This window comes from Caenorhabditis elegans, chromosome II (genome assembly GCF_000002985.6).
Source record: "Caenorhabditis elegans chromosome II".
Lineage (NCBI taxonomy): Eukaryota > Metazoa > Nematoda > Chromadorea > Rhabditida > Rhabditidae > Caenorhabditis > Caenorhabditis elegans.
Genome location: NC_003280.10, coordinates 10,373,019 through 10,880,296, shown reverse-complemented (window position 1 = coordinate 10,880,296; position 507,278 = coordinate 10,373,019). Strand labels below are relative to the sequence as shown.

Sequence of the window (507,278 nt, the reverse complement as noted above, 5' to 3'; positions counted from 1 at the left end):
ATTTCATTTTGTGTGGCGTTGTGCTTGTCGACGTTTTTCGAGAGGCTCACGCTTTCTTCTTCTCCTTTTTCTTTTTACCCAAATTTTTGCATGAATCGAGAAGCTTTGGTCATTTGTCATTTGGGACGCTAGCTGACCGACCAGCTGTGGGAATGGATATCTAGATTAGGAATTTTGCAATTTTCGAATAAAATTTTCATGGATTAGTTTATAGCTATTTATAACTTTGTTGCGCTAGAAACTGTTGCAAAATATTCATACCGGCCTTCAGGCAGACAAGGGACAAAAAAGACTAGCCTAAGTCTAAGACTAAGCCTGAGCAGAAGCCTGAGCATAAGCCTAAGACTAAGCCTAAGCCTGAGCCTTAGCCTAAACCTAAACCTAATCCTAATCCTAAGCCAAATATTAAGTCTAAGCCTACGCCTTAGCCTAAGCCTGAGCCTAAGCCTACTTCTAAGCCTTGGCCCAATGCCAAACACAAGCACAAACACCAAACTTTTAGCCAAAAATCACAAAATAGACCGGCTTTCAGGCAGACAAGGGACAAAACATGAAAAGAGGAAAACTATGACCGGAAAAAAACCTTGATAGTGTGTTTGTTCGAGAAAAATCGCTATTAAAAAGGTGCATAATGAGGCGTGAAAAAGTAATAGAATAAAGAGTGAGGAATCTCCATTGTGCTTCTTCTTCATTGCCTTATTCTCTTGGAGCTCCGCCCCTTTGTCCAATTTCCCAAAAGTCATAAACGGCTCCTCTTCAAAACATGGTTTAATTTTGATTTGGCGGGGCGAAAGCTTCAAATTCTGATTGAATTCAGGCGGTGCGAAGAGATGAGGGCATGAAGGGGGACCACGATGGAATTAAATAGGAAATCACACATTATTCAAATGTCTTTTGTGTGTGTATGAGTCTGTGTCATCAGCAATATGGAATCAAAAGAAGGCGAGAAGGATAACTCGCACTTTTGGAAGCTTCAGATAATGAATAGATGAATGCATTTTTGATGGAATCCCGTTATGGGAGAGAGGAATTTTTGGATTTGGAAGCTTAAAGATCGGAGATTTCTTTTTCAGCGCGTGTTTTTGGACTATTAGCGAAGGCCTGGGCTTCCGGTTTCTGTGAACCAAAAATCAGAAAAAAATAATTGTCAGGACTGTTAAAAGAGACATAACACTGTAAAAATTGAACTTTTGGTCGACAATCGGGGAATTGAAGGGTCTCACCACGAAAAATTGAATTTAGAAAATAATAAGACTATAACAAATTTGCTTCAACTTCCGACTAGATTGAGAAAGCCTTTCGGAACTTTTCGCTTCAAGACCCATCCTGATAGATTCATGGCTCTTTTATACCATTTGCGCGTGACGGTTTTGGATTAAAATATGATGAGGGGTCGAACAGGAACTCACGTGCTCATGTAAAGGTGGAGCAGCGCCAGCGGGGATTTTTTGTCCAAACTCATTTTTAATAAGCAAGTACAATTTAGAACTTTTAGAGCAATTTCGAACGCCCACACGTGGGTTAATACAAATATTTGAAAGCTTTATTAAAGTACGAAACTTTGTAGAAAAAAGTTTTTTTTTTCAGTTTCTGCCAAAACGAAGAGAGAAAGTTGAAAAGTACAAGTGCAAAGAAATTCAAAATTCATAGAAGAATGACACAAAAACTGACACTTATATAGAGGGTTCTCTGACAATTTTTGATCTTGACCATTTTTGATGTCTACGCGTAAACGCGCTCTAAGGCCAACGGAACGATCCGCCCCAGTAGGATGGGTCTCGTTAGGTAATATTAGGAAAACCGGGAATTCGAAATTCGAATGTTTAAATCATTTTTCGACGATTTTTTAAATATGTTTTACATTGGTTTTAGTAATTTTTATATGGGTCTTGATGTTTTAAAAATTCATATGAAGTTTTTGAATTTTATTATATCAATATTGGCATAAAAACCATTGAAACAACGGAAAATATAATAAAAAATAAACGAGACTATTAGGAAAAGTTTGAATTCCCGGTTTTCTCGCCAAACACCTAACGAGACCCATGGTTCCGGGGCGGGGCATTTCCAATTGGCCGTGGAGCGCGTTCTGCGTCCCCATAATATTGAGATCCAGTTCCTGTAGAGTTCGAAATTCTCTTGTTCCTGAGAGCGATAATATGAAAAAAAAACAAAAAAAAGTTTAAAAATGCTCATCGCATTCAAATATTCAAAGTCCTTCTCGTCCTTGTTGCCTAAATACTGATTGACTTGAGTCAGCAAGCAAAAAAAAAGAGAAAAGGAACATGATATACTGCTCTTCTGAGCCTAGTGGGCCGGAAGTGCTCATCGTTAATCTCTGCGAGCTTCTATGGAGACATTTTTGACAGAAAAAAGTGACACAAAAACTTCCAAGACACACAAAAATTTTGTCATTTCAAAAAGCTTCTATCAAAAAAGTTAGGGGAGAATGTGCGAGGAAAATCCGAATTTTCCAATTAAAAAAGCTAGAACAAAGGCACCTGTGAGCCCATTTTTGGGGGGAAGGCGAGCAGGAAAGAGTATCATATTACTACATCCATGAAACTCTAGGGAGAGGATTTGGTTTTTGATGGTGAGAGAGGGAAAACTTGGAAAATGAGATTCATTCAAATATGGGAATGTGAAACTGATAGTGAGAAACTGAAAATAATTGAGAAATCGTGAAGAAAAAACCGAGGGGGAAATGAGATTTTTGAAAAGGTACACAAAATTGGTATTACGGTAGATAAAGGTTTCAATTGATATATTTGAAAATGAAAATTATTGCCTTAAATATGAGCGTTCAGATGAGAGTAAGTGAAGATTGAGGTTTCAATTGAAGTAAAAAAAAATGGGATGAAGAAGCATCGACGGACGGACGGGGGGCGCAGAGTCAACAAATAAAACAATTGAAGGTAAATACATTGAGTCAAAAGGAGGCAGAGTGTGTTCATTTTTGAGGTCCTCCAGCAGTAGCAGCAGCTACTCGTCTTTCTTTTCGTCTAACGGCATGTTCTTCGATTCGAGAAATTCGGTCACTAATCGTAATTCGACAATGCCCGACAGCTGATCGTTTCCGTCATCACCACGGGTCCACCTGGAGAAATTTTGGAATTGAAATTGAAATATTTGAATAAGCAAACGACATCTGGTTGGAAGATGAGAATTTATCTATTTGGGGGGGGGGGGGGGATACTCACTTCAAAACCCGATGATCCTTGAATTCGACAAGTTGGGTTCGAAGAGCAGCGTCAGTTGAAGCAATGAAATCATCTCTGGAATTTTTAGGATTTTTTAAATCGAAAAACAAAAAAAATTATTTCAAAAAATTACCAATTTTGAAGTTTTTTCAGATTTTTTTCGGTTTTTTTGAACGAAAATTAGTGTTTTTGGGTTTTTTTTTCAAATTTTTTGGTTGTGCACAAAAAAAACCGAAAATCGAAAAATATTTCGGGGCATCCTTTGTGCAAGCTTGCAGGTTTTTCGGTTTGGCCTTTAAAAAATTGAAAAATCGAAAAAAATTAGATTTTTTTGTCGGTATTTTCAATTAAAAAAATTTCCCGCTCTGCCCAAAACCAAAAACATCAAAAATAATTAGTTTTTCAGTTTTTTTTGCTCAAAAACTCTAAAAATCAAAGTTTTTTAAAGGTTGCTATTATTTATGATTTTTTCGGTTTTTTAAACAAAGTTTCCGTTTTTTGGTTATGCTTAAAAAAGGGGAAAAATCGAATTTTTTTTTCAAATATTCCCAGTTTTGAATTTTTTGCTTTAAGAAAACTGAAAAATCGAAAAAATTTATTTTTTCCACTCACTTTGCCGCATTGAACAAATCCCAGAATTTGACAGGCTTCTTGGTGTCAAAGTACATTTGGAAAAAGAGACGGAATAATTTTTGTGAATTGACGGCAAGAGATTTCCAGAACACATCAAGCGATGACATTGTATGAGAGGATTGATTCGAACGAGCATCAAGACCAAGAAGACGAGAATCTCCAGTCATTAATTCTTGAAGTGGAATTTCGAAGGTGTTGATTGTGATGTGAACGAATGAGAGTGATGATAGTTGACGCTGAAATAAAAAAAGATAAATAACTGGAAATAACTTTTCTAATTTTTAAAATATTTTTGAACCTCTGGAATATTCAAATACAAATTATAAAAACACATTTAGAATAGAAAAATTACAATTTTTTTTGTTACATTTCTAAAATTATACCATGCCTTTATGAATAAAAAGTTTTTAATTCAAAATTATTTCAAAAAAGTTTATAATAAATATTTTTCATTTTAGAACCATATTTTTGGCATTAATAAAAATGTTTTTTAAGAATGTTTGTTTTTTCTAATTTTTCTTGTTTTTTTTTAAAGTAGAAAAAATTTGTTTGATTTTTCCGGAAAAATTGAGAATTTCAAAAGAAAATTGACTAAACATTTTTACAATATATTTTATTTTATTTGAAAGCTATTTTTCGGAAAATCTAAAAAAAAATCTAAAAATCGTTATTTTCAAAAATTTAATGTTTTTAGTGGGTTATAATTCGAGTAAATGCCATCAACTGTAGCGATTTTTTTAAAATTTTTTTGCCATAAATTTGACTGTTTTTCAAAATTGTTTTTTTTTCGATTTTTTGCCGTTTTCAGATTAAATATTAATTCGATTTTTTTAAGATTTTCTTATTTTCTCTTATTTTTCTCTCTGTCAAATTTTTATTATATTTATGAACAAAAAACATACTAAAATATATAAATTTCTACAGAAAAAAATAATTTTAAATAACAAAAAAATATAATTTTCTGTTTTTCGAAAATTAAAATTTTAGATACCCACCGAATTCCAGATGAACGTCGAGTAAATGTGATCAACTGTAGCAATCAATTTCACCGAATCCCGATTCTCAAGAAGTTCGCAAAATGCTTCTTGATCACTTCTGAAATTAATTAAAATTAATTTTTTATACATAAATAAAAGCGAATTCCCCTCACCTCCAATCAGGAGCTTCAATATTATCAATGATAAGAATCAACTGTTGGCTATTCATTTTTCTGCGAATAGATCGAGCCCAACTAATCGTAGATTGGCCTCTCTTCACATTACAATTCAGCTTCATATTCTCATTGATAGCTCCAAGAAGAACTTTTACATTGAGCCCATCTTTCCGTGCATCCACTCTCATATATGTATAATCGGATAGCTCATTCTCAAATTCTGTGAGAACATCACGCTTCGAACCGACACCGTGCAAAAGAATATTAAATCCAGCTGCTAGGTAAAGCTTCCATTTTCCGAAATCATTATCCGCGAGATGCTCCAATCGTTTTTCGAATTCCGTGTTATCTTTTTTGGTAATATAATTTCGAAGTCCAGGGAGATCACATTTTGTGAAATCAGTGATAGCATTACTGATCTCATCGTCTTCCTCAATTTCTTCAGTATTTCCATTTCCAGCACGTCTTCCACGACGGGATTTCGCATTATTCATTCGTTCTGACGCCGATTTTCCTTGCATAAAGTAATTTTCGATTGCTGATTGAGCCATTGATACAGTTTCATCCCTGGAAAAATGATTGATTTGCTTCGAAAATGTACTTATTTTTAGCTAGATGGAAGATTTTCTAATTTTTGCGCCAAAATTCCCGGTCTCGGCACGACAATTTTTTTTGAATTACAAACGGGTGTGCGCCTTTAAAGAGTACTGTAGTTTCAAACTGTGGAATTTTTATCGATTGTTCGTTAAAATTCATGCGCTTTTAATTATCCTAGTTTTTTGTTTATTTAAAAAAAATTTTAACAAAAAACAATGAAAAATCGATGGAAATTCCGCAACGAAATTTTGGCCTACCATTATTAAAGGCGCACCGAATCATTCAGATGAGTCTCGGCGCGCGAAAAACTTTTAAATTTTATGGTAGTTTTTTACTTTCATTTTTCAAGAAATTACTCCGTTTTTTGTATTTAGTTCTCCTTCTATTATTCTATTAAAAAACCGGAAAAATTTAAAGAAAAAGAAAATACTACGATACTGTTTTCCGCGCAGAGACCCGCCTGAATAGATCTGTGCGCCTTTAAGAACACATATTGTGATAATACAGCACTCCTTATAGACGCACCCCCGTTTTGTTTTCAACAAAAATTGCCGTGTCGAGACCCGGTTTTGCTCAAGAATTCATCTGGATAATAGATACATACTCGAAGCCCAGTTGTTCCAAATCTTCTTCTAAATTTGATTGCAAATTTCTAGAAGCATTCTCTTTTCCATTCGTCTTTTTCTGTCTGGATCCTTCTTTTTCTGGAGTCGATTTTTTCACAGGAACGGCGGCACTGGGCTGGACAGTTGCTCGTTTCAAAATTTTTGGCCGTGGCATTTTCTGAAATTAAAATTGAAAAATAGATATTTAGATTCATGCAGGAAATGTTAAGCTTTAAACTGAAAATATAGTTAGGCGTTAAGAAAACGAACCAAAAACTCAACAAAAACAGCACAAAATCAACAATTTTTACAATGAAAACACCATTTTATCCGAGGTTTATTCATTTTAATTCACAAAAGAGTATTGGAGAGATTATAAATATCACATTTTAAATTAAATAATTTATAGAATTCCATTTACTTGAGAAGAGACCATTTGAACTGCTCGTTGGCAGATTTCATGAACGAGAAGCCGATTTGTGATACGGATTGATCGGAGAATGAGACTTCGTCGGATTTGAGAGCGGTTCTTTGGACGACAGCCTGGGCGTCAGTTTCCATGATAATTCTGTAATAATTATTTTAAATCAGTTGAATACTTTTAGAAATAAAAAAAAATAACCCTTCATCACAGATTTCGTCAATAATCAGCATGATAGTGTCCATGGAATCGATGAGAGCCTTCTTCTCGACGTTTTTGCGAAGAACGACAGACACAGCATCGTAGAGACAGGTGAGAGTTGCGTCGAGGAAAAGCTCATTCTCGCGGGTCGATCCGAGCACGTAGAAGTACAGATCAACGTTCGAGCGGTACAAGCAAGTCACTCCGTCGAGAAGCAGGATATCGGCTTAAAATGTTTAATTTTTATTGTTTTCATCAAAAAAAAATCAGCCAAACCTGAAGTGTTGCGGGAAGTTTTCGAGAAGAGACTTTTCTCGAAAGCTTTTTGCTCCTTGACAGTTCCAAAGGTTGTACGGTCGTAGTACTGAAAATCGATATTTTTTCGAGTTTTTTGTATGGTAATTGTGAAATAAACGACAAACCTTGGCAAGAACACGGTTTCCATCCTGATCAAGAATCACAATTCCTTTGATACTGTACAGAGAAGTTGGATTCTGAAATTTCGCTTTTTAGTTAAAAAAAAAAAACTTCAATAATAAGCTGCAAATGAAACTTACAGTGTCAAAGTCTGCCATCTTATTGCAAATCCTCTCTTTTGCTAATATTACCTATAAAATTAAAAATTTATCTCTGAAAAACAATTTAAATGGAGGAAAAACATTGAGAAACAAGATAATCCACGTCAATAGTCAATGAAATTGAGCGCGTAAATCGACATGTGATCGTGGCGAGACCCGAGGTGGCTGGCGGCCGCCGGCCTAGGTTTTCGTGTAGATTTACGAGCCGATTTGTTTTCGCAATTTTTAACAATCGGCATTTTAATTAAGCTTAATAACTACATAAATGTAACTAGTATTTATTTGTATTATTTTCAGATAAAATGGGAAAAAAGCAACATCAGAAAGATAAACTCTATCTGACCACTTCTGAATGGAAATCGATTGGAGGACATAAAGATGGTTTTTATTTAAACACGAGTTATAAATAAAAACAAGATTTAATTTCATATTTCAGATACTGGAACAAGACTCCAAAGAGCACAGTTCAAAAGGTTACCCATCAACCATTGCTCGCTGTCACTTCTACCGTTTGAAGACCCAGTTTGCGCAAGATCAGGAGAAATTTTCGATTTAACGTAAATTTCTGTTTATTTTTTTTACTTTTTATTAAAAAATTTTCAGTGCTATCGTTCCTTACTTGAAGAAGCATGGCAAAAACCCGTGTACAGGAAAACCGTTGGTTGCCAAGGATCTAATCCACTTGAAATTCGATAAAGGAGAAGATGGAAAGTTCCGATGCCCAGTTACATTCAGAACATTCACGGACCACAGTCATATTCTGGCCATCGCTACTTCCGGAAACGTCTATTCTCATGAAGCCGTGCAAGAATTGAATTTAAAAAGAAATCATCTCAAGGATCTTCTAACCGATGTTCCGTTCACAAGAGCTGATATAATTGATCTTCAAGACCCAAATCATTTGGAAAAATTCAATATGGAGCAGTTTCTACACGTGAAGCTTGATTTAAAGACGTCAGAAGAGATTAAAAAAGAAAAAGATGCAATGAAAGATCCAAAATTCTACATTCGACGAATGAATAATGCTTGCAAATCAGTTCTTGATCAATTGGATAAGGAATATGTCCCAAAGAAGAGCTCCACAGAAACTGATGAAACTGCCGATGAGATCAATGCAGCACATTATAGTCAAGGAAAAGTCGCAGCTGGATTCACATCCACTGTAATGGCTCCAGTTACAAGCAATAAAGCAGCTGTTTTGGATAATGATACAGTTCGGTACAGCCGAGTTAAGAAAAATGCTTTTGTGCGGCTTGTTACAAATTTTGGGCCATTGAATCTGGAATTATTCGCGCCGAAAGTTCCGAAGGCCTGTGAAAACTTCATCACACATTGTTCGAATGGATATTATAATAACACCAAATTTCATCGGTTAATTAAAAACTTTATGGTAAATTTATTATAAAAATAGTTAAAGTTATAACAAAAAATAATTAAAAATTTCAGCTGCAAGGAGGCGACCCAACTGGTACAGGACATGGTGGAGAATCAATTTGGGATAAGCCATTCTCAGATGAATTCATCTCCGGTTTCTCCCATGATGCTCGAGGTGTGCTCTCGATGGCTAATAAGGGCTCTAACACCAACGGATCACAATTCTTCATTACATTCCGGCCGTGCAAGTATTTGGACAGAAAGCACACAATTTTTGGGAGACTTGTTGGAGGACAGGATACACTAACGACGATTGAAAAGTTGGAAACTGAAGAGGGAACTGATGTTCCGATGGTTTCAGTTGTTATTATGAGAGCTGAAGTATTTGTGGATCCATTTGAAGAAGCTGAGAAAGAAGTTCAAGCTGAGAGAGCAGAGATTTTGAAGAAAAGTTTCTTAATTCTATTACTAATTTTAAAACTAATGATATCTATTTTCAGCTTCTAAGGACGCAGCTTCATTAGCAAATAAAAAAGCTAAAGAAACTGCAACAAAACCAGAAGCAGTTGGAACTGGAGTCGGCAAGTACATGAAGTCGGCCGCAGCTGTGAATAAACGACAAGGAAAAATGGAAGATGTACCCTTGGAGGCCGCAAAGAAAACTAAATTTGCAAGAGCAGGCCTTGGAGATTTCTCAAAGTGGTGATGAAGACCCTCTCTTTTTTTTTAAATTTAAGGAATAAAATACTTTCATCGAAAATATAATTGAAATGAAAAGTAATCTTAAAGAGGATAATTTACATTGCAAAATACAAAACAGTCGAACGAGCACCTAGAACGAAAATGGTCCAGGAAAAGCTCAAGCTCTTCTCGGAAGGAACATCAAGGCATTTTGGTAATAAATTGTGGAAAAGCCATAGCACATACACTTTGGAGCGAGGAGAAATTGTGGGAAAAGAGATTTTAATAATTCTAGAAAAAAAGTTTACACTCGAGAAAAGGCAATGAAAAAAGGTTTTAAAAGAAGAAACAAGCTGGTATTATGGTAGATAAATATACAAAACTCGCAAATAAAGCATTAAAATGAGAGATTTTGAGCTGCAAATGTAGATAGATCACTCAGTTTCCGCGGTTAGCCATGGCGTTGTTCAACTCGCGAACGATCTCATCTTGCTTCTCGAGCTCACTCTGCTTCTCTGTTGAACGGAGATCCGACATCACCTGGAAAATATTTTTTTCGAAAATTGTACTTTTTAAAAATGAAACTTTTTTCATATAATAAATTTGCATTTTGCTTACCTTCTTCGTCTTTCCAAAGTATATCTCATTGATCGTCAGACGCATTTTCGACTCCTGATCCTCAATCATTCGTCCCATATTAGCCAAGTGTGTGTTCTGATCGTTGATTGGTGCATCCATCTCATGCTATAATATTTCTTTTTAAATATATTCACAACTCGAAACCAAAACCTGTCTTGTAAGGGAGCCACCGAGGTTCATCACACCGCTGGAGCTTTTGTTTGTCTGCAGCCACAGCATGATAGTGGAGGTGAGCTTGTAGTGAGCCTGGCGTGCCTGGAAAATTATAAATTAAAAAAAAAAACTCTTCAACAGTTTTTGAACCAACTCTTTCCGTGATCTCAATAACGTGAATAGAATCCCAACATCCTGTTATATTTTTGGCTCCGTCTCCCTCTTTCTTGATGAGCACAATTCCGGCGAAACCTCCATTATCCAAGTCCCAGAAGTAAACTGATGAGACGCCTCCCTCGAAGTATCTGGAAATTATTATTATTTATGAGCAAATATATGATTTTTCTGTCAACTTACAAATCACGGTATGACTCAAAAGCGGCATTTGCCTCGATTTCCATTTTTCTGCGCTTTTCCGATGGCAATTGTCCATCCTCGAGTGGTGGATCATAGGTATTACTCCATGGTGATCTGAATTATCAGAAAAAATCGATAGATTTCAAATAAAATGACTCATACCTGTAGCTATCGCCATCTCGATTGTAGTCACAAAGCAAATACTGTTTGCCGGTCTCACGGTCCGCGGCGATTTTCAGCGGTTGATCGATAGTGCCTAAAACCATCAAGCGAATTTTTTTAAATTAGTTAAAAAGGAAACATACTGAGAAGATCATCAACAAGATGAGGGCACAGATCGATGAGGTCCGTCAAATTCTTGTCGCAGTGTTGTGGAGGAAGTCTTCGCATCAAGTCGAGGGCACAATCGAGCTGTTGTTCTCCCTGGTAAATATTTATTATAAATTGTTTTTAAAATATTTATTAAAATACCATTTTTGATAGTTTCGAGCCGGATGTGGGTGTGCTCCCTGAAACAATAAACTTTTATGTCAGATTTTAAGTCGTTACAACCTATTAAAAACATAAAAAGACTCTAAACGATTGGGTAATGATTTTTTAGTTCACAAATAAGATTAAATTTCGCAAAAATATATTTTAAAAGCCATTAGAAAGCAGGAAAGTTGCGAAACGGAGCGACCACTTCATTGATTTTACACTCCGTTTCTCTCACTCTCTCGTCCCTCCACCGTACCCATAGTCACTCTCGTCGGCAAATCGCGGCGAGACCCGCGAGCTTTTGGCGTTTCGCCAGAGTTCTTCAAATTTTTGTTTTTTTCTTCGAGCTTTTAAATTTAAGTTTTTTCCGTCAATTTTTATGTTAATAAACCGAAAAAATTAATTTTAAATTAATTGACATGAAATTTTCATCGCAAGTTTATCCGTGTTCTGTACATTCTCATCGCTTCATCTCCGAGAAAACACCGAATCCACTAAATTTTGTTATTTCAGTAATTGCAGCCAAAACGAGTCAAAATTGGAGCGCGTCAGAGTAAACGTCACTGCCGCAACCTTCCATCTGAAGTGAGTATTTAAATGTGAAAATTTTGAAAAACTGGGTGAAAATTCGCGCACATTTCTGTAAATTGGCTCCCGATTTGGTTTTCAACGTTAAAAAACGAAAAAAAGCATTTTCAACGTTTAAACGTGCGTTTTAAGGAGGTTTTCATTATAAATTGCCAAAAAATTCCACTTTCCATTGACTTCAAATCATTATAACCTAGCTTCAGCGTGCAAAAAGAACAAAGGCCGTCTCGAAAGTCAGTGAGCATACTATGAAAAGATCGAGTTCAATGTTGGACATCAACGAGGACAGTCAACATTCCACGGTCAGAACTTGTACTTTTCTTTTGATCTTGCCGCTTTGCTAATGGATTTCTTTTTTGAATTTTCGTTGAATTTAATTATTTTATCGCTGCAAAGGGCTTTTACAATTTTCCCTGAAATCGTCACTATAAAAGAAAAGAAATAATTGCAATTTTATTGCATTCTCCGCAACTACATTCTGTTTTTTCCGACTCCAAATAGTTCAAAGTTCTCTAGAATCACAATATCTTCCTCTGAAGACAAAAGATCAGTTGTCACTAAAGCCACATGCCGACTTTTCTGTTCAAGGGGGGTTCCACCATATGTTTCGGCGCTCAAATTACATGTTTTTTCGCGAAAAAAAGCTAATTTTCCTGTAACCTGAAGGGTTTTCTTTTTAAATAAATAAAAATGTTCACGTTAATCCAGTGATATATCGAAACTAGGTGACCTAATTGACGTGGAGTTCAGATTATACCGGCTTTTCTAGAACTTTCTATCTGATTTTCAGGATTACTGCGCCGTTTCTTGATAGTTTTCGTCTAAAAACCGAGTATATTTTAATATTTGTTGGCAGTTTTTGTCTTATTTATCACAATTTTCAGTGAGAATTCCTTGGTTTTTCTCATGGGATAAGCGTTTTTCACTGGAAAATATATTTTCTTGGTAGAAAATTCTCCTCGACGAAATCGTAGTTATATTCTCCCAGCCGAACACTAAAATGCTGGAAAACTAGGAAACTAGGGTCTAGTTGAAAAATTTTGCAATTTTTCCAAGTACAGCAGCACTTTTTTAAAATATTATCTTTAATATGATTTTCCACCATTTCTCTCTCTCTCTCTCCTGACTTTTATCTTTTTCGTCATTATTTCTTTTTCTCTGTTACAGCACTGGTTCTGCTCTCTCCTTTCCTCTTGTCGTCATTCAAAAGGTTCCCTTTGGTTTTGTTTCTCTCTTTTTTTTTCAATCTCTACGTCTCACCACTCTCTCGCTCTCTCTCACATTGTTTGATTTTGATTTCAGTTTCTGTGCTGAGAGAACTTTTCAACTATCTCTTCTTTGTTTTTTGCTGTCATCTTCTTCCTACTCTTGAAGCCGCCCGATGCTCGGTTTTGAGCCACTCAAAGCATTGAGGAATACTGTTTTTATGAAATTATCACCTTTTATTGCATATTTTGGTTGATTTAGGCACATTTTAAGTCGGTAGGCGTCCAATTTTGATGCCTATCTACTTAAAATGTGCCTAAATCAATGAATTAATTAGAGATAAATGACCAAAAGATGCAATTCAGGATAATAATTTAGGAGAAGTTGGAGTAATTTTAGATTTTAGCAATGTTTGGCTACTTTTTTCGGACTTTTCAGGCCAGTTTTAGTCAAAAAGCTGCTCTTTCCAACTTATTTTGCACTCTATGCCCTGCGTCTCTCACTATCTCCTAACAGTTCAGCCATTTTCACTCTCATTTCATCTGCCTTGGCAGCTGCATGTCAGCAGGCTCCACGTTTAACAAGCTCTCAAATTTTGCTCTAAAAAGCCGAAAATACATACCATACAGAATTATAATATTTCAGAACAAAGCTCCACCACCGAAGAAGGCGCCAGAAGATCGATTTGATAGTGCCAATATGAACGGTAAGTAGATAATTTCAATGAAAATGTGATTTTAGAATAAAATAACTTTTTTTTTGTATTAGATTTTTGTATTCACTCACATTTTCATAATTAAGACAAAAACTAATATGTTGAAAAGCTTCAGGAAGTCACGTCACCCTTGTCGAGAATCTTCCAGTTGAGAAGGTTTCAAGTGGCGAACGCATTGCCATCCTCGACTTTGGAGCACAATATGGAAAAGTTATTGATCGACGTGTTCGCGAGCTTCTCGTACAATCAGAGATGTTTCCACTCAACACGACAGCTCGTACACTCATCGAGCTTGGCGGATTCAAGGGAATCATCATTTCTGGTGGTCCCAACTCGGTATTCGAACCAGAAGCCCCGTCAATCGATCCAGAAATCTTCACTTGTGGATTGCCAGTTCTTGGAATTTGTTACGGATTTCAGTTGATGAATAAGCTCAATGGAGGAACTGTAACAAGAGAGCATATCAGAGAAGACGGAGCATGTGAAATTCAAGTCGATACGAGCGTTCATTTGTTCAATGGACTTCACAAAACAGAAACTGTCTTGCTAACTCACGGAGACAGTGTATCAGAGGCTACGGTGGCTCCAGACTTCAAAGTTATGGCCAAAAGTGGCCATCATGTTGCTGGTGAGTTTATTGAAAATTTTATTCACATTTTTTTAAAACAAAAAAAAACAAAATTAAATAATAATTTTCTGATTTTAATATTTACCAATGCTTCTAACCCCTCATCAAATATTCGTACTTTCATCTCAAAACCTTTTTGCAGGAATTTGTAACGAGAACCGCAAGCTGTACGGTGTCCAGTTTCATCCAGAAGTAGATCTCACTACCAACGGCACGAAAATGTTCGAGAATTTCCTTTTCAAAGTTGTCGGATGCTGTGGAAATTTCACTATTCAAAACCGTGAGCAATCGTGTATTTCGGAGATCAATAGCATTGTCGGTGACAAGAAGGTACTCGTAATGGTGTCTGGAGGTGTCGACTCGGCTGTTTGTGCTGCGTTGCTCCGTCGTGCTCTTGGACCAAATCGGGTCACAGCAATTCATATTGACAATGGATTCATGCGTCATGAGGAGAGTGATGCTGTTGAGAAGAGTCTTGCGGCGCTTGATCTTCCGATTCACAGTGAGTTTAAAAAAATTTTTTTAATTCAAAAAAAAAAATTAATTTCAGGGTATAACTTCGGCACAACGTTCCGTTCCAGTACAGAACACTGCAAGGATGGAGAAGTTGCGTTGGATGAGTGTGATGATCCGGAGATGAAGAGAAAAATCATTGGAAATACATTTATTCGCGTAAAAGATGTGATTATGAAGGACTTGAATATCAATCATGATGAATATTTCCTTGCACAAGGAACTCTCCGTCCAGATTTAATTGAAAGTGCAAGTGCTCTTGCTTCGGGACACGCGGACACTATCAAAACTCATCACAATGACACATTTTTGGTGCGAGAACTGAGAAAACTCGGAAAAGTTGTGGAGCCGCTGAAAGATTTCCACAAAGATGAAGTCAGAGAGCTTGGAAAAGATCTTGGGTTGCCTGAAAGTATTGTGCAGAGACATCCATTCCCAGGACCTGGTCTTGCGATTCGCATTCTTTGTGCATCAGATAAGAGGCCGGAGTTGATGTTCAACGGTCCGATGTATAATGGAGATGTGCAAGGAAGAATTATCGATGTTACTGAGCAGTTTTTAAATTCTGCAATTAATCCAAGTCAAGGAATTTATGAACACCTGCAGTTCGAGCAGGCACGGAACAATGTGAGTTGTCACTATTGAAAACTATATCCAGAGTCTATTATTTCTGTTTTTCAGGTTCTACTATCACTGTCTGAAAGAGATCGCCAACTCGCCGAGCAACAAACCTTCCAAATCAGTGCTCACATTCTTCCAATCAAAACAGTCGGTGTTCAAGGAGATGCCAGATCCTATTCGTATGCAGTTGCACTGTCCACCGAGCAACGACCAATTCCATGGAAACTCCTGTTCGCGTATGCTTCAGTCATCCCGAAGCTGTTCCACGGAGTCAATCGAGTCGTCTACGCATTTGGATCAAAAATCGAGTTTTCGATCGAGGACCTGACGAGAACATATCTTGTACCACACATTGTCACTAAACTTCAAATGGCGGATCACATCGCCAATAATATTCTATTCGGACGTGTCGCTGCTTCGGATGGTACGCAGCTGCCAAATGTTGGGCACAAAATTCAACAGATGCCAGTCGTCCTTCTGCCTGTTGATTTTGATCGTGATAGAGATATGATTGGATCATACAGGCACTCGATTGTTCTTCGTCCGTTTGTCACATCGGACTTTATGACTGGTCAGGCTGCGATTCCAGGAGTTCACTTACCGGAAGAGGTTAGTTTTCGACAAACATTTGTTTTTTTTTCTAATCAATTTATATTTCAGACTCTTATTGAAATGGACAAGGCCATCAGAACCAATGTTCTTGGTATCTCTCGTGTTCTTCTGGACATGACCTGTAAGCCACCGGGCACCACCGAATGGGAATAAGCTTTTTCGGACTAAATCGTCATCACTGGCCTTTCTCTTATCATTTTATGGACTGATCTTCATCCGATGCGAAATAATAATTTTCTCAGGTGTCTTTATCATTTCCGCTTCCCTCCATTGTTCTCTTCCCAGTTTTACAGTTCAATTCTTTCTCTATTAGTTTTTATATCATTTTCATCTCTTAAAAGAAAGGTTTTTCAGGTAATTGTTAAATAGATTATTGTTGTATCATGTTGATTTTGATTCTTCGTTTTTTCTCATCCCGGGTGCACTTTTCCAACGTCCTCTGTTCCCTCCCCAATTTTTTTGCTCCGATTTTATGTGTTTTAAAGCGTTAAACGTCAGTTCCCAGTGCCGAGTTTTCAAAAGGTGTCCATCGGTTTTTTTTTTAAATTTTTTATCTAGTGCTCAACGATACCGATGAACATTTCCGAGCTTGGCGTGAATCCCGATAGATTTGATTGATATTCACGGTGCTGCTTTTCTTCTAAATATAAATGGTTCTTGTTGATTTGTTTTTTTGTTTGGAGAAACGACACAATATCATTAGGGCAAAGAAAATTGTCATAATAAGAGCAACAATCTTTGTATCTGGACCTTGTAAAAATATTTTAATTCTGAACTTATGCTTTTACAAGTAAAGTCAAATCTTTTCCAGCAATTTATCAATTTTTCGCGAAAAATAACTTTAAAAAATTACAGTAATCTCTCTTCTTCAATTAAAGGCGCATACCTTTAATTTGAAAATTGTATGAATCGTGCCGAGACCTTTGACCACACGTTGTGCACGATCCTTTAAATTTTAAATTTTTGCACAGGTTTCTGACCGATTTTCGTTCTGTTTTCGGCTTCTTTGTATTTTTTTATTGAAATTTTTCATTTATTTAGGTGAAATAGGTAAATACCAATAAATTTCCATTTTACTTTCTCCCGCCAAACTGAAATTATCAGCGAAAATTCAATTTTTTCCTCTCTTGTCTCTAAGGACATCTGAAGCTAGTCTTCCTTCTGCCAGCATTAGCACCGCGCCCTTCTCTTTCTCTAATCCTCTCCGAATTTCCACTCTCTCTCCGTCTATTCCTCGCCCCCAGCAGCCATTTTCATCATTTTCAGCTCCCAAGGTGACCCTTCCTTGTTGTTTTTTTTTTCGACTGACGCGGTTTATATTTCTGAATTTCTTCTGTCATCTCTCTTCGTCTCACTCGTTTTTTTTTGATTTCACTTTGGAAATGTTGATCGAAATGAGAGAGAGAGAAAGCGTGTTGGAAGGAGAGAGAGAGTGTGTATAGGAGACAAAGAGAGTCCCAGAACCCATCGGTGGTTCCCCCAACTATCCGTCTCGATCAATTACTCCCAGAGAGAGAGACCATGTTTCAAAATGTTTTTGCAACACTTTTTTGTTGAGAAGTGCACATTTTATCACAGCACAGGTTCTCAGTTATCACTTCTTTAGACTAAATTAATTTTTGTAAATTAGTTCCGTGTAAAAAAAATTAAAGAAATTTCGTAGCAAATCGGCTAATTCGAAAAAAAAGTAAATTAAAGAATTATTTTTATTATTTTTAAAAAACCCCTCCAATTCCACATGGTGACTATAATTTTATAATTTTCCTTCTTCTCTACTATAAAATAATTAATAACTAGAAACAAATAGCCTGGCTCAAAAAATGTTGCCTTCAAGTTGTGATCTTTGCATTTTCGAACGGATGTCAGTCGTCTCGGTAATAAACAAGAGACGCAGACATTGGACACACACGCGCCCGTTACAATTGACAAGATGAATTTCATAAGGAACCTTATTCCCCCTTAGTTTTTTTACTCCCGAGACACATTTTCATCAATCTGATTTGCTCTCGAGTACTTTTGATCTATAGTCAAGATATTGTTTGGCGCCGTCTCTCACGAACCAGCCAAACTGGTTTTCGCAGAATTTGAAACGAGAGCGCCGATTGCATTGATGCTGCTGCTGAAAAACCAGAGGAAGGTCATTTGAAACATTTGAAGCGACGGTGTTCACCGTTCCGTTTGCCGGCCTTTACCCAGAGAAATTATCGAAAATTGCCTCGTGCTGTTTCTTGAGTCATCTAATTCTCTTCTCGTATAATAGAATATTCTCGAAGTAAATTAAAAATTCTATTTAATTAACGTTTTAATTTTATCGCTAACCGATGATGCTAAATTTGATAAATTTTGTCAGACATAGTTTGTAGCTTTTCGCGGGAACATATTGTATGTTGTGCCCACTTCCACGTGGTAGCCACTTTTGGATAGGTTTGATGACGTTTCTATAGATAACCCTTGTCGCTTATCTCCACATAAAAGTGTACTTTCCTCCCAAATAGGGCAGTCTCGTAGATTTGTTTGACCTGCAGCTTTGGACAACGCTTTTTGATTGGTCGAATTCATTTTTCTCTGAAAAATAGTATTTAAAATTTGTTTTTCTGCAAAATAACGCTATTTCCCAGTTTGGCTAGGAAATACCACAAATAAATAAGTAGAGAGAAAAAATTCCGTAAAAAACTTTGCACGCGATTTCGCTTCAGAAAATCTGAAATAGTCTCAAACATAGAAATATAAAAATATTAAACAAAAAAATTCAAGAAATAATGAAAAATCTAGCTTTTAAAAATGTGATCTTTAAATTTTGGCTAACGCCCACTTTCTAACCAATCAGCATCTTCGAACTCCGCCCACTTCATCTGATTGGTTCGAAAGTTCTCATTTTGGAAAGAATGGAGTCAGGGCTATTGCAAAAAAATTTCGTTCAAAAAATATAAAATAAAAATTTTCCAAAAAACCAATGTTACCAAAAAAATTCGATTTTTCATCATACCAACTGATACATATAATTTAAAAAAAAACAAATTTTTTGGTTTTTTGTTCTGAAAAAACTTTAAAAAATCTATTTTTACCAAAAATTGGGTTTCTCGATTTTTTGGTGGCATTTCAGATTTTTTGAAGCAAGTTGATCCTGGAGCATCAAATTTCTATAATTTGCAGCTCAATGCACTTTGTCCACCAGTGTCCCATGCCGAATACGCATGAAAAAGGGCGCGTTCTACCCGAGTTTAGTTTGAAATATTCTCTTTCGTCGTCTTCTCTGTCCATTTTTCTTTGGTTTTCTTATCACATGTGTTTGCTGCTTCTATTCTCTCTCTCTTTCTCTCTTTGCCAGCATTTTGTACTGTTACTGATAATAACACCAATTTGTGTTACATGTTGTTGCATTTACTCTCTCCGCCTCTCTAAAAAACCCCAAAATTCTTCATACTCTCAATCAAGATGCGCATCTTTCAGGCGCGCCAGATGACGTCGTCCTCGTCATCAGCACATCAGCCACTTCCAGCTGACAATAAAGTTGTCATTTTTGTTAAGAGGCCAGGTAAGATTTTATTTAAAGATTTTCAACGAAAAAAAAATTATTCAAGAAAATCCAGAAGAATTGTTTTAAACAGAAAACAGATCTGAAAAAGAGCTGGGAAATCGCGCTCTATTGTTAACCCAGGGGATGGCGGCTATTCTACAAAATGGCCTGTTTTCCAACAATTTTCATTAAAAATTAATATGAAAATCTAGAAAATGACTCGAATTATCTGAAAAATAGTATCAATTTCAGCTGAAAAATTTGAAAAAATGCACAAAAATGGTCTGAAAGTTGGAAATTAAAGATTATCGAAATATATAATTTTCCAGCTTCGTTTTTCAGCAATTGTCAACTTTCATGCTATTTTTGAGCAGTTTCTCAAAATCTCAGCTGGAATTTATGTTATTTTCAGATAAAGCAAGTAATGTTCTATATTTTGACACTAACTTGTAATTAAAAACGTTTATTCAACGTAGTGCAACGTTTTTCATAAAAAATGACTATGAAAATATAGAAAATCACCAGATTTATCTGAAAATATCATAAATTTCAGTTAAAATATTTGAAAAAGTGCACAAAATTGGCCGGAAAGTTGTCAATTGTTGAAAGACGAACCTCGGCAATTATATATTTCGATAATCTTCAATTGGCAATTTTCAGGCCATTTTTCAGCACTTTCTCAACTGTTTCAGCTGAAATTAATGTTATTTTCAGATAAATCAAGTAATTTTTTATATTTTCATACTAATTTTTAATGAAAAATATTGAAAATTCCTTCAAATTTTTAAATGTTGTTCTCTCTAAACATAAAATTTTCAGGAGAGAACAATGCCCCAACAATCGACTGTTTCGACGTAGTTCCAATCGATTCTCCATCAGAAAAGGACATAACCTCCGATCAATGCATCGTTCGAACTCTATTCCTATCTGTCGATCCAGCACAACGATGTCGTATGAATCCATCAACTGGTGTCGATTATTTGGGACCTTATGAAATTGGAGAACCAGTTGATGGAATGGAAGGAGTCGGAGTTGTTGAGAGAGTTGGATCAGCATGTACACTTGAAGTTGGAGATCTTGTAACTGGATGTATTCGATTATGGACATGGACTAAATATTTCGTCTGTGATAGTAGTGATCTTGTCAAAGTGAACCTTCCATCATCACGAAACTTCTCGCCAAGCGTCATTCTCTCGTGTGCAGGACTTTCTGGTATAACAGCACTGCTGGGTATTCGGAAGAAGGTATACTTGCACTATTCTGTTATCAGAAAGCTACAAATAATAATTTGACAGGCGCTGATTGATAGAAGTCGACCGCAAACTATTGTAGTGTCCGGAGCAGCGGGAAGTTGTGGGTCACTTGCAGGACAAATTGCCAGGATAGAAGGATGTTCGAAAGTTATCGGAATTTGTGGATCTGATGATAAGTGCACGGTTTTGGTAAGTTTCAGCATACTTTGGAGGACGTCATCGAACAATTTTTCGATTTTTTGGAGGAAATCGAAAAAAAATTGTCAAAACATCCCTCTAAAAAGAAGAAAAATGACAAAAATTTTAAGCTTTTCTCGAAAAAATAGAACAAACACATATTGATAAACTAAAATTTTCAATTTTAGAGTTTTTGAAAATCGAAAAATCTACATCATTGCTTTGGAAAAAAAGTTTATCAGACATATTTATTTGTTTCAGCTAAAAAAATGTTAGAATCCAAATATTTTCCGGCTGAAAACCACATGATTAATGCAATTTTTTACAAAAATTAACTTTTTTCAAACGAATTTTTTACTGAAAATGGCAAAAAAAATCGTGGAAAAAATATATTTGACGGAGAAGCCGATTTTCGAGCTTTATCTAAATTCAAATTTTCTAAAATGTATTTTTAAAAAATGCAATTTTTATAAATTTTTTTTTCCAGAAACATTTTTTCAAAAATTTTTCCAGAAACGAGAATTTGGATTCAACGATACGATCAACTACAAAACAGAGAATGTATCTGAAAGGCTTGGACATCTGGCACCCGAAGGAATTGATATTTATTGGGATAACGTAGGAGGAGTGATTTCAGATGATGTCATTCGCGCTGTAAGCTGAAATTTAAATTTTTACTAAAATTATCAAAAAATACGGTTTTTTTCCAGATGAACAACGAAGGACGCGTGGTGCTTTGTGGTCAAATTGCTGTGTACAACACTGATCTACCGTATCCGCCACCACTTCCCGAGCATACTACAAAAATTATTAAGGAAAGGAACATACAACGAGAACGTTATCTGGTGTTGATGTATAAGGATGAAATTGATGAGGCTGTGGCTCAGTTGTCAGAATGGTTACAACAGGATAAGATTAAGGTGAATTCGATAGATTTTTCCGATTTTTTCCGAAGAAAATCGAAAAAAAATGATGAAAAATCAGCATAAAATTCAATGTTTAAAAAAATCAAATGTTGTTCTGTATTGATGAAAACCAACATATATATTGCTTCTAAAGAAAAAAACTACCAACATTTTTTTATTTTTCAAAATCTTTTTGAAAAAAAGGAAAAACCGGCACTCTTGGTCATAATGATCGAATATAACTTTTTAAAAATTGTATTTTTCGCTTATTTCTCCAATTTTTTACTCAAAACACCGTTTTTGTAAATTTTCAGACATTTTTCTAGAAGGAAAAAAAGTCTCATTAATTTATAACTCTTTCGGAAAAGTGTCTAAAAGTGAAAAAAAATTCAAGAAAAACCGATGAATTTGTCCAAAAAAAAGCGAAAATGTCGAAACTAAAACATTCATTTTTTGTGCTAATTTGAAAATTTCAAACAAAAAAAATTTAAATATTTTTCAGGTGAAAGAGACAATCTACGATGGCCTCAACGCTGCTCCAAGTGCATTTGTCGATATGATGAATGGAAAGAATATTGGAAAAATGCTTATTCGTCCTTGATTTCTTGATTGATTTTTTATTTAATTTTCTTTACAAAATTCACAGAAAATGCTGAGCTTCTTCATCGCATTTCTTTCACAATCCCACATCGCCCTTCCTTTCCCCGCTGAGTCGTCAAACCATTTGATTACGAGTTTTTTTTTGTTTTTTTTTTCCTCTTTGTACCTTTTAAGAGATTACTGTACGCTTTTCCCCACTTCTTTTCTTATGCTCAGTCATAATTTTTCGGCACTTTTTTTTTAATATTTGAAATATTCTGCCCTAATCTGTAAATATATTTTCGAGTATTAGGAATTCAATTCTCTCATTTAGCTATCATAACTTATATGTAATTTTTTTGAAATTTGACATTTTTACTTATGTCTCTATATTCGTGTACCAATGCAAATAAAATAGTTCGCGTTGGCTATTTGCAAATTTTGGTTCAGAATATAAAATGTTTGAGAGTCTTTGAATATTTTTTTAAATTGAAAATTTGAAAACATTATTCAAAAAATGTTTTTAGACTAAAAGTATCGTAAAAAAAATAAAATTTTAGATTTTTCGCATTATGAAAAATTGAATTTTTTCCCAAAATTCAAAAATTTTCGTTTTTTTTTCGGAAAAAATTCTGTAAAGGAAATTATCGTAAATTATTGAAATAATTTTTTTTCCTAAAAAAAATATTGAAAACCCAATTTTCTGTCTAAATTTAAAAATCCCCACTTTTTTCAGATGGAAGTTTTAAAAACGAGAGAAACGATGCTCACAAATCAAGAAGTTCTTTCATTTCTGAATGCTCTCAAAAAAGAAGAAGATAATAAACAGCAACATGAGCGGTGTAAGCAGCTTTCAACTGTCATCTACGAGGTTTACATTTTTGGATTTTGGAATATAAATTTAAAAAATGACATCGATAATTCTCGTAGAAAGAAGAAAATCAGTTTTTTACAGTTTTAAATTGAAAATTTGATTTTAAAAAATTTTAAAAAAATTCTTGTGGCCAAAATCGAACATTTTTCGATGTTAGAAATTTTGAAAAAAATTAATTAATTAATTAAAAATTTTTTTTTTCAAAAAACGAGCTTTTTCGATTTTTTCTAAATTATTACCATAACTTAATGGAAAAATAGAAAGAAAAAACAGACAAAAAAATAGAAAAATAAACCCGAATAACGAAATTTTTCGGTTTTGGAAATTTGGACAATTGAAAATTGATATTAAAAAATATATAATTTTCGATTTTTTCGAGAACAGCTTTTCGAGAACAAAAAAAATTACTCTGAAAATAGAAAATTGTACACATTTTTTTTCGAAAATTGACAAAAATCAGATTTTTTGTTTTCCAAAAAATACTGAAAAAAAGCTACAACCTATGTAGTAATTATTTTTATTTTTTCAGAAATTTTATTTTGTTTAACAAAAAAAATTCTGAAATTTAAGAAATTTCAAAGATTTCCATGAATTTTTCCAGTAAAAAATCTAAAATTGAAATTTTACATATTCCATAAATTTCAGTTCAATTAGAAAAAAATTCCCAATTTTTTCCCTATAAATATTATTTAAAAAATCCATTTTTCAGACGAAAAAATATCTGAATACGAGCCCAGCAGTGACGCAGAACGAGGCAGTCATTTGTGAGCTTATTCCTAAATTAGCACCCTTCAAAGTGAGTGAGATTTGCACCAAAAAAAAAAAGAAAAAAACCATATTTTCAGCTCACTGGCGCGGAAACTCTGCAAGTTATCAATTTGAGACCATCGACCACAGCTGATGTTTGTATTTTTGGAACATTAAAAAAACTTAATTTATAAAAAATCCAAAAAAAAAAAGAAATTCACTCTTTATATGATTTGGAGTGTAATTTTTTTTTAAATTAATGAATGAAAACAGTGTGTCAGACTTTTTAGCTTTGTTATGAAAAAAGTGCAAAAACAATTTTTCCTAAAAACTTCGAGTTTCTTTTTTTTTGAAAAGCTGAATGTTTTATCACCAAAATCGGAAAAAAAACGAAAAATCTACAGCCCTACTAAGATTTTGAGTTCAGATTTGAAAAAAATTATCAATTTCCAGATCCAACTGCTAATCGAAGAAACAGAAGAACGATTCCCATCTGAAGAGGATCTCGAAAAGCTCGTGAGCACTGTATCCGAATGTCTGCCACCTCCACCAAAACGATGATCTCTCTCTCTCTCTCTCTTAATTTTTTTTCTTCTTGTTGATTTCGAAACTGTTGACTGCTGACTGTTATGAATAAAATGTTACTGTTTTTTCCTGATTTTTTCTGATTTTTCCCGTTCCCTTCGATTCGAATCACCACCGCTCGTCGCTTTGTATTTCATATTTTATTTCTCAACCATTTTTCTGTGTTCTTCCTCTTAGTTTCACCTCTGCTGCTGCTGCTGCTTTATTTTCTTCTTCTCGCCGTCATTTCACACTCAATCGAGACTTTCAGCAGCCCAGGTTTCTCTTTTTTCGGTGGTCGTTTATCCATATTCCATGGCAACGAGAAATGATATAATATGCGCAGCTTTTGCTCTCCTACAAACATCAGCCCCTCTTGATCTTCTTATTGCCCGCCCGCCTCGCCCACTCATAAGTCTTAATGATGGGATCAGTTTGTTTTTTTTCGCCGAAAAGATTCTAGTAATTTTGGCTTGAGTAACACCTTTTCCTGGGCTCGAGGACTAAAAAATCGTTTTTTTTTTCGGAAGCGAGTTTCTTTCCCCCAAAAAATTTTCTGCCAAAAAAAAATTTTTTTTTCATTAAAAAATCGAAAAAGTCATTTAAAAAGACACGGCCTCTCTCAATTTCATTTATTTCAAAATTCCTCTTTTTCTCTCACACTCTCTCACGTGAGATTGAAAATTGAATAATATGTGTTTTTAAATTAAATTCGAAATATTGACGAAGAAACAACTTTGGTATAAATACTGATTTGTTAGGACTGATACCAAATGGTAATTTTCGGACATATTTGATCTCGTAGACAACGGCTCACTATTTCAGTGATCTTTAAAGTAATAAAAAATTCTTCAAAGTTTGGTACAGAGAAACTGAAGTAGTTACATTTGTAGAAACTTACATAACTTATAAACCTACCGTATTCCTATCGTACCCCATTACCGTATTTCCTCTATTAGTCTTGAATGCAAGACTAATTTTCAATTGACCCGTAGGGGTGCAAGACTAATAGAGTCCGCATGACTGATTTTCGATTGGTCCGTAGGGATGCAATACTAATAGGGGTGCAAGACTAATAGAAGCTGCAAGACTAATAGAGGAAATACGGTATATTTTTGTCGTACACTGGCGGAAAACTGATGAGACTTTCCCGACAGGGTTCACAACCTGAGTTATTCATTGGTGGCCTCGGTTTCAGTCGGTTGCCGACTGTAAGGACGGGATCCCGTACGGGAGAAACAAAAAGTGACATATGAAAAAGGTATCAGACGGTATTAATCCATACTTTGTTATTTTTCGATGATTTCGAATACCTTCGTGGTATCTCTATCAAAGTTTTTCAAAGCATTGAATCTTTACATAGCTTAAACTATGTATTTTGTGAGAATAGCCAAGTATTATGCACACAGAAAATGTTTCTTGTGTTATCAAGATTATTTTTGTAGTTTAAAGTTTCTTGATAGCTTTTCTGGATACCGAGTTATATGTTTTCAAAAGCGTTCACATCAACTATTATGCTTGCGGTTGTCCAAAAATTACAATCGCATTGTCTTAAAACTGAAGTTACTCAATCAGTTTTTGATCAAATCAGGTGATTGACATCTTAATCTCTTCCTTAGAGAATTTTGCAACTTTTGGTGATGTTGAATTTTTGATTATGTCTTGGCGCGTCTCGTAAAATTAGGAAAACCCGTCAAAAATTGTCGTTTTTTAACGATTTTTGGAGTTTTCAGGCCTAATTCTTGTTTTGAAGATGCCGACGTCAATTTTCATCAAAAAACCTTCATCAAAAACAGAAAATAATCAGAAAAAAATTATCTACAAAATGGTGGTCTTCAATTTTTAAATGCCTCTTTTCAAGAATCACTAGAGGCCCCGAAAAAATCCATTTTTCGAGGTAGCCTTTTGTTTTTCCGTCTGCCGGCGTCGTGAACATCACTAACCTAGATATTTGCATAAAAACAGATACACTTAGTCTTAATTGACAATATATTGATAACAAATTTAAAGATTTATCAGCGAATCGCCGGCTTTAATCAGTTTTGTCTGGAAAATCACTAATTTTGAACTTTCACATGTGGGCGTATTCATAGGTGATCTACAATTTTGCTCTTTTTTCATATAATCTCTATGTGTTTGATCAGGCAGTTAGTAAATTTTTATTAGATTTTGTTCACTATCAGCCGTTTCCGGCCTATTTTACCGTTTTCAGTACAAATTCGGCTCAAAAAGCTCACTCTCTCGCCCATGAGAGACGCAGAGACAGTTCATCACGTCAATTTATTTATTTTTTGAAATGAAGAAAGGCCGTGAAAAGAGTATAAAAATCTTTCAAAATTATGAGTTTCTCAGTTAGTAGCATATTAAAATAATTTCTCGCTTTTTACCCACTTTTGTTCGAAAAATAATGAAAACTGAATTTTTCGCCAAAAAAAACGAAAAAAAAAAGAAAAGCTTCGGCCCTGGTGAGCGCCACAGCTTATGTCTTGTAAAAAAATGAACTTTTTCTAAACTATAGTGCTTTAAAATTATATTTCACATGCAAAAATTGGTTTTTTATTAGGTAAATCAGTTAATAAATCGCATTGAAGGTTAAATAATCAATAATTTTTAATCAGCTACCGTACCCTGTTCTTAAAGGCGCATATCTGAAATCTTATTTCGTGCCGAGAATCGGCGCTGTGTGCAAGCGATTTGAATTAATTTTTTGAGGTTTTTTTTTCGTTTTTTCTTTTTTTAGTTGCATTTTTCAATCAAACCTTCGATTTGCTTTAGAGTTCTAAAAACTCAAAATTTCACGAAAATATTAAGTTTTATCCATAAAATTCCTTTGAAAACTCAAAGACCAGCGATCATGATTTCGAAATTTGAATGACGCTGTGAGTTCTTGGAATCGACATGTGCATTTTCTTTTACGCAAGCTCATAGGCAGCTGAAAACATTAGGAAGTACAACATTATTGAAAGTTTGTTTTCGAATAAATTTTCCTTTAAGAAAAAAAACATAAATTAGACTAAAATTGTAGTGCGCAGACGTCTTGAGATGAAAAAATGAAATAAAAAATGTCTTTTCAACGACAAAAACTCCTTCAAATTTCGACGTCTTTTAAGAAATTTGAGCTCAAAAATTCGAGTGATTTCATTTTTTGCGATCAGAAAACTACAATTTTTCTGCAGTTTTCGTTTCCTATAGAATTTCGGATAATTTTCAATTTTCAAAAATTAGTTTATATACATACGTATTTCTGAATTTGTTTATGCCCCGAGAAGAAAAATAAAATATCGCATGTCAGGCAATTAGCGACGTCATCAGCGAGATTCAAGAGATCGCCGAGGCTAATGTGATAAGAATGGAATGACAATATTGTCACTAGCGACTGTCACTCTTAGAATTGTCATGACAGTCCGATCAGCTTTCATCACATGACAATTCTATCATTCTGAGATTTATTTATTATTTTCATTTAGTGTACGTTACTAATAGTCGAAATAATTATGTGACTCACTTCAAATTATACATTTTATTCTCAAAGGTGAAGTACCGAAATTTTAGACTCAAAACTACCGAATTTCGTGATGAAACGTTTTGAAAATGTCTCAAAAAAGTTATGGCGGTTCAAAGTTTAGGAAAAAAGGCTTATTTTGAGCTAAAATCAAAATTTTTGTCAACTTTTCGATATCGCAGGGTCTGCAGCTTAATTTTTATTTAATTATCACTTTTTAACGAATATTTTGGTTTTTACTCGGCGTTTATTCGTTGATTGAAGTACCGAAAATGTATTTTAATCAGCGAATAAACGCTTAATAAAAAACCACAATATTCATTAAAAAGTGATAATTAAATAAAAATTAAGTTCCAGACGCTGAGACACCGAAAAGTTTGCAAAAATTGTGATTTTAACTCAAAAGAAGCCTTTTTTCCTAACTTTGAACCGCCATATTTTTTTTTGAGACATTTTCAAAACGTCTCATCACAAAATTCGGTAGTTTTGAGTTATTTTGGGTCTAAAGAAACAAAATCTCAAATTTCGGTACTCGAATATTTTCCTATTAGACTTGTAATTTTTACCAGAATACGATTTCTAGATTTTCCCATTTTCTTCGATTCCCAGGAAAGTAGTAAAAAACATGACGTCACTATTTTATTTGTAGCTTAAACTCTGGCCCAGAAAATTATTCTATATTCTTCAAGGCTAGGTCCAAGATCGTTTGACGCCCCCTATCTTCTATATGACTATTTGACATCTGTCAGAAAATTTCGAAATTTACCGTTTCGCTGTCTTCTTGTCATATATATATACCACGTGAGAGAGATAGATAGGGGGAAATGTTTATTTGAATTGGTCAGTCAGTCAGTCAGTCACTCCAATCGGAGAGAAAAGACAGCATGACAGCTCACCGAATGTCAATCAATGTGTCAACTGTGTCTGCGTCTCTCGGGTCACTTGTATGTGTGTTCCGATGGCAATGAGTCTGCGTCTCACACGTCCTGGCACACTCTCATCAGCAGATGCCTGTCTCTGTCAGTGGCGGAGAGCCTAAAGATGGAAAAGAAGAAGACGATGACGACGATAAAAATTCTTTACCACACACTGCCCCACCAATTTTTTTTCGATGATATACGCAGTCAGTCAGTCAGTCATCGTTCTCTCTCTCTCTCTTTCTCTCAAATTTTCGCTTCTTTTGTCTTCTGATGATCATAAAGGTACAAGAAACTTATGTGTGTGTGCACCAGCAGCAGCCACCACAAGAGCGAACTGTCATATTCAATGTGTCACCTGTCAGCTTTTGCTCCCCCATCTTGGCTCAAGGAAGCACAAATACGTGCTTTTGGCCTCCGCCTCTCCACTTTTCTAATACCTAATATTTATCCTCGCCTATAGTTTCTTTATAGTAACCGGCTTGCTAGATTTAGACTTTAGAGAACACGACAAATTTTTGATAGTTGCAAAATTTTGTGCGTCTTTAAAGAGTACTGTAATTTCAAACTGCGGAATTTTATAGCTTTTCAATTAAAATATACTCTTTATTGAAAAAAAAACTAACTTGAATAAATTTTTAAAAAAATTGTGAGAGCCACGAGTTTAAAACTATAGTACTCTTTAAAGGCGCACAACACATTTTTTCATTTGACGAAAATTCGTCGCCCCTCCAAAATCTCATTTTCTACAAAAAAATTTTTTTGCAATTTTTTCTGTGTTTCCGACTTGTGGCGAACTTTTCACTGAAACTAATTAAATTCTTTTAAGTTTTTTTTTTCATCTTTTAGAAACGTTTTTTAAACAAACTATTAATAAAATTATGGTAACCAAAAATCTCTAAAACGGTAATGTGTCGATTTACGCAGCTCGTGTACTCCTCGCGGAGAAGTTTTGCTAGAGTTTGGACCATATTCATTTTTTTTGTAAATTCCGTATATAATATTCACCCAGTCGCTAATTTTTGCATTTTTCGCGCTGGTCTCGAAACGACAAATTTTTAATGAATGAAAAAAGTGTGCTCCTTTAAAGAGTACTGTAATCCCAAGTTTTTTTTATTGCGGAATTTGAAATTACAATACCCTTTAAAGGCCCACATCCTTTTTTGCAAATAACAAAGCATTGTCGTTTCGAGACCCAATATCTTATTTTTCAAATAAAAAACAATTTTTTTCAGAAGCTCAATTTTGGCGTTCAGTTTGTAATGAAAATGTATCCCTAAAAATATATAATTTAATTTTTTTTTCCAGTGATGGACCAGATCCTGGCGATGGTGAGGACAGTGGGTGGATCTTCACCAGTCCAGCAGATGTTTCAGTCGCGTCTGGGTACCTCCACCACCACCACCACTACGACAGAATCAACAACGGGAAATACTGAACAAACGACACTGGTGGAGGTCAAGTCGGAATTGTTGCACGGTAAAAAATTAAAATTTAAAAAATTGACTTTTTTCTACAATTTTGTTAAAAATCGGGAAAAAAACTGAAAAAAAAATAATTTTTCGTGTTTTTGGCAAATATTGTTTTTTTTCGGTTTTTCAAAAAATAAAAAGAACTAAAAAACACGGCCTCTCTTCATTTCAAAAAATAAATAAATTGACGTGATGAACTGTCTCTGCGTCTCTCATGGGCGAGAGAGTGAGCTTTTTGAGCCGAATTTGTACTGAAAACGGTAAAATAGGCCGGAAACGGCTGATAGTGAACAAAATCTAATAAAAATTTACTAACTGCCTGATCAAACACATAGAGATTATATGAAAAAAGAGCAAAATTGTAGATCACCTATGAATACGCCCACATGTGAAAGTTCAAAATTAGTGATTTTCCAGACAAAACTGATTAAAGCCGGCGATTCGCTGATAAATCTTTAAATTTGTTATCAATATATTGTCAATTAAGACTAAGTGTATCTGTTTTTATGCAAATATCTAGGTTAGTGATGTTCACGACGCCGGCAGACGGAAAAACAAAAGGCTACCTCGAAAAATGGATTTTTTCGGGGCCTCTAGTGATTCTTGAAAAGAGGCATTTAAAAATTGAAGACCACCATTTTGTAGATAATTTTTTTCTGATTATTTTCTGTTTTTGATGAAGGTTTTTTGATGAAAATTGACGTCGGCATCTTCAAAACAAGAATTAGGCCTGAAAACTCCAAAAATCGTTAAAAAACGACAATTTTTGACGGGTTTTCCTAATTTTACGAGACGCGCCAAGACATAATCAAAAATTCAACATCACCAAAAGTTGCAAAATTCTCTAAGGAAGAGATTAAGATGTCAATCACCTGATTTGATCAAAAACTGATTGAGTAACTTCAGTTTTAAGACAATGCGATTGTAATTTTTGGACAACCGCAAGCATAATAGTTGATGTGAACGCTTTTGAAAACATATAACTCGGTATCCAGAAAAGCTATCAAGAAACTTTAAACTACAAAAATAATCTTGATAACACAAGAAACATTTTCTGTGTGCATAATACTTGGCTATTCTCACAAAATACATAGTTTAAGCTATGTAAAGATTCAATGCTTTGAAAAACTTTGATAGAGATACCACGAAGGTATTCGAAATCATCGAAAAATAACAAAGTATGGATTAATACCGTCTGATACCTTTTTCATATGTCACTTTTTGTTTCTCCCGTACGGGATCCCGTCCTTACAGTCGGCAACCGACTGAAACCGAGGCCACCAATGAATAACTCAGGTTGTGAACCCTGTCGGGAAAGTCTCATCAGTTTTCCGCCAGTGTACGACAAAAATATACCGTATTTCCTCTATTAGTCTTGCAGCTTCTATTAGTCTTGCACCCCTATTAGTATTGCATCCCTACGGACCAATCGAAAATCAGTCATGCGGACTCTATTAGTCTTGCACCCCTACGGGTCAATTGAAAATTAGTCTTGCATTCAAGACTAATAGAGGAAATACGGTAATGGGGTACGATAGGAATACGGTAGGTTTATAAGTTATGTAAGTTTCTACAAATGTAACTACTTCAGTTTCTCTGTACCAAACTTTGAAGAATTTTTTATTACTTTAAAGATCACTGAAATAGTGAGCCGTTGTCTACGAGATCAAATATGTCCGAAAATTACCATTTGGTATCAGTCCTAACAAATCAGTATTTATACCAAAGTTGTTTCTTCGTCAATATTTCGAATTTAATTTAAAAACACATATTATTCAATTTTCAATCTCACGTGAGAGAGTGTGAGAGAAAAAGAGGAATTTTGAAATAAATGAAATTGAGAGAGGCCGTGAAAAATCCGAAAAAAGCCTACTGAAAAACTCAAAAATTTTCATAATTTACACTTTTTACAATGAATTGTTGTGTGTTTTTTGCGAGAAAAAAATCGTATTCGGCCATGAAAACAACAAAAAACCCTTAAAAACTATTTATTTTGATTTAAATTGTTTGAAAGTTGTAATCAAAAACGAAATTCAAGCTCAAATAGCACTTTGACCATTTTCCAGAGTCATCAAACTTGCTTTGCTCATCGCTTGCAAAAGAATTTCCCCATTTGAGTACCTCAAGTGAATCGACAAGTGAAGATCATTCATCGTCATTTGATTATTTGGAATCGTGAGTCACAAATACACACAATTCATTTTTTTAATCGAAAAATTCAGAGAGCCATTAGCATCAGATGGACGGCCCCAACATTTGTCCTATCGGCAATTTATTGTCGGTGATCCACGCGAAAAGAAATTGCAAGAGAAAATCGAATTCGTTAAAATTGTGCACAAGCATAAGAGCTCGTTGTTTGGAGATTGCGATGGACATGAGGTTTGATTATTTTTCGAGAAAATTTGAAATTTCTACGCATAAATTTCTAAAAATTAGTTTAAAAAATTATTGTAAAAGAAAGTGTTTTACCCTTTTCGAATATATTTCAGAAAAATTCAAAATTGAGAAAAAAAACTGAACAGAATCTCGTGCCGTTGTGCGTAACTTTTCAGTACGGCCCGACATCTCACGGGTAGCGCGCCGCACTATTTGAAAACACACGGAGAATATAGTACGGGGCGCAAACTGGGAACTGTCGGGCCATGCTGAAAACTGACCCACGCCCGAAATTGGAAGATTTTCTCAAAAATTTATCAAATTACAATTTCGTAAATGAAAATGTCCGATTTTTTCGGGTTTTTTACAGGGTAAAAAGTTTTAAAATAGAATTTAAAAATTTTATTAAGTTTTCTTTTCTTCAAAAAAAAAGAAAAACGTCCAGCATCTTAAGCTATTTTTTCTCAAAAAAAAAAACGGATTTTTTCCATTAAAAAATCTTAAATGTTCGATTTTTAGAAAAAAAAAACCTTGATCATAACCATACAATATTCCAGATCACCCCTCGATCGAAAGAAGATTCGTGGAAACGAGTAGCCGCGGAAGTTGAATCTGCGAATTTGGAGAGCTATAAAGGAAAACCATGGGCTCGGTTACGGGATCACGACTGGCAATATGTTAGGAGACATGCGTTGGCTCGAAGTGAGAACCTGACAAGACCCGGTGGAAAATTGGGGTGAGAATTTGAATTTGAAGAAAATTATTGAAATCATATTACTGATTCGCAAAATTGTGCGATTTTCGAAGCAAAGCCATGTCTCGACGCGATTGAAAATTTTTAGCTACCGTTCCCACACATGTTTCGCAATTTTCACTGATATAGTTTCTCTCAATTTCAATGCAAAAACTATATATTTTCTTAAAAATTTATGAAAAGCAGGTAAAAACGGAGAAATAATTACGAATACGGTAGTTAAAAATTAGATTTTTCAATCGTGTCGAGACCTAGTACAGTATATAACAAAGTTATTTTTAAAAAATTCCAGAGAACTCGACAAAATCGTCCTGGAAATAATCTCAACGACATCGCTGGCCAATGCGTTCAATCAAGCGACAAGCTCATTCATTTCTCAAGGATCAACTGCATCTCATACATCACAACAATCAACTGATAGTGTTGATCTTCTAAGATCATTCATTTTTCGATCTGTTAATCAGGATAGTACGGATACGCCGGTAATTATTTTTCAATGATTTTTTCATTTTTCTTGAGAAGAAAAAACTCAAAATTTTTTTTCAGGAAATAGCGTCAAGTTTCGAATCAAAAGACGAGATGTTCATTCCAAAAACTGAAGAAATTGCAATAAATACTCCTCTATCGATTCCAGTGCCAATTACACCTGTCTCTACGACTACCGCTGATAATATTCTGGATTATATAAAAGCGACGCACGTATCACCGAGTTTATCTGTGGATGCAGCTCTACAGCAGGCTCGGGCACTTACAAAGTCACCGATATCTAAGTTAGTAGTAGTTGGGACCAAAAACAAAAAAATTGGTTTTGATTTTGGACCAAAAAAAGAAAAAATTAAAGTTACCGAAAAATAAAAAATAAATACCAAAAAAATTTAATGCTTGAAGTTATTTAAAAAAAACGCTGAAAAAGTGAAAGTTTTCCTGTTTTTTTTGTCTAAAAAACCAACAAAAAAAAACATTTTTCGTCAATATACCAAAAAAAAAGTCCCAACCCTGTAGCTTTTTCTGAAATTTTCAAATGATTTTTTTTTAATTTGCAAAGGACAGAATTATTTTTGAAAAAAATTTTAGAGTTTCATCTCCAATTGGCTAGTTTTTTTGCGGAAAATTGTCTGAAAAATTGACAATTTATGTTTCACAGCAGGAAACCGCAAAAATGTGGAAAATGCCGGTAGTTCAAAAATAATTTAGCATGCTCTTGTTGCAAAATTGAAAAAAAATCACTTTAGAAATTTAGAAAAATTCCATAAATTTTTTATAGGCAAAAGCCCACAAAACTACCTTTTTTTCAATAACCTGAACGTTTTTTTCAGAAAAATAACTTCTCGATCAGCCACAGCTCCATCGGTTTACGCAATTCCACACTCATCTACTGCATCACCTCCACAGATTGCCATCACTCATCCAATTCAGCCACCGGCGGCAAAACGGTCACGGATTGAGTCAGAAAAGTGAGAGATCTTTGTTAATTTTCAACTATTAACATATTTTCAGAAGCCCCGGAGCATCCTCAGTCACATCGACATTTGAACAGAAGAAAGAAGCTTTGTTGCTTCGAAAAATGGAAGTTGAAATTCGACATACAGAATTGCTCAATGAAAAATTGGAATTGTAAGAAAAATTTTGTTAATTTGGAAATTATGGAATTGCACCATGTTTTTCCAATATTTATCATTGAAAATTAGTGTAAAATTATAGAAAATCACTTGATTTATCTAAGAATAACTTCTAATTTGACTGAAATATTCGAGAAAGTACTCCAAATTGGCCCTGGAAATTGTCAAATCCGATAATCGAGGATGACAATTTTCAGGCCATTTTTGAGCACTTTTGCAAATTTTTCAGCTGAAATTTATGTTATTTTCAGAAAAAACAAGTAATTTTCTATATTTTAATACTATGTTTTAATGGAAAATGTTGAAACAACATGGTATAATAGAAATTTGTGCAAATTTGCCAATTTAATATTTATGAACCCATCTAAAACTTAAACTTTATAATTCCAGAGAAATCCGCTCCATCGAAGTGCAAGAAAAGCGAAATCAAGAGCTTCACGCGATCGAACTTCGAGCTGCAAAAGCCCGAATGCTCCGTGGAGCAGCAATCGATGAGCCATCAATAGACACAAATCAGCGGGTGCTGGTTAGACAGCCAAACGGGTACAATTTGGAGTGATATATTCAAGAAGATCACGAAATTAGTTTGTCGTTTTTGGATAGACTTTTTATATTTTTCACAGTGTTTACTTTTCCTCTCTGTTTTATTTTCCCACTCAAACTTCTCAGACAATTTCAAATTCCGGACAACTTCTAATTGTGATAGCAAAAGAATGATCGATGTGACCAAATGTAATTCAATCGATCTCTTCTTCCCCACCATTTCCCCCCCCCCCCCCCCCATTTTCTCTCATTTTCTGGGTTTTTGTTATGTGTTATAGGGTGTGGAAGTTTTTTCGATTGAAAAAACGCGCTCCACGGTCAATTGAAAATGCTCAGCCTCCAAACCATGGGTCTCGTTAGGGAATTAGCGGAAGAAGGCGGAAATTCAAATGTTTTAAATGCTATGTTTTCCGTAGTTTTCAGTAATTTTTTCGTCGAAAATGCATGTGAAGTTGAGAAAAACTTCGGAAAGCGGGGCAAAAAAGTAGAAAAATACTTGAAATAATTTGAATTTCCGCTTCTCCCGCCAAATACCTAACGAGACCCTTGGTTTGGAGGCGGAGAGTTTTTAATTTGGCCCAGTGGAGCGCATTTGCACCTCGATTTCAAATTGAGACTATTTTCCACAACCCTATGACTCATACCATTTCTGACGCGATTCTCCGTCGCGTCCCAACGGGCACCATGTATTTTGTTTGTTTGTTTTTTAACTTCCCAGATTTAAAAAGAAAAAAGATCATAATAAATATTTCTAATATAAGTAAAATCACATTTTCCCAAGAATGATATAGTGTCTAATCGTCGTTTCAATATTTTTCCTCTATTTCTCTGAATATCTTTCTCTTACTGCTGCTTCTCTAGTAATTTGTTTACTATCGGAATAAACAGAGAAAAAGAATAGCATTCCACACACATTTTACAGAATGGAAGCCGTTCGAACTAATGCTGATTTTCGATTCTTCATGCAATGGCCTTTCGGGGTTCTTATGGGATTTCAGACGGTAAATATTTGTTAAAAAGTATTTATTAATTAAAAAAAATCATCTTGCTTTCTCAAAAATATTCGTAAAACTATTTATTTTTAGAAAATTTAAAAAAAGAGAGGATAAAGATTTATCAAAAGAAAGAAATACGAATTTTTAAAAACGGAAATTTTTGAAATTTGGTAGGTGTTCTCCAATAGTCGAAAAAATCTAAAATTCCGATTAATCTAAAATATTTAAATTTCTTTTTTAATCATTATTTTCTCACAAAACACCGAAACGATCCAATTTATGTTAATTTTGATTTCAAAAAATGCGTTTTTTTAATAGAGAAATACAAGAAATATTTGAAATTTATAAGATGTTCTCAACAACGTCGGAATTTTAATTATTAACTAAAAAAAAGGAAATTGTTTTTTTCCTAGCTTTTCCAAAGAACCCAAAATGTTAGATTTTTCAGGGGTTTTTTTTGGAAAAAGAAAAAAATCGGAAAATGTCGATTTATTAATAATTTATTTTTTTTACAGAAAAAAATGGATGGAAATTATTAGAATTTAAAATTTTAATTTTATATTTGAAAAATTTAAAAATTCCACAGAGTCGGGAAAACAAAAAATATTTTAAAAAATTATATCAAAATCTGAATTGCAGCTCTTCTCTCTCATCTCACTGATCGTCTTCTACTTTGCTCCATTTCTATACGAAGGAACATCATTCGTCATTTTCATTCTCACACTTCTCCTCGTCTGCAGTATTGTTCACAACATTATCCACGTTTTCGGATTCCATCGTCGCGTTTTTCTCATCGCTGGACGCGCTCTGTACATTCCGGCGACGCTTTTGGTATGACTCGAATGATCCGAGTTTTTTTTTTCGAAAACGAAAAAAAAAGTATTTTGGAAGAAACTTTAATATTTTGATCAAAATGGCAATGGTTTTATAAGTATAATTTTTTTGAAAAACACATAACATTTGGAAATATATGAACTTTTCTGTTAGTGGCAGGTTAACAGGTTTTTATGGTTTTTTTTTTCAAAAAAAAAGAAAAAGAAAAAAAACTAGATTTTCGTATTAATTTAAACAATTTTCAGGTATTCCTAACGTCTGCAGTATGCTGTATCGGAATGGGTGTCTCAACGCTGATTGTACTCATCGGATTTGTTGATTCGCTTCGTTTCAGTTTCCGGCTCATTATTGTCTACGCGATTCTCACGGTAATCATAAATTACCGTAGTTTTAGGGACAAATAAATACTTTTTTTAAGAACCCAAAAAACGACAAAAAAAATTGTAAATTTAAAATTTTATTTTGAAAAACTTCAAAATCTTGATTAAAAATTAACCCTTTTGTAATTTTTGGAAAAAAAAATTCTGAAGATTTATGAGTTTTCCAGTGGATCGGAATTTTTTCTTTTTTCGCTTACCTTTTTTCCAAAAAAAAAACGAAAAATAAAGCTATTAGGTATTTGGCGGTAAAACTGTATATTCAAACTTTTCTGTTAGTTTCCTCGATTTTCAAGCATTTTCCGTGATTTTTTTTGTCTAAATTATGTTTAAAAAATCTGATTTTTTTTTCATAAATTTCGACTATAAAATCATTAAAAACTACTGAAAACCTAGCAAAACAGACGAAAAATGCTTGAAAATTGTCAAAACTAATCAAAAAAATTCGAATTCACTGCATTACCGCCAATTACCTAACGAGACCCTCGCTTCGGGGGCGGAGCGTGTATTCATCATAAAAAACTTAATTTTTTCCAGGCAACATGTGCAATTCTGACATTTGCGTGCACAAAAATCGTGATGCTCCTGTTCCGTGCGGCTCCAAATGGGCAGATCAAGGGTCTTGTACAAGTCGTCATTGAGGGTGATCGTACGTCGAAGATCACAGGAGCACATGCTACGAGCACCACAACCACTACCACAACGACAACGACCACCACGACGACTACCAATTTTGTTTGAATTCACTAAATTTATTCAATTTATATTACTACATTTGTCATTCCAAAAAATCTCACATCGATCGCATATTTTGCCCTTCACCACACGCATTTCGCTTTTTTCCTACTTAACTTATTCTATTGTTTAAGCATTAAATCAACTTTGTTATTGACCCTTGCCACCATGAGATTCCGCTTTAATCTTGTCACATGATTCATTCTGATAAATTTTCCAAAAAAAAACACAAGTAAAATACACTCACCTTTATGAGATGAAACAAATGGAAAAAATGGGAAAATAGTAAATATATTGAAATAAATAAATGAAACATCGAGATTGAAAAATAAAGTAAGATCAGAGAGGGGGGAGAATTTACATTGAGATCTGAATTATTCAATCTACTCGAAGTCATCGTCGTCGACGACAATAGGCTTCTTCTTTGGAGGTTCTTTGTCATTCTTCTGAGCTCCCTTCTTGGCGGCGGCGTCCTTCTTTGCTTTTCCAGCATCTGTGAGCTCAAGAGCTTGTGCCTGTAGAACTTTATCCTGGCAAAGTACTGCAATATCTCCTCCATTGAGACGTGTACATGTAGAATGTCCATCGGCAAAACGTGTTTGGAAGAGAACATCTGCATTTGAGAACATTCCTTGTTTGAGTGAGACGATGATGAACTGCAAAAAATTATTTTAATTTTGAGAAGTACTTTTTTTGCATTAAAGAATCCGAAAATAGACTAAGATTCAGAAAAAAGCACAACGGAAAACGAAGGAAATAGCAAGATTGAAAATATCTTTTTTCCTGAATTTGAGACTATTTTTCGGTTTTTTTTAAAGCGAAATCTTTAAAAACTAACCTGATTATGATGGAAATGCGTCTTGATCATCATTCCAATATTCGCGGTGTGTGACAAATCAAGGGCCGCATCAACTTCGTCGAGAATATACAATGGAGCTGGCTTGAATTTCAGCATAGCTAAAATCAGTGACAACGCGACAAGAGACCGCTGTCCTCCAGAAAGTTCATGTAAACTATCCTTGACGACTCCACCGAATGAGACTTTCACTTCAAGACCCTCACAAACTGTCTTTCCCTCTGGAGGTACCAGTGAGGCATGGGCATCGGGAAGCAGGCAGTTGAAGATTTGTCCAAAGTCCTGAAAATATACATTCTTTCATTTTATTTATTATCTCAAAAAAAATTGAAAAAAAGGGCTCAAGATCGGCAAAAGTGTCTCAGAATTGTATAAGATTGATCTCACAGCAATTCGAATTAAATCGTAGTAATTTTTTAGACATCATTGACATGCTGCCGGCCTCGAACCCGCGAGCGATTGCACACAGCGCACACATGCTAACCACTAGACCACGCGCGACGCACCTTGTTCACCGACTCGTGTGCCCTAATCAACTCGTCCACTTTCTTCTTGTCGAGGGTGGCAATCGTTTTTTTCAACATGTTGAAGTCCTCCGTGATGCGTTCTCGTTTGTTTTTGATGTCCAGGACCTAGAAATATTGAAGATTTAAGAAAAAAATCAAAAAATATGTCTTTTTCAAAAAAAATTAAAAATTTCAGTATTTTAAACGAATGTTTCTTTGTAATAAAAAGCAACATCCTATTTTTCAATCGTTTTTCAGCTCAGCTTTCTGTAATAATTCCAATTTTTTTTTTAAATAAATGTATTTTTCCATAAATTTTTTTTGCCCATTTATTTCAGTTTTTTGAGTTTTCTAGTTTTCGACGACGCTCTTTCTCCTGATTCTCACCTTAGCTTCACATGTATCTAAATTCGACACATTTTGAATGCAGCACGATCGTTCAAGTGTCTCAATTTTATCAGTGAGTTCCTTAATCTCATCTTTTCCTTTGCTGACTGTGTATCCTTCAAAATCATATAGACCACCCTTTTTATTGAAATGAGCCTCCTCATCGGATAACCATTCAAACTTTTTCAACTTTGAACGAGCTTCTTTCCGATTTGAAGCTTCAGACTGTTGAAGAGAAGTCAATTCTTTTTCTTTTTCTTCTCGCTTGCTTTTCTGAAATAGAATTATCATTTATGCAGAGAATTGGAAATTATATATGTGAAGTGGGGATTTAGTTTGAAAAATACTTGAAATAATCCAATATACTGAAAAAATAAAAAATCAAGAAAGATCCACGATTTCAACTTTCAAAAAATTTCAATTTCCTCTAATGATGGGGGCAGATAGCTCAGTCGGTAGTGGTGGTCGCTAGCAGTCTGGAGGTCACGAGTTCAAGTCCGGCCTCACCCCCTAGGTTCACCCAGCCTCCATTGGGAAGTGGAGCAATCCACGACTGGATTATCGGCCACAGTCCCCGGCTAGGACGTGGCTTAAATTACAGCCCAGAGGGATCACCACCAGGCAGTGTACCTGAATCCCAGATCCGCAGTGCATAGCACTTGAAGAACGGATCTTCCTTTAATCCTTTAATTTTTTTTAATCACCGTCTTCGAACTCAGTCTACATGCGGCAAATTATCAGAATTTGCCGGGAACGAAAAAATTTCAAAAATGTGGGCTTGCCGAATTTACCGAGCTCGGCAAATTTTCAAATTAGCCGCACACATTCAAATTTTTTATAAAAATTTTGCCAATCGAACGAAAACCAGTGAAGTTTTTTCCATTATTTTTGGTACTTTTTGAGCTCCAAAAATATTGCGATTTACTGAGTATGACGACCAAGGGTGTCATTTTTCGATTTTTTCGATGTTTTTCGGTGAAAATCGAAAAACGAAAATTTTCGGTTTTTCAATTTTCAAAAAATCGAAAAACCGACACCATTGATGACGACCACGGCAAATTTGCCGAACACCGCTGACCCGCCCACTTCGCCTGATTGGTTGAAAAGTGGGCGGAACGAATCGCTCATTGGTGCGCAGACTGACTCACAGTTCTCATTTTGGAGAGAATTTAAAACTTCAAATTTTTGAAATTTGAAATTTTCGATCTTCAGTGATTTCTTTTGCATTTTTCTCTCGTATATTGAAAAATTCCGAGTATATTAAAACGAATTCCTCCATTTTCCAAATTCCAATGCGTCGAAACTTACAGTTTTCGCCTTCTCCCTTATCAATGCATCACATTCTTTGGCGATTTTTCCGAGTCGAGTGCTAATTTGACGTTGATTATTCTTCAAATCGTTCAGCTTTGCCTGAGCCGCTTTTTGTTCGAGTTCAGCATCCTTGAGCGCTGCTATTGCATTTGGCAGCTTTTCTTCCAACTCATCACATTCTTTCTTCTTCTGCTCCCATATGCCTTCGTCTTTTTTTATTGTCTTTTCCATTTCTTCCACAGTGGCTCTGAAATCGTATTTTATTGCTGTTATTCACAAAATCTACATTTTTTGGGTTTTTTTTTGACAAAGATGGGGGTTTTTCTGATTTTGAAGCGAAAATACGATTTTTATGTTGTTTTTTTCGGTTTTTCGATTTTTAAAAATTACTGGAAAACCGAAAATTTTTTGAATTTTTTGCGAAAAAATGTCAATTTTTCGTAAAAAGCTTAAAAATTCGATTTTTTTCCGTTTCATAAGAAATTTTGATATTTTTTTTTAAAAACAAACCAAATTTGCTTTTAAAAATCGAAAATTTTTACATCAGTTTTTTTTTTTGGTTTTTTTCGAACCAAAAAAAATTTTTTGTTTTAGTTGGTATGAATTTTAAAAAATCGGAAATTTTTTTTGCAACAGCCCTGACCGACACCCTTGTTTGGAAGAGAAATAAAAAAAAATTTCTTCACCGAAAAAAATTTACTACGGTAAAAAAAGTGCCGAAACTTTTTTTTTTCGTTTTTTTTAAAATCAAGCCCATAAGCTCATACTCACTGTAGCAACATGACTTCTCGTCTTGCCTTCTCTCCTCGATTCTTATTCTGTGCTACAGTCTGCTCAGCTTTCTGTAGCAATGCGGTCAATTCCTTCTTCCGTTTTTCTTGCGAATTCTTGTCTTTATTCTTCATAGATTCAAGTGTTTTAATCTTGTCTTCAACATCTTTCAAAGTCTTAACCGTTGCCTCAATTTCTGCCTGATTCTTCTCATATTCCTCACTGTGCACCTTCAAATCACGAACCACAATTCCAAACTCTGAATTATTGATATTTGTCTTCACTTGAGCCAATTTTCTCATTGCTGTCGCTAGTTGATTGTTCAAATCACGACATTTCTGCGATGATGCTTCGGTAAGCTGCAGCTCCCGATTCAAAGCGTCCAGCTCTCTCTGTTGAGCTTCAATCTGTGGTCTTCGTGCATACATTGGTTCGAGTGCAATCAGTGCCGGTTTATTTCCTGGATCATTGTATCCTCCAGTCATAATTCCATTCGTTCTCACATCATCTCCACGCCGAGTAATCATTCGAGTTTTGGCAACTTCGTCGTAGGCGATTTCTCTGGCAACGTCCAATGAGTCGACGACGAGAATCTAAAAACGAAAATCTTATTAAATATTTTTTGTTCGAAATTTTGGGAAGTCTCATCGTTAAATTGAGCACTAAAAAAAATAAAAAACCAATACATACCTGCCCAACAGCGTTCAGAATTGTATTGCTAATGAAATCGGGATACTCAATCAAATCAATCATTTTGGTGACTGTATCGTTGTATTTTTCTGCCTGAAAAAAAATTATTTGTACACATCCAGAGATTTTAATTTTTCTTTATATAATTTTTTTTGTTTTTTCTATACCAAAAATTCAAATTTCTGCGAAAAATTAGAATGGTAACTTTCTTCCAGAAATATATACATTCCAGGGGTAAACGTTTTTTTTTTTTGGCAAATTGTCGATTTGCCGGAAAACCGTAATTGCCGAAATTTTAGTTTTGCACTTTTTTTGTTGGAACTTTAGGAATTTAAGTTTTAATCGGCAAAATTGTACGCATCCTATGAATGTTCATACATCTACTTTTTTTTGTGTTATAAAAAAATCCTTGAAAAACTTCCGGCAAATTGATGTCCGGCAAATCGGCAATTTGCCGAATCCACCCCTGATACATTCCTAATACTCGGAGATTGCTTGTTTGAATATGATTATCCAACTTTTCGAATCAAAAATTGGTATAAAAATGTAGAAAATGGGTTCCCTCCATCTGAAAATAATATTAATCTCTGTTGCAAAATTCGAAAAAAAAACTTCAAATGGCAACACTCGGGCAGAATTTGAGGTCTTTTTCTAATTTTGCAACTAAAATGAATATATATTTTTTCAGATTGAGCAAACCCATTTTCTATGTTGTTATATCAATTTTTGATTCATAAACTTGGAATATCATATTGAAACAAGCAGTTTTGTTCGCTTTCCGCACATTTCTACTTTGAACATCCCTGTTGCCGAACGTCTACTTGGTTCCTCCTGCCCCCGTGCTACGTGTCATCCATCAATACATTAAGTCTCGCGTCGTGCAGAAAAGAGTCCCGAACAACTTCCGGATAAAAAAGTCATTCACAATTAACAGTGACGATTAGCTTCACGTTGCTTTTGCCGTTTGCTAGCACATTCCTCCAGAGGAAACTTTTTTTTCCTTTTCAACTTATTGGAGATGCCCTCAACAGAAGAAGAAGAAGACGTGTCAGAGACCGTTTTTCCAGGAAAAAAGAGCAAGGAGGCAGAAGATGGCAGACAAAAGAGCACAACATATGCAAATGGCATTTTTCCTTAAATTTATATTCGCACACGCACACGAGCAGCATACATCATCGTCCACTTTCCTTCTAGTTCACACTGGTGCTCCTCAGTTTTCAACTTTTCAAATGTTTGCATCACTTCGAGAAGAATGGTGTTTCTTCTTTTTTTGCTGTGCTCTTCTTTTTTTTCTTCCATCATCCATGCACGTATCCACCCGACTCCAGGGACTTAATGGCGTCCGACAATTATTCTTTTCTCCATCACCCAACCAGACAATATATGACAATATCCGTAAGAAGCAATTCTGGATAACGATGTCCCAGTTTTATTAGTTAGAAAATTGCCCTTTTCTGTTCGACACAAGGTGATTTCAAATGTGAATTTTGCATGAAAATTGCAAAAAAAAACTCAGTTGAAGAGGGAGAGCGGCTAAAATGGACAGAAAAACACGACGGAAACAAGACGGCAACCGATGATTGATTGACTTCCTGAGGCGACGTGAAGCTCACTTTCTAGTGTTGCTTTTTTTCTTTTCTTTTTGTCTTCGATCCAACTTTATTCTATTAAAGTTTAAGTAAAAGCCGGCAGAAGCGCTTTCCAACTACAAAAGGTTCTCTAAACCTTACATTTTTTCAAAAATTCTCCCCCGTCCCAGAAGCTTCATATAAAAAAGTATGAAGTTATTCTCAGAAACCAACGACTACTCTATTGTTCCATTTTCTCATTAAAAAATGCTCCATTTATTATTATATTATATTGTACTCGGCGACAACGACTACGAACAAGTAATAGCTCTTCTCTACCCAAAAACAACGCGTGAGAAGAGCTCATCTCCAATATAGATGTGCTATTTCCAGTCGTATGTTCAACCCGAAAAATGGCTCTTCCATCTTCCATCTTCCTCACTCAAAACGTCGTCGTGGCTAACTAAGTTTTTTTTTGTCGTTTCCTTTCTTCTTATCTTTGTCTCATTTTCCGTGAATTTGTGTATGTGTTTGTGTATTTACAGCAGCATTCACATCGTCTTCTATTTTACGTCGTTCTTCTTCTTCTATTCGCTACGTTGTTGTTTTTCCACCAATTTCTCTCTTTCAGCGTATTCTCGTTTTGTGTTCGTCTCGTTGTGTGTCTTGGATCCACGGATTTTAATCTAATACTACCGAAAAAAACGTCCTTATTCCTTTCTCTCCATATTTACTAGCTCTGCTTCATTTTCATCTCGTTCTCAAAATCGTATGGAAATTCATGGAACGGCTCGGTGAACGTTGTCTAGATTAGTCCAATGCTCTATAGAATTCATTCCTCAGATAACTCTGGGAAGTTCCAATACTTCAGGAACCACAACTCCATCCCCAAAACAAATATTTTCATCTCCGGATATAGTTAGCTCTGCATCACCTATTCGCTTAATGAATTCAGTCCTCGCGCTAAGTAGAAGACAGAGAAAAAGAGGAGAAAAATAGTGTTTTTTGGGGGTCCCCCCTCCCCCAAAGCTTCGTTCTATTTTGTTATGTGGAGGTGGAGCACTAGGGGCTTGACTGCATACGTCACAACCAAGAAAAATGACGCAGAAACTTAAATTTACCAATTCCCTGTTCACTGTGACAATCCAACTTTTCCTATGTCCTATGTTTAATCCTATGTTTCAATATTCATTTTTTGATGATATTAATTTTATAAAATTGATTCTAGTGAGATTTTTTGTTCTGAAAAGCCTAGAAGCCCATAAAAAATAATTGCGATTCTTAGAATTTGTTTCAAAATTGAATTCATCTTTTCAAAGAACTTCTGTTTTCAAAAGAATTTAAATAAATCTAATCAAAAATCTGTTTTTCTCCCAATTCTTCCTCAAACACCAACCTCACCGAATAAATAGAGCTTTTGAGCTTGAGGTCTCATAAAAACATACGTTTATTTATATACACACATATATGTACGTTGCATATAATCTTACCAGCCGCTGACCGCGCCTATGGCGCGGCCAACGACTGGCAACATTTGAAATGTTTGACACAATCATTCAAAAATGGCTTATGAAAAAATAATGAAACTTTCACATCTTCCCAAATGTTCCCGACTCTAAGCAAGAAACTATCAAAATATCTTGACATTATCCTCACCAATTCCCAAGCCAATACATTTTCAAAAACTTAAAACGCAATTTTCCACCAAACTCCAATAATCCTACAATAATCCTACAGCACCCCAACAGTACCACTACAGTACCTTGACACTATTCCCTACCAACTCCCGACCAACACCTCTTCAAAATGTTTTAAACTCAAAATTTCCTAAACTACAGTAACCCTACCGTATACCTACAGTACTCCTACAGTACCACTACAGTACCTTGACATTATCCCTCACCAACTCCCAACCCAATACATCTTCTGTAGAGAAAAACTACACCTCTTCGAGCCAACACCTCTTCAAAATGTTTTAAACTCAAAATTTCCTAAACTACAGTAACCCTACCGTATACCTACAGTACTCCTACAGTACCACTACAGTACCTTGACATTATCCCTCACCAACTCCCAACCCAATACATCTTCTGTAGAGAAAAACTCAATTGTTCCTAAACTACAGTAACCCTACCGTATACCTACAGTACTCCTACAGTACCACTACAGTACTTTGACATTATCCCTCACCAACTCCCAACCCAATACTTCTTCTGTAGACAAAACCTCAATGTTTCCTAAACTACAGAAACCCTACCGTATACCTACAGTACTACTACAGTACCTTGACATTATCCCCCAGCAACTCTCTACCCAATACCTCTTCTGTAGACAAAAACTCAATTTTTCGTAAACTACAGTAACCCTACCGTATACCTACAATACTACTACAGTACTACTACAGTACCTTGGCATTATCCCCCAGCAACTCTCTACCCAATACCTCTTCTGTAGACAAAAACTCAATTTTCCTAAACTACAGAAACCCTACCGTATACCTACAGTACTCCTACAGTACTACTACAGTACCTTGACATTATCCCCCAGCAACTCTCTACCCAATACCTCTTCTGTAGACAAAAACTCAATTTTCCTAAACTACAGTAACCCTACCGTATACCTACAGTACTCCTACAGTACTACTACAGTACCTTGACATTATCCCCCAGCAACTCCCAACCCAATACCTCTTCTGTATACAAAAACTCAATTTTTCCTAAACTACAGTAACCCTACCGTATACCTAAAGTACTCCTACAGTACTACTACAGTACCTTGACATTATCCCCCAGCAACTCCCAACCCAATACCTCTTCTGTATACAAAAACTCAATTTTTCCTAAACTACAGTAACCCTACCGTATACCTACAGTACTCCTACAGTACTACTACAGTACCTTGACATTATCCCTCACCATCTCCCAACCCAATACCTCTTCCAACTACAGAAAAGAGAGTTGAAAGATCAAAGATCAAACTACAAACTACAAACGGACGGAAGGACACGCGCTTTATATATAGTAAATTGATATGGTGGTGCACAGAGATTTTTTGGTTTTTTTGCTGATATTTTGACGAAAAATTGATTCTTTTGTTTTTTAGTTTAAAAAAATAAAAAGAAACGTTCACTTTTTCACAAACTATTACAGAAACACAAAATTCTGATATTGCGTATTGGGCAACATATTTGACGCACAAAATATCTCGTAGCGAAAACTACAGTAATTCTTTAAATGAGTACTGTAGAGCTTGTGTCGATTTACGGGCTCGAATTTTTTTAATTTCGAGAATCTAGCCCGTAAATCGTTACAAGAGCTACAGTAGTCTTTTAAAGAATTACTGTAGTTTTCGCTACGAGATATTTTGCGCGTCAAATATGTTTGTGCAAATTCAACAGAATTTTTGCAATTTTCAACCAACATTTTAATCAAAAAAAAAAGTAATCTTTCCACTCACAATTTCTTTAGCCCTCCTAAGTTTTACATCCGGCAATGTATTGTAGCTACTCGCGTTTCTCGCGTTCTCAGATACTGGAATCATCGTTTTACGTGACGTAAACGCTTTACCGTCGATGAGAATACGGGCAATATCTTGAGTGCTGACGACGACGTTGCCAAGCTGAAATTTATAGGCAAATTATTATTGATAGAAAGATTTCAACCGAGAATGTCGTTTTTCGATTTTATTGGTAACCGAAAATAATCATGAATTTTCGAGCAAAAAATCAAACATTTTCGTTTATATCTGGTAAAAACCTTCTTTTTTTTTAAAATAATTTCCGGTTATTTTTTAAGATTTTAAATAAAAACCTCTATTATGGCCTTGTTTACGCAGTTTGTGTACTCCTCGAGGGGAAGTGTGCAATTTATTTGTTGGCCTATTTGAACTGTTTTCGCTATTTTTTTGAAATTGATTTTAGCTGTGTTTTCGGTGAAAACCTATATAGTTACTGTTGAAAATCCCATTTTCGCAACAGTATATATGTGATTTTTACCAAAAAAAAACATAATAAATACGAGATAGCCTAGCGATTGAAATCTTAAATACAAAAAGAATTAGCGAGTATGATCAAAAATCCAGAAGTTTAAAATAAAGAGCCAAAATCTCTGCAAGAACTCTTTCTCACTTCTCCTCGAGGGGTACACGAGCTTCGTAAATCGACACATGACCGTGCTAGGGGCTTACACGCTTTTACGACAATTCTTTATCAAATTGGAGTATTACCGGTACAGAGAGTGTAGATAGTTAGAGAGTGCCAGACATCCGGGACCCAATGGGGCGGGGCGCGCGGAAGAGACGATTTGTGTCGATTTACGAAATTTTCCTCGTTGTCATCATTTCGTAAATCGACACAAATCGTCTCTTCCGCGCGCCCCGCCCCGTTGGGTCCCGGATGTCTGGCACTCTCTAACTATCTACACTCTCTGTACCGGTAATAGTAACAGTGACTTCCATTATATTTGCAATTATGTTTTTTTTCAGAACTATTAAATTTTAAACTGAACCCCCTTTCTCGCCCATCCTCAAAAAAAAGAGGTTCACATTGAGTTCACATCGTGATTTGATTCAGCACAAGAGGATCAAATTTCTAATCTCTAATTCTCAAATTCCATTCCATTTCCCCCTCCTCCTGTGCTGTACTAATCCGCAAGCTATAATATCTATTCAATTCGAGATAATCAGTAAGTTATTCGTCGTTCGAAAACACTCAACCACCCTCACAAGCTTTAACAGCATTTAGAAAACTCGGAGAAAAAATTTCCAGTAATTTCTAATTGCACATCAAGCAATTTTTCTTCCTTCCTTCGTTGGTTTTCCTCCTCCTTCCTCCTTCTTTCTCTTTTTTGTGAGTCCCATCGTCTTCCGCTAGTGTCTTTAATTAATCCCTCTCGCCCCGTGGGTTTTCCCTTTGCTCCTTCCACACAAACTGCTGTGCACCCAAATCTAATTCTCCGCCTCTTTTTTTGTGCCATTCATTCTTCGATCATTTTCGTTACTCCTCACTCTTCTACATCGAAACCCTGGGACCCCAAAACGACGATGATGATGATGACGGCGACGAGGACGAGGACGAGGAGGAGGACGCGAAAAACTAAAATAAAGAAAACGAGAGGAGGAGGAGGAGCCGTATGGGAAGGAGAATGAGACGAAACGAGCCGAGCCAGTAGAGCTGTATTCTTCAACGTCCTTTCTAAGTGATTATTCTTCTTTTCAGTACTTTTCAACTTTTAGGTTCTTTTTTATAGTTTTACTTCTTCTTTACGAGCCAGTTGTCGCAACTTTGAAATCGGATATTCCATCCATCAAAGAATGAGCACCTAACTAAGAATTCGTGACATCAAGCATCCGGTAGAGAGAGAGACTCCCATCCAATTATATTTCATGCAGATCGACACTTATTTTCAGCTTGCCACCAACCGTGTCCAACTCTCATCGTATATTGGAAAATAGATGAGAACAACAAGTGATGTTTTTTTTCTTAAATACAGAATCTAGAAACTCTCTTGCTATTCCATCAGGAGAAGTAAAAAAAAAGACCTCAAGTTCGACACGGACGTCCATCACTTCTTCGAAGGGGCACTCAACTCAACTTTCGTCGAAACGTGACTTTTCCATTGCAACTCCGCCTCCTCCCTGCCTCTTTTGCACCCCTCTTCACCATTCTCTTCTGATTCTTTGGAGCCAATACCACCGCCACAGAGCTCTCCCTATTATCAATCATCCCCGTCTCCGAGCTCTCGATCATTTCGTGTTTTGGCTCTAAAAAAAGCGACCACGACCAATTGAGCGCCCGGGGGGAGACCAGACCACCGACAGATATTCGTAGAGGCGTGTTCGACACACACAAAGGGTCCTCTTGTCGTTCTCCAAAAAAATTCTAGCCAGAGCTTTCACATTAGTCATGTTTTGCATCAGCAAAAAAAATGCCGTAGTATTCCTTCTTTCACATTTTTTTTTTGTGCATATCGTCGTGCCATTCACGCCGCCGAGATATCTCCATTCAGAACGCGTGCGCGCTTTATAGCTCCCGTCTTGTTCTCAGCTCCTCCTGGTTTTTTTTTCGCATTTATTTTTCCAATCCGGTTTTTTTTTCGCTTGGTTTCTTCATTTTGTTCAAATGTGCGCCGTTCCGTTTCTTGGTGCATCTATATACATATATATTCTTCCTAATCGTGCCTATTGTGTGTGTATTTCACTGTTATTTTTGGTGTCGTGTCCTTTCATTCCTTTCATTGTGGCAGTAAATTAGCGCACTTTGTGTTTGACACTCCGAATCAAAAGAGGAAAGAGAGAAGACAGGAAACGACAACTCTTTCCTTATTTCTTCGTCTTATTCTCTCTATCCATCTATATTTCATGAATTCATTCTTGGAATCATTTTTCAAACTAATCCGATGAATTTTACAGACATGACATCAGTTGAGGATGTGATAACTCTTAATGTGGGTGGCACAATGTATACAACCACTCGGAGCACGTTGAGTAAAGAAACCGACACATTACTAGCAAATATTGCGTCCGGCTCTTTATCAGAAGATGAGCAAGCTAACGTTGTCACACTGCCAGATGGAACCCTATTCGTTGATCGAGACGGACCACTATTCGCCTATGTGCTGCACTTTTTACGAACCGACAAACTATCCCTTCCAGAGCAGTTTCGTGAAGTTGCTCGACTGAAAGATGAAGCAGACTTTTATCGCCTCGAACGATTCTCAACACTTCTATCCAACGCCTCATCAATTTCTCCTCGTCCGCGCACTGCGAATGGGTATAACACCATTACGTCTGGTGCCGAGACGGGTTTGTTTGTTTGTTTTTGGGTGGGGGTCCTACTCTAAGCTCATGTGTCGTGTGTCTTGTTGAAAAACCGAATTTCATGACCTTTCGGATCTCACGGATGTGATAATAGTGTTGACTAAAGATCGCACGATGCTTGTCTGACTAATACATCTATATGTATATATTTTTTCTGACATTAATCCCAATCCCAATTCTAATTCTAAATACAAGTACAAAAACAATTTCAGGCGGCTACATTACCCTTGGCTACCGGGGCACATTTGCCTTCGGACGAGACGGACAAGCCGATGTGAAATTCCGAAAACTGCACAGAATTCTAGTGTGTGGACGAGCGACACTGTGCCGGGAAGTGTTCGCAGATACACTGAACGAGAGTCGTGATCCGGGCGGTCCTGATGATGGCGAGCGATACACGTCGCGATTGTACTTGAAGCATCAGTGTCTAGAGAGGGTAAGCTTTTTGTTGTCCAGATGACAATCAAATTGCATCAATATATTTTTCTAGGCGTGCGATTTGATGGCCGAGAAGGGTTTTAAACTCGTTGCCACATGCTGTTCCGGAGCAAACGGGCTCGCCGCCGCAAATCATCCAATTCTCACAAGCAATATGGGCAACATTAATCAGACGGTGAGTAGTAGTATGCATGTATGTGTGTGTGGGCCACTTGACGAAATTGAAAATTTCCTTTTTACATTCCCCATTTCATTTTTTTTGCAGGAGCTCATGAATCACAGAAACTGCGGGGACTATGAAGAGCAACGTTGGGCACACTACACCGAATATGTGTTTTTCCGTGAACCACAATCCGGATACATTACTCCAACTTCACGAGAATTGTAATTTGTCTACAGTTCTTGCAATTTTTTTTCCTGCTATTTATATTCCTATTTAATTTTTTTTTTCAATTTCCAAAAAAACCCTCCTTTTTAAACTTTTCTCTAAACTTTCCCTGTGGCTTTTTTTCTATTTTTTTCAAATCTTTTGTCAAATGTGTCATAGTGATAAACTTAGCCGACACTTCAAAATTGATATTTAAATTAATTTAAAAAAAAACAACTAACCACACCACCAAGAGCAATATCTGCAGCAACAGCGAATTGCTCGCATCCTGGTTTCATTTTGATAAGATGGGCGACATATCCGAATACGTCCCGCTTTTCATCAAATTTATCGATATGTAGTGGAGGACGTTGGTAGTTCAATGCATATCGACCATCCCTGGAAAGAAAAATTTGTTTAAAAAAATAAACTTCAATGTTGCAAATTAAATTTTCGTTTTTTTTTGTTTTTTGGTCTGAAAAAAAAACCAAAAATATCATTGAGACGTTTTGAAAATTTGCTATGCCGGTTCAAAATTTAAAAAAAATTATTTTTTTCAGCTAAGATCTTGAATTTTGCCAACTTTTCAGTGTAGTAACGGCCGGAATTTGGTTTTAAATAGCCACAATTTATTGCATATTGTGATAGTTTATCACGCAATTTTCCTAAATTTTGGTGCTTTTTCAGTTGATTATGCCGAAACTCTCGAAAAAAAATTCGCGAAATTTGAAATTTTAGCTGAAAAAAAGCATTAATTTTTGAAAAACAACTGTTTTAAAATTAAAAAAAGTTTTCTCAAAATTCCGAAAGAAAACTATTTTTTAAAGCTAATATCTCGAATTTTACCAACTTTTCAGTGTCATAACGGCCGGAACTTGGTTCGTAGTAAATTATCACTCTTTATTGCACGTTTTTTCGTTAATGTTGATGGCTTTTCGGTCGATTTCACCAAAAATGTGCAGAAAATGCACCTGAATTCACGAAAAAAAAACGCATAATATACTACAAAAATATATGTTTTTTTTTTTTCATATTTAAATATGCAATAAAAAGGCGATAATTGAATAAAAACCAAGTTCCGCTCGCTGCGATACTGAAAAATTGACAAAATTCGGGTTTTATTATGAAAATAGGTTTTTTTTTTTAAATTTTGAAACGGTATAACTCTTTTAAAATGAATTTTCACACAAAACCTTACTTGTATGAATTCAGAAGTCTCGTATCCATATCCTTGAGCTTAGTGATGCTCTCATGCAATTTTGCAGCGTGTTCTCGTTTCTCCGTATCAGCATCTATATTGAAACCCAATAATTGAAGTTGCTTATTGATCTCATCGACCTGAATATTTTTAAGTTTTCGGAGAAAAAAAAATTGAAATATCTGATACCTCTTTTTGATAATTATCGGCACTTCCAATGTCAGATTTACTTCTGGCTGAGAGAGTAGCTTTTTCGCCTTCCAAATGTTTAATTTGGTTGTGTAGACGTTCACCGCTGAAATAAATTGCCAATTTTTCAATGATATTCCTATTTAAAAAAGTACATTTCTTCTTTTGTCCCATTAAATTTACTGAATTTCCAAATTAATGCATTATTTTTTCGATGTTGTGTTTTCTTTCAATTTTTGCAATTTTTCAATGAAATTACATCGTTTGTAGTCAATTTTTTATCGTTTTATGTTAATTTTTCTGTTTAAAAATTGTTTAAAACCAGTTTTCAATGTAAAAATAGTATAAAACTGGTTTAAAATTTTTTAAACAGAAAACTGAAGAGAAAACGACAGAATAATTTCATTGAAAGTATCCGCAAAAAAACTATCATTGACGTTTTCAAAAAGCGAAAAAACGAAACTTTTTGTTTTTCGATTTTTCTTAAAATATCTCAAAATTTTTGTCATTATTCTTATCGACATAAACAAAATTAGATTTTTTGTTCCAATTCTCAGGAAAGTTACCGTTTCTTCGCAGCAGTAATCCCAGATGACATTTGAGACGCAGTCGACTTGCAAGACTGTATTTCACTCTCAATCGACACATGTTCTCCTTTGTCATTAGCAATTGTTCCTCTCGTTAGGGATTCGAGGTCATTACGGTATTTTGTGACGAGCTGAAATTGTTTTTTTTTAACTTTATTTTTAGAATAATTTCTCGAACTTACAGCTTCATCATCAGATTGACTTTGAATATCTTTCGAGTTAGCCGCCTTTGAATCTTCGTGTTCTTTTCGTTTTGCGTCGAGAACTTCACGATCTTTTGACAAGCTTTTGTTGATTTGTTCACCTTCCTTTTTGAGTTTATTGATTGTTTCAACCAATTGATTTTTGACAGTCTCCTTCTGAAGCATTATAGATTGTTTCGAAAGATGAGCCGCTGAAAGTGCAGCCTCTTCATGTTGATCATCTCGAGATTCTTCCATCTTTTTCTTCTCATCTTCCTTATTCTTCAAGTCAAGATCAAGCTGATTAAACTTTTCACCGAGATCTTCAATTCCCTTTTTGGCATCTTCAATCTCTTTTGCACTTTTTTTCACCGCTTCACATGTTTGAAAGTATTGAAACGCCTCGTATTTTCGGGAAAAGTTCTCTTTGAGTTTCTTGAGACGAGTCACTTCCACCATATTCTTTCTGTCTTCACGGAACTTTACCATTCTCGGATCAATACTTGATTGGAAGATTCTATCAACTTCTTTGAGTTTTGCATCTTTTAAAAACATTGTTTTCTCCGCGTCTTTCTTCTTCTGATCATACATCTTTGTTCCAGCTGCTTCCTCAACCATTCCGAGGATTTCCTCCGGCTTCATGTTTAGCACCGTAGTAATACGACCTTGCATGATGAGAAAATGTGGATTATTCACGTTCAAACCGACGCCACGGAAGAAATCTTGCATTTTTCCATTTGTGGCCGCATGCCCATTCAGTGTGTAACTCGTTGCACATCCTTTTCCAGTTGCTTGAGCTGTGATGATTCTCTGAACGACGATCTCGTCGAGATGTTCCATTCCGAACGGGGAGCATCTTTTATCAGTGTTGTCGAAGCGAACTTGGACGATCGCTTTTGTTCCACCATGGGAAATCAGCTCGTGCATTGATTCTGGAATGATATTTGACTTAATTTTTTTTTCTAAATTTCAATTTAAAAAATCTTTGCTAGAAATATTATGCTACTCTGATCTTGTGCTTTTTCAGTCCGAAAGCGCGTAAGTATCACTATGACAACAAAATAATTTTGTGATGAGAAAGAGCCACATACTTGCTCTGATATTATCGAGCTTATTGATTCCCATAATGAAGCAGATCGAATCGAGAATATTGGATTTTCCACTACCATTGTATCCTGAAATAAAACAATTATTATACTATATTTTATGCTGAAATTAAAGTTTTTCAAACTATTAGTTTTCAGCACAAAACTATACTCACCGGTGATTGCGTTGAAAGTCGGCGAAAAATCGAGAATATCGGTGTGCTTTTGGTACGATTTAAAGCCATCCAGATGGATGGATTTAATGTGCATTATGAGCGCACCCTGTCGAATTGATTTTGAACAAAAATAAGTTATAAGTCGATAACGAGTTTGAGAAAATGTTTATTTCGAAAGCCGAATGAGCTTTGAATGTTTTTTGGCGCGTCTTTTGAGAAGTGTGCAGAGTGGCGTGAGAGTGTTTGCGGACTGGAATGTATGAGATTTGACGCGCAAAAGTTGCCTTGTGATTTTTGTAATTTTTTTCTCCTTTGTTTTTTCTCCTTCGCTATAATTTAGAGTCATTTATTAATTTTTATTTTTTAATTTTTATTAAACAACGAAAATCGTTGCAGATATGGATTCCGAAAAAGAAAATCCTGCTAGCCCAACAACAGGCCGTGAAGAAGAAATTCCTGGGTAAGAATAAAAATCACATTTTCTTTCAAATTAATAAATGGAATTTCCAGATCCTCCCCAGAAGGTGTATATCCTGCCGATGAAGATCATATTTTCCACGAGGATCAGGCCCCACTTCGAGTTGAAAGTGCTAAGCATGAAGAAGAAATTGTTGAGCAGCAGCAGCAGCAGCCGGAAGATCTTGAACAAGGAGATATGATTGTGGAGGATGGTGATCAACAGTTTATGGTATTTCAAGCTTTTCGATGAATTGAAAGAATATTTATATTTCAGAATATGGTTCAAATCACGCAGGAAGACATGTACGAAGCGGGTTTCGATGTAGAAGCAGGCTTTGAGCTTAATCATCTCACCGAAGAGCAGCTGAACATTGTGGTGGCGATTAGTCAACAACGACAGGCGAAACAAAACGAGCAAGAGCACAATGAAGAAGTTGTCATAGAAGATGGTTCACATCATCACATGGTTCATCACGAAATGATTGAAAATCAATTTGAAGGTGATGGAAATGGGCCGGAGGAAGAATATGATGGGAATGGTCAGATAATCGATAATGCAATGCATATTATTCTGACAAATGATGGTGGAGTCAATATTACATCAAAACAGAAGCAATTCTATGTTTCCCCCTCCGAAATCGCCAATTTGAACATTGATTTAAACAATTTAAGCACTGAAAATGTCCATCAACTTGTGCAACTTGCTCTACCGCCCATGTAGGTCAACACGTAGAATTTTAACTATATTTTTATTATTTTTAGAAAAGAAAAAGCTCAAGATTCTGCATACAACGATCAGGCTCCATCAACAAGTTATCACCATCATCATCATGAACAGTTGGAAGCTGGAAGTGAGTTTCAGAAGCTTATTTGAACTAATTTTAATTATCCAAATTATTTTAGAATCTACAAGAAGCCCAATAATTGGAGAAACCGTTCAAATTCGGACAGCTGATGGTCGTCTTCAAGATGCGGTTGTCAAATATGTTCGAGGCGATTCGGAGTACAAGGTGAGAAACTCTTTACTTTTTCTGTTTAATTAGGCAAGATAAGCTCTGTTTTGATCCGATAAAATGTAATTATTTTCAACTTTTGGATCAAAACAGAGCTTTTCTAGAAAAAACGAAGAAAAATGCTCATAAAACTTCTATAAAGTATATTTTTTAAAGCTTTGAAATTTCAGATCCAATTAATGAATGGAGAATTCGCGTACGCCACCATCGACCAGATGCTCGTACCCCAGCGAGACCGAAGTGATCACGAGTATCAACAAGTTGCTCCGCCCGTCTTGCTCCGGAGGACGGATATGGCTTCAGTTCGAAATGCTGCTCAAAAGCGATCAGCCAACGATGATCTGTGCCCTCCAGTTCTGAAAAAGTCGTATCAGTTGGCTCCTGTCGTCGACGGACCACATCTAGTACATACTCCGAACTTTTGTTGCCCGATTTGTGATAAGAAGGTCTACCAGAAGGAGCCATCGTACATTGTTATTCGGCTACCAGCTTGTGATTCATGTACTCGTGAGAAGATTATAGTTCTTGATGAGCAAAGCAGTTGATATTCTTCATTTTTACTCGAAATTTATGGATTCATTTATTTATATGTTGCTAAAATTCTATTGTTGTAAATTAATCATTTAATTTTGTTTTTGCACATGTTCAATCAAATACACATAATTCTTTTTAGATACATAAAAAATCTACAAAAAAGGTAAAACTTAAGAGGGCACAAAACAATTACTTCTTTGCTCCTTTTGTCATAAATGCTGCAATCGCTTGGTGACACTCCTTGGATTGCCAACGCTCGCAAATCTGGTCGGCCTCGATATTGTTGACCTCCAGAAGCTTCTCCTTGTGCAGAGAACGGAGCAATTTCTTATTGATACGAAGAGTTTCTGGCGGAAGTTGGGAGAACGCTTCCACAGTTTTTTGAGCATGTGACTGGAATTCAGCGTCTGGCACAACTTCATTCACAAGCCCGTAATCCTTTGCAGTTTGGGCTGAGATTTTCTTACAGACCAACAGCATCTCAGAAGCTCTCAAAGATCCCATGATCAGTGGGAACGTGTAGCTCGAAACTCCTTCAGGTGATTGTCCAAGTGGGGCAAATGGAGTGTGGAATGAGGCCTTATCGGTTGCAATTACGTAGTCGAACATTCCGAGCACGGTCACAGCAATTCCTACGGCTGGGCCATTGATCAGAGCAATCAAAGGCTTCTCGTGGTTAATATAGGCCTGAAAATTTGAATTTATTATTGAAATATATATTTTTAAACTAACATTGACATAATCCTTCATAATAACTTTAGCTGTATTAGCCATATCCGCAATTTGCTCTTTAGTACCTCCAGCAGCAGCTTTAAAATTAGTCAAATCGTTTCCAGCGCAGTAATATGATCCATTGGCAGTAATCACAGTGATTGAGGTGCTCTTGTCATTGTTGGAGACCTCCAGTGCCTTTTGAATTCCTTGATACATTTCCAATGTCAATGCGTTGAACTTCTTTGGTCTATTCAATGCGATTTTGAACACTTTTCCCTCGCGAGTCACACTTAAACCGTCAACGTTCTCAAGTCCTTCGATTGATGGCCCAGTTGGTTCTGGAGCAGCAGAAGCTTCTTCGGAAATGAGTCCACCGACCAGTTTAGCATAGTTGGCGCGAGCTTCATCCTGAGTTTGTCCCTTCAAAGTATTCCAGGCATCATACTTGGCTCTTCCAACGAAATCCATCATTCCCGGGCGTTTTCCTTGCACATCCCCAGCGGTGGCTTGTTTGAAAAGCCCGTAGAGCTGCAGTTTCACGTCATTGTCCGGCTCTTCCTTCAGAGTTTTCAGATTTTTCTGCGCCTTCTCGAAGTCAGCCTGGGCAGAGAACGAGCGAACGGAACTGAAATTGAAGATTTATTCACAAATTAGATGATTTTTGCAGACTTACACTTGCGGATTGTAGAGAACACTTCTAGCGGCGAGGGTGAGATTTCGAAGCATTCTGAAATGAATTAAAATTGATTTTTTAAACGTTATAATTAATTTTTTCGGGGAAAAGAGAAAAAAAGAAAGAAAATGGACAACGTGAAGAAAAGAACAAGGTACACGGAGGGGCCGGGTAAATGATAAGAACGGCCGCCGTCTTTTTGTTGTTTTGAATGAACTGGCTACACACAAGAATACACATTGTAATGTGTAGCTGGACAATCGCTACTATACGCAAGACAATAGTGGAGCAATTATAAATGGGATAAATAATAGATTCAGGAAAATTTGGAGTTTCAATTTTTTTAAAAGAGAGCTCAAATTGTATAGATAACCTGGAAATTAAGATTTTAATATTAGAAAAAACAGTGAAAATCAAATTATAATCCCTAGGAGTCCTAGGAGAAATCCCCTCCTAGGAGAAATCAGAAAACTGATAAATAAAATCAATAAAATTTGCAGACAAAGGACGTTCACGGCCAAGGGTGTCAGTGTCCTGTAAAAATTACAAAAACGGGACAACGGGAATTCTCGTTCCCGTGAAAATTTTAAAAACGGGACAACAGAATTCCCGTTCCCGTGAAAACACCCCAAAAACGGGACAACGGGACAAACGGGACACGGGAATTGACACCCTTGTTCACGGCAACTACAAAATGCACAATACTTTGTCTACAGTACTCTGATTCAATTGTTTTGTTGTTTTTTTTTGTTAATTCTTTTTTTTTTGGTGTTAATTTTATTATTTAAATATGAATTTGTTATTTTTCGAGTGAAATCATTTTCATCCACGCAATCCTGAACGCCTGAAATTTTTGAAAAGTCTGCGTCTCTGCCCTCTAACGCGTGGCAACCGAGCGCGATTGCTCTTGAAAAATATTCACAGCTGGAGGCCTTTTTATTCTGTTTGAAACGTTTTTGCGTTCCAAATACAAAATAAAATCAATCTCCTAATTTTTAAATCAAGATGTCGAATTGAATCTGCTAAAAATTGAACGCGCTTCTTTATTACTGAGCTTTTAATCGCAAAAAACCGTTTTCCCCCGAATAATTAATATTTTTCAACAGAATACAACATTTGATGGATCTGGCATAGAATGTTCATACCTGTAAGTTTCCTTTAGAATTTTTTTAATAAAAAATAATTTTTGAAAATTCCAGAATGACAGGCCATCGGTTCTCCAGCTTCCGAAGCATGAAAAGGATTCGACTGCCGCCGATATCAAGTCAATTGTGGCAAATCGAGATCGAAGATTGATAGCAGTCGCAACAAATGATGCGATTTACATTTGGCTGGCAAATGTTAGTGCTGAAAACTAATAAAAATCTGATTAAAAAAACATAAATTCAGCCCCAACTGCTCCTGTGCTCCGTCGGGGTTATCGATGCCAATTTCAAAGAAACACGTGGAGAATTAAAAGAAATTTACTGGAAACCTGACTCAACAAGTATAGCTGTAACGGTAATATTTAAATTTTACAGTTCTTTCTTTGAAAATATTATATTTTTCAGACAAATCAATGCAAAATTTTAATCTATAATCTAGATTTGCGAGACGATGAACAATGCTACAATTTCACAGACTCTGCGGATCCATATTTCCAACGAAACTCACCGGAACTTTTTATAAAAGGATCTCGACCGACAGCTCATCTTCATCCAACAATAATCATAAATCTGGCTGATATACCAACATGTTGTGTTCCTTCTCGTGATGAATTTCTTGTTTGCCTTCAAAATGGATTCACTCATCATGTCACTTGGACTGGAGAGATTATTGCAAGCCTCTCATTCCGTGCCAGTTCAATTCCGTTCTCCGTGGATCAACTTCAGTCGAAATCTGAAAATATTACTTCAAAATCCACGTATATCTTTGACGCCGTGTATGCTCCACTTCTCGGAGGATTTGCGATTGTACTTTCCGATGGTCAAGGTGCTCTATTGACGTCGAATGATCCGAATTTTGCACCTAATGTGAGATTTTTATCATGAAAAATTAAAAAAAAAACCCATTTTTTATTATTCCAGGCAATTCTGGGAGTGTGGGCTCCGAATATGAAAGATGCCACGTGTTGCGATGTGAATCACAAGTTCCTTCTGATTCTTTTTGGATGTAAAAAGTGAGTTTTTTCAGATTTTTCAGATTTTAATTTTCAAAAATCAAACGCACAGTTTTCTTTTTAATCTAAACTATTTCCAGCGGCGACGTTTGTGCCTATAACATCGATGAACTAAATGGCTCACTCGTTCAATCGTTCCGAGTTGCTCCAAAAGTAACAAATGGTCCTGACTTGACGAATCGACTGGGTCCGGTTCACCGAATAACAGCCCTCGCGAATGGATACGGATTCGGTGCAATTTGGTCTCCACTATCCGGAGCTCATGCTCTTCCTCGGCTCGTCGCAGTTTTCACTTCATTCGGAGCTCAATCATTTTGCAATCTGGAAGGTGTCGTCGAAGAAGATCAAAATGATAGATACACGGCTATTGAATGGGGTCCAGAAGGTTTCCAACTGTGGCTTGGAACTGAAAATGAGCTTATGATGCAACCATTCGTGAGGAGTGCTTCATGTTCAAGCCCGGCAATGGAACATTGTGATAGAGCTGTATTGATGAGTGACTCGCAGGTTTTGATCAGTGCTGCAAGGGATCGAGAAGCAGAAGCTTGTGCACCGCATTCTGTATGGGATCATATTACAGTTACACATGAATATCTATCATCTAATTGGCCACTGAGAGTGAGTTTTTTAAAAGTAAAAACTAAAAGCATAAATTTGGTAAAACCATGAGGTAGGCATGTAGGCACGTAGGTATTTTCCGATAGAGTTTATTAAAATAAAATGTTAAAATTTAATATGTTTTCAGTATGCATCAACTGATCGAAACTATAAACATCTCGTCGTGGCCGGTGATCAAGGAATGGCATATTGTTCATTATCCAATCGACGTTGGAAGATTTTTGGAAATGAGACTCAAGAGAAGAATCTCTTGGTCACTGGAGGTGTCTTTATTTGGAATGATGACGTCATTGGAGTTGTTGGAGTTGCTGCGGATACTGACAAGTCCCATCTCTCATTTTATCCAATTTCTCAGAGACTTGACAGTCGATATGCGTCGGTTGTGGATTTGGAGCATAAATCGGTCATGTCCGTGTTACGGTAAGAAATATTCAATCTTGGAAATGAACTCTCATTATCAGTTTTTTTGGAATTATTCTAGATTCAGTGACATTAATATTTTCCCAATTTTTCCAGCGACGACGTTTGTGCAGTATTCGATATATCGGCTCAAATTACGCTTTATAAGCTCACGGCTCACTTGGAAACTGGACGAGATGCTTTTACAAAAGTCTCCACTGAAATTGTGACTGTTATTCGAATCAACGAAATTGTTCCACATCCAACATGTATTGTATCTCTTCAAATGACACAGCTGAATCTGGATGTACGGGGGAAGTTGTCACCTGCATTTTATTCAAGTATCGATACTGTGCTGGTTAATATTTCGGGAAGATTGATCACTTTGAGTGTTAATGAGGATGGAAAGGTTTGTACGGAAAATTAAAATTGCATGGTTTCTGAGTTTCCAGAATTTTGCAAAATTTGATGAATATTTAGAATTTTTGGAATTTTTAAATTTTATATTCTTGTCCAATTTTTGGTATTTCAGAAATTTTTAAAACATTCTGAATTTTTTGAATTTTCAGAACTTCTAGAGTTTTCGAATTTTTGGGTTTTCTGGAATTTAAAAAAAATTAAAATATTTTGGAATTGAATTTTTTGTTTCGAAATTTAATAATTTTCAATTTTTAGAAATTTCAAAATTTTTCCGTTCCTAGATTTTTCAACATTTTGAATTTCAGTATTTTTAAAACATGAAAAATTTTTCCTTTTTCCTAAATACTCGGTTAACTCGGTTAAACTAATTTTTTTCAATTTTCAGAATTTTTCAATTTTGGAATTTTGCAAAATTCAGTTTCTTTTTAATTTTCGGATTTTTTAAAGTTTTGAATTTGTGAAATGATTCAAATTTAGACTATTTGAATTTTCTGGAATTTTGGAAGTTTTGGGATTTCTGAAATGTTTGGTTTTTAAATTAGAAATTTTTGGAATTCGGAAATACAATATTAAAATAAAATTTACAGCTCCATCAACCCATGGTAATCGCGTCATACGTGGAAAAAATGTGGCATGACCGTTGTCAAGTCTCCCAATCAACCCAGTCTCAAAATCAAGATCTTCCATGGAAGAACCATCGGCGAAATGGATCAAATGTTTCAATCCAAAGTGTTTCCACATCAACAACTTCAGAACCATCATCTCCAATGAATCAATCATGTTCTTCACATTTGAGTAATGCTTTATGGATTGCTTGTGGTGCAAAAGGAATCAAAGTTTGGATGCCGTTGGTGCCAGGAAAACGAAATTTAGCCACACAGGAAATGACGTTTATCGCGAAACGAATAATGCTTCCATTTGAACTTGATATCTATCCAATTGTGATTAGTGCCAAAGATTGTCTTGCAATGGGTGTCGAGAGTCAACTACAACATGTTGCAAGAGCTTCAAGAAATCAAGGACAAATGGAAAGTATCACTATGTATGGACTTCATCGCAATAGTGAAGTATTTGTGCATCACCTGCTCCGACAACTTTTGAAGCGAAATCTTGGAGTTTTTGCTTTGGAGCTCGCCGGAGCCTGTCGTTCTCTTCCACATTTCACGCATGCTCTTGAGCTTTTGCTCCATGGAGTCCTTGAAGAAGAAGCTACAAGTAGTGAACCAATTCCAGATCCTCTTCTCCCAAGATGTGTAGCTTTTATTCACGAATTTCCAGAATTTCTGAAAACCGTAGCACATTGTGCACGAAAAACTGAATTGGCACTTTGGAGAACGTTATTTGATGTCACAGGATCTCCAAATGCACTATTCGAAGAATGTCTACAACTGAAACAACTCGAAAATGCTGCAAGTTTCGTGATTGTCCTGCAAAATCTTGAAACCACCGAAGTGAGTATGGATCAAGCAGCGAGACTTGTGAAGGAAGCATTAGAAGAGAAAAAATGGACGATTGCGAAGGAAATGGTCAGATTTGCAAGATCTATTGGTTCGGAGGATATTGATGCATTGTAAGAATTAATGAATTCATTAATAGAGAAATTAAAAAAGAATGCCTCCAAAAAGAGAACGCACGGAAAAAAGATTCCCAGAATACATGTGCCCTACATCCGTAACTCTCCTTTTATCAAGCGAGGTATTCAGAATCAAGGTCACCGTTGTTATCGTATCCGTTTCACGCTACGATCCACAGAATCGGCACCCACTTTGAAAAATAATTAAATGTGTTCAGAAATAGAATAATGACCGAAACTAAGTTGAATTCGCAACAACGAATTATTAGATACCGTAATCCACACATTTGCATTTGAAAAATTGGCCGTGTCGAGACCGGCTACCGTAGTTTTTAAGCAAACAAAAATAAAATTTGATAATAACTTTGCAATTGTTTTAATTTTTAAAAAGTTTCAGAACACCTCCACCAAGTGCCAAGACTTCTCTATCCCGCCGACCTACAGTATCCTCACCGTCCGCTGATTCTTCCACTGAATTCGTGATTAATAGATTTCAAGCGGGAGCTGCTGGAGGAAGATTAAATAAAGTTCGACATTCACAGAGTACTGAGCAAAAAGATGCACCGAGAAAAGATTCGATTGGCGGAAGTTCAAAGGATAAAATGGCGTTGTCTTGGGTTTGTGTGTTTTACTGGAAATTTTTATTTTTATAAAATCTAATTTCAGGGCCTATCTGGTGAACTTTCTCCACAATTGGCTACGAATCGACTCGCCGCAAAAATGACATCAATTCTAGAAGATCACGCGTGGCATTTGCTGAATAATTATTGGCTTCTAGATCTTGGTAATTGGAAAAAAAAATTCAGGACAATTTGGATTCAATTTTTTTCAGGATTCTTCTGGTCCGAACTTCAATTCGATTTGCTCGGTCTTTTGGAGACGCGACGGAAACAAATTTCTCTTTCACCGAAAACTACAAACGAAAATTGCTTTTTGATTGAAGATTTTGCCTTGGCACTTACAAGGTAAATTGGGATTCTTCCACTGAAAATGTAATAATTCAGAAATTTAAAAATAAACTTAAATTTTCGAGTTTTCCAGTTTTTTCGAGAATCTGAAAATCGAAAAAAAAACTTGAAATTTAATACTAAAAAATTTAAATTTTTAATTATTCCGATTTTTCGTGTTTTTCAGAAAAATGATACATTATACGGAAAAAAAATTTTTGATTTTAAATTTCCCGTTTTTTTTTTAATTTTTAAATTCTCGGAAAAATTGGAAAACTCGAAAATTTAAGTTTATTTTTAAATTTCTGAATTGTTACATTTTCTGTAAAAAATAATAATTAAAGAAAAAACACGAAACATTTTTTGGGGGAATTTTTAAAATCTAAAATTATTGGAAAAAAATGCAAATTTTATCTTTCAAAAAAAAAAAACTGAAATTTTGAAAATCGAAAAATTAAAAAAAATTTTAAGCGTTGTAAAAATATATGAGAAAAACCCAGAAGCTAAATATTAACCAGAAAAATGTAAATTTTGATGAGAAAAAATTATTGAAAAACTATCGGAAATTTTGAATATTCCTTCGATTTTGTCGATTTTCAATAAAAATTGGGAATATTTTTAATATAAAAAACTCTAATTTCAAAAATTTTCAGACTCCATGCTCAATTCTCGTGGCCATATCCTCTCATCGGTTCTCAATTCGTGCATCAAATTGAGAAGAAGCTTGGAAATATTCGTGTCAGCCAGAGTACTGCAAGCTTGAATGGACTACTAAATGACTCATTGGATAATATAAAGAAGCCTAAAGCCAGAAAATTGGAAAGGACTGTAGTTGATTTAAATGGAGCTAGATCGAGAATTCGTGAAACGGATATTGAAGCTAGCGAAGAAGACGTTGAGATTCAAGAAGCCGTGCTGGAAAGAGTACGTGGAAGTGCTGTGGAACTGGCACCAGTAATCGATAGATCCCCATCGACATCTTCTTCAATGAATCATCATGCTCCATTGGCTCCACCGTCACCTTCATCCTGTGATTCTCGAAGTCTTGCCGGAGACTGCTACCAGAATACTGATTTCTTAGTTGGAGAAAAATCTTCGCGTGGAAATTTGCAAAGTAGTCATCAACTGGAACTTCTTCTTTCTCTATTCTCCCAGACTGCTACTATTGACTGGATATTCCTTTTCTGTCTGTTAAGTCGGGATGAACGAAAGCTTCGACAGGAGATCAACGTTTCGATGGTTCGAAGAGCCGGTGAGAAGAGCTTCGCCAGAGTTCGATTCGCGTGCAGTGAGCTCTCGAGATGGGCGGTCGAGAAATGCTGTGGATACGTGGCACTTTTACAAGCATTCGATGCTCATTTGGCAGTGGTTGCCGAACAAGCAGGATGTGCTGATCTCAAATTCTCACCTGATAATGAGAATCGGAAAGCTTCACAGAAAACGAGTGCTGACGATCCAAAACGCGGCCGGAGACGAGCGGATTCTGGAAGTTCTAAGCTAAATAATTCGTTTTCGAATCCAAAATTAAATGGAATGAATGGAGGAAGACGAGAACGGAGTCGCAGCGCAGATAGAGCTCATAAATCGGTGAAAAGGTAATATCCAAAGACTTTTGAAATTGAAAATCGAGACTAAAAAAGTGAAATTTTCAGATATGATGATGTCGTTTGTGCTGAGGATGCTCTTGAGAAAGCCAATGAAGAAGGATGCTCAATCATGTAGCCAATGGAAAAGCCCACAATTATTGTTTTAAATCTTTTTTTTCGAAAATCCAAATTCTCACACAGGTTTCCTTCTCAATTATGATATCCCCTCCCTCCCATTGGTTTTTGCCATTTTCATGTATTATGTATAGGTCTATAACTGTGATGTGTGATACACTCGACAAACAATTGCTAAAAATAAACGGTGCTAGAGTTATGTCAGGATATAATCTAGATTTCTATTATTTATTTGTGTCCCCCTTTTTCTTTTTCTTTTCTTTTCCTTTAACCTATTAATCTTATGAATATCGATATTTTATTGTTCATCTTTGAGGAGCTATATTGAAGATGGGAGGGTGGAGGGGGGTGCTGACCAATAAGAAGAAACGAAAGAAGGGATCCATGAAAGAGGTTATTACATGAACACAAAATTCTGTGAATGCGTATGGGGCAACACATTTGACGCGCAAAATACTCCTCTTCACAAACGCTCCGCATATTGCCGAGCTTCAAATCGGCCTTGAGTCCCAAAATCTATGCGTCTCTTCAACTATCTACACCCTCTGGACTATCTAAACCTTTTTTCCATCAACACACCTGGTGTGAGAGTGTCCCATTTCGGTTTGATCTACGTTGATCTACGAGAATCGCATTTACCTAGACGCAGACTTCTCCACTGATTTCGCATGATTAGGAGACTTTTTTGGGGAAAAAACTTCCGCATTTTTTGTAGATCAAACCGTTATGGAACAACCGGAGCTGCTGACACCACGTATAAACATGCAATAACTATTAATAACCGACAGAAAAGATATTGTAATTTCAAATATCATTTGCAAAATATTAATTAAGTGTTTGTTTTGTGTGATTAAATGTGTAGTCTGTGGCATCATATATTATCGAACAAATTACCTGGTGGGCTGAAGTTGGTGCATGCTTCACTGAGCCAACTAAACTTCAGTATTACGGTAACACAAAATTCGGAGACTTGTCTCGATTTACGGGCTCGATATTTAAAATAGAACATCAAAATTAAGCATATCCCCTTTTTCTTCCCTTCGTTTAACTCATTAATCTTATGAATATCGATATTTTATTGATCATCATCGAGGAGCTATTTTGTAGGTGGGAATGTTGTGGGAAATGGGTGATGGGAGTTAACGATGTACTCTACTTGCGACGAATATCATAGGCGGATGGAAGTCCACGTTTCTTGCGGATATCGTAGAAGCTCGGAAGCCCATCTCGCTTCACACGATTGTCACCGGGGCCGAGAAGGATCCCGGAATCTGGTTTTGCTGCAGCTAGGATTTCGACAGGGGTGGAATCGGTATTTGGAGCCTCGGATGGAACATCTCCAGAGCTCTGTGAGAAAGAAGAATTGTATAAGAAAATTATGAGAAATTGGGGTAGAAACCTCTTCAGAAGAGCTGGAATCGGAATCAGAAGACTTTGAGTCACTGTCGGAAGATTCGGAGGATTTTGATGGGCGACGACGAGACTCATCGCTTTCAGAAGATTTGCCGGCTTGTGCTGAAATTTGGATTATTTATACGTTACCATGTATCGACACGATCGAAAGTTTTAGAGGCTGCGAAAAAGAGTGTGCGCCTTCTAAGAGTACTGTAGTTTCCACGCATCGGTGTATTTTCTTTAAAGGGGCATGGTTTTTTCGCCGCCCCCGTTAAACATTTTTTCGGTTGTGTCGAGACCGAGTACAGTATACCAGCCGAAATTTTAATTTAATTACTTCAATACTTATTCCAAGAAACCAAGATAAAGGTGGAGCCTATTTTGAGACTTTTTTTAAAGCATTTACAGCGAACAATCAATAATATACTCCGCCTATATGTTGGTTATTTGCGTATTTGGATACAATTTTCACTATTTTATTGCCTGATATGCAAGAAATAGGTCCTAGCGCGAGCAAAATTTGTTAGCTACCGTACCCAAGAGCATTTTTTAAGATTTTTTAATAGAATGTTTTCAATGCTGTGATTTCGATAATTTTTAAATTAAAACTAGAACAAACATGGGAAAAGGTAGACAGTTGGGTACGGTAGATGAAAAGTTTCGCTCGCGTCAAGACTTTTGAAATTCGATGTGCCTTTAAAGGAGCACCACCCATCGCAAACTTACCAAAAACTGCCAAAACGGCAAAAAGTACGAGAAGGGGTATCCAGGATCGCATGATTACTCTAGAATGACACGCACATAATCCCATTTAAGTGTCAAGCTAATGATCAGAAGCTGTTCAAACAGGCGAAACGAGATACTGTAGTTGAGAATTTGTGGGAGGATTAGAGAGTGTGTAGATTGAAGAGACACAGACATAATTTACTTGTTCGGCTCATTTGATGAATGAGGCGAGTTTTTTGTGTTTGAGGGGATGTGATAGATTAATTGTTTGCAAGAGGATTTTTTTCCCAGAGTTACCAAGAGTTCATGGGCTATTTTTGGAATTTTTGAATTTTATAAGGGACAAAATTTGAAATTTGAAATGTGATCCCAAATCATAAAACACAGATTATGTGATGTTGGAAATTAAGTCAAATTTTAAACGGCGGGCATCAGGATAATAATCTGTGTTTTATGATTTGTTTAAATAAAGTGGTAAAGTTAAAAAAAATTTGGGTGTTTATTTTTGCATAAAATATTTTTTTTGGAATTTGGAATAAATATTTGTTGGCAGCAAAACTAAAACTGAAATTTCAGTCAAATTTTGAACGTTAGGTATCGAGGTAGTGTTTTTATATTGCAATTCAGATTCATTTCAGTAAAGTGGTAAGGCTTAAAGAACTTGGAGTTTTTTTAAACTCAAACCCCTCTTTTTTCAAATTTTTGCAAGCTGTTCTGTGTTTTGAATTTTAACCGGAAGTCCCGATAAATATAATTAGAGTGAGCACAAAATTTGAAAAAAAAACATAAACTTTTTATCTAGATGTCATATTTCGCACTACACACAAAAACACGTGAATAATGATTCCAAATGTCGGCAACAAAAAACACGCACTGTGAAGTTCGACATTTCAATGAGGAAATTGCTAGTTGACACGATATCTTGCCACAGACTTTTTTGATCTTCCCGGTCTTTTTTTTTGCAAAATAAGCTTGAGCCCCACAAATTCAGCAAGCCGGAAATGTATAGAGGGATTTTTTATAAAATGAAACCAAAAACATTCACAGGATGTGCACAATTTTGCCGATTGAAATTGAAATTCTAAAATTTCCAAACAAAATGTGCAAAACCGCAATTTGCCGAAAATTTTTCCGTTTTTCCTCGAATCTGCAAATCGGCAATTTGCCGGCTTACCGATTTGCCAGAAATTTCAATTCCGGCAATTTGCTTGAAATGTTCGATTCTGGCAATTTGCCGAATTTCGTTTGCTGCCCACCCCTGGTTACTTCATTTTAGAATTAACTGTAATTTTTATTCACAAATGTAACATCACAGGAAATTGTATTCAACAAAACAGATCATTTTCTGCCAAGAATTTCCAGAATTCCTCTCTTTTTGCGAATATCTCCAGGTCCTGGAAGTATTCCGAACATGTGAACTTGATCAATTATTGGTCCATCTCCAGATCCGGAGCCCTCAATGTTTACATCCACCTGGAAAAAAATAGTTTATGCCATTAAAGGATCATGTTAAAACTTCAAATTCACTTTTACCTCACCTCAATTATTTCTTCTGAAGACACGGATTCTGGAGCAATATCTGGAAGATCTTCCGATTGAGATGAGTCGGCCGAATCGTATTGAGCTGAAATTAAATAATTTTTACTAATAATAGAAATACTATGAATCCATTTTGAGTTATATACGAAATTTTAAGACAATTTGTAACACAGCTTCTGAACAAAGAGCTTATTAAGTCTAACTTTTCCAACAAAAAAAACCTACCATCAACGGCAAAAATGGTTGCAAAAAAGACGAAAATGAGAAGGGATCTCATGTTGCTAGCTGAGTTGCGTTGAAATGAAACTGAACAAGTTTCGGATTGCGAGAATTCAAAAATGACATGATAAAGCTGCTCAAATAAGGAGTTTGTTTCACCGCTGCAAAAGACCCTAATTGATGGAACCGCCGTTGGTTTGTTTGTATTTTGTAGACGATGATGATCTCTAGAGAATTCTACATTTTATCACGTGAAAGAGTTCGAGGTCTGTTTCAGATGAATCTATTAATTAATTTCGTATAAATTGAGTTATGCATAGTGTACCAGGCTTTACGGCAAATTTTTAAAGTTGCCAAGTTCGGCAAACTCTACAAGTTTGGCAAATTTGCCGGGATAAACAAACTTGGAAAAATTCGATATTTCTTGATGTTTTTGGAGCACCGAAAAATTCTGAATTCTTATGATACGTTAGATTTTTGAATACAGCCCGTGTAGTATGCCAGCATAAAATTCAAAATGCCCCAATTTCATGTTGTTCCACTAGCTTTTTTGGAACAAAATCAACAGTTTTGGTCAAAATTAAAAAACAATTATTCGGCAAATCTACTGTTTTGAAATTTGCCGAGGTCGGTAAACGGAAATTTCGGCAAATTCGCCGCACACCCATGGTATGTACTGTAACTATCTAAAAATTATAATTTTTTCAAAAATTCACCAAAACCTTTACTGAAACTGTTAACAAATCGAAACACTTAAAAAAACTGAAATAATTTATTCCAAAAACAAATTAATTTCGCCAAGTTATTGAAAAATAATAACTAAGCGACGGAAAGCACAGAACAGGGACAAAAATAGGGTCGAGCCATCGGAAGTGGAAAAAATTCAAATTAAAAAAAATTTTGTCAGCAGACAAAAAAAATTCCAAATTCAAACGATTGAGATTTACAAAAATTAGGTGACAAATATGAATATAAAATCAAAGGGAAAAGTAACCCGAATTAAAATATGATAGATTAGCAAAATATGAAAATGAAAACAATATTCTGCCGAGATTCCAATAAACGATACAGTTATCTAATGATTTCCTAATCTAAATCAAAATTCAAATAATTGCCGATTGCAAAGGTGACTGGAAATTTACAAGCATATTTGGGTCGAATAATGGAGGAGTTGAGGGTACAAATTGAAGTGGGATCTGAGAGCTTGACAAAGATTGCAAATAAGTTTGAAGGATATCAAAGTTGGGAAGAATCTGATTGCTTGGGAACTGCTCAATTTTTTGAATAATGCTTTCTGGGGAAGTCGGTGGAAAAATCGCAGAGTCAGCGGTAGTTGGAGGGCTAGCAGTTTGAATTTGAGTCGGCATGTCGAATTGGGTGGCTTGAGTTGGAGTTGGTGTGGAGTCGGATGAAGACTTTCGAGATGGGGATGACCGTCTTGAGTTGGAAGTGTGGTTTGATGCACTGAAATTTATTAAGATAAGAAAAGATTAGATTAATCACAAGTACAACTAACTTCTCCGATTTTCTATCTCGTTTATCCTTTGCTCTTCGATTCTGGAACCATGTCTTCACTTGGTTTTCTGAGAGTTTTAAGGATTGAGCCAACAAATGACGCTTCTCCCGGGCCATGTAACTGTCACCAATGTATTCCTGAAATATATAGGTAAATCGTTGAAAGTTGGAGATCTTGGAACTAACCGCTTCAAGACGAGTTGCTTGTTCTGGTGAGAACGTTGTTCTTTTTCTTCGTGACTTTTCATTTGGAGCACTTGGAGACTGAAGTGGCTGTGGTTGCTCAGGAATCGAAGGTGTTGCTATAATCGGCGTTGGAGTCATTGCTGGAAGAAGTTGTGGAGAAAAATCCTTGACTGGCTCATATGATGGCAAGATCTTCGATGCATCTTGGAGTTGAGCTAATGCTATGAGGGCTTCAGCAGAGAGCAGTAACCTGAAAGATCAGTAAGTTTCAATGGTATGAGTCGCAAAAATTGACCTTTCGGAAATTTCCAAAGCCGGCAAATTCCGAAATTGCCGATTGCCGGAAATTTCCGATTGTCGCGCATCCCTGGTCTTATTTGGTCTGATCATAAAACTTTTTTATAATCCTAATCCTTACTTCATACTTCCCGCGGAACGTTAAATTAAAGCCTATTCACTCAAGGTGTAGTTGTAGTAATATATTCAATTCAATATAATCCCGAACATTTTCATCGTTCTTTTTTGATACAAATTCCCATAATAAATCCAATTCAACTTACTTGTCATGGCATCATAATTCAATTATCGTCTACTATACAAAATATCAGCTGCCGACTACTGACATTAGTAACTATAAATGCAAATTTTTGATTAACTCGACTCAGATCAAAATACTTGTTGAATTAAAAAAGGTAGAGGATATCGGATAAAGCAGGTATTATTTCCTTGGAGCAAAGTTTTTTGAAGAGTGATGTGTTGAATGAATTTGAACTAACAGCCGAAAAAAAGTAATTGATAATTATCTAGGTACCTTTAAAGTTCAGTTATATTCTATAATGCTTTCATAATTTCCCCGACTAAAGCTAAAAGAAAAAGCTCAAATTGCCTGAAGCACCATGGAGCATTTTGTTGATCTTTTTTTCCAATCTATTTTTAGAAGATATGCATATATATGTATATACTTAGTTCAGATATCTATATATTTCTTCAATTTATAAATATATATATCCAGAATTATTAGATACCCCCTCGTAGTCATCATAATCTGACGGAGAAGAAATGCCCTCGGAAGTGAGGTTGGAGACACATAAATAATTAGAAATAAGATGAGAGTTGTCACTTTCGTGCTGCTCCTCACATGTATATGTGTTGTTATTTGCACGCGGCGAGTTTTAATTAGTTTTTGATGACATACAAAATAACAAGTATACACATTAGGAGTTTGGACAAATAAGACACTTTTTGTTTGCGAGCTCATATATTTGTTGTGGTTGACTTTTGGAAAAATTTGTCAAATGTGGTAGGTCTGATTTAAGCAAGCAGGCAGGCAGGCAGGTAGGCATGAGATAGGCGGATAAGCCCGCCTGGCTTTTTTCCTTTCCCTCCAAATTTACAAACAGCTCAAAACGTTGTTTGATCTGTTTCGATTTAATCAAAAATTTAGTAGTTTATATGTAAAATCAGGTGGCAGCTGATATTTGATATAGTAGATGAATTGAATTATGATGCCATTACAAGTTGTAGTAGTTGATTGGATTTATTGAAAATTATTATGTTCTACATAGAGATTCTATTCTAGAGTTCTAGAGAGCTCTAGACATCTGATGATTATTTGCTTGATTTTTGAATCTTTTCAAAAAGCCTATTATTGAAATTTTATTTTAAAAATATTTGATCGAACGACTTTTTGTTTCGTCAACTTCAAAATAACTCAGGTCAACATGTGAAGCCGTGTGAAACATCAACTCAAATCAATGTCTAATCCGCTTAGATTATGAGATATCAAAATCTAATATATCACATGAAAAGATCAAAATATACATGTACACACTATGACCTACCTGAGACTATCATCAACTGGCAAATCATGACCGGAAGTGGTGGGAATTGGACGGGTGTACGGGTGAAATGCTGACGAGGGATGAACCATCTGGAATTTTTTTTTGAAAAAAAAGGGTCAAATGAAAATAGGGTTTGAAAAAAATTCACGATAAAGAAATGCAACCTTGTACATATATCTGAACGTAATTCTGAGTAACTTCAAAAATTTCTTATTCGAAATTCTTGATCTTAATGAAAACCAATAACTAATAAATGTTCCAAAAATAGAATTCCGAGCAAAAAAAAAGTGAAAAAGCCCGTGTGATCACATATGCAAAAAGAAGTGAGCCACCTTTCTCTGCCAAATCGAGTCAAGAAATGAGTGGTGGTGGGGGGAGAGATGAAGTAGGAAATGTGTGTAAAGTCTCAAAGTTTGTCCCCCTTTTCGATGCATTTTTCTTGCGATTTTTAAGAATCAGAAATCATGAATTGAGAGCATTTTTGGAGTGCAAATGTATGTGGGGGAAAATGTACGAACATGTAGGTTCGTTGAAAAAAATTTGTACACACTGTAGAAGAGTTATTTAAAATTTTGAATAAAATCTAACTATTTGGTAGTAAAATTAAAAGAATTAGTAAAATAATAAAATATTACTTCTGAAAAAGCAAAAAACTCCATCAAGATCAGTTTATTTCAGGCTAAAATTTGAATAAGTATTTTCTCGATTGGCCGAAATTTGAATTTCGCGGAACCCGGCCAATCAGAGAGGCGCGAAGGGCGTGGCCGACATCGCTGATTGGTCAGGGTCTGGTAAAACTTAAAAAAATCGTGCACTACATAACAATAACAAAACTACTAAAAACTATGTTTTTTTTTGCAGAAATACCAGTTGGAAACTTTGAAAGTGTGATAAAAGGTTACCAATAAAGAGAGAAAATCTATAAATTCCCCTCAATTTAATCGTAAAAATTTCATCCTATAAATCAACATTTTCCAAACAAAAAAAAGGATTTAAATTGGATGTAACTGCTAAAGGATAATTGGGTGCAATAAATGTGTCATTCACAGTAGTGTCAAGTGGCCAAAGTAAATGATGCTCTTGGAGCATGGAGCACTCGAGCGCCAATTTCAATTGACGTGGATGTGTGAGTGTGTGTGTGTGTGTTCATTTCTTTTCGCTTTAATTAAAAATTTAAGGAAAACGAGAGCAAAAGCAGCAAAAAAAGAAGAGATAGAAATCTACTCTTTTCTCGAAAAGCAATAGCTCATCGAGCACATCAAACACAGATCGCAAAACTAGGACAGAAGGGGCGGAGCCAAGTGAGAATACTAATAAACCCGGCCGAAAACGAAGTAGTGAGACTAATGAGAGTTGCAATATATTAGTTAAGGAGAGAGAAAAGGGAGAGCATTCTGAAAGGGATTAGGTAAGGAAAAAATTGCACCGATGGTCGATGTAGGCAGGCGGGATGGAACACAGAAATTTGACAACCTGGTAATTGGAAGAAACAGATCTGGGATTAAGGCGTGGGGGGGGGGGGGGAAGACAGGTGTCAATGGTCCAATTAGACAAATCTTGATGCTCTGGGAATATTATAAGTGTATGTTGTAATTACGAGCACTTAAAAAAATGCTAAAGACAACTGCCGAAGAAAGAGACTTAATAATTTGGCAGTACCTTACTTTGGAAGGTTATATCTTGGTTCATTTTGAAGATATCAATAAGTGATCTTTTACAAACAATAGAAAAAAATTTAAGAAATATTTTGTCAGTTTACAATTTTTGTGTAGGACAAATGACAACTGAGATATAGGTCGTCAAAGTTTAACTACGTATTAGGGAGAAAATGTTCTAGGCCAGGGAAATCTAGAGAACTGTGCACAACTTTTGAAACTCTTGCAAACTGAGGACAGTTCCTAGAGCTAACGAATTTTAGAAGAGCCCATGTTTCCAAAAAAAGAAGGCTTTTTGCAAGTTTCAATTGTATGTTCTTATTGACATATTTTGGAAATCATTTCAGAACATATATCTATTTCACCCTAGCCATAAACTTTCTACTCTCCAGCTAATTTTTCTGGAAAAAAATCACAAGTTCCAGATCAAATCATTTTTTGCTGCGATTTGCCGATCATAAACCACGCGATTTTCCCACCCCCAAAGAAATTCAATTATCTCGTCTCAAAATTTTTGTGATACATTTGAGCGTACACACAAATTGATTTGGGAAACATGTGACAAGCCTGGGAAAATTTTGGAAATGGTTTTTTATGTCGGCAAATCTGATGATGACTAAACGAGATGATTTCTGACAGAGCAAAAATGTAAATATATTATATATTTTTAAAAGTGATAAATATGTAACAATAATAGTAAATGAAGGAAGAGATTATCTTTATGAAATTAATCCAAATAGAGATTAACAATTCCTCCCACTTCATTAGTAGTTTTCAATTGTGGAGAGTAAACATGCAAATAGCCTATTGATAACGTGAGTAATATGGGATTTTTGATTGTAGATTTGAAAATTTTATAAAAGAACATCACAGGATACATCTGAAAAGCCCAAACATTTTTTGTCTTGTGATATGTTTATATCATACACGAAACATAATTTTTTTTTAGAAATTCTACTTTTCTGAAGGGCTTCCAGCTGCATGGTAGGTTCATTCAAAAAAAAACTGTGCAGGAAATGCAGTTTTTGCAACCTGGGTACGGTTTCCTATGTTTCAATTACCGTATTTCCTCTTTTATTATTGCACCCGATTGTTCAACTTTGGCAGTTTATATCTTAGTTATCGTTTGTTCTATTCAAAAATTGTCAACTGAAAAATAATTTGTTAGTTCTTTTTCTATAGATTTACAGTTGATTATTTATTAATATCTTTGAAGCGAACCGAGATATAACCTTTCAAAGTAAAGAAGCGGTATATGTTTTGGCAACTAGCAAGAAGAATTCAACAACAACTAAAATGACATGTTCATTTTATAAACAAAATTTAGAACCGGAAGCAGCTACCATTTGAATACTAATTTCATTACAAAAAACGCGAATAAATGAATATGCGGCACATTGAGAAAAGAAGCTGATTCATCATGTTTGCACACCCAACACACTATTCCCGTCTCATATTCATTTTGTTTCTAACGACATTCAAAATCATTTCATCATATACATTTTTTTGATTAATGAAAATAAAATAAAATGTTGGTTCTTATCAGTTAATCAACGGCGCGCCCAGGTGTCTACAAGTTTTTAATCAACTGATATTTGTTATGAAATTTGGTATGTGTTCGCACAAAAATAAATATAATTTGCTGGGCAGATGTTCTGGACCAAAATAATAAATAAGAAGGAAACCAATAAAGAATAAAGAAAGAAGTAAATAAAAACAGATCATGTTAATCTCTTATCAGAATTATGAATTGCAAAGTCCTGAATGTTTTCTAATTTGTTAATTATTTGGTAAGAAAAAAGCTTTTTGCAAAAACATTTTTTGTTATGATTCCCTCTATATTTTTACATACAGAATTATTTCTACATAGAGACTAGTATTGAATTTTTTTTTAAAGTTGTGTAAAATTTTAAAATTCAAAAAAAATTCAAAAGCCGAAGTTTTCGATTGCCACCCACCATTAATTCAAATCTAAATTTACAACTCTTCCGGTAAGAAATTTTAAAATCCAAAAGTCATAAACCTTTACCAATTGCTCTCAAACAAGTCAACCGACGCTCAATTTCCCTTTTACACTACGCATTTTCCACATCATTCGAATTTAGTCGTGAAAGAAGCAAAAAAAAAAAAACGGAAGAACCAACTAAAAAAAGAACCCGGAGATTCGAATACTGCAAGCAAGCAACGTCCAAAAATTTTCAATGGTTCAATGAATTTGAGTGGAGGGCAAATGGATGCGGCTGGAATTGGGGGAGAAGAGCAAGAAAATGGGCGGGACGAACGGTAAAGGACAAAGAACATTATTATTGTGTGGGTGGGACAAATAAATCACTAATGGTTTTTAAATTGTAGAAGCTATATAGAAATGGGAAAACAAGAAATATATATTTGAAGATCAAAAAGGTAACCTTTAATTCAAAAATTTTGTTGACAAGTTGTTATATTGTACAAAAAGCAAGTTGAAGTAAACAAGAAGACGTTTATTTTCCAAATTATTTCCAAAATGTTGAAAGTGTGATCTGAAAAATTATTCTGTCACCTGAAAAAATGGGCCGGTCAAAAAAATTACAACTAAATTTTGTAAGTACGATAACTTTTTTTTTCTGTAAAGAGTGTTTCTTTAAAACATGTAGTAGCTCAGAAAACCCAATTCATGAAGTTCAATAAATAAAAAACCGTGTTAACAACCCTTCTAAAAACGTAAAACCTACAAAATGGCAATTATCGATTGCTCAATAATTTATCATTTGATAACAATGCACTTAACTGTCTAGTTTACAATAACACTTTGAAATATTGTTTGACCGGCACATTAGTCATCAAATGTACATAAAATAATGTTTAAATGTGTTCTTTTATTTTGTTCAGTCCATTATTACAACAGTCATCAATTATTTATTTTTTGCTATGCGGCGTGGCCGAGCAAAACTAATTCGGAAGGGAATTCTGACGTTGTACTAGAAATTGCAATGTTTCTGAATGTGTTGTGCACTGATGTTCCAAATACTGGTAGACTTTAACTACGTGGCCGTGGAAGCAGAAAACTCGGCCACAATCATAGAATGGAAACATTTTCTTATATTTTATTCGTACGTAGGTAGACAGGCATGAAGCAGACAGATAACAAACAAGCCGGCAAGGTCCAAAATAGGCGTATAGGCACGTAGGTAGGCATGAAAGGAATGTAGGCAAGTAAGTACGCATACAGGTAGGCATGCGGTGGGCAAGTAGGTAGGTAGGTAGGATAGGTACTTAGGTTGGCATGATCTAGGCAAGTCAGGCGAGAAGCATATAGTAGGCGAATAGTTAGGCAGGTATGAAGTAGGCGTGTAGAAACATATATAGGCATAAGGTTTGAGTGTAGGCAGGCAGGCATGACGTAGGCGTCGAACTGTTTCCGTTTACCTATGCTCATTCCAAATGACAAGTGAGATCTCCCAGCTTCATAGAAATTCAGATCATTCCATCAGTAGTATAATCCCCATTGACTCGTTTATTATAAAAACTCAGAGACCACTAATAAATAAGATGCAAATCTCATTTTAAAATGCTCTTTTTCATTCCGTTTTTTTTCTTTTGATTCGAAGGGAAATATAATTATGGAAATGGCCGAGAAATGTATATAGTGTTGTAAAGGAGCAACTTTGTCTTAAATATAGAATTTACAATTAATATTAATTTCGGTGGCCTGAGACAAAATGTGATTATGAAAATGTTGAGCTTTCAATTCTATTAGCGCTGCACACGTTTCCATTTTTAGAACTCATTAAAAATCTCAAAAGCATTGAGAAGAGATAGAGAAAAAAGAAAACATCATCATCATCATCAACACATCCTGTAGAGTGCTTTTAAAAGGAAAGAAGAGAGGAAGAAAAATGTGAAAAAGAAGCGTCGAGAGCAACTTGTTGAGTGAGTGAGGGGGGCACAGAAGGATCACATCCAATTAGGATTGAATGAATGCTGTCGTACACACAAGAAAGTGGAATGGAACGATGAGTAGAATAAAAAAAGAAAAATGATGGAAAGGGATGCACTTGGGACACATTGCCGAAAAAAAAACGAATCGTTGCTATAATGTTCTTCCGCTAGTCTTCATAGATCCCGTTGCCAGGTGACCTCGTCTCCAAAAACTTTCTTAAATTTCGAAATCGGAGAATGTGTACTCCACGAGAAGAAGAGTGTGCGAAAATTGCAAATTTTGCAACCTCCGCACGGTTATGAGAATGAGAGCTCAATGAACCTTGCGGAGGTTGCAAAATCTGCAAGTTCCGCACGGTTATGTGGGTGTGGCCAATACCATCGTTTTCTATTCTCAATTTCTGTTATTACGTGGTAGTCTAAAGATGAAAGTTTTCGGGTCTCACCACGCTGAAATTGGGTTACTGTAACTGGACCAATATTGTGCCATTTTTAATATTATATTCAAATTCTTGACAGCAATTTTCGATTAAATCTGAAAATTATGATACTATGCTACCCGTAAATGGAGACGAGTTACAGTAACTCGGCGTGGCGAGACCTAAGATTTTACGAAATTTTCCCAATTTTGACGTCTACGTAATAATTCCCTCTATCCCAAAATTTGTTTTGTAACAGTACGGAAATTGTAATTTCCGTACGGTTTTATGGGAATCACAGTTTGAAAGTTTCAGTTCAAAAATCAAAATCTCATCTTCTAAGAGGCGGGGCGAAAACACCAAATTTGACGCGCAAGTTTGACTACATCATCAGGTCGCCACTTCTGCTCCAGTCAGAACCAACCACATTTTCTGAAAATAAATTACATCCGGTTCGGTCCGAAAACTAATATTAAATACAATTTTCATTCAATTCATCATCTTTTGGTTTTTTTTCTTTCTCATTTTGACCAACCCGCAAATATTATACGACACAGGGGGCTATATAGTCGTGCGCGACGAAACATTTTTCTTTCCCAAAAAAGGAATGAATTCTCATTTTATTTGATGAAGAGGCGGGAAGAAGCTCTCCGAACGTTGTGCTCTGTGTGGTCAACAAAAAAAGGTCGACGACACAGAAAAGGAATTTAATTAAATGGGGGACCCCGTCGTCGTGCATTTCTCAATTTTCTCCGTTTTTTTTTGCAATTAAAACGAGGAGGAGTGAGAAGAAACGAGTGGTGCTCGTTGAAATTTGAAAACGAAAATTAGACGAGGGAGTAGGTCAAAGGGAAATAAAAACAAAAACATCTGAAATGTGTAATTAAATTTCTAGAATTTTTTAGAATTCAATATTTTATGGATAGGTATGTACTATAGGGGTCGGCGGTATTATACAGTAACCCATACACGAATTTCACTTTTTTCAGTGTCTAGTGTTGAAGAAAAAAAATCAAAGTTCAAACAGAAAATCGACTTCATCAAAATTACAAAACATCCGATCAGAGAAAAAAAATTTTCTCTTTATTTCCCGCAGAAAACCTCCCAGCAAACTTTCACCACAAAAACCCTATTTTAAACTCCCTCCATTTTCAAGTCCGCAATTGCGCGTAGCTTTGCGTGTTTTGTCGTTGCGGACTTTGATTTTTCAAACAAAAATGTTTTTTCTTGGAACTTTTCGAACCTGTTTTCCACTTTAAAAAAGCGGTATTTTTCAATTCTTTCTTTATTTTAAATTTGAAAAACTTGTTTATTGCTTAAATTTTTAATTAAAAAGCATTTTATTTCGAAATTCAGGCCATGTTCTCGCATCTTAACCAAAATACATCCGGAAGGCATAACTCAATGGATCTCAACAATTCTAGTATTTCAAAGTGAGTAATTTGTTTCTTATTTTGCAAAAAAAAAACCAGTTTTTAATACTAAAAATCTAATTTTAGCTTCGGGACACCAGTTGAACAGTCTACGCCGGCACTTCTTTTCGGAAAGCGAAAGGCAACTGTTCCATCTTCGTGTAAGTAAAGTTTATCTTAAGTTTTCTCAAAAATATGATAATTATTTAGACACCGCTAGCCCGCTCAACACTGCATCGGCACCATGTTCGGATATTTTCGCTGTTTCTGCACCGGCAGTGCCGCAGCATTTGAAGGATACACCGGGCTCTAAATCAGTTCATTGGTCTCCATCTTTGGTGCAATCTGGTGAAAAGTCGGCGGCACAAACACAGAATACACCTGCCAACTTGTCTTTCGGAGGAAATTCATCATTTTCGGCGCCGACAAAGCCAGCTCCTCAGTCGATTCAGACATCATCTTTCGGTGGTCAAGCGATGCATGGTTAGAATTTACATTTTTTCGCGAATATTTAAAATAAAATTGATTTTCAGCACCACCTCTTCGATCTCTTCGCGACAAAGTTGAACCAGCGAAAAAGATCTCCAGACGAAATACATTCACTGCCAGATCAACACCACTTTCCACTCCAATCACTCAACGAGTCACATCCAGGTTGGCTGAAGCAGAAGAACAACCAATGGAAGAAGAAGCCGACGCAGCTGATACCTGGGTCACTGTTTTTGGATTTCAGCCAAGCCAAGTGTCGATTTTGTTGAATTTATTCTCGCGGCACGGGGAAGTAGTTAGTCATCAGACTCCATCAAAAGGAAACTTCATACATATGCGCTATTCGTGTGTCACACACGCTCAACAAGCTATTTCTCGAAACGGAACTCTCCTCGATCAGGATACATTTATTGGAGTCGTTCAGTGCACAAATAAGGTAAGTAAAAAGGATATATTTATTTTTTATTTTAATTTTAAAATTTACAGGACGTGATCAACGGCTCAGCATCCGGAATTGTTGCTCGATCATCTAACATTGCTGCAGCTGCAAACCGATCTGCTTCCATGTATAACTCATTTGTGGAGAACGATATGGCCGATCAATCAGTTAATCACAATGAGAACAGTGTGCTCAACTCGTCGAATGTTTTTGATGCAAATAACTCGCTCAAGTATGATTAGAAATTTTTAGTAAAAAATTCATAAAAATCTAAATTTTATACTTGAATCTGCTAAAGCGAAGTTTGTAGTTTGTAGTCTAGCGCTACTCCACTTTGAAAATGTGAAAAAGAAAAAGTTAATTTTTCACAATTCAATTAATATTTCCACAAAAAATTGTTTATGTTTTCAGTTCTTCTCGTATTTCCGTCCGTTCTGGTGTCGGAATGAGACCATTGGCTGCCGATCAAAGAACAAACGTAAGCATTTCATTGATTCAATCCTTCTAACCAATTAAAAAAGATTTTACAGGGAACCCCATCGGTTCGCAAGGCACCTGACGGATTGCTCAACAAGTTCTGGAACACGATCGGACTCAACTAATCTTTTTGCTCATTGGAAATATCGCCCATTTTTCTGTTTTATTTCACCATTTTTTTCTTTTGTTGTGTATCCTTCTTTTTCGAATTTCTGAAAACAGTTTCGTTTCTCACGGTTTTTCGTTCTCAAAATAATTTTATTTATTTCGGTGTATTCTCAATTTTCGGACATTTTTCCTTCCCTTCTTCCCGTCCATTCCATTCCCATTCAAAACTGATTCTATGAATTGAAATGAAGAAAACTCATATTTTTATATTGTCGATTATAGAAGACGAGTTGCTAATACTCGAAAAAAATATTTTTTCAAAAAATGAGGCTTTATTGACTGAAAAACATCGATTAAACAAATTCACTTCTATGAGTTTAAAGAAGGGCGCATTATTGCAGAATGGTCTCGGCACGAATGACATTGAAAATTGTGTGTGGGTGTGTGCCTTTAAAAATACTGTAGAGATTCTTTTATCGATTTTTCTCATTTTCTTCAATTTTTAATTTCAGAAAATTATTTACAATCGATGAAGTTTTTTTTAAATTTAATTTTTTTTATAAAATTTAATTTTAAAAAACCCGTTAAAAAAAAATTATTCAAATAATTCTTTCAGTTCCCAATGAATCTTCCCCCAGACGCCCTCCACGAAAATGTGTACGCATTTGCTCTTGCACGAGATCAAGTCGAATCATATTGTAATCAATGCCTTACGAGTATGGCAGAACTCAAAAAGTGCAGCGCCTGCCGACGGCTTGCTTATTGCTCACAAGAATGTCAAAGAGCTGACTGGAAGCTGCATAAAGTGGAGTGTAAAGCTATTAAAGTAGGAGATTTCATGGTTATATTACAATTTATTTCTAATATTTTCATATTTCAGACTCATAATGAAGTTGCGAACGACTCGATTCGACTCGTAATGAGAATTGCCGGAAAGTTGAGCAGAAACGAAGATGGAGAAATAGAAGCCTACTATATTCCGGGTGTTGCTCGCAATTTTCAAAATCTCGAGCATCATCCATCATCATATGACGCCGATGAAGAGTCTTTTGTAAAAGAATACTTTCAATTTGCGATAGCTCCCCATCCAGATCGAGATTTGATCAAATTGATATTCCAAAAAGTTTCGATAAATAGTTTTGTAGTTGGAAACTCCACGGGAAATCCAATCGGTGTTGGATTGTGCATTAAGCTGAGCGCAGCTAATCATTCCTGCAAACCATTGACTCGAGTTTGTTATAGGTAAATGCCATGAAATTTTTAGATTTTTAGGTTTTTGCCGACCGGCGCCGGTCTCGCCACGACAAGTTTCGGTTAAATTCAATTTTTCGTAGTTTCTAGGTATAAAATATAGTTATTTAATGTTTTTTAAACTTTTATAAAACGATAAAAAAACATAACAAATCGTGAGAGAAACTATGAAAATCCAATTTTACAGAAATCGTACCGCAATGCTGGTTCCAGTTTCAAGTGAACTTCCTTCAACACTGGAAGGTGCTTGTCATTCTTATATAGACGAACTAATGCCAAGAGATATGAGAAGAGATACATTAAAAGTAGGAGATTACAGGAGGTTCAACACACCCTGAAAAAAACCTCAAAATTTCCAGAAAAAATACAAATTCCTGTGCCAATGTGATGGTTGTCTTGATGAAGACCGAAACGCACGAATGGAAGCCTGGACTTGCGGGATTTGTGTGAAAGGATGGATGAGAAACAAGGAAAATGGTCAATGTGAACTGTGTGGCTGGACAATGAGCAAGGATCATTTTGAATTGTGTCGAACGGCAGAGGAAGCTGGCATCGCCGCACGTTCGAGACTTGCGAATGATGCGATTCCGTTGGAGACGAAGAGAAATTTGTGTGAAAAATTGTTAGATCTATTTCAAGACACGTTACATGATCATAATGTTCATCGTATTCCTGTGCTCAGATGTTTGTATATTTGCTCATTGGCGGCACAGAAGTAAGAATTTCTAACTGTTAAAAAATGTAGAGAATTTTTTAGAAATTATTAAAGATTTTTCAATTTTCCCAAAAAAAAAAATTAAAAAATTGGCTTATCATTTTGTACATATTTTTTTTAAAAACAACGAAAAACAAAAATAAAATAAATATTCGATTTTCCGAAAAATCAAATAAAAATTCAAAAAATTAAGCATAAAATGTGATTTTCATCTAATTTTGTTTATATTGATGAGAAAAAACATAAAAATATATTCTTAAGCTAATTTTAAAAAAACCGAAAAAAAACGAAATATCGGATAATCGAGAATTTTTCGATTTTCGATTTAAAAAAAAATCGAAAAACCGACATATAACTGTTAAAAAAAATTTATAGAATTTTTCGAAAATTTTTTTCTTCGATTTCCCATGAATGACATAATTTCGGCATTTTTGCGGTTTCTAGCTAAATTCGTCAGTTTTTCTTGTTCTTTACATGAATATTTGATTCTAAAAACCATTTCTAAAATTTTCAGACAATTTTTCATAAAGAACACTTCAAAATTGGTGTAAAAATCGTTAATTTGACATGTATTCATAATTATTTTTGTGGAAAAATGTCCGAGAAATTGAGAAATCTTGCTTAAAATCAATAACCAAAGAACAAACACCTTACTTTTACTTTTACATCCATTTGAAAATTTTTCAAAAAATTGACAAAAAATCGTAACAAATCTGGAGAAAATTTATAAATTTTTACAGCTATATTTCTACTGCTTTCTGTTTTTTTTTTCTAAAAAAAACTACATTTTTACGCTTCTAAACCAATAAATATTAACTGAATTACAAAAAATTCCACCAAAAAACATTTGTTTTCTTTCAGTATCACAGCCGCTGCCAAAACCGGCGGAACCCTTCTCTCCATCATGCTCGTCTACCAAAACACCACTGATCCGGCGATCTTATTCCAAAAATATCAACTTGCCCAACTATTTTGCGCTGCCGGAGCAAAGACACAGGCGACCAAATTGCTCCAAGAAATTGAAGAACCACTGGAAAAGATTTATACACCTGATTCAATGATTTGTAGAAACGTGTATTGTATGATTCTAAAAGCTCGAAATTTATCCTAAAATGTGTATCATAATGTGTATTTTTACAAATTTCAGCAATTTTTCCTTATTTTTTGTTATGCAAAATATTATTTATTACCTCATCTTTTCTCCCCAACTCTCTATAATATTCTTGTATATTTCGGTTGTGAATTCCCAAATTTGACATGTTTTATTGCCATCATCTTCCCTTTTTGTTCAATGATTTTCCCGTTTTCTGAAAATTTAATCAAACTCGGTAATTAATGTTTGAATTGATGATTTACGCAATTTTTCTACTTTTGTTACATTAAATGTTGGCAACCACATTAAAAATACTTTAAAAACGCCAAATTCCTCTAAAACTTTAGAAAAAATTCAGAATGACGGAATTCGGGTGGCGTCGATTCAATTTTTTCGATCGATCAGTGGTATTCGACAAGGATGATCCAAAGCAGAAATTTATGGGTTTGAAAGATGTGGCAGTTGATTGTTGGTGCAGTTCTGGAGGATCTGTGTATCTTGGAGAAGCCAAGGGCGGCGTTTTTCAGTACGTTTTTTTTTGAATTAAAAAAACAAAAATTCTGTAAAAAATTCCATTTCTGCCGAAAAAAACCAAGGAAATTCCAGTTTTGCCAAAAAAAAATCTGTTTCTGCCGAAAAAACTAAAAATTCCAGTTCTGAAATGAAAAAAGCTGAAATTTTTTTTTTCAAAATTCAAATTTTGCCAAAAAAAACCAAAAAAAAATATTTCCAAAACTAAAAAATTCAATTTTTACTTCCTTACACGATTAAAAATAAACATTTTTCTGTTTTTTTGTCTGAAAATCCACAAATTCCATTTTTGCCGTTTATCAAAATGATTCAAATTCCCGCAAAAAAACCGTTAATTTCAGACTGACCAATCAATTCAGTGAATACTACTGGAAAGCGTATCAAAAATCGCTCGCCTCCCTTCACTCTGCCGACAAATACCTATTTTCCATTGGAGAAGACGATGAAACAGTCAATACATTGCTAAAGATCTGGGATCCAGAACGAGTTGAAAAGAATACTCCTCATGTGATGAGAACAATTCGAATGTCTCCACTTAATCCAACTTCATCATCACCAGCATGTAGTATTGCAGTACATTCAAGTCTTCAATCAGTTGTAGTTGGTTATACAGATGGAACTGTTTTATTTTATCAAGGAGATGTACTTCATGATAAAAGTTTGAATTCACGATGGATTAAAGTTCGAGATTCTTCAGTTGGAGAGGGTTCAGTTACAGGACTGGCTATTGCAGTTCTTCCCGCTTCAAAAACCGTTGTATTTGTAATTACTCAAAAGCACGTACATTCTTATGTCCTAGAAAATGGACGAACTGTAATTGCTCATAAGAAACACGATGCAAACGGAGCAACTGCAGATTGTTGGACTTTTGATGAAAGTACTGGACAATTGATTGTGGCGAGTCGGGAAATGCTCTTTTTCTACGATGCTGATCAGTGTATTGATATGGATGGTGGAGAAGTTGGAAGATGTTTGCAGTTGGGTAGAGGACATGAAAAGCTTCAATTAGTTGCTAGTGGACAATATTTGGCTTTGCTCACCAAGCATCATTCTCTTATTCAGTGGGTTTTTGTTTAATTCTAGAAAATTTGATTTAACAAAAATTTATTTGAGCTGACTTTCGATAAAGAAAAAAACATGGGATTTAAATTCAAAAAATTTCAACTAGAAAGCCGATCTGAATTTTTTTCAGGTCGTTATGTTGTTTTGACATTTTTTTAAACCATAAAAACAACTTGAAAAATAGAAAAAAAAATCACATTTTTTTCGAAAAATTCGCAAACGATTAAATCGAAAAAAAAGCTGAGAAAATTTATCATAGAATATGATTTTTTTAAAGATCTAATTTTGTTTATATTGATGAGAAAAACATGAAAATTTCTTCTAAAAACAAAAGGAAAAAGGCCAAAATTTTAATCTAATTTTTAAAAAATCGAAAAGGTGACACCATTGATTCTGATGAAATGCCGGTTTTTTCAGTTGAAATTTACAAAACGGGAGAAAAGATTGTGAATCTATCTAGATTCAATAAAAACTTATATTTAAAAAAATTACATACCTGAAACTATTGAAAAATTGGAATAAAAAAAAATCAAAAACGAAAGTCGAAAAACTTAGGCCAATCAGGGCTGGGATCAACAAATAATTTTGGACCAACCATGTTACCAATTAAAACACAGTTTTAAAAAAATTACCAAAGTTGCAGAAATTATTTAGAAAAATTATAGTCTTCGTTTTTATCAAAATTTAAAAAAAAACTATTTCATAACAATACAACAATCAAAAAACTACTTTTTTACAGAAAAGAACGCGATTCGGAGTTTATGACAATGCTCAGCGTCTACGATATCAAAGGACAATACGTCGGATTCTCATGTTCACTTCCCAATCTTTGTCGCCTATTCATTGCCGGAAGTACCATGCTTGTGCTAAGTCACGATGGCCTTTTATCAGAGCTGATTGAGAAGAATCTTGCTACAAAATTGGATATTTTAGTGAAAAAGAGCATGTTTGATGTGGCAGTGCTCATTGCAAAGAATAGCAGAGATGGTGGAGATTATTTGAAAGGAATTCATGCTAAATATGGAAATTATTTGTATGGAAAAGGCGATTATGAGAATGCGATTCAACAGTATAAGGAAACAATTGGAATGTTGGAACCATCATATGTGATGAAAAGATATTTGGATAGCTCCAAAATTAAAGAATTATGTATCTACTTGGAATGCCTTCACGATGCAAAACGAGATAATGAGCATCAGACAAAGATTCTAATGAACGCCTACGCAAAGCAAGGAGAAAAGAAGAAACTTATGGAATTTGTGAATAAAATTACAGATGGAACAAGAGTTTCTAGAATGAGAGATGTTTTTGAGATCCTTCTAAAGTGGAATTACCTGGCCGAAGCATCACTGTTAGCGACGAAATTTCAAATGCATGAAGATGCTCTTAATGTGATAATTCATCATATGCATAAATATACAATGGGTGTCACTTATATCTCAAAAATGCCAATTGAAAGTGTAATTGAAATGACTGGAAAGTTTGGAAGAGATCTATTGATTCATGCACGAGATGACCTGATGCATATGTTATGGGAGAAGATTCAAGAGAATACGGACGCTAAAAAGAACAATTTTATGCGAATTTTTGACATTTTCATGGGTGATATGGATGCTTCTCGAGTCTTTTTGAGCTATATTGAGAATCAAACAAATGAACATGATGAGTTCATTATTCCGATTCTTGAGTGCCAGATGAGATTATTTAAAGTTAACAGTGATTGGAGCCAGGAGCGTCTTGAAGAGGATATCTATCGATTTATTAATAAAAAGAATGAGGACGCGGCTCTTCAAATGGCACAGTTATTTGATTGTACTCCAGTGATTGAGCACATTTTGATGAGATGTCATAAGTCGAAGGAATTAATGATGTATCATCAGAAAAAAAGAGATTTGGAGGCGATTATTAGGCTGTGCCAAAGCTGTTCGAAAGAGGAGTAAGTTTGAATGCGATAATTTGAAATTGGAATGAAATTTTAAATTTATAAAATTATAGAAAACGCCGCTTGTGGCTCGATGCACTGTCTTTCATTGGAAAACACGCGACAGCGAGGGACGAATTAATTATTATTGATCTACTGAAAGAGTAGGTTTGAGAAAAAGCTTCAAAATAAATTAAAATTTCTATTCCAGAATTGAAGCATCCGAGCAAATTCATCCGCTTGTCGTCCTGGAGCTTCTTGCTAAAAATGAGCATTTGACAATTTCCTCGGTTAGGGATTATATTATCGCGTGGCTTCGAAAGCAACAAATTATCATTGAAGAAGACAGAAATACGATTAAAGAAAATAATAAGGCAATGGGAGAATTGGATGGAACTGTTGAATCGTTGAAGTTCAAGTGAGAAATATATTATCAAGACGCAGAAAAATGCGCCGCTCCGCCCCCAAACCATGAGTCTCGTTAGGTATTTGGCGGCAAAGTCGTAAATTTGAATGTTTTCAAGTAGTTTTCGCCTTTTTTGTGACTATCTCTGTCTTTTTTTTGCTTTTTTTTATTTTTGCGAAAAACACTGAACAAAAATCGTAAAAATCTTGAAAAACACCGGAAAACATAACAAAAAGACCGATTTCGCCTATTTTTAAGCAATTCCGTCGTTTTTTTTAAATTTCATGCAAAAAAATTTCAAAAAAGTTCAAAAAATTCTTCAAAATCAGCGAAAATTTATGGTTGTGCCAGCGAATACCTAACGAGGCCCATGACTCGGAGGCGGAGCGTCGTCAATTTGCCGTGGAGCGAGATTGCACCTCGATGGACATTTTTCTACATATCCATAATAAACCTATCTATTTCCAATTATCATACCAATTCAAAATTTTTCAGCGCTCAAATAATGCAAGTAACCAAGTGCTCGGCGTGTGATACACCTCTACAACTTCCAACTGTACACTTTTTATGCAAACACGCATATCATGTACACTGCTTCGAATCGTATAATATGGATGGAAGTGACAAGTGTCCTGCATGTCAGACAACTCGTGACACCACTCGAGATGAGGAGATTAGTTATCACAAGTTTCAAAAGGAGTTGGCAGAAGCTTCGAATGGAATGGAACTTATTGCGATGTATCTACAAAGAGGACTTTTTGATGAGAAAACGAAGAAAACTAAGAAATCTGAGGTAGAATTCAGATTAAGAAATAAGAATTATTGCAAAACTATCCCGGAAAACCTTGAAAAAAAACGAAAATTTGCAATTTTGCGCCGAAAATACGGTATCAGGTCTCGACACGACAATTTTTTAATGTTAAAAAATTTGCGCGTCTTTGAAGATTACTGTAATTTCAAATACCGCCGGTTTATTTATCAATTAATTAATTAGTAATGAATAACTATTGCAAAAAATCAATTAAAATGTCGAAAAATTACAGTATTCAGTTACAGTACTCCTTAAAGGCGCACATATTTTCAAGTTTACCAAAACATTGTCGTGTCGAGACCGGTTACAAAAATATTTTCAAAATTTTGTGATTATTTTAACATATTTTGAAATATTTATTGAAATTTTTTCAGAAGAAAATTAAATGTCTTGCGAATTTTTGCAAAAATTGAAATTCTTGTTTAAAAAATCCAATTTTTTTCGAATTTCAGGCTAAAAAAGACCCATTCTCCACCGGCAGAGCCTCTACCACAACAAATCCGTTCGACGACGATGAAGTAACGACAATCTCGAGAACAATGTCAACAGTATCCAGTAATATGGCAACACCGTCCCGACAGAGATCAATCACACGGAAAGACGATGATTCAACGAATCCATTCTTCAATTCTGATTCTGGAACTCGGCTGAGCACATATGACGAGTCGAAGAATCCATTTGGAGCACCAGCTCCGTCCACTAACCCGTTTGATTAAAATATTCATACGTTGTAAATATTTATTTATCACCCCTCCCTTCTTTTATTGCCTTATAGTTTCTTCTGGTCATTCATATTTTTTCTTGTGATAATTTTTATATACGAAATATTACCCTTCTCCGCGATTTTATGCCAAAAATACGGTATTAGGTCTCAACGCGATTTTTTTTTCAAATGCGAATAGGTGTGCACTTTTAAAGAGTAATGTAATTTAAATTGTTTTGGAATATGCATCGATTTTTTAGAATTAAAAAACTAAAATTGATTTGTGAGAATCTATAAAACTATAAAAATTCGATTTGAAAAAAAAAAACCAACAAAAGTTTGAAACTACAGTACCCTTCAAAGGCGCACTCATGCTTGCATGTAAAAAAATTGTCGTGTCGAGACCCTATACCGTATCTTTGGTGCAAAATCGCAAATGTTGCGTATTCATGTATTTAAGAATTCCTGTGCTATGTTGTAAAGCTATTTAATTTCAAATTTTGTTACGACTTGAAACCATTTATGGGCCATTAACAAATAATCAATAATTTTTCCAGCGCAAGTCCTTAATCAGTTGGCTGGGAACCGTTAGCAGCCATCGCCTGCTCGCGTTGGGTCTTGATGCTGTTGAACACGTTGGAGAACACTGGAAATTTCTTCTATTAGTGAAATTTCCACAAACATCTCAAATCTTACTTTCTCTAACATGAGCCACATTCTGTTGTCCCTCGTCTTGTGGGCTCACGTCGACAAGTTGGAGCTGTTGTTCTCCTTCGTCTGGAATTTTGAAGTTATTTAATTTTTTTTAGTTTTTCCCAGAATTAAGTCTAAAAATCTAAACCAACCAGCAAGCCCTGCAGATTCCTGGATCGGACCTCCGAGTGCAACCTTGTGATTGTCGGCTGGAAGACCTGAAATTTTTTGGGTCTCGCAACGAAAACCTATAGAATCTTACCGAAACCGGTCATATCCACGTTGGCACTGACAGAAACGGACAAAAGAGCGACGAAAGCGAGTAGTTTCAACATTTTTCTGGCAAATAACAAAAAAAAAAGACTTTATTTGAGTATCCACCGCCCCGAAAATTGAACTTGAAATCTGATCATAATCTCGTAAATCCTTTCAAATCGGTCATGGTTTTTTTTCAATTGAGGGGCATAGCACAAATTTATTCTCAATTTTCAATAAGTGCAATCATCGTTTTTTGGTGAATTATGGGTCTGAATAGATAGGATAGGTAGGGGTTATATGTTTGGAAATATATAGGAAATCAAATTATAATTCAATGAAATTCGTTTTTAACAACACAAGCAATTAGGAAGAGACGCGAAAAATGAAATGAGAAAGAAAGAGAGAAATTAGAAGGAGAAAATAGAACAGACTTTGAAATATGACAGGGGCCCATTATCCCAATCATCGTACTATTTCTATTACGGATCGATTGAACATTACTGATTAGAGTGAAAGAAAGAAAAAAGTTGAGGGGGTAGGAAAGATGTTGAGGGTGGAAAATTTTAAATTAGAAAATAGACGGGTTTTTTAAAACCAAAACAGGATTCAAGAAGGAAAATGAGTATCTTTAGTGCGACGACATCTTGGAGAAGTCAGTTGGAGCCGATGGATCCGTGTTGGTTGAAGCTTTCAGAGTGCTCTCATCCATTCCCATTTGTGAGTCCACATCGAACTTTCCGAGTAGGGAAGCCATTGAGTCAACTTCTGGTCGCATCTGAAAAAAGAATATTTTGCTTTAAAATAAGTTTAATAATTTTAAAAACATACAGTGACTGGAATGACAAGATCTCGGAGAACAGATCTGTTCTCAATCTCCTTATCGTTGTCACCGGCCTCACTCAATGCATCGGAATCTGAGTAACAGAAAGAAGTATTGACAGAATCTGATGGCTCCTCTCCACAATACTCGTACAAGCTTCTCTTCCATTTCTTGATTTGAGTATCCCAACTGCGGCGACTGAAGTTTATAAGCTTATTTGGGGTTCGTGGATGTTGTCCCTTGATGCGATCGCGAAGTGGCACCTCCGAAGTATATCGTTGATAGACAGCCTTTTCCTTGGCTCTGTCGATTTCCTGAAAACAAACAGAATAGTTTTAAAGCCACTAATGTCCAAATAATTACCCTTGAGCGTCTCTTCAATACAGCCTCATCAGTGCACCATCCGAGAGTCGGCTCTTCCCAATGATCCCTTCGTGACGGACTGCTCGCCACACTCGAACTATCGGATCCACCATTTGTGAACAGACGGCCTCGTGGTGCTTTACGATTCGATTTCCCAGTTTCTGGACGACGTTTTGAAGGTGATGCACCTTCATTAATGGTTGACGCATTTGACAAACATCTTTTACGGCTTATCGGGCCTGAAGAGGATTCCATAACGACAGTTTCTGTGTGCTCCTCGACGGTTGTGATGGTGTCTCCGTTACGTGTTCGGGATTTGCTTCTTTGTGAACGACGAGAAGACGTTGACTGGAACACTTCATTTGTCAGCTCAAGTGAACGAACGAATTTCGGCTTGTTTTGACTGTTCTGGGCCTGGAAAAAAATTAAAATATGCTAATGAGCATTTAATTTATAAAATGCGAAATCCTGTACCCTCTTTGGCTGTCCCTTTCTGCGAGATTCACTCTTGCAACGTCTTTCTTCTTCAAGTCTACTAGCAAGCTCATCGTCTTCCTCGGTAACTTCAGCCCACGATCTGTTCGAAAGGTCGGCGAAATCCTCGACCGACTGAAATATTTAATTTTCAAAATTTGAACATTTTTAAAATAAAAACAAGTAAAACTTACAAAGATATCACTCTGAAATTTGGCAGTCGCTTTGATCGGTGAGCCCCACGCCTTCTTACGTGGAGACGATCTTGTTCCTTTTGTTGGAGTCTTTTGTGCCATTTTTTTAGGCGTTGGTGGCGCCTGCTTACGAGGAGACGGAACCATTCGTGACTAGAGATGCCCTGGAAAAATGATAAATTAGAAAAAAGAGCTTCAAGATAACCAAAAAAAAGTATTATAAAACAGTATTGAAGTGCGATGACATGAAATGCGACGGCAAGAGATAAGAATTATTCACATTTCAAATGGAAACTCCCGCCTAGAGATGTCATACACCGTGACGCACTTTCACGTACCGTGGTAAGATTTTTGCGGGAAATTTAATTGCAGAATTCTATCAAGGAACAATTGATTAACAAATGATGGGAATCGGAGTTCAATTAAATATGTATCTGATGAAATCTTGTCTATGCAAGTTATATTCAGATGAGGAGATAAGGCTCGCAATTAAAAATTTAACAATAAGTGCAGAAGCGGATTTCAATCAATAAACAGTGCTCCTAATAGACAGAGGGGTTTGAACGTTCGCGCGCGCATAAAATGACTGGTATGGTACTAGCATCTCAAAGACAGACTAGGTGCAACAGCTGCCCATTTCCCGCCCAAAATGTTGGCACTGTGCCAAATCGCGATAGAGACTGTGCTTCCCGCAGAGTGTACAGATGGTGACAACGGTATGGGGTGACTAGGTGGTACTAAAGGGGGATGAAGAGAAAAGGAAGAAAAAGGAGGAAGAAATTGGCGCAACATTTCTAACGACTGGAGAGAGTGGTGACTAAAGAGTTCGAAATATATATTCTGGAAGATATGTTAATTAAATAAATAGATAAGGACCGCCGCAAATATGAAAAAAAAAACTTAATATTTATTAAAAATTCCCCGTCTTTGTCATGGATGATTGCAAAGGTTTGATTTAATTTTGGCTCCTAGTTAATTAATTTTCAAGATTAAAAAGTAGCTCGAAAAACTATTAAAATTACGAAAAAACTCTGCTACATTAACTGCATAATCTGTTGGCACACGTCTTCTCCTCCGAACAGATGTGTGCCATCACACGATTGTGACCCGCCCCCCCCCCCCCCCATAACCGTGTGCATTGTTAGATTCGCGCAACCTCTGATGACGTCATCGGCGCAGGTCGAGCTCTTAGCATTACTTTCTGTGTTTGGTTTATCTGTCGTTCACGAAGGGGAAGAGGTCATCAAGGTGGCGTGGGGTCTCAACAAAAATGAAGCGAACACACCACCTGTTCGGAATCCATAGAAATTATGAGAATAAAGAGACAAAGTTCGAAATTCGCAAAAATTCGATATTTAAGAATTTGGAGAACAGGAGTGAAACCGCGGAAAAATGTGAAAATCACAGTTAAATGTCGGAAAACTCGAGAAAATTGAGAAAAAGTTATAAAACAAAAGCTACTGTTTTGCAGAGTCTCCTTTGAATATTATTTAGAACAAGTTTCGTTTTTTTTCTCAGCTTGAAGCTCCTTATTTAATTTTCGACAGAAGCCTGAAGAATTTAGAAGTGAACTTTTTTTTCAAGTTTAAAACAATTATCTAGAGCACGGACATTTAATAAAAATAAAAATCCCTTGTGATCATCAAAAATCTATTTTCTGATTTTTAAAGCATACCGAACGGTGAGTTTTCACTCTTATGCCACTTTTTAGGGAATCAAGTTGAGAAAATATGTTTAATTTTTAAACTCATCAACTTTTAAAAAACAGGAAAAATACAATTTTGGGAATGAAAGAGAAATAAAAAAATTAGATAGAAAAACTGTTTCTAGTTTGAATCGGCTACCGTACCCTTTGCAATGAATCGCTGCAAGACCCTTGCCTTCTGAGCGAAAATGTTCCTTTAATGTTCACATTTTTGTTTCTTTTGGGATTTTTTATTTACGTTTTGTACAAATTCAGTCCATTTCAAAGCAATTTCTGAATGATTCATCAGTAATTTTGAATTGTTTGATTTTATAGATATCCTATTTATCAGCGCAATTAGAATTTCGTATTCAAATTAGTTTTCATTTATCAATTCAACTCAATCTTCAGTTTCATTTTTAAAAAATCGTTCTACTCGTTTAACGCCCATTTAATGCTAATTTTCTACACATATTCCCCCTTTCACAGCTAGCTGCGCATGCGCAAATCCGTGCATGTTTGCGTGAGTGTGTTCGCACCGAAACCGGCGCGAACAGCTGATTGTTTGAATCCAAAACCTGATTTTCGCAATGTTTTTCCAATTTCCCCTCATGAATCCCAATAAACATTTGATATTTCAGTGATAAAGCAAGATTGCGAGTTGAGATGGACGTCTCAATGTTGCAATCACCACAAAAACGAATAAAAACTATTCAAAAACTGGCTGTTTCGAAAAAAGATGTTCATGATTTTAAAGATATTTTCGAGATGCTTGAAGAGCAAAAAGAGGTTTGTTTTGAGTTATTAGAATTTCCGAATTAGCAAGATTAAATATTTAATGATAATTTACAGAAGCGAAATATAAATATTATTCAATACGACTCGTTGGATGACCTGAGTGGAGATTGGAGCGAGTACACATTCTTTTGTGGAAACTTTGATTCTGACCTCTTTCGAACACTAACAAAACATCAGGAAACGCAAGCACTCTTTATTATTGGGGCGTCCGTGTTGAAAAATAAGCTACTGAAAAATGAGGTAAACTCGGCGCAAGGTCTCATCCAGTTTCACTGAAAAATTGCAGGATTTGATGACGTTGCGAGCTGCCCGACCACTCTACTGCGAGCTTATGAAAGATGTAACAATGAAGTTAGCAGCAGAAGTACCAAATAAGCGAGAACTCGTTGACTTGGTTCATTATATGGGCGGTAGTGTGAGGAAAGATGTAAGTTACCTACGATCCTGAAAGCTATAAAAATACAATAATTGAATTTCAGACAGTATCACGAACAAATGTGTTCATCGCAGCGAAAGTTGAAGCCAAAGTTCAGGTGAGTGCTATATATTTCGGACTATTTCTTTGGAAAAGCCCTACATTTTTTCCAAATTTGTGGCTGCTATGACATTCAAGTATAAAACAATTGTATTCTCTCATTTTTTCAGTCAATTTCACTAGTCGGTGTGCCTACGATGCGAGCAGATTGGGTCACAGAATGCTGGAAACATCGTGATGACTCGTATTTTGATGTGATGGAACCATGTTTTGTAAAAAATTCTCTCTATAAAAGTCATTTTCTCATCGCTTGCCAATTTTCAGGTAGATAAGCATAGACTTGGCGTATTTGAAGGACTCAGCCTATTCTTCCACGGCTTCAAACAAACTGAGATAGATGACATGCTCAGAAGCTTGGAGAATACAGGTGGAAAACTTGCTCCGAGTCCCACGTTGGCTACTCATGTTGTGTATAATCCTGATAATGACGAAGTTGAGACATTAGCAGTGTCTTCTAATCAAGTTCACGTCACTAAAGAGGTAATTCAAAGGATTTAAAAATCAATTTTCAAAAAAAGAAAATTAAATTAAATATTCATTTCTCAATTTACAGTGGTTCTGGGTAAGCCTGCACCGTGGTTGCTGTGCTATAGAGGATAACTTTGCTCTTCCAACTGGCAAACTTCACAGAAAACCACTGGAAAGCAGTAGTGTCAGTAGCCCGATTGGAAAATCTCTTCGCTCCCAAAATTCGAGATCTTTGTCATCAATGCGTGACTGTAGTGTTGAAGGACCAACTTCGTTGAACATGACACCAGACTACATATACTCGAATGATGATGTGGAGAACTCGTGCAAATCGCCACGTCAACCATCGAAACGGCTCAGAGTTTGTATGGAGATGGTGGAGACGGAGAAGAACTACTTGTCACTGTTGAAGCTTGTTGTCAAGGTTGGATATTGACTTATCGCGAGGTGCAAGCGCGCTCCACGGCTAAACGAAATAGCTCCGCCCATTAACGTTGGGTCTCGTTAGGTTTTGGCAAGAAAAACAGAAGTTTCCAAGAACTTTTAGCGTTTTTGGTTGTGTCTTCTGTTGCTTCCATGATTTTTGTGTCGAAACTGAAACTATTCGTTTTTCAACTAAAACAATAGAAAACATTACAAAAAGTTTTTAAAAAATGCTTGTAAACATAACAACTTACCTCTTTTTTTTGGTGCCAATTCCTAACGATACCCAACGTTTGGGGGCGGATCGTTTTTCATTTTGCCTTGGAGCGCACTTGCACATTGATTTCAAAAGTCTCCATTTTCTGATATGAATATTTTTGCAGTTCAAAGAAGCTCTGGAATGTGAGATCTCACACAACGAGTTCATGTCAAGATCCGATGTCGCCATGATGTTTGGAAAGCTGGATCCGATTCTCGAACTTCACGAAAGGATTTTCGCCAGACTGACAGTAATGTCAAACGAAGCGAATACACTTTTGACGGTCGTAAATGGAAAAAAGAACGATGATAAGAATCTGGACTTTGCACAAGTGTGGATTGATGCAAAAGAAGAAATGAAGAAGGCATATCCTCAGTACATCAACTCTTATGACACAATCAAACGGTTATTCGATAAACAGGATCGAGAGAATTCTAAATTTCACACATTTTGCAAGGCAAAAGAGAGTAATCCAGAGTTTCATCGGCTCAAGTTGACGGATTTGATGGTGAAACCAGTGCAACGTCTTCCAAGTGTCATTCTTTTACTCAAAGAAATGGCAAAGAAATCCGATTCAAAGCTGAAGAACAATGCTGAAGAGGCCGCAAAAGCGATTGACGAAGTTTTGAAGTGTGTACTTTCAACATAATTAAATTTTATTTTTCTAAATTCATTTGTTTTTCAGAACCGCCAACAAAACTCGTGAAAAGAATGACAACTTCATTTCCCATCTGAGCAAGTTCACTGACATTGAAAATGTTCCAGTAAGCGCGGAAATTTGTTGAACAGATGTTAAAATAATTTTTTTACAGCCAATTTTGGTGGCTGCCAATCGAATGTTCATACGAGAGTTGGTCGTTTCTCCGATTGCAAGTACGTCGCCAGGTCTACAGCAGTTTGCGAAAATGAAATTATTTTTATTTCATGACGTGCTAATTGTAAGAGAGTCTTTAAATAATTATTTTGAATAATAATTCTGAAATTTCAGATCACGAAAATACGCAGCGAGAAGAATACAATGCAACGTCTAGCTCGTCACGCGTCGTTTGCCAGTTTACATTCGAGACAGCGTCGCCCCTACAGGTACATTGACCAGATACAGTTGAACACGATGCGTAGTGCATTCCGAATTCGTGCTCCCGACGAGATTGCGAAGTGTCTGGAGTTGCAGCAGCAGAACGGAAGCACAAAGCCAAATGTGTTTGTATGGTGCCTGATTCATCGTGACGAGCAAGGTGGTGACATTGACACAGTCTTCGAATCGAATGATGATGAAGAGGTTCGAGATTTTCTCGACGATATTCATGTGAAGATCTTGAGTGATTGTGGGAGATTCTTCTACTCGTCGGATCCATCAGATATGAATGAGATCAACGATGCGATGGTTTCGGATATGACAACTCGATACTTTAGAAAGTAGGCTTATTTCAGGTTTCAAGTCTTTAGAAAAAATCAAAATTTCAGTCTTTGCGGAGCGAAACCACAATATGGACACGGCAGTCAGATGAACATTACGGTCAGTGAACGATCTACACAAAACGTGAGAAATGAAGTTTGATACATGAGTGGAGAAATTAAAATTGTCCACAGTGTTACACCTAACTTGAATGCTTATATATAAACTTTTATTACAGGAATGGTCACACAATGAGTCGTTTATGCCACCACCACAGTCACAGAGTCGAATGCGACGAGCGTTCAGTAATGCTCAACTCACACTTGCCACCACGCTGGGCTTTGGCAGAAATCAGAGTCGAAATAACTTGGGACAAATTAGTGCGTTTTTAGAAAATTTATTTTTTTTTCTTCTGAAATTGTATTTGATTCACTAATTTCAGACGAGAACACGACATTTCTGCAGTCTCCCAGAGTTTCGTGTGATCCAGCAGCTCTCGCAAACATGACGTCAGTCGGCGGATTGCCTGGATGCCAAAGCGAATCTGAATCGACGCCAAAGCGAGGAATTCGGTACGTCAATGCACCCCACAGATTTATCGGAGACAACACGTTTTCGAGATCTGTCCGAAAAGTCAATTTGAAGATCTACGGTTTCAGGATGTGGCACCGTGTCAACTAGAAATACTCGTAGTTTTATCGAAGAAAAACTTAACAATGATGCTCCTTTGTTGTCACGTTTTTCTTCGAGAAAACCACGAAAATTTCTAATTGGCACGGTGCCAGATCCTGAAGCCGTAGATCTTCACATTGTAGATATTCTTTTAGTAGATCTTCTTTTAGTAGATCTTCTTTTCGGCCGGATCTTGAAGGCGTGTTGCCTCATTCATTGACCATATTTTCCCATGAGTTAATGCCAAATTGACACTCTACATCTAACATATCCTGTTAGTTATTTCAGTTCTCGCCTCACCTCGACAACGTTCCTCGGCGGCCGACACAACATACTCGGACGAAACACGTCGATGCGCCGTCAGGCTACCGGATTTGCTCATTCGGAAAAGGAACTACCTCGCTCAAAAACATCTTCATATCGTGTCACCGATATCTGAAACTCCCCGCACCCGTGTAACTGATAACTCGAATCTCTCCTCCGACTGATAAATAATTCGTTCTCACTCTTTTCCGAGCTTCATACCTCCAGATGCTCACCGGTGTATTTTGATGGTTTATTTCTTGCTTGCTCTCAGCTCCCTCCCTCTTACATTTTTCATGTTTTCACCCGTAGTTTTTCATTTCGTTTTTGTAATTACAACAACCGAAACTACCGTAATCACCATCCACAACTACGACCAGATCCTTTGTATCATACTGATTTACCATTTACCACAGGTGTATTTTTCCCCCCAAATCGTCATTATCATCTTCCTGTCCCCGAGGCTTGTGTGACCATTGCTCCTTGACTTTTATTATTTCCCCGAAATCACTTGTATGCCATTCTTATCCGATACCCCTTTCCCCTTTTATTCTCACCATTCATTTGAATGGTCATTCCCCCACAGTAACGTTACGATTACTTTTTTCTTTTTTTTTGAAAATTCAAATTTTATTCTTGTTAGAAAATGCGATAGGGGGTTCAAATGAAATTACACCCTACTTGTCTTTAAGTCTTTGAACTCTCTAAAAACAAAGAAACAAAGATGAGATTAGTGAGAAAAAGGAAACATGGGCGGAGCCTTATAGATGGCCCCTGGAGATTTCATATCTTGGAGCACATGCCGCTTGGCTTTTATTCATTCATTCCGAAACACGTCTTGGCCAGGATCCTGCATATTAGTATATTTTAAATTCAGATTTTTAAATTTTTTTTATCTTCTTAAAATTCGAGCTAATTAATTGTGATTCAGAATCTGGAATACATCATTGAATGATCGATGAGCCAGAGGATATAATAGCAGTTGAAGATGAAGCCGAAAGAAGGTAGGTCTGAAAAGAAAAAATGATTCGAAAGCGAGAAAAAAGATGTGCGTCTTTAATAAGTACAATAACCCGCAGATTCCCGTTATTTCGATAATTTCTCGGATTTTTCCACACATTCTTGCTAGAAAAATATTTTTTGTTCAGAAACAAAACTGAAACTTCTGGTAAAAGTGAATAAAATCGAAGAAAAATGGAAAACGCCGCAGCTGGGTTACTGTACAATTTAAAGGCGCGCACACTTTTCGCGCAGCCTCCAAATTTTATTGGGGAAAATCGCTAAAATTCGCAATTGGATAATAAGAGACTGTTTGAAAAACTTTCTCATACATTTTATCAGTTGATTTGGGGCACGATCGCGCTCCACTGCCAAATTAAAACGCCCCGCCCCTAAACGTTGGGTCTCGTTAGGAATTGGCGGCAAAACTAGAAATTCGAACATTTTCAGTCAATTTTCGCCAGTTTCGTTTTTAGGCTGTTTTTTTAAAATTATTTGTATGTTAAAATTGATGAAATAAAGCTGGTTATAAGTTTGGTTATAAAAAGCTGCGGCAAAAAAAGGGGGAAAATATATTTTAATAGAACGAAGGAAATGCAATGTCTCAATAATATAGTTAGACCCTTCATTTTGTACTCCATTTTTGGTGTCCCCCCGTCCAGAAGGAGACGTCTTCCTTTTCTTCTGCTTCTTCTTCTAATTATGCATCTCCTCTATACTTTTCCTCATCTTTTTTCTTCTTCGTTTTTTTCCTTGGTCCCATCTTTATTCCAATGTTTCTTTGTGTAGTACCACTACCATATGTTGTTCTTTTAATACACTTTCCCTCCTTTCTTGCCTCATTTTTCTTCATATTATAGACATGGTGCATCATGACTTGAAGCATCATGCACCCCCAAAAAAGAAAAAAAAGTAAACTAAGTCGAAAAAGTTTTCGAAAAAGCCCTTTTCCCTGATTCCTATACAAATAGCATTGTGCCAAGTGGACGTTGTTTGGTGGGAAAAAAGGTGCATAGAGAAGGGCGGGGGTCCCGGAGCCGGCTCAATGTTACATCCGTTTCGGAAGAGTTGAAGTAGACAAGGAGAAAGATGAATTTAAGGACTCTTGGGAACTACGCTAGAACACCTTTTCGCTTTTGTTTTCGGAAGTATAAAAAAAAACAGAAAAACTTAAAAAAAATAGAAACTTGATTTAAGCATAATGATTTTTCTGTACACAGAACTGTTATGGGGTTATTCAAGTAGTGTCGGAAAATTAAAAAGTGTAGAAAAATTACGTCACAACCTTATTCAAGTATATAAAAACATGTATTTAAATACATTTGTGACGTCACAAATGTATTTTAATACATTTTGCTACATTACTTGAATAACCCCATTACTCCAAAAATACGGTACCCGGTCTCGGAACGATAATTTTTTTGTTAATTTCAGACTGGTATGCGTCTTTAAAGTGTACTGTAGCCACAAACTTTTCTCATTGCAGATCGATTTTTTAACGCCTGTAACAATGTATATATGGGAAAGAAAAGTATTAAAAATCGATGAAAATTCCGCAGCAACAAATGTTCGAATTTACAGTACTTTTTAAAGGCGCATACCTTTTTGAATTTGAAAAAATTGTCGTGTCGAGACCAAGGACCGTATTATTGAGATAACAATCCGAACGCTTTGGCATCGGGGCTCCGGGAGCTTACCTGAAACCTTTCATCATCTGGAAGAAAACCTAAACTTTCCCGTTTTCCTTTCTGGAAGAACAATATTTCCGAACAGTTGCTTCATTGTTTATAGTTTTGGAAAATAATATTATAAGTTGCCGTATCTTTTTGTTTTCTTTCAACAAAAGATTCAATAGATTTGATTTAGGGTTGTCATACTATTTTCTACCATACGGTACCTACAGGCTTCACCCAAGTAATTAGAATTTTCGCATTCCTCTAAGCTTGGCTACATTTTTTTGTGAAGGCATTTTACAGGCGAGTGACGGGTGACATTCTGTCGCGCCTCAGTAGAACGCGAAGACGGGTGTTTCCACCTGAACCTTCTCACCCAATATGTAACTAACTTCTCAAAAACCAATCCTGGCTTCCACAGGACATCGATTCTCACCAGTTTCTCACCCGTATCAATCGGATAAATCTGGTCTTTTCTTCTTCTTCTTCTCAAGATGCTACTAGCCACCAACACAGAGCACGCCTACTCTTCCTCTCCGTCCGTCTACTCCGCGGCAGCTCCTCCGCCGCCAACTCCTTTTCTTTTCTTCATCTGCTACTTCTTCTTCTTCTTTTCGTCTTTCTGCTCCAACGCAAGACGATAGCTCAATTATCCACAAACACACACACACACATGGAGAGAAATACACACACACAAATGCATCACATTCGCACTCCGGGGAGGAATAGAAAAATAGACGTCGTGTACTTCCAGATTCTGGTTTTTTCTGATTTATGACAATTTTTTCCATTTCTGTCGTACAGTATTTTGTTTAACATTTTTTAAAAATATCTATATGCTGTCAGCACTTTTCATTCCGCCTCCAAGTTTAATAATTCCCCAAAGAACTTTTATCAATTATCCCTAGAAATTTGTTCTCTACAACTAATGTCGGCGTAACAGTCATGCGTAGGCGTTTTCGGCGTGAGGCAGGCAGAGGTCACCTTCAGGTTTGCCCTAATTTTGGATTTTTTGGCCTATTTTTCGAATTGCTTTTTTCCAACAAATGGATAGTTTTCAAAATGTGAATTTTAAGTAAAGATTTTTTTGAAAAAAAAAGAAGCTGGTCGCCTCGATGATTTGAGACCTTGGATAATCAGCTCGAAACTGGTAGATTATGTTTCGATATGAGTTCGGTTATGGATGGTTACTGTACACTATTGCTGGAAAACCGGACGTACACTTTACGTACACCAAAATCATGCCAGTCTTACTGTACACATTTTCAATATTCCAGAACATTTTTTTCTTAAAATGCACACAATTCTACTGAAACTTCTTGGAAGACGAACCTTCCATCCATCATGCCCAAGTGTTTATTCTTCCATTTTTCGACCTCCTCATCTTCCATCTTCTCCGCCTTCATTCCTTCGTTTTTTTTCACATTTCCACTTTTTTTCTTCATATTTCATTTTTCGTCTTTTCTTCCTAATCCTCGTTTTTCTTTCATTTTTCAATGTCCCTTTCCCTTATTTATTGTTTCCAATATTTCCAACAACAGCTCCATTGGACATTTCAAATTTCAAATGTCCGCCCGTTCATTTCTCACTCAACCTTTCCGGCCGTAGGAAAAATAAAGATGAAACTGGACATGCAATTCGTAGTTTTCTTTCGTTTTATTGATGTCTGGACATGTTCGGTTTCTTTTTGGAGAACCTTTTGAAATATCATTTTTTGGAAAAAAAATTCAAAAAATAGTAGCACCAATATTTTAACACCATATTGCTCGAAATATTCGAAATATTATAAACTCTCATTTTCAAATTTTCTTCTTGGTGCTCTTACGATGCTCTATCAAATGTCTGCCGTCTCTCCCAATCAAACAATATTTCCATCTATCAAATGCTGGTCATTGACAACGATTGAAAGATTCAATGAGCTTCAGCTTCTTCTTTCAATGTTATCTTTTCAAATTGATTTTTCTCAGGCGTTTCAATTTTTTCCAAATTCGTGCCTACATTTTCTAATCAAAACTCACAAAAGCATCGAAAATAGGCGGTAGGCAGTCACATAGGTAGGCAGGCATAAAGTAGGTACAAATTGGAGATTGAGACTACGTGACTAGACCCGGATCAACTAAGAATTTTATTTTTAACCTGGTTTCCGCCTCAAAGTGCTCCTCGGAGCAATGAATCGGGTTTTGTGTTCTCATACTTTACACATTGGCGGATCACTTTTAAATTTGTTTGTAACTTTTTTTTGAGGAACCGGAAATTTCCGAAATTTCTTTTTTTTAAATAGCCACAATTATCTTCTGTACTTACAGAGTTAAGCCAAAAATTAACTTTTGATAATTTTTAAGTAAACATTAATTTTTGGATATTTTCCTTTGAGTTCCTTTTTTGGCCCGAATATGCAATATATAACAAAGAAAATCTAAGAAAATTAGATTGCAAAACTTCATAAAATGCGGAAATTGAGTGGGCCAAAGTTTGGAATTTCTAGCATTGGAGACAAAGCATTGGAGACAAATATTCCAGAGCGAATTTTCAGCTAGATAAGTCTTTTTTTCAGTAATTTTTGATTAATGAAACTCAATAAAAAAATGGTCCAGCTGAAAGTTCTCCCCAAAAATTTTCTCACCGATTCTAAATTTTTCAAATTAAGCCCCGCCAATTTTTGTTTTTTTTTAATTCGAGCTTCTGGAGCCAAAGCTACCTATCAAACTTTGACTCTAATTCTTAATCTTCAATTATCAATCTTGAACATGTACCAACCGAGACATGACTGTCACAACAAATCGTGGGACTTCTCCCCTCTGTGAAAGCATGTGGTTCACCGGGAGCACACACAGGGGCTCTTCAACCCTCTAAATCTATTGTTTTTGTGAATTGTGTGTGTGTATGTGTGTGTGTGTAACAAATATCTTTCTGAGATGGCCCCGCGGGCTCCAAGGAGCCAACGAGAGCCCAATGATCTTGGCTCTGATTTTTTTTGGAACATAGTTTAATTTTGGGGTAAAAATAAAAAGAAACGTGTAATTTTAATTGTTTCACTTCTCTGACTGTTTAAATAAATTTCTCCTACCTCTCACACTTATGCTTTTAAGTTGAGTAGCTTTTTAGAAGTTTTAATTTCTGAAAAATTGACAAACATTCGGAATTGTTTCGTAATAGGTAAATTAAATTGCCATATTACAAATATGCCAATTCATGGTTTTTACATTTTCAAAAAATTAAACAGTTTGGCCATCAAAAATTATTGGCCTCCTCTGTCCATAAGAATACACCTTTATTTTTTTTTTTTGCTGTGCAACAAACTCGTATATTCACAATTTTATGTTTTTTTTTGCTTAAAGGCACAAAATTATTTATTTTGATTGGTCTAGCCGCAAAAATTTATGGTAGCGACCATTTTTATATTCAAAATAAAATCTTTAAAAAACGAAAATCTTGCAAAAATCAAGAAAATTTGATAAAAGACAACCCATATTAAGATATCCGTTTTTGAAAATCACGATATACGCTTTTAAAAAAAATCTTCTCCAATTTCATTTTAAATAAATAACTAAATTTCAGGTGCTCAACAGGCAGCACGCGAGGCCTATGGCCGATGCCGTTACAATCCGGTAAGTTTAAAAACTTTTTTGAAAATTGGCAAAAATATGAAATTATTTAAGTTTAAATACCTATTGTGCGGCCCTGTGCACACTAGAATTTTTATCTATATAATTTCATTTATGGGGCCTATCTGCCGGTATAGTGCGACCTACATTTTTCCCGCTTGCGCTGTAAATGTAAATGAGAGCCATTCTAGTCCCAAAGCCTAGCGGTTGCTCAGTGGTCCTCTTGCAATTGTGAGGACACAACAATACCATTTCAGATAGTCTTGAAATTCATAGCTCCCTAAACCAATTTTTTAAAGATGGTATAAAGTTTCAAAAAAGCAGACAAAATAATTAAATACAATTTAAAGCATCAATTAATCATATAAAAATTTCAGAGGAAGAACGGATACGTGAAGTGCTGCGTGAATTGAAATCAAGAAAAGAAGGCGGTGACGTCAAAGAGGATATCGAGAGAATCGAGAGAATCCTCAAAGATCCACTTTTTAAACAACTATCCCATCAGGTTAGTTGTTCCTCCCGGCTTCCTTCATGTTCTTGTGTCTTTAGAAACAGCTGTTTATGTTAGAAACAAGCTTAGTTAGCTTATGTAAACTTTTTTTAGTAAAAAAGAAAAATAAATATATGTTTCATTTTTCGTCGGGTTTGGACTGGTGATCTTAAAAATTATGCTTAATTTCTTTAAAATTTTGTGAAAATCCGGTTGTATAGTTTAGCAAAGTTTAAGAAAAAGATGTAAAGTTAGGAAAATTATAATTTTATTTTGAAATACTCGGAACAGCTCAATTTGCTAAAAAAAAACTAAAAAAAACCTTTAATTCTTTTTCATTTTTTGCAGCCAACATCTTCTCCGGAAACCTTCAAATCAGATAATCGTAGGAATAGTGAGTTTTTTTATCGTTAAACTAAAAAATGACGACTCATTTCCGCCAGTAACTCATTCCATTTTATTTTGTTCGGAATATTTTTAGGCGCTGCAGAGAAACGAGTTGTAGAGATCAGCAAACGGATCGAGAGTAGTGAAATTCGGAAGAATCTCAAACAAAATCAAGTGAGTTTTTTATTTGTGATAAGTTTATAAAAATTTAATTTTTTTCAAGATGGAAAAAAAAATCTTGTAAAACTGGTGCAAAAATTTTTGTGAACTTTAAAATTGAAAAGAATTTCTTGAAAGTTTTAATTTTGTAATTGCTTTGATATTTCCAAATGTTTTTTTTTTCAAAATTAAAGACATCTTATAATTTAAATTTATTTTTAGATTTAAAGTTAAAAATAGACTTTCGTTTTTAACTGTCATATTTTCTCGAAGTCGACCAAAAAAAAAATACGTTTTAGTTTTTTGGTAAATTCCAAATTTACAAAAATTCACACTTTTTGAGAAATTTCGTGGAATGCAGCAGATTTGAACTCCTAATACAATTAATTAAAATATAATCAAAGTAAAAAATCATACATTTTTTGGCCGAACTCCAAAATGACACTTACCCAAAACTTTGTGCAAAAATTTACAAGTTTAAGCATTACCAGATAACTTTTTAAACACATGTACATTAAAAAATATTTTGCTTCTAGCTAATTTAGGATTTTCACAACTCAGAAAAACCGATAACTCACGTTCCAAATTTTTTGCAGAAGCTTCTGTTCATCTACGTGGATGCAAAACTCGTCGATCCGGTTGTTCTAGAGACAAAAGAAAAATCATCTCGTCTGCTGGTTGTCGGTCCAAAAGACGTCAAGAATCGGTGAGTATTATTTCTTTGAAAGATGACTGCTACTGCTTCTTGATAGCAACACATCATCAATTTGTCGACGGGAGGAAGAAGACGGGCACCGAGACTTCGTGAGCATGTGCAATAAAAACTCATCGTGTATGGGGGGAAACACGGGGCTCGCCCGCGCGCCGAGACAAAAGAAATGCAGGAGGAATCTGCTGGACAGAAAGCGAGACGCCTTGTCATTGAATGCAAAAAACGAGTAGAAGCAGCAACAGAAGCGGTCTTCGTCTCAATTTCGGTTTTTTCTGCTTCTTCTTTTCTCGATTTTCAACTATTCATTCGGTGTTCCGCATACGCTAATTGCCCAAAACGTATTATTTAATACCGGCTCACGGAGTCCGTTTTTCTGACTTTTCAAAGTCTAAAATGTCCTTGATGGCCTTTTGGATCCAAAATTCAAATTTCCTACCTGCCAAAATTCAAATAAATTATTTAAAGGATAAAACCATCAGTTGGTTAACTTTCAAAATTATCAGTGGAGAAAACTGAATACTCGCCACTTTTTTGAATGCAAAATAAAAAGTTTCCAATTTTTTTGGAAACTGTGATATTTGGAAATTTGATTTGTTTCGGAAAATGCCACCTTTCTGTAAACATTGAAGAAAGGATACCAGTTTTTTAATTTGAATACTTTGTATTTTCCAGACGCGAAATTTTACGGTTCTTGCCCCAAAAATTCGGTACCCGTCTCGACACGACAATTTTTTGTTGAATTAAAAAAGTACGCACCTGTAAAGAGTACTGTAATTTCCAACTCTAATTTTTCACAGCTTTTCATACGATTTGTTGAAAGCGTTTTTGTTGTGTTTTTGTATTTTTATTTGAGTTTTAAAATAATTAAATAAATATTTATCTGAAAACCTCTAAAATTAAAAAAAAAAGTTAATTCCGCAAAAACGAATATTCAAAATTACAGTACTTTTTAAAGGCTCGCAATTGTTTGAATTTTACAAAAAAATTGTCGTAATAAGACCGGCAACAGTACTGTTGGCACAAAAATCGCAAAATTTCGCGTCTGAGCAATACAAAAAAAACACATTTTGTTTTAAACTTTTTGAAATCTCATTCGAAAAATCGCCATTGTTCAGTTGTCATAACGCATAATTTTGAAGTCTACAATGGTTTAGTTTTTTTTTCTGGAAAAAACTAAAATTCCAGTATGTTTTCATTTATATTTAATCATTATAGTAGGGTTTTAAATCTGCGGCGTTTTTCTAAATTCTTCAGAAATCTCACATTTTTTTGGAAGGATTTACAATTTACCTAAACTTTTTCCAAAGAAATACAAAACTTGAAAGATTTTACTTTGAATGATTTTACCATGAAATTTGGTTTTTGTGGGTTATAAATGTATTTTGTGAAATGTCCCCACAAGGGCAATGTCAAAACTTCAAGTTCAAAATTTATCTTTTGTCAAGTCATCTAATCACCCCCTTAAAGTATCTATAAAGTTAACACCCAACTTGCAAAGAAACTAGAGCAAAAAGAGACAGAGAGAGTAAAAGTTTATTGAGTTTTCGTCGGAGGTCTTTCTGCTCCCCCGCCATTCTTGGAATACTGAACTCGATTATTAATGAAGTGACAGGGTGCCGTCCCTTCTTCATCAAATCTTCTTCTTCGTGATTCCTACTTTAGTCATTTTTCGGAGGCCGCGGCGTTTCCATTTTCCTTATTCTCAGACACTAATAGTGCTGCTCTCAGTGCTAGAAGAAGCATGTCTCCCTCCTCCTCTTTCCTCGGCGCCGTCGTCGTTTTCTCCATGCTCCGGGAAAATTGGTGTTGGTGTTAGTTAGAGCAATGAGCCGGCAAACGAGTTGTTGAAGAGATAGGCGCCTGGAGAGAAGAATTAGAGACGATGCGATGCGATAGAGAGATAGAATAGGGGTACAAGGTTCTCTTGTCTTGGTGTCCACTTTATGTTTTACTAATCGTTTTTGGGTTATGATCTGAAATACAGTTTGATCTTTAGAAGACACCAAGTTTGTCAAACCCCTCGCCAGCCCTCCTAGCGTAATTTTTTCGGATGCGTTCGCCGGGCAACAATTCTACTAAATGGTCTGTTGCACCATGTTTTTCTAGCATTTTCCATTAAAAATTAGTGTCAAAATATAGAAAGTTACCTGATTTATCAGAAAACTACATTAGGCTTCAACGGAAACATTTGAGAAAATTCTCAAAAATTTCAAGCCATTTTGAGTATTTTATCAAATGTTTCAGCCGAAATAAATGTTATTTATATATAAAGCAAGTTATTTTCTATTTAGTGACACTAAATTTTAATGAAAATTGTTTGGAAAAACGTGATACAATAGACCATTGTCTACAATTGCCAGCTGTGACATTGAAGTTTTTGTTTTAATTGCAAGTATTATTTTTCAACAGAAACGTGTTTCAACAAATTTATGTATGTAGTGACTGCATTCTAAATCCTGAATCCTGGACCCCCTCTTCCCCCCAAATAGCTCCGCCCATTTGTATTTCACATGCCTGTGATTATTTCGTTTCTTTGCTCCATTTCCTCCCAAATTTTCCACCCCATTTTATTCCGCAAAAGAATAGTTGACAGCGAAAAAAAACGAGAGCACAAGCCAATTGAAAAAAGCGAATTGGTGCGCCCCGTGCAATAATATGAACCACCGCCAGCATCGCCAGTCGCCGCCGACGCCCCTTGTCCCGTGGCGCTTATTTCGTGTTCGGGACGCATTTCGGTTTTTAGCGTTTTTATTATACTTCGTTCTAAATGAAGAAAATTTAATGGTGGTTCGATTTATTAGGCTTTCATCTTCAATTTAACTCGAGGAGGTTCACAATTTCATTTTTATGCAAGCTCAAGCCTTAAATGTCTGTTAGCACAACTTTACTGCGGCCGACGGTTCACAGGCCCGTTTTTAGCAACAACGATTTCAAGGAATGTGTCGGCTGCTTGATTCAATGTTACGTGCTTGCTCTCATCATTAAATTAAGAATTTTTCTTACTTTTCCTAGGGGAATTTTGAAGAAAAAAATCACCTAGAAAAAAAAAGTTTTTTGCAAAAAAAAAATCCAAAAAAATTTTCACAAAAACACTAGCCAACGCAAGTTTTCCCACGCGGTTTCATTTCGGCTCCATATACTTTTCGAAGGGATTTCCTCACTCTCTCTCTCTTCAACTTTTCTCTCATTCAGAAGTGTCCATTGTAGTCGCCAGATAGCCATTCTTGCTGCGGCTGCTGCTCCATTTCTTCCAATTCTTTATTAATTTTTGTTTGAGAAGAATATCCGATTTCCGGGTCAACTACCATTGGCAGCGGCACCACCCTCGCCACTTAAAAATACATAATTTTATGAGCAGACGGCTTGTCGGGTCGCCTGGTTGTCTAGATTTGATCTTCTTAAAGTTTTTTGTGATTTTTAGATTTTTGGCTAATTGTACCTACGTCTATGGGCCTAAACCTACGGACCTCAGTCTGAAACTCTAGTTTTGCACAGACTTGAGCTCGCGTAATTGACAAGCTAAAAAAAAGTTAGAAATTAAAATTCATTTTTTCAAAATAAAAAAAGAGCAAAAAGTATAGTCAATTTACGAATATCTTCCCGCTTCTTCCATCCCGATCTCGAATCAGCTTCCCACTTACTGCGTTCCTTTTAAATATTTCCCATTCATTTCCATTTCCAGATCAACTGGCAAACTTCGGATAGGAGATTGCGTGGTGGCCATCGATGCGTCAGGTGGAAGTTCCGTTCCATCTGCACCATCGTCGACTGTCTCCTCCGACGATACGAAAGGAGCCGCCGCCACCACCACTGCTCGCTTTGCAATTCATAATCGTAAGCAATTTTTTTGGGAAAAATTACATACAAGGACAAATTTAGAAAAAACGTAGAAAATTCACATGTCCGAAAAAATTCATAGTTTACTATAAACAACAAATCTTGATGAGTTTCCAAATTTTAATAAAACGGTCTATATCGCTAGATAATTTCGATGTTCCAATTTTTAATATCCGTACCCCCATCAAATCAAAATAAGGTCTTTCATATTTTTCCCAATAGTTTCCCTTCCCTCGCAGTTTTATAGGAGCGTTTATTCAATTTGTGCACTTTGAAGAGGTCCCAATCCCATTTCTTCTTCACTCTTTCAATTTGACCTTTCCATCCGTTCCTCTCTACTTTTATAATAAATCGTACCTAACTGAAAATTGTGAGAGATTTTGCGGGTTTGTAGCTTTAAAAAATCAAAAACAAACAGTAATTGATTGATTTTTGAATCCTTAAAAATACTATTAATTTTTTTCATATAGCATTTTCAGAAACGATAGGAAAGTCGGAATTCGAAACTGCGTGCCACAAATCGATCTCTGCCAAACAGCACCTGGTTGTCGGTGTTATACGTGAAGCAACTCCCATGGTGGTAAGCATTTCTCAACTGTACAAAAATCTGAAAATCTTGAAAGCTCAACTTAAATGTGAGAAAAAAAACCGATGTACTATAATGTTCATCTCGAATGCTCACGAGAACTAAAAAGGAAACAAAAAGATGAAAGCGGCAGAGCCCATCAGAAGTTTGTGCAATCAGCTCCACTTTTGTTCTGCTGACTCGTAGTTTTCTGAGATTTTCTTGAGTGATATCCCTCTCCACCAGGCTATGCATTTTCTGACAAGTTACTATTACGGATATTCAGATTGAATAGGCGTTAAAATGAGCTTAAATGCCTTTTTTTTCAATAGGGAAGAAAAATTTGTGTCTAGTGAATTTGAATTTGAATTTGGTTTCGATTGATCTTTAGCGTAGAAATCTTTTTTTCAAAATTTCGAGGTAAAACAAAATATCAAAATAGACCCCTCCCATGTCTTGGTTTAAATTTTTTAAATGTATAAGATTCCTGACCCAATCAACTTTTTGTTTGGACTGTTTCGAATTCCATCTCAAAATGTTCAATGTAATTTTTCTGAACTTTCGAGGTCTGTAGAATTGCCCCATGTTTTTGCAGATTTTTGATGATTTCAAGGTATTTAGGAATGTAAAAACATTCTAGAAGCTTTGAAAAAAATTTAAAAAAATCTGAAAGTTCTGCAATGCCTAAAAAATATCGTCTACTGTTCCCCACTTTCGGAGCAATTTTATGTGCCTCAAAAGTAGTTTAACAATGGTCTGAAAAAAATTTTTAAGATCGACAGTGTCTTAAATTTTACGGCGAAGTAGAATTGTAAAACCCCAAAATTTGGAAAAGCTTTTCCTATACAAAAAGCCAATCTGAACATCCAAACCACAAAAACCAATCCCCGTTCCTCTCACCTAAATGTGATGATGACCCCTGAATGATTTATCTCTTATCATCTTTCACAATTATCATATCTTTTGACTTTCCCACACGGGTCTCTTCGGCGCCCGTGCTTATATCTTCCCATCGAGACCCTCCATCTCCCACAATCACTTTAGTCCCTCTCTTTCTTTTTCACTGTGTTCGGGAAAGAGAGAAAGAGCATCTCGAATTTCAAGACTACAGCTCTCAAATCTACTTGCTCCTTGTTCTCCAAGTTTCACTAACAAATTTATGTGTCATCCCTGTTTTCTATTCTCATTCGTCCCACCAAAACATATGTAGGAACGGAAGGAGGAATTTTTCATATGGTTATAATAACTGTCAGATGATCTACCAATTGGCCTCTTTTTTATAGACTCATTTAAAGTTGTTAGGAAAACTAATATCGTAATTTTGCCTCACTTTAAAGTTAAAGGTACATATTTTCACTGGGTCTCGCCACGATCTCAGCCTTGCTACAATTTTTTTTGGGTTTACAATAAAAAATTTAGAATCTGAAGAATTTTTGCCGAAATTTTTCTGAATTGTACATCCCGTTTTGTGTGCCAAAAATTCTAGTAGACTCTTTTTTCTTAATTTGAAAATTGTTTGCTTATAATTAAATTAATTATAATTAACAGTTTCTAAAAATTTTCGTAGGAATTTATTTTCGTGGTTATTTTTGCAAAACTGCTTATTTCAGTATGACAAACCACGTTTTTAAATTAAAAATTCGAATATAAATGTAATAAAATATTTTTCTATCGGAAAATGATACTTATTTATGTTGAAAAGTTGGAAAAAAACTTGAAAGTGCCTGAAAATTGCCATTGCTGTTAAAATTTTTTGGAATAAAATAAACAAATTTGTACGCAAAGAGCTTTGTTTGCTGCACATTTTACAAAATGTTCATTTTCTTATTTTCGACTATTTCGTAAAAAATTAGTTTCAAGAATTGTAAAGTTATGAAGTACATAGTTTCAATTTTTGAGTTCAGAAACGTCATTCGTTCAAGAACCGGTTGTCTCCGGTAAAGAAAAACCAGAAAAAGTTGTTCTTTTTCCGGTTGTTTCACACCTATCTTCTCTAGTTTTCTTTCCTGTTTTTTTCATGGTCCAGTTGCCAATATTTGTGGTGGGATACGGGGTGGTCTTGTTCCTTTTTCCTATATCTCCTACACCTCTCGTTGTCTCATTCATCATTTTGACAATCAATCAATCATTCCGCAGGTAGCTTCTCCATTGTCTGGTAGATCCAGAACTTCATCTTCTACTACTTACACGAGTTTGACCAAATGAAAAATGCCAAAATCAAAAAAGTTCGCGATCAACAAAGTCAATTATCAGGTGTCGCGTGGTAATGTTAGTTGGGAAATAAACTTTTAAGCTTACAGTCTTTCAGAAAAAACCTGTAGAAAACACAATCAAAAATCTGAAAAAATATCCGTTCAGCTATAAAAAAATCCCAACATTTTTCAGTTATCTGGTGATTGGACACAAGTTGAAGTGATCCATCTGAACACAGAAACTGGAGGTCTTGGATTTGGAATTGTCGGTGGAACAAGTACTGGAGTCGTTGTTAAAACTATTCTACCAGGCAGTCCTGCAGATAAAGTGAGTTTTTTTTTGTAAAAATTTCTCACATAGAGTACGTTTATATAATTTTATTGTAGTTCAAATTTGTTCGAAAAAAATTTTTGAACTGATTTAAATGATATATCAGATCATAGTTGTGAAAAGTTAATTTTTGGCCGGAATCTGCTAAACTATTTTAGAGGGTTGAGCATTTTTTTCTGAAATTTTTATAAAATTCGACCGAGTTTAACAGATTCTAAAACTGATTTTTGTAGCCATATGGAATCTCCCAAGGATCAGTACTATTTTATAACGTCTACCAAATACCTAAATCAAAATATAATATATTTACAGGATGGACGCCTTCAGCCCGGGGATCACATTTTACAAATAGGCAATATCAACTCACACGGGATGAGCAGTCAGCAGGTATGTCTATTCTTAAAATGGTCCAAATTATATTATTTAAGCAAAGAAAAATTCCAAATTCAAATTTTTATCAGATGCAAAACAGTATTAAAAACCATAAAAGGATTTCTTGAAAATGCACGTTGACTTTTGTAATTTTTGAATTAAAATTTGATACAGAAAGATAGAAGATAGAAAAATTCGTTCTAACTGGAAAAATAATTTTTGTTGAAAAGTCAGAAAAAAATCATAAATAATTCCTGATAATTGCCACAAAAAATTTCTACATTTTTAAAAAACTTTTCATTCAAAAAGTAGGATTATCATACTGATACAAACAGTTTTGTACGTTTGCAAAAAATATTTTCCGCACAATCTTTACTCTAACTTTGTTAGTTCCTTACAGGTTGCTACAATTCTGAGACATCAACATCCGACAGTGGATATGATTGTTGGGCGACCAATCGCATATGCAGACAAACCAATAGATACTCCAGGTATTTTTGGAATTTCCCACTTTCATTTTTTCCTGTCTTTATAAAAATCGGAACACAACCCGAACCATAAAATACCTATAAAAAAAAGAGAAGTAGAAGAATGTTATTCTCTTTGGTTTTGTCTTTTCACAAAAGTTTCCCCTCCTCGAAACATGCATTCGTTTTTTTTTATGTTTTCACGACTTGTGAACAGCTGTCAGCAAGAAGATGCTCCTCCTCCCAAAGAATTTCGCATTTTTTTAAAAAGAATATTGAATAGTTGTTTTGGAGCACACTTTTGTTCTAATATTTCATGGCTGCTCTCTAGAGGTGGTCCGATATATTAGTACTGTCTTCAATCATAGTTTGAGATGTGATCCATTGGGAGTTAACAGATGAACATTTTAATCTGGTAAATTGGAAGCAACTTTTGAGAAGCATGAAATTAAGTCTTGATTAAGCTGATAATCCGGTATTTTGGCATCCAAGCTTTATTCTGACGTAGGGGGAAATGTATCAGAAAAATTGTTTTTACTAAACAAATTTGTTTATTTAAATATTTATGTATGTATTTTGAAGCGATACATTTTTCCATGGATTGACTAAATCGGCAAAAGCAGCTTTCTGATAATATTAAGAGCATTTTCCGGTACTGTTTTCTGCTCGTAGTATAAAAATGTTCACACTGCGCCGCCGCCGCCGAAAATAACATTTTACCTAATTTGGCGTCTCCAGTACATTTACATATTTTCGGAGCATTCATTTCTATCTTCTCCACCTCTTTCTTCATATGTACGTCTTCATCTGAATTTGTGTACATATTCTCCGTCAGTCACAATACATCCGCCATACCTTTTTTTCATCCTATTGAATTGGAGTACGAGTTGATATTAGAGAATGTGAATATAGACAAGAAGGAATGCGAATGTGTTTCGAAATTTCAATAATTTGGAGTATACTAAACATATTGCCAAAATTTGGTTCTTGATCTATTAAATTTTATTCTCTAATATACCTGATTCTAGTCAGGTTCTGCTCAAAAATTGTACTCAATAGTCTGACCGCAACACACAGATTAGCGACTGAAAACACTACGAGGTTGATAGATTTCTTGAATAACCTAATATTGCCGTAAAAGTATCTACTTGGCGGTTTTGTAACCCGGAAATATGCATTGGTCAATTCCCGAAATAAGTGTGAGAATTAATGATACAGGGGACCCCTGTTAGTATATGTGTGTGTGCAGGACCTACGTTGAGTCTCTCTCCATGTCCATTTTCTCTTCATTTTCTTCTTCTATTTCTTCTGCTCCCTATACTCCACCCGCGCAAAGCAAGACCCCCGTTTTTTTAGCGTCGGTTGCTCCGTGTATCCTCCGTTGTCTGTGTCCCATCTCATTCTCTTTTTTCCGCGCCTGCCTGCCGGTTCGTCCATATTCTCGTTTTTCTGTGCCCTGCGTTTTTCCAACAGAGGGGAAGAGGAGGACTATGGCTAAGTTCGTTACCGAGTTGCTAGTTGCACCCATTTCTTTTGACCCCGCCCACAATTCTGGTGCTCCAGAGGCTCGTGGCTTACAAACAGCTCCCCTATCAATTTTCGGTTTTTTTTTCAAAATTTACAAGAAAAAAATTGCACTTCTGCAGTTTTTTGTCTTCCGCCATTGATGCATAAATCCAACAGGTCTCGGAATAGTATTTCTATTATATATAATAACCTATAGGCAGGCCGGCGCGGTTTCAGGGCCTGCCTGAAACCTGCCGGCCTCTCGCTTCTATTCTGCATTTCGATGCGCCCATTTTGATGAAAATTAAATTATGAAATGCAGAAAAAGAATACATGTGTTTTTTTTAGCAGAAGGCCTGGGTAAAGGTGCCTAGGTCGCCTATACAGAACGGTAGCCTGCCTGCCTACCATGGAAGTCATAAGTCAACCAGGCGGGCAGGCATCCGTTTTTGGCGCCTACATAGAAAACCCTTTCTTGCTTCAAAATCTGAAAGCTTTGAATAAGTTGGTGAAATTGGGTCGTAAAAAATAAAATAAAATTCCAATTGGATAGCTTGTCTGGGATTTTTAGATTTTCCTCCGCTTTTTTGAAATTTAAAAAAAAGGACAACTTTTTTAAAGCGCCAACTTGTTTTTTGCTAGTCGAAATTCTTGAAATTTTGAAACAAATGATGGTACTCGAACAAAAACAGACACACACATAAACGCACAAAACTCAGTTAATGAAGTAGTTGGGACAGGGGTCGCTATTCCCTTCACCCACCCACAAATTCAAATCCAACTCAATTTGGCGTGTCTTCTTCTTTTTTACTACTGCAATTGCGTCGTTTTCTAGGCTTATTTCCCACTCAAAATTGTCCAATTTTCAAGAGAATGTATTTGGCCAAATTTTCGATTATTCTTTCTTTTGACATTGTGGCGGTCCAAGTGTCCGTTGCTTTTTAAAACAAAACATTTTCAAAACAGAAACATACATTTGTAATGGTCAGGGTTTATATTACTGTATTAAGGGTTTCAACATGGATTCTCTAAAAATCTTTTTTGAGAAGTGAGACATTCCGTTCAAAAGCAGCTACAATCGCAAACTATTTCAAATCTCTCTTGAATATTCCAGCTGAAATTTTCAGAGTAATAAGCTGAAAACTACCGAATTGTACCGTTGCCATTTTGAAAACTTTTTTTAAAAGTACTTCTACAATAGCTTCATTTATTTTTTGGCTCAAATCTAAGCTTAAAATTAATAATCTCGAGTTTTTTGCTATTATCAAGTACAGATTCAGTAAAAATAAAAAATATTTTCAGAGTGCTTCACATTAGCCACAAAGGCGGCTCTTTGTGCCACGACGCTCGAGGAGGCTTTGCAGCGACAAGTGAGCTTTTGGTTAAAGTTATCAACTTTCAAACCTAGTTTTTATAATATTTGTTTTAATTTTGTAGCTCCAGTTTCTGACAAAAAAAAAAAACACTAGAAACAGCTCTCAAAATCATGAAGAATCTAATAAATAAACTAACACAATAATTTTGTAGATGGCAACATCGGTACCATCAACGACTGCAAATCAGACACCCAACACACTATCACCGTCGATCAGTTGTGTTCCGATTGAAGAGGAAAAAGAGGAAAAAGAGCCCGAGCCTGAGCCGACTACATCAAAAGAGCAACCCATCAAAATCACAACGTATCTACCAGACACAATAGATATTAGGTCAGTTTTTTTGGAACAAATTTTCTAAAAATTTTCTGATCTTCTGACCTTTTGATCTGAAGTCACTAAAATTTTTTTAATTGTTTTGAATAAAATTAAGCTTCACTATTAAACTAATTGTTTAACTTCCAGGAAACCTTGTGATTGTGCACCGAATTATAATCGGAGGGACAAACGAAAAAGTAGTTGTGATGATGGTGAACATGGTGATGGAGATGGAGGTGGTGGTTGTAAAAAGACAAAAGAAGATCACCAGGAAGAGGAAAATGAGATCGATAGTAAAGGTATATTTGCATCTGTTTTTCTCCGAAACAATTTATTTTTCAGATGAATTAGGAGAAATGGTACGGTCACCAACAGTGGAGACGGGCCAGTCAGACGAGAATTCAGTAGTGACTAGTGTTAGTCGTAGCAGTAAACGGAATAGTAATTCGATTACTTCACGGATTTCGCTCAAATCCTTACAGGAAATGGTAGGTTTTTTTGTTAATTTGTTAAAACGAGTTCTGAAAAAAAAAAACTGAAAAAAAACCAGCGATTTGTCCGTTGCTGTCTTTTTTTTCAAAGATCTATCAATTTCTCTTTGATTTTCAGGCGCTCACAGTATTTTTGCGGGAAAATTGGGAATCAACCAAGTTTGAATTGATTGACGTGGCATTACATCGTGATCCGGCACTAGGTCTCGGGATTACTGTAGCTGGATATGTTCATAAAAAGGGTAAGTGTCATACGAGAACCCTACCCATCCACCATAACACGTGTAAGGGACCTATACACAAATCTTGTTGAGTTTGGAGAAGAGCCAATTTGTGTGTGGTGTGTGGCGGCGCCTTGCCGTCGGGAACCCGTAAATCGAATTTAGTGCATTTTGTCGTCTTCTTAAGTCGATAGAGAAGAAAAAGAAGACGTAGAGGAGGGGACCGAAGGAGAGCAAGAAGTAAAATAAGCATTGAGAGAAAGAGACAGAGAGAAAGGACCCTCTTGTGTATGTATAGACTGAATCTGCTCAGAGGCTCTAAACTGAATTATATCGCCCTCCAACCACCGAGCAACAAAAAAAACGGATACGTAGTGTGAAATACGAGGTATTTTGCAGAAGAAATCGGTGGCATTTTTGTCAAGTCGTTGGTTCCACGCTCGGCTGCCTCGTCCAGTGGAGTTATCAAAGTGCACGACCTTATTCTAGAGGTAAGATTTGAATTAGCGTGGTATGGTTAAAATTCTCAAAATTTTCAATCAATTTTTTGTGTAAGCAAAAGGTTGAAAATAATTTGTATTATGGAAAAATTTTTATTGTTTAAAAATTTTAGTTTTATTTAATAAAACCATTTTAAAACCTATCTTGAGGGTTCGGACAATATTCCGTATTATCCTAAAGAGGCTTGCACCCCTTATTGCTCTACTTTGGCGGTTTTAATCTCGCCTGTCTTAAGATTTATCAGAGACTGGTTCACTGCAAAAATGTAGATAAATATATTGCACGTTTTTTGTTAGTTGACAATTTTTTGATAAAACCTGAAGCAACCGAGATATAAACTGTCAAACTGGAGCAAGGGGGGCCTAGTGATGTTTCCAATACCCCTAAACTTTCCCTATTTTCCAGGTCAACGGCACAACTCTAGAGCACATGTCACATGCGGATAGTGTCCGAACTCTTGTAAAATCAGGAGATCAAGTAAAACTGAAACTGGTCCGCTTCCCGTTGAGCTCGCCGCAAGCTCAATGCCTAAAAATGTTGCAACAACAGGAAACGGAGACGCAAGTGATTGATGTGAAGCTTTCGAATCCGGATTTAGTGAAAGAGTGGAAAAGTCGAATAGGAGATGATATTGAAATTATTGCGGCGGTTGTTAAACCGGATAGGCAATCTGTCGACGGAGGGCTAGGAATATCGTTAGAAGGTACTGTAGATGTGCTCAATGGAGCACAACTCTGCCCACATCATTATATCGAATCGATTCGTCAAGATGGACCTGTAGCAAAGACGAAGGTTCTGCAAGCAGGAGACGAATTACTCCAAGTCAATCATTCTCCATTATATGGAGAATCTCATGTGACTGTGAGACAAGCATTGACAAGAGCTGTACATTCTGGAGCTCCTGTAACGTTGATTGTGGCAAGGAGGTGAGCTTTTGAACTCCAGCTTTACTCGGAAATTATAATTAAAAATTAAGAAAATTGGGGATTTAGAAACAGTTTTTCGATTTTTGTAACCGGAAAATAATCGGAAATACGGTTATTTTTTATTATTTTCAGAATAATGTAGTTTCAAACGAAACGTTAAAAACCTTTTCCAGATCCCAACACCTTCACGTCTTCGAACCAACAACTTACGAGAAACAACTTCCATTATCATTTCCATTTCTGGCGGCAAACCAGGAAACAGTTGTGAAAGCAAAATCAGACATTGATCTAACATCTACAAGAGCCGAAACAACGCATCTTTTGCAAAGAGTATCACGGAGATTACGGTCGAAATCTTTGGAAAATTTCCATGGATTGGCGGTGTGGAATTGTGTACCACTTGTCATTCATTTATGTAAAGATTCGAGAGGATTAGGATTTTCAATTGTTGATTATAAGGTTATTATTTCATGATAAATAAGTTCAATTTTTAAAATTTAAAACTCATTTTCTAAAACCCTGAAATTGAAAAAATGAACCGCGACTTTTAATTTTTCAGATCTGAAAATTAAAACCTGCTTTTTAATAACTTTTTTTGGTTGATCGGTTTTGGATGTATTAGTTTATGCGTATAACATCTGTAAAAAATAATTTAATTATTTTCCTGAAATATTTTAAAATTCCAGCTGAAACAGTCTATCAAAATATAGGTGAAAATGATGGAATTCTCTCAACAACTTAAAAAAAAAGAATACGATATTATTTCCAGGATCCAACACATCGCGACGAAAGTGTGATTGTTGTACAATCCCTTGTACCTGGAGGAGTTGCTCAAGCCGATGGACGTGTCGTTCCAGGCGATCGCTTGTTGTTTGTGAACAATCATGATTTGTCCAATAGCAGGTAGGGAGAAATCAATCACTTTTTTGTATAGAAATGAAATCATGATCCAAATCTGAAAGAAAAACATTTGAAAATGATTCATATCCAACTTTTGTGCAACAAAATTCACCTGTCATCTGCCTGAATCTGAAAAAAAGTGTCGACTACTATAGCTTTTCAAAATTTTAATAATTAATACCTTAAACATCTCAAAGAACTCCAAAATCAAATATTAAAAAATTAAACAATTTCAGCCTCGAAAGAGCAGTCGCTGTGCTGAAAGCCGCTCGAATGGGACCTGTAAGGCTAGGACTTGCGAAACCGATTCCAGTTGATCAGGTATGAAACAATTTTTGAATTTTTGAATTTTATTTGGCAGATGAAATAGTTATGGTTTTTGAAAAGTTTTAGTAAAGCCTCATGGCAATATCCATGACAATTCCACCTACCGCCTAATATTTTGATTTAAAAATGCAACACCATAAAAAAAATATCGCCTGACTCACTTTTCCCAGTCTATAATGCGATACCTCGTCTCTTCTTCCCGGTGTCTATAAAACGCTCTTCGAATTGAAGCCAAACATTTTCGTTTCTTAGCACCCCGTTTTCACCCCTGTCAATATATTTGTTCCCTTCCAGTAAAAAAGTTAGAAAATGGGCTTTGTTGGCCCGAAAAAAGAAAGAGAGCTATGCTCAGAACATTTTCGACTCTCTAATTGTTTACTACGACCACAGAAGGCTTCTACTTCATTTTTGGGGACTTTTTATTTGGGGTTTTTTTAGTCACCCAGATAGGACTGGATTTCAATGTAGAGTAGGCGTTCGAGAAATATCAGCCCAGTTTTTTTAGAACACATTTTTTTCTCAGATTTTTCCGAGCAAAAAAACTATCGAACTTTTGAATTTATGCATTAAAATTTTTTTAAAGTACAGATTTCTTTAAAGTTTCGTGAACTCCCAAAAGTCTGGCTGTACCTTTAGAAGAATCTGAAACTGTTTTTTTAGATACTCAGTAGTTCTGACCATGTTGATTGAGTGTATTTTAACAATGTCCCTACTAGCACTTCTCTACTTTCAAAACGAAGCCGAACCATAATCTATCAAAGTTGAGGTTCCAGAAAATAGCACACATGATTGCGCTAAGTTTATTTTCACAAAATTTGCACAAAATAATTCTATTGACTTCTGCAAAATAATCCCAAATCAGCTTCAGCGAAAATCTTAGAATAACCCTGAAATTTGTTTTGATGCTTGAGATTGAAATTCGAATTAGTGGGGTAGGAGGTCCTCTTGTCCTCTAATTTTCCTGGAAAGTGAGAAGAAGCACATACATGCTCACGGCAATGTCCTCATCACCACTTTCCATCCATTCTCCTTTCCTCTCTCTCACTCACTCATTCCCCATTTACACGCCCTGAAAAGAGCAGACACAACTAGGCGACGACGTGTGAAAAGAGCAAGAGAGCAGAAGAGAGAGAGAGGATGAGCATATATATGCAACGAGAAGAAAATGAGAAAATTGGGGAATATATATTCGCTAATTTATCTAAAATATCGGGTCCTCTCCTCCTTCACCCGCTCCTTTTCTTTCTTTCATGGCTTCGTCTTTTTGTTGTCTCTTTAGAATTTATTCAAAAATAAGATATCAATTTTTTCTCTGACAAAAAGAAAAAAAAACTCATTTTTTTGAAGTATTTCCCGTTTGCCAAAAAATATTATGTAATGAATTTTCATGGGATTTGCAAACTTGACAAAGTTTTCGCGTAAAATTTGATGCATTGGAATAATATCTGCATATTACCCAATTTTGTAACTGGGTAAAAAAATACAGTATCCGGTCTCGACACGACACATTTTAGAGAAAGTACTGTATTACCAAACTTTTGTTGCTGTGGAATTTTCATCGATTTTGCATATTAGTTTTTCTACAGAAACACATAAATTTCAAAAAATCGTGAGAAAAATGACGCAAAATTTTTCAAATTCTGCAGCACCGTATGTTTGAAATTTCAGTACTCTTTGAAGGCGCATTTTTGCAATTTACAAAAATTTGTCGTGCCGAGACCGGATACTGTATTTTTCACCCAAAAACCGCAAAATTTCCCTGCTTTATTTTTTCCAATGAAGAATTGATTTTTTGAAACGAAATATCATCAAAAAAAATTAAACAATAGAAGTAGTGTGAGTCACTTTTTCCGCTTTAGAAATTGAAAGTGAACACCAAAAATACAAACTGGGAAGACACCAGTGACGTCACTCAGTTTTTGAAAATAAATTGCCAAAAAAAAGTATCTCTGACCATTAAATATTATTTTTCTTGAATTTCTCGAAATCGGCCTCATCAAAATTCATGTCATTTTTTGTTTGTCCACTTCTTCTTCTTCTCTTCTACTCTTTCCCTTTCAATTCTCTCCCTCTCCTTCTTCTTCTTCCAGAAATTTTCGCGGATGAATGCGTGTTGCATATATAATCTCCCCTAGTCTTTTCTAGTACTACTAGTCCCCCACCAAAAATTCTTATTGTTGGTGTCAATCATCTTTTGGTGAAATTTCAGTCACAATTCACCTCCCACTCACCACTTTGCTCAAGAAGCGAACGATTGCTAGCGAGAGGAAGAAGTCCACGGGGTCGAAGGAGATATGTAAGTTTTTTTGAACATTTTATTGGTAGCTTTCTTCAAGTAAATTTCCTATGAAGGTTGACTGTTTTTTTTCCTAAACCTGTTAAGTGTCGGCTGCCTACTTCAACCGGCAAAATATATTTCGACCGCTAAAAGCGCCGGAACAATTTGCCCATGGTGAAATGTCTGCTTATCCATGGGCCTGATAAGTGTCAGCTGCTAAAAATATATTTGCAACTCGTACAGTGTCGGGCGGAAATTTTTAAAACAGCAAGAAACTAAGAAAGTTGGCCAGAAAGCTAGCTTTACCACAAAAGACTTCATATTGATAAAAGTATCCCAACAATTTTTTTTTCAATTTTCAGACATCCGGTACCACTTCAAGTCAGGAAACTGTGTGGATTGGTACAGCTGAACAATATCGAAAGCTTCATCCTCAAGTGAGTACCCAACGATTGTCTTAAACATCGTCCTAAAACATCTAGAAGCCTTCCCGAAAACAAAAAGAATTAAATTTCCACTGGAAATTCGAAATTCCCAAAAACACTGGAAAATATAAAATCAAATTTTCTTCTTCTTCTCAAATCGCCTTCTCTATTGAAAAAGCAGCACTTTTTGCACAAAAGGCCTCATCTTCTCTTTTCTCCTGCTTCTTCTCCTTTTTCGCCTAATTCTATCCGGCTGCTGTCTTTCCATTGTGCTCCGGCTCCTCCTGTGCTCTGTGCTCAGCTTTAGCCCTCTTGATTTGTAAAAAAGTATCGAAGAAACAAAAAAAAAACACAAAAAAATATCACATTTACACCCAACTGTTTTGGCCGTTATTTTCACTCTCACTACTCACCGTCCGTTGTCCATTATTTCAGGGCTATTATCCGTCAAGAAGTCCGTCAGCAGCACGAAGTGAACGGAGTATCGAGGGTGTATGTTTTCAATGTTTTTTTCCTTTTAAAATTTTTTCCACTTCTATTGCTTCATTTAACACTTTAAAAGCCTCACACTGCACTTTGAAAATGAACAACAAGTAGTTTTAAAATTGAAAAAATTGCCATTTCTCGGGAACGCGATTGATTTACAAAAATTCTCAAAATTTGAATTTAGAATTTATTATATAAAATAATCTCGAAAACTCGAAACGGGGCGAAATTCCACAAGGAGACTTCTAAAAAAAACAAGTTTAAAATTGTTTTTACGGGAGTTGAAAATCCCAATGTTTATTCTCAAATTTTAGCTAAATTCGGCACTTAAAAATGTTGTATCTCCATTTTTTGAACACGTTCTGAGAAGTTTTATTATGAAATTCGCCGCCGTGGAATATAAAAAACAGTTTTTTTTTCATTTTTCGGACGACATAATTATTAGATACAAAGAAAATGCAGCATTAAAATTTGGTAAAAATCGCTGTTAACCTTCCAAAAAAATCCAAAAATTGAGCAGGATTTACTCTGAAATTTGCTTCCGCTAGGGATCGAAATTCCACTTCAAACAATTTTTGCTCAATCTTATTTTTGATCTCTATAAGAACGAGTTTGTTAAAAAAGGGTTTGAAAAATTCGAGTATGTTTAGTGATGTTTTACATTCAAAAACTCATTTAAAGAATTCATGAATTCCTGAATAAAACCCGCCCAATTATTGGCTAGTTTCGACACAGTTTCAGCCTAGTTAACTATTTTTTGTACAGTTTTTTTTTTGGAAATTTTGCATAAACGAAATTCACTTCTAAAAAACTCGGTAAAACAACTCCAAAACCCCCATAAAAACCATCGGTAAATTAAGACATATCATAAATCAATCGAATTCGAAAAATATATAATAACCTCTTCTCATCAAGCACTCTCGTTTCGGGTTTCGGATTGGTGCAAGAGAGATTTATTCGTCCCTCTCTCTCTTTCTCAAGCCTTCCCGATTTCCGGAGATTAGCGCTTTCCTTGAAATGGCTACTAACTTCCGATTTATTATATCTACATTTTTTTCTCCCATTTCTTCTCCTTCGTCCACTAATAAATTCACAATTTTCTAGTCGGAATTCTCAATGACATCGTGGTCTCCGTGCTCGACAAGATCGGTTTCTCCATGTGGATCGCCGATTTCTTTAAGGTATGTTTTTTGATGGGTTCTTACTAAATCAATCACCCAATTATTTCAGAGGATCCTGGGCGTACGACGTAGTATTTCTTCCAACTCATCTAGAACGGACAGTGAAGCTTCAAAAAGGAGCACTTCCACTGGGAGCAGTGTTAGACGGGGATAAGGATAAGGGTGTCAACGGGTGTGTAGTGAAAAGTATCTGTGGAAAGAAGGCTGTTGCTTTGGATGGAAGGATTCAAGTAAGTCTTTAAAACATGATATATCCAAGAGAGTTCTCCTGAAAATTTGGGGAACATTTTCCTAAAATCCGGATTTAAAAAAAAAGCTGGCCTGCGAATTTAATTGGAAAGTAGTTTTTTTCCAACTTTATGTACTTTTTTTAGCCTTAAAGATGAAATGCGGAATATGGGGAGTGGGGTCTGTCTTAAAATACCCAAAGTAGTCTGAAATTTTTTTAAAAACAAAATCCTCATCTATCAAGGCTTAACCATAGAATTTTGATAACAATTTTGAAATAACTAAAACTGTTTCAGGTCGGCGACTTCATCACCAAAATTAACACCGAATCCTTGCGCAATGTGACCAACTCACAAGCTCGAGCAATTCTGAAACGGACCAATCTAGTGGGAACCTTTTGCAAGTAGGTTCTCTTCCTTTCCCTCTTCTAGTCCTCTTTCATTTTGCTCCAACAACCTCATCCATTTCTAGTACTACTAATTAGCATTTGCCTCTTCTTTTGCTTCTTCTTTCCCCACATTCCACCACTTTTACCAATTCCACTCATCATTTTCCGTCTCTTTCAGTGTCACATACATCACATCAGCGGATGCAAAAACTTGGAAAGAGAGGTTTCAGCGGCCTTCCGAGTCGTCGTCTCCGATTATTAATCGACTTTCGCCAAAGTAAGAGCTATACTAACACTTTTTAAAAAATACCAATTTGTATCGTTATTTTTTTAAATTAAAATTTAGTGAAGTAAGAACTTGAAAAGGTTCTAAATCTTGCACATATTTCAGAGTATTTCCCAAATTCTATCGGAGTCCATTTATGCAACGCCAAGAGAGTCAATCTAAAACTGAGATGACAGATGATGAGACTGAAGCTCCATCGATAATGACGGATTCTATGTCGGAGCATATTAAAGTAAGTTGCTCCAAAACCCTGAACCTTATATAATTTGCTTATTTTCAGACATTCGATCTAGCGGAGGGAAGTAGTAGGTCCCACCATGATGAGCAAGAAGTGAGGAATCGAATGAGCCGGCTGATTGATGGAGTGGAAGTTGATGATTTTGTCAATTTAATTATAAAAGTTAGTTTCTCGTTTTTTCTGAACAAGGTGTGCGCTTCAGTGAGCAGTACTAAAATAAAGTCACCATAATACTTTTGTCTAAAATACATTAAATAATTGAGTAGAAATTTTTTTTTACTGTAAAAGATTTTATGGTCTAAATTATAGAATTTCATACTGAGACTTCTTGAAATCAATTCTAAATTTTTAATTACACTTCTAAAATAATTCCAGAAATCCGCGGAAATGTTGTTTCAAGTTTTTACTTTTTTTTCAACAATCTGATTTTCCAAAGGAAATCTGAATGTAAGGATATAGAAAATAATATAGTTTTATGTTGAAACAGTTTTTAAAAAATTGAGAAAATGGCTAAAAGTTGCCACTTTTTTCTCGAATTTCAAGCATTATTTGAAATATTTTCCTACTTTTTAACTATGTACAATAAAATTTTCATAATAATAAAATATATTGCAACACTTCTATGTATATTAATTTTTATTTCAAAATGTTGAAACAGTTATGATTCATAAATGTTCCTTACGATCATTGAATTTTTAAATTTTGATGCAGGCGTGGGCGGCAATTATTCACGGTTGCACCACGTTCCTGAAAGTTGAAAGTCACTGAAATTCAGTGAAGCTTCGCATGATAATTTTTGGAATAAAACCTGCCACCTCAATTTCTCATTAGAAAAAAAACGACGTGGTTGCCCACCTCAACGTCATTTTGTCTGTGCTCTTCCCCTTCTTTTTTCCACTGATAATCCTCCAACACGACCGAGCGAAGGCTTTTTCCCTTTTCCAATGCCCCCGCCCATTTGCTCTATCTCTCTATACATCCTGCGCTAATAGACTTATAATTTTTTCTTCTTCTTTGGCGTTTTTCAGAGCATTTTTTCCGTTTTCTGGCATTGAAGCTTGAGATGGAAAATTAAATACACCTGCTATTGTATAGATTTTTTATGTCAAGATAACGCAATAACCTATAATTTTTAATGCGTATCTTGGCGACCAATAAAAAAATTTCCGGCGACCAATAAAACATTTCCACATGAAAAATAAAAATAGAAAGTGGTGTCAGATTATAGGTTATGCTCCGGCTCCAATTTTGTTTTTAAAAAAGAAATAAAATTGTTTTTTTCCAGGAAGCCATCACCGATGCGACAATCGAACTGAGAGTGTTGCATAAAACAAAAGATTGGAGCAACTGCAACCACAAGGTAATCGAATTTGGGTGTAGTATTAAGATGCAGTGAAACGCGTCCACTAGTTCAATCGATTTTTTTCAAAAGCTTTCCCCTGTCGTTTTTTTTGGTGTGTATGTGTGCTCGCGGGAAAGAGCCTACGGATTAGTGAACTGGATAGCCATACACCGACACGCTTTTATAGCTAAATATGATCATGTATTGTTCCCAGTTTTTTTGTTCGAGGGAAAAAGGCAAATTTTCGTATAGATTCCTTTTAGTCATTTTTTATTTTAATAACAAATATTTTTTGTTTTCTGAATTTTGCAAATATCGAGTTTTTTAATAGAAAACTTGTAGTGACGCCAAGTCGGTCGCATCAAAAATCTGATTAATTGATCTTAGAATTGGGAATCCCTTGAAACAGATTCGATATATTAATCCACCGATTTTAGTGATTTTGTTCTCCAGTTCTAGAAATATTTAGCTTGGACTTTTAAAAGATCATAAAGTTTATTTAGGTATCGTATATTCTGCACCTCTCTTGCTTAACTTTGCCTATTCATATCTTGGTTGATTGTTGTTTTATCAAACAATTTTCAATTAAAATAATATTCTTCTATTCTTTTTCTATAGTTTTGTGGTTAATTGTTTATTGATATCTTAAAAACGAACCGAAATATAAAATTATAAGTTTTTGAAATGGAACAATAATGTGCAGCACTAATAAAAAATAGTAAAAATTCAAAAATATTTAAAGTTATATCTTAAACCAAATATTTTTAAATTTTCAGCGAGAAGAACGATTGGAATCCCCACCGCTTCCACCTCCACCGCCGGAAGTTCTCTCGTCACCTCCGAAAAGTCCAGTTGCATCAGTTCAACCAACTCCTCGGGATCTTGAAGAAGTTCTGACTCGATCAACAGCTTCATCACTAGAATATCATTCTGGACAACGGACGTCTCAGCTTCACATTCTAAGCACTGAGGAGGAAGTTCTACAAGCAACACCACCTTCATCGCCTGAAAACAAATCTTCTGAAGTGCCTCCATCGATTTCTCCGAGTGGCATCAAATTAGCAGGTGAAGTGACTGCTCCAGAAGAAATAGAAGTTGTGAAGGAGCAAGCAGAAAATGTGGATAGAGCAGAAACAGCAGCAACAGGAGCAGAAGTTGAAGCAACATCGACTCCAACAGCAGAAGCAATAGGAAATAGTAAAGACGACGAATCGACGACGACTTCAATTAGTCAGCAGTCGGTTGGTCTACAGACTCAGGCACTTAACAGCACTGAAGTTAATAGCAATATGTCAAGAGTCACGTCAAGGACACCTTCAACCGGATCTGAAAGTCTTCAGAATCAGGTAAAAACTTTAAAAAGTAAAAAAAAAATATAAGAAGCCCAAAATTTCAGGCCCGTCAACTAGTTCGTTCGAAATACTGGGGAGAAGCTAGAACAGTGACTCTTGTCAGAGAGCCTAACAAGTCTTTCGGAATATCAATTGTTGGTGGTCGAGTGGAAGTGTCTCAGAAAGGTGGACTCCCCGGAACTGGAAATACTGTCTGTGGTATTTTTATCAAGAGTGTTCTACCGAATAGTCCGGCTGGAAGAAGTGGACAGATGAATATGGGAGATCGAGTTATTAGCGTAAGTTTAATGGAAACTGAAAACTGGTCTAAAATAGGTTTTTTTTCAAAATTGAAAACAAAATCATAAAAAGTTTATTAATTTTTACATTTTTTCAAATTTTTTAAACATTTATATTCGGTCATTCATTTGAAGCAAATTCCCAAATTGACTCTACTGCACCTTTAACTATGTACTACATTTTTCGGTATATTCCTCACATCCCCTATTTCTTCTTTAACCCAAAATTCCATTGGTCGACAACTAATTCACATATTATTCAGGTAAATGACGTGGATCTTCGTGACGCGACCCACGAGCAAGCGGTGAATGCAATCAAAAATGCATCGAATCCGGTTCGCTTCGTTCTTCAATCTCTTCACACGAACCAGCAGAACATGATCAACTCAGCATCAAACTCCACAGTTGGCTCTGTAAGATTTGAGAACGCAAAGCCCGAAGAAGAGCTACCACCGACTGCGCTCGTAACTCCACTGAAACCAATGATAAGCAGCAGTGGTTCATCAACATCTAAACCAGCGATGAACTTTCCACCACCATCAATTTCAACAACTACAACTACATCAATGGAGTCTGAAAGTAAAGAGGAAGAGGCAACAAGTTCATCACCGGATATCCAGAGAGAAAATACAGTTAAACGGAGAAGTATGGATGTAGAAAGGGAACAACCTGAAGCAAACCCAGTAGAAGAAACTTCTATAGTCAAGGAGAAAACTCCTCCACGAAAAATATCTGCAAAGTCGAATTCCAGTCAAAAGGAGAGTAACGACCGTAAAGAAATTAAAAAGCAGAAAAGTGTAGAACGAGAAATGTCAGTTGAAAGTAAGAAAAGTGTACGAAGCATTAAGAAACATCGGCAGGAATCTACAATAATCAAAAAATCCCCATCTAACGAAACAGCTCCACTTATAGTATCTGATGTGAGTAGCTCTGAAACACACGAAGATGAGCCACAGGCAATGTCACCATCTACCTCATTTGATACACGTGACGCTGATGCAATGAGAGCACTTGGAATCGACGATGATTCTGCGGCATTTCAAATTAAAAATGACGGAGAAGAACCATCGAAATTTTTCTATACAGCTGGAAAAATCGAGAGAAAATACGATTCGGATGGTGGAGAGCTCGTTCTTGTTGCATGTGAACGACCGGATGGAGGTCTCGGGATTTCGTTGGCAGGGAATAAGTGAGTTCAGATCGTTTTTGATTTGAAACTATAGAAATATTGGTAAAGTAGAATCTATTAGTATTGCTTTCGGAACTTTAAAAAGTCTGAAAATATTTTAAAGTTTTTAGAAAAGTAGCACAAAACGCAATTCATGAAATTCCTTCAAAACATTTACAGAGATCGAGATAAACAAAATGTATTCGTTGTGAACGTCCGTCCATCTTGTCCACTGGCTATCCGGCCCGGAGATGAACTTCTCGAAATCAATGGACGCCTTCTCAACAAGATCTCCCACGTCGCAGCGTCAGCAGTAGTCCGAGAGTGTTGTGATCAGCATCAGAATATTGAAATTGTGTTGAGAAGAAGGAATGGGGCTTTGGTGAGTTATCGCTTACAATTAGTTTTTAAAAATTAAAAATTTCCCGTTTGAGTGTGCCAAACATGTAGTCCTGAATTTTTTTTTGGAAATTCTAACCTTTCAGGGACGCTTTCAATACCTCTAGTTTCAATTGATTATTTTCAAAATATTCAAAAAATGGTTCAGATTATCCATTCGGAAAATTTACATGTAGACGTTTCTAGTTTGATTTTTCCACTTTTTATACATGTAACAAACCATTAATCTTTTGAAGAACGAATGCGCGGTACGAAGTGACACGATCACCAGCAGTCAGTCTCTCCCTTCACCTCCGACGTCTCCCTCGACATTGGCTCCTTCCGAATCGGTGAGTAGATCATTTTCCTGCATTTTTTGCCAATGTGCCTCTTCTCATTGCCGTCAAAATCATACGCTCCCTCGCCCCAAGTCATGGTGTCTCTCAGTCACTTTTGTGAATTATTCATTCAAATTTTCAATGCACAAACAAGTTCTTCCGTCTTCCCTCTCTGGATTTTTCGGATTGAATCTGTTCCCTTTTGAGCCGTAGTACTAGTCGGCAAAAAAGAGCAGCTTCTAAAAATCGTTCAATTATTTTTCTAGTATTTTCTGAAATTTCAAATTTGTAATATCCAAAAATCCAAAAAACAAAATAATAAAGGAATAAAAAATTAAGACTTCCTATTACGGAAACCTGCCATATCTCGGCTCCCCGAAAAAAAAACACACAACTGAAAGGCGATACGTTTTGTGGTGTGAGAGGCAAGGTAAATAATCATGCTGTGTAAATATCAAGCCGTTTTCAGAAAAATAAAGACATGTTTTGTGTGGTCCCTTATACCAAGATTTCATCACGCTTGGTTAGAACCACTTTTTCGCTGACTCCATCTATTTTTTCCAATGTTTTTTTATCGGAAAAATTGTGCCAGCTCGACTGAAATTTTTGGGACAGTTTTTTCTAAAATAAAATAATTAAACAAAAAAAGATGGTCCCGGGAAAAATACAAAAAAAAAAGTTTCAGACAAATTTCAATAGATTTCTGAATATTTCCAAAAGCTTCTAGAAATTATTGGAAAAGCCCAAATAATTTTTTTGAGCTTGAAAATTTCTGAAAATGCTAGAAAATTACAGACAAATTTGGAAACATTTTTCGGAACATTTTATGAATACCTAAAAGTTTCTAAAAATTTTCCTAAATTTCCAGAATTTTTTTTATATTGAAAAATTTCTCAGACAAAAAAAAAATTTCCAATAAAAGTTTCGAAAAAAAAATCATCCGGCAACCTATTTTAATTGCCCTTATTTTCCGAGGCCATGTTTTCCGAGACGATTTCCAAATTCTAAAAATCTAGGATTTTTTTTTCAAAGTTCAAATTTGCCAGATTTTTGTTTATTTTCATTTAGTCCCAAACTCACATTAATTCTTTAGTCATGACAATCTTAAAATCTTAATCGTTTCTCTCAAAATTTTCTTCCCTGTATCCATCTATCTTTTCTGCTCTTTTTTCTTCTAGGTTTTCGGGGTGCTCAGCGCCAACTTTTCGCTCGTCGTCTGTTTTCTGCTCCATCATCATCATCATCATCGTCGTCGTCGTCAACGCCTTCGCCTGCTTCTCCTCTTGTCTCTTTCTTCATTTCTCTCCGTGTATTCAAATATGCTCGCGTGTAGTCGTCGTCGTCGCAGCGGCGAAGCTTAAACAAGGCGCGAGAGCCGCTTTTGCTTCCTATCTCTCGCCGACTCCAACATCTCAATGATCTCTTAGATTTGTCTCTTGTATTCGTTTCCACACACACACACACATACACACACTATTCGTCAGATTTATTCGTTGTGGAGTTTTTTATATATTTTTTTATAAGAAAACGACGAAAAAGTTGTGTCTTTTTCTATTTATTTTTATAGGTTTTCCTACTTTACTTTCTTTGTGTTTCTGAACTCTTCAACTCCTACATTCAAATTAACTTATTCATATTTTAATACTCTTTTATATCCAAAGCCTATTTACTTCCACTTCCGCATTCAGGCCCTCATGAAAAAATTTAGTTGAAAAAAAAAGAAGAAAAAAATAATTTTTAATTACTTGTTTCGTATATTTTTGTTTTCAAAAACAACCCATCGCCATGGCAACTAACCCAATAATTTTCTAGGCGGTTTTTGAAATACTAGAACTTAATTATTCGTTAAATTCACCGAAAAATAGTAGTTATGACAATCAGGAATTTGGGAATCTGGAAAATTAAGTTTAAGTTTTTTTTTTCTGGCCAGATATCCAGATTGGCTTAATAGAACATTATCTTGTTTTCGAATTTTCTGGTAATTTCAATTAATTTTAAGATTTCCATTTTCAGTAACTTATGTGCAAAACAGACCAAAAATTACCCCAATGACCCCCACGAGATGTCGGCTGCTCCCCCTGTTTCCGAACGGCCCTTTCCCTCTAGGGAATGTCCGATGTTTGGCGCCATCTTAACCACCACTTGATGTGAAGCCTTCAAATTTTTCAATTGTTTGCTTAGATAGAACGTCTTCTCCGCTGGGTTTTTTACTTCTTGAGCTCCATGAGCCATTTATTTTTATCTTTTTTTTTTCATTCTCTGCCATCATCATTTGCACTCTATTGAAATGTACACGTAGTAAGAGTCGTCATCTTTATATTCTGCAGATAGAAAGTTCATTTATCAACTGCTTCTTCTTTTTTTTCCTTTTTTGCTCTTTCCGCGCCTTTTACTCGATACATTCTCAACTTTTTTCGCGTTTTTTTCGTGGCCCTCATCCGTACCCACAATGTCTTCTTTTTCCTTCATCGTCGTCTTCAGCTTCTTCTTCTTCTTCTTCTTCTTCTTCTTCTTCATTTTTCAAGTTGCATTTTGCTCCGAAAGAAGGAATGTGAGATTGTGTGTATGGGGTGGGTAGGCTCTCCGTGTGTGTGCAACAACTCAACTCAACACACACACAGAGCGCCCACTTACTCTCGTCTCGATTTTCATCCACGACCGCCTTGTCTCACAAAGATGGAAAATGTGGAAAGAGAGAGAGAGAGAGAGAAAGCTTCAACTCACCCTTCCGATACATACACACATCTTCTTCTCCTTCTTCGTACTCATTCATCGTTAGGATAACTTTTTTCCAACCACTCATCACTTAGTGTACCTCCTAATTTGCACTTTGTAGGGAATTTTCTGTAATTTCATGTTGTGGTTTGGCACCACAACATCATAATCCCATTCTATTCGTGAGGTGTTACTGTATTTTCGTGAAAATTTGGCACTACACTTTAAAGGCGCACTATGTTTTCTGAATGGGTCTCGCAACGATCTCTAGTTTAGGGATCACTATAGTTCACATATTTGTTAATTTTATATAGTAAAATTAGTTTATGAAATGCCGTTCCCTAAACTGTGAAGATAAGAATATACCATAACAGATCCTGGCAGGGGTGGACGAGCTCTATAAAATGGTCTGATGCACCATGTTGGTTCAACATCGTTCATTGAAAATTAGCGTCAAAATATAGAACATCGCTTGGATTACCCAAAAATAAAAATTACATCAGCTGAAATATATGAAAAAAAAATGCTGAGAAGATATCTGAAAGTTATCAATTGCCGAAAAACAAAGCTTGATAATTCGATAATTCGGAAATCGACTGTTCAAAACTTTCAGGCCATTTTTTTAGCATTTTCTCAATTTTTGGGCTGAAATAAATGCTATTTTTAAATAACCCAAGTGATTTTTCACACATTTTCGTTGAAAAATGTAGGAACAACATGATGCAATAGACCGATTTGAGTCTACAACCTAAACTTGTTTAAATTTTCGATGCCCATTTATCTCCCTGAAAATCAGAAAATAAGCACTCGAAAGCACATGTTGTTGGGTTTTTGTTTTTGATTGACAACATGTGTGTGTGGTTGGGGTTGGGGGTCCCGTGCGGAAATTGAAAGCGACGTCTTCACGCGTAACGGCCCCACCACTTTTCTTGACTTCTGGAGACAAGTGCCCAGAGCCACTTTTCGTCGTCCCCTCCCTGCTTATTCATTCATCAGAACTCTTCTTTTCTCTAATGTGTGCTCTTATTGTTTTTGAGCACCTCTCATTGGCTTTTTGTGTGCCCCCATTATTTATTGTGCCTTTTTTCAGAAGTCGACAGCACCACAAATGCCAACGACTACAGAAGGCATTGAGAATGCTGCTCCAAATCAAGAAGGTATTGAATTATTTTTTTTATTTGTGAAAAACGGATAAAGTTGATGTACGACTATGCGATTTTTGGTAAATTTCTAAAAATTTTCAAAATGAGAGCAATAACACCCAATTTGTCGACATAAACAGAAATTATCCAGCTCTTTGGTTTTTCATTTTTGATATTTGATATTTAATTTTTTTATAATATTTTGAAATTTTGAAATTAGCAAAAAATTGAAAAAAAAATCGCTACTGCAGGTTAATGCCAATTTAACTGCACAGTTTAAAAAACTTACTTACTTACTTAGACGATCCGTTCTTCAGGAATTCGTGGTATTCCTGCGGATCACAGCAAGCCATTGTTTTCGGTCCTTGGCTATATAAACCTGAAAATTCAAGTTATTATTTTTTCAGAATTAAGCCGAAAGAAGTCGTTTTCCCAAGAACGTACTCAAGCAATCGAGAATGGACGGGAAACGATGATCGAAATCGATAAAGATGGAAAAGGTCTAGGCCTGTCGATTGTCGGTGGAGCAGATACTGTACTTGGTACAGTAGTCATTCACGAAGTATATTCCGATGGAGCAGCTGCTCATGACGGCCGGCTCAAGCCTGGAGATCAGGTTCTAGAAGTGAATGGAACATCGTTACGAGGTGTCACACATGACCAGTCGATCGCATATTTGAGAAGGACACCGCCAAAAGTTCGGCTGTTAATATATCGAGATGTGAATCTTCAGCTGTCGTTACTGGATCCAACTCAAATCTATAACATTTTTGAAATTGATTTGGTGAAGAAAACAGGAAGAGGCCTCGGAATTTCAATTGTCGGGAGAAAGAATGAACCGGGTGTATATGTCAGTGAAATTGTGAAGGGAGGACTAGCGGAGTCTGATGGACGTCTCATGACTGGAGATCAAATTCTTGAAGTCAATGGGAAAGATGTGAGGGGATGTATGCAAGAAGATGTTGCGGCGATGCTTAAGACGATTACTGGTAAAGTGCATTTAAAGGTGAGTAGATGTGTTAGTTTATTTAATTGGAAAAAAATTTGGACGTTCACCTTTTTATACCAGAATAAAAAAGACTTTTTTTTTAACTTTAAATCTGTCCAAAAGTTCATAGCTTAAAAATTTTTATTAAAAAAAATTATGACTTTTTTTGGCTCTGATAATCAAAACCGGCTTGAAGAATTTTCGAGGAAACTCTTCAAAACCCTAAATTATTATACTACTGCTCTCATAAAACTCACATCGAAATCCCCTGACTAATCCAAAAAATATCTTCAGCTCGGCCGTTGGAAGATCACAGAAACAGCAAATCGAGTTCACGCTGCAACACAGGCGCTAGCAAAATCGGCGACGACTCCAAGGGTTGGTAGAAAGGTAAGCACAGTGTCGAATGGCAGGCCATAGCAACCAATTTTCACCGATTTTTATTTTATTTATTTCACCTAGTTGCATTCTCATTCAGTACATTCAGTTTTCATTTTTCAATTCTCCTATTTTTCCCTAATTTCTGATATAGATTCTATGTAAAAATAGGCGCATGTAGATCATATTATCATTTTCGATTATTTTAATTGTTTGTAGAAAACCTTTAGGTTTTTTCCTGGTTTTTTAAAAGCTCAAACCTAGAAAAAACTTACACCTAAAAATAACCGTAACTCTAGCAAGTCGCATGAACTTTTAATTCTAAAGAATTATTTTTTTAAGCGCAATTTATCTTGAAAGTCACATTGAGCTTGTAAATTCGAAAATTTTCCTTTAAAAATGAAACTGGATGTGCAACACAACTTCTAACCAACCAATTTTTATTTATTCGTCATCGATTTTTAAATTTTCAAATTTTTATTTTTCATTTGATTATCGGGCCGATTCTGCACGTGCTTACCTCAAAAAACACCTTACGAACGCCATAGACAAAGTGCTGGTCTCCATACTAACAGGATGATTTTTATTGATTTTATCTTCAATTTTTGCACCACAATACACCACGTGGCACCAGCACTTTTATCTTTGGCAACCCCATGTTTCCCAAAATTGATTTCTAATCGAGGATCTTTGTTCAGACAACAGAAAATAATAATGACCCCGTTAGACCCGTGGCTGTCGCTGTATCCAGTCCAGCCGCCACGCCAAGTACTTCTGCAAGTGTGACAGTAACATCAGCGCCTGCAACATCAGTACCTGAGCCGAATGTTGTGGTGGAGCCGATTCCAGGTCCGACAAGTGCAAGGGAGGAGAGGAACGATGTTCCACCACCGGCACCTCCAATGAGACCAATTATCACTCATACGTCTCCCGAAGGTTGTGAGACTCAACAAGAACCAGCTGGATTGTCACCGGTCACGGAAGAACCTTCTTCGGGTTGTGACTTTGTAAGTATTTCTTTGAAAGATTTTTGAAATTTTCTACCTCATAAAATATGTATGTGTTTGTTATGTTTCTACTTACTGCAAGACGAGAACTATGATTTTAAGTTTTTGCGCAAATTGTTTCAAGTTAATATTTCAGATGAGTGTACAAGAAGAAGAACAACCACGTACACCAACAACCACTACCTCGAGCAGCAATAACAACAATTCACTTGCAATTGATATTATTCATGACCTGAAAGAAGAAGGCAGCGATACGTTGCTCGTCGAGCTCAAAAAGGTATTCATTGACATCTTCAAAATATACCATTTCAAGTATTCTTTAGGTTGTTGATCAGCAACTTGGCATGGGAATTGGAAAGAGATCACGAGGAATTTTGGTAACTTCTCTACAACCTGGATCAGCTGCCGCTGAGAAATTGAAAGTTGGAGATCGGATTTTAGCGGTCAATGCGCTTCCAGTTTCTGATCAGGTAAGATTTGTATTTGGAAAATTAGTAAAGATTGGGACAAGCTTGAGCCCTGCTAGTTCTAATTTGTTAAATTGGCTGAGTGGCGATCCACAGCATGGTGGTGTGATACGGAGCTGCGTAAAATACTTTGTGAAATGAGGGCATTTTTTTAAGTGGCAAAATCTTAGTAATTGTCATTTTTTGACTTCAATGAAAGTTTTTCTAACAAACGTTTTACTATGATGATTTTTTGGCGCTACCTTTAAAATTTCCAGAAACAAAAATTATAACTTTCAAAATAATAACTTTCAAATATTTTCAGCTCTCCGCGGTGACATTTGTCAAAGCCTCCGGTCAACGGCTGTATCTTCAAATTGCCCGTCCACACAGTATCCCTCAACAATGAAAAGACTAGTACTGTAGACCCTCTCTCACACACTTCTCCCTGTTACAACATACGTGATATTTTAGTCTTGTAGGTGATCAAACACTCAATTCGTTTCGATTTCCGGGTTTTACACTCTTTCCCTTCATATTCGTCGTTCATTTTCTGACGAACTTCTAATAATATTCTAGCATTCCTACCTTCAAAAGTGCTCAATGTTATTCGTACCGCTTCCCCCTTAAAATTATTTCCTTGTTTTTTTCTTGATTCGAATCCTCTCCCCCAACTTTCAACACAACTCAGGTTTCCATATTTTTTTCTTAATTTTTTTTGAATTTTTTTTTTTGAAATATAGGCGAGCAATTTTATGCATTTTGTAGGCAGTCAATTATGTCTCGCCTCTTCTGTCAAACTCTGCAGGGTACTTTTTTGAAATGTTTTTCTTTTTGAAGTTTTACCGTTTTTTTTTTTGAAAACTATTCAATTCGTTCCAAACATGCTGAATATCTAGTCGTTTTACACCCATTTGCAAAGTATGCGGTGATATTATTTCCTTAAGTTTAGTGTTCTATCTTTTAGTCCTTATTTTGGATCTTTCATTGTTTTATTTTTGGATAATTTCCCACGCATGAATAGTATATAATAAACTGTTTTTCTTGTGTTTATTGTTTTTTTTTAATATTTCATAAATATTCCAATTAGTCGAGTAACCTCCCACCAGGAAGTTCAATAATTTTTTAAGATCGTTACAATAAAACTGTTGAGGTTAGTCAGGAAAAAAAATGTTATAGCGTGTGTGAGGAGGTGAAATTGCTAGCAAAATAGATTTTTTGACGGATAAAATCTACAACAGTAAGTAAGTGCATTCCGTTACAATGCGAGATTTGAATTTTGGTACAGATAAAGGGTTCGTTGGGGAAATAATTATTGTATCTTATCAATTTCTTGCAGCAAACTTCAACAAATTTTAGAAACTTTGGTAATGCCAAAAAAAGTTGATGAGGTTGGTTGAGGCTTTTTGCTGAAATTAGCCTTTTGGAAAATAATTTTTGGGAAGAAATATACGATTTCAAATAATTAGAAGATAAAAAGAAACTGTTCGTAGCGCAATAATTAAAATATAGGGACCATTATTTATGTACCTTGTGAGGACGGGCGATTTGAAGATACAGTCGTTGACCAGATGCTTTGACCGATTTCACCACCGAGCGCTGAAGTAAGTGACAAATATAGATATCGGATATCTAAATGTTTGTTATAAATATAAACTAGTTAGTCTTGCTCGCATCTTGCACAAATTTCCCCCTTAGAAAATTTTTTCAATTTCAGTCAGTTTTTGGATAATTTTATTGTGTCTCCTATTTGTTGTATCATTCTTACCTGATCCAAAATTGGACGTCCATTGACCGCCAAAATACGATCTCCAACTTTCAATTTCTCAGCGGCAACCGATCCAGGTACTACAGTGGTTATGAGGATTCCACGATCTCTTACCCCGACTCCCATTCCGATTTTCCGATTGGCATCCTGAGAAAAATCTATGAAAGTATAATGGAAGTGTTGATGAAAACCTTCTGAAGCTTGACAAGTAATGTATCACAACCCTCTTCTTTCAAATCGGAAATGATTCCGACAGCGAGTGAACTGTACTCATAACTGCTCAATGTGATAGTTGATGGTGGACTAGGTGGTTGTCTTCGGTGAATTTTTATCTGTAGTATTATTAAATATGTTTCATAAGCTCTTTAGGATGTTTTATATGTTTTATACTTGAAAATTGTTTCAAAAATTGTCAAGCAAAGGGGCAGTATTTTTGAATAATAATCCTAATGTTCAATAATTATTTTTCCACAAAACGATTAATTACCGGAAAGCAGCAAGTGATTCGTCGCATTGTTCTGGAATCCGTAGAAAGTTATGGTCCAAACTGATAGTAAAAATCTTTCATCAGAAAATGATTACTCTCAACTTTATATTTATACCTTCCCGGCTCAAACTTTACCTCTCCAATTAACATTATATTTCATTGTTTTTGAATAAATCATATTTACCCTCTGATCATTTTCATGAGATCATAGGGTAACGCGTGATATATTGAACATTTATATAATTATGAATCACAATAGTCATCACTTTAGGGACTTTTTTGTTGCTAACAATCTCAAATAAATTATTTAGTATGATCAGAGAAGGGGTTTCCAAACTGAGATGAGTAAGAATGACGTTAAAAAACTTGCATGCCTACAGTCTAGAAGTTCTTAATTTTTTTTACTTGTTCTAAATCAACTTGAAAGTTCTCACAATCAGTAAATAATTGCAAATATATATTTAAAATTAGTGAAATATAATCTAAGAAAATGTCAGCTGCTACCAAAATTCTGTTCTAACCAGATTTTCGCAAATATTATCTGTCAAACGTTAAAAATAAAAACAAAAAGTTAAAATTTTCTTCCATATAAAATTTGTTAATTTTGTAGTTCCGACTGGTTTGTGCCTTATATCTTACCTTGTGCGGAGTTTGAAAAATCATTTCCGCTCCTTTTTTTAAAGTTTTAATAATTTCGAGGTTAACATGCGTAAAAATATGTCTCATTTCAAAAAAGAAGATCAGACAAGCTAACATTGTTTGAAACTAGATGTGTCATGGAAAAAAAATCATTCAGAATTTTTATTCGGCAAAAAATCGAATTTTTCACAAAATATAAATTTGACTCCTTTTTAAAAAATGTATGATAATTTTGAAAGTTGCCAAAATTCAAAAAAAAATTGCACATAGCTGAATTTTAACCCTTTTTTTCTAGCTTTTTCTTGTACCTAAGTTCGGTTTTTGGGAAATTGATCTGAAGATTTTCTGACGCACCACACTTTTTTTAAAGTCTTTTTCTAAAAAATTTCAATTATTTTTCTCATTTTCAATTCGCTCTTTAAATGTTGTTATTCCTTCCCAGGAAAAAATTGGACTGTCATGTTTTGTACGAAAATTCCCTGACTTGAATACTTTAGATTTTTATTTTTGTATTTGTATTTAATCTGGAATATTCCTTTTTCACGAGCACTTGATTTCAAAATTGTATTTCTATTGCTTTCAGAATGTACATAATTCTACAAAACTTCTCATTGTAGCGTGTAAACAGATCCTGTTTTCCCCCGTTAATTTAAGACAGAACAATTCTTCGAACAATTTTTTCTGAATCCCTTTCCTCTTTCTATTCCCTTCTACTACCTTTTCTTCGAATTCTCACTCCATTTGAGCCACGAATCGTTGTCAAGGAGACTCTGTGTTGTCAGAAGCAGAAGACACCGAAAGAAACGAGCCTCCGTGTGAATGTAATTCAGGTTTTGGATTTCCGAAAAACGAAGAATGTGAATTAACTTTTTTCGTACGGCATTTTCTATTTCCATCTTTCCTCTTTTTTCAAAAAATCACCTGTTCCTCTGCCCACATCAAACTCACATACTTCTGTCATCTTGCTCTCTTTTAGCCAAACTTGTTTGAAATTGAATCGGCGAAAATGCCAATTGATAAGTATAAATTAAGTTTGAATAAAGTATAAACTGGGGTTCTGGTAGAGCAATTATATTTGTCATAATTCAGATAGGATGGTTTTAGAAAAATCGGTTCTCCCAGACCAGGTCTGGTTAGCGCAAAAGTCACGAATTTTCATTTCAAATAAGTAGAAAATATCCTGTAAATAATTTCTTAAAAGTTTCCCAGTTACTATCAGAAAGAATGTGGATGAGTAATGTCATAAACTTACAAAAGTGATGCCGACTCGGGTTTATCTCAATATTTGGTTGCAACTACTTTTGCAACTTCTTACCAAAATTTATCGTCTAAAAGCTTCTGACAGTTTTATACAGTACCCTGATAAATTCAAAAAAAAACGAATAGTGAAATTCGCAACTTCTTGGCAGTACTTTAGAATCTCCCTTACAGTAAAAATAACTGGGCAAAGTGTTGAAGACTTTTCACAAAATTATTGGAAATTTAAATCTATTCTTATTTTAAGCTCTTTTCTATAATTTCAATGTTTTCATTTTTATAATGGTTGCAATTCAAAATCCTTCTTTCAAACATTCCAAGCCAGAGTTTGTATCTAATCTGCTGTTATAAGTGATCACCACACCTTCACATTTTCCAATTATTTTTGATAATTGAAAACTTATAATTTTAGGCTTAAAATTCAAAACATTTTCGGAAAAATGCGGATGACTAAAAGTTAAAAAAAACTTCTGAAAATATTAAACAGTTTTGGGATAAAAAAAACTTCCAACAACCATTCCCTCTTCCATGTCAAAAAAAGTTCTTTGATTATTTTACTCACTTCAATACCTGATCACCTTATCCTAACTCAACTTACCACATAAAAGCTGAAAAATATCGGAAAATGAATTCCACCTGTTCTCCAACGTTTTCACTCTCTCTCTCTGTTGCTCTAACCCGTGACACTGATTAAAAACTCAATTAGCTACTTGAGCGTTGACTCACCTTTGTCGCTTGCTCACTGTTGCTCAACCAAAAAAAATATCAGCAAATTTCCATGTTCATGAGTTCAGCCGACCGAAACGGAGCACACTCAGAATGAGAGCTCAGAGCTCACTTTTTCTTCTTATACTTTAATTGTACCTATTCAAATGCAAGTGCTTGTAATCCTCATTCGGGTTAGCAGCGACTTTTTTCTTTCGTTATAAATTTTCAAATGGGGATCCCTGAGATCAAGATTAGAAATAATCCCCATGTGATCTTCACACAAAGTTTCGGATTTTTTTTTGGAATTCAAATTCAAAAGGTTAATTCCATATTTTTGTTCCGCGTTTTTGAAATTAAAAAATCATTGATGTTTTATTGATCGGAAACTGCATATTTTATTGCAATTCAAAATTGCGGGGCATGTTTTCTGCTCATTCTCCCCCAGATCACATCCGTTCCAAGTACTCTCAATTGAAAAATATAATGCAATTTCGTTTTATTAATTACACTCACGGGAAGGTACTAAAACTTTAGTGACAATACTTTCTGTCAACTCAATTTCCAGACTCCAGACACCTACGGTTTCCGGGTAAATTCCGATGGAAATGAATGCTTCCTCTCTTATTTTTCTGAGTAATAACAAGAGTATCAAAACTTTGCATACTTGAATTGTAATACTAATGTGAATCACAGCTTAATCGGAAATCTCTGAGGAACCGTCTAGTAAGGACTTCTGATTCAAAATTCAGTGTATTCTGAAACTAATATTCAAGTTGTAATGCTTGGCTAGGTAGTGTTTATAGGTAGTGTTTATTATAGTGATCCTAAAGAGTTTTGTTTTTAATACTTAGAAACATTTTGAAGTTCAACGGCTATTGGACAAGGGCCGGCGGCAATTGCCGTTTGGTAAATTTGTTTGTTGACAAATTAGGCAAATCGACAAATTGCCGGTTTGTCGACTTGCCGGAAATTTTAATTCTTGCCAATTTGCCGATTTGCCGGAAAAAATCGTTTGCCGCGTTTCTAATCGTTTCTACAGTAACCTTACTGAAACCCAGTAGTATAAAAGCCTGGTTTTCCAAGCAGGTACATAAACTTTCATTACCTGAAAACCCACCCCCCCCCCCCCCAACTCCAGAAAGAACCAAGATCACTTTTCCTTCCTACCTACACACTCACTTCTCCCTTATTACATTTCACCATTCCTTATATATTTTCTACCGAAAATGGCGAGTAAGGAGAAAATGTGATTTATAATTATTATTCGGGTCGAGAGCTCTTGCTCGCGAGCAGTAGCTGCCTGCTACCTAACACAACACACTCATTTCCATGTTTTTTTCACCACTTTTTCACGTTTTGTTAAGGTTTCTGTTATATCAGAAGGAACAGGTTTTAATTAGGTGTAACCTAGAGGAAAATTTTTGAGTTTCAAGTAAGATTATGCCTATTTTTCTTCCATACTTGTTTCAATTCTCGTTTTCAAAAAATCAACAAAAAAAATTCCTGGAAAATTAAATATTTCTCTTTTTTTTTCTTTTTCAATTTTTCTTGGAAGTCAGAACTTTTGGAATTTGGAGAGCGGCAAGCAAAGTGAAAACAATCAAATTTCTGATCAAAAACTATAGCAAAACTATCTAGTTGAGCATGAGAATTGATTATTTTCTGCAATGCGGGTGCTTGAATTTGAAAGATTGAATTGTTTTCTATACAAATTTCAGACTATTTTTGTTCATGAAATCTGCAGTTTTAATATTTCCGATTTTTACAAATTAACTGGAAATTTCTGAAAATATTCATGCTTCAATTTTTAGATATTTTCAGATATTCTGGGTGTCAAAATGGACATAGTATTCGTGTATAACATGTTCTCAGCTTTTAAAAAATATAAATTTCAACCCAAAAATCGCAATTTCATTTTTTCTCCATTTTTTTGGAGGCAAACGTCCACTTTGGTTTTTGAGAGCGGAGAACGATTTTGGAGATTAACCAACATTTCTGATAAATTCTTTAAAAATTCAATTGTGGACTTAAAATACCGTGGTTTAACAAAATTTGAAGTGAAAATGTTTAAAAAAATTAAATGGGCAAAAATCAAAAATTTGAGAAAATAACCAGAAACTAGGAAGCCGGTAGACCATGAATTGCTACTGCCGTTTATAAATCTGCCCCACCAGCAAACTATGTTCCAAAATAACTTGAATTCAAACTCCACAAATTTTGTCCCGTTCCAGAAATCTTTGATCCACTGAACTTTTACGTGCACCTGTTACACTTTTCCCGCCGGATCTTGAGTTCAAGCTTCTAACAAGTAATAAAACAGCCTACGTATAAATACATTTATAACATTAACATTCGAAAAACCAATAGTTCACCTACTTCCTTCTCTTCCCTTATTATTTCTTGTCAGAACTCTCTACTATAATTTCGCAGTTTTTTGTCACTTTGTTTATCCCACTTCTTCGTATTTTTCCCTCTTCTGCCTTCTTCTCACTTTTTTAAAGCAATCATTTGGTTATATTCATACTTTCTATAAGTTTTTGGGAAGAAGAACACTGATTTTTGATATGCGTCTTTTCTTTCGGAAAAGATCCCCGAGAAAACTCAAGTCTAGTCTCAGATTTTGACAAATTTAAGTGTTAAGCTGACAAGGAAAAGTTTCGATTTTTTTAAATGTTTCATCGAAAATTAGGATTTTCAAAAAAGCTCATTTTAATAGGTCCCCACAAAAATTATACTGCTTGGAAGCATTTTAAACAAGGCAAATTAGATTTAAAAGATTTCTCAAAATCTACAGTTTTTTATTATGCTTTGGGTCATAGGAAAAGTTTGAGATCTTTTCAAAACAAAATTATTAACCCTAAAAAATCTAATTTTTTCCACAATGAATATGGCTAAATTTTCAGTTAGGATTTATTTGATTTCCAAGATCTAACTGGCCATTTCCACAATTTAAGCCAAAATTCAAATTAGTTTTCAGCCTTGTGAACGCGAATTTATGTTGCTCTGTTCCCCGTCATCCCATAAAAAATCAGCCGTCTTCCGTTTTATGACTACTTCAACACACAAAAAATCCAATCATCATTCCATTGCCACGTCATAATTGAGGCTTATTCAATTTGTCTTCTTCATGTTTACTCACTCCTTCTCCTTTTTCAGAGTCTTTCAATTTCAAATTTTCAGAACATTTCCTGATTGAGGTGATGAGAAGTTGTGCTTAAGATTTTTAATAAAACAAGTATCGTTATAAATCTATATATTTTCAATGGGTGCCACATTATGTGCACCGAAAAAGAAAAAAACCGTGAGTTTTGAGCTTGATTCGGAAGATGAACATTTCTCAAAAATTTTTGGATTTTTTACATTCTTTTCAAAAAAACAGTACATAAGAATAGAGAACTACAGTACTCTTTAAAGACGCACAGAACATTTTAAAAAATTATTTTCCAGCAAGTCGGAGCATCTTGGGTCGGAAACGAATCTGAAAATCCATTTGACTTAGCCCTCAATAAAAAAGACCGTACTCTGTTACGTGAAACTTGGCAAAGGCTAGATGATCCGAAGGATATTGTTGGTCTTATATTCTTAGATATTGTCAATGATATTGAACCGGACCTCAAGAAAGTGTTTGGCGTGGATCGGGCTCCGCGAGCCGCGATGCTGAAAATGCCGAAATTCGGAGGGCATATTCTAAGATTCTATGAGTTCATGGAGCAGGTTAGCTGTCTAAACTACATTTTTAAGAGTATTTTTTGAACTCAAATTTATTATTCCAGCTCACGTCAATGCTTGGCACGTCTGAAAATCTGACGGGTGCATGGCAATTGGTACGAAAAACGGGAAGAAGTCATGTCAGACAAGGGTAAGTGCGCAGGTGCAAATGCCGTCACTTTGTATGATTATATAGTCCAATGCCATTTGATGATTTTTCAGTTTCTTGGAACAAAATCAGAACCAGATGGAGAAGAACTATTTCGAAATTGTTATAAATGTATTTATCGAGCGATTAATTCCATTTCTGACGGGTGAACAGGTGAGATTGTGGGATCAGTTAGGTCAAGCTAGTTTGAAAGTTCAACTAATTGATTTGTTGGAAGGTTTATTTGGAGTACAACTCAATCAAATTATTTTCTAATAAAGGAATTAATTGAGCTTGATTTCTGAAAAAATCTATATAATTCGAAAAAGAAATTTTGCGGTCGAGAAGCATTTTGAAAATTTTCCCGAACGTAGATTAGGATGTTTGTGAGCGAGGAAATTACTTGAGCTGTTTTCAAAAAAATGTTTGTTTTTCTTTTTAAAAAAGGTGCAATTTTTGATCCAGTTGGGCAAAATAGTTGCGGGTTTTTTCAAAAAATTAGAATAATATTTTCAAATAAGTATTTTTAAATGTTACTTCAGATCGGATTTTTTAGTTCTTTGTGATCCTCTTCCTATAAATTCTTGTAGATACCTATTCGAAATAAGATTGTTTAAATTAAATTGGTTTTTTTTTCTAAAAAAGTTCATAATCTCCCCTCGTAAAACAAAAAACCTTTTCACCCAACAAATATGATTTTAGGAGCTTCCATCATCAGAAGGAAAAGAGAACAAAAAAGTGCGATTTGCTCAAAACTACACCACATCTCAAATCACAGACGTCTGGAAGAAGTTCTTAAACACAGTAATTAGTCAAATGACTGACTCATTTGAATTGGAAAGAGCAAAACAGAAGAGTGCACAAACAACAAAAGCCTTGGCTCCACATCAACATATCGAGATTTCGGAAAGGAAGAAGAAGAGGGTGGCGGTATGTTATTAGTTGATATCATACATTTGTTAATTTGATATTGGCATTTTCAGGAAAAACAAAGCGAGATTGAAAATACGGCAGTTTCAAATGAACCAAAAGCTCAAGAGCAAATGTTCGAAGATCCATTCTGAAAGTATATTTTTATAGTGATATACCATATAAAACATATTGACACTGAAAAAACACTGATAAATAAAACTGATTAAATTTATTGAATAAATGATTTTTTTTTGATTTTGTAGCACATTTAATGCACAAAAATGAGCTAAGCTTTTTTTGCTATTGCGTCACACAAAGACATGCAATTTTGGAGACAAAATAGCATTGCTGAATTAGGTTTAGATACATTTTTATGTGAATTGAAAGTCAGAGCCAATTACGTTATAGGCCGATTATTTTTCGAGTTTATGTATATGAGGTTTTATCCTCTTGAGGATCTATTCCATTTCGGTAAGAGGATTCAAAAAAAGTCAACTAACAAATCACTAAAAATTCAAAATACATTTTTCCGTCGGCAACATTTTAAAATCGTAATTATTTTGCCAAGATATGATAGTTACCTAAGCGTTTTTTGTGCTGTAAGTAGGACGTCAAGTTTGAAAATGCAAATTTCATTTTTCACCAATTTTTCAAACGATGTTAAAAAAGAGTATAGAATATTGCTTAGTTTGCTCTCCAGCAACCACAATTCACGATACTGAACAAGTTTTTTTTTAACCAAAATATTTATTAATTTGTTGAAAATATAATCTAACAAATTATTTAAACCGTATTTTTCAATTTTCTCAGGTCAATTGTTCAATTAATGCTCTTGAGAAATGCAATGTCAATGTCATCTCGGCTTGCACAATTCCACTCCGATCGTAAACTGAATTTGAATTCAATTATAAGAATGAGATACTTACGACAAATGACTAACCATCAATTACAAACGATTTGTTCTGTGTGTTGTTTGGCACTAAAATCAAACTTCCGAAGCCGAGCTCCTCTTCGTCGCCTGGACTGATCTTGATGATGGTTAACTCAAATTTGATGCTAGCACGGATCCATTGATCGAGAAGAGAAAGTTGACCACGCGTCAGGGTGTATTCTGAATAATTGAGATTATCGGGGTTAACTTTAGAGAGTGGCATTTAAGTTATTTTCTAAACGTACTTCAAAAAAAAAACCAAACATTTTAGAAGAATTTTTGAATTTTATTTTTTCATCCTCTGAATCGCCACATTTCAATGAACATTAAAAAAATTAATAATGTTTCAGTCAAGCTCTGAGATATGAGCTCTTGAAGTTGAGCTCTTGATGCACCATGTTCAAAAACTAGGTCCTCCAACTTTAGACGTTCATATCTCAAAAAATTGTCACAAAAATGTAAGTGCTAAAATATTTAAAATTGAATGTTCTATATTTCTGCTTAAAGAATTGTTTCAATACCTTTGAATTGAACTGGGGCCATAGATATCAAGCAGATAAGTATTTTATACTTCCCATAAAAAATCTCAAAAAACTAATACCTTTTGTATATCGAATATCCACCATTTCTTGTGGTCTTCTCGGAAAATCAAATATCGTACTCTTCGACTGCTCATTCGTAAAATCCAAAAATACCCAATCAACGAAAAACGTCGTCTCTTCTCTTGTCAATGGAGTCAGACTTGATCCGGGAACAAGTTCAAATGTTTCCAATTGTATTGAAACTTTCATATTCGGTTCCAGTACATCTTTGTCGGTTGGTGACAACGGTTTTCGCACTTTGATCAAACTATGCCCTTCATAATCCGGCAGTGGAACAGGTGCTTTTTCGGCGCGACGTGGTGATGAAGTTGACGAGGATTCAGATGCTGAAATTCAAAAATAGGGATGTGGAAAAGAAATTTCTATTCGAGGGTTTGCGGCTTCTATTTAATATGCAGTAATAAAATAACTAGAATTCGACTTTGAACACGTTATAACATTTGTGTCAAAACATGAAAAGCTATAAAAATTATTTGAAATCATCAACTCACGTGGAACTGAAAAATGCAACGGATCTGTGAATAAAATTCTTCCTGTTGAACCTTGTTGCCTGGTAGCTTCTGGTTGCTCAGTCAACGCAATTGGTCCAACCGGTATATTCCTGGGTTTTGCAATTGGAGGGAGAGCTCCAAGAAGGCTCTTGAGCTCTTCGGTTTTTAACTCTCTTTTTCTATCTTCCTCGGTTTCAGCTACCTCGTTAGGCTCTGATTCCACCACCGGCTCTGGTTCTGGCCCTGATTCTGGTTCTAACTCTGGATCTACAGGTGCCACGTCATCCGTCTTATCAACAGATCGTTGTGTCACTGGTGTAGACTCCTTACTCTCGTTAGTACCATTTGGTTTCAAGGGGTCTGATGGTCTTGGTGTATCCTCCGGAGAAGGAAGGTTTTCTACTTGTCGCTCTGGAACTTCTAGAGGCTCGGGATCTCTCTGGGATGATACTGCTGACACCGACTCTATTCTGAAATTAAAAAAATGCTTTAATAACTATATTAATTAAAAATTACTCGTCATCATCATCATCGAATACAATTCTATCAGCTTCTTCTTCTCCATCGGAATCAACAAGCGCAGGTGTAACTGCGGGTATCTCGTAGTCGTAGGTTTGGGGCTAAAATAGAAATGTGGCTTCAAATAAATGCTGATAAATATTCTTACATTTGTTGGAGGGCTAAACAGATCTTTTGAGCTATGAGAGAATGATGTATCTGATGAATCTGTTGACAACCTTCTGAGCGGTGCAGTTGTGGGCTCTGGAGCTTTTGGAGGCATGGAAGTTGGCTCAGCATCATGAAGTTCAGCTTCTTTAACAGGCGTCACCACAAACTCTTTGGATGTTCGCCTGACCGGTTGAGGAAGGATCGGAGTATCCTTAACTTCTTTCAGTGGTTCTTTTGGTTCATGTTTCAAGAAGAATGATGGGATTTCGTGTTTCCAAATTAGACAAAGATCCAGCGATACAGAGCTTGGTCTCCCATCGGTGTCAAGCATTGGGAATGTTCCTTTTATAGATCCACCGAGCTTGCAAAGTGGATGAAGTGGAAGGTGTAAAGTGGCAATGACACCGTCCTGTCTTGGAATATTCTCGATTAGGAAGAAGGAGATACTCTGGAAATTGAATGGGTTTCTTTAAAATCAAACAATTTTTTATAATTCACAGTTATAAAAATTTCAGATGTTTTTTAATGTGTTCGCAAAAAATTGCCGAAATCCCTGGTTATAGTTATAGCTCCTGAATCAGAAACTTAAAAAAAAACTCACGGAAGTTGCAAACAAATTCCTTGCGATATCAATCTTTGGGATGTAGCAATCCCGTTTAGATCTTATTTCAGAACTTGTTGAAAAATCGGTGAAATACGGAGAGAAGGACAAAAACTCGTCGACGATACAGAATTCAGTTGATGGATCTTTTCCGAAAGTATCCAGTCCGACAACTCGGTTCACCATAATTGTCAGTGGGTCGAAATTAGTGTCTTCTGTATCCTCATTTTCAAGTTGCAGTGGGAGCATATTTCGAGCCATTTCGCTTTTCTGAAAATGTTTTTAAAAAATTATATTGGTTTATGTTGAGAATATATGATATTTAAATATTATGTACTCTCCCTCATTAGTATTTCTCATAAAAGTCTTTAATCTTACCAATTTTTATTAGAAACATTATGAAAGACAACAAATACAAAAAATAGTCACAGAAGAAAATAATATTGAAACCGGTACAAAAATATTAAGAAATGATTAGACAGAGTTGGACTTGCGGAGGTACAGTGGAATACGAGATGAGATGGCTGACTTTTCGGTTGTGGTCTTCTTCTCCTTGACATATTCTGGCATGTAGAATGGATTTGGGACAAGATTTTTTGGAGCAGGAGAAGAAAGCTTTGAAGATCCAGCAGATGAAGACACGAATTCTGGGTCATAGAACGGATTGACAACCGATTGAATTGGGCTCGGAGAACCGGAAGATGAGCCAGACGATGAAAAATTGCTGGACACTCCAGAGTCTGATTGGCATCCATCAGAATCGTAGTTGCAGTTGTCTTCGGAATAGTATTCCTCCATTGCCATTTGCTGCCGGAACTCATCTTGGCGAAGCATCATGAAATCTGCCATTTTTCGAGCATGCTCATCAAGACAAGATTTCTGATGAACATTGAGCCGTTTGTTCCGTGGAAAGAATTGGAACCGACTGGCATGGCAATAGTAGAAATATACAGGAATAGAAGTGTAGTCCATTTTTAGAAGACGACTGTAGAAACTAGCGAAAGGAGAGCTAGAGAGCAAACTGACTGGAAGATAAAACCAGAATGAATGATATTTGTTCCGGTTTACCCAATGGTAAGGTACGGTAAGCCACACCCCTCGATTTGCGCGTTCCAGAAAGACACACCCTCCCTTACAGTCATCGTCTCTCTTAAGGTGGAGGTAGAAGAGGTGGGGGATGGTTGTAAATCCAGCAACAATCGTGGGAGAAAGAACACATGATAGACTCTGCAGGAAGTGGAAGGGAGGCTCTGGGAATTTGCGATGAACTATAGAATAACAATATTGGAATGGAGTAGAAATAATAAGTTCATAAAAAAAGAAATACAGTGCTTCCTCTATTGGTATTGCACCTCACTACTTCACTATAAATCTCGGTTCATTTTAACGATGTCAGGAAATAATTGACTACAATACAATAGAACAGGAGATAACAAATAATTAGTCAGTTAGAAATTTTTTGTCTAGAACATATGCCAACAGATTTATAAGCGGCAAAGGAAAACAAGTCAACGTTTTACAGAATTTATACAACAGGTACAGAATTCCAAAAACCAATCTCACCTTGAATTTCTTAAAGCTATCAGAAATCGGTTGTGAAACTTCAATTTCGTATCTCAACGTGCACATTTCGACGCCAGTATCCACGGATTTCAGCATAATTTCGGAGCAGAATTTTCGAAGAACACTGTCCTCAAACAAGGGAATAAGGGAGATTGTGGCAGCGGCTAAAAGCTTGTAGCAGTCACTTGCCGGTCGGTACATTTCGATGACTATTCCGTTCTGAAAATTAAATTATTGCATTTTTTGTAAGGGAATTGGAGTAATTCGTTTAAAAAAAATTGGCTTCAGATTATTCAAGTTCTAAAGAAATTTTTTGGAAAGTTTGAATACCGAATTTTTTTTCTAATTAATACACTTCTTCATGTTTCAAACATTTTTACAAAATATGAAATGTAACTTACCGTTTGCAAATAATGAATCAAAAGATTTGAAACCAAGACATCATAGACCGTTGTGAAATCCATATTGTGTTGCTTTGCATCCATTATCGGAGTGGTTTCTAATTGGAAGTCAAAGAATTCCAAAGAGAAGAAAAACTTGGACGTGAGAGATGGAGATGGCTTCACATTTATTAGTTTTACTGATAAATCCGTGTTTACTCGAGGTGTTGGAATGTTAATCTGAATAACAAGTTATATTTTTAGTAGGTTTTTTTTTAAATATTTTCCTCTAATAATTTTTATAACAACTTCTGTCCAAAATGTATATCCATGCACATACAGAACAAAGTTTACCACAGTTACTCTGACATAAAAACACTCTTGAAAGTTTTGAGGTGGAATATCGAAACTGTTTAAAACCGCTCCTATAGTGCCAAAATGTTCAACCAACTTTTAAAATGTTCTAGAAGTTATTACCTGATTTGCCAATAGCTTAACAGGCTGTTGTCCTGAATATGCTATTGTTCTTATTTGCTCCTCAAGCATGAATATCTTCTTTTGCCTCTCTTCAACTTCCTCCCGTGATTTTGAAAGTATTTCTGCGCTGACTGTCTTCAACCTGTCTAGTTCATCTTTGAGCAGTTTTATCTGGAAATTGCTTTGTTAAAAATACTTTTAAAAATTATTGACAATTTTCACCTCTTTCATTTGTTTTTGATTGATATCATATTGAATCAACAACATATTTCTGACTTTCTCGAGTTCTTCGTACAGCTCAGAATACAGTTTTTGCCATCTTGCAAGACTATTTTCACTAGCTCCAAGAGTATTAATTTCAGCGATTCCAACATCATGAGAATGTAGAATATCAGCAACTTCTTTATATAATTTTTGAAGAAGATCATCGTCAGCTCTTCGCATTCGACTTATTTCACTCTGTGAATGCCGTTTTCGAATTGGCTCAAATGTCATTGGAGGTGGGGAGTGAGAGATCCTGTAAATTGAATATCTCGACTAGTTTTTTCATTTTTCTCAAAAAAGCAATTGATAGTTGTTTCAATCTATTACATCAATTTTTGTTTCTATCGTTGTCAAATTTTGGAACTTTTACTAGATGTAAATTACCGGAACTTGGCGAAATTTAAAAGCCCCTGTGAATAAGAGAAAGTATTTTTGAAAATGTTTAATTTTGAAAAACATTTGATTTTTTCAACGTAACATTATCTAGTGTGTACTTTTTAAGCCTTATTACGGCCGGTTCTATTAATAACTTTGTATGCAATCTATTTTTGCGTACTATCTTCAGATTCAATTATATTATATCATTTTTGGTTCTAGATTTCCTAGTCACAAACAGCATTGTAAATCCCAATTGTTTTTGATTCTCACGACCCTTTTCCCTCTCCCATGATTAGTGCTTGATTTACAACCATCCCCCACCTCCTCTAGCTCCACATCTTTATAGGAAAGGGAGACGATGACTGTAAGGGAGGGTGTGTCTCTCTGGAACGCGAAAATCGAGGGGTGTGGTTAACCGTACCATACCATTGGGTTAACCGGAAGAAAAATATAATTCATTCTGGTTATATCTTCCAGTCGGTTTGCTCTCTAGCTCTACTTTTCTTTGCTTACTTCAGTCGTCTTCTGAAAATGGACTACACTTCTATTCCTGTATACTTCTACTATTGCCATGCGGGTCGATTCCAATTCTTTCCACGGAACAAACGGCTCAATGTTCATCAGAAATCATGTCTTGATGAGCATGCTCGGAAAATGGCAGATTTCATGATGTTTTGCCAAGATGTGTTCCGCCAACAAATGGCAATGGAGGAACACTATTCCGAAGCCTACTGTAACTACGCTTCTGATGGATACCAAGACTCTGGAGTTTCCAGCAATTCTTCTGGCCCATCTTCCGGTTCTTCAAGCCCAATTCAGCTGGTTGCCAATTCGTTATATGACCCGGAATACGTGTCTTCATCTGCTGGATACTCAAGCTTTCTTCTCCTGCTCCAGCCAAGCTCGTCTTAAACCCATTCTACATGCCAGAATATGTCAATGAGAAGAACACCACAACCGAAAAGACAGCCAGCTCATCTCGTGTTCCACTGTACCTCCGCAAGTCCAACTCTATCTAATCACTTCCTAATATTTTTTGTATCGGTTTCACATGTATTTCCTTCGGTGACTTTTATTTTTGTATTTATTTTTCATTTAATTATTTAATACTCCCAATAAAATTGGTAAAATTTACAATTTGCTTTTTCAAGTGCTCGCAGAAATATGCTACAAACATGAACAATGTTGGAAAAGCTTCTCACACAAATCAGTTTTCATTTAAAAAAAAACCAGAAAAACTTACTTTTCCTCTTCTATCCTTTCCTCCTCAACTTTAGAATTCTTCGCCACTACCGAAAGTTTCTTCTCTGTCTTCTTCGCAGCATCGTATTTATTTTTATAATGCAATCTCATAGCTTCAAACTTCTTCTGATCTTCACGACGTCTGTGTTCACTTTCCTTGATTCTTTTCTCAGTCTCTTTAAGAAGCTCCTCTAGCTCAACAATCTTTTTCTTTTCTTCTATACTTTCCCGTGCTCCGTACTCCGTAGATTTTGATAGGGATCTGGAAGAAAGCATATAATCAATAAAACTAGCATGGTTAATATTGACAAAAATATATCGTCCATTATGTGAAAATGTGTTTATTACGATTTTCACAAAAATACTTTTTTAATAAAACCATTTTCATTTGAAAACATCACCTTTGCCTTGGCTTTAACAAGAAAAAGTTGTCAATTGACAAACTCGTGATTGGGTTTACAGTGGTGTAAATTTAAAAACTAAAGTACTTGTCAAAAATGATGCCATAGTATTTTTTGAACAATTTTTGAATTTGGTAAGGGATTTTAATAATATCCGAATTGATAAAAACTTACTGATGCACGAGCCGCTCGTTCGCTTTTTTCACTAAATCACATTCCTCTTGCAGCATAGCCAAGTCATTCTCAGCCACTTTCAGCTTATCCAACAGCACTTTTTCAGTTTGATCTGGGATACGAGGTGGTGGTATCGGGTTTTTCGATGGTTCTTGATGTGATGATTTTCTAGATTTTCTTCTCGGCTTTTTCTTCTCTTCAATAACTGGCGTGGATCTTCCCGACTCGTCATCACTCATTTCTGACATTTCTTCAAGTTCTGAGTCTTTTCCTTCACCGTCATTATTGTTGTTGGAGGAAGATGATTTGGAGGATGATGATGTAGACAGTCGAGTTGGAGGAGATGACTGATTTACAGATGATTTTAGCTGAAAGTTATAGATATAAAATCAATAAAAAACGAAATTGGAATGTAGGCATACCTGTCTCAATTTTTCAATTGTATATTTTAACTCTGTAATTTCGTCATTTTTATTCTTGAGAGTTCGATTCAATCTGACAATCGCGAGCTTCTCATCCGTAGCAAGTTGCAGTTTTTCACCTCCATCAGATTTTCTGAAAAGAAAACAGCATTGCATTAAGTTTTATTATTTTTAAGAACATTTACAGTCTAAGAAATTATTCAAAATCTCACTTTCTTGCCACCGGAGCGGAACCTGGCCGATCAATAGATCCAGTAGTTCCAGCAGTTAATGGAGGTCGTTGTCGAAATGTTGATGGTGGCTGACGAAAAGTTGATCTTCCAGTCATCATTGACGCAGTTGTAGCTCTTGCGGATGGTGCTGTGTAGATCAAAAGTTGTTGTTTGGCTGCTTTCAGTTTCATATCAAGAATCTGATTTTCTTTCACCACATCGTCATATTTCGAACGTTCCACTACTTTCTCATTTTGGCTTTTTCGTTCCAACATACTTCGGCGAAATCTGCTATTGAATCTGGAACAAAGGATGGTTACTGTGGATGGATGTTTCCGAAAACTTCAGATTAAAGATGGAGTGAGCAGTTACGTTAATATCGAAACAGACCAACTTCATATTTTCAGGTTTTGGAAAATTTCAATCAAGTTTCTGCAAGTTGCCAAATTTACGGAATCTAAAGGTTTTTGAAAAATTTGAAGCAATCTCCATTTTCCACCTATTTTAATACGAAATATGAGTTGAAAATAAAATAAAATCGAATGTCAATTTGCAGTTAGAATACGCATTCACACAAATTAGACGTAGGTATTTTTTTCAAGACATACAGGCATTTTTGTGCCTACGTAAAAGTTCTATTCGGAACAAATTGAATACATTTACTCACGTTGTAATCTGTTTCTCCTGCTCTTTAACCTTCTTTTGTGCCTTGTTGAGCTCTTCAACAACATTGTGAAAGTGGTCTTCCAGCTGTGGGCGGCTCCATTTTTCAATAGGATACCTTGCGGATACCCTGGAATTTTGTATTATTATTATAAGAGGTTTCAACACTTTAAGTCTCAATATTATCTCTCCCTATGCCGTTTTTCATCAATTAAAATAAGACTCCTAACAACATTTCGATAACCTAGAAAGAAGATGCAAAATCTAGTCCATGGAAAGTAAAAAAGGATGAAAAGAGATACTCACATTTTTTATAATCACTGCAATTCCTTGGAGACGTCAGGTTAGCATGAAGTACGTATGAGAGAAATAGAGATTTCAAAACGAAGAGGAGGGGGGTACTTTGCATGTGGTTGCCATGAGCAACCATGTGAGGACGGGCGAAATGGGGAAGGAAGAAGTAAAGAGGGATTGATTAGCACGCTTGTATGCGGGAAACCTTTCCGTTTAGTGAGAAAGGGGGTCACGGGAGGATTAGAAAATGAGAAAGCACCGGAACACCTGCCTAATTGATGCTCCATTCTCGTATTCGGCATGGTAATGAGAATTTAGTCTTATTTCAAACAAGTTTTCAAACTACCGGTGAATATATAGACTCGAGTCTTTTCTTTTTCCCGCCACGCAGCAGTAGCTGGAATTGTTTCCAAAATATAAGAGAAGTCCCTCAATGTGGGGTTTAGACAACTGCCTACCTGCCTGATTACATGCCTGCCTACGTGTCGGCCGACCCGCTTTGCATGCCTACAATAGGCAGTAACTGGCGAGTAGTGGGAGACTCGCAAAAAACCTATACATGCCTTCCATACTTGCCTACATGACAACCCCATATACATCACATCTCTCATATAAAAAAATGTACTCTCATAGTCCGTGTTCAAAACTTTATAAATCTCATAAAAGGAAAAAAATGCTCATTTATTCACAATAACTTGATAAGAAGAAACAATTCAAAACACAAACGGAAGAAGCAAAAGAATAATCGATATGGTGATCGATGCAGCATTGTTATTATTGTACCGGTCACTTGATGAGGTGTCTCTTCGCAATTGATTGTACTTACATGAAGCTGGTAGCGTATTCCAACGAATTTTCAGCATTTTGAACATTGCCTCCCGATTATTTTCGAACATTCTAGCAGTTATCTGGAACAAAATAAAATTAGTTTAGATGAATTTGGAAAGTCGGCAAAAAATTGCCTAAAACTGCATAAATTTAAAGAAAATTTAAAATCAATACCACTTCACTTCGATAGCCGCAATACTTCCCGTGCTCCTGAATAAAGCAATGGGAAAAATGCTCAAAGTCGCTGAAATATTTTCCAATTTAGAAAAAAACAATTTCTGTTCGGGACTTACATGCAAATCGTTTCAATATTCTCTTGAGTCTGATTTCGGGCAAACTTTTGCATATCCATTTCCAATCGAACTGTTTGATCTCTGCACACACTTGAGAGCCGCTCACCATTCTCCTTCCAACACGGGAATTGTGCACGGACCTCTGAAAATGAAATGGTATTTTTTAAAGCTCCAGGGAAACGTGGAGGAATTTCAGGTTTTTAAATGGTCTAGTCGGATTTTCCCCATTATAGTTACATTGAAAAATGTTAAAACTAACCTTCCAAATTATTACAAGCATCGTGCCAAGATCGAATACCGGCCAAAATGATTGAAGCCTCTTGTGATGTATTGCATTTTCTGACACAGATCTCTAGAAAGCGATTGCTTCTGGAAAGTAGAAAAACTAGGTCAACTTGAAACATTTAAAAGCTTCCAAAATCTCAATCACTAGTTGTCTTTTTTAGAACATTTTTAAGTTGTAAAACCCCAATTCTGGGTAATGTGCAACTAAATTGCTGTACGAATATCATTATCGTGAATCCATTTGCCAATTCTCCACCACCACCAATTTCGTCACCTCATAACCCATTTCATAGAGCATCATCATCTAACCCTCTGCACTTGTTCGGAACACGTCCCCGGAGACATCAAACGGATATGGGACAAAACGGGGTATTCGAAAGTGAAAACATACGTGCAAATAGCCTTGGCCTTTATGAAAGCGGCCGTCTCGTTGCCAGTCGTTTTGAGAAGATTTAAAAGTGGAAGAGTGAAATCGTGAGACCATTCGTTGTCCATCTGGTTGAAAAGTTATTAATTTAAAAATGTTAGTTTAGAAATTTTCTAAATGTTTTTTGCAAGATGAAGTGTTTTCATTAGAAAAAAGGAAATATAAAATTTTTTGGAAAACTCCCAGGCAAAACCTTTTAGAAAGAAGTTTTTTATGATTTGAGCATTCCGGTTAGGTCGGCAGTTTCGAGATAAGCGTATGAACCATGGCTGTGCGGCAACCGAGATTTTCGGCAATCGGCAACCAGGTTTCAAAGTTTTTTTTTGCTAAAATTATATTTTTGAGCGTTTTGGAAAAATGTATGGTCCGGTTGCCGCACAGCCATGGCATAGACAGTAAAATTGCGTTAAGCCATTACTAAAAAATTGTGTGTACTTTATACGCCAAAAGTTTACAGATGTTTCAGAGTTTTTGTCAGTTTTGGTAAATCACCGAATTTCTAATAATTTTGCTTTTTGAGAAATCTTGATCAATGCTGCATATTAGAACATAGAACTTTAGCCATTCAATCACAATATGAAAGTTTTTAGAATTTTCTGATACTACGATAATTGGTCATTTTTGCACCAACTTTAATATACAAAAGGTTCTAAATTTTAATAATTTAGCTTTTCATGACCAAAAATTTTAAAACTTAAAGCATACCTATTACTATAAGAGTTTAATTTTCCTTACCTCCATCATATGATTATCCTTACACCTTAGCACACAATGATTGACATGAAACTCATTCTCCACAGCCTCCGCAACGAATATCAGAACTGGCAAGAAAAGAATCAGGAATATGGAACGAGATGGGAACATCAGAAGAACCCGAGATTTTGAAGACAAGTCACTCGGGACGATGAAGACTCGGATAATGAAGATGTGAGACGATTCGAGAAGTGAGAAGAAAAAACATTTAGTTGCTCTTCTACGACGATGTCTTCTTCTTCTTCTCGTAATGGATCTAGAATTGTAGTTGGGTCGTCGCTGTGTTTCCAAATGGGATTCTTCTCCTTGTTCAGAGGGCTCTGCTCAACCCGAAAAAGGAGGTTATCTTCTTCCTTTCTCTCTCTCTCCCCCTTCAATTCACTGACTCTTTTTTTTCATAACCCGAGGCGACAACGGGTGGCCCCATGGGGACTGACACACTTTTATTATAGATATGGGACAGGGTCCCGCGCGGAAACACAAGAAAACAGATGGAGTTGTAGGAGAAAACGAGAGAAACACTCACCTAGAATGGGAATTTGTGAAAGTTGCGGGAGAGGCTTTTGGAAGGTTTTTCCGCTTTTATGTCGGACAACTGGAAAAACAAAGAGTCATGAGTTTTGGTCAAACAACAAGAATAAACAAACGAATTAATTTGATTGAAACAATTGCGAATGAAAGTGAGATATATTCTGAAAGATAAGAAATTAGACTGAATTAGGAAAAATCATTGAAATTTAGGGCAAATCGGCAAATCGGCAAAGTACCGGAATTGAAATATCCGGCAAACCGGCAAATTGCCGATTTGCCCAAATTGCCGGAAAAGGGCAATTTGCCGGAAAGAATGCAATTTGCCGAAAATTTTCTGCAAACTGTGGTTTCGCACTAATTTTTTTGGAAATTTCAGAATTTCAATTTCAGATGGCAAAATTGTACGCATCCTATGAATGTTCCTACATCTATTTTGAAAAGTAAGCAAATTCTATCAAATAATCTCGAAAAAAACTGGAAAATTTTTTCAAAAAAAAACACAGTTTTAAGTGTTTCCGTCTTATAAAAAATCCCTCTAAACATTTCCGGCAAACGGCAATTCGGCAAACCGGCAATTTGCCTAAAATGAAAATTTCCGGCAAATCGACAAACCGGCAAATTGCGGGAATCGAAAATTGATGTTACAATTCAACTAAAAAGTACTAAGAGCTTCTATAAGTTCTAGTCTCTGAATCTTAAAAAAACAATGCATCAAGAATACTCCAGAAATCACTTTATTAAACCAAATGGAATTTTTATACAAATCACATAGAGAAACAGTGAATTATGTTCAATTTCATAATCTTTCTTTAAACAAAATCATCTCCATCGCTCGCCTTCAATCGCCTTCATTCTTAGCCGTTTTCGTGTCGTCCTTCTTCTCTTCCTGAGACTTTTTCAACTGCTTTTGGTACTTTTTGCGAAACTTCTGAATTGAGTGAACTGGACGACGACGCTGAAATGCATAAGATATTGGGAGTTGAATAGTTTTAGATAACATACATCATAACTGATCCTGTATGCTCGAGCATCGAAACGTATCGAAGTAACAATGGCAGTCTTCTCTTCCTCATCCTTTGACACGGTCATCATCTTTGACCCCGGTTCTCTCGATGGTGGGACACTTTTGCGGATTGTATCCTCGTTGTTTTGTTGGGAGAAACGTTCAATTGCATCTGAAAAATATAATTTTTTGTTTTTGAAATTAGTAAAGCAACTAACTGTGGCACAAATTGAAGATCGAGTCAGTCGTATTGTAGATAACGGTCTCCCTGCTAAAATACAAATCCGTCCTTTCTTCCAAAGTTTCCATCGATGCAAATGGGTTGATATCCTTCGATGCTGCCTTATTGTCGATTCTTCCTTGATCCAACTCTCCCATCAAATACGAGGACATCTTTTGAAACCATCCTTTACCATCTTCCATCTCCAATCCATCTTCTTCTAACGCAGCCATCAACTCAGGATACTTGACCATTTCTCCATGCTCATTCATCACCAGCTCGCCGGGCTTACGATCCGGGACCACCCAAACAGGTTCACCGTTCTCTTTGAAGATGTTGCGGTCCAGTGGCGTCGACTTTCCTCGCGTGCGTTGGCTTTTTCGAGATTTGGAAGATTGTCCGCTGTTGTGGCTCGACTCTGGCATTGTTTCAAGACTCTGAAATGTTAATATTTTCGACGAACATTTTTTTTAAATTTACCGAATCACTTTTAGTCGCCATTCTGCTAGTCCTTTGGCTCTCCTTCATTCTCATCTCGAAGAACTTCTTCGCCAACTCCATATTAAAAGTCTTTGGACTGTTCGCAGTTTTCATGGCGACACTTTTCTCTGGCAGCTTTGAAGTCATCTCTTCTTTCTTCTTTTCAATCGATGCTTCTTCCGATGCCGCCGGGCTGATGCTCTTCTTGTATTTTGACTCATTATCTGATGATAAAGAGTAGCTTTTCTTGCGTCGGAGTTTTGCTGATTTCGTTTTGGTTACACTCTCCTGAAATTTAGAATTTTAACAATTACAGTAATATGGATTCGAAAAAAAACTAACCACTTTATGAACCGATCTAATTTTCTTCACCTCTTTCTTCGGCATTTCTCGTTTCGCCGGAACTTCCATCAGTGCAGAATCCTGAGGTTGTGATTTCCTTTCTCTTGCAACTCTGTAATAATTTAATATTTTCAACGAATTAATTTTGCGCTAACTTACAGTGACTTTGCCTCTCCTTTTGGCTTTTTGGCCGTTGACTTTGGCTGTGGAAGCAGCATGATGAAGTATTGATTAATTTACAAACTGAATTTTTTAAATTTAACGCGATTTATATAGACAGTTTTTCCAAAACTTTAATATAGAGCTACACGTGATTTCATCGGTTGCAACGTTTTTTTTAAATTAATATATTTTTTTAAAAATATGTTAATTTGCTTTTAACATAAGCAAATAATTCGACTTTTTCTACAAAAAATACGGTACACGGTCTCGACAAGATACATTTTTTTTTAATCAGAAATATACGTGCGCCTTTAAAGATTACTGTAATTGCAAAATCTCGTTTTTTAAAAAGTTTTCACACTAAGACTATTTATGTTTGTTTTTTAATTCCAAATTAAAACCTTTTTAATCGAACAAATATGAAAAATCAATGAAGAAAATTTAGAAGCAACTCTTTTTTTCGGCGGAAAAATCGTAAATTCTCACATATCTCAAAAACTAAATTCAAATCCCCGCGCTTTGTGCACACAATGGTCGAGTTTTCCCCTCTCTTCAAAACCTCGTCCATTAATTATTAAATTTTATTTTTTCTGAAAAAAAGTGTTTCCACTCTTTTAAACTGCTTAAAATGATTAATTTTTTACAAAAAATTAATAAAATCTTCATTTCAGTAATGACCGAATCAGCTCCCAGCGCATTTTTCACGACATCAACACCGGCTGATCACGTACACGAGGAAGAATCATCGAATACCGGTTATTTTGAGGTTTGCGATGCTGGTTTTGTTTTTAAATAATCTTTAAAAATTACAGAATTTGCCAGAAAACGATATTCATTCATTTTTTGAAATTGACGCCACATCTGAATGGATTAAACAGGGAAATCATCAACGAATAGCTCTACAATTCCCGGATTCTCTGCTTCCATACTCGGAAAAAGTCACAAAACTCATCGAAAGCAGATTTCGATCTGAAAGTGCAAAGAAGACATTTGTTCTAGCTGATACTTCTTATAGAAGGTTTGATTTTTCATTAAAAAAAAGAAAATAATGGAAATTTCCAGCTGCTGTGTTGATGAAGTCGCTGCTGCTCACGCTGATTGTACAGCTCTTGTTCATTTTGGAGAAGCATGTCACAGCGCACCGACGGATAAAATCGATGTTAAGTATGTTGAAGCGAAGAAAATCTCAAAAAAAAAACTTGAATAATACTGAAAAATTATGAAAAATTTCAATTCTGGCAATTGGCCGGTTTGCCAGAAATTTTAATTTTCGGCAAATTGCCGGTTTGCCAGAAATGTTAATTTTTGGCAAATTGTCGGTTTGCCAGAAAATTTAATTTTCGGCAAAGTGCCGGTTTGCCGGTTTGCCAGAAATTTTAATTTTTGGCAAATTGCCGGTTTGCCAGAAAATTTAATTTTCGGCAAAGTGCCGGTTTGCCGGTTTGTCAGAAATTTTAATTTTCGGCAAATTGCCGGTTTGCCAGAAAATTTAATTTTCGGCAAACTGCCGATTTGCCAGAAACTTCGATTCCGGCAATTTGCCGATTTGCCGGAAATCTCGATTCCGGCAATTTGCCGATTTGCCGGAAATTTAAAATTCCGGCAGTTTGCCGACTTGCCGGAAAAAATCGTTTCAGCTTAAAGTGTGCCCAAATCAACGAATTAACTCGGGATAAACGATCGAAATATTCCTTTAAAAAAAACGAAAATTCAATAAAAACTGTTTTCCAGTTGCTGCGATAAGGAACACTTGGTGAAATTTTAAATTTTAATGAAACCATTTAATGACTCTTTTTTTGTTCAAAAATTTCAATAAGAAATTCGGTTTTTATGGGCCAAAATCTAAAAAAATTAATTTTTCACGAACCTATTTTTTCAGATATGTTCTTGGAAGTATGCCCATATTCATCGATCAATTTCGAATGGAATTTCAAAACGTCGCAGATCAGCTCACTGCCGAGCATATCGTGTTGCTCATGGATTCATGTTTTTCTCACGAACAAGAAAAAGTTGCTGCTGTAATTAAAGAAGTCTTACCTGGAAATCGACACGTGGAATGCTCACTGCTTCCCAGTGAAGATGTTCTGAAACAGAATCGCCAAAATGTAAGACTTTTTTGTTGTAAAATAATTACAAGGATTATTAGAAATTTATTTTTAAAATTAAAAATAAATAATTTAAAAATCCTGAAAACCTTGAATTTCAAAAAAAATTACTTGAATTAACACATGATATTTAGATGGATTTTTTTTCGTTGGCCAAAAATCAATTGTTTTTTCTCTTTATATCTCAATTTTTTTAAATTTAATAAAAACTTTTCAAAATACTCAAAAAAATATTGTGTGGTTTTCCGAGCGAAAAGACAAAAAATCGGGAAAAGATTTTAACCGACCAAGGAAATTTTCGATTTTCTAAATAACCAAATTTTTATTTAAAAAATGCCGTAATAACATTATTGATAGGAGATTCAATATTCATGCTATGGTTTTAAAAATTTTGGATTTTCGGATTTTTGAGCACTTGAAAAACTAAAATTTCCTTTTTTGTTGATATTCTGGAAAACTGAAAATCGAAAAATTAATTATTTTGGTCCCGAGAAAAACTGAAAAATGCCTAGCCCTAATTTAATTTTAATTCCCATCTTTCCAGATATACCTCGGCCGGGAAATCCCTTCATGTCTTCGCAACAATCAGCCCACCGACCTTATCTTCTGCGGTTTTCCCAACTCTCCGCTTCTTCCGATTTGGCTTCTCTCGTATCCAAGTTGTAGTACAGTGTCGCATTTCAATCCAATTAATAAAACAATTCAACATGAAAGGTACGATTTATTAACATTCTTTCATTATTATGGCAAGTGGGGGAAGGGGTGAAAATAAATAAAAAATCAACAATAAGTTAGACTAGAAGTTTTTTTTAGTTATTAAACTAGAAACTTCTCATAATAGTGGTTCCTGTAAAAGCGATTTCTCCTTCTGTATGGAATTTGTTCTGATGGTAGTGGGTTTTCGTTGGAAAAAGCTCTTTTCTCGGATGACTGGAAGTTGTCATGTACAGGTGGAACTGGCTTTTCTTCTGCAGAGGATTCAGGTTTTACTTGTTGCATTGGTACGGAAGTTTCAACTGCAATTGAATTTAATTTAATGATAATTTCCGCATAACAATTCTACCTGGAACTTGTCCTCCATGCTCTCTCGAATTCCTGAGTTCCTGGCTCTTTCTATGCTCTTCCCATTGTTTTTCTTGGAACTTATTAGGCTTCTTGTGGTGTTTTTCCTGCAATTTATAGTTCTTTTATAGAAATAATCATCACAATATCACTTACCATTGCTCTTTCTTTATCCTCTTCTGGTTTTGAAATATCCTCATACTCTGGCTGATTCTTCTTTCTTTTATCTCCATTATATTTCTCAGTTTGTTGCACAGGTGGCATTGCTTCTTCTGAGTAAGTTCTTCCTGTTTCCCTTGGATTTTCCTCAGATTTTGGTCTTCCAAATCCTGGAGGATGTGTCTCTTTCCGTGGAACTTCTTCATAGCGTGGCTCAGCTTCCGTTTCATATCGTCTTGGCTCCTCTTGTCTTGGCTTCGAATCCTCATAAGATGGCTGACGACGATCGTATCCTCTTTCTGGGTGTCTGATGATCTCAACCTTCTTCAGCGGGCGACTTCTTGATGGAGCATCAGTTTCGTATCTTGGCTCATCAACTGGTCGACTTTCCATATATTTTGGCTGCTCTTTCCTGTCATCACCTCCATATCCAGATGAATGTTCATAACCTTGCCTTGGTCTTGGAGCTTCTGGCACATATTCTCTTGATCTTTCAACTTCATAATTTCCTCTGTTTTGTGGTGGTGGTGGTCTTCTGACATATGGTTGCTCTTCTGGGTACAACTCGTGTGGAGTTTGTCGGTGTGGTGGTGGCGGTCTCTTTGGTGGTGGTTCTCTAACTCTCTCTTCGTCTTCATAACGATCCTGTCGTGGTGGAGCAACTTCTGCTGAAGGTTCGTAGTTTGGTCTTCTTTGATGTTCGGCTCCAGAATTTTCATCATAGGTATTAGTACGAACAGTCTGTCTTGGTCTTGGCTCTTCGGCGCGTTCTGAATCGTATCCTCTTGGTCTATGTTCCTCTAGGCCTCTCTTCTCATCATCATTGTATGCATCATTAAAATCAAACTTCGAAGATCGCTTTGGACATGGACAATAACCGCCGTCTGTTCCTGGTGCTCCCGGAGCAGACACTCCTGGTTGGCCATCTGGCCCTGATGTTCCGTCTCTTCCTGGCGGGCCTTGAATTCCTGGGCTTCCGTCTTGTCCATGCTCACCATCAGTTCCAGGATCTCCGTCTCTTCCTGGTACACCCATTACTCCTGGCTGACCTGGAGGTCCTGGAATTGACTTGCATGATTGGCCGTTTCTTCCAGGTAGTCCAGGCTTTCCAGGTGTTCCCGGAGAACCATTCATTCCATGATATCCAGGTGCCCCTGGTGCTCCTGGTTGACCATCTTGTCCGTTCACTCCTTGCTCGCCATCAATACCATCTTCTCCTGGCACTCCTGGTGTACCGTCTGGTCCGCGTTCTCCAGGTGGTCCAATTGGGCACTGTACACAGCCAATTACTGGATCATAAGAAGATGGTTGAACACCAGAATAACCACCATTGAGACCTCGAAGCCCACGTGGCCCATCTTGTCCTGGGAATCCTGGAGGCCCTGGTCTACCACGAGGTCCTGGAGGTCCTGATGGGCAATGATTCGGCTGAGCAGAACATTGATCACATGGATTGCCTCTTGGTCTAGTTCCTGGACGAGGTCTCTGAGGTCCAAATCCAGGGTGTGAACCCCTTTTTCCTGTGGGATATTGAGCAGATGGATTATACGGAGTGGTTGCCTCAATATGTCCATCTGATGTTGGAGGCACTGGTCTCGATGGTTGACGGGTATTAGTTGGATTTGGTGGATTTCGAGTTTGAGTCGGTGGAACTCTTTGTTGTCCTGGAACTGGTGGCGCTGTTGGTACTTGATCCTCTGGATACCCTGGACCATGATTGTTCGGACGACGAGTATTGTAAATTCTAGGCGATGACGGTGGAGTCTGCCCATCTGAATCGTATCCGCCAGAAGGTTGACGAGGTGGTGGAGTGTTTGGTGATCTTGTTGGCTTATATGGCGCGCGGTTGTCTTCAGGATACGTTGGTTGCCGAGTATAGTTTGGCTGAGGTGGATTGTACGGTACACGAGGATTTGTTGGATATCCAGTTTTTGGAGGTGGCTGTGGATTGTACAATGATGTTCTGTTATTCGGACTGCTGTGCGGAGCTGATGTACTGGGAGGCTGTTGAGGTGGATACGGTCTTCTAGAAGACGCCGGCTCTCTACCGTAATTGTCATAGTTTGATCCATGTGGTGGTCTGTAGGTGGATGTCGCAGCTGGAGGAGGTGCACGGAAACCTGAAATAATTATCCTTAAATTTATACTAAAACTTTTATGTGTACCTTGGATAGTTCTGGGCATGGTCGGTGGTTCTGGTTTTCTAGGTCTTGAAGATGGTGGTCCATTATCATTCACAAAATCGTAACCAGATTCATCTTCTGCAGCTTCGGTAGTTGTGGCAGCAGTTGAAGTGGTTGTTGAAGGTGTTGTGGTTTCAGATTGATAAGGGCCTTCAGGCTCATAGGATCTCTTCTCACGATCGTTGTCTTCGGCTTCTCTCATTTCCTCTGGTGTCAATTCGAAAACCATTTCTTCCCAGATATTGTTTGCGATATCCTATAATTTTAAAATAATTTCAATTATGTCTAGAACAATAACTCACCTTGAATTCTACCAACTCTTCCTGTGCTTCACTGTAAAAGTCAGAAATATCGTTTAAAATATACACTGTAGAAATCACAGCTCCTATTGCCAGCAGCAGACAAGCAATCGCCGCTAGTCCAGCCAAAGTGTAGGACTTAACCATGATGAGGTTAGATCACACTACTCTCCGAGACTGCGGAGAGTTGTGTGGAAGACTCTGAAGAAGCGGAGAATGAGTACTGATTGAGAACAAAGCGAAAACGGAACGAGGTAATGCTTATAAACGGAACGATGACGACGACGACATGCTATATCATAACCTTAACGACATTCAACTGACTGCCTATAATCATTCGGGACGATGATTTTACTTGAATCATTAAAACGAAACCTACAAGACCGGATTGGGTGGTTTTAGTCTATAGATCTTAGGGTCCAGTCACCGCAGTCTATATGAATGTCAGAAAGGTGTCAGAAGGATGTCTGGATAAGGATCGCTGAATTTGAGAGACGAGCGGCTAACGACGGAGTAGCGTTGTGGATAAAATAGCGGTTATCTCGAGATCCCACTCGTTGCTTTTTCATGATTCCTCCTCCTCCTTCGACCACACCGGGACTGCTTTTTCTGCGGTTTTCTTGACCTGCATCTTACCGTTCTCGATTCGCAGAGTTTTTATGAACGCGTCGAGGTGATAGCGATAATTCAGATATGCGACGACTTGATTATCTTCTCCTATCTTTTCATCAATGTCCGTGCCGCCGCTGACACCAGAATACTAAAAAAAACCATGCGCCGCGTTCGATTTGCTTAGCGAAAGTGATGAGTGAAAGGGAAATAAGAAATCGACGATTATTTGAAAGGGCTCGTGTTGCAAGATCAAATTACAGATAATGAAAATGAGTTTATTCGACAAAAATCTATCAGGAATTTCTACTTTGGTAGGATATATTGCTTTATGCTTGAACGTGACGTCTGGCAGCAACGACGCGCTTTCTGGCGACAACACGCTTCTTGGCGACAACGCGCTTCTTGGCAACAGCACGGTGACGGTTGACAGCAACATTACGGTGACGGAAAACTGCGGCACTGCGAGCTGGGCATGGACAATAAGCGGCGTCAGATCCTGGGGCTCCATCGTTTCCTGGGGCTCCTGGTTGTCCGTCTTGTCCTGGGTGTCCTGGTTGTCCGTTTGGTCCTGGTGGTCCTGGTGGTCCGGCTGGTCCTGGAGTGCTTCCGCTTCCTGGTTGTCCTGGGGCTCCTGGTGGTCCTTGTGGTCCTGGACGTCCGGATGGTCCTGGGAGTCCGCGGGAACGCTGTCCAGATTGTCCTGGGCGTCCTGGGTTTCCTGGGGCTCCGGCTTGTCCTGGAGATCCAGCGTCTCCAGCTGGTCCTGGTGGTCCTGGTGGTCCTTGGCCTCCTCCGTGGGCTGGTGCTCCTGGGTTTCCGTTTGGTCCTTGTGGTCCTGGGTTTCCTGGTGCTCCGGCTGGTCCTGGTGCTCCTTGTGGGCACTTGATGCACTCTTGCTGTTGGTGGTGAGCTGGTCCAGCAACTCCTGGTTGTCCTGGCTTTCCGGCTGGTCCTGGTTGTCCGTCAAGTCCTCTGTCTCCAGAAGCTCCTGGTGGTCCTGGTGGTCCGGCTGGGCAGTTGGAGGCTTGTGGTCCGCAGTTGCATTGGGATTGTTTTTTTTGGCGACGAACGAAGACGCTACGGGCAACACGGGCAGAATCATCATGATTAACCATCGAGTTCCAGGCATCATTAGCAACTCCCTAGAAAAATGAATGCTTTTGAAACAAAGTATTTTTATGGTACTTACTCTGAAAGCTCCGAGCTCACGATGAGCCTCATCAACGAAGGAGTTGATGTCGGTGTAGATGTGGAAAACGGAGATAAGAGCTCCGAAGACCACAATACCGGATAAACCGGCCATTACCGAAAGGAAGGTTGTCGACATCCTCGCAAACGACTGCTGTGGTTTGACAGTAAGCAACTAGCCCTTTTATACCGGTAAACTACGTGAAACTGTTTTTCGGTTTTGTCTTCTGATTAGATAGAGTGTACACTTTCGAAGCGACGAGAGAAAGCGATCCAGAGGTGTTGTGTAACTGCTTTGTGATGTTGCTAACAAGTTGGCATGCGTTTCGTGGAAACCCAGACATTTTTTACCGAACAGGAGGAAGTAACTTTTGCCATTCTCAATAACTTTTTACTAACCGAAAAAGTACTTTTTGGGTGTTGTGTCCGTTTTTCGATCAGTTCATTGCTTCGTGACGATGACCACGACGAGAGACTCATGATCGGTATCTCGTTGGTTCTTCTGCAGAAATAAACCGTAATTGACGATTACGGGCAAATGTTATCAAGGTTTAACTTCAGTCTGGCAGAAGAAATTGTAGATTTTAGGAAATTTTTCAGCTAATTAGAAGATTGATATGCAAAATCGCAAATTTCCGTTTTGCGCGTCTCCGATTTTTTAGAAGCTTCGAATGATATCGTAATTTTGTTAAATTTTGACATGTCAGTTTAAAGGGACATGCTTTTTCCGAGTGGGTCTCGCCACGATTCCACGATTTATACGTTTGATGTACAGAATGAAGTTTATGAAACCTCAAATCTGCATAGAGCAAAACATCTAGCACCTAGTATCAAAAACAGTGAACTCACTAGATTTTTGATGAAGGCATTTCTGATTTTTTTTTCTGAAAGTCCCTATCCCCCAGATATTCCCACAGAGTTTGGTCAATCGGTCAATACACAGAAAAAGTTTCTTTTGAAAAGTCTAGTTCCGTTCCTATTCATTAGCTCCCCCACGTGGCTTATTTTGCTCTCTTGCTCTATTATTCAAAAGTTGCATTCACAATAGAGGCATTTCCTTCTTCGTTTTGCAGTAAACTTCCATCTCTTTCTTCTTTTTTTCTAGTCCGATTCAATCTAAAATGTAACACTTTCTTTGTTCATTTTATTCCGATTTACTCCTTTTCTCTTTCCACTCCCTTTTTCTCAAGTTGGATGGATGCAAAGAAATAGAAAGTTAGTGACCTTGGCAGTTGTTTTTACCTTTCCGATTTTCTTTATTATCTCTTTCATTCTTCTCATTTTTAGTAAGAAGATCATTAAATCAAACCGTTTTGCTATCTTGCGAAGTTCAGAAAAAATATAGAAAACTGTTTTATTCGAATTTCAATCATTAAATGAGTTGATAGGTGAATGGTCATTTAAGCTTGACGGGCAACAACACGCTTCTTCTTGACGACGCGCTTCTTGGCGACACGGCGACGAATGACGTTGCGGTGGCGAGCAGCAACAGCACGGTGACGGTATCCCTGCTCGGCAGCTCCAGTTTCAACTGCTGAGGAAGATCCACTGCGGGATGGGCATGGGCAGTAAGCAGCATCGGCTCCTGGGGCTCCATCGTTTCCTGGTGCTCCGGCTTGTCCATCTTGACCTGGCTGTCCTGGTTGTCCGTCTGGTCCGGCTGGTCCTGCTGGTCCTTGTTGTCCTTGACCTCCAGATTGTCCTGGCTGGCCTGGGGCTCCTGATGGTCCTTGTGGTCCTGGGGCTCCAGATGGTCCTGGAAGTCCGTGGGAACGTTGTCCTCCTCTTCCGGCTTGTCCTGGGTTTCCTGGGGCACCGACTTGTCCTGGTGCTCCAGCATCTCCAGCTGGTCCTCGTGGTCCTGCTGGTCCTTGGCTTCCTCCTTGTCCTGGGTGTCCTGGCTGTCCATTTGGTCCTTGTGGTCCTGGTGCTCCTGGAGCTCCTGCTGGTCCTGGGGATCCGGCTGGGCACTTGATGCACTCTTGTTGTTCATGGCTCTTTGGTCCAGCAACTCCTGGCTGTCCTGGGTTTCCAGCACCTCCCGGCTGTCCGTCAAGTCCTCTGTCTCCTGGAGCTCCTGGTGGTCCTGGTGGTCCGGCTGGGCAGTTGGAGGCTTGTGGTCCGCAGTTGCATTGAGAGTGCTTCTTGTGACGACGAACAAAGACACTGCGAGCAACACGAGTAGCATCGTCGTGGTTTACCATCGAGTTCCAGGCATCATTAGCGAATCCCTAAAATTTGAATTAAAATTTGGAAATTATCTTCTCAGCAGATCTAGTCGTATTCAAAAAAACCAACCTTGAATTCTCCGAGCTCTCTGTGGGCGTTATCGGCAAATGAGCTGATATCATTGTAGATCTGAGCAACAGAGAAAAGAGCTCCGAAAACGAAGACACCGGAAATTCCGGCGACGACAGCGAGGCAAGTTGGTCCGGTCATCGTAAGACGAGTACAAGATGTCTATTCAATGCCATCGCTGTCCTTTTATACCGCTCTTGACATGGCCGAAAAAAGAGAAGAACAATAATCTACAACTACGCGAAATTTTTACAACAGCAGTGTCAGATGATCAAAGACGGCCGGCCTCCGCGCGCTATAATATTTATAAATCTCATTGTAAACAACGTAGTAAATTGAGAGACGAAGACAGTTCCGTCGTAACTTCATAAGCATTGGCGTTCTTGCCAATACCGTTTGAAGTTCGCATGCATAACTTGTTTCCCGTTTCAATGGTGTTAAGTTATTGGCCTTGATTCGTAACAAAGTAATGAATGATTTCAAAAGAATTGGACTAGCGAATTTTTTATTTGGAATTCGGAAATTGATTAACAGTTTTCTATTGAATGGCGACCTTCGAAATACTTCTAGCTGGACATGGACAATACGCGCCGTCGGTTCCAGGCTGGCCTTCGGTTCCTTGTTCTCCTTGTGGTCCTGGTTCTCCCGGTGTTCCATCTTTTCCAGCATCACCTTCATCTCCTGGTTGTCCATCTACACCATCATCCCCATCAGTTCCATTCTCTCCACGGCGTCCATCGGTTCCTGGTGCTCCTGGTGGACCCTTTGGCCCTGCCTCTCCAATAGCCTTTCTTCCTGGCTGACCTGGTCTTCCTGGTGTTCCCGGTGGACCTTGGGGTCCTTTCCCTCCTGGAGCTCCAGATTTTCCTGGTGTTCCATCTGCTCCGTCATTCCCTGGAACTCCTGGCTCTCCATCCTCTCCGACATCTCCAGATGGTCCCTCCTCTCCTTGTGGTCCAGGTGGTCCACGGGGCCCTGGTGGACACTTGATGCATGTCCCATCAGCTGGCTGATCCAGTGCAGCTCCTCCATTTTCACCTGGGAATCCTGGAATACCATCCACTCCATCGACCCCATCATTTCCCTTTTCTCCTGGTGGTCCTGGAGGCCCTCCTGGACAGTTTGATGGCTCTTCCGAGCAATTACACTTGTCTCCTGATCTTTTGTTTCTTCCAAAGATTAAACTTGGTGATGGTGGAGAAGACTGTTGTTTAAACATCATCTTGTCCCAGGTGCGATCACTGATTGCCTTAAAAAATGGTTTCCTTATATAAGATGAACTGACAGGTGAAGGTCATCATTACCTTGAAATCTTGCATGTTTCTGTCGGACATTGCTTGAAGAGTGTTTAGGTCATGAGTAACATTCCAGCAAACGAATATAGTTGTAACTAGCACAGAAGCACTGATAGCAGATGCAAAATAGGTTACAAATCTCGAATCCATTGTTGCGAATCTAAATCTGAATAATCCGGAAAGCAGGCATCCGTTTTATACTCATATCTCCTAGAATCTTGCCAAAAATCAAGTCCCATCTCAATTTCCAATTTCAATGGTTTTTTTCAGCACCCGCTCGTCTCGTCTCCTTCGCAAACGACTTTTTCTAGTGGAAAAGCTGAAGGATGCGGACACTGTCGGACTGGTCGTTGGCAGTGTCGGAGTCGATAAGCATCGTGAAGCGGTAAAACGAATGCGTGAGATGTGCAAGAAAGCCGGAAAGAAAATTTATGTTATCTCAGTTGGAAAGGTTTGTCTGGATATTTTTTGGTTTTTTTATTTGCTTTCAAATTGCGCGAAATTTCAGATCAATGTTCCGAAATTGTCGAATTTTTCCACCGATATCGATGTCTTTGTGCTTCTCTCGTGTCCATTTGGCGTTGTACTTGATTCATCCGATTACTTCAGACCTGTCGTGTCATATTTTGAAGCTGAAGTTAGTTTATATCATTTAAAATATTTGCAAAAAAATTAAATTTGCATAAAGCTTTTTACCCATCTTTGAAGTTGTTCCCTATGAATAAAAAATAATTAAATTATTTCCAGATCGCCTTGAATCCAGCAAAAACGTGGGCAGCAGACTTTGGTTGGTCGGCCGAGTTCGCCGCGTTCCTTGAAGGTTCATTACCTCGATTTACCTCGCATGAATAACCTCCAAAAGTTTCAGACAAAATCGAAACGGAAGTGCCAGACGACAAGGCCGCCGGAGATTTCAGTTTGATTTCTGGAAAAGTTCGTGTTCAGAAGACAGAGGAGGAGAAAAATGGAGATGGTCCGAGTTCTGTTGCAATCTACAATCCGGGTTACTGTAACGATAGAACCTGGAAGGGATTGAATGATGGAGTTAGTACAGCGGAAGATTCCACGAAAATGGGTGAAGGACGTAGTGGAATTGCTCAAGGATATTCTGGAAAATAAGATTTTAGTATTTTGTTCTTGATTTGTTTCATTTGAATTTTTATTTTGTTGTTTCGTTACCAATTCACTGTTATTGTTCTTGTTGTCACCCTATAATATTCACAAATTTTATTACTGATAAAAAATGATAAAATTCAAAACAATATGTTGAGAAGTGACCTGTAATATTACCCAAAAAGAAAAAAAAGATCAACAAAACAAAAAAGTGTACAAAGCGATTATAGAAGCGAGTCAATTGTCGGCTAACAAGATGGAAACTTTAAAGCAAAAGTTCAGGGGAATTGCTGCCAGCATATTTTAAATAATAAATCCAATAGAAAATATTGAAAATGATAAAAGCCAGTGGGAATAGTGCCCGGCTGTAACGATCGATTTTTTGTGCATTCTTTCGGTTCTCCTCGACTCGGTTTATTCTGAAAAAAAAAATTATAATTATAATTTGTTATTATTACACAGTTGCAAAAAAATCATCAAAATTACGGTGGCGGGTTTCATCACGACCGACAATTTTGCGTGTACAGCAGTGTGCGCCTTTAAAGAGTTCTTACGGAATTTTATCGAATTCGTAGCAACGAATTAAATAATTGATATTTGAAGACAATTGCATTAAAAACAGAAGTCCACAACTACAGTACTCTTTAAAGGCGCACACTCTTTTGCTCAGAAAATTTTCCGTCGTGTCAAGACCGAGTAACGCAATTTTTCGCAAGTGAGGAATAGAAACTCGGTCAAAACCCAACCTGTCTTCAATGGTCTTCCGTTTCGAAGTCGGAAGTAGTGATCGCCGGACAAAAAGTGACGCCTGATTCATCTCACGCACTTCTTTTTTCTCGAAATTTCGTTGAACTGTCGCGTTGTCCTCGTTCGGTTGCAGAGCCATTTCGTAGCTGATCTCACAGTTTCCATTGTTGAACTGAAATTAGTTAGATTGAGGTTTCCGTTTGAAAGTTAGCAGTGAATGACAATTGTTATTAATTCACCATGTTTGAGTTTCCCCCAAAATGAGCAACTTCAAGCTTCCTGATCGGTCAGCAGTTCTTAGTTTGGAGGAAATTCAAAAATATATTAGCAAGAGTTGGATTTTTCGTTTTACCACGATTGCAGAATATATATTTTTGCTCAATTTTTCCTCTACCTTATCCTTTTTCTCCCTGTACTGCGCCACCATGTCATGTACTTGCTCCGAGAGCCCACGTGGTTTTATCTTCGTGCGAACTTTTCGTCGCACACAATAGTTGACAACGGTGAACTCTATCATTGCTGAGAAAACGAATGCCATGCAGGTACCCATCCAAACGTCAATTGCTTTCACATCCGATGCCTGCAAAATCTAGGTTTGGGGTGGGAGAAACAAATATTTTTATGATGCAGTCGAGCAAATTTGATTTGATTTTTTATTAGGTCAAAGATTGAGTGATTGGTTTTATTAGCCTTTTCGGGAATATTTGCGAAATTTTTTTGTTCCTTATGCTATTCATCTGATCAAAAATCTCTAGTAGTTACTATGTTTGTCCTCTAAAAATATTGCAAAGACGAAACCTGTGGAAGAGCCATCCTAGCTGCACTCGACTGTGTAGCTAACGTCAAAAGTGTTGTAATCGAGAGTGAAACCCTTCCAGGAACAGCTTCAACATCCAACCAAAAACTAAACCAACTGATAATCACAATTAGTGACGTTGGGATGTATGATTGAATAATATGGTGCGTGATCTCTCGATCCACGTGGAATTCAGCGACTGCAGAAGACCATATTCCAGTCGCGTATTTATCTCGTTTTGTGTAGAATTTAATGTGCTTCAGGTGCATGTCAGGCATTCGAATACCACGGTTCACTTCAACGGGATTACCTCCATTCCAGCGAATTATTAGTTGCTCTTCGTCGTAAGCATCTGGAAAGTATTGCTGTTATCAGGATTTCCGGATAGGAATAGGTTTAGTTTTGCTTTCACAGGCTTTTCTTTTTTCAATCGAATTTTTCCTGGGATTTTAGGTCCATGAAGACTGTTAGTAAAATCAACACGAATTCAGTTTCAAAACAAATTCTTACAACTCAATATTCGAAGTCCACAATTTTGTGAGTCCAACGGGTATCTAGCCAAATCTTGCATACACAGAACTGTAAGGGATATTCTGGAAAACGTTTGATTGTGTTTATTATAAAAGTTTAATTTTCTGTCAATTTAAACATTCTACAGAACCAAAACCGTACCTACAATCATACCACACAGTTCCATTTGGATATATCCAAACGAGAAAGTTGGGTTGAGTGACGTCATGAAAGCTGGCGGTTCGCGCGTTGGCAAAATAGAGATCCGGATGCCAAAGAAGACCGAACAATTTGGGATCTTTCACAAGTATTCGTTTGGTGTTATTGTGTTGAAGTCGATGATCGACCCATTTCTCTTGGAAATAAATATCCACTTGGAAATCCTGAAATGAATGAAAAAATAGGCACATTGAAGTAAAATTATCTTGTTATCGTAATCTGATATTTTTCTACATTTGTTTAGTACTATTTCTAGCTTTGTAGGTTTAAAGGTGGATCCTTGATTTTTACATGTTCCAATTGAACTAGGCATTGCATACGCTCGTAATGGGGCGCTTCTCACGTCTCCCATCGCCCTTCGCTCGCCCTACTTGCGTTCGCTACAAATTTTATTGCACCGATCTTTTGATTTTCCATGATTTGCATTCCTCTGCGTTTCCCTACTCCGCTCCTTCATACCTTGTTTTTCAATATCTTAGGTTAAAGATTCATGATCATAAAGCGAAAAGGAATCGGGTTTCCTTCCATCTAACGCCGAACGACACCGGAAATATCCAATAGCCCCGTGTATTTTTCCCATTTTCGAGTCAATTTTTGACCTACTTCCATTCTTATTTATTCAAAAAACAATTCATCAACATTGAAGACATTGCGTGTCAGTAAAATTAATAAGTGGACATACAAGTAATTATTGTGTAGAAAAACACCCCTCTTCCTCATCACAATGCCAAGTATATATGTGTCATAAGACAAGTGTGTGTCCTTGTGAATAAGTTATTTGGCTGGAAAAAAAGCTCTTTTGCCAACCTAACCAATTGGTTTTAGAACCCTTTCGAAAAATACTTGTTTGAGGTTTGAGACGTCTGGAATACAAAATTGTAGGTGTTAGAAAATGGAAGAATGGACAATTTTTGGTTGCAAAGGTACAGAACTTTAGGTACAACAATTTCAAGATACCATCAAAAAGTTTTCTGCTAGATTTCTGATTTCAAATTAGCATGGTAGGCAGGAACGCCTTTATGCCTACTTATCGGACAGTCGCCAATTTTTGCAGTTTGTCTCGAGCTCAGGCAGTAGGTACATTCTTACGCCTATATTGAAAACACAAAGTACGAAATTTCCGAATTTTAAGTTTGCATACCTTGTTTCATCTTTGCAAGTTCATCTCAAATTTAAATTCAAAATTCAAAATTCCCTCGCGCTCCACTGAAAATCGCGTTTTTAGGTCAACTCACGTGGATGCGAAGCTCGTAAAAATGAAAATTTAAGATTCAGTGCTCAGAACCCATAAAAGCATAAGTACGTAGTGAAGTGTTCTGTAACATCGTAACGAAACAAAACACGAAAAAAAAACATCTTGTTTTCATCGGTTGCTGCTCTTTTTTAATTTGTGCAGAAAACAATTTCTCATTCTGTTCATATATCCATTTCAATAGGAAGACATCGAGTTGTAATTCTAAGATCTTGGGAATAAATAAATGACAAATAGCAGCCGAGCCCTGAGGCATTGGAACACATACACGAATTGAGCGAGCAATTAATTTTCGGTCTAGAAAAATGATTCACTGGTTTTTTTGGGGAATATTCACTTAGATGTCGTAAAATGTTTATTGTCAAAATTTTTTAGTTTTAAATATGAAGCGGTTCCTGAAATTCATTAAAATTTGGCTTTTAAATTTTCAGCGTTGGAAACAATTTTTTAATATGCTCAGGAAACCTAGCAAATTGTACATATTTAGGAAAACTTTTAGGAAAACCGGTCTTGAGACAACCGTAAATTTTTTAAAGTGAAGTGGATATTTCCGAATTTTCAGTCAAAGATTTGGCAATGTGCCAAACCTTCGAAAAAATGTAGACTTTTTGAGTAATTGAGTAATTGAGTATTTTTCAGGTTTGAAATCGTAGAAATATAGTTTTTCACATTTGTTAAATATTTTTCTACGATAAAAAAGAGAAAAATCTACAAGAATTTCGAAAAAAAAAGAGAATTGGGTTACTGTACATCTTATAAACGCACCAGGGGTGCTCGGCAAACGGCAAATTCAGAAAACCACACACCTCTGAAACGCACATATTTTTGCGGCTTCGCTTATTTTATTAATTTTTTTCCAATATCCAACTTTATACTCCAAACGCCCTAAAAACAGAGAAAAAGCTCGTCAAAAACAAGTTCCATCAAATCCGGAATCCGTTTCCGAATTTGAGAGATTTCGGCAGAAAAGTGTCAAATTGTGAGCTCTATTCCCTCATTTTTCACATTCCATTTTTTTTGTTCTTTTGCTCAACAACTCACGCATAGAAAAAATGTTGCTTTCACTCGAAATAACTCCCTCCTAAAATTCACAAGTCACTTCCTCGGGCTCCAAAAAAAAACGACACACATTGCTCAAAATCTTTGGGGAATTTTTGAGAAATTTTAGAACTTAAAGGATGGCACAGGAGCACATGGAAGAGGACGTGGAAAACACACACACAGAGAGAGAGTCACTATTTTTCTAGATGAAACCACTTTTTCATACTAATCGTGTTTTGGCGCAGCTGCTGGACCTCCCAAATCTTTTCAAAGCAAAAAAACTCGAATAGGAATTGGCACAAATCTTGCTCAACTAAAAACTTTAAAGCCTAAACCTAAACTTAGTCCTAATCCTTCTTTCAAACCCTATCTAAAATTCTAAAAATTCAGAATTCAAAGCACGCAGGGCGCCTCCTCACTTTCTGACTTCACCGACAAACGACGTCTAATTGTCTGACCAAATTCTTTTCTCCTTTTCGCCTTTTTTTTCTTCCCTTCACACAACATTTTCAATCAGGTTTTGACCGCATGCTCTTTTTAGTTGAGCAAAACGAAACATTGTGTATAAGAATAGAAAACATGAGGCTTACCATTGACTGAGCATGGAATGAGGACATTCCTTCAATGTACATTTGGATGTCAACGTGGGTGGCGAGGTCTGAAAAATGGTAGAAAGTGTAAACTGGCAACAATTTGATACAATCAATTTGTAATTGAATAAGTACATTTATTCTAAGTTACAACAGGTTTCAAATGTGTTACTATAATAATATGTTACTATAATGAGCTAGAGTTATTTCAATTTTCACTAAACTTAATAGAAAAGAAATTTGGAAATGAGAATGTAAGCTTGTAGGCTTGTAGGCTGTAGGCTTTAAGCGTTATACTTGTAACCTTCATAAAGGCTTTTTGTAGGCTCGTAGATTCTCAAAACAGCCTACGCCTGCCTGCCATTTTCAAAAAAAAAACGGAAAACGACAAATTGCATAGACTCCTTGCATAGGTAGACTCTGCTGTCACCAAAAATTGCAGTTTACACGACAAATACAAAAAGGTAGGCATGCTTAAAGTCGGGCCTAATTTTTTTTATTTCAAAATGCATACCTTGTTCAATTTTTTTTGATATGAAAAAAAACCCTCGAAGTACAACTTTTGGAATTTATATGGCACAGAATTTCTGAAATTATATTTTCCAAAAACATTTCCCAAAAATCTTTCTCGAAATTTTGACCAACTTCCCAAAACTTCTCAAATGTGACAAAATACGTGGTGTAGTTGGTGACTGGGGACCTTTTCTACCCAATTCCGAATTCTTTTTGTTCATTCTTCCTTTCTTTTTCAGACAACAAGTGACGAGAGGATGGAACTCATCCAGTAAAAAATGGGCGAAAGAAGGAAGCAAGAAAAAAAATTTGAAATTTTTGTTATTTTTCCCTTAAAAATAGAAAAAAAAACAACTCAAAAGATCTCCTCTCACTCATTTTTCTTAGCCCTCAGACAGTTTCAATATCCAAAAAACCAATGGGAGTGCACATGAGCTTTTCGATGGATGATGGATATGTGAGAAGAGTGATGGGACTTGGGAATTCTGAGAATTTTGAATTTTCAAAAAGATTTCGGGTTCCAATGTGTACTATACTTTTACCCATTGTTTCCAGGAAGTTCTGAAATTACTTATTACTTTTCAGAACTCTAAATATAAAAGAAAATATCTATAATAAACTAATAAAACTTTTTACGACGATCTCAAGAGAGAGGGGGAGACAATAAAATTGGGTTATGAAGAGAAGAAGCTTTTCGAAGAAGACTTTCTTAATTAAATGAGACTCAAAAGCTGACAGATGGACGATGGGATGTGTTATGATATTATACAGAAAAAAGTTGATTATTCTAACAAAGTATTCTGTAGTCTAATCCTTTTTCAGTGAAAAAAAAAATATTCTACCCTTTAAGGTCTTGCGTTAAAATTTGAATTAGAAAATTTCATGGGTGTTATTTTTTATTGAAGTTATATTATTTTTTAAAAACAGGGATTACAAAAAAATTTAAAAACAAATTTGGAATAGGTCTGCAGCTGGCGTCAGTGGTAAAACTTATTAAAAAACTTTTTTTGAGTTAATTTTTAAATTTAAAACGGGGAAGAACTCAGCTACCATAATTTTGGAAGTCAGGCAAAAAAAATTTCCAAGGATTTTTATGTTTTAAGTTTTTCAGGCGAAGGGCCTAAAAGTCTGCTCAAAAATTCTCGAAATATCCATTTGGAAAGTTTGGCAGTTTACCAAAACTTTTACTGAAAATTTAAAAAATAACTATAAGTTTTTGGACTCTTCTTCCTTTTATTGTTCAGCAGTTCTCTGCCGTTTTATTATTTCAAGCTTTACCTTCCAACATTTCTTCGAGGTTTCTTAACAAAACAGATAGAAGGTTATAAGAAAATCACGTTTTCGCTTGATAAATGAATGCTCAGAATTTGAAAGCTTTTAAATTTCGGTTTCAAAATTCTCTGACGAGAAAACTAGTTTTCCAATTTTTGAATCTCGAACCTCTAAAAGAGAGGGTAAACATTAGACTAGTTTGGGATCTATTAAGTGTGAGTTTAAGCAAAGACTTTTTTGAGTATCTGAGTACAGCTGCTCTCCTGTCAAAAAAATAGTTAGCGTTTGAAATCTGATGTATTATGTTTAAAATTATAAATTAACATATTTCCTGATTTCACTTAAATTAGAAAAAAATCTCTACCCACCTTGGTCTAACAATGGATATGCATTCCTATTATAATTCCCAACTCTTTTGAGAATCCTTGTCACATCGTCAATCTTAAAATCCTCCTCGATCTGTGTCACATTCTCATCGTAATCCCAGAATTCTGCCTGACCCAGGACGCATTGCATCAGACTGTATATCAGAATTTTCAGGAATAAGGAATGCATTCAATAATTAAAGTATGCAGTTGAATATGAATTTTTGGTTGGAATTAAGCAGAAGCCTCTAAGAAAGAAGAAGTGTAGTGGTGGAACTGGGGCAGAAGGAGAAGAAGCAGAAGCTCTCAAAGCGAGGGGCATAACAGAAAATGGGCGGGGTTTAGGGGCGCGACAGCAGAAAGGATGAAAGAAATGTGGGAAGTGGGAGAATGGGAGAATGAACTCATCGATGGATTTTGGGAAGATTTTGGAGGACACTGTTGGAAGGAGCATCGGATGTACTTTAAAAGTATATTATTTGATTAAAGGTAATAATCCCGCATGCTTCGAAACATGATTATTACGGATGAAAGAATTAAAGGAAAGTGTAGTCGAAGATATCATACTACTGACTGAAATTATTTTTCTTGACGTGTAAAAATCGAAAAGAAAAAAATTAAAATTAAAAATTAAAAATCCAACTTTTGGAACCGCGATTTTCCAGCTGTATTTAAATGATAGCCCTGTCTGTTGAAATTTGTTTCCAAAATGAGAAGCCTAGTTTCAAACCAATCAGTATCGTCGAAAATAGACAAACTCCAGTTGATTGGTTGAAAAAAGAGCGGAGCAAATCGCTGGTTGGTTTTGCAGTTTTTATTTTGGAGGGAGTTCAAACAGGCTGATTGTTGACCTTGTCGAGAATTTTCAACCAATGCTAGAAAGTTTCAATTTTCCCGCCTTGATTTGAACTTCATTTTCTATAAATTTGATTAGCTATCAGTCTAAAATTATTTTATCTAATACCTACATAATTTACTCGACTTGGCTGTTATTGCCAAACAAAAATTCGATCCCAAAATATTTATAGTATTTATTTGATTGATTAACTTTCAGTATAGACTTCCTTCTATAAAAAATAGTAGGGTTAGAGTGGTTCAAAATTTTCCACCGTGATAGACTCAATATATTTTCTTAATGATATAATTCCTCTATTAGTATTTCACCCCAGTGTTCAACTTTGACACCTTGTATCTCACGTCAGTTAAAGTTCGATACTCTCACTATTAGAGGAAATACGGTAGTTTCCTATTTCAAATTTTTACTTTTTTTTCAAAAGAAATGTTATTATAAAATTTGTTCATTTTTGTTCATGCCTCTTTTAATCAAGAACTTTTGATTTCCGCCAGAGCACACGGTTGCCTACAGTGTGCCTACATAAAAATTCCAGAGAGTACAATACAAAGTACAATAAGACGAGGAAGAGGTCAAAGTCCTGTTGCGGAATGACCGCGCGTTGCTACACTCGCTGCGTCTCTTCGTATTTCTGCATCTTTCGAGATAACAAAACACCACTGGGCTGTCTTTTTGCACGTTGTTCACTTTCGTTTTGTGCGCTACAAACATGCTGTCTGCCCTTTTAATTAGGTAAGTTTCTTGTTTTTTTTTTTTAATTCGAAAATAATTATTTATTTATCCGTATTTTTATTAAACAAAAAAAAGAAGACAGAATATAATACTGTAGGAACTGTTTTAATACCAAAAACTTGTTTCATCTAGTCTAGTCGACTTGTTCACTGTCTTTTCTATCCTTGCTTGATATGGAATAAAAAATATATGGAACAAAAATTTGCCGAATTGGTATTTAATAATTATCGCACATTTTGTAATATTAAATACGTCATTGTCTTCAATTTCAAATTTGCCTAGGACAAGCTTTACCCCACTAATACACTTTAAAAAGCGATATCTTGGTTCATTTTGAAGATATCAATAAATTATTAACTACACAATGATAGAAAAAGAACTACTAAATATTTTGCAAGTTGACAAATTTTTGATACAACAAACGAGAACAGAGATATAAGCTCTCAAATTTGATATATTGGGTGCAATACAAAAAAGGAAATACGATCTAAAACATATCTAAATTCAAATTCAATGATTGAAAGCTAGAAAAATGCAAAAAATTTCCCTACTAGATAAATTTACTATTTCTTAAAAATTCACAAAATTTGTATTGTTTTCCAGAAATATTCGAAACGCTAGCAAATTGGCATCGGTCGCTGGTCCAAACTCTGATAGAATTGTGAATGTAAAATGGAGTGATGGTGAGTCTGAAATATTTTTAATTATTAGAAATTCATTAATTTTTGTTGCCTAAAATTGTTCATTCATTGTCTGAAGTCAAATATGCACATGTTTTGGATTGTTATTCAACATTTTTTCAAAAATTTGAGTCTTCTAGAATGTTCTTTTATTTACAAAAAATCATTTAATTTTTCTCAATTCTGTAATAGGATTGCGGCTGAGACTCAATTTTCTTTCTAGATTAAAACATTGTTGTTACAGCTGGTAATATGTTTTAATTATTAGAAACCAGAGAAAAATAGTGTAGTTTTCTGTCTATTTTTTCCCATCAATCTTTTGATTTATTCATCTATTTTGGATGAACTTGGAGAGCAATGAGCATCGATATTTCCCCATGAATTTTCAATTTTATTTTGTCCGGAATTACAGGAAAAACTGGTGTATTCCCGTTAATCTGGTTGCGGGACACATCTCCAGATCCATCAACCTACACAATTAGCCCCGCAATGACTGCTCGTAAGCTGACAATGTTAGAGTTCGACGTGGAACAAAACGCTAGAAAATTATGGATTGATGAGGATGCAAACTGTTTAAAAATTGAATGGGAATCCGGAGTTTTGAGTGAATTCCCGTCGGAATGGCTGAAAATCCGAAACCCATCAGATCAAGAAGCACGTCGTCGAAGGAGGAAGGTCTACTTGTTTCCGGAACAAACGTGGGGAAAAGCGGAAATTGAGGGAAAACTGAAAAAGTTCAGTCATGAAGAGTTTATGAAGAATGAGCAGGTAGTTCATGACTTCCTGCAAGCAGTTTGTATCGATGGAATTGCCGTTTTGAAAGGAGCTCCACAAGGTGTCAGAGGGGCTGTTGAAGCAATTGGAGATAGAATTGGAATGATTAAAAGGACGCATTTTGGGTAAGTTTGGGATAATTGTAGAGAAATTTAGTAATATCTAGACACTGTTTAACATTCAACATATTTGCAAAGGCTTTTGATAATCGCATTTTCAGTCGCAATGCCTAGACTCGCTGGCAAATAAAGCAGGCGTAGGTCGCCTGTTCGGCTTCCAAGCAATAATTTTTTTAGTTTATGTACAAGCCCTAGCAGAAATGCTAAAGAACATTCTGAATTTAATATCATCCATCATAAAAAGAGCCAACTTCACCTCGAGCATCATTTTCTGAACGGGATTATTTCCTTGCGCATAGTGCAATACATATCAAAATTATTTTAAGCTACTGACAAAATGAGAAAACACAATTTCCATACCAATACCCGAAAATCCACTTACATATGTATGTGGAAGTATTCATTTTTAGAAGTGCTGACAAAAATAGAAAAAAATAGCGAACTCCAAAAAGCTATATTCAAAAGTTATGGGAATATCAAGTTTGACCGGAAAACTGATAGCCAGTAATACATAGCATCGATACTTTTTTATCTCGAAATTTTGAAAAACCGAAAGCGACTTTTGACTTACCAACCTCAATAAAAATTATCAAATTAAACAAAATTCATCAAATTCAACATCTATTTTCTATTCCAATTCCGAAAATTTTTCAGGTTAGTTTTCGAAGTGAGCTTGAAAGCAGACGCCTCTAACATGGCTTATGCTTCAAATGGGGGACTACCATTTCACACGGATTTTCCGTCTTTGTCACACCCTCCACAGGTTTGTTTTCGGGTTTAATAGTGTTTTCTGACCTTAAGCCGTGTTTTTGTACCTTTCAGCTCCAAATGCTCCATATGCTACAAAGTGCGGAAGAAGGAGGACATAGTCTATTTGTTGATGGATTTCATGTCGCAGAGCAGGTTAGAACAAAGAACAGGGATTCAGGGAAAATAATTCATCGTGAGAAAAAATCCAAATATATTTCAAATGATCATGTTTTTAGTTCCGGAATATCAGATATTATCAACAAAAAAAAAACGTTGCTATTACTGAATCTAAAAAAATACGTTTAAAATCAAGAATAAAATTCTTTCCAGCTCCGAGTTGAAAAGCCAGAGATCTTCAAAATCTTGACCACTCAATCCATGGAATACATTGAAGAAGGATATGATGTTCATGAGATTAATGGAAAAACTATACGCTTTGATTATGACATGTGTGCAAGGCACAAGGTTATTCGGCTGAATGATGACGGAAAAGTCAATAAGATACAGTTCGGAAACGCCATGCGCAGTTGGTTCTACGATTGTGAGCCAAGCAAGGTTCAGGATGTTTATAGGTTAGTTTTAAATTTTTTATTTGTAGAAATTGAGCTTTAAGCAGCTCCACAGTTCGAAAATTCTTACCTTTTTTTCAATTCAAATCCTTCTAATGTTCAGAGCAATGAAAACATTCACCGAATACTGCTATCAACCACGCAATATGCTGAAATTCCGGCTTGAAGACGGTGACACCGTTTTATGGGCTAATCAACGATTATTACACACTCGAGATGGATTCCGAAATGCCCCAGAAAAGGCCAGAACACTGACGGGTTGCTATTTCGATTGGGATATTGTAAAGTCACGAGTTCGATTTTTAAGAGATAAACTATCACTGGAGCAGAATCAACCTTCTGCTTAATTGTCGAATCTTTGATTTTTTTGTTTCTTTTTGTTTGTAAATACTATTTTTCAAATTAAAGTGATTTACATTTGACGAACATTTGTAATCAAAAGTACAACACCCAAGAAGGGATTCTTGACAACGGAAATTTTTTATGGCGATTTTAGATTTTGATAAAAGGGGATGAATTCAGCTATTGAAATTTTATAGCGGTATGACTATATTTTGAAAACATTTTAATATCGAGAACACAAGTATTAGAATTTTCAATTTTTTTTATTAAGAATTATCAAAAAAATCTCTTTTAAAACTTGGGGACCGTCCTTAAAATGTTTTTGTTGAATAAATACTAGAATGAAATAACATTGTAACTTTTAGGGACAAGAAGGACTACTATGAATCATGAGATATCACAGGATTATTACAAAAATGGGTAAAACGGGAAAAAATGGAGCAGGGAGACTTCAATGAAAATTGTCTGAATTTTTTTTTTTTGAGGAAAAACTTAAAGCAAATGAAGAGTGTCAATCAATATTTTGTGAATTTGTTTGGGGGAAGAGGAGGGGGTTCTATACATCCGGAGATATGTTTCTTCTTGGAAAAAAGAAAAAAGAAAATTGTTTAAGAATGAAAAAAAAATTTAAATCAAAAGCTTATTGAAGACTAGTTTGAATTTCAAAAAAAAACGTTGGTGGGAATGGAACATCAAAAACCGGAAAAATTTCAGAGGAAGACGGGGAATCTTTGAAATGACTAGATGCCGGATTTGGAGAAGGAAACACGCAAATGAGCATTCTCGGCGAGTTTATGATTGTGCATTGCGATGAGAGCATCGATCGCCGTCTCGATGTCTTCTAGCTGACAAAGTGCCATTTTATGGTCTTTTCTGAAAATAGAGAATTTGGAAATTAGTCTAAATAGATTCAAAAATTTTTTGAATTTCCCAGAATTTTTTCACTGCTCCATCAGCTTTTTTTGCACCCCTCCCCTTGCACTACTTTGACAGATTATATCTAGATTTCAATCAGTTTTATCAAAAAATTGTCCATTGACAAAAAATGTACGAAATATTTCTCTATGTTTGTATAGTGAGCCGTTTTTTTGTTGATAAAACATCCGAGATAGAGACCTTCAAAGTCGAGCAAGATTCTACAATTAAAACTGTTTTACAAAATACAGATACATAATTTGTGTATTTTCTGAAAATAATATATATGTTGTAATTGTAAGTTTTGAAAATAATTTTGAAAACTAAAATTTCCAGATGTTCAAGCTTTCAGATCGTTTTTCTTTTGTGAAAATTGTACAGTTGACACATTTGATTCACTTACGGAAAGAATTTAAAAGCCTTTACAGCAAATCCCGCCTCCGCAAACATCTCTTTAAGCTTCTCCTCGCTAACACTTGTGGGAATGTTCGAAAGATGAAGTGTTGCACATGGCGGATAAATGTTCAAATAGTTCTTTGAACCGGGCTTCTTGAAGCGATGAAGTGTCGAGTGAGCGTAGTCACGAGTCAATCCTGCATCTGGTTGTCCTTCCTTTGGCATTTGAACATTTGTGTGCTTGGATGGAGCGACACGGATCAGGCGATCATGCCATTTTACTTTGTCCAAATGGGTCAGAGCTGCAGAAGTTTTAATTTAAAGTTTTAGCGTTATTTATAGAAAACTCAAAATTGAGCATTAGCTCACCTAGCTGTGCTTGTTGTGGCTCCGAATACTGGATCAACGCGTTGTCCTTCTTGTTGTACAGTATCTTGACTCGCATCACATCTCCGTAGACCCCTGAAACAGTTAACATCGAAATTTCAAATTTTAAAGTTTTCATGGGACCTATGGTGTTCAACCTACGGTAACTATATATTCCGAAGCTTTGGAAAAAATTGTGAAAAGTGAAGCTTTAAATGTAATAATTTGCAACCAAAAAAAAATCACTGGAAAAAAAGAAAAAAATTATCGATAGTTTTGAAATAGTAGTTTGGGGAAGTTCGAAGAGAGCGAAAAAGAGAGTAGAGAAAGAAAAGAAACATACCAAAAAGGGTGAAGAGGGCATCCGTGGTGACTTTCTGAAAATAAAATAGGATAGATTAGAAAAATAGAAAAAGAGGGAAAGTTACTAGTAGTAGTGGATGTTTTTATTTGCGGCACTTTACGGCAACTCTATATTATTTTTTTTTAAGATTAGGCGATAGAGAGCAATTATAAAAGGGATAGTTTCAAATAAATAGGAGAGATAATGTGCGTAAGTGCGCTTAAAACAAAAATCAAGTAGTAATATATTTTAGTAAGTAAATAGTTGTAGTAGTAGTTTAGAGCGATCAGAAAAAAAAACCAATCGTTCATGCTATGGTTTGCTTGATATTTTCAGAAGAAGGGGACAATATCTAAATCGGCGTACAATTTCTTAGAACACTTCGGATTACAAATATGTATTTTAATTGAAAGTTAGAGCACATCTTTCAAACGTTTACCATGCCCCGGCAAAATAACAAAATAACATACCATCTCATGAAGATTGGAAACCAGGATGACCGGTGTCAAATTGATCATCGGGAATCGCATGGATGAAATTGAAGGTGCCAAGTTGGCAGACGTCAAGCCCAGTGGGTTCAGGTATGGTGCAAGAGCAGCCGCGTTTGCAGAATCTGAGAAAATATAGAAATTGGATTAGAATGGTATATAACTGGAGAGCGGGTTTACAAGAAATGGAACTACGGAGTTTTAGAGAGTTACCCTGGGAAAAGTCCTAGAAACGAAAAATTCTCCGATTTTCATACAAGTATATTGTCTATACTATAATGCATATGCTAAGAAGTGTGACTTAGTAATATTTACAGAAAATCTGACTGAAATGCCTAAAAATCAATTGAATTTCTCGACATCTGGCTACAATTTCTTAGATCAAACATTTGCTAACTTGGGAACGGACTGATCAAAGTCTTGCCAAACTTTTGCACGAGAAGAATCTGATTCCAATCGAATTTTAATTTTTGTTCCCCCATTTCCAAAAGCAGGTGTTCCAGACTCTATGCTCACCATTAACCGCTGCAGCTGCAGCTGTACTTGCAGCCAATTGAGTAGTCAAGAAAGTTGTAGCCGGATTTGCGCCAAACGCGAAGTTATATGGATTAGCCGGAATCAGATTTTGAAGGCCAGGAATACCTGAAACAATTCACTATTTCAACGAATCTTCCAATATCTTCCTACTCATTGCGATCGTTTGCTCCAAAGTCATCTCTCCAGCTGGAAGATTTGGGTTCGTGTAGTCACGAGATTTGTCGTTGTTATACTTGACATTCAAGGTGCTCAGTTTACTGTAGTCAATACGAAGTGTGCAACACCCGTTGTACACATTCTGATTTTCAAGTCCTTGTTTTGCTAGTTGAGCGGAATTGGCCTCACTCATTTGGACAAGTGCTTGGAAAGTGTCTGAAAATATTTCGGAATGATTAGAGCTTTCGAGCTATAAACCTTAATTTAGATAAATCTGAAAAAAAAATCTTAAAAATTAATGAGCAGGTGGAAAAGTTGTACTTTGTTTTTATACTAAAATTACTAGCTTGCAGTCGTTACATCAAACTAGTCGTGATTTCAAAATTTCAAAGATGAACTCACTATTTTTGTTGAAAGTGATAATACGAAGCACTTTTCCATAACGAGTGAAAAGCTGATAAAGAACATCAAGGCTGACTGGGAACATCATATTTTCAATGATTGTTCGGAGAACGCTGTTTGGTTGTTGCTGGGTGCCAACTTCAAAGTTTGATACCGATCCATTGGCGACGCTCTGTAAGTTTGGTCTGATTAGAAATCAAAAAATGTTTTAGTTATTTTTATGTTTTATGAAACTCTGTGAAAGAACCTTCTATCGACCTTGAAAACTGAAGTTAATATAAAAAAATTTCAATTAAAAAATGTTCAAAACTCGCTTTTCCAGCTGCTCGACCTGTGGATGCTGCCCCAACCACAACGTCATTATTATTGACTGGTGCAGCAGGAACAACGGCGGTGCGAAACACGACGTCATGTTGATGATACGGATGATCCGAAGTGAGAACTTGTGGCGCTGCCATTCTTCGTAACTTAATCGGCGGAGGCTGTGGTGGCAGTGGCGTCGTGGCTAGAAGCACGTGATGTGACGCACCCGTCGCCAACTGCGGCTCGCAAAACGCCAGTCGCTTCGTCGTACTGTATAAGGGATCATTGATGACTTGACTGCCATTGTCACGACGTTTACGAGACGGGGTTTTGGAAGTCATGAAACCAAGATTTCCAGATCAATCGATAGAAAAATGGAATTGAAATAGGAGGGAAGAAGGAGGGAAGGGAGATGATGGGAGCGAGTGGTGCGGAAGGGAACAAGGACAGATGATAAAATATAAATTGTTCTTCGTCTTCTTCTCTTTCCGCTTGAGAAGAAGCTCTGTGTACCCACACACACACTGTATAGAATTTGGAGAGACTGAAAGATTTTGGCGCGTGGTATGAGAAGAGTTTGAAAACAGGTGGATTACCAGATGTAAACTAGAGAGAAAATGTAGAGAGAGGGGAGACTGAAAAGAAACTAATTGGATTAAATAAATCGAGTGATTCTGAAAGGAAGAGTGAACTTATGTTAAGAAGGAAAACGGATCTTGGATTGAACTTTTGTTTTAGATAGCAGATTTTTATTGGAAACATAGACCGCTGGAAAAAAAATTCGGATTCTGAAAGTTCGCAAAATTGGGTTCTACATATTTTTTGGAACTAGACAAATTTCTATCGCAGATCAAACAGTGAGAAGTGCGCTCGAAAGTTGGAGAAATGCGCTAGAGAGGTACCGAGTTTTGTCCGAGTCTTTTAATAATTGGTTGCTGTAGATTGGTGTACTAACATGGTAAGTCGCATAAGGCTTCCTCTACCAGCAAGCCTGACCGCAAGGCAATCCTCGGCTTCTGCTAAAACACATGCGAATTGGTTGAAATTAAGAAATTAGAAGTAAGTTTACGGCAAAATGCAGAAAAGAGGCGAGAGGTAGGCGTGATTCCAGCTTCGGCTCCGCTTACTTTTCGAGGAACAGCTTCAACCAATTTATTTGAGACAAACTGGGCTATCCTATCAAAGACACATTACAAAATAGTTAAATTTTGTTTTAATGCATCAACTCATGAATCATCAGCTTTTCAAAACATTTTTCAATTTGTGACGGGTGTTGTGACATTTTGGCAATGAGTCAGTCGGGCCTAGTGAGTCAAAACTTAAAAAAAAATCTAAATCTAAATGGTAATCTTACCATCTCAAAAAAAAGTCCTTGGAGACCTACAAAATCGGTATTCTACCAGTCGTATAGTCAGCTAATGCTCCGTAGACAACGATAACATGTTATGGAAAATAGAGAAAGGAGCCTCTACTGATCAGAAGAGGCAGGTGATTATAACAGGCGGGTACTAGTCGGAAATTACAGAGGACACGACGGAGAAGATGGCGGAGGAGGAGTGAAGCTGTAAGCAGTATGTGTGTGTGTTGACATTTCGTTTTATCCAAAAATGTGAAGGCCGACACAGAAGACGGAAATGAAAGAGGCGGGGTGGTTCGTAAAGATAGCTCATATAGCGGCTCGTCGTCGCCTCGGGGCTCAATTTATATTAATTAGCAATTGAGAAAAGGGGGCTTGATGTATAAGGATGCTGCTTCTTTAGGTTTTTGTGTCCTACTGTAAATATGATATGTTCAGAGAGAGGTTGAGGGATTTGTATTGCTATAACGTATGAAAAATGTCATACGTTTGGGGGTACAAGACAGACCTGGAGGCTTTAAATACCTTGTGCTGTTACTAATATTGAGAACCATTGCAAAATTAAAAGTTCAACAGCCAAAAGCCCTGGCAACCGGGTACTTTTCATTGCAGAGAACCTGAGAACGCACGGATGCGTGATGGTTTGTGGTAAGGAAAGCGGATGAAACTACTGTTACTGGGTCGGCGGTCGATTATTATATTATTCTCGTCCATTGCAAACCGTTAATCTCATAGCCCCGCGAAACGGACACTTTTTTGTGATGGTTGTCGTACATATAGACTGTAATTTGTCCTACCTCTCACAGTTTCAAAAAAAAACGTTCCGACGAGGTCTGACCCAAAAATTTATCAAATTGTGTATGGCCTCTTCTTATACTTCAACCGTCAAGAAAACATTATTTAATTGAGTGTGGAAAGTCTTGAGATAAGATATTGAATGCACGAAGGCGTGAAATTGTCCGTAGCGGGGTAGAGGAAACGGTGGAGAGGAAGGGCAGGTGAATTTTAAATTTAGCTGATTTAGATTTGATTAAGCTTGGTTGCTGTAAATTTCAGCTTCCGGCATGAAAAAAAAAACGCAAAAAAAGTATGAGACAGAGCGAAACCTAACATCTAACATCAAACTCTAAGATCATTTCAAAGTCTAGGTCCCGTTCAAGGTCTAATTGACCCCAAATTCTTGCCCAATTTTTTTCCAAATAACATTGTAATTGCTAGAACAGTTAGGGAAACTTCTAAAAAACTGTGTGCTGAAGGTTTTGCTCAAGTTTTGTACCATCTTTGCCAACTTTTCAGTCAAGTTTTTTGAGTGAAAATTTAGCAATAGCTGGCGCCATTTTCTGGGTATATAAGATCTAGTTAAAATTCCTATGACTTCACGAATGGAAATTTTCAAGCATCGTGGAGCAACTTGAATAGTTGAGCCAACAAATTTGTTAATTTTGCGAATTGGAATGCCATGAACACACACACACACATACAAATGAAAGGAACCAAATGCAGTCACACTAGTCAAAAAGGGGAGAAGAAATTGAGTCGAGAGCAGTAGTAAAGGGGGACGAGAATTACGGATGAGCCACCACCAGCGTAGAGGGTGAAAGAGCACTTATTCAAATTTCAAGAGATGTGAGTTGTTTTTGGTGGACATAGGGGAGGAAGACCGTCGAGAGAAAAAAGATGGGCTTGGTTTTGACTAATGAAGTGGAAGTCACGAATTGCGCGACAAATGAGGAGAATTGGAGGCAAATCGAGAAGAAGAAGAAAAAGCCGAGATATGAGAAGAAGATGTTTCGGATTTCCGCACTGATTTCAAAATTATCAAATCGGAAGTTCAAGGAATGGGGGATGTCTTCTATGAAGTCAAAGAACATTTGAGTTGGGATCCGGGTAGATCTAGAAACTTACTATTTTAACTTGGAGTAGCCTAATGATAACTTTCCGGCATTGAAAATTTTCAGTCAAATTTCGTTTAAGTTTTTGAGAAAGGAAAGGCTAACCAGATATATTCTCTCTTGAAATTTTATATGAAACCGTCTTGGCAAAACATATGACTTCGCCCTTCTGACAAAGAATAGTACATCATGAAAATCATATTGAAAAGAATCCGTCATAAAGTAAGACGACTCATCTTTCCATGTCGTCTAATAAACACACATGCACATACATACACACATATCTATATAAAAGAAAGCGAATAATTAACGAAGCGCGATGGATAGAGAGAGAGAGAGAAATGCTCTTTCAGAAGATGAAGCTTATTTGTGAAAATGAAGAGTGAAATGGAGAGATAGAGTTCAGGGAAAAAAAGGAAAATGTGGTAGGTGGAGAGATAATTTCAGTTTCAGTCGGGAGTAATTATTTTGAAAAAAAAGTGAGTCCACATGAAATCGCTCACTAAAAACTTGACATAATTTTGGTTAAAAATTGTGGAAATTGAGAGTTTAGACATGGAAAATCATTCAATAGTTATCGGAAAAAAAATCAATTTTCTTTTTCTTCAATTTTTTTTCCTGAAACATTTTCAGACTGATTTTTTCTAGCTCAAAATGGTCATCCTTTTTTGAAGTTTATAAATAAAAGTCACAACTAAGACCACCACATCTTAAAATTTGAATTCAACTTGAAATGTATCTACTCAGTACTCATTTCAAGCTTTGAGCTCCAAGAGCTCTTGGCTCTTCCCAATTAAAGTCGGTAATTACGGCTGGCAAGCATTACAATTAAAAAATAAAATGCGGAGGAAATAGGGTGGATGTGAAAAACAATGAATATGGGAGTATATTGTCAAGGGAAATAAGAGACGAACACATCAGAAGGTGGCGGCGGAATGCAGAGAAAGAAATTGAGAGTAAAAACAAAAGTAATCAAATCGAGCTGGCCACCCGGGTGCGGTCAGGCATAACATACAAATCTGGAAATGAGATCGGAAAAAAGTTATTGATTATGTTTTTCACAGTTACGCAGATCTAAAGGAAATTCAGTTTAAGCTCAAACAATGTGTTATTTTCCTATTGGAATTCCAAAAAAAGGTATTGACAGGATCTACGATTTCACCGAAAAATCCAAAAATAAAAGCAATGTGTGGGCCCACTGACACGACACACATAGCCTACTCCTTTTGTGAGCACAATTTCAAAAATCCTCTAATTAATGTGCGACGGAATGCAAAGTGTGGCGGTGGAGAGGGTGTAGAGATGAGAGCAATATTGGTTTGGCGGCGGAGCAGAGTGAAGAAGCTGTTGGGGGCGAATGGGTGGGATGGATAGACTGCCTATTTGTAATTAAGAACAAGCTCCGGGGGCTCAGCTTGAGAATTCATCTCAATATGGGACCACACGGAGATGATGGGTCTGTGATGATGACAAAAGGATGAAAGAACCAGCTGGAACCCCAATTATGAGTGTTGGGATGATTGCTCAAAATGCTTAAATTTTAGCATTTCTCTAGGTCGAGGCGTGATGGGGGCTCTTCTCATGATCCTCTTTATTCTACCTCCGCGCCTTACCGGCGCCAATGCCCTGTGTAAGCTTTGATATGAGTGTCTATGATTTTTTTTTCAAATTGTTATTTTTTCGGATGCATTATCCGGGTGAGATGGGGTAGGCAGGTATGCGTAGACACAGAAATGCCTTCCTACCTACCTACGTAACGACCTACGCTGTAGAAATCTTAATGAAACTCGGTGAATTAACTGAGATGAGATTATAAATTTTAAGAACAAAAAACGTATAGTTCCAAAAATTATTAAAGGCGAAACCAAAAAATGTTCATTTCTAACAACGGGAAATACCCGGAATACGAAAACTGCGGAACTATAACACTTTTTATCGACGGCAGTTTTTTTATCGATCTCTTTGCTTTCTACGGTCACTCTAGAAAAACGGGGGTAGGTGTTTGGTAATATTGAAATGGGTTCCGTTTTTCATCTGCCGTGACATCTAGATATGGCTTCAGGACATAAAAGACGAATGAAAAGAGGTGAATGACGAAGTGCATATTGCGTGATGTTTTATGGTACAATATGAAATTGGATCAGACGCTTTTTAACTCAATTTTTTAAGGAAAAAACATAAACAATTTCGAGCTGTCAGTGATCGGAGCTAACAAAAATATTATTGGAAAACATCCAGAACGTTGTAGCTGTAGTAATTTCTACCGGTTCTCTAAAATTATTTAAAATAGCATAAAAAATTGTTATAAAATCTGAAGTTATCGTTTTCAAATAATTTCAGTTTGAATTCTACTCTATAAATGTAGAACACCAACTAAATCGAATTCAATATATCCAGGAGACGTGTCTCTTTCTGAGTCTGTTTTACATAATCTCGAAGCCATTTCTCATCTCGTTTTTCGAGCAGTCACCCTAGTATGTCACCCTACATCTCGAATGCAAGAGAGCACCTAATGGAATTAATTTTGTGTTTCAATTCGAGAAAAGCGAGAGAAAGAGCACCCTCTTACACGCTTTTGCTGCTCCAGAGCAGTTGCAATTTTTATAAAAATTGAGAAGGGGATAGCTGGTGACTAGAGACTTTTTCTGTGCACTTTCAGCAATGTCAGTTGGCAATAAAGTTTTAGTTATGTTTCTCTACAATGTATCTATTAAAAAAATCCATTAACTTTTAAACTTTTTGATAATAATCAGATTTGTAACTCCAATCGGCACATTGGAACTTTAAGACAGTTTTTGAACAATTTTTTTGAAACTTTTAACAGAAAGTACAAACATTTTTCTCTATGGCTATATAAATTTCCAAATAAAATCGGCACAACGATGAGAAAAATATAATTTTGTAAATGTGCCGCGATACACTGGCTACAATTAATGTGGCAAGTTATAAAATAAAATGTTTTGAAAAAAGTCAAAATCCTACATACTGAAATTAAATGTATTATAAACCAAACTAATGCGCGTAAAAGATACAATGATTATAACCAGATGTGTCCCTTTCTTCATCTCCTCTTGAAATGAATGAAGAAGACGGGGGGTGATGGGTTAAATTGGAGCAATATTGCGAATGGGGATGTGACACATGAAACAACACACACAAAACCGATGGGAAAAGCATCAGAACCTTCCAAATACTAAGTACTGAACACACAAACAATTTTGAATTATTGATAATTTTCTATTTTTTTCGGGAATGGGTATTCTGAAGTCAATGAAATGGAAAATGCACAATCTATACTGAATTTAACATTTTTGGGTAAGGCTCAGGTTACCAGCTTTCCCACATTCTTGAATTCGAAGAGACTAAGATTTTGGCAAAATTTTTGTAGAAGTTTTGGTAAAATGGAAAAATTATATGAAAGTTACAAGCGCAACACAAGTTTGAATATTCAAATATCCTTCAGCAAAGGTTCAAGGACGATAGAAAGTTTTTTGTTTGCAGTTTTCACTTTCTTTTTCCCTTGAGTAATATCTTTTGAAAATTCTACGGAACGTACCTCTGTATCACTAATTGCCTTATTTTTGTCGAATTTCAGCTCTCGGTGAGTACTGTACTGCGCGAAGAGTGTCCGGCCGCGGATCTACAAATATTATTTCAAAACACTGGAAATTATGTACATATACTCCTCTCAAATTTTTTAGACACAAATTTTTCCTGAAATTAAAGCCTGTGTTACCTTTGAAAAAGCATTTTGGATACAAACTTTTAAGAAATATTCATAAAAATTCGCAATTGTTTTTGACTAGCAAAAAAATTTTAATTTGCAAAATGTTGCCAAACCTTCTTCCTACATTTTTTTCAGTGTTAAATATCAACTTTATTCTGGAAAAAATTATAGCAGCTGACAACTGTGATTTACTAGAATTTCTAAAAGGTTACAAACTGAATGGTTTTATAAAATAACATAAAAATCAAAATGATCAAGTGAACATCCAGCCACCTAAAAATTAATTTTTGTATTAAAACCTTTGATAGTGCAAGCTTTTAAACAATTTTTCAATACACAGAATCTGATTTCAAAATAAATGACAACAAGTTGTAATGTTTAATTTTTTTTAAACTATAATACTGTACTTATTTGAACAAATGAAAAAATTTCCAACTTGATTAAAAAAAAACAAATTTACTTTTATTAACGAGACATATGCAATTCTGAGGAAATATAAAATTCAACATTTAGAAACTTTCAAATAACTTTCAATATGTATATTTATAGATTTAGTTCAATTTTTAAAAAAACGCTCAACATACCTGAATTGGAACAGCAGTCATCCCAGAGACAAACGCAGCTGCACTGGCCTCCTCCTCGTACTCGACGAACGCCTTCAAAGACTATGAAATGGCATGGCAACCGATATATCAGAAAAATGTATGCGTGTGTGTCTCTGTGTGCGTGATAACAGCACACACACACAGACAGACACAGACTCCCCGAAAACTCACTCACCTGGCTCTTTCCCTTCAGCATCATGTAGTTGGAAACTGGGCCGTATTGAATGCACAACTGCATAAGCTCAACATCCACCAAGTCGGGCGGGATGTTGCGTACGTGGACCACCTGCCAATTAGTTTTATTTTGGGGGATTTGGAGTGACTTTTATGTCTAGATTAAATTTAAGCTAACGGATTGATAACATCATTAGTCTGCGGAAATTTTTCTAACAATAAAAGGAAATCAGTTCTATCACAGAAATTTCAGCGGGGAATCTCAACTCCCACCCACTGGAATTTTGATTCAAAATTTTTAGACCACGATTTCACTAGTTTGGAGCCCCGTATAAGTATTCCAAAAACGGAGGTTTTGCGGACTTTATAGTTGAAATTTTCCTAAAACTCTAGACATACGATAAGCCCACAAACCTTGGATACTGGAATAGATGTGACAGCAGATGTTGAATTACATTGGGGCAGCGTTGAAAGTTGAATTCCCTGAAATTAGATTTTAGGTTTAATGTACGTTTGTTTGTTCAGAATAAATTGGTATTTCGAGATGCCATGAGAGGAGATATGACTCATTTTTAGATCGGATCTGGAAGCTTTGAAAAAATTGTTATTTAAAATTTGTTTTTTTCATGATTCTTTGTAAATATAGTAAAAATGAGATCATTTTCAAAATTTTTATTTTCTCTTAAAAAAATGCAATGAGATTTTGTGAAATTTCCAGTTAAAATTTCCCCATTGTTCTAGATAAAATCTTAAATTTTCTAACTGGTCAGTTTCACAACAACATTCTTGGTACAAGAGAACTTCTAGGACCTGATAATTAGTTTTTGAAATTAAATCAAGTGTTTTTTCTAGAAATTCAGTTTATGCCGCGCTAGAGGGTATTTTTTGTATCCTATTTATTTTTTACAGGCATAAACCTTGCCGAAATTTAAAAAAAAATTGAATTTTTGGTAGACTTGAACTCTTTTTGGTAGACTTGAGTTAATTGAACGTACCTGAATCTGAGTAATTGGGTTACCAGTAAGAAGTTGTGCCGTAGTTGCATTTGCGGCAGCAGTCACTGCAGCCACTGTTGAAGCATCAGCCGTCATTAAACCATGATGCATTGCAGGTGTATAAAATTGAGATGAATAAAGTGTTGGATCAAGTTTCGCTTTTTTTGGTTCCGAGTCCGCCGTCATCACGTTGGCGTAATAAGCAGCAGCGGCAACACCGGGTGCCGTCGTCGATGCTCCACCAACACCGTTCCTCAGTGACAATTGCAAATCATCTGGGCCACGCTGGAAAAATAGAAGAAGTAATCAATTGGGCATTAGAGCATGTGAAGAAACCTGCCGACATTTTTCTTCTTCTAACACCTCGCGTGTTTGAGGGCATTAACTATTCTTACTATGCTAATTATCGGGAAGGAAGGCTAGCGGCAATGTCAGGACTTCACACACGGGAAAATATATAAAATTTTACATTTAATCAGTAGTGCAATCGAGATGTCAAATTAATTCAACTATTTGAAAGTCTAGAATACCCCAATTGGTATAAAAGTTGCATGTTGGCAGCCCAGACTGGATGATTTTGCCTTTTATAATCTACAACGTAGGCTTAGAAACTAGATGTTCAAGTGAAAATTTACCAACAGTTAAAATATTGCCCACAGAATTGTCTACTTATTTGATGAAAAAACTTTATAAATTAAACTTTGAAAATAGTTGAAGTAAATTAACCTTTCGTCCTAGAAAAATGGGTGCTCCGGTAAAGTATTCAATAATTGTTTGATCGATAAATCTGGGCATGACGGTCGACGGAAAAATGCTCGAAATATTTCCATTCCCAAATGTGGGAGGAAGGTTCTTGCAGTGATAAAACGATAAAAAAATGTATATGCAAATGGGACTGGCATCGGGCGAATGGAATGATGAATATCGTAACTATTAGGAATCTTATAATCAAATTTGGTTGGTGTTTTTTTTCTGTTTTGGACGCCCAGCCCAAACTTATGAAAAAAACTTGGAATTTTTTCTGGACACTTAAAGCTATCACATATGATTGAAGCTCAAAAACGTAAAATTAGAATAAAAACGCTCTGAAGGCTGAAAATGATTACTGTATTCAAAATATCTGTTGAAATAAAACCAAAATTAGGCATTGTTCCAAAAAAAAATGCATCCAAGTGTTCAGTGCTAAAAATGTGTTTTGACAAAATTGGAAAAAAAATGACTGACGAACCTGCCGAAATTTATACGATTTGCTGTAGAGCAAAACTCTTCTGAAAGCAACAAGAAAAAGGTTGAAATAGTGGAAAAATGAGAGTGTCGATCAGATCTGGGTAAGGTTCGCGCACTAATTTAGTCGAAGCTTCTTCTGTGCCACCGTCGCTCTGCGTCTCCACAGCTTTCAACACTATTTTCGGCAATTTCTCAAAACCCTACGCAATCGCACTCAACGTCTTCAGTAGCCCCTAGAGACTGAATTCGTGTAGCCGACGAAAAAAAGGTATCTTATTTTACTCACAAATGAGATGAGCACTCCTTTCTTCTGTTTCTTTTTGCTTGTGATGTGCTCAATGTTTCAATAGTGCACGAACAATTGTTTTTCGATTAATTTTTCCTATTTTATTATTTTACTTTGATCGGTTTAAAATTTGTTCGAAGACATTTGGAAATTGGATCTGTTTTTGGTAAAATAGCGAGAAAAGAAAATATTGCTAAATGAGTCAATTTTTTTTGAAAGCAAAAATTTTGGAGAGTTGAAAAATAAAGGTTTCCGGTTTTTTTAATAGTTATTATCGAACAAAAATTAGAACATAAATTTTGTTTTTAAAAAATTTATATTTTTAGTTAACTTTCAGTTTTTTCAACAAAAAATATTGGGTCACTCTATATACCAATAGTAAACGATTTTAGACTTATTCCCCGCTTCACCTTTTCTGAAAAAATCTAAAATCTGTTTCAAGATTGCCACGAGCTTAAAAATGGATATGTTTTTCCATGTTAGAAAAGTTTTCGTTTTACTTTAATTTCCAACTTCACCAATTTTTAAAAAAATTCAATTGTTGAGCTACTAGGATATTTCGATAGGTGTACCGTAATTTATCTGACAACTTTTTGAAATATTAATTTCAATGACAAAGACAGTAAATCAGTAACTGAAAATTTTGGAAATTTAGGGTTTGGTTTCACTCGGAAAGTCCTGCTGAAAATGCTCACCTTGGTCATGTGGATAAATTGATTCTAGTAAATGATGAAGATACCCTCCGCTACCACTAGATCATCTGTAGTTTAAAATTTAATCAGATTTTCAGAAATTCAAATCACAAAGAATTCAACCGAAAAAAATTAAAGTAGTAACGAGAGAGCATGAGATTTAGAGAAGAATCAGTGAGAAAGACTTCTCATTGCTCCCTTGCAGAGTATGTGCGGTAGGAGAGAAGGACGGGGAGCGACCCGAGAAAGTCTCAATTATTTGCGAAAGCAATACAGAAATCTGATTGTTCCCCCCTACCACAACTATCGGCGGCTCTCTTGGCTGAGGTACTGTAGTGTGTGAATTGGTTAAAAGAGACGCAGATGGCTCCGAACAGAAGCAAACAGGGAGCAAGAGTCAAAAGGAAATTATGAAGAAGAAGAAGAGTGTCAAAAGGACATTTGACACATCTTGTACCTTTTTTTGGCGAAGAGTGAAGGTTAAAGATTCTTCCATTTTCTTTCTTACCATCAAAATATAAAATGACATAAGGTTCTGATAAATTTAACATTTGAAAAAAACTAATATTTATCCTCAACTTTGAGAGAATAAAGTTAAAGTAAAATGAAATGGAAAATTTTTTATTCCTTAAATAAACCCCACCCAAGTATTGGTTTTTGTTGCGTTTTAGCATATTTAAAATTGGCTTGTATTTTTGTAAAAATATTATAATTAAAATAAATTTGAGAAAGATAAAATATTTCGTTAAAAACGATAATTGTTCAGTTTTAAATTAACTATTAAACTTGCATCTCTCCTGCTCCTCTTTGACAGCTTATATCTCGATTTTTTTGTTTTATCAAAAAATTGTCAACTGACAAAACACGTGAAAAATATTTTGCTATATTGTGATAGTTGAACCTTTTTTTTCATAAAACTTTTTCCAACGAGACATGAGCCGTCACTGTGAAGTATAAAGAAAATGGAAAACAGTCGAATTCACAATCAGCCAGAAATCGATGTCAAAAAAAAATCGGGTTTCTATACTTCTAAAAAAATGACTTTCTCAGGGTGTATGTAGAAAAATTTTGAATTCTTTGCGGGGAGGTACATGTGTCACAATAAACACCATAAATCCGTAGGGGCAATGGTGCAGGAGACTGGGGGACCCCGGGAAAACAGAGAGGCGGCAGCGCCCCACTTCGATGGATCAGCTCTCAAAAAAAATGAAACTACCAGATGTTAGGCATACACACACGGCCTGAAGCCAATAAACCGGCGAGCTCTTCTTCTTCTTTACCACACCGATCCTCGTCGTGCTCCTTGAATAGTTGGAGAGAGAGAGGTGGTAGAGAAAAAGAGAGAATGACCTGGAGACGGGACACGAAGACAAAACGCCTGAATCATCAGCGTCTTCTTCCTTACAAAATATTTATGTACAGTCATGTTTTGATTTCAGATGGAAGATGGAAAAGAGAGGCCTTTTTAGTATACATTTTCTGTTGGAGGATGGATGTTCTGGGCGAATTAAAGATAATGGTATGGACTTCCGAGTGTCATTTATTAGTATTCTACTAATTGAATGGGTGATTGGAATGGCTAAAGCTTAATGGAGATCTGTATTGTCACGAGAATTTTCTGCCATTTTTCTGCCACTCACTGGGATATCAATTTTAAAGATTTTCAGTTAGATCATGGGTACTGTGGTTTTTCAAGCTACAAGCTCAGCAGGGGACATGTCCACTGATAATTGTTTTCTGTCAATATTTTATACAAAAATTCTACAATTTTTAAATCAAAAACTCTCACCTTCAAACTGTACATCCTGACGAACGAGTTTGGAACAATAGCCGCCATCCACCTGAAACGCTTACGATCGGGTTTTCTTACATTTCCGGTGCAAATTGAAATATTCAGAAGAAGAAGAAGATGAAGATAAAAAATAAGAAGTTGGAAAAATTGGCAGAAGTAAATAATAAATAAACAGAAGTTTGTATTGATGTTCGTCAAGGGAGAATCTCGAAGAAATGGGTGGTGGAAGAGTAGGAGAAGACAACCCGAAGGAGAAGACGGAAGACGTAGAAGAAGTGTAGCGAAAGAATCAAATTAATTATTGATGCAATACAAACATCCTGCTTACATTTGAAGAAACTTGAACTATTTTACAAAATCCGGGAGGTAATCTTTATTATCTGAATTTGGAGGGGACAATAAATTTAAGGCGGTCGTTTTTTCTATGTGATTTCTGTTTATTCAAAAAATGATGTAGAGTGTTTTGTGACTTTTCGATAAAAATTTGCCCAAATTTTAAGCTTTACAAAGAATTTTCAAGTCGCCGAAAACTGTTTCATGATTTTTGTCAACAGTTAAATTATATTATTTTCTTTTTGGACTTTTGCCGAACTTTCAGAAAAATGTAAAGTTAGTTAAAAACTGCGTGCTCCAAAGTATTTGAAGTAACATACTGAGTTTTCAAAAAGTTGTAAATTTCTCTGTGGCCTACCCAATTTAAAAATTTAAAAGGTACAGAGCCACCATGAGCCCCCAGGTAAAAATTCGGACATTTTGTAAACGACGATCAATATTTTCCAACGCAAAAAGTTCATGTTTTCCCATTGAATCAGATTTAAATTGAGCTTTAAAAGATGTGACAGGTGTGAGTCAGAAAGTGGTATTGAAATAGATAAAATTAGGTAGAGCAGGAGGAGAAGATAACAGGAAGGAAGGAAATTGAAGGAGTCGTGGTGTTCTGGGAATATCACTTTTTGAATTGAAAAAGGTTTGATTGAAGTTTAGAAAAATTTGAAAGTTTTATGATATTCTGTCTTCTGGCAATTTATTAATTTTCCATTAAAAAATGTCTTGCTAATTTGAAAAATTGTTCAAAATTTTTTTTGTTGAAAAATGCACTGAAAATGTATATTTTGATTTTTTTTTGACTTGCAATTGTTAAAACATAGGTTGAATCTTTTTATAGAATTAAAATTTTTAAACATTTTTATAAGCCAAGTTTCCCTTACCGTATTTTCCCTATTGTACTTGCACCCCGATTGCTCAACTTTGACGGCTTATATCTCGGTTGCCTCCCTCAAGTTTTAACATAAAATGTTCAACTATAGAAATATAGAAAAATATTTTGCACGTATTTTGTCAAATGCAAAAATGCTCTAAATTCTTGAATATTCCGTTTTCTCGTTTTCAAAATCAATTTTTTTTTAATTTTCAGTATTTCAATTCGAAGTGAGTACAAAACAGATGGTAGAGGTAACTATAAAAAGTGAGAAAGAAGTCGAAAAACAGATTAGAAGAGAAGTCTACAAAAAACTCAGGCCGCGGTGGTGGTGAGAAAACAAACAGAAGATTTTGACGACGACGACGACGACTAATTGACAGAAAATGGAGGTCTGAGACATACCATTGATTAAGTGATTAGTTGCATTCCCTCACACTTCTTCATCTTTTCTTCGATCTTCGCTGCTAATGGATTAGGTCATAGAGGAGGCAGCAGCAGAAGCTTTCATGGATGTTTTAACAAATTATCAACATCTTGGAGGTATTGAAAGCTCATTGAGAGGGACTGAGCTTATCACTATAGTTACCAACGAGAGGATTAGGCAATGAGACGCAGAAGCCAAGAGACGGGGGTGAGCTTATATTGATAAAGGTGGTGAGAGGAATGTGATGAATAAAATGCGAACGATGGCGTTTTGATGAGGAGGAAATTGAAGGGAAGAATTGAATTTAAAAAAAAGAAGGTATTTTGAGAATACTCGAAGAAAATTAAAAAGAGTTTGAAATTGAGAAAGCTGTGTACGCTCTGCTGGTGGTGGTTGTGGGGTCCCACCGGAAATTAGCAACAGTTGGAAGTGATGAGAAAGAGGGAAAATTTGGGGTAACTGGAAAAAGTAGCTTTTCTATTGTGAAAGCTTGAAAGAAACGGTTTTTTTCGGAACTTCTAGTTTTAGAGTCGAGTCTAGAGTTTCTGAGGCAATTTTCGACAGTTTTTTTTTGACATTGCATTTTTGGCAGGCATTGCTCTAGACAAAATATTGAGAAAATTGATATGTAGTTTCATTTTGTCTAAAAATCTGTGAATCCAAAACGGGTAAATTTGAAGCATTTAGAATTCGCGGAATTTGAAATATTTTGGAAAAACTTTTAAAACTTTGAAACGTTGAATAAGATTGAATACATATATTCATTGAAAAATATTCGTTGAGTAGTTTTTTATGAATTGATTTATAGTGAGAAATTTTGGCAAATTGAGTACTTTGTCTATTCAAAATGGCGAAATATCAAAGCTTGATTGCCGAATTTACGAAAAAAGTAGTCTTATATAAAGGACATTTCAGAACTTTTAAAAATAGTTTTACTATAATATTCGCTCATTTTAGTGCCGCTAGGAATTTTCTAAATAATTCCCAACTGGCGATACTCCACCTTTAAACAGAAATACAAAAAAAAACTCGATTTATTTTGTCTGAACTCTCCTGTCATCAATATTTGTTAAAATGAGAAACTCATCCATATCGGGGATTAGTTATCATCATGATGATATTCGTGCTCAATTGAAACGGCAAAAACAAATCCTTAATACTTTGAAAGGGAGCTTCTTTCCTTCATTCTTCTGCTCCTTTTAACAACAATTCCATCGCATTTTTCAAATTGGTTTTCAAGTATTCCGATTATGAGATTACCCGGAAAATGTGGAGACTGAGACGAAAGGTATACCTTATAAGGGATGTACAAATTTTCGATTAAATTTGGAATGGGACGGAATTGAAACGAATAAGAGGGGAGAATGATGAGCTTCTTTTGAAGATAGGGTCAAGTGAAATTGGGTACTCCCCCAGAACGGAAGTTCGTGAACTTTTAGAACTCAAAAATCAGTATTAAGAGACAACACAAATTCAAAACTGTGCCGATTTTTTGCCGGGCAAGCTGGGAAAATGAATAATAAATTCAACAACGTTCAAAGAACCGATAAATCTAAATTTTATTAGGAGCAGAATCGAAACTATAGTCTATGGTGTTTCAAAATTGGAAAATCTTAGGGTTCACCTGTTATACGCCTTCTCTGTAAAAAAATGTTTGACTGGCGCCTTTTTTTACGTTGAAAATGCTTTATGGTAGCTATAGCTCCTATCAAAAAATACGTTTGTAATTCAAAATAAACTTTGGTCAAAATGAAATGAACGGGCGGCGCTAATACAGAAGCCTATCCGATCTCACAAGTGTTTGATTTCACACGATCATTCAAAAGCATTTGTTTGCAATCAATCGGGAGGTTATCGCTTCTTATTTGACAGATTTCGGTGCACAACTATCCGCTGCAGGAGTGAGTGAGAAAGCCGATTTCGTGAGCTGCTGTACACTGATAGCAAGGGTTATCAACGTGGGATATTGTTTTATACACTGTGCTCTCGGGGATATACTGTAGGCAGGCGGCTGTAAAATTATGCTCTTCAATAATTAAAGTGTATTTGATTTCACTGACTGTTATGTATACACACTGTAACAATGTTATTTCAATATATCTTACAGCATTCTTCTAATAACCGATCCCTATCATACTCAAAGTTTTTATAGAAATTAGTCCTGCTAGACCAATCCAAGTTAATCCTATTCTAGTCCGTATTACTCTATAAAAAAGTTAGCAATTCATTATGTCTTGTGATATATTTTGAATCAACGGATATATTTTTTGAAGTTTCTAAGAAAATATATGTCTGGATGCAATTGTTGGAGACATCTACAAATATGGTTGTGCAAAGTTTATGTTGTCCACAAAAACAATTTTCGGATAAAGGAGTTTGTGATGCCAGAAGTTTTTGCAGATCCTTATCTAGGATTCATAAAGTTTAGGTCATAAAAATATTAGAAAAAATAGCAAAATTATATTTATTCCTAATTATAATTTTGACAATCTTTTCATTTCCAAAAAACAATTAAAAATAGAAAAAAAAACTTTAGCGTTTGGACGGAAGTGATGGTGAACTTTTATTTGAACAACAGAACACAAAATAACTTTTTAGTTGACCTGAAATTTTTACTTGTTTTTTTTTTCATTTTCTAAACCTCATCATTTTTATGACTCTTGTCGGCCAGGATTCTTGTGGAAACCGGTATTTGTCAGTGTTTCTGAAACTATTCATGATGTTTTTGCAAGGTTTGCAAATTGTAGTCCCGAAAATTCCGAAATTATATCATCAACTCTAAATTTGAAATTTTGTACACGTTTCCGCATTGTTACAATTGGTTATTTTCATGTTTATTGTTGTCACGATTTAAAAGTTCAGATGGAATTGTAGAAGGGAGCATCAGGGCCACCAAGACCAGCTGTAGATTCTGAATTTACTGGGCAATCGTAATTTTCACAAGACCAGCAGGATCTTTATAAACTGTAACTTTTGAATAGTAATTGTTTATTCGCCTGAATTATTTCGTTCATTTCGGGATCATTTTCAGACCCACCATCCCTTTGTTCTGATCTACTTTTCTGAAGATCTATAAGATCAAGCGGTTCTTGTTTCAAAATAAGATTTTATCAGTCAGAACAGCACGAAAAGATACATTCAAGTAGACAAACGTCAGAGACTTCTGATTCTTTTCTTTGATTTGATACGTGCGTAAACCATCGGATATAATGAATGAAATAACGCTAAAAATAGTTGATTATAGTTTCAATTCGCATAAACAAGGTTCTTAAGAATACAGAAGAGTTTGGAGTTAGCTTTCTTGAGAGAAAGCAACATAATGATGTCTCACGATTTGCTGAAAATATGATTTTTGACACAAATTCTGATGATGATGTAGATAATAGAGAAGGAGTGTTCAACATTTAGATTTTGATTTCTGAGCCAGCATGATGACATGTATCGCTTTTAGAAAGTTAAAAGTCGATTTCACATCATATTGGTAATTTTTTACAGCAACGAACAATATATGGAGTTACTTCAATAAATATTCTGAATTCGGTTGCATGTGCAACAAGTGTGACACATCTCAACAGTTACGGCGAATTAGACAAATTCTTGAAATGAGCACAAAAAAAATTTCGTAGAAAACATTTTCAAAGTTCCGTTTTCGGTACCTAATATTAAGACTCATTTTTCTACCTATAATGTCAACTTCTCACGAAGAAAATCCAATCCCAATTTCGCATTTGGAAATTAAATTGGATTTTTGAAAAAGAAAACTTTACGTCACGAAATGTTTCTACAAAATTTCACAAAATTCATCAAATTCGCTGATGAGGTCTAAAAATAGTGGCTCGATTTCTCGTGAAAATAAGGCAATAAAAATTGCTCTGAAAACCTATATTTCAGCTCAAAACGATAAAGGACTTGGAGGGTTGGTTGGGGCGCTTCTCCTTGCCACGGAAATGTTGCTCTGAAACGTTTAAAACAATCTGTCTGAAAAATTTACTTCAAATTTGTTCTATACTACTCAACGATTGCAAAAATGAAATCCCTTTTTTTTCTTAGAAATTTCGAAATTAATAAGGTTCAAGAAATGAGGATGTTTTTCCTAATAAAACCAATAAAAACTAAGATCAAACATCATTTTCTCGGAAGAATTCTTTTTTTTCACAGACTGAGTAAATCCTTTTGAGTTTTATTTTTAGAAAAACAGCAGAAAAATAAATAATTATAAATAGAGCATTCTCAGACGATGGCGTTTGTGTGGAAGTGGTGGTGAACTTTTACTTGAAAACAGAACAGGAAGAGGACTTTTTTAGCAGACCTAAACATTGTATTTATTATTATTCCAGGATTCAAGTGATGACCGGCTGTTTGCATTGTTTAAATTTTTTCGGAAATATCCAACCAATCAGAGTCTTCGAACTTTGCGTTTATTGGTTGGAAAGTGGGCGGAGCAAGTCGCTGATTGGTCTTGCAGTTCTAAGCTTGGAGGGAGTTCAAACTTGGAGTCCTAATTGAATACTTGGATTTCTCATTTTTGATCGATTTGCTTTTTTTATTTTTCTCTTGTGGTATTTCCGAAGATCAGACTATTTAAGGTTTCAGGTTAAAGTAAAATTCCCATTGAAGATTTCCCACCTAGTCGCCTAGGTACAAAATACGTGTATGCACGCCTGTTCATGTCAGCCTATGCCTGCCTACTATCGAAACCTTTTCTTTCAACCAAAAGTTTCAGAATTGCAAAATAACCGGAATTTTGCATATGACTTGAGATTTTGTGATCTCTGAAACTATGCAGGCTCCCGAGCTAACAATTGTCGATTCTGTGAGTTTCCTGAACTCCAATTCTGCAACCAAAGCCGCCTGAAACTTTTTGCAAGTTTTACAAATCACATAATCTTTGAATCTTAACCTCTTTGTGATTTATACAATTTTTGGAAGTGTGTTCTTTGCTGAAATGTATTTTTTGTCCGTCTCCGACATATCGGCAATGTCTGTGATATTTGAGCAATTATAATAACTCCACGGTCACTACGACAAAACGCGAGAAAGTCTGTCTGCTCTTTTCCTGTGTGACATTCGATAATTTTAATTGTAGTTTTGTGAAAATTTTATGAATTATGCATTGAGACGATGGCACGAAAAACTGGCATTTACAACACGCAAAATGATGAAATCAACCGGAAGTCAACTGCAGCTATTGTTTCGGAAATTAGTAGAAATGAAAGGTTGTCATTTCCTGGAATTAACTACAGGAAGTTGGAAAGGCAATGACGAAAAATGGAGAAAAGATGAAAGCTCAAAGTGCTAGAATTCAAACATTTCAACGTAGTAGCAAGTGCACTTGATTGCAAATCCTCGGAAAATAGTTCATTGATACGATTTTTGTAGCCTGGATCTTGTCCACTCAATTGGTGGAAACTGGCAATATATTTTGATAATTTTTATAGGCTTTGGTACTTTTTAAGTTGAAGGCATATGATTGGGTGTTACTGAGGCGTCTCTTTTTCTCTTCTTTTCTAGCCTTCTTAAGAGAGGAGTGAACTTCTAGAATATTAATAGCAGAGACGAAGCTAGTAGAAATTTCTACCTAATAATACCAATTGGGCAAACATCATTAAAAAGGCTTCTAGGCTATTGGAAGCATTTCTGCCAACGTTTTGGCAAATTGCCAAATTTTCCAAAACTTGGAAATTTAAAAATAAAAGGTTAGAGAAATTTCTCAGATTCAAATTAGATACAATTAATTAAACATGAATAGAATCTAAAGCTCGCAAATTAAATTAAAATAGAACAACTTTTCAGGAAAACAATTTTGGAAAGTAACCACATCTTCCTTAAAACTTTCAAAATATTTTGAATCAGCATATTGTATATTTTCCTTTGCAATAACAGTAGAGACGACGCGAATGGTGCACAAAAAATGTATCTCTCTTTGAAATTTTTCCGTTGTTTTTGTCTCAAGTAGTTCAAAAGCTAAAACCATTGAGAAAGTTCAAAAAGCTGTTTTTCGTAGGTGTAATGCCGTGGGAAAGACAATTAGGATGTCTACGTCGTCGCATTTTCCTATTCCGTCACAAGGCATACTTATCCAGAAAGGTTATGCAAAAAAAATTTCTGGTAGGATCTCGATGTAGGCACCAAAACGCCTGCCTGACCTTATTGTTAAGACGACCTCCGCCTGCCTTGTTCCTCTACCCAATATTCTCAATTTTTTTGTGAATTCGCCGCAACATGCTTACAAGAGGAGAGATGCCGGAGTGAGGTAGGCAGGTTTGAGGCAAGAGTCAGGTCTTCGCGCCTGCCTGCCATGAAAGTTAGGTTCTGCTATCGATCTTGACCGATTTAAGCTAACCGTCCCTATACTCCTCACAACGATGACATCACTTCTTTCTGGATATGATTCTCATTTTCAATTCAATATTCTGTTATTATTTTCCAATTTTGCCACTTTTTCTCGTCTTTTTGTTCGCCCATTCTTCGCGTCCAAAATTTCATTTTCGTTGCAAGAACCCGAACCGGACCCACTGGTTCAACCCGGCAGCCCACACGCACACATAGCATCCAATATCAATTTGTCGCGCATTTTTTATTCCATTTTTCAATTTTTCTTCAATTCAATAAAGAGGGCAAACGCAAAGAAATAGTGAGCCACCACCGACACGGGTGGCCAAAAAACGTTCAAGTGGGCGGTCTCCCACATGGACTTAGGCTCTTAGGCTGAGTTTTCGTTTTTTTTTCAGTTTTCTCGGCTCTAGACAACACTGAAATTTGGTGTTCCTTGACACTTTTATCAGCTGCAACTGAAAAAAAAATTATTTTCGTGTTATATCTACGTATTTCCGGTATCCCTCACACGCAAGAGCTCTGTACGAGCTTTGCAATATTCGTGCAGATTTGATTAAACTGAACAAAGAGGGAGGAGCTAAAAAACATGAAGACAAATTTTCTATATAAAGTAGGATCCTAAACTGGGATTTTTCAGCTGAAAAAAATTATAATCTCGTCACTATCTATGCTTTTTTCTGATTGTCTAGCTGTCTAGAAGCTATTCCAGCTGCCCCAGAATTACTGAGACTTCTTTGATGGCTCCGCCCTATTTTCTTAGTTCCACCTCTTTTATTTTCAGCCTTCTAGACATATATATCGAGCCTCTATGAATTTCTGAATTTACAGACACACTCAGTCCTTTCTTTCTCATTTCCGTGTGCCCTTCTCTCTGTGTTCAGTGATCATCAACAACAACACGCAACACACTATATTTATTTTGATACTACATTCTACGCGGACGGTAATCAGGTACAAGAGAGGGTGTACCTACGAGATTTGTATATAAAACACGGTGAAGAGCACTTACACATCAGAGATCGGTGGTACGATGCTGATCTTCATTCTTGTCATCGGAGAGCTGTTGGTTGGAGGAGCACATTTGGTTAATGCTGGTGGACTTTCGGTAAGTTTCAGAATATCATGGTGCAAAAGGAGTTAGACTAGAGAAGTAATAAGTTCCTAAACTCATAAAATTTCATATTTTCAAACTTCTGTATCTTGAAAAATACTCGTTTCGAAAACGAACTCTCGGCTACCAAAATGATTAGAAATTTCCATATTTGCTTTCTTTTTCATAATTTTTCATTGCAAAATACCAATTATTTTGCCGAAAATAAAATTTCCGACAATCGGCAATTTCGGCAATTTTCAAACCTAATTTTATATAGGAAATTGAAAAAAATTCACCTTGTTTTGTAGTATTCGGTTAGTTATTTTCAAACAGAAAACGTTCAATCCTTCAAGGATTAAATCATTTTCAGCTTGAAGAGGGAAAATTGTTTCGTAAAATTCATGACTAGGATCTTAAATCTAGAAAAGATACAACTATATTTTCGGCAAATCTGACTTCTGGCAATCGGCGATTCCGGTGATTGTCGGTTTTGGGAATTTTCGGCAATCGGCAATTGCAGCCCTGATCTACATAGAGTCTCATTTCTTTCTCTATACTTTCATTCTATGTAGGAATAAAAATCTAAAATTCTTCAGATCAGTGAATTGAACATCGACGCTGACCTCCTCAAGAAGCTAACTCCAGTGCCAACCGTACCAGCACACATTAGCAGAACTCATCGCGTCGGAGCCCAACGTTACCGTCAATTCGGAACTCGGTGCTGGCATGGAGAGTCGTGTGCGAGTTGTGTCTGTTGTGGAGAATGTGTCGACGAGGAATTTGTGTAAGTTTTCTTTGAATCTCTCTATTTTCTCTTTATTCTTAAATAAATCGTCAATTTTCAGGTGCAACTCGCCACCTGGATCCACTGATCTCTGTGTCATCTACGAAACGGTTTCAATTCACACGGATCTTGAAAAACAAAGAAAGCCAGCAAGTTCAAACAGTTTGCCAAGCGATTTTCCAGATGTTAGAAAACGATAATTTATATCCATTTCCTCTTTCATTTTCCCACCTCGATTACAAACATTCTTTAATGTCAAATAAACAAGTCACGAAAGATCATGTTTGTCCCCAGCTCATATTTATTTATTCTCAATCAAATAACACATGTTCCAATGATCTTTACCGTTCTTCAGTTATTCCCGATTATATTTATCCGAGTTTTTGTGTCTATCTACCGGCAGTCAATGTTAAATTTGTCATTTGTGTGAGCATTTGGACAATGAAATGTCATTTCTTTGAATTAAAACTAAGTTTTATTGTCACATTTTCTGAAAAATCACAATAATAAAGCGCTACGCTTATTCATAAATATTGCTAGCCAAAAGTATATGGTGCCCGGTCTCAACACGACAAATTTTTGTTAAATGCAAAAAAGTGTGCGCCTTAAAAGAGTACTATAATGTCAAACTTTCGCTGCTGCGGAATTTTTATTGATTTCTCTTTTTTATACGATTCTTTAATAGATAAATAAATTGTTATCAACCAACCAACTTAAAAAATTATCGTGTCGAGACCGGGTACCGTGTTTTTGGCGAAAAAATTGCAAAACGTCGCGTCTGAGTAATAAGTATTCACAGAATTTTGGAAAACAACTGTGAAAACCCTCAAACTCAAGAAAAAACAGATATTCTCATTGTGAAATTGCTCGTTAATCGAGAAAAATAGAATACGATTCCATTTTGCTCCTATTTCTCTGTTAAATATTCCAAAAATTTTTTTAACATTTGCCCGTGCTGTGATCTTTTATATACAACCAATTTTTAAAGCTTATTAAAAATTTTACAAAGAAATCTTTTTAAAAAATCCACCCGTCAAATACCTGTTTTCGTCAATCTAATTATTTCTAGGCCTGGAAAGAGAGACCCCGCCCATTTTTCGATCGTACCACTACAGATGCAAGTGTGCTCTATTGCGAAACTAATTTTAAATTCGAAATTAAGACATTTTTTCATTTTTAGTCGATTAATTAATGAATAAATTTCTCTGGGAATTTTCTAAATTAATTTTTAAAGCAAAAATCAAGTATTTTTACATCCAGATTTCAATGAACGAGCCGCAGCAACCTTCAACATCTGAAAATGCCACTGCAGTGACAAGTGAAGAGCAACCACAACTTATTGATCCATTTATCGATTTTGAATGCCACGTGTGTCATTTAAAAGAGAGAACATTGTTCGGAGAACTTAAAGTTATTGATGGACGGTAAGAATTAGAATTTTAATTTTATTCCTAAATAAAAACTGATTCTTTTCAGCTACGATTCTCCGGTCTACTTTATGAGGGATCCATTTAAGCCGCCATCCCGTGATCGGGCCAAGAAGCCGTGTCTCAACGATTTCCTGGTACTCGGAACTCCATGCTCTGCTTGCAATCAACCCGTCTGCATGTCAGATGCTTGTTCACTGTTTTTCGGAGCCAATTTTTGTGCTCCGTGTGTTAGTAGAGAGCGTCGCCGATTTCCACCTCAACTTATTCGGGGAATTATTACTAAATACGAAGCAAACATTTAAGATTTTTATTTTTGTGCATTTTACGTTACGGAAATAAATAATGACATTTGTGTTTTGAATAAAATCAATGATCGAAGGAAGATGTGAATATCTCACAATTAAAATACAGAAATAATGAAGGTGGTCGGTTAATCAAGATTCTGAACAGGAAACAAGATAAGATTTAAAACAATAAAACAAATAGATCACTCGGATGCCATGACAACATCTCCATTTCCAATTTCTTCATTCTTGACCTCGCCATTAGTCGGTGTTGGCTTTTCCTCCCATTCATCATCAGAAGAGTCTTTCCGGGCGGCCTTTTTCTCGAGAAGCTTCTCACGTAGCGAAGATTCATTCTCGTTTTCTTTCTTCTCGGTTTTTCTATCTTCCTTATCACGTCGTTTTTCAGGTGATCTGCTTCGACTGCGCTTCTTGTCACGCTTTCGATCTTTGGATCTTGAACGAGACCTTTCACGTTTACGATCACGAGATTTGGAACGTCTTCTGCGATCTCTGCTTCTCGACCGTTTCCTATCACGATCCTTGTTGTCACGACTGCGACTGCGGCGTTTACGATCTCTGCTACGGCTTCTCTTCCTGTCACGATCACGGTCACGATCACGACTTCTAGATCTTCGGTCGCGACTTCGCCTTCTGTCACGATCTCTGTCACGGTCACGATCACGACTATCCCGTCTGCGACGCGGTGACGGCGAACGACGACGACGTGGTGATCGCGAACGGCGCCGATCCCGATCATCTCCGTTTCTACCCATCCGAATCGCTTCCTCGATTTCTCCAAGAGCTTGTTCGTCTGTTTTGGCTTGTGGTTTGATGATGGCAACGCGAGAGTGTTGAATTCTGAAGAAAAATATTTTAATTATTGGATTTAAAAGTTTTAAAATTTAGTTGACTTATTTTAAAGGTAGAATCGCGTGGACGGGGTTTTTAATTTTTAAAAAAATTAAAAATTAAAAAACAGACAACCATAAAAGAAAAACGGCGGAAAATTAGCCAAAATTGTGTCAAAATATTTTTTTTTGTTTTTCTTTTATGGTTTTTTTTTCTGAATTTGAGAAAATCACCATTAACCTTTAAAAAAATTAAAACTTTAAACTCACTTCAATGGTCTCTCCTTAAACTCGAATCCATCGTTTTGAAGTGCATTGCACACTGACGCTTGCTGTGAGAATTCAACATAAGCATATGCACACGGCAATGCATCCGGTCCCGAGGCCATTCTGGCGTACATTACCTGAAACGTGAAAATATATTTAATTTTGTTAAATACAAATGTTGTATTTTTTTCAAATTTCTAATTCATTTCTAAATTGTCGGTTGCAAACTTTCTACTCGTTTTGAAATTATGTGCACAATAATCGAGAGAAACTTAGAAACTATTCGGTCACCGAAGGAAGTTTCTACAAAAACCGTAATCTGCAGAATATGTTTCGATAACGATACGGTAATTTTTCTTTTCAATTTCTAATTTAGCAATATATTTCTAGAGTTCCGACAGTCTGATCAAGCCATGCTCTTGTAGCGGAACAGTCGCCTACGTTCACAATGGATGCTTGGAGCAATGGGTCCGTACAACATCAAACATTCAATGTACCATATGTCAGGATATGTTTGAGTTGATTCCGGCAGGATTGAAAGATTGGAACAAAATTACTCTGCCGAGACCACTTTCGGAACAGCTCGAAGACTATATGGAATTCGGATGTACTCTTGCGTGGGTGGTGTATATGCTGAGATTCGCATATGTCGGACTTCGTTATGGAAGCCGTTCGATGATCGAGAATGTCGATATGGCTATTGGAACAGGAATGATGCGCAGCTTTTGGTGGATGACATTTTGGTTCAATTTTCTTTACTATGGAGCAATGTGCTTTGTTTTCTTCGAGAAATGGCTTATTGATAATACAATTTTTAAGTTCAAGGATAGGTAATTTTCTATGTTTCTGATAACTTGATTTCTAACTGATATTTTCTAGATCTGGAAGCCCGTCAAGCCAAATTTCAATTGCAAGTCGATCTAGCAAGAGAGGAATGAAAATGCCAATAAATGCACATTGATAGAAATAAATCTTTCAAAAATATCGTTTTTAACCTACCTCTCCAAAATACATGTTGAACAGTTCGAGAACCTCGTTTCCATCAACACCTTTCGGAAGATTTCCAACGTAGACTGTTCTTCGAATTTCTTCGACTTTGGCAGAATCCGTGTCAGCCGGTAGAGGTGGATAAGCCGGTAGTCCGAGCTGCTCCAGTGTCGGATCGACTGTAATCAACTGAAAAATGGAATAATTAGACGGCGCGAAAACTAGAAATATTGCAATTTCTAAAATATCAGGAATTTGAAAATTTCTAAATTTAATTGCTTTCATATCCGACGATGCGCAGCATAGATTGGCGAGGATACACTGAAACTGAAAATTTAATCATTCGGCGAGTACTAACAAAGTTTTTTGATGATTTTCTGGATTACGCTTTCGGGATTTTACTGCATTCGTCATTTGGGTAGTGGCCAGTAGAACTGTAAAATGAACAAGTAACGTCCGTTACCACCAGACGCTAGTTGGAAAACTAGTGGGAAAATAAACTTACCAAAGCAGATCCATCGTCAGATTCTTGAATTTTATTGGTGACGTGAGGTGGGAGCTGTCGCTGACCAGCCGTTGTAGATCCACCACTGTTGAAAAAACTCTCCTCGTCCGGAATCACAGCTGAAAAAATGAAACTTTATGAAAAAATGCAGCTTTCAAAAAACTCACGATTCGGATATGGTAGGCAGACTATCGCGCAATCGATGACGACTGTGTTGGTGAGATGCTGAGCTACTTCGACACATCGCTCGTCGTCGAACTTGATAAAAGCAGTTTTCAGGAGAGTATTAGCTGTGATATTACCTTCTGATGGATAGACCTGAAAGAATAAATTTTTAATTGAAATTTTTAATCGAAAAATGTGTAAATTTGGAATAATAAACCAACCTTCAAATCCTGAATTTTTCCGAGATAGTTGAACATGTTGTAGATGTGATCCCTGGTAGCCGATGTCGAAATGTTGGCGACATGGAGAATTTTTACTTTTTCTTTCTCCTCCCCCGACATTCCTGAAAATAAAATAATCAATTTTCGTCTTGAAAAATAGAAAAACAAAATGTAGTTCAATAAATTTAAACCGGCGACGTAATTTCAAAATTAACATGTAAAAATCTATCGAAAAGGCATAAACTATTAGAAAAAGTTAGATTTTTATCGAAATTTCGTTTAAAATCGATAAAAATCAGATAAAACATGTAAAATTCAGGTTAAATCGAAAATAAATGCAGCCAAATTCGAATAAAAAAGAATCACTGCATGTTTGGCAGCGTGCCAACATCTTGTCGCTGCGAGACCCGTCCACTGTCTGCGTCTCTTTTTGGGCCCTTTTCGAAAATTACAAGTAGTTTTTTTCTCTTTTCTTTTGTTTCTCCCGTTGCCCGTTGTATTTTTCTTCGGAAATTAAATAAGTTGGTACAATAAATTAAAAATAAATGGAATTTTGATTATCTATTACTTTCAGATATGTTACTAGTGCAAATCATCGTAAAAATTTGAATTTACAGCTTTGAAATCGTTTTTATTATTTTTTCTCTTGAATCGATAAATAATTCTTTCGCATTGTAGCAATTTTCAACCATCTTTATTTCAGAAAAGAAGAAAAATGGCCGATGATGGAGTCAATCCGAAGGCCTTCCCACTGGCCGATACCAACTTGTCTCAAAAGCTCATGGATCTCGTCCAGCAAGCGATGAACTACAAACAGCTCAAGAAGGGAGCCAACGAGGCCACCAAGACTCTCAACAGAGGAATCTCTGAGGTAAGTGTATCGTAACCATGTTGAATTGCATTCCCATTTTCAAAATCAATTTTCGAACCAAATTAATTGAATTGTTTCAGATCATCGTCATGGCCGCCGATGCCGAGCCACTGGAGATTCTCCTCCATCTTCCACTTCTCTGCGAAGACAAGAACGTTCCATACGTCTTTGTTCGCAGCAAGGCTGCCCTCGGACGCGCTTGTGGAGTCACTCGTCCAGTGATCGCTGCTTCAATCACTCAAAACGAAGGATCTCAGCTCAAATCTCAAATTCAGAAGATCAAGGAGGACGTTGAGAAGCTTCTCATCTAAATCCTTCTTTTATCAATTTGTTGTTACGTTACCTCATTGTTGTTATATGATAATCCATTCATTGTTTTGTTGTCCCAAATTGCAAATACATCGTTTTTGAAAAAGAATGAACGTTTCTGCGAAACATGGACATCTGATTGTTATCAAATTGCATAATCGGCTACACTGTTCTAAAGTGTATCTTGGACACACAAGTACTTCATTGGCGTATGATGATGCGAGTAAATAAACCTCCCGGAACCGGTTGCATTCTAATTCGACCCCCGTTTGCCCTAGAATGTGTCTCTTCCTAACCATTGGCTTGCTAATTCCACCCCAAACGCCGTCACAACCCGATAGGGCCGCCAAAAAAAAGGCAATCGCTGATAACTACAGGGAGTCGCTTCCTCCGGGAGAAAAGACGGTTTCTGGCAAGGCAAGCACCGCCCATCTCCGTGTGCTCTGTCTCTCCATTCCCGCCGCTCCGTGTTCCCACCAACATGCAACAGTTTTCTCTACTCTTCAAACTATTTCTAGCCACAGTTTTATTATCTGTAACTTATCGCTTTGTATGTGATCGGTTATATTCAAATCACAAATCCGATGTTAGTGGATTTGTCGATGAACGTTTCGAGAAAGTTCGAGAGGTTTTTAAGTAAGTTCGACCTTCCTGCTCTCTTTTTTTCTCATTTTTCTACCCGTGTGAAGTGACAAATGTGTTTGACTGAACTGAAATTAATATTTACTTTGCCGGCATGCGTACAGGCAAATAATCTTTTTCTATCGTCATCTTTATTTTATTTTAAAAAAAAGAAAAGGAAAATGTCTTGCAAAAATCCTGGAACTTGTATTTTTACAGAAAGAATTTCGAAAATGGATGGGAAATCGAAGGATCAGCATTCGCTGTATTTGTTGATGGAAAGAAAGTCGTCGATTTATGGGGTGGATATGCTGATAAGCAGGCGGCAAGGAAGTGGGCTGAGGTAGATTTTTGAAAACAAAAAAAATAAAATCAAGCATTTTTCAATTTCAAACTTTTTTACTATAAATCTTGGGTTTTTTGCACCAAAAATACGGTTCCCCAGGTTTTTTTTCGATTAAAAAATAATTTTCCTCGAGATTTGGTTTTTTTTCCAATAAGTAAATTTGTTTTTATCGAAAAACTACGAAAAATCGATAAGAAAAATTCCGCTGCAATATAAGTTCAAAATTACAGTACTGTTTAAAGGTGCACACAAAAATACGGTTCCATAGGTTTAACCACGACACATTTATAATAAATGCGAAAAGACGTGCGCCTTTAAAGAATACTGTAACTTTTAACATCTGTTGTTGCGGAGTTTTTATCGATTTATCGTAGTTTTCTCATTATTTTCGTAAGCTTTTTTTGTTTCCATAATGTATTAAGTAATTAAAAAAATCATGAAACTTGTCGTGTCGAGACAGTATTTTTGACTCAAAATTTCGCACCTGAATTTCCAAACTTTAACCCAATCTAATACTTTGCCCTTATTTGGAATAATTTATCGTCGGTTTCCCTCATAGCTTCGACATATATTTTTCCACTGTCGTCAGATTGATATGAACTGATAATAATATCAATTTGATACGGGGAGTTTTTCGGTTCAAAACGGTTTTTGAAGTCTATAAAATTGAATGGAATGGCACAAAAACAGAGAAAACATTTTTGAAAAAAGTTGTGACATATCAGCAAAACACAAAAATTTTTAAAAAAATTGATTGTTTCAGGACACAATAACAGTGACGTTCTCGACTACAAAAGCTGCCGCGTCATTAGCAGTTGCACTGCTCTACGAGCAAGGAAAATTGAGATATGATGACCCAGTATCCAAGTATTGGCCAGGATTTGGAACTCATGGAAGAGATAATGTTACTATAAATATGGCACTTTCTCATATGTCTGGAATGGCATGGTTTGACACTCCAATCACTGAAGAAATCGCCGCGGATCATGAAAAAATGCGGCAAATTATTGAAGAAGAAGAGCCAAAATGGGCTCCTGGAACAAAGACTGGTTATCATGCATACACTTTTGGATGGCTAGTTGATCAAATTGTTAGACATACGGATGATCAAAAACGTGGAATTGGACAGTTTTTTAGAGAAGAAATTGCAACGAAATTGGGTAAGTAGTTTTCTATAACCTAGGTGCAAAAATGTGGCGGTTTTTTTTTTCGATTTTTATTAATCGAAAAACTAAAAAGTCCAGATTTCTCTCTTTTTTTCTACTCGAAAAATGGAAATTTTCGATTTTTCGTCTTTTTTAACCGAAAAACGAAGATATTCGATTTCTACTTTTTTTTAATTGAAAAACTATAAATAAGTAGTTCCCTATTACACATTCGTGCCGAAAAACTGAAAATTAGCAATTTTGTTTTAATAAAAAATTGCGTTCGCCTTTAAAGAGTACTGTAATTTCAAACTTTTGTGGCTGCGGAATTTTCATGAATTTTTCACAGTTTTCTCAGGATTAGTGAAATAAAAATTTTTTCTTCGATCTCTAGCTTTTGTAATCGAAAAACGAGAAATTTTTGAGATTTTACTTTTTTATATTGAAAATCTTAAAGTTTTTGTTTTTCCGTTTTTTTTTTAATTGAAAAACTAAAAAATTTCAGATTACCCTCGTTTTTCTACTGGAAAACCGGAAATTTTGAATTTTCAAAAAGCGACAAGCGCTCTCAACTTATCTTTGAATAATAATTTTTTTTTCAAAACTAAAAAATAATTCAAAACCTCCTATTTCCAGATGTGGACTATCACATTGGCCTCCCAGTCTCAGAACAACATCGTGTCGCCCGTATCAGTACACCAAATATGCTCAATCGTCTTGATGAGATGTGGACGGATGTCCGTGTTGTCAAGTACATGAAATCATTGTTCAAATTGATGACGGTATGGTTTTTTTGTCAATGAAATGAATGAAATTATCAGAGTGTTCCGGTACTTAACCGGGAGTCCACAACAATCAAGTGAAATTGCAAATAGTTTCAGTTTTTGTGTGTTTCCGATTGTTCTAGTACCGGTATACTGCAGCACCGCTTATCATGTACCAATCATATGATTTGGGAATTGAAGACACGAAACATGGAAATATATTCTATAGAATGAACTTTTGTTGTTTATTTAAATAGAAAATAGTTTCAAATGCGGAAAAGTAATTATAAAAAATATACAGGAACACTATTTATATCTGACGCACAAAATATCTCGTAGCGAAAACTACAGTAACTTTTTGAATTACTACTGTAGTTGATTTATTTCTTCATAAATTATTGGTAAATCGATAAAATATTGCAATACAACACAAAAATTACAACAAAAAAAAACTTTCAAAAATCGCTACAGTAGTCTTTTTAAGATAGTTTTCGCTACGAGGTATTTTGCGCGTCAAATATGTTATGCAGTACGCAGCCTCAGAATTTAGTGCTCCCGTAATATATATTCATGTCATTTTTCAGGATCATCCACTCTCACACATTGTCAAAAATCCATCATGGCTTGAAGCAGTCTCCAGATGTACGATCAATAATCCAGATTATCATCGGTACGAGAATTGCCCGGAAAATCGAAAAAAATGTGTTCAGAAAATTAATCATAAAATTCACGTTAAAAAAAGTCAAATTTGATGGAAAATACATGAGGAAACATATAAATTTATTCTTAAACAAATACAAATAACCAGCATTTTAAGATATTTTTCGTAAAATCGAATCGGAAAAAACGGAAAAAAAAAAAAAAAAACGAAACATTTTCAATTCCGCTATATTTCATTAAAAACTATTGGCTAAAATTCAGATTTCAGCAAAATTCGGTTCTTTTTTCGAAGTTTTAAAATATTTACACTCCATAAAAGTTTTGGCTTTTTTTGTGTAATGTCGCATTATGAAATTCGGTAGTTTCGAGCAAATTTTTGTATATTTACGCAAAAAATTCTGTTACCCAGATCCGAAACTTTGCTATTTTCCCCCAAAAAATACACTACCAGGTCTCGAAGCGGCCGATTTTCTCCAATGCCAAAATTTAAGGATTACTGTAGTTTCCAAATCCTCGCTTCTTTTTGGATTTTTTACGATGTTGCATGTGAAAGTATAAAAAAATAAATGAAATGTTTTAAAATGAGAATTCAGAAACTGCCGTACTCCTTAAAAGTCGCTTCGAGACCTATTGTCATAGTTTTGAGACAAAATCTCGCATCTGACCAATATTTTATGCTATTTCATTTTTTAAAATTCATGTTTTTTTTCCAGATTGGAGCAAGCTGCCGCACTTGGAATGGGAAATGCTCGTTCTCTTGCCTCACTTTTTGACAAGGTTTGTTCTCGTTTTTTTGATAAATTTATGAGAATTTTAAGTTTTTTTTCGTTTTGTTTGAACATCGTTATCAGCTGAAACTAGGCTGATAGCGAAGAAAAGAAATTTTTAAGTCGAACAAAAAAAAAGAAAAAGGAAATTTCCTTGTGACTGTTTAAAAAAACTGAAACAAAAACGATAGTTAAGAGGATTGTTTCAGGTAAATCGAGGAAAACTTCTCAATCAGGCTACACTGAACACGATAAGCAAACCGTTCGTCAACGAGAGTGATTTCATTTTTGATGATACTGTCGCCAAGGGACACGGATTTTTCCATTTGCCCATTCATAGAGCTGGGGTGAGATTTTGAATAATCGAAAGAGGGACGAGGGATGATGGAAATTTTGAACTGAAAAATTTTAAAAAATCCATTTTCACAATAAAAAAACCAAAAAAACCAACAAAAGTCTGAAAAAACTCTTAAAGAACGAAAAAGTCAAAATTCATCCAATAAAGCAGATTTTTTAATTTTTGCCAAAAAAAACTTTTAAAAAATCCATTTTTGCGAAAAAAAAAACCACTGTCCTTTTTCCCATAAAAAATTCAAAAAAATCAATTTTTCTCAAAAAAACCCGAAAAGTACCTTTTTGCTAAATAAACATAAATTAACAAAAATTAACAAAAATTAACAAAAATAACAAAAATTAACAAAATTAAAAATAAATTAAATAAATAAACATAAAACATAAACAGCCAAAAATTAATTTTTGCATTAAAAAAGACTGAAAAATCCATTTTTGTAATAAAATTACAACTGCCGAAAAAAGCAAAAAAAAAAAAATTTTGAAACCCCCAAAAAATTAGCAAAGGACCAAAAAAAAAGAGCCCAGGTGGTGAACAGAAAACGAAAAAACAGGAGAAATTGTTGAAAAACCATTAATTTCGAATTCATTCAAAAAATGAAAATGCATAGAAAAAATATTTAAAACCCTAAATTTAGCTAAAGAACCTGCAAAATGTTAGGAGCGTTTTTTTATTTAATTTTCAGTGAATTTTTTTAATATTTTTCTTTCATAATTCGCCATATTTTCAGACTCAATTCGGCTTCGGACATACCGGGCACGGATGCCAAATGGTCATCACAGATCTCAAGAATCGAGTGACAATTGCCTACGTCACAAATGGGTTGAAAACGGGACTCTACGACTTGTGCAGGACGTACTGGGGACTTCAGACTTCTGTATATGATGTCATCGAACAAATTAATATTCAATCATAATTTATTTTATTTCATTTTTTAATTAGTGATTCCATATAGTTTTAAGATATATCCCAAATCATCCCGCGTGTTCTTTGTACAGTCCGTTTTTAATTCATTCATTCCAAGTGTCGTTCTCTCAATGTTGAAGCTTCTTCCCCCGTAATTAACTGACCGAGTGACCCCACAAAATTGCATATTTATCTGCTCTCTCTCGATTTCCTTACTAATAAACCATCAGTTCACCAGTTTTTAACCACATTTGCGGGGAGCTGGCAGGTGGTAACCCGCAAGTTGCCAGGGGCAACGAGGGTGGCTTAAGGCAAGTGGCCGCGCGGAAAAGAGCTTTCCAGGGGGAGAGGAAAGCAGGATGTCCATATTTGGAAGCATTCTAAGTCTGCAGGATGCCATAAATCGATTTCCGCAGTTTGAATATCAGGTGGGGAATATTAATTGTTAACACGAATTTGAAAAGGAATTCGATTTTTTTCAATTTTTGGATTTTTTTGTAATTTATTTAAAAATTATTATTGTGAATTTTTTAATTTTTCCATTACACATTATTAAATAACTAAAAATTGAATTCGTGGTTTATTGTTCATTTCCAACTAAAAAAATCCCTTCAATACCCAAAAAGTTGCAGTGGGGCGCATTTTCAACGTTTTAATTAAATTTCAAACGTATAATTAAAACTGAGTCTCGTCACAACAGATTTTTGTTAAATGCGGAAAGGTGTGCGTCTTTAAAGAGTACTGTAATTCAAAATTCCAGAATTTTTTTTAAATTTAATGTACATATTTTCATCTAAAAACTATTAAAAAACTAAAAAATTCCTCTGCAACGAAAGTTTGGAATTACAGTACTCTTTAAAGGCACACAACTTTTCGCATTCGACAAAAATTGTCGTGTCTAGACCGTAAACCGTATTTTCAAGGAAAAATAGCAAAAGCCTTTTTTTCAGATAAATCGCCTCGAAAAAGAGCAAAAAGACACCGAAGCCGCGTCGAGAGCAAGTTTTCGCAAACATTTTGTCAGACAGTGCCAGGAATTGCATAGACAGGTAAAAATTGCATTTTCTCTATCTGCCTTATGCCTGGCTGCCTACGGGCCTACCTACCGCCCATTATGGGATCTCCGGTTTGATTCATAGATTTTAGGTCGACCAACTTTCTATTTAATTTCAATTAATTGTTTACAAACATTGAAAAATTGTTAGGCATATGTGTAGACCGTAGGCACTCTGGTAGGTAGGCATTCTCGTGCCTACGTAGAAGTATCATTCAAGGATATCAACATATGCATACAGTTTGCAGCTCGACGATCACCGAAATCGAATTGAAAAGGCCAAAACTGACGAGACCTACAAGAAAGAAAACGCTCTAGAGCAACTTGACAAGTTGAAGCAAAGATTGACAGCTTTGAGCCCGGAAAAGGAGCAATTATCGTTTTCTGTCAGGTAAAATTATAATTAAATTCAATTTCTCTAATAAATAGTTAAATATTCAATTCCAGTGTGGACTCTCAATCAGAAGAAGAAAAACCGAAAATGGCTGCAATTGGCCGCCGAAAAAGCACAATGTATAACGATGATGAATCAGAAGATTCTGATAATGATTCAGAAATTATTGAGACGGATGTTCAGCTGGATGATCCTCTTCCGAGTCAGCCACAGCCTCCACAGCAACAGCACCAGCAACCTCAACCAAAACCCAGACAACCTATCACAATTACAAAACCTCTTGAATCAAAGACTTTGAATGAACGTCAAGAACTTGATGAAGTCATCTCAAGGCTTCAGAATCCGAGTCGTGGAGATTCTGGAGAAGTTATGGAACCAGTTGTAGTCCGTGGCAATGTTTTTGTTGCAATTGACAGTTGGGATGCAGAAGCTGAAGGGGATTTGGAGTTAATCAAAGGAAAGAAGTATCGAATCACACAGACAAGATCCGATGGTTGGTGGACTGCACTGGATGAATATGGTCAGAGGGGTCTTGTGCCAAAGACTTATTTACAACATGTTAAGGAAAAGCCGAAGAATGTGGTTTGTTACTTTTCTCTAGTATCGTTAGTTTAATAAGTAGAAATTTTCAGCCATCAAAAGTGTCTAGTCGCCTCGGAGTTCGAGATTCGGTGATCGGAATATCTACGACTACTGATCCATCAAGACGAGAAGCAAACCGGCAGGCATCTCGAGTTGATGACTGTCTTGGTAAAGCATATGACAATGACACTCACTTGTCACTAGTGTGCCATATGGCTCCGAGACTATCAACTTCAAATATTGGATTTCATGATCTTTTTTGGAGTCATTACAAGGATCAGGTAAAAGTTTAAAACTTGCAGTTTCTACCCAAAAAATGCTACAGTTTTGCCAAAAAACCTCTGAGTCTTCCTAAAAACGGCTGAGAAAATTGCTTTAAAAATTTTTACTATGAATCATTTGCTACTCATAGCAACACATTTTTTGCTCACTTTCATAAATCAACTATATTTTTTGCAGGTTTACAAGCGAACTGTCCATATATCAAAAATTATCCGTCTAGTTCGATTTGAAAAGATGCCCCTAATCGAACACAAGGCACTTGTCAGAATGGCTCTTGTCGACATCACAAATCCAAAATCCACTCAAATTGTGAGCAACGTGCACACTCTTGTGCCACGTGTCAAATCTTCAACGTGGTACTTTGAGAAAAAAGAGAGCCAGACGAGAAGCTGCATCGAGTTTTCTGATTTTGTTCTCCGCTCAAACTATCGATCTCCGACAGTGGTACTTGTTGTGGAAGCATCTCATTTGGTGAAGACACAAATAGGAATTGAGGAAAAGAGTTTGGGACATACATATCTGCGACTGATAATTGATGATAAAGCAGTGCCAAGTAGAACGAATGTTTTGTATTTGGATGATGAAGTGATGACAAAAATGAAGTTGCCGGAAGCTTCGAAAAGAAGAGTTCTGGTTCAAGTGATGGATGTTCCCAAGGATAAGGTTTCATATGTGGAGTGAGTTTTGGAAACTAAGAAAGCTGAAAATCTGGATCCCTGACCTGACTTTAAGTTCAACCCAAATTATTTTTCCAGCTCCCTCCCCGATGTCATAGTATTCAATGCTCTTTATTTACCATTCTTCCACTTTTACCGCCGACGAGCTGGAACCATTTTAATTCGGGACAATCGGAATCCATTGAGTGCTGGTAGGATTTCATACCCACCCAAACAATATTTTGAACTAATTTCAGAATTTATATCTGACCCACTTCTCTCTGTATTCCCATTTGTTTGTGACCAGCATGACATTATGGATATAATGCTGAAAATTTGGAAAACCAAAAAGAAAGTGCTCGCCAAGAAAAACGAAGCTGAACAAACTGCCGAGTTCTTCCAAACTTTTCTACACACCGCGTTTTTTATTCATGGGATTCGAATGATTTCGTATGATGTCAAAGATGATCTTACTCTTTCGATTAGGCAACAGGTAGAGCTGCTGCTCTTGGAGCTCGTTTCAAAATCAGGCTTCGATTATTGTAACATTTCAGACTATGCAACGATTTGTGGATGCATTGAATAAGGGACTTTTCAAGCAGTTCATCGCAGATCAACAATGCAAACCAATCAATATTATCGATTATTCATTGGATCTTTTAGGCAATCATTCTATTGACTAATTTATGGAGATAAAATTAAGCTCAATAAAAAATTTAACTGTGTAATAAGTTCTACTCATCTAGCATCTAAGCATAGAAATGTTTCAGTCATTGTTTCAGTAAATTTCAAGTTTTGAAATTTTTGGTTTTGAAATTTTTGGTTTTTTTGTTTAATATTTGAATAATTTAGAGTCGACTCCCAAACATAGGAGTGGTAAAACTGAGCAATGGCCATTTTTCAGTTGTAAATTTTCACACTGTACCCTCTCAAAAAATGGATTTGAAATGAAATATGTTTATTCGCAATAATGAATAAAATTGGGCGATTTTTCAGAATCACAGCCTCATCGAATTTATTCCATTAAGGGGTTTTATTACATCATGAAATTCTGCGAGCTGACGATCAGGATGTGGTTCTGAGAAATCTAAGAGTTCCTAAACTGGCTTGCCGCTGATTACAGTAGCGGCAGCGGAAGAAGCTTCAGGTGCGGCGGTAGAGGCCTCGGAAGAAGCAGCGGTTGATACCACAGAAGCTCCACTTGCAGTAGTATCTCCACCAGCTGTGGATGCAACGGATGCATCGGTTGCTCCAGAGACAGTAGAACCTGGTGCATCAGTACTCACTGGAGCAGCAGTACTTCCACCAGTCGGCTGAGTTCCTTGAGACACGGTACTTCCGTTGTCAGTCACAGGGTTTACAGTGGAGACATCGCTGGCAGTTGTGGATGGAGCAATGGTAGACGGAGCAATAGTGCTTGGAGGTGAGAAGCATGTGTAGCTGGAGTTTACATTTTGTTGGAAGCAAGAAATTGAGTTGTAAAGCAATGTGGCGGTTGTGTTGGCGTTTGCTGATGCGGTAAGTAGGTCTGGAAATAAAATGGAATACGGGAAATTTCAAATGTGAGAATTGAATTTAAGAGCACACCTGGTCAGAAAAATTTACGAACTCCAAAAATATATGCATTAACTTAAAACTTTTAAACTACAGTACAGACTTCCTGCCTATTTACCTGATGCATTATTACTAGCAACTTGAACATTATCATTCAAGCTCTGACCAGTTGCATTGACCACTGTGAAGTTCGCATTAAAACCCTGAAATCAATTGCTCAATAGTCTAGAAAAGCTTAATTGGCACAAATTTACTTTTGTGAAGGCACATGCACCGGTGTCATTAAATTTCAAAATTGTGGAATCCAATTTTGAGAGACTTGAAGCAATAGTTGCAACTTCATTGTTCAGGGTTTGTTCATCGATAGCTTGAGCCACTTCCTGAACGATTTCAATTTGAGAATTTCAGTACTATGTGAAAATGTATTGAAAATGTGTCACCTTGGGAACCACAAGTTGGAAGGTACATTGTCCATTTTGGCATCCGTAATTGAATGATGAATCGAAGGCGAGCAGTGCCGGAACAAATAGGAGAAGTACGAGACGTGTCATCTAAAGGTAACAAAAACGATATACGAAAAAGGCAAAACATCAAGGCATTACATAACTTCAGGCAAATTTGCCTGGTAGGCAGAAAAGTCTAAAATAGATTCAGTTTTAAAATCAATTTAAATTTAAAATTGTATAAATTCGGTCTACCGATGGTAGTTGAAAAATGTAAAAACGGGGCGTTGGTTACAAGCCATCGCCGCATTAAGATAATAAATCATTCAATTTGGCACTGATAAGAAATGAAATGGAAGGAAATGGAAGCTGCTCGGCTACTATTTGAAAAGTCATGACGTCATTGGAATTGGAGGTGGGAGTTTTTAATAAGCGAACAAATTATTTGCTTGATCGTTTTTTTAATGTCTGACTAAATTTTAGTAAATTTTCTGAAAAAGTTAATAAAATATCTATTCGCAGTGATATTCTCAGAAGCTTTTTTCGAGCGAAAAGGAGAGCATAGGTCTTCAAAAAAGTAACACCATAAAACTGTCTGAATTGAAATAAAACACTTTATAATTCTATACAAACATGAAAATAAGGTACCGACAATTGGAAGTTTGCATAAACATCAATCACCATTTTGGTACAACGTCAAGTGTGTCAAATGAAGCCCTTGATGCTCTCTTTGCTGGAGTTTTCGGAGTTTTTGCCAATTCATAGTTAGTTCCTTCAGTAACTGTTGTAACTGACTCTGTCGGGTGCACACTGGCATGTGAACTTTCAGTATCCACTTTGGGGTCACTGGTGGACTTCACGGATGGTACAGCTGTGGAATCTTTCTGAAACTAGACAGTAGAGCTTCATACTGTTAGACATGTCAAACCTTATCAACATCACTTTGTCTCAACCAACGGTAAACAAGAAGAAAGAGAATTGATTGAAGAAGAAATGCAATTCCAGCTAACCCAGCAGAAGCCCACATTCCATGAATTGGTTTTCCAAGCTGTTGGCACAGAATGATACCCCCATTGTTGAAGATATCAATAAACGGGCGACACATGAATATATTAGTTTGAAGGTTTGTCTGAAAAATCGGATGATTAACCGACGCCTTCTAGTATACTCACCCTAAGCGCCGTAATTGACTCATTAATTGACCAGTCTCCACTATCAAAATAGTCATTGTTAAGATCCCTGGCTATCAAAGTCTGAAACATTTTTAGAAACATAAATTTCTAAAGATTGCTAAAATACCATATTTAGAGCATTCGAACTCAACGTCTTCACAATATCCACAAATTGATCGGATAACGAATAAGATTTTTCAAGGAGCTCAATGTATTCTTGGTACTCTTGAACTGCATCCTCATCATCACAATCTGTTAAATTGGATTTCTTTACAGTACTATAACCATGGCTTATTTTGTCAAATGATATCTAAAAAATATTAATTTCGTCAAAAATATTATTTTCTTTCTCACTTCATGATGCTTCTCGAATGAAAATGTCAAATTAGGCAGTTTCATAATTTTCTCGTTTGTCATATTCCGAAAGGCATTCAAGTTCAGCTTCTCGGTAACTGATTCTAGGCGAAACAATTTCTCTCCCTCAATTGCGCTGTACAGTGTCATTCTAGGATTGCGGCAGGATGTGAAAAGTTTTCTGAAAGTTAATTATATGAGCTTTAGGTTCTGAGCTCTGAAATATCTCACCCAATATTCAAATAATCCAAAGGTCCATTTGTTCTATTAATTGATACATGTATACTATGAAACATTGTATAATTATCATCTTGGAAAGTGGGAACACATATGGCTGACACGAACCATCCCAAGATAAAAAGAGTACTCGAAAATAAAAGAAGCACAATGGAAACCACGATGCTAACGTAAAAACCAACGAGAACAATTGTGGCGAGCTTGGGGAATTGAGTGGGCAGGGTGAACTTTGAAGCTTAAAATTCAATTAACTATTCAAGTTTCCTGGAAAATTATTTGAACTTACGTGTATTCTTCCAAAGTGACAGGGCTATTGCTACACATCCAATGATACAAAAAACGAGTCCAATGCAAATAGGCAAAGTCACAAGAAGACGAACACAAATTTTCAAGCTAGAATATCCACTTGACCAAAATCAGATCATGTTCTTCAGTAGCTTTTTCAAGTACCTACCGCCACAAAATGCTCATGACCAGAGTTCAGTGTGCTCAGCGCTTCGGTCACCTCCTGTTGATACGCGATCAGCGAAGTATTGATAGTCTTCAGAGAACCATCAACAATTTTTTGTGCTTGTTTGATGGCTTTTAATGCGCGATTAGATTCGGTTTGAATCTGAAAATTGAGGGGGTTTGAGTAGAAAATTAAGAAAAAGCTATACATGATCTTTAATATCCTTGATCTGGGAATTAATGCGTTGAAGTTGCATGGATCCTTTGATAATGCGTGTGGCTGCTGCGGAGACCTGAACTATTTGTTTTCATTAGTAAGGTATTTTGATAGTGGTTTTTCAAAAAAAAAAAAAAACAAAAACTACAGCGTCTAAATAATGATTTTTAGGTTTAAATTTTCATGATCAAAAATTGTAGGACGTCTTTATGCATACGTGCCTATCTACCGCCTATTCGGTACATTCAACTGAGTTTTTGAGGGCCTGTAAGCAGGCACACATTATTGTAAAATTTACCGGCAATGTTTTCTCAAGCACCGGTATTTCTTTGACCAAATTTTTTGCATGTGCCTTGCAGTCCATATCAAGAGTGTTCATATTTCGAAGACGATTTACCAGAGCATTTCCTGACTTTATTGTGATTTGATTTTGATCTCGATAGCCAGAAAGATCAAACTGAAAATTAATTGATCTTATTGAATACATTCTTTAAACCTACATCATTAACATCGACTATTCCAACACCACTTTCCGTGTCGTCAACTACAGTTGACGTGTAATTTGAAACAAAAGAGTTCAAATGGGCAAAGTTGTGAGAAGTTGTACGTAAGAATTCACATGCCACTTGATATGCACCTTCGGTTAGGACTTTGGTGCGGTCTGGAAAAATGCTGTTCAGCAAAAAAGGCAACTGCCGGAAAGTGACGGACAAGTAGAAGGGCAAAGATCTGAGGTCGCCCTCTATAGAGATCTTGTTCCCTCACTGTTCCCCGATAGTTGTCAAAATTATGATAGATTTTGTTTCTACAGAGAGCGAGGACTCTAAATTGAGACCTAACAACCCTACCAGAAGCGATCTGTTTCACGTAGTCCATCGTTTTGTCAATTGAATCCACTAGATCACTCTCAGCCGTGTTGAATAGTATCAACCCGTTTAATGCGATTGCGAATGTGATAACCAACAATCCAGCGTACACAATTCCAGTGATTTTGGAATCGCTTGACTGTAAATTCAATTTTAAAACTAGATTTAAGAAAAAACAGAAAATCCAACATTTTTCTTGGGAGCACATGAATAAAAACACAGCCAAATAGCTGTGACGATGCACAAAGCCAGTGTAACAAAGACCAAAATGAACCCCAATTTCCAGAAGATTGTGGGTCCAGGTTGACCGGCTACTAAATCCGCAAAAACATCATTTAAAGTTACAGTTCCGTTTTCAAAGAGCCACTTGTTCAGATTCTAAAAAATATTGAAATTATCAAAAAATTTTCGATCTCTGACTTACCTCATACGATTTAGAATTTGGATTTGTGTGCACTCCGTCCGACATTCCTTTCGCTATTCCATAAAATCCAGTGGCACTTCCGAATTCTGGATGGATAGCCTTGATCTTCAGTGCTGGCTGACCGCATGTTTCTTGTGGTTGAAGTGTTTGAGCTGAGACGTTGAAAACGAAAATACCAATTATCATGAAGCAATGTTTCATTGTTATTCCACTCGTTGAATACAATATGGATTTGCAAAACGAAGAAATAAAGAAATAAGTTGATACTGATTCGTGGAAAAAACTAAGATTTACGTTGTATACAAGCTATAGCTTGTTGCTCATAAGGTCGTCTCTGTGTAACACGTGAAAATTTTAAAATTTCCAATTACTTTTTTATTGGAGAGCCAAGTTTTGGTTGGGATCCGACTGCGGGAGTTCCTCCGTCTAGTACGGTATAGATTGCTTGTAGAAAGGAAAATATATAGCTGTAGCAAGAGCATCTATTGAAAAAGCTTATGTGCCTACAAAAAGACAAAATCAGAGAAGTGAATCATTCATTCATATCGATCAATAATAAGGAAAAAGTTCTACGATTTTGGCTCAACGTCAAGCGTGTTCACGGCGCTTTTCTTTCCGTTTCCTGGGGCCATTGGAGAAGCACCTTCAGCTGCATCAGATTTACCCTCTACTGATGTCGGTTGAGACCCTGCTTCAGCTGATCCATTTCTTCCAATTTCACCTGGTGCAGCAGGATCTTGAGGATTCTTGTTAGCATCTCCATCAGCTTTTTCGGCAGAGCCTTCTCTGAAAAGTCGATTATAATAATCTGGCTAGTATGCAAGTTTACTCACTCTTCCTTGTCCTTCTTCGACTTCTTCTTTTTCTTTTTCTTGTCCTTGTTCTCGCTCTTCTCTTCTTTTTCTTTCGACTCCTTTGACTTTAACATCTGTAAAAAGCTATGTTTGAATTTCTAGATTATGCTCACTATAGTGATAGTTCTAGAGGTCTCATAAGTAAAACATTTTTAACGAAATACAGATGGAGTATTCACTTATAAGCTCCCAACTTTAAGTCTTAGAGCTGAATGAATAACGAACCTTATCACTTTTCCCAGCACTCTTCTTGCTATGAGTACTCAACCAACGGAAAGTGAGAAGCAATACAATAATCTGGAAGAACATTGCGACTCCACCCAAACCAATTGAAGCCCACAATCCATGAATTGGCAATCCAACTTGCTCACAAACCAGCACACCTGCATTATTGTAGATATCTACTAACGGACGGCACTTGAAAATATCATCTTGCAGAGCTTTCTGAAAATGAATTACTGATTAAGACAACTGTCAAGAAAAACCTACCAAAAGCTTGGTCACTGCCTGTTTCAAAACCGCTTCCTTTTTAGTGAAATAATTCTTGTTGAGATCCTTTACAATTGTAGACTGAAACATAAAAGTTTCCGAAAATCTAGAAAAAACCTAAACACACCGTCTTTGGTGCGTTTTCTGCCAGTTTTGCCAAGTTGTCTATAAACTGCTTGGAAAGTGCTTGAGATTTTTTGAGAGAAGCAGCATATTCCTTGAACTGTTTATTCAAATCAGCGTCTTTACACTTTGACAAATCCGCTGATTGTGCTTTTTTAGCGTTATCGTTCACAGCTTTCATATGGTTCTGTAATTTTTATTTCTAATTGGAAACTACCCCATCATGATGAATGTGTAATTTATGAATGAAAATACCTTATAATTCGTTGCTTGAGGAAGCTTAAAATCCGATTTTGGTTGCTCACTGATCTTCTTATCAGCCATGTCTCGGTACTTATTCAGGTTAATCTGTTTGTTCATAGCCTCCTCAGATATCAACTTTTTTCCATCAATCGCTTTGTACAAGGTCATGCTTGGATTGTTGCAAGACTCAAGTAACTGACTGGAAAAAGGATCTTTTCCACTCTTTTAGAAATTTGAAAAAATTATTGGTATCAACCCACTTTTTCAGTGACTTGGACAAAAAATCAACTGCCAAAACTGTATATTTAAATTTCTCACTCAATGTTGATGGATGTTTTAGTCTTATTGTCAGCTGCAGGCATCGGAACATTCATTTGACGGAACAAAGTGTAGTTATCATCTTCAAAAACTGGAACACATATCGATGACACCACTAATCCCAATGCAAATGCAAACATTGCAAATCCTAGAAGTGTAATGGAGCCAGTGATTGAGGAGAAAAAGCCATCGATGACAAATCTAGAGAGCTTCAGTGCCACACCTAAATATTAAAACTGATCCTTTTTACTGGTGTCCATCAATCTTACCGTCCTGTTTTATCAACGAAAGAATCACAGCGACAATTGCAACGATGCAATAGATACATCCCATGGCGGCCGGAATAATGATACCAAGACGAATTCCAAGCACCGTACTGAAGGAATTGTACTGAAATTATACAATTTTCTGTTTAAAAATTTATTCGTTTCTTCACTCACGCCAGCAATTTGCTCGTGATATTTAGGAATTGACTTCTTTATTTCTTCAACTTGGTGTTGAACCTGATCCAGAAATTCTACAATTGAATTCGTAGTGTCGTCGATTGATTTCTGAGCACTATCAATGACACTACCAGCACCTCTAGATTGAGATTTAATCTTAAATTAAAAATAACTTAGTTCTTGAATCACAAAATTACTACAAACCTCAGCTTTAATCACATCGACCATTTTGTTAACACTGTCCAATTCGCTCGACCCCATCACTGTGTCTGCAGCGGTTGATAGACCCTGAAGTTGAAATGGTGAAACTAGATTGGAAACAATTCCGTTTAAAAAATAAGGAAAAAGTCTTTCATAGCAGCTGTATTCAGTGATGGAACTGTTCAGAAAATGTAGCACTGCGGAAGGTAGTGTTTGCTGATATAAATTCCAGAAATCTTTGAATGTTTGTTGATATACTCGAAAGCATTTCAATAGTCTTGATCAAAATTCCCCAAAATCGAAGGAAACTCTCACTTTTAAGGCTATACCCATTGCTGAAACTCTAGCTTTCAACTCGTTGGCACTCGTTTTACATTCCGAAGAAGGATTATTAATATTAGCAAGTGCAGCGTTCAACTTCTCTCCCTTTTCAACGGTATCACTAGTACTCTTTACGAATGCATCAACATCGAACTGAAAAGTATTATAATGAAAAATCATATAGCTGACTCGAATCGTCTAACCTTGTTGACAGCAGTTAATCCAACTTGTGTCGCAGCTTTATCAGTCACATCTCTTTCATAGTTCCTTATAAACGATCGGATTTCAGCGAATGCTTGTGATGTTGAAGATTTCACTTCGCATGTCAACTGATTTTTTCCATTCGAAAAAACATTCGACATGTCTGAATAATTGAAAAATTAACGTGGAATGTGATACAAGTTTAAATGATCTGTCAGAAAGAATCTACTGATTTTCAAGCTCCACGAGGTCTTTTGAATGTATGTTACCTGAGGTGAGCTGATTGGCGTACTTCACTCCATTATCAACAGTATCGACAAAGTCAGTCTCCGCGAGATTGAAAATTATAACACCTGCTAGGGTGAACGCAAGAGTGGTAGCCAACAGAGCAAGGTATACCATTCCAGTGTATTCAGAGCGGACCGCCTAGAATTATTATGAATTGAAGATGCAAGTAAATTTGAAGTCCTTACAGATTCTCTGGGAGCACACGTAGAACAACACTGCCAAATGCAAGTTACGATGCAAAGTGCAGCTGCAATAATGATCAAAACGATTCCAACACTCCAGAAGACGATTGCAGTGACTTGGCTCAGAATCATACTTTTAAGGGTTTCCCCGTAGGATTCTTTTCCACTAATTAGGTTATTCAAATCCTGAAATAACATTATGATGATAGTGGCACAAGAAAGCCCCCCCTTACCTCATAAGACTTCGAATCTGGAGTTTTCTGCAGACTATCTGAAATTCCTTTGCCAGTTCCATAAAATCCGACAGATCCTGTTAGTTCAGGTTTCATCGGTTTAACTTCCACAGAAGACTTTGGACATTGAGCTGGTGCTGGTCCTGATGCTTGAGGCTTCGGACTTTTAGCACAAAAAGCAATCGAGATCAGGGCTATGAAGCCAACAAACAAACGAAGTTTCATTTTCCAATCAATCGCGATCTGGAATTTCATGAGATTTGTCGACTTGAAGCTGTACGTTTTTTTGACTGATTTATTTGTGCTCTGCCTTTCAGATGGTTCGGGTTTCAACCTATTTAGTGTCCTTTTATAATTCGGGAATCCAATTCATAAGCCATAGCTTGCAGTTTACAGTGCTTTGTAGTAATACAGTATTCTTAATTTAAAGGCAGCAAAGCATTACTGTGTGTAGATAGTACGGCGCTAAACCCGTATCTGAAAACCATCTGCAACAACCACTTACCTTCTGATGAAAATGCTGGGATAATGATAAGGAAACTTGTTCGAAGTCGAATAAGATCGATTAATGATTGAAAACTGTTGAATTCTTACATGTGATTTTTTTTCTCACGGGAACAAAAAAATCACACATTTCATGATTTCTGTTTATCACGTTAATTATTTTTCAAATCTTATTAAAATTAATTTCAAAAAAAAAGCATCGTTTATTCATACTGGACATTAAAATTCACCAGATCGGCTCGATGTCGAGTGTGCTCCCTTTTTTATTGTTTCCGGGAATCTTATCTGGCGTAACATCTTTATTAGGATCTCCATCGGATTCTTTCGATTTAGTTTTTTCGACGGATCCTCTGAAATAATAGCTATAATATTTTGAATTCGGGAGTGGCAATCACTTGTCAGTCGGATTTGCCTTATCTTTTTTCTTCTTTTTCTTTTTGTCTTTTTCTTTCGAGCCAGCCTTTTCCATTGAGCCTGATGTCCCCGTCTGTAAAGAATTAGTGTTTTGCTTTATAATTTTCAGAAATATTTTAACTGACGGGCGCGGTTCTGGCAAACCTAAAGTTAAGGTTTCAAAACAGATTCAGGAACTATTCAATAATTTAGCTTCATGGTGTTAAAGATTTGATTTCTCGTATTTTGGTTGTATTCGGGTTCAACCAATAAACAATATGGAGTGCAAGATTATTGAGCAGTCAAGCTATGTAGACTATCGCTATCAACATAAGAAAATATACAATAATCTATGGTATTTAGTGTTACAATTGAAACAGCTTCCGGTAATTGCCAAAATTTGAAAAAAAACGAACCTTATCACTTTTTCCATTCTTGCCAACAGTATTCTTGCTATGAGTTCTCAACCAACGAAAAGTAAGAAGCAATAAAATTATTTGGAAGAATAGCACAACACCACCCAAGCCAACCGATGCCCACATTCCATGAACTGGTAATCCAAATTGCTCGCAAACTGAAATCCCTGCATTATTGTAGACATCTACTAACGGGCGACACTTGAAAATATCATCTTGCAGGGCTTTCTGAAAATTATTTACTGATTAAATAAATTGCATAAATGAAATCATCAACCCACAAAAAGCTTGGTAACAGCCTGTTTCAAAATTGCTTCCGTTTTAGTGAAATAAGTTTTATTCAGATCTTTTGCAATCGATGGCTGAAACACAAGTGCTCATAAAGTTGAAACGCATTTGTACCCACCGTTTTCGGAGCATTTTCTGCCAGAGTCTCTAATTTTTTGACAAATTGCTGGGAAAGTAAGTGGGACATGGAAAGAGATTCCGAGTATGCAATAAACGTTTGATCTAAATTATTGTTGTCACAGATAGCCAGATTCGCAGATTTGGCTTGTTCAGCGTTATCATTCAAAAGTTTCTTCGCAATCTAAAAAACTAAAAAGTTTTTGATAGTGTAGGAATTTCGTTTTAAAGTAAATCATTATTTAAAATACCTCATAAGTATTGAATTTAGCAAAATTAGGCGATGGGTGCTCCTGTTGTTGTTGTGCAAATTCAAAAATCCTTGGTCCGTGTTTTATGGAGGGGTGGTTCCGTTTCCTCCGGGGTCGAAGGGGGTCGTGGAGAGGCCCAGGGCCTCGGCCACTTCCACCGGCTTCTCCCACAGGTCCTTTGGGAGCAGAGGGACCGAGGAGATGCAGGTCAAAAGGTGATTCACGCCACCCTCCACACTTCCACATTTCCTGCAAGGGGAAATGCTTCTGTTTTCAATTCTGGCAACGTAAGAACCACATAATCTTGAGTGGCCACAGCGCAGTCTGGCAAGCTCAGTCCGGGTTTCACGAGGGAGCTCTTCCTCCGATTTGCAGATTTTTGGTGCAGCAGTTCCTAGTATTTTGTTCGTCGGTCGGTTCGCCAGGAAGTGAGCAACGAATTTTGTGTGGTTTAGTTTCTGCAGGCTTTTTGTGGAGCCAGGGTGATTCTTCCAGTCGTCTAGTGTCTTGTCAGGGAAATCCAGCGGGGGTTCCCTGGGCGGCTTGCTACTTCTTGTCGTGTTACGTGCCAACTTTCTGCGGCCTGTTAGACCGTTTGATGGATGTCCCGCAGATTTTATCATGGATATCGCATATTGCTGGTTCATGAGCTTAATTTCGTGGGATAAGGGAAGGATGCCCGCCTCGTCGTGGATGTGGTATCCAGGGGTGTCTTTTGTGAGGCCGCAGCAGACGCGCAAGATTGCCCTGTACGATGAGTCAAGGCTGTCCATCCTCGTGGGCTTTACAAGTTGAGACCAACTTTGGCAGGCGTAGGTGGCGCCCGGTTTGGTGATGGCTTTGAACGTGGTAAGCATGAGTTCCTTGTTGCTGCCCCAGGTGGTCCCGGCGAGTCCTTTCATCTGATTCAGCTGGCTCTGGAGTCTCTCCTTGATTTGGGCTTGGTGTTCGCGCATGCAGAGCATGGAGTCAAGGTGAAGCCCTAAGAGACGGCACTCGTTTGTGGTAGGAATTTGGATTCCCTCCCAGGTAAGCAGAGGATCAAATTTGAAGTCTCCTGAGAAAGCTGAGAAGACGGTGCACGTGGATTTCGCAGCAGATATGGAGAGTCTCCTTTCTTTGAAGAAGGAAGCCAGTTTGTCCAGATGATCTTGAGCCTTCTTGGCTGCACTGAATAGGTTGGCATCCTGTGCTAGGATACTGGTGTCGTCTGCGTATGCCACGAGCAAGACAGTTGGATCAGTGGGGACATTCTTTGTGTAGAAGTTGAAGAGCGACGGGCAAAGAACTCCGCCTTGGGGGACTCCTTTCGTGGTCTTCCATCCTGAACAGCAGTCATCAAAGAAAGTCTTGATTTTACGTTTGTTGATGAAGTTGACGATCCATTTAATGATTCTGGGTTCTGCATCCGTCTCCGCGAGCTGTTTGAAGAGAGTGCGTAACTTTGATACTTCCGTCAATTGCAACCGTGACTGATTCGAATGATTGTTCCATTGTGTGTTCCGTCATGGAAAAATTTAGGCAGTCTTTCACAAGTATGCCGACTCCTCCACCTTTTGAGTTTCTGGGAATCAGAATAGCTCTGTACTCTGGGAAGTTGATGGAGGAATCCTTAACGTCGATTTTTAGCTCTTGGAGGCAGATGATGTGTGGACGGTATTTAGCGATGAGCGAGTAGAGATCTTTTATTCTTGCTTTTAACCCATTAACGTTCCATTGCATAATCCTGAGCTCGCTGGGCGTAGTTGGCTTAGTGGGTGGGGGCAGAGCAAGGGTGGAAGAGGCAGTGGTGTTAGTGGCGGGTCCTGGAGGCCTGAAAGGTCTTGTGGTGGTGGTTGATCCAGAAATAGAGCAGCCGGCGCAGAAGAAGCCATGGTGGCTGGAGGGGTTTTTCCCGATGTTGGCGCATCTCGCATGGGTCCAGACTCTGCACAGGCTCGCCATACATTTGATACTGGTTTCCTTTTTCCCGTCGGCGTTCTTGTTGCAGATGGAGCAGGGCCATTTAACAGTGGGTCCTGGGTTGCTTTCGACGTCGCCAGATCTGACGAGAAGCTTCCTCTTGAGGAAGGTGGTGTGTGGGAGGGATGGTGTTTCACATAGCGACGCGCTCCCTCTTAGCGCCGCTCTGTCCGAAAAAACTTTGAGGCTCTTGGAGCACTCCTCCGTTTGGTCCAGACGTGGTTTTGAATTTGGGTGTTGATGGGTATTGGCCCCGTTTCCGGGGGACTCCTGGCCCGCGTTGAGGGTCCCATCTGTACCAGGAGATGGGTGCTCCTTGATCAGCTTATCAGCTATGCCTCGGTACTTGTCCAGGTTAATCAGCTTCTTTACATCTTCCTCCGATATTATCGACTTTCCATCAATTGCCTTGTGTAGAGTCATATTTGGGTCGTTGCAGGAGTTGAGTAATTGACTGTAAAAATGGAAAATCCAATTTATTATGGAATTTTACCATGTAACAGGTCTGCGGGAATTCATTGGAAAAATGCTACCTTTTACTTTTGAGTGTTTGTAAGTCAAAACTCGATTTGAAAAGATCTCACCCAATGTTGATTGAGGAATGATTTCCAATTGCTGGAATCGGAATTCCAATATAATAATGTGTACTTGTCATCTCCAAAAACTGGAACACAAACTGATGACACCACTAATCCCATAGCAAACACAGTCATTGCAATTTTAAATAGAATAATGCAGAGTACGATTGAAACGAAGAAAGATATAATAACGGCGACGGAGAGCTTCATTGCCAAGCCTAAATATTGAAATAAACTTTTGGATTATTTGACTTTATCCTACCATCTTGTTTCATCAGAGAAAGAACCACTACAACAATAGCAAGGATACAGCATATTAACCCCAAGCAAGCTAAGATAGTGACACCAACACGAATGCCAATTACCATTCCAGTGGAAACGTACTGAAATTGAAATTGTCCCAGGATATAATTGGAATTGTTAGCACTAACGGAAACAACTTTCTGATGAATTGAAGGAATCGAAATCTTCTTTACTGCTTTGACTTCCTGTTGAAGTTTATCCAAGAAATGCACAATTGAATTGATAGTGTCATCCAATGATACTTCAGCACTATCAATTGCACCAGCAGCACCTTTAGATTGAGATTCTACCTGAAAAAATTGAAAAGGCACATTTTTCGATATTCCCATTGGGCAAACTGTTTGCTGATTCAGTTCTGATTCATACCAACCTCGTCTTTAATCTTTTTGATTAAATCGTTAATTTCTTTCAATTCTCGCGAGTTTTTGAAAGAGTGTGCAGCAAGTGATAAAGCCTGAAAATAATATTTTAAGCAGAAATTGAAAAAAAAAGAAAAATCTTCAATTCCCGGTTGTGGACATTGGATTTTTAGTGTTCTTAAAACCAAAGTTTTGTAATTTTCTTCCAACGCAATATCCGGGAATGGCAGAATATTAAACTTCAACAGAAATCTTACAGATAAAGCGCTTTGAATTATAATAACTTTCTCCAATAAGTTGGCAGCCGTATTTCTACAGTCTGGACCAGTTTTGGGAGACATTTGTAAAGTTTGGAGATCACCAATCAACTTCACTCCTTTGTTATACGTGACTTCAGTACTTCTTTTGAATGCATCAGAATCAAACTGAAAACTATAATTATAATAAATCATGTAATTGATTCCAATCGTCTTACGTTGTTAACAGCAGTCAAACCGACTCGTGTCGTTGTTCCATCGATCACATCTTCTGCGTAATTCTTAATAAACGATCGGATTTCAGCCAACGCTTGTGATGTTGAAGATTTCACTTCGCATGTTAATTGATTTTTCCCATTGGAAAGAACATCAAAAATGTCTGAATAATTAATCAGATAATCAGTGAAATCAAAAACTGAAATTTCTGAGCACTTCCTTGAAAAAGGAAGAAGCAACACGGGGCGGAATTTCAGAGAACCATATCTGAAATTAATTTTCATGAGTTACCTGTAACAATCTTATCGGCATAAGTCACTCCATTATCAATTGAATCCGTTAGATCTGTTTCAGCGAGATTAAAAATTATTACACCAGCGATTGAGAACGCAAGAGTGGTTGCTAATAGACCAATGTAGACCATTCCAGTGATCTCCGAGCGGACCGCCTGAAATTTATATGAATTGAAGTTTCAAGAAAATTGGAATTCCCTACAGATTTCTTGGGAGCGCATGCGCAACGGAAATGCCAAATGCAAGTAACGATGCAAAGTGCTATTGTAGCAAGGATGAAGATGAATCCGACACTCCAGAAGATAATTGCGCCGACTTGGCTCAGAACCATGCTTTTGATGGTGTCAGCGTAAGATTCTTTGCCGCTAATCAGATTATTCAAATCCTGATACGTCTGCGAATCTGGAGCTTTCTGTAGACCATCCGAAATTCCTTTTCCAACTCCGTAAAAGCCAGTTGATCCGCTGAGTGACGGTGTCATCGGTTTGGTTTCCAGAGAAGATTTAGGACATTGAGCTGGCTGAGGCTTCGGACTATTAGCACAAAAAGCAATCGAGGTGAAGGATATGATTCCAAAAAATAAACAAAGCTTCATGTTCAAATAAATTGCGATCTGGAAGTCAACAACTTTTTTATATTCTCAAAAACGAGCAGCACTTACCTTCAAGCGAAATGTTAGGATAATTCTTATAAAAACTTGATCGGTGATGGAAAATATCAAATAATAATTACTTTACCAAAACCAGGGCAGTATATTTTGAATATTATTTCTTCTGACGGGAATATTTCAATTAGGTATTCCAATTTCAATTTGTGTGCATCTAAAAGTGTTCATACGTATATTTTCAAAAAATGAGATCTCATCCAATTTATTGAGCAAAAGGAGGAAGGAACAAATGTAAAGCCACAATGGTTCAAAACAAAAAAATGTACAGGAACAATAGTAATTAATAAACAGCTTCAAAAATTCCGGGATTTTTGAAGTTGTTTGAAATAAATAATTATAATCGGCGAAGGCCTCGTGCCGTACTTCCATTATTACTTTGATGATCAAACAAGTCGATATCATTGAATCGAGTTCTAAAAATTATTTGATTTGACGTAGCAAAGTTTTGGAAAACATCGATAACAGCGGTAAAGGTTTGAATTTTTCAGAAGGCTAGCCCTGCCTACCTTGTTCCGTATTGTTGTGTGTCATAGTAATTTGGTGACATCGGCTGATGTCTTTCATCTGGAAGAACTTGAACACGTGGATAATGTGATTGCGATCCAGTGCCGTAGGAATAGTCATACTCTGATCTGAAATTTTAAGCTTTCAGTAATTTTGAAGGGTGTTCAGGAAAGTAATGTTCATTCAGGCACAATAATACCTACACTGTGCCTGCAAGTTAAAAGTAACTAGCCTACAAGGTAGGCGTAGGTCACCTCAATTTCAGACCTCCTTTGAAGGCCTATTTGGAAGTGTAAAAACTCACGGCTGAACAATATCCATATCATATGGTCGAACTCTTGGAAGCTGTCGTGTTTCCGTATTTGAAGTTGAGCTCAATATTGGTGTTGCCCACAATCTTAAAAATTAATTTTTAAAAAGTGTAAATTTGGATAAATGAAACTAAATGAATAAAAAATAGCAAAAGAATCCAATGATAGTGTTTTCTCTGAACATAAAACAACAAAGGAGGAACAAAGGATTATCAATTCATATCACATAAAAATTCCACGAAGAGTACTTATTGATTGTAGTTGTAGACATTCATTTGTGGAGCACTTGGACGATGATGATTGAGTTGTCTCCTAAAACGTGACAGGGACAAACAATAGGTATGAAATTTGACAGAGGGAAGGGAAACTCACTCCTCAGTTGGACGAACTTGGTCCTTTTTGCCACCGAGTTTTCGGGTGCCACTGTATTTTGACGTTGAGTCATTCTGAAATTTCGGTACTTGATTTTTAGATAAAATATTAGAAAGCGCTGCTTTGACAGCGGCCTACGCCTGCATTGTAACTACTACTAAAGTATATATTTGCTATCTTTCAAATGGTATTCTTTTCAATCCAAACTGTAGATGAATATTTTTCAGCCAGGCAAACTTGAGGCAGGCGCGTAGGCCAAGAGACGTTGACCTCCTACTAGGGCACTTTTAAAAAACTCTAATATGAAATAGAGAGCAGCCATCATTTGATCAGTGCTAATTTTCCAACCGAGTTCCCAACTTTGTTCAAAGTTTAAAAATTATCTCACCTTATCTCTGTAGTTATACATTGCCAAATCATCACTATTTGTCCTCAACCAGCGATAGACTAGAAGCAAAAGAATTGACTGGAAAAACAGAAAGAGTCCAGTTAATCCAACAGCAGCCCACAGTCCTTGAATAGGCTTTCCAAATTGTTCACACATTACGAAACCTCCATTATTGTATACATCTACAAATGGACGGCACATGAACACATTTGTTTGGAGATTTATCTGAAAATGAGAAGGCTGAAACAAAAAATTTGGTGATGACTTACAATTAGGTCTGAAATAGACTGATTGATCGACAAATCTCCCTGATTGAAGTAATTATTATTTTGGTTTTTCGCAATTGAAGTCTGAAATTCTCTTTGAATATTAAATCCCCATACACAAAAATTACCGTATTTGGAGCATTTGCGGCCAAGGTTTGCAAGTTTGTTATAAACTGATTAGACAAGGCATCCGAGACTGCAAGCTTTTGAATGTAATCCTTATATTTAGCAGTTGCATCGTCATTTCCACAAACCGACAGATTTGCCTCGTTTGCAGCGTTCACAATTTGATTCAAACTGTTACTATCCGTCTGAAAATTGGAAATTTTTTTAATTTGAAAAAAAACATACCAAATAACTGTTGTCAATTGTGTAGGTGGAATTGGGTTGACTCATAATTTCATTGTTTGCTGCATCCCGATAAGAAGCCAAATTGATTTGTTGATTGATAGAGTCTGCAGAGATAATTGTTTGCCCGTCGACTGCAGTGTACAATGTCATGCTTGGGTTGTTGCAAGATTGCAAAAGTTGTCTGGAATGTGAGATATTACAGCATGTTTTTTTATAGGTTCAATTCAGTAAGGAACTCAATACAATGTATTTAATACAATATCTAAAATTTTGATTCAAAGTCAGATTTTATAGGGTACATTAGAAATTCTTATTTGAAAACATCTTTTAAAAAAAAATTATCTTTAAAAGAAGATGTAGCGAAGAAACCACTCCACATTTATTTGCTTTTTTAATGTTCAATTTTTTTAAAAACAATTAAAGTTCTGATTGTGAGAAATTTTCTGAGAAATTAAATAAATGTGAGCGTAGTGATCAAATCTACAAAAGTTAAAAGTAGGAAAAAAATATATAGTTGATAATCTTTCGTTTCATCACACTAATTTGTCTTACCCGATATTAACAGTATCAGGACTCCCAGTTCCAACTGGAGCAATTGTTTGATTCATAAGCCGGAAAAGTGTATAGTTGTTATCTTCAAAAATGGGAACACATGCAGCAGATGTCAGCCATCCCAGTACAAATGCAGCACTCGAGAATAAAATAAGAACAATTGAAATGAGAATGGTCAGGTAAAAAGCGACAAGAACGGCGGTTGCAAGAAATTCGACATCTGAAAGTTCTTAAGTTTAAAAATAAAAAGTAAAGAAAGTCGACTCACTTTCTTTTTTCAATAAAGATAATACCACAGCAACAAATGCAAGAATACAGAACAGACATCCAATGCATGCAGGAATGGTGATGAGAAGCCGGATTCCGATTTTCAGACCAGAATATGCACTTGACTGAAATTCCACGTTTTAGTGTATGTAATCTATATCAGATTAGACTAACCGTAACAACATCCCGATGCGCTGATGCCAATGAATTCATCACATTATTCAGATCATTTTGCACATTTCCAAGCATATTTCTGATAGAGGTCATTGCATCGTTGATAGTTCCTTGGGTACTGTTGATTGAACCGGATGCACTGTCGGCTTGAGTTTGAATCTAAATAACTTTGTATAGTTTTTTAAAATATTTTAGAAACTTACGTTTTTTTTCAATAAGTCAATTTGATCGTTTAGTGCAATAATTTCCGGTGATGTATGCACAGTTTGAGCTCCAGATGACAGCGCCTAAAGCATGATTTTGAGTTTGAAAATTGTATGAGCAACTTACATTCAACGTCGGGATCATGATTTCTATTTGCTGTTGCAAAACTGATTTATCAGTGGTACAGGCATCCCCATTAGTGTTAATATTGTCCATCGAAGTCAATAAGATATTTGCTGCATCAATTGTCGCGTTGTTTTGAATTTGGAAGTTACGGTATTCGAACTGCAATTTTTCGTTAGTTTTTTTTAATTAAAGAAGTCTCGGCTCTCATGCAAACAAAAACCGAACGCTTAATTCTAAAGATTGTGACAATTATTTGGCAAACTCTAATTTATATGCATTGATAATGTTAAGTTTATATTTTTGATGAAATAAAATTTTGTGAAAGCTGAAATTTTGGCATTTTCTCACAAAGAAACTTATACTGGCAGGTGGATGAGTTCTATGAGCCTCCTACTCTAAATTACTTACAGCATTAACTGCAGTGAGTCCAACTTCGGTTGCAGTACCACCAACAACTATTGCAGAGTAATTTGAAATGAAAAGATTCACGTTGCCAAATGTTTGAGTTGTAGTTGTAGTCACTTCACATGTCACCTGGTCCGTTCCATCATTGATGACAGTGTTGAGATCTGTAATTTTCAATAATAAATTGGAAAATAAAGATGATTTTCAAAAAAAAACCAGTAATAATTAGGTATGTTCCAAAATCAGAGAGAATAATTTGAGTCGCTTTTGGTTTGAAAAAAAAACTAGGATTCTGTACATGATAAGTATTTTTCAAATTCGTGGAATTTCACCGGATAACTTATTTTTCTCTAAGAAATTTACCTGAAGCTGTTTGATTTATGTAGACCATTCCATTATCGATCGAATCTGTGAGATCTGTCTCGGCAACATTGAAAATAATTAATCCAGTTAGAGTAAACGCGAATACAGTGACCAAAAGTCCCGCATAGACATAACCAGTGATTTCTGAGCGAGTTGACTGAAAATTCAGAAAATTAAAAGATTTTACAATCTAAACATATAAATTTTCCAATAAATTAAATTATGTTTATTAGAAAATGTAAAGTATTTTCAACTGGTTATCACTGTGAAAACTTACAGTCTCCTTTGGAACACACGAGAAACAAATTTGCCAAATACACGTGGCAACTCCGAATACAAGAGCAGCAAGCACAAAAACAAAGCCAACACTCCAGAAGATAATGGCTCCAATTTGATTGATAACCATGTCCTGGATGACTTGATTGTAGGAAACTGCACCATTTCCAAATATTAAGTCGTTTAGGTCCTAAAAACATATTTTCTAGTTTTGCTATTTATATGGAAAATTTTGCAGAAATTTTTGGAATTCAGACTGATTCGGTCCAAATTTTAATAGTTCCAATTTGTAATAACACTTAGAGGTGTACGGAACTGCTTATCAGTATATGAAAAATCTTAAATTGATAAGAACAAACAAAGAGGTTCACTTACATCATACGTTTTCGAATTCGGAGTGTTCTGCAATCCATCTGAAATTCCTTTAGCAATATCGTAAAATGCATTGGATGCACCAAAGTTAGGCTTCATTGATTTTATTTGTGGAGTTGTTTGATTGCATTGTGGGGATTGGGTTTGTGCGAAACTGGACGCTAATATGCATATAGAGATCCCGAATACTGAGCACAGATTCATTGCGAGCTGGAGTTGAAGAATTGTAGTTTGTTAAAAATGTAAGTGTAATAATATATATAATGTGAAGAGGCTTTAAACAATGAATAAATGTTCAAAAAGTTTCGATGAGTCCGTATTAAAAAAATAAAAGTATACAATTTCGAATAAAAAACTTGAGGAAAAAAGTCATCGCTGTTCATTTTTCATCATTTTAAAGTTATAATCATCATTGTTTTTCTATTGAAACCAGTGAAATTTTAAAAAAACGATTTCAAGACATTTTTCACAATTCCGAAGTTCCATTCAAGAGATTGTTAGAAAAAACTTTTTTATTAATTTTTGAATGAGTCATACATAATATTTGGAAGATATGCTGTTCGATATTTCACATGGCAAAAAATAAATAACATAGAATAAAATATATGTTGTCTTTTAGCAATGATGTTTCGGAAACAAAACAGTATTAATAAAAAATATTTAAAGTATAGATGACATGTAGAAAAATTCAGGAACCTTTTTCTAATTGAATGAAGTTTTGCAAATAACCATTTTACAAATGTAAAAATAGTGGAATTTGAAAAGAAACTTCATCTTTTGACAGTTTTAAAATAGCTTTCAATTACAGGTTCCAAAAAAAAAATCAATTTTAACTTTTCAAGGAATTTACTACACAAGCGTTTAGTTTTAGATTTTTCAGCATTTCAGCTACACAAAAAAATTCAAAAGATGAAACTATGAAAATTCATATTCTGACGAACTCCTAACAACACTAAATATATCAATAAAAACTGCCCCGGAAAAGAATGATATTTTCGAAACGGACGAGATGGAGAGTATTTGCTGACAAAAGGCGAAAGGCGTGCCAATAAATGATTGCTCTCTGAAAATATTATGGGTGGGGTTATGATAATAAAGTTGGGTGGTTGGGCAGACGAGAAATTCGTCAGGAGGAATCCTTGTATTTCGTTCTTGATAAAGTTTTAAGCGTTTGCAGGTGAAGAACAACAATATCAAAACTAAGGAGGGACGTAATGAACTGATAAGCAATGGTGACACCCAACAATGTGGGAGTAGGAACTGAGATGGTTGTGTTTTATAGGCACTGAGTCAGTGGTTGGGAAGGTAGGAAAGGAAGAAAAAAGGTGTAAACGGCCGGTGCAAAAAGTAATGGCTCTCTAGCAATAACTATTTGTATTAACTTGATAACTGAAACATTTTTGGAATTATTGTGCAATTTCTTTGTTGCAATACGGGGCATAAATTTCTGCGGTTCTAGAAAAATTTCAGAAAAAAGGTTGGTTTCGAATGTATCATTTGAAAATCAAGATTCAAAAAATGCAGTTCTATTTTTGAGAATCTGAAATTTCTGAAATTCATAACCAAAAAATGTAGATTTTAGTTTTAGATATTTATTTTTTTAGTTTGTCATATTTTTAAATTAATTTTTTATTAATTTCTTTGAGTAGCAAATTACATATTTTTCAGAAAAATTAAAATTTCACATTGACAAAAAGAAACGAAAACTTGAAAACATTGTCAAACTTTGAACCCAGCAAATTTGTTCAAAAACAATTAAAGCGAATTTTTTAAATTTTTATGTTAATAATAATTTTTAAAAAATGATCAAAATATACAACTCTTAGAAAACAGATTTTTTGTTCTACTTCCCAAAAAAAATTTCCGAACATTTTGAAGCGATTGGCCATTTTTTGGCCAATTTAGCACCATAGAAACATTGTAAACATTTTACCCACTAGAACTCCACTTTTAAAATTTTTTGCGCAAAAATTGTGCAGAGAATTAGCGCCAAATGCAGTGGTAAACTTTGTGAGATTATTGCAGTTTTCAAATAATTTTAAAGTGCAAGTGTACATAGAATCAACTGTACGTTTTTTTTGAAAATCGAATTAAAAACGGTATCGAAAATATTTAAAAAAAGAAATACAGACTGTGTGCAGTTTTGTTTTGATTGGATTTTTGTCAAGTACAAACAAAAAAAAACGGTCACCTCAAAAGTGACGGCATTTTGAAAAACAGGAGGTGATGATAAGATTTTGAAATACAAAATTTTTCGAATTTCTTAAATTTCAGGAGTATTTTTTTATTTTTGAAATTAAATTAATATTTTCACACAATTCAAACCTTTTTGTCTGCTGGCAAAATTCTTAAGCAAAAAAACTGAATAATCAAAATATTTCCACACCAAAATATGAGTATCGCATGCTTAAGGGTGTGTTTGTTGATTTTTCAGCCAACTTTTCAGTTTGTACACAAAAAAAACGGCTGACTAACAGGAACTGTACCTGTAATACTTCTTTATCAAAATGGGAAGTAGTTTTGACATTGTTTTATTGCAATTATTTATTAATTATGAATAACTGTATAATAAAAAATAGAACCCGAAACATGTAGAGAAAAACAAAGAAAAAACTAAAATGAAGATCCATCATCAATAGAGAGCTTGTGATTGAAACGAAGGAAAAAGTAAGAAAAAATTACAGCAATTGAAATAGTTGCAAAGAACGTTGAAGCAGATATAAGTATTCCAAAACTTGCAACAGAAACACAGAAAGTTCTCTCGTATTCTTCAAATGTTTTCCGTAATAATGCAGGTGTTGGTAGTAGTTGATTTGTATCAGTTTTTGATGAATCAATGTCAAATACAGTAAGACTATTTGCATGTAGAGACATTGAAGACAATCCGTGTGATGATCTCTTTTTTCTTCGTAGCAAATTATTGTTCGCGCCGCATTTTGGAGGCTGAAAATTTATATTTAAATTTAATGACATTGTAGATTTGTTTTTTTCAAGAAATTTTCCAGAAACCGGGGAATAGTATTTTTAAATCAATTTTTCTAAATTTGAGCCACTTATTTGGAGTTTTCCGATAAAATTAAATGAATTCTCTCAGTTTTCCTCTGTGATTTCATTATTAGAAACTTGTTTTAGTTTTTTTTCCTATTATTTAAAGAAAGTCCACCACGAACAATAAATTGAGACTTTTAAAGCCTGCTTTTTTAAATTGAGAAAATACTCACCGTCATATCGAGACACTCAGCATCATCCACAGAACAAAAAGTAATTGTACATCGAAAATCAACGGTTGATCTATCAGGAAACTTGAATATATATGCATCAACTTGTGCACTCATTCCATCTTCAGAATATGTTGGTGTTTGAAGCATCAATTGATCAAGTGTACATCCATGTTGATCGATTACTTCAAATTGTTGACCTGCTCCGTCTTTCACATAACATTGATGCACCAACATTTTTAGTTTATTAGTTAAACCTCCTTTACAGACCCATTGATGTCGAACCAGTTCTCCAACAAGACTGTTTTGAACAGAGTTTCCATTCTGATCAGAGATCAAGTAGTCGCAGGAGGGTGGTTCAACGGTTCCATTGATTTCTTGTTCGTCAGTCATGCTGAAAATAGCTAAAAAGCTTTTAAGTGGGTTTCAGCTTTGAATTGAATATAGAACCTATTTATATAATTTAGATAAACTGGGCTAACTGTCGCAATTTTTCAATCAACATCAGCAGCTTTAGAAGTGCTAATCTGACAATTTTATAAAAGCGCGGGGAACTAGAGCCCGGTTGAGTAGTCGCTGCAAATTTCTGAGTTGACTAAATTGGTGTTCTTCACTTTTTTCGACGCTTTACAATTCCTAACCAAATTGTTATGTCTCTGGTTTTTATTCAAAAACAAACTTTCTCTCTGATAATCAAAAAACCCACTTGACATCTAAATCCGTACTGACTGTTTTCTCAGCTTCAGCATAAGCACATTGAATGTGATAAGCTTTGTCGAGTTTTGTAATGAAGCTATCATGAAATGAGACGACTGCGATCAGGGATACAACAACTGATGGTGGATTTAGCTGAAAATATTTTCAGTTACCTAACTTTATTTTGAAATAAAAAATTGTATTATTTTAAACTAGGTTTTTCCTGAACACGTGACCTAGAAAGCGAATTTCTGCATCGTCCTTGAAACGTTTTCAAGTGGTTTGATCCGCTCACGTAACATCTTGAAAACGCTTTCCGACAACACGCAAAAAACCGGATGTATCTCTGGATCTAGATCATTCACACCCATAATTGACATAACTATGCGGTTGGTCTATAATGAATCGACACATACCTTACGATCTCTTTTTGTATTGCAGGAGTTAAGGGGAACTTCCAGGCGAATTGAGTTAGTTGCTCGCCGAGTTCTACGCTCTTCACAAGCACACGGAGCACAAGTTGTGAGAGGTGGACAATCGGGGGATGAGGAGGTTGAGAGGGGTCTGAAAGCAGTTTTCAGTATTAAGAAATTTTATTGGTTCTCAGCAATTTTTCAGTATGAGCTTGTCAGAGGGAAAAATGTGAAAATTTAAATTTTTTACGGTTTTTGCAATTAGAGGGAACACTGCAAATTCTTTAATGGGAGGCCCAGAGGATTAACATACAAACAACTGGGTTAAAACGTTGTAACCAGTTTAAAAATTTACATGCAATAAGTTTCAATAGTTTTTTTCAAAAACTCACAAGGTGCTCCCTGGTCGACTTCTCGTTGAAGATGAAGTCACAGATTTTCCAAAAACGCGTAGTTCTTCTCCTCTTGTTCCACCGAAAATTGCATTTCCGCCTGCAGATGCTCCACCAATGCCCTTCCATTCACCTTCGTCTGTATCCGAAGTCGTCTCGTTTTTTCGTGGGAGAAGGAAAGTTTCGGCAATGTCTGGAGCACTGTTGATGTCGTTTTCGTGGAAAGTTTTGGATTTAGTTCCAAGGTCAGTTCCAGATTTTGAAGCATGTTCGAAATTGGTATTCGATGTGGCTTTCTGGTTCTGATATTGATTCGAAATTTTTGAATCAGATGATCCTCTACTCGCTTTCAAGTGATCTTCCACATAAGGCTCTCTCGATTTCGTAACTGTACCCAAAAACGTCTCATCTTCAATATGTCCACCACTACTTGCAACCCCATTGCGGAAGGTTTTGGTACATTGTGGATTCGCGTAATCTCCTTTCACAAATACTTTTCCAGTGAACAATCGTTCGGTGATCACCTCAATGACAATTCGGTCACGTTGACATGAGATATATGGTTGACCTGAGAAGTATAAATAGTTCGAAGAAAGAGAAATGATATATGATGGGGGGGGGGGGGGGGGGTACCTACCAATTATCGCATTGTCAAACGCCGATGCACTTTTTCCTGCTCCACTGGTTTTTGGTGCCTGCAATCGAGAAAAATGTTTCGGCATTAATGTAAATTTGTGAATTTTGCCTTAGAAGTATTTCAAATAAATTAAAGATTATATGTAATATCAAGGTAATTATTCCAAAAAATTTTTTAATGAGAATCGTATTTTTTCCGTTATTTTCCTCCCCATCCTATGAGTTCCGCGTTTCCTCAAATAGTATTGCATTGCACTACTTCACTTCAAAACGTAATATCTTCGTTAATTTTGAAAATATCAAAAAATGACCAACTACGAAACAATAGAAAAAAAATTGAGCGTTTTGTCAATTGAAAATTTTTGTATTGCACAAACGACAACTGATAGTGAGAGCTATCAAAGTTGAACAAAGTGGTGCAATTCTAATAGAGGAAATACAGTATATAAATTAATTTTTTAAAAAATTCTATCAAGAGTAAATGAAATTCCCAAAAAGATTAAAATTTCCAAAAGTTAATAAATATTTTCTATAATTTAACTTACAGTTTCGAGTTCACAGTTTGAGTTTTTGAACGCTTACTTAGTTTTAAATTTTTTATTTAGAAACGCTAGAAAATCCGCTGGCATTGAGCATTTTCTAAATTAAAAATTTAGTGTTATTTCTGAACTAAAAATCTTAGGTAATGAAATAAATACCAATATCCTAGAAATTATGCAAACCGTTAGGCCATGGTCAAACAAATAAAAAAGAAAATCTTACCCCAAGTAATAAAAGTACACAAATTGGAACCAAATACAAGGAGATGATCATTTATGAGTGCAATCCTGACATGCGTTGGTTGTAAGAATGCGTCCCCCTTCTCATGAGGTTACGAAGGTTTCCCCCTCATCCCCTAGAGGCCCCACCCACTTGTCTCGCCTTATGAGAATTGGTTTAGTTGGGGAGGGGAGTACGAAATGTTTGTGCAACTCATAGACCTAGTTTTGAAGTATTACTGTACTTCCGGTTAAATTTTGGTAGATTAGAACACAAAATGATCTTTGAAAAGTTGGAGGAAAGTAGGTTAGTACTATAAGTGCTCAAACGGACTACATACAAGGTTTAGAAAGTTTTCGAGTAGATCAAACAATTGTTGCGAAGTTTTGGGTTTTGAAAAATATGAAACTTGAACTTAAAATGGGATAAATGAACACAGGCGCGTTTTCAGAATTTTCGCGCTGTTTGCAAAAAAAAAGTTTCTTTTTTATTTGGGTCTGAATAAAAACTGTTTCAGAACAGAGCTTCTAGCGTCTCAGCCTAAGGAATAGGCCTAAAAAAGAAATCTAAAGGCGTAAGCTTGGCCAAATTCCATGCACCTGAAAAATTCAAAAATTCATTAAAACCTTTGTGAGATAAGCTGGGTCGCTACTCAGCTAATTTGTCAAGTATTTTTGAAAATTAGGTATCCAGAAATTTACAAATAAGAATAAAGCTTCTGGGTCTTCTGAAATCTTTTCAACATTTTTGAGTCGCTACTCAGCCAATTGGTCAAATATTGTGGTTCAAAAGTCTAACTTTGTATCTAACTTATCTAACTTTGTGTTGTGCTCGACAATTCTAATTTGCCAATTGTCGACAGCCTGGTGTCTGTAACCTGGTTAGAAACTTCTGGATACTTGGCTAACGCTGTCACCAATGTAATTTCTGAAGGCTATAAATCAATTTGAAAAAAAAATCTTCCCAAATTCCACAGTAACCCATTTTCATATATCCTTTCCGAGTCCATCCACCTCACCTTTCTCGAAAGGACTCTCAAATACCATAAAACACACGATCATCACCTCAATTTGCGCGAAACAATATGGTAGTCGCCAATGAGACGAATTTCAAGTTGATTTGTGTAATGTGTCCATCCTTTCCTTCTCCATCCCAGTCGTCTCCTCATCCGACGATTCGTCCTTGCACACTGTAATTAGTGACCGCATCGTTGTTGCCCTTGCACACAAAAGTCCCCCTCCTTACAATAGCCACCCGTGTGCTACGGACTCGATCGTATATTTTCTTTTGTATTGTGAATGCGTGGTTTCTTTTCCCGAAGAAGAACGATGATTCGGGAACCCTCTGCAGAGAGAGAGCACCTTCTTCTGAATTCTATTGTAATTGGCAGGTTGTATAACTAAAGTGCAACACATTGCAACACGTGTTGTTATGACACTCCACAAGGCATTTGAAAGAAGATTTGGAGAATACAAGAGGGATTTATTGTCAAGTATAACATGTAGAATTGTTGAGAATATAAATCTCGAAGATTACCTGTTCAAGTTTCTGAGGACAATGTATAGAAGATATTCTCCCTGATTTCTATTGTAATTGGCAGGTTGTCTGCCTCATGTGCAAAACATTGCAACACCTGCAGGTTGTTAATTATGTAACGAGGATTTTCAATTTCTGTTTTTAGCGCGAATTTTTTTTCAAATAACTATAAAATTGGTTCAGAAGTTGGCAAAACTTAGACATAACTTTTTTTAGATCTTGCCAGAGTTTAGTTTAGATCTTGCCAGAGTAAAGTCTGATCCAACCTTCCAAATTTAAAACATTTATAGTTCAATGTAAAACCAAAATCACATCTTAAGCCATTTCATATCTTTATTCATAACATCATTTAGTTCAATCTAATGAGCAGGTGGGACTTTGGTATTCGACTTCGATTTCCGTGGAGAATGTGCTACTGGTGCTGCTTTTCTCACACTGTGCTTCTCAATCGGAGGACGTGGAATTGCAGTCACGGGCGGTTTCATAGTCGTGTTTTGTCCAATCGGTGAACGAGCAATAGCAGGAGGTGTGCTAAGATCTTTGTGCTCTGCGGAACACCGTTGTTGAGCCAGTTGTGGTTTCAAGCTCATCGTAACTCCTGGTTTTGGTGGAACTGGTTTTGAAACAGGCTTCGGTGCAGGTGGTGGACCTTCCTTCTCAATAATCGTGTCATCACTCTTTGATACTGATTCATCTCTCATTGGCTCTTGTTCTCCTGGCTGTGGGAAATCTCGCTCTGTGTAAACTTTGCCACCAGGTTTTGGTAGATCAAGAAGCTCTGCGAGGCTGACTTTTTTCTTGGTCCCTTTGTGTTTGACAACTCTGAAAATGAGTAGCCGTTTTTATAGCTGTTGAATTACGGAAAACTCACGCGGCCTGAGGCTTAAAGATTGCCTCACAAGGTCCACCTTTTTGCCAATCGAGAGGCATATCCGGTGTGAACTTCTTAGATGTCATTATTTGACATAAAACCTCCCGAAGCTTCACGTAATCTTTAAAAATTCTCAATTCAATTTTTAATCTATAAAAAACTCCACATACCCGGTTCTTTTGAATAAGTAAGAGTGAGCAAGTAGCATCGAATCATCCGAAATTCCGGCGGACACCTCGCCAACAATCCATCCAGTTTCGTTTCTTTCGCCTTTTTTGTGTCCTCTTTACTCATATTCTCCCATGGAAGATCTGATAAATGAAATTCAATCATCATATAGAGCAGCGACCAGAAATCATCATGTCGACCAGGTTCCATTCGTTGATGAATGTTCAAGGAGCAATAAAGGATCGTTCCACGAAATGGTGCCTTCATACGTGGCTTTCGAAGCTCCTTCTGCTTATTCTAAAATGAACAAAGTTGTTTGACTTTAGTGAGCTTTAGATAAGATTCAACTTACAAACATATTCCGGCACAGACCAAAATCAAGAACATACACCAACTTCTCCTCCTCCGAACCCAATACTCCAATCGCGAAATTTGATGGTTTGACGTCTCGGTGAATATATCCAATTCTTTGAATTTCAACCAATGAGTCGAAACATTGAATTGCACAGACTGCGGTAGTGAATAATGTGAATGTCTGAAGGAAACATGGAATCAAACTTTAGTTAGTTTTACGGAGTCGCCTCCCCAGCAGAAAAGGTGAGCGGTGCCCCCTGACCCCTCGACGAGGATCACTATTCAATTTAAAACTGTCAAGCTTAATGTTATTTTCAAAACATCCCCGGACACTTAATTCCAATTAACTTTACATACTTCACAACAAAACATAATTTGCATTGACCTACCTTATTTGGAACTGTCTTCCTCAAGTCGGACAACGATGGACCGACAAGATGCATGACAATATAATTAAAATTGCGTTCACTACCCAATTCGACGCCGATAATGTTGTGTTTCGATTTGTTATCCTTTAGTAATGTCATCAGATCCCACTCTGTTTTCAGATTGTTATGGTCAATTGCGAGCTCAGCTTTGCAAGCGAATCGAGTATTCGGAGAGTTGCGACGAACCACCTCGTACACGACTCCGTATGCACCTTTACCAATCATTTGGACTGCCTGAAAAGTTCTGGAAGCTTATTGGAAAAGCGTTTTTGTTATTTTATGGAGCTTGAAATTTGCGGAAATAGTTCACTGAATAAATTTCAGTTTGAAGTCGAACACTGGCCTTGTAGAAACGGTTGCCTTCTATGTAACCTACGCATGACTTGTGCCCATAAAAAATGCAGACCATAGCCTGTAGGCATGCAGGCACGTCTCAGGCTGAATACATACCATAAACTGTCCATTGATGATAGTCGAAAGCTTGCATTGTGGACCCTTTTCCTTTTGCTTCACTGCCACTACTGCTGCCATTTTGAAATGGAAAAATTATAAAATAAATTCAATTTGAACTCTGTTATGTTACAAACTTTTGTACGCAGAGTGCTAATATGAGTAGCGTGACCCCAGTATATTTATTTTATTTTATTTTTTCCATAAAAAGTGAAATTATATTTTAACTTTATTAAAAATATTCAACAGTTAAAAATACATCTGCAACTCACAAATTCAATATATTATCAGTTTTTGGCAATAGACACGTGGCGAGATCATTTTCATGGGGAAAGGTGGGAGGAATGACTAAATTGGTTTGAATTATGACTAATCAATTGGTTTTTTATCACTCTGTTTGCTCGTTTTCTGCTGTTCGCAGCATTATGTACCCGTTATCATCTGTTGCATTGCCCAGGGGATTGTCAAATGACATTGGGATCTGGAAAGAAATTAATTTTTTTTGCATTTATTGGCCTGGAAGAAGTTGCAGTTGACATCTTACGGGTCTGTTTTGAATAGGACAATTACGTGTGCTTTAACTACAATAAGCCTACAGTACCCCTACAGTACCCGACAATATCCCTTAACTAACCTCATAGTCATACCAATTCTTAAGACAATAAGTGTTATTTTCCAATTCTACAGTAATCCTACCGTGCTCCTACGGTACATGATAACATGAAATTTATAGTTGTATTTTTCCTCACCTCAGCCGGCTCAATCAGTGGTCTTCCAGCTCCTTCAATTTTGAAGATGGTGGCAATGGTGGCAAAATGGACTGAAATTAAAATTGTCAGAATATTAAAAATCTCTAAAACTTACAAAATATAGCCATATATTCAACCAACGCATGAATTGTCCATGTCAATGGTTGATTTCCAATGTCTTTATAATCGATTTGAGTTAGAATATCCAATGCCCGAATGACAGAAAGAATGACTAGAGCACATGAGAATATTGGATATCGCGAGAGATGCTCGGCGACTAGCACCTGGAAATTTATATTTGTGCAAGAAATTATGGTACAAGGATCACTTTTTCTTACCTGGAACAACGCGTATGAAGTGATAGAAAGTGCGAGAACAACGTGAAATAGTTGTGAATAAATAGTAACCAGTGGATGAGGACTGAAGGCTCGGAAGAAGACGTAAAAGGCAAGAGATAATACGAAAACAGCAGAGAACAACATGACGACTCCAAGACTGAGAACTTGCTTCTCGTACCCTTTCTTTGCGATTATTTCTTCTGTAGAGTCTTCTGATGTGTCAGGTGGTGGGAGAGCGGTTCTGAAAAAAAACTGAGATTTTGAGCGCATACCACGAATATTTTTTTCAGAAATTTTTTTGAAAAAGAACTCTTTTTATTTTTTATAGAAATTAAATTTTGAGCTGATGTTGAAAAATGTAAAGTTGTTTTTATATCATTTTTTCCAGAGACTTACTTTGCCAAATAGGCCAAAAACACCACAAGAACACTTGATCCAATTAGAGAAATAACATTCAATGATGTCTCAATTGTATGTACACTTGATGCTGAAATATCCAATCTTTCAGTTTTTTAGTAAAACCCTTGAAATTCGCTTACACTCCGTATTATTGTCATATGTATCAGAAGGTAAAACTAGAAACTCCGCACTTGTTCCATCGATAAAATAACCATTTTTTTGAAGATAGATAAATGAGAAAATGTGGAGATATGTGGCGTTTATGGAAAAAATACCCAGGACCAAGGAGATGGCAATTGTGATAAAATTAAATTTGCTCAGAACGCTCAGACCAGTGAAAAGAGCAAGGAATGCAGTGAGGAAGGGGAGCTGAAATATGAAATTGTTATTTTAATTATCGCCAGTGGGAAAAGTTTTTAATATTCCTCTTATGTTGCCAAAATTAACTTTTCCAAAATTTCAAAAATTTTGAAAACTTCAAATTACGTTTTCTGACGGAAAACATTTTCAAATATGCTCCAGTAATTTTGGTGCAATTTCTTTTCTGAAATTAGCATACAATTTTCAGTAATTGTAGCAGATTTCGAGTTATAATGGGAAATATAATTTTTGGCTTAATTTTTAATTTTCAAAAATTGAAATAAAGTTTTGTACCGGAAAAATCAAATTTTATCTGGTGTTTTTTTTGTATTTTTGTTTCAAAGTTTTTGTTATATTTAAAATTAACATTCAAATCTCCATGAGCACTCCAGATTTATAATGGAATATGCATATATCCATATTTAGCATTTTTGGGGAAATTTTCAAATTTTAAAAGCTCCAAATAGGTCTCAATTAAATTTATTAAAGTTTTGTAAAGTTTCACAACTGCACAGGTGCTTGAAATGTATTTATTTTCTAATTCTTTTTTAACTTGGCATTCTACCAAATTTTTATTTCCTCCAGATACTTTACAATTGAAAATCTCACCTTCTGCTCACTGGTATGAAATATTTTGTAGAACTGCTTGGTAAACAAGGCATAGAGATTAACATTGATAAGCGATAAGGAGATGATCAAGAAGAATGCCGAGAAACCGACGAAGATGAGTTTGTTCAGATGACTCATGTTAACTCGTGTGGCATCACGACGGGAAAGCTGAAATACGTTTTATTATCAATATCATCTATTGCAACGAAAAAACAAACTTACGACAAATGTCAGGAAAATGGCAAGAAGTACAAAAATATGAGGAACTGAGATCATAAGAGAGATCATTGATTGGCGGAAAAGGAAATTTGAATGAGAAGCTGTCATAATTCTGAAAATGAAATCTTGGCGTGATCTACAAAATTGTTTGTTTACCTATAATCCAGCCAAGCGTAGAAAAATGATGGGTAAATTGTTGCACCGGAAAGCACAAATGATGTGGTCTGTACAATTTGATTAGATCTTGACGATAGGAATACGAGAATTCCTGTTGCTAGATTGATGACAAGCCATGAGAATTCATCAATTGTGTGCATATCCAAAAATATTGCTTGTCTGTGATTTACCATAATGATCCTTTGATACAAGTGATTCACTATTCCAGTTACAGATATCATTATCAGGGCAACTCCATAGCCTTGGAGTCGGCGGCTGTCGGTCTTTAAATTTTTTTTTTAATTACTCAAAGTTGTTCCAGGAACTGGTTATTTAATATTTGTTAATTTATTTTGTTTCAATTTTTTAAATTTAAGTTTCAATTCAATTTGGAAATTTGTTAATTAATTCTCCTCAAATAAAAAATATTGCCTGTTCGAAATAAAATCTAACCGGGTACCAACCGGGTGGGCGGCAAACTCTTTTTCCGGCAAATCGACAAATTGCCAGAATTTAAACTTTGTCATTGTTTGTGGTTTTCCAAATTTCTTTGGAAATTTCAGAATTTCAATTTTAATTGACAAAATTGTGCGCATCATATGAATCTTCCTACATCTATTTTGAAAAGCAATCAAATTAGATGTAAATATCTGGAAAAAACGGGGAAAAAATTCTAAAGGGCACAGTTTTAAGTTTCTCTTATTAAAAAAATCCTCTGAAACCCTCCTGGTAATTGTTGTTCAAAAAACGACAAATCGGCAATTCGCCGAAGATCAAAATTTCCGGCAAATCGGCAACTTGGCAATTTGCCAAATGCAGTTTAAAAAATGGAATTTTATTAGATTCTTTTCCAAATATCAAATGAACAATTATGCACAATTTGAAACTTGTAGCGACCCAGATCGTTGCGAGACCCACCGAATTTTTAATGTTTTACAAAATTACTATATTGGTACGTTTATTTTCAGGGCTAGCGTAACTTACACCAAATTCCTAATTTTTGGTTGTTCTTTTCTGATAAATCTGAAACTTTTTAAAAATAAAGAATCTATTTTGAAAATTTACAAAGTTGTTTTTTTAACTTCAAATAATAACCAAAAACTCGCAATTTTTCTAAAATCTGTAAACGATTAAAAATTCATTTTTTCGATTTTCATTTTCAGACTGTCGTGACTCTTGGCATCTTTTGTGCTTTATAACCAGAGAAAAAAAACTGAGAAAAACTTACCAAATGTACATTTGGAGAAGCCTCAATTCGATTTACAATGAGCTTGTGCGAAATACAAGCTGCAAGAACGCAAATCGCTAAATCCAGACAGTTGTATGCGAATAGATGATCTCTCTGGAAAATTATAAGATTTTTAAATAATTATATTCAAATTTGCAAAAGCGTTCAAGACGGACAAGTGTATTAGATAAGTCAAAAAGCGTGTTAGAGCAGCGATGGGGGAGAAAACTAACAAATCTTAAAGCCAACTTGGCAAGATGTTCCGATATCTCCGGTGATGGGTGGGGAAACTCCTTCAATATTTGTTAATGCGCTTGAATGATATTTCGAATTATACGACTTACAGCTTCAACTTCATCACCGCTGATGAAATTCGAGAAAAAGTCAGTGCTATTTGGTGTTCCGAAAACTTTTATTCCGATATTCCCAATGTCGGCAAACGCGCAGCTGATACAAATGCAGAGGCTTAAAACGTTGACGACAACTATTGCAGTCTCTGATCTGAAATTTGAGAAAGTTAAATTAAAAATTAATTAGCAATTTCGAAATGTTAAGATCCTAGAAAGTTGGAAAACATGATTTAAAAATTAATTTTTTTTTGGCAATTTACCAAAAACTTGACTGATTGTGAGCAATCTGAAAAGTTCAAAACAAAAATAGCCTCAAAATTTACAGAATTTTTAATTTTAAGTTGTTTTTAAGTTTCCTATTACAGAAATTTGAAAAAAAAAGAAACGAGTCAAAAAATAATTCCAAAAATGCCAAAATTTTGGTAAATCGCCAAATTTTTAAAAATGTGGTGTTTTTTGAAAATTTTTTGTATATCTGAAGACTTCACCAGAAATGGTCAAATATAAATAATAAAATCTTGAATAAGATGTACAATTTGTAGAAAACTTTTTTTTTGGTCGACTTTCAAAATTATGATAGCTGGAAAAAAGGTGCTTCACCTAAAAAATGGACTTCAAGCTTCAAAAAGTTTAAAAGATTTATAGCACAATTTTAGGTTATTTTCGCGTTGGCTATCTTTCCAAAGATTTCCAAAATAAATAAAAAACTTACTTCAAGGTTTTTTGTGGAAAGATAAATGGTGATATCCCGGCGAGAAGAATAATTGTATTAATCCAATGAATATTTATAACCGAGACATGACTGAAATTTTCAGGTTTTACTACAATTACTGTGAAGTAACTCACTGCGTCACATCTGCGGGCTTCATCATCGTTGAAACTACTGCATTGAGCAATGCAAGTGCTCCAAGAGCCAATAGACAATACCAGTATTTGCGGTCATTTTTCATCTGAATACAGTATTTTCTTACATGTTCAGGTAGTTCGTAGACGTCTGGTTGTGGTTCTTGGGGAATCATGAGATATTTGATATTTACACGCTTTTTTTTGTGGAAAAAAGGTGAGAGTGTGAGAGCAGCCAAAAAAAGGAAGTGGGATGGGAGGAGCACAAATAAGAGATGCATTTCGTTTATGTAGATCCGAGACAGTATAGGCGGAAAAGAGATGAACAAGAGAGAGAGAGAGAGAGATGGAAGTTTGTGGAGAAAGAAGTGTAAATACGAAACAAATATATAGTGTTGAGCACAGCAAAAAATAAAAACTTGCGATAATTCTTTAAGAGTGGAAAACAATGAGTATTGTTGACTTGACATTTGTTTGTCAATATATGAAATGAAGAGGGAGAAGGGGAATGTGGAAGGCTTCAAGTCAGGTTTTTGAAATTTAAAATTGTTGGTTTTTATATTTCTTGTCTGTAAGAATTATTTAAAGCCACTCCTTTTGCGCCAAAAATGGCCTATTATTATATGAAAACTTCCCAAAAGCTCTTTGATTGTTTTTCAAAGTCTGCCAAAAAATGGCAATTTGTAAGTTTTGCTACATAATTTTGGAAGCCGACCAAAAAAATTCAACAGTTTTTACAAATTTAATTTTATTTTAATAGTCTGTACCAGGGCTGTGCGGCAACCGGCAGTTGCCGAAGATGCCGAACCCTAAAAATTTCGGCAGCCGGCAACTTCGGCTCATGATTTTTTCATTAAAATCAACATAATTTTTGATAAATGTACAGTTTCTTTTATATTGAAAAACATCGAAAAACCAAAAAAATCAGACAAAACCTTCTACCGGGAATACGCTATTACAGTTTTTCAAAATAAAATTCATTTTAAATTTGAAATTTGGTTTTGAAAAATGAAAATAAATTAATATGTGTTGAATTGAAACGATAACAATATGAAAAATCGGAGAAAAAATCCAAAAAAAATTTAGAAATTCTCAGCTATGGGGTCTAGCAAAATGAGGATTTTGATGACTTTTAAAATTCATTCCGCAATTTAAATTCAAATTTTTTTTTTTTTTAAATTAAATTTTCCTATTTTTGTTGAAAATTTAGTAAATGGCCGAACCATCTTTGAAAATGAAGACTGTAGAAATGATTTAAGAAAATTCAAAGTTCCGTATAAATTAAAATTATATTTGAGCTATTAAGAACACATTGTTTAAAGCTCCAAATTTCCAGAAAAAAAATTAGTAATCCAGCAACGGATGAATGCTGTTTGTCAACAAATATGAACAAGAAAACATGGAAGAAATGGCTATTTTCTAATTAACAAGGGACTAGAAAATGAGCGGGAAAACGTTGACTATTTTGACATTCTCTATGGGGTTTTTTTTTTTGAAAAATCGTATAGTTCTGGTTTAGTTGAATACGGGAAAGAAACTGAAACCAAATTTATATGATGACATCAATAAAAATAGGAAAAACTGAAGAGAGAAGTGTTCAAAAATCAATCAATGATTTCCGGTAAAAAATTGAATATGGAAATTTGATTTTGTGATAAAATTCTATTTTTACAACACAAAGGTGTTCCTCAAAAAGTGTTACCTTAAATTTCTTATCATATAGAAAATGCACTTTTCAATAGCAAAAATTTTGCGATAAGAATGGAATACATTTCATTATTTTGTTCGGAATCATAGGAATAAATGCGTGAGATTTTGAAATTTGAAAAGAAAAACGGAAAGAAAAATAATTGTAGGTTGGGATTGTAGCAGAGAACAAGATTTTCAGAGTTTGATTCCAATTGCTCCAGATATGCAAAAAATAGGAAAAAAGCACAGAAACTGTGGATGGATCCGAATTTCAGAAAAAAAATTTCCAAATTTTTTCCACTTAGAATTTTCCACTTATGGTCGTTCTTTGCAGATTGAAGTCATTTTTAGCCAAATAAAATCAATAACTTTTGAAATTTCAATTTTGTTTCAAATTTCAATTTTTTGGGATAAAGTTGTCCATTCGATAATTTTCGAGTTTTCAAAAAAAAATTGGGGTTTTTTTATTTCCAGTTAAAATATCGATTGTTTCGACCTATTTTAATTTTATAGTAATTTAAATTAACTAAAAAAAGTTTTTCAACATGTATTTTATAGATTTTTTTAAATATTCGTATTCAAGAAATATATTTCAAGATCGAACGTAGAGCGATCCAAATTTTTCAGCAGGTTGAATGTTTTCCTAAATTTAAATTTCAAAAATAATAATAAAAACATTTCAATAACTTGTTCAAAAAGTTGGTCTTTAATTCTCTGCCTGCTCCCTCCAAAAAAAAGAATGAGTGACACTTCCTCGACAACTCATTACGTGCCCCCGGCTCCATTGTAAACTGCTCCCGGTTTAAAAAAAAGCTCACATAGAACTTTGAAACGATCCGATTCCGTAAATGACAATGCATTTATAGTAGGATTTGAGAGCAAAGAATAGAGAGTATAAAATGAGTGGATGAAAGAAAATTGTTTGGAAGAAAAATAGTTTGTTGAAATCCTAGGAAGATCTCGAGGTGCAAAGTACTCTCATTAAAATCTATATTTACATGCAGAGAAAATGCCAAAAACACATAGGGGTGTGGGAGGAAAATTTTTCAGAAAATATGTGTTTTCTTTTCATTTAGAAAACTTTTTTGAAAAGTGGAAGGCAATCCAAAATTGGAAACATATTTTTTAATTCAGACTTTTTTAATACTTTTGTTACAATTATCTACCATTACAACCCACTGTCTCTTCAAAATTATAAATTATTTAAATGGTTTATATTTCAAAAAACAGTGGCAATTACTCAATTTTTGGCACTTTTAATTTGAGAACTCTACAGAATGTTTTACGAATTTTATATTCTAATTTTTGAATTTTTTTTTGTCAAAAAAATCCCTTTAAAATTGCTCAAAAATTCCGAATTTATAGAAAATGGCAGTGTATCAAAACTTTGAAAATGCTTTTTTGTCTAATATAACTAAAATTCAGGTATTGTTAGCCAATTTAAGTATATGGAAATTCAAAGAAACTGATAAAATATGAAGGTAGGAAAAGTCCTGAAAAACAACAAAACCCACTCTAAAACATACTATATTCTTCTTTCTTTCTTTCAAAACTTCAATTTTATTTTCCGAAAAAGGCGAAAAATTGGAAAAATGGAAGGTAGTTGTTGCCCCGTACAAACACTCACATCGACACTACACACACACACAAATATTTCGAATAACAACTAGTTTTGTATTAGTGAGAAACGAGTAGAAGAAGAGGTAGAAGGCAGTTAAACGAAGAAATAAAATGATGAAGAAGAAGGATCTTCTTCTTGAAATGAATTCTGATTTGGGGGGAGTCACTTTGAAACATTTATTTGATTAGTACTAGTTCATTTTTCTGCCCTCTTACACGGCACATTGATTTTTAGGATCGTTCTAAAGGCTAATTTCATTTGTGGGTGAAATTACCGGAAGATGTTAGACTATTTATTTTCATTATCCTTTTCTAAAAACACTAAATTTAAAAATTAATTTATTAATAATTCAACCTAAAACTACAGATAATTAATGGAAAAAAAATTAAAGAAAAAATGGAAATCTGGAGATTTTTAAGATCCTAGACAAACTTTCCAAAATAAGTTAGATCGGAAATTATTGTTACACAGAGGCGACTGTGTGTTATTGGAAAAAATTCGAAAAATGTTAAATGTAACATCTGAGAAATTTTAAGTCATAAATTTCACTTCAGTGCTGTGAATTTCTTATAAAAATTTCCCCAAGAAACAAGATCAAAAAATTCTTGAACCCTTTTTATTGCCTGGACTCCAAATTTTGCAATTCCTGCGACTAAAATACGGTACCCGGTCTCAATGCGACATTTTTGTTAAACTCGAAAAAGTGTTCGCCTTTAAAGTTGTAACGGAATTGCTCTTACATTTTGTGCATAAAATATTTTTATTTATAGGAATCTCAAACATATGTAAAATCGGTGAAAATTCTACAACGATTTTATTACAGTACTCTTTAAAGGAGCACACCTTGTCGAATTTAGCAGGAAACAAAAATTTGTCGTGTCGAGACCGGGTACCGTGTTTTTGGCGTAAATGTCGTCAAATAAGAATGAGCGCGAGTTCAAAGTTAACATTTTTTGGAAACAGGCTAAACAATTATTCGAAAATTTGAAAAAATTGAATCATCAAACAACAAGTTTTATTTTGTTTTGAAAATGTTTGATCTATGATCGGCTATGCCTTTGACCATATATTAATACCAAATACAAAAAAAAAAGATGAAACTCGGTCAGAGAACAGAATTATCACAGGAAATGAGATTTCCTGATTGGGAGTCTATACCTTGAATGTACATGTTCGCAATTTTATTACCTATTTTTTGGAATGGGAACTGGTTTTTTCTCGAAACCTTTGACCAAAGGAAACATCTAGAAAAATGAAATCAGCACATTTTTTGAGAGCAATTTAGAAAAGAAAAGACAATAAAATGAAACAAATTTCAATGTTTTTTTCTCGACTCTATTGTTAATATACTCTGAAGCGTAACAAAGGTGTGAATAGTGGATCTCCTATTGATCGGCAGGAATGACACGGAAGATGAGACGGACAGCCGGGAGAAAAAAGATATTACGGAAGATTTTGAGACGCAGATTGATGGGAATTGGACTTGTGACTTCTTGTTTTCCGGAGATTCTTTACTATATCATAATTTTATTGACAGATATCCTTCACTGGTGGGCTGAAAATATAATAGAGTCCCCAGAAATACGGCACCGGGTCTCGTCGCGAAACACCATCATTAAATAGAAAAGTGAGTGTGCCTTTAGAGATTACTGTAATTTCTTTTTATTGATTTACGAAAAAATAATTTTCCACTAATTTTTCGATGAAGAACTTTTTATTTTTCGAAAAGTTTACAAAAAAAACTTTAATACATCCACTGAAACAAAAATTTGAAGTTACAGTACTCTTTAAAGGCACACACCTTTTTGTGTGCGAAAATTTGACGAGACCTGCTACCGTATTCTTTGGGAAAAATCATGAAATTTATCTGGCCAGATCTGGACAATTATAATTAAAAAAATATATTTTCAGGAAAATCTGATTGAATATTGGAAATCGTTGTTTATTCTCAGAGATTATTATTTGCAAAATCTGCATTTATATGTCTAAATAACACTAGCTAGTGCACTAGGCTAAAAATTGAAAGATTCATTATTTCAAAATTTGCAAAATTTTACCTCCACCGAGGTCTGAGTTGAGTAAAAACATTTTGTTCACATTTTCGCGATTGAATTGATTATTTAAAAAATTAAGCACTAATAAAATATATTTTTAACGTCGAATATTAAAATTTTTCCAAGAACTTTGTTCTCCAGAATTGTTCATCTCGAAATCTGCAGCATCTCTGGTGCCAGCAAGTGCGCTCCAATGCGAACATTTCATTTAAATTTTTTTTTTTTCGTTCTTTTTTTAACAGATTTTATCAATTTTTTGCGATTTTCATTATTTTTTCAAGTAAAAAACATATTTAATGTTATTTCTTATATTTCACAATATTAATTCAACTATTAAAAAACAATTGCATCGATTTCTGGGTGGGTTATCATGCGAAACCGATAAAAACCGTTATTATTATTATTATAATGACTCATAAGTTTCTCCAAGGAATTCGAATTCTGCTTTCACATTCCTTTCCGACCGTTCACTTTCTTCCTATATTTACTCTCCTCGTTTTCCTCTGTATTTCTCCAACTTTTCGCCTTATTATCTGCGTCTCTCTCCGCTTTTGATTTCTGTATGTATTTGCGATGCAAATCGATCGTATGCGGGTTTTTCCTTTTTTAACACAGCTTTCTCCTCTTAAAATTCACTCAAAAATCATGATTTTCATTTCAGCAGTTTCACAATGAACGAAGAGGGTGGATATCTTGGAGCGATGACATATCAATGCCTGTACAGTCCTGTGATGGAAAAAATTAAGTGGGTTTCAAGAAATATCAGTTTTTAAACATAATAATTTAAAAAATATATTTTAGACAGCAACATCGTGATGATCCAAGAGCTTCTCTCGCCCTAAACGTAAGCTATTCTATATAAGAATATTTTCTATGAATTTTATACTGTTAAACGAAAAAAAATAAATTAACAAAGAATTATTCAGAAACTGCACACTGCACTGACCACTTGTGAACAAGCTTCTCCGTCGTTTCTCTATGATTTCACAAAAGTTTTGCTGGATGACTCGGAATTGAGCGTTAATCTGCAGGAATCCTATCTGAGAATGCATGACACCTCGCCGACAAATGATTTGATTGTCAGTGGATATGAGCAGAATGCTGATTATAAAGAGCTCACGAAACGGTAATCAAATTAGATAATTTTTTTCAAAATTCCTGGCGTACGAAAAAAATTACAGAGCAATCGAGCTTCGTCGTGTTCTGTCCCGGGTTCCCGAAGAAATGTCGGATCGTCACGCCTTCCTGGAGACCATCAAGCTCATCGCATCATCAATCAAGAAACTTCTTGAGGCAATAAACGCCGTCTACAGAATTGTTCCACTCACTGCGCAGCCGGCCGTTGAGAAACGTAAACGGGAATTTGTGCACTACTCGAAAAGATTCAGTAACACTTTGAAGACGTATTTTAAAGATCAGAATGCAAATCAGGTTCGTGGGAAAAAATGTGCTTTTTTACTTAAATGCGTCGAAATTTGTCCTTGACTCCGAATATCTATGTGAAAAATTCAAAAGCCCCGGTTTTTCTGGGAAAAAATTCGCACTGAAATATAAAATCAGGGAGATTTTTTTTTAATTTTTTCACATCGATATTCGGCAAATTTGGACTTTTTTTTAAAATAAAAACCTGTAAATTTTCCCCAAATCTTGGGAAAATCAAACTAAATTCTTGAATAATATTAAAATCCATTTTTTTAAAACAAATTCTGAGCCTAAATTCAATGTTTGCAGGTATCCGTGTCCGCCAACCAACTGGTTTTCCAAACGACAATGATAGTCCGCACAATCAACGAAAAACTTCGCCGAGGATAAGCTCACCCATATGGCGGCTTATAACTGTGATCTACTAGACGGCTCTTTCCTTTTGCATGTGTTTTACTTTCATTTTTTGTTCACTTAATTTCTTGTTCTCATCCACACACTCATCACTTTATACATCGGATCTGCACACTTTCTTCTTTCTATGATTTTTCCTTTCCCAATTTTCTGTTTATTGACTGAAATTTTAGGAAAATGATTAACGTATTATGCTTTATATGGTTTTTCGGATTTTTTTCACTTCAAAAATATTGTAATAAGTAGCTCAATTATCATTCTTCCTTTCTTTTTCATGTGCCTTTCTTTGATTTTTCCTCGTTTTTTCACCCACTGATGTACTAGATTTTTTTCCATAAGTCGGTTTCTTCTCCAAATAACGTGATAAATTATTCAGAAATTTTTAATATTTTAATTGACTGTATTGCAATTCTTGTTGTCGAAAACTTATTATATATCTAATTAACTTCACTTTAAAAAATTTCAGACCAATTTTAAATTAATTTCAGAATTTAAAAAATGGATGACGAAGAGGATCTGTTCGGCTCGGATGCCGAAGATGACAAGGAGAAGGTGGTAAATCCGGAGGATAAGAAGCACGTGCTGAGACGAGATTTGAGATCAATGGTCTATGGCTTTGGAGATGATAAGGTTGGTAACAGGGCTGTGCAACTTTTTGAATCAAAATTTATTTGCATTTCTATAACAAATTAAAAAGAAATTAAATGAGCGGTTTTTCTAAGATTCCGATTGATAATTTCCTGAATTGTTTATAAATAAATGTTTCAGGAGCCATACGACAAGACCCTGGACACTCTTGAGGCCATTGTCCTAAACTACATCAAAGAGTTATGCCAACTGGCGATGAAAGTTGGAAAACCGGATAAAATGGCACTTGAGGACATTCACTATCTGATTCGTCGTGATCCGAAGAAGTTCTCGAGAGTCAAGGATCTGTTGTCAATGTCGGAAGAGTTGAAGAAGGCAAGAAAGCAGTTCGAAGATATGAAACCACAATTGTAAATTTGTATTGATCTCGGTTATTTGAATTTTATATTATTGAAACCCCCATCATGAATGTTTTTCTTTGAACGTATAGTATTTACAGAAATCCAAGTAAAACGACAGAAGACAACTTTTCAGGCAATTTTAAATGCGTACTTGTCAGGAAAAATAAAAACACAAATGCACCTGCGACAACGTAGACATCCTGCCATGCAAATTGTATAAAAGTACTAGATAATATTTTTTCCTGAACAATTTAACGATCAAATTCCTCATGGCTAAGATAATTTGCATTCTGGATATGGGGCTCACGAGGAGCAGAACATTGCTCCTGAAAAGTTGCGCCACAAACTTCTTTTATTTCCAAATTAATTTCCCTGCCTTACTTTTGTTTGAATTGTAAATTTCAACACACTCTAGTTCTTCTTCATCTTCTAGTTTGCTGTGTTGCAAATAACATGGAATCAACAATAGCAGAAGGAGGAGCAGAATGGAATATATTCATGAAAGAAACAAGGAGCAGCATCTAATTGAAACCACTCCTTGCTCAATTCCTCGTCTTTTTTGATTTCCGGTGTGGTTTTTTTGTGTTGCATGAACTCGGCACGCACTCGACATGTACCGGATTTTGAAACAAACTCAATTTTGCGCAGGGAAGAACTGTACCAAATCCAATAAGACTTCAAAATTATCTCTTCTTGAAATCCTCTTGGAAACGCGCTCCACGGCCAATTTAATACGGTCCGGCATCACAACCCGAACCATGGGTCTCGTTAGGAAGGATGCTTTAAAATTTCGTAGACAGTTTGTTTTATTTTTAATTTTGACTTAAAACTCAGTAAAGACAACGAAAGACATAATAGTAAAGTCGAAAAATCGGCGAAACTAATTCAGAGCATTTGAATTTCCATGTTTCCCCCGCCAAATACCTGACGAGACCCATGGTTCGGGGGCGGAGCATTTTTTCCGTGGAGCGCGTTTGAATCCCCATAATATTATTTGATGAGCTCATTGCTCGTTTTTCAACGGAAGTATACTTCTTGCCTGCATCACTAATAATAATCATCGAGCCGTGCGAATTAGTGATAACCCATTGCACTTTTGGCCATGTGAAATCGTATAGTTGGCCCTAATTTTGGTCTAAAATATATGTAGGTCTCAAAAATAGAAAAAAGTAATAAAAAGGGGGATGGGCTTACTTACCGGAAACCAAACATGAAACATAAAACTTGCACCCAAAAATATATTAATGAGAACGCGAAGTTGAATTTTTCATTTTTCTTTTGAGAAAAAAGAAAGATTTCCAATTCAATGCTTGAATTCCCTCCAGAATGAGAACTACATAACCAATCAGCGATTAGCCACACCCCATTTCGCTGATTGGTTTGGCGACAAAAGCGGTGAAAAAGAGTCTGTACCTTTAGAGGGTACAGTAGTTTCTAAATCTAGAAATTTTACAGTTTCTATTGTTTTTCTACAAAATTTCCATATCGTACTAATTGATGTTACAATATTAAAGAGTATGCAAATGAAAGTTAGATCAAAATTGCAAGGCTTGGAGGCTACAGTACTCTTAAAAGGCGCACACTCTTTTTTTCGAGACCATACGTACGTATATACGTCGCAAAATTTCGCATATGGGTAACATTTCTTTAAGCAAAATTGTGTTTTGCTTTTTTTACAATTTCAACCAAAACTATTTTCCTCCTCTTGATAAATCAATGATTTCATTGGTCCTATAAAAAGTTGAGGACAAAAAACTAGAAATTCGAAACTCTCTTACTTCACTTGAAACTGATCCTTTCACCTCTATCTCCATCCTCTCCAGCTTCTTCTCTTCCAATAAATTTCACCCCCAAATAGCCTTCGTGCTGCTCGTGGTCATCTCCACCATCAATTCTCATTATTTTCTTCCAAAAAAATTCAAATAACGTGTGTCTTGCTGATACTTTTCGCTATTCTTATGATACCTCCATCGTATGACAAAGATTCGTTCTCTTAATTGAAAAGTTTCGGCTCTTTGTTTTCGTCTTCAACGATCATCGAAACAAAAAATCTTTGCCGGATGAAATCCGAAACTTCTTTCAGAGTCTGGACGCAAATTTTCTGATTTTGAACCCCGATTACTGTCATTTCCGGTTATCAATTTTCGTCACGTACTCTTGTTATAGACTACATCACATCAAAAGATAATTTGGAGCATTTCGTAGCAAAATCCCCAGAAAGCAAGGAATCCTTTTTTTCAGTTTTACAGTTTCCTATAATAGATTTTTGGTTATTACGGCGTGTTTTCCTTGATTTAAGTGTTGTTTTGTCAAAAAATTTTCACCGATTCATTTGAAAATAGTATTTAAGTTCCGAATTATATGTTATCAATTATAAATAAGGCATCAGATTTTAAATGAAACGTAGAATTATGCTTAGCGTAATTTTCTATTTTTCAATATCTTTTCTTTCGAATTTGGCATTAACTTTTGAAAAACATGCTGATTTTCATAAGACCAAATGTTTTATTAGATTTGGTAAATATTGGGCGGCCAGGCTCCAAGAAAACATGACGTTTAAAGGTGGGAAATAGACTTTTTTTAAACCTAGTGGTAGAAGGATCAAATATTATGGTGAAATTTGACAAATTTTTTAGAAACTTTTTTATTTATTATAGCGAGTTTTCAACATTTTGGCGTTTTGCCAAAATAATTCGAATTATAATTTCCGACCATTTTCATATCATTCATAACTGTTATATTTTTTTCTGAATATTTACCAAATTACCAAAAAACCGTTATATTCTGTTCACACTCCCTCTACTTCACATTTTTCAAATCACCCTCCAGTTTCAGATGCACTACACATGGGTTGTGGCAATTCAGTCTGCTTATATTTCTTTCAGTTTAATATTATACTTTTTAATATTTATCTATATAATGTGGTCTGGCGATCCGGAGTTTAAAACTGCATTTCATCGACTCTTTCTATTACGAGGTAAGTGAGTGCGTCCAACTGATATGGGACCTCCTTCATTTGAGGGGGTTTAGAGAATTTACTTTTTTTTCATATAAAACTGATATTGATATTGGACTAAAGATTTTTTAAAAAATAGACCGTCCAACCAATTTTTTAAAAAATAGACCGTCCAACCGCTATGGAACCCTTTGACATTTTCGAAAATTTTACCAAAAATTCTAATTTCTTCGAAAAGCATCAAATTTTTTAGAAGGGCAAAGAGGAGGATGAGAGCCGCCCATGCAATTAAATTTTAAATCTTCCAAATTTTCCAGCTCCGGCCGATTTCATCCAAGTACTGGTGTCCCTATTTGCATTTCGATTTCCAATAGTCGGATGGGAAGAAGTCACTTATATCCCACACCTTGCAAAAATGGGATTTATGATATCTCAATATTCGGTTCTGGTTGAAATGTGTGCTCAGTTATTGCTCTCAATCAATCGGCTGTCAGCTATTGTATATCCTATTCAACACAACAAGTTCTGGACGAAGAAGATCACATTGTTGTTGTTTCTGAGTGGAATGATTTTAGCTATCATTCCGACTGCTAGCAGAGCATCACAACCAGCTGCATATATTCATGTTAATGGAAGTTTCATTCCATTTTTGATTGATGCAGGAGATCAAGAGGTAAAGTTTTGGATATTTTAAAGATTTAAAGCGGATAGAACTTCAAAAATAACTAATTCGGTAAAGTTCCACGCGTGCGAAAATGTCTACAGTCGTAGTTCAAAGTAAACCTATATCCACTCAGATACATTATAAATTTAGTTCTAGATACTTTTAAATTATTTAAAGTTCTAAAATTTAAATTTAAATCATTTAAAAAATTTTGATCCATTTTCCAAGAGGTAAGAAATTTTTAGTGAAGCCCTTCCCAAAAAGAGATTCCCCGACATGACCATACCCGAATTTTCAGAACAACTCAAAAGTGACCTGCATAATCTACATATTTTTCTGTTTCTTCAGTCTTCTATGCAATATGCTGGCATGTTTTGTGCATCGAAAGCAGAAACGAATGCAGGTCTGTCACCTTGTCAAATAATATTTGAAATTCATTTTCAGTTCTTTGAGACCCAGCCAAAACTCGCATCGACTGTTCAGACAAATTTGCTCATTTATGCGTGTTTATCAACAGTTATTGTGTTGGCAATGACTTGCTTTCAGGTTGGTTTTTAACATTATTCCCTGTAAACACTTGAAGTCATTCAAATTTCACACAAAAAATATTAGCGCATAACTGTTCTTAAAAATTAAAGAACTGTTGCAAAGACAAAATTAAAAATTTCCAAATAAATTCATTTCAGTCCTTGCTAGCATTCCACGTGTTTGACCTATCAGCAAAAGCTTATCAAATAGTCCTTTGGCTTCTGACAGTCTCCGCCGATGCATTTGCTCTCTCAAATCCATGGCTCTTGTTCTGCCTTTCAAGTACATTCCGACACAAATTTCTTGAAGCGAGAAAGATTCGGAGGATTTTTGCAGCTGCTCCATCGACAATTGAGACTTCCTAACAGGACCTTTTAATTTTAAATATGGTGATCCTACTAATGAAAATAATTTATTAAAATTTTGATGAGAGTCATTTTATGATGTCAAATTGTCAAGGTTTTTTTTAATTAACAAAACTTATTAATTATTAAATAATTAAAATATTATTACAAAATAACTAAACAGCAGTTCCCATTACATATCCCAAGTCAGTTCCAGTGGATCCGGATTGAGAACAGGAAACAGTCGCAATATCAGCATAAGTGGTACCAGCTGATGTTGTTGGAACCTTCCAAACTCCATTAATACAGACAACCTGAAACATTCGCTTCAATATTACTTCATATTTGTGTAATAGTTAGGACAAGAAATTAAAATGTTTTACCTTAACTGAGAGAATAGTTGCTGGGGATCCGGCGGCATTTGCAGACCTCACAACAACTCCCGCCGAATTGATAAACTCGATGAGAATATTATCGGGCTGAAAATCAATTTCAGAGAGTTTGTTTCGTATGACATTGTTTTATCTTACGTTTGTCTCCTGTGCAGCAGCACAAATAACAATACCATCAACTGGGCACGTGGATGAAACTCTTTGAAGAACGGAGCATTGTTGTTGTGTGGTGATAGTAGGATTTCTACGAGGTAATGTCGATTGTGAGAGCATTGAGCAACATGCTAAAAGTTAATATTTATTACTATTGTTGGTCATCTGAAAACAGTTTTTATTTTAGTTTTTAACTATTGGAAAAACGCTCAAAAACAGCCTGAAAGTAGAAAATTGTCGGGGGAAAATCAGACAAAATATCGGACATTTTTTGGCAATTTTTTCAGATATTTTTGAGCACTTTTTCAATTTTTCATACTGAATTAGAAATTTTTTTAATACACACACATTTTTCCATATTCTATCACAAGTTTTGATGAAAAAAATTTTTTTGTGGTAACAGTGAACTTAAAATTTATTTTAAAAATTGAAGAAGATATTGATATTCCGCTGTATCTCCTGTATCTATTGTGCTTTATATTTTCAAATTAGAAATTTAAATTTGCGAATTTTCTGATGCACCAAGAGATTACCTAAACATCAAAAAATATGTTCAGCTTTCAACAAATCATTAGCAAAATAAAGTGACTTAGAAGCATTATGTGAAGGTTCCGAGTTTTTGAGCTAGATCACATATGTACTTACGAGTTGTGGTAGTTGGAGTTGATGTTGGTACACAAGCATTCGAGACAGTTATTGCAGAAATGAAGAGGACTACGGCCGAGATCATGTCTGAGTCTGCAAATTTCTAGGGTCTGTTTAAAAAACGAAAAAAAAATTGGAAAAAATCTTGAGGCTTAAGCTAGGTAGCCGACATTGCTAATTGAACTGAGCGTCGGTGAATAAATCGGCTAACGGACAGGGGGCGGGGTCATGATAAGAATGATAAGATGTTGAAGGCATTGTATATCTTTCGGGAATAAGTGATTTGCGATGATGAAGATCTCGTTTTCTACCTTTGTGTCAAACAAGACGCTTTTCCCTTCTAAGGATAATCGAAAGTCGAGAATTGAAACTTAAGGATGGAGACATCTCTCTTTTGTTTCAAAAACGCGATTCTCTTTCTTTTTTCTCCCACCTTCTCTTTTTGGATTTTTCCGTCTGTGATAGGGATATGGGGGAGAAAAAAGGGAAGTTAAATGAACTCGAGTTCAGGAATTCTAGAAGGGAAAGTATTCCAACTACTTGCAAATTAAATATATGTCTTTTGAAAGAAGACCTGCAAATTAGGTCACTAAAACTAAAGTTTCAAGAAAACTAGATACAACTTTTGTCTAAATGTGCTCATATAGGATGCTTCGAACCAAGAACCTAGAACTTACTAGAAATAAACTACAATAACTTTCAATATTCTGTAGGAGAACTTCGTTCATAAATACTTGTACTATATTTCGACCAGAACCGTGCGACATATTTTTTTGGCGAATTGTTGGCAACACTTTCAAACCCTCCTTTTTGTCATTGTTGTGTCGAATTTTTGTTGGAAATTTATATGGAAATGAGGAGAAATTTTTGAAAATTCTGAGCACAACTTTTTTATTGAAAGTTCCAAAAAAATTCACTCGGCCCATTGGGATTTTGAAGCAGTTTTTTGGTAACTTTTTGAAACTTTAAAGTAAAAATACAATTATCTTAAAAAATTGCAAGCATTTCTCTATGTTTTTACATAAATTTCGAATAAAAAAATGTGTTAAAACGATGAGAAAAAGTGTGCCGCGCATCTCTATTTTTAATAATCAGAAAAAAAGGGGAATGGTATTTTCTAGTTTCTCTAACAATTTTCATGTTCAATTTATATTCAACAATATCAGAAAGGAAAAAAAAGAAAAATAAATGTTATATTTCTTACAAAGTTTTAACGTAACCTCCCCCTCCCCTTTAAACAACCTTGTTGGAATTCAAAGAGTTCAGTTGAAAAAAAGTGTATTTCCTTTTAATATTAGTTACAAATACGCAGTGTTCTGAAACTCCTAATAAAATGTTTACTCCTGCTGATTTGAAAATGGATATGCCGAGTGAGTTTTAATATTCAGGTTCAGGTTATACATTGACTTTCTGATATTTCAGAGCCACCTTTCGTAATTTATAAAGGAAAAGTGGAAGAAGAGTTCGCGCGCTTGCACAAAGACGGGAAATCGCTTCTCAAGGCTGAATCGAAATTTGTTCAGTTTCTGGGCTTGCAGGAGTTGACGGACAGGGCTTGTGATCACGTGGAGCTGGCGAATCCAACTAAAAATGTAAGATTTTCAATTCTGGTAACAACTTGGGAAATGAAAAAAATTCATGTTTTTCGCATTGTCCCGGAGTTTTTGCATTCTTCCTGAACTATCCCTTATTTCAGACCATCATCTTCAACATCCGCACGCCAACATCTCCGTGTTTCTTTGTAAAACCTCATGTGGGAATGATTGATCCTGGAGGGAAGGCCACCTTGTACTTTACATTCAAAGGCCGATGCCATCGAGTTCCATCGGATTACTGCTGGATCTATTCAATTTATCAGCTCGTCGTTGATGAGAAGACCACTGCGTTTATCAAGGAAGATGAATTTTCTTCTCAAAATTTGAGATCTGCCTGGATTAAGCATGGGAGGAAGCAAGTCAACAACATTCTTCATTTGGCTTCTTCGTTCAAGGCTGGAAAACCGAAGTTTGAATGTCGGGATGGACACCGTAAATTTCTGGAGAGAAAAATTTACTTGAATGATTTGGGGGATGTTGGTAAGTTCATTTTTAACACTGTAAAAGGACAGAGACAATTTTGAAAATTATTTCAGAGAATTCCGGAAAGTCAAAAACCGAAAACACCACCGATATCACACCGGCCAATATGAAAAAGGGAAAATTGAATAAAGCCGCGTCAAGTGACACAATGGATGATCTACCAAAGACTGCGGACTAGTCAGCTTTTCCTCGTTCAATTTGATTAATTGTGATGATTATTTAATATAGTGAATAAATATGTTTTGAAACCAGCGTCTATTGTTTCGGGTGAAAACCTTTTCAGAGTTCTAGCTTTGGGCAAAAGAGGAAAAACTTTTATTTTATTTTCAGACTTTAAAACAATGCCACTTCAAGTAAATTCAGAAAATTTCCACCGAATGTGTAGCAGGGGTGTGCGGGAAATTTGTCGCATTTGCCGTTTTCCGAGCTCAGCAAATTTCAAACTTTGCCGCACACCCTTGATGTATACATTGCCGATGAGCTATTTTTAAGTGCGAATTACAAATTTTTTGCTCAATTTAGTAAGGAATATTTACTCGTTTTTTTTTGAATATAACATAAATTTGATTTTTACGCCTTTTTACCAATCACGACAATGAAATCGTAAATGAATAAACAAATAACAATAAATACATTTTGAATTTACTGTTTTGTGCAATCTTTTGTTATATCTAAATACTTTTTCAAAAGCTAATTCTACAGTACCTTCAATTTCACACTCCTTTTCTCAACTATCGAAAACATATTTCATTTTCCGTTCAACTGCGTATTGTCTTCTTCCAAAGAGTTATGAATCAAAAAATTCAATGCATGAGAGTACAAGTTATCGATAAGGAAGTGTGCAGAGACACAGACAACTCAAGACGGTTTCCACCAAAAATACTATTTTTCCATCTTCTTATTTATTCAACTCTCCTGCAAATGACGCTTCGATTCGAACGATTTAGGCACTTTCCGGAAAGTGGAAAAACTATCACTTTGGTAGGATTTTAGTTTGGATTTAAAAGAAAGTGTTTTAGGAATTCTGAAATAGAATCTTGAATTCTATTTTTTTAATTAAATTATAGAATTTCTCATTTCTTTCCAGCTTCTCAGTGCTGTACTCGGACTAGTACTTTCCTTCACAGATCTTCATTATCCTAAAGGTACCCTTCAAATTAGATTTCAAAAAGTTCACATTATCAAATTCCAGAAGCCAAGTTCTTCTGGATCAGCTTTTGGATTTCCTTTGCCTTTGATGTTATCACAATCTTGATCCTTTTAAAAGACTGGGATGAAAATGTTGAATGGATGAGAAAAGCACCGTATTCGGTGTATGTAAGTTTTTAAAAGTGTTTATTTGAGTAAACTCGAAGTAAATTTTCAGCATTGTCTGGCCTCACTGCTCGTCAGCTTTTTCATTTTTATGTCCGGAATCTTGTTCATAACCAGTGAATCGTATTCTGGAGATGGTGTTCTGTATGTTGGAGCTGTGAGTTAACACTTCGTAATTCAAGATTACATTTTTTGGGAAAATTTTTAAAAAAATGTGTGAAAAAATTTTGAAATACGCAGCCGAGTTTGCCGAATTTGCAGCTCGCCAAGCTCGGCAAAAATTGAGATTCGCCGCATACCCCTGTTCCGAGTGGAGAACCTGCAATAAATTCTTAGAAAATGATCTAATTTTCAAATTCGTGTGGTTTAACTTTGAAAAACATAAGCAACAAATCTTCAAATAAAAAACTTCCAACACTTTTTCATCGTCCAAAAATGAAATGAAAATATAACCAAATCAATCTTTGTAAAAATTGTTTAAAAATTGATTCCTAAAATTTTCAAGTTCTTCTGTTTCCTGATCTTCGGAGTTCGAATCGCGTGTATTTTCAAATCATTGCCACAACTGAGACAAGATGTTCACTTTCCAGGTGAGTACTTTTTCTATTTTTTCACATATCAGAATTAAATGAAAAAATATTTTCATTTCTTTTACAGGTCGGCCAAGCAACGCTGACTACGAAAACAACGGCACTTCAATTGCTTAGTTCCAATAATTTTATTTATGTTCTGTTCAAAATTAATAACTTGTAAAATAAATCATTTGAATCTGAAAATTGGTAGCGTTGAAAATTCTAAAACTTTACTGTGATTGGAGATTACTGTAATTGATAGTAATCTAACAGTATCCGATTGTGTAAAGTTTGGCGCTTTTAGAGACCACTATGCCTGAAATCGTGGCAAGACCTACTCAGAATAACGAAGTGTGCCTTTAATATTTGGTTCCCCTGAAAGCTGTCAAAATATCCTTAAAATACCCCCTAAATAAATTGTGGAGACATCACAGAAGCAGACACTCTCGTTTCTCTGCACTCTCTCACCATCTACACCTCTCCCAGTGAATTGCATAAACCTGTAGAGTAGAGCATCAAACGTTATCAGTTACGCTCCTGATAAGAGCCCATTGAATGCAGTAACCGAAAACAGAATAGAAACTCTCCCCCCAATTCTCGCCTCATTATTTATTTGTGAACTTAACTTCGTTATTTCAAATTTTATATAGCCATGTGCATACGAATAAAATATTAAATATTGATTTCAGATATCTAACAAGACCAAAAAATGCCACTGAATGTGTCAAGATTCAAGAAAATCCCAGAACTCGTCAAGATTTTGTCATTGGTGAGTTGAATACACGATGTGACACCTGAAATTTGGTCACGGGGCTATCTCGATGGCCTAAGATTCTTCTATTATTACGAGATCACTAAATTCTGAGAATGCGTATTACGCAACAGATCTGACGCGCAAAATATCTCGTAGCGAAAACTACAGTAATTCTTTAAATGACTATTGTAGCGCTGGTCCGATTTTGCGATGTTTTCATAGTTTATTGATGAAGTTTATTTTGCACGTCAGATATGTTGCGCAATACGCAGTCTCAGAATTTTATGTTCTAGTAATACGTAGACGTCTGATGCGAATGTTCGCGCATTGGTCTCGCCACGCGAAAATCGCGTTACTGTAACTCGTGTCGATTTACGGGCCTCCATCCTTCGTAGGCACAGAGTTACAGTAACTCGTTATTCGCGTGGCGAGACCCATCCGCAAAAATTATCATATTTAGACGCCTATGTAATATAAAAATATAAAATAATTCTAGCTGGGATCTTTGACACTACTCATCTACCTTGGAACCATCAAGTTCCGACCACCAGGTTCGATTTTTGTACTAAAATTTCTCGTAAAACCTCTTTTTTCAGGAATGTCAGTAATTTGGTTCACAATTGGATGCTCCATCGTCTTCGATATTTGCACAATTGCAGTACTTCTCAAGGAGTACGATATCTCAATAATGGCGATTCGAATGCTACCGTATGCAGCAATTGTAAGTTCGGGCATCGATGGGGCACACGTGAAACTACACGGAAATTTGAATTTCTAGGAATGTATTGGATCGATTCTTGCAATTATTTGCTATGTTATCTCCATGGCAATATCGATTAGTAGTGAAGAAGTGACTGATGATTTCGGATTTTTGGTGGTCGCAATTTTTTGTTTTATTATTGCACTCATCCACGTGTTCAATCTGGTTGTAAATGTTCGAAGATGGAATAATGGATCACATCATTTGAGTGAGATTTTTTTTCTTATTTTGAAAATTCACCATTTTTATTTCAGATCCGGCTGGAGTCTACGAATATTCAAATTATGGATCTGAAGCTTAACCTATTCTTAAATACCTAAATACCTTCTCTTGTCACATTTCTACAAAAACTTCGACTTTGAAATTTAAGATTTTAATATCTCACAAAACAATGGATTCAAAATTAAATAAAAAATTAAAATCAACAACGACAACAACAAAACATTGATAATCTATTGCTCATCAACCGAAAGCTTCCTCTTCATCACAGTTTTGTAGAAATCAAAAATAGCACTGGCAGATGGTTGTGCCAATGACCACGCGGCTTCCAGCTGAATAAAATCCCAATGTCCTATAGCGTCCATCGCACACACTTCTGGATGTCCATCGGATCCTTTGCACACTGAAAAGAGCACTCTTCCAGTCGATGCAGCTTCTTGTTTTGCTGTCGGATCAATAATCAGCTCATCTTTGACACGAACAATAAGGACACCACAGAAGACTGTTCTGAAAAATTATATTACAGTTTTAAAACAGTATCTAAAAAAACTTACTCGAATGGCATTCCATTGTCAAGTAGAGCAAAACAAGCTCCATTTATCGCTACAGCTCCCATACTTCCATCATCCTGAATTCCATGTACTGTGACAGAAATTGTTGTGTGGGGAAACAATTCGAGATTGATTGCATTGGATAGAGTAGAATGAATGATATTGTTCAGCTGAAAAAAGAATTATTCCAAAAGTAATTTCTACAAAAACCCCTACCACATTGAACTTGTTATCTCCACAATTTGCTCTATAACTAATATCCAGAGTCATAGCCTCATCACTTGCTTTCGAAGCGTGAACATCTCCAGGACCACTGCATGAAGCCCAAATACACGTGGCACCCTGGGAGAAGCATGCCGAGCCATCCGCGTTTTTGAGGAACGAGAGCTCACAACGCATTTCACGAAGTCTGCCGGCCATTTGGGGATATCTGAAATCAAAATTAATCACAAAAATGAATTTTGTAGAAAATATAACTGAAATTGGTGGAAAACCAAATTGAATTAAAAATAAATAAATAAAAAGATTTCAAAAACAGTTTTCTTTAATTTCAAAGCAAAAGAAAAAGCACAACAACAAAAAGTAAAATAACAATGGTAATGGGATGGGATGTAACAATTTAATCATTTTTTGTAGTTGATGGTTCCTTGTCGATTCGATGATTTTTTCATAGCCATATTCTTCTTTGTCTTGTTCTTCAATCGATATTTTTGATGGAATGGATCGAAATCGGCGTTGTTGTCTCGAACAGGTTTTTCTGGAAATAATTTATTAGGAATTTGATTTCGAGACTTTTTTGAGAGCTATATAATTGGGTACGGTATTATCCAAATTTTGAGCCAGAAAACGTTTTTTTTTTGCAAATTTGCGGTTCTTTTTGGAATTTAACGAAAAATTGATTTTTTGGTGTTTTTTTTTGGTATTTTGAATTTTTTTTTTTGGGTTTTTTAATAGCTTTTATTGGCACTTCGACGAATAACATTGATTTTTTTTTGGGTTTTTTTGTTGGAATTCAACAAAAATTGAAATATTTCTTGTATTTTGACGAAAAATTGATTTTTTTGTTTTTTTTTTCAGACCAACAAAAATATTTTTTGAAAAACCAATACATTTTCACATATTCACGATTTTTTTGAAAAATAAATTCAAGCATCAACTTTTTTTGGTTTTTGTTCGTTTTTCGCAAATTCGTAAATTTCAATTTTGGTTTTTTGTTCAAAAATATTTTTTGTCCCAGCCCTGGTGTGCTCCTTTAAAGAGTACTGTAATTTCAAACTTTTGTTGCTGCGGAATTTTTTTTAGTTTTAAATTTATTTATTAAAAAACTAAAATAAAACCGAAGAAAATTTCCCAGTAACGAAAATTTGAAACTACAGTACTCTTCAAAGGCGCACACCATTTTGCAAGTTGTCGCGACCTGGTACCGTATTTTTAGCCTTAAATCTCGCGTCTGGATAATTCAAAGGAATATAACTTACCAAATGCACTACTATCAGCTTTTTCATAATCAAAATCTTCAACGGGAGCATCATCATCAGATTTTTTCTTTTTTGGATCTGAACTACTCGACGACTCGCCGAGCACAACAGAAACATCTATATTTCGTCGAGCAGCATCTCTCTTTCTTTTCATTGCCTTCTTTGACAGTAGCTGGTCGTCGGTAAAACGAGATGGATCGAAGATTTGAGGTTCCGATGAAGATTCTTCCATTGGTGAAGGTTCTGGATCTTTCGGCTTGTTCGGATCATCTGGGACCAGCTTCAGTGTATCAACGTTTAGAAGCTGAAAATTATCTTATTAAAACCAAGGATGTCATCGGAATTTTTAAATATATTTTTTTTCATTTATTTTTTTTTTGAGAAAATCGAAAAAAAAGAAGTTTTATTTTCTGATTTTTTCAGAGAAAATCGAAAAAAAATTCATTTTTATTTATTTTTTCAGAGAAAATTAAAAAAAGATTTTAGTGATTTTTTCAGATAATTTTTTTTTAAAGTTTTTTTACTAAATTTTTTTCAGAGAAAATCGAAAAAAAAAAATTTTCTATCAAATCTGTACGTTTTTCCGCCGAAAATTTTTTTTTAAGAATAAAGCAATCTCTGAATTCCGTATGAGCAATACCGATTTTGGAATTTTCTTTTCAGACATTTTTTTTCGGTTTTTCCCAAAAAAAAAAACGATTTTTTTCAGATTTCATTATATCTACCAACCTTCGCATCGAATTCAGGTTTTCTATTAATCGGAGCATCATGATGTGAGAACATAGTCTTCGGTAGATCACCTTCCTCCAATTTCTTTCTCTCAGCCTCTTTTCTCTCTTCTTCTTCTTGCTTTTCTTTTGTAATCATCATCATTTGATAACATTCAAATGGAGTTACAAATTTGTCAAGTTCATTCAACAACTTTTTAACTTTCTGATTATCCGATTTCTTTCCTTTTTCCACAACAATCATAGTTTCCACACTTGGAATTTCAGCCGTTTGGAGCACTGATAACAATGATTCTTTATGATCTTTCAGCTCGATATCCATTCCTTCATCTGTCTTATCAATATAAATTTCTCCGCGTTCTTCGTCAAATCTAGTGTGTGAAAAGTCGATTTTTGATTTTAAAACTGAAGTGATATGATCCATAGTATCGTTCATTACACCTCGTGCTTCCTGTGCATCATTTCTTTCTTTCGCCGACAATCCCACTTTCTCAAGCTTCACATCTCTGGCCTCCACAATTATTCTGTAATTTTATAATTAGAATATTTATTATGAGGTCTTTTGAGTCCCGGAGCTTATATTTACGAAATTTTCATTTTTCGGAAAATGCTGGGACTCCCACAATTCTCAAAACTTACTTCAAAATATCACCAGTTCGCTGTTTCACAAAGTACGGTAACGGGTTACAACACGCGTAGATACCTCCAACATCTCGTGGTAATGTCTCAGAAAGTGATAGCATCATATGATTTGGAAGTACAAAATGTGGGCTCTCATCTTCTGCTCTAGCTACTACATCTCTCCATTTGAAAAGATGTGTAAGTGCATAGTCCTGTCGAGTATTCAGTGTGAATCGGAATTTTATTTCCGTCAAATATCCTTTCGGATTGAACACTGGTTTCTTGTATACTTTTATGCAAAGATCGCTAGACTCTGAGTAGACGTTGGCCAAATCCTTGGTATCTTGTTTCAGAAGTTGCTCTCGGAGCATATCATAACTATACAAAAGGTAATGAGTATCCTCTCTCGCGTAGTTTATCATCGCATTTCGTAGAGGCCGTGCTCTCCAGTCAGCCAGTTGATATTGTTTGTCCAGAACAACGTCGGCAAATCGGAGAGTGAGGTAGGCAAGACTGAATTTAGGATACTTCAGCTTTTTCATGGCAACATATGTATCAAATAAATTAACAACATGAACTCCATAATCCCTTTGTAGCCAGAGAACATCACTGTCAGAACCGTGAAAAACTTTGAGAATACGTGGATTTGCAAATGGCTCATTGAGCATTCCAACATGATCCCATATTGGGAAGGGATCAATGATAAAGTCTTCATCTCTTGTTGAAATTTGAATAAGGCAGGTCAATCCAAGATACGATCGCATTTGGTGATGCTCCAAGTCGACTGCGAACTCTTTTACAGAATTCAAAGTTTTCGTTAATGCTTCAAGCTTCTCCTTAGTATCAATCATTGTCAATGGAGTATCCTTCAATGCTGTGAATTTTAAACACTCTGCAGATTTCAGCTGAGCTTCTGGAACTTTGAAGTGAAGAATTTCAGCGATATATGGATGTTCCTCTTCAGTTTCTGTTTCAGCACTTATCCAATCTCTTCTTCCAGACTCATCGTCATCGTGGAGAACAATACCCGTTCGTTTTTCAATGGCATGATGTTTAACAGTCAATTTAGAAGAAAAAGGAGCTTGTGAGTTGTCCGAACTGATGTTATACGTCTTCTGTGGTTTTTCCAACACAACCATCTGAGCAGCTTCTTCTCTTCGTTCTCTAAACTTCTCCGCCAAAACCGTTCCAATATTCGCTGAAAACGTTCTCATTGCCGCTGAAACTTCTGCTTCGGTTTTTCGATTTGTTGGGGCGGCTTTTGTAATGAATTCTGGAACTTTGACTATCTCATCTAGCTCGGCTTTTTTCAGCGCTTCATGGAGAGTTGCTGCACGTTCTGCAATGTTGTCCTGAGCCTCGATAACACATTCTGTGTAATGTTCGACTGATGAACCGACATCTGGAACTCGCATTGCACATCCTATTGACTTGGTGACTTTGTTCATGCTGAAAATATGGAATTTCAAGTTTTTTGTTTTTAAATGAAATTTTCTCTGAACATGGCCCTGCCAAGAATGTCGTTTTCCGATTTTTTCGATGTTTTTAACTTAAAATAGAAAAGCCAAAAATGTTCGTTTTTTTTTTCGATTTTCCTAAAACTCAAAAAAAAAAGTTCAAAAAATTCACCATAAAATATGATTTATTTCAAATAATTTAGTTTATATTGATGAGAAAAAACATGACAATTTCTTCTAAAAAGAAGCAAAAATACCAAATTTTAAAGCTAATTTTTTAAAAATCTCGAAATAGCGGAAAATCGAAAAAACGGAAAATTTTCTATTGAAAAAAAATCGAAAATTTTTCGTTTTTCGATTTTTTGAAATTTTTTGTAGTTTTTTTGTAGTTTTTGGCGAATAATTTTTTTTAAAGTTTTTTTCCAAAATAACTTCAAAATTTAAAACTTAAAATGCATGTTTGATGAAAATATTTAAGCTTTTTGAAATAAAGTTTCTTTTTTTTTGTGTTTCTGGAGAAAAAAAAATGTTTTTTGGTGTTTTTGGCTTAAAAAAATGTCGATTAAATTTTTTTTTAATTTTCCGGAGCTTTTTCGGATTCAGACGCTCAACTCACAGTGCATTCAATCTCTGCTCGGATCGCTTCATAAACGTGTTGAATGTCGGATACGAGTTGTAGAGCTCATAATCCGCACCAGCTTTCGGCAAACCATTTGATTCACGAACAAGCCCGGCGCCATTTCTCATAATTTCTTCGACTTTTTTCCTCATCGCTAACGTTCTTTTTCTTATCATTTCCTCTTCTTCCTCAGATTGCTTCTGCTCTTCATCGGGCATTGATTCTTCTCCTGACATTCTGTAAATTTTCTTTGAACTTGAGAAACGAAAGTTTAGAAAAAAATCAAGAAAAATAATAAATCGTTGACTTGAAACCAAGAAAAGAAAAACAATAAATGAGAATAAATTGTAAAAAAAATATTTCTTGGTAATAAATAATATTAACGATAAATACAAATTTTAAAAATTTCCAGGCAATAAATAAGAAGAATAAATTAAATTTAAAGAAGGTGACCTAAAAGAAAAAACCCGAAATTAACATGAAATCGGAATCCCTGAATCTGAATTCCGTTCAGACAAAGTGAACAATAAATATTTAATACATGTTTTACAAATTTGATTTTCGATATAAAGTGCATGTCGTCATGACATTATGTTTGGCAGAAAGGAATGGAACATAAAATGCACGAAGAAGCCCATGGAATCCTGTTGATTTGGAGACATCGATGAATGGAAGCGAATCCACTGGTTTCCAGTTATCTTCCTAAAAATAGATATGAATTTACAATTATATATTAAGAACATTTCTACAGGAAGGAGTAGTGTGAGTATGCTTGAAATAATCCAAAATTGTCAAAAACGAAAAAAAATGGGAAAGAATGAAAATTTGAATTTAAAAATTTGATTTCCTCAAACAGGGAATTTAGCCAAAATTGTAGAATCGCGTTTTCAATTCTTTTCCATTTTTTTTTTGTTTTTCTTTTGTAGTTTTGTCGCTGAATTTGAGATGATTTTTTTTTTGAAATAAAATCTCCATTTACGTTTCTCCATATTCAAAACCCCTACCATTTTCCTGAAATCAGGTTCTCTATCCGACTGTGGCATATCAACATCAACCACATAATCGCATGAATCTAAATCCACATATCTCGATATTTCTTCTTGATTCAGATTATTCATTTCTGTTGGTATATGACGTGTAACTTCCACCAACTTGTCCGATTTTAAGAATGGTTTAGGTAAAAGTCCGCGGAATTCACTTTGAATAAATCGCATTTCCACTTTTTTCCCATCAGAAACTGTTTGTGGAATGAAGAACGATGAAGGGAAGCGGTGCCATTCTTTTCCAACGCATACACGAATTGGATCCTGAACAACTGGGAGTTTTCGAAAAAATAAAAACATTGAAATTTATAAAACTCTTACATGGAAATTTTTGAAATTCGTCCGATTCGTCAGCTCTGCGTTCAGAGATCGATAAATCTCAACGTGAGATCCATAATTGTTATGAATTGAGTACGTCCTTGATGCCGAGAGAATTGCAAAGCACAAAATGAAGAGAATGCTGAGAATATTATCCATTCCTAATTTCTTGAGACACAGTCGATTCGTGGCATCCAATGCAAGAGCAGCGAAGAAAGCAATGAATGGATAAATTGGGAATAGGAAACGTTCTTCTTTATGAGCTTGACTTCCAAAAATCAAAAGCCATGCGGCAGTGGTGACAGCCAATAGGATGATTGGTGCAAATCTTTGATAGAGTGCCACGTTTCTATCCTGAGACATCCAGACTTTTGTGAAATAGGCAAGAGACAGAGGAAAGCCAAATGGAGCAGCAAATATGACGATATTCCAGTTGTTGAAGAGATTTTTGATGTAGAAAGAGAGCGGTTCTTCTCCGTAAAGTGATGGACCAGGACCACTGACAACGTTGTAGAGGAAGATGTTTAATGGGGCCTTAAAGGATTTAATTAACTTAGAATTTAAATTTTAGAAATTAAATTTACTTACCAAAACAGTCTTTCCAAAATAATGACTATCAGTAATAACCTGCACACCACCAATACATAATCCAATCACTAACGATGTCAGAATAAATCTAATTCTTAATCCTTTCAATAAAAGCATATCGGCAACAATCGGAAGCCCCAAGACAGCAGAGAACGGCCAGCCAACCATAGTGGAGAAAGCGACGCAGAAGATTCCAGCTGTCCTGTAATAAGAAGAATATAGATAATTCTAAAGCGCGAAGATTTTCTATTTTTGCTCCAGAAATACGGTAACCGGTCTCGAAGCGACTAATGTTTTGAATGGAAAAAATGGTGCGCCTTTGAGGATTACTGTAGTTCTCAACAAGGGTGTGGGATATTCGATTTTCCGTTTTCCAAAATTTCGACAAATGTTTCATTTCAAAAAAAATCGTTTTTTTTTTTTAAATTTATTTTGAATTTTGGTCATTTTTCCTCTTTGTAGAATTGAATTATATGTTTTTCTTATCAGAATAAATAAAATTCGATTAAAATTTTTTTCAATTTTTCGGTTTTTTTTTTGTGAAAAAATCTAATCCCGCGACAACGGGGAGTTATAAACTACAGTAATCTTTAAAGGCCCATGCTAGTTTGAATTCTAAAATTTTTTAAAAAGCTGGTCGCTTCGGGACCGGGTACAGTAATTTCGGAGCAAAAATCGTAAAATTCCGTTTTTTTTTAATTTAGAAAGTGAAGTTTGTATTACCAATTCTCGTTGAGATATGCTCCAAGTATGTAGAAAGTTATAGCCATACAGAATGAAGATGGAACGAATGCAGTACTTGCCAGGAACATTCCAGATGAGAAAATTGAGAATAAGATGAAGAATCGGCCAGTTGCAATGTTGATTTTCTTACAAATGGCATCAAATGCATAATATTCTCCCAACAAACAAAATAAACCAATTGTCAATCGAATAAGAGTGAAAACTACAATTTTAGTGTCACCGAACAAGTTGGCAAAAAGACTCGCGGGAATGTAGTGGAGGTAAATGTAGAAATACGATCGGATGGCATAAACGGGAGAGTATTCCCATGTTTGAAATCCTTCTCCGTAAAGAAACAAATGAAGTGGCTCCCAATAGTTGTAGACTTCATCACAATCATTGATAATACCCCATATTGCACCGGAAATTCGAATTGAGAGCAACATTTTGAAGACTGAACCGAAGGAAAATGGCCAGTCATTGTCTGGATTGTTGGCTTTGTGATATAGTTTTTCGACTTTTATCTTCTTTTTGTCGGCGCTGAAAAAATAAAAAAAATCAATTTTTTAAAAAATATTTTTCGTTCTTCTTTTTTCTCGTTTTTCCGATTTTCAAAAATTGAAAATTTTTGTGTTTTTCCTAGAAAAAAAAAATGGTTTTAGTTCGAAACAAGGGTAGTTTATAAACTAGCTTTTAAAAAAATCATAAATTTTCGATTTTTTTCATATTTTTCGTGCATGTTCTATACTTTTTTCTAAAGTTACCGATTTCTAAAAATCTAAAAATTTTGTTTTGACCGCGAAAAAAACTATTCGAATTTTCAACAATTTCCGGTTTTTTCTTAATATTTTAAAGAAAAATTCGTTGTTTTCTTATCAATATTAAATTTTTGATAAATCTAGTTTTTAAAAAAATTTGAAAAATGTCGCTTTTCGCAAAAAATCGAATAATCAATAATTTCCTGTCATTTCTCGATATTTTACATAAATTAATTTTTTTTTCATCAAAATCAACTTAAAAATCAGGTTTAAAAAACCATATTTAGAATACTCAAAAGTTTTTATTCTTCGATTTTCCGATGTTCAATTTTTCGAATTCCAATAAATTGAACATTTGCTTTTTTTTTTGGGTGAAACCTGGTAGTTTAAAAGGGTTTTTCAATTCAAAAATGTGTTCAACTCACTCAAAACTAGATCGATCAACTATTCTTGGCGGTGGTTTCTGTGGCGGACCACTGCCTCCTTTTCTTCTATGCGTCACCATGGTTTAACCTGAAAAATGTGGATTGAAAAAATGTTTCTAACAAGATTAACAAATAACAAGTGGATGGGATATCAACCAATCTAATCAATTTTTTTGAAAAAAAAGTTCAAAATCTGTAAATTTCATAGAAAAAAAAACAAAAAAACGAGAATTAAAAAAAAAAGAATAAAATGAAAACAAACAATGAAAAAAAACAATAGATAGCTAAAATCCTAATAAATACAAAAATTATTTCAATTTTCACTTTAAATCTCTATCTAGAAAGCATCATTCTTTTTTCTTTCCATCATCATCTGATCTCTTTTCCCTACTTCTCCATCGTCCTTTTCCACCACCACGTCCTCCTTCATCTTTCTTATTCTCTTCACCTCCTCCTCCTTCACGTCCACTTCCCTCACTCTTCACCACTTTCACCGAATATTCACTGCTCAAATCACCAAGTGGTCCATCGGCTCCACGAATATTGGCTGAAGTGATGCGTGCTTTTCTCTTGTCCACTCGTACTCCAAATCGTTCCCTCACGTGCTCCGTCTGCTCCTGATCTGATTTCAATTTTCCATTGTTGATAAAATTCAAAAGATCCTGAATTTCATCTCGGAATCGAGCATTCTGCTTCGCAAAATCCTTTACAATCTTCTCATCAGAATCTCCCTGAGCAATTGTAACTCTCCAATCGGGACGAACAGCCTTCTGAAGTCTCACAAGATTTGCACAGTCGGATAATCTTCCAAGTCCACCAAAATAGTTCAAAAGCTTCTGAATGTTATCGTTCAGTGCCAAATAAAAAGTGAATGGTCCAAAGTGACGAGTTGAGGTTACGACATGGAATTTACCAGATTCATTGATACGATCAAATACGAGTTGACTCAAACGAACATAGGCCGGATCGTCAGGCTCGTAAAACCAGCAAGCCCAGTCTAGAACGAATTCGTGATCATTCTTATCAAGAGCATTTTGTAGATTTGGATCCGAGAAGAGTGGTGGAGGATTCACAGAACGATTCGGTTTTTGATAATAAGTTCTGTTCATTCGATCATGTTCTTCTGGATTCGCAGTTCTCAATGTACCATCGGGTTCTCTCACGACTACAGTACGATCCTGGTCGGTCGCATCGAAAGTGATATCAGTGAATACGAATTTGCTAGTGTCAAAATCCTTCAATTCGAGATCTTTGGCGAGGATCTGAACACTCTCCTCGCGAGGTTCTTTCACTGGAACAAATTGTAGGAATCTGCGAGCTTCTTCACGCATACGCTCTCGAGTCTGGAAAAAAATAAGTCAAATTGAATAAATAGCTTCTCATTTTGGTGAGTAGTTTCTAGTCTAGCAGATCCAAGTTTATCAGAAACTCGACTGTAAATCGACAAATGCGGTAAATTATAAATCATTTTCAAACAAACCTTTTCAAGTCGTTCTTCAGTCATAAGAGCGAAATGAGATCTTTGTTGAATCGAAGTTCTTCGCGGTCTGAACACTTTGTGCTCCAAATCAATTTCTGTTAAATCCGTCAGTAGCTTTTGCACTTCCTTCTCAACGAAGAGTTTCTCAACATTGATGTCGTCTGGTGTTTTAGAGTTACTGAAAATGAATCATATTAAATATATATTTTACAAAATTTAAAATTCAAATACCTTGCTTTGATCCATTGCGATGCAGATCGAACCTCGGCTGAAAGCCGGGTTAATGCCGAAACTCGAGGTTTCAGCTGGAGCATGGAGATCTGGATCTGGAAATTGATGAATAAAAATAGAATAAGATACAGAGAATAAATATGAAATCCCGATCAGAACAGGAACAACGAACAACAAAAACAATGGCCAGTTGTATAATAAAAACATTATTTTTCATTCTCTATTCATAACAAATAAAACTAGAGACCTAAAAATTAAAAAAAAACAGAAACACTCAACAAAAAACGTAAATTATAATGATTTAAATCAGTTGAACGCACAAAGCCTCTCGTAATAATATGGATTGAATGCGCTGAGATGCATAAGTTGTTTCCTTCCTTCCTCGCTACGAGCTGCAAACAATTTGGAAATTGCAATATAATGGGATTGGCGGTCTCTCACCTGCTTTTGATGCTAACCAGTTCTTGTTCACATAGTAATTATAGATTGCATCTGTTTCGGCTTCCGTATAATTTGACGTTTCAATTGGAACGAATGGCTGAAAAATTAGTTTTCAAGATAATATATATGCTTTCAATTTTACCTCAACATATTCAAATCCTTCTTCTCCAAACAATTCCAATGGAGTGTGCCTGGAGACTCCGAGATGATCCCTGGCGTCTGCAACCTCTTTCTTATCTGCAACCATCAGAACACATCCATTAGTCCAATCATTTTCGATCATTCGCCGGTAATGTACAACAAGAGTAAGATCCGAAGGTGGTGCATAGGTTCTATCAGCTCGTTTCACCAAAGTTTTTCCCCACAGAGAATTCGCATCATCAATCGCCACTAGAACCTTCAGTTTGTCATCTTTTGCGTGGCGTCGGAGCTCTCGGAAGATTGCACCAACACAATCACTGGCAAGGAACGGAGCAGAGATTCCCATTTCAATAATTTCAGTGATAGGTTTTCCTTTCAACGTTCGTTCACTTTTCGACCATTCATAATCTCTTTCAGTGAGCAACTCTCCGAGAATCTTCCAGATATGTTGGTTTTGTTGCTTGAAATTTTGGAGAATAGAAACAGAATTCGATGGATCATTGATACGGCCTTGTACAAAAGATGACATCTCAATTTCTTTTACTCTTCTTGTCAGCTCCATTGCACTTCTTAGATGAACAATTGCCCATTTATTATTATAAGCATGATGAACAGCTTGATTGAGAGTAACCGACTTTCCGGTTCCGAAAGCTCCCCATAACACGAGGCGAAGAGCTGGAAGACTTTTATCCACAACTCGCATACAGCTTGCTACTTCTGCCATTGGTTCTCGGATCTGAAAATATATTTATTGAATATAATATTCCATTGATTATCGCCGACTAACCAAGGTAACAACTTCTCCCAACGTATCCATCTGTTTAGAAAGTGGAGCTGGCAGATGATTTCTCATATTAAGCTGTTTGGCAACTGGCATCTCAATTTCGGAAAGAGTTCCAACATCTGCTAACTGGGAATTGGATCGTCTCGAAATATGCAGCTGGCGAGCCGGAAGTCGGCGAGCGATCTGGCACATTAGGTTTCCACACGGCTTCATTCTGTAAAACTTGTCTGAAGTTCCGGGAGAAATCTGGTAAAAGTAGATAAATTTCGACAAAACGTAAATTGAATTAGAAACTGGATCACAAACTAGGTGAAATTTTTAATTAAAACTGGAAAACAAAACAATGAACAAGAACAGGAGGAAATCAACAAAAAATTATTAAACGTGAGCGTATTGTAGATCATCACTGTTTTCATATTCAGCCATATCCAAGGCAACTTCGCAGCTTTCTCGAACAACACGCTCCTCATCATTGACGTATTGCTTCAAAATCTCCGTACATTCTTCGTTGGCAATTGCTCCAAGAGCTTCAGCACATTCGTGACGGACCATGCAATTTTCAGTTGACAGTAGAAGACGATCCTTCAATTCTTGAGTGGCAACAGGCGACTGAAGTTGTCCTAAAACGTATGCGACTTCGTGACGGAACAAAGCACTATCTTCACAGTAGAGACCTTGAGCAAGAGCTTTGATGGATTTATCTGTCTTAATGTTTCTTAGACTGAACATCGCACGATATCTGTCGAAAAGTGGAAGTGAAGCGTCGATCAGAGTGGCTGCGAGCTCTTCGACGTCGGATGTTGAAGCTGATGGTGTTGGATCTACAAATTAAACTTTTATAAGCAAAATATGTTTAATTGAATCGCTTACCAACGCTATCATAAGGGCTGTTGGTATCCTTTCCACTTTTTTCAACCCATTCCACCCTTCCTAATGCAATTTGGCATGTCTCGGAAACTTCTGGACACGGATCTTGTGCATATTTTCGGAGGACATCTTTGACTGAAGGATCAGCAATTGCTCCCAACGCTTCACCGGCTTCATGGCGGACCATTGGCTCTTGCTTCTCGTCCTCAAGAACACTCACAAGTGTTGGAATGGCGTGCTTGTTCTGCATTTGACCCAAGCAGTAAGCCAACTCATGCTTCAGAAGTGCTGATTCGTCATTCAGACATTTTCCAATCCAGTCAACAGAACGATCACATCCAATATTCCGGAGAATAAATAGAGCTCGGAAACGAGCTTTCAGAGGTTTCCTGAAAATTTTCATTTATTAATTGGAAAAAAATCTACAAGATTACTTTGTGTCGTTTAATGCCTCTCCAAAGCTGTCGATTTCGGCATCAGAGAACTTTTGCGAAGCGACCATCTTTCCCGTTGTTCGAGTTGAATCTAAAATTTTATTCATTAATTTTCAAATAACATTGTCAACAAGGAGAGAGAAAGAGAATAATACGAACGGAACAAAATAAAAATGAGAGTGTAAGATCAGAAATGAGGAGAGCAAAAAAGGTGAAACAGTTAAAATGAGGAAAAATTAGAGAAACATTTCTCTACCAATCAGCGAGTTGAAGTTGATCGGTTGGCCAGTCTTCGTATGATCCATCTGGAAGGTAGCGGCGGACAATGATCGGGATACGGCGTTGTTTAAGCTCCTTGCGAGCAATCTCCAATGGATCGGTCTCTCCTTCAAGTTCAACCATAACCGGAGCTCCCATGGCGATTTGGAGAGCGCGAGTGCCAAGAACTCGAGCTCGTTCGTATTTTGTCATGAATGGAGTTGTCACATGCTCACTAGTCGGAACAGCCTTTCCTTGATCGAAAAGCTCGAAATTCTCGTCCACGTTGTCATCGTCCTCGTCCTCATTGTCAGGGCGTTGTGGATCTTCTTCGATCACGTCCTCCATTTCGTTGTCGTCAACGAAATCATCATTATCCATATCTTGATAATCGTCCTCATCGGCCATTCTGAGTCTGCAAAATTGAATTTACTAGTTATTTCTTAACATTTATAAGAAAAAACCGATAATCAAATGAAATACAAGAGTGATACAAATATAAATAGGAAAATCAATACAGAACCAGGCCTAAAGATATTTCTACACGGATGATTCAACATTAGATTATTGTAACAGTGAAAAATTATCAATTTGTTAAATATTAAAACTTTTAAAGATATTTTCAATTTATTCCATTCAGGAAAAGCAAAAAAGCAAAAGAAAGAAAATTGGTTCTACGAAATTGTTCAGGTGGATTTACGTTAAACAAGACGCAAGGCGTAACGGTGGAACGTCGTTGTGAGAGGCAATTTGAATTCTAGTGAAGGTCTCACAGCGAAAGTCACCTACAGTAACCCAGAATTTTAGGATTACCTGTCGCGAAGAAGGAGAATATACATATTCATCCTATCACGACTTTTTATAGTAAGGGGTTCAAAAGCAAATGAACACAGAAATGAAGAAGTAAAATGGTAACGGAAATGGTCGGGTCTTGCTTAGTATCACGAGCTGATAATAAGCCATTTTTGAAGGGGCCGGGAGTGTCGCGAATACGCAGAATACTGATATTCCGCCGATCACGACTTAAGAAATGATATTAATACCCAGGAAATGCGTCAAGGAAATATTAAAGAATTATTATGATTATTACGAAGTCTTTCCGTATTCTAAATGCTCACGACAATCCACGGAAGTCATCAACAACGACAAAGCCGGGAAACTCCTGTTTGAAAGCCGCGCCAAAAGACACACACGTCACGAGTGTTACAGTACTACCACACATGCACATCAAACCCCAACACGTCGACACCGCGCAAGGAAATCGTCACTTCTTCGTTTTACTCTCGGACCGGCAGGTCGCATGTTAAATATATGAGCTTTATCATTTTTATCATTCAACGGATTTATTAGTAATAAATTATGTAATTCTACCACTTTTGAACCTATACCGATACGAAACATTACCGCGATTTTCAATTTCGTATTTTCTTTTCCCCTTTTTCGCGGAATTTGTCGTTTTCGATGCTCGTTTTGTGTGTTATTTTTATATTTTTGTTTCAAATATTAATGTCGCACCTCCTTGATATATCAACGCATTTTTTTCTATACTTCCTACACTACTTTTAATTATCAATTTACAGGACAAAATCGAAAGATGCCAGCCCTTCCATCAGTCTACACGCCTTCTGGAGCTCCATCGAGCGTCCACGCACCACCTGCCGTTCCACCAGTTCCAGTTCCAACTCAACCGCTAAGATCGGAGTATCAGACGTCTAACGACGCTTGCATCAAGAGACTGGAAGAGCTCAATGTACGTTTAATCGGTTTCATAACCTTCTAATTTGTTAAATTTCAGATCGCTCCAGCTGCAAAGCTGTATCCAGCACCGACTGAACCAGGAAAATGTGGCGTTGAGGCCGAAATACAAACCAACGTATTCGGAATCGAGATGCACCAGGACTCGTTGTTCTATCAGTACAGCGTTCACATCACGACGGAACTGAAAAACGGGAATGAAGTTACTTTCACCAAGAAGGGAAAGGATGAGTAAGCTACCGCATTATTTAAACCTTGCTCATAATATGTTTCAGTTTCGTCGTTACTGAGAGACGAAAAGTGCTGTGCGATTCTGTTTCGCGCTCTTGGCGATTATGAGGAGTTCTTCAGAACGTCTGATAGCTGTCTCATTTACGATGGTCAAAGCATTCTGTTCTCCAACGTGGATCTTTTCCAAGGGTTCAGAGAAGGCGCAGTAAAGGTAAATACAATAAATCTTGATCAATGTTATTCATAATATTTCAGACCAAGTACATGCAGCTTGATGGAGGAGAGATTGATCATAAGGATCTCAAATCGTTGCCGTGTATCAAGCTGGAGGTGTTCCCCACTAAAAATCCAGCGGTCAAGTTCACACGAGAAGACGTAGCAAGACGAGCTTCTGACTCAAACCTCGATTCTGTCAGCTTGGCATACCAACAGATCCTCGAACTCGCTCTCACTCAACCATGTATTCGTAACACTGCAAGATACGTTGTTTTCGATCATGGAAAAATGTTTTTCATTGACCCACTCGGTGAAGGATTCGAGAAGTCCGACGTTGTTGACGTTGGGGATGGAAAGCAAGTTGTACCAGGACTCAAGAAGACGATCAACTTCATTGAAGGACCCTATGGCAGGGGGCGGAGCAATCCATCAGTTGTCATTGACGGTCAGTGTTCAAAATAATAATCTCATAGTTATTTCTTTTTTCAGGGATGAAGGTCGCTTTCCATAAGAATCAGCCAATTCTCGATAAACTGAAGGAGATAACTACGCAACCTGTGGAACACGGCCTGAAGGGACCCGAAAAGGACCGCTGCGCAGCTGTCATCAAAGGTCTCGATTGCTATTCTACATATGGTGGTCGTGAACGTCATCACAAGATCGAGGGAATCCATCACGAAGGGGCTGGAAATGCTCGTTTTCAGCTCAATGACGGTGGAAGCTGTACTGTAGCTCAATATTTCGAAGACGTATACAACATCACTCTTCGCTACCCAGGCGCAAACCTCATCGTTTCCAAGGAGAGAGGAAATATCAACTTCTACCCGATGGAATTGTTGAAGATCAGTTCTCATCAACGCGTTCAGATCCCGCAGCAAACCAGTGCTCAGAGTCAAAAGACCACTAAAGAAAGTGCTGTTATGCCTGACGTTCGCCAGCGTCTGATCATGACGGGAAAAAATGCGGCGCAAATTTCATCGGACAACGAGGCTCTCGGTAAAATGGGTGTCTCGGTGTGTGAAGAACCGCTCATGGTCAAAGGACGCTCAATTCCTGCCGTCAAGTTGGCGAACGCTGAAAACGGAACCAATCCAATCAATGTCAAGGACAACAAGTGGCGTCCCAACCGCTTCACTCGACCAGCCACGGCGCCGAATGTGTGGGCGATATATGTCGTCGGTACCACATCAACTCGCATAACCTTGGATACTCTGAAGTAAGTTTGGCAAAATAGTTTCATATCTCAATTCTACGTTACAGGAAATTCGCAGATGAGTTTGCGGCTATGTGCAAGTCAAAAGGAGTCAACATGCCTGCTCCTGCTGACATGTCGCTCATTCATATGGACGCCATCGAGAGTCGTCTGTACGACGCTATGAAAGCAAATTGCATGTTCGTTTTCATCATAACGGACGATTCAATCACTACACTCCATCGTATGTTATATTGTTTACGATATTTATCTATATTTCTATCTTTCAGAGCGTTACAAGGTGATTGAGAAGGATACGAAGATGATCATACAAGATATGAAGCTATCGAAAGCATTGAGTGTTATCAATGCAGGAAAGCGGTTAACTCTCGAAAACGTTATCAACAAGACGAATGTGAAACTGAGAGGATCCAACTATGTTTTCGTGGACGTCAAGAAGTATTAGTTTCTTTTTCCGAAATTCATATTAATTTAATATTCTTTCAGGCAGCTCGACTCGCATCTGATCATTGGAGTTGGAATTTCCGCGCCACCTGCCGGGACCAAGTACGCGATGGAGAACAAAGGAGTTCTAAATCCCAATGTTATTGGCTATGCATACAACGCACAGCACAACCAGGAGTTCAGTGGAGACTTCATGTTAAACTCTGCCAGCCAAGATGTGAGTTTCCAGTCCATTTTAGAATAGTTTCATTCCATTCAATTTCAGACTCTTGCGCCGATTGAGGATATTGTGATGCACTCGCTCAGCGAATACCAAAGGTTCCATAATGGCGGTCTTCCGAGACGCGTCATTATCTACCGAACTGAAACAAGCGAAGGAAATCATGGATCAATCATGGCCTATGAGATTCCTCTTGTTCGTGTTGCCATGAGAGGTTTCTCACCTGAAATTCAACTGGTCTACATCGTGGTGTCAAAGGATCACAGCTTCAGATTCTTCAAGCCGGATGTGGTTTGTTATTATTAACCTTGTATTTCAATAACTTCCTGTATTTTCAGACAAGTCTAGCTGCCCGTCCACAAGCGACTTCCAGCACCGCAAGCAGACATTCTGCAATGCCAGCCGCTCCAAAAGCATGGGATCTGAATATTGCTCCCGGTATTATGGTCGATTCCATCGTGACAAATCCGGCCTGCAAGCAATTTTTCCTGAATTCCCACATCACTCTGCAAGGAACTGCGAAAACTCCATTGTACACAGTTCTCGCCGATGACGCCAAAGTCAGCATGACGGCATTGGAGGATATCACGTACAAGCTGTGCCATCTTCACCAGATTGTTGGACTTCCGACGTCGCTTCCAACTTCATTGTATGTCGCCAACGAGTACGCCAAGAGAGGACGCAATCTGTGGAACGAGGCAGTGTAAGTTTTGCTATCGCATTTTATAGATAAACTATTTTGTTTTCAGGACCATGGATAACATTCCAAGTGTTAGCGGCCCGGAGGCAGACCGTCTCAGAGAGTTGACCAGCATCATCTGCTACAAAGCTTCGGGAGATCTGACGGAACGTCGTGTCAACGCATGATCACCTTCAACAGGCAAATTTTGTTTCATTAACCACCTCATACTTTCCTCGCTGTTCCATGATCCCTTTTCTCAATTGTTTTTGACTAATGATTCCTTCCCACTTGTGTAATTTTACAATGTTACAATTGCAATAAGCTTACCCATACTCACATAGTTTCCCAGTGTATTAATATTGCCCATTCTTGTTATTTCATACTTATCCTGTTATGCACATCCCCCTTCTCCTTGTTAAATATTTGTGTAGCACCCTTTGTGTAGCAATTTGTCATCGCAATTTCTTTTCTCTTTGAAATTACGATGACAAGTTTGCTCTGTGGCCTTTTTTCTTTTTTTCGTTTGTTTTCTTTTACTAATTTCTCGAACATCAACAGATGTTTCGAGAATTTAGTTTTGAATACTAATATAGGCAGTTCAAACTTAATAAAAGTTAATAGCTTTCGAAGTTGTTGTTTTGTTTTCTAGTTTCAGGATCGGTAATCAGTGTCATGGTGTCGATCAAATTCATTGCGATCTCTGCAAATGAAAATTCGAAATTGGTCTGCTAGACAGGAAGTTTTATTATTAATTCAAAAGAAGACTTAAAATGTGGATACTAAATATTTGCAATTCGTTTGAAAATGAAAAATTGAAATTGCAGGGCAACTTTTAAGATGTTTTCACATGACCATTAATGTTACCATTGCGTCCGACCAGACACATTAAAGAAATTTGACTGAAATTTCAGTTTTATCTGCCAATGGAAATTTATTATAAATAAGAAAAAAACCAATTTAAATCAAAACTATTCATTCGATGAAATCTAAATCGGTTACTTTCCACTGCTTCTATTCCTTGACAAATGGCTTAATGGCATCTTTGTCAGCACGAGCCGCATCAATGTTTGGATCGATTGCAATCGCCGGAGCTGCCTTGGCCTTGGTGCCTTCCGGAAGTGGCGGTGGGATCATTTGTTGGAACGAGATCTGAAATTAAAAATTTTATTACTTTGCGAGAGTCTTCTGGATAAGATTACCTGCAAGTTAGCGTTCAAGCAAACCACTGCAGCAGCGTTGGTGAACTGAGCACAGTAGTTTGGCACTGAGAAGACAGTTATCAGACGGCGTCCAGTCATCATTTCATATCCATCCTGGACGACTTGATGAGCGCGAATGATCAGATCAATCTCCAGGGACTTGCATGCCTGCTCGACGACTCCTTTACCAAACATGTAGCTGATTCCTGAAAAAAATCGCATTTTTGAGACTTATGACCTTAAAAGGTCTCGAAACGACTTAACAGCAAGGTGTAGAGACTACTACTGTAACAATTAAAGACGCATGCCTTTTTTGCACACTTTTCAAGACGTTTCAAGACCGTAATATTGGGTCTCGCCGCGAGAAAAAGCTTGTGATAGCGGTTTTTGAACAAAGTAAAAATGTTTCTCTCGGTGAGACCCATTCAGCTGTGGAATTTTCATACCTCGGATAGAATGGAACCATCCTTCTCCCTTGTTCGTCGGATCCGACCACAACAAATCAATGAGCAATCCACGATCCAGCGGCTCACACGGACGTGGAATGTTCCTGATCGTATCGAGATTGATGAGCTCCGGTGAGAGCCCACCGTGCATACAGAGCACTCTCTTCGAGATCAACCCAGACATTGGCATGCGGTTGAAGCATGACTGGAAGTCCCACCACAAACCGATTCCATACTTGTATTGACACTCCACATAGAATCCATAGATCTTGTTGACCGACGGTGTCTCATGGTTTCCACGAAGCAAGTAGATGCGATCTCTGTAGCGGATCTTCAAGCAGAAGAGAAGGATCAGAACTTCGATTCCTTGCGGTCCACGGTCGACGTAGTCTCCAAGGAACATGAGCTTCTCCTCTGGAACTCGACCGATCAAATCGAACAAACGATTCATGTCCTGGTACTGAGCGTGGATGTCCCCGATGACTTTGATGGGAGCCTCGGCTTCACAAAGATTGCTCTCCTCCATGAAGATTGCCTCGACCATCCGGATAATCGAAATGATCTCGTGTCCAGTCATCACATTGCAAATGTTGATGTTCGTGTCCTTGTAGAGACCTGGAAAAGTTGGAGGTTTATGGTATTTAGTGAAAGCGGGACCTACTATTCATTCTCTTGATGCAATCATCCATCCATTCAGCCAATTTCGGATTCTCCTTCGCCAGATCGAACTTTGATATCTCAGATGATTTTGGACCTGGAAAAAGAGTGTCATTAGAAAGTACGAAAATCTGTGATTTTTGAGCAAAAGGAGACCCGGTGGATCGGTGAATGCCAATCGGGCAGATCAGTGCATAGTTCCTGGGCGTAGACAATCCACCAGATTGTAATCCCCCGATTTGCCGAGTCGGATCCACGGTAGCTGACAGGTTTTGGTCGTTTCAAGACCCACTGGTATTAGATGCTGCACAGCAAGTCGCGGTGAGACCCAACACCAGCGCGAGCATCCCAAACGAGAACAAGCTTACCTTCTTTCGATCCTTTCTTGTTGTTATTCCCGTCGGTGCTCATCATGAAGACGTTGCTAAATCCTCTTTCGCAACCAAGCACACTGCGTTAAAATTGAGAACTGATTTGTTTCAAAACTGAACTAAACTTTTTTGTATGTTTTTTTTGTATTCAAAAGTTTACGTTTTTTTTTAAGTTTTACCAAATTTGTTCAAATTGGAAGTTTGAAGGTTGTCACGATAAAAAATTGACCATTTCTTTACGGTTCGTTTTTTAACACTTTTATCGCAGTCACGACATTTTCAGAAATTGAAAAAAAATAAAATAATTCCAGATGTTTATTAGTTATCAGCTAGGATCTCGAAAAGTGATTGAAAATTTACAGAAAATGAAAAAAATAAAAGCTGTACGCGTATACATACAAACGGGGATACAAATGTTTTAGCAAGAGACGCAAAAAATGAAAAAAACAGAAGCTCTAAATATTTGAAGAGGATATTCGAAGAAAAAATGATCCAATCAATTATCGATCGAGTGACGTCTGGCTTGAAGTGGGCTGCAAATTGTAGATTATTACTTAAAAATCAATTTTAAACACATTTTTTGGACACTTCAATATAAAATACTATCATTTCACTGATTAATGGAGTACGGTACCAAATACACGCCAGACAAACGCGCATTGTGTACAGTAGGCCAGGGTAATTGAAATGAAATGACAATAACTATAACAACCACAGGGAAAACTAAATAATCGGGGAGTAATATTAATAAAAATTGAGAGAGAAAAGAAAGGAAAGAGTACGGTAGAAGTTGACAATGTATTATTACAGAAATAAAAATTTGAAAAAAAATTGACTTCTTTATTTTCAAACTGGAACTACGAACCTGAAGAATATGGAGAAGAAGAAGAAGAGGAAGAAGAAGGGAAATATTTATATTTCTACCATTCGAATGCTCCTTATAACTCGCTACAATTCAACAGACAATCATTATTTTTAGTTTTTGAAGATTGATTTATTGGGATGAGTCCCTTATTATGTTTTTAGTTTTTTACCTAATTCTAGATCGAAAAGATGTTTAAAAAATACATGGGAAATTGAAAAAGGAATGAGATTGTCTCCAATGCCTAACGAGACCCATAGTTTAAGGGCGGAGTTTTGCCATAGAGCGCAAATTTCGAAAAGCTCATTTTTACGTTGATTCAATTTTTAAAAAATAAGTATTCCATTATTATTTTTTGGCTAATAAAAATAATAAAACGCAGGCATTAAAAAGTCGAGTATGAAAACTTTCTTGGCGATACCCAATTTCGAATTGGACTCATGGGTTTAGAATCAAAACTTAAAAAAGGTTTTCTTAAAAACTCACTTGAGCTCTGAAAATCTGCGCAAATATTTGGTTTCCTCGAATGATCTCTCTTCCAATCGGTGTTGTTCCTCAGTATCTTGGCGACGGAGACGATTTCTGAAAATTCAGATTTTAAAATGACTTTTAAATTAAAGAAAATATTTCTGAATTCAGAAATCAGCTTAAGTTATACCTGTAGTTTGGTCTGAATTCGAACAGCATCCAAAGAGCACTCACAATAATTGCAACAATGACTACTCCGAAGCTGGAATTTCAATTATTTTTTAAGTTTTTTCATACTAGAAACCTACGTAAAAATAAGCAAGTAAAGCCTAAAAATGTAGGACTCGCAGCAGCTGAGCTCAGTGCATTCTGTCGGCCATCCACATAGTGTCATTCTACTTTCAACCGTCTGCAAAAATTAAGGATTTTCATTAGAAAAAATTAAAAGCTCAAGAGAAGAAAATAAGGTTTAAGATATTGGTATTCTAGCAATCTAGAAAGCTTTATAGAAAAGTACAGCAATTATGATAGGTATGTCATAGTGACTTGCACAACGGAAAAGACATAAGATTGAGCTGGGGGAGCACGGGAGAAAGAAAAAGAGCATGTTCTTACTCAAATTACCCATTTCCTCTTCTAGCCAAACAACAACACACATGGAAATTTGAGAAAAAAAAAGAAGGGCACTTGGGAAGAGGTTAAGAAAATTAGGAATATAAATTTTGAAACAGCTTCTTTGACTATTTGATGTTGCAAGAAATTTCAAAGATTTTGGAACTGGAATATGGAAAGTTAAAACAAAGGGCTTCTGGCACCAATAAATGAAAAACAATGAAAATTATTAGCATTTATTTTTAAAATGTTTATTCTACGTTTGGTATGCATCAGGGGTGTGCGGCAAATTTGCCGAGGTTGGCTAATTTGCCGAATTCGCCGAGCTTGGCAATTTTTTTTTAAATTAAAAAAACATACGCTTAATTTAGCTGAACACGGCGTTATTATGACCTGAGAAATGACCATAGTTACTTGTATTTAAACACTCTCAGAAGTTCTCTAGTATCTTAAAGCTGTTGAAAATGCCGGTTAGAGCTATAAAAAAACTTTTAAAAAATTGATAAATAATCCAATTTCCTATCAATAAATAAGATTTCTAAAAAGTTCGCAAAATCATGAGCTAGTGAGAATCTCAACACCTCATTTTTATTGTTTTCTAAAATGCCAAAAACAAAGCAAAAAAGATTCCAAGAGAGTAAGTGAATTGGTTGGATGCCTTCAGAGAGAAAGCAGCTGTTAATCGTCTATTATTGTTGCCAATGATCTGAAGCCATCTTCTTTTTCACAGGAGCTCTCAGAGCATAAAGAAGTCACCGACACAAAAGTGAGGGTGTAAAGATTCTTGAGCTTTCTCTTTTTCACTTTTCTCCTTGTGTTATCACAACCCAAGATATGATGATTAATGACGTAAGAGAATGACATAAGGTGCCAGAAAAATCAAAATTTGGTTGAGGAGCAAAAGTTTTGGAATTGCCAAAATTTTAAAGGTCTAATGAGGAAAAATATTCAAAATATCAAATTGAAAAAATGCACCAATTTTGATAAATCGTGGAAATCTGAACTCTTTTAAATAAATTACATTTAAAATGTGAAACTTTTCAAAAAAAAATTTAAAACTTTTTAATGTACATGTAAAAATTATCATAATTTTTGGAAGTAGCCTAAAATTTTTTTTTTTACGAATTCTATATTTAATTGTGTTTTAATTATCAATAGTTTAACTTTCAAATGATACAAATTTTTGAAACAACTCAAAAAAAAGCGCAGTTTTTGAAAATTTGCCACTTTACCAAAACCTAAAACCTAGACTTGAAATTTTGAAACATCAACATACAAACTTTTGTAGTGTTTCAAAAAATATCAGGGCCAGTATAAAGACAGATAAAAATATTTTTCTAGAATTTTGATGCCCTGACACCCAAAAAATTCAAATTTTTCAAAATTTAAAACTACCGTACAGTAACATCAAGCCCTAAAAATGACGCGTGCTGTAACAAGAATGAAGGAATGTCGATGCAACAAAATATGACTAGAACAACTATAAATAAAAAATTGCCGGCGGCCATTTTTTTTTGACTGCTCTCCGTTTCTCACGAATACACAAAAAGTAAGGAAAGAAAAAGCAGATGCGCTCTCTCTCTCTTTCTAGTATTCGCTTTCTCTCTCTCTCGTATTATTGTTGTTTGTCCGTTTCTGTCGGTCGGGGCGGGCGATTGGGACCACAAGAGAGAGAAACTGAGAAGAGGGACTCTTGTTGGTCCCTTTCCGTTCCGTTTTTTTATTTTATTTTCCAAGACTTTAGCCATGTCTAGTTGTGGGTGTCAAAATAGATATAGTATGGATGAAGCTGCATAGGAATTTGGGAATGGAGTTTAGTAGGTTGTTCAGTAGCTATTTGGGGTACTGTAGGTAGATATTTATGTAAATTGCAAATGTTCAGAAATCCAAAAAGCTTTCAAAAATTTTTTTAAAAAGTTATTTTATCTTCAGAAATTTTCTCAACTACAAGAATATCCTAACTTTTCTCGATTTTCTGAACGTTTCTAAACAACTCGGAATAAAAATTTCTTGGGCTTGATTTTGTGAAAACAATTTGTGTCAGAGGTCTGGAATTTCGATAAAATGAATTTTTAAAAATCGCTTGAAAATTTATAGAATCCAAGAAAAAGTGATTGTGAGAAGCATCCAGTATTTAGTTGAGAAATTATTTTTAAAAATTAGGCAGTCAAATTTACTTTTTTTTCTTCAAAACTGGGCTTCCTGGAAAAATGTTTTCTAGCAATTTTTAGCTTTTTTTTCGAAAAATGCAAAAAACAACAAATTTTGTGAAAATGAAAAAAAAATTGGCGATTCATCTCTACACATTTGAGTAGGATATCTTAGCATTCGACACTTTTTTTGCTGTCGGGGGGAGGCAAATAAATGTGAATGTCCTATGATTTATTGGCCAATTTAAGAGCAATGGATATTTGGCTCAAAGGAGCAGGAGGGAAAATAGAAATATGGAATTGAAAGGCATGAATAAAAGTTAAGAGGCTGGAAATTCAAAACGCCAGAAATTTCAAAATAAAGTTCTGGAAAAAAAGTAAATTGGTAAAAATGTTATTGTTTATCAAAATGATGGATTTTTTAATTCCAAACTTTCAACAAAAAACTCAAAAATTATATAAAAAATCTAGGAACCCATTTTTAAACGGAACATATTTGAAAAACTAACTAAGTTAGGTAGCCTTGAAGGCATGTAGGCATTTTGTGCCTATGCCTAAATTTTGCAAGCTAGGCTGCTAAATTAATTGATCTTCATGAAGGTAGCTGGAAAAAGTTTGAAATAAAAGAAAATTGGTGGGAAAACAAAGAAAGTTGGAGAGAGAAAAAAGGAGAGGAAAGATTTGATTAAAGCTAGCAGAAGGGCACATTCCTTCGATTCAAAATGAAGGGATTAGGTCATTTTTTGGCGGTCTTTTCTTTTTCTTTTTTTTTTCAAGAAAACCCTAAGGGGGCAAACGGACGGAGAAATGAAAGATGTCGGTCTCCGGAAGTACAAGTAACGGATGAACTTGTCACTTTTTAAATGCCAGTACATTTTTTTTTGAAAAGTGAGAGATTTTTCGAGTTTGTTCAAACATGAGTTTTGTGATTTTTGGAAGGGTGCTTATTACATGTTCGTCAGTCAAAAGCCTGTTGCGGAGTAGCGTTGGGAATATTCATAATTTGAAGAAGTGCAAAAAATTTGAGAATACAGAATTTTTCCGTTAAAATTTTGCAGTGTAGACATTTTTTATGAAATTTTTCTAGTTTTTTTCTTCAAGCTGTATAAAAAAATTTTGAATATATTTTTTTTCCTCGACATCGTTTGACTTCGAGACCTAGACACTTTCAGAATTATCAAAAGTCAGGGAAAATTGACAAAAAATATTTGAGGAGACTTCAATTTTTTTAAAACAGTCAAGGAATTTTTCCCAAATTGAGTAAGTTTCAAACTGGGGTCTACTCTAGTTTCCAGCCCGATAACAAATTTAGAGCTGGCACATGTGCTCCAAAACAATACCCAACTGTTCTTGAGTACATCAACAAGCTTAAAGAGCCAAAATTGAAAAAAGAGAGATGAGAACGAGAGGGGAAAGGAGATTTCCAATCTAAATAAAAATTGAAATGAGAATGCTTCTTCTTCTTCTTCATTTTTTGTGTGAAGCTTCATGTGCCGCCGACTTGAAGTGTATGTACACACTGCCGCTGTTGCTCGGTCAGAAGAAGATGAGAAGAGTCGATTTGGAGTCGTTCGGCGTCGTCGACGGCTCCGGGAGCAGCCGGCACCCCCGGAAAAAGGAGCAGTGGGAAATGAGATTCGGGTCGCCTTTTTTGCCTCCTTTTTTGTTGGGAAAACATGTCTCAACCAGTTGCATTTTTGGGTTCTCGATTCAATTGATGAAATTGGGACAATAAAATGGAGATTGTTACCAACAATGGAGATGTAAACAAATTTCACATTTTGTTTATTTACAACGCGGAGTTTTTCACAGTTGTAGGCCGCGCAAAATGCCTGCCTATGTACCTGACTGCTGAGGCGTAGTGTAGGTTTTCTCAATTAGAGGCCTTTGAAGGCAGGCAGGAGGCAGCGCAGGTTACTGTAGTCCCGCTTAAAAACCAAACAATCAAATGAGCCATAGAAAAATGAATGTAAACAACGAACATATTTATAAGTTTATTCGACATCCAATTTCCTGGAAACCTTTATATACAATTCCATTTACAAAATTCAAATTTGGCCTAGCTAGAAAAAGTGGCCATGACCTAAAAAAACGGTAATAGATCCAGCGAAACCCGATAACCCGTGGAAAAATGTGTTGCATCGCACCGAAAACAGATTCTTTCAGGCTTCTTCCCTGTGCCCAAACTCTTCTTCCGAAGAAGAATTCCCATGTGTTGGCAAACAATTTTGATGGAGCTGGAGAGAATGCACACAAAGTTTGGAAGAAAAGGCGTTTGTGCTCTTTCTGGGCTCTTCCAAGAGACTCATCCCATTCACTTTGCATATAAATGACCAGACACCATTGGGCTACTGGATGAAAGAAATAGGTTTAGCTTTAGATTAACTTTAGAATTACTTGGAATTGATAAGCTTGATGTAAGCTGTAGAATATAACAAAGGAAAGCCACGGCCTACTTGCCTGCCTACTAGTTCACCTATATTTTGACAGAAAGACATTTCTGTTGTTCCAGACAAGCACAAAGTCTTAGAGTAACGAGAATATGTTCCAGAAATCCTCAAATGTATTCCTCTTGTTGTTTTCTCTTGGTGCAAAACTTTGAAACGGATGCTCGTCAGTACTGACGTAAAATGGAACGAGTTGAAATTGTGACACTCCCTGTCTATCTCTTGTTTTTCTTCCGTTTTGCATTCGGTCTCAAGATTATCTCAAAATTATTAAATGCAAAAATTTAAATACAACAGAATAAATAATTTAAGTTGAAAGAGGACGGTTTTTCTGCAGGGTACATAAGAATGCTTTATTTTAACCTTCTTGTTTATTAAATTAAATTTAATTAATTAAGAAAATAGATTAAGGTTCAACATTTGCCATTGGATGACCTTCTTCTGATTCCAAGAGCACGATTAGCTTCATCAATTTGAAGCTTTTGAAGGGAACGACGCTTACGGCCTCCACCTCCACATCCACAGCATCCGCATCCGCAACCACATCCACAACAGCATGGTCTACAGCAGGTACAACATCTAGTACAGCAACAAGTTCTACAACAAGTACAACAACATTTGGGTCTACAACAGCAGCAGCATCTTGGTCTGCAGCAGCAACATCCACATCCACCACCACCTCCTCCACATCCACAACATCCACAACATCCTCCATTTCTTTTAACACGAGAAGATCCGATAATTGATGTTTCAGATGAAATTATAGATATTTCTGTTGTTGATACTGGCAAAACTCCTGATTCAACCTATAATAGTATTGTGTTTTCTAACATTTAGAACCTTTACCGATACCTGTGAAATAGCAATAAGGGCAAAGAGAGTCAGAAGTACGATCTTATTCATTTCAGATTATTAGCGTTCGATATGGTTTTCGAATTTCCATCCATTAAATACCCTCTTCTTCTTACGTGTTTGTCGTCTCTCATTTGACACTTTTGCCGGAAACCATTTTTTGTGATCTCTCCGCGCGAGCCGCGTCATGGAAATTGAACACAAAAACTAAGACACTTTGGATCATGGAAAAGTTATATAAAAGCACCATAAAATTGAGATATTCATCAGTTTCTATTCGATCAAAATGACCAAATTCATAATTGGATCTACATTAGTTGTACTGATTTATACAATTGTATCGATTTCACAGGTTAGATTAATAGATTTAGTTCTCGTATTTAAGAAACTTATAGGTTGAATCAGGAGTTTTGCCAGTATCAACAACAGAAATATCTATAATTTCATCTGAAACATCAATTATCGGATCTTCTCGTGTTAAAAGAAATGGAGGATGTTGTGGATGTTGTGGATGTGGAGGAGGTGGTGGTGGATGTGGATGTTGCTGTTGCAGACCAAGATGCTGCTGCTGTTGTAGACCCAAATGTTGTTGTACTTGTTGTAGAACTTGTTGCTGTACTAGATGTTGTACCTGCTGTAGACCATGCTGTTGTGGATGTGGTTGCGGATGCGGATGCTGTGGATGTGGAGGTGGAGGTCGTAAACGTCGTTCCCTTCAAAAACTTCAAATTGATGAAGCTAATCGTGCTCTTGGAATCAAAAGAAGACCATCCAATGGCAAATGTTAATCCATTAATCTATTTGTTTAATTTATTCTAATTCTCGATCGGGAATAAATAATTTGGAAATTATTCAACTTATTAAATTCATAGATCTGGGAAACTATCAAGAATCAAAATCTTAAGACTATTCTCCTCTCGTCTCGTTTCACATCTCTTCGTTCTCCGTCTATCGATCGGGTGATGCTGCAAATCATTTTTATCGATCTACAAAGTGCTGCATTTACTAACGGCATATCGTTTCGAGACCCAAACGCTGATGTGCGTTATTGCAAATAACAGTTATTTTTCCAAACCAGCATTACATTACAGTCCACTTTTTTTCCTTTTCATATTTTCATCCTGGACCCAGCTACATACATTACCGCAAACGTGCAAACGGTAGATTTTATTTACTAGTTCCTTTTTTCCGAAAAATTTCAAAAAATTGTAAACTGCGTTTCCGTTTTCAAAGAACTTTTTTGAAGTTTCAACGCTTTTCATCGCAAATATTTACAAATACGTCTCGTTATTTAGAAATTTTAAAATTTTTTGAACAGTGAAAATCCTTTTCAAACTTCGCGCTAAAATTATAAAGCAACCGCGCCCTAACGTCAGAATCACCAAACACTTTTTGCGTACACTTGTTGAAAACACGCTTCTATATGCGTGGATGATGACAATTTTCAAATCTGTGTCGTTTTTAGAAATAATTTCGTGAACTTTTTTAAAATCTCAATTTTCTTTTATAGTTTCGTTCCCACTATCATTTTGGACACTCATTCTTCTTATTTTAGGTCTTAAATTGTACATAATGGCCTCGGTTCCAACGCATCAAAGCGAAAAAGAGAAGAAAAATGATGAGCTGTCGACAGCTATTCTCAAGGACAAGGTAAAGCCGAATCGCTTGATCGTCGATCAGTCCGAGCAGGATGATAATTCCGTCATCGCAGTTTCCCAAGCTAAAATGGACGAACTGGGACTTTTCCGTGGAGATGCTGTCATCCTGAAGGTATGTGTTTCTTTTTAATTTTTGATTAAAACGCACAATTTAAGAACTTGTAATGTCTGTGATTTACAATATAGGCTGAAAAACGTTCTGTTTTGAAGCTAGTACTGTTTATTTGCTGATGGTTTTATGAGTGTCATAGTTGTGCGATATAGATCAAGTAACGAATCGTTTCAAAGTATTTCGTAATCCTAACACCACGCAAAGGTGCTGATCTCGATTTTTAAACGGTTGTCACACAATTAAATTTTATTTTTCGATTCTAATGATTATTTTTGCAGGGAAAGAAGCGAAAGGAATCTGTCGCCATCATTGTCTCTGATGAGTCCTGTCCAAACGAGAAAGTTCGCATGAACCGTGTTGTCCGCAACAATCTTCGTATTCGCCTCGGAGACGTCGTGAGCATTACGCCAGCTCCAAATCTCAGTTACGGAACCCGCATTCACGTGCTCCCTATTGATGACACTATCGAAGGACTCACTGGAAACTTGTTCGATGTTTTCCTCAAGCCATACTTCCTGGAGGCTTACCGCCCACTTCACAAGGGAGATATATTCACTGTTCAAGCTGCCATGAGAACTGTGGAATTCAAAGTTGTCGAAACTGAGCCAGCTCCAGCCTGCATTGTGTCACCTGATACCATGATTCACTACGAAGGAGATCCGATCAAGAGAGAAGAAGAAGAAGAGAGCATGAATGATATTGGTTATGATGACTTGGGAGGAGTTCGGAAGCAATTGGCTCAGATCAAGGAAATGGTTGAACTGCCACTTCGACATCCCCAACTTTTCAAGGCTATTGGTATCAAGCCACCACGTGGAATTCTTCTCTTCGGTCCACCTGGCACAGGAAAGACTCTTATTGCACGTGCTGTTGCTAATGAAACCGGATCTTTCTTCTTCCTTATCAACGGACCTGAAGTAATGTCAAAGATGTCTGGAGAATCCGAGTCAAATCTTCGTAAGGCTTTCGAAGAATGCGAGAAGAATCAACCAGCTATTCTGTTTATTGACGAAATTGACGCCATTGCACCAAAACGCGAGAAGACCAATGGAGAAGTTGAGCGCAGAATTGTTTCTCAATTGCTTACACTTATGGATGGAGTCAAGGTATGCTTTTAAATTTTATATGATTCGATAATAATAATTATTTTAGGGTCGTTCTAACCTTGTGGTCATTGCTGCAACAAATCGTCCAAACTCGATTGACGGTGCTCTTCGTCGCTTCGGAAGATTCGATCGTGAAATCGATATCGGAATTCCAGATGCAGTCGGCCGGCTTGAGATTCTGCGCATTCACACGAAAAACATGAAGCTCGCGGATGATGTTGATCTTGAACAAATTGCAAATGAATGTCACGGATTCGTTGGTGCCGATTTGGCATCGTTGTGCTCGGAAGCCGCTCTTCAACAGATTCGTGAAAAGATGGAGCTCATTGATCTCGAAGATGACCAAATTGATGCAGAGGTTCTTAATTCACTCGCTGTCACAATGGAAAACTTCCGTTTTGCTCAAGGAAAGTCTTCCCCATCCGCTCTCCGCGAGGCTGTTGTCGAAACTCCGAATACAACTTGGTCCGACATTGGAGGTCTTCAAAACGTCAAGCGCGAACTTCAAGAATTGGTTCAGTATCCAGTGGAACACCCAGAAAAATATCTCAAGTTTGGAATGCAGCCATCAAGAGGAGTTTTGTTCTATGGGCCACCAGGATGTGGTAAGACACTTCTTGCCAAGGCAATTGCCAACGAGTGTCAAGCCAATTTCATCTCCATCAAGGGTCCAGAATTGCTCACAATGTGGTTCGGAGAATCGGAAGCTAACGTCCGTGATGTCTTCGACAAGGCTCGTGCAGCTGCTCCTTGCGTGTTGTTCTTCGATGAGTTGGATTCGATTGCCAAGGCAAGAGGTGGAGGCGCCGGCGGTGATGGAGGAGGTGCATCGGATCGTGTAATCAATCAAGTGCTCACCGAAATGGATGGAATGAACGCGAAGAAAAATGTGTTCATCATCGGAGCTACAAACAGACCTGATATCATTGATCCAGCTGTTCTTCGTCCAGGTCGCCTTGATCAGCTTATCTACATCCCACTCCCAGACGAAGCTTCTCGGCACCAAATTTTGAAAGCTTCTCTTCGTAAAACCCCACTCTCCAAGGATCTTGACTTGACCTTCTTGGCCAAAAACACTGTTGGATTCTCTGGAGCCGATTTGACCGAAATTTGTCAGAGGTGAGTAATTTAATTATTTGAAAATTTGTTCAAAACGCACAACTTAAGAACTTGCGAAATCTACACATTCTTGGCTCTTCTTAGCTGCGTTTTGCAGTTCAGATTCTGCCAAGTTTTGTGTTCATGGTTACGCGAGTGTCATATTTGTGCTATATAAAAAATCGTCTCACAGTAAATTATAATAGTTAGAGTATCTAAAGTCGCGCTAAGGCCCCGATATTCTATTTTTCCTGGTGTGAACGATGACATTTTCAGAGCGTGTAAGCTGGCTATTCGCGAATCGATCGAAAAGGAAATTCGGATTGAGAAGGAACGTCAAGATCGCCAAGCTCGCGGTGAGGAGCTCATGGAAGACGATGCAGTTGATCCAGTACCAGAAATTACTCGTGCTCACTTCGAGGAAGCCATGAAGTTTGCCAGACGCTCTGTTACAGACAATGACATCAGAAAGTGAGTTTTGATAATGGTTTTATTGTATGTCTATAAAATATGTTTGTAGGTACGAAATGTTTGCACAAACATTGCAACAATCTCGTGGCTTTGGAAACAACTTCAAATTCCCAGGAGAACAACGCGGAAGCGATGCCCCATCTGCCCCTGTACCTGCTCAGGATGATGACGACCTTTATAACTAATGTATTGAGTTTATCTACTGAGTCTATGTATGATACTCGTTTTATTTTCTCCCATACCCACTTTTTCACCTCGTATTTCACCCCTTTCCAACCCCCGATTTACCACTATTTATTGTAATTGAGCCCATGTTTTCGCTTTAGAAATTAATGGTTACGGATGATCTTCGCGAGAAGAAAAAATTTGTAGATACCTACATCCCAGTTGATCAAAAAGTATATCCCATTTATTTTTTTGCATCCCTCCCAATGTTTTGTATGTATTGCCGTTTTTGACATATAAATGTACGATGTCTGTAATCATAATTGTGTACGATTGTGTTGCCATATTCAAACTATTATTTGTGATTGTGTAGGTGGAATTGTCTCATGACCAATGACTGGTTGTTCCGTTGATAATGGGAAGCTGTATTTAAGATAAGTTGCCTAAGTTTAACGTAATTTTTTGGACCAGGTTTTAATATCAATCATCAAACCTATTTAGCGATCCAGTTGTTCTTGATCTTTTGGAAAGTAGAAGTGCTTTTTCATTCATTGATATCATTTTCCATCGATATTGTCTCCACACTCATAGGAGTGCACGCATTTCGTACATAGTCATGAGGTTTTTAACAAAGAAAATGCCGAATTGAGTACTATAGTTGCTTATCTTCAAGCTTGTTGAACTCGTTTCTGGCCAATTTTCAAAAATTCCTTGTCCTCGTTGTCTGTCACATGAATCTTTTAGATCAGATATTAATATTGATAGTAACTGATAAGTGCCAATAGTTTTCAAATTCTTAAAAATATCTGAAAACACAAAATTTGCCGCAAATATGCACATTTTTGTAAGAAACACCGTCACGAACAAATTCACACTACAGTGCTTTTGTTTTTTTTTTCTAGAAAAATTGGTTTTTCATGCCTGAAAGTCGCATTTCTACTATTTATTTTCCATTACTTTAGTCGTATTTCTTCTCGTGAGACACAAAAAAACAGTCTTTTCACAACTGAACGGCATGCACTTTTGAATACGGTGCCTGCGAGACAGAGATCACATGCCATCCAATGTCGCCCGGGAATCTTGTGACCCATTCGCTCTCTCGAATAAATAAATCAAAAAAAGCGGCAAGAATCAGTTTCATGGATCTTTTCGATGCATACGAATGACTTCTCAGCCTTCAGACTTTCCGAAGGTCAAAAGAAAAAGAACCGGCGACAATTCGAAAAACGAATAAAAAGTGTGAACTCGTGACCATCTCTTCTGGCACCGCTGGCTGCTGCGCGCTCCCCGTTGGACGCAATTTGCAATCTCTCTGTGCATGCCTCCTCGATTTATGTGATCCCTCGTACTTACGTGTCACGCGCCACCATCCGTCACGTATATCTACACGTGCATGTTTTTTCTTGTGGAGTACTAGTATGAGTTATGAAGCTCTTTTTTTTAGAATTTGAACTCTTGGCTTCTTCATTCCGTCTATATTTGCTCACCTGGCAAAATGCCAAAGAAAAAAAAAGAGTTTACACAACGGTTCAAATCTTCAAAATCGCAGTTTGCCTGCACTTTTTCGATTATCTTTCTTTCATATTTCGCCCGTTCTAAAGTTCTCCACCCAACAAAAATATCTCATTTTCAAAAATCATTTTCTCTTGAACCTATCTTCCAAACCTCATCTTCAGAAGAGTCACGGGAAGCTAAAAGAAAGACTTGTGATCCGTCGTGGATTTTAAAATATATGATGGAACCAAGTGAGCAGTTGTTAGCACTATTCTCTGCCAGACATCACGCATCTAATCTGAGAAACGCAGAGACGGAGCACGTGGAACCCATAAGCTCCGCCCTCATCGGGAAGTGGGGAAGTGCAAAATCAGTGGATGAGAACTATTGTTGATCCATTTCTAGGATAAAGTTTTGCTAATCTTTTTTAAAAAGTTAATTTTTTGAGGGGGTCAATATTTAAAAAAAAATATTTTCATCTTTCCGTTTACGGTTTTGCTGATCCATAGGCCAGCGGTGGGCGGCAATCGCATATCGGCAAATCGGCAAATTTCCGACTTGCCAATTTGCCGGAAATTTTCAATTCCGACACTTTGCCGATTTGCCATAAGTGTTTAATTCCGGAAATTTGTCGGTTTGCCAATTTGCCAGAAATTTTTAATTCCGACTATTTGCCAGTTTGCCTATTTGCCATTTGCCGGATATCAGAGTTCCCGGAAATTTTTAGAGGATTTTTTATAAGAAACACTTAAAACTGTGTCTTTTTGAAATTTTTTGCCCGTTTTCTTTAGATATTTTCTTCTAACTTGTATACTTTTCAAAAGTCTGATTTGCCGGAATTCCAAAATTGCAGCAAATGGCCGATTTGCCAAAAAATTTTAATTCCGGCAGTTTGTCGATTTGCCGGAAATTTCAATTTCGGCAATATGCCGAGTTGCCGGAAACTTTTAATAGCGGTAATTCACGTGTATTCAGCTCGACCAACGCCTCGAAAATTTTCAAAAAAGGCGGGAAAAAATATTTGAATTCCCCGAGAGGAATTTCACCGCAGCGCGTGCAAAAATGTCTGCATTTGCGCGTGACGGTGTTTGCACAAATTACACCGAATGGTCGAGCTGAAAACACGTGTAATTTGCCGATTTGCCAGAAAAATCGTTTGCCGTTCACCCCTGGCATAGGCCCATAGTAATTGTGCACATCCATTATGAAAACATCGAAAGTAGAAAGAATCCAGCCTTACGGAACACAAACTCATGTGCTGTGCTTTAGTCTTTGCGCATGTCTGCTAGGCACCTATTCAATTATTTGTCAACTCTCCAGAGATCACACGACACTTCTTACCTCCTCTTTGTTGTATATGTTCTTGTAAATGTTTCTTCAAGAATATATGTCACGTGGTTAGAAACGAAAAGTTCATCACACCTCACCTTGATTTCTCAATGAGAAATGAGAAGATGATATGTAGATATTTAGATAGACGTAGTTCATGTTCTCTGCAGAATCAGTCTAGGAGTGTATAGCTGATGTTTGTGTTTCGAACTGAACTGTTGGTTTAGTTATCAGTCTAGAATTTGTTTATATTTAAAAACGACTAAAGGTCAGCAAACAGCTTCACCTGATTGCTGTCAATCGTTATCAGTTCGAATGAAAAAAGAACGATCAGCATTTAAACTCTAAATATTCCAGCTCACCTACCATATTTGAATGGTTTTGTTGTTTCGGAGGTATCATCATCGCTGCTTCTAACTCCGATTTATTTCTGCCGATCAATCATCAACTGCAAACCGTTTGCCGGGGAGTTTCGCTATCCTACCATAATCTGCACTATGATCGGAAAAATACTGTGTGGAAGCTTCGAGCGCGTCGCTCTTATCGCTCCGAATACACCCCTCCTCCCGTCTAGCCCTCTTCCTGCTCCACGGCTCACTCATTTCCTAGCCGGGAAGAGACAAGCAAACTGTCTCTATTTCTCTTCGGCCATTTGATTTTTTTTGCTGTACGTGTATAAGTGTATAGAAGGAGACAAAACGACGAGTCTTGTGTTGTTTATTCTTTCTCCTCCCTGATTTCGCTTCATCTTTGGCAGTTTCTTTCTGCATATCAGTTTGTGATGCTAACTTCTAAAAAAGGTCAAACATCAGCCGAAACCATCAATGGTTTAATATTTACTTTGCAGTTTCCTTTTTCCGAAGTTGAACTGTTTGATCGAAAGTTAATAGGACTCAGAATTCGATTATTGCTCAATGTTTCTAAATATTTACTCGCACTTCTGTAATAAAATACATCTACGTAAATAATTATCTCTCATAAAATTCAAATTTTTCTTTGATAAGGACGTAATAATTTTAGTGAATCATCCTTTTGTAGTCTAACCTGCCAACTCACTTCAAATTAACAAAAAAATACTGTAAATAAATAATTTGGATGTTATTTCAGAAATTTAACACATTTGCGTATTGCACAACATTTCTGCCGCGCAAAATATCTTGAAACGAAAACTACAGTAATTCTTCAATGGCTACTGTAGCGCTTATGTTGATTTACGGGCTCTATTTATGAAATGAATTTATTTTCGAATTTTGACAGCGGTATTCACTTTTCCTTTTTTTTGTATACAAATGACAAAATAATAAACAAGCGCTACAGTAGTAAATTAAAGAATTAGTGTAGTTGTCGCTACGAGATATTTTGCGCGTCAGATATGCTGCTCAATACGCACTTCAGATTTTCATGTCTCCCGTAATATCATTGTGTTTTTTTTCAGTCTGAATTGAACACGTGCTTTTTTAAACGTTATTGGTAACGACTTTGTTCGATAATTCTCGAAGTTTTTTTTTGTTCTCACCGTCCACAATTCATCTTATTGGTATCATGCACGTATGACCTCGACCCGAGAATAGAGTGAGCGGCGTTGTCTGGCTGAATTAAATGTACTTCTCTCACAGCAACTCCTGAAGCAGCGCAACTATTGTCACCTGCCTCAATGTTGCATCAGTTTCTTCTAAGACTCTTCTCCATCATTATCTTTGCTTCTTTTCTTTTATCCACCAAGAATGATCTCATCCATTTTCACACTCACTGGGGAACGAAATTGATAGAAATCTTCTCATAGACGGACGGACACACTTTTTCATTTTTCTTTTCTCTCGCACACTCTACCATCTTGCATAGTCTCTAACTACGGGGCACTGTGCATGACGAGAGAGTGTCGGAGACGCAGTGATTGACAGGGCGATGGCGCCATTTTTATCGTCTCCACCGCGCGCCGTTGGGTCCTCTGTGCCATTTTTTTCACGCATTTCTACGTTTGACTTTTACTACAAGTCACGTGGCCTTTTCGTATGTTGCGTGATATTTGTCATGATTCATGTTGATGATTCAATTGTTCTAATGCTTGTCTACACTTCTCTCTACAAAAAATTAATTTCTTTAATTATAGAATTTTTGAATTTAGGTTGTGCTCTTTATTAAAATTGCTTACATTATCAACTGTCGAAATTCGTGAATTTGCAAAAAAGCAGCGTCGCACAGAAAGATATGCGGAGCTTCATTTCGCAAAACCTGAGGCACGGTTTTTGTTCCTTTTTTCGCACTTTTTCCTTTCTTCATGGTGCTTAACAGATTAAACAAAACGTGCGAAAAAAAAGAAAAAACCGTGCCGCAGAGTTGCGAAATTACGCCCCGCCTCTAATTCTGTGCGACTCTGTTTTTTTGCGAAATTCACGAATTTTAATTTCAACAGTACTCTAAAATCGTTCTCGTTTTTTGTTCTTCGCTTTTTTTTTGGATTTTTTAAATTCAGTTTTTTTTGCAGACTAGTTCAATTGTAGAAAGAAGAGAAGGTGTTTTGACGGTCGGTGATTGCTGTCACACCCTTTGCTGAAAGCAACAACCAGGTCCTTAGTCAGGTAAGCTGAATTTAAAATTAAAAAAAAATAAAAAATGGCTAAAGACATCTGGTAGTAATGGGTGTCTCAAGGCCAGCCAGATGGCTCGCTGAGCAGAAGCCACTGGCTTTCTAGAAGCTTCGAGACGTATTTATTGCGAAAATTTAGAAAATCAGTGTAGTTTAGTATTTTTCTCCAAAAAAATGGAAGAAAATGGTTTTTTGTTTTCAAAATGTTCGCATTCTACATTTTTTCGTGTAATTTTTTTCTCTATGAATTGGAACAATCTCGTGATACAATTTATAATTCTCCATGTATAAAAACAGAAAATCGCTTCATTCAAAAAATGCTTTCTTTCAAGAAATTAATTTTGTCGGCATTTTTCTAGTTACAAAACTTTAAGAAAAAGTTTTAAAAAATTGAAAGACTAACAATTTTCGATTTTAATTTTCTGAACATTTTTTTCGATGTTTCGAAATATCGTAAAATTTTTGTTTTTCGATTGTTAAAAATTCGAAAAATCGAAGTGTTGATTTCCAATTTTCGGCTCGGCTTTCCGATTTTCCCTCAAAAACATCGAAAAATCGAAAAATCAAAAAACGTCACCTTTGTTTAGAATGACCGTAGTTTTTGAAAGATTTGTTAGGATATAAGGCGGCGACCTCATTTGACCCAATGACGTCATGTTTTCGGGCGGTAGTCATATCCAAATTTATAATCCCAAACAGCCACCTGTCACTACAGGCCGCGTGGTCCTGAAGCACATTTGAATAGGTTTTTCTCGTGACTCGTCTTTTCTTATTGCCATTCATTCAAAAAAGAGTATTCTAGAATTGGGGGTGAGACGTCCTTGAATCGGTTCTGTCTCCCCAGTCTCCACCTTTTTCCACCAAATTCACCATCTTTTGGAGTCACTAATTTCGCCAGTATTAATGCTGCTCCAAATATTTTGAAGACTAAAAAAAAATCGAAAAAATGTGAGCTTTTCATCATATATTTCGACATACGTCCCTGACGCGGCGGCAGACCCTAGCGGATCCATAAAATTGAATGCTGGTGTTTTTTTGATGAAAAAAAAAATATATTGCGAAATCAACAAGGCTTTTGTTTGACTATAAATAGAGATGTATTCAGTTTTTGAAAACGGGCACATGCATTGTTGATGTATGACACCTAGATCATAGGGTTACTGTATTTTGTTTATCCCCTTTAACAGTTGGCGGGAAAGTTCTAGAGCCGAAAAATATTTTTCCAAGTTTCACAAAAATCTAATTTTCAGACTTGAATTAAACCCGCGATAAGAACCTAATCAACCCGAGTGCACTACTCTCTCGCCTGCCAATATCATCATGTTCTTCCTGGATAACACCGACTCAATGACGTCATCCAGCCGCGGAATCACCATGCCCAACACCATTTCGTCCCACGAAGACGTCGGCGGATACTCTCCACGAAAAGTTGGTATTCAACACGACTGTGAGTCATTCTGTACCTTTTGCCAATACTTGCCAGAGCTCTCAGCACGAGAGTTAGTAGTTATGATGCTCCGAGATGTTTGTTAAACAGCTGGCGAGCCCGCTGAGTTGTTCGGGTGATGATCAGAAAATCTATCAGGGGACCAGTAGTAAACGTCATTGATCATTGAGAATCTTATTAGAAGTAGTATGAAAACAATGTTGATCTACATCCTCACGAAAAGAAAGTTGTTTCTAGGAAAAGCGTAATATTGTTTTCCTTGGAAGAAAAAAAAAAACAAAAAAAAAGTATCTAGATTATTAGATTCAAAGGGCGCGAGTTTCTCTACTGATACATTTGCCGACTTTTCGATTAAAAAACGACTTCTGGAATCATTTTTCAGAAATTAGGTTTTCATGATGCTTTTGTAAGCCATAATTTAGTCTAATAAAGCATTTTCTGCACTTATATCCGACTAACTAGATTTTTTTTCCAATTCCCCTCAACCGGTTGTGGTAAACATAAATGCATTGGGTCAATACTTGATCGACAGTTAAACTCTTTTTTCCTTACCGTCAACAACCTAATTCACCCTTCAGTTTTGAGATCTCTGGGAAACCGTAAACATATGGAGATGGAGATGGAATTTAGTTGTGTTTTGGACACTTATTAGTTCAAAATGACGCTTAATTTTTAAAGAAGCAACCCAATCGAAGGATTAGATGTTGCCAGTTTATTCGGAAGGTTAAGAAGGAATTAGCCTCTGACCCTGTTAGTTAACCCCCCGTACCGGTTTTCGTCAAAGTTTACATAACGAAATTCCACTCTCACAGTAGCTAGATCTAGACATACTGACGACATGTCTCATGAGATTGGAGCATCTCTACTGATAACCTAAACATGTGACGTAGTCAATTGCACATCCCAAACAAGTCTCTCTATCAACTTGTATATATGCCAAAATGCGTGAAGAGAGTTGGAGAACTGTTTGTGCTCGTTGAGCAACAATTGCTGTTTTCTCCACCCGATTCATCTTTATTTCATACAAATATTGACTTTCGAGTCATCATCTCTGAAATCACAAAACGTTGATGATAAGGCCTTTGTTTGGTTATAGAAATTCCAGCACACAGTGATCAGACGATTTTTGATTTGTTGAGCAAAACATAAAGCATAGATCTGAAAGTCACGCGGTCCTTAGTCCCTAGTCCCTTGTCTCTTGCACCTACTTTTTTTGCATTATTTTTGTCGCGTTTTTTTTGTTCATCAGACCGTGAAGAGTTTGTTAGAAGTTTGTAGACGCAGACACTAAAAGTACCCTTCGTCTTTGTATCTCTACGTCTCTCCGAGAAGAACCATCTCTCGGCCACCATCGCTCTCTACTGACCACTCTCTTCCATTTTCCCTGTTTAACCATTCGAATCATGTGATCATCAGCTAGTTGGCGAAAAATTGAACGCGACGCAGAGAAAAACCGAAGAAGATGGTGAAAATAGAACATAAAGTATCTTTTTGCAGTTTTGGGGAAAAAGAGAGGAAATGGGGTGAATAAAAATGATGATCTTTATACCAAATCGTCCTTCACCAACACTTCTTTTTCGTCAGATATCTCGTTTTGCTGTTTCTTTTGGAATCAACTATTTCGACAGTTTGTCGTCGGTTTTTTTACGCGGAGATGATGATGAATTGAAGTCGACGATACACCAAGTTTTGAGGGTATCATCCCAGGGATTACGGTAGATATGGTTGCTTCGAGGACACTGATAAAGATCTTATAGATACCGTTCAAATAATCAAAAAGAACCTAAAAACGGTTATAATAATTCAAAAATGTTTCAAAATGTTGATATGAAACTATTTGAATAATCGGATCAGTATGGTGTGTGTTCCACTTCCTTTCAGCAACTGGTCTTCTTCCACTTTGAGTACTATAAACAAATACGCATCAAATCATCACATCTTCTACACATTTTACACGGTGACATTCTCCTCCGACACCAGCTTCGGCTTCATCTTCTTCTACTTTTCTTTTCAAATGAAAACAGGTGGGTGTTGTTGATGCTGCTGCTGGCTCCTAATACGTTTACGTATGGCGTACTTGTGTTCGCTTCTCCGATTTCCTTTTCGATTCCTTCTTTGAATCTTTTTCTTCCATTCAATTCTCAGTGTTCTCGCCCCACAACTTTTGCGCCAGGTGCAAACATCGTTACTTACAACAAATGCGGCCCATTGTATAACTGTTTGTACCCGAGACTCTGTCACGTTTCTCTCTCCAGAATGATTGCTCTGAATTGGTCGGATGACGTAGAAGTCGATGTACTTTTCCACTGATAGATTCAACAGCTACTAGCCAGATTAATAAACATCATAATCAAAAAAAAAATTTATAATCAAAATAGTAATTAGGGATATTCTTTGTAAACACCTACCTGATATCTGATCATTTTTCTGTCATACCTATCTCTACATGCCAATTACTGGTTTTGTTTTCGGTCGCCTGACTTTCCGGTTCTTACTGCTTTCTTTCTAAATTTACGTGAGTGGGTGGAGAGGTTTTTGGTGATTATCTCGTCAGACAGCCATAGCACCAACCCATCCAAAAGGCTATATCCGGTTGTGTTCGTGTGCCAAATCTAATCGGTCTTCATAGCGCCCAAAAAATTTATATACAGTGACGGGAATTCGTCTTGGATTAAAGATTCTAATCTGGAAGGTCATAAGATGTGGTGTTAGTTTTTTTCTATAAGCAACTGGAGTAATCTAGAGCAGAAAAAAAATTAGCTAAAAATATTTGCTCTTTCTGTTTTCAACATAGCCTTCTAGACAAAAAAGTTAGATTCATATGGACATGTGTTCTTTGAACTTGCTGGATACGTCCCGTCTGTTCCTTGTCGGTCTCCATTGGTCGGCGTGTGGGTTGTTAGTCACACTTGTTATTTTTCCCGTTTCGTTATTCCTACGTGTGTTTTTTGCCTTACAGAACAGATGGAGCCAGACAGAAGCTCCCTTAGAAGGAGAAGTTAGATAGTGAAAACCTTCAAAGCATCCAGTCCTCCAGAGAGAAAGGAAAAAAAATGAAAGACCGGACCTCTGGCTCACTAGCTCTCTGCCTTCTCTGTGCTCTCTCTTGCTCTTCAAACTCCTTACTTTAGGGAGCCAGAGAAGGACGATTGCAGGAAGCTTTCGTTCTCACGTCCGACATCATTTCTTGCGCCTTTTCAATTCTTCTCACATATTCTATTGTCAAAATCAGAAAAAAAATAGCACTGCTCAAGAGCAAACTAGAATTGCAGTCAATTATCCCATATTGGTAACTGTTTTCTGTCAGAAATCTTGATAAAAACTCGAAAACAGACGGCTATAAATATCTAGTGAGGAGGCGTTGAATCGGTAGACGCCGCCGTGAAAACATTGGCGCGTGGCCGAGAGAGAGAACGACGGAGAGGAAGCTTCAATGATGGAGAATGGGATTAGGCACAAGGAACGCCTCTCCTCCAATCTTTTTTGCCTCCTCTTATTCTCATATTCATCTCTAAGTCTGACTTTGTTTCTCAGTTTTTTTTTAATCCAGCAAGCAAAAAACGGCTTGTGATAAATTTAGATAATTCTTTAATTCTTTATCCGGTGCGAAAGAAGCTCTAGAATTTTTGGAACATCCATTTTTTTGGACAGATCCACGTACACTCGTCAAGAATACTTTTAAATGTTATTTTAAATAGACTGTCTGTCACAGACTGATGCAATAATTATCCTGGTCCTCTCTCACCTTCACTATGAAGACATCTGGTTAACTGTGTCATAAAAGTTTCAAATGACACATAACAATATACAGTCGGCATACCCTATTGACACTTAGCGACCTTGTGAAGATCCCCAGCAGATGGCTTTTTGCTGCACATTCAGCGGTTTTTGTTTTGTATTACGGTTTGAATAGGCGACACACCATTGCGTTCCGATCGGGTCAGATTGGGTCAACACACCCTTGTGTATGTGCGTCCGCGTACTCACACACACACACACACACACACACACGCTCACACGTGTGATGATTATTGGGATATACAGTGTGTGTAATAAGAATGATGTCACTCATGACTGTTGCACGTAAACCGCTCATGTGAGGGTGGCGGGTAATGACGAATCTTGTGAACAGTTTTAGAGTGCATTGTTGTTTCCATGAGATAAGAACTTTTTTGAAGTAGCACGGAAGTTTCAAATAATCAGGGGAAATGGGAATATATGAATCTGGAAGCCGGAAGATTACTGTAAATAAGATTTTTTCCAAATCCCCATCTTCTCCATTTCAAAGTCATTGGAAAATGTTGACGGAAAAGCAAAATATAGATCGTCTCCTTCACAATTGTATATGTCTTTGACTATCTCGTCGCCCTTTTCTCTCTCTCTCTCTCTCTCTCTCGTTCACAGTCGTCCTATTCCACTGGCTGTAGGGGCCCCCCGCCGTCGAAAGAAAGCGCTCGAACATTTGGGTCAGAGCGCCGACGACCAGGAATAGTTAGGCAGGAGACGCAGAGACTCAAGCCCATCCCTCGTGGTATCGTGTCTCCGCCTCCGGTTCTCTCGCCCTTACCTCCTCACAGTAGCGTGTGCGTTGTTCTGTGCTTGTGTCTCTGTCTGTGAGCGTGTGGAAGAAGCTGAAGAAGTTGGAAGAGCTGACGATCTGAAACAGAGAAGCTTGTTTCGAAGCTTTCTCTCTTTGATCTCGTCTTAAACACTTCTTTTTCGATCTCTCCCACCTAGTGTTCCATCGATCGGAACATTTTTGCTTGGTGTCAACCATTCTACCATTCATTCAACACAATATGACTATCCTTCATGCCGGGTATCCACAGTCTCCAGTCGTTCATTTCGGCCGTCATCATAATGTTAATATTAATCAGCTAAATCTGAATCATCTCGGACAAGTTGATAATATCCCAAACAGTGAGTTTTCTCTAATTTCTTATCATTCCTGACCTCTTTTTCTGCTTCCAAATCATATATAATGTCCTTGTTTTGTTTTTTTTTTCATCGAAAAGTCATCGACCAACTTTTATCATTTGAAATAGCCAATCAGAGCTCTAAATAACTCTAAAATCAAAAACGGAGCCAACTGGTCTGATCATTCAGATGGCATTGTTATCTTTTTTTTTAATCGCTTATTTTTGATTACCCTGATTGGAATGTCATGAGTTGGTGGCTGAAGCAATATTACTTAGTATTACTGTAGTTCTTTTTTTTTGGCAGCTGATTTCAAATAATTCAGTCGTGTGTCAATTGCAATTGATACAAAACATACCCATTAGGCCCCCAGTGTACATTCGGAAGGTGCCAGATGGCTGGGGTTTCCTTTGTTATGGCACCCTCGATTTTCCATATTTTCTTGGCATTATTTGATCTCAAATGCACATTCAAAATTTAAATATTCACCGCAACACAGCCACCTCCTACTTTTTCTGTTTATTGTTTGTCACGAATAGAGAGAGAGAGAGAGAGAGAGAGAGAGACAGCGGGTTTGCATCAGCAGATAGTCTCCCACCGATGCACCATAAGACCACCCGTCGCCCACCCGGCTGACTGGTCTTGTGACATATACTCCGTAATCTCCGGAATTGCCATTGCCCTCACCTCTTGTTGAATCCATATGTGATGAGCGGAGGGAGGTTGTGAGTAAAATGGATGTGGGAAGCGATGCTAAAAATATTTTCAAATCATCTATGTGAAAATGTTAATCTATGAAATATTAAATCTGTTGTCCATCCAAATAGGATTTATTTTTATTTATCTTTTTTTGTAGCAGCCATGCACAAATACAAAAACTGTACACAAAACATACAATCTATTTATTTTTTTGCAGATTCGGCCGTCGGCGGCGGCGGTGCTGCTTTCCACCATCTGCACACTTCTGCTGCTACTCCACGACACGTGGCCACCTCCGAGTTCTACGACGACGAGGAGGCGACGTCGCCACGTGGTGGTATCGAAATTGGCGCCGGTGGCGGCAAGATGATGGCAAACTTGCGTCGACACCGTCAACGTGAACGCGAGACGTACGAAGATGAGGATGTGTTGTCGTCGTCTGACGAATCATCCGGCCGACCGATTCCGCGTTACGTCGGACGTGACACCGACCACGTGTTCGGAGAGTTTGAGATGGATGACGAGGATGTGGTGATGAGAAGAGAAGACGGCTATGGAGAAGATGAGACCGACGAAGATTACTTTGATGAAGAGGAGCCGGTGGCTGAGTTGTTGCCGCTCGGGGGAGGAACTCGTCGGGTGCCGCGAACCCCGGGAAGGAAGAACTCGTCCAAGTGTGGATTCTTTGGTGAGGGTTTTGTTTGTTTTCCTACGACTGTTAGAGATACCGTCTTATTCAATTCCTGCTTGTTTGTTTGAACAGCTTGATTTGGTTTTGACTAAGCAACGGATGTCCCCTCTTGCCAAAAACATCTGTATTGGTTTGGTTCTTCTAGATAGAGAGAGAGAAAAATGAAAATTATTTTGATCCTAATTTTAGTTGATATTCATCACAATTAGACGATGCTTTCTAGTGATTCTCATGTGAAAATTTGATACCGGAAGCAAATTGATGAATGTGAGATGACGGCACGTAGATTAGACATTTGATTGATTTACTACTACACAGTAATGGTGGTGGTGGGGGGTATTTAGTTTTACATTTTAGTGGTAGTTGTTTTGGCGGTGTATAGAGACGGGGGGACAAACGAAGAAAGACATATAATTGACGTTGAAGCAATGAACGGAACCAAACCAAAATGTGAATGAACTAGTCTTTTTGAAGGTACGGTAGCCGTCGTTTTACGGGCCTAATAAGACGGTTCATTGAAACGGAAATGAGAAATAGGAGAAATAGAAATTATTTATTTTTCGAACTTTTTCGAAGTTTCTGGAAAATTCTAGAAAATTCTTAGAAATGATGCTAATGATGCAAATTGTTTTTGCATCATTTCACGTTTTCCAAAACTTATATTTCCTCATTTTGCAACACTTTGCATCAAATTAATCAACGTAGTATTAGAAAATGGCAATCGGTGGTAAATTCAATAGGGGAATTCCGCGCATTAGAAGAATCAGGAGACGTATTGAAGGTAATTTAGGTTAACTTAGTAACTAAAAATATCTGGCTTTGAAAAATTCTCAACTAATTTATTAAAATGTCAAAAATTTCAGACTACTACAAGTTAACGGATGAGCACTTGGGCTCCGGAGCCTACGGATCGGTGACCACGTGCAAGTCGATCAAGTCAGGTGTCGAGTATGCTGTGAAGATTGTTGATAAGCAAGGAGAAACGCATTCTCGAAAGCGTATCCTCCGCGAGGTGAACATCTTCAAGACGTGCAAGGATCATCCGAATATTGTTCAACTTCTTGACTGGTTTGAGGATGAGACCAACTTCTATCTGGTTATGGAGAAGATGCGCGGTGGGCCACTCCTTCAGCACATTCTTCAACGTAAATATTTCACCGAGGAGGAGGCTCGTCGTGTCACCAAGGACATTTCGTTGGCTCTGAAGTTTATGCACGATCGTGGAATAGCTCATCGTGACGTTAAACCGGAGAATGTGCTGTGCACTGATCCGAACCACGTGTCGCCCGTCAAACTTTGCGATCTCGATTTGGCGAGTCAACGTCCACCACAACACGAACGTCATCCGTTGAGCCAGGTGGCTTCGGAACCCGATCTTGCTTCTCCAGTTGGATCGGCCGAGTTTATGGCTCCGGAAGTCGTCGACGCTTATGTTGGAGATTCTCTGAAGTACGACAAGAAGTGTGATACATGGAGTTTAGGAGTAATCCTCTACATCATGTTGGCTGGATATGCTCCATTCCAAGGAATGTGTGATGATGAGGATTGCGGGTAAGTATTTATTTTTTCATGTTTATCTTGAAATTCGCTTTTCCAGGTGGTCCGAGGGTAAACCATGCGAGGACTGCCAACAAGACTTGTTTCATCGCATCCAAGATGGTTACTACGAGTTTCCAGAAGAAGAGTGGGGTATGATCTCCGAGGAGGCCAAGGATTTGGTCTCGAATCTGCTCAAACGTGATCCAGTGGACAGGTTAGTAACCGTCTCTTTTGTTAACCCCTTTGCCAATCGAATTCGATTGACACTTGTGGCGCAGTCGGTTGCGTGCGCTATTCCCACTCAACCAATCGTTGGTTCAATTCCTTCTTATCCTGCACTCAGTTTGTTCATTGACTGTGGAGCCTGGAAATGGAGGAGAAAGTAAATTTGATGATTACTAATACTTCGCTGTCTTTAGAGGACGCGGAGATTGTGAGACTTGAAACATTTTATAAATTTTTTAATTTTACTCAGAAATAAAATACTTAATTTCTAATTTTTTTAAAGATTCAACGCTGATCAAATTCTCTCTCATCGCTGGCTCCAACAATCCGCCGCTTCTACGATTCTCCAAACTCCATCCAATCTCATTAACCGCAAGGATTCGGCACGTGATGTTCAACAAATGTCCGAGCACTTTAATCTGATGAACCGACTTGCGGACACTCGTCTTTCGGCGAGATTCGACAATAAAATGACGATGAGCGAGTGTGGAAGTGACTTGGGAACTGCTACTATTCAGTTAGTTTATTATTTTTAAATCTTTAGTTCTAATTTAAAATTCTTTTCAGTGGTGACGGATCCTTCCTATCCATGGGTGGCGAACCTTTTGGCACTTTCCCACGAAAGAAATCTGTTGGAATTGCCATCGAAAAATCACGAAGTGGAGAGTTCACACCGCCAATCAGTCGTGCTTCTCCTACAACTCCACCTCCATCGATGCTCAATTTGAGCGAAGATCTTACTGATTCACCGGTCAAAAGAAGATCTGCCGACGATTCGGGAACCTTTTCGCTCTTCTCTCCAGCATCATCAAACGGAGACGATTCGATCTGTTCTCCACCAATGGTGTTTGTCGATATGCCATCTATTCAACTGTTCGGTACTGGAGCATTGCTTACTTCAGTTCAAATGACGCCTCGTCACACCACCGAAGACGACGCATCATTGAAGTCGTTTGAGGACGAGCAGGAGGTTTGTTTCGTCAGAATCTGTAATAATTTTGAACTAAACTATTTTAATTTCAGAATGCGAATCCCATCCATCGCATCGAGACTCAGGTCAACGTCTAAACCAAATCTTCGTCGTTGCTCCTCCTTCTCATTTAACACACAACCTCTCACCAAACCTCTCGAACTCTATCTAAGATCGCCACTTTTTTTTTCTGTTTTTAAAAATCCCCTTGTATGTAGTTTTGTCATTTTATTTCTCTTGCAATCAAATGCACTCTTGTTCTCATTTCACACGAATATTTCGTTTTGTGTGTTCGAAAATGTTGGAAAAAATCATCTAGATTTTAGTATTAGTTTTTTATTTTCAACATTTTTGAAAACCACCAATCCACCATCAATTGCTCTACATTGTAAATAGCAAGCGTTGATCTGCACCATCTCTTCTTGTTTTCTTTTTCATTTTTACTCTTTGACTTAGAAACGTGTACAGTACGGGGTTGATCACATTTTCGTGCTGGAAATGCGCTGAATTTGTGACCAACTGCGACCTAATTTGCGTGTACAAATGCCCATCCGCCCCCTCAACTCTAAAATGCATTGCTGGTGTTGTTGTTACTACGAGATCCCCAAATTTAAACAGAATGCTGGAAATACGCTGTTTTCCCATCCACTCATTGTTGACCCGATTTGTTGTTGATCTGAAGAGTTTTTTATTCTTTGCATTGACATCAATTTCTGTTATTTTTTTTGTATTTATCATCTTTTTATCATCTTCTTTGCCTACTCCCGAATCCCCTGTAACATCATCACCACATACTTTTTTCTAAGATCTGACAATCATTCACATTAGATTTTCAGCAGTTTTCAAGATTTTTCTAGTTGCCACTGCTGAAAATTTTTCTTGCAACCACGTTGCACCCTTTTTCCACATACTCCCCACCCTCTAAGACCTGTAAAACACGTGTACAAAATCAGAGATAATGTCGAGTTTCCCAGTGACTAGTTGAGCTCTTTTGATTCTCAGATCCTGAAATTCCTGAAAAAGTTTTCAATTCTGAAAGTCGAGAGCTCTCCGAGCACTGCTCCCTATCGGTGTACATACCCGCCTTTTAGTCGGAAAATTGTTGATTTGTGAAAAGAGTACTGTAGGAGATTTTTCTCTCGGCAGTTCTCCTTTTATTACCTTCCATCCATCCCGAGGATCGTTTGCAAAGCGTGTTTGACATCCAGTCTCCCAACTTTTTCTCTGATTCTCCTCCATTTGTTGTACATTTTGCTTTTAGTTTCTAACGCCTAATTCCAACATCGGCCCCCAGTTTCTTTTCGTTTAGTAGAATTGACGGCTAAACTTTGGTTTACCATTCAGAAGTCACCTTTAAAATCATGGTTTTGTCTGTCATATTAGGCCCTCTAGGCTCAGAATACTCAGAATAAGATTAGGAAAAAACCCCAAAAAAATGAAGTAGTTTTTGTAGTTTGTCTTCATCACGGTTTGGAATAGCCAAACCCATCCCAAACCAGTCTTGCAAAACATCTAGCTTGACTTAACTCCCGAGAACCCCACAGAAAGAAGCCCGTGTACCCCCAACCGTCCCACTCAATTGTTGTACGATCTCTTGTGCTGAAAATGTCGAAAATGTTGGTGAAAGCTAACTTTTTTCGATTTTTCCGGTTTGTCACAAAAATCCTTCCCCGCCTATCTCGTTGCTGGAGAATACACACACACGGGCCTGGTTTTGGTTTCCTTCTTCTCCCAAATTTCCCAACAAAATTTTTCTTAATTAACGGAATCCCGAAATCACTTTAATTTTTATATGGAGTTCACGCTCTATCTCTTCTCGATACCATTTTCCCCCACGTTCTTCCTGTCCTTTCTTCTTCATAACTTATTTTCTTTGTCTCCCACTTTCTCTCTTGTAGTAAATTAATATCCCTTTCTTCTGTTCTGCTCTGAAATTCTAATGTTATATTTATTTTTTATAGAAATGCTTCACGAAGTTCGGAAAGAATGATAATGGTTTCGAATGGAGAATAAACTGTGAATAATATATTTAAATGATTTTTTACATCACATGAAAAGAACATACAATGCATATAAGAGTTTGATACTATTGATTTTATCTGCTACCTTTCACGAAACGGAAATTAGCCGTTTTTTCAAATTTTATGAGTAAAAAGTTGTGGAATCGCAAGCTACGCCTCATGTGTGTACAAAAAAATAATGTAAACCGATCAAAAATATAAAATTCTAGTGAAAATTTGATATTTCTTATTAAATCGAAAACTTCGATTAAAAACATGTTTTTTTTGTCTCGTAAATCCTACGTCTGCAAACACCGATGACTTAGACTGCGGACTAGGCGCCAAATTCTACGCGCAAGTTGTCCAAGCTTTTTTTCTCATCATTTTTTTCTTTTTCTCCCCTTTTAAAACTTTTAAATAACTTTTGTTATAAAATCTAAAGTTTTTCTATATTTCAGCTACTTTTGGTATGGCTTATCTGGGTGTCGATACAAGCCGCATTGCGGGCACACAGCCACTGGAGGTTTGTTAGCGAGCAAGGGTGTCAATTCCCGTTTCCCGTTTTTCCCGTTGTCCCGTTTTTGGGGTGTTTTCACGGGAACGGGAATTCCCGTTTTTAAAATTTTCACGGGAACGGGAATTCCCGTTTTTAAAATTTTCACGGGAACGGGAATTCCCGTTTTTAAAATTTTCACGGGAACGGGAATTCCCGTTTTTAAAATTTTCACGGGAACGGGAATTCCCGTTTTTAAAATTTTCACGGGAACGGGAATTCCCGTTTTCCCGTTTTTAAAATTTTCACGGGAACGGGAATTCCCGTTTTCCCGTTTTTAAAATTTTCACGGGAACGGGAATTCCCGTTTTCCCATTTTTGTAATTTTTACGGGACATTGACACCCTTGTGAGCGAGTGAAAATCAATAAAAATTGTAAATTAACAATTTCAGATGCTTCTGGTGAGCAGTGGCAGTCCTGATCCACATTCTACAATTATTATTGATCCGAGAACCGGTGTTTCGTCATGGAGTTATAAGGGATCAGAATTACAAGGAGCATCAACTGGACTTGTTGAACCGCTGGGTAAAATTAATTTAGTCTCGCTAAATTAGAAAATTGATTTAATTTTCAGGTCATGACGGTGAACACGTCGTGATTACAACAAAGGAGCGACCACTCGTCCACGTACTTGCTGTACACCCAAAAGATAGATTTCATCAAAAATGTGTTCTTCCTGGCCCGGTTTCCGCAATCGTCAGTGATAATTCCGGTCATTTTGTGTTCATGAGCATCAAAAGACAACTTTATTGCTGGCTTCTGTCTACTGGAGAATTGCTATCAGTGATCGATGCGCACTATCAAAATATCACGAAAATTGTAATATCCGATGACGATTCCATGATTTTTACTGCTTCAAAAGACGGAGCTGTACACGGTTATCTTGTTACTGATCTTGTATCTGCCGATCGTGATCACACAGTTGCTCCATTCAGAAAATGGGCTTCTCATACTTTGTCAATTTCTGATCTCAAAATCACAAATGGATCGAATCCACGAGTTTTATCAGCTGGAGCCGACCATATTGCATGTCTTCATTCAATTTCTATGGATTCAGTAATTCTGAAAGCATCGTCAGACCGCCCGTTAACAGCCTGCGCCATCGATCCCGCCGAGACTCGAATTTTTATCGGAACTGAAGTTGGAAATATTGCTCAAATCAATTTATTCCAGTTGGCACCCGAAGAACGTGATCTCCTAGTTCAAGCTGGTGACGAGCATAACACGAAATTCCGAGTTCTCAATGGACATTCTGATGAGATTTCAAGGCTAGCTATCAATACAGATGGAACACTTTTGGCGTCCGGTGATGCTTCTGGAAAATATTGTATTTGGGAAATAAGTAGTCATCAATGTCTCAAGGTTTGTGTAAATAAAAAAAAAGAAGTAATATGTTTTTTTTTAATTGAAAATTAGTGTCAAAATATAGAAAACCACTTGATTTATCTGAAAATAACAGCTTTTTAAGCGGAAAAATTCGGAAAAGTGCTGAAAATTTTAAAGCTATTTGCAAATTTTAGACAATTTATGGACACTTTCTCGAATTTTTTCACTGAAATTTATTTTTTAATCAAGTGATTTTCTATATTTTGACACCCATTTTTAATGAAAAATGTTGGAAGAACATGGTGCATAGACCATTTTGCAGGATTGCTGAAAATAATTGTCCCTGATGTTTATTGAGATTTTATTCTATAATTTTGTGCATAAAAACCCCGTAAAATTAATTTGTTCCAGGTATCAACAATGCGCTCAGTAATCAATACCCTCCGTTTCATTCCATTCTGGAAAACGATCAGCGGAGGAGAACACGTCGCCAAATTTCGTCCAGTTTGGGATTTGAAACGAGAACCTACAAAATGCGATCGTTTCGCAATTGAAGTATCCACTGAATTTAACTCTGATCAGAAGCATTGGAATGACGTCATTGAAGAAACTATTGATCAACTTTTGTTGGAATCTGGAAGCAAATCATCTGCACAATTACAATGGGACGCCGAAGGACCTGCTAGAAATGAAGCTGCAAAAGCAGAAAAAGCAGCAGAAAATACAATTAAAAATATCATTACTCTTGGAGATGATGAAGATGATGCACCAGAAGTTGGAAATCAGAGAAGAAAAAGTGGAAAAAAGAATAAAAAGAATAGGAAGAATCAAAAGAAAAATGATTTTGAAGCAGCAGTTATTGAGAAGAAACAAGTAGAACCGATTGTTATTGATGACGAAGAAGAAGTCAATTCCTCGCTTCAGAAGAAATTTGATGCTTTGAAAGCTGAAAATGAGAAGCTCAAGGAAATCAATAAACAAATGTACGAATTTGTTGCCAAGGAGATTGTTGATAGCGAAAAATAGATTTTTTAATTTTATTCTTGCTTTTCCCTATTTGTTACATTGTTATTGGTGTTGCTGTTGATCTTTTTCTGTTGTTTTTGTTTTAATATTGATTAAAGAAACTTCAAAATTAACCTATTTTCAAATATCAATAATCGGTCAATTGGTCCGTTGAATTCCTGAAAAATATTTTTATAAATTTAATTTATATTTAAAAATTTTCAAATATACTTCCAGATGACGTCCGCTAACATCCAAATGGCAGTTTACTGCTTTGACGTCATCAACGCCCAATTGAATCGAGAGAAGGAACCTCCCGTGCCAAAAGAGATCCCTAATGTAAAATTGTAAGCAAGATTTCAGAAAAATCCCCGTTATTTCGTTAATGAATCAAGTTAATTTCTATATTTTAACATTAATTTCTGATAAAACAAATGAGAACTGCAGAAAATAATTGCCGACCGACCACCTCTAAATAGTACGAATCAAAAATCGAAGTTTAATCAATTCTCAAATAAAAATTCGTTTTTTCCAGACCACTATTTGTCACATGGAAGAAGGGACATCAACACGATTTACGCGGATGCATTGGAACTTTCTCTGATTTAAGGTAGAGTTTTTCACTATTTAAAACATTATTCAACAATCCAATTTATTACAGATTGGGTGAGGGGTTAAACGAATATGCGAAGACCAGCGCTTTCCATGATTCACGATTCAAGCCAATTAGCCGGGAAGAAGTTCCAAGTTTGCAGTGCGGAGTGAGTATTTTCACTTTTAAATTGCATTTAAATGAAAGTTTGTAGGTTTCTCTTCTAATAAACTTCGAGCCAATTCATAATTTTCGTGACTGGACAATCGGTCGTCATGGAGTTCGAATGAATTTCGACGATGGTCATCGCAATCGGAGTGCCGTTTTCTTGCCGGAAGTAGCTCAAGAACAAGGATGGAATCATGTGGAGACAATTGATCATTTAATAAGAAAAAGTGGATACGGAGGACATATTAATGATGCTCTTCGGTCAGCACTTCGAATTGTTCGCTTCCAAAGCTCCAAACTTGTTCTGGATTATAAGGTGAATATAATTATCCGGCGTGTACTCCTCTCGGTCAATTAATTAATTAATTGTTCTGGATTTTAAGCGATTTTGCATTTCCTCATGATAGTATTTGTGTTTTTCTATTAGAAATTAAAAAATTTAAACATATTTTCGTATTTTCGATAGTTTTCATCAAAATAACAGAAGTTATGACGGTTTTAAAGCGTTATTGGTCTGCTATTTAATGTAAAACGCAATGTTATATTTGTTCGAAAACAAAAAAATTCGAAAAATCAAGCAAAATCATGAGAAAACACGAAAAATTGCCTAAAATCCAAAAAAATTAATTCATTAATTGCCCGAGAGGAGTACACGGCCGAGAAATAATTATCGGCCATGTACTCCTCTCGGATAATGAGTAAATTAATTTTTTCTGGATTTTATGCAATTTTTCGATTTTTCTCATGATTATTCGTGTTTTCTATCAAAAATTAAATGCACAAATTGTCCGAAATAATTCAAAATATTTTTTATATACAATTTCTCTAATTTTCAGGATTATGTAAACTACAAACAATCGCACGGACTGCCACTACCACGTTAATGATCTCTTTCTATGTATTTTTCTTTCAAATTCCTGTAAAATATTCTGTATTATGATTGAAATAACTGTATAATAACTGAAAATTCTGTAAAAATATCTAAAATAATCTAATAAATTTCTATTTTTTTGAAATCCGTTTGGAAAAAATATTTAAGTGTTTCTAACCGCACTAACCACTATCTTTTCAATTTATTTTCACCACTTTTTGCTTTTGCAACTTTTCCACTTTCTAACCACTCTCATAATCTTCACAGAATGGCCGACGCAGTTGCACCAGCAGCTGCTCCCGAAGCAGCTCCGGAACCACAGCAAGGTGGCGGAATTTGGGGAATGATCAAGCAAGCAATCACCATTTATTTCGTAGTTTCCATGGTTTCTGTAAGTTGATCTGGACATCTTAATTTGAAAAATGAATTCAAAAAAATTGAAGGGATTCTTCCGGCCATCGTCGTCGCCTGGAAATGATGGAAATGTGACAGCATCTACTGCTGGAAATGGAAATAAAGCGATGAATATGTTCCCAAATCATCAGATTTTTGATTTATACGTTTACATGGATGATAGTGTTAGTTGACTTGGAGAAAAAGTTGAAAATATCGGAATTTCCAACAATTTCAGGATCTCCCATTCAGACAATTCGATTCAGCACCAGAAAAGTTGATTTGGATGCGAAATGGAATGAAGTATGATGATTGGATTAGTGGTGATAATGAAGTTTGATAATTCTCTAGATTTAATTAATTTAACTTCGTATTTTCTAGGACGGCAGTCACACAATTCACAAAAACTTCCCAACTCCTGCTGCATTGCTCCGTAATGATTCCCTCTGGCTTCACACGTTCATCGTTAAAGCTGGCCAATCACCGAATCCCAAGGATCGGAATTATTTCAAGAATCAGGTAAAAAAACTAAAATTTTTCATTTTTTTAAATCTAAAATTTAAAAATTCAACATAAAACTGGAAAATTTGGAAAAAAAAAATTATTTAGATTAATTAAAAAAATTGTACGAGAATTGTATAGATTTATCAAAAATATGCTAATTTTTATGTAAAAAATATAACAATTAATTTTTGAATTCGTTTCCAAAAACTGGAAACCGAAAAAATCATTAAATATTAAAAAAAATTAAACATAAAAAAAACTGTAAACTTTTTTTGTGGAAAATATGTAGGTAGACTTTCAGTTAAAAAAAAAGAAAAACTAGCCGGAAATTTTTGAAAAAATTGTTTTTTTTCTCAAAAAACGAAAATTCGAAAAAATACAAAAAAAACATTGAAATTTTTGGATTTTCCGATTGTTTTGAAAACCCGACACGAGGATTCTATAGATTTTTCAAAAATATGTTGAATTTTATGTGAAAAAATAATTTTTTTTAAACATAGAAATTATTGAAAATTTGGAATTTTTAACTCAAACAGTCTCTGTTTGTTTTGGGAATTTTTTGGAAAAAAATGTTTGGAAAGTAGAGAAATTACCGGAAATTATTGAAATTTTTAAATTTTTTTTAGAATATCGAAAATTCGAAAAAAAAAACCAATTTTCGATTCTTTGGAAAATCTAAAAACACAATTTTTTTTGTGAAAAATTTAAAAACCAACATTATCAAGAAGAAAAAGAAGATTAGTTCAAGATTAAAATAAATTTCAAAAATATATATTTCAGATCATCTATAAATCATATCAGCTGAACAAGTACAAGAAGAAGTATTATCGAAAAACTTCAAACTTGTTGACTGGTGAGAGTGAGCAGAGTGATGAGGATCTTGCCAAAGCTCAGATTATGAAATATGAGGTGAAAAATCTAAACAAATATCGAAAATTTTGGAATTATTGTCAATTTTTGCAGGTTCTCAATCACTGGCATCCAAACATCTCAATCTCTTTAGTCGTTGATCAAACTCCATGGGCTCGTGGCCAAATTCCACCACCACTTAGTGAAGATATTGAATTTAATGAAGACGGAACCATCTACAAGCCTATTTTATTCTATAACAATTGGTGGAATCTCGGAGCAGATTATCAACCGATCAATGAAACTGTCAAAGATCTTAACTTGACAATTACCTACTATCCAATGTCAGTGTTCAAATATCAAATGTACGCAAGTCAGCGGATGCAGTCTCAATGGCAATCAATGTTATCTATGGATGGTGCAGATATGGATGATGATGGCCATGATTCTATGAAACAAGCACTTCTAGAGACTAATCCAATCCTTTTGGCAGTTACTATGATTGTTTCACTTCTACATACCGTATTCGAGTTTTTGGCTTTCAAGAATGACATTCAATTTTGGAATAATCGAAAAGATCTCGTCGGATTATCAGTTCGATCTGTGCTTTTCAACATCTTCCAATCACTGATTGTTTTCCTTTATATTTGTGATAATGAGACAAATACAATGGTGAAAGTTACAGTTGGAATTGGTTTGCTCATTGAATGCTGGAAGATTCCGAAGGTGATGAATGTATCCATCGACTGGCAGAACAAATGGTTCGGAGTGATTCCACGTTTGGTTATCAGTGATAAAGGATCATATGTAGAGAGTGAGACGAAGATCTACGATCAAATGGCATTCAAATACCTCGGATGGGCACTTTTCCCACTTCTTGTCGGATATGCCATCTATTCTGTAATCTACGTTGAGCAAAAAGGATGGTACTCCTGGGTACTCAATATGCTCTATGGATTCTTGCTCACGTTCGGATTCATTACCATGACACCTCAGCTGTTCATTAACTACAAGCTCAAATCAGTGGCTCATCTGCCGTGGCGTATGCTCACTTACAAATTCATCAATACGTTTATTGATGATTTGTTCGCGTTTGTGATCCGGATGCCGTTGCTCTACAGAATTGGTTGCTTCAGAGATGATATCATTTTCCTGGTGAGAAAATGTCGAATAGATTATGAGGACGCAGAAAATTGCACTTTTAAAAACGCTCCTCCCCAAAGTATTGGGTCTCGTTTGGAATTTTATTTCAAAACCACAATTTCGCCAAAAAGAACGAAAAATTCTTGAAAATCGGTGAAACTAATTGAAAACGTTTGAATTCACGGATTTGCTGCCAAATTACCAACTAATCTATTGCTGTGGAGCGCGCGTGCACATCGATTTCAAAAATCTCATTTTTCTGCGTCCCCATAATACCAAAATAACTTTAATTAAAAAATAATATTAAAATTTCCAGATCTACCTCTACCAACGCTGGGCGTATCGCATTGATCCAACTCGACTGAACGAGTTCGGCACAAGCCTCGAGAAGGAAACTGGAGCACCGGCGCCGACGCCGGCCGTAGAAGGATCTTCTGAACCTTCCCAGGAGCCCGAGCATGAATCAGAACCAAATTCAGAGCATGCAAAAGAAGATAAAAAGACAAAGTAGAATTTACTTGATTTTTTTAATATATTAAAGCAAAACTATTGTTACGGGAATCATGTCTTCCGATTTACTTGTCGTCCATCTCCCCATCTACTTTTTGTTTCCAGTCGTTAGTGAGATTTAAATCCCCTGAACTTCTCAATTATATATTTCCTGTTCTCTTTGAATTCTTTAATTTATTTGTTATAAACTTTTCTTTATTAGAAAAAATAGTTACAATTCAAGTGCATAAGAACCATGTAAACATTTTTGGGGAGAAAGTGGTGATGGGTGGAGGAGACTAGTAGAGTTGTAAAAATCTGTGAATAAAATGGACTGAAAGTGTGGCAAACATTTAGGCAATTTTTAGAAAATCTTTTTTTTACTATTCAAAGAAAAAATGACGGGATTATTCAAATTTTTGGAGCAAATTAGGCCATTTCGAATGACCGGAAAATTTGAAAATTTGATCTATTCAGAAAAATCTTTGAATTTTTTGAATTTTCACTGCATTAAATGCAAAATTTTTGTGAAAATCCTATGGGCTTTTCGCTTCGAGACCCAAAAATTTATAAAAGCAATCAACTTGCAATGCATTGGATGCGAAATTGAAGTTTTTCAGTTTTGAATTCAAATTTCTTTCTCAATAGAGCAAGACAAACATATTAAATATTTTTAAAAAATTGGAAAATGGAAAAAAAAATTATATTTAAATTATCTAATTGGGGGCGGGGCCGTGGGCGTTGGTTTTGGAACCGAACTGTGTTTAGACTCCCATTATATGAGAGCTTGGCATTGGTTTTTGAAAAACCGCCGGAAAAATGGGGGGTTTTTTGAAAACTAGACAAAAAAGTGATAGGAAGAGAAGGAAATTATATGACTCCGAGCGAAGGGGGCGGGAATTTAAATTTAAATTCAAATTCCCGCCTTGTGGGGTACAATAGAGCGTGTTTAGAATGAGAGAATTTTCGAAAACTAATGAGAATCACAGGAAACCGACCAGCGGGAGGTGTTGCAAAGATCACGAGGAAAACAAAAAATATGGAAATCCGAGCTTCAAGATTCCGGGAGCTCACCCTTCATTTTTTCGATTATCGCCGCCCATGCTTCCGGTGGAATTGGTGGCTGAAAAAAATCGATAATCAAAAAATGTTATTGTTCAAATGCAAAGTTTTATGGTTTTTGGTCTCGACATGACTGAAATAATTTGAAGAAAAAAGGGTATGCGTCTTTAAAATTACAGTAACCGTGTTGTATTGCTACTTTTTCACATTTTTTCTCTTTTACTACATTTTGCATATCGTTCACAAAAATGAAAAAACGGGAAAAAATCGAAGAAAATTGAAAAGCTGCAAGGTGGGAAGACTACTGTACGTACTCTTTAAAGGCGCACAGCATTTTTGATTTAAATTTTTTCATTTTTAATTCGTGTCGAGACCAGGTACGGTATTTTTGCATTAAAAGTAACGAACAATTTAAATGTGCCTACCCTTTCTTCCTCCTTAAAAGCACCTGAAGAACTGGACGGTTGTTCATCGAATTCCGATTCTTGAGGGGGCGGAGAGTTGCCCGGCGAGCTTATCGGACTATGCAAATCAGCTGGATCACATGGTCGTTTTCTACTTTTTGCATAGTTATATCCAGCATCTTTGACAATTTGTCGAGCCAACGGAAACAGCTCATCCCGTCGTGTCAAAAGAGACGGAACGAGAAGACATAGCTGAGCAGCTGCTTCATTTACAGTTGTCTCATGAAGTGTCAAAACTTTATGGGGCTTCCGTTTAGTGTCAAAACGTCCGTAAATTGCAGAATACTTGCGAAACGCGTGGATCATTGATGGAGTTGCTGGAGAGCATTTGAGGAGTTCTATGACTTCTCTGAAATTTCAAAAAATTATAAAATAGTCTGAATCCATTCTGACTCACTTTGAAACTCGTTTCTTATTCTGCACCAACCTCGGCGGAAGTGGCGGGAGATTCTTGGAAGCCGCCAGAGCACACTCAGCGAGACGGGATATTTGAGCAGTTGATAGAGTCGGATTTTCAGTTAGTGATGGATTATCTGGAAAATTAATTTTAACATTGAAGTTTTTCTTTTATAAAAGCTTTCACAGCAGTGTTTCTTTTCAGGTAAACTATGACATGGCACCTTTTCTATACTGTAAGATTACTGTAGGATTATTGTAGTTTCAGAAAAACTGAGTTATTTTTATGGAGACGGATATGGGCGAGGCAATCTTGTAAAACTGTAGGTTACTGTAGGAGTACTGTAGGACTATTGATTTTTTTTAGAAAACTGAGCTTTGGGTTTTTGAAAGATCGGTGAGTTGAGGTTAGTGAAAAGGTTACTGTAGTAGCATTTAATAGACTTTTCAAAAAAACAATTTTTTTTTGTCTTTTGACACTTTTTTTTACCAAGTCCTACTATGATTATTTTCGGCTAGAGCATAAACTTTAGAAAAACGAACTTGGATCAAAATCTCCCAATGAAACGAAATCATTGCCATATGGTTGTGAATAACCAACACCTAAAAAAGGAGAGGACGACCCCTCTTTTTCTTGGCCGGTGATGGACGATGATCGTCCAAATGAAGTGGATGGTTGTTGAATGGATGTGCTAGATGGAGGGACGACGAGGTGGCGTGTAACGCTTGCTGCACCACTAAAATTGAGGCCAATGCTGTTTCCGGAGAATACGTTGGCGGTGGCTCTCGATGATGGTGGCGGAACTGCGGCGGAGACATTGGTGGTGGTGGCGGGGAGGATTCCAGCAGGGAGCTCAGGGTGGGATGTGTTTGAGCTGGTTGAGGGGAGCACGCTTCGAACAGATGAGGTGGATGATGACTGTTGATCAGAGGCCAGAGACTCGAGTAGAGGAGTGGAGAACTTGAACGCTGAAATTTTGGGATTCGTTGAGTTGAGGGAATATTCAAAAATCGCTTAAAATCATGAATGGGACAGTATAAGCACAAGTATAACACAAACTGAGTATGCTAATCTACGCGCTGAATATAGTGCATTGATGAAGCCTTGGAGTCGGTGCTAACTTAATTTCGATCTTTGTAACACATGTTGGTAATTGAAGCGGTACAATTAGTTCAATTTAGAAAAAAACAAAAAAAAACTCAAAAATGTGAACCATTATTTTACTATTTCATAACAAATATCTCAAAAACTTAAAATAAAGAACTAAAAACAAAAATTGTGCATTATGGACATGCGTGTGCTACCAAACGCCCAGCGACAAAGACTAACCCAACGGTACCGAATTCGACGATGTCGTGTTCAGATTCAGTGACGGAGACGATGATGACGTGTCTGCTGCTTCGGATGGTGTCGAAACTTTTTCAGCAACTGACGACAGCTGACTCAAAAATCGGAGACTCGGGAATTTCGGCGACGTGGCAGCGGCGATTCCGGGTAGCAGAAGAGCCATCGGATCAGTACCCGCAGGTGTGTAGTTCAGTGGTGGTGGTGGACCGATTTGTTGAAGAGCTGCCAGGTTGAATGCAGTCTGATCCTGACTATACTCAGCAAGTGCTCTCTGCATCCGCCGGACATGAAGAGGCTTCGGAAGCATTCCCACAAGATTCATAATTTCCAGAAATTCTCTCTCCTCGCATGCCATGATCTGATTGATATCGTCGCCACCTGAAACAAATTTACCTTATAATAGAAAATTCACAAAGAAGAATCCTTACCTTGTGCTATGAAAACATCATAGTACTGAACTAAATTCGCTTTGCTCAGTACAGCCAACAATTGCCACTCGGATAGAGTCGTTGGTGTCGGCATCGGTTTGGGAGAACTAAAAAATTTCATAAATACTTTCCCTTATCACCAGAAATCGATAAAAATGATTGACTTACACAGGGCGATCTGCATTGCTGGTTGATTGACGTTGTGATGATGATGATGAAGAGGTGGGTATTGATGAAGTGGATTGAGTTGTAAGAGATGATAAAATTGATGGAGAAGATGAAGACGAGCTAAGTATGGACTCCAAGTGATGTGCTAGAATTTTACTAATTTTTCTGATGTCCTGATCGTCGGGACTTACATGCTGATGGTCTTGATGTGATCGACGAAGTCGTTGTTGACGCAGATGATGTGGGTAACGACGACGACGACGATGATGACATGATGCCTTCTGAAGGCACACAAGTTGAGGTACGCTCCCAATCCAGATCGACGGAAGGGCAGCGGCTATCGAATAGCCTCAGTATCCTGAAAATGAGTTGTTGAATATGAGATTCTGGAGTCTACTACAGAACTAGTACTTTTTGTCTCAAAGCAAAGGAGATTCAGGAGAAACTTTTCGGCAACAACTCGGTAAAATATAAAAAAAAGCTGTTGATAGGCAGTTGCTAGGTAATTTTTTTAACATCAAAATGTCGTTGGAAAGTTGCAAAAGTTCGACAGGAAGTTGTAAACTGTCAAAGTTTTACAGGACGCTGCCTCCAAAACCTCCGAGCCAAGTTGGTATATATTATTTTTATAATCAACTACAGAAAACACACTGATTGTATGCTTAAAGAGAAAATATCAAACAATTATTAGAAGGTACGTGTAAACTACTAGAAATTAAATATTGTAAGCTGATTTATATTTTTCCCAGAATGAAAATTAATTGAAAAATGCTGAACTACTGTATTAACTGCTTTACAACACTGTAGGTTCCCTATCGAAGTCATAAAAAAGGTTTGCAAAAAAGGTTAGAATAGAGTGAAGAAGAGAAGAAAATGGGAACATATCGACACAGAAAAGAGAGTGGTATGGCCCCCGATCCCTGTTCAAAAAACCCCAGCGTCCGCCTATCTACATCCCTGACGAAATAGTGTCTTAAACTAAGAGTGCACCCATACATCTAACTATAGGTCAAAAAAACTCGGCGGCGCGCCCGGACGCAAACGACGACACAAGAAACATAGAAAAACCGGCAAACCATTGGGCGAGAAAAAGCGTTTAAAACATAGAGACACAGAGACAATCCTACAAAAAACGTCTCTCGCCACTGGGCTTCTTCGGTCGTTCGGACGCGGGACGGACCGGGAGGTGAGAATGGAGAAATAGGAGGGAGGGAATAGTACGGGAATCGGGGGAGATTTAGAGAGAAAAAGAACCGATGAAAAAACCAAAGAGGCGTCGTTCGATTATTATTTGAAATGTTCGGTTTACTATGCGAACGATTGAGGTGACTGTGTGTGTGTATACACAGGATGGGCTTGGGAGGAACGGGACAAAAAAGTGACCTTTGTTGACAAGTGGATGTCTGGGGATACGAAAGTTCAAAATTTACAGTAATCGGGGTCAGACTTCAGAGAGATTTTGGTAGCTTATCTCCTATATCTATTAACTTCTGACTAACAGAAATACTTTCAAGTTTTGGTGTTTCTTACCGATATGATAAAATATTTAGGCGGATAGTTTTCTTCCTGTTTGGACAAATAGATGTCTAGAAGCTATAAGAGCATACTAATCAAAACTCAAGCTCCTCCTCCTTCTTCCAATTCAGCTGTTCTCATCCAACAGTACCACCATCTGTTTGACCTCTTCTTCACCTCGTTCCATCGCTTTTTCCAACTGAAAAACCGCTCCGAAAACGTCCTTTTCGAGGCTGGCGCGCGCACGCTCATTCTTCTAGCAAAAAAAGCCCCCATGAAATTGTCTGCACATGTCCATGAATTGATGAAAATAGTGTAGACATGGGAGGAGATGCGCGCAGTATGAGGTGAACAGAAAAAAAATTGGGAAGCGATGAAGGGAGAGAAGGTCGACGACGAACAGGCGGATGGGACACAACGGGGAATAGGTGGGAGGTTCGAGAAAAAAATGGGAGAAATGGAGAAAATAGACATAAAGTGAAGAGTGACATTCATAACTAATAATCTAGAAGTTACAGTATCTCCCAACGGACGAAACTAGTGATCTCCGGCAATTCTGGAAACTGTCCGAGCTCGGTCGATTCGGCAAGTACTACATCAGGGGTGTGCGTCAAATTCGCCGAGTTTGTCGTTTGCCGAATTTGCCGAGCCGACAAATTTTAAAAATGTGGATTAGCTGATTTTGCCAAATTTGCCGTGCTCGGCAAATACTAAAAAAGTCCATTGTCAAATTTGCCACACTCCTGACACGGAGGCCTTATAGTTAGTTTCTGAACTCTAGACCTCCTAGTCAAACAAATCAAAACTAAGGCTTTGGTGGAAGGCAGGCGCGTTTTCAGATCCTGGTGCATGCCTGAGACCTGCCTGCCTTCCGTTCTTTTCTCATTTCAGTCAATTTGATAGTTAAAAAAAGAAAAAACTAAAAACCTTACCTGATACAGTTCTAACTCCGCAGACGACGAAAACGGGATGACGTGGTTCTCTACCGACGAAACCATTCAGCCCGTGTCTCCGAATATCATTCGCGTCTGGCGCCGCACAAGGTCCGGGCACGACCGGGTCAGGAGGCTGTGGAACAGTGAGGCCGGGGTCTATAATAAAAAAGTGGTTGGATAGAGGTGGAGGTGATAACTGATAATATGCAACGCTAGAAAAAAAGGAAAAAAATTAAGAGAACATAGGTCAACTGGAGGGGGGAACACGCGTGCGTTGAAAAAAAAGCAAAGGCATTGAGAAATCGAGAGGAACAGAGGAACAGACAGAGCCAGAATAGTGCAGCCACACTCTATATTCTCTCTGCAATCTCTCATCTTCTCCATACTATTTCTCATTCAGTGATATCAGCAGTGGCGCGGCGTCTTCTCAGCGGCGGTGGTACCGGTCGCGGACACCCAGGGCAGAATTGCCCGGGGGGGCGCAAGTGACCCCCACAGACCACGGGGGGACGCATGAGGGAAAAAATGGCTGGCACTGCCTGGGGGCGACGGCAGTGTTGCTGCACAAAAAGTGCGTCTACACTCTCTTCGCTTTACTTGCTCTTTCTGCACTTTTTCTGCTGCCCTCGGCCGCGTCCATTTTTTGTGTGTTACTGGCAGCGGTACCAGTCCGGTGCCGACCCAAGGAGCCCAAAGGTCTCTGGAAGAGCAATTGATATGATCAGAAGCAGTGGAAGGCATGAAGAGCAGTTGAAGAAGGGGGATTCAAGTTGGTGTTTGGGATAGTGAGACTTTTTTTAAACCGCTGAATCACTGGAGAAGTACTACATGAGTACTGTAGACTGTATATGTGATGTTGTATATGTTATTGATATGAGTACTGTTGAGTACAGTAAGGCCGCAAAATTATTTTGAAACTCATCTTATTCGATTTTTTTTTCAGAATTCACCAAAACAAATGTGTGGTGGAATTCAATAATGTTCGTAACTTCAAAAGAGGATTTTATCAAAAGTTGCCAAATATATTTTGTTAAAAGCGTTTTTTCGGCGAAAAGGTTGCTGAAATACTTGTATTCTAAAAATCATTAGTATAATTTGAACATGTTTTCAAACAAAAGTATAATTCGTTACAGTAATGCCAAGATTGAATCCTGGAAAACACCTTCTTTCATAAAAATGAAAATTTTGAAAAATGGTTTTTACTGATTCGTAGAACAAAATTGTAAGCAGATGGCGTGGTTCTTGAAACTTCTGGATTAATCCATCTGAAAAAATTCCGACTGATGATTTTGATAATGTGTTGTTTGATCAAAAAACGAAATGGAACTGATGCTTTAGGATTTTTCTAATTTCATCTCACTGCAAAATATACAGAATCTATTGTATTTGGAGTAGTAAACAATTTGATTGTTATAGTTTTTACAAAAAAATATTTTGAAAATTCTGGAAAGTTGGTAACTAAGAGTTTCTTCACAGTTTTATCTTCAGAAACTTTGAGGGCTCATCGTGAGATTGGTTCTGGAAACTCGTATTTAGAAGTTCATAAACTTGTGGGATGTTGATATGTTTGCATGGCAGAATGCAAGAGGATTTGGTGGAATTGAGGTATGTATCAACACGTTTTTTAAAATAAAATCAAAACATTTTCAGACAAAATGTTAGTTTTCAGACAGCATAACTTCCATGTTATGTACCTACCTTCTTCTGACGTATCAAATTCTACTATTCAATTGTACGGAGAACCCTCAACGTTGCCTTACAGTTAGTGGGGTGCTTCATTACCCATATACACTTGAAAGTGCTCTAGTTTTTTATGAAACTTCTGAAAATCAATAATATGGTTATGGTGATTATTTGGCAAAGCGCACGTGGACAGAAGATAGGATTGCTTATCCGTGGTTTGGTCTGCCAAGAAATTCTTCAATGTCAGTTATCAAGCTCAAGTTCCCTGCTCTCCGAGTGGTCATGAATGGTACGGCTGTTTTTGGCGATTCTGCTGCCATGAAACTCTAAAAAAAACTTATATTTAGTCTTGCTCGTTTACTGAAATGCGTCCGAACTTAACAGGAAAAAGAAAGATATAGCTTTTTTTATTGATTATTATGTAATTCTATTTTTTCTGAATAAATTCGTGCATAACAATATTATTTGAATTTGAGCAAAAACTCAAAACTACTTCGAGAATTTTGATGTGTGTTTTTGCTGCTTGCTTAGACATAACTTAGACAGTGAGCACCGGCGTAGGTGTGCTGGCTCGGTGCACACAGTGTAAATTACCATCAAATGAAACTGTAATGAACAGTCTTTGTAAAAGTGCAAACCGCCCATTTATTTCATCTATTTTCTCGTTTCACACTGTAATTATTGTGTGAGTGGGGATGAGAATGACTAGCTCAGTACTACTCTCAGTGGAACATATTGGTTAGTTTTACAATTCTAATGCACAAAGTTGTGGTTTTTAAAAAATAAATGTTTAATGTTCAATGAGCGAGACCCGTTTAAAAAATGAACCGTATTTCTTCTAGTACTACAGCACCCCAGTGTTTCACTTTGAAATGTTACATCTCGGTTTGTTTTACAAATTGATAGAAAAAGAAGAGACAAATATTTTATTAGTTAACAATTTTTGTATAGAAAAAACGACAACTGAGATATGAACTGTCTAAGTTGACAGTCCTAATAGAGATACATTCTTGATTTTTTAAGCTATAACAAAGAAATCTCATTTCTGGTCATCCTTCTCTAAACCCTAATTAATCAGATGTTCCAATTTGAAATTCGTTGTAAAAACAACAGAGACCGCACCAATTTTCCGATCTTCTTCCTTCATTTTTTTTTGCATTTTCTTCTCTTTTTCATCTCCATTTAAGTGATTAGACAGTGCGAGAAAGACACAATACATAGGAAAATTGTCATCCGACCGGTCTCTCTGAAAATACTATTAAAGATGAAGAGACATAGAGAAGTCATGGCCTTCGAAACGTCTACGAAAGGATCAGAGAATGACGTTGGAAATACTGTCCTGATGTTTATTTATTTTTTTTAACTCGAAAATTTCAAAATATGATCGTTTCAAAAAAAAATTCGCCCTAGTTCAGGCAAGATTATTTTAAATATTTGATGAAATTTCTTCTCCCCTCCCAAATCTTGCCCAAGTTTTGTGTAAAATTTATTAATTTTTAGCAGTCACTGATTACAAAATTATTATTTTAATTTTAAATCACTTTTACCCACATAATTAAGAATTCTGACCATTTCTGATCATATAATAGATATTTAAAAAAAATTCAAATAAAGATCATTGGTTGCCAAACATTTTAACATTCGGCAACCTCGACAATAGTCCGTTTTTTGGCGACATCAGCAACTGCCGATATCAATTTCAAAATTGTATCTAAAAACTTCATGAAAAAAGATGCAAGCTTACATAAAATGAAAACAATATATTTTTGTTCTCAAAAAACACTCCGAAATATTGCCGGAAAGCTCGTTTACCGCACTTCCCTGATATGCAATTCATTTTTTGCCCAATTTCTTGCAATAAAAAGTTAAAAACATAGTAACATGACACCTCGTATCCAAAATGGCACCCTCTTCCTCTCATGACCCAAATGTTTGTCTTTTCTCTCTCTCGTTTTTTTCTACCGCAATGTGCTTTTTCTTTGCTTTTTGAGCTTATTGTGCTCATTTTTGCGTCGGGTTATCAAACACTTACCTTCATTGTGAAACTTACTATCAACTCTTTTAAAATGATGCTTATTCCTAGAAAAATGCATTTAGAAGTAACGGAAAAGCATGTGAATATGGAATCATATAAACCTGCAATTGATCTACTTTTCGATGAAGTTTCTCAAATTTTTTGGATTGTTCTATTTTTCTACGTTATTGTGTCAATGATTTGGATTATGTATTGCTGTTATATTAACAAAATGTAAGTTTATGAGAACATTTTTATGATTTTTAGAAATCAGTGAAAAGATCTTGAACATAGATGTGTGATATATGCCGTTCGGCACATTTGAATATTACAGATTATATAAAAAGTCCCCGTTTTCTAATCGTTGTGCCCAATTGTCTTTTCAAAATTTATATAAAAATATAGAAAAATAAATGTACTTACTGAAAATAACATTACTTTTAATTAATTCACAAAAAACAAAGACAGACAAATTAAAAATATTTGATAAACCGCCATGTATCATTTTAATTTTAGCATACAGCTCAAATCCATCTACGGGGTTTTACATTTCAAAATGCCAGACTTAATAAAAACAACTACCAAATAGAATTTTCAGGGAGCTCAGTCTAGTCGAGAAAAAGATCGAGGAGAATGGAGTGGCACGATCAAAAGAATTACAGTAAGTACTTCCTTTTTTGTTTTTTTTTGCTTATTATTTTCTTTTTTTTTCTCTACCTTCTGCCCAATGTGACCAACAAAACTCATAAACATCACGACATTTGAAAAGAAATTTTGAAATGACCTATGGCCATATGCTGTCAGAATACCCGCCCATCTTCTTTTGACTATTCAGTGAAGAATCTTATTTTTCTAGTATTTTTCTGATGCATCCAATCGGCTGGATTTTCTTTAAAATATTATTCGTTTTTCCAGTATTTTCAGAGTAATATAATCAATTATCTTAACTTCTTTAGTTCCAACGTTTGTATATATCTTCCTAGCTGTTACAAAAAATTATGTTAAAAGTGTAAAAAAAATTCAAGAACATTTATTTACTGTAACAAAAATTAATCTTTTACGGATTTTGAGTCATCCAGCACCAACGGTGAAAGTACCGAAATTTCGGCAGCTAGCTAATTTTGCTAGTTAATTTTACACCAAACTTATTGGGCATTTCAAAATTCTTCAAAATTTCCAGGAGACTCCTCGACGCCTACAACAAAATAACGGCAGAAAATCCAACTGCACCTAATCCTCAATCTTCATCCATCATTATCCCAGAACAAGTTTGACCTGCTTCTTCTCCATTTTCTTCCATTCGTGTTTTCACTGACCTCGATTTCACTTCCAACTGCCTTTCGATTTTCCATCCTCATTCTTGTTGTTTTCTCCCGATCCATTTGAAATTTTGTGGAACGGATTCGAAACATGCGGCTTTTCATCCTTCTCGTGGCTCTTTTCGTCATTTGTGCCTGTTTCGACAAGTTCTCATTGAGCAAGGACAAGGGAACCAGAGCCAATTTGAAGGTGAGATTGGTTTTATTGAAGCTTTTAAAATATATTTTCAGCACCCGATCTCCCGCCGAGTCCTTCGATATGAGCGTTCGGTAGCGTACGAAGACTTCCCGACACCTGGAGAAATGACTCCAAAATATGTACCAATTATGGATTTTGCAAAAGTTCGGCCGTAAGTGGAATTTCTTAATTACCGTATTTCTTCTATTAATATGGCCTCCCTATTAGTATTGCTCCTTGAACACCTTCCGAAAATTAGTGTTGCACTCCCTAATAGTCTTGCGTCTACTTTTTTTGGTACAAAATCACCTCACTAATTTTGAGATTTTAACAACATTTTTTGCCTACTGTGCAACAATTTTTGGAAAAATTTCTATGAAATTGAAGTTATTACACCTTTTTGTTGCAATTACAATCAAATTTTCTGAATTTTCACACAAGGTTCGGGTTTTTCAGAAAAAAAATAGTAAGCTCAAAGTCAGAAAAATGTTCTGAAAATTAGTATTGCACTCCCTAATAGTCTTGCACTCCCTATTAGTATTGCAAGCGGGAAGAGCATCGAAAAATAGTATTGCAGCCATATTAATAGAAGAAATACGGTAATCTTAGCTTCTCCAAGTTCAATTATTTTATTTTAAAAAAAATCTCCAAATTAAAACCAGTTGGCTAAATTTTTTAACGCCCTTGCAAAAAAGTAAACTCTGTACATATATTTTTAATTTCTGGTGCGCGGTTCACGTTCGCCTCTGAAAATTTGAAAAATAAAATTTAATGAGAAAAATTTCAAACACATTTAGGTAGTACTCACTTCTAACAAATGCTCAACTATAAAGTTATATCCTAAAATATTATAAATCTTTATTAGTTGACTGTTTTTTAATAAAAGCTACTGGTGCTCAAAGGTAAAAACTGTCGATGCACTATGTCTTGAAACTAGATTAACAACGAGTATCTCAGTCCATTTCAGAGATTGAATCAGACATTTTAGAGAAATTATCAATTTAAATCCAAATTAACTATTTTCAGAGAAATTCCATCAAAAACGAAGCACAATTCTGAGTTCGCCGACGCCGACTACCAACCAGACCTCGATTTTTAGTCGTTGACTCTTCAAATTTTGCTCCTCACTTCTACCCTTGTTTTTCCGGGTATACAAAACAATTCTCTTCCTCCAGAACTTTCGTCGCTTCAAATTCAAAAACTCTACAGATCAACATTGTACATATTCATCGGGTATTATTATAATAAATCGATTTCCATATGTTTTTCGTGTTTTTTGTTTCCTTCTTGTCTGGATTTTGGAAGACCATCGAGAAAATGGTATATAAAAATGCAGGAAAAAAGATACAAAACAGTCTTTCAGTTGAGTTATAGCTGAAATTCCTGCAAATCTATCCTGCTCCATGTCAATGATATTTCCCTATGTAAGTTTCAATTTTCAAAGATTTGGAAGCAAGGGAATTTTTATCGGACAATTAAGCTTTAAAATTATTTTAAATTTCAATGTAGAGCGGTAGTACAGTAATCTAATTTTCACTGCAGACATCGTTCATGGCTAGAGCCTGCCTGAAACTTGCCAGAATTACCAAAGCTTTGCTCTGACATTTTTTAATGAAAAAATCAGATTTTCACATCAAATAAAAATATATAATAGAAATTTCAAGATATTTTTAAAAACAATTTCTTGAAGTTTCTCAAATTGAAAATGCCAACCCCTATTCCCTACTGCCAAAAAATGCTGAAACTACATGACCACAAAAAACGGTTCATCACTACGTGTTAGTTGTGTTGTTCTGTAGTAAAACTAGAAAAACGTTAAGCGTATTAAGTGGTCGAGTGACCATACCGTAAGAAACTAAAACGTCATAAAATTTTGATTTAATTTTACGTTGGAAACATCTTAAATCTAGAGCTCTCATCTAACTTGGACTGTAATTAATAATGAACTACTACAGTCCCCAAGTTTGCCAAAATATAAAACACACATTCTCTACCTATCAGATTTTGCAAACGAGTAGTTCTGCCCTTTACCATTTTACTAACAGAAAGAGCACAATTTGATTTTTTATTGAAAACAAAAATACGTGAATGAACAGAGGAAAATTGCAAAAATTACAATTTGAAATCGGATTCCACTAACAGACCAAAAAAAGTAAACAAAAAACATTTTAATTAAATGATAAAAGAACAATTTCCTCAAAAGAAGATGGATTGTTGTGAAGTGTAACAGAGATGAAACTGATTTTTTTGTTAATTTCAAAAACAGCTGAGTGTTTGGAGCATTTATCCCATTTTTAAAAAATTATCAACTTCGGGTAGTATGCTTCCAGAATGCTTCCCGTTTTAAAGAGATCCTATAATCTAAAAAAAACCGGCACAGGCTATAGAGCAGTTTTACCATACTCGGTTGAGAAATTGCAAAATTTTCAGATCAAAGTGTCTTAAATATTTGTAAAAGTCTAGATTTAAGCATACACATTCGAATGATACATTGGACGTTTTCTGAATTATGCCCCCCATCCTAAACAATTATTTCTTCTATTCACCCAAAGAACTTTCTCCACCTAAATTTAAAATTTCAAATAATTACCAGTTCATATAACTAAACGATCAAAGTTTGCATGATATCATCTTTCCACTCCATCGAAATTCACGTTTCTTTGACTTTTACTAGATGTTCTTTCTAGTCACTTCCCTTTTCGATTGGATTTCGTAACTTGATACAGATCTTTCGATACTTTTCATACTTTTTCTTCAAGAAGGCATGTTTTTTTTTCATTCGACCATTTACGTTTAGTCACCATTTGTTTTAAAATCATATTTTGGAACTTTGACACCATCATTCTAGGTCTAAAATCTAGGAACATCTACCAATTTTTCACTCTTAGCCTTACTTGTATTTTATAACAAGTCTATAAAATATTTTTTGCATTCCGTTCTGTATTCGATCCCAAAATCAAACCCTAGTTTTGCAACTAGTTCGACCACTCTATATAAATTGCTCCGTATCACATAATTAGAAAAATGAACTATCTGGTTGATGCAGTGAATATTTGATGTAAACCATTTTATCTGGAATTCGTATCGGCGGGAAAGAAAATGCAGCGCCTCGATCCGTTTGCCATTTGGTTTCTGCATACGACTGTTTTTCTAATGAGCGTTTCGTTGATTTGGGGGTAATTTAAAGTTGTTTAAATACTTTTTGATTAAAATAGATACAAATAGAATAAAAAATTAGGTCTTACAATTAATTACCGTGCGAATAGAAACTCCTGTTTATATTATCCCGTTTTCTAACTTGAAAAAATGGTAAAGAAATTTAAAAACAGTTCAATAGGCTTTGTGCTCGGTGAGCTCTACATCTACAATATTTTGAACAATATGAATTCTTAAGCTTTGAAATTTGAAAACTAATATTTTCAGCCAATAATAATTTGAAATTCATTTTCTGAAAATACATTTTTTAAAACTATTATTCAAAAAATCCATTTCAACCGTCATGCCCTTTGGCTTAGGATTAGAGATTAGTCCGATTTGCCATTTTTGGTAGATGCATACGTTTTTTTTCCATTCATTTTTTGATCTATCAATCTATTTTCGTTTGCAAATTCTTCACTCAAATGCCATATTTTTTGTAGCTCAGAAGCCTCAGAGATTTAAAATACCTCCAAAAATTTTTCTTGGCATCTAAGAAATAAGTAGAAATAAGTTGGTTATTTTTTTCCTGTCTATTTTATTTCTAAAGTCCCAATAACTTACCTCAAAGTTTGGTTGTATTGTTACAATGTTTCCCGTAACAATTTGAAATCAAAAATATCTCGACGATCATACTCCAACTTGTTTGACCAGTACGTCATTCACGTGATCAATTCTCCAAGATGATCATCTTTTATATATAAACACCTGAGAACTTTCTGATTTTCCAAAAAGAAAAAAAAACCGATTTTGTCCTAAAGATCATGATGATTACCATGGCCAACTACCATCTGATGGTTCCAAATCCTTCAAGAAATGCACAAATTCCGAGTGAAGCTCAACGACCGGTAGGGATTTCTTTTGAGAAACATTCGTTTTAATTATTGTTTAACAAATTTAGCTGCAAATAATCTTTTGAAACAACTTTCTTTAACATCTGAAAATACTTTTGAAGCTTTTGAGTCGAGTTTTTGCAAAGAAGTTACGTGATACGTACCCAATAAGCTAATTTTCAAGAATATATGTAGAGTCATTTTTATGCCAAGGTTTTTTCAAATCTAAAATCCATCTTACGAGTCGAGCAAAACATTTTGACCTGTATTCTTTAAAATGTTCAAACTAGAGAATCTGTGAATGTTTCTTTTTAATGCAAATGTTTATGTGAAGAATAATTACCCATAGTTCCGCATGATCAATGCATGTAGCTTGGATAGTATTTATATGTCTTTGCAGAAACCAATGTAAAAATTTAGGTTAAACTACAAAAAAAATTATATCCTTTAAAATATCTAAATTTTGGGATTTAAAAATTTGCTATGACATATTTTATTAGAACTTTGAAAAGATGAGGAAACACCTGAAACAATTGATTTTTTCCCGCGTAACTTTCATTATTGATCTTCTAAAACTATATGAATCTCTCAAGTTTATTTGTTTAAAATCTTATTTTTTTAAATAAATTCTGGAACGTTCAATCATCTGTCTAATACGTTCTATTATTTGCATTGCTACTAGTTTCTCTACACCCCCTTCAATTATTCTTCATTCTCAATTTTCTAAAAGTTTCATTTCTTCTATTTCAATTTCTCAATTTGTTCCAAACAGTCACACGTATATGCACATATAATCGGATCGAAGGACCCGGTTATGTTATGTTTCCGAAAAGTGTCAAACTCTAATGTATTCCAATACGGTGTTTCCCATGTTTTTGCGTATTTTTGGCCGTCAAGTCACGTGTCATAATTCCCCCGGAATATGTATAAATAATGTTGGAAGGTGGGCGCCGGGGGTAGTCCTGAACCCGGTTTCCATCAGATCATTTTGAGTTTAATCAATGACTTTTGTGAGTTAAAAAAACATCAATTAAAAAAAACTAACGAGCCTCCGTTTTAAAAATTCTACCGACAAGATGTCAACTTTTTCCAGATTGAAATTTACGAGATTTTTCCAACTGCAAAAATTAAGAAAACATCATGAGCTTTCCTTTTTTTTAAATTCGCAATTTTCTGTGAGATTTTGATTTTTTTTTTGAATTTTTACATTTGTAATTATTTGAGCATTTATTTTTAATTCAAAAACCAATCTCTACCGATTTGAAATAATATGTTTTCTAATCTTCAATAAATCCCAGCTTTTGCATTGTGTTTAAAAATGTTTCACCTAAACTAAAAATACTTCCTTCCCTAAATCTCTCCCTCATTTTTCTTTTCCATGAATGTATTAGTCACGGTAGCCTGAACCGGGAACGGAAGTGATTTTGAATTAATGGAGTGTCTTTTCCGTTTCTTTTCTTTTTTTGGAAAAAGTTCATCACTTGTAAAGTGTGGATATAAGTTTCAGGTACTTCCTTGTCTCATATTTTCTTGGTCTCAATTTGATTTGTTTTCAATTTCGAGGTTTTGAATTCCAAAAAAAACCATAAAATTTGCATAAGCAAAATAAAATAACAATGGAATTGTGTGACGTAGTTCTATGAATATATTGAATTGATTTTTAGCTTTTCAAAAAGAATGAAATATTATATAACATTTAATAAACATTTATATTTTCAGATGTACGGTGAGTCACACCCAAGCCTATTTGCCAACATGAACAACAAGAAGGTGAGCTTTTTTTGGAAATTTTTTTTTTGTATTACATTTTTGATTTTAGCTTTCCTGAAATTCAGCTTGAAACTAACAGAATTTCTGTTTGAATAAATAGCTGAAAATTTGGAGATGTAGAAAAAATAATGAAATAATTATTTTGTAAACTCTCTTCAAAACCAGTAACTAGGAAAAAAATGTTAAGGAATAAAGTTTGCTGCAGTAAAATTTCAAGTTTAGTCTTTACAATACTTTTAACTTACCTATCAATTTACAAACCGAACTACTCTAATCACATGCCTCCAGAAACATATATTTTTGGAAACAGTTCTGAAAACTTTAAAAAAAATGGAAGCCTTTGTAGTCACAAAATTAGGTGCCTAAGCTTGTTCAATTTTTCTTTGAATTTTTAAAATTTTTCTGTCACATAAAAAATTATAAATAAATTTAAGCTTGGCATTGAGAATAACTTCTAAATACAATTCTAAAAATCTCTGAAGCCGGTGGCGCACCCAAAGCTCCTCCACCTTTTTTGGGCACTCCCAAAATTCAAAAAAAGATTCGTTATCAGTTGGTAAAGTGACCAACACAATAAATGAAAGGATGAAGTAGGAAATCAGAGTGTCACAAAAACAAAAGAGAGAGAGAGACAACAACACAATAGTAAAAATCACGTTTTAAGTGTCTCGCTATTCTCTCTTTTTCTTATTTTTTTCTCCCAGTTTCTCTTCCTAACCCATTCGCCTTCTCATTTATATCTCTTATTGTGTCTGTCACCTACCAACCCACCCATTCTTCCGATTTTTTTTGACCGTTTTAAATTCAAAATCGCCAGAAGAACTCATTGTCTTCTTCCATTGGTCAACAAGTAACCAAGAAAGAAAATGATTTTCCTAACTTATACTCCTGTTATTCAGCAATATGATTCGGTAGGTTTGGTTAATGATTTCGAATCAATCTGAGAAAAAATTGAAAATTTTCGTCACTTGCAAAACTCACAAAAATCTTGTCAAAACTATAAGTTATAGGGCCTGTATGTTTTCTAAGAAATCGGTTTTTAATACTGCCTTCCCCTACTTGCCTGCCTACCACCTATTTTCTGTAGAAGCACTATTACCCTACACTTCAATTGGATTTTGTAGAGCGTAGATTTTTGCATTTTTGTAATCGGGAAAATCGTGTACCTTTGTAGTAGGCGCCTTGTAGGTACATAGGCAGGCAGTGTTTTGTCTATTTCGAAATTTCGAAACTTGCTCATAATTGCTCATTTTAACTAGCTTGCTCACTATTAATGAAAAATGTAGTTTCAAAGTTAAAACTAACCCGCAAACAAATTTAAATAGTGAGGGTTTTATTTCAATGCTACAAGAATTTGGTAGGCCAAGAAGTAGGCAGGCGTCAGGCCATAAAATCGTGCCTGCCTGTTGAACTCATAATTTTATTTTACTGATAAAATCATAGTTCAAACAATTCCACGAAACATGGTTACTGAGAAAAAAAGTCAATTATATTCTTCTTCTATCCACCTCTTATCTTCTCTACTTTGCACTCGAAATCAATTCCCAGTTTGAAGAAAAGAAATTGATGCAAAATTTAACGAATTAGTTCGACAAGTAACCAACCTCCTGGTCAAATCATAAATCTTCTCTATTCCCTGTTATCAGTTGATTAGTTTTCGAAAACAGGTGATGGATACTCATCTATTGTGTAATGATGAAAATAGATCAAGATCAGTATCGAATTTCGTAACTTGGAAATTTTTTTTATTTATAGAAATACAAAAGTACAGAACGCCTAATAATAACAAACTAGTATAAAAATAAACTAGAGTTCAATTTTTATACTGATAAGAAAGTGCAGAGTAGTAAAAACAACTATATTAATAGAAATACAAACAAAAATAAAGAGCCTTCAAATTTTACAGGTTGTGGTAGCAGCAGCATGCACACTTCCAGCAGATTCCCTGTTTGCAGTGATGCTCTATTTAATCTATCCAGACTCATTCCTTCCATCGACATTGTTCATCGTCAACTTCTCGCTGGTACTTCTCGCACTTTTAGGCATTAATTCTAAAGTGTCTTCAATGATATTGCCGGCGTTAGTGTGGAAATGTGTTCTCCTGTTGTTCCTTTTGTTTTTGGGATGTATTTCGGTGGATGCGTATCAAGTTCCAGCTACTGATCTTGAAGAAGCTCATGTGTCACAGCCACAGGTGAGAACCTTGTTTTGACATTTGTCACTTACGATAACTGTTACTTTAAGTAGATTGGACTATGTCCCTTTCAAACTATAGCTTATCACCTACCCATGGTTGTGAACAAAATTCAATCTATCTTAAGCTAAAAAACAGGTTTTTCAAATTAAAAAAAAAATTAAATTTCCAGGAACAACCCCACCGCTCAATGATGGTATGGAAAGATCTGGCGGCAAAATATCCGATGCTTCCGTTCATTGCCGTAGCTTGCACCATCGTTCTTGCAGTGGAAGCAAGGTTTGAAACGTTTGTTTCTGAATTTTAATACTAAAATTTTTACCAAAAAATCTACAAACTACAATTATAAACTTCTGAATTTCAGAGTGTTTTTCTCGGCATGGCAGAAGATTTGCTGTCCGGCAGTGGTGAACGATGAATCAAATTTGGAGAAAGTGAGTTATAAATTATGCCATTTTTGACTTTGCAATTTTTTTTTGGAAAATTTAAAAAACTAAATTTGTAAACTGCTAAATGGAATCCCCATTTTATGAAGTTCTTTTTAGAATTATCAAAAAATATTGTTAAAAAATATCAAAAGTAAACTGATCCCCTATAAATTTTTGGCCAAAATGTTTTTGCGGCAAATGGAAAATTCGGTAATTTGCCGAATTTTCTGAAAACTTTATTTGCGAAACCTTTTGAATAGTACAAAACATATTTTCAATATATATATGTTTAGTATTTTTTTTCAGTCTCCTCCATCGTACAACGCTTGTGTGCGTGCCACAGCCAGCGAAAAAGATCTTCCGAGCTACGAAGATGCGCTGAAAAACTCTTCCCAACAACCATCAACATCTTCTTCTTCTTCATCGCCACCATCACGACCACCCCATTCTGTATACACCATACCTGACGTGAAAATGCACAAATCTTCAATGATGACCGTAATCAGTCTTTAATTTTATTTGACCTCTTCTTGAGACCCCCTGGCATGACGTGGCTTTTCTTGCCAAGACCATTTTTGTACATTCTCATTTCTCTCATTCTTCTTTCCAAATATTTTCAAGTTTTCGGTGATTCGTGACGAGTTCTGCATCTGCGGGGAAATTGTGATCCGGACTCGGTGTCTTTTTGTTTTTTTTTGTTTCAATCAGTGATCTCTTGACATTGTTTTATTTGCAATATGTACATTTCTTTTTTATTTATCCAAAACGAACAAGACTAACGAAATAAATTTTTTCGTTTTTTTGAAAACGCTACCACATATATGTATATGTAATAGAGTCGGTATAATGTAAACCGGCAGATTCTGACGCTTTCAGAACCTTACAAGACAGTTTCGAAATTGTGAAAAGTGTACAAATCCATTTTGAAGATGCTTTATGGGACTCTAAAGTAGTTTTTTAAACACTGAAAAACATATTTTTCCCGTTCAAAGTGCTCCTCTGCTTCTGAATTTTTTAGTCCTCTATGAAATGACATAGGTTGCTTTTGGAAGTCTACATGAAAGTTGAAAAGTTTTCCTCGTTACCTAAATTTAGCTAAATCTCCTAAAAAAATTTGAACCGTAATAAAGAATTTTTGAAAATCCAAAAACATGAAATTCGGTATTTTAGCGCCAGAAACTCCCCTTTTTTAATAGTCGTCGGCCTTAAAAATAACTTCCAATTTCAGATAAAGTGGTTCATTAGTTATTGATTATCTGTGTATTATCTGCACTTGCATTTTTTCCTGACTCCTAAAAAATTCCCAAGCTCCGCGTGTTCTTGCAAGTTCACGTTGAGAGACAGGTTTACGCGAGCACACACACACAATCAAGATGCACTTGACAACAAAAAGTCAACTTTAAGTGATAATCAGTAAATTTCCAGTTTCTGTGATTATGTTTGATCACTTTCGTCAAGTACCTAGATCTACTAATACTAAAAATTCCAATATCTATCCCCATCTCATCAAAACCACCTGCTCGTCAAACAAACTAACTGCAAGGTGGGGATAACACGATTCACCCATTTCGAGGTCACTTTTGTTTGCTTTTTGGGACAAATTTGGCTGGTCAATTGCAATTTCCAATTTCAATTCAAACACCGTTTTTTTTGTATTGTCATAGAAAATTTATTTTAATATATCGTGTCATCATTATGAATGAATTCACTGGGAAGAGAGAAGGTTTGAGCAAATATTTACAGAAAATCGAGGAGGCGCAAAATAAGTCTAGAACAAGATGGGAAGAAAGTTCAGGATTTTAACAAGAAAAGTTCAAGCAAGATAGGTGTTTTTTGGTTTTGTTTTCACATAAGTTCATAAAGAAAAATCACATAAAAATTGAGTAGTCTAGTATCGGTAATTGTCACGGTCTCGGGCTGGATCGTATGAATATTGTTCGGCTGGGTAGTGAGTCGGGGTTGGTTGTGGAGTTGGGAGCTAAAAATGTTTAATGTTAATTATTGTTTAAAATGTGTTTCAGTTTTTATTTTGTTAACCATAAACTGCCTACCTACAGCCTATTTTCTTGAATTTTGGTTTGATTTCGGTGTGTGCACGGATTTTTCATTACAATGTTTTTTTTTGAAAACTTAAACATGAGTCAAAAAGAATTTTCAAGTCATTTATTTTTATATTTGTTTGGAATGCCCTGGAAACCGGATTTCTCTAAGAAAAGTTACATGACCTGACAAATAAAGAAATTTGATACTATTTAGGTATAAACTTAGTTTTATGTTCTTACTTTGAATGTGAATACAGTACAACTAGTTCTATTGCAAAAAATTATAAAATGAACTTGGAAAATTATTTCTGAAGGTGTTTCCCTACATCTAAAATTAATGTTTAATTTCGGGTATTTTTTACAGCAAACTGAACAATCTTGAAGTTTATTACAATAGTTAGAAGAAAAATTATTGCAATTTTGATTTGAAGTATTCTAGACTTGAACGATGTTTTCGCGTTTTGCTCTTTTCGGTTCAAAACTTTTAAACCTTATTTTGACACTAGGAAAACAAAAAGATACACACACACACAAACATCAACTTTTTCAACTACTTCCCGATCTTTTCAGTTGCTTTATAATCTGCTGGGCAAAGAGGAAGTGACTCAATATTTCTCCCTCCATTCTCATAAATGTTTGTTCTTACTGTAGAGAAGGGAGCAAAAACTTGGCGCAGGGGAAAAAATGGGAAAATGAAATTGATTGTGGGAGTAGAAAAACACAGCTCAATGACGAAAAATTAATTTGGAATTTTAGCTCAACTATTTTTTTTGTTCCAAAATCCAGATAAGACAACGTATCTTTGTTTGATTTTTCAATGCTATTATTTAATACCAGGTAATTATTAAAATCTTATGTCTACATTTTGATACTTTGGTAAATATTACCATAAGATAACTTAGAACTTACACCGGAATAGTTGTTCTCCTCATAATGCTCGTAGAGCTCGCGTTTTTGTTGCTTATCCTTGGAACGGTTGAAGAGCCATACGACGAGCCAAATGACAAAAGCGACAATTACAAGAATACAGAAAATCACGATCAATGCAACTGCCCATCCGTAACGGTTATGCCTAAAAGTTCGGGGAGTCATAAATAAATGGGGTTTTGTTGTAGAACAATTCTCGAACAGAAAAATTTATAGTGCGGTTTTAATAAAAATGTCAGAAAATTTCTGAATTTTTCGTATGTAAATGTTTTTTTTAATCAACTTTAGTTTAAGAGCAACATACTTTAAACTTTTTTAAATTTTGATTGGTGAATGAAAAACTTATATTCAAAAACATACCAATATCCATTCTTACAGCAACCATCGGCGCAGCATCCGATATCCTTGTAGCACCGTTCGATGACCGTGTTTGCACTATTTGCGACTCCATAGATGCAATCGTAGAACGATGGATCAATTGCTGAAAAACCAAATTTTAATAAACGTACGAAATTTTCTGAAAATCTTACTGTTGACTTGTTGTCCAACGAGTCCGCTTCTGACGAAGCTGTCGGCTGCTAAGACGTTTGTTTGTGTGTCAAACTGACGGTTCAGGCCCGGAGCCTGAGTGGCTTGTTCTGAAAATTGAAATTTGTGGTGAAAACCAAAGATTCTTTTACAACTTATTTCTTCTAAGATTCAACAGAAATGGTTTTTAAGATAATAAGTTTTCTATATATTTTCTCCTTTTTTGAAAAAGTTATCACGAAACTGTTCTATTTTATAAAGGAAACAATTTTCCAAGAATTAAGAATTGCAAATCAGAACGTTTTCAAATTGTAAAAATTAAATTAATAAACTGAATTCTAATCAGAACAAAAATATGCATTTTCAGAAATAATTATAAATTTTGTTTTAAAATAAACTTACGATATCCATCCCATCTAGAATTCGACATGGTAAACGGAACGAGGAACGTGTGAACACTTTAAAAATATAAATGGGTGGAGTGGAAAAACGGCTCAGAAAAGAATGAATAAATGTGAAAGTGACGGAAACAAGTGGAGGCGAAATAGGGAGGCACCTCCACATATCGCCGCAATCCTCCGCCTCTTCTCTACTACAGTACACTCTGTGTCTTCTCATTTTGTGTACTATTTCTCTCCGGCGAGCTCTGACAAAACTGGCTCATTTGTTGACATTTCTACACGTTTTTTTTCTCAGTCTCCTCTCTTCCGCACCCTTGTGCCGCGCGGCATCAAGTGAGAGAGAGAGAGATAGTGCTGATGCTCGTACACGTTTTACATACCTTCAGAGAAGGATTACGAGTGTGCTTCAGGCGGTGACTTGCCAAGAGAAAGAGCACATTCATTACGAAATTTGTTAGTTGAGGGGTTGTGAAACAAAGAAACGAGCTATGCCACTTTGAACAAAAACTGGAACGTGTTTGGGTGCGTGCACAGGAATTGCGGTAATTTTCGAAATAGTTGGCAACTCAAGGTACCGTAATAGACCATGGAACGTCTATATGGAGAGGAATAAGGACAAGTTCTCAGAATACTGTTTCAGCAAATTTTAGATTCCCGGTGTATATGTATTGAGTTTTACTTTAATTTACAAGTAGCGGAAGTGCGCTTAGCCCCAGACTCTTTCCAAGTTTCTAAATATTTCTGTACTACCCCACCACCACCCACTTCCCACTTTAATTGCAAGACCCCTCTCTTCAGCTGCTATTTGTTCCTAGTATCCATGACAACGAACTCCTTTTCGTCCCGTCGAAATTGTTTTCCCTGTGCTCCTCTCTATTCCTCTCTCCTTGCCCAATGCGTCCCTCTACCGCTTCAACACCATTATCATCGTCCGCATTAGTGAGTTTCCGATTGTTTTTTTTGTTAGTCGAAGCTGAAGCTAATCATCATCACCATAACAGAATTATCTGGAATCGTTCGAGAGAAATGCGAAAGCGTTGCGTGGCAACAATAATGGCTCTTCGACTAGTGGAGGAAATAAAAAAGATGAGAGCTCTACATCAAAATCTATTGTGTATGTTATAGTTTCTCTTGGTTATTGGAACTTGTAATTGTAAGAGATACACTTTGTTTTAGTTTTTAACTTACGAGGGAAGATAAAAATTGTTTTAAAAATTTGGTAGAAAATTTGTGATTAAAAGTAAAGACGACTAGATTCGCTTAAAAGTGCAACTATACATTCACACGTTCTGTTCATTATACGAAATCAAAAAATTATTCAAGCAAGTGTGAACTGCTAAACTGAACGAATTGGTTTTTCTGCATTCCGTTTCTCAGAAAAGTGCAATAAGATTTTTTATAATACACATTTAATATTGGTTGCTGACGTTTTTGCTCATTGAGCCTTTTAGTTTTGTTCCCCCTTCCTTATATGCTCGTATTTTATGATTAACACTAAAAAATCTACATTACTATTAGCTACACAAAAACGTTTCAATAAACTTCAAAAGAATTCCAATTTTTTAGATCCTCACCAGCACCTGTCAAACGGAGAGTGTCGATATCAGATATTATCAGTCAAGCAAGAAGACAAGTATCTTTATCTCGAACTGACTCAGAAGACTTTGACTTTTTGAAGTATGGCTTCTTCTCCTTTTTTTTCAATTCTGCACATAAATGACATTTTCAGTGAATCCTTGAAGTCGTCAGTTTTTGACGAGAGTGTTTCCAGTGATACGGATAGTGAGGAGAGCCACGAAGAAAAACGTATTTTACCGCTTGGAACACCAGGTACGTAGAAAATTTGAAATTTTCCCTTTATGTGAATTCCTCTAATCCTAGGCGTTTTCATTAAAATTTTCATAAAAAATTGCATTGACTTCAAAATTTCTGAAATTAATTCAAAGCTTCATCAGAACCATATTACAATTTCACAATCTGAAAATTAGAAATGGTTTTTAACTTTTCAAATTTAAATTCTTGCAACCTCTCCGAACACTGTCAGAAAGTAATTGAAACCATTTCAGTTTCAAGACTCTATTCGAATTAATGACCATAAATAAAGCTACCATTTTCCAGGACAACAAGTCGGTCGGAAAAGTTTAAAAGACATCCGTGAACTCCGAAATTCCATCGATCAATCGCTTATCAAACCACCTGAACTTAAAATGTTACGGAGCAAAGCGGCTGGAGAAGAATCGAAAAGACATGCGGTCAGTTTGAAAATGTTTTTTCGCTGAATATATTCAAAATTTCCAAAATTTCAGCACTTCGAAAGTATTCAAGAAGAGGAAAAAATATCTGAAGATTTACCGACAGCTCAGCTTCCCTCCAAAAGCCCATTCAAAAAAGCAATACAAAGTGGAAGTGAAAGTTCGGATTCTGATTCCATAATTTTCGATGAAGTTTTCGAAGAGGTTCTTCCGTCTCCACCAAGAAAACCAGCACCGGCTCGGACGGCTCCTATTGTTGTAGAAAAAAAGATTGAAAAACCTGCTGTCAAAGAGCAAAAAGCCAGAAAGAAAAAGGAAAAGACACCAACTCCAACGGAATCTTCATTCGAATCATCATCAGATTCTTCTTCTACCTCTGAATCTTCTACATCGTCCGAGTCCAGCTCAAGTGCATCTGAATCGGAATCTGAATCAAAGTCCGAATCGCAAGTCAGCTCTTCCAAAACATCAACTTCGAAAGCTAGCTCTAGTAAAGCATATGGATCCGATTTTGAGTCTGAAAAGTCATCTTCTTCCTCGGCTTCAACAATATCCAAAGTTACTCCAAAGAAATTAGATAAACCGCAAAAAACAAAGAAACCTGATAAAAAACGGGCCAAGCCAGATGATATTAGACAAAACAAAAAGCCAGAGCCCATTCCGTATGAAGACTTCATTCCGAAGCTCAGCTCAAGATCGTCTAATTCTGAAAAATCAACTGTTCGAGAGACAAATCGAACTCTAGAGGAATCACTGAAAAAAACATTGAAAATCAACAAGTCATCAGAAAAAATGGAGAAGCCGAGAAAAGATATCAGAAGAGCTCCACGATCTTCGTCATCCTCTTCTTCAACATTAAGGGACGCCGAGAGAGAACAAGATATCGAGAGACGCAGAGAAAAGAGAGCCCGAAGATTCAGAAGTAGGAGGAGAAGATCTGAAGGTTTGTTTGAAGTCTATAAGTTTCTAGTTGAAGTTTTTCAGTGAAAAACATTTCAAATTACAGAACCTCATACTTGCCAAGAGAACATTCATAATATGATAGAATCTGTAATTGATACGCATGTCCAAATGTTGGATGATTTCAATCGAATGGAATATGCAGCAGTTTGTGAATGGACTCAAGTACTCCGAAAATTTGATGGACATGATGGACCTAGTTCTCAGAAGTTACGGGAAATTATTGAACGCCGGTTGAATAGGAAATATTAAATATTTGAACAATTTGACAATCTGGTCTTTATAAAAATGTTGTGAATTTTTAAATTCGGTATTTAATATTGACTTAACTTTTCAAATGCATGTATTTGAAGCGTTACATAATTTCCAGACATGTTCTTACAGTTTCATTTAAGCTGAAAAATTGCTAAAGCCATCAGAGGGACTCGCTCAAATTCTATAGAATTTTATATTAAATAGCTTTCTTTTTTTAAATAGCTTTCATTCTGCCGTTCGACCTCGAAAGAACGTGTTCACCGCAAAATTTTTCCAATTGCCGCAACACAAACTTTCAAAAAGAAAGATAAGGTTACGATGTCTAAACATCGTGGTTTTGCTGCAAGTGGTCAAAACGTCAAATATTCCGACTTATGTCATTAATATTAGTCCCGACTAATAACGAAAGTGTGCTCTGATTAGCTCATTTTGTTTACCAATTATTATTTTCCCGTTCTGAAAGTTATTTATTCCAAAAACAAAACATCTCCATGGATACTGATTGTTTTCCACCTTTACCAATTTATGTTATTTTTGGATTAGAAAGATTATATTAACTAGTGAGTTCAAAGAATTGAACTTGTTTTGCAAAAATATCTTGAGCTGTGATGTGATAGGAATTTTTGGAATAACATTTTTTTATTATGATAAAAACTAAATGGCTTCAAAAATCAAAAAAAAAATCAGGAGTTTCACAAGTCTACTTTCTCGGTATATATTTTAAGATAACGATAATGCGAATGAGAGACCTGGAAGTAGAGGATTTTTGAGGAAAAGGATACGACTGGTTTTTGTAGGTTTTCTACAAAAGCTGCAACCTTTTTTCTTCGTAATTTTTTGTAACTATTGCCATGGGACAAAAACAAATTTCAGGCTTTTTTATTGTATATTTGGAAATTATTCATAATTTCCCCATTCTTCCAGAGCCTTGAACTAATTGCTTCCCTTGACTCCATATATCCATCCGATTCGTTTTCCCCAATAATCGTCACTGCCACCCATACCGAGTTGACCTCGACCGAGAATAGGAATACGAATTGAGATAGAAAAACGGCGAACGAATTGGACAAAAAAAGCAAAAAGGGAAGAAGGGGGCAAAATTCTGACACAGGGCGCCCTCTCCGGCGACCCCACCGACTCTCAAGGTTACTACTACCAGCAGCCCATACAGCCCACATTTTCTCTCGCACTCATCTCTATCCCGACGATCATCGCCCGATTCTTTTTCTTCTTTTTTCGGTCGGCCCTTTACGTATGTTATGGCTTGTTTTGTATGTTCACCATATATACAAACTTTTAATATTCTCTCTATGAAGTTTGGTGCAATATTTTCAGAATAATCCCTATAGATTTTTGAGTTACACAACTTTTAGAACTATGAAACTGATTTGGTGTTCCAAATGTCATCTATGGAATCTATTAAAATTACGTTTTTAGCGTGTAAACTAGGGAAAACTGCCAACGCCGATATGATAAGGTATTTTTGTAAAACTTGAATAGGAAACAATACAAATATCTACTGCTCATGAAGGCATAATTTAGGAATTTAGAGTAGGCCTAGGTTAAGTCTATGTATAATTTCTACACTATTATATTCTTTTTAAAATAATTTTTAAAAAGAACATCTTCAAAACTCCCCAATAAATCAATTGATCAATATGAAAAACCAACGGCTTCGGGTATGTATTCCTGATAACTTGAAGATATTTTATTACGTCTAATTTGTCCTTTGTCAGAAACAACGGTATATTTCGGTGCCCAAGTATAACTATGCCCAAGAATATAAATTTTCCTCAAATTTTGAAAAAAATCAACGGGTCAATTTGAAAACCACTTAGCGCATATGAGCCCAACATTTACAAAAAGCTATAAATGGCCGTTTTTTGATAATTACTGCATAGGGTCCATTCCATATTAATTTATAGGTCATCCATATGCTAATAAATCAAAGTTTTCTTCAAAAACCCCCACCACATCAGAATTTGTAACCGTCATTCCCCCCATCCCACCATCAATCTCCTTGCCAACTGCTGCCTATTCAATTTTTCATGAACCCACCATTGGTGTCGTGTGTGTCTATGTTTCAATTCCTTTGTCCACTTGAACAAATTCAAATTTTTTCCGGGCGAAATTCTCTCATTTTTCCCCCTCCACAACACCAATACCACTCAACTCTAAATAATCGCTATCCTCGAGGGGAGAAAGGGAACACTCGGATGTCCATTTGACTCTCTTTTTTCGAAGAATCGAGTGTATGTGGACAGACGAGAGAAACGTTTCCTCCCATCTGGCTCTCGCAGTTTTTTATTCTATTTATTGTATACTTATAAATATGAACGATGACGCTCTCCGTTTTTGTACGGGGGGAAGTGGGAGGAGAGAGAGTGTCCTTAGTACTCGCTACAGGTATTAGAGACATAGAGAAATATGGAAGACAATTGGGGGAAGAGGAGACAGAGGATTGTAGGTCAAGAAAGGTCATTGTTGGTTTACGAGTTGGTACGGGATTTTGCTGTTTTTTGGCCTTTAAAAAAAAATGTTTTTGAAATGGTTAGATGAGTCACTCTGAAGAATTTTCAGTTTTAATTTCAAAATAAAATTTAAAGGGGGAGTAACCACTTAGGATTCTGTTTAAAACCAATGCGACCAAATATCATAGAAAAATTTCTCTATAATTTTTTTTGATACTTTTTTGCATATTCGAATTATAATTATATCAAAAATTCGTATGCGAGCATTTAAAACATAAGAATTGCTCTAATTTTCTCGAAATATAAGCATTTTTATTGTTCGGTAATTTACCAAAACTATGACTGAAAATGTTACAATTTGAAAAAAAATCAACATTATATAGACAATATCCCCTCCACTAGCTCTATCTTTAAAATAATGGCTGCTATCACACACCATCATAACCCAAATTTTATAGGCTGACATATAAACTATACCAATATATCAATACCAATTTTGTAAATTCATTGTCCCTACCGTAATCACCTATCATTTATCTATTGTAATTGCTCATTTCAAAAGTTTAATGGCTGGTGTGCCTGGTACCGGACACCCCGCCTTTGTTAGGAATTGCGAAATTTGTTCAAACTTTTTTTTTCCGCTATGCACCAAATGTTTCAGCTGTTGTTTATTGTACATTAAGTAAATATATACATAGATATAAGTTTTGTTCAAGCTGGCATCAATTACAGATGTGCATATTTTGGTTGCCTGAATTTATTCGAAATAAAAAAAATCTAATACTTTTTTGGAGGTTTAATAGAGATTTGATAGTTGAAAAATCTATTTTGAATGTCCTACCAAATATTCATATACTTTTTAATTTTTATCTAAATTTTTCAAATCTATTACTATTACTTAACTTTTCCCCTTTTCAAGTATTTTTTTAAAATTAAATGACAACTTCCATACATTGAAAAACTTTAATCAAAGCTCACAGCACCTCAATTCATCAGTCAACCATTCCACTGACCCTTTATCAACCTTATCAGTTTCAATGTGAGGTGTCAGCAGGTGCTGGTCATTTTTCAAAATGTTCGTTTTTCTCTCCGTTCCCCTCCCCCTTCTCGTTCCGATTTCCCAAACTTGTAAACACTTTTTTAATAAATTTGATGCACATCTGAAAATGGTGTCAGTGTAGATGCGAATCATATAGTTTTTGAGAGTATTATATGGTTACACAGCTGGTTCTGATGACCAGCGGTGGCAAAAACAAAATTCTGGGCATTTCAAACTAATTTTAAATTCCAAAAAATTAAAGCTGTGTTTTGTTGATGAAAGAATAAAGTTTAAAAACGTTTTAAAAAAGTTTTTGGATAGTTTCAGAAATTGAAATAACTAAAACTTAAGGTTTTTTTAAAGTTTTAGATTTGATACCAGGTGTAATAAAAAAGTCTATTGGAATTTTTCCGATATCAATTTACGCAGAAATTCCAAAAAGTTTGCACCCTTTATTTGCCTGACAACTATCTCTCCCAGAATCCAAATATTTTTCTATTATTCATGATCCTATAGAAAATCGTACTTCTTGATTTCCCGACAAAACCAAAATTGCCAAAAAAAAAGAAACCAAAGCTGCCCAAATTTTCCTTGTACCCCAGTTACCTTCAGTTCTAAAAAATCCAAAGCTTGGCGCGTTCGCCTCTGTGTGTAGGTCTGATACCATGTTTGCTCATACGCAAAAACCAGAGGGTGGCATTCGTTTCCTCCCATTTTCCCCACTTTTTTCCAATTCGCCTCTTCCTCCTCAACTGCCGCGCGCTCAACGCAGGCCAGGCAGTGGAAACATAAAAAAAACGAGCGCTCTTTCTCTTCCATTTTTCTCCCGATCTCTCCGCCTCGGAGACGCAGACAGGTTGGCGTGGCTAGCGGTGCCAGGCTGGACTCGGCCGGGTGCCGACCCCCCACCTAACACCCTCGCCTGCAGTCTCTCCGCTGTTCACACTATTTCTCGGGGTTCTCTCGCTTCTCGGGACGAGAGCGGAGTACGAGGCCGACACAGACACAGACACAGACTGAGCGTTTTTTTTGCTGACGCTGCAGCAGCCGTGGAGGCCATCTTGCTCCGCGTGTGTGTGTCTACTACCCTGCTAACCTACTTTTTTGACTTTTTCATCTTTAATATGATCTAGATGTTCGTAAATTTAACCCATCTTGAACTTCAACATATTTTATTTTTGTCATGGCTCATTTCCGAATTGTTATGCTTACAGAAGCCCTCCCACATACCCAATACCAAAGAACCGATACTTTAGCACACTTCGAACATGTCGAGCTCGGACCTTCTGAAAGGTAAGACATATTAAAAAAAAATAGGTTTTGACGGTGTTCTAGGACAATTAAAAAACCTGAACATTTTTGCAACCTCATTTTTCAACTTTGAGGGCTTACTTTTCAGTTATCGTTTGTTCTATCAAACAATTGTCAACTGACAAAATAATTTTTAGGTCTTTTTTTATCTTTTTGAATTAATTATTTCTGGATATCTTTAAAATGAATTAAGATAAATCCTTTTAAAGTAGTGGAGTGCAATCCTTGAAGATTTACTACTAAACTTTTTTTTAAAAATAAAATCGAGTTATCATTTATTTTCAAACATATATTTGCATTTCAATATCGATTTTGAAATTATGAAGTTTACTACAGTAACCCTGCAACTAAAAGTAAAATGACAAAATTTAATATTTTGGAAAACTGTTTTTCAACGATTCACAAAATCTCTACTGAATTATTGAAGCTCATTCAGAAATTACTACTGTAATCCCACATCTGATCTGCAGGTTACATATCAAGAAGGTTACTGTACCTTGCACTTACTCTACCTAGTCTAGGTGTCTAGGTCTAGGTCACCATCACACACACACACACAGACAATTTCAAAACATGCCGTGGTGTCCGGCGGCAAGCCATGAAGTGACCACTCACTTTCTGATTCCTATCTTCTTGCCTCAATCATCATGTCTGCGTCTCAATGTCCTATATGATCACTCGTCTCGTTCGCCTATCTACTTACACGCTTCCCTTGAAAAAGTGCATCTTTTCACGCGCCCAGATTCGCTCCTTTCCTCATTGTGTTTCTTTTTTCTCTCGACCCACAATCACGGAAGCTCGTTTTGGTTTTTTTTTCTTGAAAGAAGGAACGTCGATGTAGATGCTGGCAAAGCAAACATTTTTGTGTCTAAAAATATTATTTTTGCGAAAAAAAGTTATTTCAGATTTTAAATGTTCCATTTTAAAATATGCAATTCGTATTTCCATATTTCCACTTTGACAGCTTATATCTCGGTTGTCTTTAGTTTTATCAAAAACTGCCAACTGGTTTTATTGGTGCAAAATGTTCCTCCTTTATTTTGATAATAAAACAGTTTGTGTATGCTTGTAGGCATGTAGGCAGAAAGGCGTAAGTACGTAGACCCAATGTTCCTTCTTGTGGCTTTAACTTAAAAAAATTAATTTAGGATGATTATTTAGACTTTTTTAAAAAACATTTACAAAATAAATTTGATTAAAAATAAAAACAAATTTCAGGCGAGTTTGACGGGCTCAACTCGGAGCACTTTAACATGATGCAGTACTTAACTCAAGATACTGACGAAGACGATGGCTCAATGGTGTCCCCTACGTCTTCAGCAGATAGCATGCATCAAAATCTAGGAGTTCAACAGCAACAGCAACAAATGCTGCAAGCACAGCAACGACAAAACCAAAATGGCATTTTTCAGGTTAGTTTCTTATTCTTTTCATTTGATGAAATATCTCTTCGGGATAAGAAAAAACGGAACAAATGTTCTAATTCTTCTATGTTACGTAATTCACTAATTGATAGAAAAGATTGTGGTGAAGAGGCGAAGCCTTGAACAAGAATAAGATGAAGAACAAGAGATAACCTTGAGAACCGATTTCCCTTTTTCCAAAAGTGTCTAGAGACAGGGGTTTTATAGGGTTTAAATCGGCAGATATGGACATAAGAAGTAATTTTGGTTAAATAACTAGAAGTATTGAAAAAAAAACTACAGACAGAATGGCGTCATTGTGTGCTGAAACATACAATTAATGTGTGAAATTTCAGCCCCGTCGATTCCCTGAATCTCCAGCAATGACGGATCCTTGCGGAAATGTCTCTTCATCGTCATCATCATCACATCATTCGGACCCAATGTTCTCCCCAAATGAATTTAACGGATACGCTGGAGCCAATGATAACGGAAATCAAACAATGAACAATATTCAATCTCAACAACTCAGCCAGCAACAACATCAGCAGACACGTGGCGGAAATCTTATGATGCCCCAACAATCATCGATTCACGCCCAAATGCAAAACATGAATGCTCCACAATTCTGGAGCCAACCGGGAACTGCTGCAGTCAATCAACCTACAAACACCCTGGCTCAACTCAACCTTTTCAACATTATTCGTGGAGGAGCCGACAGTGGAATGCCAAGCCCTGTTTTGGAGATGCCACGTAAGAGAAGCCGACTTGACACCCCGTGTGAAACGCCAAGAATCGCTCCAAGCTTTGCTGGTATTGACGGATTTCCAGATGAGAATTACAGTCAGCAACAGGCAATCAGATTCTCAAAGTTTCAAGAAGAACAGTGGAGTCCACTGTATGACATCAACGCTCAACCGCTACAACAACTTCAAGTACATGTTGTTGCTGATAAGGGATTCAACTACAACTCAAATGATAATTGCTTTGTGAACCAGAAGAAAAATCATTTCCAGGTATGTAGATATATAGGAGTTTAAAATGTATTATTATTTTATTTTCAGATCTCTGTAAACGTGGAAGCTTCCGATACAATGCCACCAAAGTACGTTAACTTCAACAACCGACTCGTTCCAATTCGTGACTTCAAACTTTCGTTCTGTGGAGTTAAAGCTGAGATGCCATCGTCTGAAATCACAATTCGCCAATCTCGAGCCGATCGTAAACCACATACACATACTCCTGTGCTCTTTGAAATTCAAGAACGAAGAATGACAAAAGTTTGTGTACCACGTCTCCATTTCTCTGAGACCACCCTTAACAACCAAAGAAAACAAAAGAATCGTCCAAACCCGGAGCAAAAATTCTTCCTTTTGGTTGTCAGGTTATTTGCAAGCATTGATGAATCTGAGCATGGAGTTCTTATTCAATCATACGCATCTGAGAAGGTCATCGTTAGAGCCACCAATCCAGGAAGCTTCGAGCCACAAGATACGGACATTGGATGGCAACGAAATGGAGGAGCCCTGTATACACAGGGAGCTGTCTCCGTCGGAACTGAACATCAGGTTGAAAGTGCCAAGCTTACAGTAGCTGGGGACATTTATATGAGTGGCCGAATAATCAATCCATCCGATATTCGACTCAAGGAAGCAATTACTGAACGGGAAACTGCTGAAGCTATTGAAAACCTTCTGAAACTCCGTGTTGTCGATTACCGCTACAAACCAGAAGTCGCAGACATCTGGGGACTTGATGAGCAACAAAGACATCGCACAGGACTGATTGCACAAGAGCTTCAAGCTGTGCTTCCTGATGCAGTACGAGATATTGGAGATTATTTGACAATTGATGAGGGACGAGTGTTCTACGAGACTGTAATGGCAACTCAACAACTCTGCAGAATGACCGGAGACTTGGACAGTAAGATCGATGAAAAAGTTGCCGAGATTAGCAGACGATTGAATGAATACGCAGTCCGAAAGAAGCTCGCTAGCTCAATGGCATCTAACCTCAACGGAGACAACAAGAGTCTCTCATACTCAAGATGCTCACTCACATCAACTGCAACCAATGCCACGTCACAACCAAAGAGAAGCAGGAAGCATCGTGCCATAAAACAGGCACAATCCTGTGGAAGCCGACTTAGTCAAGGAACAGTTGTCACCTTGGTTTCCATTATGGCCGCTTGTCTTCTCGCCATGTCAGCTCTTTATGTCCTTGATTGGCATAACCGAAACTACGGATATCACCAACATTTCGAAACGAACACACCATCCACTAAAGGAGAACTCGCCAATCTTGTCATATCACCAGGTTAGTCCAAATTTCCGAGCTTCATACAAAAATTCATGATTTTTCAGCCAACTTCATGCCCTCATTCCAACCCGATGCCCCTATACTACTTGAAAAATGCTTCAATCCATCTTGTAAAACATATTGTTGTACAGATACGCCGCCCGTTGTAGAGGACAGTAGAGCCATCGCTACACATGTAAGTTTAATCTATTTCCGTCACGAGACTATAATCTTAGATATTCAACAATTCTAAGCCTTCACTGTACATTATTACAGGGCCTCGACAATGGCGATGAAGTATATCCAGAGAGTCCATCCAACAGAACCAATGGCATCGCACGTGCTCCAAACCTTGAGCACATGGCTTTTGAAACTGGAGTTGAGATTAGAATCCCTGCACTGAATGTGACACTTGACCAGCGTTACTGTGTGGAACGCAGTTGTAACAAACGAAAAGGAATCTTCAATGTCTTTGTGCCAGTGTCAAGATATATGCCTGATGTTGCTCTTGAAATTGAAATTAAGTAAGTTGGCACCTTGAATTTTGAATTTTTAAACTTTTAAAAAATTATAGAGCTCCAATTTCAAAAGTCGTGAGCAACTGCGGAGCGTTCCCTTCAACAGAGTTCAACCACAAAGTTTGTCCGTTGAGCCGAACTCAACAAAGCGAATCACCGGTACCAACTTCTACAAGAGTGAGTTTCGCCTTTTTAAACTATGAAAACTATTCAAATTTCAGCTATTTGACAATATCTTCGAGTTATCTATGGGTTCCTTCATCCAATCAGCCTACCGGTTCCGAGTCGGCTACTCCACTGAAACCTGCTTCAGCGAGGATTCAAATGGATCCTACGAGGAGTACAATCTGATCTTTTATCGCATGTGTAAGTGACTTCATGAATTTTTAAACATGAATTTAATAATGTATTTCAGGCACCCTATCATCTTCATAAGCTAATGCTTCATATATCATTTTTGTTTGCGCCAGTGGGCCGTTGCAATTCTTTCAAACCTTCTTCCAAAAAATCCCTCGCCCAGAAATGTCTTTTCTCTTTTTCTCTGACTCTCTGTCTCTCTGTCTGACACTCATTGAAAATTGTTTTATTATAATATTATTTCTTTACTTCTTCTCATTCAAATCTCATCCACACCGTTCAGCATTTTATATGAAACCACTTGTGTCCAACCAACATGTATCCCCCCGGTTACAATCGTGTATACTCTAAAAACCCCGTCGCCAACTTTTCAAATTTTCAGCCCAGTTTTCTTCATCCCCCAACTGTATTTATTTTCAAATCTATACCTCATCTCCTCTCATTTATTCCCCCTTCTCTTGTCTCATGGATTCCAAACAGGCTCTCCCGAATTGATCAGCCAATATGTAAAAATGTTGAGTAACCAGGACTTCTTCACTCAGATACAACCAATCTATGTCGACGAAACACTTTTCTTGAAATTTATGTACTTTTTAATGGATTTTTTTTTCAAAAATTCAAACAACAACACACACAAAGACCTCTATGAAAAACTCTCCCTGAATGATATCGATAGGTACATTTTTTCATTTTTTTCCCAAATACTTTATTCTTTTTTCTAAAACTGCAAAAAAAATCACGAAAAAATATTTATTTCTTCATTTGTTGATCAGAATCTTTTTTAACCTATTCACTTTAATCTTTTTATGCCCCCGTCCCCGTACTCTGAAATGTCGTTTCTTGTCCTTTCATTTCACTAATGAATAAAATAATTTCAATTTTATCCAAGCCCATACATATAAAGTTTAATAAAATCAGAGAATTGAATCCGTTTTTGACCAAAAAGTAGCAAAAACCCTGACCTCTATTTTTCTAACTCCACAAAAAAATCGACAAATATACATTAATGGAAAAAAACCTTAAAAGTTATTACTTTAATAAATTAATAAATTCTTTGAATCCGATTGTACCTGTGATGTTTTTCGGAAGCTTAGATTTTTTGGAATATGATCATTTTGTATTTCAAATAATTTATTTCACATTTACATACATTAATAATAATAATCTAAAAATCATCTTCTACCATACTCTTAAACATTTTTCGATGTGAAGTCTTAAACTTCAATAATAAAAAACATCGGTAATATGCGGGTAACAAAAATAAACAAAACAACGAGAATAAGGAATAACTCAATGGAGATTCATACTTTTCACAAATATATTTTGCATAAAAAAGTACCATTGCTGTCAGTGCAGCTGCTTCAATTGATGATAATGGCCGTAAAACAGAAAAGAATCGAACTCCAATGGCTACAAGATCCAGAGTGAAGCCGATGAAAAGACATAAGAGAAAAGTGGTGTACCAGTCATGAAGATTTTTAGAAAAGAATGGAAGAATAATCACATATGGAATTGTGATTATAAGTACAAGTTTTGGAGTTGTACTTGATTGTTGTTCAGCTTGTTTATCATGTTCCTCTTCTTCTTTTATCTCCATTAATTCTTCAACATCAGGTCGAATGTCTCCTTGGATTGGTGAAATTGACATTTTCTTCATTTTTTGAAATTACCTGAAGCTATGAAATTAACAGAAAAATTTGTGAGTTTGAAAAAATTAAAGAAACAAATTATCACGAGGAAATAAAAACGGATTTCGGATTTTTCTGAAATCGATTTCATTTTATCGATAATGTCAAGCAGAAAATTATTTTACAAATTCTTGAAAAAGTGACAAATAAACTTAAAAACTTAAACACAAAACTTCAATGACAAAAACAAACAATATTTTCAGACATTTGGGCGTTAACAGGGTGTAAAAAATTTTAATGATAAATTACTTGTTTTGTTTCAGAAAGAAAAGTTGAGAGGGTCTTCGTTACTATTTTAATTTGATTGATTTTGTTGTTAAAGTACAATACACTTCGTTTCAAAACAATCTTCGTTTGACTGAAAATTCAAAGATCAAAACTTTATAGTTTTCGTCGGGAATTAAATTAATTAGTTAAAATTGAGTGAAAGATTTACTTCCGCTTTTGATTGTTCGTGTTCTAAAATATTTTATTTTATCCCCTAACATCACATAAATTTATACCTTATTCAAAACATTACTCAATTTTATTGGTAATAATTTCACAAATAAATGAATAAATAAATAAATTGCCAACTTATAAAATAATCAATTAAAAATAATTATGCTTATTGGATGTCCAGTTGTCCATTAATCAATGCATTATGTGAAACCAAGAGCCAGCGGTAGAATCTTCTCACCAAAAACGCTTTATACAATCCAGCAATAGATATTCCAAAAAAGAGATATGCAATATAGAGAGGCGTTGTATTGGGATATATTGATTGTGCAATAAGATTTGCTCCTGAGAAGAGTAGACAAGTTGACCATAATACTATTTCAACGTGTCTTAACCAAATGAGCATGTTTTCCACATGATAACGAATAGCCAAGCATGAAAGCGTTTGGAAGATATGAAAAACAATGGCTAATTCGATACAATATTGCGGGAAGTCAATCAACGCAACAAAAGATGCTCCGATTATCATCAGAGTCAGTATGAGGCACAAGTTTTCGGTGGAGATTTTGTTGAAAAATACGGCTGGTTGTTCTTTGTCCTTGAAGAGTCGAACATGTTGAGACACTGAAATTTATTAAATAAGTATTTAGATATAAGAGAAGGTCTATGTAGTTTTGCATAGCTTAATTCATCTTCCAAGAGAGAAACAAAAATTTTGAATTCACACACAGGAACATCAGAAATCTCACAGATCGCGAAAATGTATTTTGTTCGTGAGAGATCTTTTTTTTTCTTTGTTCTAGAGCACAGTATCACAACTGCCAAAAAAAAAACACTCACCGCTCTGGATTGAATCCCTTCGGTCCTCCACATGTTCCACAAAAGTGAGAACGGTACAGTCGCTAATCGTAGCCATTTTGCCTCCGATCGATTTCTGAGAGTCCACGTTGTGAACGGAGATTTTTTGGTTTGAACGAGAGAAATACAGAGACTGTTAAACGATATGCATGAAAAATAATAAAATGCATAACAATGGGAATACATTAAAAAAGATGTGACATGAAACGAGGCAAATCGAATTTCAAGCTACCATATTCAGAACTGCACACGGAATAAGATATTAGAACCAAGAAAGGAGAGAAGCTCACTACTTTCCAAAAGATGCATGCTAAATATGGAAAATCAGTTTAAAAAAAAAGAAACAGAATGATTGCCGTGGGCAAAGCAAAACATATCTGAAACTTGGCTGTACTTTTGAAATTTTTTGGAGTTTCTCGATTTGTTGTTGAAATTTTGAGAGCATTGAAAACAGTAGTTTTTGCAATCAGTTTACACGAACAGAAAAAAAGAAAATAAGTAATTTTCTTGTTAAAATTCGAATACTATTGATTTATTGAATGTTTTCAAACAGTCAAACAAAACCTGATCCCTTTTTGGGAATTGCCGATAGAGAATAACATGATATATTGCCTGTGATAGGCGATCAAAAAGTTGTTTCACTGGTGTGAATATATTAAATCTTAATGTGACTTTATTTACCTAATAGTTTAGTATTTAAAATTTTCATGAAAGCCTAAAAAAAACGGGAAAAGTTTTACGGCACTGTAAACTGCAAATTGCAACTTTCAAAAGTTTTTTCGAAGTTTTCAACAAATTAAATGATATTTTCTAATCGAACATGAATTTCTGTACCAAATTTTTAAATTAAAAAATTGGGTTATTATGTTAAAATCTCCAAGTTAACGTTTCAACCTCATATAAACAGAGCCACTTCTCTTGCCCTCTTACGCGCTAAACAAATCCTCAAATGTTTCTCCTCTTCTTCCCCTAAATTCTATATAAATATGTACAAGACCTACGTTTCCCCTATCCTTGAATACGGATCAGTCATATACTCCCCTCCACCAACATCTAAATTATCAAGCACACTAGAATCTCCCCTCAAATACTTTTCTAAACGGGTCCTACAGCGCTGCAATATTAAATACAAAATAAAAAATGCTCCACAAACACACAATGCTTTCTCCAAATCCTACGAAAACCGACTAAAAATTCTAGGAATTTCATCAGCCCGCTCTCTCCGCCTAAGAGCCCAACTATTGCTTCTATACAAAATTCTTACCGGCGCAGCGCACTTCCCAAAAAGCAGTGACTTTGTTACGCTTGCTAACTCGTCTCGTCGTCCGATGCTCATTAAAAATAAAAAATCCCAAATGTCGTAGCTTTTTCTCCCAAGTAGTGCCAATATGGAATAGCATTGTACGCAACTCTAGCTTTTTCCTCTCCCCATCACAATTCCTTTCGCTTGTTGATTGTCAAATATCTAAATTCTGATCTCTTTCCCTCTCACTTAAACTCGCGCTCTGTTGGGCCGAGTTTATTTTAATTTATTCATCTACACGTGTAAATATCATAACCGGTTATGTTTTTCTTATCATATTCTTTTTGTTTCCATGATGAATAAATAAATAAATAAATAAGCAATAATTTTTCCACTGGCCTTCACATTTAGAAAATTAATGTGACCGTGAACTCTCAGAATTTTCTTTCAAAGTTAGTAAAAGTACGTGGGAATCATCGGAATAAATACTGTAGACAAAAATATTTTAGTCATTTCTACATTGTAATCAAAGTCAAAGTCGTGAGCATTCATATAAATGATGAATCCGAAACATGTTGAGGTTTGTTCGCTTATTTTTTCAGTCTCAGACTAAAGATTGTTTTTGAAGGGAGCTGAAAAATCGGCCAAGTCCGCAGTGGCTACTGAGTTTTCGGCAAAAATGAGTAAAGAGGAGTCGACAAAGGAGTCTTCGGTATCCAAGCGAACAGTTCGTAAAGATCAGATAGTAAAACCAAACAATGAAAAAAGTGCGAGAAGTCTTAAATCTCCAACAAAACAGTTCAGTGTGGTGCCACGTTTGAAACGCCCAGACCCCACTTCTACTCCTTTGATGCCTATCGATGAGAAATTCAGAAAACGATGGCACATTGAAGGAATCATCGGTAAAGGTGGTTATGGCGAAATTTATTTGGCAATCGACATGAAATTGGCAGAAGAAGTGGCAATAAAGGCAGAACCATTGGTACGAAAAGGCAAAATTGCCAGGCGAATGATTTTGGAACAAGCAGTTCTCGTAAAACTCCAAGGGAAGCCTCATGTTCCTTGGATTTTTGGATCCGGTCACACAGAAAACTTCAATTTCATTGGTAAGTTTAGTCTAAAAACAAATTTAAAAAACATTACCTCGTTTCAGTGCTTCAACTGCTAAGTGCCAATCTTGGAGATATTCGTCGAATGAGTCCCACACGTAAATTGAGCAAGTCATCAGTTGGAAGAATCGCCGTTCAGGCCATTGCTGCTCTGCGAGATCTACACGACGTCGGGTATCTCCATAGAGATATTAAGCCAGGAAATATGTGTTTTGGTATCACTTCCAAAGTTGGTCTTGCAATAAATTTTCACAATAGATTCCATTATCTCGTTCCAGACACGTCATGTTTTGATGCTTCTCGACTTTGGTCTGGTACGTAGATACAAAGATCCAGATGGTGAATGGCGAACTCATCGGGTTAAAGCTGGTTTCCGAGGCACTCAAAGATATGTATCTACTCGTGTTCATCGTCGGCTCGAACAGACACCGACAGACGACATGGTGTCCTTGTTGTACACATTGATTGAGTTGCTGGCTGGAGAGCTTCCGTGGAGAAATATTGAAAACAGTGATGCCATCTGGAAAATGAAAGATGAATTGGTATGAAGCTATGTTTGGATCTTAATAATACTTTTTGTGGTTTGCAGCATCATGGCCAAATTGATCACTTCCATGAATCGTCTCAAGAGCTGATTGAATTTTCTCAACTCGTATCACGTCTCGACCCAATGTCTGAACTTCCGTATACTACTCTTCAAGCATCCGTCAAAAAGTTGTACCTTCCGAAAAAGTTGTCAGATCCGTATGATTGGGAAGAAAACTTCAAAGACGCCTTGTTGGAGAAGCCACGTTCTACTGAAGACAGCTCCTAGTACTTATTTTTCTTGTATTTCCATATGAGTTTACAATAAAAATTATTTTAGAATATGATTTTCATTGAATGATTTTGGGCAAATTCAAAGATCCGCTGTTTAACACTTTAAAAATTCAGTGTTGAGTATTCCGATTCTCAATCAAATTTTCATGTTTGGTGACCTCTTTTTAAAGAAAAGTTATAAACATTTGTGCGGGAAAATATGAATTTTTGTAGTGATTAGAAAGAAATAAAGAACTACTTAAAATGACACATTGTTTTTTTTATCTGCTAGACATTTTTCAAAATATTCGTTAGGTTTCCTTTTTTTTCTTTTTTTTTCACCTACTTTAGTCGAAAGGCCAAATTAAAACAAAAAATAATGAAAAATTGAGCAACAAGACAAATTAAATTTGAACTTTAAAAATCAAATAAACTTTCAGAAGCATGTCTGGAGCATGCCTGGTAACATAATAAGAATACAAATATTTTACTTCAGTTGCAAAAAATCAACATATTGACTGGTATTAATCCCTTTTTTTGCAAACCAGAAGTTTACCCATATTTTGTGTTTGTTGATGTTTCGATCTTTTTCGCTTTGTTTGGAAAACCGTTCCGTATCAAACAAAAAAAATGCAACATCAGCAGTTTACGAATTATCTGAAATTGGTGCCAGTACGTGCTCACTTCCGATTTATTTATGGTTAGAATGTATCTAGGATGATCTTCGTAGTTGTCTTGCACTACAACTGACATTAGCTATTATAAAATTGTGTTCAAAAATTTAGTAGAACCTAAAAAGTTTGTCTAATAACAAAGAAAGCTATTGAATGAAAAATCGCGAAAAAAATTGCATCTGGGTAAAAATAGTGATGTGACAGTTGACAATTTTCTCCGATTTCTGAATTTTTCTAGGAAGTTTTAAGTCTGGGTAATAGTTCGGCAACCACCATTTTTCCTTTTTTAAATACCCATAAAGGAATGATGGTTGTAGTGCCAAATTTGCAAATTCTTCGAGTGTAAGCTTAAAAACTACATTTCAAAATGCACTGCCACTCCTCTTCCCATTTGCCCAATAATTCTACTTCTACTTACTTCCATTTCAAAATTTCGCGACGATGTATCTTTAATCTGAGGGGCGTCCTCTTTTCCTGACCCATCTCGAGTCACTGATAAGATGTCAGAAAATTACAAATAAATAGATGTGAAAATGCACAAACAATCCAGTGTTATCAGAGGTATCACAATGGCAATGAAGTTTCTTCTAACCTGTTTTCTTCTAGGAATCACATGTAAGTCAGAAAAGCTTCACAATTAGTAGGGAAAAAAATTACAGTTTGTCTGGGGAGTCCAGTGAGTCAATCATCAAACTGCCAAGATGGATATATGGATAGAGTCTGCGGAGAAGATGAGACACATCTTTGGCTGGATATTGTCGCAGTTGTAGATAATTCTAAGGGAATGACTGATAAAGGTGTCGTAACTGTGAGTAAATTGAAAAGAACCTCTACTTGTAATTTTTCTTTACTCTTCCAGGTTGCTGGACAAATTGTTTCATTATTCGTTGATGGCCAGCAGCTGGGAATCGATCCAAATCAGCCAAGAACTACAAGAATCGGAATTGTAACCTACAACCGAGATGCAACTGTGGTGAGTTTCGTAAAAATATTAGAAATGGAAGTTAAAATATACATGAATAATATTTTAGGTTGCTGATCTCAACAAGATCACATCAATCGACCAACTCGCAGATATCGTGTTTGGCGCGCTTCATAAAGCATCTTCGATTGCAGACTCATACTTACATGCTGGATTGGAGGCAGCTGATGATCTTCTGCAAAGACAAAGTTTTGCTACAAGCAGAGGACATTATAAGAAGCTAGTCATTGTATATGCATCGGAGTACAGGTGATTTTATTGGTTTGATTACAAGATCTTTCAGGTACAGTACTCCTCCTCCCTAGTATGTTATTGAACCAGTGATCTGGGGTCTAGATCATGTTCACATCAACTTAACATTTACACAAAATCCCCTAACCTATATTGGAAAATAATTTTATCTCTAGCGGTTCCAAATAAGTGCCTGAGCGGGCATCTTGCCTCTGTCCAAGCCCAGCTGATACAAACACTAACACAAGTGGAATATTTTGCTAATCTTCTCCAACACTGATTACCAATCTTACAGTGGGACTGGAACCCAAGACCCTTTACCATTGGCGACACGTATGAAGGTTGACGTGGCAATTGCAACAGTAGCGTACGGCCAAGATAATGTTAATGGTTTTCTTCGACAGCTCTCACAAATCGCTACGCCCGGATACAATTTCACGAATCAAAATGGAATACAGTTGGTCCCCGAGCTTAGAGCTACAATGGTTCAAGTCAACTGCTATTGTCCAAACCAATGGTTCCAAATGCGTCAGAGCTACTCCGACGAGAGCTCGTTAAAATACGGAGTCTGCATTCATCCGGTCACTCTAGGAGCAACTAGAACTGCGGCAAAGTTGTCTTGCAGAAATCAATGGAATAATGCGTATATGATCAATGAGTACACTCAGACAAAACATGATTTTACACTTCGTAAGTTGAAGTGTTAATGTGAAAGCTCACTGTGTACCTATTTCAGAAGTTATTGAAAACATCACCGCATTTACACAACCTTATACTTACTACATCGGACTGTCTTATTCAAATGGAAATTGGCAATGGGAGCAGCCAAACGGTCAACCACTTGCCCAAGTTTACTAGAAAACTCCTGATAGAAACTAAATTAAAATTTTCTAGCTTCAAACATGGAGCGACTGGTGCCCGGGATATCCGACTGCTTCATCCACAGACACTGCAGTTGTCAATGTTCAATCGTCATCATCTTCGGCGAAGACTTGCTGGCAGAATACAAAGTCATCTCTGACAAACATGTACGTCTGCGAAGTAGCAACGTGTGACTCGACTAACTACTGTACAGCTGAAAAAATTTGATTTGATAAATAAAGTACTTTTAAAATTTGTTTAAACTTTCAAATAAAACTTGCGTTCGGGGGAATTTGAGCCCCGTTGTATACCGTTTAGGATTACTGTCAAACAATAAAAATGGTGTATTTAGTTTTGTTTCAGATTAATAATGCGAAACAATCAATAAAACAGCTATTTTTCTGCTATTTTTCTACAGTTTCAAAAAATTTCTATGTTTCTAAAACTTCTGCCAGAATTTCATGATTTTGCACTTTGAAAATCTATTTGAACTTTTTTATGAATTCCTCATACTTTTACTGTTTATCGTTTTAAATTTTAAATAATCTCGTTATCAGTTGTCAAAAGTGACTTGATGAAACTGACTCAGTGATTATAATCCTGCAAAAATGTGCTTAAATACAATCAGTAAACATTCAAAATGCGGGAAAAGTGTTTTAAAAATGTGGGCTTAAAAAATGTATTTATCTTTTATATTGAACCACTGAAAAATTGAAATGATTTATTCTTTTAAACCCAAGAAAATATGTTAATAACACAAAATAGATTAGAAACTAATCACAAACATGTATAATTAATTATTAGAACCGTATCACATTCCAGTATTCGAGTTTCCATTGCACCTGAAATATATTCAGATCAACAAACAAACAATGCAATTGTCTAACTTACTAATTATTCCATTCCACTTCTAAATCACTGTTAAATGTTCAAATAGTCGTTGATCTAAGAAGTTTTAATTTTAACTTTATATCTAGATCTACATGGATTCGCACCATTCAACTTCGTTCGCATTCTAAATCGTTTATATTCGTGAATTCCAATAGCAATGAACATTGTACACATGGCAATCAGAGAAAATAGAAATAGTTCTGAATTGGAAATAGTTTTGATAGAAAAGAACCTTCAAAAGTCACCTTTGAAATATAGCATGTGTATGAAGCACGTCATATACAACGTAAACCACATTGGAGGATTTAACACGGAAAGAGGAACAGAGATCCCCATTAGAAGAAGGACAAGTGTAGAATACTCTAAAACTTCAGTATGTAAAAATATATTTGTTTATCTGGAGAATATATGTAATTCAAAAATATATTTCCTCGTGCCTCCCTTCTATTAGTTTGATGTTATCAGAGCTGTAATTATGCGCATTAGACACGAGGCAGGCGTAGGCCAAATGGATCTTTTTTTTCAAAGTGGATGAAAGCTAAGGTTGCCAAAAAAAAGTGCACTGAAACTAGACAATTATCCATCAGTTTTTAAAAATTTCATTCATTTCAATGAACTCTAATAAAACAACTAAAGCTTTTCAAATAGTAAGCTACATGATTTTTTTTTTGGGAAATTTCGTGTGTAAGCACTTTATCAGCGGAGCAAGTTTTCGTGTGCTTAAGTACCGTAGTCTGATTATCCGATATAAACTGCTTTATTTTATAATAAGTTTATTCTACATAAAAGCAACGTGGCTTTTGAGTTGAAAATTCGGATATATTACGTTTGGGTGGCCTATAATGCGCAAGAAACGTACGTTTTAATGAAAATAGTGAAATTACGATAGTGTAATACAACTCACCATATTGAATTCCTACTTGAATCCCTGCTTCTAAATCAGTTCGATATATTGAACATCCAATTTCCACAAACGATAATACCAATGCGGGTACAAAAAGATGAATATTTTTGGAAAAAACTTGAATAAATTCTGGTATCGAGTCACTATTCATTCTGCAAAACGTGTTGAATGAATGAATCACATGAAAACATGGATTCACATAGCCTTTTGTAGTATTTTTCATTCAAAAGTATATTGTTCGCTCAATTGAATGAAATCGATCAAAGAATCTTAGTTACAGATGTACATGAAAGAATGTTTTGTATGTTTTGAAAAAAAAAATTATTGAAAAAAGTTCACACTGACTAAACTGTATGGCTTATGGTTTCAAAAACGGCCAAAGAATTTTTGCTCCTGCAAACAATGGGAACTTAGAATATAATGGCAAGATTCCGGAAGTTTTAAATTCCGCTTTTCTATAGTTGGTATAGTCTAACGAAAACGTATGAATGTTATTCATAGTATATAAAAATGTTAAAATACGTATCAATTATTAAAAAACACAGGAAGTGACTGTGTATATAAAGAAGAAAGACAGGAAGGGAAGCAATCAAAAACAGTTAAATTTTTAACGATTCGATCAGATTTCAAACTGATTTTTTAGAAACAATTTTGAGCTTCATTGAGTTTCTTTTTTTTTCGAATATTGATTGTTTAGATTTCAAGCTTCAATTGTCATTTTGGAAAAGTTTTCAATTTTTACAGTCAAAAAGTAAAAGCTACTAAATCATGAAAATTTTTAGAAAAACAATTTATGTTGACCAAAAAAATTCTAAATTTCTCAAAAAGTTCAAATTTGAATAAAAATTGGCTATTTACCAAAAGTTTTGTACATAAATTGAGGTCAGAGGCTAGGCCACATATTTTGGCCTCAAGCGCTCAGAATTTGCTCTACCGTGCTCATAATTAATTGGAAAATTTTTAGAAGTTGCCAAACCCATCGTTTGCCAATGTTTGAACTAAAAATGTTTATTCGCATTTTTATTGACACTTATAGTTTATTTGAGCAGAGTACAAGTCTTTAAATTTTTACAACTGTTTGATAAAAGTACTCTGACTTTACAAATGCAAAAATATATCATTGTGAGGTCATATCAACAACAAATACGAACATGGTAATGTCTACAGCATGTACTTCAGCACAACAATATTTTTAGACAATTTGTCACAATGTTGCAAATAGTACAACTACATGTTGAACGGAAGAACCAAAAGGCTAAAGTCACAATCACAACCACCTCCGGTACAGAAGCGCTCAATAAATCAAATTTTGAGTGATAATAGTAAATTATCGCATTTGCATTTTCCATACGCTTCGTATCATAATTGTCACAGTACAAAAGCGCTATCATGTGCGGTTATAGTTGGTGGTGTGTGACGTCACACCTCACATCAAACTCGATTTTCGTAATCATTCCGGGTTACTGTCATGGTACGGTAGGTTACAATTGTGGAACATGGGCTTAGTAAATGTAATTTTGTGAGCCGTAAGGACAAACTAGCTCCTCGTAACTTGAAGATTATCATTAATTTTCTATATATTGAATTTCAAAACGGAGATACACTAGGAAGATGTACTTTGCTTCACTTTATAAAATACTCGAACATCAGAACACCGTAAAAGTGAAAGCCTGATAATATGTAATGAAGCTAGGAAATTTCAATTTTTTAAACATTCAAAACTTGAAACAATAGAGACCGACCTTCACAGGTACAATCCGTTTCTTTGATTTCATTTTTTTCAGATTTTCTTCAAAAGCTATACGTAAACATTTTGTAAGTTTTTGGAATAAAATTGTAATTGTTTTATATCTGAAAGTTCTAGATTGAGCTGGGTAAAACATTTCCAGATTTGTTTTTCAAAACGTATAGCTTCCAAAAAGTGTCCAAAATTTTCAGCTACGGTCAAAGCAAAAACATAAAATTACCAAAAATTAAAAAAATTACCTTGCCAAAAAGGTTTGACTAATCTAGTAAAATAGCAAGTGTGAAAATGCTCACAGATTCAAATTTGGAAATACAAAAGCTACACCCAATTTCTGACAGTAGAACAAAGTGTTCCCAGAAGTCATATAATCGCATTCTTATGTACAGTAGATTTGCATCAAATTGATAGTTGAGAGAGGATTATTTTCTACTGAAAATTTCATTTTTTCAGTCCCACTTTCTATGCATAACGCATTACAGCAAGAATGGATGTGGCACACTGTAAAATTTAGAACTAAGGCAATTTGAACCTCTTATCAGTAGAAAACATCCAAAGATCATAAAAAACTGTGTTTGAAAAATTTATTGAACTGCCCATATTGTACATTTCCCATCAGAGTGAAGACAGTAATGAAGCAACAAAAAAGCACCATGAGCACGCATTAAAAATCCAAGCAGGTGACGCAGTCCAAAATGGATTACACCTAAGGAAAACTTGATGTAACACTAATTTTTTAAATGAAGCCAATCAAATTTTTTCAACTCTCTGAATTTTTTTTGTCAAAATTTTTTGGCAAATTCGCTCATTTGGGAAATTCGTGTATCAAACAAAAACGGTAAAATTTTATATTAAGATTGAGAACTTGTGTTTAATGATTAAATTGCATTCAATGCAAACTTTAGATTTGGAAAATATTAATGTCTCGCCCCTGCTCTCTTTAACTCTTCTCGAAAATCCACCAACCACATTCTTCATTTATGAAGCGTTTCCTAAAATGTTTCCATGAAATATTTACATTGAGATATTTCTCAAAAACCTGAAAGTCTCGTTTTGTCCGTCTTGCACCTTTTCTGGGTTTCTTTTTCTCTAAAATTGGCTTGAATGTTCCACCGGTTATTACTTTGAATTCCTTGTCCACTTCTGAACAGATCTGGAACGAAATGTTCAAATTTTAAAAGTGTGAAAGGATTGCGACCTTCGCCTGCCGTATGGCTACTTGCAAGACCATTTGGGGTATTTCTACCAGAGAAAGTAATGAAATTATTAAAGTTTACCTTTTGATTATCATTGACTTGAAATCCATCAATGTTTGCTTTTGAAGTAAGTCCCAATTGATTCCGTAAACCAGTTGGACATTGAATTATTTTATATTCCGGATAACATTGACATTTACCAAGACAATCAAACACTTGACCTAAAATCAAAGTCAAAGTGCAGTGAAAAACGTTTTAAACCAACTTTTAGCTGAAACAAAACCAGAAAATACAACTAAAATAAAATAAATCTGGCTGGATGAAAAGTGTTCGAACATTTTTGAAGTTATTGGGTTAGCCAGTCACTCGATAAGTTGAAATTTCAAAGGAACAGCTGTTCATTTTTTTTTACTTTGTTTTTATTTCATGTGATCTCCTCTCAGTGAGCTCTTGGACGTATGACACTAAAGTTAAGGCAAAAATACATTATATGTGAGTTCAATTTTGCAAGAAATCGCGGCATACACACATTTATACTTCTTTTACAATTACACTACTGCGTTTTAATTGGCATTACCAAATATTTCCGAGTTACATACCGTATATCTTCTATTAATATGGCCTCCCTATTAGACTTGCACTCCCTATTAGTATTGCCCCTCGGAGACCTTCCGAAAATTAGTATTGCACTCCCTATTAGTCTTGCACTCTCTAATAGTCTTGCGTTAACTTTTTTGTATTGCAAACCCGTCTCGCTAATTTCAGGATTTCAACAACATTTTTTGCCTATTTTGCAACAGTTTTCACATCATTTCTACGAGGTTGAAGTTTTTGAACTTATATGAAAATCAAATTTTCTGAATTTTTACATATGATTCGAATTTTTTCAGGAAAAAACTAGTAAGCTCAAAGTCAGAAAATGTTCTGAAAATTAGTATTGCACTCCCTAATAGTCTTGCACTCCCTATTAGTATTGCAAGCGGGAAGACCATCGAAAAATAGTATTGCAGCCATATTAATAGAAGAAATACGGTAATTGTTTACACCTCTTCCCATTCAGTTGTTTCTTCCACTCTTATCAGTTTTCCGTTATGTCAAACCGTGCCCTTTTACAGGCACGGGAAACAGAACAAAATGTATTCAGAACGCAATAAAATTGCATACTAGACTGTTCACATACAGGAAGTTACGTGACTTTTGAGAAAAAGGTATTTTTCTGGAATTTGAAAAATGTTATACATTTGTGAGCATATTAAAATGTTTACAGCAAGATGCTTTAACGTCAATGTTAAGAATGTGAAATTGATTTTTCAAACATTCGGAATTAAGAGCAATTTTCCAGGAATATGAAATCTATGTCATTTTAACTTGATTTAAGCAGTCATAGTGGTAAAAATATGCAAATAATTCATCGTGAATCTACGTTTAAATTTTAAAGGAAATTATGAGAGAGTGCTATATTAAAATGAAGCAAAACAATTTAGGAAGCAAATATTTTTGTCTTCAAAACTAAGCATTTTACTATATTTTTTTCTGGTTTTCAGAATGTCATAAAAAATATATTTAGTTAAGTCAATTCCAGCAATAAAAACATTCAACAAACTTTTCTACTACATACAAGCTTCGTTGCAAAATATCGCCTTTGAGTCGTCTGAGTGGACTTTCATTTTTCACAAGTAACGATCCTTTTCAATAGTTGTTGAAAAACATCAGAAGTTTCAGCGCAAGAAGATGATATTTTGAAACCTGAAGAAATACTAGCCTGGAAACCGAAAATTGCTTTACATAAAGTGTGGTTAGTGTTTATGGGGAAGTTGTGCAATAACTGTTATCAAAAATATTTCGAAATCGCTCATTCGGTACTTTCAGTTATTGGCGCCAAAATACGCCGGAACGAGAGATAAGAATCTCTGAATTCGCCTGGAATGAATTCTCAAGCACATATGACCATTACGGGTGTGGTCATGATCTTTTCGAGCCGAGCTTGTGGAACTTTTTAATTGCTTTAGAAACGATTATACGATTTGTAGATCAAAGTAAACAGGTTTTCGGTAATTATCAGTACCGATTTCACGGAAGAGAGAGAGAGAGTAAGATGGACAATATAAAAGAAGTGGTGATAAGTGTGATAGAGCATCTTCCCCTCTTTGGCATCCTTGACTAGTGTTCAACCACTTTACTGATGAAGTTTCTTTGCCCAATTCCGTCAATTTTTGCCGATAGGGAATCCATGTTGGCGGCAAAAGGCCTGCCTGCCTGACCTCAATGCGACTTTGTTTTTCATTTATTTTTTTGATTTTCATAAAATAAGGCAGGCGCCTATCACGCCTGCCTGCTATAGAACATTGTTCAGGATTTGCGTTTGTTCATGTTATCATGTTTCAGGTAAAGGTTGGGCAAGAAGTTGGATTTCACTTTTATTGCAATTCTCACAATGAAACTCACATTTCTTATTGTCTTGATTGGAGTGTACGGTAGGTCAAATAGTCCCTCACAGAACTATAAAACTTTTTAGCTACATATCTGAAATCTAATTATACCTGCTTAAAAAAATTGCCTTAACTAAGTGGTCCCCCTCCTGGAAATTACGCTCCGCCACTTGATTTACGTTATTTCAGCGTGCTCTGCTCAGGATTCTTCCACAACTCCGTCTCCTTCCTATACCGACCGTCGATGCGGTGAAGACTTGGGAAATCTTTGGTTGGATGTGGTAGCTGTGGTGGACAACTCGATTGGAATGACAAATGGAGGATTGACAAGTGTAGGCAAACTAATTGCAAAAATGACTATTTTATGAGGAATTCCAGATTGCCGCTAATATTGCTTCAGTCGTCAGTAGTGGTACTCGAATTGGAACAAATCCTTCTGAGCCAAGAACCACAAGACTTGGATTAGTAACCTACAACAAAGCTGCGGCGATTGTAAGATTTTAATTCAATAGTTTTAAGTCACAATTGTTGCATCAAGAAAAACTACAGTAACTTCTTTCATGAACTGGGAATTATTATGTATTTACAAACTTCCACCAACCATACTCCACGTTATCAGTATCAAAATCTTCGAGACATTAAAAATGTTACAGCAAGCCGATCTTAACCAATACCAATCACTCGATGACGTCTACGATAATGTTTTCCGTGCTCTTTCGTCAGTCAGCACTTCCGAAGAGTCATATCTAGCAAATGGGCTTGCAAGAGCAGAAGATGTACTTGAAGCCGGCAAACAAGGGTACAACCGTACTCATTATCAGAGAGTTGTGATTGTCTATGCATCAGCTTACAAGTATGTTCTTTAGACAGTTTGTGCAACCATTTATTGCTTGTCTTTAGGGGATCCGGAGCCTTGGACCCAGTGCCAGTTGCTGAAAGACTGAAAACTTCTGGAGTGACTGTTATTACTGTGGCATATGATCAAGACGGAGACGGTGCTCTTCTTGCAGATCTGGCAAAGATTGCATCTCCACCATACAACTTCACGAATACCGAAGACAACGGGCAAGTTATTGGAGAGATTCAGGATGCTTTGCTGCAAGGTTTGTTAAAGGAACTTATATTATATAGCAATACAAACTATTTTCAGTGAACTGTTTCTGCCGAAACTCGTGGATTCAATACCGTGTATCTTACACTGATGTTCACTCCTACCGCTACGGTGTCTGCATTCTTCCAGTCGGTTTCAATGCGGTATGGCGCGCTGCCAAATCTTCATGCATGAACCGAAATGCATATCTTGTCACTGAATTCGATTCGAACAAACACGATTATGTCCTGACTGCAGTGAGCAATTACACAGGATTCAGTGTACCTCTAACTTATCACAACGGACTCAGTATGGTCAAAGGTGTCTGGGTATGGGATCAACCACAAGGAATGCCTCAACCACAGCTTCAAAGTTATGCAGGATGGAATCCAGGATATCCCATTTCGGACTCTACTCTCACAGGAGTTCTGAATCAACAATCAAGTGTGCAACTGCAGTCTGGATGGCAGAATATCAAGCCACTGACGACTGGAGCCAATTATGTTTGTGAAACGGCATCTTGCGATACTGATAATTACTGCACCGAAGCTGGACTTGCTGAAATTTCCGTAAAACACTAATATACACGATACATACTTGTTGTTGTATAATAATAAATTCTGATTCTACAGACCGTATTTATTTTATTAGTACTGCTTCTCCCTCTTTGTAATAAAAATTTGGAATCCAGGTGTTTCAAACCAACGAATAAGCGGACTTTTGGTGACTGGATGGCAGAATATTAAACCATTCAATGCAGATGTTTGTGAGACTGCGTCTTGTGATACTGATAATTCAACTCTTAGTTTGTGAAGTTAAATTTCTAACAATCTAGCAAAAACTGAAATAAATTTATTCGGCTTTTCTCAATAAATAATTAACTTTCTTTTTTCTCTTTTCGTTTGCTACAACTTAAAAAATTTTTAGCAACACTGTTCACCAATAATTTTGAAGGAAAAATTACGTTAACCAATTGTTTCACAACAAATGAAATCTCCCGTACTTTTTCAATTAGTACGGCATTTCAAAACATTGCAACTACTTTTCAAAAATAGTAGTACGAAAATAAGTTACCAGTGGTGTTATCAGTTAAATAATTCCTCAATACAACAAAGTTTCATCCGTTGGTTTTTTTTGAAAACAAGAGACAGTAATAAGGTGTGTCTGGGATACTTCAATTCAAACATACACTCTGCATCTTGTGTATTATCATTTTAATGAAACTTCCATGTGTATAAAAGAGAGAATGAATTGAGAAAAATAATCATTCATTTGTTTGCAAAAATGAGTAAAAACATTTGTTTGCTCTTCTTCTTGTTTCATGGTAAGTCTTATTTCAATCAATTACCTGCCAAAATTAGTAACTTTTAGCATACCTTTCTTCGTCCTATACGGATCGCATATGTGGACAAGATTTGAGTAATTTATGGTTGGATGTTGTAGCTGTTGTGGATAACTCTGCTGGAATGACCAAGGGAGGATTGACAAGTGTACGGTAATTCTAATCAAATTATTCTATTGAAAAGAGCATATTTCAGGTCGCTGCAAATATTGCTTCCATATTCAGTAAAAATACACAGATTGGCACTAATCCGACAAGTCCAAAGACTACAAGACTAGCACTAGTGACATACAATGTTGATGCCACAACTGTAAGCGTTTCCCTAAACTGTTGTTCCTCATTAGTATTGTTCCAGGCGGCGGATCTAAACAAGTTCCAATCAATTGATGATATCTATAGTGGAATTAACTCTGCTTTGGCAACAATAAGCTCTTCTGAAGAATCATATCTTGCCAGAGGGCTTTCACAAGCCGAGAAGGTTTTTCAAGCGGGAAAGCATGGATTTAACCGTGCTCATTATCAGAAGGTTGTGATTGTATATGCATCTACATACAAGTGAGTTGCATTTTTTGGAATCCCAACTAAAAACCAAAAAATTTCAGAGGAAGTGGAGACTTGAATCCAGTTCCAGTTGCTCAACGCTTGAAAACCTCTGGAGTTACAATTATCACCGTGGCATATGATCAAAATAAAGACGGAGACATTCTTGTTGATCTCGAGAAAATTGCAACTCCTTATCACAATCTCTCGAATGAAAATTTGAATGTTATCGGAGAAATTCAAGGATTTTTACTTCAAGGTATCTCAAACTGAGTTGATTTTATAAAGAAATAACACGTATTGTTCAGCAAATTGCTTCTGTCCAACTTCTTGGATTCAATACCGTGCTTTGCATGATGACGTGGATTCTTACCGTTACGGAATCTGCATTCTTCCAGTTGGATTGACTGCCGTCTGGCGTGCTGCTCAATTATCATGCCGTAATAGATGGAGAAATTCATATCTTCTCAATGAATATGACAACAGGAAACACAATTTTGTTATATCATCTGTCAAAAACTTCTCTGGTTTCCATTTTCCATTAAGCTATCACATCGGACTGAACAAGGTCAATGGAATGTGGCAGTGGGATCAGCCACAAGATTGGACACAACCACAACTTCAGAACTATGAAATCTGGAATTCAGGATATCCAATATCTGATTCCTCGTTGACAACTGTTTTGAATCGACAGACAACTGTTGATTTGGAAATTGGATGGCAAAACGTTCATCAATTCGCAGCTGCCTCCAACTATGTATGTGAAACTGCTGCTTGTGACACTAATAACTACTGTTCCTCTGGAGGTGATTCCATTTCAAACCATTAGTTTTATATGTAATTTATTATTATTAATGTTGATTTTCTTCATACTATGTACAATTGTTGTCAAACAAATAAATTCAATTCTTTGATTGCTTTTAATTTAATGAATAAAATTGTGAGACAAACTTTAACGATCTTTCAGTTATACTGATTAATTTATTGATTAGGAATTAGAAAGGACAACAATAAAAAACACGGGAAATTTTGCTTTAAGCGGAAAATTACAAAATATTGAACAAGATAAAAGGTAAGAAAAAATAAATAAATGACCGGCAAATGAAAAGTACAGAAAACAAATTGGCACTTGGAGAGTTGTAAGAGTTAATGAGAAATTATTGAAACTTAGAAGTATGAGTAGACTTCTTCTTGATTTCCTTGGCGAGCTTTGGGTTGTAGAATGGATTGGCAACGAGTTTCATAGTTGTCTTGGAAGCAACATATTCTGGATCAAAGAATGGGTTTGGAATGAGATGGGCTGGAGCAGGAGATGTTGAAGCTGATTGTCCAGTTGAAGTGTCTCCACTGCAGAATCCGGAGTCCATTCCAGTGTCACTGAAGCAGGCATCATCGGAGAATTGTTCCTGATTGGCCAAGTTCTCGTAGTAACGGTACTCTTCTTGTCTCTCCATCATGAAAACAGCCATTTTTCGAGCATGCTCATCAAGGCAAGATTTCTGATGAGTACTGAGACGCTTATTACGGGGGAAGAATTGGAAGATGGAAGCATTGTTGTAGAGAGCAAAGGAAGGAATTTGAGTGTATTCCATTTTGGCAATAATAATAGGAATTAAGAGCAAAAGGCAATGAGAGCTAGGTAGCTAACAACTGGAAGATTTCCAGAATGAATGATACTTTTTCATTCCGGTTGTCCTTATATAGATGGTCCGGTGTGCCACGCTCCTTTTGGATATTAACCAGCGTCTGGCCATTTTCCCACTGTGACAATAGGAGATATAGGTGGGGGATACCTTGCACCTTTTACGATGGGATAGTTTTGATGTGTGGCTATTATTGATCGCTGTAAGTGGGGAGCTGGATGTTCAGACTGGTTCGATCGTTATCTTTATAGATCTGGAAAAAAAGCTTTGTTCAAAAAATGAAAATATCAAGGACGATGGTATTATTCCTGTTGGGGGTGACGATTATATTCACAACAAAATCATTGAGATTGTGGAGGCGAATATTGTTCCGGCATATCTGGGGAAAATATTAAATAGCATAAAAATAAAGTGTTACTTCAAATTTGGGGATAATTGATATAATTTCTATATTGGTTTTTTTTTAAAGAAGGGTTTTTTCATCATTCCCTTACAAAATATGCTATCCTATATTTTTTGAAGATGTTTCAATGATTGATCCCTCTTTGATAATATTGAATCAAAACTACATTTTTTTTTTGGCTGAAAAGTCATTGATAAGAGACTCCATTTTTCCAACTAAAATACACATAATGGTTCAAACGATCGTAACCACGCCTTTGACATTTAGAAACTACAAATGATGGGAGCTTCTTAGTTTGGTGATAATTCTTATCAACTTTCTTATCTGTTTTGACAACAGAAAAGTTTTTGAAAGAGAAAGCTAATGAAGTTTGCCTGCAAATTTTGGTAACTTTAAGATTTGAAAATACAAAAATTATAAAAACCGTTGAAGTTTTTCAGGAGTTCAGGACACTGTTTAAGAATTTATGATGCACAGAGACACACCTTCACAAATTTGCAGCTACAAAATGCGATGATTTCTCTTATCTGTCATCTTAGCATTTTGATAAGTTCACGAAGTATGATGACATTAAAATTAATCTAGAGACAAAATTAAAGAAACAAATGAGTATAAAAGATCAGTGAAAATTCAAGAAAGACATTCAAAAACTGAAGCCTCAAAAAATGAATACAGTTTTTGCATGCCTGGCTATTTTTGTTTTTGGTAAGTCACTCTTTTTGTTCACAATGGTTTTTCACATGAAACATTTCCTATCAGATAAAATATAAATTATTTTTTGAAGGGATCTACTGCTCTCCAGTTCCACAAAACGCAGCTGCTTACACCGATCCAGCATGTCCAGGAAATATCAAAAACCTATGGTTGGATGTTGTTGTAGTTGTTGATAGATCCATGCAAATGACAGATGCCCAATTATGGCAGGTTTGTTATTCGATAATTTGAAAAACTATTCAATTCAAAATTCCAGGTTCGACAAACTCTAACTCAAGTTTTTGGGTCGGATATCAGAATCGGAACGGGATATTCGGACAAACGTAGTACATGTGTTGGATTTGTGACATACAATAGTAACGCTACAGTAACCGCTGAACTGGATATTGCAAAAAGTTTCCCCGATATTTATAATATTATTCAAGGATCACTTGTTGATGTCGCATCGACAAATGCCTCATCTCTTGGAGAGTAAGTTTTCGAAAGAACATTAAAAATTTTATACCTAAAATATATTACTATAGTCATTTCCGTATGCTTTATAATTGATAAAATAAAATAAAACAATTACAGAGGACTTTTGGCAGCTCAACGTGTTCTGAATTCCGGAAGACAACGCACCAATCGATATAATGTGAAACAGGTCATTCTTGCATTTGCAGCTGATTTTCAGTATGTTTTTAATTACAATTTTTTGACCAAATTATTTGAAAACTTTTTAATTTTTATAAGGATGAAACGAAGAAAACGAAAAGTTAGTAATAATTTTTTAAAGTATGCACAAAACAATCCTTCCTGTATGACTGTTTGAGTTGGTTGCATTTGAAATATTTTGGTTGTTATTTATCTTGATTCTGAAATTGTTGAAAGCTTTTTTCGGAGCTTAATATTTTCAGGGACGAGTTTAGCAATCTGAATGCAATAGAATTGTCACGTGATCTACAATCAAATGGAATCTCTATAATTACCGTGGCATGCACAAAAGACAGCTATGCACTGCCAAGAATAAATATGTGTGCTACTCCAGGGTATGCTTTTGTCGATGAAATGAATACGTCAAAGCTTGTAAAACAATTGACAGGTGCTCTTATAAACAGTAAGTACATTTTTTGTGGTTCTGGAATTATTTTGATAATTTTTCAGTTAACTGCTTCTGCCCAGAAGATTGGGTTCAATACACGGGATCGGATAAGAAAAAACTAGGAGTTTGTATCAAGGGATTCGACTTTTCCGGTTCCGCATGGGGATATGACCATGCTGTTCAATATTGTCAGAACCAAGTAAGCAGAGGACATTTGGCTAACGAGTTCAGCAAGGAAAAGCATGACTTCATAAATCGTAAGTCTATTTGCATATAAATAAGTGTTTTTTTCGTGCGGCAGTTTTGAGATTTTAGGAATATGTACCTAATTGATACCGTTTTTCCAATATTCTTGTGAAATTCATTTAATTATTGTTTCAGTCTACATGATGAATACATTCAATCGTGGGATGCATCTTGACTACTCCATTGGACTACGTTATTTAAATTCCACTTGGGTCTGGGAGGAGCCAAAGGGACAACCAAAACTTCCGGTATTGTTTTCATTCATCATCTAATGAAGAGTATATTTTTTATAGTTGAATCCTGATATTTATTCAACATGGGCACCAGGATACCCACAGAAAAACTCAACTGGGCAAGTAGTTGGTGTTAAAGCGAATGGAATTTTGGTAAGTATTTTACTCACGTTGAGTCTGAAACTAACATCAATTTGTTCCTTAATTTCAGACCAATTGGGTGGGCAGTGCAACTTCGGAATGGCTGTTTGTCTGTCAGGTTCAGTCAAGCAGCACAGAGCATTACACAACATATGTGGAGCAGCAGTGATCATTTTTTAAGTTGCTCATTTTTGTATATTCTTAAATTTAAAACAAAACTTGCAACGTCAAATTTCCAGTAATTAATATTAGCGCATTCGATAAGTTTTAGCGATTTTTTCCTGTTTTATGTTCTACTGATGTTAAAAATATTCATATTTCCACGGCAGCATTGAAATAATTTTTAATCATTTTTCCAATAGTCGTACTCTACGTTTAGAGCATTATTAACATGGCCAATCTAAAAAATTTCGATCTTTTGGTCCAGAAAAAAACCAGAAAGCACAGAAAAACCACAAATCAGAAAAACGACAACCCAGATACGTAAAGAACAGGTGAATTCAAATCTGTCATTTTTCAAACTTTTACTTCTTATTTTAGCACTCAACCTTTCATATTTGATCTCAAAATCACACATCTCCGAGTGAAAATATTTAGTTGCGTTTGTTCCTGAAAGTTATTAAAACTTTCCATTGATTTCCAAACTTCAAAAAACAATGAAATGCTGCTCCAAATGGATTTTTATTAACGTTACATTTAATCGGAGGCGTTTCACTACTGATGAATCTTTTGGCAATGTATATGATATGGTTCCAGTCAGCAGGCATGTATGGATATAGACATTGTCTTACATATGTGCAGGTAGGATTTTTTGCTAGCATATGTGTTGTTAGAAAAAAATATTCAGATAGTTTCCTTCTTAGTTGAAATCATTATGGCATGGATGATTCCACTCCATATTTTCTTTCCACTGGTAGCTGCCATTACGTTGAGAGAAGGTCATCGCATAATAATGAGTAATCAAATGGCTCTCACAATATGGATATTCCTGCTCTGTCTTGTTCTTCCGGCGAGTATAACTTGTTTTATCTACAGACATGATGCAGCTTTGCAAATCAATGAAGTGGGTCTCGAAAGTTTTTTCTCAAATGTTTTCCATAGCAATATTGTAGAACAACTCCAGTAAATATTCCCACAAAAAACTTGCCATGATTTTAAATCACATTTTCCCATTTCTCACCGCCATCGGCACCTCAAATTGTCAAAGTACTATTGAGCAGAAATATGAATATGTGCTGCAGGTGAGAGATATCAGGATACCCATGCATAAAAATTGACATTCAGAATTACCCACAGTGCATATCTTGGGTAGCATCAGAAAATTTCGAGGCGTATGACTATCATGTGAATCCTTGGCTTGTAAGGACGGTTAGTGCGGGGATTGGATTTATGGTCGTCAGTACAATGTGGGTGTTACTAAAATTTGAAATAGTTTGAATGTAGAAACTTGAATTTGAAGGAAAAATAGATTGGAGTATGTCTGTCTAATAAATAGTCTCAGAATGCTTGATTCAAAATCTATACAATAAATAAAAAGTTGAAAGAGTACACTACAGCCATGGCGCCTGTCTTGGCGTTCATACAATGATTGTCCTCCAACGCCTCCGATCCCATATGTCCGTACAAATCTATCAGACGCACCGAACAGCCCTCATAAGTTTAGCAATGCAAATGGCCTGTCCTTGTGTTTTCATTTTTCCGGTTTATTTTTATGCTGTAGTTTCCTGGTTAGAAGCTGTTGAGTTGCAAGGTGAGTTTCTTCTGCAATAAATTCTTTTAACAGGATGATACTTCCAGTATTCGTAGCCTGGTGTCCATGTATAGTGTCAACACATTCACTTTTGCTATGCACTGTGATGATCATGAGGAATAAGAACTACCGTTACGTTTTGAAAGAGAAGCTCTCGAAAGTGTTAAGGCATGTAATGAACATAGATCAATATCTCTGAAGTCAGGTTTCAAGTGATGTGGAGCCAAGTATGATGAGGACAATAACGTAGTGGTAGTTGCTCCTGTCACGACAACCGCCGGAAACCCTATCGCGGCGGCTGCCGTGAAGTCTATTAACAGTCTCCTCTGGTTTTTGTCGTTCTTTATTATGAAAAGGTTTTCTTTTATATACATCAAAATGGGCGGGAAATAGATTGGAATGCACTTAAAGTTGTGGGTGGATACATTCAATTAAAAGATAAGGGGATTGATAAAAATGAAAGTACAAAAAATATAAAATCTGATCCTCTTTGTTGCAGAGGATTAGACAGCTCCAGTTTTACCATAAGCCACCGAAAATATAACAAACAGTTAGTTTTCATTGTTCCAATAAATGTTTCACATGGCATTTAATATATATTTGAATAAATGGAGAGTAAAATTTCATGAAATAAATATATTTTTGCCCGCGTTAATGTGTTTTTTTAAAATTTTAACAAGTAATGTTTTTTCTCTAATTTTTCATATACATAAATTCATTCCTATTTTCTCACCGATTCGATCGAAAGAATGTACGCGCCGGGATATACTCCATATGTTGCTCATGGTTCCCCGTATGGTGCCCCAATGTATGGATCTCCGTATGGATACGGATACGCGTCGCCTGCCTATGTGCAACCAGTTGGACCACCAGTTTATGCTGGACACGGAGGATATTATAATGATGACTGCTGTGGATGCTGCTGTGGAGGATATTACTACTAGCCCTTGATATTTTTTATTATTTGAATAAAGATTTTTTCCCAGAAAAAATAAAGATAAACACTCAAACCAATCTGAACATCCAGCTCCCCACTTACAGCGATCAATAATAGCCACCCATCAAAACTGTCTCATCGTAAAAGGTGCAAGGTATCCCCCACCTATATCTCCTCTTGTCACAGTGGGAAAACGGTCGAACGCTGGTTAACAACCAAATGGGGGCGTGGCACTCAGGCCCGTATATATAAAGACAACCGGAAAAATAAGAATCATTCATTCTGGAAATCTTCCAGTTGTTAGCTACCTAGCTCTTTCTTACTCACAACTTCACTTTCAATTCTCACTGTCAAAATGGAGTACTCTTACATTCCATCTTTCGCCCTTTACAACAATGCTGATATGTTCCAATTCTTCCCTCGTAATAAGCGTCTCAGTACTCATCAGAAATCTTGCCTTGATGAGCATGCTCGGAAAATGGCTGTTTTCATGATGAAGCGACAAGAAGAGTACCGTTACTACGAGAACTTGGCCAATCAGGAACAGTTCTCCGATGATGCCCACTTCAGCGACAATGGAATGGATTCAGGATTCTGCAGTGGAGCGACATCAACTGGACAATCAGCTTCTACATCTCCTGCTCCAGTTCAGCTCATTCCAAATCCATTCTTCGATCCAGAAGCCAAGACTCAATCTCCAGTGAAACTCGTTGACAATCCAGAGCTATTCATGGAATCCAAGAAGAAGTCTGCCCGTATTTCAGCTTAATGTTTAAACATATTCAGTTTCCATTTTTGTGATTTTTATTCTTGATTAATTTGTCGGATCTCATAACCCTCGTAATAATTGTACATTTCAAAATCTCCCTGAAATTCTTTGTGCCGGTTTGTTTACTTTTTTTTTCAATTTTCAAAGAATAAAATTATTCAAATTCAAAACTAATTTTGTGGCAGTTTGCTCAAAAAACACAAATCTTATAAAAAACTACATTTGCAACAAAATTAAAAATCAATTCTACTTACTATTAGAAACGAACAAACTCGCTTGAAACTGAAAATAAGTTTCTCTATTTTTGGAAGACTGAAAACTTTCAAATTACGGTAGTCTTTTATAAAAAACATTGTGAATTCTCATAGTCTAAAGGTCGATTAACAATGATATCATATATTTCTAAATCATAAAGTCCGATATCATCATTGCACCTCCCAAATTTGCAGTTTTTGTATCTGTCTAGCCAACCAACTACGGTTTTCTTTTCCTCCCGCCCCTCATGGACCAAAATTCCGTCAACTATCGGTATTTCCATTTGTGTTCTTATCACTTTTCAAAAAAGATGATAATAGCGAGGAGCAAGTGATGATGACAAGCAATCTAGAAACAAGAAATGGGTATTTAAGAAAGTTTAAATGCTATCGAAAATGTCGAAAAGTTGAAGTTGATCAAAAAATGAGTACACTCGTCATATTTTTAACGTTGGCAGTTGTAGGTGAGGTTTCGACAGTTAACCAGACATGAATTTAAATATTTTTTTTAGGTACACTATGTTCACCGGTTCTACAGAACTCAGCAGCAGTCTATGCTGACCGGGTATGCCAGGGAGATATCAAAAACTTGTGGTTGGACGTAGTTGTAGTTGTTGATAAGTCTCAACTGATGACAAATGCACAGCTCTGGCAGGTTAGTTGTAATTTTTAAAAATCAAAGTTTTTCTTTAATTTGAAAGTTTAAAAAAATCTTAAATTATTTCCCAAATGTCCAAATTAACAAACAATGTTTTTAGGTCAGAAATACCATTACTCAATTATTTGGCTCATCTCGAATCGGTCCAACTAAATACCCAGCGGATCCTCGTAGTACATGTGTTGGAGTTGTGACGTATGATTCCGATGCTACCACAAACGCTCAATTGGACGGACCACACAGTTTCACTGATTTGTACAATGTGGTTCAAGGATCATTGAACAACGTCGATTCTACAAATTCGTCGTATTTGAGCAAGTGAGTTGAGATCTTCATTAAAAAAAAAGTAACTCGCACAAGTTTCAAAACTCACCAACTTTCAGAGGACTTCTGGCGGCTGAGCAAGCACTCAAGAATGGGCGTAGCCGCACATATCGGTTCAACTTTCTGAAAGTTGTTATAGTTTTTGCAGCTGATTATCAGTAAGCTGGAAAGAATGATGTAACATTACTAAAAAGTTAAATTTCAGAGGATCAGGAACCTCTAATGATGCATTCCCAATTGCTAGACGCATGAAATATGACAATACTATTATCATTACGGTAGCGTGCACAACGAATCAAGCAGCATTGGATGGATTAGCACAGATTTCTAGTCCTCAATTCAGTTTAGTGGATGAGATGAATACTTCTAAATTGGTTAAACAGTTGACAACGGCGCTATTGAGCAGTACGTTATATATTTTTACGTTAACTAACTGAAAAATGCATAATGACTATTATGTCTGTGGCATCATATCATTAGAAATCTCTTGAAACTATCTAATTGGAATTAATATGCATTCAACATTCATAGAGAACCAAAGATTGTAATCGTTGGTTGGATGTAACATACCTGGGTAATTTATCACATTAGTCAAATTATAGTTGAGTACGAATTCAAACAACAACTATTTCAGTCAACTGCTTCTGCCCAGAAAACTGGGTTCAGTTTACTGGCAACGGAACTCAATACGGAGTTTGTCTTCGAGGATTTACTGCAACTGGCGGAAGTTACGGTTACCAACATGCCATCGATTATTGTGCCAGTGAAGTTAAAAATGCTCACTTAGCAAATGAGTTCAGTCAGGCCAAACACGATTTTATGCAAAGTGAGATTAAACTTCAAAAACTAAGCATTTCAGCAAAATTACCTATAAATTAATTTCCAGTTCTCATGGCAATTTCGTTCCCCAAGTACAAGCCATTGGAATACTACATTGGATTACGTAACTTGGGAAATCAGTGGCTCTGGGAGCAGCCTCAAGGCCAGGACATGATTCCGGTACTTTATAGATTTTGTTATTTGTGTTTGAAAAATATTGTGTGTTTCAGCTTAATCCACTGATCTATTCAAAGTGGGCTCCAGGATTTCCACAAGCAAATTCTACGAACCAAGTTATTTCGACACAACCATTGCAGGAGGGATCTACTGATGTAAGTCGTTTTGCAACATGAATTTTGCAATATCTTTCAACAAATGAATTTTTATATCGTTGATACGGTACTTCAATATTTTCCTTAAATCTTGTTACAGTTCTTCTGGGCTCCACCTCAGACCAATGATTGGCTCTTCATCTGTCAAGTTCAAGCAAGCAGCACAGAATACTACACTACGTATTTGGAAAATTGATGATCAATTTTATTTTATAAATTTTATTCTTAATCATTACTTGTTCTAACATCAAAAGGGTCGACTACATGGGAATTTTTTTACAATATTTTTTTGAGATTTCTTTTATTTTTTTTATCAACTTTTATCAAATAAATTGAAAGCATGAAAATGTAAGATTTGTTGTTTTTTACAAAAAGAATTATTGGAAGTCAGTGAATGGTAAGGCGCCGTCAGAAATCATTGGTAGGATAAAAATTAAAATTATTCTCCAGACATCATTTCCATGAACTCATCGAAATCGACAGTTCCGGAACCGTCAGCATCAATTTCAGCAATCATTTCGTCGAGCTCTTCCTCTGAAACATTATCGTCAAGAGCACGGAGAATGTCACGAAGATCTGAGACGTTGATATATCCGTTTCCCTGAAAGTTAAAATTTAGGCTTTAAAATTATATTTTCTTCAATTTCAATGGTTCAGACTGTAAAAGAAATATTGATGACATACCGTATTTTTTCTCTTGAACCATCACTCAACTTTGATGGCTACTATCTTGGTTGTCTTTAGTTCTATTTTTGAAAAATTACTATCAGAATTTGGAGAAATATTTTGTACATACTTTGCCAGTTGACAATTTTTGATTAAACTAATGAAAACCGAGATATAAGCTGACAACGTGAAAAAAGGTCATGCTCAAGAATTCAACAAATTATTAGTTTACAACAAACAAAGTTTTCAAAAAGAATTTCAGAATTCACATAATTTCAAATAGAAGAAATACATAGGACAAAAGTATTGACTTTTTTCATATTTTTCTCAAGATTTACTTCTCTCCTTTCATTTTCCCTAAAAATATTAGAAACCAAAATTGCAAATAAACATACTTCTTTGTCGTAAAGACGGAAAGCCTCGCGAAGCTCCTCCTCGAGTCCTTCGTCGTTCTCATTGTTGACAACAAAGTTGGCAACCATAGCGGCGAACTCTTCGAACTCAATCTCTCCGGAACCTGAAAAAGGATTGGTACTGTAGATTTATGGCCGGTGGGGGAAGTATACCATCAGCATCGAACTCCTTGATGAGCTGTTTCAAGTCACGCTCTTCGAAGGCTTGTCCCATGGTACGGAGGATTTGTCCGACCTGGAATTTCAGAGTTTAACAATTTCTTGGGAGTATTTTAAGAAAAATTCAAGAAATTCCAATTTGAACAGCAATTTGCTACAAAATTAAAACTCCACAAACCTGGGTAGCACGAATATATCCTTTTCCCTCTTTATCGAACATGTTAAAGTATTTACGGAATTGCTCGATCTGATCGGCAGAAAGCTTTTCCAAAGCATCAGCAACGACGTCTCCCTACAAAATTGCACATATTCACAGATTTATTTATAGACATAATTAGCTACAAATTACCAATAAAACAAAACTCTTACCATGATTGATGATTGACCTGATCGACACGAGGAAAAGTTTCTTCGACAAAATGCGAAAAGAGAGGGAAAATCCACAAACTGCTCAAGTGGCTTACAGCGCGGGAGGAGCTCTAACGAGAGCACACAATGCGTCGGCGGGGGATGTGTTTGGATATTGGAGACAGACTGTTAAAATGTGTGAGATGTAGACATAAAAAGGCACTGTGCAGGGATACAGCCGGATAGAAGTAGAACTCGGGGGCTCGGAGATAGGTAAACTGATAGAGCATTGGTGGGTACAGTTGAAGGCATTTTTGAAGTATTCGGGGAAAGAGTAAGTCAATGTGTTACTACTATAGAAACTTCCAATAGTATTGGGCAGTTTATCATCTGAAAATTTTGAAAAAAACGAATGTGCTACAAAATACTAGCTTAAAGTAATTGGAGTAATTGGAAATTTTCGATGGTGGAACTAGCAAAAAAATTTTATTCAGAAATGTATTGTATTCAATTAGTATTGAAAGCGTGGTCGTTTGAAGTGAAAAACAACTTTTAAATTATAGCCACTTATTTAATTATATAGCCACTTATTTAATTATAGCCACTTATTTAATTATAGCCACTTATTTACTTATAGCCACTTATTTAACTTATAGCCACTTATTTAAAACATACGTTGCCCCCATCATAAACTATTGCTCTGAGATCTACTCCCCTTCCCCCAACTCCTCACTCTCTGCCATACTTGAAAAACCGCTTAGGACCTTCACCAACCGCGTCCTGCAAAGGTGCAACGTTAAATTCACCTCTTACGAAAACAGACTGTGCATCATGGAACTATTCTCCACCAGACACACTAGAATTAAAGCTCAAATGAAACTATTATATAGACTTCTTACCGGTTCTACTCATTTCTCTAAATTAACTCAGTTTGTCAAGTTCTCTAATTCCAATAGGAGACCCATGATTCTGGTTAGGAAAGACACATGCACCTCTCATTTCTTTGCCAAATCCATTCCTATTTGGAACAATCTTGTCAAAAATATACCGGTATTTCTCTCCCCCTATCAGTTTTCAAGTTTTCTCGATCTCAATATTCCCCGGTATTAACTTTTATCCGCTGGTTCTCTTTGACTTCTAACTGATCTCTTCTACCACATTACCCTCTCTCTCCTTTCCCGTCCCAAACTCGAGACGTACTCTTTCTGGGTTAGTCTCGTTTTACCGTTTTATTTAACACTCAAAATTCAATTGTACAGTTGTAAATTGCATTAGTTATGTTAAATAAATCAATCAATCATCTGAAAATTTTGAAAAAAACGAATGTGCTACAAAATACTAGCTTAAAGTAATTGGAGTAATTGGAATTTTCGATGGTGGAACTAGCAAAAAAATTTTATTCAGAAATGTATTGTATTCAATTAGTATTGAAAGCGTGGTCGTTTGAAGTGAAAAACAACTTTTAATTAGTCTGATTAATTTATTAAAACAATTGAGTAAAAGTACAGTTGTTAAAAATTGAGAAAACCAATACAGAAAAAATACCGGACAGAAATTTTGTAATCATTTCCAAGAAAAAGTACAATTATAAAAACCGAACCTGGATATCAGAAAAACCGACTAAACTGTTTGAGGAAAAATAAATAAAAATAATTAATAATATTAAACTGAAACACGGGATTTCTTCTTGATTTCCTTGACAAGTTCTGGATTGTAGAATGGATTGGCAACGAGTTTCACTGGAGATTGAGCCTTGGCAACATATTCTGGATCAAAAAATGGATTTGGGATGAGATGGGCTGGAGCAGGAGAAGTTGAAGCTGATTGTCCAGTTGAAGTGGCTCCACTGCAGAATCCGGAGTCCATTCCAGTGTCACTGAAGCAGGCATCATCGGAGAATTGTTCCTGATTGGCCAAGTTCTCGTAGTAACGGTACTCTTCTTGCCTCTCCATCATGAAAACAGCCATTTTTCGAGCATGCTCATCAAGGCAAGATTTCTGATGAGTGTTGAGACGCTTGTTTCGAGGGAAGAATTGAAAGATGGAAGCATTGTTGTAGAATGCGAAGGATGGAATTTGAGAGTACTCCATTTTGACAGTGAGAATTGAGAGAAAGGGTAGACGGTAAGAAAGAGCTGGGTAGCTAACAACTGGAAGATTTCCAGAATGAATGATACTATTTCTTTCCGGTTGTCCTTATATATACGGTCCGGTAGACCACGCCCCATTTGGTTATTATCCAGCGGGGCCGACCTTCTTCCCACTATGAGACACAAGGAATTATAGGTGGGGGATGCCTTGCACCTTTTACGATGGTATTTTTCCAGACGGGGTGACGATAACATTGGCAAACAAGGTTATTAGAAATGAACACAATTTCCGGCATATCTGGGAAAATAGCTAATTTATGGGGTCAACAACAGTAAAACTGAGCAAAGATGTTGCTTTTGGAGAATAGGATCATTGGACCAGCGAATTCGGAAATATTTTTCGCCAATTGGCATTAATGCTAGAAAAATTAGTTACAAAAAACAAATAAAATAGATTATTAATTTTTATTCGTGAAAACTTATTTTTTCGAAGACAAACGTGGAAATACTCAATCTCGTATTCCAAATCAATACTCAATCAGTTTTCAAAAATGTCAAATTTGCCGACCAGCACTCCTGTGAGCCCATCTAATCTTGCTGAAGAGAACCCAAAGTCTAATAATCCGTAAGTTCATAAGAATTTTATTCTTCGCAATCTGAGATATTATAGAGAAAGCTCAGAGATAGAGGACGCGAACTTCGTCGGTAAAATTCTTAACAAGGATCAATTTAACCTGAACGAACAGTTCTCCAGTGATATTGAGTGGATTATCAAGTACCTTGATGTCATGCAAGGCGTCACCGTCGGGCTTGAGAAAATGTGCATTGTAAGATTTTGAATAGCGGAGCCAACTCAAATAGTACACGTGTTAATGCATGAATTTTCAGTCGGGAACAAGTTATCACTTCTCTGATAAAACGGAGGTTCCCAACAGCGGTTGGAGATACATGCCGGCATACTTGAAGAAGGTCGAGTTCATCAAGAAGAACGAGGCGGAAGCCAATATGATTGCGGAATTGTGTGAAAAAATGGGCCACAAGGAGGAGCAACATTTCTGTAGGAAAACAAAATTATTTCTCCTATTCTATTGAAACTTTTTACAGATGATATCAAAAATGTGGACCATGACTCAAACATCTACACAACGACAGTATTTTATTGTGATAAGATCAAGAAGATGTACAGTGATGTGGAGAAAACTGTGAAGACGTGCAATCGTAGAAGAAAGAAAGTGGAAAAGACACAGATTCTTCCAGACCTTCGAGATCAATGCACAAAATACCATAAGGCAGTGCATACATTAGATGAACAGGTGAATTTAGAAGGGAGTTTTGTTATTTTTTTGGCAAAGCTTGACGACTTGGTCTATCGCAATTTGAAATCTGGAAATCGCAACAATACGTGCTGTTTTGTAATTTAGTGTCACGACATATTTTCTGAAATTGAAAAAAAAATCACGTACTGCAACGGGATCCAAGTGTCAAACAAAACCCGTGGGCAAGTTAACTTCCACAACTACTTTTGTAAAATTGTTGCAACTTTAAAAGCTTTTCATGGGCATGTAGAAAGAATCCCCAAGATATTGTTGGAAAATTTAGAAAGGAAAATTTTTGTATAAGTGCAATTTTTACAGTGCCGTGAATTGGACAATCTGAAGGAGTACGTCCGAGCTGGTCGACATTTTCATAATCGCCACTTCAAACAGGTTCGTTTTATTTTTGAGCCTTTACTGAAAATTATTTCTAATTTTCAGGGTCTTGTGGTTATTAGCGCCCTGACAGCCGTTAGAAGTGGCGTTATAAAGGAATGGATGACGCGAGACAGCAAGAGACAGCAAAAAAAGGGCAAGACGACGACTGTTGCCAGAAGCACTAACAAGAAGAACAAGAGCATGATGGGAACAGTGAAAGATTTGAAGAAAAAATGAAGTTTGAATGTGTACAAAAGATATTATCATAATTGAAATTCTAATATAAGGCTTTGAAATAAATATATTGGAATTTCATATTTTGTTTCTTTTTAATTCAAAAGCATAACAGTTGAACAATAATTATAAAGCAATGATTTGATATTTATCCACACCAGTACGAGTGATTTTGAATAAAGAATGGAACCACACAATAACACTTCTCGTATATATTTGATAAATCAATATTATTAGTTCCCGTTTCAAAGCAGAATTATAATAATACAAAACACATTTATTGTAGTCTCATCATATCAAATTGTTGTGAGATACTCCGTGGAAAAAATTGAGAAGGACTATGGGTCATACTGTTGATCAGTGGATCATGGGCTCCCGCACAACTTTGCTCATCGCCGTTTTCGGACTCTTCTTCGATTCTGAATATACATTCTGATTTGATTTAAAAGTAAGCAAGCATCTTCCGATGAGAAATAAAAATTTTTCTGATAACTTTCAGTTTTATATTAAAAAACTAAGAATCAATACAAAACTCAATTTACCTGTGAAGCTGAAATTTCGATGCCACATCAGATTCCCCGCATATACTCGCTTCGAAGATTTGAGAATCTTAAAGTTTTGTTTAATTTTGTTGAGGGGGACTGTGTAATACTCACTAGCTGCTGAAGATATCACATCAAAATTGTTCAAATAGAAGCTATCACTGATGGAGTTTGATGAAGAATGCTCAGAATTTGGATCAGAGACTCGGGAGAATCTGAAATTGATTGTTAACTTTGAATTTATCTTAAACGCTATGAAAGCTAGGTATGTTGGAAAAACTCATTTAAAAAATATTACTTTATTGATATTAGAAAAATCCAAGAAAAAAAGAACAAAAAAGAAGTAGAAATAGGAAAACCGGAAAAAAATTTCAAGGGGTACACGAAAATTGGAACCAGTACGAAAGCCAAAACGATACAAAGGTACAAAAAAAATAAACAGAAAATTAATTTTAACTAGGCAGAAACAGGAGCAGACTTCTCGTTTCTCTTCTGGGACTTCTTCTTGATTTCCTCGACAAGCTCTGGATTGAAGAATGGGTTGGTGACGAGCTTCACTGGAGACTGAGTTTTGGCAGCAACATATTCTGGATCAAAGAATGGGTTTGGAATGAGCTGAACTGGAGCAGGAGATGTTGAAGCTGATTGTCCAGTTGAAGTGGCTCCACTGCAGAATCCTGATTCCATTCCATTGTCATCGGAGAACTGTTCCTGATTGGCCAAGTTCTCGTAGTAGCGGTATTCTTCTTGTCTCTCCATCATGAAAGCAGCCATTTTCCGAGCATGCTCATCAAGGCGAGACTTTTGATGAGAATTGAGACGCTTGTTCCGAGGGAAGAATTGGAAAATATCAGCATTGTTGTAAAGAGCTGCGGATGGAATGTAAGAGTACTCCATTTTGAAAGCAAGAATTGAAAGTAGGGGAAAGAAAGAGTTAGGTAGCTAACAACTGGAAGATTTCCAGAATGAATGATTCTTATTCTTCCGGTTGTTCATATATATACGGTCCGGTAGACCACGCCCCATTTGGTTATTAACCAGCGTTCGACCTTCTTCCCACTATGAGATACAAGTAGATATAGGTGGGGGATACCTTGCACCTTTTACAATGCGAAACTGGTACATGGTCTTTTGTTCCAGAGGAGGGTTGGTATTATCGACAAGGTTGTTAAGGAAAGAGATGACGATTGAATTGACAACTGGGAAGTGAGTTCATCAAGTAATTTGAAAAATATATTAATTAAAATATTTTGAGAACCGTACTTTAATTTTAATACGGAGTCCAATTTTTTTGTATATGAGAGATATAATTTATGAGTTATTTGAGAAGCAACTTTTGAAACAAAAATATAGCATGCAAGAATTAATTTAAAAACTCACTCATAAATAGAAACTTGATCTTCATTGTGATCATCTTCTCGGTCCAATATATCATCTCTATCATTCAAAATGGCTTCGGGAATATCTATCTTCGTAGGTTTCGAAGCCGGGGATTCAGATGGTAGAGATGGTGGAGAATATGTTGGTGCAGGAAGCTGGAAATATGTCTTTTACATAAACAGTTTAGAAATAGTTTTTCAGCAAAATAAATCAGATTGGCAGTGGGTGGACAAAATCGAAATCAATGTCACAATGTAACGCAGAAAATAAGGAATCGAAGCATAATTAGGCATGATTGTAAGATAACGTTGAAAGCTTTTTGGACTGATTGTGAGCTTTTTTGTTCTGAAACTTACCATTGGCGAGAAGCCAGAAGATGACGACTGAAATGGGAATTATAACGTTTTATAAATGTTTTTTTTAATGAAAAAACATATTTCAACTTTTTCAACACTTTACCGGAATTAAAATTTAATATCTATTTGTATAATCTTACTTGGAACTCAGGTGTCGGCTGTGGAAGACACAGATTATAAGCAGAATATCCATATCTTCCAGATGGTTGTTCATAAACCGACAATGAAGTTCGATCAATCGACAAAAGCTCATTCATTTCATCCTCATCATCTTCTGGAATTGTTGCACAACTTTTAGTGGTCCCACATTCGAAAGATGTCAGGCGACTATCCGGAGTTCCAACAAGATTCATTGTCATTGGGGATCGATCTGAAAAATTCGAATATTGTGAAAGTGGTTGTAAAAATTGTTTGTTATACTTTTCAAAGCATTAGGGAATTCAACTAAATTTTCAACATGAAAGACTAACAAAAACAAATAGAAATAAGAAATTATACTTTTAAAGGTTTATTAGTTCAATATTGCACAATTTTCTATCATTACGCATTGTTCCCCCACAAGGGTTATTATTGTGAATTCTAACTCAAAACTCCAAAAAAATTGAAAGTTTTTCAGAAAAACTTATCATAATCAAATGTTGTCTGAAATTTTTAAAATCAATGGAGCCAAGTTTTTGGAAATCTCAAAATCTCAAAAAACTTACATCTCGACGCATTCAATGGGACTATAAGTGTTTTCCCGTGATTCGGCCTTCTTGGTGGTGGTGGAGAATCAGATGAAGATGATGATAGTATAGGTGGTAGTAATTGTATTCTAGAATCTGAACCAGAAGATGTGGAGGGACTTGAACTTCCATAGTTCTGGAATATAATTTTTGCGGTTTGCAATATGAGTGCACAACTGACCTTATAATTACCGGAAGCAATGCTAACTGCCGGTGTAGTTTGTAGTGGAGTGAGCACATCAAACTCTTCTAATCTTGCAAACATCGGTCCCGAATCGTGTTTCCTCAATGACCCGGATATCTTTTCGGCAGCTTTCTTGCGTTGTGCTCGCGTGCAACAAAACATGACAATGACCCGAATGCACTGCAAAAAATGACATGTAAGGGAGAGATAGTGGAGGGTGGGAAGGGATAATGAGTGAGGTGGCACCACCCATGACGCTATGCTTCTTCTTCTTCCGTGGAAGAGAACATAATTGGAAACCGATGCTCAAGACTCAAGAAATGTTTCTGCTCGGAAAAAAGAAAGAATTGAAAGAAAAAAAGGAGAACAAGAAGAATGAGAAGAGTAAAAATGCACTTTGAAACTAGTCCAAAGTGTGGGAAACGGCACTTTTTAGTTGGTATACCAATAGGATGAGATGCTTTCTTTTGACATGGTTATTTTTTTTCCTAGAAAATTAATATTTTAGTATGTGACTCTAAAATGAGTCTTATCTACTGCAGAGCTCTTCAGTTCCGGGGGATTTTGTCAAAATTCACTCAACATGGGGACTAAACATCTGAATAAAACACACTTAAACGGTCTAAGTTTTTCAAAATTTATAGATTTTTATTTTTCTGGTTGCCAACAGGGATGCGCTAAAAATTTTTTTCCAAGAAACAAGACATTCGCTTCCCAGCGAGGAAGTCTTTAGGCGTTTGCACCTGCCTTATGCCTATCCATGCCTATCCATAAGGTCTATAAAAAATGTAAAATATATTAGTCTTTGTCTGTATACACTTTAAAAAATTCTAGTTCATTTTAAAATAAAAATTATACTTTCTAACACCTCGATAAACTTTGTGGGGTAATTTTTACCTTTTGTAAAAAATTTTCAAAAGAAAAAACCTGAACATATATATTTTTTTTTCAAAAACCGACACTCTCCTTTCTGAATAGCTTCTTGTGTTGTTTCTTATTCCAAAACTTTTGTTTCAAAAAAATCGGTATTTTTTTCGATGCATTTCAAGTTGTCAAGACTTGCGGGGGATTCATGTTCCATCATAAAAGTGACAAATGTTCTAAAAATGGAAGCGTTTCTTTTTTGAAGAAATAGGAAATAAAAATCAAAAGATTAAGTTTACATTAGATCAAAAATCTGCATCAATCTGAAGTAAAAAAATCTAAGCTAGTTTCAGAAAAAATGGGTAGAGGCGGGGCGTTTTTTCTGATCACAAATGATCGAGTTTTGATTTTAAATCAAAATTTAAAATTTTTGGAAAAAATTACTAGCTAGTAAAATGGCAAATTCTAGCCGAATTCTGGGCAAAAAAGTGTTCTGAAATTTTGAACCTTGAAAAACATTTTTGAGAAAATTTCAAAGATTTGTGAACAATTTGAGTCTATTCGAGTTATAAAAATATTTAGCAAAACGTAAAAAGTTTGCACAAAACGAAAAATCTGATAACTCGACGTGATTGTTTTGTTCGTGTTTTGCCAAACAAGCAATGTTGAGTATTAACACCAAAAACAGACGGAAAAGCAGGAATGCTCTTCTCTTTTTCTTTTCTCTTTGCGGCTAGCTGATGCTTCTTACAATAAGTCCCTCGAGAACGGCTGGTGCCAAAAATGGGCACAAGGCTATTGTCTTTTTTGTGACGTGGTCCCCCCGTCCTCCATCACTTGTTGGAAATGGCCGCAAAAAATTGGAAATGGGGAGAGATCGTTTATCTGATGATTTAATGATGTACTATTGTTAAGCATGAAACATGACTTGGAATCTTTAACTTCCTTCTTTTAATTCACTTTTTTTCGTTTTGAGCAATAGGTTAGAATTTGTATTTTCCTATGATTATTCTCATCTTGTTCAAATTTTAATGTCTTACCAGAAAAATGAGCAAGAACGTGGTAATCATTGCTAGCGGAATTATTACGCACAACTCGAACCCGTCCATCAGTCTTTGAATCCAATCTAGAGTTTCCTCGATATGCAGCCTGGAATCATATGATTTGATTCAATTAAAAAAAAATTATTATTCTGGTTAGAAAACTATCCGTGTTTGCTGGAAAGTTGCAAGACATAAAAATTGTTAAAATTTGGATTTTTGTCGTTGTCAATTTTTTTCTAGAGATTGTCTCTCATACCGTTCATAACCTAACACTAATTCAAGGATAAATTTCTATTGTGATAATTTTAATTTCAACCCTCAGTGCCAAAAACTTCAGTTTTTAGTATTTCCTCTCAAAATCTCAATTACCATTCCAAAAAACTCACATTATGTTGATCAATAATCATCAAAAATAAATCTTCAGAAACTACGCAACCGAGGCAATTTCAACCTAGTGAAGTTGTGGAGACGTAGAGTGAGCAAAAGTTGAAGTCATCTTCTAGAAAATGGCAACATATCGATGCATTTTTATCCTTCTTCCTATCCTTATACCTATATGATCACACTTTGCCTGAAAAAGTCAAAATTACTCATCTCACAAAACATATTGGGTTTCCTGAAAAATAGTAAATGGAATAGAGATATTGAGAAAAAAAACATAATTTGTATGAATTTTTAGCGATGCATTCTAATTCTTTAAACCATTTTTTGCATTATTTCGGTATCAGGTAAGGAATTCGATTTTTCAAAGGTATGATAACAATTTGAATGTATACTAAGAGTTCTCACTCATGTCCAAATGAGGGGTGATGAATGCAAAAGAGAAGAAGCAATAGGAAAAGAAGAAGAAGACAATCAAATCGTCCACGAATGGAAATTCGTTGTTGCATACGCACACCCTTCTCCGTTTTACTTGTGCTCCGAAACTTGTTCCCGAACACCAACAAATGAGCAACATTAGAAAGTGATTGGGAGGCGGGTGGAACACATGGAATTTCCATTTGATAGTTGCAACACAAATTTGTGAATATATAAACTGGAGATTGGAAAGTTATTACAAAAACTATAAGGTATTGAAAAAATGAATTCAGTTGAAGTTAATATTTTAATGAAACGTTTTTAGAATATGTTTTCTGTTTCGAATTTCATGTTTTAACTATTTGTAGAAATGTTGCAAAAAAGTATTTTGAGATTCACTACAACTACCGGACTTGAGAAAAAACTAATTTTGATAGCAAAGAGCAACAGAGAAACAAAAAAAGAAGCTAAACAAAAAGAGAATGAGATGAAAATGAAGAGTCGCGCATTTTGTTGTTTCTCTATCTCCTCGGGAAAATCCAAGTGAAAACTTTGATGTGGGTCCGAGATCTAGAGTTTTGAGTTTTAGAGTATTTTGTGGATTATAACTTGTTTGAGTTTATGATCCAAGGAGTTGTTAAACAATTTTTCAATGGGCCTGTATTATTAAAGAGATGGAAAGATGTATTAAGTCCTCCTATGTTCAGAGGTAATCTGATAGGGTAGATAAACAAATAAGGTAAGAAACTAAGTCGACGATTAGTCTTAGATAGTCTAAAATACAAGGTCAAGACTATAACGTCAACTGAAACCTAACCTTGGACTCATCTCTAAGCCAACTCTTTTGACTTCTGCTATACTTTAAACAAGTGTTCAAACTCTGTCGCTTCGAATTCTTTGAAATGTGCATACACTTGAATGTACAAGATTGATATAAATCCGCGATAATGTGAATGAAACTTCTTGTCTTTTTCCGTGGTCCACCACCCAATCCTTCTCGGTCTCCTTCATTTTCTTCTTCGCGTCATCTTCTTTTTGTTTCTCCTTTTCTTTGTTTCTTATTCTTGTCTCCGTAGTAGTACGTCAACTCAATCGGTGGTCCTCCAAAAGGGTCCTCCCTCGAGAAAACAAACACGATTCGTGTGAAAATGGACGAATTTTGTGACTTTTTGAGATTTGCAAATGGGCATGTTTTGATGGTTTTGGAATGATTAAAGATGGGGAGGTATTGTGCTAGAAGCTTTGACGGGGATGTCCCAGACGCCCAACCCCCTTTTCCGACCATTTGCAACAACTAGGAGATAGAAATTACAGTATTCTTTAAAGGAGCATCCCTTTAAAAGGCAAAGGGGTACGGTCAATCGGAATTTCACTCTAAAATACACAGACTGTCCCAAATGCCGATATTGAAAATTCATCAAAGTCTGGCGACATTTCAAAATTATTATAATAGTTTTGTTCACAATGAAAAATTTAATGAACTGCCATTCAGCAGAAGCCGATCTAAAAAAATGAATGCATATAATCGTATTATAGTGAAAAAAACGAAAACGAGAAGGGTGGTCAACATATATAATACACATCCGCATGTGTGTCCTAATTATTTAGGTTTGTGTGGCTGAAAGAGGCGTCCCCAAACAAAAACATTTGCGTTTTTTTCAGATGCAGACGAAAGATAAATGAATATTTTAGAAATTGGGTGTAAAATTGTGTCTTTGGGTTTTCGGTGCGGCCAAAGTCGGCGCGAAAGAAATTTGATACTAAAATGAATGCAGAAATCTCTTGTTCAGGCAGGCTTGTATATTTGTTTTCAGGTCGTTATGTTGTTCCGGGGGGAGATTTCCGTTGTTTTTCTAATTTGAATTGATTTTTTGAGAATTGTCGTGTCAAAATATAATTCGATTTTTACAATTAAAATTATGAACCTAACAAAAAATAGGAGATCAAATGACAATTTTCAAAAAATAGCTATACTTCAGAAGTTGTACTCAGTTGTGCATCGACCAGTGAGGAATTCTAAAAAGAAAGAGAATTAATTTTGCAGTTATTTTTAGAACGACTTACAAATAAATCTTCAAAGTTCAAAATCTCAGATACAGGACCATCAGCATCAGGAATGAAGCCATGATCTTCTGCAGGTAAGCTGGGAGAAGCTCTGGGAGTTGAACTAGTTGATCCATGAGTTCTTCTAGAGACCTTCCAAGTTACAAGCTTTCCAGAGTTCAAAACTGAAGGCGGTAGAGACGGCGCTTTTGTCACTTTTTTGCCATTTGCCAATGTCAAAACTGTCATCTTTGATGGAAATGGAGTGGCGGTTGCTGTTGCAGTTGCGGTTGCCATGTAGGATGAGGTGCTCGGCTGCTCATCGAAATGTTCTTCAAATTCTGGTTCTTCTAATTTTACTCTTTTTGCTTCGTGTTCTTCTTGATCTTGAAGCATGTGTTGGAAGAACTCGTGTGGAATTGATTGATTTGCGAAATTGGCAAGTTGGAATAACTGAAAAAGTTGAAACTTGGTACTATTTTTTAGTTATTTTTTAAGCCGTACCTCATCCGCGATGGTTGTTTTTTGAACTCGTTTTTTCGAAACTTTTGGTTGATGAGATGTCATCCATCGCTTCAAGTGTGCACGATATTCGTCTTCGTTAGCTTCTTCCAGTGGCCTATCATCCAGTGTTTGCCTCATTTTCAGAATTTTGTTAAAAATTGAATGTCCCGTATGAAAGGCATTATCTGGAAGATCCTCAATATTTTCCATTTGCTCAGACATTCCAAGAGTTTTATGCATTGCTTTGTACTGAAATTAAGAATATTCATAAATAATGCTTTCTTATACATACATAGTGAAGTGAATGCCTAAGACAAACAGTTAGGTATTCACTTAAAATATCCCGTTTTGCCTGTCGTATTGTCTTCTGATCAGTGAGGACTGCAGCTGTCAAGAAGATCGCAGCATCATCATCAGATACACGTATGCTTCGGTGACCAGGTACTTCATTTCCACATATGATACACGGAGGCTGTGTCGATGAGAGAAATGGATCACGAGCATGACTATCCATGAATTTATTCTGAAAAAAAAACATTGGTTGAAGATCTACATTGAAGTGCATTGATCTGACTTACCACAACATCCGCACTCGGGATCATCACCAATGGATTTAAATGTCGTAGGACAGAGATGAAGCTAGCATTATTAACAAGATTAGCAGGTAATCCACATTTTCGAAGAAAACTCGTTATTAAATTTGTAGTTTGATTGTGGAATCGCAGTTGCTCATCGGATGGCTGGCAAAGCATCTGAAATAGAAAAATTTAATAATTGAGAAATAAATTTCACCTTGTCTAAAATGTGGGTTTTTTTAATCTCAGTTAACGTTTTGGTAAATTGCCAAAATTCCACTTATACTTTACTTTTACAAAATTTGGAATTAAAAAAATAAAAAAATAAAAAATAAAAATTTAGAAAATTATTGCATATTTAAAAATAAGTATTTGGAACGTAATCAACAAATTTTTAGAAAAAACCGATGTTTTTGATCGACTTCCAAAGTTGAAAGTTTTGGTAAAATGCCAAATTTTTTATAAAAATTGGCTGTTTTTAATGTTGAACATTTTTAAAACATTCTTTGATGAAAAAAATAACGTTTTTTAAACATTGTTTTTCTCACTGAATAATTTAATTTTTCATTGAATCTTGCCCGATTAATGTGAACTGCAATTGTATCTATAATTAAGAATACCTACATCTGCTTTCAGTTCCATTTTTTCCACTTTTGGAGCCACTGGGAGTACTGTAGGTGGAGTAGTTGTATTGAGAGTAACTTGCGGAGGCTGTGATCCGTCAACTTCTGCAAACTCATTTGGATGTAACCTTTTCATATGTTTGATCTGTGGATACGTGGAACCTGAAAAAATACTGAAATTGATGGAAATTAAAAAAAAAAAAAACTACGGTAGCTTTTAGATTCAGAAACTATATGGTTTTGCTCTAGAGATTTACAGAAAGTCGATCTCTAAAATGTTTTTTTAAATCCAAATCACCTTGTTGTCCTCTTTTTCCGATATAATTACAAATTTTGCATCTAAATCTTCCTTCTTCTATAGCATCGTAGAACTTTGCAATTTTAGACATCTGAAAAAAGAATTAAAATAATAAAAGGAAAACTCAGATATTTATCTACAGAAAAAATGAAGTGAGGAAAAACTAAGAATTGAGAGAATGTGGGTATAATTGCCGGTTGCTAGGTTACGGCAACTCGGCAATTACCTTCTCGGTGAGCCACCACGATTTTGGATCCACATTCCTGTTCATAAATGCAGAGTAAGTTTGAAGATGAAACATGTCAAGTCATTCGGCAACCCGGTTGCCGTGGCTGGCAATTGGAAAATCAATACGTATTTACCAAGCACCGACGACCACCGACTTTTTCGGCACACTCAGCGGAGCGCGTTTACAATTTGGTGTTCGGCTGTGTGCGCGTTCAGTAGTCTTCGTGTTTTTTGCAATAAAACAAAACATTTGGAAATCTGAAATATTTCTCGGGCATTTCCAGCGCTAAATAACTCGATACAAAATATTAATTGTGCAAAAAATAGATATATTGTAATTTCACAAGATTTTGACATTTCTTATTAAAGGCGCACGGATTCATCCAGATGGGTCTCGGCACGATAAAAGTTGATGGTATTATTTTTTGTGGCAGCTTTCTAGTTTATTCTCCTTGCATTTCTCAATGAAAAAACATAGTTTTTTGCGAATTGTGTTGCTTTCTTTTTATTTCCTGGCCGACAAACAGAAAATCACACATTTTTTGATGAAAAAAAATAGTTTTTGTAATGCGAAAACTGATTTAAAATAATTTTTAACAGAAAATGGATCAAAAACGGCAAAAACTTTTTTGCGTGCCAAGACTCATCTGGATAAATCCGGGCGCCTTTAAGAGGCACATCAAAATCATGCGAAATTACAACAAGTCCTGAAAAATTTATAGATTTGTGCACTCTGGAGGCTAAAAGATTCGATTCAATGTATTGGTTGTGCAGGAAAATTGTTATATGGTTTTATTGACAAAAACAAAAAAAATTTCCAAAACGTTTGATTAAATAAATTCAGGCTTCATCATCCTCGCTGTCGGTGATCGGCGCCCAGTATCCCTCTTCTTCAACGTAGTCCTTTTTTCCTGGCTTTTCATACTTTTTGTCTGAAGCTTCATCTTTCAATTTGTTGCTATATTTGTCCATTTGCTCCACTTTTTCAGGAAAACCATTTTGCTGCAGTTTTTGGGACGAATCAATTATATCACTTGAAGAAAAGTCGGATATAGTTTTGTCAAGTTCATGAGTTTCAATTGGTTCCAGTTTTACCTCCACTAGGTTTTCAGAAAACTTCGATTTCTCTGCAGCTTCTTCTTGTGGGCTCTCCATTTTAATTTCTACGTTTTCTGAATCCATTTCTTCAAAACATTCATCAAAATGAGAAGATTCTTTATCCTTTTTGTCGTCATCAATTTCACCAAAAGTATCCAAAAATGATTGCAATATTGATTTAAAATTGCGCACATCGAACTTTGTGAACTGCTCGCCCAGGGAAGACTGAAAATTTTTATTTTAAATTTAACTTTATTAAATTTCCAATTAAATAACTTACTCGAATCATCGTGTAGACTTTGCACCAACGATTGGCAAGACTGTATTTTGCATGATGAGCACAGTAGGTGTTCTCGATTTGCAGTCCTTCGAAGATGACATGGAACTGGAATTAAATCTTTTTTTTTAATTTTTTCCTTTTCAATTTAAATTAAAACTTACAATACTGTTGAAATGTTTCGTGCATGCTCGAAGACTCTCCTTTCGAATTTGATTAACTGCATCACTTGGATCTCTACAGTAACCAATTACTGTCGCTGTGAGAATAATTGAAGCATTATCGATGCTTAATGTCACTGCGGAATCTGATTCAGTTTCCATTCCACACACAATGCAACGAATCGGTGATTTTAGCAATAATTGTTTTTCCTGAAATACATGTTTTTAAATTATAATATTAAAACTATTTACTTTTTCAAGTCTCTGCAAAAAATCTGCAAAAAAAAAATAAATAAAACTCACAATTTCTGGAACCGTTGGAATTGGAGCCGTGGGATTCAAATACGCAAAGAACTCCAAAAAGCTGTCCATATTCACTATCGTCGCATTCTGCCCAGTCTTTTCGATGAATTCCGCCAATAATCGGACAGTAGTTTTGTTGAATTCAGCGGTTCGGTACATAGCATGGTGATCCATTTTTTAAAGGTTTTTTAATTGTAAAAATGCCACAAAATATCTAGTTTTTTGCAATATAGATTGTAAATTAAACGAATGAAGGAGAGAAATCGGGAAATTTCGTTTCTCTCCTCTGCGTCTCCCATTTCTTTTGAATTTTCAACAGAGCGCGTTTGCACTCTCTTTACTTGAACATATTTTTTGCGAGGACATTCATTATTTCCTTAAATATTACAGACTCGAAATGTTACAATTTTTCGTTAAAAATTTGGTACTTGGTCTCGACACGACTAATTTATGTTTAACGAGAAAAAGTATGCGCCTTTAAAGAGTACTGTAGGTTGAAACTCTCGTTTATTCCCAATTTTTATCGATTTTTTCGATTCTCACGATGTGTTAAAAATTAATGTCTTTATATTGTTCAGTTATCGAGAAGTTGTCGTGTCGAGACGAGGTACCGTATTTTCAGCGAAAAAGTCGTCTCTCTCTGTCTTCTCTTCTATCCTGTAAACATGAAGCCTACGGTCAAAATCCGCAAATGAAGAACTTGAAAACAAATTTTAGAAATATGAAAAGATTTTCATTTACACGCAAAAATACCCATAACTTGAAGAGAAGAAAATAAGAAAACAAATAAATGAAAAATCATGTGTATAAAATCATGTGTGTCGTGTCGAGAAAAAATTTAAGAAATATTGGATTTCAAAAATCCGTTTTCAGATATAGGAAAATTGTTGGATAACAGGGGAAAACATGGGGCAAACCGAAATAAAGCGTTCATGGAGAAAGGAAGAGAGAAGAAAAAACAGCAGAATTAATTCGATTTTCTAGGGAGACTAACCCGTAATCAAATGGTTCAATGGGTGTTCAAAGGTCTGGATGGTTAGAGAAATAGGATACAGTATTCAGTGTAGAACTTATGCGTATGCAGTTCTTGGAGTTGTCGTCAAAAGATCACGACGCATCACTTCGGCAACCGACTCGAATACGGCTTTCGATGATTCACCAGACATTGTGATGCACTTGTTTTGCTTCCTGGAAATGAGAAAAGTGTTAATTAAGTAAATTTAGCTATTTGCCAATAACGCTCTCAAACAATGTCAATGAGATCGTTTTTTCAAAAAATAGCTTACTTTTATGAAAAAAAGGTACAGGTTTGTTGAAGACAGAGGTTTCAATCTTGAAAATTAGGCAGTCTAATCTAATTTTTGATCATCTAAGTTTTCAACAAGGATACTTCATTTTCTTGAAAGTGAATTATTTTCTGAACAACGGTCACATTTTTTGATTACCCATAAATGTATATTACATAGAAGTGGAATTTTGAGCGAAATATACGGTACCCGGTCTCGACAGGACAAACTTATGTTGAATGGAAAAATGTGTGTGCGCCTTTAAGGAGTACTGTAGTTTCAAACTTTAGCCGCAGCGGAATTTTCATTGATTTTTCGAATTTTTTCATTTAAAATATAAATATTTATTTGCAAAAACAAATTAAACGAACGTTTATTACAGTTAAAATTCGCATCCAACTAAAAATTGTCGGTTTTTGGTTTAAAAATTACAAAATTTCGTGTATGGTTAATAGGAGAAATTTTTAAACCCTATTACGTAATGGAATAATCGCCGAGGCAAAATAATTGCTTCGAAGAATTTTTATGTTTTTTTTTCAACATTTCAACATTTTTTATAGATTTTCAAAAACAAAACTCACTTATAATAGTCCAACACCTTGTTTTCTGTCTTATCGTAAACCTCAAGCCTCCTTCTTGCCACCTCCAACTGATCCGTGCTTCGCTTGAACAGTGGCTCTCCCGTGATATCGTCTTTGCCCTGTAAATAATTCATTAAAACAGGAATTAATTTTTTTAAAATCGGCTGACCTCCTCCTTTGGTGGATTCACTTCCAAATTGTATGCTCTTCCGGATGCTGGATGCACCAATTGCTTTGACAAACGATCGATGAGCACTTTGCGAGGAACCTTTAAAAATATTTGTTTTTTTTTCGTTTCTTGTTTAATTTTATTTCAAAAACCCACTTTTAAAAATTGTTTTTTTTTTCAAAAACCCACTTTTAAAAATTTTTGTTTTTTTTCAAAAACAAAAAACACAAACCTTCAATTCAACGATCAAATTCAACGGCGCCTGCTCTTCAACCATTTTCAGCTGGCTCATGTTTCGTGGATATCCGTCGAGAACGACACGTGGTCCTGCTTTAAGCATCTCCGCCAGTATGGCTCCGTTCAGAATACTGTCTGGAACGTGCTCGCCCTTGTTGAGGAACGATTGTGCACGAACTCCGAATTCTGCAAAATTTTAATGGTTTTTTTAAACTAATTTTCTTTTAAATGGCAGAAATTATCAATGCTTACCTGTCCCTCTGGCAATATGATCGCGAATAAAGTCTCCAGCAGCGAAATAATTGAATCCTAGGGGTTCGAATTCTCGCACGAGCATTCGTGCAATTGTTCCCTTTCCGCTGCCAGCAGCACCACTCAAAAGCACTCGATACATTAGTTTTTCGGCTGAAAAAGTGGAAATTAAAGTTCTGAAAATCATAGAATAGAATAATAAAGTATAAAGAAGCAATTAAAATTGAGTAAGGATGAATGTAATAAAAGAAAATCCCAGAATTATATAGTTTTAAAAGGCTTCTGACTAAACGTATCAGTAAAACTAGAAGGTGATAAATATATTATTTTGAGAAAACTTGAGAATAGTTCAAGCAAATTTGCAAAGAAAAGAACATATGTGTTTTAAACTCCACAGATATCCGATTGCAAGCAGAAAACGTGCCAAACTCAACGAATCTTAAACTCTAACCGAATGAGTTGAAAAACAGAGAAAAAAAAAGAAGAAAAATGTTGGCTACCAACAATTTAAAGCCATCCATGCAGTGGTCGTCATGAGAAGAAAGACGCAAATGACGAGTGATTTGGCGGAGGAACAGAAGAAACAGGCCGAAAGAACGAGCAGACGTGTGACTGTTCATGGAATATCACAGTTGACCAGACTGGATGGGAAAAAAACATCGAATCATGAGCTTCTGCCGTTCTTTCTCACATTCTTTAGACGTTCCATGTGCACTGAGATAGGACATATGATTCCAAGAAATATGCGAATTTTCTATCAACAACGTCAGTTGGTTCGAAAAAATTTAACAACTGGAAGCATGTCAATGTGACGCCACGAGAATGGCTCGTCATCAAACATTTTTTCTGCAAAAATGATAAGAAAATGAGTGCACACCACATGATTAGGCTTCATCATGGTTTTACACTATGATAACATGGGGGAAACCGATCGACGAATCAAATTAAATCACGATGAAGAGATACGGAAAAACAGGTTCTACAGGGTGCAAAGAACCTAGGTCATTCTTTCGTATGTACTAGATAACCATAATATTAATTGCTGGTGGTTTATTGCAGATTGTGAATCGTGAGGAATGTATTCATGAGAAGATCAAGGACTTTTTCTACAATATTCAGCCAATACATCGGAGTTAACTCTAAAGACAACTATGTGATGATAGAATCAAGATCACCAGGAGCCACGTGAGCAATGGCACCTGATCAGTTAGAAAGCTAGAACACCAACTGATGCCATCGAAACTTTAGAGGTTAACGGATATCCGACCTCCTTCTGGCGCCAAACCAAACCATATGATAAGACAGCAAATACGACCTCTTGGCACCTGAACAGTATGTGTGCTCCTCCGCTCTCTGCATAAAAATGAAATTAAAGCAAATATTTGCCGATTGGAAGCTTGAAAACTCTAAATTTACACACTCTCCACTTTTAAATTTTCACGTGAGCATTTTCCTAGAGAATAAAGAAATTGATTACTTAAAATTGGAATAAAGTGTTCAAAATGGAAAATGGTTTGACAGACATATAAATGAAAAATAATAGCGAAATTTCATTCGACCTTCACACTTGTTTGGCCTACACTGTCACATTACTGGTATAAACTAACAACATGATGTCATCGATGAAAGATACTTTGGACTATTCCATAGAACTAAAATTTTAGGATAGATATTTTAAAAACTAGATTATTTGGATTAGAGTAACTCAAACTTTAGGGAAGTTTGCACGGACAACTTCATTTAATATTATTCAATTTTTACCAGCGAACATTCAAAAAAAAATTGTTTGAAATATTTCTGTGATCTTTGTGATAAAGCGGTTTGACAAAAACGTTCGTCGGGTCAGATGGAAAAACGAAATTCAAAGTTTAAAATCGCAATTTCTCTCCGATCGGTTTCTGACAGAAAGCTCACATGATTTTTCTTCGTTGTTTCGTTTTTCGCCTCCCGATCACGTTGGCAATGAAAGAGTGAATAAATGATCACAAGGAACGATCAAATCTCAAAAATAGGAAGATAAGAGGATAACAATAATGTTTTTGAGAATAGAAACTACGGGAAGTTTAATATGTTTGTACAAACGTTTTCTGACGTCAATTTTAGTTATTTTGATAGGAAAGAAACGAAGAAACAAAGAAACAGAGATGACTAATGTGAAAAAATAAATTTTGGATCGTGAATCATCATATTTCTAATGCTTAACATTAAAAAAACGTACGTACGAACTGGAAAATCTAAAGAAACTGAGAAAATTAACTGATTTCGTCTCTAGTTTTCAAAGAAATCATTAAAAAAAAGCATGAGATCAGAGAAAAACATTTTAAATTTACTTGAAATATCAGAACTGAACCAACTGCAACTGTTAACAATCCTAACTTTAGGCCACACAGCAGAAACTAAAATTTCCTGCGGAATTTCGTAACTCGCAAGTAGCAAGGAACACACTAGACTAGCGCTCTGCAAAAGAGACGGGCGGCACGGGTGTGAGATGAAGAGACACAGGCAAAACGAGTGTTTTGGGGAAACACCCGCGTATTTTTTCCCCGCTAGCATGATGCAAAAATGTGTGGACTGAAAAAGTGAGGATTTAGCGTGATTTGCGGAGGAAAAAATGACTAAAATTTGAAGAAAACACGGAGATTCTACAAATATAGAATAAAAAGCTTGTAAAATCGTTTTTCCCTCAAAAATGTGGTTTTCCCATTTAAAATTACTGCAGTATCATTAAAAACTATGAAGATAAATATTTGAATTGAATTATTTACGGAAAAAATAAAAAAATTTATGAATTTTCAAAGAAAAAAGGGAAAAATAGAAGGAAAACGAATAAATTCAATTAAAATTGTTTTCAGAAAGTTTCGAAAAAATGTTCTGTGCAAACCACCGTCACGGTGTTTGCACAACAAACAACATGTTTGACGATAGTTATGAGGGTACTGTAATAAAGTTTACACGCCTGGGATTTTTTAAAATTTAGGTCATTTTTTAGAATTTAGGGTAATATTTAAAAGATATCACACTTTATTTCATCATGGTTTATGAAAAAAAAACAATATAAATATTTGCAAGTTCTTTTTTATAAAATTTTTCTTGTAAACACTCACACAAATAAATTTCACTGTTGATAAAATCTAAAAATTGAAAAAAAAATAACTTCAAATATTGACAGATGGCTCGGCAAGCTTGGCCAACTGTTTCTCCATAGACTTCCCTCTCTCGACCTAATCACGTGTAAAAACAGAGGCTCAAATGAAAACGGAACTTTTCTCCCAATTTTATTGAGCAAGAAACAAGAAGAAACCGAGATAAAAAACGAAAGAAGCGAGTAGCCAGACGAGCAAAATATTTACAGATTTCGACGGAAAAACACTTCTCGCCCGGGTATAGGTTCCGGGCCGATGATCAGCATGTTGTCGTACAGAGTTTACACGTCTTCGCACAGTATTGTTTTTTGTTGGCACAGTCGTAGAATGTCGATGAGCAGAAGCCGTTTTTTTCCCAGTTGGCGCAGCTATAAGAAAATTTAGATAAAATGAGTTAAAGACAACAATGACTGCTTTCCTGTAAGGCGACGCCTACTTTGCCTACTTTTCACTTTTTTGTGTGACAATTTGATTTTGGGAAATTTAGAATTTTGGCTAATCTCCATATTTGAATAATCACGCTGTCTCTAACCCCCGCCTATTTTTTTTGCCGCACTTTGCAATTTTGGAGCAAACTTTTCTAATTTTTGTTTTTTTTCTCGCATTTAATAGAGTCTTACAAACTTTTGGTTCCACAGAATTTTTTGCAGTAAGTTTTAGAAAATATGAAAAAACCTGAAAATAAAAACTTCTCATGGATTCGAGAAGGATTTTTCATGTTTTCAGATTCAGCAAAAAATTAATGATCAATTTTTTTCTAGTTTATGCAAAAATTAAAAAAAAATAGGCGATAGGCAGGTATGCCTGAAACCGTGCCTGGTCTTCAAAACAAGAACTCACTTGGTTGAGCTATCCACGCATTGGACTGGAGCAGCAGTGGATCCACCACCACAGAATCCACAGGTCTTTGGACAAAATCTGAATAACTTTCAAATGTTTCAAATTAAAATTTAAAAAGTTTATAAACTCACTGCTGGAGTAGTGGAGTATACTTGGCGTTTGAGCACAAAGAGGTATATTGGGTGCAATCTGTGTTCGGATCATCTGCACAAGTTGACGCTGAAAATGGTTCACACTTTGAAAAAAGGCACAATTTGAGAAATTCGAAAAATTAAGGCGATCATCAAGAAAGACACGGCACACACGTGAGCTCTCCTAATTTCCGTTATCAGTAGGGGGAATTGTGCTTTTTGATTGTGACCTTGCTCGTCAGCAATCATTCATATTTATGGTGATTAGCTCCGTTTTGGCGGGAAAAGAAAACGATTGGAGCCGTCAATATGATTTTTGATTCATATTATCCTGTGGTGTTTTAAGGAAGAACTTTCTAGTCCATCACGGGATTTAAATATTAGAAGACAAATGTGAAAATTTAGTTTTTCGAATAATTAACAGTTCATTGGTTTAGATGTTTTGAGAAAGTAGAAATATTTCTCTATATTTATATATAAATTTTCGTTTAAAAAAAACTTCGACACAACGATGAGAAAAGGCGATTTCGAAAATATTGATTTGGTAAAAAAAAAACTCTCTCTGGTCCCCTCCTAATAAAGTCCCTGATCCAGTGCCTGATGTTAACCTTACCAAAGTGGACTTGAAAAGTATGGTATGACCTGTATTCAGGCGGACCCCATGCCGTTTGAGCTCCGACAACTCGTCACATAAAACTGTGAGATTGCCAAACAACCCGCTTGGTATACAGCTTCAGATAAATTAACAAAATAGAAAAATCCCACAAATCCTGACCTGTAGTTGCTCCGCTCGCTGCAGTGGTTGCTCCACTGACAGTAGTTCCCCCAGTAGCTGTGGTCCCACCAGTTGCAGTTGTTCCGCCCGTCGCCGTTGTTGCAGCAGTAGTATCAACCGTTGTTGAGTCTTGAGCAACAGAATATGTAACGAGAAGAGCAATACAAAGAGTTGATTTTAGACTCCACATTTTCAGCAAATTTGAGAATTATCTAGTCTTCCTTAGGGTTTTATAGTTTCACAGTTTATAATTTTCATGATTAAACTTTCCAACACGGTAATCGGGTTTAATACGATGCAAAATTTTGAATCGGAAACGAGCCAAAGCTAACACTTTAGGCCGATTGACCCTGAACTACGCACCAGCATTTGCGAATGGAAAAAAAGAATTGAAATTTCATTAAATTTAATACGTTGAAGTTGAAAGCGACGAAGTTTTACATGAAAGGTGTTGGGCACTCGGCAAATTATAAATATGATACCAAAGAAACAACTACAAGTTCTAATACACAATGATAAAGTGATAAGGTAGACAATGATATGAATGGTCGGGGGGAAAGCGAACAGATGAAATAATATATTCTGCATGGGCAGGAAAATGGCAAGAGTTTTCAGTGAAAGAAATATTGAAATGACAATTAGAAATTATGGCTTGAAAAAAGCGGTTTGTGCAAGAATTTGTCGTTGTTTCTGGACAATCACGATGAATATGACAACGGTGGTTGCAAACATAAGGCAGAGGAGAATTAGGGTGAACTTTTTAGTTTCATTTTATTTCAAATTATATAAAGAACAGTTCCCATCGTAGGCACAAACGCCGGCCAACTGTCAAAGCTTTCTTTTCAGATGAATAGGCAAACTTAACCCCAAAAAGATTATATCAAAATGAAGTGAAAGAGGATGGTAGGCACAGGATAATCTTCTAGGAACGACGGAATGCGGAAAGTTTTAAGAGGAAACATTGTTCTAAGACCATTTTTTGAGGAAAAAAGCGGGTCATGCTCGCTCTGAATTGTACGTTAAATTGTTTTATCGAGTAAGAAACAAGTCGAAACCGAGATTTAAAAAAAAAGAAAGAATATCGATCAGCATGTTATCGAACAAAAGTTACACGTCTTCGCACAGAATTCTTTCTTCGTGGCACAGTCATAGTATATCGATGAGCAGAATCCGTTTTTATTCCAGTAGGCACATCTACAAAATAAATATGAAATCGCATAATTTAATAAAACATATTTAAGCTAAGATTTAAATCGCACTTACTGTCAATTTTGTAGTTTTCAAAATTTGTTTGATAGTGAGCCTAAAACAAGTAAAGCAGCACGAATAAATAAAAATTCTAAAACTATTGAAATTGAAGGTCAAAAATAATTTGTCAAAATGGATTTTCATTAGGCACAATGATGCCTGCTCGCTTCGCTTGTTTTTAAGGCAACATTTGCCCAATCGAAAATCTACGGCAAAAAGCTTTGCTCAATGATCAACAACAAATCAAATTTAAAAAAAAACCCAGAAAAATTGGCAATGGGCCTGGAGGGGTACCCGTCGCCATGCATTTCAAAATAAGAACTCACTGGGTTGAGGTATCGACGCATGCGACTGGAGCAGCAGTGGATCCACTACCACAGAATCCACAGGTCTTTGCACAGAATCTGAAAACTTTTCAAGTGTTTCAAATGAAAAATTAAAAAGGTAATAACTCACTGCTGGAGTAGTGGAGTATACTTGGCGTTTGAGCACAAAAAGGTATATTGGGTGCAATCTGTGTTCGGATCATCTGCACAAGTTGACGCTGAAAATGGTTCACACTTTGAAGAAATACACTATTTGAAAAAGCAATGCCTCTAGTAGCAACGTAACTGTGACTTTATGAACAATTTTATGAAAACGTGAAACGCTAGTCCAAAGGCACACACTTTTTTCCAGGTGGGTCTCGTCACGTTCTCCGACTATTCGGTGGTTACATGTCCCAAATTTTGTCAATTAATTTAATAGGTGTAAAAACTGAGCCATGTACAACTTATAATCTCAAATTTTACAGACCATGCTTCATGATATGCTGCATATGGACATTTTGCGTCGGAACTGGCACATGTAGTCTAAGTGACCCACAGATGTGATTCGCGAATCGTGTATGTAGCGTATTTTTCTAGATTCGCAAAAACTTTAGTACAGAAAGTTTTTGCAAAACTCGAAATACACCCTTCAAACACGCGAACTGCTTAGCAGCTGTGCAATTCCTAAAATCGAGTGAAGACACTCTGACTTCTCGTAGTATCATATAAATTGTGGCATCGTGTACTTGAAATTATAGCCGCATCGTGGTCAACATGGAAAATACGGTATAATAAATTCTGTTATTCATTTCTGTATAGACACACAATAATTTTTAGAACATGTGTACTTTTTTGTTTCAGATTGAAGAATGCAATTGATACAAAACACTATACCTGTTGTTGTTTCTTCAGCACAAAATCCACAGGTCATCGGACAGAATCTGAAGCATTTTAAAGTTTTCAAGCTTACACATCAAAACGTGTAAAAACGAACTCCTGGAGAAATGGAGAATATTTGGCGTTGGAGCACAAAGAGATGTATTGAGTGCAACCTATGTTCGGATCATCTGCGCAGATAGTCGCTGAAAATGGTTCACAATTTTCAAAAAGAAACAAAAATTAAGGCAATCATCAGCAAAAAGGCAAGCTTCACTAAATTCTGTTATCAGTGCGAAATTGTGCTCTTTCATTATTACCTTGCTCGTCAGTTATCATTCTTATATACAGGGTGTCCCATACTTATGCGGACCAGAGTTTATCTCACAAATACTCCTTTTTTGCACGAGTAGAAATTTTCAAGATTTGTTAATTGACTCCGTTTTAGCGAAAAAAAAAATGTTTTTATGATTTTTTATTTACATTAAACCACGATTTTTGAAGCTAAAACCTTATCTCACTGCTGAGAATGGACACTTCTTGTGTCCATTCTCGTGGTTCACAATGTTCATTTTAGAACATATGTGCGCTTTCTTTGTTTTCAGTTAGAAGAACTACATAAGTTGATTTTAAAAAAACACTATACCTGTTGTTGTTTCATAGAAGAACGAGCTAGAAACATCACCCAAATCCTGACCTGCTCCCCTGACAGTAGTCTCGCCAGTAGCCTTCGTTACAGCGGTAGTAACAACGTGAGAAACGGAAAATGTGACGAGAAGAATAATGTGAACTGTTAAATTTATACTCCACATTTTAAACTTTTGATAAAATATCTGAGAGTTATCTATTTTTCACATGGCTTTTATAGTTCCAAAAACTTATTTCACAATATCATTTTCATGATTAAACTGTTGAACAAGATAATCGGGTTTAAGACGATGCAAACATTCTGAGTCAGGAACTAATACCTTAGGGCGATTGATCTTGAATTACGCATCTTCTTTAGATTTGCAAATTGATGTTTCATTAAATTTAGTACGTTGAAATGATGAAAGCGACGAAGTTTTACATGAAAGGTGTTGGGCACTCGGCAAATTATAAATATGATACCAAAGAAACAACTACAAGTTCTAATACACAATGATAAGGTGATAAGGTAGACAATGATATGAATGGTCGGGGGGAAAGCGAACAGATGAAATAATATATTCTGCATGGGCAGGAAAATGGCAAGAGTTTTCAGTGAAAGAAATATTGAAATGACAATTAGAAATTATGGCTTGAAAAAAGCGGTTTGTGCAAGAATTTGTCGTTGTTTCTGGACAATCACGATGAATACGACAACGGTGGTTGCGAATAGAAGGCAGAGGAGAATTAGGGTGAAGTACATTCGAGCTGAAAATATTATTTTTTGAGAATAAGCCGATTTCACAGCAGCACGGTTCGAAGTTATACGAAGTTATATTAGTTCAACTCAAACTATTTTATAGTAACATAACAATTTTCCGATTTATTATGGTTCCAAATTTATACATTGACCTTGTCGATACATAAAATTGTCATCAACAAGCTGACAATTTTTCAAGCGGATTTATTTATTAATCGCATCATTTTTAAACACTTCCTATTTATCAATGATCAGTAAGTTAGCAAAATTATTTCAATATCAACTCACATGTTGAGAAGCATGTCTTCTCTTGACTATTTCTAGCTTCTCTCAACGCCCTTGTTGCTCCATGATCTCCTGCATTCGTCGTCTCTCCGTCTTCCATCTCCTCCAAACCAAACACTAGAATACCGCGTTCCGGCAAATCAATATCTCCTACAGTAACCGGTCGTTTCTTGTTGCTTGCATTAATTTGTTCAGTTGATTCAACAACATTTCTTTTGATAAGTCGACTATAAACTCCGTCTTCGGTATAGGCAGCAGACGTTGTGAATGGTTGTTCGGTGTCATTGAAGCCAACAATACCGTCGTATGCGTTTTCTGGGGTTTCTGGAAATTTATAGTAAATTGAAATGTGAAATGTTTCATTCAGAGTTAGATTTGTGTCTAATACATCAAAAAATACTTACCAGCAATGTAAATTGGCTGTGGCTCAGGATATCCGTTGTCAATATCGGCACCTGGTGGTGGTGGAGCCGGGGATGACGGGTAACTAGCTGGAGCTTGGGTTGTTGGAATTGGATATCTACTTGAAGCCACTGGATAGTTGGCTGGACGAGTTGGGTATCCAGACTCATGGCTATCATATGGATATGGCTCGGCGGTTTCTGTAGTCTTCTGGGCTGGCTCCACAACGTACTGAGATGTCGGGCATTGGGGTTGCTGAAAAATTTATCAACTAGACTTTTGCAAATCTAAAATTGTCCTACGGTATTTGAACATCCATAATTTACGTCTTTGATTGTTAATTGAATTTGACAATTGAAATAAAGCCCAGCTTTGTCAGCAAATTTGAAGACTGGTGCGAGTTTTCCAGCTGTCAAGTCAGAGGTGTACTCAAGATTCTGAAGGATCACCCCATCTACAGAACATCCATTGGCATCAATGACAGTTACTGGTGGTCCACCTTGTCCATCATAAACCGTACATGAGTGAACTTTCATACAGTACACATTCTCAAGTTCAGCAACGCAAGTCCATTTGTGATAGACTTGATCTCCGATTCGAGCGTACTTAATAGGTGATCCACCGGCTTCATTGAGGATTTCATATCTTTAAAGGAATCTCAGAAAATCGGTATATAAGTGAAACAACTTACCTGCATACTGGAAGTTGTGTCTCACTTTCCAAGAGCTGAGTAGTCAGAGCACTGATATCAACGTGATTATGAACTTTCTTGGTTCCCTCCACATAGAAGCAGCTGACACGGTAAGCACGGTCGATTTTTGTAATGAAGATCTTCAATTTGTAAGAGGTTTGAATTATTAAAATCCAAGTTCACTTAGAACTAGAAGTTCAGATACTCACCGAATGGAATGAAATAATGACAGTAGCCGAGATTACGACACCATTGATCTCCCGCTGCCTTCTGACTCCACATGAATCATGCCGGACCTCGAATCGGTGTCCAGTCTTTCCATCACCAACAGTCATACATGATGGTTCCGACACGTATCCCTTCACGAACACTTTTCCGTTGAAAGAGTTGCGAGTTTTGAACAGAAGAGAAATTGACGCAGTCTCACATACAACCTCGGGTTCACCTGAAATTGAACAGTTGATGAAGTTGGGCAACAGGTTACAACATAATTTTTTGGAAATAGTAGAAGGTTTGCATGTACCTCCGCGCCTGCCTACCGCCTATTTAATAAAATCTGGTATGAAGTGTGATGTAATTTCAAAAATTAATTGCAGGTTGCACGGCAGTTTACACTTTTTCTTCAAAAGAAAAACCTAGTAAATTTATTATTTTTCAAAATATAAAACACACTGAGCTTTAACTTTGTTATTGTTGTTAATTACTTCTATATATCCGTAGGTAAATCTTGTCTAGTTATTTGTTATGAATTTAAATATCAAAATTCGAATGCAGTACTTTTTCCTGCCCCCCCCCCCCCCTTCTTGTTTTTTTTGTACCAGACAACCTCTACGCCAATTTCCCTCAAAACAGAATATATTTGCCATTGGGAAAGCCGTTTTGCCAAAAAACCAATTCCCTGTCTTCAAACTCTAATTAAAATGGTTTGAAGCAAGAAAGGGCGGCTAGTCAGAGAAGGTCAAATTTCTATTGAAACATGTGAGTAATTTCCGACGATTTCCCGCATACCACCGTTACTTTATATTTCTTGGTGGTCGGCAATATATATTTTTCTTGTAATGAAACTTGTTTCAATATATAAGTTTCCGTTTCAAAGTAGTACAAAGACTATTCCCCCGCCTGGCCGAATTCTTCAAAGTCACAGCTTTTCGGGCGGTATAGATTCAAGATGATTTGTATGTACTTCTTATATTGAAGCCAAAAAAGTCTCTATGTCTCTATTGGTGCGAAATAATAATGCTGGACGCCCAGTCTGTCAGGGGGGATAACCAAAGTTACGCAATGAAAATGTCTTCGGCGGGAAAAAAAAAAATAGAAAGTTCCTAGTGAGACAAAATGGTAATTGGCGGGAAAAGAAGGTGATCGGATGAAGTGATCCAGAAACATTTTTGTACAAAGCAAGCATGTCTAGAATATTGAAGTTTGGTGTTTTTATATGGGCTAGAAATTTGGAATTATAATAAAAGCACTACTGAAAGTTTGAAACTTTATGGTTATTGCACGATTATCCCCAAAAGTAAATCTCTCAGAAACATCGAATCAACGATCGGAGAGTTTCCGAACTTGATAGTAGGTTTCAGATTTAGCCTAGTCTCGTTTTTCAGAGTTTTCAAAACCTTAAAGAGACAGGGATTAGCAAGTCTTTCACACTGGTTGCCGAAGTCTACAAAAATATAAAAACAAATATAGGAAGTCTTGATTTAAAAATTATTAAGTTGCTGCAAACTATCTATCTCAAACCTTTGCTCTTATCAAAACTCCATAACCATTCAAGGCCCCCAATGATTTGCATAAATATGTGCCCTTGGCAAAAGGTATCTAGTTAATTTCTAATTAAAACTATCCCACCACCACCCTTCAATTCTTTCATGGCAAGTCGGCTAGGCATCGCAAAAAACCATTACCTTAAAAAAAGCAGAATCTGTAAGACAATGTCCATTCGGACATGACAAGTCTTATTGGTTCTTTGTGTCTTTTGTCTATTTTTTTCTGTGGAATATAATATACGATAATTATTACTAGATTTGATGGCCTTGGTTTTTGGTCTCTGTATATACAGAGGTTGAAAAATTGTACATACCTATCAGTGAATTATCAATGCTGACTGTCGAGGATGGAGCAGTTGAGTAGCCACAAAAGCATAATGTAGGTAGAAGGAAGGCTGCGAGGATTCGAGTAAAATGGAACATTACCTGAAATTTATGAAAACATTTTATGGGAACTAACAAATGTCAAAAGAAAGGGAATATAAAAAAAATCAAGAGAGTAGAAATATGGAATATTAACGACTCCAATTTTTATCCAGAAATAATACTAAACCTAATTGATTTGAGAGCAAAAGTTGAAGGACTAGTGACTGATATATATGCCATGTTTGAAACAAGCTGAGACTTATGTACATATTAACTATTTTACCCGTTTTATCAAAACAAACAAATTTGAAATATATGAAATACAGTTCTTTCAGACTTTGTTGAACTTGAATAATCAGCGTTTCCAATGGATTTTTTGGAAGTACCTAGTTTCAAAAATGCTCTCAAACTTTTTAAGATTCTAAACATTTCAAAAATTCCAGCAAAAATTTAAGAATATAAAACTCAAAATTAAAGTTCAAACCATCGCCAATCAAATCGAACTTCAATAACTAAGTTCTCTAACAGGGATGCCGTGCGGCAAGATTGGGCGGAGTTTCACAGAGGAAATGCAAATGTGGAAAGTTTTTCAAAAAAAACGGAATGGGCGGTTGCAGTGAAGGTGGAAGCAAGCTTGATCTACCTTTTCACTTATAAAATGTAAATCAAAGTCTGATTATCGAAGGTGCACAGTGGGAAGTCGTCTCTCCTGACATCTCCTCAGAGAAGGGCAGCAAAAATGGAAATTAAATACGACGGCATTCATATTGTGGAAACATGGCATGAAACATTGGGAGGAAAGTGGCGTTCAAATTGGAAATTGATTTGGATTTGAAAAAATGAGGAAAAAGTGGAAAAAAGTGGAAAAGAAAAGGTTGATGGGAAATGTGACATGGTTAGAAGGACAGAAGATTAAATTTTATGGAAATAACTTTCGGCTAATCAAAGTTAGGAACCTTTTTTAAAACATATCACGAGAATGTTTTTGTGATTAGATTTTGAAACTTTGAGTGTGTTCTAAAAGTAAATATTTTGCCAGCTTATATTTTGGTTTTCTGTGGTTCTTGCAAAAAATGTCAACTAACAAAAAATTAGAAAATAATTTTTCCAGATATTGGAAGCTAACATTTTATGATAAGCCTTCAAGGCGTAACTCGCCTTCAAGGCGACCTATGCCAATAGTTTCAAATTTAAATCCTCTGGAAACAATTGATTTATGCAAATTTTTAGAAAGAAATTGTATTTAGAACCTAAACTACACCGGCAGAAACTTTTTCTAGACTTCTAGCTTAATATTTACAAATTTTGAAAATTGGCAAAGTAGATTTTGTTGAAATTGTATGAAAATTGCGGGATATTTTTTTAAACTGTTAACAAATAAGGAAACCTGAACTACAGGTTTTAATTTTAAAAAAACCTAATTCACGTTATCGATAAAGCGTAGTTTAAAGTAGAAAAGCTTTTTGGATAACCTTGGATTTTAATCGGATTACCAAAAGTCCATCCACCGGACAAAAACAAAATCTCAAGTGAAACTATGATGGTGGTTAGCTAATACCAAAACCATGAAAGTGAGTGCCATTCTCTCATTTTGTAAAAGAAGGCGGAGTTATTCACCACGGTTCCATCCCCGATGTCTATTTCTCAGAAGGAAAATGGTGTACCATGCCATAATAATTGGCACCGTCTGTGTGTGTGTCTTCATGTCCAACTAATAGACACCGTCCTGGACCGACTGGGAAGTCGTTTTTTGGGTGAAAGAAAGCAGGAAGACGAAGAAAGTATGGAAGAAAGTAACAATTCTTTTAGTCATGAAACCGACAATTTTGAGATACTACCTCGAAAGGTAGTTTCAGTTTCAGCAAAAGTGAAAATGTTGCGTTAATGGAGTGGACACTAAATGATAGGTTATTGAAGAAAAGAGTACTGCAAATGGTTACGTAAGTGAATCAAAAATAGGTTAGATTTCAGAAATTGTATAGTGTTTCTAAAAATGCAAAAAATATGGCGAAAATATATTTGAAAAAATTTTAGTTGTGATAATTCCTTTTTTTGAAGTTAGGTGCTCATAATCAATTATTTCAACTTTTGAAAGTAGATTCATTTTGGCAGTAGGGCCTACTGTAGGCACAAGATAGGTGGGCAGGCAGGCATGAAATTAGTGTCAGGAGGGCGGTTAGCTCAAAGTAAAACTGAACTGTCTGGAATCCCAGAATTCGTATGAAAATCGGCAATCTTTTTACTAACCGGAAAAAATATAATACCTCTTTCAAAATTAATATACAAATTTTTTCGGAATAACATTTAAAGTTACTTAAAAAATTAAAGTAGAGACTCATAGTAACGAATATCCAGAGCATCAGTAAATTTCATCAGCTTCTCAATTTGTGTTTGTCAAAAATGGGATAAGTCTGAAGGTATGCGTTTACCAAAAATCAAATTTTTTCCATATTTAGTGTACTAGCAAATTATAAGACTTATTTAAACATTGAAATTGAAAATTTCGAAATAACCATGAAAACAAAAATTGAAAAAACATTTGTAACTATGCCCTTTAGCTATGCATAGCATAAAATCCTCGAATTCGAGTATAACGAGAGGGGGCCGCATGAGTGTCTAATCCAATAAATCAGTTACGTAAAAGAAACGTTGCCGCCCAGTCAGTCACGAAGCCAGTGAGAAATAGATGCAAAATGGCGATCAAAACTGAAAATCGGATAAAATGGTTTCGTGTGTGTGGGTGCCCCCGTTCCAAGCCAGGTTCTGCAAAAGATGTGAAGAGGAGGAGGTGGATGGCTTGCGCAATTCAAAGACTGAACTACAGTTCAAGCTAAAATGCAGATTTTACATATTTTTACTAAGGAGCCGAGGAAGTTCTAGAGCACAAAAAGGCATATATACTAAAAAGGAGAATAAGGCATAGAACCTCTATCTTTAGAGTTTTAACCCGGTTCTCATTGAATTCGGAAACGTAGAGAGAGTTACATGAAAATAGTAATGAAACTAGGTACAATATCGACATTAGAGGATACATCATATGAGGAACTTTTAAATAATATTCATATTTATCAAAATTCTAGTCCTTATCGAAATCCCGTTCCTACTGCAAAAAAGGGTAAAACGATTTAATCTGCACCTGAGGAACTGCTGCAGATGCTGCTGCTTCACCACTTTTTTTCCCCTTTTTATATCTGATCTTGTGGCTGTTTGTGTTGTTTTGGCACTTTCTCCATTCTTTTCCTTTACTCAACCAATTTCCGTGTCAAACTGTTCCTGACAGTATTTCACTTTTCGATGTGCATCACACACATTTTTGTTTTTCGCTTCGTGTCGGGACCAGTTTTCAGACAGTTTTCTTGAATTACTTGTTGTACCCGGACGGGAACTCGTAATGTTATTTGAGTCAGGAAGAGAGGAACATTGAATTTCCAATTCATAGTGTTGGAAATAGTGACATTTTAAAAAGAACTCCAAGAAACTTTTAAACTCATGTCTAAAAATTTGTAAAAGGATGCGGCTTTTGTAATCACCCCGAATAGACTTCGAGACTTCCTGAAGCCTTCTGCAAAAATGAAATTTAAACAAAAATTGCTAATTGGTAAGATTTTCTTGAAATTCGAACTTCCGAATTTTAAATATTATATTTCGATTTCCAGTTTCGTGTTTTATTTATGTATTTTCTATCTGTTTTCCAGCCAGTTTTTCCAGCTCATTTGTTTTTGGTGGTGGGGCCACTATTGAAATTAGGTTCCTATTTTTCCATGAATTCCGAGTAATTTTATTGTAGGTAACCTCTAATATTAAGCGAGCAGAAAGGAGAAGCAGACAAGTTGGAAAACTGATTTGTTTGCCTGGAACGCTGTAAATTGGTAAATGATTTCTTGAAATTTTATGTTTTCAGTTTTGAAAATTTTTCAAAATCACATGTTGACTAGTTTGATTCATATAGTATGCTAGAACCATATGACTGATGCAAATTAAGATTTAAAAACATTTTTATAGTTAAAAAAAATTCCGAGTGTTGGGTTTACGCAGTTTTCAGAGTTCAAAAGTATTCTAACTTTCTTTTTTTTTTTAATCAAGCAGCTTTTTTATATTTTTGCAAGTTTTTTGCCACAATTTCCTACCCAAAACTTTTATCACCCAATTCGAATGCATTCGTGTTCAAAGTGCTCTAATATTCCACCTTGCTAAGCACATAAAACAGCATTCTTATTGACATTTCTTGTGTTATTCATATTAGAAAACTGAGCAAAAAATGGACAAATTTTTTATATGCATTTTCATATTTTTCATATTTTCCGTGTAGTTTTCAACTCTTCTTTCCGTTTTCTTTCGAACTTTTACATCATCGAATTCAATTTTCGCAGTCTCTCTTGTAAGCGCTTTTCCACCCTTTGAACACCTTTGGGCAACGCCACTTGGGGCAAAAAAAGATGAGTGGATTTTTATATATCTATGGACGGAAAATTGAGGAAAACGAGCCGACGATGGAATGACTAGTCCTCGTTTTTTTTTCTTCGTTTTTTGTGAATTTTTGTGGTGAGAGCAGAAGCAATGTCCCCTACCACAAATTTTCAAATCTCTGACCAGTGAAAAATGTAGTTTTTTGATTGATTGAGACGATAGAATTGAGCAGGAAAATCTCACTTTTTGTGTTGTTTTCTTAATTTTGCCATTTTTAGATTTCCGGGTTGCCTTTTTAAATTTTGGAGTAGCGTGGACTGTGATTTTACTTTAAGTACCCGAAATTGTCTAAAATTTAGAAACGACACGAAAAAATAAAGAATTACAAATTCAACTTTTAAAAACGATTTTTTTCAATTTTTTCAAAGTTCTCCCTTTGCTCCCGAGTATATGAGCCATCCTATGACTAACAAATTTAAGCTTAAATTGGAGGAGAAGCTCATGTCCTTAAATCTACTCTTACCTGAACCAAGCCTGAATCCAAACTCCCAGCTTATATTGAAGTCCAAGACTATTTACCCATAACCTATCCATCACACGCATCTCTAAAAATGAAAAATAAAAAGCCGAACTTCAAACATCTTGGATCGACAAACATCATCATCTTCGTCATCATTTTGACCTGAATATTTTCAGTTCGACTTTCCACGTCTTCCGCTCTATTGTTAGAGAGACCCTTGCCTCATTTTTGAACTTTTCACGAGTTGGAAACAAATCGTGAAGCTTCACCTATTGTTCGGCACACCACGGAGGAAGAATAGAAGAACACGGGGAGAGAGCAAGCAAAGTTTTACTTTCCCGGTCGTCTTTAGTACTTTTGTTGTGATATTTTGAAAGTTAGAAAGTCGGCGGTTCACTAATTTATATTGCCTAGGAAATTTCAAACGAATATATGAACTTCCTATTCATTTTTTCAAAATTCAATCTCGACAAACAATTTTTTCTGTTATACCGTATTGTTGACTTCTCCTACCTTCCAATTTCCCACCCCCAATCCATCTGCGTCTCTCAATTATCAACACCCTATCTCCCCCTTGCTTGCCAATTTGTTTCCTACATAAATTGGGTGGAATATGTTAATTGGTTCGGAAAAGGGGGGTCGCAGATTGTGTAACAATGCAATAGTTAGCCCGAGAAAAAATGGAATTAGAAAAAAAACTCGGCGACGTAGGCAGAACTGGATATGTGGGTGCGCAGAGATGGAAATCGAAATGAGGCGGCAAATGAGTTTTGACTGGCAGGCAATGGCAAGGTTGTCACACCTGTGTCAAGAGTATCAATTTTGGAATGGATAATAGGGATCCGAGCGGTTTTAGAAGCTAAAGCAAATGATAACCTAATGAAAAATATAGGCGTTCCGCGTAGGCATAAAATGCCTGCCGGTCATCAGGCAACCTATACACGCTAGCTACCATGTGAAGTACCAGAAGGGGTAGGCAGGCAGTCTGTGGATGTCCCCGCCTGTAGGAAGGGGTGCTAGGCAATCATAAATTTCCGGCAATTGCCGTAATTGCCGAAAGAAAAATTTTTAAGTGGTTTCTTTCTGTTTTTGCCTATTTACTTTCACATTTTTTAAAATTAAAAATTATGTTTGACAGTTTTCAAAAAGCTTATTCTTGCCTTGATTTCTTCCAAACCGTTCCATCATTTCTTGGCATCTTGAAAATTTGAACAACGACGGTTTCAGTCTTATTCTCGCCCTCTTTTTTTTTCGTCTCATAATTGTTGTATTTTTATGCCAATTCGTTGTTGTTTCGGTTTGAACAACGGACGCTAGTTTTCCTCGTTCATCTCCCCTTTCCAGATATTCTTAGATTGAGGAAGAAGCGGAAAGGGTGGGGACGACGGAAAAGGTGATTCAAATTTAAGTGTGGAGGTTGAAATAATTCAGGCATTTGTCCTTTTGTTTGCATTCGGGTTTAGAATTAGAATATTTGTTAGGCTTTAAGATTAAGGCTTTCAGAAATGAAAATCGCAAAAATCATTGCAGCTTCCTAGCAGGCAATCAATCGCTTTAAATGTTTGAAACTCATGTAGCTTTTTAGATGATTTTTTCAGATTCATAACAAATTTTGCATAGTTGAAGTCAGAAAACTTTTGTCAACTTTGAGCTCCTTTTGGGCGCAAAATGGCTCTATGGTGATCTAAATGCTCCAAATTTAAATTAAAATCTTGTCCAATGTAATTACTAACTGGCATTTTTTTGGATTTGTATTACATAATTATGAAGCCTTGAAAAGTATTTCAGCTGTCGAATTGCATATTTTCATTCAATTCATTAGTAATCTCGAGCCCAGATTTTGAATTACTATCTCTATTAGTATTGCACCCCATTGTTCAACTTTGACAGCTTATATCTCAATTATCGTTTGACCTATTCAAAAATTGTCAACTAACAAAATTTTTGTTAGTTCTTTTTCTAACAATTCGTAATTAATAATATATTGATATCTTCAGAATGAACCGAGATATAACGTTTCAAAGTAAAGTGGTGCAAAACTAATAGAGGAAATACGGTAAACTTAATTTCAATAAGCATTGAAAATCTCAGACAACATTAATTTGTCTCGTTCAAATTCTAAAATTTTAATCTTCGAACAAGCCTAACTTTGCTTTTTCAGTCTTAGGTTGTCACAAAGATTTTCAAAAAATCATTGTGACGTCCCAGTATTTTTTTTTGTTATAGACTCACTCTGTTTTCAGAACACAATTCATTTTTAAGTGCTGATGAATATTTTTAAACAAATTTTGAAAAAGTAAGTGTATCCTCTTGTGTGTGCCCATCTATGTCTATTTTTTCCAAAAAAAACCCGTCAGATTTTTGACCTTCCATCGGAAACCCGACCCACAGCAAAGTGCATCCGATTTCATTCTACAAGAAATGTGTTTCCTTCTTCCTTTTCTTGCCAATTTTTGCTCATTTCTCGAATCTTCACTAATTTTTTTCCGAATATCCCAGTAGATCACTAAAATAATGAATTTGATGCAGTGAAAAAGCTTGAAAGAAAGATTACGTAGTTTGTTTTTCTTGAAAATCCGAACATTCGAAAAAACTGGAATTCTAATAAACGGTTGTTGACATTTCAAAATTTGTTTAATTCATGTATATTGGAACCAATATATTAAAATTTAAAAAAAAAACCCTCATTTTCCTTTTTCTATTTTTCAAGACACGTATACCCATGAACCAAGTTTATCCTTACCCTTCCCCCATCCCTCAATTTATTTTCATTTCTTCGTTACCCCAAAACCTTGAATCCAAGATATTTTCAATCTAAACTCATTGTGGATAATCCTCTAAACTCTCAAAGACAATTTAGATCTTTCTTCTCGATTCAATTTCCCAAATTCTTTTTATTTTTTCATTTGTCAGGCGGCAATGGGTGGTGATGAGGAGGAGGAGTATCTAGATCTACTTGAAAGTGGTAATAGATGCTAAATCGGAAGGTTTTTGTTTCTGAAAATTGGTTTTCATTTTTTGGAAGCCTTTCTGGATAGCCTTTTTTGAAAGTTTTGTTTGCTTTTCACTTCTAGACAGAAATTTTTAGATAGAATGAAATTCTTTTTTTCGAGTTTTGATCTAGCTTCTTGTCCACATTTGACCCAAAGATATTGAGTTGGGCAAGCTTTTCGCAAATTTTGGTTTAAGCTTCGGTCCAGTTCAACCTAAGTTGTATCCTATTTTAGCAAAAACTTTGGCCCAAACTTTTCTTGTGTCGCTTTAAACTTGGGGTATACGAGAGTTTAGAGTTGAAACTTGGTTTAACTTCAACGCAGCTATACCCAGTATTGACCAAGTCTTGCCTCAAATCTGAAATTTTCCAGTTATTCAGATTTCTAGTTTAATCATATTTACCTCAAGTTTCCTAATAAAAACTTTTTAAAAATATCCCATAATCTTTGCTGATTGCCAGTCAAACTTGTGCTTTAATCGATCACGTTTCAAATTCATACAGCAGCCCACCCAATTTGCTACACCTCCACCAGGCTAATTCAACTTTCAAACTTCCGCGTCAGTTTGTCACATATATTATTAACAAGTGGAACTCTACTACTTCAAGTTTCAAGCGCAAGTGGGACACCACTCGCGTGTGGGACACTACTTTGTTGAGTTGATGTCAAATCGGTTGGCGGAAATCACGTATTGCTCCAGTTGTCGGTTATGTTGCAATTTCTAAAATCCTGGAGCAGCTGGTAAAGATAGGCTTCCAGTTAGGCTTGATAAAGCTGACATGTCTTCTTAGAGACATATCACGGTGATGACCCTTTACTGTAAGGAAAGTTCGCAGTACCGCAAATGAGGAAATTTTTAAAAAATGTCATTTTCCAATGCAACTTTTTCATAGGAAATAGTGCTCAATTTACCACAAAATTCCTGGAAACGCCGGGCATTGAAATCTTTCTAACATGTTGGCTTTCAAGATTTAGCTAAATTTCCGATGTACGTGTTTTGTGGAAACGTTTGTGGAAAGTTCCAAAATGAACACTTTCTAGCGTTCTATTCAAATTTAAATAACAAAAACAACATTCATTCCTAAAAGTTGCAGCATCACGTGGCTTCCTACTTCCGATGTCAAACTTGTCCTGACACCTACCGTAATCCCCTCATCCATATCACTTCATCATTTCCAGTTTACTTTTAGCCCAATTTTCAGCATCTCGCCTTGTCATCTAGTCTCTTCATCTTTCCGCCATTTTCCTTCCTCGATGGACCAATTTTCAGCTATCTCCTGGGACATATTTGTGTACATTTATGGGGTGTTCTCTCTCTCTATCTTTACTCTTCCGTCTATGTCTGATATCACAGCAATATATCTTTTCACCCCCTCCGAAATATTTTAATCTTGTTTTTCATCGGTTTTGATCTCAAAAATGTTTTAGGAAACAAAAAAATTGGAAAACAAAACCTTTCGGATTCTTGCGATAAGTACCGTATATTTCGGGAATTTCATCGTTTGATTTCTCATCACTTTTCCTGGAATTTCACATTTTATTAGTCGGCCTTGATTCTTAAAACTTTCTCTCGAAAACTTCAAATTTATTAGTTTGAAACCTTTCTTTTGTTTTGCTACTTTTATTATTCTAAAAGATTCTAGTTAGTATTAACTCTCCTGAAAATTTTCTGAACAAAAGTACCACCTGTTTAATTTTTTCACAAAACCTATCCTGAGAACGGGAAAAAAAGCTGAAGCTGAAATCTTTTCTTCTAAACTCTGAACGTTCGTGCGAACTCTACGCTGAAAACTTTACTGAGAAAAAGCTTAGAACAGAGGAGTCGAAGTTTTCCGTTGGGATAAAAGGCATTCTGGAATGAAAGCTTTGTTAAGTTTAGACTCTACCTAATGTTAAGCCGAACTTTTGTTCAAAACATTCAATCAGGTTATTGTTGAAACCCGCTTTGGCAGAACAAATTAATTATAGTGATTCAAAAGTTGATATGTTCAGGATCTGTGCCGACCTGCCTACGTGCCTCTTTTTTGTATATTCGTTCGTGGTAAGACTCACTGAGAAAGTTAGCGTGTGCCTTTAAAACATCGTGTCAAGATTTCACTAAATTACGATATGCTTGATGGCCGGAGATCAAGCAAGCATTTTTGTGCCTACTTTGTGCCTATGAAAACATTTCTAGCTCTCGAAGTTTCCGAACTCTAATTATTCCACAGAACACAATTTCTAGAAATTGTGTGAACTAGCAAAAAGTGATGAATGTTCATTTGCCGCTTCCCGTCGCTCCCCGTGGCGGTGCCCGCCATCTCATCTTTTTTCTTGCCTTCTTCTTGTTTTGTCGCCCCCTTTTTTCTTTCTGAATATGTATATGACAAGCTCATCGAGCACCTTGCTTCTTCCCTCTTCTCCTAATCGGATTCTTGTTCATTTTTGTTCTTGTCTCCCTGTGGGGCTCCTCCCACTTTTCTTTCCTCAATTCTAGTCCACCCGCGGGTTCTTAATTAAACCGACTCGGACCATGCCCACCTACGTAAAACTCCTTGCCCGGGCGGAAAACACAAAGAGGAAAAGTCACCACATTTACAGCCAATTACTTTTTGTTTCGCTTTTTTTTTTGAAAAAAGAGAATAACAATTGTTTTGGTCTGCTTTGCTGTCAGCTCAGTTTTTTTTTGGAGGTCAGATCCCTGTGGGAAACAAGGGCAACATTTATCTGCAAATTTGAAATTTTTCTACACTAGAAAGTGGTTTTATAGATTTTAAATCTAGGTTTTTTGCACACTTTTTAGCTCATTTTTTGTGGGTATCTGGTCTAAAAAGGTCCGCTTTCAAATAACTTAAGTATAGTTCCATAGTCCGAGTATATACTGATCTATTTTTCTTATTAGGCTCAGTTTTCAAAAACTCCATGGGGCCCGATAAAATTTTTTGTGATACAATGCGTACTACTGCTATAGGTCCCTCTTTATTTGAGGGGTTTTTTTTTAGGTATTTCTGAACTTTTACATGGAAAGCTGATATTGGTAACGGATTCAACATACCAAAAAACATGTGTACTGTTCAGTTAGCCTAGTTGGCATAGCATCATGTAAGTATATTTTGTATATTTTTTAACGGTATCTAGAAGTTGTTTACAGGTTAGAGATTGGGGCTCAAGCTTTAGATGTTTACTGATTTCTATACTTTGAATAAATAATGCTACTGGTCATTTAGATCCCAGACATCACTTGAATGCTGAAAGTCGTGCAGTGTTTTTGGTCTAGATTTGAACTGTTGCGGTTTTCTTTTCTGTATGTCCATAAATCTGACGATGACTTCTATATTCTGAAAATAATTTGAAAACTTTGATTTTTGAGATTTGTTTCTATTTCCAGCTCCGAAATTTGCACTTGTCTCTCCCCAGATAAGATGCTCATAATTCTGAAATTTATCAATACTTTGCAAGCTCTTAAGTTCAAAATGTTTTGAAAATCATGGAAATTACTTCTCAATCATCACATATAGTACAAGCATACTCTATTGCCCTTTTCACACATTTGAGATATTCTTTATGACATTTCTCTACTTCCTTTCTCATTCCTCTTTTTTCTTATTTTTCGTTATTTTTTTGACGTTTGCACATTTGAGGTGTTCTAGTTCTATTAGATACAATTGTATTATTCATTTTGTGCAGTTATTCGAAAGAATTAAATAAATCCAGCTTGGTTGTTTTTGATTTCAACTTCCTTAAATATCCGTTTTACTCAACTTTGAGAGCTTATGTTCCAGTTACATTTTAAATATACTAATTAATAATAACGCACAACATTAAAAAAAAGACATAATAAATGTTTTATCAGTGTCCAAAACCCGTTATTTTTCCCTGGGCTAACTTGTGAACCTCAAAAAATTGTGATTTATGAGAACAAAGTTTCTAGTTTTCTTCTTACATCTTGTTCTCTGCATTCTCGAATTTTTACCCAAAATGAGACACTCGTCATTTCTATTTGCACAGCACAATAAGGCGACTTTCAATCAAGTTTCACAAGTTCAGTTTTAATAAGATTTTTCGCTTTTGCAGAGACATCTTTATCAAATCGTTGTTGGGTTTGTGGATGTTCAGTTCTAGTGTCTAAGATATCTGGTATTTCAAAAAAATCACATTTTCAACTAATAATATTTTTCCAGTCTTGCAGTTAGTCTACTCAGAACAGTTACAATTTTAAAAATTTTACTATATTTCAACAAAAACGAACAATATACTGGGCGGAGCAGGAATTGGCAAGAGCTCTGAAGAATAGAGAAAAAGAGCATCCCAAGTCAATTACATCTCCCGTGTTTCAATCACTTTTTGTCTTCTTCTCCAATTTCTAAGTACACCCACTTTCCTCAATGATCATCTTCTGCACTTGCGTTTACTATTTGAATAAGCATAATATTTTGCATTTATTTTTTAAACGACTTTATGATACAAGATGTATCAATTGGAAACGTTTTTAGGAGTTCATGTTCATGTTTCGATATCGTATATGCAAAATTTTTAATATCTAAAAAATATGTTTTTCGAAAATTTGGCATTGTTCCAAATCTTTTACTGAAAATTTGGAAAAATCCAAAACATCAAAAAAATATTTTTGACCTACTTTGAGTATATTTTGACAAAATTCTTTAAAGATTCGATTCGAAATATCAACTTCCCTAATTAAAAAAAAAATCAAAAGCTCAAAACAAAAAAGTACAGTACTCCCAGTTTATGCTACCTCGGTCTCTTAGGCGTCAGTTTATAAACTGCAAACGTTTATCCAAAAACCGCCCATTCTAATGTTTATATTCGAACGAAGATGCCAATAAAAGCACCATCGATTGGCCAGATGTTTCAGCTCAGTTCCGAGAGATTTCGATTTTCTTTTCGACAAGTGAAAAGTGGATGAGAGATCTTTTCGAGTCATTTTAACACGTCAAATTTTAGTTCGAAGACTCTCTACACAGAGATCTAACCCTATTCCTTGAGACTTTTCTGCATTTGGTTAACACCTGAAGAAAATTTTGGCAGCAGTTTTAAGAAACTTGACGAAAAATTAATGCGGTCTCAGCCAGGGTCAGCCCTCGGCTTGCAACTTCTCAAGAAATTTAATATATTTTGGACAAAAACTGTCCATAAATTTGGCACAAAATTCCAAGTATAAATAATTTGATTTACTAATCTCTGTCTGTTTCAAAAAGTGACGTGAACCTATGTGTCTAGTTCTTCAACTATGTTCTCGTATACACCTTCAACTCTCCGGAGACCTCTTTGATTTGCGTAAATGACATGGCTTCACCACTTGCACCACTTGCTAATTACCATGTCCGTCACCAGTTGTCTTCTTTTTTTCTGTTTTTATCTTATTTCTCTCTCAGAACCTTTTTTGTCTCATTTTTGGGTGCTTCTTAGAACCCTTATTTTGTCGTTTTCCAGTTATTTGATCTGCGAAAAATAGTAATTACATAGGGAATTTGGTAGTTGAGACAAATTTTCTCGAGGTTGTGAAAAAAATATTTTCTGATCCAGGATTTGAAAAGTTCGCCTTCGAAAGTGTCTAGTTTTCGCAATTTTTAATTTCTGCCAAAAAACTTCAACTTGAGCAAGTCGATCCTGTTTTGAATTCGTTTTTTGAATCTCGAAAATCGACAGTTTCTCTGGAGGAAATTTTTATCCGGGAGGATGCTACGATTTGCAAATTTTTGAACCATTTTGATAATTTTTTGGCAAGCTAAATGCCGAATATTTATTGTTGGCACACAGTCGTAATTTCATTTCAACTTCAGACGGCAAATACATATTATGAAGAATGAATCTCTACTCTTCATGCAAAAAACAATAAACATTTCAGGTGTTTTATTGTTTTCACACCCTCACTAATTGCTCACCGAGAGGCTCAATTTTATTCTTTTCCTCCTTTGTTCTCTTTTTCATTAACTTCGAAAATTTTTCGCCATATGTTCGGCGAGAATTTATTTTATGCTGGTAATTTCTTGTTTATGCTCTTTTGCTCGTGTGCTCAATTCGTCTCGGAACCCTCTTTCAGACATCCATTCAACAATCCCTTTTAAATGCGAAAAATTAAAAATTCGAGGTGTATTTTTTTTTCTAATTTATAACTTTTAATAAAATTTACTTGTCTATCCATTTCTAAAACTTTCCGCTCGAATGACTTTCCTGGAGATGAGTTCTTGAGAATTTTCAATTTTTTGAAATCAATTTATTTTTTATTTTATTTTTCCAGGGGTAAAAGCCTCACTATGGATCAAATAACAAGCACAATGATGTTAGATTTAATGGAAGAAGAGGAAGAAGAAATTTGTGGATTATATGAAGGATACAGTACTCAAAGATTTGTTATTATATCCGGATGTACTACGGTTGCACTTTTTGGCGTTTTAGCTAATATGGTAGGTATCTTTAACGGAAAGAGTTTTTAAAGGTGCAGTAGCGTAAATGGTAATACTGTTCAAAGTCATTTTTCTCAATTCTACGATTGTATATTCTAATTACTGTTTAAATGTTTGTAGCAATGTATGGGGTTCAACCAATCCCGCATTGTTATAAATTTCTAAAAAAACTCGAACTTTTGGAAACTTTGAGCAAAAATAATACCAATAAAAACTCCCTTTACTGTATTCCAGGCCGAGTTCGGTTCCAATATAATTTTTATTTACTTTTTCATTTATCAGATAATAAAATACTATACTCAGAAAAACATATTTAAGTCAATTTTCCAGTATTTTTAAGTGAAAATGCTCAAAAACATTTGTTTGGTTTTTTTTTAAAGTACCCGATCAATTTTCAGTTACTGATGGCAGTCTTCCGTCGATCCTTACCTTCTTCCATATTTCTAGCCACACTTGCCACGTGTGACATGCTGATATGTCTGACGTACACATTATTATTTGGTGTAGATGCTGGAATTTGGTATCGAAAAAATACGGTAAGTTTTTGAAGTTCAAACCGATTATGAGTAGGGGTTAGCCTCGATACTTGCGCCTTACCCCTAATGTTCCAGAATAATAAACACACTAGTTCAATAATCAATTTTCTTACAGACATTATTCTTCCTCTATCACCGTTACATTGTTCCCGTATTCTTTATTGCAAAAGTTGTTCAATTCGCCATTCCATTTATTCTAATTTTAATTACTTTCGAACGATATCTCTGGACATGCACAGAACGAAAAAGGTTTGGGATAACTTTTCAAGTCTTAACTTTAAGTTTGAGTTTCAGAAAAGCCTTCTCTGCGATTTTCAACGAACGTGGACGAATTGTTACTGTGATATTTGTGTGTTTCTTCTCGGTGGCAATTCGGATTCCTGTGCTTTATGCGATGAAGGTGAGATTATACTTTGAAAAGTTAATCAATAAATTGAATTTTCCAGGTCAAAACGTTTCCTCTGTGTGACGACTATTTCAGAAGTGAATCATTAGACGGAACACCTTTCGCCGCCACAGAAGCATACGAAATATACGATTTCCATGTTATCACTGCAATTCAGATGATGTTTCCGTTTGTGGTACTATTGCTACTGAATCTAACAATTATCAAGAGATTGGTAGCTGAGAAAAGGGAAAATGTACGTTATTGTTTTAACTGTCTTATTAAAATGGAAATATACTGAACCATTTTTTTTCAGATGTACCCTATTCTCCGAGGTGCTGGAACTACAACAGAAGTGAAAAAAGCGTCATTTGTTCAGGGAAATCTTCCAGAAAACTATGTGCTTCTGCAAGTTGCCGCTGACGTCATCAAGGAATCATTGATCCACAGGTGGGGTTGTCATAAACGTTCTATTAAAGAATTGTCCCAAAATACTCTTTAAAAATTGAATCCCCATCAATAAAGTACAGTTCTGCGGCGGTATCGTCTGAAATCGTGGAAAACCAGAATGTGGATGATATCACTGATTCAGTAGACGTTGAACTTCCACGTCATCGGCCATCAATTTTTAACACTTTCGTACTGGCACTCAGGGAGTGAGTCACGGAATGCGTAATAAATTCCGGAATATATCGTAGCAAATCCACTTCTAACTTCTTCTATTCACTACTGTGTAATTTTATCATATTATACGTTCATCGCTTGCAGATGGTCAGAAAACGCGCCCCATGGTTCCAAATGGATAAAGAATTCGAAAATTTAATAATAAGTATTATGGGGACGTAAAAAAATTGGGCCTCGTTAGGTATTTTGGGGAAAACCGTAAATTCGAACGTTTTCCAATAGTGTATCCGGTTTGGCTTTTTAATAATATGTGTTCCGTTATTTTTAATGATTAAAAAAATGTAATGATTTTTTAAAGATGCATGAAAACTTTCATTAAGTTGTGAATTTTATTTTTTTTTTAAATTTCAACATACCTAAACTATTAAAAACAACGGAAAACATACCAAAAAATACGAAAAAATGATTGAAAACGTTTGAATTAACGATTTTCCGGCCAAATACCTAACGAGACCCATAGCTTGGGGGCGGGGCGTTCTCCATTGACCGTGGAGCGCGCTAATATGTCGATCAGTTTTTTTCTGCGGTCCTATAATAATATTTATGTGAAACCAAGAGCTGGCGCTTTGAACTTCTACATATTCGATGTTAAAACATGTCAACTTCTTCTAGAAGCACATTTGAGCTCACTGGAGCTCATTTCTTTTCCAAAATTAATTATTTTTGTTCCAGATCATCCCGAAGTAAGCGATCACAGCTTCGAAATGCAATTTACACGATGTTGGCTATTGTCACTTCATATTTGGTTTGTAATGGCGTTCATCTTTTTCTGACGATCCTTGAGAGGTTCGATCCATCTTATCTTTACGAATCCACGGATCGAATGCAGTCGAGCACATTTTATATCGGTTAGTTTTTAAAAACTTCTATTATAATAATAAAATACTTTTCCATTTCAGTTTTGTCTGATACTGTCTCCATCTGCTATATGGCATCCTCGGCAATTCGTATTTTCATCTACGCCAAGTGTAATCCAAAGTTGCGACAGGAGATCACCGACTACATCAAACGAGAGAAGAGCATCGAGACGAACAGCTCGTAACTTCCTTCATTTCATCACTTTTTTGTTACTCTTATTACGGGAGTTCATATTATGACAATAATAATTAAAGAAATAAACAATCATAATAAGAGATTGGGGAGAGAAAAAGATAGGCTAAAAGAATATGGAAGACAATTGATAAATAGATATTCAAAACAACTGGGGAAAAATTTCAGGTTTCACTCGAATGTATAAAGTCTAAAACTCATAGGAAACAGGTGAGTCAATCGGGAGAAAAGAGAAACAAAAAAATGATAATCGAGGGAAAAACACAGAAAAAAAGAACACAATTTTAAATGGTCAGTTTGGAGAGCTCTGAGAGATATTCGTTTTCACGTTGGATCTTCTCCATTTGGTTTGGTTGAAGTTGATCGCCATTCGCCACTCGTTGCTGGAAATTATTTGTTTGAAAATATTTTTGAAACTTCGCACAACTCACCTTGAGAACTTTAATCTCCTCAACCTTCTTTTTGAGTTGGAATGCTTTCCTTTCTTGTTCCGATTGCTGTGGTCGGAATGGTTGTGGAGCATTTCCGTTTCCATTAGCACGTGGCTGTGCAGGCCGTTGATTCTGGTTTCCTGGCGTAGGTGCTGCAGCTGATGGTGGTCCAGCTGATCCTCCACCTCCTAGCGGTTTCCTGAGATGAGGTGGAATGTAGGCACCAGCCTGACGAACTGCTCCTGCTGGAACATTATTCAGTGGATGAGATGCATCCTTCTTTCGAATTGGCAAGCCAGCGGCCATTTTGTCCGTCTTGGTTAGCTCTTTGATGGCAAACTTGTTGTATCCAGTCATTGGACGCCAGCGAACTTCCCACAGCTCTTTTGGAGACTCGAAGTGAGTTTCAGCAAGCATTCGACCCGTGTAATGCCAGAAGCGGTAACTGTTATCTATACGAAGCCTTGGAGCAGTGGTGCATGTAACAAAATGTTGACCATCTGGAGCCCAATCGAAAAGAGTTGTATTTGGCACCTCGATCGAAATAATCTCCTTTTTCGTCTCCACATCCCAAAACTCCATTTTTCCCTTCGCGATATTTCCAAATCCACAAATCAGAACAATATTTCCAAATGCATTATAGAAAACATCGTTTCGTGGACCTTCAATCGTGTCGAAAATTGGAACTCCTCTCGGATTATAGAATGTCACTTTGGCTGGCATATAACCATAGCAAACAGCGAATTCTCGGCCGTTGGGATTCCACTTTGCAGCGTAAATTGGACCTTTCTTCTCCAAAGGAACAACTACAGACTCTCCTGATTGAATGTTGATAAGGTATAGCTGAAATTAATTAAATAATTATTGGGGAGATTTGAGAAAATTTTAAAACGAACACTTTGCTCTCCATAATAAGATTGATTTGTCTTATCCACTTCAACAGAAGCAAGAATGAGAAGTGATTGACCACGCTGATTCCATGTCATTACGGCTTTGTCAGATTTGAAGAACGTACGATTGCCGACGACTGGGAACGATTCGGAGACTCGATGAACTCGCACGCGAGCTGGAGTGGATCCAACGGCAGGGACATAGACAGCCACGTGATTCGGAGCAGGACCTGGACTCAATGCGAAGTTGGTCGCACCCTTCTCGACAAGCTTGTGGTCGTAACGGTCTGAAAAGATAAGTTTTATGATAACGGTCGTAATAATAATATCAATTTTCAGAAAATTCATGAAATTCATACCGAAAGACATGTTTGTATAAAAGAAGACTTCACTGCCAACCATTCTTGCAGCCAACGACTCATCATCCGAAAACTGAGGCTCCCACGATGCTTCTTTTGGAGCTGAGAACGTTGATACGTGCTTTCCATCCGCAAGACTGTAGACTCGCACATTTGGTTCTGGCTTTTGGTTCTCTGCAGTCTAAAGTTGAAAAAAAGGTTTTCAAACTGAATTAAATAAAAAATTATTCAAACCTTTGGTCCGTAAACTGCCCATGGCTCGAATGTGAGCAGGAAATTGTCTTTTGGTGAGAACAAGATCTTCCGAGTTCTTTTCAGCTCCACACAAAGAATCTCCTTGTTTGTTGCGATCTCGAATACCCGTGTTCTAAAAAAAAAACATTATTTAACTATATATTCCTCTCCTGAAACTTCTTCTTACACTTGATTATCGCAATAGGCGAACAGCTGTCCGTTGTTGCTGTAAGCGAACACATTGCAAGCGACGTCTCTCGAGGTTCTAAAAAATACATTTAATTATTGATTCCTGATAATTGTTCTGAATTACGTACTTATTCTGCTCAAAAACTGTCACCGCGTCTTTGCCCAGCCCGCGCTTCAGGTAGAAGCCTTCACTTGATCGAACTGAAACAAATTTCGCAATTTTACGGCCTATTCAAAGCTGTCTAAAGTAAACTCACCGGCGTACACCAGGTTATCACCCATTTTATTGATCTGAATCAATGTTTGAGAAAGTCTGAAAAAAGAAAATGTCTTAAATTTCTCAGGAAGTAGGAGAAAATTAGAAAAGCTCGAGGAAATGACGAAAAAATTCGAATCACGAGATGGCGTCGTATTTGGCGCCGGCATACATTTGGAAATGCAGAATTTCGCGCACCGTATCCAGAATAAATTATTCTAGCGGGAAAAGATTAAATAAAATTGAATATTGGGAGAAACAGTTAAAAAAAAAAGAAATATTCCTCGAAAAATAAAAAATAATTCGATTTTTTAATTCGATGCAGTTTTAGTGCATCGTTTGCGTCACGGTGTTTGCACACAAAGTACAGTAGGCAGAAATAGTTTACAAACTTGCAAAGACTTTGTTTAATCGATTAATTGCATAATATTAAATTGCAGAGTTAAATTTAAATTTAAACTAAAGCTACACAATATATAAATATTTCCGGAATTTCGTCGTATTTCGATCGACAAAAATCTGAGTATTTATGGAAGCCACTGTCTTTTCTCCAAATATTTCGAATTTCATTGCTACGCTGAATGAAAATAAGAAATTGAATAGAGACAACGCGTAGGCGGAATTGAAATTGGTCTCTTGAAAATTTATTTCGAGAAGTTATTTTCAAGGATGAAAAAAACAATATTACCCAGGCACTGAATTTGGCTTTTTTCGCCAAAAAAAACACGGTACCCGGTCTCGAAGCGACAATTTTTTTAATGCAAAAGGGTGTGCGTCTTTAAAGAGTACTGTAATTTCAAAAACAAATTTTGCTGTGGAATTTTCATCGATTTTTTAACATTTATGTGTTTTTGAATTATAAAAAAGTTTTTTTGTAAATAATTAAATGTATTTACAACGAAAAACTATAAAAAATCGAGGAGAATTCTAGAGTAACGAAAGTTTGTAATTATAGTACTCTTTTGAGGTCATAATCGGAAAGTAGACCCCTTTTAATTCAAAAAAACTCGAATATAACATTATCGAGCGTTAGAAAATACGGTCCCCGGTCTTGCCACGCGCTCTCTTGGTAAAATACAAACGGATCTGCGCCTTTAAAGAGTACTGTAATTTAAAATTTTTGTTGCTGCGGATTTTTCATCGATTTTTCATAGTTTCTCGTTAAAAAATTTTCATAGAAATTTATAAAAAACTAATTTCAAACAAATTAATTGTTACAAATCGCAAGAAAAACTACGGAAAATTAATTAAAATTTGGATTTTCGTGGTATTTCGAGACACGATAGATTGTTATATTTGCAACGAAATAGTAGATGTGCCATATTGAGAAGCATCCGATTTACGGTAATTCTGCTTTTTCTGAAAATATATGTGCTTCTTTGTAAGCGTTCCCTCGCCAACGGCAGAATTGAATTCTTACTGCTCACCTACTCATTTTCAGTTTACTCTTTACCAAGTCTTTCTAAAAGTATAAGACCATGATCCTTTTCTAATCTTATACTAAGTCAGTACCGGCTTACCTACTTCTTCCGAAACTTCCGTATTTTTCAAGTCTCAAAACCTCGAAAAACTGTTCAAAAAATTCGTTACTTGCTCATCCCAGGTGTTTAATCTATGATAACAACACGTGGATTATCGTAAGAGTACAGTCTCTCATCTGAGTGTCTCATCATCACGAGGATGTCTTAAAAGTTGATCATTTCCTATTCAGATACATCAGGAAGCGTCCAAGTACATGAAATGAACGAATTATAGTTGGCGGCCAATCCGGAAATATTAGGTTTATATTAATAGATTTTGTGATTGGTACGTTGTGATTTTTGGTTGCATTAATATATGTAATTTAAACCCTCTCGAAAAACCAAATAGCCACATTTTTCTGGGCAAAAATTCCCGCATTTTTTGTAGGTCAAACCGAAATGGGGCAGCCTGACACTATGTGGAAACATTGTTTTGCAAGAATTTTTTGCAAGAATTTCAGATATTCAGACGATTTTCATTTCAATGCAAAGTCCTCTTTGACGCTAGTCATCCTTCATGATCCTTGGAATAATGTTTTTATTCTCTGAAAACTTTTACATGTTTTGAAGCTTTTATGCTCTTATCCTTTCACAAGACCAGACTTTCTGAAGTCTGTTGTCAGATTATATAAGATCAGACTTTGGGGCAAAGTGGGTGTAATAGACCATTGGAACATATTTCTTGCGCTATTTTTGGAAAAGTGAATTACTCAAATATACGTTCAGATCTGATTCATTAATTTAAAACAGCGGAACAAATTTCTAGGGACGAGCAAACAGGATGATCCGAAAGACGATAGATATGACGAGTTATTTTTTCATATATCAATCAGCAATTTTCAAAATTACTATCAGTCCGGTTTATCCGGTTTCAATGTCTAAATATATAATGAATTTTTAATGAGTGATTCCGTGCACATACCGGTTCACTACCTGTCCCATATTAATAATACGGCAATTCTAGAAACTTTAGACGGAATTTGAAGAAAATCAACTTTTCTATCACCCAAATGCCAAATTTCAGTCTTCATTTTTTGGCAGTTTCACAATTTTTATTTACGCCAACTCAAATGTTCTGATCTATTCAATGAAACATTTTGAACTTTGTGCTCAAGTTTAGTTATCATCATTTTGAATAAAAGCGGATATTGCAGAAAAACTGTTACCGGATGTTGTGCACCTCTGCCAATGAGAATCACAAAAAACAATGGCTATTGTTATAGTTGGCATTTGCGTAGGTTTGCAGGAAATTTTAGTTTTTTCACATGAGTCAGCCACAGTTTGGTAGAAGTCTGATCAACATCTCGGAACTTCCGAGAACACTTTGTTTGCTAGATTTCAATGGCAAAAGCAATTGTTACCAAAAAATAATTACAAAAAAACTATTTTTCCCTCATAAATATTTCAAACCGTCAAAAACTAGATTGGAAAATGCCAAAATAAAATCTAAATTGGCAAAAAAATGTCTAAATTGTTTTAAATTTTTAGAGAATTTCAGACAAGATTTGGGAAAATTAGCAAATTTTCGAAAATTTGAACTTTTTAAGAGACTTAACGAATTGTTTAGTGTTTAGAGCTTTACAATGTTTGAATATTAATAATTGAAACAGTTTGTTTTTGTGATCCAAAATGAAAATTCATGGCCCCGCTTTTTTGAGTCGGTTTTTGAGTTTCGTTTTCGTATTTTGAGAAAATATTTTCAAGATATAAAAAGAGAAGGGTAAGTAGTGCAGTATTCAATTCCATTACCAAAAACAACTACAAGCACAACACAAATATATTATGTTGTCCAGAAATCGTTGCTCTTAAATTTTGAAGTCGAGTTTGTTTTTTAAGAAGTTGTATTAATAAAACCAAACTGGTTGTCAAAAGATGCCTCAATACTACCTTGTACGCACGAATATTGTTAAATGTTTGTTAGGGAACTATTTGTTCTTCTAGTGTTGAACGATGTTACAAATATTTAAATAATTTTAAATCAAATATTTTAAAAAAATTCAGAGATTTGAACTTATTTGTTGCTACTCCTTTTTTAGCTAGAAGTTTGTTAGTTTTCAATTAATCTAGCGCCCCTTTTTTTTGTCTCAGAAGTGGAAAAGTTTCAAAGCAACTCCTCCTTTTCTATCGTTCTGCGTAGATTTAGGTTTTTCAAACCCTTCTCGTAGAAACTGTTTTCAAATTGGGTAAGAAACTTTATAAAACCTAGGCAAGGTTGCATTTGTCTCTCCAAAACTATTTAGAAAATTTCCCAATTGTTAACAATTAATAATTTTGGGCCAAGATTATTCAAGACCAATATAGATCATTCCAAACTAATTTGTTGACTGACAAGTCTTCCTAGACACAACACGGGACCCCGGTCTCCTCAGAATTTGCAACGAGTACTTGTTTCAATAGTGTGACAACTCTTAATTTTCATCTCATCTTGTTCATAGTAGACAACAATTTGTTCTTATTTCACCAAGCCAATTCCGAAGAATTCGCCTTCTTCTTCTTCTCCAGAATGATCAATTGGTGTGACCGGGGGATGAGATGACGTGACGGAGGATGAAGAGGTGGTAGTAGTAGGGAAAATTTCAAAAATGTTAACGAATGCTCGTATTATGTCCCCGAATCGGAAATTCGAGCAATTTCCGGTTAAGATCCCGTAAGAATATTTGTTGAAAAGAAAGTAAAATGTTATTTGTTTCATTTGATTGATGAAGAAGAAAACAAAATAAAAATGGAAACTGAATGCAACTATTATATAGTTGAAAATTAAGGGAAAAAACAAATGAGTGAACATCCTATGGTCCTCGAGTATCAAAGTGTCAGTCAGCGTTGGTTGGTAGGAGATTTTTTGTTTTTTTTTTCAAAGGGTTTTGATTTTTTTAGGAACATGCTTAAAATACATTAAAAATACATATAAGGCAAATGGGCAGATATAGTTAAACAAACAAATATTGTAAGGGATGAGAAGTGAATGTCGTGGCTTGTTTTAAGAAAATAAAAAATATAAATTAATTGATAAAGTGGTAAGTTGAATCAGTATCGTCGAGACTTCAGAATCGCCTTGATCATTTTGTCGTGGTTACCATTTGGGAAGAAGACGGCTGTTCGTTTTAAAAGATTCATCAGGTATGGAGCCTCGGCGTCTTCTAGCTCATTGAAGCCATATAGGTTATTATCTGGAAAAAAATTTAGTGAAAAATGTACAGTTTAACTGACTTAGAGCATGATATCATAAGATTAAGTTTGTTTGATCTCCACATAGCCTGGAAAAATAATTTGTGTGACCTCACACCGCTTTTACAGTGCGACCAGATTCAGAAAAAAAAACGTATCTCATCACAAACCTCGATAATCAAATTTCCACGTATTTGGAGATCAAATGGATAGACACAAAGTAAAGGGAATTCAAAGCAGAAAGGTACAATAGTTTTTAAGAAACTACAAAATTTTTGTTCAACTACCAAGTTGAGCAAAAATTATAAAATATGTATAGTCCTATAAATATGTATAGTAAGTTCTTACAATATTCGAAAAAAGCTTTAGGCTTAAAGTAAGACTATTTAGATGTTTAGAAATTTAAGCCTCAGCACTATTTCTCAGAATTTTCAGAAAACTGAATTGTAGCTCGAAACTTCTATAGGTCTCAAAGCTTGTAAAACAAAAAAAAAGAAGACTCACCTTGTATAGGTTGACTCTGAATTAGTCCAACAATTGCCAAAATCAGAAGAGCAGCAAGTACCACTGTTGAACTGAGCATTTTATGAAAGGGGAATAGTTGTGAAGGCGTGCCTGAATCAACTTGTTTTATAGGCAGGCATATATACACACACGACTCTCTTGAGTGAGGTGAAGAGGGGCGGGGCTAATTTCGAGCCCGACTCCGCCTCCTACTTCTCGACGAAGGAAGAAGGGTGGAGGGACAATGAATGAATAGAGAATGTTGCTCCGTACAGGAAAAGGATTTAATGAGCAGATGGAAGGAGAAGCAGGATGAAGAGATTTTAGAACTTATTTTGAAACGGATTTCCTCGAAGTAACTACATCTAATACTTTAAAAAAATCAGAGCTCGCTTAAGTTCTCTACGTAGTTGAGATGTACCAAATTTAAGGGGATAGGCGAGATTATCCATTCAGGATACTTTGCAAGTTTAGTCCTGGTCGAAGAGTTTCTCACTTACACAATACATATATTAGAAGGTTCAGGTAACCTTGACGCCTGCCTAAATCCTCCCTGCCTCCCGCCGGATTCTTGCTTCTGTTCTGAATTTTGACATGAGTTCAAAAATTTCAAAAGTTGTCAGAAAGTGTGGTTAGAAGCACGAGGCAGGCGGAGTTCGCCTTAAGGTCAGACAGGCAGCCGTTTTGAACCCTAGGCCAATTTAATCCCAGAAAGCTGAAAGTGTTACCAAACTCTTCTGAGGTACCCAGTTTGATTTAAAATTTTCCATTGTATGCACTTTCTTGGAAATTTCACTGTAGACAGGATTTTCCTAAATTTTGGCTCAGACTTGGATAAATTTTAGTTCAACATTTTTGGAATTTTAAAGACAATTTACTTTTTTCAAAATTTGTCTGGAATATATGGTGTGATTTTTGACAAACCATAACACACAGAATTGTTTAATCCTGGATCAACCTTTATGAATTTCGTTGGATCACGTTTTTAAAAACAACAAGGATCTTATAAGATTACCCTTGTGAATTTGGATTCCAAATTTCAAATGTCAAATTCTCAAGATCAAAAGATTTACTAATCAAAATCGAGTCAACTCTAGTAAACAATCAAAGAATTATTCTGACCAGGTCATGTATTCTCTTCTGATGTAATAGCTCAGAACTACCCTACAATCTGCCAATTTGTCATCGACATCGCCAACGAAAAACAACAAAAAAATGATGCAGTTTCAGTCTGAACTTGGAGTAATTGACTTGTGAATGTCGTCATTTGTATTATATTACTATAAAATTAATTTGATTTGATTTCAAATATTTCTGGAAGTTTAAACATTTACAGCTGAATTGAGCAACTGGATATGTTATGTGACAGGTGAAACATTTACTATGCAGTGATCTAGAAATTTTTGAAAATTACAAAGATCGCATTGTGTTTTTGGCAGATTTCTTGCAGGAGCACAGGTGTGCAACTTAGATCTTTGTCTAAATTTTCAAATAATTTAAACTACTTTGAACTTTTGCAGTATTCAAAAAGAGCGAACATTTCTTTAACCTCTTAGATCTTTCCTGATAGATATTATAATTTTTCTCCTAACAAAGACATCAATTATTGAACCGCTCTCAGTTGAAAGTACAACCTTGTTTCTACGCTTTAAAAGGACAAGTTACTAAACAAAAAATTAGGGGGTTCGGCTTTTGACGTGATTGGATAGTTGATTGTGTGTATGTGTGAGACACAAATTGGTTTTTCAGGGAATATAGACCGATCAAGTGTGAAATTGAAATTTTGGTCTTTTTGATATAATGTGTCGGTTAGAAAATTGGACAATTGGGCGACGGGCAGGTGGAAAAATGTTTCAGAATACCATATTTCTTCTATTAGTATGGCCTCCCTATTAGACTTGCACTCCCTATTAGTGTTGCACTCCCTAATAGTTTTGCGTCTACTTTTTTTTGGTACAAACCCACCTCACTAATTTTGAGATTTTAACAACATTTTTCGCCTATTTTGCAACAATTATTGGTAAAATTTCTATGAAATTGAAGTTATTGTACCTTTTTGTTGCAATTACAATCAAATTTTCTGAATTTTTACGTAAGAAACTAGTTTTTTCAGAAAAAATAGTAAGCTCAAAGTCAGAAAAATGTTCGGAAAATTAATATTGCACTCCCTATTAGTCTTGCACTCCCTATTAGTATTGCCAGCGGGAAGACCATCGAAAAATAGTATTGCAGCCATATTAATAGAAGAAATACGGTATGTACTTTAACATTTCAGATAGAGGGGGGTAGGTACAGATATTAACCACAAATTTAAACCATTTTATGCCTACATCGAAGCTGGGATGCGACTAATCTAATCAGTACCATCAATGTATCAAGAGCCTCTTTTCGAGAGCATTTCGAAGTTGTTTACTTCAATGTACATCAGTTATAAGAAAGTGATCAGAAATTATCAATTGCATGTTTTGACTGATCTTCTTCTGAACTCGAAAATGATTTAACCTAAAGTTTATTTCCGCTTGTACGATCAAGTCTAAATCCTCCGAGCACAAATAATCTGTGCAGTTTAATTGTATCCTATGTTTATCACACACTTTTAAACTTGAAACTTGAGGTCCCATGCGGAAAAAATCTCAGTTTCTTTGCCTTCATTGGAGCCTAATTCCTAGGTATTTAATTTCACAATTTATCATTAGCACATATAGGCAGGCATGGAACAGGATTACGTACCTACTTACATATCATACAAGTTTCCAATTAAACTGATGTCGTGACACAAACATCTCCACCAAAACAACAACCACTTTCGTGTTCCGCCACGTCGTTTTGATAACGATTCCGAGTAAAATCATACCTCCAAACCCTATTATTAGAAGCACTTGAATTGGGTCACCTGAGCTTGTAAATCATGAGACACGTCAGGAGAAGATCTCAACACCCATTTCAACACCACTTGAGACAAGGACCAAATGTTGAAAATGAATAAATCAAAGTTGTATAGTTACATTATTCAAAAACATGTCCACTTGAAAATAAGGTTTTGAAATTTAGAAAAAAATGCAGGTTGCTAGGGAAGCAAAAGGATTTTTAAAATTTTTACAGGCTTTGGATTAGGCTGATAAGGAAATATTTCAGTCTTAAAATTTTAATTGAAGCACCTTTAATAATATCTTTTTTTGTAATACGCACATCACACAGTGCAAGGAAGGCAATAACTGCGCTTGACTGTAAGCCATCTAGGTAGGCATTGATATGCCTGCCGTGCCTGCTAGAGTACGCGTAGATCTTTTTTTAAATTTAAATATTCGTCTTTTCCCAAAATACAAATTCCTAAGAGTAAAATTCTTAAAAGCTTGCTCTTTGACCACCCATGAGACATTTAGTCATCAAAAAAAAATGAAATGATGACATTAAACAGAATGATCAAAAGTAGATGTACCAAAAATATTGGAAAAGTTTGAAAATATTTGATAGAAACCGCCCGTACTTTGTACAAAGGAATGAAAAACAAACTCCTGGAACATTTTCTCCTAGGTAGGTCATTTCAACATTTTCACCTGCCAGTCTTAAAATGTTGTTTGAAACTTTTCATGATATTTGGAGTCTGGTTGTATATTTTCAAAAAGTCGTAAAGTTTGCTCACCGAAGAAAATTGATGAATGAAAGTTTAAATTTGTAGTTTCGACTCTCAATTTTAACAAAAAGAAAACCGGAAGAAAACACTGCGAGAATCATGATTAGAAGAATTTTGAACAGGGAACAACAAGAGATAAGCCCGTTGCGCCGACCACCTGGAAACATCGGATTTTGAGGATAAATTTAGGACTTGTCTATTTTGATTAGAAGGAGGATGCGTGATGCTATCTCAAATATATTATCATAATCATACAAAATAATATGATTTTGTAAACGTAGAATGACGGTATAAAATACAACTGTCTTGTGAAGGAGTGCAAATCACTGGGGATATGAAGTAATCTTCTGATATGTACGGTTAAGGAAGAATTGAAGAAAGTAGAGAGTGCTTCAATTATTATGTATCATGTTATTATCCACTCATTAAAAATTCAAATCTAGAGAATATCTAGATAATATCTAGATAATACCGGCGTACTGGAAATAATTTCACAAATCCGGGTAGGTTGCCGCAGACAGTGCCTTCGGAAAAATTTGGACTTCCTTTTAAAGGCGCATAAATTTATTAGTAAGTTGTTTCGCGTTTTACGTCATGTCCAGCGCGGCATTCACAAATTTTTCACGAGCTTCATTGTTGTCCTGAAAAATGTTCAAAGTTTACTTTACACCTTCACAACAAGGTTTCTAACAATCATTTAAAATATATAGTTTTCTGATTAAAAAATAAATTCGAAAAGTTAAAAAAAAACCTCCCTCTCTATTGCACCATTGTCAAAAATGCACATTTTTGTAGCTCTCAATATAATTAATTTTGTATTTTTTACATTCATTTTTTTTGTATCTTCTCTCTGTTAAAAATAGCACAAAGATTATATTTGTAACCAAGTCAACAATCTGAATCCTACAACTCTCAAATATTAATCTGAATCGTCTTCTATGTCACTTTAAATTGCCGGTTTTCCCCTAAAACGTCTAGTCAAGATGACGTTAAAGCCAGCAGACGTTTCAGTCATTTTTTTGTTACAATTTTAAGTGAATCAGCAGAAATTGCTAGACTAGCTAGTAGACTATTATTAGATTCAAGAAAAACAGACAACTTTTAAAAGATTATGTTTGCAAAATTGACGACCATAGTGCACTCTTGATCATAGTTCACTGCACGAAATGGGATGTATTTACATTTGCAAAAATTGAGATTTAAGAAGTAAATTGTACATAAATCTTGGATGCTGCAAACTATGAGTGAAGTTATGAATTCAAAAAACTCAGATATCAAATGAGAAAATGGTGCACTACTATTAGAGGGAGTCACCAAGTTCCAGGGTCACATGTGACGCCATGCTCTCACAAGACAAAATAACTAACTAAAGGGTCACTTGTCAAAACATTTTAAAAAAAAGTTTTTAGCCCGACTAGTACGATTTTCCACTTTACGCGTTCCCCTCGTTCGCGGTCTCATTTGCATGCAAATGGATTAGTTTCTCAATGGTGAAAAGAGTAGTGACTGCTCACTCTTTTCAAAAGGATGGCGTCCGTTGTCAATTTGTAGTCAAACGACATGATGATAATGTTTTGAAAATAATGACTGAACCTCCTTTGTGGGTGTTCATTATACTGCTCCTACGCTTTCTTTATTTGATTGGTTTGGAATAAGATGCTGGGAAAAGATAGTATAACGAAGATCTAGGGGGATACACCAAAAAAGTGGCAAGCTGATAATATTGATATTTACTCTTTTCTGTATTTATCAATCGGAAAACTATAGAAACATTTCTGAAGGTCGTCAAATTGATCAAACTACTTTTTTGATTGATTGTTTCTGATTTGTACATTCTTTCGTTCAGAAGTCAGAAGTTAGCAGAAATGGAATCGAATACTATGCGAGTGGTGTGTTTTGTGCCGTATGCGTGTGTGGTGTGTGGAAATCTTTCGATTTAGAAACGTCTCTGATTTCTATTTTTTGCAAGACTTTGTATCTTTTAGATACAAACAAACACTTAATATAAAAGTTCTACCCAGAAAAAAAAACGTTTATAAAAAGTCAACAAGATTTTTTTAAAGACTTTCATGAGCGAGTGTCGAGGGCTTTAGAATTTGGGCGAAACTTCGGAAATCCTGTTTAAGAAGTTGACACTAACATGGTGGACAATACTAATTCAGCAACACATGATGTAAGAAAAACGACAGGAGGCAATAAACTATGAATAGTTCTCTGTTTTATCAAAAATGACCACATAAACTGTGTTTAAAGCTCATGATTCAAATCATACTTTGTACCAACCACCATTTTCCTGATATGACTGCGGTAATGTAAAAATGAAAATAATACCAAATACGGTATTTCAAAGAATTATGAAGCTATAGCCTACATGTAAATTAATCTGGAGTTTGTGCAAACATACACCACGAATCATTTCCATTATCTTGGTAGACTGATTTCTGAACAAGAGTTGATCAATATCCATAAAGGTTCTTGTGACGTTAAATTTTTGTAGGCTATGAACTTACAAGATCTAGGTTTACGAGATTACACCTCAACAACCAAAGGAGATGACAAAATTATTGCACAATGAGCAAAAGTAATGCTGTTCAAGTTGTTTCTAGTACATATAAGCACGCCTACAGAATATTAGTCCTATTACGTTGATCAGTGATGTCACAATTGTTTTGATAAATATACATAATTGGTCTACAGAGACGTCTAAGGTTGACTACTAAATAACTGAAGCATCCCACTCAAAATTCCAAAAAAAAACTTTAGTATTCGTATCAGCCTAGACAATATAATTTTCCCTAGCGATTTTTTTCCGGTAAAATTACTTGAATTCTTATATTCTCTAGCGTTTGTTTGTTTTACAAATTGTTTAAATTGTAGTTTCGGAAATTTAGTTTATGAATTTAAAGTGAGAGAAATAAATTTTTAGAAAATCCCCCACCACTTTTCCTTAAGAGAATAGAAATTGGGTTGAAAAACGGGAAGCAACCAAAATTTGGGCGGATCCTATTTTGGGGCACGGGTACTTGATTGCGGTCGCACATTCTAAAAAGTACAAGATCAGAAAAACCAGAAACTTGCTCCGATAAACAGTAGTTGTTTGTGCTAGTTATAGTCGTAATTGTATTTTACAAACAAATTTGAATTCAAAAGATCAAATATATGAATATTCATAGTAAAGTGGGATTTGATTTCCAATCTTATATTCAGAAAAGTAAATAAATGAAATCAAGTTTTGCGTCAATGCTGCGAAAGTGGGTTCAATATTGAAACAAATTTGAAGAGGGCAGGTGAATTTGAATTATGATTTTGAATTTCAAATATTCAACCTGAAATCGGTTGAAACAGAAATAATTATTTCAAGTTTTTCAGCTGGGCTTCTAATATTGTGTAGTTTATGCTTAATTTTGAAGCTGAAAACGCTTAAAGCATCATTGGAGGAGAAGTATGTCTGCAGATACAAAAATGTTTTATTTGTATTTTATCTGAAATTTCAAGTAAACAATCGGCATGTCTAGAAAGTTGATGGAAAATAGTTCGTCTGAACATAATTTAACGTTAAATTGCAGAGGAAAAGGCGGTAGGTAGGCGAGTAGTCGGTCTGGCGCGTTTAACTGAAGACGTACGTACCAACCATGAAAACTTTATAATTAAGGAAAACTTTTGAAATGGCCGAATCCTATGAAATAAATAGTTGGACATGATTATTTTTGCAGGTAGCAACACTCGTACCAAACCACACTGAAGGATCTAAACCACCTGCACCTAAAATATAAAGTGAAATAAAAATGATAGTATGGCAAATGATTCGTAGCGGATGCCAAATAAAGACTTTGTAGAGTAATATTTTAATTTTGATGGTTGTCAAGAAATTGTGCCTCATAATGCCTAAGGACATGTATTAATTGTTCTAAATTATTTCTATTAAATAAATCATTGAAAATTTATGTTTCAGGTTGTCAAGAAAAACTTTGATTTTAGAACTACATCCGAAAAGCGCACTACTCTGATTACAGCTAGGAATTGCATTACTTTCCATATTTTGAAAAACAAAAATCGAATTAGTTTTCAATTATTTTCTTCGTATGACTTTTTGAATGTCGGTAGGATATTTTCATCAGGCTATAAGGAAATATGTTCAGACAAATAACAGGAGTCGTTAGGGCTTTGATAATGAGTTCCAGAACGAGGCCGGAAAATCTGTGTCTATGAATTTTCAAGTGAGGCCAAAGCTTGAGAAAATGAAAATAAGACACCGTAGGATGCCTAATAGTAAGGAAATCATATATTTTTTGTAATTGGTTGCCTAAAATTTTGGGATTTGACAACTTCGGCAACTATGAAGCTGGCCAATTTTTCCGTAAAAATATTCAATACCATTTTTACGTACTGTATACGTCAGACCTCGCGCAAACTAAAAACATGTTTCTAAATCTTGGATAATCCATATGGAAATAAATCCTTTTAATTGATGCCTTGGAAACACTAAACTTATTGAATTGGATGTCATTTCAGATCTAACGAACTTTTACACAAATCTCGAAATACCTGAAACAAACATCTGGGATTAAATGACACATGGGAGGTATATATCACTTTAGAACAAGAATCAGAACTTTAGATGTCACTAATCCTGATTTAAAAGGAATGAATGGGATGGAGAACGGAGCATAGATTGAAAACCGGCCGTGACAGCGCAAAACATGTACATCCTAGCACATTTTTTTCAGAGAAATAATAGATCATTTCATAGCAAAGAACAGCGTCACAGAGTTTCAGAGATAAGGCGATGCTGATAAGAATCCAATCACGGAGGTGGTTTCAACAAAAAACAAGGGAATCAAATCAAACAACAAATGATCAAACTTGAAAAATTGCGTGCTCACTGACAGGGAAAGTTTAATGATGATGGTTGATAAAAGAAAAGGGCGATGGGAAATGATATCAGACTGTAGTTATTTCGGAATACGAGATGGTTGGATTGAGAATTAGGAAATAAATGCGTTGCAGTATCAGAGAAAACAGGAAAGTTTTGGAAATTTGATAGGGATTCAAATTGCATGGAAAAATGGAATAATGTTTTAGGGGAATTTGTTATATAAGCTCAAAATGTTTTAAAAATTTGATGTGGGCATTTGAAACTTCACATGAAACGTTTAAGACTATGTGCGCAAAAATTTTGTATTGGCCCTTTTTTAATTCCGAGCCTGTTCGGTAATTCGAGTATCGCAGGTTATTTGGCATGCTGAACTCACTTATAACTTAGATGTTTCTAGAGAACTACTTGGACGACCCATAGCCACGAAGTTAAACAATACTGGAACAAAGCCTAAGCTTCTATGAATTAATAATTTTGACAATAGTACAACTAAAAATCCTTCCAAACTGCATTTTGTCCGTTCATCCCGTCATCATTTCTATCATCATTTCAAACTATTGGTGCAAGTTTTGCTTCTATGCTGGAGATAATTGAACATCACTTTTGAAAATGGCCGGCATTTCGGAAATGTTGCATCTTTTTTTGGAGAAATTGGGGAAAAGATATTCAACATCTATTTTCAGATCTGACTTTTTCATGTTACATTTTGGAAGCATAAATAGAAAGAATATGGCAGATGTCATTGGTACAAAGTTTTCAAAAAATGTCGTAAATCTAATGACGACGTAGTTGCTTGAAACCTGAGCCAAGTATTTTTAGATGGAAATGAGACGGAAAGGAAGCGGCAAGAAAATTGTTCTTTGAAAAAAGTGTCCTACTATTGAGCTTTGATTACAGGTTTTTTCGCTTGAAAAATACACTAGTTTCTTGAAATTGTTTTGCAATTTCCACTTTTAGATTGCAACAAGCGGGATCTATCTTGACAGTTACTGTATATTACCGTTGCACATCATTCTTCAACTTTGACAGATTATATCTCACTATCAGTTGTCGTTTTTCCAATTAAAAATTGTCACACTATAAGAGAAGATACGGTACTTTGAATCGAAACTGTGACTTTTGTAGCTCCACAATTTTTGCAGATCTCATTAACTTTCATTAATGGTTGCACCAGTTGTGATGTGTTGTTTCTTCTTCAAAAATCAACAAACAAGAATGCACCAACCTACACAAATTTTAATAAGACCGAATATTCTCAAACATCAAGAAGCTTTTGTGTTTGTCATGATATTTTCCTAGATTTATGAACTATAGGCAACTGATTGGTCGTTGAAGTGTGTGTAGTGTACGCAATGCAACATGTTTCTTTTTCATTCGCGTATCCTTAAAGACCACCTTTGAAAACTCTGGTAAACTTGTAAACACCAACAAAGGCTGCATTTCAAAATATGAAAAATTAGATAGTGATTTATGGTGTCAGTAGATATTAAGGAGGTTGAGCAACTTTTGAAGCTATTAATTGAAATTTTTTGAGGGAAAAGTGGTGAATGAAAAATTGACCTATACAATTGGAAATCTGAAATTGGTATAGTTCTTAATTATTGAAAAAAAAAACAACACAGTTTTCGGTGAAATTCAGTGAAAAACTGTGATTTTAGTATTCTATTTTTTGAACAATTTTTTTGATTCAAAAAATTCGTACAAATTAATAAAAATTTTCTGCAGAACTATTACTGAATTGTTCAAAGAACGTAAAATGCAAACTGTAGTCGTACCATGGTTCTAAATTTATATGATATTGAAAATAAGTTTTTAAAAATTATGTATTAGTATTTATTGCGAAACTTTTCGATTAAGAAAAACAATTTCCAAGAAAATATTAACTTAATCAAAATTACACAAATGTATTTAGTACAAAGCTCCAGGCTATAAAATTTTATAACTGAGTCAGCCAAAATGTGTACAAATTGAAATTGCAGGCATTATTTTATAATGTACAATTATGGCTGAAAATACCAAAAAATATATATTTCCTGCTTACTTTATACACTTTTCAGCTGAAATGCATTTTTGGGTTTCTGGAAAACAAGTTAGTTTGAGGAATCACGTCAAGTGGAAATTTAGTGTTAGAAACTGAATTGATTCCATTACGAAATGAAATTTCGTATTTTTAGATATTTTCAGACAACACCGATCCAATCAAGGAAAGTTTCTTGTTAGATTTTTAGTCTTCTGTTTTACAATATCAATGATAGTTTTTAGATGTTTTATCTGTAAGAAGACGTTTGAAATTTTATACAATATTTTTATATAGCACTTATATCATTTATAGCATTTTTAGCATTGTACCTATGTACCTACGTACACCTACAATAACCACATGATCATGATCAAATCGAAAATAAATATCAGACAAGCACGGATTAATACTGATCTGTTGAGATCACTATGATGTTCGTCGGTTTTTTATTGATATCTTACAATAAACTTCGGTTAGACACCATTTCTCTCCATTGAAAAATAGCTCTTGGTGATCACAAAAATTCTGATCTCCGAAATACAAAAAGTTTCTGATCACAAATGCCATGGACTTATTTTCCCGGAACATCTTGATTATACATTTGACAACCTTTAAAGATGACATTCACTTTGCTCATTTTCCCCCTCAATTTCGAACTTTAAGAAACTTAAATTCGAGTGAATGAGTATGTCGTCTCTATCTTTCTACAAGCTATTTCCAAAACGCTTTAGGTGTTTTTTATTTGCGGGAGGAAGTATTTACTGCAAGTTCAAGCCTGAGTGGGAGAAGCTATGAAATTAAAGGAGAAGTTTACAGAGTGTCCAAAATAGAACAGTCTAGGGGAGAAGCTTAGGGCAAATTTGATTTTTTTTTGGTGTTCAGTTTTTGTAAGCTTCCTGATAATTGAATTTTAGAAAAATCTACATACTGATCTCATGGGACCAGCTTTTTAGCCACCCGGAAGATAATTAGATTCCCGTAATTTTTTGTGACGCCTTATTCTACTAAGTATTCATAAATATTTTATCAATTGGACCAAGAAAATACCACCCATTCTGCAACAGATATATCAATATATTAGATTTTTAAATTAGGTTGAAATTCTATTTATATGTCGAGCGAAGCCAATTAATTCTGAGAACAAAGTACGTATTATAGGCGTATTAACCCAGATGCACAATTTTGCAACGTATGATTCGGGAATACGGCATCCGATTTCGAGACGATCGAGAGATTTCAAATGAAAACACGTGTGTGCCTTTAACAAGTACAATAGTTTCCATGCCATGTTGTTAGGCCATTTTCTCTTTTTTTTAAATGTCTCGATCGTGTCGAGACCGGGTACCGTATTTTTGCATCCGAGTAATGTCAATTACAGACTTGATAATTCGAAGTGATCGCTATAAGAATTACGATAGATTACTGTAAGGGAGATAATTATAAGATTTTGCTCTGTTAAATACCACATTTCTTTTTTGAATAATATTCCAATATTCCACGCTAGAATGACTTGAAATGCGCGTGCCTCCACTTTGGACTTTGAGAAAAAAAATTCAAAAATCCTTGAACCCCCCGAAAACCACGACAAAAAACAAATCAAACATCGGGTTTTCAGTGACAAAGAATTAAACGAATGAGTTCGCGACAATAATCTGAATTCCGGATCTTTAACCTATGAAAGAGGTAAGAAATCTAATTAGTCGAATGCTTGTGTGCTTTTAGTACAACGCCTACTTTTTTGACGTCATTTGTTGGAAGTCGCAGGAAGCAAAAAAAATAGAATTTTCAATGTTGCAGGAATGTAGGGGTCTGATGTTCTCGTTCAAAGGTCAAAAAAATGTATTAATGAAACAGAAAACTTGAGCAATTTTACAACCTAATGAGAAAAACGAGAAAACAAAAATCACAAAATTGAATTAGATTTTAAGATTTTGAAGGCTTGATATAGGCTGGAATTCTTTGATTTTGCCGCCGGTCATCCTCGTCCACAGGCTGCATGATCTCCCAGCACACGTGGATTTTCTGTTTCAGGTTCCACGCCTTCTCCCATTCTGCTGATTTGGCGATTCGTTTGTGTTGAGAGTTACGCCATCCGGTTCGACGCCAGACCTCCAAAAGCGCCTCGAAGCTTTTGATTAGCTTTTCCGAATCGGCGCGAATCAGAATAGTTGATTCATTCCTGGCAACAGCTTCTTCAAGGATCCGAATTAAAACTGATGGTGTCCCACAACATTGAATTCCATCGGATTCTTCCCATACATAGCCTGCATTGAAATCGGTTCCAGTTTTGTAAAGGCGAACAATTGGAACTCTGAAATAATTTCTATTATAATTCTGATTTCCATTTTACACAGAATTTACCCTTCCTGTCGAAACTCCTTATCTCTGACCAAATCCTCCAACTCTAGCTCATACTCTGATTTGTCTTTTCCTACTAGAGCATATGATAATCCCTGCGTACACTTCTTCTCCAACTCCATTCCAATTTCAGATTCAGCACTTTCAAGTTCATATCGAAAATTGACATTATCGATTCTTGCGCATAAATCACATATTCGATCGAAATAGAATTTTCCGGTATACGGTCGGTGTTCTTCTGTAGTTCTTATCCAACGACGTTGCCATCCTGTCATGAAATGAGCGGATGATGTGATGATTGTTACATTTTTCAGCTCAGCATCAACTGTCTAAAATTTTAAATTGAAAATTTTCTACTGATTTTCGCTGTGAGACCTGTTTCAAAGCTTCTTCAATGGCAGCTAACTCGGCTCGAAATAGAGTGACTGGGAATGGAGCATATCGAAATGATTTTCCTCCAGCGGGACCATCAGGCCAATGTGTGCAGTAACCGGCGGAAACAAATTCTGAAAAATGGATACAAGATCATAGAGATTGTGGGGACAAATATGAACCTACCCTTATTTTGCTTACATCTAGCTGACACATAAACGATGGGCCAACTTTTTGATGCTTGTCTCACTATGTTTCCATTTTTGTCCAAAGTTGTGCCGATTTCAATTTCTAAAAAAAACGGGGTTGAGCGAATTCGGTTTCAATTTCATTACTCAGACGCGAAATTTAGAGAGTTTTGTTCAAAAATACGGTACCTGGTCTCGGCACGGCAAATGTTTTATTAATTGCAAAAATATTGTGCGTCTTTAAAGAGTACTGTAGCTTTAAAATTTATAGAACTGGTTGGGTCTGCTAAATCAAATCTTGTATTTTGTAGTCTCTTCCGTTTTTAGGCGCAAAAACCGCCAAATTTCGCATTTAGTGTCAATAAAATATCTTATTTTGGCCCCTACTAACCAATTTTGGATACAGAATCCACTGGATTGATCGTACTACAGTACATCTGTTTACCTTCTCTCTTCGTTTCCAGCTTCTCCACTTTGTGATCTTGAACCTTTTTCACGATGCCCTCCATGATGGCTATAGTTACACGATTTTTGGGATCCTCAGGAGTTATTGAAGGCTTGTGCACAATTTTCAAATGAAGCCCTTGAACTGCAAGAAAGAGATCGTGGAGAATTTCCGAATTCTTCATTTTCGCTTCTTGATTCCTCAAATAAAAATCTCGTTTCGCCCATCCTGACAGGTCGCGTAATAATGTATCAGATGTCAATAGATCAGAGTAGATCAATAGTGATGGTGGTGGATCTTCTTCTCGTGCCACGTTGATCGCTTCCAGAATTGCAGTCAACATCGCTGCCACGTTACTGGCGCCATCGGGAAGTGTTCGAATTCCGTTGCGTGTATCATCTTTTCCCCAGTAGATTCCATATTTGGCGATACGTTTTCCTGTGGAATCGGTGAATGAGTAGCCCGTTGTGTCGACGCGCACGAATTTTCTGTAATTTTTATTTAATTTTCGTGATTTTTTAAACATGTATGATTTTCCCGGACGCTAAATGTTGTGATTTAGCGCCAAAAAACGATACCCAGTCTCAACATGAAACGTTTTTTTTGTTAAATGCAAAGGGTATGCGCCTTTAAAGAGTACTGTAGTTTAAAATCTTTGTTGCCGCCTAATTTTTATCGATTTTCGTGTCGAGACGCGGCACCTTATTTTAGGTGCAAAAGTTGCAAAACTTCGGGTCCGAATAACACTACAAACCCTAAATTTGCTTCATTCTGCTCCATATTGCTCGTGAATTCTCTGAAGCTCTCCCGTCGCGGCCCGAGCCATCGTATATCTAATTGAAATGAGGATCGGGTTGATGTTGAGGGTAATTGAAGTAGTGATACTTTCCGGAAGATGAACATCTGATCATTAGTGTATTTTTTTTAAATTTAAATATTGTGAAAGTAAAATTAGTGATTCAACTGGATAAACCAAAAAAAAACGAAATGCTTTGAAAGTAAGTTTTATTCAGTTTTTTTTTTTCCAAATGAATAAAATAAATCAAGAGTACTTTTTCAACAATTCAATGCTATTTCTATATTTTTGGAAAAAATCGTTTTCGGATATCGTCGTTTTTGCAATTCGTTTAATCGGTTTCTCAGGTTCGTTGATCGTTTCCAGTTTTGCTTTCAGCTGATTTTCTCGGCTTTTTGTGTCGTTTCCGTTCACAACACGAGTGATGAGATGAAAACTGGCGGCCTCTGAAATCAAATAATTTTAAAAGACTCTAAAATGTTTATCATACCTTTACTCGCAGTGTATCGTTTGTTAGCCACTCTAACAACGACTTCGTTTGCACTTTTCATTCGAATTTTGGTCTCGTTTAAGTGAATTGCTTGAATTATTCCATATAAAACTGCTTTAACCTCCACTGTGTACAAAGTTTCGTCTTGTGATGTGAGAAGAACGTCGACATCTCTGAAAATAAAACAATTAGACTGTTTTTAAGCAAAAAGAACAATATTTAATCGTCTGAAAGCGATAAGAAACTAATAATAATTTTGTAGTGATGAAAAAAAGAAGAAAGTGCGTTATTTATTGTATTTTAGAGAGAACGACTGAGATTTCAAAAAACTGAATAAATCCAGAAATCGAAAAGAAGTACCTTTCCGCAAAATCAGCCCATCTCAGTTTCACCACAGACTGCTGAATCTGTTCATTTTGATCGAAGAATCGTTGGCCTTTTTTGCTGGATCGTTGCCAACTCGCCGGTGGTTTTCTTCCACTCACTTCAAGCACGGGAGCTCTGTCAGATAAATTCAAAATGAATTTTTTGAACTATTCTAGCGAATCAAACTTCGCCCAGCTTCTGCCTTTCAAAACATTTTGAGCAGCTTTGTCTAGAATTCGCTCGGATCTTCGTTTCAGTTCGATTATTGCTTGTAACCTGAAAAAGTATTGCTTCGTGGGTTTCAAAAACTTTTAAAAACTTACTCTTCTTCCGTAAACCGTTGAGAGCAAGAAGGAATCGAAGAGCAAAAACGTGCGAGTACTCGATTCATGAAGATATGAAAATCGCCAATTCTGGAAATGCTTTTAAAAATTATAAAAAATATAATGCTTGAAAAAGTTGATAAAATAGTAAACAAGAAACAAAATCGAAGCAAATACATACAAATTTGTATACAAAAGGCAGGAAAAGGAAAAACTCCGAGAGGACTACACGGCCGAAGTTTTTCTCTTCCGCACTTTTGTTGGTAGGAAAATTGTAGTTTGTATTCTAGTAGACCTATTTCTAATCTCACCAACACCACAGACATCATTTTTTATATGTGAAGTACGGAAAGTATGGCTTCCGCCTCCGTACCTTTTCAATTAAATTTCAATAGACATTGACTTTAGAGGTCACTTCAAGCTCTTTTCTGAAATCATGACAAAAGTACTAGATTTCACCAGAAAAATAGGTTCATTCAATGATGACTGTAATAAAAAATGGCTATGAAATACATGGATTGTACATAAAAGATCCTGATAGAATTATCCACGGGTGGCGATGTATCCGATGAGGTCGACAACACGGTTCGAGTATCCATATTCATTGTCGTACCTGCAAAGAATAAATTTAGAATAGATTTTTTAAACATTCAGTGGTTACCAAGAGACGAGCTTGACGAAGTTCGGGTTGAGCGAAATGCATGCTCCAGCATCGAAAATGGACGAGTGAGGGTCGGACACGAAATCAGTCGACACAACTTGATCTTCAGTGTAGGCGAGGATTCCCTTCATTGGTCCATCGGCAGCGGCCTTGACTACCTTCTTGATGTCGTCCATCGAAGCTGGCTTCTCGAGGCGAACGGTCAGATCAACGACGGAAACATCTGGTGTAGGGACACGGAAAGCCATTCCAGTGAGTTTTCCGTTCAGCTCCGGAATGACTTTTCCCACAGCCTTGGCGGCTCCAGTGGAAGCTGGAATGATGTTTTGTCCAGCACCGCGTCCATCTCTCCACAGCTTTCCGGATGGTCCATCGACTGTCTTCTGGGTTGCGGTTACAGCGTGCACTGTCGTCATGAGTCCTTCGATGATACCTGAAAATAAAATAAATTAGAAAAAAACAAATTGATTTGATGATGATCATACCGAAGTTATCATTGATAACCTTCGCCAGTGGTGCCAGACAGTTGGTGGTGCACGATGCGTTAGAAACAACGTGATCATTCGAAGCGTCGTACTTCTCATGGTTTACTCCAACCACGTACATTGGAGCATCAGCAGATGGAGCAGAGATGATGACCTTCTTGGCTCCTCCTTGAAGATGAGCAGAAGCCTTTTCCTTTGTCGTGAAAACTCCAGTAGACTCGACAACGAAATCGGCTTTGACTGATCCCCATGCGATGGCAGCTGGATCCTTGCTGTTGAAGACCTTGATCTTGTGCGATGATTTGCCATCTTTCTGGACAATCAGAAAGTCTCCATCGTAGGTAACAGTTCCTTTGAATTGACCGTGGGTCGAGTCATACTTGAAAAGGTAGACCATGTAGTCGATTGTGATAAACGGATCGTTGACGGCGACCACTTGAACCGTGTCCTTTTCGACAGCCGCGCGGAGCACGAGACGTCCGATTCTTCCGAAACCGTTGATTCCGACGTTGGCCTTCGACATTTTTGAGTCTGTAAGAAAACTTGAATGAAATTTTGACGGAAGATTCACAAGAAGCAATAGTTAAGAAGGAACAAATCTGAATAAAAATGGCGAAAATTCAGATTAAAGAAAAGAAAGAAAAGCAAAATCAACAGTGAAATAAAATCAACCGCATCGAAACTTAAATGAGAATAAATGATGAGAAAGAAATCCAGATTGGTGAAAAACAGCAGAAACTTGCGCGGGCGATTGGAATAATTGAAAAATTGCCGCTCGCGCGCGCCAGCAAAGCGCAAAAAATATTTGTCAAATTCGTCGCGAGACCTGAGGTGTTTGATTTTGGTCATCCCTTTAAAATTGAAACATTACGGTGAAAAAATCAATTAATTTTCTTCAAAAATGAAGAGAAGACCAAAAATTATTGGAAAAATGAGCTTTTATTCCGAAAAATCGGAAATAAAACTAAATTTGTCAAGAGTTCCGGACTGTTTTATTGATGTTTTAACTTAAATCCGCTGATCACATCTGTAATTATTTCTTGTTGCGACTTTTAGTGAATTTATTCAATAGAACATGTTTTTACAACACAAAGGCTCTAGGATGAGCAGCAGCAGAATCAGCAGCAACGACGAAGAACGACCCGCCGGATAACCGGAGAAGAAAGAAACTGTTAACAGGGGAAGGAAGAGAGCACACAATCATTTTCGCAGCGACCGGAAAAAGAGGCGGATGAAAGAAAGATAAGGATGATTTAATAATGGAGAAAAGGAACAGAAGTAGTAAATTGGTTCCTGTGGGCTTTCAACAAAACAAACAAACAGGGCTTAACTATTTTAAACTTTGCAAAAAGAAAGGTCGAATCTGCTATTTAAAAACGTTAGAATACTCGAAAAAGAGAAAATAATTACATTTTTCAAAAAGCTAATAAATATAATGAGAGAACAGAGATTTAACTATCAGGGCCAAATGAGAAGAAGAAAAATGATATTTAGACTGATATGATCTGTGAAAAAAAGATCATTAAATTGCGGAAAGGTATTCAGCTGCAGAAACCAGATCCTTCTATAGATGATGAAGCATGTAGACGACAAACTCGTAGGTTCCCATTGTGATAGCAGTGTTTGGTACAGTACGCATCAGCTGGAATGAATTAAATTCATAATTAATTTAAAAATCAAGAATCGCTCACCTGCACTGACAAACCACGATACATTGCCGGATATCCTTCTTTGTACAGCTGATAAAGTGTCTTGAAGAATCCACGTGACTTTCCTGTTTCTTCACGAAGACGTGTACGGACCACTTCATGCGGATAAGCGACAACACAAGCAATAAACTTTGCAGAACCACCGGCAACCATAAAGTTTAGGAAGTCCATTTTTCTCTTGTCCATTTCGTTGGCATCACTGAGCAACACACCACGGAAATACTCGTATATACAAAACTGAATCATCGTTTCGGAGACACCCGCGTAGGAAGCTGTCACACCCTGAAAAAGGCGAAGATTAAGATTTTTTTTTAGAAATTTCTACAAATAAATTCCTACCTTGTAGAATCCTTTGAATCCTTCTCGATGATAAACTCTCTTAATCATTTGCCATATTCCAATGTGTCCTTGGTGAAGCTGAAGGCGTGTTTTCACGAGCCATATAGGATTAACAGCCGATGCCGCCACGAATCCAGCCGAACCAGCAGACACCATGTGCACAATCGCAGAATTTGGAATTAGAACTTCCGACTCATTCCAAAATCGTTTTGATGTAGAGTATGTGTAGAAATAGACGGCCCTGAAAACGTTTTTTTTTAAGTTAAGATCTATTATAAAAATTTCAATTTTTTAAAAATTTTCTAGTATTCAGCCACATTAGAAGCAATGCTTTTTATCTTATCTAATTTTGTAGTTTTTAGTCTAGCAGACCCAAGTTTATCAAAAATTAGTTGTTTTTTTTAATTTTTGAAACGCCATAAAAATTTTTGTGAGAAATCTCGTTCCTTATGCACATTTCGAGACTTTTTCAAAAAAAAACTTACTTTGACGGTGCCACGCCAACCAAATTCGGTATTAGACCTTTGTAAAGTGCACCGATCCCTTCCGTCTTGATAACCTGACTTCAAAAATTTAAATTCATTAACTTTTCGCAAGAAATCGTTCGTTACGTTATATATTTGATGACAATAGTTCCACGCCTGGCTGCTGTTGGAGGCTGCGGCGGTGTCGAGCTGGTTGACAAGTTCCTTACACAATACTGAACTAGTGATGTGGTTGATGGATTTTGAACTGAAAATTAGAGAAAATTGTTTTTAAAAAATCATAGGTTACAATTTTTTTAAATTCGCGGCCTTTTTTATAAGCCGAAGTTATAATAAATCAATCGGACGGATTTTGAATAAATAAATAAATAAATATCATACATTGGTTGAAGAGATTGGCTTTGGAAAGCGCTGCAAGGCTTCCGTTGTTGAAAATCCTTTCCAATGCTAATTGGCCGCCACGGAAATTTGAACCTAAAACAGATTTTTTCAACATTTTTGGCACTTAAAATAAAAACTAACCAAAACCATTTCTCTGGGAAACAACTGATTTGAAAATCCCATTAGACTTTGTTGATGAAGAAGACGTCGATGATTTTGAGGAATTACTTCCAGAAGAAGTACTCGGTCCGGATTGAGCATCAAGTCCTCGCGACGATTGCATTCGAGTTTTCACAACCTCCAGAGGACACGTGATGGCAGTACCTGTAGTACCTCCAACGGCACCGCCGATAAAGTGAATCGCTGCTTCTCGATCCACGAACATCTTTCAAGAATCGCGTCGTTTCTTGTTGGTTCCTCCACTTTTAAGTCGTTTGTGAACTGCGTCCGATTCCAACTCGAGGCCACGGCGACAGGATGACTGAAGTCGTCGATAATAATTCAGACGATTCGCCGATGAACCTAATTTTGCCGTCGATTGATGGCGGTGAGAACGGTGTTGAACGTGTGCGGAGCAGCTCGAATGATTGTGCTGAAAAATTAAATTAAATTAGAAATAAAGGCAATCGAGCGAAATATTGCGAAAAAAGGTGCAATGAGGATATTCGGTCTCGCCACGACAAGTATTTGTTATTTATAAAAAAGTGCGCACCTTTAAAAATTACTGTACTTCCAAACTTTAGTTGTAGCGGAGTTTTCTTCATGTTAATTTTTTAAAAATTTTGAATTCGAAAAAAGCTAATAAAATCGATTTAAAAAAATTCCACAGCAATAAAAGTTGGAAATTACGATACTATTCATTGTTTTAAAGGCGCACGCCTTCGTGCCGAGACCGGGTTCAGTATGGTTGGTGCAAAAAATCGAAAATTTTCAAGTCTCGATAATAGGAAAAATCGGTATGTAAAAGTATAGCAAAACAAGAGATCAAAAGAAGACAATCTGAATCCTCTATTTCAATCTTTGCAAAAGTCATTTTCTTTATCACTGCCCTCCCCCCTCAACAATCACACAACAATCACGTGGAACGATTGAGAGAGGAATAGAGATACCTAAATCGAAAAAAAGAGAAGAACACAACACTGTGTTTTTGTGTGTGAATGAGTGTGAAGAAGCAAGCCAAACGGCCCCCCTTGTTGCAGAAGAAGAGGAGGACTGACAGAGTATGTTGTACTCATGTGATGATAACGAGATCGTGGTGATTGTTATGTGGTGGTGACAGTGTTGGTGACCGAGAGAGGAACAAAAACAATCGAGGAAGAGGAATAGATCAAACTCTTACTTTGATCGTGAAAAAACACAAAAAAGGTTGAAATTTTGGCCGAATTGCATCACAGTACGGGGATTCGAAATGAAAAAATTTGCATCATGACCTGAAGGAACTACCGAATTGAAAGGAATTTTTTTTTTCAGACATTTTTGTTTTTAATCCGCGGAAAACAGTATAATTGCTGGACAACTTTGAAAACTAATCTTCTGGTCACTTCCGGGCTTATACTTATCCAATCTCTCCTCATGTGATTTGAAAAATCAACAATTTTTTTCTTCATTTCGATATTTTTCTCGCAAATAAAAAAATATGCTGAACTCGTGACTTTCAGCTTTTCCTGTAACAGGAAACCGCTGAAAACTGATAAGGGTAGACTTCGGCAGCCAATAAAAATGACCGCCCGTGTAAGCATATATTGCCGCTGCTTTTTCCTCCTTCGTGTGGAAGTACGATCGTGCAAAGAACGTTCAATCGGCAAGGGAAACACGTCAAGTGTATGTGACTGAGAGGATGGGAAGGAGGAGGCAGGCAACGTGGTCGGGTGGGTTAGCAAGTTCTACTAAACTAAACACTCGTTTCAAAAATGACAACGGATTCTCCAGAGAGCAACGAAGGGCACCTGAGTCGAAAATGTGTGAGGATAAGTGGTCGGAATGCTCTGATTGAGATGAGAGAACGTTTCAAGAAACAAAAAAAATGTTGCCGAATGCCAGGAATCTGTTTTTCTGATCGAAGCTACTTTATTTCAATAGGATCAAATTAAAACTTGAAGATGGAACAATATTCTTTCGAAGAATTTAAAAGAACTGAACAAAAAAAGTAAACGCTAAACCTTTCACAGAGGAAATAGTTTATAATTATTTTATTAAATCTGTGAAGAGAGCAACACAGATATGGTTTCTGAAATTCGGCATAGCAAGTAGTGCACTATTTTTTTTCAAAATGCGATACATGTCAACAACTTTGAAATTTTCAAACTGAAACCAGCAGCATACAAAAGAGTGTTCCTCTCAATCTATAATCCTCCACTAGGTGAACCCCAACGGCACGTGTCTATGTGTGTTCTTGTGTTTCTCCACACCAATCGAGAATAGCGACAATAAGTGAAAAAAAAAGAACGTCTGCGAGGTAAAAACTAAAAGAGAGAGAGACAGGACATGTGACTGTGTGGAACTGACTAACTGAAGAGAATGGCGACAATGTCGACGAAGATCAGTGGGTGCCGTAGAGTTGGAGAGGAGCAGAGATACAGAGTGATGAAAACGAACTGCAAATGATAAGCGAGGGCGCAAAATTGGCAACAGTTTATCATTTCGTTTGTCCAGTGATTGATCATTGGAATTCCGAGGGTTTTTGTCTCAAGTTTATCAATTTCTACAATGTCTAGAGAATATCTTGAGAAACTTTATGGGAAAAATGACGTCGAATTTTCTATCAAAAACAGGCTCACACAGTTGCAGCTGGTCTATAAATAGTCTCAACATGTGATCTGTAAGGGGCGGAGATTTAGAGTGATGAAATCTGTTTTTCCCGCAGTAATGTGACATTTAAGTACTAATTTAGCAATATAACTCTGAAGTTTCTTCCAAAAAAACTTTATAATGGTTACCGAATTAGAAAAGAAAAGTAGAAAGAAAATTCACCGGAAAATCCGTTCGCCACTTCAAAACTGCTCTCCAGTACACAATGCACGCTCGGAAGAAGAAGAAAAAGTGATCTTTGCAATAAACAAAAATAAATCAATTTTTTTGGAAAAGTTTGATTTTTCACCAGAATACACGAGCGCACTACTATTCTAATTACGGAATGCTAGAATTTTAAAATTGATTCAAGTTCAGTATACAAGACAACAAAAACGCGGTCGGAATGATGATTTCTATCTTTTTCTCCTAGTTTTTCCGCAACTTTTCCAACAGTCACGTGGTTTACACGTGTTTTTCTTTTAACGAACTTTGTTCTATCGGAGAAGCCAGGAAGCAAGCCGATTAGTGAAGAAACTGGTCATGTGAATGAATTACAAGCATGGGAAATGAAGAATTTAGATTAAATTAATATAAAATATTCAAAATTCAAGCAAAAAATGTTTAAAAACTATGAAAATCGCAGTGAAATGAAGTTTTTTATTTGAAAAATCGGGCAAAAATATTTGGCGGCGCGGAAAAATGGGTGGAGTGTGTCGATTTACGGAGATTGCAATTGCGCCGCGCACTTTTTTCACACATTTTACCATCTTATTTTTTTGCAGAAACTTTCTTTTATTTTCCGGAAATAATGTTTATCATAGAAAAAATTGTAAAAATTTATTCAACAGACCAACAAAAAATTATCACACCAAAAGCAAGGCACGGCACAGAGACCAGCTGTTACGAGAGTTTTAAAATATAAATTCTGAAGAATAATTGTGAAAACAAAAAGAAACACCCGCTCTTCACAGTGAAAATTCTCTAGTCTAACAATAATAATTATGAAGAAAAATGAAAGAGAAAAACCTGGTAAGAAAAATGACTAAGAATCGTAGAATATCACAGGTTTGAAAATTAAATAAATTGAAAAAAAAGACGACAACGAGATTTTGTTGAGAAGGGGGAAAGGGGAGAAAACGCCAACCCTGAGAAATGAACAATTGAATAAAAATAAGGAAAATCCCAAGAATATCATGAAGAATCTTCATCACCATCAGCCGTTCCAACATGTACTTCGATTTTTTCATTTCCCACAGAAATATTCAAATCAGAAGAATCGTTGACGGAAACTCCACTATCATCGGAAAGAATATTGAGAATGGAATCTTTTGTTGCCTGTGTGACTGCTTGTTGCTGTTTCCGGCGATTATCAGCTCCAGGGAAGCACATTTCAAGAAGCCGACGGTATTCCTCGCGGAGTTCGGCTCTGTAAAATTGTTGCGTTTGTGGAGAAATATTGAAGATTTTTTTGACCCAGACGCAAAATGTTGCGGTTTTTACGCCAAAAGTATAATATATACGGTACCCGGTCTCGACACGACAGTTTTTATTAATTGCGAGTATGTGTGCGCCTTTAAAGGGTACTGTAGTTTTAAACTTTTATTTTGCACAATTTTCATAGATTTTTAAAAGATTTTCGATAAAATATATATTTATTTCTTGAAACCCCGAATATAGCAATGAAAACAGTTGAATTTTGCCAAACCGCTAGGAAAACTGTTAAAAATCGATAAAAATTGCGCAGAAATGAAAGTTTAAATTACAGTACTCTTCAATGGTGCACACCTACCCGCATTTTACAAAAAATTGTCGTGCCAAGACCTGGTACCGTATTTTTAGCTTGAAAACCATACAGTTGCCGTGAGAAAAACTTACGCAAAATCATGAGGCTGAAGCTTCGGCTCTCCATGAACTTCCTTAATGTGAGTAGATGCTAGGTACCTCCTTGTGAAGCTGGCTCCACATTTTGGACAACTGAAAAAAGATCATCAAATGAAATGTTTCGGCATCAAGGATTACATTTTATAAATAAAAAGACTAACCAATATTGTTTCTTCGATGCATGTAACCTTGCATGCCTTGACAAATGATTCAAAAGATTGGCGTATTGTCCATGCCTTGAGATGCTCTTCTTACATAACTGACACTGATAAAGCTCTCCAAATGGCTCATCAGCTTTTGCTTTCTTGGTACGTGGTTCCTGAAAGTTTGTCTAAATTCAAAATAGCATCCACGTGATTCTGAAAGCACACTTACCCTATCAAAAAGTTCAAGTGCTTGACTGAGAGTGAGATCTTCTAGGTCTTCATCAACGTCTACAGACATATCAGGATCCTCATTACCTTCATCACTCGGTTCTTCTTTTACACTCACTTCTTCATATTTTTGGATTTCTTGTGGAGCACGATGAGGTAGGATTGGGGAGATTGGCACGAATGGTCGTTTGAGATGAGACTGAAATATTAAATTTATAGAAGAAAAACGACGTGTAAATATGAAAAATTATTGCTCTACATAATTTAAAATATTTAAATTTCATAAGTTACCAGAATAAAAAATTCGGCTGAATAAGGTTGTTTTTTTGTCGACAAATTCGGCAAAAAGGCAAAATGCCGGTTTGTCGATTTGCCGGAAATTTTCAATTCCGGAATTTTGCCGAATCACCGATTTCCCATCATAAAACCCGTATAATATTTTTTTGGCAATTTCCAAAATTATTTATGATATGTGAATAGTGAGTCTAAATTGCCACTTTCTGATTTTTTTTTTTAATTCAAAATGTTTTTTTTGGCCATTTTAGCGAGTGGCTTTAAACATCTTTCCAATTGACGATATTTTCTTCTAAACAAGACTGTATTGAAATGCTACACAGTATTTTTGTAGCTATCTCGTTTTCAAATGAAGGCTTCTCAAAATATAAAAAAAGCTTTGCCAAGTTCAAATCTAGCACATCATACCTTCGCGTCCGAAGTTCCATTCTTAATCGGCGTCGAACATACGAATTCTCGTTTCGGCGATTGCAGTGTCGTTGGAACAACAAGAGCAGCCGTCGTTACCGTACTGTATGTTGCGGCGGCGGACGGTGATGAAGCAGCAAACATTGATGAGGAGGAGGAAGCTCGTGGTGGTGTCGATGGGGTTATGGGTGATGTTGTCGATGACGTCACGGTAGACATTGGTTGATTTGATGATGTCTTTTCACACGTTGGACACAGATTTTCGATCGTTTCACCAATAGAGAGCTGTCGGTGACCGTGGGCGAACTGAAAAGTTTGGGAATTTAGAAATCTGTACATAACTGACAGTTCTAGGTACATTTTAGGAAAAAAGGTTTTTGATTTGGTTTTCTCAAGATTTTTTCATCAAAAAATTTAAAAAAAAACATCAAATTTGAGTTTGCTAAATATTTAGCAGACCCAAATGCTATTAAATGTTTTTGGATTTTTCTAGTTGAAACATCAATATATTACAGTTTTCACTCGAAAGTCAGACTTTTTTTGAACAAAAAAGTCATGGTGCAACGAATAGATATTAAAAACTCACCAATAACTGCACCACGTTCTGCAGCATTTTGTCATCCTTCAAGTTGAGCAAGACATACATTTTTGAGTGTGTGTCAGGTTCTGCAAAATGCAATCTTCAAAACCCAAAAAATTTGAAAAGAAGTAAAATACAGGAGAAATCAATTTGAAGTTCCCGTGGTGGGAAGAAGGGGAATGATAAGAGTAATAGGGAAATCAATATAGAAGTCTATACACCTCCACACCATGGGAGACAAGAGAAATCACATAGAGGAAACCGAGAAATGAGAGAAAGATTGTGATTTTGGTGTATGCTGAATGAAATCGAATTGTTGCAAATTGCAATAATAACGTAACTATGACCCGTACGCCCACTTGGTGTCTTTTCGTCGCGAGACCCAGTGAGAGAATTGACTTCATCATCTTCATCATCACTTTGCAAATATCGTGTGGTGGTGTCTAGTGCCCTCCGATCTTTTGCCGCTATCTGATACACCGGCCTGTACACCCATCCGCGCCACGTTGTGAATGGAGAAAAAGAGAAAGAAATAGAAACAGAGAGAGAAAGAGAGAAGAGATAGGGAAGATGCAGAGAAGTTTCGCCCGTCGGGAGTAGGTAGAAGGCCAAAGGGAAAATGGGAAGAAGAGGCGAAACGAAATGGAGGTGGGGGGAGAATGGAAGTAAACATCGTTTTAGGGAGACACATGAAAGGTGTGGAGGCGAGAGTTTTATGGCCAAGAATTCTGAAATTCGGGTGGTGAAACAACTGAACTTTATGTGTTTTAGAGGTTGAATGCAACAATAGGGGCTAATTGTAGCCTGTAGCTGGATGTATATATATAGGCTTTTGGTAACTGATTCAAGAGTTGGCTTTCATTTTGTAGATTAAAAAATAAACAGTGCTCTTCAAATTAAAATGTTTGAAAATTCGACAAAAAAAAACTATCGTTTCATAAGTCTAATGGTTTTGCTCAATAATGCTTCTGCTATCAAGTTACAGCAAATGTTTATTAACTCAAAACTGAAGTAGGGACAGTTGGGAACTTATTCAAAATCACTCTTATGATAAAGTAGCCAAATACCCAATTAAAGCCTCAAAAAACTTTTGCAATTTACCAAAACTGACTGAAAAATTGAGAAATGTGACAATTTTTGGAAAGTGTTTAATTTCAATATTCGAGTGTTTTGCACTATTATGAGTGTTTTAATACAAGTTTTTCGTAGATTCCACTTCCAGGAGTTTTGAGGAGTCCTGAAAATGACATCTTCCTAGGTACCTAGTTATTACCTAGGTTAGCTTTGAGATGTACATTCCAAAGTATCAAATTTGCTACGTTTTTCTTTTGAATTTCCAGAATTTCCAAATTTTAATTATATTGCCATCCTCCAGTACTTCTTCCATGTCAGTGAGCAAACGTCAGCTCCTGGAATATATCTGAATTCCAGCAGCAGTCCTCACACCTACATGTCACAAAATCCACCAAATAACTGTTTTTGTAACATTCAGTTTGCTGCTGTTTTCTATTGCCCAATTACCCACCTACTACTACTACAGTTACTCTCCTCACAAAAAATGAGAGACATGACAAATTGCGTTAGGACCGTCTGTATTGCTGTTACCGCTGCCGCCGCCGCTATTGCCCCAGTGGCGCGAGAATCAATTTGGCGAATCTCGAAGAGGGAGAGAGGGAGAGAAAAAGAATACAAAAAAATCCCCCACAAAGAGACAGCATCTACAACAATTTTTTTGTAGGACTATGCGGGGAGCGTGGTGTCGTGTATTCGGCGCCATGCGCTGTCGCAGGTGTGATTCGATTAAACCTACTGGAGAGCGAAATGTGGGGGAAGAAAAGGGAGAATTTGTAAGTTCTTTCCGTATTTTCGAGTGGGATGGTATGAGGGATTTGAAGGTATGTAGGGCTAAAGTTACCGAGATCCTTTTTCAGCAACTTTTAGGTCGAAAAACGGTTCAATTTGGTACGATAATAAACTAGCTGAAAGGATTTTTGTGAACTTTCCTATTTGGATTTCTATATAAATTTTTGAATCAAATAAACAGATTTCTAGACTTGCCAAAAGATCTCAGACTCTAACCCGCCTAGGCGTTAGCAGGCACCTCTCACCGGCCTGTACGCCCTACCGACAGTGGCTTCCTGGCTTCTAGATCTACAAACCATTTTCAATTTGAAAAAAAGTTTATCCAACACACGTTCCCACTTTACCATATTAGCTCAAAATTTGTCTCAAATCCTCTCCACCTCCCATATTCCCACACTTTACCCACCACCCGCCGCTCCTTACCCTTCACATATTTTTGTTTCACGTCTTCTTCATAGAGGGCTCACTCATTTTTTGGTCCGAGACACACACACTCAAATAAAACTAAATAGATTCATTGCCAATGAGTAGATAAGGAGGAATGAGAGGACATGGAGCACAAGATGAAGCTTATACGATTATAGACAAACATACACATTGAAGCTTCTTGAAAGGTTTGTATGGTCTTATAAGAATTGGAAGGGGGAATAATTGGTTAGAATGGATAGATTGGATGAGAGGAGAGGGTTTTCTGAAGCTCTGATATTTTTTGAGGCACTATGGATATAACTAACATAAAATTATATTTGGAACATAATCCACTGACATTGAAAGGAAATTTGGAAAAAAGGTCCCGAGGGGTTACTGTAGCTAAAAGAGAACGTTGCAATCGTTCAATAAGAAACTCATAAAATATGAAAAATCGAACAATATAACGAAAGGAATGGAGAAAAGTGGAGGGACATGGGGGGAAAACGGGGGGACGCGCCCGACCCGACACCATACTGTCTCTGTGTTTGTGTTATGACACAACAGTGCCCCCATGGTTAGACAGACAGAGAAAGAGAAGTAGAAAAAGACAAGAACCTCCTGGCGAACGAAATAGACGAAATAGTGTACAAATCAAAGAGATTCATCCAGACAGTGACAATGCAATAGGGCGGTGGGGAAGTGGGGGAATGGAAAAGAAGAGTGGCGACGGGTAGTGTGGGGGAAAGAGGGCGCGGGTGTCCCCCTATATCTCTACGCTCTCCATGATCGATGTACTATCTTATTGAACTTTTGTGTGTGTGCGGGAGCCTTTCCCGCACACTCTTTCACACAGGGAGACACAGTGGACGAAGACCTCGTCACCGCCGCCGTAGGAAATCTTTTTGGCGACACCCAACAACCCACAACACTATGTGGACGAGATGGAAACCAATGGAAAAATATATTAAATTTAATGAAAATTTCAGGAGAACAGAAAGACAGGGCCCTTCAGAGCTAAGTTCTTTAAAAAAGCAACAAACAACAAAATATGAAAAGTCTAGGGATTTTAAACTGGAAAATCTAGAACTTGGCACTCAGTAGAAATTAAGAGCATAACATCGTACCAAACATATGCTGGAAGAGCCCGGATTCAGACATATATAACTCGGTGCTCAATACTTACAATTAGCTAACTAGGGAATGGTGTTACCCCTGCAATCGCTAGGAGGACAAAACAAAGTGAAAATGGAAGATCAGATCTATGGCTACAAGAATCAGTTTTTGGAATCTGCTTAACTCGGTCCCAAAGCTGAAATTTTTGGCCTTAAAAATTAGTGCTTTTTTTGCTCAAAATGCCGTTTTTCGTGTGTAGAAGTGGCTACATAAAAGTTTGGCACTGCCGCCGCCGTTCGAATGGCCGATTGGTGAACTCTCGTGCTCATTAATCTAAAGGTCACGGGTTCGTTCCCCACTAGGTATTAATTTTTTTTTTGAATTTTTCCTCTAGCATGAAATATGCACAAAAACACGGTTTCTTCCGTTTTTGGGTAACTTCGGAATAAATTTTTTGGTTCCTGGGAATCATAAAAGTAATTTGGAAACTTTTTGGAAGTTTTCTTTTTTTGATAAATTTTCACTTTTCTCCCACCTGATGTATGCACATTTTTTTCTTCAAAAATAATTTTTCAAAGTTTTTTCAAAAAGTGTTTGGTTTGAAAGAGCAGCATTAGTTTGGATATTTCTACGATTTTGGAGGATCAAATGTCATTTTTAGGAGAAAACCACTGTTGTTTTATCTAGAGTTTTTCACGAAAAGGACCTACTTTCAAAGACTTCCAGCTCCGTTGAAGAGTAAAATAAAAAAAAGTTGTCAACTGCAAAGTTATTTTAAAAGTACCAATAAACAAATTGTCAGTTGAAGTTACTCTGCTAAATTTTATGGGTAGAGAGATATGGACATTAGTAATTAAGTAAGTTAAAGCTTCACTTCGATTAGCTATTTCCGTCTACCCATAAAATTTAGCAGAATTTGTTTATTGGTACTTTTAAAATAACTTTGCAGTTGACAACTTTTTTTTATTTTACTCGTCAACGGAGCTGGAAGTCTTTGAAAGTAGGTCCTTGTCGTGAAAAACTCTAGATAAAACAACAGTGGTTTTCTCCTAAAAATGACATTTGATCCTCCAAAATCGTAGAAATATCCAAACTAATGCTGCTCTTTCAAACCAAACACTTTTTGAAAAAATTTTGAAAAATTATTTTTGAAGAAAAAAATGTGCATACATCAGGTGGGAGAAAAGGGTGGGACAGGTGGGAGAAAAGTGAAAATTTATCAAAAAAAGAAAACTTCCAAAAAGTTTCCAAATTACTTTTATGATTCCCAGGAACCAAAAAATTTATTCCGAAGTTACCCAAAAACGGAAGAAACCGTGTTTTTGTGCATATTTCATGCTAGAGGAAAAATTCAAAAAAAAAATTAATACCTAGTGGGGAACGAACCCGTGACCTTTAGATTAATGAGCACGAGAGTTCACCAATCGGCCATTCGAACGGCGGCTGCAGTGCCAAACTTTTATGTAGCCACTTCTACACACGAAAAACGGCATTTTGAGCAAAAAAAGCACTAATTTTTAAGGCCAAAAATTTCAGCTTTGGGACCGAGTTAAGCAGATTCCAAAAACTGATTCTTGTAGCCATAGATCTGATCTTCCATTTTCACTTTGTTTTGTCCTCCTAGCGATTGCAGGGGTAACACCATTCCCTAGTAAGGTTAGTCCAATTTCTAGTCCTAATGATTTCATGAGATAAGAAGCCTAGGTGTATAAAATAATACCGTATTTTTCCTATTAGAATTGCATCCTCCTTTTTTTACTTTGACAGTTTATATCTTGGCCGTCTTAAATTTTATTTTAAAAAAAATTAAACTGACAAAATACGTGTAAAGTATTTCTCTATATTTTCATTGTTGAAAGTTTTTTATAAAACTTAAGACAACAGAGATATATACCGTCAAAGTAAAGTAGTGAGGGTACAAGTCTAATAGGGAACGGTGAGCAAATTTGTTAGTGCCATCTCATGAATTCTGAAATTTCAAGATCATGACTAAATTCTCATTCTGAGAATTTCAAATTGCCTACCTTATATGGAAAATTTCAGATGTCAAACTTCAAAACTCAAGTATAATGATGAAGTGCGGTGACTGGGGTGGGCTTGTGTGGGTGGAAGTTTGAAGTAGAAGACGTGGTCGTCGTCACTGGGAAAAGAGAAGAAAAAATAGAAAAAGAAGAGGTGAGTGAGGCTGTCTCTCTTTGGCGTTGTATTGGGTGTCTCTGCACATGCGTGTGTTGGTGTGTGGTGAGCCACGGCGCCGAGCACACGGAGCCGGGGACGCGCGATGAAAAAAGAAAAAGAAGAGAAGAAGCAGGAAGAAGAGGAGGAGAGCTCTACGTGTGCTCTCGACGACGCCAAAACCCTTTTCGAAGAATGGTGGATAAGGGAGATGATGAGGGGGAGGTGTTCAATTAGTGAAACATCATCTGTCGGGATATTATAAGTTCATACTGAAAGTTTCTAGATTTTCTGAAAATTTCAAGCAGTTTTCAAACATAGCCATCTGCAAGTTCCAATCTCTAGAATGTTCAAACGCGAATAATTAAAACCTAATTAAATATTATAACTGAATGAGAAGTCTTGAATTTGAGACATGAACTGAAAACTTTTGTCATCTAGACGTTAAGCATTGTAAAAAGCCATGCTTTACCTTAAGAAAATATATAGATTTGTGGTACTACTGTTAATTTGCGGTGAAACAATTTCAAGTTTTTCTCGACTCGAAATTTTTTGCTACATTTTTATAAATGTGAACTTTTTACAATAGCTTTGTTTTATGAAATATATGTTACCTTTTGTAGTACAAAAATTATAATTATTTGAAATGTGCATATTTCAAACAATTCAAGTTTTATACTGTACATACTTCTGGAATTCATTTTATCGACGAAGTGTGGTTTAGTCCGGTTTGGCAGACTCACAATAAGCAACATTATGAAATAACGGAGCCTTCCCGACGCCTTCATGTTTTGATGCTCACACTCCCCTTTCGATTCATAATATCTATCCGTTGGTGTCCATGAAGGTGGACACCGGGGGGAGGCCGCGACAAAAAAAAAACTTTTTGTGGAGCGATATGAGGCACACGAGAATACTAAAAAGGGGACAAACATTGTTACAATTGCGCCAAACATCTCCTCTCTGACACATTTCAATTTTCGAAAAATGCTAGTGAGGTTCAATTTCTCATTTTTCATACCTTTCTGTCTTGTCGGATTGGAAAGTCTCACAGCAACGTAATTTGTCCTCTCGTTTTACATGGAAAGATTTCTAAATGAAAATTAATTTTGACTGGTGGAAAGTTAGATCTAAATTTGCCGTTTAACGAAGGGTTTTTCATTAAAAGTGGGTTTTGGAAAATGAGGCACACCTGATCTGATTGGTTCAAAAAGGAACGGAGCAAATCGCTGATTAGTCTTGCAGTTCTAATTTTAGAGGGGATTCGAACAGGGAGATCAGCCTATTTTTGAAAATACAAATTTCGAGTATTTTTTATGCAAAATTCCAATGTATGATTAAAAGTTGTGCGTCTGACATGCTCAATTTTAGATGTGTACAACATAGAACATAAAAAATATCATTCGGTGACTTTTCAGAGAGCATCATTCGATGGTCGATCAACATTTATTTGGATTTTCAGGTGTTCTTGCCGAGAAATCTTCTAACCTGGAGTAGTCCTTGGGACTCTTGACATATATTTTGATCTAAATCGAGGCTCAAAAAATTAGAAAAAATATTTTTCAGACTTCTTTTCCAGTTCCTCATTCTCCGATTTATTTTTCTGGAAATGCTCAAAACTTCTACAGAATCTTCTACGGCACAAGTATTACCGACGTATTCAATAACCCATCGCCTTCATCAAGGACATGACACAAAAAAGAAAGAAAAATGAAAAAAAGAAAGAAGAAAGAGAAGTGGTGGCACCAGGCATTTCGATTGTCTGTGTCTCTTCATCTCACACACACTTTTCGTCGTCTACCTGATGCCATCAATTTGTAAGACGAGCGCTGCCGCCAGAGGCGCCGCTCCGCCAATTTTTACACATTTTGTTCGTAATTTTGACGGTTTCACCGGGGGTTTTTGGAAATTCGGCACTTTCGTATTTTTAACGGTTTCTGTTTCAATTTATTGATAGCATTTCAAAAAATTTATGCTTGGGAATTTGAGGATCCTGCAGGAGCAAGAAAACGTACAATATTCGTTTGGTGGCACTGGAAAACAAAAATGGAAAACCTGTCGAAACTTGGAAAACATACTTAATTGAATTGAAGCATACAACATTACAGTTTCGGATATTTAGAAATATGCACATAGATTTGGCAATTAAAACTGGACACTCAATTTACAATTAGTCCTTATTTATCATTGGTTTGGAAAATGAGATGGAGTATAAAAATAGATAATCTATGAAAATAATCTTACTAGGTTAGTTCTTTTTAACGAGTTGTAACAATATTTAAACTGCCGTTTTTAATTTTAGCAGCCGAGAAGAGAATGTTTCAAGCCATTTTAAAAGCATAAAATTTCAGAGGATTCAACAAAGTGGATACAATCTATCAGCAACTCATAAGCCTATGGTGCATATTAAATTTTTTAAACGAATTGCCAACTGTATACAAGAAGTTACCTCCGATTGCCGAAATAATGAAAATTTTGAAAACATTTTAATTCCACATAAAATTTTACAGAAAAGGATTTTTGGTAGGTTTGCAAATTTTGGAAAACTTTGTCAGGAGACGATTTTTTGAATTTGGAAAACATTTTAAATTACCAATAATTTCTAAAAGTGCCGTATGTCAGACCTGACAAAAATATATCATAGATTTCAAAATTATGCAAATTTATGTTAGACCTGAAAAAAAAAGTTAATTTCTACACTGGAAGTGTCTTAAATATCAGTGAGCACAGTTTTTAACTCAGAACATGTCGGGACACTAAAGTTTATTGAATTTTAGATATTGTCAGGATTGAAAATTTCCAAAATTATTCCGTTAATTGAATTGTATTTTCATTTTTCGCGAATTCTACAGTTGCCGATTACAACGCAACCCTGGGTTTGGAGAGTTCATATTGCAGATGGTTTCATGACTCAAAATCTGTAGCTCCATAGAAGTAATTTTCCATATTCCAATTGACATCATATGTACACAGAAGAGCTCTCTTTTGACATCAATCTCAGTCTTCAAATTATCTTTATCTCCACACTCAACCACTCTCCGCCCATCTTGTGACTACCACCAATCTATGACAAGTCTATTCAACGATATTATGTTATTAACCACTTATTTATCTCTATTGACTGAAAATGTGCAGCAGCTTCTTTTTCCCACTCTTCTGACAAAAATACTAAGTAGCTCTTTAATACTTGAAGAGCTTAAATTTTTATATTTAATTCGGTGTGTTCAATTTTTATAGTAGTGAATCTATTCTACGAAGAGATAACTTGCTTTTAGCTGGAATGTGTGGAAATTTCCAATTTCATGATTATTTGAACTGAAAAATTGGCAAAAATGATCTTTCAAAAATCCTTGTTTCTATCTCTATTTATGTTGCAAATTTTGATAATTTTAAGGTACATATATGATATCCTTTGAGTAAATTATTGTTAAAATGAAATTTCCAAGTTCCAAGCCAACTGGCGATAACTAAATACATATTTTTGAACTTCATAGCCAATATAACCAATTTACACAGTTTGAGGTATACCCGGCTTTCTCGGAACAAAAAGTGCAAATGAAAACGCATTAGGATACTGCTCCACAATACTTGGTACACCTGAAGTTGAGAATTTGTTTTGTGAGTTATCACTAAAAAATTCGTACAGGCCCTGTAAGAATCCAACGGACTCAATTTTATCCAGGACCTCGTTACGAACACGCTTTCCCAATTACTTTAAAAGGGTGGTACCAGCTTTCTATTTTGAGCAATCTTCTTCGAATCCTTGAGTGCTTCTTAGTTCTGCTTTCATAATCTTCTTCTTCTCCAATTCCATAAAAATTATTGTGGTGCTCCATAACTGCAGGTACAAAATCCAGTGACGGGATATAATCCGCTGAAAATCTCTCAATTCTCATATGGTCTCTGAGCGTCTCTAATCGTCTATTCGCGGCATGTATATTATGATATTATATTTATGATTAGTATGATTATTAGTGTTATTAACACGTTATTGAAAGTGGTGGGCATCAACGACAGCAGTAGCAGCCGAAGAAGAAGATAATTCCTTGGATATAGAGCCAGAAGATACTAATATTAATCGGAAGTCTTGGCGAAGGAAAACTTGTTTTTCCGCGCTGCATCAATATTGAGCATTTCATATGCTAAAAGCTGAGCAAGCTCTGAGTATAACAATTTACTGTAACTGATCTAAATTTGATTAACCATTACGCTTAGTTTTCTGAAAAGCATTTTTGATTTCCTGTTGGAGAAATTCATCAGTTGGTAAAATTTTGCTAAACAAGCTTGTTCTAAGCCGTGTTCCCTATTAGCATAGAAATTTTACTGTTCTATTTTGGAAGTTATATAAATTTTTTTAAAGAACATAGGAAACAAACATAAATGCTGCGAAACTAATTTTCAAGTTGCTCGTAAGGCTACCAATACTAATATTAAGCTTCTACAGTAGTTAGCTATGGCTTCTCTTTGGTCAGGAATAAGAGCCCGCTGGGAGCACAATCAGGCAGTCTACTTCCCAATTTTTTTTCAAGATTCTCAAATCCACATTCGCCTATGGTTGCTGAAAAAAGAAATTTTATTATTTTGAATAAATTGTTAATTTTAAATTAATTTTCTAGAAGTGCATTTGCTAATCTCAAATTTCAAGTAAATTTGGAAAACTAGCTAATTAGAATAACTCTTTCATAATAAATCCCTAATTTCTGAAATATAATCCAAAAACTAATTATCCTCTTAATGTATACAATTTCTATCCCTCTTTCTCCATCTTAAACATTTGATAGCTCCTTCAAGGTGTGCCCCCCCCCCCCCCCCCCCCCCGTCCGTCTAATCCCTTCTTCTTCGTCTCTGTCCTCCTAATTACACTTAAACCAAATTCCACGTAAGTAGCCATTGGTGCCGCCCGTCTCTTGTTTTGCTTGTCTTCATCTACTACCTCCACCTGGCTTTACCTCTCACACATCTTACTCATTTATGTGTGTATTTGTCCAAGGGGCCCCACAGACCACCACCACCACCATCATCATCATTTCGGCTCTTTTCCTTTTATGAGTGACCCATAATATAAAATGTCTTGTGTTACTTAGACATATTGGGATTAGTAAGTTTGCTGCTAAAAGTGAGTCACAGCAAATAATTTTCCGTAAGGGGCCATAAGGGAACGTATCTAAAGTGGCCTATCACTTTTGGGATTATTGGCTCAATTTTTTCTAAGTCTTTAGGACAACTACATTTTCTTAAAATGATCCAGTGTGTTGAATAATTTTTCTACCGCTTATCTATACTCGTCTATAATGTAACCATACAATATTCCAACTTATGTTAATCATAATGTTAGGAATGTGCAGAATTTGGTCCAAGAAATATCAACTCATCAGAAGTTGGCTAAACTTGGGCAAAAGCTGTGCAAAAGTTTGGCAAAAGACTTTGGCAAAACTTGGTTTTAAGATGAGCTAAAGCTTAACCCAATTTTGACCCAACTCTTGCCACACTCTTATCACAAAATCAAGAGCCTCATTCAATCGCAAATTTGTCAATTTTTTATATAAATTTTTGAAGAAATTTTCCTCCAAAAACTATCTACATATTTTATTTCGAAAATCCTAATACCATTGTTTTGAACTTTCAAAAGCTCCCGTGACTCATTCATTACAAGTAAAAAATAGCGAGTTCTCTAAGAGAATGCCTTTCTGCCTTTGCTCACCCGTTTACGCTGAAGAAGAGCCATTCAACCATAGGAGCTTGTCCTCATTATCAAAGCTAATTAGGAGGCTAGTTTCCTTTTCTCCCCACGCCTATTCCATTATACCAGCTGAATAGTCTTATTTTATTTCCACTTGGTTGCGTTCTTATTTCAGATGCTCACTAATTAATTATCGATCGATAATTGACTATAGGTTTAAGATAATTGTAAAAACTACACATTCAGTTTTACAGTAAAACTCTAATTTCTGAATAAATTAATTGTTGAGGCGTACTAATTTTAATTTTTTAAACACCAATTAATTCAGTTTCACTTAACCCAATTATACGTCTGCTATATTTTCCCATCCAAACATGCAATTTGCAGGCACAATTTATGTCTCTCGTCCCACTCTCTCACAGAAAATTGCATTTTCCATCGATTCATGTGTATGTGTGTGTACGCAGGGCGCGTTAGCCCTAATTATCATAAATTGCCACCCTTCTCTTCGTGCTAAACCGCACCCAATTATCGGGCAGATGGCCTCGTCGCCTCGCTTTTCTCATTCTTTCTTTTTACGTAGTTCCGTGTATTTTGACTGTTTTAAAGTATTCTATTGCTTTGTTACAGTGTGGACTCTAATTAATTCGAAAAATTAGTTTTATAAGGGAAAATTACAACATTTTTTTGAAATTTATTGTTTTACTTAAAAATTTAATTCAACAAAATGTTTGAATACCTTGAACACTAAACACCAATAAAAATATTTTTATATCTTAATTACTTATAAAAATCGCTATAAAAACTCAAAAATAGACGCCGCCAAAAGATTGTTGACCACTAGTGCTATCCTGTACCAGTATAATATTTTGGTAAATATTAAATTTCATCAAAAATAAATTTGAGGAAAATGACAATCACTGATAATGAATGATAATTGAGCGTTGAATAAATATATCAGCAAGTTTTGATTATCACCTGTAAACACACACAATTTTGTCTGGGCGTGCGTTGGTAATTAAACATACTTTGATTATTGCGAAACTAATTATAAATTATATTTTTTCACACTTTTTGGTAATAATTACAAAGTTCAAATATTTTTTAAGAAAAAAAACAGTATTTAAACTTTTAAATAAAGTCTAAAAATATAGCTGC

General features: G+C 36.1%; 115 protein-coding genes, 33 non-coding genes and 5 pseudogenes across 186 annotated transcripts; 73 read left to right on the top strand and 80 right to left on the bottom strand.

The window, feature by feature from the left end:
- Positions 1-2,362: 2,362 nt before the first annotated feature.
- On the bottom strand, positions 2,363-6,366 carry orc-2 (Origin recognition complex subunit 2). The gene is made up of 6 exons (NM_063938.7): positions 6,188-6,366; positions 4,984-5,553; positions 4,829-4,928; positions 3,813-4,069; positions 3,201-3,275; positions 2,363-3,097 (listed from the first exon to the last, which is right to left on the bottom strand). Exons 1-6 carry the CDS (start codon positions 6,361-6,363, stop codon positions 2,983-2,985), a joined length of 1,293 nt encoding a protein of 430 aa, NP_496339.1. The 5' UTR covers positions 6,364-6,366; the 3' UTR covers positions 2,363-2,982.
- Positions 6,367-6,500: 134 nt separating this feature from the next.
- Positions 6,501-7,418, bottom strand: copz-1 (putative coatomer subunit zeta). Its single transcript, NM_063937.4, has 5 exons — positions 7,368-7,418; positions 7,233-7,304; positions 7,087-7,174; positions 6,811-7,036; positions 6,501-6,756 (listed from the first exon to the last, which is right to left on the bottom strand). Exons 1-5 carry the CDS (start codon positions 7,383-7,385, stop codon positions 6,606-6,608), a joined length of 555 nt encoding a protein of 184 aa, NP_496338.1. The 5' UTR covers positions 7,386-7,418; the 3' UTR covers positions 6,501-6,605.
- Positions 7,419-7,685: 267 nt separating this feature from the next.
- On the top strand, positions 7,686-9,518 carry cyn-4 (Peptidyl-prolyl cis-trans isomerase 4). The gene is made up of 5 exons (NM_063936.7): positions 7,686-7,769; positions 7,825-7,945; positions 7,992-8,778; positions 8,835-9,213; positions 9,263-9,518. Exons 1-5 carry the CDS (start codon positions 7,691-7,693, stop codon positions 9,466-9,468), a joined length of 1,572 nt encoding a protein of 523 aa, NP_496337.1. The 5' UTR covers positions 7,686-7,690; the 3' UTR covers positions 9,469-9,518.
- cap-2 (F-actin-capping protein subunit beta) lies at positions 9,470-11,101 on the bottom strand. Its single transcript, NM_063935.10, has 8 exons — positions 11,064-11,101; positions 10,898-11,015; positions 10,755-10,848; positions 10,593-10,706; positions 10,390-10,540; positions 10,233-10,337; positions 10,062-10,187; positions 9,470-9,983 (listed from the first exon to the last, which is right to left on the bottom strand). The coding sequence occupies exons 1-8, from the start codon at positions 11,064-11,066 to the stop codon at positions 9,882-9,884; spliced, it is 813 nt and encodes a 270-aa protein (NP_496336.1). The 5' UTR covers positions 11,067-11,101; the 3' UTR covers positions 9,470-9,881.
- A 475-nt stretch (positions 11,102-11,576) lies between these two features.
- Positions 11,577-16,618, top strand: gmps-1 (putative GMP synthase [glutamine-hydrolyzing]; the record flags this gene model as incomplete). 3 transcript variants are annotated; one of them, NM_001027085.4, is made up of 8 exons in its annotated part: positions 11,577-11,654; positions 11,861-11,959; positions 13,509-13,569; positions 13,694-14,206; positions 14,349-14,708; positions 14,757-15,346; positions 15,401-15,949; positions 16,001-16,618. In NM_001027085.4, the coding sequence occupies 7 exons, from the start codon at positions 11,906-11,908 to the stop codon at positions 16,103-16,105; spliced, it is 2,232 nt and encodes a 743-aa protein (NP_001022256.2). The 3 variants fall into 3 exon arrangements, with proteins under 3 accessions (NP_001022256.2, NP_001022257.2, NP_001076631.1); NM_001027086.6 differs by having other exon boundaries at positions 11,583-11,654; positions 11,855-11,959; positions 13,688-14,206; positions 16,001-16,615; NM_001083162.5 differs by lacking the exons at positions 11,577-11,654; positions 11,861-11,959 and having other exon boundaries at positions 13,563-13,569; positions 13,688-14,206; positions 16,001-16,105.
- mir-2216 lies at positions 13,125-13,181 on the top strand. The gene has a single exon (NR_051623.1). It is a non-coding gene; the product is annotated as a pre-microRNA mir-2216 (primary transcript).
- A 2,769-nt stretch (positions 16,619-19,387) lies between the features above and the next one.
- On the top strand, positions 19,388-22,855 carry M106.3 (Prostaglandin reductase 2; the record flags this gene model as incomplete). Of its 2 annotated transcripts, none has more annotated exons than NM_001393183.1 (6): positions 19,388-19,487; positions 20,289-20,713; positions 20,765-20,911; positions 21,413-21,553; positions 21,610-21,819; positions 22,307-22,855. In NM_001393183.1, the coding sequence occupies 6 exons, from the start codon at positions 19,388-19,390 to the stop codon at positions 22,403-22,405; spliced, it is 1,122 nt and encodes a 373-aa protein (NP_001379459.1). In that variant the 3' UTR covers positions 22,406-22,855. The 2 variants fall into 2 exon arrangements, with proteins under 2 accessions (NP_001379459.1, NP_001076630.1); NM_001083161.4 differs by having other exon boundaries at positions 19,403-19,487; positions 22,307-22,810.
- A 264-nt stretch (positions 22,856-23,119) lies between these two features.
- Positions 23,120-24,655, top strand: M106.7 (DNA-directed RNA polymerase III subunit RPC9; the record flags this gene model as incomplete). The annotated part of the gene is made up of 4 exons (NM_001083163.2): positions 23,120-23,254; positions 23,967-24,053; positions 24,103-24,159; positions 24,458-24,655. The coding sequence occupies 4 exons, from the start codon at positions 23,120-23,122 to the stop codon at positions 24,563-24,565; spliced, it is 387 nt and encodes a 128-aa protein (NP_001076632.1). The 3' UTR covers positions 24,566-24,655.
- Positions 24,656-30,293: 5,638 nt separating this feature from the next.
- On the top strand, positions 30,294-35,984 carry M106.2 (Regulatory protein zeste). The gene is made up of 9 exons (NM_063932.6): positions 30,294-30,466; positions 32,526-32,634; positions 32,682-32,838; positions 33,393-33,571; positions 33,882-34,071; positions 34,136-34,359; positions 34,906-35,043; positions 35,087-35,203; positions 35,599-35,984. Exons 1-9 carry the CDS (start codon positions 30,298-30,300, stop codon positions 35,765-35,767), a joined length of 1,452 nt encoding a protein of 483 aa, NP_496333.3. The 5' UTR covers positions 30,294-30,297; the 3' UTR covers positions 35,768-35,984.
- Positions 35,985-36,669: 685 nt separating this feature from the next.
- On the top strand, positions 36,670-38,915 carry M106.8 (MARVEL domain-containing protein). The gene is made up of 4 exons (NM_001129153.5): positions 36,670-36,752; positions 37,386-37,577; positions 37,826-37,948; positions 38,495-38,915. The coding sequence occupies exons 1-4, from the start codon at positions 36,675-36,677 to the stop codon at positions 38,696-38,698; spliced, it is 597 nt and encodes a 198-aa protein (NP_001122625.1). The 5' UTR covers positions 36,670-36,674; the 3' UTR covers positions 38,699-38,915.
- mix-1 (Mitotic chromosome and X-chromosome-associated protein mix-1) lies at positions 38,873-56,051 on the bottom strand. Its single transcript, NM_063930.8, has 15 exons — positions 55,820-56,051; positions 55,650-55,733; positions 54,559-55,490; positions 54,356-54,507; positions 53,790-53,895; positions 53,601-53,740; positions 52,645-52,801; positions 48,238-48,399; positions 43,214-43,306; positions 42,524-43,116; positions 41,750-41,999; positions 40,442-40,714; positions 40,055-40,180; positions 39,531-39,830; positions 38,873-39,348 (listed from the first exon to the last, which is right to left on the bottom strand). The coding sequence occupies exons 1-15, from the start codon at positions 55,911-55,913 to the stop codon at positions 39,076-39,078; spliced, it is 3,735 nt and encodes a 1,244-aa protein (NP_496331.1). The 5' UTR covers positions 55,914-56,051; the 3' UTR covers positions 38,873-39,075.
- Positions 39,906-39,980, bottom strand: M106.6. The gene has a single exon (NR_001492.1). It is a non-coding gene; the product is annotated as a small nucleolar RNA M106.6 (small nucleolar RNA).
- On the top strand, positions 51,116-52,609 carry VM106R.1 (BTB domain-containing protein). Its single transcript, NM_001377855.1, has 4 exons — positions 51,116-51,582; positions 51,810-52,033; positions 52,088-52,210; positions 52,301-52,609. Exons 1-4 carry the CDS (start codon positions 51,192-51,194, stop codon positions 52,421-52,423), a joined length of 861 nt encoding a protein of 286 aa, NP_001364653.1. The 5' UTR covers positions 51,116-51,191; the 3' UTR covers positions 52,424-52,609.
- A 164-nt stretch (positions 56,052-56,215) lies between the features above and the next one.
- Positions 56,216-57,922, top strand: R06F6.12 (uncharacterized protein). Its single transcript, NM_001027106.6, has 6 exons — positions 56,216-56,279; positions 56,330-56,507; positions 56,553-56,995; positions 57,041-57,129; positions 57,182-57,288; positions 57,462-57,922. Exons 1-6 carry the CDS (start codon positions 56,218-56,220, stop codon positions 57,834-57,836), a joined length of 1,254 nt encoding a protein of 417 aa, NP_001022277.1. The 5' UTR covers positions 56,216-56,217; the 3' UTR covers positions 57,837-57,922.
- Positions 57,863-59,266, bottom strand: ech-4 (Delta(3),Delta(2)-enoyl-CoA isomerase). Its single transcript, NM_001381584.3, has 3 exons — positions 59,213-59,266; positions 58,558-59,164; positions 57,863-58,512 (listed from the first exon to the last, which is right to left on the bottom strand). Exons 1-3 carry the CDS (start codon positions 59,263-59,265, stop codon positions 58,015-58,017), a joined length of 1,158 nt encoding a protein of 385 aa, NP_001366707.1. The 5' UTR covers position 59,266; the 3' UTR covers positions 57,863-58,014.
- A 1,052-nt stretch (positions 59,267-60,318) lies between these two features.
- Positions 60,319-67,356, top strand: R06F6.8 (Guanine nucleotide exchange factor subunit R06F6.8). Of its 2 annotated transcripts, none has more exons than NM_001383942.3 (14): positions 60,319-60,359; positions 60,412-60,552; positions 60,602-60,712; positions 60,763-61,224; positions 61,279-61,370; positions 61,451-61,988; positions 62,116-62,408; positions 62,505-62,796; positions 63,395-64,377; positions 64,778-64,997; positions 65,047-65,164; positions 65,213-65,345; positions 65,981-66,922; positions 66,980-67,356. In NM_001383942.3, exons 1-14 carry the CDS (start codon positions 60,348-60,350, stop codon positions 67,047-67,049), a joined length of 4,407 nt encoding a protein of 1,468 aa, NP_001369860.1. In that variant the 5' UTR covers positions 60,319-60,347; the 3' UTR covers positions 67,050-67,356. The 2 variants fall into 2 exon arrangements, with proteins under 2 accessions (NP_001369860.1, NP_496328.2); NM_063927.7 differs by having other exon boundaries at positions 64,772-64,997; positions 66,980-67,348.
- A 752-nt stretch (positions 67,357-68,108) lies between these two features.
- msrp-7 (MS Related Protein) lies at positions 68,109-69,307 on the bottom strand. Its single transcript, NM_063926.5, has 3 exons — positions 69,170-69,307; positions 68,448-68,563; positions 68,109-68,395 (listed from the first exon to the last, which is right to left on the bottom strand). Exons 1-3 carry the CDS (start codon positions 69,219-69,221, stop codon positions 68,201-68,203), a joined length of 363 nt encoding a protein of 120 aa, NP_496327.1. The 5' UTR covers positions 69,222-69,307; the 3' UTR covers positions 68,109-68,200.
- Positions 69,308-70,449: 1,142 nt separating this feature from the next.
- Positions 70,450-71,004, bottom strand: R06F6.14 (FMRF-Like Peptide). Its single transcript, NM_001322754.3, has 3 exons — positions 70,934-71,004; positions 70,708-70,793; positions 70,450-70,642 (listed from the first exon to the last, which is right to left on the bottom strand). The coding sequence occupies exons 1-3, from the start codon at positions 70,983-70,985 to the stop codon at positions 70,508-70,510; spliced, it is 273 nt and encodes a 90-aa protein (NP_001309577.1). The 5' UTR covers positions 70,986-71,004; the 3' UTR covers positions 70,450-70,507.
- A 681-nt stretch (positions 71,005-71,685) lies between these two features.
- On the bottom strand, positions 71,686-74,560 carry ceh-62 (Homeobox protein ceh-62). Its single transcript, NM_063925.6, has 4 exons — positions 74,470-74,560; positions 72,629-72,878; positions 72,444-72,580; positions 71,686-72,391 (listed from the first exon to the last, which is right to left on the bottom strand). Exons 1-4 carry the CDS (start codon positions 74,556-74,558, stop codon positions 72,031-72,033), a joined length of 837 nt encoding a protein of 278 aa, NP_496326.2. The 5' UTR covers positions 74,559-74,560; the 3' UTR covers positions 71,686-72,030.
- Positions 74,561-75,484: 924 nt separating this feature from the next.
- Positions 75,485-75,669, top strand: R06F6.13. Its single transcript, NR_051622.1, has one exon. It is a non-coding gene; the product is annotated as an Unclassified non-coding RNA R06F6.13 (non-coding RNA).
- Positions 75,670-81,817: 6,148 nt separating this feature from the next.
- On the top strand, positions 81,818-83,644 carry npp-19 (Nucleoporin NUP35). 2 transcript variants are annotated; one of them, NM_063923.7, is made up of 7 exons: positions 81,818-81,894; positions 81,961-82,034; positions 82,084-82,356; positions 82,407-82,798; positions 82,849-83,033; positions 83,213-83,279; positions 83,323-83,644. In NM_063923.7, exons 1-7 carry the CDS (start codon positions 81,821-81,823, stop codon positions 83,401-83,403), a joined length of 1,146 nt encoding a protein of 381 aa, NP_496324.1. In that variant the 5' UTR covers positions 81,818-81,820; the 3' UTR covers positions 83,404-83,644. The 2 variants fall into 2 exon arrangements, with proteins under 2 accessions (NP_496324.1, NP_496325.1); NM_063924.7 differs by having other exon boundaries at positions 83,332-83,643.
- Positions 83,645-84,002: 358 nt separating this feature from the next.
- On the top strand, positions 84,003-86,702 carry set-14 (SET domain-containing protein 14). The gene is made up of 5 exons (NM_063922.7): positions 84,003-84,212; positions 84,267-84,628; positions 84,825-84,942; positions 84,997-85,352; positions 86,214-86,702. The coding sequence occupies exons 1-5, from the start codon at positions 84,009-84,011 to the stop codon at positions 86,461-86,463; spliced, it is 1,290 nt and encodes a 429-aa protein (NP_496323.1). The 5' UTR covers positions 84,003-84,008; the 3' UTR covers positions 86,464-86,702.
- Positions 86,703-86,803: 101 nt separating this feature from the next.
- Positions 86,804-92,191, top strand: vps-11 (Vacuolar protein sorting-associated protein 11 homolog). Its single transcript, NM_063921.7, has 7 exons — positions 86,804-86,971; positions 87,318-88,037; positions 88,778-89,974; positions 90,034-90,123; positions 90,171-90,377; positions 90,861-91,158; positions 91,629-92,191. Exons 1-7 carry the CDS (start codon positions 86,805-86,807, stop codon positions 91,890-91,892), a joined length of 2,943 nt encoding a protein of 980 aa, NP_496322.2. The 5' UTR covers position 86,804; the 3' UTR covers positions 91,893-92,191.
- A 185-nt stretch (positions 92,192-92,376) lies between these two features.
- Positions 92,377-92,985, bottom strand: tag-209. The gene is made up of 4 exons (NM_063920.7): positions 92,835-92,985; positions 92,725-92,790; positions 92,576-92,656; positions 92,377-92,525 (listed from the first exon to the last, which is right to left on the bottom strand). Exons 1-4 carry the CDS (start codon positions 92,905-92,907, stop codon positions 92,446-92,448), a joined length of 300 nt encoding a protein of 99 aa, NP_496321.1. The 5' UTR covers positions 92,908-92,985; the 3' UTR covers positions 92,377-92,445.
- Positions 92,986-93,024: 39 nt separating this feature from the next.
- cdl-1 (Histone RNA hairpin-binding protein) lies at positions 93,025-94,845 on the bottom strand. The gene is made up of 5 exons (NM_063919.8): positions 94,682-94,845; positions 94,488-94,622; positions 94,014-94,427; positions 93,659-93,964; positions 93,025-93,605 (listed from the first exon to the last, which is right to left on the bottom strand). Exons 1-5 carry the CDS (start codon positions 94,826-94,828, stop codon positions 93,459-93,461), a joined length of 1,149 nt encoding a protein of 382 aa, NP_496320.4. The 5' UTR covers positions 94,829-94,845; the 3' UTR covers positions 93,025-93,458.
- A 2,155-nt stretch (positions 94,846-97,000) lies between these two features.
- Positions 97,001-101,908, top strand: ect-2 (Protein ECT2). 2 transcript variants are annotated; one of them, NM_063918.5, is made up of 15 exons: positions 97,001-97,154; positions 97,218-97,403; positions 97,450-97,590; positions 97,643-97,696; positions 97,809-97,910; positions 97,963-98,178; positions 98,252-98,590; positions 98,973-99,478; positions 99,534-99,612; positions 99,661-99,786; positions 99,837-100,264; positions 100,313-100,364; positions 100,483-100,624; positions 100,687-100,816; positions 101,205-101,908. In NM_063918.5, the coding sequence occupies exons 1-15, from the start codon at positions 97,032-97,034 to the stop codon at positions 101,353-101,355; spliced, it is 2,775 nt and encodes a 924-aa protein (NP_496319.1). In that variant the 5' UTR covers positions 97,001-97,031; the 3' UTR covers positions 101,356-101,908. The 2 variants fall into 2 exon arrangements, with proteins under 2 accessions (NP_496319.1, NP_496318.1); NM_063917.6 differs by having other exon boundaries at positions 97,004-97,154; positions 100,313-100,388.
- A 262-nt stretch (positions 101,909-102,170) lies between these two features.
- On the top strand, positions 102,171-141,662 carry mpz-1 (PDZ domain-containing protein; the record flags this gene model as incomplete). Of its 10 annotated transcripts, NM_001377853.2 has the most annotated exons (43): positions 102,171-102,223; positions 107,450-107,499; positions 107,874-108,001; positions 108,335-108,380; positions 108,468-108,547; positions 109,129-109,238; positions 112,927-113,078; positions 113,561-113,661; positions 116,032-116,166; positions 116,482-116,556; positions 116,942-117,032; positions 119,817-119,884; positions 120,042-120,220; positions 120,353-120,504; positions 120,548-120,693; positions 120,815-120,938; positions 121,317-121,408; positions 121,824-122,344; positions 122,518-122,803; positions 123,114-123,247; positions 123,481-123,565; positions 125,781-125,867; positions 126,212-126,286; positions 126,710-126,766; positions 127,865-127,941; positions 127,991-128,171; positions 128,466-128,572; positions 128,736-128,834; positions 128,949-129,075; positions 129,124-129,243; positions 130,367-130,441; positions 131,200-131,769; positions 131,820-132,053; positions 132,317-133,242; positions 133,402-133,603; positions 133,857-133,949; positions 137,743-137,809; positions 138,202-138,800; positions 139,077-139,160; positions 139,859-140,167; positions 140,304-140,444; positions 140,491-140,637; positions 140,939-141,022. In NM_001377853.2, 43 exons carry the CDS (start codon positions 102,171-102,173, stop codon positions 141,020-141,022), a joined length of 7,269 nt encoding a protein of 2,422 aa, NP_001364655.1. The 10 variants fall into 10 exon arrangements, with proteins under 10 accessions (NP_001364655.1, NP_001022038.2, NP_001022039.2 ...); NM_001026867.4 differs by lacking the exon at positions 102,171-102,223 and having other exon boundaries at positions 140,939-141,662; NM_001377854.2 differs by lacking the exon at positions 102,171-102,223 and having other exon boundaries at positions 107,484-107,499; positions 139,077-139,172; positions 140,939-141,662.
- C52A11.5 lies at positions 121,159-121,306 on the bottom strand. Its single transcript, NR_051621.1, has one exon. It is a non-coding gene; the product is annotated as an Unclassified non-coding RNA C52A11.5 (non-coding RNA).
- Positions 141,663-141,668: 6 nt separating the features above from the next.
- On the bottom strand, positions 141,669-142,938 carry C52A11.3 (PDZ domain-containing protein C52A11.3). The gene is made up of 4 exons (NM_063914.4): positions 142,869-142,938; positions 142,573-142,713; positions 142,382-142,528; positions 141,669-142,212 (listed from the first exon to the last, which is right to left on the bottom strand). Exons 1-4 carry the CDS (start codon positions 142,893-142,895, stop codon positions 142,132-142,134), a joined length of 396 nt encoding a protein of 131 aa, NP_496315.2. The 5' UTR covers positions 142,896-142,938; the 3' UTR covers positions 141,669-142,131.
- A 5,706-nt stretch (positions 142,939-148,644) lies between these two features.
- glb-12 (GLOBIN domain-containing protein) lies at positions 148,645-150,493 on the top strand. Its single transcript, NM_063913.2, has 6 exons — positions 148,645-148,773; positions 148,920-149,186; positions 149,246-149,331; positions 149,403-149,502; positions 150,031-150,258; positions 150,312-150,493. Exons 1-6 carry the CDS (start codon positions 148,735-148,737, stop codon positions 150,390-150,392), a joined length of 801 nt encoding a protein of 266 aa, NP_496314.1. The 5' UTR covers positions 148,645-148,734; the 3' UTR covers positions 150,393-150,493.
- A 474-nt stretch (positions 150,494-150,967) lies between these two features.
- Positions 150,968-160,066, bottom strand: mks-5 (Protein fantom; the record flags this gene model as incomplete). 3 transcript variants are annotated; one of them, NM_001267331.3, is made up of 17 exons in its annotated part: positions 150,968-151,129; positions 151,181-151,351; positions 151,773-152,099; positions 152,265-152,734; positions 152,781-152,884; positions 152,932-153,381; positions 153,535-153,804; positions 155,098-155,316; positions 155,499-155,717; positions 155,955-156,125; positions 156,177-156,471; positions 157,840-158,100; positions 158,414-158,781; positions 158,836-158,968; positions 159,048-159,347; positions 159,715-159,840; positions 160,017-160,066. In NM_001267331.3, coding segments are annotated over 17 exons (3,969 nt in total). The 3 variants fall into 3 exon arrangements, 2 of the variants coding, with proteins under 2 accessions (NP_001254260.1, NP_001254261.1); NM_001267332.3 differs by lacking the exons at positions 158,836-158,968; positions 159,048-159,347; positions 159,715-159,840; positions 160,017-160,066 and having other exon boundaries at positions 151,047-151,129; positions 158,414-158,652; NR_051620.1 differs by lacking the exons at positions 151,773-152,099; positions 152,265-152,734; positions 152,781-152,884; ... (10 more) ...; positions 159,715-159,840; positions 160,017-160,066 and having other exon boundaries at positions 151,047-151,129.
- C09G5.14 (C2H2-type domain-containing protein) lies at positions 157,128-157,508 on the top strand (the record flags this gene model as incomplete). Its single annotated transcript, NM_001356888.3, has 1 exon — positions 157,128-157,508. One exon carries the CDS (start codon positions 157,128-157,130, stop codon positions 157,506-157,508), a length of 381 nt encoding a protein of 126 aa, NP_001343739.1.
- Positions 160,067-160,671: 605 nt separating the features above from the next.
- Positions 160,672-162,873, bottom strand: C09G5.13 (DUF19 domain-containing protein). The gene is made up of 6 exons (NM_001267330.3): positions 162,573-162,873; positions 161,802-161,905; positions 161,385-161,494; positions 161,126-161,267; positions 161,007-161,076; positions 160,672-160,912 (listed from the first exon to the last, which is right to left on the bottom strand). Exons 1-6 carry the CDS (start codon positions 162,699-162,701, stop codon positions 160,718-160,720), a joined length of 750 nt encoding a protein of 249 aa, NP_001254259.1. The 5' UTR covers positions 162,702-162,873; the 3' UTR covers positions 160,672-160,717.
- On the top strand, positions 161,684-161,822 carry C09G5.11. Its single transcript, NR_051619.1, has one exon. It is a non-coding gene; the product is annotated as an Unclassified non-coding RNA C09G5.11 (non-coding RNA).
- A 94-nt stretch (positions 162,874-162,967) lies between the features above and the next one.
- On the bottom strand, positions 162,968-163,052 carry C09G5.10. The gene has a single exon (NR_051617.1). It is a non-coding gene; the product is annotated as an Unclassified non-coding RNA C09G5.10 (non-coding RNA).
- C09G5.12 lies at positions 162,968-163,052 on the top strand. Its single transcript, NR_051618.1, has one exon. It is a non-coding gene; the product is annotated as an Unclassified non-coding RNA C09G5.12 (non-coding RNA).
- A 787-nt stretch (positions 163,053-163,839) lies between these two features.
- On the bottom strand, positions 163,840-165,414 carry C09G5.7 (uncharacterized protein). The gene is made up of 6 exons (NM_063911.2): positions 165,326-165,414; positions 165,167-165,278; positions 164,825-165,112; positions 164,343-164,781; positions 164,124-164,296; positions 163,840-164,076 (listed from the first exon to the last, which is right to left on the bottom strand). The coding sequence occupies exons 1-6, from the start codon at positions 165,382-165,384 to the stop codon at positions 163,960-163,962; spliced, it is 1,188 nt and encodes a 395-aa protein (NP_496312.1). The 5' UTR covers positions 165,385-165,414; the 3' UTR covers positions 163,840-163,959.
- Positions 165,415-165,999: 585 nt separating this feature from the next.
- Positions 166,000-177,787, top strand: dph-2 (2-(3-amino-3-carboxypropyl)histidine synthase subunit 2; the record flags this gene model as incomplete). 2 transcript variants are annotated; one of them, NM_001267328.3, is made up of 9 exons in its annotated part: positions 166,000-166,094; positions 166,141-166,346; positions 166,391-166,492; positions 167,208-167,433; positions 167,978-168,147; positions 176,800-176,980; positions 177,038-177,166; positions 177,277-177,349; positions 177,398-177,787. In NM_001267328.3, 9 exons carry the CDS (start codon positions 166,002-166,004, stop codon positions 177,646-177,648), a joined length of 1,431 nt encoding a protein of 476 aa, NP_001254257.1. The 2 variants fall into 2 exon arrangements, with proteins under 2 accessions (NP_001254257.1, NP_001254258.1); NM_001267329.3 differs by lacking the exons at positions 166,000-166,094; positions 166,141-166,346; positions 166,391-166,492; positions 167,208-167,433; positions 167,978-168,147 and having other exon boundaries at positions 176,924-176,980; positions 177,398-177,648.
- On the bottom strand, positions 168,141-171,337 carry bli-1 (Cuticle collagen bli-1). Its single transcript, NM_063910.8, has 5 exons — positions 171,140-171,337; positions 170,820-171,093; positions 168,652-170,774; positions 168,497-168,602; positions 168,141-168,449 (listed from the first exon to the last, which is right to left on the bottom strand). Exons 1-5 carry the CDS (start codon positions 171,281-171,283, stop codon positions 168,250-168,252), a joined length of 2,847 nt encoding a protein of 948 aa, NP_496311.2. The 5' UTR covers positions 171,284-171,337; the 3' UTR covers positions 168,141-168,249.
- On the bottom strand, positions 172,010-173,096 carry col-80 (Putative cuticle collagen 80). The gene is made up of 2 exons (NM_063909.9): positions 172,938-173,096; positions 172,010-172,890 (listed from the first exon to the last, which is right to left on the bottom strand). The coding sequence occupies exons 1-2, from the start codon at positions 173,073-173,075 to the stop codon at positions 172,075-172,077; spliced, it is 954 nt and encodes a 317-aa protein (NP_496310.1). The 5' UTR covers positions 173,076-173,096; the 3' UTR covers positions 172,010-172,074.
- Positions 174,278-175,395, bottom strand: col-39 (Cuticle collagen 39). The gene is made up of 2 exons (NM_063908.8): positions 175,235-175,395; positions 174,278-175,167 (listed from the first exon to the last, which is right to left on the bottom strand). Exons 1-2 carry the CDS (start codon positions 175,373-175,375, stop codon positions 174,337-174,339), a joined length of 972 nt encoding a protein of 323 aa, NP_496309.1. The 5' UTR covers positions 175,376-175,395; the 3' UTR covers positions 174,278-174,336.
- On the bottom strand, positions 175,725-176,684 carry col-79 (Putative cuticle collagen 79). The gene is made up of 2 exons (NM_063907.3): positions 176,539-176,684; positions 175,725-176,483 (listed from the first exon to the last, which is right to left on the bottom strand). Exons 1-2 carry the CDS (start codon positions 176,677-176,679, stop codon positions 175,773-175,775), a joined length of 852 nt encoding a protein of 283 aa, NP_496308.1. The 5' UTR covers positions 176,680-176,684; the 3' UTR covers positions 175,725-175,772.
- On the bottom strand, positions 177,742-185,284 carry lgc-57 (Glycine receptor subunit beta-type 4). Its single transcript, NM_063905.4, has 8 exons — positions 184,951-185,284; positions 182,798-182,865; positions 179,858-180,078; positions 179,696-179,778; positions 179,188-179,537; positions 178,784-178,969; positions 178,389-178,561; positions 177,742-178,061 (listed from the first exon to the last, which is right to left on the bottom strand). The coding sequence occupies exons 1-8, from the start codon at positions 185,135-185,137 to the stop codon at positions 177,908-177,910; spliced, it is 1,422 nt and encodes a 473-aa protein (NP_496306.2). The 5' UTR covers positions 185,138-185,284; the 3' UTR covers positions 177,742-177,907.
- Positions 185,285-186,493: 1,209 nt separating this feature from the next.
- On the top strand, positions 186,494-189,845 carry gbh-1 (putative gamma-butyrobetaine dioxygenase). The gene is made up of 7 exons (NM_063904.8): positions 186,494-186,532; positions 187,136-187,215; positions 187,625-188,111; positions 188,760-188,868; positions 188,928-189,008; positions 189,186-189,427; positions 189,528-189,845. Exons 1-7 carry the CDS (start codon positions 186,510-186,512, stop codon positions 189,769-189,771), a joined length of 1,266 nt encoding a protein of 421 aa, NP_496305.1. The 5' UTR covers positions 186,494-186,509; the 3' UTR covers positions 189,772-189,845.
- A 169-nt stretch (positions 189,846-190,014) lies between these two features.
- Positions 190,015-204,695, bottom strand: ptb-1 (RRM domain-containing protein; the record flags this gene model as incomplete). Of its 2 annotated transcripts, NM_171035.7 has the most annotated exons (14): positions 204,631-204,695; positions 202,423-202,707; positions 201,842-201,910; positions 201,429-201,539; positions 201,233-201,304; positions 200,478-200,561; positions 193,370-193,541; positions 192,962-193,183; positions 192,791-192,916; positions 192,257-192,399; positions 191,787-191,820; positions 191,447-191,539; positions 191,085-191,379; positions 190,015-190,639 (listed from the first exon to the last, which is right to left on the bottom strand). In NM_171035.7, exons 1-14 carry the CDS (start codon positions 204,637-204,639, stop codon positions 190,507-190,509), a joined length of 1,848 nt encoding a protein of 615 aa, NP_741041.1. In that variant the 5' UTR covers positions 204,640-204,695. The 2 variants fall into 2 exon arrangements, with proteins under 2 accessions (NP_741041.1, NP_741042.1); NM_171036.7 differs by lacking the exons at positions 200,478-200,561; positions 201,233-201,304; positions 201,429-201,539; ... (1 more) ...; positions 202,423-202,707; positions 204,631-204,695 and adding an exon at positions 193,684-193,942 and having other exon boundaries at positions 190,507-190,639.
- Positions 193,513-193,725, top strand: D2089.7. Its single transcript, NR_051616.1, has one exon. It is a non-coding gene; the product is annotated as an Unclassified non-coding RNA D2089.7 (non-coding RNA).
- A 103-nt stretch (positions 204,696-204,798) lies between the features above and the next one.
- On the top strand, positions 204,799-204,948 carry D2089.6. Its single transcript, NR_051615.1, has one exon. It is a non-coding gene; the product is annotated as an Unclassified non-coding RNA D2089.6 (non-coding RNA).
- Positions 204,949-215,165: 10,217 nt separating this feature from the next.
- nssp-25 (uncharacterized protein) lies at positions 215,166-216,764 on the top strand. The gene is made up of 3 exons (NM_063902.3): positions 215,166-215,485; positions 216,070-216,257; positions 216,319-216,764. The coding sequence occupies exons 1-3, from the start codon at positions 215,411-215,413 to the stop codon at positions 216,455-216,457; spliced, it is 402 nt and encodes a 133-aa protein (NP_496303.2). The 5' UTR covers positions 215,166-215,410; the 3' UTR covers positions 216,458-216,764.
- A 751-nt stretch (positions 216,765-217,515) lies between these two features.
- D2089.8 (Cysteine-rich DPF motif domain-containing protein 1) lies at positions 217,516-218,052 on the top strand. Its single transcript, NM_001351921.3, has 2 exons — positions 217,516-217,681; positions 217,734-218,052. The coding sequence occupies exons 1-2, from the start codon at positions 217,524-217,526 to the stop codon at positions 217,987-217,989; spliced, it is 414 nt and encodes a 137-aa protein (NP_001338812.1). The 5' UTR covers positions 217,516-217,523; the 3' UTR covers positions 217,990-218,052.
- rsp-7 (putative splicing factor, arginine/serine-rich 7) lies at positions 217,980-221,289 on the bottom strand. Of its 2 annotated transcripts, none has more exons than NM_001393181.2 (6): positions 220,968-221,289; positions 220,749-220,899; positions 220,582-220,700; positions 220,089-220,510; positions 219,093-219,226; positions 217,980-218,832 (listed from the first exon to the last, which is right to left on the bottom strand). In NM_001393181.2, exons 1-4 carry the CDS (start codon positions 221,085-221,087, stop codon positions 220,487-220,489), a joined length of 414 nt encoding a protein of 137 aa, NP_001379303.1. In that variant the 5' UTR covers positions 221,088-221,289; the 3' UTR covers positions 217,980-218,832; positions 219,093-219,226; positions 220,089-220,486. The 2 variants fall into 2 exon arrangements, with proteins under 2 accessions (NP_001379303.1, NP_001369854.1); NM_001383939.2 differs by having other exon boundaries at positions 220,089-220,265; positions 220,968-221,089.
- Positions 219,305-220,072, top strand: marc-2 (RING-CH-type domain-containing protein). The gene is made up of 3 exons (NM_063901.4): positions 219,305-219,436; positions 219,480-219,919; positions 219,969-220,072. Exons 1-3 carry the CDS (start codon positions 219,338-219,340, stop codon positions 220,048-220,050), a joined length of 621 nt encoding a protein of 206 aa, NP_496302.2. The 5' UTR covers positions 219,305-219,337; the 3' UTR covers positions 220,051-220,072.
- On the bottom strand, positions 221,189-221,400 carry M28.13. Its single transcript, NR_051614.1, has one exon. It is a non-coding gene; the product is annotated as an Unclassified non-coding RNA M28.13 (non-coding RNA).
- Positions 221,401-221,670: 270 nt separating this feature from the next.
- On the top strand, positions 221,671-222,270 carry snu-13 (Small nuclear ribonucleoprotein associated homolog 13). The gene is made up of 2 exons (NM_001393180.1): positions 221,671-221,838; positions 221,919-222,270. The coding sequence occupies exons 1-2, from the start codon at positions 221,683-221,685 to the stop codon at positions 222,147-222,149; spliced, it is 387 nt and encodes a 128-aa protein (NP_001379076.1). The 5' UTR covers positions 221,671-221,682; the 3' UTR covers positions 222,150-222,270.
- Positions 222,271-222,614: 344 nt separating this feature from the next.
- On the top strand, positions 222,615-227,944 carry lact-3 (Beta-lactamase-related domain-containing protein). Its single transcript, NM_063898.5, has 8 exons — positions 222,615-222,783; positions 222,988-223,111; positions 223,878-224,274; positions 224,896-225,041; positions 225,608-225,693; positions 226,397-226,460; positions 226,660-226,797; positions 227,533-227,944. The coding sequence occupies exons 1-8, from the start codon at positions 222,629-222,631 to the stop codon at positions 227,716-227,718; spliced, it is 1,296 nt and encodes a 431-aa protein (NP_496299.1). The 5' UTR covers positions 222,615-222,628; the 3' UTR covers positions 227,719-227,944.
- A 96-nt stretch (positions 227,945-228,040) lies between these two features.
- nphp-1 (Nephrocystin-1-like protein) lies at positions 228,041-231,404 on the top strand. The gene is made up of 9 exons (NM_063897.5): positions 228,041-228,136; positions 228,659-228,757; positions 229,011-229,153; positions 229,210-229,738; positions 229,789-230,019; positions 230,198-230,697; positions 230,776-230,888; positions 230,934-231,169; positions 231,231-231,404. The coding sequence occupies exons 1-9, from the start codon at positions 228,068-228,070 to the stop codon at positions 231,357-231,359; spliced, it is 2,049 nt and encodes a 682-aa protein (NP_496298.1). The 5' UTR covers positions 228,041-228,067; the 3' UTR covers positions 231,360-231,404.
- A 216-nt stretch (positions 231,405-231,620) lies between these two features.
- On the bottom strand, positions 231,621-232,781 carry M28.10 (Flo11 domain-containing protein; the record flags this gene model as incomplete). Its single annotated transcript, NM_063896.8, has 4 exons — positions 231,621-232,204; positions 232,349-232,433; positions 232,485-232,610; positions 232,671-232,781. The coding sequence occupies 4 exons, from the start codon at positions 232,779-232,781 to the stop codon at positions 231,774-231,776; spliced, it is 753 nt and encodes a 250-aa protein (NP_496297.2). The 3' UTR covers positions 231,621-231,773.
- On the bottom strand, positions 232,586-232,606 carry 21ur-14768. Its single transcript, NR_051613.1, has one exon.
- Positions 232,782-233,318: 537 nt separating the features above from the next.
- Positions 233,319-236,594, bottom strand: M28.4 (Protein tweety homolog; the record flags this gene model as incomplete). The annotated part of the gene is made up of 14 exons (NM_001377852.1): positions 233,319-233,557; positions 233,602-233,802; positions 233,846-233,926; positions 233,973-234,155; positions 234,200-234,380; positions 234,431-234,671; positions 234,723-234,846; positions 234,891-235,049; positions 235,096-235,179; positions 235,402-235,560; positions 235,604-235,764; positions 235,952-236,108; positions 236,159-236,347; positions 236,394-236,594. 14 exons carry the CDS (start codon positions 236,592-236,594, stop codon positions 233,351-233,353), a joined length of 2,328 nt encoding a protein of 775 aa, NP_001364586.1. The 3' UTR covers positions 233,319-233,350.
- A 323-nt stretch (positions 236,595-236,917) lies between these two features.
- On the bottom strand, positions 236,918-240,887 carry M28.9 (Prominin-like protein). Its single transcript, NM_001377851.2, has 16 exons — positions 240,795-240,887; positions 240,290-240,532; positions 240,060-240,242; positions 239,856-240,012; positions 239,589-239,749; positions 239,380-239,538; positions 239,068-239,151; positions 238,861-239,019; positions 238,690-238,810; positions 238,421-238,643; positions 238,115-238,301; positions 237,864-238,046; positions 237,737-237,817; positions 237,473-237,691; positions 237,227-237,321; positions 236,918-237,179 (listed from the first exon to the last, which is right to left on the bottom strand). The coding sequence occupies exons 2-16, from the start codon at positions 240,512-240,514 to the stop codon at positions 236,963-236,965; spliced, it is 2,454 nt and encodes an 817-aa protein (NP_001364587.1). The 5' UTR covers positions 240,515-240,532; positions 240,795-240,887; the 3' UTR covers positions 236,918-236,962.
- 21ur-15552 lies at positions 237,759-237,779 on the bottom strand. The gene has a single exon (NR_051612.1).
- A 297-nt stretch (positions 240,888-241,184) lies between the features above and the next one.
- On the bottom strand, positions 241,185-246,821 carry M28.2 (annotated as a pseudogene). The gene is made up of 14 exons: positions 246,429-246,821; positions 246,225-246,381; positions 245,936-246,096; positions 245,718-245,885; positions 245,472-245,555; positions 245,230-245,391; positions 245,061-245,181; positions 244,805-245,016; positions 244,644-244,674; positions 242,259-242,330; positions 242,009-242,191; positions 241,884-241,964; positions 241,603-241,830; positions 241,185-241,280 (listed from the first exon to the last, which is right to left on the bottom strand). Coding segments are annotated over exons 1-14 (2,149 nt in total).
- A 259-nt stretch (positions 246,822-247,080) lies between these two features.
- Positions 247,081-252,034, bottom strand: M28.8 (Protein tweety homolog). Its single transcript, NM_063893.4, has 17 exons — positions 251,828-252,034; positions 251,454-251,642; positions 251,177-251,333; positions 250,817-250,977; positions 250,409-250,567; positions 250,282-250,365; positions 250,079-250,237; positions 249,906-250,029; positions 249,638-249,857; positions 249,086-249,266; positions 248,863-249,045; positions 248,738-248,818; positions 248,469-248,693; positions 248,081-248,154; positions 247,702-247,794; positions 247,400-247,525; positions 247,081-247,306 (listed from the first exon to the last, which is right to left on the bottom strand). The coding sequence occupies exons 1-17, from the start codon at positions 252,026-252,028 to the stop codon at positions 247,228-247,230; spliced, it is 2,496 nt and encodes an 831-aa protein (NP_496294.1). The 5' UTR covers positions 252,029-252,034; the 3' UTR covers positions 247,081-247,227.
- A 2,316-nt stretch (positions 252,035-254,350) lies between these two features.
- Positions 254,351-258,032, bottom strand: cutl-9 (ZP domain-containing protein). Its single transcript, NM_063892.6, has 7 exons — positions 257,942-258,032; positions 257,181-257,238; positions 256,544-257,111; positions 256,155-256,302; positions 255,749-255,891; positions 255,046-255,436; positions 254,351-254,767 (listed from the first exon to the last, which is right to left on the bottom strand). The coding sequence occupies exons 1-7, from the start codon at positions 257,990-257,992 to the stop codon at positions 254,438-254,440; spliced, it is 1,689 nt and encodes a 562-aa protein (NP_496293.2). The 5' UTR covers positions 257,993-258,032; the 3' UTR covers positions 254,351-254,437.
- A 1,757-nt stretch (positions 258,033-259,789) lies between these two features.
- On the bottom strand, positions 259,790-261,840 carry C14A4.13 (Protein kinase domain-containing protein). The gene is made up of 6 exons (NM_063891.2): positions 261,746-261,840; positions 261,257-261,529; positions 260,866-261,048; positions 260,516-260,810; positions 260,346-260,466; positions 259,790-260,296 (listed from the first exon to the last, which is right to left on the bottom strand). Exons 1-6 carry the CDS (start codon positions 261,824-261,826, stop codon positions 259,834-259,836), a joined length of 1,416 nt encoding a protein of 471 aa, NP_496292.1. The 5' UTR covers positions 261,827-261,840; the 3' UTR covers positions 259,790-259,833.
- Positions 261,841-261,955: 115 nt separating this feature from the next.
- On the bottom strand, positions 261,956-267,254 carry C14A4.12 (Phosphatidylinositol-glycan biosynthesis class W protein). 2 transcript variants are annotated; one of them, NM_001026777.4, is made up of 14 exons: positions 267,000-267,221; positions 266,866-266,955; positions 266,148-266,304; positions 266,037-266,096; positions 265,804-265,917; positions 264,576-264,859; positions 264,423-264,531; positions 264,201-264,368; positions 263,372-263,600; positions 263,229-263,319; positions 262,833-263,073; positions 262,610-262,778; positions 262,495-262,565; positions 261,956-262,226 (listed from the first exon to the last, which is right to left on the bottom strand). In NM_001026777.4, exons 1-14 carry the CDS (start codon positions 267,101-267,103, stop codon positions 262,134-262,136), a joined length of 1,980 nt encoding a protein of 659 aa, NP_001021948.2. In that variant the 5' UTR covers positions 267,104-267,221; the 3' UTR covers positions 261,956-262,133. The 2 variants fall into 2 exon arrangements, with proteins under 2 accessions (NP_001021948.2, NP_001021949.2); NM_001026778.5 differs by lacking the exon at positions 266,037-266,096 and having other exon boundaries at positions 267,000-267,254.
- A 5,767-nt stretch (positions 267,255-273,021) lies between these two features.
- Positions 273,022-274,580, top strand: ccm-3 (Programmed cell death protein 10 homolog). Its single transcript, NM_063889.8, has 5 exons — positions 273,022-273,105; positions 273,162-273,204; positions 273,287-273,486; positions 273,542-273,791; positions 274,092-274,580. The coding sequence occupies exons 1-5, from the start codon at positions 273,032-273,034 to the stop codon at positions 274,170-274,172; spliced, it is 648 nt and encodes a 215-aa protein (NP_496290.2). The 5' UTR covers positions 273,022-273,031; the 3' UTR covers positions 274,173-274,580.
- A 104-nt stretch (positions 274,581-274,684) lies between these two features.
- On the top strand, positions 274,685-275,267 carry taf-13 (Transcription initiation factor TFIID subunit 13). Its single transcript, NM_063888.5, has 2 exons — positions 274,685-274,826; positions 274,965-275,267. The coding sequence occupies exons 1-2, from the start codon at positions 274,695-274,697 to the stop codon at positions 275,196-275,198; spliced, it is 366 nt and encodes a 121-aa protein (NP_496289.2). The 5' UTR covers positions 274,685-274,694; the 3' UTR covers positions 275,199-275,267.
- Positions 275,268-278,012: 2,745 nt separating this feature from the next.
- Positions 278,013-279,838, top strand: srv-2 (Serpentine receptor class gamma). The gene is made up of 5 exons (NM_182261.2): positions 278,013-278,162; positions 278,459-278,814; positions 279,104-279,208; positions 279,250-279,351; positions 279,492-279,838. Exons 1-5 carry the CDS (start codon positions 278,021-278,023, stop codon positions 279,696-279,698), a joined length of 912 nt encoding a protein of 303 aa, NP_872061.1. The 5' UTR covers positions 278,013-278,020; the 3' UTR covers positions 279,699-279,838.
- C14A4.9 (C6 domain-containing protein) lies at positions 279,739-280,960 on the bottom strand. Its single transcript, NM_063887.7, has 4 exons — positions 280,868-280,960; positions 280,208-280,353; positions 280,061-280,156; positions 279,739-279,991 (listed from the first exon to the last, which is right to left on the bottom strand). Exons 1-4 carry the CDS (start codon positions 280,950-280,952, stop codon positions 279,854-279,856), a joined length of 465 nt encoding a protein of 154 aa, NP_496288.1. The 5' UTR covers positions 280,953-280,960; the 3' UTR covers positions 279,739-279,853.
- Positions 280,961-282,157: 1,197 nt separating this feature from the next.
- On the top strand, positions 282,158-283,193 carry C14A4.8 (Major sperm protein). Its single transcript, NM_063886.2, has 4 exons — positions 282,158-282,237; positions 282,290-282,459; positions 282,564-282,942; positions 282,999-283,193. Exons 1-4 carry the CDS (start codon positions 282,225-282,227, stop codon positions 283,121-283,123), a joined length of 687 nt encoding a protein of 228 aa, NP_496287.1. The 5' UTR covers positions 282,158-282,224; the 3' UTR covers positions 283,124-283,193.
- A 541-nt stretch (positions 283,194-283,734) lies between these two features.
- Positions 283,735-285,031, top strand: C14A4.7 (the record flags this gene model as incomplete). Of its 2 annotated transcripts, NM_001026780.4 has the most annotated exons (6): positions 283,735-283,926; positions 284,033-284,090; positions 284,138-284,262; positions 284,312-284,416; positions 284,765-284,849; positions 284,917-285,031. In NM_001026780.4, the coding sequence occupies 6 exons, from the start codon at positions 283,735-283,737 to the stop codon at positions 284,964-284,966; spliced, it is 615 nt and encodes a 204-aa protein (NP_001021951.1). The 2 variants fall into 2 exon arrangements, with proteins under 2 accessions (NP_001021951.1, NP_001021952.1); NM_001026781.3 differs by lacking the exons at positions 284,765-284,849; positions 284,917-285,031 and having other exon boundaries at positions 284,138-284,258; positions 284,312-284,372.
- Positions 285,032-285,520: 489 nt separating this feature from the next.
- On the top strand, positions 285,521-286,768 carry C14A4.6 (MARVEL domain-containing protein). The gene is made up of 5 exons (NM_063884.6): positions 285,521-285,600; positions 286,082-286,136; positions 286,182-286,306; positions 286,364-286,553; positions 286,600-286,768. The coding sequence occupies exons 1-5, from the start codon at positions 285,541-285,543 to the stop codon at positions 286,644-286,646; spliced, it is 477 nt and encodes a 158-aa protein (NP_496285.1). The 5' UTR covers positions 285,521-285,540; the 3' UTR covers positions 286,647-286,768.
- crn-5 (Exosome complex component RRP46 homolog) lies at positions 286,706-287,545 on the bottom strand. The gene is made up of 3 exons (NM_063883.4): positions 287,332-287,545; positions 287,119-287,285; positions 286,706-287,071 (listed from the first exon to the last, which is right to left on the bottom strand). The coding sequence occupies exons 1-3, from the start codon at positions 287,533-287,535 to the stop codon at positions 286,798-286,800; spliced, it is 645 nt and encodes a 214-aa protein (NP_496284.1). The 5' UTR covers positions 287,536-287,545; the 3' UTR covers positions 286,706-286,797.
- Positions 287,546-287,644: 99 nt separating this feature from the next.
- crn-3 (Exosome complex component 10 homolog) lies at positions 287,645-292,255 on the bottom strand (the record flags this gene model as incomplete). 2 transcript variants are annotated; one of them, NM_001393179.1, is made up of 5 exons in its annotated part: positions 287,645-287,872; positions 288,594-288,897; positions 289,323-289,845; positions 289,961-291,391; positions 292,016-292,255. In NM_001393179.1, the coding sequence occupies 5 exons, from the start codon at positions 292,252-292,254 to the stop codon at positions 287,739-287,741; spliced, it is 2,631 nt and encodes an 876-aa protein (NP_001379075.1). The 2 variants fall into 2 exon arrangements, with proteins under 2 accessions (NP_001379075.1, NP_001417852.1); NM_001430931.1 differs by having other exon boundaries at positions 287,739-287,872; positions 292,016-292,236.
- A 116-nt stretch (positions 292,256-292,371) lies between these two features.
- algn-9 (Alpha-1,2-mannosyltransferase algn-9) lies at positions 292,372-295,961 on the bottom strand. Its single transcript, NM_063881.7, has 6 exons — positions 295,874-295,961; positions 294,691-295,230; positions 293,968-294,169; positions 293,383-293,913; positions 293,023-293,325; positions 292,372-292,720 (listed from the first exon to the last, which is right to left on the bottom strand). The coding sequence occupies exons 1-6, from the start codon at positions 295,951-295,953 to the stop codon at positions 292,565-292,567; spliced, it is 1,812 nt and encodes a 603-aa protein (NP_496282.2). The 5' UTR covers positions 295,954-295,961; the 3' UTR covers positions 292,372-292,564.
- Positions 295,962-296,060: 99 nt separating this feature from the next.
- Positions 296,061-297,679, bottom strand: mrps-22 (Mitochondrial Ribosomal Protein, Small). The gene is made up of 3 exons (NM_063880.7): positions 297,585-297,679; positions 297,354-297,531; positions 296,061-297,216 (listed from the first exon to the last, which is right to left on the bottom strand). The coding sequence occupies exons 1-3, from the start codon at positions 297,665-297,667 to the stop codon at positions 296,221-296,223; spliced, it is 1,257 nt and encodes a 418-aa protein (NP_496281.1). The 5' UTR covers positions 297,668-297,679; the 3' UTR covers positions 296,061-296,220.
- Positions 297,680-297,777: 98 nt separating this feature from the next.
- Positions 297,778-299,164, bottom strand: dap-3 (Small ribosomal subunit protein mS29). The gene is made up of 4 exons (NM_063879.8): positions 298,954-299,164; positions 298,168-298,902; positions 298,026-298,122; positions 297,778-297,976 (listed from the first exon to the last, which is right to left on the bottom strand). The coding sequence occupies exons 1-4, from the start codon at positions 299,161-299,163 to the stop codon at positions 297,891-297,893; spliced, it is 1,128 nt and encodes a 375-aa protein (NP_496280.1). The 5' UTR covers position 299,164; the 3' UTR covers positions 297,778-297,890.
- An 87-nt stretch (positions 299,165-299,251) lies between these two features.
- Positions 299,252-300,342, bottom strand: dohh-1 (Deoxyhypusine hydroxylase). Its single transcript, NM_063878.6, has 3 exons — positions 300,252-300,342; positions 299,821-300,206; positions 299,252-299,771 (listed from the first exon to the last, which is right to left on the bottom strand). Exons 1-3 carry the CDS (start codon positions 300,317-300,319, stop codon positions 299,329-299,331), a joined length of 897 nt encoding a protein of 298 aa, NP_496279.1. The 5' UTR covers positions 300,320-300,342; the 3' UTR covers positions 299,252-299,328.
- Positions 300,343-300,503: 161 nt separating this feature from the next.
- rpb-6 (putative DNA-directed RNA polymerases I, II, and III subunit RPABC2) lies at positions 300,504-300,917 on the bottom strand (the record flags this gene model as incomplete). The annotated part of the gene is made up of 1 exon (NM_063877.5): positions 300,504-300,917. One exon carries the CDS (start codon positions 300,915-300,917, stop codon positions 300,504-300,506), a length of 414 nt encoding a protein of 137 aa, NP_496278.1.
- A 1,186-nt stretch (positions 300,918-302,103) lies between these two features.
- C06A1.4 lies at positions 302,104-305,455 on the top strand (annotated as a pseudogene). The gene is made up of 11 exons: positions 302,104-302,259; positions 302,305-302,495; positions 302,540-302,706; positions 302,751-303,156; positions 303,201-303,927; positions 303,972-304,147; positions 304,194-304,362; positions 304,411-304,585; positions 304,634-304,879; positions 304,927-305,291; positions 305,338-305,455. Coding segments are annotated over exons 1-11 (2,896 nt in total).
- A 1-nt stretch (position 305,456) lies between these two features.
- C06A1.12 lies at positions 305,457-305,646 on the top strand. Its single transcript, NR_101744.1, has one exon. It is a non-coding gene; the product is annotated as an Unclassified non-coding RNA C06A1.12 (non-coding RNA).
- A 583-nt stretch (positions 305,647-306,229) lies between these two features.
- C06A1.3 (Putative serine/threonine-protein phosphatase C06A1.3) lies at positions 306,230-308,030 on the bottom strand. The gene is made up of 5 exons (NM_063875.5): positions 307,941-308,030; positions 307,577-307,669; positions 306,916-307,530; positions 306,470-306,675; positions 306,230-306,419 (listed from the first exon to the last, which is right to left on the bottom strand). Exons 1-5 carry the CDS (start codon positions 307,981-307,983, stop codon positions 306,282-306,284), a joined length of 1,095 nt encoding a protein of 364 aa, NP_496276.1. The 5' UTR covers positions 307,984-308,030; the 3' UTR covers positions 306,230-306,281.
- Positions 308,031-308,240: 210 nt separating this feature from the next.
- On the bottom strand, positions 308,241-309,695 carry txt-13 (transcellular chaperone signaling (x)cross tissue). Of its 2 annotated transcripts, NM_001383936.1 has the most exons (5): positions 309,582-309,690; positions 309,464-309,535; positions 309,292-309,387; positions 308,809-308,891; positions 308,241-308,476 (listed from the first exon to the last, which is right to left on the bottom strand). In NM_001383936.1, the coding sequence occupies exons 1-4, from the start codon at positions 309,665-309,667 to the stop codon at positions 308,882-308,884; spliced, it is 264 nt and encodes an 87-aa protein (NP_001370877.1). In that variant the 5' UTR covers positions 309,668-309,690; the 3' UTR covers positions 308,241-308,476; positions 308,809-308,881. The 2 variants fall into 2 exon arrangements, with proteins under 2 accessions (NP_001370877.1, NP_001380110.1); NM_001393178.1 differs by lacking the exon at positions 308,809-308,891 and having other exon boundaries at positions 308,244-308,476; positions 309,582-309,695.
- A 166-nt stretch (positions 309,696-309,861) lies between these two features.
- Positions 309,862-309,922, top strand: C06A1.10. Its single transcript, NR_051611.1, has one exon. It is a non-coding gene; the product is annotated as an Unclassified non-coding RNA C06A1.10 (non-coding RNA).
- Positions 309,923-313,573: 3,651 nt separating this feature from the next.
- C06A1.11 lies at positions 313,574-313,681 on the bottom strand. Its single transcript, NR_051610.1, has one exon. It is a non-coding gene; the product is annotated as an Unclassified non-coding RNA C06A1.11 (non-coding RNA).
- A 1,214-nt stretch (positions 313,682-314,895) lies between these two features.
- C06A1.7 (uncharacterized protein) lies at positions 314,896-315,406 on the bottom strand (the record flags this gene model as incomplete). Its single annotated transcript, NM_001026751.3, has 2 exons — positions 315,335-315,406; positions 314,896-315,288 (listed from the first exon to the last, which is right to left on the bottom strand). The coding sequence occupies exons 1-2, from the start codon at positions 315,383-315,385 to the stop codon at positions 314,896-314,898; spliced, it is 444 nt and encodes a 147-aa protein (NP_001021922.2). The 5' UTR covers positions 315,386-315,406.
- Positions 315,407-315,618: 212 nt separating this feature from the next.
- Positions 315,619-316,185, top strand: C06A1.6 (uncharacterized protein). Its single transcript, NM_063873.4, has 2 exons — positions 315,619-315,686; positions 315,730-316,185. Exons 1-2 carry the CDS (start codon positions 315,621-315,623, stop codon positions 316,120-316,122), a joined length of 459 nt encoding a protein of 152 aa, NP_496274.1. The 5' UTR covers positions 315,619-315,620; the 3' UTR covers positions 316,123-316,185.
- Positions 316,186-316,889: 704 nt separating this feature from the next.
- Positions 316,890-320,266, top strand: cdc-48.1 (Transitional endoplasmic reticulum ATPase homolog 1). Its single transcript, NM_063872.7, has 5 exons — positions 316,890-317,104; positions 317,383-318,210; positions 318,257-319,329; positions 319,585-319,779; positions 319,829-320,266. The coding sequence occupies exons 1-5, from the start codon at positions 316,907-316,909 to the stop codon at positions 319,962-319,964; spliced, it is 2,430 nt and encodes an 809-aa protein (NP_496273.1). The 5' UTR covers positions 316,890-316,906; the 3' UTR covers positions 319,965-320,266.
- C06A1.9 lies at positions 317,233-317,345 on the top strand. The gene has a single exon (NR_003400.1). It is a non-coding gene; the product is annotated as a small nucleolar RNA C06A1.9 (small nucleolar RNA).
- Positions 319,363-319,580, top strand: C06A1.8. The gene has a single exon (NR_003399.1). It is a non-coding gene; the product is annotated as a small nucleolar RNA C06A1.8 (small nucleolar RNA).
- A 2,386-nt stretch (positions 320,267-322,652) lies between the features above and the next one.
- R166.11 lies at positions 322,653-322,732 on the top strand. Its single transcript, NR_101743.1, has one exon. It is a non-coding gene; the product is annotated as an Unclassified non-coding RNA R166.11 (non-coding RNA).
- A 2,193-nt stretch (positions 322,733-324,925) lies between these two features.
- On the top strand, positions 324,926-325,046 carry R166.10. The gene has a single exon (NR_101742.1). It is a non-coding gene; the product is annotated as a small nucleolar RNA R166.10 (small nucleolar RNA).
- A 206-nt stretch (positions 325,047-325,252) lies between these two features.
- Positions 325,253-337,876, top strand: mnk-1 (MAP kinase-interacting serine/threonine-protein kinase mnk-1). 2 transcript variants are annotated; one of them, NM_182124.8, is made up of 8 exons: positions 325,253-325,346; positions 326,605-326,801; positions 332,635-333,105; positions 333,972-334,659; positions 334,706-334,861; positions 335,156-335,389; positions 335,440-335,842; positions 335,896-337,868. In NM_182124.8, exons 2-8 carry the CDS (start codon positions 326,675-326,677, stop codon positions 335,938-335,940), a joined length of 2,124 nt encoding a protein of 707 aa, NP_871924.2. In that variant the 5' UTR covers positions 325,253-325,346; positions 326,605-326,674; the 3' UTR covers positions 335,941-337,868. The 2 variants fall into 2 exon arrangements, with proteins under 2 accessions (NP_871924.2, NP_496272.2); NM_063871.6 differs by lacking the exons at positions 325,253-325,346; positions 326,605-326,801 and adding an exon at positions 331,374-331,721 and having other exon boundaries at positions 335,896-337,876.
- On the top strand, positions 334,968-335,098 carry R166.7. Its single transcript, NR_003415.2, has one exon. It is a non-coding gene; the product is annotated as a small nucleolar RNA R166.7 (small nucleolar RNA).
- A 424-nt stretch (positions 337,877-338,300) lies between the features above and the next one.
- On the top strand, positions 338,301-340,859 carry pro-1 (Pre-rRNA-processing protein pro-1). Its single transcript, NM_063870.7, has 4 exons — positions 338,301-338,365; positions 338,789-338,921; positions 338,971-339,758; positions 340,134-340,859. Exons 1-4 carry the CDS (start codon positions 338,312-338,314, stop codon positions 340,746-340,748), a joined length of 1,590 nt encoding a protein of 529 aa, NP_496271.1. The 5' UTR covers positions 338,301-338,311; the 3' UTR covers positions 340,749-340,859.
- Positions 340,860-340,964: 105 nt separating this feature from the next.
- R166.3 (AMMECR1 domain-containing protein) lies at positions 340,965-342,496 on the top strand (the record flags this gene model as incomplete). Its single annotated transcript, NM_063869.7, has 5 exons — positions 340,965-341,074; positions 341,263-341,337; positions 341,389-341,488; positions 341,534-341,803; positions 342,324-342,496. The coding sequence occupies 5 exons, from the start codon at positions 340,965-340,967 to the stop codon at positions 342,369-342,371; spliced, it is 603 nt and encodes a 200-aa protein (NP_496270.1). The 3' UTR covers positions 342,372-342,496.
- A 129-nt stretch (positions 342,497-342,625) lies between these two features.
- On the top strand, positions 342,626-345,965 carry R166.2 (Cleft lip and palate transmembrane protein 1 homolog). The gene is made up of 7 exons (NM_063868.5): positions 342,626-342,749; positions 342,802-342,936; positions 342,990-343,085; positions 343,133-343,270; positions 344,036-344,164; positions 344,219-345,259; positions 345,564-345,965. Exons 1-7 carry the CDS (start codon positions 342,627-342,629, stop codon positions 345,756-345,758), a joined length of 1,857 nt encoding a protein of 618 aa, NP_496269.1. The 5' UTR covers position 342,626; the 3' UTR covers positions 345,759-345,965.
- On the bottom strand, positions 345,917-352,213 carry mab-10 (NAB transcription cofactor mab-10). 2 transcript variants are annotated; one of them, NM_063867.3, is made up of 9 exons: positions 352,050-352,213; positions 349,794-349,960; positions 349,603-349,747; positions 349,435-349,541; positions 348,989-349,384; positions 348,202-348,627; positions 347,660-347,795; positions 347,224-347,611; positions 345,917-346,859 (listed from the first exon to the last, which is right to left on the bottom strand). In NM_063867.3, the coding sequence occupies exons 2-9, from the start codon at positions 349,873-349,875 to the stop codon at positions 346,791-346,793; spliced, it is 1,749 nt and encodes a 582-aa protein (NP_496268.2). In that variant the 5' UTR covers positions 349,876-349,960; positions 352,050-352,213; the 3' UTR covers positions 345,917-346,790. The 2 variants fall into 2 exon arrangements, 1 of the variants encoding a protein (NP_496268.2); NR_138506.1 differs by lacking the exon at positions 352,050-352,213 and having other exon boundaries at positions 346,791-346,859; positions 348,999-349,384; positions 349,794-349,875.
- On the bottom strand, positions 350,499-350,850 carry R166.8. The gene has a single exon (NR_051609.1). It is a non-coding gene; the product is annotated as an Unclassified non-coding RNA R166.8 (non-coding RNA).
- Positions 350,523-350,924, top strand: R166.9. Its single transcript, NR_051608.1, has one exon. It is a non-coding gene; the product is annotated as an Unclassified non-coding RNA R166.9 (non-coding RNA).
- Positions 352,214-355,822: 3,609 nt separating the features above from the next.
- F59B10.6 (uncharacterized protein) lies at positions 355,823-357,023 on the top strand (the record flags this gene model as incomplete). Its single annotated transcript, NM_063866.1, has 3 exons — positions 355,823-355,983; positions 356,348-356,410; positions 356,930-357,023. 3 exons carry the CDS (start codon positions 355,823-355,825, stop codon positions 357,021-357,023), a joined length of 318 nt encoding a protein of 105 aa, NP_496267.1.
- Positions 356,614-358,511, top strand: F59B10.5 (uncharacterized protein). Its single transcript, NM_001381578.2, has 3 exons — positions 356,614-357,258; positions 357,300-357,418; positions 358,273-358,511. Exons 1-3 carry the CDS (start codon positions 357,160-357,162, stop codon positions 358,343-358,345), a joined length of 291 nt encoding a protein of 96 aa, NP_001366713.1. The 5' UTR covers positions 356,614-357,159; the 3' UTR covers positions 358,346-358,511.
- Positions 358,512-361,179: 2,668 nt separating this feature from the next.
- F59B10.4 (uncharacterized protein) lies at positions 361,180-366,484 on the top strand. Of its 2 annotated transcripts, NM_001027047.5 has the most exons (6): positions 361,180-361,289; positions 362,994-363,044; positions 364,951-365,238; positions 365,411-365,517; positions 365,603-365,672; positions 365,973-366,484. In NM_001027047.5, exons 1-6 carry the CDS (start codon positions 361,218-361,220, stop codon positions 366,177-366,179), a joined length of 795 nt encoding a protein of 264 aa, NP_001022218.1. In that variant the 5' UTR covers positions 361,180-361,217; the 3' UTR covers positions 366,180-366,484. The 2 variants fall into 2 exon arrangements, with proteins under 2 accessions (NP_001022218.1, NP_001022219.1); NM_001027048.6 differs by lacking the exons at positions 361,180-361,289; positions 362,994-363,044 and adding an exon at positions 363,729-363,955 and having other exon boundaries at positions 365,973-366,466.
- Positions 366,485-367,314: 830 nt separating this feature from the next.
- Positions 367,315-369,755, bottom strand: F59B10.3 (uncharacterized protein). Its single transcript, NM_063863.7, has 5 exons — positions 369,566-369,755; positions 369,166-369,273; positions 368,996-369,116; positions 368,618-368,780; positions 367,315-367,644 (listed from the first exon to the last, which is right to left on the bottom strand). The coding sequence occupies exons 1-5, from the start codon at positions 369,591-369,593 to the stop codon at positions 367,555-367,557; spliced, it is 510 nt and encodes a 169-aa protein (NP_496264.2). The 5' UTR covers positions 369,594-369,755; the 3' UTR covers positions 367,315-367,554.
- Positions 368,013-368,094, top strand: F59B10.8. The gene has a single exon (NR_051607.1). It is a non-coding gene; the product is annotated as an Unclassified non-coding RNA F59B10.8 (non-coding RNA).
- A 695-nt stretch (positions 369,756-370,450) lies between the features above and the next one.
- F59B10.2 (uncharacterized protein) lies at positions 370,451-373,085 on the top strand. The gene is made up of 7 exons (NM_063862.5): positions 370,451-370,503; positions 370,566-370,678; positions 371,131-371,241; positions 371,294-371,394; positions 371,683-371,816; positions 371,871-372,759; positions 372,823-373,085. Exons 1-7 carry the CDS (start codon positions 370,459-370,461, stop codon positions 373,026-373,028), a joined length of 1,599 nt encoding a protein of 532 aa, NP_496263.2. The 5' UTR covers positions 370,451-370,458; the 3' UTR covers positions 373,029-373,085.
- Positions 372,348-372,488, bottom strand: F59B10.10. The gene has a single exon (NR_051606.1). It is a non-coding gene; the product is annotated as an Unclassified non-coding RNA F59B10.10 (non-coding RNA).
- A 924-nt stretch (positions 373,086-374,009) lies between the features above and the next one.
- Positions 374,010-374,093, top strand: F59B10.9. The gene has a single exon (NR_051605.1). It is a non-coding gene; the product is annotated as an Unclassified non-coding RNA F59B10.9 (non-coding RNA).
- Positions 374,094-377,105: 3,012 nt separating this feature from the next.
- Positions 377,106-377,645, bottom strand: F59B10.7. Its single transcript, NR_051604.1, has one exon. It is a non-coding gene; the product is annotated as an Unclassified non-coding RNA F59B10.7 (non-coding RNA).
- Positions 377,646-377,755: 110 nt separating this feature from the next.
- myrf-1 (Myelin regulatory factor homolog 1, N-terminal) lies at positions 377,756-383,310 on the top strand. Its single transcript, NM_063861.5, has 9 exons — positions 377,756-377,834; positions 379,071-379,264; positions 379,612-380,271; positions 380,320-381,571; positions 381,619-381,749; positions 381,830-382,077; positions 382,128-382,248; positions 382,293-382,437; positions 382,487-383,310. The coding sequence occupies exons 1-9, from the start codon at positions 377,810-377,812 to the stop codon at positions 382,504-382,506; spliced, it is 2,796 nt and encodes a 931-aa protein (NP_496262.2). The 5' UTR covers positions 377,756-377,809; the 3' UTR covers positions 382,507-383,310.
- A 283-nt stretch (positions 383,311-383,593) lies between these two features.
- On the bottom strand, positions 383,594-384,085 carry ZK666.12 (uncharacterized protein; the record flags this gene model as incomplete). The annotated part of the gene is made up of 1 exon (NM_001027356.1): positions 383,594-384,085. The coding sequence occupies one exon, from the start codon at positions 384,083-384,085 to the stop codon at positions 383,594-383,596; it is 492 nt and encodes a 163-aa protein (NP_001022527.1).
- Positions 384,086-384,625: 540 nt separating this feature from the next.
- Positions 384,626-385,530, bottom strand: ZK666.14 (Transcriptional regulator). The gene is made up of 2 exons (NM_001267325.3): positions 385,395-385,530; positions 384,626-385,178 (listed from the first exon to the last, which is right to left on the bottom strand). Exons 1-2 carry the CDS (start codon positions 385,468-385,470, stop codon positions 384,724-384,726), a joined length of 531 nt encoding a protein of 176 aa, NP_001254254.1. The 5' UTR covers positions 385,471-385,530; the 3' UTR covers positions 384,626-384,723.
- Positions 385,531-387,162: 1,632 nt separating this feature from the next.
- Positions 387,163-388,635, top strand: ZK666.8 (non-specific serine/threonine protein kinase). Its single transcript, NM_063860.4, has 5 exons — positions 387,163-387,235; positions 387,284-387,761; positions 387,809-387,993; positions 388,043-388,306; positions 388,354-388,635. Exons 1-5 carry the CDS (start codon positions 387,212-387,214, stop codon positions 388,576-388,578), a joined length of 1,176 nt encoding a protein of 391 aa, NP_496261.2. The 5' UTR covers positions 387,163-387,211; the 3' UTR covers positions 388,579-388,635.
- Positions 388,636-389,759: 1,124 nt separating this feature from the next.
- clec-61 (VWFA domain-containing protein) lies at positions 389,760-391,567 on the top strand. Its single transcript, NM_063859.5, has 7 exons — positions 389,760-389,851; positions 389,896-390,044; positions 390,096-390,209; positions 390,268-390,467; positions 390,745-391,139; positions 391,186-391,298; positions 391,344-391,567. Exons 1-7 carry the CDS (start codon positions 389,806-389,808, stop codon positions 391,536-391,538), a joined length of 1,212 nt encoding a protein of 403 aa, NP_496260.1. The 5' UTR covers positions 389,760-389,805; the 3' UTR covers positions 391,539-391,567.
- A 448-nt stretch (positions 391,568-392,015) lies between these two features.
- ZK666.15 (Na_H_antiporter domain-containing protein) lies at positions 392,016-393,257 on the bottom strand. The gene is made up of 5 exons (NM_001267324.2): positions 393,106-393,257; positions 392,447-392,563; positions 392,306-392,401; positions 392,202-392,255; positions 392,016-392,152 (listed from the first exon to the last, which is right to left on the bottom strand). Exons 1-4 carry the CDS (start codon positions 393,254-393,256, stop codon positions 392,221-392,223), a joined length of 399 nt encoding a protein of 132 aa, NP_001254253.1. The 5' UTR covers position 393,257; the 3' UTR covers positions 392,016-392,152; positions 392,202-392,220.
- Positions 393,258-395,682: 2,425 nt separating this feature from the next.
- Positions 395,683-397,775, bottom strand: ZK666.11 (DUF4033 domain-containing protein; the record flags this gene model as incomplete). Of its 2 annotated transcripts, none has more annotated exons than NM_001267322.4 (4): positions 395,683-395,841; positions 395,889-396,002; positions 396,127-396,266; positions 397,664-397,775. In NM_001267322.4, the coding sequence occupies 4 exons, from the start codon at positions 397,710-397,712 to the stop codon at positions 395,824-395,826; spliced, it is 321 nt and encodes a 106-aa protein (NP_001254251.1). In that variant the 3' UTR covers positions 395,683-395,823. The 2 variants fall into 2 exon arrangements, with proteins under 2 accessions (NP_001254251.1, NP_001254252.1); NM_001267323.2 differs by lacking the exon at positions 397,664-397,775 and adding an exon at positions 396,311-396,383.
- Positions 397,776-398,422: 647 nt separating this feature from the next.
- clec-60 (VWFA domain-containing protein) lies at positions 398,423-400,254 on the top strand. The gene is made up of 6 exons (NM_063858.4): positions 398,423-398,519; positions 398,664-398,806; positions 398,853-398,966; positions 399,128-399,327; positions 399,375-399,577; positions 399,625-400,254. Exons 1-6 carry the CDS (start codon positions 398,480-398,482, stop codon positions 400,143-400,145), a joined length of 1,221 nt encoding a protein of 406 aa, NP_496259.1. The 5' UTR covers positions 398,423-398,479; the 3' UTR covers positions 400,146-400,254.
- Positions 400,216-400,377, top strand: ZK666.13 (annotated as a pseudogene). The gene has a single exon. A coding segment is annotated over exon 1 (162 nt).
- A 471-nt stretch (positions 400,378-400,848) lies between these two features.
- Positions 400,849-402,293, top strand: clec-59 (VWFA domain-containing protein; the record flags this gene model as incomplete). Its single annotated transcript, NM_063857.2, has 6 exons — positions 400,849-400,888; positions 400,936-401,054; positions 401,103-401,216; positions 401,262-401,461; positions 401,509-401,705; positions 401,755-402,293. The coding sequence occupies 6 exons, from the start codon at positions 400,849-400,851 to the stop codon at positions 402,273-402,275; spliced, it is 1,191 nt and encodes a 396-aa protein (NP_496258.1). The 3' UTR covers positions 402,276-402,293.
- A 310-nt stretch (positions 402,294-402,603) lies between these two features.
- Positions 402,604-403,038, bottom strand: ZK666.4 (Pepsin-I3 domain-containing protein; the record flags this gene model as incomplete). The annotated part of the gene is made up of 1 exon (NM_063856.3): positions 402,604-403,038. One exon carries the CDS (start codon positions 403,036-403,038, stop codon positions 402,604-402,606), a length of 435 nt encoding a protein of 144 aa, NP_496257.1.
- Positions 403,039-404,157: 1,119 nt separating this feature from the next.
- Positions 404,158-406,076, top strand: clec-58 (VWFA domain-containing protein; the record flags this gene model as incomplete). The annotated part of the gene is made up of 9 exons (NM_063855.1): positions 404,158-404,197; positions 404,277-404,416; positions 404,463-404,677; positions 404,780-404,878; positions 405,103-405,302; positions 405,350-405,544; positions 405,669-405,781; positions 405,827-405,919; positions 405,978-406,076. The coding sequence occupies 9 exons, from the start codon at positions 404,158-404,160 to the stop codon at positions 406,074-406,076; spliced, it is 1,194 nt and encodes a 397-aa protein (NP_496256.1).
- A 494-nt stretch (positions 406,077-406,570) lies between these two features.
- Positions 406,571-407,858, top strand: sri-8 (annotated as a pseudogene). The gene is made up of 6 exons: positions 406,571-406,708; positions 406,755-406,970; positions 407,020-407,148; positions 407,192-407,313; positions 407,464-407,657; positions 407,705-407,858. Coding segments are annotated over exons 1-6 (953 nt in total).
- Positions 407,859-408,406: 548 nt separating this feature from the next.
- ZK666.2 (Spore coat protein) lies at positions 408,407-408,601 on the top strand (the record flags this gene model as incomplete). The annotated part of the gene is made up of 1 exon (NM_063853.3): positions 408,407-408,601. The coding sequence occupies one exon, from the start codon at positions 408,407-408,409 to the stop codon at positions 408,599-408,601; it is 195 nt and encodes a 64-aa protein (NP_496254.1).
- Positions 408,602-408,949: 348 nt separating this feature from the next.
- On the top strand, positions 408,950-409,363 carry ZK666.1 (Pepsin-I3 domain-containing protein; the record flags this gene model as incomplete). The annotated part of the gene is made up of 1 exon (NM_063852.3): positions 408,950-409,363. One exon carries the CDS (start codon positions 408,950-408,952, stop codon positions 409,361-409,363), a length of 414 nt encoding a protein of 137 aa, NP_496253.1.
- A 636-nt stretch (positions 409,364-409,999) lies between these two features.
- clec-143 (VWFA domain-containing protein) lies at positions 410,000-412,095 on the top strand. The gene is made up of 9 exons (NM_063851.3): positions 410,000-410,081; positions 410,130-410,272; positions 410,376-410,593; positions 410,659-410,757; positions 410,805-411,004; positions 411,234-411,425; positions 411,486-411,598; positions 411,649-411,750; positions 411,851-412,095. Exons 1-9 carry the CDS (start codon positions 410,042-410,044, stop codon positions 411,944-411,946), a joined length of 1,203 nt encoding a protein of 400 aa, NP_496252.1. The 5' UTR covers positions 410,000-410,041; the 3' UTR covers positions 411,947-412,095.
- tnc-2 (Troponin C) lies at positions 411,939-413,445 on the bottom strand. Its single transcript, NM_063850.6, has 5 exons — positions 413,358-413,445; positions 413,167-413,280; positions 412,983-413,064; positions 412,812-412,933; positions 411,939-412,351 (listed from the first exon to the last, which is right to left on the bottom strand). The coding sequence occupies exons 1-5, from the start codon at positions 413,358-413,360 to the stop codon at positions 412,190-412,192; spliced, it is 483 nt and encodes a 160-aa protein (NP_496251.1). The 5' UTR covers positions 413,361-413,445; the 3' UTR covers positions 411,939-412,189.
- Positions 413,446-414,998: 1,553 nt separating this feature from the next.
- sdz-37 lies at positions 414,999-415,427 on the bottom strand (the record flags this gene model as incomplete). The annotated part of the gene is made up of 1 exon (NM_063849.3): positions 414,999-415,427. The coding sequence occupies one exon, from the start codon at positions 415,425-415,427 to the stop codon at positions 414,999-415,001; it is 429 nt and encodes a 142-aa protein (NP_496250.1).
- Positions 415,428-415,966: 539 nt separating this feature from the next.
- Positions 415,967-417,430, top strand: ZK673.6 (uncharacterized protein). Its single transcript, NM_063848.6, has 6 exons — positions 415,967-416,051; positions 416,097-416,253; positions 416,315-416,483; positions 416,531-416,739; positions 417,061-417,132; positions 417,181-417,430. The coding sequence occupies exons 1-6, from the start codon at positions 415,978-415,980 to the stop codon at positions 417,352-417,354; spliced, it is 855 nt and encodes a 284-aa protein (NP_496249.1). The 5' UTR covers positions 415,967-415,977; the 3' UTR covers positions 417,355-417,430.
- Positions 417,431-417,578: 148 nt separating this feature from the next.
- ZK673.11 (Protein aurora borealis) lies at positions 417,579-423,018 on the bottom strand (the record flags this gene model as incomplete). Of its 3 annotated transcripts, none has more annotated exons than NM_001383935.1 (9): positions 417,579-417,770; positions 417,894-417,960; positions 418,008-418,108; positions 419,274-419,428; positions 419,770-419,999; positions 420,334-420,490; positions 420,536-420,718; positions 422,443-422,551; positions 422,832-423,018. In NM_001383935.1, the coding sequence occupies 7 exons, from the start codon at positions 420,698-420,700 to the stop codon at positions 417,629-417,631; spliced, it is 1,017 nt and encodes a 338-aa protein (NP_001370214.1). The 3 variants fall into 3 exon arrangements, with proteins under 3 accessions (NP_001370214.1, NP_001040834.1, NP_001254250.1); NM_001267321.3 differs by lacking the exon at positions 422,832-423,018 and adding an exon at positions 419,630-419,656 and having other exon boundaries at positions 417,629-417,770; positions 422,443-422,511; NM_001047369.5 differs by lacking the exons at positions 422,443-422,551; positions 422,832-423,018 and adding an exon at positions 419,630-419,656 and having other exon boundaries at positions 417,613-417,770.
- Positions 418,350-418,790, bottom strand: ZK673.5 (uncharacterized protein; the record flags this gene model as incomplete). The annotated part of the gene is made up of 1 exon (NM_063847.3): positions 418,350-418,790. The coding sequence occupies one exon, from the start codon at positions 418,788-418,790 to the stop codon at positions 418,350-418,352; it is 441 nt and encodes a 146-aa protein (NP_496248.1).
- Positions 423,019-425,092: 2,074 nt separating the features above from the next.
- Positions 425,093-427,377, bottom strand: ZK673.4 (uncharacterized protein; the record flags this gene model as incomplete). Its single annotated transcript, NM_063846.6, has 7 exons — positions 425,093-425,259; positions 425,308-425,739; positions 425,791-426,039; positions 426,083-426,313; positions 426,369-426,542; positions 426,990-427,150; positions 427,287-427,377. The coding sequence occupies 7 exons, from the start codon at positions 427,375-427,377 to the stop codon at positions 425,212-425,214; spliced, it is 1,386 nt and encodes a 461-aa protein (NP_496247.2). The 3' UTR covers positions 425,093-425,211.
- A 914-nt stretch (positions 427,378-428,291) lies between these two features.
- On the bottom strand, positions 428,292-430,290 carry lin-56. Its single transcript, NM_063845.5, has 4 exons — positions 429,354-430,290; positions 429,054-429,260; positions 428,893-428,997; positions 428,292-428,837 (listed from the first exon to the last, which is right to left on the bottom strand). Exons 1-4 carry the CDS (start codon positions 429,525-429,527, stop codon positions 428,355-428,357), a joined length of 969 nt encoding a protein of 322 aa, NP_496246.1. The 5' UTR covers positions 429,528-430,290; the 3' UTR covers positions 428,292-428,354.
- ZK673.2 (putative adenylate kinase isoenzyme ZK673.2) lies at positions 430,075-432,031 on the bottom strand. The gene is made up of 5 exons (NM_063844.7): positions 431,879-432,031; positions 431,622-431,812; positions 431,390-431,488; positions 431,221-431,339; positions 430,075-430,541 (listed from the first exon to the last, which is right to left on the bottom strand). Exons 1-5 carry the CDS (start codon positions 432,018-432,020, stop codon positions 430,424-430,426), a joined length of 669 nt encoding a protein of 222 aa, NP_496245.1. The 5' UTR covers positions 432,021-432,031; the 3' UTR covers positions 430,075-430,423.
- Positions 432,032-434,881: 2,850 nt separating this feature from the next.
- ZK673.1 lies at positions 434,882-437,151 on the bottom strand (the record flags this gene model as incomplete). Of its 2 annotated transcripts, NM_001267319.3 has the most annotated exons (4): positions 434,882-435,389; positions 435,862-435,939; positions 435,993-436,080; positions 436,768-437,151. In NM_001267319.3, 4 exons carry the CDS (start codon positions 436,955-436,957, stop codon positions 435,281-435,283), a joined length of 465 nt encoding a protein of 154 aa, NP_001254248.1. The 2 variants fall into 2 exon arrangements, with proteins under 2 accessions (NP_001254248.1, NP_001254249.1); NM_001267320.3 differs by lacking the exon at positions 436,768-437,151 and having other exon boundaries at positions 435,154-435,389; positions 435,993-436,065.
- Positions 437,152-437,412: 261 nt separating this feature from the next.
- On the bottom strand, positions 437,413-437,523 carry ZK673.12 (annotated as a pseudogene). Its single transcript has one exon. A coding segment is annotated over exon 1 (111 nt).
- Positions 437,524-437,779: 256 nt separating this feature from the next.
- E04D5.4 (ShKT domain-containing protein) lies at positions 437,780-440,021 on the bottom strand (the record flags this gene model as incomplete). 2 transcript variants are annotated; one of them, NM_001267317.2, is made up of 6 exons in its annotated part: positions 437,780-437,961; positions 438,342-438,419; positions 438,472-438,559; positions 439,218-439,264; positions 439,318-439,405; positions 439,846-440,021. In NM_001267317.2, 6 exons carry the CDS (start codon positions 440,009-440,011, stop codon positions 437,853-437,855), a joined length of 576 nt encoding a protein of 191 aa, NP_001254246.1. The 2 variants fall into 2 exon arrangements, with proteins under 2 accessions (NP_001254246.1, NP_001254247.1); NM_001267318.3 differs by lacking the exons at positions 439,218-439,264; positions 439,318-439,405; positions 439,846-440,021 and having other exon boundaries at positions 437,861-437,961; positions 438,472-438,544.
- Positions 440,022-440,209: 188 nt separating this feature from the next.
- cut-4 (Cuticlin-4) lies at positions 440,210-444,162 on the bottom strand. Its single transcript, NM_063841.5, has 7 exons — positions 444,045-444,162; positions 442,174-442,409; positions 441,965-442,104; positions 441,576-441,918; positions 441,276-441,528; positions 440,875-441,195; positions 440,210-440,594 (listed from the first exon to the last, which is right to left on the bottom strand). The coding sequence occupies exons 1-7, from the start codon at positions 444,151-444,153 to the stop codon at positions 440,473-440,475; spliced, it is 1,524 nt and encodes a 507-aa protein (NP_496242.2). The 5' UTR covers positions 444,154-444,162; the 3' UTR covers positions 440,210-440,472.
- On the bottom strand, positions 442,612-442,835 carry E04D5.7. The gene has a single exon (NR_051603.1). It is a non-coding gene; the product is annotated as an Unclassified non-coding RNA E04D5.7 (non-coding RNA).
- A 115-nt stretch (positions 444,163-444,277) lies between the features above and the next one.
- 21ur-13326 lies at positions 444,278-444,298 on the bottom strand. The gene has a single exon (NR_051602.1).
- Positions 444,299-457,256: 12,958 nt separating this feature from the next.
- E04D5.8 lies at positions 457,257-457,346 on the top strand. Its single transcript, NR_051601.1, has one exon. It is a non-coding gene; the product is annotated as an Unclassified non-coding RNA E04D5.8 (non-coding RNA).
- A 909-nt stretch (positions 457,347-458,255) lies between these two features.
- frpr-21 (G-protein coupled receptors family 1 profile domain-containing protein) lies at positions 458,256-461,160 on the top strand. Its single transcript, NM_063840.5, has 9 exons — positions 458,256-458,420; positions 458,819-458,956; positions 459,072-459,205; positions 459,251-459,356; positions 459,403-459,597; positions 459,658-459,791; positions 459,872-459,997; positions 460,698-460,873; positions 460,925-461,160. Exons 1-9 carry the CDS (start codon positions 458,271-458,273, stop codon positions 461,065-461,067), a joined length of 1,302 nt encoding a protein of 433 aa, NP_496241.2. The 5' UTR covers positions 458,256-458,270; the 3' UTR covers positions 461,068-461,160.
- Positions 461,060-463,497, bottom strand: eif-2A (Eukaryotic translation initiation factor 2A). 2 transcript variants are annotated; one of them, NM_001393177.1, is made up of 8 exons: positions 463,436-463,497; positions 463,307-463,379; positions 463,177-463,254; positions 462,990-463,122; positions 462,756-462,929; positions 462,403-462,683; positions 461,507-462,349; positions 461,060-461,458 (listed from the first exon to the last, which is right to left on the bottom strand). In NM_001393177.1, the coding sequence occupies exons 1-6, from the start codon at positions 463,458-463,460 to the stop codon at positions 462,633-462,635; spliced, it is 534 nt and encodes a 177-aa protein (NP_001379279.1). In that variant the 5' UTR covers positions 463,461-463,497; the 3' UTR covers positions 461,060-461,458; positions 461,507-462,349; positions 462,403-462,632. The 2 variants fall into 2 exon arrangements, with proteins under 2 accessions (NP_001379279.1, NP_496239.2); NM_063838.8 differs by having other exon boundaries at positions 462,756-462,936; positions 463,436-463,491.
- A 4,129-nt stretch (positions 463,498-467,626) lies between these two features.
- nssp-24 (Neuropeptide-Like Protein) lies at positions 467,627-469,008 on the bottom strand. The gene is made up of 2 exons (NM_001026888.5): positions 468,624-469,008; positions 467,627-468,121 (listed from the first exon to the last, which is right to left on the bottom strand). Exons 1-2 carry the CDS (start codon positions 468,700-468,702, stop codon positions 467,979-467,981), a joined length of 222 nt encoding a protein of 73 aa, NP_001022059.1. The 5' UTR covers positions 468,703-469,008; the 3' UTR covers positions 467,627-467,978.
- Positions 469,009-480,976: 11,968 nt separating this feature from the next.
- T09F3.5 (RNase H type-1 domain-containing protein) lies at positions 480,977-483,419 on the bottom strand (the record flags this gene model as incomplete). Its single annotated transcript, NM_001027167.7, has 6 exons — positions 480,977-481,464; positions 481,515-481,840; positions 481,887-482,017; positions 482,070-482,174; positions 482,517-483,004; positions 483,271-483,419. The coding sequence occupies 6 exons, from the start codon at positions 483,417-483,419 to the stop codon at positions 481,077-481,079; spliced, it is 1,587 nt and encodes a 528-aa protein (NP_001022338.1). The 3' UTR covers positions 480,977-481,076.
- Positions 483,420-483,516: 97 nt separating this feature from the next.
- On the bottom strand, positions 483,517-484,590 carry T09F3.4 (39S ribosomal protein L22, mitochondrial). Its single transcript, NM_063837.5, has 5 exons — positions 484,492-484,590; positions 484,355-484,444; positions 484,163-484,303; positions 483,803-483,975; positions 483,517-483,758 (listed from the first exon to the last, which is right to left on the bottom strand). Exons 1-5 carry the CDS (start codon positions 484,557-484,559, stop codon positions 483,559-483,561), a joined length of 672 nt encoding a protein of 223 aa, NP_496238.2. The 5' UTR covers positions 484,560-484,590; the 3' UTR covers positions 483,517-483,558.
- A 357-nt stretch (positions 484,591-484,947) lies between these two features.
- Positions 484,948-486,168, bottom strand: gpd-1 (Glyceraldehyde-3-phosphate dehydrogenase 1). Its single transcript, NM_063836.7, has 3 exons — positions 485,638-486,168; positions 485,153-485,585; positions 484,948-485,104 (listed from the first exon to the last, which is right to left on the bottom strand). The coding sequence occupies exons 1-3, from the start codon at positions 486,158-486,160 to the stop codon at positions 485,035-485,037; spliced, it is 1,026 nt and encodes a 341-aa protein (NP_496237.1). The 5' UTR covers positions 486,161-486,168; the 3' UTR covers positions 484,948-485,034.
- A 514-nt stretch (positions 486,169-486,682) lies between these two features.
- Positions 486,683-489,143, bottom strand: T09F3.2 (uncharacterized protein). The gene is made up of 7 exons (NM_063835.9): positions 488,693-489,143; positions 488,552-488,644; positions 488,297-488,417; positions 488,171-488,248; positions 487,686-487,926; positions 487,329-487,628; positions 486,683-487,279 (listed from the first exon to the last, which is right to left on the bottom strand). Exons 1-7 carry the CDS (start codon positions 488,934-488,936, stop codon positions 487,202-487,204), a joined length of 1,155 nt encoding a protein of 384 aa, NP_496236.1. The 5' UTR covers positions 488,937-489,143; the 3' UTR covers positions 486,683-487,201.
- On the bottom strand, positions 488,977-489,129 carry T09F3.7 (uncharacterized protein; the record flags this gene model as incomplete). The annotated part of the gene is made up of 1 exon (NM_001361875.1): positions 488,977-489,129. One exon carries the CDS (start codon positions 489,127-489,129, stop codon positions 488,977-488,979), a length of 153 nt encoding a protein of 50 aa, NP_001348716.2.
- Positions 489,144-490,321: 1,178 nt separating the features above from the next.
- On the top strand, positions 490,322-490,532 carry T09F3.6. Its single transcript, NR_051600.1, has one exon. It is a non-coding gene; the product is annotated as an Unclassified non-coding RNA T09F3.6 (non-coding RNA).
- A 1,631-nt stretch (positions 490,533-492,163) lies between these two features.
- Positions 492,164-494,964, bottom strand: ztf-27 (C2H2-type domain-containing protein). The gene is made up of 6 exons (NM_063834.5): positions 494,885-494,964; positions 494,299-494,604; positions 493,598-493,795; positions 493,384-493,553; positions 493,217-493,315; positions 492,164-492,767 (listed from the first exon to the last, which is right to left on the bottom strand). The coding sequence occupies exons 1-6, from the start codon at positions 494,942-494,944 to the stop codon at positions 492,533-492,535; spliced, it is 1,068 nt and encodes a 355-aa protein (NP_496235.2). The 5' UTR covers positions 494,945-494,964; the 3' UTR covers positions 492,164-492,532.
- Positions 494,965-497,645: 2,681 nt separating this feature from the next.
- On the bottom strand, positions 497,646-497,715 carry C07E3.15. Its single transcript, NR_051599.1, has one exon. It is a non-coding gene; the product is annotated as an Unclassified non-coding RNA C07E3.15 (non-coding RNA).
- Positions 497,716-502,161: 4,446 nt separating this feature from the next.
- Positions 502,162-502,298, bottom strand: C07E3.13. The gene has a single exon (NR_051597.1). It is a non-coding gene; the product is annotated as an Unclassified non-coding RNA C07E3.13 (non-coding RNA).
- On the top strand, positions 502,162-502,298 carry C07E3.16. Its single transcript, NR_051598.1, has one exon. It is a non-coding gene; the product is annotated as an Unclassified non-coding RNA C07E3.16 (non-coding RNA).
- Positions 502,299-507,278: the final 4,980 nt, after the last annotated feature.

Excerpts from the sequence above, each read along its gene's own strand:
- orc-2 (NM_063938.7), bottom strand. The coding sequence starts at position 6,363 with ATGCCACGGCCAAAAATTTTGAAACGAGCAACTGTCCAGCCCAGTGCC. Across the intron at positions 5,554-6,187 it reads TTGGAACAACTGGGCTTCGA|GGATGAAACTGTATCAATGG; the intron begins GTATGTATCTAT and ends TCATTTTTCCAG. Across the intron at positions 3,098-3,200 it reads AAGGATCATCGGGTTTTGAA|GTGGACCCGTGGTGATGACG; the intron begins GTGAGTATCCCC and ends AAATTTCTCCAG.
- copz-1 (NM_063937.4), bottom strand. Across the intron at positions 7,037-7,086 it reads AACTTCCCGCAACACTTCAG|CCGATATCCTGCTTCTCGAC; the intron begins GTTTGGCTGATT and ends AAACATTTTAAG. Across the intron at positions 6,757-6,810 it reads GACGAAATCTGTGATGAAGG|AATTATCATGGAAACTGACG; the intron begins GTTATTTTTTTT and ends TAATTATTACAG.
- cyn-4 (NM_063936.7), top strand. The coding sequence starts at position 7,691 with ATGGGAAAAAAGCAACATCAGAAAGATAAACTCTATCTGACCACTTCT. Across the intron at positions 7,770-7,824 it reads GATTGGAGGACATAAAGATG|ATACTGGAACAAGACTCCAA; the intron begins GTTTTTATTTAA and ends TTCATATTTCAG. Across the intron at positions 7,946-7,991 it reads GGAGAAATTTTCGATTTAAC|TGCTATCGTTCCTTACTTGA; the intron begins GTAAATTTCTGT and ends AAAAATTTTCAG.
- cap-2 (NM_063935.10), bottom strand. Across the intron at positions 10,849-10,897 it reads TCTTGTTGATGATCTTCTCA|GCACTATCGATCAACCGCTG; the intron begins GTATGTTTCCTT and ends TGATGGTTTTAG. Across the intron at positions 9,984-10,061 it reads ACTTTGGAAAGACGAAGAAG|GTGATGTCGGATCTCCGTTC; the intron begins GTAAGCAAAATG and ends AATATTTTCCAG.
- M106.2 (NM_063932.6), top strand. The coding sequence starts at position 30,298 with ATGGACCAGATCCTGGCGATGGTGAGGACAGTGGGTGGATCTTCACCA. Across the intron at positions 33,572-33,881 it reads AGACCCGGTGGAAAATTGGG|AGAACTCGACAAAATCGTCC; the intron begins GTGAGAATTTGA and ends AAAAAATTCCAG. Across the intron at positions 34,360-34,905 it reads ACAAAGTCACCGATATCTAA|AAAAATAACTTCTCGATCAG; the intron begins GTTAGTAGTAGT and ends CGTTTTTTTCAG.
- M106.8 (NM_001129153.5), top strand. The coding sequence starts at position 36,675 with ATGGAAGCCGTTCGAACTAATGCTGATTTTCGATTCTTCATGCAATGG. Across the intron at positions 37,578-37,825 it reads ACATTCCGGCGACGCTTTTG|GTATTCCTAACGTCTGCAGT; the intron begins GTATGACTCGAA and ends AACAATTTTCAG. Across the intron at positions 37,949-38,494 it reads TTGTCTACGCGATTCTCACG|GCAACATGTGCAATTCTGAC; the intron begins GTAATCATAAAT and ends AATTTTTTCCAG.
- VM106R.1 (NM_001377855.1), top strand. The coding sequence starts at position 51,192 with ATGACATCAGTTGAGGATGTGATAACTCTTAATGTGGGTGGCACAATG. Across the intron at positions 51,583-51,809 it reads TACGTCTGGTGCCGAGACGG|GCGGCTACATTACCCTTGGC; the intron begins GTTTGTTTGTTT and ends AAACAATTTCAG. Across the intron at positions 52,034-52,087 it reads AGCATCAGTGTCTAGAGAGG|GCGTGCGATTTGATGGCCGA; the intron begins GTAAGCTTTTTG and ends ATATTTTTCTAG.
- mix-1 (NM_063930.8), bottom strand. The coding sequence starts at position 55,913 with ATGCACATTAAATCCATCCATCTGGATGGCTTTAAATCGTACCAAAAG. Across the intron at positions 53,741-53,789 it reads CCGATAATTATCAAAAAGAG|GTCGATGAGATCAATAAGCA; the intron begins GTATCAGATATT and ends AAAAATATTCAG. Across the intron at positions 43,307-48,237 it reads TTAGGAGGGCTAAAGAAATT|GCAGAAAAATACAACGATAC; the intron begins GTGAGTGGAAAG and ends ATTTTTTTTCAG.
- R06F6.12 (NM_001027106.6), top strand. The coding sequence starts at position 56,218 with ATGGATTCCGAAAAAGAAAATCCTGCTAGCCCAACAACAGGCCGTGAA. Across the intron at positions 57,130-57,181 it reads TGAACAGTTGGAAGCTGGAA|AATCTACAAGAAGCCCAATA; the intron begins GTGAGTTTCAGA and ends AAATTATTTTAG. Across the intron at positions 57,289-57,461 it reads GAGGCGATTCGGAGTACAAG|ATCCAATTAATGAATGGAGA; the intron begins GTGAGAAACTCT and ends TTGAAATTTCAG.
- ech-4 (NM_001381584.3), bottom strand. The coding sequence starts at position 59,265 with ATGCTTCGAAATCTCACCCTCGCCGCTAGAAGTGTTCTCTACAATCCG. Across the intron at positions 59,165-59,212 it reads GTTCTCTACAATCCGCAAGT|TTCCGTTCGCTCGTTCTCTG; the intron begins GTAAGTCTGCAA and ends CTTCAATTTCAG. Across the intron at positions 58,513-58,557 it reads TTATGAAGGATTATGTCAAT|GCCTATATTAACCACGAGAA; the intron begins GTTAGTTTAAAA and ends TCAAATTTTCAG.
- R06F6.8 (NM_063927.7), top strand. Across the intron at positions 61,371-61,450 it reads ATTCTTTTTGGATGTAAAAA|CGGCGACGTTTGTGCCTATA; the intron begins GTGAGTTTTTTC and ends AACTATTTCCAG. Across the intron at positions 65,346-65,980 it reads TTTGCCTTGGCACTTACAAG|ACTCCATGCTCAATTCTCGT; the intron begins GTAAATTGGGAT and ends AAAAATTTTCAG.
- msrp-7 (NM_063926.5), bottom strand. The coding sequence starts at position 69,221 with ATGCGATCCTGGATACCCCTTCTCGTACTTTTTGCCGTTTTGGCAGTT. Across the intron at positions 68,564-69,169 it reads TGCCGTTTTGGCAGTTTTTG|CACAAGCCGGCAAATCTTCT; the intron begins GTAAGTTTGCGA and ends TCCAAATTTCAG. Across the intron at positions 68,396-68,447 it reads ATTCCAGCTCTTCTGAAGAG|AGCTCTGGAGATGTTCCATC; the intron begins GTTTCTACCCCA and ends TCTTTCTCACAG.
- R06F6.14 (NM_001322754.3), bottom strand. The coding sequence starts at position 70,985 with ATGAGATCCCTTCTCATTTTCGTCTTTTTTGCAACCATTTTTGCCGTT. Across the intron at positions 70,794-70,933 it reads AACCATTTTTGCCGTTGATG|CTCAATACGATTCGGCCGAC; the intron begins GTAGGTTTTTTT and ends ATTTAATTTCAG. Across the intron at positions 70,643-70,707 it reads CTTCAGAAGAAATAATTGAG|GTGGATGTAAACATTGAGGG; the intron begins GTGAGGTAAAAG and ends ATTTTTTTCCAG.
- ceh-62 (NM_063925.6), bottom strand. The coding sequence starts at position 74,558 with ATGGTTCATCCCTCGTCAGCATTTCACCCGTACACCCGTCCAATTCCC. Across the intron at positions 72,879-74,469 it reads CCAGTTGATGATAGTCTCAG|GTTACTGCTCTCTGCTGAAG; the intron begins GTAGGTCATAGT and ends CTGATCTTTCAG. Across the intron at positions 72,392-72,443 it reads CGAGATAGAAAATCGGAGAA|TGCATCAAACCACACTTCCA; the intron begins GTTAGTTGTACT and ends AATAAATTTCAG.
- npp-19 (NM_063923.7), top strand. The coding sequence starts at position 81,821 with ATGTTCTCGCATCTTAACCAAAATACATCCGGAAGGCATAACTCAATG. Across the intron at positions 81,895-81,960 it reads AACAATTCTAGTATTTCAAA|CTTCGGGACACCAGTTGAAC; the intron begins GTGAGTAATTTG and ends ATCTAATTTTAG. Across the intron at positions 83,280-83,322 it reads CTGCCGATCAAAGAACAAAC|ATTTTACAGGGAACCCCATC; the intron begins GTAAGCATTTCA and ends CAATTAAAAAAG.
- set-14 (NM_063922.7), top strand. The coding sequence starts at position 84,009 with ATGAATCTTCCCCCAGACGCCCTCCACGAAAATGTGTACGCATTTGCT. Across the intron at positions 84,213-84,266 it reads TGGAGTGTAAAGCTATTAAA|ACTCATAATGAAGTTGCGAA; the intron begins GTAGGAGATTTC and ends TTCATATTTCAG. Across the intron at positions 84,629-84,824 it reads TTGACTCGAGTTTGTTATAG|AAATCGTACCGCAATGCTGG; the intron begins GTAAATGCCATG and ends CCAATTTTACAG.
- vps-11 (NM_063921.7), top strand. The coding sequence starts at position 86,805 with ATGACGGAATTCGGGTGGCGTCGATTCAATTTTTTCGATCGATCAGTG. Across the intron at positions 86,972-87,317 it reads GCCAAGGGCGGCGTTTTTCA|ACTGACCAATCAATTCAGTG; the intron begins GTACGTTTTTTT and ends CGTTAATTTCAG. Across the intron at positions 90,124-90,170 it reads ATTATTGATCTACTGAAAGA|AATTGAAGCATCCGAGCAAA; the intron begins GTAGGTTTGAGA and ends TTTCTATTCCAG.
- tag-209 (NM_063920.7), bottom strand. The coding sequence starts at position 92,907 with ATGTTGAAACTACTCGCTTTCGTCGCTCTTTTGTCCGTTTCTGTCAGT. Across the intron at positions 92,791-92,834 it reads CGTGGATATGACCGGTTTCG|GTCTTCCAGCCGACAATCAC; the intron begins GTAAGATTCTAT and ends AAAAAATTTCAG. Across the intron at positions 92,657-92,724 it reads GGAATCTGCAGGGCTTGCTG|ACGAAGGAGAACAACAGCTC; the intron begins GTTGGTTTAGAT and ends TCAAAATTCCAG.
- cdl-1 (NM_063919.8), bottom strand. The coding sequence starts at position 94,828 with ATGGTTCCGTCTCCTCGTAAGCAGGCGCCACCAACGCCTAAAAAAATG. Across the intron at positions 94,428-94,487 it reads GAAAGGGACAGCCAAAGAGG|GCCCAGAACAGTCAAAACAA; the intron begins GTACAGGATTTC and ends ATTTTTTTCCAG. Across the intron at positions 93,606-93,658 it reads ATCTTGTCATTCCAGTCACT|ATGCGACCAGAAGTTGACTC; the intron begins GTATGTTTTTAA and ends TTCTTTTTTCAG.
- ect-2 (NM_063917.6), top strand. The coding sequence starts at position 97,032 with ATGGACGTCTCAATGTTGCAATCACCACAAAAACGAATAAAAACTATT. Across the intron at positions 99,479-99,533 it reads GCGATTGACGAAGTTTTGAA|AACCGCCAACAAAACTCGTG; the intron begins GTGTGTACTTTC and ends TTTGTTTTTCAG. Across the intron at positions 99,787-99,836 it reads TATTTCATGACGTGCTAATT|ATCACGAAAATACGCAGCGA; the intron begins GTAAGAGAGTCT and ends CTGAAATTTCAG.
- C52A11.3 (NM_063914.4), bottom strand. The coding sequence starts at position 142,895 with ATGCGACGAATCACTTGCTGCTTTCCG. Across the intron at positions 142,714-142,868 it reads GAATCACTTGCTGCTTTCCG|ATAAAAATTCACCGAAGACA; the intron begins GTAATTAATCGT and ends ATAATACTACAG. Across the intron at positions 142,213-142,381 it reads GACGTCCAATTTTGGATCAG|CGCTCGGTGGTGAAATCGGT; the intron begins GTAAGAATGATA and ends CACTTACTTCAG.
- glb-12 (NM_063913.2), top strand. The coding sequence starts at position 148,735 with ATGGGTGCCACATTATGTGCACCGAAAAAGAAAAAAACC. Across the intron at positions 149,187-149,245 it reads TCTATGAGTTCATGGAGCAG|CTCACGTCAATGCTTGGCAC; the intron begins GTTAGCTGTCTA and ends TTATTATTCCAG. Across the intron at positions 149,503-150,030 it reads CATTTCTGACGGGTGAACAG|GAGCTTCCATCATCAGAAGG; the intron begins GTGAGATTGTGG and ends ATATGATTTTAG.
- C09G5.13 (NM_001267330.3), bottom strand. The coding sequence starts at position 162,701 with ATGTTCCCATCTCGTTCCATATTCCTGATTCTTTTCTTGCCAGTTCTG. Across the intron at positions 161,495-161,801 it reads AAGGCCAAGGCTATTTGCAC|AAGCAATCGCTTTCTAGAGA; the intron begins GTATGTTTTCAC and ends TCTACTTTCCAG. Across the intron at positions 161,268-161,384 it reads TGCTTGTAATAATTTGGAAG|AGGTCCGTGCACAATTCCCG; the intron begins GTTAGTTTTAAC and ends TTTCATTTTCAG.
- C09G5.7 (NM_063911.2), bottom strand. The coding sequence starts at position 165,384 with ATGCTGCTTCCACAGCCAAAGTCAACGGCCAAAAAGCCAAAAGGAGAG. Across the intron at positions 165,113-165,166 it reads TTAGATCGGTTCATAAAGTG|GAGAGTGTAACCAAAACGAA; the intron begins GTTAGTTTTTTT and ends TCTAAATTTCAG. Across the intron at positions 164,782-164,824 it reads TGGCGACTAAAAGTGATTCG|AGTCTTGAAACAATGCCAGA; the intron begins GTAAATTTAAAA and ends TTAACATTTCAG.
- bli-1 (NM_063910.8), bottom strand. The coding sequence starts at position 171,283 with ATGGTTAAGTCCTACACTTTGGCTGGACTAGCGGCGATTGCTTGTCTG. Across the intron at positions 171,094-171,139 it reads AAGAGTTGGTAGAATTCAAG|GATATCGCAAACAATATCTG; the intron begins GTGAGTTATTGT and ends TTAAAATTATAG. Across the intron at positions 168,603-168,651 it reads AGGATAAAGAAAGAGCAATG|GAAAAACACCACAAGAAGCC; the intron begins GTAAGTGATATT and ends TATAAATTGCAG.
- col-80 (NM_063909.9), bottom strand. The coding sequence starts at position 173,075 with ATGTCGACAACCTTCCTTTCGGTAATGGCCGGTTTATCCGGTATTGTG. Across the intron at positions 172,891-172,937 it reads GTGAGCTCGGAGCTTTCAGA|GGAGTTGCTAATGATGCCTG; the intron begins GTAAGTACCATA and ends TCATTTTTCTAG.
- col-39 (NM_063908.8), bottom strand. The coding sequence starts at position 175,375 with ATGACCGGACCAACTTGCCTCGCTGTCGTCGCCGGAATTTCCGGTGTC. Across the intron at positions 175,168-175,234 it reads GAGAGCTCGGAGAATTCAAG|GGATTCGCTAATGATGCCTG; the intron begins GTTGGTTTTTTT and ends TTCAAATTTTAG.
- col-79 (NM_063907.3), bottom strand. The coding sequence starts at position 176,679 with ATGGATTCGAGATTTGTAACCTATTTTGCATCTGCTATCAGTGCTTCT. Across the intron at positions 176,484-176,538 it reads GAAACATGCAAGATTTCAAG|GCAATCAGTGATCGCACCTG; the intron begins GTAATGATGACC and ends CCATTTTTTAAG.
- lgc-57 (NM_063905.4), bottom strand. The coding sequence starts at position 185,137 with ATGCATTCCTTATTCCTGAAAATTCTGATATACAGTCTGATGCAATGC. Across the intron at positions 182,866-184,950 it reads ATATCCATTGTTAGACCAAG|ACCTCGCCACCCACGTTGAC; the intron begins GTGGGTAGAGAT and ends ACCATTTTTCAG. Across the intron at positions 178,562-178,783 it reads ACAGGGAGAAAAAGGATAAG|TTCAACAATGGAAACTGTGA; the intron begins GTAGAGGAAAAA and ends AACTAATTTCAG.
- gbh-1 (NM_063904.8), top strand. The coding sequence starts at position 186,510 with ATGCTGTCTGCCCTTTTAATTAG. Across the intron at positions 187,216-187,624 it reads GAATGTAAAATGGAGTGATG|GAAAAACTGGTGTATTCCCG; the intron begins GTGAGTCTGAAA and ends CCGGAATTACAG. Across the intron at positions 188,112-188,759 it reads ATTAAAAGGACGCATTTTGG|GTTAGTTTTCGAAGTGAGCT; the intron begins GTAAGTTTGGGA and ends AAAATTTTTCAG.
- nssp-25 (NM_063902.3), top strand. The coding sequence starts at position 215,411 with ATGCTGATCTTCATTCTTGTCATCGGAGAGCTGTTGGTTGGAGGAGCA. Across the intron at positions 215,486-216,069 it reads TTAATGCTGGTGGACTTTCG|ATCAGTGAATTGAACATCGA; the intron begins GTAAGTTTCAGA and ends AAAATTCTTCAG. Across the intron at positions 216,258-216,318 it reads TGTGTCGACGAGGAATTTGT|GTGCAACTCGCCACCTGGAT; the intron begins GTAAGTTTTCTT and ends GTCAATTTTCAG.
- D2089.8 (NM_001351921.3), top strand. The coding sequence starts at position 217,524 with ATGAACGAGCCGCAGCAACCTTCAACATCTGAAAATGCCACTGCAGTG. Across the intron at positions 217,682-217,733 it reads CTTAAAGTTATTGATGGACG|CTACGATTCTCCGGTCTACT; the intron begins GTAAGAATTAGA and ends GATTCTTTTCAG.
- marc-2 (NM_063901.4), top strand. The coding sequence starts at position 219,338 with ATGTGCACAATAATCGAGAGAAACTTAGAAACTATTCGGTCACCGAAG. Across the intron at positions 219,437-219,479 it reads TATGTTTCGATAACGATACG|AGTTCCGACAGTCTGATCAA; the intron begins GTAATTTTTCTT and ends ATATATTTCTAG. Across the intron at positions 219,920-219,968 it reads ATTTTTAAGTTCAAGGATAG|ATCTGGAAGCCCGTCAAGCC; the intron begins GTAATTTTCTAT and ends GATATTTTCTAG.
- rsp-7 (NM_001383939.2), bottom strand. The coding sequence starts at position 221,087 with ATGTCGGGGGAGGAGAAAGAAAAAGTAAAAATTCTCCATGTCGCCAAC. Across the intron at positions 220,701-220,748 it reads CTGCCTACCATATCCGAATC|CTGTGATTCCGGACGAGGAG; the intron begins GTGAGTTTTTTG and ends TCATTTTTTCAG. Across the intron at positions 220,266-220,581 it reads CTGACGATGGATCTGCTTTG|TTGATTACAGTCGATCCGAC; the intron begins GTAAGTTTATTT and ends TCCATTTTTCAG.
- snu-13 (NM_001393180.1), top strand. The coding sequence starts at position 221,683 with ATGGCCGATGATGGAGTCAATCCGAAGGCCTTCCCACTGGCCGATACC. Across the intron at positions 221,839-221,918 it reads TCAACAGAGGAATCTCTGAG|ATCATCGTCATGGCCGCCGA; the intron begins GTAAGTGTATCG and ends GAATTGTTTCAG.
- lact-3 (NM_063898.5), top strand. The coding sequence starts at position 222,629 with ATGCAACAGTTTTCTCTACTCTTCAAACTATTTCTAGCCACAGTTTTA. Across the intron at positions 225,042-225,607 it reads CATTGTTCAAATTGATGACG|GATCATCCACTCTCACACAT; the intron begins GTATGGTTTTTT and ends GTCATTTTTCAG. Across the intron at positions 226,798-227,532 it reads TGCCCATTCATAGAGCTGGG|ACTCAATTCGGCTTCGGACA; the intron begins GTGAGATTTTGA and ends CCATATTTTCAG.
- nphp-1 (NM_063897.5), top strand. The coding sequence starts at position 228,068 with ATGTCCATATTTGGAAGCATTCTAAGTCTGCAGGATGCCATAAATCGA. Across the intron at positions 228,758-229,010 it reads GCCAGGAATTGCATAGACAG|CTCGACGATCACCGAAATCG; the intron begins GTAAAAATTGCA and ends TACAGTTTGCAG. Across the intron at positions 230,889-230,933 it reads TCGGAATCCATTGAGTGCTG|AATTTATATCTGACCCACTT; the intron begins GTAGGATTTCAT and ends AACTAATTTCAG.
- M28.9 (NM_001377851.2), bottom strand. The coding sequence starts at position 240,514 with ATGAAACTTCGTTTGTTTGTTGGCTTCATAGCCCTGATCTCGATTGCT. Across the intron at positions 238,047-238,114 it reads CTCAAGCAACGAATTATAAG|AACCATATGAAAGCTGTGAA; the intron begins GTATTTTCATTC and ends TAAAAATTACAG. Across the intron at positions 237,180-237,226 it reads TCGAAGAAGGACAAGGAAGA|AGAAGGCTCTGCCGAAAAAG; the intron begins GTGAGTAAACTT and ends TCGACTTTTCAG.
- M28.8 (NM_063893.4), bottom strand. The coding sequence starts at position 252,028 with ATGAATCTGTGCTCAGTATTCGGGATCTCTATATGCATATTAGCGTCC. Across the intron at positions 251,334-251,453 it reads CGTGTGTTCCAAAGGAGACT|TCAACTCGCTCAGAAATCAC; the intron begins GTAAGTTTTCAC and ends CTGAATTTTCAG. Across the intron at positions 248,694-248,737 it reads AGTCTATTTCAGACCTAATT|ATAAATCTCCAAACAAATGT; the intron begins GTAAGTCATCAC and ends TCTCATTTTCAG.
- cutl-9 (NM_063892.6), bottom strand. The coding sequence starts at position 257,992 with ATGATCATCTCCTTGTATTTGGTTCCAATTTGTGTACTTTTATTACTT. Across the intron at positions 257,112-257,180 it reads GTTTGACAATGCGATAATTG|GTCAACCATATATCTCATGT; the intron begins GTAGGTACCCCC and ends TATACTTCTCAG. Across the intron at positions 255,437-255,748 it reads AGTACGGATTTAGATGTCAA|CATGACTGACGAACAAGAAA; the intron begins GTGGGTTTTTTG and ends AGCTATTTTCAG.
- C14A4.13 (NM_063891.2), bottom strand. The coding sequence starts at position 261,826 with ATGGCAGCAGTAGTGGCAGTGAAGCAAAAGGAAAAGGGTCCACAATGC. Across the intron at positions 261,530-261,745 it reads TCATCAATGGACAGTTTATG|GCAGTCCAAATGATTGGTAA; the intron begins GTATGTATTCAG and ends AGAACTTTTCAG. Across the intron at positions 260,467-260,515 it reads TACTTATTCAAAAGAACCGG|ATTACGTGAAGCTTCGGGAG; the intron begins GTATGTGGAGTT and ends GAATTTTTAAAG.
- C14A4.12 (NM_001026777.4), bottom strand. The coding sequence starts at position 267,103 with ATGAAAAATGACCGCAAATACTGGTATTGTCTATTGGCTCTTGGAGCA. Across the intron at positions 264,532-264,575 it reads TACGCTTGGCTGGATTATAG|AATTATGACAGCTTCTCATT; the intron begins GTAAACAAACAA and ends TTTCATTTTCAG. Across the intron at positions 262,227-262,494 it reads CACTGATTGAGCCGGCTGAG|ATCCCAATGTCATTTGACAA; the intron begins GTGAGGAAAAAT and ends ATTTCTTTCCAG.
- ccm-3 (NM_063889.8), top strand. The coding sequence starts at position 273,032 with ATGAACGAAGAGGGTGGATATCTTGGAGCGATGACATATCAATGCCTG. Across the intron at positions 273,106-273,161 it reads CCTGTGATGGAAAAAATTAA|ACAGCAACATCGTGATGATC; the intron begins GTGGGTTTCAAG and ends AATATATTTTAG. Across the intron at positions 273,792-274,091 it reads AAGATCAGAATGCAAATCAG|GTATCCGTGTCCGCCAACCA; the intron begins GTTCGTGGGAAA and ends CAATGTTTGCAG.
- taf-13 (NM_063888.5), top strand. The coding sequence starts at position 274,695 with ATGGATGACGAAGAGGATCTGTTCGGCTCGGATGCCGAAGATGACAAG. Across the intron at positions 274,827-274,964 it reads ATGGCTTTGGAGATGATAAG|GAGCCATACGACAAGACCCT; the intron begins GTTGGTAACAGG and ends TAAATGTTTCAG.
- srv-2 (NM_182261.2), top strand. The coding sequence starts at position 278,021 with ATGCACTACACATGGGTTGTGGCAATTCAGTCTGCTTATATTTCTTTC. Across the intron at positions 278,163-278,458 it reads TCGACTCTTTCTATTACGAG|CTCCGGCCGATTTCATCCAA; the intron begins GTAAGTGAGTGC and ends CAAATTTTCCAG. Across the intron at positions 279,352-279,491 it reads TGGCAATGACTTGCTTTCAG|TCCTTGCTAGCATTCCACGT; the intron begins GTTGGTTTTTAA and ends AATTCATTTCAG.
- C14A4.9 (NM_063887.7), bottom strand. The coding sequence starts at position 280,952 with ATGATCTCGGCCGTAGTCCTCTTCATTTCTGCAATAACTGTCTCGAAT. Across the intron at positions 280,354-280,867 it reads AACTCCAACTACCACAACTC|CATGTTGCTCAATGCTCTCA; the intron begins GTAAGTACATAT and ends ATTAACTTTTAG. Across the intron at positions 280,157-280,207 it reads CTGCTGCACAGGAGACAAAC|CCCGATAATATTCTCATCGA; the intron begins GTAAGATAAAAC and ends ATTGATTTTCAG.
- C14A4.8 (NM_063886.2), top strand. Across the intron at positions 282,460-282,563 it reads TGGCGAATCCAACTAAAAAT|ACCATCATCTTCAACATCCG; the intron begins GTAAGATTTTCA and ends CCCTTATTTCAG. Across the intron at positions 282,943-282,998 it reads GAATGATTTGGGGGATGTTG|AGAATTCCGGAAAGTCAAAA; the intron begins GTAAGTTCATTT and ends AAATTATTTCAG.
- C14A4.6 (NM_063884.6), top strand. The coding sequence starts at position 285,541 with ATGCCACTGAATGTGTCAAGATTCAAGAAAATCCCAGAACTCGTCAAG. Across the intron at positions 286,137-286,181 it reads CATCAAGTTCCGACCACCAG|GAATGTCAGTAATTTGGTTC; the intron begins GTTCGATTTTTG and ends CTCTTTTTTCAG. Across the intron at positions 286,307-286,363 it reads TGCTACCGTATGCAGCAATT|GAATGTATTGGATCGATTCT; the intron begins GTAAGTTCGGGC and ends TTGAATTTCTAG.
- crn-5 (NM_063883.4), bottom strand. The coding sequence starts at position 287,535 with ATGGCCGGCAGACTTCGTGAAATGCGTTGTGAGCTCTCGTTCCTCAAA. Across the intron at positions 287,286-287,331 it reads GAGATAACAAGTTCAATGTG|CTGAACAATATCATTCATTC; the intron begins GTAGGGGTTTTT and ends TTCTTTTTTCAG. Across the intron at positions 287,072-287,118 it reads GACAATGGAATGCCATTCGA|AACAGTCTTCTGTGGTGTCC; the intron begins GTAAGTTTTTTT and ends ATAATTTTTCAG.
- algn-9 (NM_063881.7), bottom strand. The coding sequence starts at position 295,953 with ATGGTGACGCATAGAAGAAAAGGAGGCAGTGGTCCGCCACAGAAACCA. Across the intron at positions 295,231-295,873 it reads GTTGATCGATCTAGTTTTGA|CGCCGACAAAAAGAAGATAA; the intron begins GTGAGTTGAACA and ends TTATTTTTTCAG. Across the intron at positions 293,326-293,382 it reads CGAATTTCAAAAATTTCCAT|GATCCAATTCGTGTATGCGT; the intron begins GTAAGAGTTTTA and ends CCAGTTGTTCAG.
- mrps-22 (NM_063880.7), bottom strand. The coding sequence starts at position 297,667 with ATGCTCCAGCTGAAACCTCGAGTTTCGGCATTAACCCGGCTTTCAGCC. Across the intron at positions 297,532-297,584 it reads TCGCAATGGATCAAAGCAAG|TAACTCTAAAACACCAGACG; the intron begins GTATTTGAATTT and ends ATTCATTTTCAG. Across the intron at positions 297,217-297,353 it reads CTGAAGAACGACTTGAAAAG|ACTCGAGAGCGTATGCGTGA; the intron begins GTTTGTTTGAAA and ends ATTTTTTTCCAG.
- dap-3 (NM_063879.8), bottom strand. The coding sequence starts at position 299,163 with ATGAAGCCGTGTGGAAACCTAATGTGCCAGATCGCTCGCCGACTTCCG. Across the intron at positions 298,903-298,953 it reads TGGGAGAAGTTGTTACCTTG|ATCCGAGAACCAATGGCAGA; the intron begins GTTAGTCGGCGA and ends ATATATTTTCAG. Across the intron at positions 298,123-298,167 it reads AAGGATTTGAATATGTTGAG|CCATTCGTTCCAATTGAAAC; the intron begins GTAAAATTGAAA and ends CTAATTTTTCAG.
- dohh-1 (NM_063878.6), bottom strand. The coding sequence starts at position 300,319 with ATGGTCGCTTCGCAAAAGTTCTCTGATGCCGAAATCGACAGCTTTGGA. Across the intron at positions 300,207-300,251 it reads GAGGCATTAAACGACACAAA|GAAACCTCTGAAAGCTCGTT; the intron begins GTAATCTTGTAG and ends GAAAATTTTCAG. Across the intron at positions 299,772-299,820 it reads CAGCCCTTATGATAGCGTTG|ATCCAACACCATCAGCTTCA; the intron begins GTAAGCGATTCA and ends TTTAATTTGTAG.
- C06A1.3 (NM_063875.5), bottom strand. The coding sequence starts at position 307,983 with ATGAGCACCGACGGGAATAACAACAAGAAAGGATCGAAAGAAG. Across the intron at positions 307,670-307,940 it reads CAAGAAAGGATCGAAAGAAG|GTCCAAAATCATCTGAGATA; the intron begins GTAAGCTTGTTC and ends CTCTTTTTCCAG. Across the intron at positions 306,420-306,469 it reads GCTTGAACGCTAACTTGCAG|ATCTCGTTCCAACAAATGAT; the intron begins GTAATCTTATCC and ends TTTTAATTTCAG.
- txt-13 (NM_001393178.1), bottom strand. The coding sequence starts at position 309,667 with ATGACACTATGTGGATGGCCGACAGAATGCACTGAGCTCAGCTGCTGC. Across the intron at positions 309,388-309,463 it reads GAATTCAGACCAAACTACAG|AAATCGTCTCCGTCGCCAAG; the intron begins GTATAACTTAAG and ends CTGAATTTTCAG. Across the intron at positions 308,477-309,291 it reads CGCAGATTTTCAGAGCTCAA|CCCACTTCAAGCCAGACGTC; the intron begins GTGAGTTTTTAA and ends TACAATTTGCAG.
- C06A1.6 (NM_063873.4), top strand. The coding sequence starts at position 315,621 with ATGACCAAATTCATAATTGGATCTACATTAGTTGTACTGATTTATACA. Across the intron at positions 315,687-315,729 it reads CAATTGTATCGATTTCACAG|GTTGAATCAGGAGTTTTGCC; the intron begins GTTAGATTAATA and ends AGAAACTTATAG.
- cdc-48.1 (NM_063872.7), top strand. The coding sequence starts at position 316,907 with ATGGCCTCGGTTCCAACGCATCAAAGCGAAAAAGAGAAGAAAAATGAT. Across the intron at positions 317,105-317,382 it reads GAGATGCTGTCATCCTGAAG|GGAAAGAAGCGAAAGGAATC; the intron begins GTATGTGTTTCT and ends TTATTTTTGCAG. Across the intron at positions 318,211-318,256 it reads CACTTATGGATGGAGTCAAG|GGTCGTTCTAACCTTGTGGT; the intron begins GTATGCTTTTAA and ends TAATTATTTTAG.
- mnk-1 (NM_182124.8), top strand. The coding sequence starts at position 326,675 with ATGTTCTTCCTGGATAACACCGACTCAATGACGTCATCCAGCCGCGGA. Across the intron at positions 326,802-332,634 it reads AGTTGGTATTCAACACGACT|ATTCGGCCGTCGGCGGCGGC; the intron begins GTGAGTCATTCT and ends ATTTTTTTGCAG. Across the intron at positions 335,843-335,895 it reads CGTTTGAGGACGAGCAGGAG|AATGCGAATCCCATCCATCG; the intron begins GTTTGTTTCGTC and ends TTTTAATTTCAG.
- pro-1 (NM_063870.7), top strand. The coding sequence starts at position 338,312 with ATGGCTTATCTGGGTGTCGATACAAGCCGCATTGCGGGCACACAGCCA. Across the intron at positions 338,366-338,788 it reads CGGGCACACAGCCACTGGAG|ATGCTTCTGGTGAGCAGTGG; the intron begins GTTTGTTAGCGA and ends TAACAATTTCAG. Across the intron at positions 339,759-340,133 it reads GTAGTCATCAATGTCTCAAG|GTATCAACAATGCGCTCAGT; the intron begins GTTTGTGTAAAT and ends AATTTGTTCCAG.
- R166.2 (NM_063868.5), top strand. The coding sequence starts at position 342,627 with ATGGCCGACGCAGTTGCACCAGCAGCTGCTCCCGAAGCAGCTCCGGAA. Across the intron at positions 343,086-343,132 it reads GGATTAGTGGTGATAATGAA|GACGGCAGTCACACAATTCA; the intron begins GTTTGATAATTC and ends CGTATTTTCTAG. Across the intron at positions 344,165-344,218 it reads CTCAGATTATGAAATATGAG|GTTCTCAATCACTGGCATCC; the intron begins GTGAAAAATCTA and ends CAATTTTTGCAG.
- mab-10 (NM_063867.3), bottom strand. The coding sequence starts at position 349,875 with ATGTCATCATCGTCGTCGTCGTCGTTACCCACATCATCTGCGTCAACA. Across the intron at positions 349,542-349,602 it reads AGCAATGCAGATCGCCCTGT|TTCTCCCAAACCGATGCCGA; the intron begins GTAAGTCAATCA and ends GAAATTTTTTAG. Across the intron at positions 346,860-347,223 it reads CTTTTAAGGAGGAAGAAAGG|CCACCAATTCCACCGGAAGC; the intron begins GTAGGCACATTT and ends GATTTTTTTCAG.
- F59B10.5 (NM_001381578.2), top strand. The coding sequence starts at position 357,160 with ATGCGGCTTTTCATCCTTCTCGTGGCTCTTTTCGTCATTTGTGCCTGT. Across the intron at positions 357,259-357,299 it reads GAACCAGAGCCAATTTGAAG|CACCCGATCTCCCGCCGAGT; the intron begins GTGAGATTGGTT and ends ATATATTTTCAG. Across the intron at positions 357,419-358,272 it reads GATTTTGCAAAAGTTCGGCC|AGAAATTCCATCAAAAACGA; the intron begins GTAAGTGGAATT and ends AACTATTTTCAG.
- F59B10.4 (NM_001027047.5), top strand. The coding sequence starts at position 361,218 with ATGGCCAACTACCATCTGATGGTTCCAAATCCTTCAAGAAATGCACAA. Across the intron at positions 363,045-364,950 it reads CCAACATGAACAACAAGAAG|GTTGTGGTAGCAGCAGCATG; the intron begins GTGAGCTTTTTT and ends CAAATTTTACAG. Across the intron at positions 365,673-365,972 it reads ATGAATCAAATTTGGAGAAA|TCTCCTCCATCGTACAACGC; the intron begins GTGAGTTATAAA and ends ATTTTTTTTCAG.
- F59B10.3 (NM_063863.7), bottom strand. The coding sequence starts at position 369,593 with ATGTCGAATTCTAGATGGGATGGATATC. Across the intron at positions 369,274-369,565 it reads TTCTAGATGGGATGGATATC|AACAAGCCACTCAGGCTCCG; the intron begins GTAAGTTTATTT and ends TTCAATTTTCAG. Across the intron at positions 369,117-369,165 it reads CGTTGGACAACAAGTCAACA|CAATTGATCCATCGTTCTAC; the intron begins GTAAGATTTTCA and ends TTGGTTTTTCAG.
- F59B10.2 (NM_063862.5), top strand. The coding sequence starts at position 370,459 with ATGCGTCCCTCTACCGCTTCAACACCATTATCATCGTCCGCATTA. Across the intron at positions 370,679-371,130 it reads TCTACATCAAAATCTATTGT|ATCCTCACCAGCACCTGTCA; the intron begins GTATGTTATAGT and ends CCAATTTTTTAG. Across the intron at positions 371,242-371,293 it reads GAAGACTTTGACTTTTTGAA|TGAATCCTTGAAGTCGTCAG; the intron begins GTATGGCTTCTT and ends TGACATTTTCAG.
- myrf-1 (NM_063861.5), top strand. The coding sequence starts at position 377,810 with ATGTCGAGCTCGGACCTTCTGAAAG. Across the intron at positions 381,750-381,829 it reads GTAGAGCCATCGCTACACAT|GGCCTCGACAATGGCGATGA; the intron begins GTAAGTTTAATC and ends ACATTATTACAG. Across the intron at positions 382,249-382,292 it reads CGGTACCAACTTCTACAAGA|CTATTTGACAATATCTTCGA; the intron begins GTGAGTTTCGCC and ends TTCAAATTTCAG.
- ZK666.14 (NM_001267325.3), bottom strand. The coding sequence starts at position 385,470 with ATGGCTACGATTAGCGACTGTACCGTTCTCACTTTTGTGGAACATGTG. Across the intron at positions 385,179-385,394 it reads AAGGGATTCAATCCAGAGCG|TGTCTCAACATGTTCGACTC; the intron begins GTGAGTGTTTTT and ends AATAAATTTCAG.
- ZK666.8 (NM_063860.4), top strand. The coding sequence starts at position 387,212 with ATGATGAATCCGAAACATGTTGAG. Across the intron at positions 387,994-388,042 it reads GTTTTGGTATCACTTCCAAA|ACACGTCATGTTTTGATGCT; the intron begins GTTGGTCTTGCA and ends ATCTCGTTCCAG. Across the intron at positions 388,307-388,353 it reads GGAAAATGAAAGATGAATTG|CATCATGGCCAAATTGATCA; the intron begins GTATGAAGCTAT and ends TGTGGTTTGCAG.
- clec-61 (NM_063859.5), top strand. The coding sequence starts at position 389,806 with ATGGCAATGAAGTTTCTTCTAACCTGTTTTCTTCTAGGAATCACAT. Across the intron at positions 389,852-389,895 it reads TTTTCTTCTAGGAATCACAT|TTTGTCTGGGGAGTCCAGTG; the intron begins GTAAGTCAGAAA and ends AAAAAATTACAG. Across the intron at positions 391,140-391,185 it reads AAAACATGATTTTACACTTC|AAGTTATTGAAAACATCACC; the intron begins GTAAGTTGAAGT and ends TACCTATTTCAG.
- ZK666.15 (NM_001267324.2), bottom strand. The coding sequence starts at position 393,256 with ATGAATAGTGACTCGATACCAGAATTTATTCAAGTTTTTTCCAAAAAT. Across the intron at positions 392,402-392,446 it reads ACACATGCTATATTTCAAAG|AACTATTTCTATTTTCTCTG; the intron begins GTGACTTTTGAA and ends TTTCCAATTCAG. Across the intron at positions 392,256-392,305 it reads AATGCGAACGAAGTTGAATG|ATCAACGACTATTTGAACAT; the intron begins GTGCGAATCCAT and ends AAAACTTCTTAG.
- clec-60 (NM_063858.4), top strand. The coding sequence starts at position 398,480 with ATGAAACTCACATTTCTTATTGTCTTGATTGGAGTGTACG. Across the intron at positions 398,520-398,663 it reads TGTCTTGATTGGAGTGTACG|CGTGCTCTGCTCAGGATTCT; the intron begins GTAGGTCAAATA and ends ACGTTATTTCAG. Across the intron at positions 398,807-398,852 it reads CAAATGGAGGATTGACAAGT|ATTGCCGCTAATATTGCTTC; the intron begins GTAGGCAAACTA and ends GAGGAATTCCAG.
- clec-143 (NM_063851.3), top strand. The coding sequence starts at position 410,042 with ATGAGTACACTCGTCATATTTTTAACGTTGGCAGTTGTAG. Across the intron at positions 410,082-410,129 it reads TTTAACGTTGGCAGTTGTAG|GTACACTATGTTCACCGGTT; the intron begins GTGAGGTTTCGA and ends TATTTTTTTTAG. Across the intron at positions 411,599-411,648 it reads AAGGCCAGGACATGATTCCG|CTTAATCCACTGATCTATTC; the intron begins GTACTTTATAGA and ends TGTGTGTTTCAG.
- tnc-2 (NM_063850.6), bottom strand. Across the intron at positions 413,065-413,166 it reads GATATATTCGTGCTACCCAG|GTCGGACAAATCCTCCGTAC; the intron begins GTTTGTGGAGTT and ends CTGAAATTCCAG. Across the intron at positions 412,352-412,811 it reads TCCGTCTTTACGACAAAGAA|GGAAACGGATATATCAACGT; the intron begins GTATGTTTATTT and ends TTTAACTTTCAG.
- ZK673.6 (NM_063848.6), top strand. The coding sequence starts at position 415,978 with ATGTCAAATTTGCCGACCAGCACTCCTGTGAGCCCATCTAATCTTGCT. Across the intron at positions 416,052-416,096 it reads AACCCAAAGTCTAATAATCC|AGAAAGCTCAGAGATAGAGG; the intron begins GTAAGTTCATAA and ends GAGATATTATAG. Across the intron at positions 416,740-417,060 it reads TGCATACATTAGATGAACAG|TGCCGTGAATTGGACAATCT; the intron begins GTGAATTTAGAA and ends CAATTTTTACAG.
- lin-56 (NM_063845.5), bottom strand. The coding sequence starts at position 429,527 with ATGGATCACCATGCTATGTACCGAACCGCTGAATTCAACAAAACTACT. Across the intron at positions 429,261-429,353 it reads TTCCAACGGTTCCAGAAATT|GAAAAACAATTATTGCTAAA; the intron begins GTGAGTTTTATT and ends CATGTATTTCAG. Across the intron at positions 428,998-429,053 it reads CGAAACATTTCAACAGTATT|TTCCATGTCATCTTCGAAGG; the intron begins GTAAGTTTTAAT and ends ATTTAATTCCAG.
- ZK673.2 (NM_063844.7), bottom strand. The coding sequence starts at position 432,020 with ATGTATCGAGTGCTTTTGAGTGGTGCTGCTGGCAGCGGAAAGGGAACA. Across the intron at positions 431,813-431,878 it reads TCATATTGCCAGAGGGACAG|AATTCGGAGTTCGTGCACAA; the intron begins GTAAGCATTGAT and ends AAAATTTTGCAG. Across the intron at positions 430,542-431,220 it reads AAGGTGTTGGACTATTATAA|GAAGCAAAACAAGTGCATCA; the intron begins GTGAGTTTTGTT and ends TCTCATTTCCAG.
- cut-4 (NM_063841.5), bottom strand. The coding sequence starts at position 444,153 with ATGTTCCATTTTACTCGAATCCTCGCAGCCTTCCTTCTACCTACATTA. Across the intron at positions 441,196-441,275 it reads ACAGCCAATTTACATTGCTG|AAACCCCAGAAAACGCATAC; the intron begins GTAAGTATTTTT and ends ATAAATTTCCAG. Across the intron at positions 440,595-440,874 it reads GAAGACATGCTTCTCAACAT|CTCGAATGTACTTCACCCTA; the intron begins GTGAGTTGATAT and ends TAATATTTTCAG.
- frpr-21 (NM_063840.5), top strand. The coding sequence starts at position 458,271 with ATGGATCAAATAACAAGCACAATGATGTTAGATTTAATGGAAGAAGAG. Across the intron at positions 458,957-459,071 it reads TTTGGTATCGAAAAAATACG|ACATTATTCTTCCTCTATCA; the intron begins GTAAGTTTTTGA and ends ATTTTCTTACAG. Across the intron at positions 459,792-459,871 it reads AAGGAATCATTGATCCACAG|TTCTGCGGCGGTATCGTCTG; the intron begins GTGGGGTTGTCA and ends AATAAAGTACAG.
- eif-2A (NM_063838.8), bottom strand. The coding sequence starts at position 463,460 with ATGGGTGATAACCTGGTGTACGCCG. Across the intron at positions 463,123-463,176 it reads GCCTATTGCGATAATCAAGT|AACACGGGTATTCGAGATCG; the intron begins GTAAGAAGAAGT and ends TTTTTTTTTTAG. Across the intron at positions 461,459-461,506 it reads AGGAGATTAAAGTTCTCAAG|CAACGAGTGGCGAATGGCGA; the intron begins GTGAGTTGTGCG and ends AATAATTTCCAG.
- nssp-24 (NM_001026888.5), bottom strand. The coding sequence starts at position 468,702 with ATGCTCAGTTCAACAGTGGTACTTGCTGCTCTTCTGATTTTGGCAATT. Across the intron at positions 468,122-468,623 it reads TCAGAGTCAACCTATACAAG|ATAATAACCTATATGGCTTC; the intron begins GTGAGTCTTCTT and ends ATTTTTTTCCAG.
- T09F3.4 (NM_063837.5), bottom strand. The coding sequence starts at position 484,559 with ATGAATCGAGTACTCGCACGTTTTTGCTCTTCGATTCCTTCTTGCTCT. Across the intron at positions 484,445-484,491 it reads CAACGGTTTACGGAAGAAGA|GTTACAAGCAATAATCGAAC; the intron begins GTAAGTTTTTAA and ends ATACTTTTTCAG. Across the intron at positions 483,976-484,162 it reads TGGGCTGATTTTGCGGAAAG|AGATGTCGACGTTCTTCTCA; the intron begins GTACTTCTTTTC and ends TTTTATTTTCAG.
- gpd-1 (NM_063836.7), bottom strand. The coding sequence starts at position 486,160 with ATGTCGAAGGCCAACGTCGGAATCAACGGTTTCGGAAGAATCGGACGT. Across the intron at positions 485,586-485,637 it reads GGTTATCAATGATAACTTCG|GTATCATCGAAGGACTCATG; the intron begins GTATGATCATCA and ends TTTTATTTTCAG. Across the intron at positions 485,105-485,152 it reads TTCGTCAAGCTCGTCTCTTG|GTACGACAATGAATATGGAT; the intron begins GTAACCACTGAA and ends TATTCTTTGCAG.
- T09F3.2 (NM_063835.9), bottom strand. The coding sequence starts at position 488,936 with ATGTTCGTGGATCGAGAAGCAGCGATTCACTTTATCGGCGGTGCCGTT. Across the intron at positions 488,645-488,692 it reads TTCCCAGAGAAATGGTTTTG|GTTCAAATTTCCGTGGCGGC; the intron begins GTTAGTTTTTAT and ends AATCTGTTTTAG. Across the intron at positions 487,927-488,170 it reads GTTGGCGTGGCACCGTCAAA|GGCCGTCTATTTCTACACAT; the intron begins GTAAGTTTTTTT and ends AAACGTTTTCAG.
- ztf-27 (NM_063834.5), bottom strand. The coding sequence starts at position 494,944 with ATGTATGTCTTGCTCAACTTGAAGGATGACAAAATGCTGCAGAACGTG. Across the intron at positions 493,554-493,597 it reads CACTTGAACTTTTTGATAGG|ACAAACTTTCAGGAACCACG; the intron begins GTAAGTGTGCTT and ends TTTTGAATTTAG. Across the intron at positions 493,316-493,383 it reads GCATCGAAGAAACAATATTG|TTGTCCAAAATGTGGAGCCA; the intron begins GTTAGTCTTTTT and ends ATCTTTTTTCAG.